The sequence below is a fragment of the Bos indicus x Bos taurus genome, chromosome 19 (genome assembly GCF_003369695.1).
Source record: "Bos indicus x Bos taurus breed Angus x Brahman F1 hybrid chromosome 19, Bos_hybrid_MaternalHap_v2.0, whole genome shotgun sequence".
In the NCBI taxonomy this organism is placed as follows: Eukaryota; Metazoa; Chordata; class Mammalia; order Artiodactyla; family Bovidae; genus Bos; species Bos indicus x Bos taurus.
The window spans coordinates 42,906,081-43,416,078 of record NC_040094.1 but is presented as its reverse complement, the minus strand read 5'-3'; the positions used below and the strand labels follow the sequence as shown (position 1 = coordinate 43,416,078).

The 509,998-nt window shown below is 51.3% G+C and overlaps 25 protein-coding genes, 1 long non-coding RNA gene, 3 other non-coding genes and 1 pseudogene across 51 annotated transcripts; 20 read left to right on the top strand and 10 right to left on the bottom strand.

Moving 5' to 3' along the window:
* The first annotated feature begins 1,485 nt into the window (after nucleotides 1-1,485).
* GHDC (GH3 domain containing) lies at nucleotides 1,486-5,970 on the top strand. Of its 2 annotated transcripts, none has more exons than XM_027517831.1 (10): nucleotides 1,486-1,613; nucleotides 1,829-1,917; nucleotides 2,098-2,372; nucleotides 2,672-2,793; nucleotides 3,069-3,570; nucleotides 3,966-4,158; nucleotides 4,286-4,357; nucleotides 4,434-4,567; nucleotides 4,842-4,942; nucleotides 5,192-5,970. In XM_027517831.1, exons 3-10 carry the CDS (start codon nucleotides 2,111-2,113, stop codon nucleotides 5,408-5,410), a joined length of 1,605 nt encoding a protein of 534 aa, XP_027373632.1. In that variant the 5' UTR covers nucleotides 1,486-1,613; nucleotides 1,829-1,917; nucleotides 2,098-2,110; the 3' UTR covers nucleotides 5,411-5,970. The 2 variants fall into 2 exon arrangements, with proteins under 2 accessions (XP_027373632.1, XP_027373633.1); XM_027517832.1 differs by having other exon boundaries at nucleotides 1,487-1,613; nucleotides 4,857-4,942.
* Nucleotides 5,971-8,701: 2,731 nt separating this feature from the next.
* Nucleotides 8,702-10,971, top strand: HCRT (hypocretin neuropeptide precursor). The gene is made up of 2 exons (XM_027519484.1): nucleotides 8,702-9,638; nucleotides 10,480-10,971. The coding sequence occupies exons 1-2, from the start codon at nucleotides 9,618-9,620 to the stop codon at nucleotides 10,852-10,854; spliced, it is 396 nt and encodes a 131-aa protein (XP_027375285.1). The 5' UTR covers nucleotides 8,702-9,617; the 3' UTR covers nucleotides 10,855-10,971.
* A 1,215-nt stretch (nucleotides 10,972-12,186) lies between these two features.
* KCNH4 (potassium voltage-gated channel subfamily H member 4) lies at nucleotides 12,187-54,306 on the top strand. Its single transcript, XM_027516866.1, has 19 exons — nucleotides 12,187-13,467; nucleotides 15,332-15,565; nucleotides 15,883-16,029; nucleotides 16,163-16,287; nucleotides 17,129-17,372; nucleotides 17,678-17,835; nucleotides 21,073-21,280; nucleotides 21,716-21,910; nucleotides 22,349-22,548; nucleotides 24,368-24,617; nucleotides 25,177-25,409; nucleotides 26,062-26,100; nucleotides 26,298-26,650; nucleotides 26,908-27,014; nucleotides 27,640-27,713; nucleotides 28,929-32,527; nucleotides 49,224-49,477; nucleotides 50,939-52,854; nucleotides 53,384-54,306. The coding sequence occupies exons 1-16, from the start codon at nucleotides 13,392-13,394 to the stop codon at nucleotides 29,322-29,324; spliced, it is 3,039 nt and encodes a 1,012-aa protein (XP_027372667.1). The 5' UTR covers nucleotides 12,187-13,391; the 3' UTR covers nucleotides 29,325-32,527; nucleotides 49,224-49,477; nucleotides 50,939-52,854; nucleotides 53,384-54,306.
* Nucleotides 32,416-54,307, top strand: RAB5C (RAB5C, member RAS oncogene family). Its single transcript, XM_027516870.1, has 6 exons — nucleotides 32,416-32,527; nucleotides 49,224-49,477; nucleotides 50,939-51,090; nucleotides 51,296-51,418; nucleotides 52,761-52,854; nucleotides 53,384-54,307. The coding sequence occupies exons 2-6, from the start codon at nucleotides 49,312-49,314 to the stop codon at nucleotides 53,497-53,499; spliced, it is 651 nt and encodes a 216-aa protein (XP_027372671.1). The 5' UTR covers nucleotides 32,416-32,527; nucleotides 49,224-49,311; the 3' UTR covers nucleotides 53,500-54,307.
* A 774-nt stretch (nucleotides 54,308-55,081) lies between these two features.
* HSPB9 (heat shock protein family B (small) member 9) lies at nucleotides 55,082-56,861 on the bottom strand. Its single transcript, XM_027516871.1, has one exon. The coding sequence runs from the start codon at nucleotides 55,583-55,585 to the stop codon at nucleotides 55,112-55,114; it is 474 nt and encodes a 157-aa protein (XP_027372672.1). The 5' UTR covers nucleotides 55,586-56,861; the 3' UTR covers nucleotides 55,082-55,111.
* Nucleotides 56,848-65,487, top strand: KAT2A (lysine acetyltransferase 2A). Of its 2 annotated transcripts, none has more exons than XM_027516868.1 (18): nucleotides 56,848-57,247; nucleotides 57,388-57,511; nucleotides 57,847-57,992; nucleotides 58,093-58,182; nucleotides 58,476-58,657; nucleotides 58,749-58,940; nucleotides 60,632-60,738; nucleotides 60,936-61,046; nucleotides 61,147-61,283; nucleotides 61,367-61,575; nucleotides 61,763-61,889; nucleotides 63,217-63,327; nucleotides 63,626-63,769; nucleotides 64,006-64,120; nucleotides 64,205-64,241; nucleotides 64,328-64,391; nucleotides 64,526-64,610; nucleotides 64,716-65,485. In XM_027516868.1, the coding sequence occupies exons 1-18, from the start codon at nucleotides 56,909-56,911 to the stop codon at nucleotides 64,907-64,909; spliced, it is 2,514 nt and encodes an 837-aa protein (XP_027372669.1). In that variant the 5' UTR covers nucleotides 56,848-56,908; the 3' UTR covers nucleotides 64,910-65,485. The 2 variants fall into 2 exon arrangements, with proteins under 2 accessions (XP_027372669.1, XP_027372668.1); XM_027516867.1 differs by having other exon boundaries at nucleotides 56,850-57,247; nucleotides 61,144-61,283; nucleotides 64,716-65,487.
* A 377-nt stretch (nucleotides 65,488-65,864) lies between these two features.
* Nucleotides 65,865-76,408, top strand: DHX58 (DExH-box helicase 58). Of its 3 annotated transcripts, XM_027518355.1 has the most exons (13): nucleotides 65,865-65,986; nucleotides 66,193-66,361; nucleotides 66,576-66,777; nucleotides 67,155-67,345; nucleotides 68,414-68,530; nucleotides 69,125-69,251; nucleotides 69,403-69,594; nucleotides 71,032-71,294; nucleotides 72,185-72,334; nucleotides 72,429-72,590; nucleotides 74,036-74,226; nucleotides 75,437-75,533; nucleotides 75,809-76,408. In XM_027518355.1, exons 2-13 carry the CDS (start codon nucleotides 66,194-66,196, stop codon nucleotides 75,989-75,991), a joined length of 2,043 nt encoding a protein of 680 aa, XP_027374156.1. In that variant the 5' UTR covers nucleotides 65,865-65,986; nucleotide 66,193; the 3' UTR covers nucleotides 75,992-76,408. The 3 variants fall into 3 exon arrangements, with proteins under 3 accessions (XP_027374156.1, XP_027374159.1, XP_027374158.1); XM_027518357.1 differs by lacking the exon at nucleotides 65,865-65,986 and having other exon boundaries at nucleotides 66,117-66,361; nucleotides 74,036-74,125; XM_027518358.1 differs by lacking the exons at nucleotides 65,865-65,986; nucleotides 75,437-75,533; nucleotides 75,809-76,408 and adding an exon at nucleotides 74,417-75,430 and having other exon boundaries at nucleotides 66,116-66,361; nucleotides 74,036-74,125.
* Nucleotides 76,409-78,114: 1,706 nt separating this feature from the next.
* On the top strand, nucleotides 78,115-136,969 carry LOC113877090 (transmembrane protein C17orf113). Of its 9 annotated transcripts, none has more exons than XM_027516861.1 (9): nucleotides 78,115-78,180; nucleotides 103,487-103,738; nucleotides 125,232-125,380; nucleotides 127,218-127,328; nucleotides 128,980-129,145; nucleotides 133,397-133,690; nucleotides 134,439-134,635; nucleotides 134,963-135,073; nucleotides 135,545-136,969. In XM_027516861.1, the coding sequence occupies exons 2-9, from the start codon at nucleotides 103,489-103,491 to the stop codon at nucleotides 135,779-135,781; spliced, it is 1,515 nt and encodes a 504-aa protein (XP_027372662.1). In that variant the 5' UTR covers nucleotides 78,115-78,180; nucleotides 103,487-103,488; the 3' UTR covers nucleotides 135,782-136,969. The 9 variants fall into 9 exon arrangements, with proteins under 9 accessions (XP_027372662.1, XP_027372665.1, XP_027372661.1 ...); XM_027516864.1 differs by lacking the exon at nucleotides 78,115-78,180 and adding an exon at nucleotides 95,563-95,914; XM_027516860.1 differs by lacking the exon at nucleotides 78,115-78,180 and adding an exon at nucleotides 95,768-95,914 and having other exon boundaries at nucleotides 125,235-125,380.
* On the bottom strand, nucleotides 136,906-141,729 carry NKIRAS2 (NFKB inhibitor interacting Ras like 2). Its single transcript, XM_027516865.1, has 4 exons — nucleotides 141,597-141,729; nucleotides 140,542-140,650; nucleotides 139,565-139,806; nucleotides 136,906-138,913 (listed from the first exon to the last, which is right to left on the bottom strand). The coding sequence occupies exons 2-4, from the start codon at nucleotides 140,633-140,635 to the stop codon at nucleotides 138,674-138,676; spliced, it is 576 nt and encodes a 191-aa protein (XP_027372666.1). The 5' UTR covers nucleotides 140,636-140,650; nucleotides 141,597-141,729; the 3' UTR covers nucleotides 136,906-138,673.
* A 2,116-nt stretch (nucleotides 141,730-143,845) lies between these two features.
* On the top strand, nucleotides 143,846-174,054 carry DNAJC7 (DnaJ heat shock protein family (Hsp40) member C7). 2 transcript variants are annotated; one of them, XR_003506689.1, is made up of 15 exons: nucleotides 143,846-144,368; nucleotides 158,348-158,436; nucleotides 159,406-159,530; nucleotides 159,884-159,997; nucleotides 160,656-160,730; nucleotides 164,767-164,885; nucleotides 165,525-165,678; nucleotides 166,194-166,358; nucleotides 167,202-167,293; nucleotides 167,420-167,520; nucleotides 170,350-170,423; nucleotides 170,795-170,941; nucleotides 171,176-171,328; nucleotides 173,207-173,269; nucleotides 173,716-174,054. XR_003506689.1 is itself a non-coding variant. In XM_027516850.1 (14 exons), exons 1-14 carry the CDS (start codon nucleotides 144,292-144,294, stop codon nucleotides 173,751-173,753), a joined length of 1,485 nt encoding a protein of 494 aa, XP_027372651.1. In that variant the 5' UTR covers nucleotides 143,846-144,291; the 3' UTR covers nucleotides 173,754-174,047. The 2 variants fall into 2 exon arrangements, 1 of the variants encoding a protein (XP_027372651.1); XM_027516850.1 differs by lacking the exon at nucleotides 167,420-167,520 and having other exon boundaries at nucleotides 173,716-174,047.
* LOC113877089 lies at nucleotides 167,527-168,368 on the top strand. Its single transcript, XR_003506690.1, has 2 exons — nucleotides 167,527-168,104; nucleotides 168,150-168,368. It is a non-coding gene; the product is annotated as an uncharacterized LOC113877089 (long non-coding RNA).
* A 1,226-nt stretch (nucleotides 174,055-175,280) lies between the features above and the next one.
* CNP (2',3'-cyclic nucleotide 3' phosphodiesterase) lies at nucleotides 175,281-182,527 on the bottom strand. 4 transcript variants are annotated; one of them, XM_027516851.1, is made up of 4 exons: nucleotides 182,299-182,527; nucleotides 180,394-181,063; nucleotides 178,215-178,354; nucleotides 175,281-176,756 (listed from the first exon to the last, which is right to left on the bottom strand). In XM_027516851.1, exons 1-4 carry the CDS (start codon nucleotides 182,299-182,301, stop codon nucleotides 176,307-176,309), a joined length of 1,263 nt encoding a protein of 420 aa, XP_027372652.1. In that variant the 5' UTR covers nucleotides 182,302-182,527; the 3' UTR covers nucleotides 175,281-176,306. The 4 variants fall into 4 exon arrangements, with proteins under 4 accessions (XP_027372652.1, XP_027372654.1, XP_027372653.1 ...); XM_027516853.1 differs by lacking the exon at nucleotides 182,299-182,527 and adding an exon at nucleotides 182,168-182,213; XM_027516852.1 differs by lacking the exon at nucleotides 182,299-182,527 and adding an exon at nucleotides 181,381-181,469.
* TRNAC-GCA lies at nucleotides 177,399-177,469 on the bottom strand. The gene has a single exon. It is a non-coding gene; the product is annotated as a tRNA-Cys (tRNA).
* Nucleotides 182,528-184,302: 1,775 nt separating the features above from the next.
* On the bottom strand, nucleotides 184,303-206,195 carry TTC25 (tetratricopeptide repeat domain 25). The gene is made up of 12 exons (XM_027518300.1): nucleotides 205,993-206,195; nucleotides 203,917-204,048; nucleotides 203,538-203,688; nucleotides 202,834-202,895; nucleotides 202,375-202,540; nucleotides 200,830-201,054; nucleotides 200,440-200,647; nucleotides 195,849-195,935; nucleotides 194,044-194,240; nucleotides 189,703-189,803; nucleotides 188,033-188,117; nucleotides 184,303-184,988 (listed from the first exon to the last, which is right to left on the bottom strand). Exons 1-12 carry the CDS (start codon nucleotides 206,104-206,106, stop codon nucleotides 184,465-184,467), a joined length of 2,052 nt encoding a protein of 683 aa, XP_027374101.1. The 5' UTR covers nucleotides 206,107-206,195; the 3' UTR covers nucleotides 184,303-184,464.
* A 13,343-nt stretch (nucleotides 206,196-219,538) lies between these two features.
* Nucleotides 219,539-263,948, top strand: ACLY (ATP citrate lyase). Of its 3 annotated transcripts, none has more exons than XM_027516846.1 (29): nucleotides 219,546-219,740; nucleotides 224,219-224,400; nucleotides 225,590-225,712; nucleotides 227,560-227,622; nucleotides 228,056-228,246; nucleotides 228,706-228,785; nucleotides 229,793-229,923; nucleotides 230,697-230,815; nucleotides 231,591-231,727; nucleotides 232,411-232,472; nucleotides 234,524-234,641; nucleotides 236,625-236,779; nucleotides 237,246-237,336; nucleotides 238,344-238,373; nucleotides 241,527-241,668; nucleotides 241,949-242,117; nucleotides 243,791-243,895; nucleotides 244,764-244,960; nucleotides 249,382-249,463; nucleotides 249,922-250,032; nucleotides 255,014-255,141; nucleotides 255,711-255,804; nucleotides 258,104-258,258; nucleotides 259,554-259,704; nucleotides 259,903-260,046; nucleotides 261,592-261,705; nucleotides 262,054-262,136; nucleotides 262,395-262,471; nucleotides 262,969-263,727. In XM_027516846.1, exons 2-29 carry the CDS (start codon nucleotides 224,242-224,244, stop codon nucleotides 263,061-263,063), a joined length of 3,306 nt encoding a protein of 1,101 aa, XP_027372647.1. In that variant the 5' UTR covers nucleotides 219,546-219,740; nucleotides 224,219-224,241; the 3' UTR covers nucleotides 263,064-263,727. The 3 variants fall into 3 exon arrangements, with proteins under 3 accessions (XP_027372648.1, XP_027372647.1, XP_027372646.1); XM_027516845.1 differs by having other exon boundaries at nucleotides 219,552-219,740; nucleotides 238,293-238,373; nucleotides 262,969-263,948; XM_027516847.1 differs by lacking the exon at nucleotides 238,344-238,373 and having other exon boundaries at nucleotides 219,539-219,740; nucleotides 262,969-263,948.
* Nucleotides 263,949-265,304: 1,356 nt separating this feature from the next.
* Nucleotides 265,305-276,081, top strand: KLHL11 (kelch like family member 11). Its single transcript, XM_027516848.1, has 2 exons — nucleotides 265,305-265,946; nucleotides 270,530-276,081. Exons 1-2 carry the CDS (start codon nucleotides 265,402-265,404, stop codon nucleotides 272,109-272,111), a joined length of 2,127 nt encoding a protein of 708 aa, XP_027372649.1. The 5' UTR covers nucleotides 265,305-265,401; the 3' UTR covers nucleotides 272,112-276,081.
* Nucleotides 276,082-276,252: 171 nt separating this feature from the next.
* On the bottom strand, nucleotides 276,253-288,740 carry KLHL10 (kelch like family member 10). The gene is made up of 5 exons (XM_027516849.1): nucleotides 288,535-288,740; nucleotides 279,308-279,797; nucleotides 277,297-277,914; nucleotides 276,875-277,024; nucleotides 276,253-276,665 (listed from the first exon to the last, which is right to left on the bottom strand). The coding sequence occupies exons 1-5, from the start codon at nucleotides 288,726-288,728 to the stop codon at nucleotides 276,291-276,293; spliced, it is 1,827 nt and encodes a 608-aa protein (XP_027372650.1). The 5' UTR covers nucleotides 288,729-288,740; the 3' UTR covers nucleotides 276,253-276,290.
* A 911-nt stretch (nucleotides 288,741-289,651) lies between these two features.
* On the top strand, nucleotides 289,652-297,805 carry NT5C3B (5'-nucleotidase, cytosolic IIIB). The gene is made up of 9 exons (XM_027516832.1): nucleotides 289,652-289,746; nucleotides 289,971-290,069; nucleotides 290,673-290,742; nucleotides 290,829-290,875; nucleotides 293,271-293,356; nucleotides 293,872-293,961; nucleotides 294,988-295,150; nucleotides 296,263-296,463; nucleotides 297,277-297,805. Exons 1-9 carry the CDS (start codon nucleotides 289,735-289,737, stop codon nucleotides 297,409-297,411), a joined length of 903 nt encoding a protein of 300 aa, XP_027372633.1. The 5' UTR covers nucleotides 289,652-289,734; the 3' UTR covers nucleotides 297,412-297,805.
* A 1,590-nt stretch (nucleotides 297,806-299,395) lies between these two features.
* Nucleotides 299,396-309,198, bottom strand: FKBP10 (FKBP prolyl isomerase 10). 3 transcript variants are annotated; one of them, XM_027516829.1, is made up of 10 exons: nucleotides 309,128-309,198; nucleotides 304,358-304,503; nucleotides 303,850-304,039; nucleotides 303,590-303,735; nucleotides 302,661-302,850; nucleotides 302,396-302,541; nucleotides 301,631-301,823; nucleotides 301,146-301,288; nucleotides 300,742-300,905; nucleotides 299,396-300,419 (listed from the first exon to the last, which is right to left on the bottom strand). In XM_027516829.1, the coding sequence occupies exons 2-10, from the start codon at nucleotides 304,443-304,445 to the stop codon at nucleotides 300,234-300,236; spliced, it is 1,446 nt and encodes a 481-aa protein (XP_027372630.1). In that variant the 5' UTR covers nucleotides 304,446-304,503; nucleotides 309,128-309,198; the 3' UTR covers nucleotides 299,396-300,233. The 3 variants fall into 3 exon arrangements, with proteins under 3 accessions (XP_027372630.1, XP_027372629.1, XP_027372631.1); XM_027516828.1 differs by lacking the exon at nucleotides 309,128-309,198 and adding an exon at nucleotides 307,019-307,365; XM_027516830.1 differs by lacking the exons at nucleotides 300,742-300,905; nucleotides 309,128-309,198 and adding an exon at nucleotides 307,019-307,352.
* On the top strand, nucleotides 308,323-315,200 carry P3H4 (prolyl 3-hydroxylase family member 4 (non-enzymatic)). The gene is made up of 8 exons (XM_027516831.1): nucleotides 308,323-308,926; nucleotides 309,057-309,209; nucleotides 309,341-309,512; nucleotides 310,454-310,582; nucleotides 311,433-311,578; nucleotides 312,400-312,483; nucleotides 314,341-314,485; nucleotides 314,777-315,200. The coding sequence occupies exons 1-8, from the start codon at nucleotides 308,450-308,452 to the stop codon at nucleotides 314,797-314,799; spliced, it is 1,329 nt and encodes a 442-aa protein (XP_027372632.1). The 5' UTR covers nucleotides 308,323-308,449; the 3' UTR covers nucleotides 314,800-315,200.
* Nucleotides 315,201-325,649: 10,449 nt separating this feature from the next.
* JUP (junction plakoglobin) lies at nucleotides 325,650-351,869 on the top strand. 3 transcript variants are annotated; one of them, XM_027517224.1, is made up of 15 exons: nucleotides 325,650-325,796; nucleotides 337,697-337,912; nucleotides 340,338-340,597; nucleotides 340,832-341,070; nucleotides 341,830-342,031; nucleotides 342,860-343,004; nucleotides 343,131-343,234; nucleotides 345,010-345,348; nucleotides 346,548-346,703; nucleotides 346,912-347,031; nucleotides 349,069-349,219; nucleotides 349,326-349,447; nucleotides 350,239-350,278; nucleotides 350,562-350,727; nucleotides 351,069-351,869. In XM_027517224.1, exons 2-14 carry the CDS (start codon nucleotides 337,705-337,707, stop codon nucleotides 350,711-350,713), a joined length of 2,238 nt encoding a protein of 745 aa, XP_027373025.1. In that variant the 5' UTR covers nucleotides 325,650-325,796; nucleotides 337,697-337,704; the 3' UTR covers nucleotides 350,714-350,727; nucleotides 351,069-351,869. The 3 variants fall into 3 exon arrangements, with proteins under 3 accessions (XP_027373025.1, XP_027373026.1, XP_027373027.1); XM_027517225.1 differs by having other exon boundaries at nucleotides 325,663-325,796; nucleotides 337,700-337,912; XM_027517226.1 differs by lacking the exon at nucleotides 325,650-325,796 and adding an exon at nucleotides 328,347-328,368.
* A 7,161-nt stretch (nucleotides 351,870-359,030) lies between these two features.
* On the top strand, nucleotides 359,031-363,651 carry LOC113878335 (SNRPN upstream reading frame protein-like). The gene is made up of 2 exons (XM_027519350.1): nucleotides 359,031-359,057; nucleotides 361,498-363,651. The coding sequence occupies exons 1-2, from the start codon at nucleotides 359,031-359,033 to the stop codon at nucleotides 361,702-361,704; spliced, it is 234 nt and encodes a 77-aa protein (XP_027375151.1). The 3' UTR covers nucleotides 361,705-363,651.
* A 5,232-nt stretch (nucleotides 363,652-368,883) lies between these two features.
* HAP1 (huntingtin associated protein 1) lies at nucleotides 368,884-379,006 on the top strand. The gene is given in 13 exon segments (XM_027518424.1): nucleotides 368,884-370,474; nucleotides 371,600-371,679; nucleotides 371,999-372,187; nucleotides 372,306-372,518; nucleotides 372,890-372,970; nucleotides 373,049-373,115; nucleotides 374,398-374,528; nucleotides 374,907-374,981; nucleotides 375,264-375,419; nucleotides 375,553-375,644; nucleotides 375,937-375,975; nucleotides 376,693-377,066; nucleotides 378,307-379,006. Coding segments are annotated over 13 exon segments (1,992 nt in total). The 5' UTR covers nucleotides 368,884-369,999; the 3' UTR covers nucleotides 378,327-379,006.
* A 7,444-nt stretch (nucleotides 379,007-386,450) lies between these two features.
* GAST (gastrin) lies at nucleotides 386,451-387,397 on the bottom strand. The gene is made up of 2 exons (XM_027519507.1): nucleotides 386,779-387,397; nucleotides 386,451-386,636 (listed from the first exon to the last, which is right to left on the bottom strand). Exons 1-2 carry the CDS (start codon nucleotides 386,987-386,989, stop codon nucleotides 386,533-386,535), a joined length of 315 nt encoding a protein of 104 aa, XP_027375308.1. The 5' UTR covers nucleotides 386,990-387,397; the 3' UTR covers nucleotides 386,451-386,532.
* An 18,371-nt stretch (nucleotides 387,398-405,768) lies between these two features.
* Nucleotides 405,769-408,348, bottom strand: EIF1 (eukaryotic translation initiation factor 1). The gene is made up of 4 exons (XM_027517508.1): nucleotides 408,163-408,348; nucleotides 407,295-407,458; nucleotides 407,050-407,151; nucleotides 405,769-406,619 (listed from the first exon to the last, which is right to left on the bottom strand). Exons 1-4 carry the CDS (start codon nucleotides 408,191-408,193, stop codon nucleotides 406,575-406,577), a joined length of 342 nt encoding a protein of 113 aa, XP_027373309.1. The 5' UTR covers nucleotides 408,194-408,348; the 3' UTR covers nucleotides 405,769-406,574.
* Nucleotides 408,349-436,314: 27,966 nt separating this feature from the next.
* On the bottom strand, nucleotides 436,315-436,434 carry LOC113878674. Its single transcript, XR_003507094.1, has one exon. It is a non-coding gene; the product is annotated as a small nucleolar RNA SNORA26 (small nucleolar RNA).
* Nucleotides 436,435-455,444: 19,010 nt separating this feature from the next.
* On the top strand, nucleotides 455,445-455,548 carry LOC113878613. Its single transcript, XR_003507041.1, has one exon. It is a non-coding gene; the product is annotated as a U6 spliceosomal RNA (small nuclear RNA).
* An 8,022-nt stretch (nucleotides 455,549-463,570) lies between these two features.
* On the top strand, nucleotides 463,571-473,567 carry LOC113877208 (keratin, type I cytoskeletal 42). Its single transcript, XM_027517096.1, has 8 exons — nucleotides 463,571-466,738; nucleotides 469,042-469,124; nucleotides 469,250-469,406; nucleotides 470,547-470,708; nucleotides 471,286-471,411; nucleotides 471,659-471,879; nucleotides 473,083-473,132; nucleotides 473,257-473,567. The coding sequence occupies exons 1-8, from the start codon at nucleotides 466,274-466,276 to the stop codon at nucleotides 473,352-473,354; spliced, it is 1,362 nt and encodes a 453-aa protein (XP_027372897.1). The 5' UTR covers nucleotides 463,571-466,273; the 3' UTR covers nucleotides 473,355-473,567.
* Nucleotides 473,568-475,181: 1,614 nt separating this feature from the next.
* On the top strand, nucleotides 475,182-480,906 carry LOC113877209 (keratin, type I cytoskeletal 17). Its single transcript, XM_027517098.1, has 8 exons — nucleotides 475,182-475,921; nucleotides 476,982-477,064; nucleotides 477,658-477,814; nucleotides 478,621-478,782; nucleotides 479,402-479,527; nucleotides 479,623-479,843; nucleotides 479,932-479,957; nucleotides 480,676-480,906. Exons 1-8 carry the CDS (start codon nucleotides 475,466-475,468, stop codon nucleotides 480,768-480,770), a joined length of 1,326 nt encoding a protein of 441 aa, XP_027372899.1. The 5' UTR covers nucleotides 475,182-475,465; the 3' UTR covers nucleotides 480,771-480,906.
* Nucleotides 480,907-487,456: 6,550 nt separating this feature from the next.
* Nucleotides 487,457-490,625, top strand: LOC113877207 (annotated as a pseudogene).
* The last annotated feature ends 19,373 nt before the right edge of the window (nucleotides 490,626-509,998 follow it).

Sequence of the window (509,998 nt, the reverse complement as noted above, 5' to 3'; positions counted from 1 at the left end):
TAAAATTTTTAAAAGCTCAGTTTTGAGAAGAGAGACTGCAATATGGTGAGGAAGTTGAGGATGAAGGGAGAGTGTCTGAGAGCCTGGGTGGAGAACACAGCAGGAGAGAGGGCTTCATGTGGGATAGAACACCTTCCTGAGCACAGCTTCTCAAGTCTTTCAGAATCAGTAGGGACAGCCGAGCTCTGGAGAGCACCGTACTCCAAGCTGCAAAACTACCTCTTGCCATAAAGATGGGAGAAGTTTGTGTTTCCTGGGATAAAGCCAATAAACTAACACAGGTGGGGACCCCAATTACCAGGTAAAGTTATTTATCTTGAGCATGTGTGTTAACAGGTTGCGTCTGTTGGGCTCTAGCTTTAAAAGGGAGTGATACTGATGAATCTATTGGCAGGACACAGACATAGAGAACAGTCATGCAGACACAGGGAGAAGGAGAGAGTAGGATGACCTGGGAAAGTAGCACTAACATTTATATACAATGTGTGCGTGCGTGCTAAGTCACGTCAGTCATGTCTGACTCTTTGTGAGCCCATGGACTGTAGCCCCGCCAGGCTCCTCTGTTCATGGGATTCTCCAGGCAAGCATACTGGAGTGGGTTGCCATGACCTCCTCTAGGAGTTCTTCCTGACCCAAGGATCGAACCCGTGTCTCTTATGTCTTCTGCATTGTCAGGCATGTTCTTTACCACTAGCGCCACCTGCGAAGCCCAACATATATACACTACCATGTGTAAAACAGATAGCTAGTGGAAAGCTGCTGTATAGCACAGGGAGCTCACCTCGGTGCTCAGTGATGAGTCGGTGAGGGGTGAGATGGGGGGAAGGGAGGGAGGCTCAACAGGGAGGGGGTATATGTATCCATATAGCTGATTCACTTTGTTGTACAGTAGAAACTAACATAACATTGTAAAGTAATTATACTTCAATTAAATATTTTTAAAGCTAAAAATAAAAAGGTAATAAAATGAAAAAAGAAAGTAAGCCCATACAAAATCAGGATGACAAGTTAATAAATTATAACTACAAAAAAAAGGGGGCGGAGAATGAGATTCTTTTCTGTCTTCGCGGTCCCAGTAGTTCGCCTGTGATGCGTCACACGCTGCTTTAATGTTTGTTCAATAACAAAAGGATTTTCTTTCTCTACTATCTTTGTGGAGGGCAATTCTAGATTGGAAAAATGTTGCTTTTTGACAGTGCTCAAGTTTGCACCTGCTCCAGGATGGGATGTGCCCACTCCCCGCTCAAGCTGATCTGAGACACTCTTTTCTGCACTCAGGTTTCTCTCCCTACTCCGGCACGAGTCTGAGGACCACTCTGCATGCTAAGTCACTTCAGTCGTGTCCGACTCTTTGCAACCCTATGGACCACTCTACTCTGGCTGTAACTTCCCTCCACCTGCAGGCTTGGGCCACCTCCCAGCACCGCGGCCCTTAGGCAACCTGTCCCTTTAAGAGCTCCCCCGACTCCGCCTCCAGCTCCACCCTCAGGCCCAGCGGCTGAACTTCCCTTAAAGCCTGGGCTCCATCTTTCTGGCTAGCTGTGTACTGAGGCTGTTCCGGAGCCTTGAGGGGCCCCTGGGTGCCGGGCAGAGGCACAAGTGGGCTGTGACAGGTGCCTGTGGGACATAGAACCACTGTTCGGGGGCTCAGGGCTTGTGGGGGGTGGCGGGGAAGGGACACAATGATGGGACAGGGTGGATCCTGGACCGAGCAGAGCCTCTTGGGAGTAGACCAGACCTGTCTTCAGTTAAGTAACTGCTCTGAGCCAGGTGCTCTGCCATGGCCTGCGTGCTCCTTCTCAAGGGTATCATTATTTCCATTTTACAGATGGGGCAAGGGTACGGGGCTCAAAGCAGCTGACTGAGTGCCCCAGAGCCAAACAGCTAACCGGGGGCAGAGCCAGGATCCGAAGTCAGGTCAGTGTGACCCCAAAGCCTTGCCGTTGTCTCCTCCACATCATGTGCCTGACAGGAGTCCAGGCTTCTTCCCCAACTTCCCTTTAAACTTGATTTTCCTGTGCTCGGCAGAGTGAGGGGAGGAAATGGGTCTCCCCTCCTCCATGCAGTACCAGTACTTGGAGGCCTTCCTCCTTCCAGGAGCTGCTTGGAGATGCTGCTGCTGCTGCTGACCCTGTTGCTGCTGCTGCCACTGGCCATGCTCCTGTGGCGGCCGCAGTCCCGGGATGCCAGGCGGTCCTGGCTTGTCCGCCTCCAGCACTGTGTGACGTGGGGGGCCCTGCGCTGGGCAGCCGCCTGGCAGCAGAAGAGACTAGCGCAGAGCACGTTGCACGCAGGCCAGAGCCAGCAGCAGGCCCTGAGGTGGTGTCTGCGCGGAGTCCAAGGTCCCCGCTGTCCCCTCAGAGGGAGCACAGGTGTGTTTCCCAAGGTCTGGGGAAGTGGCCCAAAGAGAAGGAAACCCTACAGGAGAGTCAGATTCCAGAACCCAAAGACCACGCTTTCCCCTTCTACTGCCAGCACAGAGAGAGGTCTGACCCAGAGAACCTACTGAGACTGGATTGTTCAAAATGAATTTTGCCATCCTGGCCCCTGATAGCCTCTCTCCCCTCAGGCCTGTTCTGGATTCCTTCCCTGAGGGTCTCACCAGTCTGGTTTGAACCCTTGGGAAACTCTGTGGCTTCATAGGGATTTTATGATGTCTTTGGGGCTACAGATATAACCACCTTCCGGAATCATCTCCCTCTGACCAAGGCCAGCCAGGCCCAGGAGGAAGAAAGTGGCGGGCAGCCCTTGCCCCCCACCTCAAACCGGTACCATGGCGAGGCCTCTCTGCAGGTAAATGGGGAAGGCTGGAACCTAACCCCATCCCTAAGGTCCCTAAGTGGAGCCAAGGCCTCCCATCAGGATGGGAAAAAAGCAAACAGCAACAACAGCAACAAAAACCTCAAAACAAAACTGGGGGACTTCCATGATGGTCCAGTGGTTAAGACTCCCGCTCTCAGTGCAGAGGGTGCAGGTTCGATCCCTGGTGACCAAAAAAAAAAAGTATATCTGGGGGCTCAGGGTCTGGCTCAGGCCCAGGGCCAACACTGTCTCTTGTCTCCCTCCAGGCCACCTTGCTGGGTCTGGCAGCCCTAAACAAGGCCTACCCGGAAGTGCTGGCTCCAGGAGGCACGGCTCGTGTAACTGCTTCCTCCCCTTGGCCCTACCCCCTCCCTTGGCCTTGGCATGCCCTGGGCCAAGTGAGCCCCACTGGAGCCAAGGACCCAAGGGTCCTGCTCCTGGAGGCACTGAGGTCCCCAGGGCTGCGGGCTCTGGAAGCTGGGACGGCAGCAGAGCTCCTAGATGTCTTCTTGGACCTGGAGGCCCATGGGGAAGAGCTGGCTGAGGCCATCGCTGCTGGGAACCCAGGAGCACCTCTCGCCAGACGGGCAGCCGAGCTGCGGGAAGCCCTGGAGCAGGGAACCCGAGGACTGGCCCTTCGGCTCTGGCCAAAGCTGCAGGTGGTGGTGACTCTGGACGCAGGAGGCCAGGCTGAGGCTGTGGCTGCCCTGGGGGCCTTGTGGTGCCAAGGGCTCACCTTCTTCTCACCCGCTTACGCTGCTTCTGGAGGTCAGCAAGACTCAAGGGTGGTGAGGGGCACACAGCTAGCTGCCAAGTTGTTGAGCTGCTAAATTGTGTTCAACTTTTTGCGACCCCATGAACTGCAGCAAGCCCCATAGTCATCTCATTGATTCCTCCCCAACACCAGCTCCATTTTACAGATGAAAAAACTGAGGCTCAGAGAGGTTAAGAGACTTACACAGATTTATACCATACCAGCATTTTCTTCAGGTCCATCACCTCCAGAACCACTGCCTCTTCCCAGTTAGGGCCTTAGAAGCAGAGGGCTGAGCCTGGGGGAGCCGGGAAGGATGGAGTGGAGGGGCAGCAGGGGGATCAGATGGGCAGAGGGTTGGGGCCTGGGCGATTGTCTAGCAGATGAAGAGGCTGCTTGCTCCCCACAGGGGTGTTGGGCCTGAGTCTGTGGCCAGAGCAGCCCCATGGCCTGTACCTTCTGCCCCCTGGAGCCCCCTTTATTGAGCTGCTCCCTCTCAAGGAAGGAACTTGGGAAGAGGCTACCCGCACTGTCCTGCTGGCTGAGGCCCAGAAGGGCAAGGAATACGAGCTGGTGTTGACCAACCACGCCAGCCTCACCAGGTGAGCATCTGCCCGCCCACCTCTCCCCAACTGCTGCCTCAGGGAGCCTGAACCCGGTTAAAGGCCATGCGCATGCTGTTGAAGTTAATGGGCCCTTGGGCCTGACCTCATCCCCACTCCCCATCAGGTGCCGGCTTGGTGATGTGGTACAGGTAGCGGGTGACTACAATCAGTGTCCGGTCGTCAAATTCATCTGCAGGTAAGTCACCCCCCGGGTCACTGAGGGACCATGCTCGTGCCCTGGGTTCCTCTCCCTCCTGCTTCCTTCTCCTCAGGCTGGGCCAGACCCTGAGTGTTCGAGGCGAAGACACTGGTGAGGATGTGTTCTCTGAGGCCCTGGGCCGGGCCGTGGGGCAGTGGCCGGGGGCCAAGCTGTTGGACCATGGCTGGGTGGAGAGCAGGATTCTGGGTGAGCTTTTCCACTGGCTGACTATCCCTCACCCATACCCACCCCGCTGGGAGACCTCTAGGAAAGAGGAAAGACCCAGCCTTTTGTGCTGCTCCTAACAAAAGTCCCTCCGCATATCTAACCCCCGTCTGCCTGCTGCAGTCTCTACCCATTTCCTCTCCGTTGACCCCACTCCTTGCCAAGAAACTCCTTCTCTCCCCTATGAACCTTGGAGTAGGGCAGTGGGCTTGAGCTTTCGAAGATGCCCCATTCACAAAACATGTGTCCGTAATAGGTGGTTTGTCCGCAGATTCCTCTGAGGGCTCTGCTCCCCACTATGAGGTATTTGTGGCACTGAAGGGGCTGAGGAACTTGTCAGAGGAAAATCGAGACAAGGTAAACCAGAGACAGAGACAGGATACAACTGAACATCCCCTTCACTTTGCACACTGCCCCGTGTGTCGTGGGGAGGTGGGGGAGGGGAGGAGAACCTCCCTGGAGCTCTGGGAAGGGAGGGTTGAACCCCAAAGACACACATGTACACATGAAACTTCTAGCCACGCACACCCTGGGCACAGCTATGTGCGCCTCCCCCACACACCACCCAGCCCCACACCAGTCTCACTTGAGCCGTTCTGTTCCCAGCTTGACCACTGCCTTCAGGAAACCTCCGCTCGCTACAAGGACCTGCGGTTCCGGGGCAGCATGGGCCCCGCCCAAGTCCACCTGGTGGGGCAGGGGGCCTTCAGGGAACTGCGGGCAGCCCTCGCTGCCTGCCCCTCGGCCCCTTTCCCTCCAGAGATGCCCCGGGTTCTCAGGCACAGGTCCCTGGCCCAGTGCCTGCAGAGGAGGGTGGTGTCCTGAGCTGAGGCCTGCCCCGGCCCCGTTCACCCCCATGGGCTGCCTCGCTCTTTCCTCTGGGGCCCCTCTGGATGTGGAGCCCTTGGCCAGGGTCTTCATGTGTCAGCTGACAGCTGTCCATGAGAGCTGCTGCCCTTAGGGAGACCCAACCTGGTCAGGCCGAGGAGTTGACTTCAAGGACAGAGCAGACATCAGCAGCGCCTCGCCTGGAGCCCCCAGCCCACCCTAGAGGACACGGGAGTTCCAATCCATGCTGGCAATGCCTGTGTTTCTCAGCCTGTGCACCAGGCAGGCTGGAAGTGTTGGAAGTTCAGGCTCCCAGGAGTGACCCCCAGTTGGCACGGAGCAGGGGCTGGTGACCACAGACCTCAGCTTTGTCGTCCTTTAGTAGAACAACTCTGAAGTGTATTCTGTAGCATCTGCCTCCAAGGGTCCCCACCAGTTGCCCGCAGTGGTAACCCTCTCATTAACACGGTTCTTACTGGTTTTCTTCCTGTCTCTCCTGTCCCTCCTCCCACGTGCTTTCTAGGGTCACCTGCCAAATAAACTTCTTACACCCAGAATCTTGGCTTGGGGTCTGCTTTTGGGGAAACCAGGGACCCCATTCACTCTCCTCCTGCTGCAGCCTGGATTGCCCTCTCCACTTCAGTCCTGGACACCAGGGCTTTCCCTGTAACTTCTGCTCGAAACTGGGGTGGGCCCTGAGTGTGTGCCCTTGGAGACCTGGGGGACCCCTACCACAGCTTAGGTCAACCTAGGAGACACTGAACCGCACCCCCCCCCCAACCTCTCTCCATCCCAAGCCTTCCCTAATTGCGGAGGGGCTGCTCCCCTTGCCCAGGCTTAGCACAAGTTTCCCTTCCTGGCCCAAAACCCACAAATCACTTCCATGGGCAAGACCTATACTGCAAATCATAAAGAATCACAGCAGGAAGCAGCCCCAGAGACCATCTGGGTTGACTGTCCATCTTACCAAGGGGGAAATGGGCTGGCCTTCATGAGTCTTGTCCAGACCTCGCAGTGCCTCCTAAATAACGTGGCACCTAATCCCAATCAGCTGCCAAGCCTCAGATTCTTTGTTCGTTTGTTTGTTTTAATATTTATTTATTTATTTGTCTGGGCCGGGTCTTAGTTGCAGCACGTGGGGTCTAGTTCCCTGAGCAGGGACTGAACCCGGGGCCTCCTGCATTGGGAGCACAGTTTAGTCACTGGACCACCAGGGAAGTCCAAGCCTCAGACTCTGACTCTGAATTACTACTTCTGAATCAGTTCAGTTCAGTTTGGTCGCTCAGTTGTGTCCAACTCTTTGCAACCCCATGGACTGCAGGGTACCAGGCTTCCGTGTCCATCACCAACTCCTGGAACTTGCTCAAACTCATGTCTATCGAGTTGGTGATGCCATCCAACTATCTCATCTTCTGTCGTCCCCTTCTCCTCCCGTCTTCAATCTTTCCCAGCATCAGGGTATTTTCCAGTGAGTCAGTTCTTCCCATCAGGTGGCCAAAGTATTGGAGTTTCAGCTTCAGCATCAGTCCTTCCAATGAATATTCAGGACTGATTTCCTTTAGGAGGGACTGGTTGGATCTCCTTGCAGTCCAAGGGACCCTCAAGAGTCTTCTCCAACACCATAGTTCAAAAGCATCAATTCTTCGGCTCAGCTTTCTTTATGATCCAATTCTCACATCCATACATGACTACTGGAAAAACCATAGCTTTGACTAGATGGACCTTTGTTGGCAAAGTAATGTCTCTGCTTTTTAATATGCTGTCTAGGTTTGTCATAGCTTTTCTTCCAAGGAACAAGCATCTTTTAATTTCATGGCTGCAGTCAACATCTGTAGTGATTTTGGAGCCCAAGAAAATAAAGTGTCACTGTTTTCATTATTTCCCCATCTATTTGCCATGAAGTGATGGGACTGGATGCCATGATCTTAGTGTTTTGAATGTTGAGTTTAAGCCAGCTTTTTCACTCTCCTCTTTCACTTTCAAGAGGCTTGTTAGTTCCTCTTTGTTTTCTGCCATAAGGGTGGTGTTATCTGCATATCTGGGATTATTAATATTTCTCCAGGCAATCTTGATTCCAGCTTGTGCTTCATCTAGCCTGGCATTTTGCATGATGTATTCTGTATAGAAATTAAATAAGCAGAGTGACCATATACAGCCTTGACGTACTCCTTTCCTAATTTGGAACCAGTCTGTTGTTCCATGTCCAGTTCTAACTGTTGCTTCTTGACCTGCATACACATTTCTCAGGAGGCAGATAAGGTGGTCTGGTATTCTCATCTCTTTAAGAATTTTCCACTTCTGGATTCCACACCCCAAATCCAGCCCCCTGCTCTCACCTGCCTGGCCCCCACCTCAGCCCATGACTCCTTACTGCTAAAATCCTCCCATAGCCCCCCAGCATCTGTGCAATCAAGACTAATCAGCTTAGCTGATAAGACCCTTTGACCCACTCTGACCTCACTTACTTGTCCAGCCACATCTCTCTTCTAAGAGAAGTTGTGATCAGTGGACCATACCCTGCTTCCTGAATGAGTATAACACAGTCACCTCTAGGTCTCTGCTCAGGCTGTCCCTTCTGGGGAAAGCCTTCTCTCCCAAGCTTACTTGATGGAAACCGACTTTTCACGGAAGGCTTTTGCAGAGTCCTCTCTTCATTGAGCTATACTTTTGCTGGGTCACTTCCCAGCATAACTGGGCCAGGGTTTCCCTGGTGGTCCAGTGAGTAAGAATCTGTCTGCCAATGCAGGGGACATGGGTTCAATCCCTGGTGAAGGAAGATTTCTCATGCAGCAGAGCAACTAACCCCATGAACCACAACTACTGAGCCTGCAAGTTGCAGCTACTGAAACCCACATGCCTAGAGCCAATGCTCTGCAACAAGAGAAGTCACCGAAATGAGAAGCCCAAGCACTGCAACAGAGAGACAAAGAGTAGCCCACTGCCCAGCACCCAACTATAGAAAGCCCGTGCGCAGCAATGAAAACCCAGTGCAGCCTATGCATGCTTACTTAGTCAGTGATGTCTGACTCTTTGCAACCCCACGAACTCTAGTCCGCCAGGCTCCTCTGGCCATGGCATTTTCCAGGCAAGAATACTGGAGTGGGTTGTTGCCACTTCCTACTCCTGGGTCGGGGATGTTCCCGACCCAGGGATCCAACCCATGTCTCCTGCATTGGCAGGCAGATTCTTTGCCACAGTGCCACCTGGGAAGCCCCAGTGCAGCCAATAAATTAATAATAATAATAAATTATGTTTTTTTAAAAAAGAAAACCAGGTAGTGTCCTATGCACTCTGTCGCTCCAGCGCCCAGAGCAGAGCTTGGCACTGAACCGGTGCTCAGTAGACAGTGCCCTAGATAAGAGAAACTCCAGCCTAGAGATGGCACGTGTCCTCCTCCCCATGGTGGCTCTCCTCCTGCCAACGGTGGGATGGGACTCAATCCATCCCGTTGAGGCAGCCCAACCAGGTAGAAAGCTGGGGAGATGGAAGGATAACATCAAGTTTTGGCTGGTGTCCTCCCACTGCCCAGGAGTGGCTTTTCAAGGTTCTCCATCTTGGAGGTTGGTGGACTGGGCAGAAGGAAGAAGAGCCAGAGGGGAGGGAAAGTCAGCTAAAACACCTTTTCCACAGAGGAAGAAGGCCCTGAAGCATAAAGGCCCCGGGGGTACAGACAGGAGCAGGGGAGAGAGGCTGTTGCCTGGCTGCCCTCCCCCAGACACACACATCCAATGGAGGGTGGGTCTCACGACTGCTTCCTTTCCTGCCCTTAATTAGCGGCTCCCCCTGTGCATTGTCCCACACCAGCCCCCAGGCAAGACCTCTTTTGTGCTCCCAGATTCCTAGGAGCAAGGTGGCCTCATTAGTGCCTGGAGACCGCCCCATCTCCAGGGAGCAGGCAGACAGACAAGGCGGGGGACCAGAGGCACAGAGATCCAACTCAAGACTCTGATCACCTTGGCGGTCATTCCTGGGGCCCAGCCTGGAGACGGCACTCCTGCGGGAGGCTAATCTTAGACTTGCCTTTGTCTGTTCCCGGAGTAGATGCAAGCACCCATCTCTCCCCCTTTCTTGCCTACCACCTCTGAGCACTATAAACCCCAGGCTCCTGCCAGTGAGTTGCAGTTGACAGCCTCAAAGATCCTGGCTATTCGGACCACTGCAGATGACACCTTTCCCGGCTACCCAACTCTGAGCTCCAGACACCATGAATCCTTCCTCTACAAAGGTAAAGACCCAGGGATGGAGGGGTGACTTAGGGGCAATGAGACAGGGGACAGTGAGAATGCTTGCTCGGGGAGCTAGAAGGAAGGTTGAAAGTGTCTTTAAACTATATGGGTTCTGAAGCAGGATGCAGGGTGGACCCTTGACAGAGAATCTTCCTTAGCTAACACTGGACTATGCCCTGTTCTCCTAAGAGTTCATGTTTATCGAGCTTTTACTATGTATCAGGTGCAATTTGCACCTGTCATCTTATCTCATCCTCCCAGCAACCCTGCACAGTAGGAATTACTTAATACCCAGTTTACAAGTGAGGACGTTGTGCCCCATGAAGGATAGGAAACGGGTCCAAACCCACAGAATCGTTTCCCCTACAAGGGAGCAGGCAGTCAAAACAACAATCTGGATCCTGCCAGTCCTTGATTTTCCAGTGTTTGCCCTCTGTGGGGAGGAGGAGCGGATAAATGGGGCTTGTGTTTCCCTGAGCAAAGTCTCCATAAACTTCTGGGGCAGATTCAGACGCCTGTTTCAAATGGAGTGGTCAGCGCCCTAATGAGGGTACAAGGGACTAACGGCACCCAGAGGAGAGAGAGATTCATTCTGCCCAGGGGGTTTCAAAGAGGTTACTGGAGGAGATGCTCTGCTGGATCTTAAGGTCAGTCAGTCAGTTCAGTCGCTCAGTCGTCTCAGACAGAGCCCTTCAGACAGCTTTGAACCGAGGCAGGAAAGCCAGGCGACATCGAGTGAGAAGCGCCGGCCACGAGGGGGCGCGGAGCCAGCTGGGCAGGACCCGGACGTAGGGGCTGGCATGCGGGCGACTCTCAGCGCCCGGTCTCCGCTTTCCTTAGGTCTCCTGGGCCACCGTGACGCTGCTGCTCCTGCTACTGTTGCTGCCCCCCGCGCTGCTGTCACCTGGGGCGGCCGCGCAGCCCCTGCCCGACTGCTGCCGTCAGAAGACGTGCTCCTGCCGCCTCTACGAGCTGCTGCACGGAGCGGGCAATCACGCGGCCGGCATCCTCACGCTGGGCAAGCGGCGGCCGGGGCCCCCGGGTCTCCAGGGCCGGCTGCAGCGCCTCCTGCAGGCCAGCGGCAACCACGCGGCAGGCATCCTGACCATGGGCCGCCGCGCAGGCGCAGAGCCAGCGCTGCGCCCCTGCTCCGGCCGCCGGTGTCCCTCTGAGGCCGCCTCGTCCGTGGCTCCTGGGGGACGGTCCGGGGTCTGAGCTCTCGCTCGGGTCCAGTCCTGGCCCTACCCTGGCCCCTCCCTCACCCCTGCAGGGGTAAAAAAAAAAAGTGTCAGCTCGCAGGAAAAAGGGGAATAAAGTCTGTTAGTGTGGCTGCTCTCTGTCCCTGTGCGGTCGCGTCCCGCCCTCCAGGGGGCGTGAGAGTCTTTCGAACCGTAAAGAGCCGGAAAACCTGGAGTTTGGTTTGGGAGTCTTTGAACCACTTCTCGGGTGGGCGCTCTTAGGGCAAGAAACTGTGCAAGGCCCTGGAGAGCGGTGAGAACCGCATATGTGAGTGCTAGGAGGGGAGAATGGGGGCAGACACGGTCCTCGGTGCTCCACCAGTCATTCTGAATCGCCAGGCCTTTCCTGAGAAACGCGGAGGAAAGTGCAAGCAGACGAGCGGCATGCGGCTGGGAAGGAGGGAGCCGCGCCCGCCGAAAAGGCAGGGAATGTGAAGTTCAACAGGAATCTTCCACAGGGCTACAGTGTGGTACAGGGCGTTTGGGGGAGCGGTGAGGCACTGAAGGGGCGGCAATTAGGCTTGTGCAGCCCAGATTGTGAAAGCCCTCACAGATCATCAGGCTTTGCACTTTATTCTGTAGGTAGCTGAGAGTCAGGAGAAGTTCTTAAGCAGGGATGAGGCAAGATTTTTCCAGCAATTTCAACGGAACACACCTGTGACAAGTTGAATTGTGCAACCCCTCCCCCTTCCCCATTTACATTTGAAGTCCTAACCCCCAGCACTTCAGAACATGACCTTATTTGGAAATAGTCTTTGTGGATGAAATTAGTTAAAATTCAGTCATACTGAAAAAAAAAAAACTATCATACTGGAGTAGGGTGAGCCTCTAATCCAATATGACGTGTCCTTATAAAAAGGGGGGATTTGGACACAAATGCACACGAGGAGAATCCATGTGAACATGAAGGCAGAGATAGATGATGGATCTACATGCCAAAAAGTGCCAATAAGCCACCAGAAGCTAGAAAATAGGCATGCAACAAATATTCATCCAAAGCCTTCAAAAGGAGCCAACCCTGCAGTCATTTTGGTCTTGGACTTCCAGCCTCCAGAACGGAAACAACAGATTTCTGTTGTTTAAGTCACCCAGCTTGTGGTACTTTGTTACAGCAGCCCTAGGAAACTAAAACCCAAAAGTAGAGGTGCAGAAAGATGTGGCACTTTTTAGCATATAACGTCCCAGATAACGCCCAGCTCAGATTTGGGGTGAGGGTGAGGAGCCCTGGCCTGCCCTCTCCCCAGCCCATCGTCCCTTTGTCATTGGCTTTAGCTGTTCCCCCCCCCCCCCCCCAGGAAGCAGCCACCCTAAGCCACCACACTCAGCTGCCACAGTAATTTTCTGCTTCCATAGTGAAAAGTCCCGTGTCTGGTCTCACCTGGGTCCTTCTTGCTGCACTGGTTTCGTTTTGGGGAAGATGAAGAACAAAGTCCACCGGTGCACTTTGGGGATTTATAAACTGACTGCTCACCTTGAAACCATCTTTCTCAGCCCCAGATTTACCTCCAACCTCTCTTCCACTTGAATGCTTGCAGAGAGAAGGAGGGTTAAATCAGAATGATAGGAAGAGGGGACGAATAAGGAGGCAATTGCTCTCCAACACATTGTGTGCCAACGATATGCATTATGCTATTAAATTCACACAACCATACTAGGTAAAAATTATTAGCTCCATTTGACAGGTAAAGAAAGTGATGCTGCTGGAGGCTGAGTCACACAATTAGAAAGCGGCAGAGCTGGGATTTCTACCCAGTGGACTCCAGAGATCTTTTCATCCATCCTGCTGAGGTTAGAGGCAGAGTTAGCCAGGGTACCCTATGCAAACTAAGGCACAAATGACGGTTAAGTATTCTAGCATTTTAGTTTCCTGCCCTCTCATCGATCCTCCACCGGCAAAACTAACCTCTTTAACTCTTTGCTGTCTCATACTGGAGCGCAGGAAGCTGAGGTTGCTGCGAGATATCCCAACTCCAGCAGGCGGCGCTGTGAACCAGACAAGAGTCCCAGCGTGGGCGGCTAGAGGGGGAACCCGAGGGGAGGAGACACAAGGAGCCGCCAGGGAAACACGCGTGGGGGCGTGGCCACCCTGGAAGGTGGGCGTGTCTGTCATTCAAGCTCCACCCCATCCCTTGGCGCTTCGGCCTCGGGTGGGCGTGTCCCAAATTCTCTGAGGGAGAGACACGCGTGGGCCGCTCCCCAGCCAGAGGAGGGCAGCGGAGGGGAGTGAGGGTGTCGCTGGCGGCCCCTCCCCGTGCGGGGCCACGTGGCGGGCTCCGGGCGAGCCCTAGGGAAAGAACCTGGCCCGTGGGGAGGTGGGGGGACCGAGGCGGCGCCGAGACAAGCGGAAAGCTACTCGGTTTGGAACAGAGAGGCGGCGGCGGCGGCGGCGCCTAGAGGGAGGGGAAGAGGCAGGCGGGCGCATGGGGCGCCCCGGCCCCGCCGGCAGCGCGCCCCCTCCGGCACGGCCGCGCTGAACGCCCCCAGCGCTGCGCCTGGAATCTGCGCCGCGAGGCCATGCCGGTCATGAAGGGGTTGCTGGCCCCGCAGAACACCTTCCTGGACACCATCGCCACCCGCTTCGACGGCACGCGTGAGTGGGGTGGAGGCTGGAGCTGAGGGTTCGAGCTAGAGGTCAAGTCTCCTTTGGCGCTCGCGTGGGTCTCCTGAATATGATGAGGAGAATGGGCTAGGAGGGTCTAGGAACTCCCAGAGCCCCAGTAAAGGAGCAGGACTGGCAGCGCCCTGGGAGGGGAGACGCGGAGAGGACCAAGAGTGCGGGCAGCCAAGGTTGGGGGTGTGTGACAGGAGGCAGGAAAGGTTCTTTGTGCGGAAAAGCGGAGGAGTCCTTGAGAGCCGCCCACTCTCGGGCAGGGCTCTGCTGGGGGCGTGTACGGGAGTATCCAAGACGCGGAGGTGAGACGAAGTGGCCAGGTGCTTTGGGGTCTGCTCCCCGACTGCAGCATCTCCTTCCCCCAGAAAAAAATAAAAGAGAGAGACATAAAAAAGGTCAGACTTTTGCAGGACCCAGCTTGGATTAAGGTCAGGCATCCCAAAATTGTAGCGCGTCCCTGTCTGGGGGAGGTATGGCAGGAAGGCAGTGGGTGGTCTATGTAAGGGAGAGAACTGCGGGCCCTCCCAACCGAGCTTGAGTTCCAGGTTCAGCACCTTGGACAGCCACCATCCTGCTTCCCCCTCCTCTTCTCCCGCCATTCCCTTTTCCTACTTTGGAACTGAACCATCTCCCCTTGCCCGATTCGGACACCCCGGCTGAGATCTGGAAGGTAGGGGGAGCGGTACCTGAGGGAGGAAACAGCCGCCGGGGCCCTACCCTCCTCCCCACCCTGCCCCCCCACACACCTCCCTTGTTTCCATAGTGCCTGTCACCCGGGCAACGGACCTGGGATGGAAGAAGGAGGCTGCTTGCCCAGGGCCCAGCACCTCCCAGGCACCTTCAGTATCCTCATCAGCTGCTCCATCCCCAGACATTCACCCCTCCTAGCACCCCAGGACTGATTCTTCTCAGATCCCTTCCTTCAGCTGAGACGATCCCTAGATGGCCTACCGAGCCCCCCTGAGGCCTCCCACCCAGTGGGACTGGAGGGGAGCCAGCTCAGGTTCTGTTGCTGGGTTTGCTGGAGCCACAACTTCATTGCTCAAGCCTGTCAAACTTTGACAACTGGGATAGACCCCCTGAACTTAGCTAAGGGATGCTAAAAAGAGGACTTTTCCTGGAAGGCAGGGAATGAGGATGCTATTCATCACTGTCTTCCTCCCTCCACAAAGGAGACTGGATAATAAACTCTGTGAGTTTGGATAACCTCTGCTTTTTGGTTTCCTATCAGTAAAATGGGTGTGATAATGCCAGAATCTCTGCCTTATCCAGGATAGCAGCTATGGATTGTGCTTTGAAAGCTGGGCAAATGTGGGGCATCATTTCACCTTCTCAGTGTAGCACTTACTATGTGCCAGGATTTGCTCTTCCCAGGTAACCCATGTAACTCACACCAAACATTTTGAGGAAGATATATAATCCCTCACTTTTCAGATAAGGAAGCTGAGGCCCAGAGGAGTTCATTAACTTGTTCAAAGTTATACAGTCAGCAAGTGGTAGGGATAGGGTGCTGGAGCCCATGCTCTTACTCACCATGCTGTGCTGCTGCCTACAGTAACAGCTCATCAGCTTCAAGGCAGAAGTCATGACCTCTTGGAGTTCCTTTTCCAACCCCCTAGACTACCCTGTTCCAGTTCCAGGCCACCCTTAAGTCCTGGTCCTTTTGCTCTATCTCTTCTTACTCTCATTTCAGGATATCCCAAAGGGGATCCAGGAATCCCACGGAAACCTGGGAAGCTCCTGTCTCTAGGATCTCTGACCTCAGCTTGGGGGAGGTATGGCTCACCTGGAATCTGAGCTCCCCTCTTGGCCTTGGCCTGACCTTAACCCCTTCTTCCCACAGACAGCAACTTCCTGCTGGCTAACGCACAGGGCCCACGGGGCTTTCCCATTGTCTACTGTTCCGACGGCTTCTGCGAGCTCACAGGCTACGGCCGCACCGAGGTCATGCAGAAAACCTGCAGCTGCCGCTTCCTGTACGGTCCAGAGACCAGTGAGCCAGCCCTGCAGAGGCTGCACAAGGCTCTGGAGGGCCATCAGGAGCACCGCGCTGAAATCTGCTTCTACCGAAAGGATGGTGAGGGGATCCGCCTGCCCTGCTGTCCTGCCCAGACCCCAGACCTTACCCAGAGTCCACTTGGGACAGCGGAAACCTGGTTGCTGGTCCCCACACTGCCACAAGCTGACCGTGTGGCACTGAATGTATCCCTGACCCTTTCTGAGCCATAGTTTTCCCATCAGGAAGGTGAAGGCGACGGCTGACAAAATCTCTGGGCTTTCCAGCTCTAATCCTTGGCCAAGCCCTTTGATTATGCCCAGGAACAAAGAGGGATGAGAGAGAAGGAGATGCCATGGGCTGCTCACCCTCCTCCTCTTACCTCTCCACACCTGCAGGCTCAGCATTTTGGTGCCTCCTGGACATGATGCCCATCAAGAATGAGATGGGGGAGGTCGTACTTTTCCTCTTCTCCTTCAAGGACATCACTCAGAGGGGAGGCCCAGGACTTGGCCCCCCAGGAGGCCATGGCGATAGTAATCATGGTAACCTCAAGGCTGCAACTCTGGGGAGATGGCGTGAATGGTCAGAAGCCCTTGCCCAAGGGCACCCAAGCCCTTTCCCTACTCAGCCTCATGGATGTGCCCCCACTTATTGCCGTACCCTTCTTCCCAACAGAAAACTCCCTTGGCAGGAGGGGAGCCAGCTCAAGACTTCGATCTGCCAGGAGGCAGAGCCGTACTGTCCTACACCGACTGACTGGCCACTTTGGCCGCCGGGGCCAGGGAGGCATGAAAACCAATGTGAGTCCAATCTCCACCCCAGCATCTCCCAGACATGTTTCTGAGGCACCCTTGCTACTGTGTCCCTGTTTCCCTGTCTGTCCAATCTTCCTCCAGTGGCTTGTTCCTTTGTATGCCGTTCCTCACGTATGGCTCTCTGCTCTATCCTGTGTTCCCCCATGTCTCCTTTCATCCCCCTCTTCCTTGCTTCCTTGTGATTGACATTACCCTGCTCTGATGATGCCACAAAGGTGGGGCTGTAGCAGCAATTACATCACCCACCTTTGGGTCTTAGGGTTACCTCGTGGGGGTATGAAACCACGTTAGTGGTCCCAGGGTGAAAGCCCCCATTGGGGTCTGACATCTGACCCTGTGTACCATTCCTAGGACCCTGATGAATCCATGGGTCTCCAACCTGAGCAGACTGTTATGGCAACAGGGAATGGGGTATGCCATGCCAGCCTCCCCTTGCCCCTGGGATATACTTATCCTCCACTGCATCCCTAGAACCCAAGAGGATCTTGAGGGAGAAGCTAGTGACCCCTCAAGCTAGGGCATTGTCTGACTGGTCATAATCACCTTCTCAAGAAGGGTAAAGGTCAAACCTTAGAAACCTTTCGCACACACACACACACACACACACACACACAAAATGTGAGTGATTCCAAAGAGCAGTAAGTTAGCAGAGGAAGGAAGTGTCAGGTGGCAGCTGCCAAACCCCATCTCCTGCACGTTCTACATCCTCTTGTGGTTGTGCTTGCAGTGCCCACTCCACCCCTTTCCCCATTCCTTACCTGTCCCTCCCCCAGCTTTGGCTCCTCTTTCCCCCAAGTGTCCCCAACCACCACCCCTCTCCTCTTAGAACGTGTTTGAGCCAAAGCCATCAGTGCCCGAATACAAGGTGGCCTCCGTGGGGGGGTCCCGCTGCCTCCTCCTCCACTACAGCGTCCCCAAAGCCGTCTGGGATGGCCTCATCCTCCTTGCCACCTTCTACGTTGCGGTCACTGTCCCCTACAACGTCTGCTTCTCGGGTGATGACGACACCCCCATCACGTCCCGACACACCCTTGTCAGCGACATCGCCGTGGAGATGCTCTTCATCCTGGGTTAGACCCTCTGCCCCATGTACCCTGGTGGGTGGGCTGGAGGGACCCACTCACCCAAGCCTCGTTTCATCCTGGGCTTGCCAGACCCAGATATTTAGAGCCCACCCATTTCTGGGTCTTTATGTCCTCATGGTCCATGAACCCTACCCCTGATTCTTGGAGCCTTCAGCCTTTAGACCTCTCCTCTTTTAAGAACCAGTCTGAAGCCCAATCTATCATCCCCATCCCTGCCTCCAACACTATTCTGAGTCTTACCCAAGGTACCTTGGCCAAGGACCCTTAGTAACAGCTTCTTGCATCCCCAGATATCATCCTGAATTTCCGCACCACCTATGTGTCCCAGTCTGGCCAGGTGGTCTCTGCTCCGCGTTCCATTGGCCTCCACTATCTGGCCACCTGGTTCTTTGTTGACCTTATTGCTGCTCTACCTTTTGACCTGCTTTACGTCTTCAACATCACCGTGGTGAGTGAACCCTGTCCTGCCTTGCAGCCTAGCCTGGCAGCTTCAACACAGCATCTCCCATTAAGGGACCCACCTCAGTCCCAGACTCAGTCATCAGCGAATATTTGCCAGGCATCTGTGATGGGCAGAGCCCAGCACTAGAAACCAAGAAGGATCCAAGAGCGTCTGCCTTCTTGGGGAGTTCAGCTCACAGTCTCTGAGGGAAGCTGAGACAAATGAAAATCTAACTAGGGCTACCAAGGCGGCATTGGTCTGCAGCCAAATGAGTGGCACTTTTCACATTTTTATTTAACAAACAACGGATGAGCATTTAGCTGTCTGCAAAGCACTGTGTAAGGCATGGTCACTGTGGAGGAGAGGGATAAGGATTCAGCTACTCGGCAGCTAAGCTGGTGGAGACAGCAGAAGCAGAAGAGGTGAATGGACTGCAAGACAGGGCCCAGGTAGTGCTGCACAGGGGCTGGACGCAGAACTAACCAACCTTGGGATTCCAGGCTGGAACACAGGCTCCCACAAAACTGATCTGAAATCTGGCTGTTGCGAGGAAGCCAAAGCATGGCAGTTGGGCAGAGGCTGGCGTGGTCTAGGAAGGGTTCCCGAGGGAGGAGGTGAGAGCTGAGCTAGACCCTAGACAGAATAGGCCCCAGCTGGCAGGAGACAGGAGAGGGAACATTTAGGGGGTACGTAGCAAGCCAAGATGAGGAGGTAGAGGCTGCGGGGCGGACTTGGAGGCAGAGAGTCCTAGAACTGCCTGGAGGCGCCCTCAGTGGTCAGCTCTGCACCCAGCCGGCAGATACTAGGTCTTCTATGGCCCAGGGAGAGGGAGTCCCACCCTGTGTCCCCAGACCCCCTTGAGTGGGGAGGTGGAGAGCAGTCTCCCCGTGTGCTCCTCTGCCTGCCACACTCAGCTATAGCGGGAAACCACCTACACGCAGCCGGATTTAACTAGCCGCCAACGGGCTGTGGGCCTCTTCTCCTGGCTGTGTACACGTGTGTGCATGCTCCCACACACGTGCATGTGGGTGTGTCTGCCCTGAGGCTCTGGCCCTTCCAAGTGGAGCTCCCCACTTCTCCCCTGGGTGCATCCCCACCTGGTTTGTGCCCACCAGGCAGTCCCCCCTTCTCCGGTAGCGTCAGGAGTACTTTACAGTTTTCTAAGTTCTTTCACACATCATCACGTAGGAGCCTCACAGTAACCTTTCAGGGAAGATTCTCATATCTCTCTTTCTCAGAGGTAGATGCAGAGGCTCAGAGAGGTTGAGTGGCTTGTTGAAAGTCACACAGCTAGCAATGGCAGACAAGAGACTAGAATCAGGTCCCTAGACTCCCGGTCTAGAATTCTTTCCAGCATGCCACCCTGCTTCCCAGGAAACCAGTGTACCTGAGTGGATGGCCTGGCACAAGGAGGGAGGAGGAGCCATGCTGGGGAAGCAGAGCAAAGATGGAGGCTAAGTAGGCACTGGCAGAGCCATGGACTTGAAGGAACCAGGCCTGAGACATCCTGGTCCAACGAGGAAAGGAGGGCCCCAAGGGAGTAGGGCCCAGGGGTAGGTGACAAGGGGAAGCCTTGAAGAACTCAAGGTTGGAGTCAGGAGCTCTGAGAGCTAGGGGCAGGCATTAAACCCTGAAGTGCGTGTTCAGTAGCTAAGTTGTGTCTGCCTCTTTGAGACCCCATGGACTGTAGCCTGCCAGGTTCCTCTGTCCATGGAATTCTCCAGGCAAGAATACTGGAATGGTTTCCCCTTTCCTTCTCCAGGGGATCTTCCTGACCCAGAGATTGAGCCTGAGTCTCTTGCATTGGTCGGCAGATACTTTACCACTGAGCTCCCTGGGAAGCTCCTAAACTCTGGAGAGGGTCCATCAGAGTCACCTCCTTTCCAACTCCTTTGTCTAAAATTAGAGAAAATGGCATGCGACTCAGGAGCTGTGTAGGGCCAGGGGGGATGCTCCTGGAAGCCCCTGAAGGGACAGTGAGGGGCCTTCATACGAAGTTCCACATGTGCTACCCCAGAGCCCCCGCCCTAGCCTCCAGGCTGCCCCAGCCACAGCAGTGAGGACATAAGCTCCCACCTGCGTATCATGTCCAAGACTGGAAGGGCTTATCAAAACACAACCAAAACAGTCATAGTTAATACCAGCTAACCCTTACAGGACCCTGACTAACTTCAGCAACTCCCACCAAACCCTGCAAGGGCTGGGGCCTCACAGTCTAAGTACCCTGCTCTCCTTCTCTCAGCATCCCAGCTGTAGCTGATCCATAAGGGATGAGGTCCCTAAACCTTCCCCTGTCCACAGCTGATTGTACTTAAGACACCGGGGGCTTTGAGCAAGGACCAGAGATCATTATGTCTGTTGTCCTGCCTCTGATGCTGCTGCTGCTGCTGCTGCTAAGTCGCTTCAGTCGTGTCTGACTCTGTGCGACCCCAGAGATGGCAGCCCACCAGGCTCCCCCGTCCCTGGGATTCTCCAGGCAAGAACACTGGAGTGGGTCGCCATTTCCTTCTCCAATACATGAAAGTGAAAAGTGAAAGTGAAGTCGCTCAGTCGTGTCTGACTCTTCACAACCCCGTGGACTGCAGCCTTCCAGGCTCCTCCGTCCCTGGGATTTTCCAGGCAAGAGTACTGACGTGGGGTGCCATTGCCTTCTCCATGTCCTGCCTCTGACTTGCCCTTTTACCAGCCAAGGTGCTAAGAGGCAGTATAGCACAAAATGGACTCTGGTGTCAACTCAGATTTGAATCCCAGCTCCATGATTTCCTTGGTCTGTGCCCTTGAGCAAGTCACCAGCCTCTCTGAACCCTAGTATACTCATCTGCACACTGAGAATGGTGACGAAAATTGGACTGAAGGTGTACGTTTGTCTGTTTTTACGAGGATTACAGTTATTTAGCCCAGTGCCTGACCCACATAGTACTTGCTGTTAGCCATTATTAGGGTTGTGTTATTGTTGTTGTATTGGTCGCCGCACTGCATGGCTTGTTGAATCTTAGTTCCCTGACCAGGAATTGACCTCTCGCCCCCTGCAGTAGAAGTGCAGAGTCCTAACCACTGGGCTGCTAGGGAAGTCCCCATGATTAGTTTTAGTATCATCCTGTCCCCCTTGCATTTCCTGGTCACCTTCTCAGCACAGCAAGGATCCTTTCCCTCAGGCAGCCTCCCCTAGCTCCAGGGCACCTGGGGGAGGGGGGAACGTTGCGGGGCCTGCTGACAGCCTCCCCTGCTGCGCCCACTCTGCAGACATCGCTGGTGCACCTGCTGAAGACCGTGAGGCTGCTGCGGCTGCTGCGGTTGCTGCAGAAGCTGGAGCGGTACTCGCAGTGCAGTGCCGTGGTGCTCACGCTGCTCATGTCGGTCTTTGCGCTCCTTGCCCACTGGATGGCCTGCGTCTGGTATGTCATCGGGCGCCGGGAGATGGAGGCCAACGACCCCCTGCTCTGGGACATCGGTGAGCCACTGACCCCCAGGCTTTCACCAACTACCCATTCTCCTGCCCTGTCCAGGCAGGCCCCCAAGCTGACACCCCCACCCCAATCAGGACCCTGCTCCCACCCCATATTCCTCCATCCCTCCAATAAACATGCAATCAAATAGGCCATCAAGTCCCAGCTCCTTGTTCACAGGAAGTACTTATAAACTCTTAGAGAATGGAAGGGGCCCCTAAACAGTCTGCAGTGTAGGGAGCTGGTAGCCTTGAATTGCAACTGTAACCACTTCAGGGCCCGGAGGCCCAGACACCAGCTGCTCCTCACATTTCCTGTGCAAACCTCCCCTCACCTCTGTAAATAGTCCCCTGACCCAAGGTCAAGTGCAGACAGCTCAGGGAAACCCCATTCTCCACTGCTCGGGCAGCCGGGGCTCCTTGCATCCCTCCACCCGCTAGGCTGGTTGCACGAGCTGGGCAAGCGGCTGGAAGTGCCCTATGTCAACGGCTCAGCTGGCGGCCCGTCGCGGCGCAGCGCCTACATCGCCGCGCTCTACTTCACGCTGAGCAGCCTCACGAGCGTGGGCTTCGGCAACGTGTGCGCCAACACTGACGCCGAGAAGATCTTCTCCATCTGCACCATGCTCATAGGCGGTGAGGCGGGGCCTACCAAGCCCAGCGTGCAGATGGGGAAACTTGAGACCCAGAGAAGGCAAGGTGTCCACCCATGACCAGACACTGGGAGGACATTCGTTCATAGATGTTTGCTCAGCACCTACTACATGCTGGCCTTGGGGGGAACGGCCACAAACTGGAGGGTTGCTTGCGAAAGGGATGGGAAGCCCAAGTTCATGACCTAATGGGGTTGGGCATGAGAGAAGCATCAGGTGTGACCCGTCTCAGGACCACCTGCTATTCCCTGCCCCAAACCCAGAACCTGGCATCAGGTAGGCACTCAGGGGCCCTCTGGCTCTCCTGCCCCTCCCCAGGAGCCCAGAGACTGGTCCAGGGCAGCGGGCTCGCTGTGGAGGGCGGGGGGAGGGGCGGAGGCCAGAGGGGTGGCCACCCCTGACTGCCCGCTGCGCGCCACAGCGCTGATGCACGCCGTGGTATTCGGGAACGTGACGGCCATCATCCAGCGCATGTACTCGCGCCGCTCGCTCTACCACAGCCGCATGAAGGACCTCAAGGACTTCATCCGTGTGCACCGCCTACCACGGCCGCTCAAGCAGCGCATGCTCGAGTACTTCCAGACCACGTGGGCGGTCAACAGCGGCATTGACGCCAACGAGGTAGTGAGTGGCTGGGGGGCGCCCTGTACCTGCAGCGTAGAGGTGCAGGAGCTGGGAATGGGGTCGAGGCCTCTCAGGGTTTGGGATGGAAGCAAATGGACTGCAGGGAAACGAAATGATGTTCACAAGGACACACACCTACCGGAGTCCACATCCCTTTTCCTTTACACGTGGCTAATGCCATGGTCGAGCATCTGCTTGGGCCAGCCTCTGTGCTGGACACAGGAGTCCTGGATTACCCTCAGCCCTTACCCTCAGGGAGACAGCAGCCTGGTGAGGGAGACAGCCTGATAAACAAAGAGTTACGCAGTGAATGGGACTCTACTGGAGAGAGTGGGCGGCAGCGCCATCATTGTGTCTGAAACTCGAAGTGTCAGGGGAGGTGGCACAGAAAAGTGAACATCGTGAAGGACAAGAAGGAAACTGGCCTGCCACCAGAAGGCCATTCCAGGCAGAAAGAGCAGTAGGAACACAGGTCTGGAACTACTGACACCAAAGAGCAGGACAAGTTCAGGGAACTGAAAGTAGTTCAGCGAGTTTTCAGGAAAGGGTGTGTGAGCACTGCAGAGGAAGGAGCGGCAGAGGGTGGAGAGAGGGGCTTGGGAGGGGGCAGGCCCAACTCAGGGATGGCCTTGGATTTAGATTTTGTCCTACCACATTTTTAGGCTCAGGAGTCACCCGCAGATCCAGAAAGTCTTTTTTTTCATTATTTATTTTGGCTGCACTGGGTCTTTGTTGTGGTCCACAGGATTCTCTACTTGAAGCGCATGGGCTCTGAAGTCGCGGTGGCGTAGGAGTGCTTGCGGGCTTAGTTGTGGCGTGTGGGATCTTAGTTCCCCCATCAGGGATTCAAGCCCTGGCCCCCTGCATTGAGAGTGTGGAGTCCTATCCACTGGACCACCAGGAAAGTCCCCCAGGAGGTACTTCTGAGAGCAGGGTACTTCTGAGAGTCTTGGGACTTGGTGATCAGCGGGTTGCAGGAAAGAAGCTCAAAGGGATTCCCGGGTTTCTGGCTTCGACCAAAGGGTAGGATGGAGGCATTACCCAGGGAAGATTGGATTTAGGGGTGAAACTGAGAGGTCAGGGTTGGGCCATGATGAGGGTGTCATGCCTGTGGGGGACCCAGGTGGAGGCTGCCCATGGGTAGTTGAACACACAGGTCTGGACCCAGAAGTAGGGCTCCAGACTCACAGGGAAGGGGGGAAAGTCATGGCGCTGGTCGCTATGATGCAGGGAGAGTGTATAAACTAAGAGGAGAGCTGAGGAAGTAGGTTGGCTGAGGAAGAGGAGCCTGAAGGAAGCGAGTGGAACAAAAGGGAGAGGTCAGCAAGCCTGAGTGGCCAAGGGGCTCCAGGAGATGAGGGTAGAACCATGAACGTTAAGTTCGGCCCCCAAGAGGTCACTGCTAACATCCAAGCTCTAGTGTAACCCTGCATTTTACAGATGGGGACACTGAGGCCTAGAGAGAGGAAAGGGTTTGTCTAGAGCCCACAGGGATTTATGCAGAGCTGACTTCTAGTCTCCTGGCTTGAAGGCTGACCCACCAGGGATGGTCCGTGCATATGCGGGGTTGAGTAACTAGGATGTGTGTGTGTGTGACCAGTGTGTGTAGCCATGGGCAGTGGACAGATAGAAGATCTAGTCTCTGCCCCATGACTTGCGTTGGGAGGTCAAACTGAGATGAGACACACAGAGGTCTCCCTGAAGGTCAGAAATGGGTAATTAGAGCTCTGTCCTTGAAGATAGCTCAACACATCTATAGAGCTCAAGTAGCTGCTGCCGGGGGAAATGGCCAGAATGACCTTTGCCCCTTATGCAGTTACTGCGTGACTTCCCAGACGAGCTGAGAGCTGATATTGCTATGCACCTGAATCGGGAGATCCTGCAGCTGCCGCTGTTTGGAGCAGCGAGCAGGGGCTGTCTGCGGGCCCTCTCCCTGCACATCAAGACCTCATTCTGCGCTCCTGGCGAATACCTGCTGCGCCGCGGGGATGCCCTGCAGGCGCACTACTACGTCTGCTCCGGCTCGCTGGAGGTGCTCCGTGACAACATGGTGCTGGCCATCCTAGGTGAGGATCCCACCTCCACCTTCTCCGTACCCTGGAACCTTCTCCCAAAGGCCTATGCGAGGGGCCAGGAATCTAGGGACTGGATAGCTGGTGTTCTGGCAAAGGAGTATGCTCTCTCAGTCCCAGCACCTACCACCATCCCTTTTTGACCATTCCCCTCAGACCCTTTCCTCATCCCATTGGCCATCCCTGAACCCATCAACCCTTCCCCAGTGACTGTCCCCCCAAATCAACTTTCCCACCATACTGTCTCGCAACTCCCCTGACCCTTCTCCATCAACTTTCAACTCCACTGACCCACTACCCTTTAACTGACCCCTCTGGCCATTCTGTATTGATCATCCAATTCCATGGATCATTCCTCCAGCCTTACTGACATCCCCAACTGACTGTCTCCCAACTTCACCAGCCATTCTCCACCGACCTGCCAACTCCATTGATTATTTCCTCCAATTCCATTGACTGACCCACCTTCAACCATCCTTCAAACACACTGACCATCTCTCACATCCACTAATATCCTCTGCCCTAGCTGACTGTCCCTATCCCTCACCCACAGGAAAAGGAGACCTGATTGGGGCAGATATCCCCGAGCCTGGGTCAGGCACAGCTCCAAGCTGCGTGCTGAAGACCAGTGCTGACGTGAAGGCACTCACCTACTGTGGCCTGCAGCAGCTGAGCAGCCAAGGGCTGGCTGAGGTCCTGAGGCTCTATCCTGAGTATGGAGCTGCCTTCCGGGCTGGCCTGCCCCGGGACCTCACCTTCAACCTGCGTCACGGCTCTGAGACCAACGTATGTAGACCCCTATGGCCTCCACCTCCTCCGAGGTCACCTCCTTCAAAGTAGACCCTCCCTTAGCCCCAGAGAGAGCCTCATGAATTCCTTCCACCCTGAAAACATCATCTCTCAACCCTGGGCACCCCTTCCATTGCCCTGCCATACTTAACATCTTCAACCCACTGACCCTACGCCATGGACCACCACCCAACCCCATGGACCATCTCTCACCAACTCTACTTCCAACTCAACTGACACACCTCCTGTTGGTCCCCCTTCTGCTGAATCCAGACTCCTCAAAGGACCCCCACTTTGAAAACAATCCCCTCCGTGTGCTCCTCCTCCATCAATTCCCTCCCCCCTTGGACTGGTCTCCTCCCCTGGGGCTTCCTCTGCTCCACTCAGCAAATGTTTCCCGGGCCCATTTTTGGTTTAGGCTCTGGGCCAAATCTGTAGTTTACACCCTAGACTTTGGTCTTTTACTGCTTTTCAGACTTTTGTTGCCACTCAGGAGTTGTCTGAGTCGGAGTTGGGGGTATCTCTGACTCAGTTCCACAAAAAGGCCTCACATTCTCCAACCCCACTGTTCTGATGGGCGGGACTAGGAGGTGCTGCCCTGGGGGAGTGGGGAGGTATGAGTCAGCCAGAACCCCTTGTGTCCCCGCAGGGCCTCTGCCGCTTTTCCCGGTCCCCTCGCCTCTCCCAGGTAACGCATCCTTCCTGGGTAGGGTTGAAGTCGCACGCAGAGGCGGGGGTGCAGGGGGGGTGCACCTTTCCTTGACTGCCCGGCTCCAGGGTGAAGGGAGAGGCGATGGGGGGCGGCAATGCCAGTGGAGGCTGTTGCTTACTGTAGGGGCCCCTTGTCCATTGCCCTGTGACATCGGCTGCATCCTCTGCCCACAGCCCCGCTCGGATAGCCTGGGTTCCTCCTCAGACAAGACCCAGCCATCCGTCACAGAGGCCGAGGCTGGGGCCGAACCTGGCGGTGGTCCCAGGCCCCGGCGGCCCATCCTGCTGCCCAACCTCAGTCCAGCGCGGCCCCGGGGCTCCCTGGTCAGCCTCTTGGGGGAGGAGCTGCCCCCTTTCTCAGCCCTTGTCTCCTCTCCTTCCCTGTCCCCAGCCCCTTCCCCTGCCCTGGCTGGCCGGGGCCACAGCCCCTCCCCTCATGGCCCCCCCAGGGGCTCTGCTGCCTGGAAGCCCCCCCAGCTTCTCATTCCCCCACTGGGAACCTTTGGACCTCCGGACCTCAGTCCCCGGTGAGATGCCAGCCTCCTCTGCCTTCCCTATACCCCTGCTGGCTTCCAGAACCTTCTCTGGGCTCTGTCCCTAGCATTCTGACCAGTGCTCCACCCCGCCCTTCCTGATCCACCACAGCTTGCAACCCCACCTCTCTGTGACGGCTGCTCCTCCCCAGCTCCCTGGTGCTGCAGCCCCTTTCACCCTCTGCCTGCTCTGCCCTGCTCTGGCCCTTACTCTCTGCCCGCGGGACTGATGACCATTGCCTCCATCCCAGGATAGTGGATGGCATTGAGGACTCTGGCAGCACGGCAGAGGCCACTACGTTCCGGTTCAGCAGGAGGCCTGAGCACCCTAGATCTCGCTCACAGGCCCTTCCTATAGGTAAGGGCCAACAGTGGACTTCAACTCAGTCACCCATCCATCCATCCATCCATCCACCCGTCCCACCATAGTAAGGGCCTACCAGCTGCTGGGTGCTCTGCTAGGAACATACAGATGAACCAGACCTGGCCCACAATTAGCAAGTGCCCAGTCTAGTGGAGGCAATACCTGTGTTCTCAGACGAATGGTTCCAGATCAGAGTACTAAGAGCCATGACAAGAACGGGGCTCCTCGGCGGGAGAGGAGGGAGCCTCTAACTCTCCTTTTTAGAGGAGGGGACACTTGAAGTGGGCCTTAAAGGGTGGGTAGGAGTTTGAGTTGTGGAACAAGGCAGTTAGTGAAAGGCACACAGGCATGATCAGAAGAGTGGTTGTGTTCAGATTCCAAGGAGAAACTTCGTGCCTAGAGCTGGGGGTGGGTGGGAGGTGGGTTGGTGGGGGAGCTGTTGGGGAAGTGATATGGCCTCAAAACCAGCCTGAGGAGCTTGGGTTTCCCATCATCCTGACCCCAGAGCTTCCTCTGCCCTTGCTCTCGGCGTGCCCAGTGACAGGAAGGGCCCAGCCCAGGCTGCAGACTCAAGCTCCCTGCACTCACCCAACATCCCTTCTTCCCACTCTGTCTGCAGGGCCCATTTCCAGCCAGGAAGCCACCCCTGAAGCTGAGGAGGTGAAGGAAAAGGTCTGCAGACTGAACCAGGAGGTTAGTTGGGGTCCGTTCCTCTCCTCCAACCTTGGGATCAGAGATGTGCCTCATAGAACAGCATTGCAAAGCGTTTGGAGCCAAAGTCCTGATTTCAGATATTCGTGTTAGCTGTGTAACCTTGGGCAAGCCCCACAACCACTCTGAACTTCAATCTCCTCATCTGAAAATGGGGAGATGGTTCTTCCCATCTCGTATGCATGAGATGAGGGCGCATACATGCCCGGTTGATCCCTAGCAGGTTATAAGTACTCAGGGAGGGCTGCATCCCTGCCTTCCAGCTGACTCAGGAGGTCTGGCCGGGAAAAAAAGGGCCTCTCCACTGACAGGGGATTTGCTCCTGCAGGGGCCATTCCCTCTACCCCCACCAAGTCACATGCTCCAGTCTTTCCCTCCCCATCTCCTTCCCATCCCCACCACCACCTGTCTGGGCAGAGGACTGTGGGGCATAACCTGGGAGGCCTGGACCCTCCCATCTGAATCCTTTAGGGAAAGAGCCCCAGATCCTGTTTGCTGAGACTGTGTCTCCACCTCCCCCTCAGGGATCTCAAAGCCACATCCACAGCGCAGCCAGGCCCAGCCCTCGGGAATGGGCCTTCCCTGGGTTCTGATAAACATCAGGCATCCCCAGGGGTGCACCTGGGTGGGGCCAGCCCTGGTTCTGTGGGATTCAAGGTCAGTCTTGCTTCAGCTGGCAGTTCTAGACCAGTGGTCCCCCAGCTTCAGAGACCAACATTATCCAGAGAACCTGTTAAAATGTGGATTCCTGGGCCTCACCCAATTTGGAATGTCTGGGGTGGGGCCCAGAAATCGGCATTTTGACAAGTTTTTCAGTTGATTCTGTAGTTCCTGAAATTTGAAAAATGCTGAATAGACACTTGAGCTCCTGTGATGTATCACCTGAGAGTAAGCCTGCGTCTGTCACTTCACAGCCGTGCAGCTTCTTTGAGCACGTTCTTCTACATCTTATAAAAGTGTGTGCGTGGCAGGGGTGAGGGGGTGGGAATAGCAATAGCTGTCATCCCAAATCCTTTTTTGGAAAGAGGCTGGGGTATTTACATCTAGACAAAAATAACCCCTGTCCTGTCTTCTTCGGAGGGTGGCCACGAGCAGAGAGTGGATATGAAAGCACTTTGTAAACTGGGGAGGGGAGCACACCTCGGGGGGTATTGACTGTTGTGGCACCTGGGAGACAATGTGATGTGTTTTCAACAGATTTCCCGTCTCAACCGAGAAGTGTCTCAGCTTAGCCAGGAACTTCGACACATGATGGGCCTGCTGCAGGCCAGACTGGGTCCCCCGGGCCACCCAACAGTCTCAGCTTGGCCCCCACACCCTCCTTGCCCACTTCAGAGGCCTCCGTGCAGTTCTCCTTATATGTCCGGACCACCACCTGGCCTCCACGATACTACTCGGGCTGAGGTCCACTGCCCGGCCAGTGTGGGGACAGCAGAGATGGGGGCTGCCCACCCTGACCTGAGACCCTCTGTACGGTCCCCCTACCTCTCCGAGCCTGACCCTCTGGGACCCTCCCCAGTGCCAGAGGCCCCGCCTTCGAACTCAAGCCTCATGAGGCACAGCTTCCGGTCCAGGTCAGACACGATCCACTGACAATGGCCACGGGCCCAGGCCTGTCTGGGGTGGGCGCTGCTGCCTGCCGTCCAGGGAGGGGCTGGGCCCCTTGGCCTCCTGCCTTGGGTCAGCAGCCACCAGCGGGTCTGGTTGGCTCTGGATTCTCTGACCTTTTTTAACCAAGTCTGGTCACTTGTGACTCTTCCCTTTTCCCAAACCTTCCTCTATTCTCCTCTGTGAGGGGAGCCACCTGAGGCCATGGAACCCAACAGGCATGAGATGGACCGCAGTGCCCATTAAGCTGGGCAGATGAGATGTCTGGCTTTCTCCCCAGGACCTGGAGGCAGGTAGAGATGGGGGTGGGGTAGGGGAAGGGCCCCAGATCCAGTCTAGGAAATGAAGACTGAGGAAAGAGCAGGCAGGATCTTGGTGTCTACAGCAAGAGATTCCAATGCGGCAATGGCTAGTAATACTGTGAGGTCTTTTGTCCCAGCCCCCAGGTCTCTGCTGGAGACGGGAGTCCTAACCACTGGGAAGTCCCCTGACTGACATATGAGTAACCCAAGACTTCTCAGGCCTCCCACCATCAGCCCAAGGTGGAGGGGCTCACTTTAGTCCACAGCCCACATAGGAAATGAACCAATGATATTCTTTGACTCGCACAGCATTTTTTTTTTTCCAAAATACGAATGAGTTGCCATATTCAAAATCAGGAAAGTTCACATAAAAATCCAGATATTCTGGGAACTTCCCTGGCAGTCCAGTGGTTAAGACTCCGCACTCCCAATGCAGGGGGCCCTGGTTCGTTCAATCCCTGGCCAGGGAACTGGACCCCACATGCTGCAACTAAGACCCAGCACAGCCCAAAAAAAAAAAAAAAAATCCAGATATTCCAGCTTCTCTAAACAAATTACAGAGATCTGGCAATTCTGGACCAATATTGCACCTGGCAATAATTAGTTGGTGGGGGCGGGGGGGCTGTCCTCTTTGGATGAGGCCTGCATCCTCCATGTCTTTGCAGTCCCCAGGTTCCTTGATCATTTCCTGACACCTAGCTAGCTTCCCTCCTTTGAATTCTTTATCTGATCTCTGTTGGTATCTGAGTTTGTAATCCCTGCCTTAGAGTGTGCTTCCAGGTTCCTTTGCCCCAGTGGGTGCCTTTCAGGTCAAGTAATGTCTATTTCTACCCCTGGGCCTGGGGCCTGTCCACATCTCTGTTTCTGTCTCTCTGCAGGCCAACACTGAAAGTGGTCTCTTCTGCTGCCAGCAACCTGAAACAGTCCCAGCAGCACACCTTCCCCTCCCCCACCCCTAGACCTCAGCCATGCCTGTTCTCCCCCTTCCAACATGGTCTCACTCAGGGCCTTCTCGAATATGCACCCTGGTTTCCAGCTCTCCTTTACCACCCACCACCCTGGGCTCACTTTTGGATAGGAAATAAACTCTTTTATTTTTGTAGTTGCTGGCTCTGGCTGTTTCTGGGGGCTGGTGTGATAGCCCCAGGGCTTTGGAGGAGCCTACATGATAGTCACTCCCACACAGTACCCCAGGGCCCTGTTACTGTCTCTGGGAGGGCAAAGGTGCCAACCAATCCACTTGGCACCACATTCACGCCACCAGGAGCCCCTGGGATGAGGCAGAAACCTTAATGAGTCACTATGGGCCTGTTATACCCACCCTCCCCCCAACCTGGTCAGAGCCACAGATTCAGACACAGTGTGTGGGAGGGACAGAGCCCTGACTCAGGTCCACCTCCAGCCCTGGAAAGGTGGCCCACGGGACTCCCCACCAATCCTGCAGTAACTGATCCTGTCCTTCTTACAGGCAAGGTACAGCAGGGTCTGGAGGAAACACTTGTCACCAATCAAGGACCTGCTAGGAATCTCACTCTGCCCCATCCCCTCTGCTCTCCTAAGCTTGTTCCTCCTTCTGAGTTTTCATTACTTTGATGATCACTGCAGGGGTGGATGTTATGGATGCTGTTAGAAAGAGGCACCCTGGTGACCAGTTGGAACTAGATGTGGGCAGTTTTGTGGCAGGTTGTCCCAGAGAGGTTGCCAGGTCGATTCTCCAGCTCAGGCTCCAAAGTGTGATTGGTGCTGGCTGGTAGCATAGGAACGATGCCCATAGCTATCTCTGGGGTGAGCTTTGATTCCATACAGTTTTTGAGTAGTGTCCCTGGGGATGGGATGCAGAAGTAGAAGAGATCCTGGTTTGTGTTGAGGCGTCAGGGGGTGACGGGGGGAGGGCAGAAGCAGAAATGGTCCTGATTCATACTGTGGTGTTGTTCAGTCACTAAGTCATGTCCGTGTCGGACTCTGCAACCCCACAGACTGAAGCACACCACGGGAACAGAAAAAACAGAAATAGTTCTGATCCATATGAAGAGCAAAGTGGGGCAAACAGAAGTGGTTCCGATCTGCATTTATGGAAGGATGGGGAGAGCTAAGGCAGATGTGTATTTGGCATCAGAGAACAGAGCAGGTTCTGGTTGGGGAGGGGAGAGGCAGGGCAGAGGCGGAGGTTGGGGTTGAGCCAAAGGCGAAGCGTCCTGGTTAACAGCTGGGCAATAGAGCTCTTTCCACCCAGTAGCCTCCAAAGAGCCCTTCTGATAGCGATTCCATTATCTTCCCATCTCAGACTGTCCCTAACAGTCGGGCTACCAGAACTGACTTGGCCTTAAAGCGCCGAGAGGCTTCTCTGGGCTAGCGAATGCTGAAGACTGGTCCACGCAGCCTCACGTGCGTATTCACTCACACCATGTTTTTCCTTTCCCAGTTCTGCACACACAGCCTTCTGCCCTGTCGCAACGCTCTGCCACTCGACTCCCCTCGGGGTGCCAGGAACCCGCGATGACGCGGTCGACGGGCCTGGCCTTAAAAAGTTCCCGGCCGGGCTCCGCCTAGCCGGCAGCCGGCTCCACCCTAAGCCTAAGTCCCTGGCTGCCACCAACTCCTCCCAAAGCTGCGAACTACAAGTCCCGCCATCCTTCGCGCGCTCTCTCCCGCCTCTCCCGCACCCTAAGCCGGCGCTGCCAGTGAGTCGGCCTAGAGTACCTCCCATTGGTCTCTCTGCCCTGTCAGTCACCTGAGAGTACTGAGGGGCGGGTCAGAGGTGGAGATCCGGATCCGGAGCGGCTGAAAGGCGGAAGTGGAGGCCGGAGCCTGGGACACCGCCGGGGGGAGAGGAGCGGAGCCTGTCCGAGCCCCGGCCCCAAGTAACGCCGCCGCCCCGGAGCCGCCGTGAGTGTGCCTGACCTGGGACCCAGTGTCTCTTTCGTGTTGAAGCCTCTCCAGGGCAGCCTTTCCTCCCGCCCAACCCTGGCTTAGGGAGATACTGATCCCTCCCCCGACCCGTAGCCCCTTCTTAAGGGACTCCCCAGGCGTCGAGCCAAAGCTGGGGGATCTCTTCTTTCCTCCCCTTATCTGCCCTTCCTGAAGCTTTGGAAATCTCTGTGGCTCTTCTCTGGCCTGTCTGGTCCGATTGTGGGAGGGAGAGACCCTAAGTTCCTCTCCCTCTGCTCCCAGAATTGGAGGAATCTTTGTCAGGTGTGAAGGATCTTGTGCCCCTTCTCTTTTAGAGGTAGCCCGGAGTGTTGTCTGTCGCCTTTTTCCTGCCCCCCACTCCCCATCCCACAAAAACAGTTGTCCCTCCAGCCCTGGAAGAATTTTATCTCGATTTCCTGGGGCTGGGGCGGGGTGGGGGTGGGGGTCCTGGGTGAGACTGCTCCCACAACTCCTTAACTTCCTCTGTCTCCTGAAGCCAGAGAGCCACCCAGGATCTCAGCAGAGTTTAAAGTCTTGATCACTCTTTAGGAATGAGCTGTCTTCTTGTCTGGCCCCTCAGCCCCTGTCCTCTAGTGTTGTTCTCTTGAGTGTATCGCTCACTCTTCCTGCCTCTGAACAATTTAGCTGATGTTTGCTCAATCCTAGCTACAGATCACATAGATCAGGGTGGCTCTGCCCATTCATTATCTTCTCTCTCCCCTCCTCCCCCCCACTTGCTGGAGTCCCAGCCCTGTCCTCCCAAAGCACGTGAGTGGTTCCAAGCTGCCTCAGAGGGGACTGCTCCTCCTGGGACTTCTGTCTGTTGGTCTTTAGGGAAGAGGGAAAAGACCAAAAATAAGGAGTCTGGAACTAAAGAGTCCTGGGCTATCTCTTTCCCATCCCTATACAAGCACACTCACCTCCTTGATCAACAGGTCTCACCACTTGTAGTCCCAGGGTCTATTTCCATTCCCCTCTGGGCTTGATCACGTAAATCGTACATTGCAGAGAATTAAGTTGAGATCACAGTAACACCTCTGGGTTCTTAATGTGTTCATTTTTTGTAGCCCAAGGAATTCCCACGCGTGCCAGAAAGTGCTGATTTCTCCTAGCTTTTCCGAGAGATGGCCCATACTGACATCTGATCCTTGTCCACTGCTGAGGACTTAGGTGTGTGAAATGGCTGCTGTCTCAGACCAAACTGGGAGGTTCTTTGTTATGTGGCCAAAGTACAGGCCTGAGACTGTACCTTAATGAGTGCAGCCTGACTCTGAAGGCCATGACTGACCCTTGCTATCTACAGTGGAGGAAGGGAGGGAGGCATGCAATCTTTGGGAATTTCTGAAGCTCTTCAGTGTTCTGGGCCATCTTTACTGCCCTTGGATGCTCCTTACAAGTATTCCAGTTGTTTTGCCTTGAGATCTTTTTGACCTCTTTTGGACAGTGTCTGACTCCTGCGAACTTTCGAGCTAGACCTAGGATGCACTTATTTCATTTTTTATTGAACAACAAAAAAACCTTGTTAGTGTCAACAGTCAGGTCACAAGCTCTCTCTCTGTCTCTCTGAACTTCTTTGGAGGTTGCTGGAGACTTCTATGACCAACCTAGTTTCTCTAGTCTGGCCAGTCTGTGTTCCTGAGGGGCAAAGTCAGAGAAGCTGGCTGCTTGCTGGCCATTGGTCTCTGACCAAACTTACCTCCTCAGTATTGGGGTGTAGTTTCTGGAACTCTGGGAGTCCCAGGATGAGGCTGGCTAGCTTTCTGAGGGGACCTTCTTTGTCCGGGCTTGGTCTCCCAGCTCTGATTCTAAAGCAGGCTTCTGAAGGAGAAGCTCTCCCTTTCAGAGACAGGAAGGCATTAGTGCCCTGGGTTAGGCAGGCACTTCTGTCATCCAGAGATGATAGAGTCCCAGCAGAGATCTGACACTGCTTGGCAGAGAAAGGGAGGGCTGTGTGTGCGACAGAAGCCCATCCCCTCTGATGCCCTTTGGCTCCTGTCTTGCCTCTGACAAACAGTAGGCCTTTTTCTGCTTTAATACTGTGGAAGGGTGGTAACAACTAATTTTTTATAAGTCAGTTTAAAGTTGCCAAGTTCTTTTCACATGTGTTCCTTACAAGAGTGCTGGAAGATTGTGGCACTTGTATGTCCACTTTAGAGACGATGCTGAAGGAACTTAAGTGGCCAGCCTTGGATTACACAGTTGGAAGAAGGTTGGACTGGGTCTGTTTTGGGATTTGATGTGCCTCATCTTCCCTAACAGCGGGTCCTCCTTTGGCCTGTTTTTGGAAGGAATGGACATTCGGATGGGCAAGCCGTGGCCCAGGCGCAGACCCTTTAGCATCCTCACCAGCGACAGCCTTCTCTGAGTCTGGTTTTCCTCCCCACCCTCACCCTGCCCTCCTGTCTTCTTTCACCTCTGTTTCTGGGGACCATGGCAGTTAAGAGTCTCAAGTCAGGACCCTTCAGGGTCTGAGAGTTCGCGTGCATCTGCATGCCATTAATTTCTTGGGAATCTGGAAGTCATGATGGCTGGAAAATGAAAGCAAAAGTGAGTGGACTCACGGTCCCTCTGAGCAGGGTGAAGGGCGCAGAGAGCTGGTGGAGCTGGCCTCTGCTTAGCCTCCCGATTCTCCTCTGGTGCTGCCTGCTGTTTGCAGTGGGAAGAATGTGGCTGTCCACCAGGGGCTCCTTTCACTGGAGTTTACATGGAAACACAGAATAAGGTCAGAAATTTAAATTCAGCCCCACCAACCAAGTACTTCTCAGAAGGACCCTTCTTCCTCTAACCCTTGCCTGGTAAACAGAGGTGGTGTGGTGGGGTGGAAGGCATGAGAGCTTTAGAGTCAACCAGGCCTAAGTTGTCATGTGGACTCCCTCATGTACCAGCTCTGTGGCCTTGGACTTGTTACTTGACCTCTCTGAGCCTCTCTTTCTTCCAGTAAAATGGGGATACAAAATATCTTGCCAAAGTGGAAACAAAGAGGACAAAGAAGTTAGTCTGTTCCCTGGCACAGAATAGATACTCATAAGGTCCATGGGGTTTTGAAGGTACATCGTAATTTATCCCTAGGATTCTAAGTCAGTGTTTCTGCCAGTTTTTACTGTGATGCACGGTGCTTGGCTGGATGGTTGCCATGTTGTCTTGTTCCGTGGATGGGGAACAGAATTGATGTGGGTTGTGTTCCCATTTTACAGAAGAGAACGCTAAGGCCATGATTCTGCTCCTCCCACTGGGGGTCCTCAGACCCACTGGATACTCAGAACATGGATCTTTGCATCTCCTAAGCAATTCAGTCTTACTCAGTTTTAGACGTTTTTATACTCAGACAATCCTGAATCTATTATAGATTGGAATGCCAAGTTTGCATATATTTAAGCTAAAACAGGAAACTTGAGGACAATATTTTCGTTGCTGCAGGCTGCTTTGGGTTCGATTCCCAGATTTCTGGGCTTTTGCATTTTCTCTTGCCTGAGTTGAGTCAGGGGTACTTTTGAGAAGTATCACTTCAGATAGGATTTGTAAACTAGGATGTCCCCCAACCCAGGTAATAGTGCTTTCAAGAGCCTTGACAGAGTAGAACTGGAGTATTTCTTTTTTTTTTTTTTTTTTGGAGTGTTTCTTAAGTCCTCTGCATTAATAGCTTGGTACTGTAGAAGGTTAGTTTTCAGAGTAACTATCCCATCTCCTGTATATAGGAACAATCATCCAAATAAAAGCTACGTTTTTGAATCGTGCTTCCTGTGTGCAAGGACTGACTGACTGGATTCAGTCCCCAGGGTACGGTGGAGTGAGTGGCAGAGCAGGGGGAAAGTTGAAAGTGTGCTCGGGCCCTTCCTCACCCTGTCTCTGGGCGAACTGTGTGCTCTTCCCTTTGCATGGAAGGCCCTTCTCCGCTTCTCGCCTGTGAGCCGCAGAGCCCAACTTTTCTCTCAAAGCGCAGCTGGAACATCACTTCGCTGTGAAGCCCTCCTCCCCCGAGGGAGGCTGAGGGCTTTCCTCTTGCTTCTGCTTTCCTTTCATTGCTTATGGTCTGCCTCCTTGTCTAGCAGATGAGCCCCGTGGAGGCGCCAGTCGTGTCCTATTCTGTCTCTGTGCCATCCTGGCACCCAGCGTAGCAGGCCCCCCACTGTGGTTGTCCAAGGAAAGGGCAGACATTCAGACCTGCCCTTGAAGCAGATGGCAGCCCGTTTCCTCTAACTCACCCAGCGAGGATGCGGTCAACCTGGGATTCAGGCTCACATCCCTCTGATTCATTTCTTCGTCCAGCCGCCACATAGTTGCTCAGAGATAGGAAGGCAGACAGGTGAACGGGATGAATGCTACAGCACAGGTGACAGAAGGGGCAGAGACAGGTCACCAACTCAATTTCTAGAGGGTAGAGCTGTCCGGATATCACGTCCCACACAAGGTTTCATCGGGAAAGAGCATGGCCGTGGCCATCCGTGGTCCACTGACTGCCTCCCAGCGCCCGCACACCTGGTCGCTGTGCCCCTGTGGCTGTGTGTGGTGGTGGGGCAGTGCTGACCCCAGGCCAGGGTTTGGCAAGGGTTGATGGAAGTGAACTCGGCTCTGGTCCCTGGGTCCTCGCTTGCACGTCTGCACAAGGCTCATTCTTGAGTAAGAGTGGGCCTGAGAAAGTGGTGTTGGCAGAAAAGTTGCAAAGGTCCTAGAGTTTTTGCCCAACTGCACCCCCCACCCCTGCTCCCACATGGCTTCCACTGTGATTAGTATCTTACATTAGTATTGTACATGTGTTACAATTAATGAACCCGTTATGCATTATTATTAACTAAAGTCCACAGTTTATTCACAGTTGCCTTTTTTATAAAAATTAATCGCTTGGTTGATTTGGCGGTGCCAGGTCTTGGGTGCGGCACGCGGGATCTTCGGTCTTCACCGTGGCGTACAAGCTCTTAGTTGCCGCCTGTAGGATCCAGTTCCCTGACCGGGGATTGAACCCGGGCCCCCTGCATCGGGAGCGTAGACTCTTAACCACTGGACTGCCAGGGAAATCCCACATCTCCCTGGTTTTTATCTAGTGTTCTCTTTCTGTTCCAGGATCCCGTACAGGACACCACATTACCTTCAGTTGTTAAATCTCCGTAGGTTCCTCTCAGCTGTGACGTTTTCCTAGACTCTCCTTGTTCTTGATGACCTTGACAGTTTTGAGGAATATTGGTCAGATATTTTATAGCATATCTTTCGCTTGGGACTGGTCTAGTATTTTCCTCATGGTTATACTGAGGCTATGGGTTTTGGGGAGGAAGACCACAGAGCTAAAGTGCCATTCTCACCACATCATATCGAGGATGCGTACGCTCTGCGTGATTACCACTGCCAGCATCAGCTTTGGTCGCCGGCTGAGGTGTTTGTCGGGCTTTCCCACATCATCATCTTCCCTGCCCCTTTTTGTGCTCTCCTCCTTGGAAGGAAGCCCCTCTGAGAAGTCCACACTGGAGAGGAGGGGAGTGAGGCTCCTCGCCCCCCGGGCAGAGGATCTACGTGGGTTGTTTCGAATTCTCGTACACAAAAGATCTGGCTATCCTCCCCCATTTATGTATTCAATTAGTTATATCAGTATGGACTCATGGGTGTTTATTTTACACTGAGGTTTATAATCCAGTGCTACTTCATTGTTCAGGTTGTCCCCGCTTTGGTCCCTGGGAGCTCTTCCAGCTCCCTTTGACCCACCCCCAAGGTCTCGGAGTGTTTTGGTTTTCATTTTTGTAAGCACTTCCTTACTTTTTGGCGCCGCAAGGTGCTTCAGGCTTACCTTGTGTGTTTCCTGCCCTGGTCCTAGAATCAGCTGGCTCTGCAGGGCCCCTCCTTTTTAGCAAATGCTTCCTCTCAGCTGTGTTGATATGGAGTTATATGGTTGGGCTCAAGTTATTTCTCCTCTTAATGGTTAGTCATAGTTGCTGAAGCCTCCAGGGGTAGGTGAGGTGGAGCGGCACCGGGGAAATCCACCCCGGGAGACTCCTGGGAGCTGACCCCAGTGGCCAGCAGCTGCTTCTCCATACTTCTCCTACCCTCTGCCTGATGCTTTTTGACTGAGCCCAGAATGGTCGGATTTGGTATTTACTTTGGAGTTTACTATCCATTTGGAAGGATGAGGTTCATAACCATTCCTGTATTTCAGGTGCTAAGTTCTCCAGCCAAACCTTCCAGAACTCTTGAGTCTGGTAGGCGAGTCCCTGTGGTCCAGGCCAGCATTCTATTGCTGTCATTCAGAAACAGACCTCTCCTTTGGGAGGGCTTGCACAGGGTTTGTGGCTCCAGGCAGGCTCAGGGCAGGCTGTCAGTTTGAGCTGTGATCCTGAATCACTGAATAGCTTAAATCCTTCCGTTGTACTGTCATCCCTCTGAAGATGGGTAACCTGCTGGAAACGCTAACTTGGGATCCGAACAGGAGTTGGTTTACAAGCCTCTTGCCTTCTAGTCATAGCTGCACGTGTGACCCCTTCAGGTGGCTCTGTCAGAAGCATCCCAGGCGTGCGGGCGGGCGTGGGTGGCCTCCGAACCCTGGCTACTCTCCTCGTCATCAGACTGCTCTCTGCGCGGCTCTGAAGGCTGTGGTGATTAATGACACCAGTTACCAAATCTCTAGCATTTGCAGCCTGGTGTTTTAAAAGGAACTCTGGTGTCTGTCAGCTGTCCTAGCGCTGTCCCCTCCCCCTCTCCACAACTGAACTACTTCTTCCCTTTCCTGAAAGAGGCTCTGAGATGGAAGGAACGCCGTTTGGGCTTTACGATGTTTCATGTTGTGGGACTTTTATTTTTTTTAAAGGGTTCTTGTTTGCCTGGTTGGGGGCTTTCGCTCAGTGTTGATTGTGGTGTTTTTTTTTTTTGGACAATGGTGGTGGTCCCCACCCTCTGTTCTTCTGGCTTTGGAAGTCAGTCTCCAGAGAATACAAGGTTATGGTTGTTTACAGGACACAGGACATCAGCAGTGAGCTGGTCCTTTTTCTCAGGCACTGGGGGAAGTTGTTGTCTTAGTCCATTTGGGCAGCTGTACAAAATTACAGCAGACTGGGTGACTTCCAAACAAAGAAATTTGTTTCTCATACTTCTGGAAGCTGGAAGTCCAAGATCAGGGGCCCGCACAGTTGGGTTCTGGTGGAAGCCCTCTTCCAGGTTGCAGACTGCCCACCTCTGGCTGTGTCCTCACGTGCTGGAAGAGGCAGGGGAGTTCTCTGGGAGTCTCTTTCATTAATAAAAGGGTACTCATCCCACTCATGAGGGCTCTGCCCTCACAGCCTCACCTCCCAAAGGCCCCACCTCCAAACACCATCCCAGTGGACATTAGGGTTTCAACATAGGCATTTGGGAGAGGAACAGAAGTATTCAGAGTTGAGCTGTTGTCCTCCTCAGCACACTCTCCAGATGAAGGGCACTGATAAATGGGGTCCAGGAAAACTGGAAGCAAAAGCAATACGTGAATAAATAGTGTTGGAACGTTTGATGGAGGACTCCTCTTTGTTGGGACCTCCCCACCACAAACGTTTACAGGGAGAGCTCTGCCTGCATCAGATCGCCCTCAAGCCCTTGGTTGAGAGTCTTTTGTACATCCTTTCCCCAGCAGCCCGGGAGATGGGTGGTACTAATCTCTATTTTGCACGTGAGGAGGTGGGTTCAGTGATACAGTACAGACCCACCCTAGGAACTGGCAACTCTCAGACTTGAAGTTTGTCTGACTCCAGCCCTGGTGCTCCTCACCCCTGTGCAGATGGGACCTAAGAGGTTCTATATGGAGTGCGGAAGCGTCTCTTCCTCTGGGCTATGGCTCTGTTGAGGGATACGAACCGTATGGCAGATGGATGTGTGTTGCAGCCTTGAGCTACCCCATTCGCTCGCCAGACCTAACCAGTTTGTATGTGCATCGCAGGCTCGGTTCACCACACTGATGAACACCCACTGTGCGTCAGGTTTGATGTTATGTGCTGTTTAAACAAAGGGAAACCCATAGTCTGCCTTTGAGAATTTTGTATTGCGATCGTTTCATCTGCAACAGTGCCCTTAGTTTCTCTCACTTTCTCACTTCCAGCCCTCAAGCCCCCAAGTTCTCCAGCCTCTTGCCACCTACCACAGTCATGAAAAGGGGGCCATGAAATAGAAGTGTGATTCACTCATTCAAAACTGTTGAGACCCATGCATTGCCTGACTTCTTCCCCTCACCCATCGACATTTTGTACGACAAAAATTTAACAAAGGAGAGATCAGCCTAAAATACTGTTCTTTGGCGTGCAGGCTCCCTGGAGCAGCCATCATCCCTCAGACCCCACAGCAGGAACTTTGACCTTGTTTCTTGGTGGCTGGGCAGCCTCTGACCACAGCATGTGGGATGTCTGAGCAGGAGGAATTTGGTTTGCTAGATCTAATACCTGATTCTTTTCCCCTGCTTGCCTGTGGAGCATGACCTCTGCCCTCTGCTCTCTGTTGAGGAGCTAAGGGCAAAACAAAGCGGGGACAGTAACTTAAACTGGCTTGCTTTCTTTCTTTCCTTTTTTTTTTATTTTGTTAAGGACAGGAAGGGTTTGTGAGAGGTGTCAGTTTGTATGAGTAGCTCGGTAGGCAAGTGTTGCTGATGACTCTGACTTTCAGCAAAGGTTTTTGGAGTCTTTTCTGGGCCTGGGGCAGCCGTGGAAGCAGCCGCTGTCCAGGCAGGTACTCCTGGCCCCTGCAGAGACCTTCCCAAGACAGAGGACTCGGTGGGCCCTGAGTTGTTGAGATCCTAGTTAGCGCTGTCTTAGGAAATGAACTGTAGGAGCATGAACAGCTCAGACAGAGGAATCGTGAGGCTTGTGGGTTGGCCGGAATCCTACACCCATTCTGACTGGCTTCCACTTGACTCAGACTCGGAACCACAGCAGGTATAGGCTGGGATGAGGGAGGAAGCTGAGGAAGCTTGCCCGGCTCTCTTCTTTGCATTCCACCCAGCCCTGGCAGGTGAAGAGCCGGGGATGGGGTTGAGGGTGGGGAGCCACCACACAGCCTTGGTCCCATCCCCCTCCCCTGTAGCTGGATGCACAGGGGTTTGTGCCACCAAAAAAGCTTCAGACGTCCAGTCGGGCTTTTGCTCGAGGCTTCTTAGAGAGCTGCCCTACATGGGGCCAGAGATTCTGACATAGCCTTGAGGACTGAGGTGTGCCGAGCCGGAGGCCAGGCCGTCTCAGGGAGAGAGTCTCTTAGTGGCAGTGGTAGGCCCGTGCGCCCCAGGGCCTCTTCAAATCAGTACGCAAGACAAGCCTCACCTGGTGCAGCTGTAGGCAGACCCCTGTCTGTCTGGCCTTCCTCACCACCCTGCCACCCAAGTGACCAGCAGAGAACCCTAGCGCTGCCCCTGGGGCCCAGGGCCCTTGGATGGATGGTATGGATGGGCACACTGGCTGGGCCGTGTCAGCAGATCCCGGTAGTTAAGCCCCCGCCCCTCGGCAGCCTTTTTGCCCATGGGCACAGGAAGAGAAGGCCTGGAGGTTTCCATCCAGCGCTGACTCGGCTGTCTGCCTCTCCAGGGAGCCCTGTGGTCGAGGGCTGAGAAAGCAGCTTGGAGATCAGGGAAAGATTTCTTGGGGCTCTTGCTGGGGCCGGGCGCGGGGAGGCCAGGGCTCTGACCTCAGGGGTGGCTTTCACCCAGCTCCTGGCATCTGTGCTGAGCAACACCGCTGACCTCCCCTACCAGGGAGAGGGCTGCAGGAGCGGCCACGCTCTGTCCAGGCTGCTCCTTGGCACGGCTCCAGACACAGGGGAAGGCCCACTCGGTCATGTGTAACCAGGGTGTGAGCCTCTTGGTGTCCCTGCGTGCGGTCCCTTCGGCAGGTGTTGGTGTAGCTGGTGGACCCCGTGCTCACAGCCTCACTGCGGTGCAGGGGTCTAGACCCCAACCCCGTGGAGTCTCCCTGTTGGAAGGGAAGAGGGGAAACTGCTCCAGGTTGAGGGAGTTGGGCGGGCTGGGGCAGATTCCACAGCCTGTCCCAGCAGTAGGGCCCTCCCCTCTCACTTGTCTGAGTCCCCCTCTGGGATGATTTCTCTCCCTTTCCCCTGGATAGGGAGTCACGTGCTGTGACTGTAAAGGCAGCGCCCCTTCCCTCTCCTCCTGCTTCCATCTCTCCCAAGCCCCTTCCTTCCTTGTGGGATGAGACTGCAGCCCTGGCCTGACACACCATCACATTCTGCCCAGATCTCAACCTACGTGCACTGCTAAGCTTCTGGCTTCCAAGGCCCAGCTTCCTCTGTTACACACTCCAGATGAGACTCAGGCCCTCGGTGTAGTGATTCCACACAGTTGCCAGTGGTCACGCAGGGAGGACATGCCTCTCTTTGAGTCCACCCCTAAACCCTTTTCCCTCTGGACTGCTTGGGGAGTGCAGAGAGTCTCCCCGCTGTAACCTCTTTCTCCGCACTGAAAAGACATCAGCGTCAGCTTTTCCCTGAAGCTTTAAACAACCTTAAAATTCTTTAATCCACAATTAAGTACGAACCATAAGTATATTCTTAATATGTATACAGCAGGCATATTTGTTTATGTTGAATCCTGCTATCTCGCCCCTTGTTCATTTGGGTATCTTTGCTCTCTTTTGATCTTTTTCTAATTCAGACAACATTTTTTGGATTGTCTTTACTCTGCCTTTTGTAATACTAAAATATAAAATATTTTATCTACAGGGGAGTTAGATTGGTCTCATGTTTCTAAGCTTTAAGTTTTCATTACTATATGCAAAATTCTGTACCAGCAGCATTTTTAATCTTTTCATTAACATGTAACTTATATACAGTGAAACTTACAAGTCTCAAGTGCATTTTTGCTTGCGTAGACATCCACGTGGGTGTGCCTGGTGGCTCAGTGGTAAAGAATCCACCTGCCAATGCAGGAGATGCAGGTTTGATCCCTGGGTTGGGAAGATCCCCTGGAGAAGGAAATGGCAGCCCACTCCAGTACTCTTGCCTGGAGAATCCCTTGGACAGAGGAGAGCCTGGTGGGCTTCTGTCCTGCTGCAGCTGCTGTGTAGTTGCTAAGTTGCATCGGACTCTCCGTGACCTTGTGGGTTGTGGGCTACAGCCTAAGCTCTTGCCCATGGACTGTAGCCTGCAGCCCCAGGCTGCAGGGAATGCAGAAGAGTTGAACACGATTTAGCAACTGAACGACAGACATTCATGTGTCTACCTCCTAAATCAAGATACAGAACTTTTCCATCCAACAGCGTGTCTTTTTTTTAGTTTGATACAAAACTCCTTTTTCCACAGTTAAAAGCCATATTTTGGTGGCCCCGTTACTCTTGGTGGATGTAGCGGCATTATTAATATTCTTGGGCTTTCTGTCTCTGATTGGGGAGCCTTGCTGGAGTTATAATCCTGGGCTCGGGCTCTGCCACCACCCGGCTGTGACCCTGGGCAAGTCACTTCGCCTCCCCTTCACCTCCTCTGTGATTGTGAAGAGAATCTTTGCACTTTGACAACCAATGAGTCAAAGCTAGTTAGTTAGGCTCTTAGTAGTGTAACAACCTTGCTGTTCACAAGTCCCTCACCTTCAGGAGGATACTGTGCCATGCACTCTGCGTGTTGTTTCATTTAATCTTGTTTCATTTAACAACGCTGTGTGATTGGTGTTAGGTAATACCATTTACTAGATAAGGGACAAGGGACTGAAGCTGACAGCGGTCACTCGTCTGACTTGGCCAAGGTCACTCAGGCTTTAACCAAACCCAGTTCAGTCTTCCAAGTCCTGACTGCTAATAGTGCTGGGAAAGGGTGTGGTACCTCCTGTGGATCTTGGCTCCTGTCTCTCTGGATCTGCCACCAGCTGGAGGCCGGGGTAGTCCTGCTGTGAGTCTGCCTTCTGGTCCTGGGTTCCAGTCATGGTGGTTCTGGTTTTCCCCTGTGCTTTTAAGTCTAGGGGTGAGTCAGCTCCCCTGCTGATCTGAGCTTTTTAGTGTCTTACACCTTAGATTTAAAAAAGAAGTTTGTGTTTATTTTATTTTGGCCGTGCTGGGCCTTCGTTGCTGCTGCTTTCTCTAGTTGTGGTGTGCAGGCTTCTCATCGCAGTGGCTTCTCTCGTTATGGAGCGTGGGCTTGGTAGTTGTGGTGCACGGGCCTAGTTGTTCTAAGGTTTGTGGGGTCTTCCTAGACCAGGGATCAAACCCGTGTCCCCTTCATTGGCAGGCTGATTGTTAACCACTGGATCACCAGGGAAGTCCCTACACCTTACCTTTTGAACCTAATTAACTCTCCTACCTTCCCTGATTTGCTCATTCTCTTTAAGCTAACAGGTTGCTTCTGCTGTCCTCTTGCCCAATTCTCACCGTGTTAAATATTCAGGAATGCTCTTATCCAGAGTAAAGTATAGCTGAAGAGTCACTGGCCAGCACCCCCCAACCCCCAAGGCTAACCTTGAGTAAGCAAGTCTAGAGTCTCAGCCCAGCCTCTGGCCAAAACGAAATCTGGTTTCCCTAATCTGCTCACTATCCACGCTGTGCCGGGACTCTCAGCTAGAGGAAGTTTCTGAAGCAAACAGGAAGTTCGAGAGACACCCACCAGCTGGAATTGCTCACTCTTTACCAGGAAGGACAGAGCATATCAAGTGGGTGACTTCATGGATTAGAGAAGGGTATGGATGCTTGGGGGGAGGGGTGACATTCCAGCAGCATGTGGTATCTTGGAGAAGGCTTCAGGTGTTGGGTAAAGCCAAGAGCCAGTCCCCACCCCCAGCTTGCTCCACCTGTACTGTCCACAGTACCCATCTGGGGGCGCCTTTCTGTCTCTCATTTTCCTCCCTCCTTCCTGTGTCAGCTGCAACTCTTGGGCTTAAATCAGCCACCTAGAATCACTTAGGGAACTTATTTTTATTTTATTATTTTGGGTTTTTGGCCATGCTTCACAGCTTGTGGGATCTTAGTTCGCTGACCAGGGATTGAACCTAGGCTCTTAGCAGTGAAAGCGCTGAATCCTAACCACTGGACTGCCAGGGAATTACTGGGAAACTTATTTTATTTTTTGTTGTTATGTTTTTTGTTTTTTTAATTAATTAATTTTTTTGGCTGCTCCAGGTCTCAGTTGCATCATGCTGGAGCTTTCATGGTGGTGCACAGGCTCTGGAGTGTATGGACCTCAGTAGCTGCAGAGTGCAGGCTTAATTGCCCTGTGATATGTGGGATTCCTTGATCAGGGATGGAACCCGAGTCTCTTGCATTGGAAGGCAGATTCTTAACCACTGGACCGCTCAGAAAGTCCCAAAGAGACTTATTTTAAAAACACTGATTTCTAGACTCCACCCCTAGAGATTCTAGATGCAGTTGGTCAGGCCTATTTTCTAAACCTAGTGGGTGATTCTGATGGGAAAAAGTTTGAGATCCACTGACCTGGTGGCTTAGACAGTAGAGTCTGCCTGCAATTCAGGAGACCCAGGTTTGATCCCTGGGTCGGGAAGATCCCCCGGAGAAGGGAATGGCTACCCACTCCAGTATTCTTGCCTGTGCCTGGCGGGCTACAGTCTACAGCAGAGTCAGACACGACTGGGTGACTAAGCATGCGTGCACTGAGCAACACCTAAGTGTCCAGAGGTCAGAACAGCAGCATCCTGCTCTTTTTTTCCTCTTTCTCTTACCCCCTTGGTCTCAGGCTGGGCTGGACAGCTCTTCAACAGAATTGGATGGATTTCAATCTGAAAGAAGACTGACTTTTACTGTGTCATTTTGGGTTAGAATGCCACCACTTGACTGCACCTGTGGGTAATCTAGCTGCTGGTTCAGGAGGAAAGGTTCCCAGACAGAAGCCCAGCTCAGTGACTTCACCTTTACCACCTGCCGTCTCTGACTTCCCAGTCTTGGGAGGGGAGGGCCTAGGGCTTCCTGGGGCCTCGGAGTATGGCCTTTGCCTGTCTTAGGCACCTCCATGTCTCCGTGTGCCCTTGGTGACAAAATCAACTTCCTCTGTGCCTTAGTGTCTGGGAAGGTTCAAGACCTCGGCTCATGTGATCACTGAGTGGGGCCAGGAAAACCACGAGGCACAGGCCATAAAAAACTGCTGTGTGTGCCTGCTCAGGTGTCTCTGCAAGCGGGCCCAGCATCCAGGAGGGACATGGCCCCGGCCAGTTTGTACTAGGCAGAGCTCCTGCAGCGAGTTGTAAAATGCAGACTCCAGGCCCTTCTCCAGCCTGCACCGGAGCCTCCGGGGGCTGACTGCACGAGTGGTTTTGTTGTGTAGACCGGGTTGAGAACCACTGCATAAAAATTATATGTCTCTTCTTCTGACTTGTTTAAAAAAATCAGAGTTGTCTGGGCAGGTTTGGAAACCCACTGGTTTGATAAGAGCAAAACTTAAGTGTTACCTCTATTTTTCTTGACTTGTGAGTGCTGGTTACCCCCCACCCCAGTAACCCTCAGCCGCAGCTGCTTTGGTTTTCTTGGAATTGCGTCTTCACCTCCTGTTCCCCTTTCCCCACTCATTCATACCTCCTTCTCCAGTGCCCCAGCCACACTTTGTTGCTGGGCCAAGATCACGCATCACGTGGATTCATGGTAATAACCAACCCGTAATTCCATCGTGGTTTCACACTGTCGCTCTCGCCTGGCCCTGGGCAGCTCCTCCCACTGGTGGCAAGAGTACACAGGGACTTCAGGGTGGCTGTGATTGGCAGCCAGAGCCAGCCCTTGCTGGGCCAGCAAACTCCTGCCACAAAAGGAGAGTCTCATTCACCCAGCCGCTCAAAACCAAACACAGAGGGAGGGCGTTGCCTCCACAGTGCCCCCTACAGCGGGGACCGTGGCTGGCATCCAGGTTCCGTCACCACATGCTGGGTGGCTCTGAGCAGGGCAGTTAACACCTAAGCAGCAGGCTATTTATCTGAAAAATAAGAGATGGTTTTAAAGCTTAAAGGAGATGCCGGTTGTGCAGTTGTTCAGTAAATGTCAGCTGTCTCTGAAAACCATTTCATTTGCTGAGCGCTCTTTGAATTCCCTGTTTGTTCAGAACATTGAGAGGAAGGTGACAAAAGAGCGAAAGCACAGACCTGGCCTCGAGGGTGCAGGGGAGGGTCTTGCCAATATCACTGACTGGGGTGAAAGAGAAAGCATCTGAAACTAGAAAATATTTCAAAACTAGCATTTCTTGTCACCAACTAAGGACCCCCCCATACTTCCTTCCGTGTGCTCTTGGGGAATAGGTGGCCCCCACTTCAAACCTCTTTTCCTTTAGAGCCATCCAGAAAGGAAACTCTTGTTCCTGGTTAGTGAATCACTCTTCCTGAAGCTCACTTTTTAAGCGAGTTGCTGGGAGAACTTGGACGTGGAGAAACGATTTGAGGTTGCACAAAGTGAGCCCTTTGTGCCTGCTTCTCACATGAGCGCAGACCACTGCTTCTCACAAACACCCCCCTCTTCATTCACACCCTCTCCTTTGACTGGTGGGGAACGAGCTCCCTGTGCTCAGAGGCCAGTCGGGCTGTCTCGCTCTGAAACCCTTCCTGCATAGACTCTGTCCTGCAAAGGGCAGTCTCATCCAAACCTTTTCTTCTCAGCTTAGGTTTAGATGCCCCACAGAGCCTTCAGGATACAGTACCTACTCACAGAGCTCGTTTCAGACATTCTGTGTATGTTCTGATACCCGTTAGTCTTCTAGAGGCTTCTGGAGATGGGTGCCTCAGCCTTCTTTTCAGTCCCAACCACCACTAACAGAACTAAGATGCCAGTGTAGGAGCACCAGCTCCTGGTGGGGTGGGGGGATACGAGGTCTTGGCTCCCATGTTTGTCTCCGCCCATCCACACCTCCCCCCTTGTCCTCCTCCATGTCGCCCTCTGCCTCTGCCAGTGGAGAATGGAACTGAGGTCTCTATTTAAAAGGGAAATTTGGCAGCCCTTCTGACTGCCAGCAGAGCTGGCTGGCTGCGGTGTGTGTTTGGTTTTGTGTGTGTTTGGTTTTTTAATGTGTGTGAGACTTCTGGGCCATCAGAAATGAGAGAGCTGGTGGGGGACGGGGGGAGAGGCTCAGGAGGAGGGAGTGAAATGAAGCTTTGATTCCAGCGCACAGTCCAGCCTCAGACTGAGAAAGTTGGTCAGTCCTTCTGGAGATGACAGGACAGAACGACTCTTTTGATAACAACTTGCACCTGGCCGGGCCCTGGTCCCCAAATGCCCACGAGGTTGACCGAGCACCTTGTCTGAGAAGCTTTCCACGGGGACTCTCCACTTCCTGGTTGGCCTCACCTCCCACTCTGGCTTTGCCCAGAGGCGGGCTGTGATCTGAGCTACCAGGCCAGAGGTCCATTGTTTGTTGAGCTAGATCCTAGAATCTTCTGAGCCAGTTTTTGGTACCCCATGTTGCCCGTTGACTTACCCGTCAGTCACCAGACTGGCAGATGCCCATTCCTTTCCTGTGGGTGTTAACTTGTATGCAAATGTACGTTTCTGGGGTTGGGAAGTGAGTGTGCTGAGAACTGTGAGCCTAGAGTTGGGAGACCACTTTTCTCTTTACCATCAGATGGTTGTAGGGCCAAGAGATGTGAGTTACAGCCTAGTGAGGGCTCGTGTCCTAACTTTTGGAAGAGTGGGGCAGGACGTAGGGGGGGAGGGGAGGCAGTCAGCCAGGTCGTCAAGGAGGCGGAGGGAGTGACCTATGGTTTAAGAAGGGCTTGCTGGGCCACAGTCTTTGTACTAACCCAGTACTTCTGATCTCTCCCTTATAGTTGGAGTCCTCCTCCCCACTAAGTGCCTCTTTGCATAGCACCGGCCCCTGCCCCCACGCTCACTGGTACCACTACAGCGGGACGGGCCATGGCGGGTCGGGGAGGCGCAGCGCGACCCAACGGACCAGCTGCTGGGAACAAGATCTGTCAGTTTAAGCTGGTCCTGCTGGGGGAGTCCGCAGTGGGCAAATCCAGCCTCGTCCTCCGCTTCGTCAAGGGTCAGTTCCACGAGTACCAGGAGAGCACAATTGGAGGTGAGTGGGCCCAAGGGCGGGGATGGTGGTCTCAGGGAAGTGGAAGAAATGCCTGGGCATCGAGGAGAAGGGACGCTAACTGCCCACAGGCTAAGCATGCCTCAGGCGGCAGCAGCTTGCCTCCCCTAAGCCCTGGGATTGAATCCAGCAGCTGGTCTCCATGTCTGTGTCCCAACAGACATTTAGTGAGAATAATCTGAGAGACTAAAACCGCCTTCCTCCCCTGGTTCTACCTCTTGGTTTACTTGTGTGGCCCGAGGTACACCCCTCACTGACCTGGGACGGGAGGGCTCCACCTGGGTCTCTGAGGATTCTTATCTTCTTACCACAACCAGGCAGTGCGTCAACCCCGGAATGGGGAAATGGCCTTGTGAGTGGGCTGGTGTTTCTGAAGCTGACCTTTAGCCCTTCTTGAGCTCAGAGCCTGTCACTGATTTCCTAGTGATTTCCTGGCGGGTAGCATGTGAGGGTCTGGCCTCAGCCTCCTGCCTCAGTGGCCAGTACCCTCCTCGAGGGGCTGGGGCTGACCTTGGGCTTGAGTCATCCTTTTTCTACCCTCTTGGTTGGTAGGAGGTTTCCAGGCAGCTGGAAACAGAATGGGCCGTGTCAGCAGTCTTCAGCTGCCTCCTCAGCACTCCAGTCAGGAGCTGAGAGGGGGAAGTGAGGCAGTGCCCCAGGCCCCTCAGGGAGGTGTGGGGTGGGTGGCCGCAGAGGGCCAGCTTCCTCCACAGAGCTGCTCGGAGTCCTCTGCTGGCTCTCCCGCCTGCCAGTCGCAGCTCCAAGACTCTTCCTTTGAAGCACATGCACAGGTGCTGAGTGTTCCCCTGCCTCCCCCGGCCAAAGACAGGGTCACTGTGTTCCCTGAAGGTCAAGCCAGTCAGGAGTGAGTCGAGGGCAAAGCCAAGGGTGGCGGCCAGCCGGCATGCCTGGAGGTGGCAGGGGCGGCGGTGGGAAGCCAGTCACCCAGCCCCTGCCTGGCAGTAGCACGGCGTGTACTTCATTCTTCCCCAGTATAGCTGAGCGTGTGAGAGTGTCCTCAGGACACCAAAGGCCAGCGACACCCGTGGGCTGGAGCAGAGGGGCTCAGAGTGTTCTCTGATGGGAGAGTGGAGGAGGGGCGTTGGGCCCACCCTTTTGTGCTTGGAGCCGGGTTTCTCCTGGAATCTTCCTCTCCTGCCCCTGGCTGCTGTCCTTCAGGGAGGGCTTCTGAAATAGCTTCCCTTCTCCTCCCACTCCCGCCTGGCCGGGTCTGAAAAGCCTGTGCAGCCCCGGCCCCCTCGACACACAGAAGCACCAGCTCTGCCTGCCATGCTCAGCTGCTCTGGCCGCCAGCTTGGGGGTTTTCGGTGCCCCCGTCAGCAGCAGGCTTCTAAGCGCCAGCGCCTGGATGGCTCAGCACAGATGTGTGGGGGTGTCTTCTCAGCTCTTCCACACCTGGTAACACCGCCTTCCCTCTTCCAGCGGCCTTCCTCACACAGACCGTCTGCTTGGACGACACAACAGTCAAGTTTGAGATCTGGGACACAGCTGGACAGGAGCGGTATCACAGCCTGGCCCCCATGTACTATCGGGGGGCCCAGGCTGCCATCGTGGTCTACGACATCACCAACACAGTAAAGATTTTCTCTTGCTTCTCCACCCTTTATTCCTGTTTGGGGTGTGGGCACATTTCCTCTGGTGTTGGCGGGCATCTCTCCAGAATCTTTAGGGTGGTGACATCTTAGACACCTGGGCACTGTCAGCTCCAGCCTCTCCAGTGAGCGGCCCTGGACAGAAGGCCCACCCTGTCCTGCTGACGCTCTGGCCCTGTTTCCCCAGGATACCTTTGCACGGGCCAAGAACTGGGTGAAGGAGTTACAGAGGCAGGCCAGCCCCAACATCGTCATCGCGCTTGCGGGCAACAAGGCGGACCTGGCCAGCAAGAGAGCCGTGGAGTTCCAGGTGGGGGACAGAGCAGACTTGGTGGGAGGACAAGCTGGCTCCACTAGGCTTCCCCAGGCTGCTCGGGCTTTGCGAAGGACTGCCATGGCTGGTGGTAGGGGAGCTGCTGTCTTGAGTCCCCTCACGGCTCGAGCACAGCCTAAAGGGAGTGTCGTCCGCCGCTCTGCCTTCTGTGTTCATCAGGATTGGATGTGTGTGTGTGTAGATAGCAGAAGCTTCAGCTTACTTTTTCTATAAACTGACTTTTTAACAAAACAGTAAAAAAAAACTTTTTTTATTTAAACACGTGCACATCAGAAATTTTTAACAGTACAGGAAAGTATATAGGATGAAATTTGGGTCTCTAACCCTAGAAACTCAGTTCCATTTCCTCCAAATTCCTCTCACTTTCTTGTCTTTCTGGAAAATATGCACAAGTCTTGTTGTTGTTCAGTCGATAAATTGTGTCCAACTCTTTGTGACCCCATGAACTGCAGCATGCCAGGCTTCCCTGTCCTTCACTATCTCCCTGAGTTTGCTCAAACTCATGTCCATTGAGTTTGCCATCCAACCATCTCATCCTCTGTCACCCCCTTCTCTTGCCCTCAGTCTTTCCCAGCTTCAGGGTGTTTTCTGGTGAGTCGGCTCTTTGCATCAGGCCAATGAATCTCTTTCTTTACATACTGTGTGTTTTTTTTAACCAGTTCCCACCTGATGGATTTCTAGGTTGTGTGTAATTACAAAAGACTAGAAACAGTGCCGTAGTCAACATCCACATACTTTTGTCCAAGTGTGTGAGTGTATTTATTTGTAGGATAACTTGCTAGAAATATTTTCTAGCCTAGTAATTTTGAAAAGCAAGGGCAGAACTGGGGCCCATGGATACTTGAGTCAGACATCTGCTGATGTGTGTGAGCTGAGAGGTGCTGTGTGTGATGTGGAGAACTCAGAACAGGGCGCCTTAGGCCTGAAAACCGCTGCATTGTCTCTATCGTATGGAAGACAATGTAATCAGGGACAGTTCTCCTGGGTCTCAGCCCCTGCCAGTGTTTCCCTCCCACTCACTTTCTCTGCTGCTAAGTCGCTTCAGTCGTGTCCGACTCTGTGCGACCCCATAGACGGCAGCCCACCAGGCTCCCCCGTCCCTGGGATTCTCCAGGCAAGAACACTGGAGTGGGTTGCCATTTCCTTCTCCAATGCAGGAAAGTGAAAAGTGAAAGTGAAGTCGCTCAGTCGTGTCCGACTCTCAGCGACCCCATGGACTGCAGCCTACCAGTCCATCCGTGCGATTTTCCAGGCAAGAGTACTGGAGTGGGGTGCCATCGCCTTCTCTGACTCACTCTCTCACCTCTGTCCAAATCAGGAAGCACAAGCCTATGCAGAGGACAACAGTTTGCTGTTCATGGAGACATCAGCAAAGACTGCAATGAACGTGAATGAAATTTTCATGGCTATAGGTAAGTTGCCTCTGTTCCCTTCCCCCAGCCAGGGTGTATTACTTGCTTGCTGTCTGTGGGGTCTGTGGGGTCCCTTCATCAACAGATCTTTTACCATTTTTAATATTTTGATAAAATTTTCTTTTTCATCTCTCAGATAAATATAGTTCACTCCAGGAATTTCTAAAACCTGAGCCCAAGTCTCAGGACTTCATTTCCAGACCCTTTATTGTACCACCATCTAAAACTATACATCACCAGCTCCCTACCCACTACTTAGGATTCTTTTTTTTTTTTCTCCTCATTTGGCTCTAGAGTCATCCTGGGTGGGTTTGAATCCTTGCTCTCCCACTTATTAAACTGTGTGGTCCTGGGAGAGTTATTTAACCCCTCTTTGCCTCAGTATTCTGAAAGACCCTGAATGCACTTGGCACATAGAAGTGAAGCCATCAGTATGCTGGGTATCACTGATTGGGTGGTACCCAAGTGGACTTGGCAGAGTGCTGGGGTTTCCTCACAAACACACATCTTCCTGTTCCTCTCCCAACAGCTAAGAAGCTTCCCAAGAATGAACCCCAGAATGCAGCTGGTGCTCCAGGCCGGAACCGAGGCGTGGACCTCCAAGAGAACAACCCTGCCAGCCGGAGCCAGTGCTGCAGCAACTGAGCCCCCCTTGCCTGCCCACTGCCCCCATCTCCTCCGCCTCAATGACCCGACTGGAATCCACTCTAACCAATCGCACTTAACGACTCGGGCCACCACTGGGGGGCAGGGGGAGGGGTCCACCATGATTTCTCCGTATCATTTTGATCATAGGCCGGAGTGAGTTATTCCACCTGCACCTTTCTGTACAAATACTAATTCAATTTTAAGTCTTAAGTCACTTTTTTAATATATATGATCTGCTCTTCCCATTTCCTGCCCTTTCTACTGCTCTCCCCCTCTTTTTCTGCTGGTAGTAGCCACATGCCCCTGTTCCACCCCCACCCTGGTGTGTGGGGAGGCAGGGGTTGGATCAGTTACCCTTCTTCCCCTCTTGCTGACTAGTGGGCTCAGCAGGAGCATCCATATCCTTACTATGTCTGGAGTGTGCTTGGTTCTGGGTGGCGGGGCAGGCCCTTGGGGCCAGGGAAGGGAGAGGCAGCTCTTCCCTCAGCTGGCGGTCATCAGGCTGCAGTGCCCGCCTTACCCCCCAGCTCACAGCTGGGAGAGAACTCACAGCATTACCACAGCATTATTGTGACAGCCACGAACCCATTGCTCATAGCCCTCTTCCCCCTCTTCCTTGGTCACCCTGACCTCTGGCTCTGAGCCCTGTTCTGACCAAATCACGATGATGAGTATTTGGGGGTGGGTGGGTAAGGGGGGGTAGTGGGAGGGAATGGAACCAACTTTTTCTGTATTTTGTATTGTATGTTTTCTTCAACATGTAACCAATCAGTATCTTGTCAATATAGTCAGCCGATCGATCGACCTCCCGCTTGTCTTCCTTTTCTTCTCTGGCAGAGTTTATCAGGCCATAGCCTCTCCAGCTTACTTGAAGTTAACTTCACATGAACCTCTAAATCTTAAACAAAAGCGTTCTTCCCCATCTAAAGTGAGGGGATGTTGGTGGTCATGGTAACCAAGAGAGAGAGGCCAGCTCTAACTGGGTGGTGTGGGTAAGAGTGAGCTGAGGCTGAATCTCACCAAGATGAAAGTTGAGGGTCCAGTATTTGCCTCTCCCCAACACCCTCCAGATTTTATTGGGGCATCTGCAGTCTGTATTTGAAAATAGTTGGTCTCTAAACATCAGAAACAGCCTCTTTGGGGTCTCTTGACTAGTCTGTACTAGGCTGGTGAGGGAATGGGGTCCTCTCACCCTTTTCCCTGAAGAAGAAGGAACACCTAAGACCTTTGGAAACTTGGCTAGTCCTAAGGCCAAGACAGCAGCAGCTCCACCCCAGATCCAAGTCACCTGGTCCCCGGTCTCTCCCGGGGCCCTCTGCTGGTCCCGGAGTTCAGTGATGGTGGGGCCCTTTTGGCTCTCTGCTGCTCCCTGCTGGAGCTGCTGGTCCAAGCAGTGAGCCGAGCTGAGTGAAACAATACTGCCCACGGCCCCTCTAGCTTCCCCCCTGGGCCCGATTTATGATAGACCACCACCTTGAGGTGCCTTTCCTGCCCCTCTGGGCCCTCCCCTTGGCCTTCTACCTTTGTTCTACTTCCACCTCTGATCCCAGCCCCAAGAAAAGACCACGGACACTGAAGCTGTTGCTCACTACGGTGGTTGTTTACTGGGTCAGGCTAGTTTCTTAGAGCCACGGCTTCTGAATCTTGAGGCGGGTCCTGTTTGAGCCTCAGAGGGAGGCAGTGCCCGGCACTGGCCACGGACACACAGCTGGCCGGAGGGGGTCAGGCAGCAAGTCATGGCAGCGGGGTCCAGGTCCGGTGGTAGTGACATTTGCTGGTGCACCTTCTGCGCCACGCGGAAGCCGGTCCCATCCGGGTTGCAGCCCTCCAGTTGTCGCTGGCCAGTCACCACCAGGCACCCGCTGTTCACCTGAACCAACAGCTCCTCGGGGGTGAAGCCATGGGCATACAGTTTCATCTGGAAGCCATCCTCCGTGTGGACGTTGTCCCGCACAGCTGCTGCATCCTCCGTGAGCCGCTGCACCGGTAGAGTGGCCACCTGGTTCCGTTCAGTAAAGGCCACGCTGGGACATTGGGAGGCCGACTGGCTCCCGCTAGGGAGACTGCTACCGACCCGCTGCATCCGAGTGAGCAACTGCTGTTGTGCTCGAGGCTCAGAACTTAGCGGCCAGTCGGAGCTGGGAGGCGGGGCCTCGTGGCCCCGCGTGGCTACGCTCTCGCTGCACTGCGCAGCTCTGAGCAGGGCGCTCCCTTGGCTTCCAGAGAGGTTCGCTTCCGCTGAGTTTGGGGTCAGTTCTGCACATCCTACCTCCACGGATCAGGTTGGCAGCTGCTCTGTAGCCTCCTGCTGCTGCTTTTATCCCAGATCCTGCCCCTTTTTTGGTCAGGGCTCTTCCCCACCTCCATCAGAGGGCCAAGCGGCCGGGGCTGTGACCCCACGAGATAAGCCAAAAGAGGTTGGCAGCGCTTGAGCCCAACCCTGCAGCGGTCACCAGCACGGAGTGAAGATGAGATTGAGCCGTGAGACTCTTGCTCTTCTCCGAATCAGGCCTTGGGGCAAGGAGGACTGCCCTCAAACAGAGCCATCAATATGACCATGGGGTCGTTGGTTCTTGTAATATCCTACAGTTCTCTGACCACATACGAACCTGCAACACATGGGTACTAGGAGATGAACGCGTCTTCCTGGTTTTCTTCATTCATCCTACCCTTGGCCTATCGCGGCAGGATCAGAGCTGGGCTCTGGAACCACAAAGATGAAGACGTGGGCCCTGAATGGGAGGTGCCCACTGTGTGGGTGGATAGCAGGTCCCATAGTCCCTCATCCCCGCCTCAGGAGCCTTTTTCCTGACCCTGGCCATTACTCTGACGCTCAGTGCTTTTATAATAAACCTTTTTTTGTTGAAGTATAAGTTAACACAGAGAAAAGTGCACAAAGCACAACCATGTAACCACTTAACAGATCAAGAAATAGAACTGTTGCTATTCAATCACCCTAGCTGCAATTCTGTGTCCAGAAACGTGTGGGATAGGGGCAGAGTGAGGGGAGGAGGGAGGTGGGCATGAAACCACTACACTCCTGGCCCCAGGCCTGCATTTCCATCTTTATGGCTAGGGATGTGATTCCCCAAATAGAAGCCTGTTTTCTGGGGTGCTTCTCCTTGTCCTCAAAAGGCAGCAATCTTGACTACCTCGGAAGCCTTCTAAAAGGATTACAAGTGAGGAGGAGTCAATCTGGGGTGCTGGCTAGAGCCTCATTTGGCTGTCCGGGATTGAGGGACAGGACAGAAAAGTCTGGAACCTGGAGGCGACTAAAGTAACCGTGAAAGACTACAACTCCCATCATGCTCTGGGGCAGCGACGCCTGCGCATTGAATGCCGGTTGCCCATGCGGCCCTAGGGCTGGGAGCGCCGCGCTGCGCCGCGCTCCGCTTCGGGGGAGGCCATGGCGGAACCTTCCCAGGCCTCTACCCCGGCCCCTGCCGCGCAGCCCCGTCCGCTTCAGTCCCCAGCCCCTACCCCAACTCCGACTCCTACCCTCAGCCCAGCTTCGGCCCCGACTCCCGCTCCCACTCCGGCACCAGCCCCTGCCCCAGCTACAGCCCCAGCCGGGAGCACAGGGACTGGGGGGCCCGGGGTAGGAAGTGGGGGTACCGGGAGCGGGGGTGATCCGGCTCGACCTGGCCTGAGCCAGCAGCAGCGCGCCAGCCAAAGGAAAGCGCAAGTCCGGGGGCTGCCGCGCGCCAAGAAGCTAGAGAAGCTAGGGGTCTTCTCGGCTTGCAAGGTAGGGGCGGGGCCTGGGGTAATAGGGGGCGGGGCTTGGGGCATCCTAGGGCTTGGGTGGGAATGGGGGCAAAGCTGTGACTGGGGAGCGGCTACTCTTCCCCGGCTTACACGCTTATTGACTGATGTTTCTGCTTCCAGGCCAATGAAACCTGCAAGTGTAATGGCTGGAAAAACCCCAAGCCCCCCACTGCACCCCGCATGGACCTGCAGCAGCCAGCGGCGAACCTGAGCGAGCTGTGCCGCAGCTGTGAGCACCCTTTGGGTAAGGCAGGTAGTACCTGTGGAACTGGGGTTGGGAAGCTGGAGGTGCTGCGTCCTGCTTGGACAGGACCACACAGTTTCATCTCTGAAAGACAGAAGATGCCTCCTAAGGAGGAATTGGGCCGGGAGTGTGTATGCCCCAAGGAAGCAGAAAGGAAACCTGCCACCACAAGAGACAAGAGGCCCCCCAGGGCTGACATAGGAGCAGTCAGTCTCATTGCCCAGTCACACTGGTCAGAGGGACTGAGGATGTGTCTTGGCTGGCAATAATGAGGAGGGGGAAGTCCTGTTGATTTTTTTCTGTCAGTTTTTCCCAACTACCACTTATTCTTACAGCTGACCACGTGTCCCACCTGGAGAACGTGTCGGAGGATGAGATTAACCGGCTGCTGGGGATGGTGGTGGACGTGGAGAATCTGTTCATGTCTGTTCACAAGGAGGAGGACACGGACACCAAGCAGGTCTATTTCTACCTCTTCAAGGTGAGCTCCCTTCAAATGAGAGTGTGAGTGGGCGAGATGGAGGCTGGGAAGGTCTGCGGCTCTGTGCTCCACTGATCTCTACCCCTACCTCTTCCTGCAGCTCCTGCGGAAATGCATCCTGCAGATGACCCGGCCTGTGGTGGAGGGATCCCTGGGCAGCCCCCCGTTTGAGAAGCCTAATATTGAGCAGGTGGGATGAGGAAGGTGGTAAGAGGATTGAGGGCATCTTGGAGGAGCGGGGAGCCTGTGTTATCTGCCACCCATCTCCTGCCCTGAGAGCAGGGGAGAGGTTCGGAGAAAGGAGGATGCTTTGTGCTAACCTCAGGGTGGGTATGGAGGTGGGAGGGAGTATAATCTCTCCTGACAGCTCCAGAGCGAAAGCCCCAGAGAGCCTGCCCTCAGGAAGCACCTTACTTTTGGATAAGAAGGCCATGCTAGCTGCTCACACCTCCTCCTATTTTTTTCCCTTCCCCTCCGCCCCAGGGTGTGCTAAACTTTGTGCAGTACAAGTTTAGTCACCTGGCTCCCCGGGAGCGGCAGACAATGTTCGAGCTCTCAAAGATGTTCCTGCTCTGCCTTAACTACTGGAAGCTTGAGACACCTGCCCAATTTCGGCAGAGGTCTCAGGCTGAGGATGTGGCTACCTACAAGGTCAATTACACCAGGTAGGTCCAGCCAGGGATAGCATGGGGGGAGGCTTGTAGGCGCAGCCTGAGATCGCTTTCTGCTCTCCCTTACCACCTCCTGCTCTTGCAGATGGCTCTGCTACTGCCACGTGCCCCAGAGCTGCGATAGCCTCCCCCGGTATGAGACCACTCACGTCTTTGGGCGCAGCCTTCTCCGCTCCATCTTCACGGTTACCCGGCGACAGCTGCTAGAGAAGTTCCGAGTAGAGAAGGACAAGCTGGTGCCCGAGAAGAGGACCCTCATCCTCACCCACTTCCCCAAGTAAGGCTCGTTCTGGCTCATCAGGACCTTGCACCATGCTCACATCCTCCCTGTTGTCCCCTTTTTCCAGGGGGGCTTCCTGGATTGGTCCTTCTTCTCCCTCCATGAACCTTCTGGGATCTGGACCTCTACCTGGGCTGCTTGCCCAAGGCCCAAGTGTAATTCACTAGCTCTTTGCCTGTTTGTATACTGGTGTGGGGATGGCAGGTATACGGCCCGAGTGCTGGTCCTGCCCCTGCCCACCCACCTGGTAGGCATGACTACCTGTTTCCCGTGGGGCATGGACACATTTCAGAATCCGTCTCACCACAGCATTCCAAGAAACCACAGCTTACACTTGAAGAGAAACCAATTTCCACCTCTGTTCTAGTCCTTTCTGTTAAGATTTTTCTCTGTTTTGCCACACTGTCTTTTCATTTTAAACGTGGTTCACAGGTATCCACAGATTTCCACGTGGTGCAGTGGTAAAGAATCCACCTGCCAGTGCAGGAGATACAAGAGATGGGTTTCGATCCCTGGGTCAGGAAGATTCCCTGGGCATGGCAACCCACTCCAGTATTCCTGCCTGGAAAATTCCATGGACAGAGGAGCCTGGCAGGCTACAGTGTATGGGCTTGCACAGAGTCGGACTCAGCGGAGCAACACACACACACACACAACCCACATACACACACATACCACATCACACACATACACACCACCCCCCACACACACACCCACCCCACACACACACCACACCACACACACCCCCCACACATACCGTACCCACATATACCCCCCACACACACACCATACCACACCCACATACCCACCCCACACATACACACTGCACACCACACACACACACACACACACACACACACACACTCACCCCACACATATATACCCCACATACACACCACACATACGCACCACACCACACACACACCACGCACACATACCACACCACACCACACACACACCCCACATCACACACACACCACACCACATACACACACACCACACCACACCACATACACACACACCCCACACACACACACACCCCACATACACACCCCACACACACATCCCACACACACCCCACATCCCCACCCATACACACACACCCCACACATATACACCCCACATACACCACACACACACACACACACACACACACACATACACCCCACATACACACCACACCACACACACCCCACCCATACACACACACACACCCACACCCCACACATATACACCCCACACACACACCCCCACACCCTACTCCACACACACACACACTCTCTCTCTCTCTCTCTCTCTCTCTTTCTCTCTCTCTCTCCTGTTCAGAAAGCCTCTCCTGACTGATCCAGACCCTCCTATGCTCCTCCAGCCACCAGGTGGGAGTAAGAGGTAGCAGGAGAGGGTAGAATCCCATTTTGATACTGAGGCCCAGCGTGACTGGGTGCCCTGCCTGGTGCACAGCACAGGATGGATCATTTCAGACCTTGTCCCCCTGTACTCCTCACCATGGCATCCTGGGCCTCTTCTGAATCATCCTGTCCTCCTATCTTCAACGAGGGGCTCCCAGAGCACTGAGGTCATCTTTGTCTCCCAGGTCCCTGAGGGCAGCCTCCAGTCCCTGTGTCTGGCCCAGGCTGCTCCCTCGGTCGGAGGACAGAGTTGTGGGACAGATTGTACCTTCCCCACAGATTCCTGTCCATGCTGGAGGAGGAAATCTATGGGGCAAACTCTCCAATCTGGGAGTCGGGCTTCACCATGCCGCCCTCAGAGGGAACACAACTGGTACCCCGGCCAGGTACGTGCTGCACGCAGCAGGCTGTCTGCTTGGCCTTCCTGGCTGAGCTCTGCGCCTCTGGGGGAGGAGGGGCTGCGACTGGTAGCAGGGGGGAAGTGCAGGAGGGCTTGACAGGAGTGGGAGAGCCAGGCTGTCTTTGTGGGACACACCCTACCTTTGAGCTCCATCCCGATTGTTTTCATCTTTCACTCTCTCAGCTACGGTCAGCGCTGCAGTTGTCCCCAGCGCCCCCATCTTCAGCCCCACCATGGGTGGGAGCAGCAACAGCTCCTTGAGCCTGGATTCTGGAGGTGCTGAGCCCATGCCAGGTGGGTACTTGACCCCTGATCTCCACCCCTTGTCTCCCCCAACCCCCCTGACCCGGCCTCTCTTGCTGTGCCTGGGAGACCTTGCCAACCCCCTCAGCAGGCGAGAAGAGGAAGCTCCCAGAGAACCTGACCCTGGAGGATGCCAAGCGGCTTCGTGTGATGGGTGACATCCCCATGGAGCTGGTTAACGAGGTCATGCTCACCATCACCGATCCTGCTGCCATGCTAGGGCCCGAGGTGGGCAGCCCAGCCTACCAACCCGTTGGGTGGGGGCTCACCCCCTGAGACCCTGGCTCACCACCCCCTGCTCTGGTGCCCAGACGAGCCTGCTGTCGGCCAACGCCGCCCGGGACGAGACTGCTCGCCTGGAAGAGCGCCGAGGCATCATCGAATTCCATGTCATCGGCAACTCGCTCACACCCAAGGCCAACCGGCGGGTGTTGCTGTGGCTGGTGGGGCTACAGAATGTCTTCTCCCACCAGCTGCCGCGAATGCCCAAGGAGTACATTGCCCGCCTCGTCTTCGACCCGTAGGTCCCTGGGAGAGCCTGACCCCAAGCCACCCCCCACTGCTCCCTAGGCCTCTTCCTCCATCCCTGGGGAATTCTTGCTCCTTAGTTCCCAGCACTGTGTGCAGCTCTGGCCTCTGGGGTGGTGGGCTCCTGGGGAACATTCAGGGGACGGGTAAGGCCTGTGACCTGAGCTCTCTCCCCTCAGGAAGCACAAGACTCTGGCCTTGATCAAGGATGGGCGGGTCATTGGTGGGATTTGCTTCCGCATGTTTCCCACCCAGGGCTTCACAGAGATTGTCTTCTGCGCTGTCACCTCCAATGAGCAGGTCAAGGTGAGTCCATGCTCACCCCCAGTGTGGGTGGAGGTCAGGGAGCTCCCGGTCCCAGCTGCATCCCACCCCCTGCTTCTGAGTCTGGACAAGGTCAGAGCAGCACCGTAGTGACACAACTGCCCTCAAGCCTTCTTTTAAGGGCCCGACACTTCCTCACATGCCCACAAGGTGGCAGTTGTAATTTGATAACTGAATTAAGAAACACCTGTCAACACAGGGGGCCCAAGAATCAGTAACACTTGTCTTCTGCTAGTTTTATTGAGATGTAACTGACGTGTAGGACTGTGTAAGTTTAGGGTGTACAGCCTGATGCTTTGACTTATATACATCATGAAACAACCACAGTGAACATCTATCATCTTATATAGGTACAAAATGCAAAGAGCAGAGAAAAAATGCTTTTTTCTTTGTGATGAGAACTCTTCAGATTTATAGTAACAGTTTTAAATGGATCTGTGTTTCCTTCATCACAAGAACACGTACGTGCATTGGAGAGTTGCTAATTTTTACAACAGTCCCGCTCTGGGTGGTCGTCCTGTCTTCTGTCCTGTCACAACAGGCCGACTAGTAGGGTCCCCGGTTTGTCTTATCTATTTTTTAAAATGGTGTGGCTACTTTATTTTTATTTTTATGTTCTGGTTGCACTGTGAGGCTTGCCAGGTCTTAGTTCCCCAACTAGAATCAAACCCACACCCTTGGCAGTGAAAGCAAGGTATCCTAACCACTGGACCACCAGAGGATTCCATGATTCTCCCATTTTCCATAACCCAGATCTGCGGGGTGCCTCTGGTCCTAACGTTTGTGGAAGACAGGGTGTCTCTTTGGGGTTCAGATGTCATGATGAGGGGGGCCTTTGTGATCCCCTCTCCTCTTTCCTCCACTTCTGAGGCCCAGGGACTGGGAACTAGGGGCCTGTGGACCACAGCTTCCTGGTTGGGTTTAGATCCAGGCTCTCCCTGCCATGGCTGGTCACCTGACCTGGACATATTTCCTGACATAGCTGAGTTTCAGTTTTTTCTTCTGTAAGATGGAGGTAATGATAGCTGTTTCATGGGTTAACTTGAGGATTGCTCTGTAAAGAACCAAGCATCGCACCTGGCCTGGAGTAAGCGCTTAGAAACCCAGCATCCTTCGCTTTTCTCCCCATAAGCTCCCCTTCCTCTGCCGGCCGCCTTTCCTCCTACCTGACTTGGATCCCCTGGCTGTCGCCACCCCCTTTCCAGTCGGCTCCCTCCTGTCCCTGCCCTCCTCTCCCCACCCTCCTGAGACCTTTCTAGTCTAGGCCTGCCTCCTCCCGTCTGATGAGCTCTGCCCCCCTCCCCTGCAGGGCTATGGCACTCACCTGATGAACCACCTGAAGGAGTATCACATCAAGCACAACATTCTCTACTTCCTCACCTACGCCGACGAGTACGCCATCGGCTACTTCAAGAAGCAGGTGACCCTCACCTCACTCTGCCTGGGGTCAGGGGTCATTCTGTCTCGCCCCCGGTGTGGGTGGACTTCAGTCCCCTGTTCCATCCAGCACCTGTGGGGAAGTCCTTCATGCCTGTCTTTCTCCCTCCTGCTGCTGCCCCAGGGAAGAAGAGGCAGCTGGGAGAGCTGGGAAGTTCTTGGGGCGGGGCACAGTGGGCGGGGGGGAGTCAGGAGGGGCCGCCGGCCTGGAAACGTTCCAGGGACAGATTCAAGCTGGAAGAGCCTTGCTGATGGGTTGGTAGTAACTCTCCGCTCCCTAGGGCTTCTCCAAGGACATCAAGGTGCCCAAGAGCCGCTACTTGGGCTATATCAAGGACTACGAGGGTGCGACACTGATGGAGTGTGAGCTGAACCCTCGAATCCCCTACACGGAACTGTCCCACATCATCAAGAAGCAGAAGGAGGTGCGTGTGCTCACATGCGTGTCTCCATGGGACTCTCCGTGAACGTGCACCTGAGTAAACACGTCTGTGGGTGTAGAGATGCATATATACCTGCTCGTGCACACGTGAAGTGGGGCTGGCCAGTGTCTTGGCTCTTGCACTGCCTCGAGGGGCAAGTGGGGGAGCCCTCCCTGCCTGTGGCCAGAGAGGCTGGTTGCTGGAGCCGGGTTGGCCTCTCAGACCCTTCCTTCCCTCAGATCATCAAGAAGCTGATTGAGCGCAAACAGGCCCAGATCCGAAAGGTCTACCCCGGGCTCAGCTGCTTCAAGGAGGGTGTGCGCCAGATCCCTGTGGAGAGCGTCCCTGGCATTCGTGAGCAGGGGGTCTTGGCACGGGAGGGGGCGTGCTGTTTGGGGTGTGGATAGGCATTCTTAGGGGTGTTCTCCCATTTTGCAGGAGAGACAGGCTGGAAGCCACTGGGGAAGGAAAAAGGGTGAGTGTTGTGTGGAGGGAGCGGACAGTGTGGGGCAAGGGCGGCAGAGGGCCCAGCAGCCTCAGACTCGGCCTCTCTCGCTCCAGGAAGGAGTTGAAGGACCCTGACCAGCTCTACACAACCCTCAAAAACCTGCTGGCCCAGATCAAGGTGGGGAGACCAGGCTCTCTTCTAGGGGTCCCTGTGCCAAAGGCTGTGGCTTTCTGACCAAGGGTGAGGGGATGGCAGTCCCGAGTCGGGCAGGGGCACAGTGGATCTGGCCCCAGTCTGATTGTCCTCTGTAGTCCCACCCCAGTGCCTGGCCTTTCATGGAGCCCGTGAAGAAGTCGGAGGCCCCAGACTACTATGAGGTTATCCGCTTCCCCATCGGTGAGGACCCTTCCTTCCAATCCCTTCCTCCCACGCGTGCCCCAGCTCCGGCCCTCCATGGCCAGGCAGCCTCTCAAAGGCGTGCCCTTCTCTCTTGCTGCCTAGACCTGAAGACCATGACAGAGAGGCTGCGCAGCCGCTACTATGTGACCCGGAAGCTCTTTGTGGCCGACCTGCAGCGGGTCATCGCCAACTGCCGCGAGTACAACCCCCCGGACAGCGAGTACTGCCGGTGCGCCAGCGCCCTGGAGAAGTTCTTCTACTTCAAGCTCAAGGAGGGCGGGCTCATTGACAAGTAGTCCAGCCTTGGACCTCAGCCTCAACGTGGAATGTCTCCCCCTCCAGTTCTGATCTCATCCCTGGGGTGCCCCTGTGCCCAGGTCCCCCTCTGTCTGAGACACTCCAGCCTGGGGCCCTCCAGCCCCTGATCCTGCAGCCCTTTCTGGGCCCTGAGGCATCCCCAAGGCTGCAGCTCTGTCCCACCCTTCATCATGTCTGAGCTTGGGAATGGGTCTCCCTGGTCTGGGAGCCTCTAAGCATGGCTGGTGGCCAGAGGATAAACGCTGCCCCGCCCTGGTGGCCCCCCCTCCCCGTCCTGATCTGATCCCCCGTCCCCACACACACTCACACACTCCCCGCAAGCGATACAGCTTTGGAGTCCTGGGCCTTGCTTAGATCACTGGTTCCTCAAGGGCAGGATCCCCAATTTTAGCTTGAGTGAGGGGGCATCAGGGCTTGGGAGCTCAAGCTGGACTGAAGCGGCCATGCCTCACCCTGCACTGTTCTGTTTGTCCCCTAGGGGTAGGGGGCATGGGGACCATTCATTTCCTGGCATTAATCCCTTCGAGGGAACAATAAAGTTTTGGTTTTGTTTTGTCTTGTGTGATGGTTTCCTCAGTAAAATCCCCTGCTGACCCTGTTCCGCCAGTATCCCCTGCAAGCTGGGGCTGGCCTTCCCAGCAAGCCTCAGGCCCGTCCCGTTCCTGTCCAGCACCCCCAGTGGCTATGGGACCCGCCAGGCTGCACCCCTGACTTCTCCCTGCTGGCTGCTTCTGGGGGAGGGGCTGAGCAGGACCCAGGCTGCTGTCCCATGTGGTCAGCAGCATTTCTCTTCCCCTCACTGCCCACTCTCACCCCGCACCACCCCCCAACCCCCGGCCCCCAGAAGCACAGGATTTATTTTTCTGAAGGGCGTGGCAGGGAGATTCCTAGGTTGATCTTTGCTGGGCTGGCTCCTCCCCTCAGTTTCAGTTTCCATTTCCTTCTCTGCAGAGCCCAGCAGCATTTGGGCTGAGCGGGCAAAGCTGCAGCCGAGACAGACCCTGTCAGCATAGCCGGGGCTGGCTTGGTTTGCTCCTACCCCCCTCAGGTTCCGGGTAGGTCCCAACGTTGCCCTGCCCCCTTCTCCCTCAAGTGGGAAGGAGTTCCCACCCACCCTACCTCACCCCCCCGCCCTCCGCCCTGCACTAGGAGCTCCCCAAACCAGATGGAGCTAGCCAGGAAGGGGGAGTGGCTCTGACAGGGGCTGGGCCTGGGAGGGAGCCAAAAGGATCTTCGGGTCTGAGCTCCCTGCCATTTCCAGAATGGAGCTGCGACCCTACCAGTGGGAGGTGATCATGCCCGCCCTGGAGGGGAAGAATATCATCATATGGCTGCCCACGGGCTCTGGGAAGACCAGGGCAGCTGCTTATGTGGCCAGGAGGCATTTAGAGACCGTGGACGGAGCCAAGGTGGTTGTATTGGTCAACAGGGTGAGTGTCCTGCCCTCCCCACACTGTGGTTTCTCAATTCCTCAGGTAACCTCTCAGGAGCCTCCAGAACTCCAAAGTGGCTGTGACTATCTCAGTTTCCCTGTCTCTTCACCCACTCCAGAAGCCAGCTATGTGCCGAGGGGTTCACCTGGCTCCACCCCCATCCCCCAGACCCTCATCTAGCTTCCTTTCCCGTCTCACTCTCCACCCCCAGGTGCACCTGGTGACCCAGCATTGTGAGGAGTTCAGCCGCATGCTGGAAAGACGCTGGACCATCACAACCCTGAGCGGGGACATGGGGCCACGAGCTGGCTTTGGCCACGTGGCCCGGAGGCACGACCTGCTCATCTGCACGGCTGAGCTGCTGCAGAAGGCACTGGCCAGCCCGGAAGAGGAGGAGCATGTGGAGCTCAATGGTGAGCGCTGTGGGCGGGGGGAGAGGGTGCGCCCGAGGCACCCTGCCTCGGGAACCCCAGGGCTCCTATTGTAGTAAAGGAACACTTTATAGAATGAGGAATTCCCCATTCATCAAACCCCAGCATACACCCCAGTAGAAACAGATCTAGCTAGAGTGCAGGATCCCGGGCAGGTCGCTCGCCCCAGCTGAGCCTTAGTTTACTAATCTGTAAGATGGAGGTAAATTGTCCCCACCTGGCCCGTTCTCTTGGATCCAGGTGCAGGCTGTGGAGGGGGGAGGGATTCTCAGATGAGCTGTGAGGACTGCGTGAAACAAAGCTTATGGGAAGAAGGGCTGTGCAAACTCAGGTCATAACCTTCCCTTGTGCGCCCCCAGCCTTCTCGCTGCTGGTGGTGGATGAGTGTCACCACACGCACAAAGACACCGTCTACAACATCATCCTGAGCCAATACCTGGAGCTTAAACTCCAGAGGACCCGGCCGCTGCCGCAGGTGCTGGGTCTCACCGCCTCCCCAGGCACTGGCGGTGCCTCCACGCTCGAGGGGGCCATTGACCACGTCCTGCAGGTCAGCTTGGCCCCTGTGACCCATCCACCCTGCCCTAAACCATGCCCATCAGCTCTCCCCAGGCTGCCCCTGGCGGGGAGGGTTGGGGCCCCTTCCCCACCTAAGTGCTAGCCTCACGCTTAGAATAATCTCCCAAGTCCACTCTGGCTTATAAAGTCCCTCATGTTCGAACCCTGCCTACCTCCCACCTTCATTTCCTGCACCTTCTTCTCCCTGCCGCCCCCGCCCAACTCCCACTATTCTGACCTTCTTTCTGTATCGTGAGCATGTCAGGCGTGTCCTCATCTCAGGACCTTTGGCATCTGCCACTTCGTCTGCCCTGAGTGTCTTTATCCTGGATTTCACCTGTCGGTTCTTTCTCATCGTTCAGGGAACAGCTTAAATGTCACCTCTTCAGAGTTTTCCCTGATCATCACTGCACTGTTCCATACCAATTTGATTTTTTTCAGAGCTAGTTAACACGACTTGAAATACCCTCATTCTGTTACTCTTTACTTGTTTATCATCTGTCTCCCCAAGTCCAGTGTAAGAAGCTCTATATCCCCAGGAACTAGAACAGCACTGGGCGTACAGCAGGGGCAATAGCTATTTGTTTTTGTTGTTGTTTTGTTTTTAAAATGTACTTATTTATTTTTGGCTGCATTGGGTCTTCCTTGCTGTGCACAGGCTTCCTCCTGATGCAGAGAGTGGGGGCAACTCTTAGTGTGGTATTCTGACTTCTCATTGCAGTGGCTTCTCTTTTTGCAGGGCACAGGCTCTAGGTTCGTGGGTTCAGTAGTTGTGGCTCTTGGGCTCTAGAGCGCAGGCTGAGTAGTTGTGGTGCAAGGGTTCAGTTGCCCTGAGACATGTGGAGTCTTCCCGGACCAGGGATGGAACCCAAGTACGTTGCATTGGCTAGTGCGTTCTTAATCACTGGACCACCATGGCAGTCCACAAGATATTGGTTGAATACATGAATCCCCATTCCTGATGGCCCTGCCTCAGCCCACCCTGCCCCAAAGCTCTGCCCATTGTCCCCACAACCCCCCCCCCCCGCCCATTCCAATGAACCCCTCTCTGTTGCCCCAGCTCTGTGCCAACCTGGACACATGGTGCATCATGTCACCCAAGGACCATTCCCCCCAGCTGCAGGAGCACAGCCACCAGCCCTGCAAACAGTATGACCTCTGCCACAGGCGCACCCAGGTACGTGGAGGGAAGGCCGGGGCCGGGGGTGGGGTCTGGTGTCAAGTTAGGGCACCTGGGGTTGAGCTCTGACTCCACCCTCACCAGCTATATGGTTCCAGGTTATTTGCTTTTGTCTCAACCTCCATTTCTCCTTTCCATGAAATGGGGCAGATACAGCCCATGTCCTCAGCCTGCTGTTTGTTTAGACTCAGATGCCACCGTGGGGGAATCTCTCAACACCCTGGGCACAGTCTGCAAACTGTAAAGCCGGTGGGCGCTTTGTCCTGAGGCTGTTCCAAGCTCGCTCATGCAGTGCAGACACTGTCTGGTGTCTGCTCTGATGGGGCTGGACAGGACTAGACAGACATGACTGTGCTCAAGCCAGAGGTCAGGGGTACAGACAGAGCAGGAGCGGGCTGCAGGACCGTGACTCCTGCCTCCAACCAGGACTCCTCCACACTCCAGCCGGCCTCCCTCTGGGGCTGGCTCCTCTCCAGCTCTGATATGCCGGCAGTAGCAATGCAGCTTCACCCAGAGATCAGCTTCCCCACTAGGTGCCCATTCCCTCTGTGTGTTTGGAAATCCCCTCATACCCTCACTCTTCTCGCCCAGGACCCCTTTGGGGACATGCTGAAGAAGCTCATGGACCAAATCCACGATCACCTGGAGATGCCCAAGTTGAGACGGGACTTCGGGACGCAGACCTATGAGCAGCAAGTGGTGGAACTGAGCCAGGATGGTGAGGGGGGCGCCCTAGGGGAGGGCTGGGAGGTGGGGCGATCCGGGGTGGGGCCAGCCTGGGCGGAGCCTTTCGGGGGGTGGAGTCTAGGCGGACGTTGACCCTGGAGGGGCGTGGCCACTCAGATCCTATGCACCCAACCCTCCTGCAGCGGCTGAGGCTGGGCTCCTGGAGCAGCGGGTGTACGCGCTTCATCTGCGTCGGTACAACGACGCGCTGCTGATCCACGACACGGTCCGCGCGGTGGATGCCCTCAACACGCTGCGGGATTTCTACAACAGGGAGCGCACCACTAAGACCCAGATCCTGCATGCCGAGCGCTGGCTGCTGGCGCTGTTTGATGGTGAGGCTCGCAGCTGAACTAGAGGTCAGAGGCCAGTCAGGGCACAGGTCCCACCATGGGTGGGAGAAGTGCTAATGAGGGTGAAAGTGAAAGTGAAGTTGCTCAGTCGTGTCCGACTCTTTGCGACCCCATGGACTGCAGCCTATCAGGCTCCTCCATCCATGGGATTTTCCAGGCAAGAGTGCTGGAGTGGATTGCCATTTCCTTCTCCAGCGGATCTTCCCAACCTAGGAATCGAACCTGGGTCTCCCGCAGTACAGGCAGACACTTTACCGTTTGAGCCACCAGGGAAGCTAATGAGGGTACCGGGGCCCTAATTTTCTAACCCAAAGCCAAGGTCGAGGATATGATAAAAGGTAATATGCCCTCGTTTGTGAAGGTTTGAGTGGGTGTAAAAACTAATTCATGTTTATGACAAATATTTTTTTTAAAAACCATTTAATTGGGAACTGTCCTTGAAAGTTTGGGATGTGTGGTACCTTTAAACTGGGAAAGTGAGGTGGTCAGAGGGCAAAATGTAAGACTAGACGAGGCCGCAGCACAAGCTGGAAGGCAAGGATCCTTCTGAAAAGACCTGAGGTTGAGTCAATCCCAGGGAGCAAAGATTAGCATGAAAAGATCCAGGGGCATCTGGGTAGCTGGGCTGAAGAGGGGTGCTGGATGAGGTATGTGAACAAAGGATTCTGCACTGTAAGCCCCTGATGTAAGGCTGGCAGCCCTCAAGCCTGGGCAGGCAGAGAGAAGCCAGGGTGACGAGGAAAGAACTGAGCTGGAGGCCAGCCCCGGTTCTGCTGAGACTCCAGATTGGTTACTGAGCGTGGTCGCTCTGTAGTGTCGTGTCCAACTCTTTGCGACCCCATGGACTGTAGCCCGCCAGGCTCCTTTGTCCATAGGATTCTCCAGGCAAGAATACTGGAGTAGGTTGCCATTCCCTTCCTCAGGGGATCTTCCTGACCCATGGATCGAACCTGGGTCGCCTGCATTGCAGGCAGATTCTTTACTGTCTGAGCCATCAGGGCAGCCACCAGGGCAGGCAGAGGGTATCCTTAAATGTGCTTTTGGTGCTGTTCAGGGGAATTAGGCAGGAGCATATATCCTCAGGGCTTCCTTAGTGGCTCAGACAGTAAAGCGTCTGTCTGCAATGCAGGAGACCCGGGTTCAATCCCTGCGTTGGGAAGATCCCCTGGAGAAGGAAATGGCAGCCCACTCTAGAATTCTTGCCTGGAAAATCCCATGGACCGCGGAGCCTAGTAGGTTACCATCCATGGGGTCGCAAAGAGTCGGACACAACTGAGCGACTTCACTTTCACTTTTTCATATATCCTCAGGCACCCCTCCCCACCCGACCCCATACTCCTGTAATGTTATCCCTATGAATCCCCCACCCTAGCCATGCCTTGCCCACCTCCAGGCCTCTGTTTTGGGCTTTTCTGGCAGACCACAAGAATGAGCTGGCCCGTCTGGCAACTAGCGGCCCGGAGAACCCGAAACTGGAGGTGCTGGAAGCGATCCTGCAGAGGCAGTTCAGGAGCCCTGACAGCCCCCGGGGCATCATCTTCACCCGAACCCGCCAGAGCGCTCACTCCCTCCTGCTGTGGCTCCAGCAGCAGCCAGGCCTGCAGACAGTGGACATCCGGCCCCAGGTGTTGACTGGGGCTGGGAACAACAGCCAGAAGACTCAGATGATCCAGATGACACAGGTGTGGGCTCTTGGGTTAGGGGCTTACAGTGCAGAATCCTTTGTTCACATAGGGGAGGAGCTGAGGGTGGGGGAGTTCCCTAGAGGAGAAAAGAAGGGGACAGAGTCTTCACCGAGCAATGGGGGACTGATTATCTCTAGGGGGAGGGCAGAGAGCTGGGGCAGAGACAGAGACCCTGAGTTCCCTAGTGCTGAAGGTTCCCCAAGTCTGGAGGTCTCTGGGGGAAGAGATGCAGAGGCTTGGGGAATCTATGGGGACAGGCGAGTGATGTCCTCAGAACAGAGAGTCAGGGGCCTGGGATCCCTTGCATGAAAAGAATAGGTCCTGAGAGCTCCTAGAGTAGAGGGGCAGGGACCTTTGGGGACTCCTAAGGGAGATGGTCCATCCTAAAGGAAATCAGTCCTGAATATTCATTGGAAGGACTGATGTTGAAGCTGAAACTCCAATACTGTGGCCACCTGATGTGAAGAACTGACTCATTTGCAAAGACACTGATGCTGGGAAAGACTGCAGGTGGGAGAAGGTGGGAGACAACAGAGAATGAGATGGTTGGATGGCATCACTGACTCAATGGACATGAGTTTGAGCAAGCTCTGGGAGTTGGTGATGGACAGGGAGGCCTGGCGTGCTGCAGTCCATGGGGTGGCAAAAAGTTGGACATGACTGAGTGACTGAACTGAAGGGAGACAGAGTTTAGATGGTTACCTGGGAAGATGAGCAAGATCCTGGAGGGTACTTGAAGATCGAAGTGGGAATTCAAAGTTCCTCAGGAAAGGGACCAAAGTTGTGAGTAAAAGGGCCAAACCAGGAGAGGCTGAGCTAGCAGGATGGTTGGACTGAACCTACATCATTTACCATCTTCTTTCTCTTCCCCCACCCCACCATCCCAGCGGGACCAGCAAGAAGTAATCCAGAAGTTCCGGACTGGTACCCTGAACCTCCTGGTGGCCACAAGTGTGGCAGAGGAGGGGCTGGACATCCCCCAGTGCAATGTGGTGGTGCGCTATGGGCTCCTGACCAATGAGATCTCCATGGTCCAGGTGCTCAAAGCAGCCCTCCCCCAACCAGCCCTCAAAGGATGCTGTGTGTGGGACCCCAGCCCCACTTAGGTTCCTCTGTTTTCTCTTTCCCCAGGCAAGGGGCCGGGCCCGGGCCAGCCAAAGCGTATACTCATTTGTGGCAGCCCAAGGCAGTCGGGAGCTGCAGCGGGAGCTGACGAATGAGGCTCTGGAAACGCTGATGAAACGGGCAGTGGCTGCTGTGCAGGCGATGGACCAGGCCAAGTACCAGGCCAAGGTTTGTGGGCAGCCTGAGTACCCTGAGGGGAAAGAGGCTGAGGGCGCTCTGCCTGGAAGGTCTCTGACTACTCACACATACACTCCCTGGGTCCCCCTTCCTCTGGGGGCTAACCTGGCCCACCTGGGAAAGGTAGAGGCTGGAGGCTGGGGGTAGGGCTGCCAGGGAAGGCAGTGGCTGTTCTCCAAAATGCCTTGGGAGCAGGCCTTATCCAGGGCTTTGAATTTACCCTTATCACCAAATACTCCGTCTATCTGTGAGAGCCGCCTTACAGCCCTTCTGGAACCAGTGTAGTGGAGCGTGGGAGTGTAGTTGCCCAGTTGTGTCCGATTCTTGTGACCCTATCGACTGTAGTCCGCCAGACATCTCTGTGCATGATGTTCTCCAGGCAAGAACACTGGAGTGGATAGCCTTTCCCTTCTCCAGGGGATCCTCCTGACCCAGGTCTCCTGCATTACAGGCAGATTCTTTATTGTCTGAGTCAGCAGGGGACTCCCTTCTGGAACTAGAAAGGGGGAAACAAATAGACACATCCACAAAATAAGCCCAGAACCAGGACTGAAATGAGTTCCCCTGAGGTAGGGTCACCAATATCCAGGCTTGTTCAGGATGGTCCCCGTTTATTCTGTTCAGTTCAGTCCCGTCGCTCAGTCATGTCCGACTCTTTGCGACCCCATGAATCGCAGCACGCCAGGCCTCCCTGTCCATCATCAACTCCCGGAGTTCACTCAAACTCACGTCCATCGAGTCAGTGATGCCATCCAGCCATCTCATCCTCTTTTGTCCCCTTCTCCTCCTGCCCCCAATCCCTCCCAGCATCAGAGTCTTTTCCAATGAGTCAACTCTTCACATGAGGTGGCCAAAGTACTGGAGTTTCAGCTTTAGCATCATTCCTTCCAAAGAAATCCCAGGGCTGATCTCCTTCAGAATGGACTGGTTGGATCTCCCTGCAGTTATTCATGATGTCCCATGTTAGATTCCCTGGTAGCTCAGCTAGTAAAGAATCGCCTGCAATACAGGAGACCCTGGTTCAATTCCTGGGTTGGGAAGATCCCCTGGAGGAGGGCATGGCAACCCACTCCAGTATTCTTGCCTGGAGAATACCCATGGACAGAGGACCCTGGTGGGCTACAGTCCATGAGGTCACAAAGAGTTGGACACAACTGAGCGATTAAGCACATGTTAGATTAAGTGAAGCCGCTTTGCAGAAAATCCTCCAAAGTAGGGGTAAATATTCAGCAAGAAAGCTTGCTTCCCTCCCATAGTTGTCCCCACCCCCATATTTTTTGCCACAGAGCTGCTTCTAACAGCTCCAGGAATGGTTGAAGAAGTCCCTTCTGGCTGCTGATGATCTGAGGTCTTTGGGAACCCTTTGCCCCCTGAAAGCATTCCTGGGGTCAGGTCTCTCCGGTCTCAGCCATGCCCAGTGTCCACTCCCATCTCAGATCCGGGATCTGCAGCGGGCAGCGTTGGTCAAGCGGGCAGTCCAGGCAGCCCAGCGAGAGAGTCGGCAGCGCAAGTTCCTGGCGGAGCAGGTGCAGCTCCTCTGCATCAACTGCATGGTGTCCGTGGGCTACGGGAGTGACCTACGGAAGGTGGAGGGTACCCACCACGTCAATGTGAACCCCAACTTCTCGTGAGAATTGTGGAAGGGGATGTCGGGATGGGAAGAGGGGAAAGAGGAAGGGGCATAATGGGGGATGAAGAATCCCTCCCATCCAGACAGTGCTTTGAGAGTTTGGGAGGCTAAAGAGCATTTTAACAACTACCAAGTACGCATTTTCACAATAGTCTGATTAGACAGGTCTTATTACCCCATTTTACAGGTGAGGAAACAGAGGCCCAGAGAAGCTAAGTGACTTGCCCGAGTCCCTACAGCCACTGTGTGGTCGAGCAAGAGCTGGAATTCAGGATGCCAAATGCTGAGAGGCCACAAACTGGCCCCTTGGTCCTACCTACTTTGAAGACATGCTAATGCTATGCTATGCTAAGTCACTTCAGTCGTGTCCGACTCTGTGCGACCCCATGGACTGCAGCCTACCAGGCTTCTCCATCCATGGCATTCTCCAGGCAAGAACGCTGGAGTGGGTTGCCATTTCCTTCTCCAACTTTGAAGACATGAAGGGGGCTAATTGTCCCCAAGCCATCCCCTTGTCTTCTACCTTAGAGGGTGACCTTCCCCTATCCTCCATCCACTCATTATTTATTAGGCACCTGCTGTGTGCCAGGCCACAGATCACAGTTTCTTGAGGAGGTAGCATTTCTACCACATCTTACCTTGAAAAAGGCACTGGGTTGGAGTGTGTGTGGAGGTTAGGGCGATGCAATGGGAGTAATTGTGATTGACATAAGTGGAAGAGGTGGCGAAGGAAGAGATTCTGGAGGAACACAGACTGGCCCGTGGAGGACCTTGAAGGTTGGACCTGAAAGTTTAGCCTTTGTCCTGTAGGCAGTGAGGAGTCTGGGAGGGATTTTTGAGCAAGGGCATGGCAGGGTCAGATGTACATTTTTAGAGGATCACTCTGATGGTGGGTGGCAGGATGACATGGGGTTGAGAAGAAGGATGGAATGGGATGGAAGGATGGGTCAGGGAGAGCTGTTGGGAGACTGTTAAAATCATCCAGGTGCTGAGGCCTGAACTTGGGCAGAAGAGGATGCCAGGGAGGCAGCATAGGCAGAGCATAAGGAAGACAGGGTTTCCCAGCCCTGGGAAGTCTCTGTGCCTCTTGACAGGCAGAAAGGCCCAAGGCCCAGGAGGAGGTTCTGCAGGCAGGAGGGCATGAGACCTGGGGTTGGGGTGGGAAGTGGGGTCTGTGAGGGCTGTGGCCACCCCCATTCCTTTCCAGGATCTACTACAACATCTCAAAGCAGCCTGTGGACATCAACAGAAGTTTCAAGGACTGGAGGCCCGGGGGTGCCATTAGCTGCCGGAACTGCGGGGAGGTAAGTGCTGGGGCCGTGGCCCTCGCTCTAGTCTTGAGAAGTCCTCAGTCTGAGAGAGGGGGCCCAGTCTCTGCTATCAGGTGCCCTTACTGGGAGGGAGGAGACCACCCTGCCCCAGGACCTCCCAATCTGGGGAGCTCCCCAACTATGGTAGGGAGACCACAGTGTCTCAGGCTGAGGTGGGAGACACAGGCCCAGCATGCGTGGACCCCAGCTGGAGAAAAGAAGCTGAGGACAGAGACTCAGCCCTGGCCATCTCTCTCCTCTCCCCACAGGCCTGGGGTCTGCAGATAATCTACAAGTCAGTGAAGCTGCCAGTGCTCAAAGTTGGGAGTATGCTGCTGGAGACACCACAAGGGCGAGTCCGGGCCAAGAAGTGGTCCCGCGTGCCCTTCACTGTGCCTGACTTTGACTATGTGCAATATGCTGAGGGCCTGGCGGGCCTCTCTCTGGACTGACTGACTTGTCCTGCAATGCCCAGTACAACCTGCAGGGGGCAGAAGAATCCACAACAGCCACCATCTCCTGGGCAAAGCCTGGGTCCAGCCCCTCCCACAGGAGTCACCAGTTCCTGACTACTGGCTGACCAACCAGCCACAGAGGAACCCCAGGCTCCCAGGCTGGCTTGACTCCTACACTGAGGAAGCAGCCGGAGAGCCACAGCTCATCCCAGATCCCCTCATATGTACATACACACCTTCATATACACTGGATGGAACTGGGGTGAGGGGTGTAGGGCAGACCTGAGGCAGGAGAATGGCCACCCTGACTAGGCATCATCACGGTTCCCCTTCAACATTCCTTCCCTGCCAAGGCCACTTCTATTTTTTGAGATTCTCCATAAATTAAAAATAAAGAAGTGGAAAACGTGTGTAGAAAATGTGTGGTATTTGAAAACCAGATGTGTGAGGTATAATTGATATTGCTGTACATATTTGTAGTGTATGATTTGATAAGTTTAACATATGTACACTCTTCCACAATCAAGATAATGAACATTGCAGTCACTCTCAAAACTTCCTTGTTCCCGTTGTAATCTTCTCTTCCCCTTCCTTGTCCACTGATCTGCTTTGTGCTATATTTCTAATGTTAAAAGCTTTTTTTTTAACACCTCTCTTTATGGCTCTCATGTAACCTTTATTTGGACAGAGCATCAAAAGTCTAAATTTGAGAGCCATCAAGAATGTGAGGCTTTCTCACCTCTTCCACCCCATAATAGGCTCAAACCCCAGTGACCCCCCTCCATCCTCTCCTGACCCCTAGGTCATCTCCCTGGGCTAGGGTCAGGCTGAGATCCAGGATTTTGAGGGGTAGGGCTCAGGCAGGCATGGGGTGGGTGGGAGAAGTTGTAAAGGCCTAAATTTTCTGTTCTCATTTTAACAAGAAAGAAAGAAAAAGAAAGGCAAAGATCTAGGTTGATTCTTCAGGGAAAGGGCTATTTCTGTAGTAAGAGGCCCAGCAGGCAGGAGTCACCTTCAAGAGGAAGGGAGGGGGTTAGGGCAGAGATTTGAGAGCAGGATGGCAGTCCTTCCTGCCATCCCACCTCCTTCTCTCCTGCTGCACCCCTGCTTCTGCCTAAGGATAGATGGGAAATAATGCACACTCCCTTCTTCAGCATCTTTCTTCAGTCTGCCTCTTGTCTGATTGAGGGCTGACATTCCAGTACCAGTCTTTTTGGCCTCTGCTCCCCCAGAGAGTGTACTGTTCTTTCCTAGGGCCTCTCCTCCTCCTAATCTCCAGCGTTCCTTGGCCCTGGTTCCAGGAGTCACCCTTCTCTCTCCTGTCCCATCTGTGCCTCCCGGGACTGCTGCTTCTGCCCCTCTGCTCCCCACTTCACCTTCAGTCATGATCTCCCCTGTCAGCAACGTGCCTTTTACAGGTCAATAAAATTAGCGACTGGGGGCAGAACAAGGCGGGGCAGGGGCCCAGGGGTGCTAAGCTCAATGGCCTTGAATGTGGCTGGACGCACGGAGTCCGGACGCCTATCATTCCAGGGCTAAACAGTGACAGCTGAGGGACCTGAGCTGGCATTGAGGGCAGGGGGGTTGGGGGAGGCGGAGATGCTATGTTGCTGGGAGAGAGATGGACAGAGGATAAAGATGACCTGGGCACCTCAAGGTCCCCTCGGTGGCCTGGTCCCCTACAGAGCTGACCCCTGGTTGGGGGGCCTTGACTTTAGAGGAGGTGGGAAAGCTTTGCAACCACTTTGCCAGGCTGGGAGAGCTTTCCTGAGCTCAAATGGAAGGGGGGACGCAGATAAGGAGGGGTTCCCAGGCTTGCTTCTTTGTGTGAGGGGGTCTTCACATGGAGCCACTGCCTCCAGGGCACCTGGGTAAGGCTGCCTGAAGAAGGGCGTTTCATGAGGTCCTCAGGACCCAGGCATCCTAAGTCTTCAGGAAAGCCAGAGCTCCTGAGCGTCCCTAGTGGCCCGGATGCTCCCCGCCCCCCACACCCCACCCCCCTTTTCTGCCCACCTGAATAAACCAGTCGGTCCCACCCGGCGGAGGCTCAGGGAGGGGCGCGGCCGCCGCTCCCCAGGCCCCGCCCCCGCCCGGGCCCCGCCCCCTCCCCGGCCGACTCGAAGCCGCTGCGCTCCAGAGCGCGGTGGAGAGCAGGTGGCCGCAGCCGGCTCATCTCTGCCCCGCAGGTAAGTCCGCGACGCGGGCCGGTTCACGCTGAGGACCTCGAGGGCAGTGCGGGAGAACAAGGCAGCCCCTTCCACCTGTTATGTGCCCTCGACTCAAAACTGGGGGGCCTCAAGGGGCTGGGAGGAACCCCCATTGGCTCTGCGCACTGATGCTGGGCATGTGGGTAGAGGGTGAGACTAAACTCTGGAGAAGTTTCGAGGGTTCCGGCTGGTTTCCCTTGACACTGGGGCAGGCTGCAAGGCACGGAGAAGGACAAAGCCGGACGGTAGGCCCGCAACGTCCTGGAGGAGAGCAGGTTGAAGTTGGGGACTGCGGGGCTCATTGACTAAACGAGCCCCGTGCCTCATCCAGTGCAGCTTCCTTCATCCTCCCTTTAGGGGGTAATGGGGTGACCCAAACGGCTTCTGTGGGAAAATGCGGTGAGAGCTGCTGCATAGCTGAGCTGGAGCCTGGGTCTTTTGGTGTGCCCGGCACAAACACACCTGCATCGTTTATTTGCACCCTGGATACAGATATGTGAGGGAGAGGGGGACGATGGAACAGGGGCTGCTCTAGATGACCCGGGGAACCCCAAGAGCCTGGGGACTGACTAGATGTTTTCTGTGTCCAAGTCCCAGAGTCAGGTGGTGGAGATGATCGCAGAAGTGGGCCTTATGGTAGACCTGGGTGCATTTGCACCTTCTGTGTCAAGATTTGGGCTGTAGGCAGGTCCTGACTCCTAGGACCATAAGGAAGCCAACCTAGAAAAGGAGGTCCTGGGCTGTCAGCTCAGATGTGGTGCTCAGCACTCTGAGTCACAAAGGAGAGTCAGACTTTGGGTGTTGGTGCTGTGTCGGGGTAGAGCAGAGAACCCCAGATTATAGAATGGGAGGAAGGTCAGGATGTTCCCATCTGGGATCCAGCCAGGACTCCTCGGACCTTCTAGAGATCATCGCAAGCCAACAGACAGACCAAGACCCAACTCAGGTGGGGCAGGGGGCTTCCTGTGTCTGAGTAGATTCCCCATTGCATTGTCTCCTCTCACCACATACACCATCATTGTCGGAAGTTCTTCCTCATATCTGACCTTCATCCCTTCTGCTTCTGTGCCAGTTTTCTGCTTCTGGGAGGCAATGGAGGCTATAGTGGAAAGAGTGGGAGCTCTGGGGTCACTTAGACTTGGGCCCTATCACCTCTATCTACTGAGTGACCTTGGGTGAATTAGTTCACCTCTGAGTTCGCTTCCCCATCTGTAAAATGGGGATAATAATAGAACCCACCTCATAGGGTGGCTGCAGGGATTACATGAGAACACGCACGTAGAGTGCTTAGCACAGTGCCTGGCGCCTGGTGAGGGCTCAACAAGTGTAAGTGTCCCTTCGCCTGTAGGACAGCAAAGCCGATCTGCGGCGGGTAGGGGTGGGGTTGGAAGTTCTTTTTTAAACTTGGCCAGAGAGAGCAGTGCCCTTCACGCCCCCTCCCCCCACCCCATCCCCCCAGCCCCTACTGGTCTCTGGATCTCAACTAGATCTGTCTGAGCTGCACAGGGCCCCACACCACCTTCTCCTTTAGTCACCCTACTTTTTGTCTCCAGGGTGAGGAGAGGGGTCCCTGCCAGCGGCAGCCCACTTGGGGAGGGCTGTGTCCCAGAGGAACAAACTGACTTACAGACCCAACCAAAAAAAAAGACCCATTGTCATCACCTCCCTGCCCTCCCCATGTCCAGAAATCCACAAGTTGGGATCAAGCGGCACTCAGTTTTTTTCAGGAAGATAAATAATACAAGTAACTGAAAGTCCTGCTTGGGGATTGTCCAAGCTGCCCTCCAATGAAAAGACAGCTCCAGTCCCTGGCCTGAGCTCTGGAGGCTGCCAGAGAAGGCTGGGTCTAATAAGCACCCTTAAACCTGGGCAAGGGCAGGGCTGCCCATGCCCTGGCTTCGTGCTTTCAAGGTCTCTGCTCTGGCCCTCATCTTGCCATCCCTCTCTTTGTGGGATAAAGAGTAGTCAGCAGGGCAAAGGGGATGGGCCTGAACACCCCCTTCAAGACCACATGCCCCATACCTGTGGTGCCAGAGGTCCCTGCCCAGAAGGTTGCCAGCTTGCTCCCAGCCCATGCAAGCCTCTTTCTTGAGCTTGTCCTCCTCAGGGCAGGTCATGCCACTAGTGTGGGCACCCCTGGACCTGAGAGAGGGACACCTGAAGATGTCCAAGGGGCAGCTGTCCGCAGCGTGTGAAGATGGAACCAGGCTGTGTGTTGAGGCTGGGCATCTACCTCCGTGCATGTGAGTCTTGCAGTGCAGAAAGCAGCCGGCTGTAGGAAGCGGGGCTGCTGGCCGGGGCCAGAGTGGGAATGGAGCTCTTTCTCCTTACACAGAGTTGTTCTACAGAACTCCCAGGAGTCACAGGAATCTAAACTGGAAGCTGGTCTTCCAGGTAATTATGAAAGTGTATTTGTCAAGGTGGGAGTTTAGAATGTATTTTATTTTATTTTAGGCCACACCACATGGCTTCGGGATCTTAGTTCCCCAGCCAGGGATCAAAACAGTGAGAGTGCTGAGTCCTAACCACTGGACCACCAAGGAATTCCCAGAATATATCTTAATTAGCAGTTTACTAGCTTGATTTATAATTTTTAAACATTTCGACATGGATAGGTGGGCCCTTCTTTGTCCCCCTGCTCCAGGCCTTGCAAATGTTAGGGGTGGAGCCCGCAGCATCAGCAACCAAAACTGTTATTTGGTGAATTCCCTTCCTGCTCTCCCTGTCCTAATAGCACCCCTCTGAAACTGGGCTTAGGACACGCCCACCTGGACCATGAAGGAGTTTCAAGGTGAAATGAAGACTGTCAGCTGTCACCGACAAGCGGTGCCCCCATGGGTCTGCTGACCTCATTCTCCATGCCAAAATTGGGACATTAAAAAAATGTCTCCTGTGATGCTTAAGAGGGAAGGGATGAGGGGGAGAGAGGTTGCTCATCTCCTAACTGTGAGCTGATGTGAGCACTCACTGGACCCAAGGAGCAAGGAGAGAGTTCAGTGGGGACTGCAGCAGGTGGGATGGCAGTTAGATTGTAGGAAGATGGGGGCTGGACCCCACCGTCTCTCTGGCTGCCTGTTTCAGGGGGCGCTGGACTCGCAGCCAGGAAGGGGGCCGTGTTTCTGGAATGTGGGTCCTCCTGTAAGTTTGGGTGGGGAAGAGTGTGGGGGCAAGCTGGTCAGGCAGTGGGAGTCATCCCCAGCGGGCAGGAATGGCACATTGGTCTCGGCCAAAGCTGAGTGCCCTGTGGCACCTGAACACACCGTCTGTTCAGAAGAAGACGCACAGCCTTTTGGAGTCGTGTCTGACTCACTCTCAGATTCTGATTGGGCTGCTTGAGGATCAAGCCTGCCGCCTTGGCCTCATTAGGGCTGTGAGGTGCTTGACTGAACTGGACACACACTCCCACTCAGACACACACCCAGGCAAGCGTGGCCACCTACAGCAGCCCACAGACGTCACTGTGCACGGTAGTGCACCCCTCATCACCGTTCCAGGTTCAACCCAGGCTATGGATCCCCCCATGGACCCACTCTGACATGTGGGCTCTGCCAATCCCTTGCCTTCACCAGAGTTCACATTCTCTCTCCCCTATTGGTGCCTTTTCATTTCACCTTGGGTGACCGACCAGCTCCAGCGGCCAGGGCTTGGCTTACTTTAGGGTGGCTGGGGGCCAGATGCCTGCAGAGGTTCAGCGCTAGGGACAGGAGGCAGCCGTGCCGCCCTTCTAGGACTCCCGGGCAAACCCCACCGGGCTCAACAATCAGCCCCTCTGCTCCCCCGAGGCTGGAAGGGAGTGTCTCTGGGTCCCTGTGCAGTTCTGGGAGCCTCTCAGCCTGTGAGCGTGTCTGTCCATGTGTCCTGTGCTCTCGGGGCGGCCCTCCCCCTGCTTTTATGTCGGTCATTTTCTGCCTGTTTCTGAGTCTCTTTTTCTGTGTGTCTTTATTCCTCTTCCCTTTCTCTGTGTATCTGTCTCTGTCTCTCTTAACCTCCTTCTGTCTTTTTCTGTGTGTCTCTGCCCTTCCATCCGTCTCTCTGCCATGCACACACATCTCCTCACTCTCCCTGTCCCTCAGCTCTGTGTCTCTGATGGTGGGGCGTCTCTCTAGCTCATCTTCCAGTATCTGTTGGTCTTCGCCTCTCCCCATCTCTGCCTCTAAGTCAGGGTCTGTGTCTGTCCAACCTCTGTTACTCTCATGAGGCGTCCCAGGGGAACGGGGCAGCCGAATGTCTCTGACTGCAGAATAAGGTGACAAAGCTTCCCCAGGCACTGCCATCACCTCTGGCCCCTCCAACTGCCAGGAGAGGGGAGGACTCTCGGGTTCCGGGAAGGACCCCGAGGCTGGCCCACCTGCCCTGGCTCCTCTGCTAAGAACTTGAGAATTGGGGGCTTTGGTTCCTGACTGAAATATTCAGTGTTTTCTTCTGACAGAGTCACAGGTCTGGCAGCAGGGCTGGGGGTTCAGAGTGTTGAGGGGGAGAGCCCTTGTCTGTGACCTTGAGCCGAGGGAAAGGTGTTCCTCAGGAGGCTTCCTAGGAGCCTTCCTCAGAGGGAGGCTGATTTGATGCTTTTCTTTTTCCTCGAAGCAGCCAAGCTCAGCACACCCACCCCAAGCTCCCAGCTTCCAGATCCAAACCACCGCTGTGCTCTCCACCCTGTTCCAGACATTTCTGCCAACTGCCCCAGGGCCTCGGGGCCTTGTTCAAACAGCCTCCTTGCCCTGTCCCCCGGCCTCCTCACTTCTTCACTCCTCTCCTCGCTGCCACGGCCTCTGGTACAGGAGCAGCTGTGTTGGCTGTTTGTTTATCTGACTAAAGTTTCCTTGGGTGGGGTGCGGACCAATTCCATAGGTGTTTTTTTCCCCTCTGCAGATGCCCAGACCAGAGACCAGGCCGACCCTGCGGTGCCCTCACTGCCCTCCCCCGGGCCCCCTTCAGCCTCTCCAACCTCCCCAGGCCCCATGCATCTCCATCCTCCCGATCTCAGATCTGTTGATCCCTATATCTGATGCTAACACCCCCCTCCCACTGGCCAGGCAGGAGAAGAAGCTATGACACTGCCCCGTACCCCCATCCCTCACCTAGGGCAGGGGAAATACCCTGAGAAAGTGCTGGGAATTGGAACCCATGAGTTCTCTGGGTGTTCCCAAAGAGAAACATGTGGGGTGTGGTCTTCAGAAACTGGGAGAAGTCTGCCCGTTTGCCTACCCACCCTCATTGGCCGAGCTTGGAGCCAGCAGTAGAATGAGACTTCAGGAAAGGATTCGTTCTCTAATGGGTTTGAGGACCCCTCCCATGATTCATCCCAGAATGATCTCCCTGAGACCCCAAGGGTCATTCCGTCCCTGGACTTTGCATGACAGCGTACTATGTACAGAACCCCTGCATCCTGCCCGATGAAACCTGGAGAGGTCATAAAATCCTTAATCCAGGCAGAGTCTGGACTTGACCCCAGTCTCCTCATTCTCCACAGCTAGGCCTCCTCCCGGGATGGAGCCACAGCTGCTCTGTGGGCAACAAGGAGCCCAGGCTGCCTCGACTATCCCTACATCTTGCCCTCACCCACGCCTCCTCCACCTCCACAGTCTGCGATGGAGACATCTGGTCCCCACCCGTGTCTCCAGCAGGGAAGGGAGTGTTGGGGCCCGAGTCTTGTGACCTCATTCTGAGATCTGCTGTCCTAGTTAGCAGCTTCCCGAGAGGAGAGGGACACCAGAACCTTTCAGAGATGCTTGCGTACCATCTGGGTGCTAATTGGGAATGGGAACGTCCCTAGTTGAGGCCAGGGACAGCTATTCTGGGGCCACAGGATGGGGTGTGGGGGTGGAGAGGCCAGAGGGGGGATCAGGAAATTTCCCCAAATAGCCTGGCCAGCAGCCACATGTGGGAGCTAGGCCCGGGGGAGGGGGGCCACACAGCCCAGCTGGGCAGGGGGGAGCAGGCAGCTGGCCAGTTGACACATGGTCTTGAACCTCAAGCTGGGCAAGGGGCAGAAATGAAGAAGAACTGGTACCGTCTCCTTTTTTCTGCTAAAATGGACTTCTCTGGAACTTGTGGTGGAAGACTATGTCCCTGCCCTGTCTCTTTAACTTTCCCACGGGCCTTTGTAAGCCCTAACCCATCCCCCAGCCCCTCAATCAGGTGACACTGATTTATTCATTCATTCAACAAATATTTATTGGGACTTCCCTGGTGGTCTAGTGGTTAAGACTCCACACTTCCATTGCAGCAGGGCACAGATTTGATCCCTGGTTGGGGAACTGAGATTCCGCAAGCCACATGGCACAGCCAAAAAAACAAACAAAAACCTCACAAATATTTATTGAGCACCTACCATGGGTTGTATTTTCCAGGTCCTGCCCTGAGAATTCAAAGAGGAATAAGACGAGGGGTGGGGGAGCAGGGATAAGAGAGCATACAGGGAGGCAGGCAGGGCATCGACCTTAAAGAGGGGGAGGAGGGAAGGCCTCTCCTGGTATTTCAGCATCTTGCTCCGGTAAGAGAAAGAGCCATTGTGGCTGTAGCAAAGTATCATAGCAAGGCAGGGAGGGGCACAAAAACAGATCCAAGGGGCATGGGATATTTTGACCTGGACATTTTGACCCCAAGGATGTTTCGAATGCAAACATTTGAAACCAAAACATACCAACACTGAACACTTCTTCAGAAAGTGCTTTCCCATTTGAACTCTGTTCATCCAATTTAATTCCTTCATCAGATTTTTCCATTTTTTCCCTCTATGGTACAAACAAAATTTCCTTTTTTTTCATTCTATTTTAACTTTATTGAAATTATTTTCACCGGCATCAATTCTGTATAGATTTTGCAGCCGAGAATTGATGCACTGATCAATTTCAATGATTAAAGGCCCCCGACCCTGCTCTCCACCATTGTGTGAGTGATTGGGTAACTCCTCCAATTTTGGAAGATTTGAATGTAAATGGAGATTTGTGTTCAAGATTGGATTCTTGTGTCCACTTTAGCCAACAACAAATTTTCTTGTATCTGGTTCTAGCTATTACCAGTGTTACTTGTACCAGCCAAAGTTTTAGTTGGAGAGTTGCATTTATATCTCAGTTAATCTGTGGGCAGGATCATGGATTGCAGAGAAGAAGGGTTTTGGGGAGGTGGGTAGGAGCCAGATTTCCTAAAATAAGAGAAGCCCTTGGAGGTTTTAGGCAGGAGAGTGACATGTTCAGATTTGCCTTTTAAAAAGTCTCCTCTAGGGAATTCCCTGGTGGCCCAGTGGTTAGGACTGGGCTGTTTCACTGCTGAGGCCCAGGTTCAATCTCTGGTCAGGGAACTAAGATCCCGCAAGATGCATGGTGCTACCAATCAATCAATCAAGTAAAAAAGCTCCTCTGGCCACGTGGAGAACAGACTGGGAGGGCAGTGGAGGCAGGGAGGCTGATGAGGAGGCTGTTGTGCCAATCCAGGTGGTAAAGAGAAGTGAACAGCTTGAAGACAGGTTCAGTTCAGTTCAGTTCAGTTCAGCCACTCAGTCGTGTCCGACTCTTTGCGACCCCATGAATCGCAGCACGCCAGGCCTCCTTGTCCATCACCAACTCCTGGAGTTCACTCAAACTCACATCCATCGAGTCGATGATGCCATCCAGCCATCTCATCCTCTGTTGTCTCCTTTTCCTCCTGCCCCCAATCCCTCCCAGCATCAGAGTCTTTTCCAATGAGTCAACTCTTTGCATGAGGTCGCCAAAGTACTGGAGTTTCAGCTTTAGCATCATTCCTTCCAAAGAATACCCAGGGCTGATCTCCTTTAAAATGGACTGGTTGGATCTCCTTGCAGTCCAAGGGACTCTCAAGAGTCTTTTCCAACACCACAGTTCAAAAGCATCAATTCTTCGGCACTCAGCTTTCTTCACAGCCCAACTCTGACATCCATACATGACCACTGGAAAAACCATAGCCTTGACTAGATGGACCTTTGTTGGCAAAGTAATGTCTCTGCTTTTCAATATGCTATCTAGGTTGGTCATAGGGAGATAGAAAGACAGGGTAATCCCATCTTGCTTCCTGGATCCCAGCACAACCCTCCCCACTCCCTCAGAATGTTCTCCATGTCATGTCTCACACCTCAGCTCCTGCCCTTGCTTCCTCTGAGGTTCCAGATACCCCAGAGTTCGGCCACTTGAAGTTTGCGCAGGGTGGAGACCAAGAACTGGGGTGTTTTCCTTGGGGCTCTCTCCCAGTCTGTCTCCTGGCTGAATGTGGTGAGGGAGGGTCAGGGATGCCCTGCTGAGGTTGGGGTTCGTGGCTGGAGCAGCCAGGGAGACCACAGACTTGGCCATGTAACGGACCCAGACACAAGGCACTTGTCTGATCCGTGGCTCTGAGCTCTGGGTGTGACCCTGGGCAGGGGTACAAAGGGGCCTCTGTCAGTGCGGGGCACGGAGCCCACCTGGGCCAGGCCAGGCGCTGGAGGAGTGAGGAGGTGGGCTTTGGGGTGTTTGAAAAGAGAGAGCTTGAAATAACTGACCTGAGGTTTGAGTGTCATCTGGGGCAAGTCACTTCCTGTCCTTAACCTGTCTGCTCACCTGTAAAATAGAATGTGAATCCCAGCCTCCCAGAACTAGCTGCATTGTCAGGACTGATTTTGTTGACGAAAACCTCACCTTCCTGGAATCATGTATTTTCAAATATTATTTAACAAGCACACATACTGATCACCAGGTACCTGTTTCCTAAATACTGTAAAAACGTTGACTCATTTAATCCCTGTAAGATCCTATTTTATCCTTGAATCTGCCTTCAATGTGAGAAGAGCAATCCTTGGGTCGGGAAGATACCCTGTAGAAGGCCATGGCTACCCACTCTAGTATTCTTGCTGGAGAATTGTCCATGGAGAATTCCATAGACGGAGGAGCCTGGCAGACTACAGTCCATGGGGTTGAAAAGAGTCGGACACAACTGAGCGACTAACACTACAGATGGGGAAACTGTGGCACAGAGGTGGCCAAGGCCACACAGTTGGGAAGTGGCAGGAGGAGGACTTGAACCCAGTGTGGGGATATACCTATACTATGCTGTTTCCCTACAGGAAGGGGTGAGCATCCCTTAGGCCAGGGAGCCCAAGCACAGGGTGGGGGACCTGATTCTTCATCAGGAATGGAAAGGGATTCAGGAACACCTCTGCCTTGAGGAGCATAACCACGCAATGTCTCCCCTCCCAGGGCCTGGCCCCTAGGACAGGGCTATGAGTGACCAGAGACCCAGGACAGAAAAAGAGGGTGGAACAGGGAGTTACAGGAGCAGGTCACAACCCTGCCACCTTTGGCCCAGTTGTGGGAGCAGCTGTGACCAGCAGAGGCTGGGGTAGGTTTGGTGTGCCTTCAGCTAGGGCTAGTCATTCCTGTGGGGTGCCAGACTTGGAGCCACGTGGTTGGAGGAAGGCCAGGGTCTGGCTGGACATAAAGCATGGACATGTAACAGAATGGAGTAGGGGGCTTCCGCCGAGGGGCTGAGGATGCTGGAGAAACAGAGCCCAAGTCCACAGCGTCAGGACTTTCGGTCTTCATGGAAAGCCTTTGAGCATGCGCAGAACCTGACAAAAAAAGGAGGCGGGGCTTACCAGGCTGGGGTCAAAGAGGCCGGTAGCTTACATCCTAAGCAGCACGTGGTCCTTGGACGTGGAGAGCTGTGAGTGCCGAGCTCTGAGCTGGTACTTGCTCTTCCAGATGCATCTCTAGGCCTGTCTGCTCTTCGGAATTACCTGGATGCTTGTTAAAAAGGCAGACACCGAGCCTCACTCCAGAGTCTGAATCTGAATTCCTGGGATGAGGGCCCAGCCCAAGGTGCCTAATGAGCTCCGTGGTGATGCTCAGGTAGCCAGGCACTTGGAAAAACCGCCGGGCGATGGGTCCTCGCCCTTGGCTGCGCATCAGAATCACCTGGGAAGAATTGAAAATTCCTGGTGCCCAGGCTGCAACCTGGACTAATTCCATCAGAATCTCTGGGGAGGAGTCCCATCATTTTCAAAGCTGCCCAGGTGATTCCAGTGAGGGGCCATAGTTATCTTCGAGCAGCCCTGACCCTCATCTCAGGCAGCTCTGGCCTGAATTGTGCCATCCTCAGAGAGTCCTTTCCTGGCCACTTGTTCTCCCTGACTTTGTGCGTTTATCCACTTATTGACTTGACCATCCTCCTAGATTGCAAGCTTCATGAGGGCTCCTTAAGACTTCTGTTCATTGCTGCATCCCCTAGGCATAGAATGGAGGGCCTAGCATATAGAAGGTGTTCAATGGGTGTTTATTGAGTGAATTTATCGAGTCCCTCCTCTGTGCCAGGCCCAAAAGGAGATACTCTCCAAATATCATCTCAATTTTCCCAACAAATCCACAAGATAGATACTTTTGTACCCATTTTACAGATCAGAGAGGCAAAGCGACTTGCCCAAGGTCTGACGGCTCCAGAACCCAGGCTCTGTCCTGGGCCCTGAACTGCCTCCCAGCCAAGGGCTTTGGGCAGCCCCTGCTGTGGGAAGCAGCCTGACAGCCTGGAGGCTGAACAGAGGGCCTGGGGGACCTGGGGCATGTTGACTCAGCCCATCCCCAGGGCGTTTCTTGGAAGCTCTCTGCTGGTTTTGAAAGGCCTCCTTCATGGCCTGCAACAGCCACGTGCTTCCACCCACCTGACTGATTTGAGAGAAGGACTCCTGGATGCGGTTCGGCAGCTGCTCCTTGCCAGCAAGATGGACCATGGCCATCCCACCATCTCTCTCAGCCAGTGCGCTCAGAGGCTCTCCCCTCCCTCCTGCCCTAGGTGACCCCAGATTCTCAGGGTCATTCTCAGTGCCCCCCTGCCTTCATTCTTCCTAGGTTAGCATGTGTTAGGTTCAGTTACTTATCCTGAGGAAGAGGGGAAGACCTCAAGGCCCAGGAAGGTGGGAGAATTCTGCTGGACAAACTAACCAAAGAAAAGCATCAGGAAATGAAGGGTGGGTTGGGGAAACTCAAAGATCTAAATTTCCTTAGGGTTGATCCTGGCTGGTAGTCAGGGCCTCTCCCGGCCTCTTCTGAATGCAGCTCTTTAAGTAGGAAGGAGGTTAGCCAAGGTCCCAGTGAGGACCCCTGGGCCCTCAGCCATTCCTTCTCTTCCATGGGGCAGTATGAGCAAGTCCCCCCAGTAAGCTGACTGCCTTCTAGCCTGCTGCTGTTGTGATGAATATTCTGGGGAGGGGGCCACCCCTGCTGTGGGACACCCCAGTCCCCAGCCTCCTCTCCTCCTGCTCCAGCCTCTCCTACACGACCCAGGCAGCTTTGCCCAGCTGGATGAAGAGGTTGAAATAATTTCTGTTGCGTTGGCAACAAACACAAGTTGGCTATAACTCTGGACTAGGGAAGACTGGGGATGGGCTGGCAGCCTTGAGCGGCAGGATGATGGGCAGGAGGGGAGGGGTCTGTCTGGATATGCAGATGGGCACTATGTGTGGGAGAGGAGATTATTTGTGAGGTTTCAGGGGTTCCACCCAGGCCCGTTTGTCTTTCCTCTCTTTTCGCCCCATTAGTTTCCATTGCACAGCTGTGGGGAAGTTCCTTCTGCAGTCTTACCACTGTCCCTCCTGCTTTAACTAACAATGTCATCCCCTCACATCATAATGGCTCTTTATAGTCTGCAAGGTGTTTTCTATTTGTTATTTTATTTAATCTTCTCAGCTGTCAGCCTTGGGTTAGGGGAGTTATTATTAGTTATTGTTAGCCCCATTTCATAGATCAGGAAACTGAGATGTGGGGAAAATGGCCATGTTCCCAGTCACAGGTCAGTAAGTGGCAGAGTTATATGTAAGTGCTTGTTTGCCTGATTACAAGTTACTCTGGTTTTCACGAGGCCCCCCCTCCCCAAATTACTCTCACAGACACACACATACCCTTTACCCCCAGCTCCTCACTCTTCCATGTCACCACAATTCAGAAGCAGCCCAGGCCTGAAAAGTCATGGTGTCCATCCCCCTGCCTCTAGGCCGGTGCAGTGGAGCCTCCATGGGGCCCATATCTGGAGCTCATCCGGCCATGGTCCAGGAGAGGGTGATGGTGGCAAAGGCGGGGGAGTCGAGGGTGTCAGCTGCTGCTGCTGCTTTTTGAGCAAAGACTTTTAAAGGTTAATGTGATAATCTCATCCTGATTACTGCAAACTGAGGACCTCATGCTCATCCAAGAATCTATTACTAGTCATGCAGGAGGGGCGGGGAGACTGCGTGGGGCCCACCCCGCCTCCCCACCGCCATCCTCACACATGTTGAGGGGGGCTGAGCCTTTCAGTTTTATGTTTTGTTTTTAGTGGAAAGAGGTATTTCTAGATGGTGGTAAGGATGCTTTGGGTCTCCCTACTTCAAGACCTGGACCAAGGGATCCCAATCCTTCCCTTTTACGTCTAAGTTACTGTTCTAGGAGGGGCTGCTGGTGGGTCTGGATGCAAGGCCAGAGATCACAGAAAATCAGGGACCTGGGAGGTCATCACACCCCCCACCCCATCTTCCCTGCTGGGCAACCAAGGCCTGTTGCTGTTGTCCCACATCATGCCTGCCCAGAAGTAAACCAATTAGCACCGTGTCTGGTTCTGTGTTCCCAGCGCCTGTCTCATTATTTGGGGATTTATGTCTCGGTCACCGTGAAGGACGACTGTCCCAGTTTCCACTGGGGGGAGCCCGGCCAGCCATAGAGCTCAGCGGGCAGCAGGAGGTGGTGCTGTCCTGCTTGGGGGCAGGATGGGGATTTAATTTCAGGGGGATTTGCAAGCAGTGGGGAGCCGCTCTGGGCACATGGTGGCTTCGGGCTATTTTAGGAGGCAAAAGGCTGGCCCTGTGGGGGGAGGGCTCTTAGCCTTTAGCGATTCTGCCCTTTCAGTGGGAATGGAGAGGACTTGGGATGGAGGAGGCAAGCCCACCTGAGGTTGGGGCTTCTCCCACCTTCCTGAAACTCAGGGCCCCAGAATGAGTCTGTACTTCCAACCCCAGGTGGGGCAGTGAGCAGAACATAAGCTGCTGACTAGATAGGGGTCTTTGGCTCCTCTCCTGAGCCCCTCTGTTGTAGGCTTTCTAACTGAGGTCCTTGGTTTTATTAGAAGGAACAATTAATATAACCGTCTCACACCTTTGTGATAGGAATTATATTTACCGAATGCTTAGGGAAGGCCCCATGGCACACGGAAAAGGGCACAAGCTTAAGGCCAGACACACCCGGCTCCGTTCTGTATGGGTCACTTCCAAGCTGGTAATGTGGGTTATGTAAGTCCTTTCACCTCTCTGAGCCCCAGTGCCCTGTCTCTAAAGCGAGGACCATAACGCCTCATTAATGACGCCTGTCTTATTAACTGGGCACAAACTATGTCAGGCACACTGCAGGGATGATCTCTCATCACCCTCTGCCATGTTATGATGTGTTAATTGTCCTGTTTTACAAATAAGGAAATGAAGCTCAGAGAGGGAAAGTAACTTGCCTCAGCCCACACAGCCAGAGCAAGGAACCCGATCCATTTTCTGTGCCCACAGTGAGGGTTGGTTCATTCCTTAAATCCAGCAATATGTATTGGTTATCTTTGATATGCCGGCACTGTTCTAGGGCTGGGGATTCATCACAGACAAAACAGAGGAAATGGAGGGACTTCCCTGGTGGTCCAGTGGCTAAGACTCTGCACTCCCAGTGCAGGGGCCAGGGTTCGATCCCTGGTCAGGGAACTAGATCCCGTATGCCACAACTAAAAGTTCCCACGTGCCACAATGAAGATAGAAGATTCTGTGTGCCACCCCCCACCAACCAAGCAGCCAAATAATAAATATTTTTTAAAAATACAGAGGAAGAGGAGATAAGGGGATGAGACTGAGCAGCAGGGAGAACTGAGTCGGCCAGCTAGAGACACAGTGGCTTTATTTAGACTGAGAATTATTTTCTGATGGCGGTGTCGGGGGAAGGTGACAACTAGGGGACGGAACCCCTTCTTGGAAGATGCTAGGTGGGAAAGGGAGCACCAGCACCCCAGCAGCCCCAGCTGTCAGGACTAGGAAAAGGGTTTCTGTGTTGTCTTCCTCCTCACCCCACATTTATAGGAAAAAAGTCTGGGTGTGTTGGGATAAGGCACCATGAGATAGAGGGAAGAAGGCCTAGTGTATAGAGTCAACCAGATGGGGTTCGATTTCACCCCTTTCTAGCTGTGTGACCTGGGGCAGGTAAACTAACCTCTCAGAACCTCCCTTTCCTTATCTTAAAAAAAAACTATTTATTTTTGGCTGTGCTGGATCTTCGTTCCTGCACACGAGGGTTTTTCTCTAGTTGTGACAAGCAGGGGCTACTCTTCGTTGCAGTGCATGGCCTTCTTACTGCTTGCAGAGCACAAACTCTAAGTGGGCAGGCCTCAGTAGCTGTGGCACATGGACCTAGTCGCTCCTCAGCATGTGGGATCCTCCCAGACCAGGGATCAAACCTGTGTTTCCTGCATTGGCAGATGGATTCTTTACCATTAGGCTGCTGGGGAAGCCCCCTTTTCTTATCTTTAAATTGAGGAGAGGAATGCTGACTTTTCAGGGCTATTTGGGAGGAGAAAATGGATCAATAAAGATGTGGGAAGGGGCTGGAAAACAGAAGGCTCACAGCTAGGAGCTGTGTTGTGTGTGTGTGTGTGTGTGTGTGTGCAGGGTCGGAGTTTGGGGGCGTGTTATCCTGGTGTATCTAGGTGAAGCCACGTCTTTGTGGTGGCACTCAGCTGGCACCTGTGCTCCTGTTGAATGATTTCAACAGGCCGGGCAGAACAGGAAAGCCAGCAAGCCTAAACACAAGGTCCGGTGCTCACAGTGCTAGAGATCGCTCTCTGGGTGACGAGATGGGGAGGCTGAGCTCGCCAGCAATGACATGAAAATAAATGAGGGAGGTTTCATGGAGCCTCGGCTCTCTATAGAGCTGACTCAGAAGTGTAGAAAAGTTAACAGTGGGCAGCATTAATAGAGGACAGGATAGAGGGTTGGGGGAGGTGATTCCCTCCCTGGCTCTGTCCTAAGGAGGTCATTGAAAGCCTAAATATGTTTAAGAGGAATATGAGTGGGATCATAAAACCTCTGGAGACAAGTTTTTATTGAGTTGAGCGGTTCAAGTCACTTGGTCACCGTGCAGGGTACTGAGCAGAAGGAAATGAATAAAGGCCCAGAACTAGCCCCCTCAGCACAGTGGTGTAGCCTGGGCAGGGTCTAGGGGACACAGTTCAATACAGCATGATAAATGCAGTGTTAGGGTCCCATACAAGATGCCCTAGGAGCATGTAGGAGGGGCTTCCTGGAGGAGGTGGCCATGTCAGGGGAAGAACAGCTGAGGGAAATGGGTCTCTTTCACTGAGCAGAGAGATCCCTGAAGAAGAGGCTGCCAGCCATGTTCAGCTGGCTGTGGAAGGTGGGGAGGGCTTTTTCTGCATTACCAGGGAGCAGATCTGGGCTTCCCTGGTGGCTCAGCAGGTTAAGAATCCACCTGCAATGTGGGAGACCTGGGTTCGATCCCTGAGTTGGGAAGATCCCCTGGAGACGGGAACAACTGCCTGCTCCAGTATTCTGGCCTGGAGAATTCCATGGACTGTATAGTCCATGGGGTCACAAAGAGTCAGGCATGACTGAGCAACTTTCACTGAACCACTAGGGAGCAGATCTAGAACCCGTGCTCAGGCATTACAGGAAAGCAACTCTCAGCTCCCATACTGATGGGCTTTCTGTTCTTGAGACCCTCCATCAACGGGACAGACCATCTCTAGAGGCAGTGAGTGCCCCGTCCTCAGCACGTTCAAGCAAAGGCCAGAAGCTAACTCATCAGGGACAAGTTACAAAAGGGACAGGATGACCTCTAAGATCCCTCCCAGGTCTGAGCAACTGCATGCAGTATGCCATGGACAGACACAGGATGTGGACCGTGACAGAGGAGATGTGATCGGATCAAGTTAGAGGGTGGGTGTGCTGGGAGTGTGCTTGCCAGGGACTGTCACGTGACTGTCAGCTCCACTCTGCACTTATTGGTTTTTGAGTGACCCCTTCACTGAGACATGTCACATACCATACAGTTTGCCCATTTTAAGTGGACACTTTAATGTGGCTTGACTCTTGGAGTGGGAATGAATTCATGCATTCATTCCACAACTCTTTACAGAGCATTTATAGAGCTTAGTGCTGATGCTTCCGATACCTGGAAAATAAAAGCCCTTTCCCCACAGGGGATACAGGTAAGTGACCAGGCAAAAGCATTGCATCTTGGGAGATGTGCTAAGAGGGAAAATAACCAGGGCCTGGGATAAAGAGTAACTGGGCTGGGGAAAGGGGGTCCTGGGGAGGTGATAGTGGAGTTGAGGCCCAAGTGGCAAGGAAAAGGCCTTGTGAAGATCAGGGGAGAGTTCCAGGCGGAGGGAACAGCAGAGACCTCAAGACAGGAGTGAGTTGGTAGACGTGAGAACCAGGAAGCAGTGCCAGGAGCTAGCAAGTGAAACATCACCAGGGCTCCCCGTGGTCAGACCTCCTCTCTGGAAGGCCTGTTTCACATGAAGGCTGGCTGGAGCGTGAGGTGGGAAGAACAGCACTGGTCCATCTTCTTTAATACAAGAGCCATTCCTATCGCCTTTCCTTGAGACTCTCCAGTAATGGAATGATGTCAGGTGCTGTTAGGAGGTTATGCCATCAGCCCCTGCCTCCTGCCCTCCTCTGCTTGGCTTCATTCTCCTGTCTCATGCCCCAATGTGGGCCAGAGCCAGTGCACTGATGCCCTGGGAAGAATCAGAAATGACCCCCAGCCACATACACCGGTGATGTTTCCCCAACAGGCCCACTGATTTAATCCACTGACCTCTGGACAACCTGAAGTCTCCCATTTGCTCCTGACTTCATGTGTGACTTTGAGCCAGTTACTTAACATCCCCAATCTTTCATCTCCTGGTCTGTAAAATGAGGATCAAACCAGTCAGGGGCAAGTTGTTATGAGGATTAATGCCATCCCTCTTGGCACTCAGGAGGTACTCCATGAATGTCAGCTTCCTTTTTCTCCCTGAGCTTCCCCTCAAAAGAGGGACTGGTTTATAAAAAGGTAGGGAAGGCTTCCCAGGTGGTGCTTGTGGTAAAGAACCCGCTTGCCAAAGCAAGAGACACCGGTTTGATCCCTGGGTCCCGAAGAGCCCCCTGGAGGGCATGGCAACCCACTCCAGTATTCTTGCCTGGAAAATTCCATGGACAGAGGAGCCTGGTGGGCTACAGTCCTTAGGGTGGGAAAGAGTTTGACAGGACTGAAGCGACTTAGCATGCACAGGCAGGGAAGGTCCCAGCAGGCCAGTGCGGGGTGGCCAGTTTGGGGTCCCCTCCTCCCAACTCTGGGACCCTTTGGAAGGTGAGGGGCACTCAGGACTGGCCAGCCAGGGGTAGGGAGGCTACTCACCGATGGGTCCAGCCCTGCCGCCAGAAGAGCCCCTGTGTCTCCCCTCTTCTGCTGCCCGGGGAGCCCTAGCGCCAGGTCACTCTCCCGACCCGCTCGCCTGCGCTCCGCTCCGGGCGGCGCGGCTCCTGGCACCTGCTCCCCGTGGGCCGCCCAGGGGCGGGCTCCGGGGCCGCGGCGGCTGCCCCGGGACGCGCGGGCCCCGGACTCATCCGCCGCGCACCTCCGGGAGCCAGGAGCCGGGAGCCGCCGAGAATCCGGACCGGCGCGGGCGGCCGCGGACTACTGGATGCGGCCCCGCTCGGGTCGGAAGCGCCCTTCAGGTAGGCGCGGGCGCGGGCCATGGGACCGCACTCCCGGCTCCCCATCCCGGACCGACGCGCCGCTGGGACTGAGCGCCCACGGGGGCCCGCGCGCGGGGTGGGGGTGTAGGTGGCTCCGTAGCGCTGGTGGCAGCAGCGAGGACCCTACCCTGCCTTGTGTTTTGGGAAAGTGGGCGACAAGAATCACGACTTAACCGGAAACCGAGGCTGGGATGGGGGACAAGGGTGATGGCCAGAACTTTTAGTTCCCAGGAAGTAGGGGAAGGGAGGCTGGCGACCACAGGCCAGGGACAGCGAGACTCATCCCGAGAAGGGGACCATTCTCCGAAGACAGGGGGCTCGACCACAGAACCTACCTTTTTTGTCTAAGTTCTTTAGAGACTCCAAAAATCAACTCCCACCCCATCAGCCCCTGAGATAGAACAGAAGGGAAGGGCCGGGGGATGGGAGACCTATTGTCTTTTGGTGGGTGGGTGAATGCAGAGTACTCTCATCCCCCCACTCCCCCTCCCCCATCTCCATTATTCACAGTCATTGGAGGCAGCCTTGCCTGCCCCTCCTCCTTCAAGCAGAATGCCTCCCCTTCTGTCAGGGTCAGAGGTAGAGGTTGGCCCTCCTGGCCTTTGTGGGAGGCAGGATTCCACCTCACCCCCGTCCCCCCCACAAAGCTCAAACCATCCCCGGATCTCTCAGCCCTTCTCTCTCTGGCTCGCACGCTCTTTCTCTCAGACTCATTCTCTCAGCCCCATGTGGAAATGCTGACCCTGGGGCCATCATGATGGGGAGCCTGATTTGGGGGAGCTAGTGTTCAGTCTTTTGGGGAGTTGGGCCGGGAGAGCAAGCAGTGGATGAGGCTGAACTGTGCCAGGGTCCTGGGCAGGGGGCTTGGTTGGGGGGGGGGTCTCCTGTACAAATCAGGTTCCTAGGCCTTGCCTGGCAGCAGAGGTCGGAACAGGGGACACTGAGGCTAATCCCCCGCCCCCACCGTAGAGGCAGCTGTTCTGTGTTACCACTGTGGGCCCTTCGAGGAGGGATGCAGCTGAGATAACAAGAAAGACTTCCTTCCGGAGGGTGGCCAGAGGATCTTTCAGGGAGTATCAGTATCCAGAAGAGGCAGCCCTTATCTCTGCGGTGTCCAGGGGAAGGAGGCCCTCTGGGACTCCCAGCCAATAGCAGGTGAGGATAGCCTGGGGGGATGGTGACCTCACCTCTGGACCATTGCTCTCCGTCACCTCTCATGCCCTCTCTCTTGCTTCCTTGGAGCTGGAGTGTTGACTTTCAACACCACTTAGCCAGCTCACTCCTGAAAACCCCAGCACCCAGCCGTCCCCAGGGAAAGGTGACAGGCTACATCTCTCATCACTTTGGATGGGACAACAGACACGGCTGCCTTGGTTTGTCCAGTGGGGGTCTCCCACCCCCACCCACAGCAGCAGACACCTGGACCAGTTGTGGCCCAGCCCCAGGGCCTCCTGCCTGGCAAAGTAGGGATGTGTGGGCTGGGGGTGGGCATGGCTGCCCCAACTCGGCCCATCCCACTCCTCTAGGTGGGAGTCTCTGACTCCTTTGGGGAGTCTTGGGTGTGACCGTGGGTGACCCCAGCTCTCTAGGCCATCCCCTAGGGATGCCGCTCTGTGGGGGCCGCACAGTGAACACCCTGCAAGGTGTCAGCCTTGGGAGAGTGGAGTGCTTGGTGGTGGCCCCTTGGGGACCTGTGGGGGGCAGCCAGGCCCAGGAGGACTCACACTCCACAGGACAAGAACAGACGATGCCTCTCTTCTTCCAGACACAACCCCATACTCCCGCCTGTGACCCTGTGAGTGATGGGATGGGGGCCGTCGGGCTGTGCACCCCTTCCCCCTGAATCATAGGATGAGGCCTGTGTTTCAATTGTGAGCCTCAGTTTCCTCATCTGTAGAGCCTCAAGGGATTGCTCTGAGGGTTAACAGAGGTGATGTCTGTCCAGTGCCCGAAAGGCAACGGGCACTCGCCACAGGGCAGTTCTTTCTCTGTCCCCACCCCGCCTTCCTCTGGCCGCTGAAACAGACAAATACAGCTTGGTGTCCCCCCACTACCCCAACCTTAGAGGCAGCTGCTCCCTGTGCCCACTACAGCACCGCCTGCAAGGGACCTAAGAGATTAGCCCAGCCCAACCCCCTCTCTTTAAAGACAGGGAACTGAAGCCCAGAGGGGCAGGACTGGCCCGACTTTGGCCAGCCAACCAGGCTACCTTCTCAGAGGCAGGGCTGGGGACCTGGCTTGGGGAGGCGAAGGGTAGATATTGGCAGACCTGGGGGAAATACCAAAGTGTAATTGGGCTCATTAAGGATTAGGTGAGGGAGCCCTTCATGCCCTGCCAAAGGCTGGGGACAGGCCTGGAACCCTCCTCTCCTGTTAACCCTTTGGCAAGGACAGGTATTCCCCAAGAACCCCCTTCCGCAGGATGCAACAGCTCCCCGCTCTGCACTCACGGCCTCCGAATTTCTTTCTCTCTGGCCATCTTTGGGTAGTGCAGTGCCCAAGGATGCCACTGACACCTGGGCCCCGAAGTCCACTGTCACCCAGCAAGAAGGGGTGGAAACGGGCTCTGGAGCCATACCTGAGTGCTCCCTTCCTCCAAGCCCCCTCTACCTCTGCGAGGACAGACACGCAGACAGCAACCTCGTGTGTGTGCTAAGTCGTGTCTGACTCTTTGAGACCCAATGGGCCATAGCCCTCCAGGGTCCAGGCAAGAATACTGGAGTGGGTAGCCATTCCCTTCTCCAGGGGATCTTCCTGACCCAGGGATTGAACCTGGCAGGCAGGTTCTTTACCACTAGCGCCACTGGGAAGACAGCCACTTTGGTCTCCATCAACTCTCCTGTGCTGGCATGAGCCTGCCTTCAAGTGGGTGGCTCCCTCCCTGGTCCAACCGCCCCCTCCCTGATGCAGGAAGGTGAGAACAGAGGGAACTTTATCCTCTTCCTGTGTAAATTACAGACAGACACCTGGGCACACCCATGCTCTTTTTCTCTGCTTTCACCAGGTCTTTTCCTGAATTAAGTCCAGTTCTTCCCCTGTCTTCATACCCTCTCTTCCTAGCCTCTCTGGCTCTGGCCTCCCCACTCCCTGCCCAGGGGGTTGGCATCTCCCTGCCTGGCATTTGGGACGGTAAGGGCTGGGCAGTCCTGAGCCTCCCCAGGAGCCCTTCTTTGCATCCGTAGTCCCCCTCCCCACCCAGCAGTTCAAACCAGGGCATAACAGGCTTTAAAGTAAGAAAGAATGTGAAGTCGCTCAGTCATATCTGACTGATTCTTTGCAACCCCATGGTCTGTAGCCTACCAGGCTCCTCTGTCCATGGAATTTTCCAGGCAAGAGTTCTGAAGTGGGTTGCCATTTCCTTCTTCAGGGGATCTTCCCTACCCAGGGATCGAACCTGGGCCCCCTGCATTGGGAGTTCAGAATGTTAGCCGCTGGACCACCAAGGAAGTCCCCCAGAAGCAGCTCTTACACTGTCTGTCTATGTACTTTGAAGCAAGTCCTCTCCCCTGCTCTGGGACTCAACTTCCTCTTCTGTTAAAGAGAGCATGTCCTGTCCAAATGTGGGTCCAGTGAGCGTGAGTCATGCTGGTTCTGAATAGAAGCCAGCACAGGGTGTGCTGACCTCTTAATGCTCACAGCAGGGGTTAGACCGACATGTGTGTGTGATAAAAACTGCCCACCCCTCCACATTTCTGGCTAGGAGCCGTGGCTTAGCTGGAGTGGTGGAGCTCCCGAGAGGACAGCTGGGAAGCTTGTGTTAGGCAGGGCAGGCTGCAGCAGGCCCAGCAACCTGGCTGGTGGGTACACAATTAGCCCCGGAATCCAGGCGGGCCCTGTGAGCCCAGAGGCTGTATATCATGGGGGTTTAATCAGCCCCATGGCAGATATTTGTCTGCTCTCTTGGACTGTGTTCTGGGCCTGCCTGTCATAAACTGCACTGAGATTTCAAAATACCACTGTCTCCCTGCTGCTGGGGCAGCCTGCTCTCCTGGGCAAGGCCAGGAAAATCTCACTCTCCTGAAGACTCTTCCCCCTGGCTGATTGGACCACCCCGACCCCCATACTCGTACCTGGTACTCTTTTCCTGGTCCACTTTCCTTCTGAGAGAGCAGGGGAAGACTTTAAAGGCAGGAGAATAGCTGTGATGACCTCCATTTAGAGGTGAGAGGATGTAGAATCTTACAAGGTGATGGAGTGACTTTCCCGTGTGCCCTCTGTGGGCAGAGCTGTCCCCTGGACTCTGGACATAATGCCCAGGAGTTTGTTATGGCTCAGAGGGGCAACCTAGTTGCCTCAGAAGTGTGGAGGACTGGAGTCTACCCTCCTGGGTCGGAGTTCTACCTCTTGACGCTAGCAGCGCTATCTGGAGGCTATCTCTGGTACTGCAGCCCAACCAAACCTGCTGTAGAAGCAGCCCCTCTTACCGCCTTGGTTTTCGCTTGGGGTCCTCCCTTGAGCATGTGCAGTGCTGTGCTCAGTCGTGGCCAACTCTTTGTGACCCCATGGACTGTAGATGACCAGGCTCCTCTGTCCATGGGCTTCTCTAGACAAGAATACTTGCCTGGAGTGGGTCGTCTTCTCCTCCTCCAGGGGATCTTCCCGACCCACGGATTGAACCTGTGCCTGTCTGTCTCCTGCATTGGCAGATGGGTTCTTTACTACTTGTGCCACTTGGGAACTCTGTGCATGATTGTGTCCACATTTCCTCCTTTTATAAGAACACCAGTCATATGGGGTTAGGGGCCCACCCTAACTCCACCTTAACCTAGCTAATAGCATTTGCAATGACCTTATTTCCAAATAAGGCTGCATTTCCTATTCTGAACTGCTGGAGATTAGGATTTCAACATACGACTTTGAGGTGGGGACAGATGTTCAGTGACAGTCTCATTCCATGAGCTGGGCACAATGACACCCACACCATGACTCAGCTACACTGTGACATGAAACAGAGTGACACAGATTCGCCTCAACAGACAACAGGGTAACGGAGACATTCACAGTGACCCAGGTACACCGTGATAGACACGTAGGGTGACAAAGGGACTGCATTCATGAGCTGCAAAACAGACACATCCCAGATCAAAAAGAACCAATGTTTATAGGACCCTGAGGGGTACTTTACAGAGAGCAGCTCGTCTAATCCTCACAGTGTGCGTGACTTGGAAACTGCTCATCACCCCATTTTACAGATATACAAATGAGAGGACTGAGGCTCCGGTCACACAGCCAGGAAGTGACAGAGCTGAGATTCAAAACCAGGTAGGAGTCAATACAGAGCTAGTGCTCTTAATTGCTGTGCCACTCTGGTCCATTCACTCACAGTCCCCACACACGTAATGACGGCCGATTTTGTGGGCACATGCCCACAGGAGTGACAAGCAGTTTACTGAGAGCAGGGGGTGGGGTCCAGGGACTACAGGCAAGGTTCTTGGCTGTGAACTTGAGAAATGAATTTGCTTTGTTCGGAAGTGGGCTCCACCACTAGGCGTGTGGCCTTATGGGAATGTTACGGCATCACTTGACTTCACTGGGTCTAATTTGCAAAATGAACACAAATCTAAAGACACAGGAAATGACTTTTAAGAGGATGTATTAGTTTGCTCAGGGCTTCCCAGGTGGCGCTAGTTGCAAAGAACCCTCCTGCCAATGCAGGAGATGTAAGAGACACAGGTTCAGTGCCTGGGTAGGGAAGAGCCCCTGGAGGAGGGCATGGCAACCCACTCCAGTATCCTCGCCTGGAGCATCCCATGGACAGAGGAGCCTGGCGGGCTACGGTTCATGAGCTTATAAAGAGTTGGACACAATTAGCAACTTAGCACAGCACAGCAGCACATTAGTTTGCTCAGGCTGCCATAACAAAGAACCACAGACTTAGTGGCTTAAACACCAACTATTTATTTTCTCCCAATTCTGGAGGATAGAGGTTTGGATTCAAAGGTGTAGGGTTGGTTTCTTCTGAGGCCTTGTTCCTTTGCTTGCAGACTGCCATCTTTTTCCTGGGTCTTCCCTCGGTCTTCTCTCTGTAACTGTGTCCAAATTTCCTTTTTTTTGGCTGCCCCATGAAGCTCGTGGAATCTTAGTTCCCGATCAAGTATCGAACGCACGTCCTTGGCCATGAGAGTGCAGAGTCCTAACCACTGGACCAACAGGGAATTTTTGAAATTTCCTCTTCTTAGAAGAGCACCAGTCATGTTGAATTAGGGACCACCCTAATGACCTCATCTGAACTTGATTACCTCTTTAAAGATCCTCTCTCCAAATACAATCACATTCTGAGGTACCAGGAATTAGGGCTTCAAGTCATGAATTTGTGGGGAGAGAGGATGGGGTCACTGGGCACAATTCTGCCCATATAAAAGAAATGGGCTCAGTCATCCTCACTCAGGCCCGAGCCATGGAACAGCCCCAGTCTGGGGGAGAGACACAGTTCCTGACCTCAGGAATCCTTTGTCCTGGTGGGGGAGACACAGGCCTTGCCCTCAGGAAGCCCCCAGCTAAAGCAGGGGCAGGAAATGTGCACACAGATTCTGGAAGGAAGTGAAAATCAACCCAGTTCAGTCTGAGGAAGGTCATGGGGCAGAACAGAGCCCATTAGAGGCAGAGAAGTCTGGTCGGAAAGCTTCAGAAAAGGGAGTCAGAAAGGAGAAGGGGAGGGGCCTGGAGGGGTGGTGTGCATGCTCCGCAGGGCCCAGGGGTGTGTGTGCGTGTGTGTGTGAAGGGGCTGTGTTTAGCAACCCAGGCAGCAGGGCCCAGATTTCCACTGAAAACACCAACTGTTGCCATAGGCCGAGTGGCCAACACAGCAGGGGGTATCGGGAGCCACGTGGAGAGGGGTGGGGATGGCTTCACATGCTGTCACTCTGTCACCGTGTGTGAATGTCACTGGCGCTGGGCACTGGGAGGCTGGGTTTCTGTAGTCCCTCCTCTGGCCCAGCGGCTTCTGCGTCTCCAGCAGGTACCACAGGCCTGCCTGTCCCAGGATTGTCCATGTCTGGCCTGTGGCAGGGGCTGAGAACAGGGCTCCAGGGTCCCCCACATGTGACTCTATCAGCCTCCCTGCTGCCTCTCCCTCAATTCTCTGAGGCCCAGTCTCCCTCTGAGTGCTTTACTCTGAGTCCCTAAGCATCAGGCTCCCAGTGTGTGGCCATTTCTTTTAAATCTTAAAAATATATATATTTTTTAAATTATTTATCTGACTACAACAGGTCTTAGTTGCAGCATGAGGGATCTAGTTCTCTGACCAGGATTGAACCCAGGCCCCCCACATTGGGAGTGCAGAATCTTGGCCACTCGATCACCAGGGATGTCCCAGTGTGAAGCCATTTCTGATACTCTTCCAGATATTCCTGCATTTCACTGCTGCTTTGTCTGAAGTAGCCCCCATCCTGCTCCCTTTGGCCTTTCTTGGGCTGGGGCTTTCAGAAGGAAGGCCCCGGGGAGGTCCAGCTGGGGCAAAGGGCACAGTCAACTCTGGGTTCCGAAGCCCTCTTGCTCCTTCTGTGTGTTCACCGCACTCACCTTTGTTTACCTGCCTCTCTCTCTGCCCAGGTATGAAGCGGCCACTGAGCCCATCTCCCGCGGGTGAGAAGGAGCCCCCGGTATGTGAAGCTGCTGAGTGCCCCCCTCGGCCCCCAGAAGCACCTAAGCCCAAGCGGGAAAGAAAACGGCCCTCGTACACCCTCTGTGACGTGTGTAACATCCAGCTGAACTCAGCAGCCCAGGCCCAGGTGCACTGCGGAGGGCGGGCCCACCAGAGGCGCCTTCGGCAGCTCAGCCTAGAAAAGACAACCCCGGGGCCAGGTCAGTCGGGAGGGGCGTTGCCTCCGGACTTGGTCCTGGGCCCCTGTGAGGGGCTCTGGGTCTCTGGTCTTTCTTTGTGGAGTCCTTTGATCTGAGGGACCATCAGTGGGATCTTAGGGTCTCAAGCTTCCCAGAGGCCATCCGGTTTTGTTTTGCATCCAGACAGCTCTCTCTGGGGTCTCTCAGGGCCTGGGGTCTGAGACCTCCCCTGGATCTGGGGCTCTTCCTGGGGGATCTTTTAGGACCAGATCCCCTAAGTAGCATTTCTCCAGCCTGGAGCCCCCTGGAAGGTTGTTTTTCAGTTAAGGGACTGACCGGAGTGTCCTGGTTTTCTGCTCTGGTCTCTGCAGGCCAAGGTCAGTGAGGTACACAATGCGCCAGCTTAGGGCTGAAAAGTGGTCGGGGGAATGGGGGTGTGGGCGTGCAGGGGCAGGGAAGGCCCCCTCCCTCTGGCTGCCGGACTCCTGGCCAGGATTTAGGCCTCTCCCTGGCTGGGGTGCCGCTGCAGAGGTTTGGCTGAAAGAGGGCCACTGGCTACGAAGCAGATTTCTGGGGAAAGTGGGTGAATGGATTTGTGAGGATGATTCCAGCTGACAGGCGCATGGGAGTCATGGGAGAGATGGGCCGCAGTCGGCCGCTGGCGGCAGGGGAAGCAGGTTCAGAAGAGGGCCCAGCGTGGGAGGCGGGAAGGGCTGGAACTTCTGCCTGGTTCCTGGAGGCAGCCGCGAGAAGCATGCCCTGCACACCCACAGCAGCCCAGGGTGCTCTTGAGGGCTGCCTGCTGTCTGAGTGCGTGTTCATGGGGCGACCTGTGTTCCTAGTACTGTGCTGGGGCCTGAAGATGAACAAGTCCCAGTCCTATACCCGCCCCGTGGCTTGCTCCCACTATGACTGAAATCTGTCTTTCAGGCTGAGATAGGAAAAGAGCAGATGAGTACTGTGGGTGGCACGTGGGACATGCCCCCATGGGAACAAAGGAGAAAGGGTGATTCTACCTGGGGGTACCACAAAAGACCTCCTGAAGGAGGGGGCTGCACTGAGCTTTGGAATAGGGGTGAGGGGAGGAGGGATGTCTTGGACAGAGGTCACAGCAGGAGCAGAGCTGGGAATGCTGTAGTGGCTGGGACTGCTGTAGTGGCTGGGACTGTCTCTCCCATCTGAGCATTCCCACATCGGGGCTGGACCTCAGGGCATGACTCTGAATAAGAGCGTATTTGACTGTATGGATGTTTCTGGAGTGTGTATGTGTTCAAAGTCACTCATTAATTCATCAAATACTTAGCTACTGTTTGAGGTATTCATATTTTTCCTTTTATTAGTATTTTTTCTATTGAAGTATAGTTGATTTGCAGTGTTGTGTTAGTTTCACATATACAGCATGTGACTCAGTTTTATATATATATATATTCTTTTCCCCTATGGATTATTGGGAAAATAACAAAATATTGAGTGTAGTTCCCTGTATTATAAAGTAGGTCCTCGTTGTATTTCTCTTCATTGATCTTTATTGAGATATTACTGACATAATATCAGTAAGTTTAAGGCGTACAGTGTGATGATTTGATACACATATGTATTATAAAATGATTACCATAATAAGGTTAGTTCATACTGCCATCCCCTCACACAATTATGATTTTGTGTGTGTGCACTGATAACAGTTAAGATCTAACTCTCTAAACAACTTTGAAGTACATAAGGCAGTACTGCCAATTAGGGGCTTCCCTGGTGGCTCAGATGGTAAAGAATCTGCCTGCAATGTGGGAGACCTGGGTTTGATCCCTGGAGAAGGGAATGGCTACACAACAGTCTGCTGCTGCTGCTACTGCTAAGTCGCTTGTGTCATGTCCGACTTTGTGCGACCCCATAGATGGCAGCCCACCAGGCTCCCCGCCCCCGTCCCTGGGATTCTCCAGGCAAGAACACTGGAGTGGGTTGCCATTTCCTTCTCCAATGCATGAAAGTGAAAAGTGAAAGTGAAGTCGCTCAGTTGTGTCCAACTCTTCACGACTCCATGGACTGCAGCCTACCAGGCTCCTCCGTCTATGGGATTTTCCAGGCAAGAGCACTGTAGTGGGGTGCCATCGCCTTCTCCGACACAATAGTCTATGGGGTCGCAAAGAGTTGGACATGACTGAGCGACTTCACTTTTCACACACTCTGGTATTCTTGCCTGGAGAATCCCCATGGACAGAGGAGCCTGGAGGGCTACAGTCCATGGGGTCGCAAAGAGCTGGACATGACTGAGCAGGCACACCACTTGCAATAACTCACAACAATTGGGGTACATGGGAAGGAAGGGTGTGGGATGAAGGAAACACATTTTGGAGTCTTTTCTGCAGGACTTGGTGACTGATGAGATGTGGGGCCAAGGAAACAGGAGGTGCCAAGATGGCCCGAGCCTAGAGGGTGCTATGATGGGCAGTTCCATGATCAGAAAGGAGGCTCTGAGAGGGAAGTGAGGCTGGAGTGCAGGGGTGGCTGGGGAAGGCCATTCCTGTGGCCAGAGGACTCTGCCCCACCCCTGTTCCCCTCTAACTCGGGCTCTTCAGGTCCTCCTCCTGGGCAGTGGTTCTCCTTTCTCTCCCACTATCCCAGGGTGGAGAGAGCATGTGGGGTGTGAGAGAGAGGACCACAGCACCTAGATACTGGTGGCCAGAGACAGGCTGCCCAGAGGGAGGGAGTGCCCCTTCACTCGGCTTCCCTTTTCTCACAGTCCTAGTACGGGCTAGGTGTGGGGAGTCACCAGAAGGAATGAGGCCTGGTACTCCCCTCCAGATTGCTAAACAGGACCTGGTAAGTCACCTATCCATGCATCCCTGAGCCCTTGGGCCCTGTGCTGGTCCCGGGCAGGATGCCAGGATTCTGCGCTGAGCAGTGCTAGCCACTCAGTCAAGGTGGCAGACCTTCCCACCACCATGCTAAGAGGAGTGAGCATCACTGTGGGAGCATGGCGGGAGGGTGGTGACGGCTGTGACTAGAGCAGGGATGAAGCCAGAACCCTCAGATTTCTGTGAACTCTGGAAACCCAGGGCTCCAGTGGAGAACCGGTGCTCCATTGACCTGGTTATCTTTGAACCTACTTCAGGCCATGACCCCCAGCATCCACCCACCTCTCCCGTGGACTCTCCTGTCTCCTTGGCCTCCTGAGAGCTGGAGGTGGGAGAGGCAGCCCACAGCAAGAGGATGCTAGCAACTTCCCCCTGGGGTGGGGCGTAGGGACCTCCATCCTGCTGAAGGCCTTCCCCAGCCAGAGCAGAGAGACCTGAGGAAGGGACTGGGCCAGAGCAGAGAGACCTGACGCCACAGCTGACTGGGGCTGGGACTTCCCAGGTGGCACTACTGGTAAAGAACCTGCCTGCCAATGCGTGAGACTTAAGAGATGTGGGTTCGATCCCTGGGTCGATCCCTGGAGGAGGGCATGGCAACCAACTGCAGTAATCTTGCCTGGAGAATCCCATGGATAGAGGAGCCAGGTGGGCTATGGTTCATAGCATCATAAAGAGTCGGCCACGACTGAAGCAACTTAGCACGCACTAGAAGCAGAGAGAGTTACACCTACTGAGGCTTGAGGTGAAGTGTGAGGAGCCCTTAACACACCGCTCTGTCCTGGACGCCTGAGATCTCAGGCCTGTGGCAGTCTGGAGGGCCGCCCCGCCCGTTCCCCGGGAGGGTGCTGAGGGGCTGGGGGTGGGACGGCCCGGTCAGGCCCCTTGGAGGCTCCCATTCTAGAAGGCCTCCTGGAGCTGTCACTCTGATTAGGGGTCTGTGGGGCTGGCGCCTTGCTCAGTGACAGGCCGTCATGGGCAGTGAGGCGGGATCGTGTCTGGAGGATCCTGTCCCCGAGGCTTCTATGGGAGGGAGACGTGGGAGCCATTCTCTCTCTGAGCTTCATTGCCAATGCCTGGGTCAGAGCCCTCCTTACTCAGCCGTACCCAGCTTCCACCCGGACTGAGCCTGGAGCACCCAGGAAGGGGCACTGGCTGGGAAGACAGCAGGAACCCCACCCTTCCCCCCAGGGCCTACTCCAGGTCATTCCCCTACTTGCCTTCCTCCCCATTGGTCTCCCACATAGCAGGCCCTTTCATCCTTCAGGAATGTGTCTTGAGCCACCTTTCAGCAGCCCTGCCCCTCCTCCTGTGAGAGGGGTGGACACCAGGAACCCCGGCTCCAATATGGCTGAACTCAATGACCCTACTAACCATCACACACACACACACACACACACACACACACACACACACACACACGCCCCTAAACAACTGTAGGTAGGTTTTGAACATTCACAGAGATAAATGTTTGCTGGCTCAACCCTCCTACCTCCAACCTCTAGTGTGGATGTTGGGCCAGCCCCAGGCTTGGGGGACAGACACCTGGACCTCGATGTGGGGGGACCAAGAGCTGTGATGTACACCCAGCACCAAGTTGAGCATGTACTTAGGAGATGAACTGTTTGCAAAGCACTTCCACACGCAGCACAGCATTCCTTTCTTACCCAGACATCCCAGAGTGTGGATGATTGGCATTCAGCCCTCATGTTAGACATTGAAATATATTAGAGCTCAGTGTAAGCAACAGAGTGTAAGCAACAGACCTAAGGCCACACAGCCAGGTTCAAATCCCAGCATCTCTGACTCTAAATCCCATCTCTTGTGCCCTCCCCACCTTGTGACTGTTAAGAGAGATGGAGCCTTAGTGTTTCAGGAATGGGGAGGGGGGATGGCCCAAAGCAGGTGGATTGGCTCCCAGGACAGGCTGATCAAGCACTCAAGGCCCATGCCTTGGTGTTCTCAACTGAAAAATGGGGAGATGCCAGCCATCTCCCGCTCTGCCTAGGCTAGCTAGGGACAGGGAGGGTAGCCTCCTAAATCCGGTTGGTTCCTCCCCTGTCTCTTGGCAGGACTGACCCAGCTGGCCCATCCCCTGCCCCCCATGATTGCAACATGACACCAGAGGGGAGAGAAGGGGATTTCAGAAATGTCTTAAGCTCTGGCTTAAGGGGAGTGAAGGGTAGACCCTAAGGAGGACAGGAAAGCAGAGATGGAGGCAGACTGTGTTGGATTTCAGGGCAAAGATGGCTGCAGTTGAATCAGACGTCCCTGTGCCTTTGGGAATGAGAAGGCATCAGAGTGGCAGGTGGAGGCTGTTCCCGGCCCCGTGCCCTCAGACCTAGCTCCTGTTGTAATCAGTCCCTCCATCTCCTCTCCTAGTCTTTGCCTGCAGAAACCTCTGACTGCATTCTGAGCCCCAGAGATCAAAGACCTTGAGCTTGGGTCATGCGTGAGTCACTGGTTTGATGAGCTATTCACCCCCCACTCCCTGCAGATGGATTAATTTCAGTCCCATCAGGAGGTCCCCAAGCCCTCCAGCCTGTCCCCCCATGGCTTCAACATCTCCCTTGGTTGCCAGTTCCTCCTCAGTGGCCCCTCCCAACTCATCCTGAGGCCTCTGCATGCGTGTTTCCCCTTGGCTCCCCCAAGGCCTTCCAAGTGGTTCAGTGGAAAAGAACTCACCTGCCAATGCAGAAGACGCAAGAGATGTGGGTTCGATCCCTGGGTCAGGAAGATCCCCTGGAGGAGGGAATGGCAACCCATTCCAGTATTCTTGCCTGGAAAATTCCATGGACAGAAGAGCCTGGCAGGCTATGGCCCATAGGGTCTCAAAGAGTTGGACACGACTAAGCACGTACACAGCACCCCCAAGGCCAGTGAGAAGTTCTTGCAGTCTAGCCAGCAGTGCCTCCTGCTGCTGTCCTCCTTAAGTGCTAGGTGATGTAAGTGCCCTCACTGACCCTGGACAGCCTCCCCCCCCACCAAAGGTGTGAACCTGACCATCAGCACCTCCCCTAGGGACCACCAGGAAAGGCAAGGCTGTCTGGGTGGAGAATTAGGGGGCTTAGCTCAGATCCCTGGCCCCACAGAAGACAGGTTCTGTCTGTGTCTCTAGGTGGGTTAATTAGCTCTGGGCTTGAGTTTCCTTCCTCTGAGCACACCCACAAGCCCTCCCCCCAGAGCCTTTTCCTAACAAACCTGTTTTCAGGGGCTGCTGCCACCACCCCCTCCCCAGATCCTCTTTGCAGCTGGAGAACTGGCTGCTCCAGAGATTATGGGTTATTGTCTGGTGGAGACAGGATGCTGAGGGGGTGGGGGGCTAGTGCTGGGACCCGGGGCTTGGAATGCGAGGCTGGATCCAGCTGTGTGGCTTTTGGCTGTCTCCCCTGCCGTATTCCACCCCACCCTCCCAGCACCAGGTGCCCAGGTGAATTCGGAACTGGCAGATTTCAGGAAGAGGAGGGGAGGAAGGAGCAAAATGAGGAGAGAAAAGATGAGTGGGGAGGGAAGGGTATGGGTAAGCTTGGGGTGACAGAACTTCTAGGTGATCAAATAAACGTGCCCCTCCCCCTCTTCCTGGCATTGCCCAGGTAGCAGATCCAGCAGTCTCCAGGTCCTGAACTGTAAGCCACCTGGGCTCCCTGCCCACAGCACCATGGCCAATACTCTAGGGCACTCTGAACTTCAGTTTCCCTGTAGCATGCTGTGCTCAGTCGCTCAGTCGTATCCGACTCTTTGCGACCTGACCTCATGGACTGTAGCCCACCAGGCTCTTCTATGAGATTCTCCAGGCAAGAACACTGGAGTGGATTGCCATGCCGTCTTCCAGGAGATCTTCCCGACTCATGGACTGAACCTGGGTCTCCCACTTTGCAGGCGGATTCTTTACCATCTGAGCCAATAAGGAGGTAAATAAAAGATAATGGGGGCAGAGGATGAGTAAGGCTGGAGAGAAGAACAGGGGCTCCTGCAGCAGCAGCTGAGTTCAGCAGGAAGAACTACCTGGCAGGCAGAGAAGGGGCTGGCAGCACCTCTTTTCCTGGGGCCTGGGGTAAACTCTTCTGTATGAGAGGCACTAGGCCCCCTGATACCCTCCCCCTGTCCCCATACCTGGGGGAAAGAAGAGCCCCATTCTTTCCATCATTGGTTGCGATGTGGGGACACCAGGGAACAGGCAGCTTCTTCCTGGGCCCGAAACCACGGCTCTCCAGCAGAAGCAAGAGTCCCTCCCTCTGGCCCTCCCCTGTCCCTCGCATCCCCCACCCCTTCCCTCTGTCACTCTGGCTGGGTTTCATTTGCTCCTCACTCAGCGCTCAGCGCTCAGCGGTGCCTCCAAAGGCAGAGAATGCTCTTGGGTGAGTGCTGAGGACGCCTGAGCTGGGGGATGGGGAGGGGGATTCTAGCCAAGGGTGGGCCTCTTCCCTCTCCCCTGCCCTATTCTTTTCCTCCTGTTGTTGGCCCCCCAAAGTTGTGTGTTTAGAGGCTGCAGTAACCAGCTGGCTCTTGGTACCTTTCCCAGGTACAAGTATGGGCAAGGGGAGCCCCCACTGCAGCTGGGAGCAAAGCTGGGGTGGGGCCGGCAGGAATGGTTGGGGGTCTGGAGGTCCGGCCTGCAGGAATAAGGCAGCTGCAGCTTGGGGCAGGTGTGTGTCATCTGGGGAGCCTGCTACAGAGGTTCCTTGTATCAAATCATACTTTCCATGCCTCTAAGGGGCTGCCTGGAGGAGCAGGCGAGGAGGAGACTAAGAGGGGATTGTGAATGCAGCAGAGAGCGAGCGAGAGTGAGAGCGAGTGGGCCGGGCAGATGGAGGGCAGCATCCACTGAGGTCCCCCAGCACGCTGAGGTCAACATCAGTGCCCCTCCCACATGCTTTATTTGTGGTCTCCTGGCTCACCTCCCCATACAAGGGGTTTCTTGGTCGTTTCCAAGGGAAACAACCATTACCCTTTAAGGATCTGGGAGATCCCCTGCTACAGGGGCGAGGGCTAGAGGCCATGGGGCTAGTTCCTGCTCGGGCTCTGGGGTCTTCTTCCGATGTGGAAAGGGTAGGAGCCTGGAACACCCATGCCTCCATTGTGCTGGCCAGCCCAGAAGTGGAATGGGGGCGCTGGAGAACGTGGGGAAGAATCCTAATCCTAGCAGGAAGTGGGGACCTTGGTTCAACCTCTCATTCCCTGCATTCGGCTCTCTCTCCCTCTTGGGCTCCCCTTCTTCACGGAGTTTTGGTTTTATCTGTGATAGTAACGATAACTTTACTACTTGAGGGGTGTGTATGTGTGCGTGTGTGTGCGCATGCCTCGGGGTCCCCATCACCTGCCCCTGTGACTCGAGGTAGGGGTGGGAGGGGACTCTGGGTTTGGCTGCCTGAACTTGTGAGTATGTCAGATGCATTTAATTTTGTAAGGGGTGCGTGTGTTTCTGCACATGACTCTTCCTGAACACACACCTCACGTTGTGACGGCGTGTGCCGCTGCATGTCTGTTTTATTATTGTCTGTACGTGCATCTGTAGGGGACTGTGTGTCCTCGTGTGTCTGTCCCTCTGGGTGTACATGATCTGAGTGTGTCTTTGTTGCTCGTGCCTGTCTGTGTGTACGTGCGTGCCTGTGCATGGCCTCTGTGCCCGCCCCTTGGCCAGCAGGCCTGTCTGTCTGCTGTGGGTACGACCTCCATGTGTGCACACATCAGTGTGCACAGACCGTCTCACCATGGGGATACGTGTGTGAGTGTGTTCTTTGGTGTCTGTCCCTGTCACTCTCTGTGTGGATGCCTGTGGGCCTCAGGGTGTGTGTCCCTGTGCTCTTTCGTGTGATTCTTTCCCAGTGATGGCAAAGCAGCAGGACAGAGTTTCCCCAGATTCTGGCTCCCTTGGGTGGTAGGCAGGGTGATGTTATTTCATGAGACACCTGCTCTGCTCCCCTGTCCCAGTCTCAGTTGGACCCCTGTGGGTGGTCTTTTCTCCATCACTCAGTCTGGTTTGTTCCAGTTTGATCAGAGCAACAGTTCAGCCTCTTGAGGCAGCATCCAGCGAGTCCTGGGTCCCAGCTGTGGACCCCTGGCCATGGAGGCGGGGAGGAGGGGCTGCTCTGAGACACTTAGCCAGGGTGACTGTTCTGTTGCAAGATGCTAACTTAGGGAATTCCCTAGGGACCCAGTGGTTAAGACTCTGAGCTCTCACTGCCAAGGGTGGTTCAATCCCTGGTCGGGGAACTAAGATCCCACAAACAGGGCTGTGGGGCAAAAATAATAATAAACAAAATAAAAATGTTTACTCTTAAAAGATGCTAACCAAGACCCTCCAGCACACACCTGGCCATTTTGGGGGTGCAGAATTCTAGATCTGTCAGGCTGTGTGGGACCATCCTGGAACAGGGGTGTCTCCCTTTGTCTGAGTGTACCCACAAGCCAAGCGGCAACACATGTGTGTGCATGTCCCATGATATATGCGTCATCCCGGTGGCCCTGGGTGCCAGGGTGCACAGTGAATGTCAGAGGCAGAAAGTGGGCGGCAGAGAGCAGCATGGTGTGAAGGGGGTTGGGGGGAGTTCCCAGCCTGAGAGGCCCTGACCTCAACGTGTGCCCTAGGCCTTGAGTGGGAGAGTAGTGTACCCAGTTGTGCGGGGGCTGGAAGGTATTTCCGGGTGACTCTGTGCTGACTGGGTGACTGGGTCACCAAGTGCCCTGGCACCTCCTCTGCAAATGGCCTCCACACCCAGCACCGCATTTGGTCCTCAGACCCATTCCTGTTCTGCCCGTTCCTCCTCACCAGCTGTAACTCCCACTTCACAGGTGAGGAAAATGAGGCTAAGTGCTGGGCTGCCAAGGCCCCAGAGTTCAGCTCTGAAGCTCCCCTGCAGGCCTCCAGGTCTGGGAGGAAGGGGGTGCCACAACCCCACCTTCCTGCATGGAACCCACACAGCGGAGAGGGTCTCCTGGACATCTGAAAGTTCTAGGAAGAGGTCCCTCCTCCCACCCACCCCATTTCTGTCATCCCTCTTACAAGTAACTCGTTGGATCATTAGATTAAAACATTGATTTCCTGGGAATTCCCTGATGGTAAAGAATCTGCCTGCAATGCAGGAGACTTGGCTTCAATTCCTGGATCAAGAAGATCCCCTGGAGAAGGGAATGGCCACCCACTTCAGTATTCTTGCCTGGAAAGTTCCATGGACAGAGGGGCCTGGTGGGCTACAGTCCATGGGGTTGCAAAAAATGTCAAACAGGACTGAGCAACTAACACTTTCACTTCCATTTTCCCTGGTTAGGACTCTTCCCTTTCACTGCTGAGGGACTGGGTTCAATCCCTGGTTGGGGAACTAAGATGCCCCACGATCTTTCCCAGCTCACCCACCTCCTGAGATTTCCCTAGGAAGACTAGAAGATCAAAATCCACAGCATTCACTGTAGAGCTTCCACACCTCTGTTCTGAGTGAGTGAGTGAAAGTTTCTCAGTTGTGTCCGACTCTTTGAGATCCCATGGACTATACAGTCCATGGTATTCTCCAGGCCAGAATACTGGAGTGGGTAGCCTTTCCCTTCTCCAAAGGATCATCCCAACCCAGGGATAGAACCCAGGTCTCCTGCATTGCAGGCAGATTCTTCACCAACTGAGCTATCAGGGAAGCCCTTATCTAGAGCGTTGAGAACCTGCACTGAACTTTGAACTTCTTGATGGTTTCCCTAGGGCTCTGCCATTCCGGCTGCTGGAATGCCCTTTCCCTGGTAAAACCTCACTGACCCTTTTGTGAAACTTCATTGCTGTTCCAGGCTGGTAATCTTTTCAGCTGACAGCCTGCTCCCCTGTGATCCCAAAGCATTTTGTTCATCACTCTGAGAGCCCTTGCCAGAGTATAGCCTCCCTAGCGATCCACCTGTTTGGCTCTCACCAGTGAGCTCCTCTAGGCGCCCACGGATACTTGTGATGAATGAATGACTCCCACTGGCGGGGAGCATCCTTCCTGCGGTCTAACCCGAGTCGCTCCTGCTGCAGCGCGCGCCGCGGGGAGGGTGAGAGAGTGACAGCTGGCCAAGTGCGCGCCGCGAGTCCGAGCGGAGGCCGGTGGGAGCCGCGGCCGAGCCCCCCCGGCGCCGCCGCCCTGCCGGCGACCCCGGCTCCCGCCGCCGCTGGCGCCTCTTCGCCCCGGTTACCGCTAGTGGCTGCTGTCGCTCAGTGGAGCCCAAGGAGACCGCGGCCAGAGCGTCCACCGAGCAAGATGGTGGCTCCCGAGTCTCCGTGAGTCCCGGTGGGCGGGGCGCCCCCTCCCGGAGCCTCCGGGCAGGGGGCGGCGACGGGGGCTGGAGGCCCTGCGGGCGAGTTGGCACCGGGCGGGCGGCACCCATCGGAGGGCTCCTCCACCGCGCGCCCCCCAGAGGAAGTTCCCTACCCCTCGGCAACCCGGCCCGGGGAGGTTGGGCAAGGGTGTGCAGAGAGCCCCGACCTCACCTGGCTGCCTGCGGGGTGGGAGAGGGGACACCCGCCCCTACCCTGCCTGAAGCGGGAACTCTTTCTAGTGGGATCCCGAAAGGAAGGGACCCAAAGAAGCCTAAGCAGGGGACTGGGGCCCCCCATGCTAGAGCCAGATGAACACTCAGTTTGAGGCTTTCGTACAAGGATGGAGTGGGGTCCGCCGGCCAACACGTCATCACCCCATGGGCCCCCATCCAGCTGGCCAGGGTGTGGAGAGGGGTGAGGCCACCTGGGTCTGCAACAGGTACACCCTCCTGGTTAGCCTTGGTCACATAGTCAGTCTTATTTACATCCTGCCCCACCCAGCCCGGTTCCCTCAGGAAGCAGGCAAAGAGTCCCACTGAGGTGGGGGAATGTCAATGGCTTTTGCCAGGATCTCTTGGAATAGCGCTATTCAATAGAACTTTCTGGGATGTGTATATGTTCTCTGTCTGGGCCATCTAATAAGATAGGCACTAGCCACACGTGATTATCAAGAGGTTGAAATATGACTAGTGTGACTGAGGAACTGAATTTTTAGATTTAAAATTCTGATTAATTTTAAACCACCACGTGTGGCTAGTGGCTACCTTATTGGACAGTGCAGTTTCAGAATTTTCATCTTCCCAGTTCTCCTTTCTCCCTACTCTTTGGTTCTTGTCTCAAGAACATCCTAGGTCTCATGGTAGTTTTATCCCTCTGCAGAATGGGATAGCTTCTAGGTACAGGAAAGGCCCTGACAAACTTCCAGAAGGATGTTACCTTGGCTTTGTACCTCCTCCCCATTCTGAGATCCTTTGGGTGGTGGACTGGATAAGGCCACAGAAGCAGCATGGGATCTAGGAGAAAAGGATGTCCAAGGTAGCTATTTTAGCTACCCAACAGGTGCCCAGGGGCCCACTCCATCACTCTCTCTGCTGGAGAGCTCGTGCTTCCTTATCTGTTTACTTCTCAAATTTGCTGGAGCACCTGCTGGGTGCCAGGCATGGTTCCCTTCTCTGAGGTCCAGACAGGAACAAGTGAATTACCTTTCCTGCCCTCAGGGAATTTATGGGAGGGAATGGGTGGGTGGACAGCAAGAGTGCAAGCAATAGAAATTGCACAGAAATAAGCAGATTTATAAACTTTGGGGAGCGTGTTGGAAAGAACAGGGGCTAGTGACAGAGAATAAGGGACTTGCTGGGAGAGGATTATTAGCGAAGCCTCCCCTGAAGAGTGGCCATGATGCTACGACAGAGGGGGAAATAGAACAGGTGAAGTGTTGGGAGGGAGAGTGGGAACATTCTGGGAAAAAGCACAGCATGTGCAGAGGTCCTGGGGATGGGACTCTGGCACTCTGAGTAAAGACCAGTGTATCTGGAAGGGGAGGGAGGCACAAGTGTCCCCTAGGGAGGTCAGTAATGCCTGAGCATTTGGCACACCTAGAAAGGGATTCTGGTGCTGGCCTCAGAGCAATGGGCAGTAGAGGGGGTTGTTTGTTTGGTTTTTTCTTTGGGATGTGGGATCTTAGTTCCTGGAACAGGGATCGAACCTGCATTCCCTGCATTTGAAGCACAGAGTCTTAACCACTGGGGTTTCCCAGATGGGGCTAGTGGTAAAGCACCTGCCTGCCAATGCAAGAGACATGAGATGCAGGTTCGATCCCTAGGTCAGAAAGGTCCCTTGGAGGAGGGCATGGCAACCCACTCCAGTGTTTTTGCCTGGAGAATCCCTTGGACAGAAGAGCCTGGCAGGCTACGGTCGATAGGGTTGCAAAGAGTTGAACACAACTGAAGCGACTTAGCATGCATGCACGCTAACCATTGGACCACAGGGAAGTCACAATAGTGAGAGGATTTTAAGTGGTATATTTTTAAGAGCCCCCTCTGGTACTGAGAGTTTCTGACCCAAGAGCAGGGTAAGAGTGGAGACCCAGAGTGCCATCAGGAATCAACTGCCATAGTCCAAGCAAGAGAGGATGATGGCCTGGACAAGGATGGTGGCAGTGGCATGGAGAGGAGGGAGGAGTTAGAGGTAGATCAAGGAGGTGGGCTCAATAGAACCTATGGCTGGATGAGGTCCTAATGCGGAAGAGAGTGGGGGTTGGACAGGCAGGTTTCTAGCCAGAGCACATGGGTGGGAGAATGGGCCGTTTTCTGAGTGAGGGAGCCTGGGAGGGGAGCAGATGTTGTAGGGACAGATGCAGGAGAGATCTGTCTAGAAAAGCCAGGAAGGCAGTTGGGTAGAGAGGTGTGGTGCCCAGAGGAGTGTCCTTCAGAAACGGTTCTGACTCTTTGGATGGTCTGAGATTGGGAAAAAAAGGATGAGATAACATCAAAGGAGTGGTTGATGAAAGCAATAAAATCCAGGGGATGTGGGATCCTGGAAGGTCAGAGAAAAGTGTGTTTCAGGAGGGTGTGATGAGCAGTACCAATTGCCCCCCTACAATCCAGGGAAAGAGGACCAGCAGGGTTCACCCACTTCGGGCAACATGGAGTGTTTCTCCTTATACTGAATGGGTTCCCCCTGGAATTCTACCCATCTACTCTTATTGTCAGAGAAGGCAATGGCACCCCACTCTAGTACTCTTGCCTGGAAAATCCCATGGACGGAGGAGCCTGGTGGGCTACAGTCCATGGGGTCGTGAAGAGCTGGACACGACTGAGCAACTTCACTTTCACTTTTCACTTTCATGCATCGGAGAAGGAAATGGCAATCCACTCCAGTGTTCTTGCCTGGAGAATCCCAGGGACCGGGGAGCCTGGTGGGCTGCCGTCTATGGGGTTGCACAGAGTTGGACATGACTGAAGTGACTTAGCAGCAGCAGCAGCAGCAACCCTTAATGTACCCACCCACTAAGTGCCAGGTTCTACACAGAGTTCTGGGAATAATATCAGGTGGGCAAGACAGTCACTGCTTTCTCAGAGTTTAGAATCAGTTAAACCAATGGTCTCAGAAACAAGTTGTTTCATACATTCAAAATAAATCCTTTCATTCTTTCAAGCAATCAACTTCTGCTGAGAGCCATCTGCATGCATAAGAACCTAGAGGTATAGAAATAATATATGAATAAATGTGATTTTGGCCTTTCAGGAACCAAGTGCAGAGTTACATAGAGGATCCCTGTGTTCACTGTGTTGTGTTATGAAGACTGGTTCACGGGGAATTACGGGTGATGAGAGGACAGGTGCGGCTTCCCTGGTGGCTCAGTGGTAAAGAATCCATCTCCTAATGCAGGAGATGCGGGTTTGATCCCTGGGTCGGGAATATCCACTGGAGAAGGAAATGGCAACCCACTCCAGTATTCTTGCCTGGAGAATCCCATGGACAGAGGAGCCTGGTGGACTACAGTCCATAGAGTCACAAAAGAGTCGGACACAACTTAGCAACTAAACAACAAAGAGGACAGGTACCAACCCCAGTTGGGGGGCGAATCAGGTGGCAGAAGGGATGCTGGAGCTGCTCTCCAGGAATGAATGGCAAACAGCCAGGGAACAAGGGAGTTCCAGGCATGGGGGGTGGAGGCAGGGGCAAACGTAACAGTAATGCGTGTGGGTCACAGTAAGCCTTTGGATTAGCTGAGCAGACAGAAGTGAGGAAGGTCTGGAGGTGTCTAGAGGTTAGGGGGGCCTCTCTGGCTCGTGGCGAGGTATGTAGACTTAGGCAGTGGGACACCACTGAAGACGTGGACACAAGGGAGGGACATAGTGAGATCTGTATGTGGCCTTGCTCTCTGGCTGTTTCATGAGGTATGAGTGGGAGAACCACTGCAGAGGCGGAGGCCGCTGCATAATCCAGATGAGACGGTGAAGGCCAGGGTCTCAGTGTGGCCTGTGGGGTCAGGAGGACTCGAGTTCTATTGCACTAACCAAAAAGTTCATTCGGGTTTTTCTGTAAGATGTTATGGGAAACTGAAAGTCATTCAGTCATGTCCGACTCTTTGTGACCCCATGGACTATACAGTCCATGGAATTCTCCAGGCCAGACTACTGGGATGGGTAGCCTTTCCCTTCTCCAGGGGATCTTCCCAACCTGGGGATTGAACCCAGGTCTCCTGCATTGCAGGCGGATTCTTTACCAGCTGAGCCACAAGGGAAGTCCAAGAATACTAGAGTGGGTAGCCTATCCCTCCTCCAGTGGATCTTCCTGACCTAGGAATCGAACTGGGGTCTCCTGTATTGCAGGTGGATTCTTTACCAACTGAGCTATCAGGAAAGCCCAAGATGTTATGGGGGGAAACTCCAAATGAACTTTGGGGCCAACCCAATAATTCCACCTCAGCCACTTACTGCTTGGCAAACCTTGGGCAAGTCCCTGAAAGTCCCTGAGCTTCAGTTTCCTCCTGTCCAAAGTGAGGGTTATACTTGCAAGAGTAATCTTGGTCTCCTAATGGTGTCATCACAACCCTTAGCACAGGGCCTGACTCAGTTCACATTCAGTAAACGGTGGTGACTGCTGTTGTCATCAGTAAACCCAGAGAGGAGGGGCAGGTGTGAGAGAGAATTAGGAAGCAGAGGTGGCAGGTCTTGGCCATCATTTGGCGTGGCCTTCTGGGACTGAACTGCTCATTCTCATCTAGCACCGGTGGTGGTGGTAGAGTGAGGGAGGTAGGGGCAACCAGCTGACTGCCTTCAGTCTGGGACCCAGCCCTCACCTCACGTCTGGGCTACCCTTCCTAGAACCGCACTACTGATGTGTGTGTGAGTGTATCCATGGGTGTCTTAGGGAATGAAGCTCCAGAGAAAACCAATCCTGTTTCTCAGTCCCGTGGCTCTGGGAGCACAGCTAGCTGTTAACTTCCTTCTGGAGACACCAGTTATCCTTTGGGCAAGGTGTCAGGATTCAGTCACGAGCTATTCATGAGCCCTGAGAACCACTGTTGGTCTCCAGGACTCAGTCCCCACACTTATAAAATTGCGTAGGTGGTGCCAGTCTTTCCAGCTCTGAGTTCTGACATGCTTCAGCAGTCAAAGCAACTGATGCCTTGTCCTGGATGGAGGGAGACCCTTGCTGGCGAGCTGGGACCCCTCATACCTCAACCCACTTTGGATAACACTCTATGGCCCACTCCCAGTAGCCCTTCCCCATTGGGTCCAAACCACACCTTGGTTGGGGAGTGTCTGTGGGCAGCGTGACCCCCAGTGGACTCCTAACACCTCTCCTTTGTTTCTTTCACCTCCAGTCTCCCACCAGCGGAGCGGAAGTAAACTTTCCTGGCTAAGTTAGATGAATGGTCCCCTTTAGCCTGGAGGGCTGCCCACCTCGTGCCTCCCTACAAACTCCCCCTGTCAAGGGAGGTGCTTCGGTGTGCGGGGGAGGCTGGGGGGCAAGAGCATTTGGGCAGGGGCTGGGGGTGCCCTGCCCCCCAGAGGAGGAATGGTGCCCCCAGGGAAGAAACCAGCTGGAGAGGCTTCCAACTCCAACAAGAAGTGCAAGCGTTACTTCAACGAGCACTGGAAAGAGGAGTTCACCTGGCTGGACTTTGACTACGAGCGGAAGCTGATGTTCTGCCTTGAGTGCCGCCAGGCCCTGGTGCGGAACAAGCATGGCAAAGCGGAGAATGCCTTCACCGTGGGCACCGACAACTTCCAGCGCCACGCCCTGCTGCGCCACGTGACCTCGGGGGCCCACCGCCAGGCTCTGGCTGCCAACCGGGGCCAGCCCTCTTTTGAGGGCCAGGCTGAGGGCAGAGGAGCCTGCCCAGGCCTGGCCACCGCCCTCAGCTCCAGGGGTGTCAAGGTGGAAGCAGACCCGGCTAAAGTGGCCGTGCTGACCACAGTGTACTGCATGGCCAAGGAGGAAGTGCCTGACGACCGCTGCTCTGCCCTGCTCGAGCTGCAGAGATTCAACCTGTGCCAGGCGCTGCTGGGCATGGATCACGGCGATTACTACAGCCCCAGGAGGGTGAGGGACATGCAGGTGGGTGGCAGCCAGGGGTGTGGGGGAGGGATTGAGGAGGGAGGACACGGAGCCATCTGGGCATGGCACCAGCATGCCAGGTCCCCGGGGAAGAGGCCAAAGCAGTTCATTCACACCTTCACCCATCAGAGCCTGCACTGAGGGCATACTAGGTGCCAGGCCCTGGGCCAGCTGCAGGGCGCCTAACAGTGAAGAGGCTGGACCAGGCTCTGTCCTTGGGGGGTCAGGGGTGCTTGGCTCACTACCTAGGCCAGAGGTTGCAAACTGGTGGCCTGGGGGCTTGATTGGCTCACAGGCATGTTTTGGTAGTTTTCACAGTGTTTTTGAAAGACTTAAATTAGTCTCCAAGTTTTAAAAAAAAAAAAAAAGACATTCCATATAAAAATGTGGACTTCTGACTTCTGCTGAAAAACTAGGTCCTGTGCAGTCAGGGCATGAAGTTCTGGAGTTGGAGAGCAGGGCATGGGCTTCCCCATTCCCATTGGTTTATCCCCCGTCCTCTTGAAACTCAGTATCACCCACATGGCCGCTGGGGACATGCACACTTATGTAGCTCTGTCCTAGGTATTGGCTTTATGAGTCCTGGGGCTGGTATGGGGGTGAAGAGGTTGGATCTCATCCTACCGAGAGATGAGAGACAAACAGCACACAGCTGGGGCCCTGTTTAACCTGTGGGCAGTCAACCTATCAGTTAATCCCAGAGCAGCAGAGCAGAGGGAGACCCCCAAGAATAAGGCTGACTGGGGCGATGCTGTAGAAAAACAAACAGATGCTTTAGAATCCTTAGGATTCCTAAAGCACTTTCACATTTATAAACATAACAACAAAAGATTACATGAATGGGAATTTCTGGAGGTCCTGTGATTAAGACTCCAAGCTTTCACTGCTGAGGGCCTGGGTTCAATCCCTGGTTGGGGAACTAGATCACAGAAGCAGTGTGGCGTGAGTAAAAAAAAAAATTGGTAAGTCATAACAACCTTTTAAGGAGATTGGGGGCAGGCATTAGCCTCAAGGCAACTAAGAGATGAACAGAGAGGTCAAATGACTTGCCCAAGGTCATGCAGCCAGTAAGTGACAAAGCTAGGATTAGTCCCTAAGACTGTCCAACCCCAGGCCTGTGCTCTTTCACCCCGTCCTGTCTGCCTCCCCTTCTCAGGAGTAGCCTAACCCTGTCTTCCCTTTTTCTCTCCCTGGCTGTCCCAGGTGGCCATCGCCAGTGTCTTGCACGCAGAGGCCCGTCAGCGCCTGAAGGCATCCCCGTATGTGGGCCTGGTGTTGGACGAGACCAGGGACTGGCCTGAGTCCCACCGTCTGGCCTTGTTTGTCACTTCAGTGTCCCCCTGCGATGGCCAGCCTGCCACCACCTTTCTGGGCAGTGTGGAGCTACAGGAAGGCAAGGCCACCGCTGGCCAAGTCCTGGACATCCTGCAGGCTTTTGGCGTGTCTGCATCCAAGCTGGCCTGGCTCAGCTCAAGCCTCCCCAGTGACCGCCTGGGGAGCGTGCGCCCGCAGCTCCAGGCCGCCTGCCCACTGCTCACGGAGCTACACTGCCTCCCTGGCCGGACAGACCCCAAGCCCCCTGCCTACCTAGGTGAATATGAAAGTGTACTGGATGCCCTATTTCGCCTGCATGGTGGCCCCAGTTCTCACGTGGTCCCTGAACTCAGGGCGGCACTGGACCTTGCAGCTATTGACTTGGCAGGACCACGGCCAGTGCCCTGGGCCTCCCTGCTGCCTGTGGTGGAAGCTGTGGCTGAGGCTTGGCCTTGCCTGGTGCTCACACTGGAGGCCTCTGCCCCAGCCTCGCCTACCACAAGGGCGCTGGCCCTCGCCCTGCGCCAGTTCACCTTCGTGGCCTTCACCCACCTCCTGCTGGACGTTCTGCCCTCCGTGCAGAAGCTGGCCCTTGTCCTGCAGCCAGAAGAGCCGGATTTGGCCTTGCTGCAGCCTCTGGTGATGGCAGCTACAGCCTCCCTCCACGCACAGTGCAGTTCAGGTGGGGCGCGCCTCCAGGGCTTCCTGCAGGAACTGACATCCTCTAGTGCCGATCTGGGCTGTGGCCGCTGCACCTACCGCGGTGTGGAGCTGGTGGGCTACTCTGAAGCTGCGGTCCAGGGCTTGGAGCGACTGCGGGGAGCCTTCCTGGACTCCATGCGGAGGGGGCTGCGGGACTCTTACCCCGGGCCCTCGCTGGACGCCGTGGCCGCCTTCGCGGCCATCTTCGACCCCCGCCGCTACCCGCAGGCCCCAGAGGAGCTGGGCGCTCACGGCGAGGGGGCACTCCGCGTCCTGCTGCGCGCCTTCGCCCCCGCTGTGGTGCGCCAGAGGGCGCTGGGCGACTTCGCGCTCTTCAAGCGCGTGGTGTGCAGCCTGGGGCGGCTGGGCCCGCGGGCCCTGTGCACCAAGCTGGCGTGCGCGCGCTCAGAACTGCACGAGCTCTTCCCCGACTTCGCCGCCCTGGCCGCACTGGCCTTGGCGCTGCCTGCGGGCGCCGGCCTCCTGGACAAGGTCGGCCGCAGCCGGGAGCTGCGGTGGTGGGGGCCAGGCGGGGCGGGGGAAGGGCGGGGCGGCCCCGTGGTGAAGATCGCGGTAGATGGGCCGCCGCTGCACGAGTTTGACTTCGCGCTGGCGGTGGAGTTCCTAGAGAGCGGGTGGGGCGAGGGCCTCCTGGGCTCGCAGCTCACCTGAGAGCGGCCTCCTCTCCCCTGTCCAGCCGGTCTGGGGCCCTGGACTCGCTAAGGGCCAAGCCAGACTTGACCTAGCAAGCTTACCTCCTAACTGTGGCCTCCCACCCACCTTCCCCGGGCTTCCTCGGCTCCACGCTGAGTACTAACCCGGCTCAGTGGGATGTGGAGGAGGGGCTGGGTCGGGGGTGCGAGGGGGGCTTGGGCCCGTGGGCAGAGGTGCTAGGGTCTCGGGCACCCTAAATATCACTCCTGACCTTTCCGGTTCTGCGGGGAGTAGTTCACCCTGTTCCCTCGGAACTCCACTCAAGTTTTCTCTCTAGAAAAGCTGAGGGGTCTTGGTTGGAAGGAGGAAGACAGAGCCTCCTCAGTTGAGGGGTTGAAGGTCAGGAGACTGGGTCCTTGACTGTTAGCCCTGCTCCTAGCAACACGTCTTCTCTTCAGATACGACTGGGGGAAAAATGACTGTCTTTGTTTTTAACGCACATCAGAGCACCCTCTCTGTGAAAAAGCTCAAGGGAAGTAAGAGGTGCCCTCTCCACCAACAGGCTGCCTGAGACTTTTCTGTACTTGGCTATATGTAGACATCCACTCCAGTATTCTTGCCTGGAAAATCCCATGGACAGAGGAGCCTGGGAGTCAACAGTCCATAGGGTGGCAAAGAGTCGGACTAGACTGAAGCGACTTAGCGCACACACACAGACATACATATTTATCAATGTGAAATAAATCTATCCTAGCCTCCCTCGTGTTAACACACAAAACTGAAAAGGACTTCTTTTGGTTTTGCAACAACAGGGTTCAAAAAAGTCCCAAATGGGCTGAATTTATTTCTAATTTTTTTCTTCCTCAAAGTCTGGTTGTTCTCCAAGTTCCTAACCTTCCCCTGCCCTTGCCTCAGATCTCTCTCTCTCTTTTTTTTTTTTTGGCAGTGCTGAGATTTTAGTTCCCTGACCAGGGATTGAACCCAGGCCCCTGCCTCAGACCTTTAAGACCAAAGAGTGTATAAACCACAGTGCTGGACTGGTTGACCCCAAGGACCAGCCTCAGGCCTGACCCAGGGGTGTTGGAGGGCTTTTGTCTCCAGTGGAGAGCAGTTGGGGCCTCACCGGAGTTGGGGAATACATCCCTTCAGATTCTGGGGGGTTTCCTATCCCCTCTGTCAGCCCTTGCTGTGAATGTTGTGGGGGATCTGGAGGGGAGTAGTTAGTGAGAGGGGAGGGGGCTGGCCATTCCAAGTCTCCTAGGTTTGGGTTTAATTTGCAATAAAGTGGAAACCCAGTGCATCGTGCAGTCTCCATGGTGGTGTGTGTGTCAGGGGCCCGCCCCGACTCCCCTCTGGGGTTCACTGGGGCCATAATGCTGCCCCTGCGGCGGGGGGGTGGTGGTCATCCTTCTGGGCTGGGAGCCTGGAACTGTGGACCCTCTGCTTCCACTTCCCCAGTGGTGCAGGGGAGAGGCGCAGAGATGGGCTGTAATCACCCTGGGCTTAGCCAGCGCTGCTTTGTGGAGATGAGAGTTTCTGCCCTGGCTCCACAGCCAAGAAGCCCATCAACCTCTTTTGTTCTGGCTGTGGAGGGAGGAGCGAGCCCTGTGACTCCCTGTTTCAGACCCTGCCCTTCTTCCTCCTGCAGCAGGCCCGGCCTCCGGAGCCCCCAGCCCGCTGCTGGCCTCCCTGGCCCTGCCCGCCAGGCCTCTGCAGCCCCCGCTGGACTTCAAGCACTTGCTCACCTTCCACTTCAATGGCGCCACCCCGCTCAGTCTCTTCCCCAACTTCAGCACGGTACGGGCTGGGCGGGCGGGTGGGGGGAGTGCAACCCAGCATGGGGGTGGGCTGGGAAGGTGGGCTCCCAGGGGCCGGCTCTTAGAAGCTGGGTCCAACCAGGAGCAACATCCCCCCGAGTGACCAGGTGCTCCCCAAATGGGGCCCAGCTCCTCCTTAGGCCAGAATATCCAGGATGCTACTGTCCTGTCCCCTAGCAACTGGTGCTGAGCCCGGAGGGCCTGTGAGCTGCAGGTTTCATCGAGCTTTCATAAAGGGGCATCTGTGGATGATCTGTGTATGTCTGTGTGCCTTTCCGTTTTAGTTTGTCTCTGTAGGACTTTGTGTGTATTTATGGGTGTGAGTTTGTGCACGTGTGCTTGTGAACTCTTTATGCCTGTGCAGTTGTCTTTATGTAGTGTATATGCCTGGGTATCTGAGTTTTTTTGTGTCTACTGTGTATGTGTTTGGTGTGTGCCTGGCCTCCGCGTGTATGTTTTCCTATGGTTTGGATGATTGTAAGTTTGTGAATGTGTGCCATTGGTGTGCAGGTGAGTGTGTATCTTTCTGCTTGTTTCTGTGATTTGTAACTACCTGTAAGTTTATGGGCTGTGTGTCTGCCTACTAGTCTGTGTACTAGTATTTCCATGTATGTGTGTAAATATGAAATTTACTTCACTATATGAGCTATAAGGTATATGACCCCTTTTAAAAATTTTCTGAAAAATCAAATGTAATCATTGATGAGCCTCACCCCATCCTGAAAAGATGGTGGGAAAGTCTATCTAATCACCCTTGGGAGCCCCTTCCTTCCCGCCCTCCAGACTTGTACAAAGAGCCTAAGGAGCCCGAGACAATTGGGGGGGGTCCTCTGGTTTTCAGTCCCCACTGTCACTTGCTGACATGCTCATTGTTCAGGCACATGGTCCCCATGAGGGGGTCAATCTGCAGTTGTTCTCATCACTGGGGGCCCTGCAGGCCACTCTCCCCTGAAATCCTGTCCCGCCCCGCCACCCACCTACCTCAGCCCCTGGCCCTGGGTGCTGTGAGGGTTAGAACCTCTTTCTGGTCTCAGGGAAGTTTCTGAAACCATGCTCTTCTCTCAAAGCCTGTGTTCTCCTCTCTCAGGAAGGTTTGGAAAGTTCCTCTTGACAAGCAAGCCCCCAACGACTTCTGCTTTTGACACAACAACCCAGCCCTTGAGAAAAGGGAACATAAAGGCTTGGTTTGATAGAAGAAACAGAAATTATTTAAAACAAGGAAAAGAAAAAAAATACAAATTCATATTCCAGGGAAATGCCCTACTCTTCAGGGAACCCTCTGGCTTCCATCTGCTAACCCTGCTCCCTGCCCCCAGCCTGGTCCCCCACTGCCCCGGGCCGTGGCTCTCACTCTCAGGCCCTGTGACAGCGGCAAAGCTGATACGATAAGCTTTATCTCCCCCAGCCCACAAGCGCAGCACAAGGCTGGGTTATGGGGGAGGAAATTCCAAATTCCCTTCTCCGCTTCTCCCTGCCCCCAACTCTGCACACGTAGATGTAATTCTCATGAATGAGGAAAAAAAGAGACCAGAGGGGCAGCAAGGGAAGTCAGTGTGATCACCAGGCCATGGTTTCTCAAGATCACAAAAGTCACATGCCATCCCCCTGCCTCCAAGCACAAGCCTAGGCCGTCTAAGAAAGTCAGCCAGGGAAGAGGCTTTTCTTTTCCAGTGTTTAATATCCACAGACATGAGAAATTTCTTCCTATGGGCTGACCACTGCCCTCGTCCATAGACTTTAGTTTTGGACAATTGGCACTGCCCTCCCACCTTACTTAGCTGACCCCACAGTTACTATGCCCTCCCACCCCTCCACAGATGGACCCGGTCCAGAAAGCTGTCATCAGCCACACATTTGGGGTTCCCTCTCCCCTGAAGAAGAAGCTCTTCATTTCCTGTAACATCTGTCACCTGAGATTCAACTCAGCGGTGAGAGGGAGTTGTGGAAACAGGCTTGGGGGGCGCTGGGCAGGGAGCGGGCTGGACCCTTGGCTTCCAGGTCTTTCCTGCCTGGAGGAATAGGGGTGGCAAAGGGACTGTGGTCTGTATTTTCTGTCCTTCGTTGAGGAAGAGCCGCCCCTGGCCCTTTATCCATACTATCCTCTCCTCTCTCCAGATTCCTGTGCCCCTTCCCAGCCCATCCCCCTAGGATTCTGTTTTCCTCCCCCTATGCCTCTCTCCTGTGTTCTGGAACCTTCTGATGAGAGCAGGCTGCCCTTCCTTACTCTGGGTCCCTGGGGCCACCATCAGTTCTGGTTCGGGGCTGAGTTCTTAACACACCTGAGAGTTTACAGAATCTGTTTGTGCCCATCCTCTTAATTGGTTCTCATGATACATCTGTGAGATGGTTCGAGGTCCCATCCTCAGCCTCATTTTTCAGATGAGGAAACTGAGCTTCAGAGAGGTTAAGTGACTTGCCTGAGGTCACACAGCTGGTAATTAGCAGAGCTGGGATTTGAACCCAGGCCTGGCTGACCCCACAGTCCACATACTTCCTAGCAGGGCCTGCCCCTAGAGAGTAGGGAAGCCTCATTCTGGCCTCCAAGGGAACGTTTGCCTTCTGTCCAGGCAACTTCTGCAGTTTGGGGAGATGCTGTTGGCAGACCTGCTCTTGTGAAAGAGCCTAAGGAGGGGCCACAGGGCCTTCTTTCCTACTTTGGGGAGCAACAAGCAGGAATCCCCAGTGGACAGGCCAGGTTTGGGGGTTCCTTCCAGGCTTTCAGGTTACGTGAGTCATGCAAGTGATGGACAGAGAGATGAAAAATATATGGTTTCTTTATCAGAATGAGTTTCATTTATCAAATTGAGACTCATTTATCAAAATGAGACTCATTCTGATAAAGAAACCATATATTTTTCATGCCAGGCCCAACACAGTGCCTGGCAAATAGCAAATGCTCAGGAGCTATTTGTTAAAAAACACGTACAGAAGGATGAATGATCCGGAGTGTATGTTCCCTAAAGCATGGGGACTGCTCTGTTTTCTCACTCGTGCATTTATAAACCTAGTAACTAATATTCACTGAGCACTTATTCTCTGTACTAGGCCCTTGTCATTCATCCCTGGGTTGGAAAGATCCCCTGGAGAAGGGAATGGCAACCCACTCCAATATTCTTGCCTGGAGGATCCCACGGACAGAGAAGCCTGGCAGGGTATAGTCCATAGGGTCGCAAAGAGTTGGATACAACTGAGCAACTAACACTTTCGCTTTCACTTGTCATTCATGTTCTCATTTTCATTCTCACAACTCTGTGATATCAGTATTATCATACCAAAGCTTATGAGTCAGGAAACTGAGGCTCAGAAAGGTGAAGTGACTTGCCCAAAGATGCACAGCTAAAGAGGCGTTGAGGCAGAATTGGAAGGCAGTGGCGGTTTGCCTGGGCGTTCACATACGAGAATGCATTCTGTAACCCTTGGGCCCACATACGTGCTATAATGATAACAACAATGGCAAGGATTTGCTCCCTGTGTGGCTGGAGCCCTGCCTCCCTCTGACCTGCCCCCTACGTGCCAGCTCATGGATGGGGCAGGTAGATGCAGCAAATGAATGGTGACCCCAGACTCTCCCCTCCCCAGAACCAGGCCGAAGCACATTACAAAGGCCACAAACATGCCAGAAAACTCAAGGCTGTTGAAGCCGCCAAGAGCAAGCAGAGGCCGCAAACCCTGACCCAGGATGAGATGCGGGTGCCCCCCACCCCGACTCCAGCCAGTGGAGCCCCTGAAGAGCGGCACAGCAAAGGTCAGTCCTGAACTTTTGTCCCGCCCCTGTCCCACTCCAAATCTGGTTTCCGATAAGGGGTTGAGTGCTTGCTGCTTATTATTCCCGCTTGTGTTGGAGTATTCCGTCTGTACAGGGAGAGGCACACACCACAGGGAAGAGCATCTTGGATTTTCCAGCCTGAATCTGCTGAGGTGAATAAACATGTCACAAAGCACCCCAGAAGCACCGCCCGCCCCCCTCCTCGGGCCCTTTCCCAGTCACTACCTGGTTAGCTTCCCAGGCCTGGGATAACGAATGACCACAAACTGGGTGGCTGAAAGTAACAGAACTGTATTTTCTCAGTTTCTGGAGGTCAGACCTTTGGAACAAGGTGTCAGCCAGGTTGGTTCCTTCCCAGGGTGCAGAGAGAGAGAGTCTGTTTCACCCCCTCTTCTAGCTTCGTGGTTGCCAGCAATCCTTGGCCACATTCTGATCTTCTGTCTCAACCCTCACATCACCTTCTCCCTCGTGCCTGTGTGTTCACGTGATCTTCTTTGAAGGACACCAGTCACTGACCTAGGGCCCACTCTAGTCCAGTTTGATCTCATCTTAACTAATTACATCAGCAAAGACTCTGCTTTCCAGATAAGATCACACTCGGAGATTCCAGATGGACATGAGTTTGGGGGTGATGCTATTCAACCACCTATAACCCTCCCCCAGGATAACCATGAGCCTGACTTTTCTCACCAGAGGTTAGTCTCACCTGGTTTTGGTCAGTGACATACAGACGGTTCCCAACTTCACGATGATTTGGACTATGATCTTTTGACTTCCCAGGGCTTCCCTGGTGGCTCAGTGGTAAAGAATCCACGTGCAATGCAGGACACATGGGTTCGATCCCTGAGTCGGAAAGATCCCCTGGAGAAGAGAATGGCAACCCACTCCAGTATTCTTGTCTGGAGAACCCTATGGATAGAGGAGACTGTTGGGCTACAGTCCATGGGGTCACAAAGATTTGGGCATGACTGAAGCGACTTAGCACACAGCACATGTGGTATGAGGGCGATATGCATTCAGTTAGAAATTGGACTTCCAATTTCAAGTTTTGATCTTTTCTGGGCTAGAGATATACAGTACATACTTTTTTTTTTTTTTAATTGGAGTATAATTGCTTTACTGTGTTGTTTTCAATTCAGTTGCTCAGTCATGTCCAACTCTTTGCAACCCCATGAACTATAGTAGACCAGGCTTCCCTGTCCATCACCAACTCCTGGAGCTTGCTCAAACTCATGTCCATCAAGTCGGTGATGCCATCCAACCATCTGATCCTCTGTCATCCCCTTCTGCTCCCGCCTTCAATCTTTCCCAGTATCAGGATCTTTTCCAATGAATCAGTTCTTTGCATCAGGTGGCCAAAGTATTGGAGCTTCAGCTTTAGCATCAATCCTTCCAGTGAACATTCAGGACTGATTTCCTTTAGGATTGACTGGTTTGATCTCCTTGTAGTCCAAGGGACTCTCAAGTCTTCTCAAATACCACAGTTCAAAAGCATCGATTCTTTGGCATTCAGCCTTCTTTATGTTCCAACTCTCACATCCATACATGACTACTGGAAAAATCATAGCTTTGACTAGATGGACCTTTGTCAGCAAAGTAAAGTCTCTGCTGTTTATATGTTGTCTAGATTTGGCCATAGCTTTTCTTCCAAGGAGCAAGCGTCTTTTAATTTAATGGCTGCAGTCACCATCTGCAGTGATTTTGGAGCCCAAGAAGATAACAATGTTGTATTAGTTTCTGCTGTACAAGGAAGTGAATCAACTCTCTGTGTAATATATCCCCACCCTCTTGGACCTCCCCTCATACCCTCCTCATTCCCGCCCTCGAGGCCACCACAGAACACCGAGCTGAGTTCCTGGTGCTATGCAGCAGGTTCCCACTAGCTGTCTGTTTCACACATGGTAGTGTATGTCAGGCAGTCCTGATCTCCCAACTTGCTCCACACTCCGCTTCCCCTGTGTGCACGTGTCCAGTCTCTACCTCTGTGTCTCTATTCCTGCTCTGCAAATAGGTTCATGTGTACATTTTCCTAGATTCCACATATACGCATTAGTATATGATATTTGTTTTTCTCTTTCTGACTTACTTCACTCTGTGTGACAGAGGTATGTACTCTTTTGTGATGTTTACCCTCCTGGTCAGCCACGTGACCAGGAGGGTAAACAACTGACACACAACCATTTTGTGCCCATGCAAGCAATGTGCTTTTCACTGTCAACACCGTATTCCATAAACAACATCAGAGAGTCAACACTTTATTATGAAATACGCTTTGTGTTAGATGATTGCGCTCAACTGTAAGCTAAGGTAGGTGTTCTGAGCACATTTAAGGTAGGCTGGGCCAAACTTGTGTGTTCGATAGGTTCAGTTCAGTTCAGCTGCTCAGTCGTGTCCGACTCTCTGCGACCCCATGAGTTGCAGCATGCCATGCCTCCCTGTCCATCACCAACTCCTGGAGTTCACTCAAACTCACATCCATCGAGTCGGTGATGCCATCCAGCCATCTCATCCTCTCTCGTCCCCTTCTCCTCCTGCCCCCAATCCCTCCCAGCATCAGGGTCTTTTCCAATGAGTCAACTCTTCTCATGAGGTGGCCAAAGTACTGGAGTTTCAGCTTCAGCATCATTCCTTCCAAAGAAATCCCAGGGCTGATCTCCTTCAGAATGGACTGGTTGGATCTCCTTGCAGTCCAAGGGACTCTCAAGAGTCTTCTCCAACACCACAGTTCAAAAGCATCAATTCTTTGGCACTCAGCCTTCTTCACAGTCCAACTCTCGCAGCCATACATGACCACTGGAAAAACCATAGCCTTGACTAGATGGACCTTTGTTGGCAAAGTAATGTCTCTACTTTTGAATATGCTATCTAGGTTGGTCATAACTTTCCTTCCAAGGAGTAAGTGTCTTTTAATTTCATGGCTGCAGTCACCATCTGCAGTGATTTTGGAGCCCCCCAAAATAAAGTCTGACAGACACTGTTTCCCCATCTATTTCCCATGAAGTGATGGGACCAGATGCCATGATCTTCGTTTTCTGAATGTTGAGCTTTAAGCCAACTTTTTCACTCTCCTCTTTCACTTTCATCAAGAGGCTCTTTAGTTCCTCTTCACTTTCTGTCATAAGGGTGGTGTCATCTGCATGTCTGAGGTTATTGATATTTCTCCTGGCAATCTTGATTCCAGCTTGTGCTTCTTCCAGCCCAGCGTTTCTCATGATGTACTCTGCATATAAGTTAAATAAGCAGGGTGACAATATACAGCCTTGATGTACTCCTTTTCCTATTTGGAACCAGTCTGTTGTTCCATGTCCAGTTCTAACTGTTGCTTCCTGACCTGCATATAGGTTTCTCAAGAGGCAGGTCAGGTGGTCTGGTATTCCCATCTCTTGAAGAATTTTCCACAGTTTATTGTGATCCACACAGTCAAAGGCTTTGGCATAGTCAATAAGGCAGAAATAGATGTTTTTCTGGAACTCTCTTGCTTTTTGCATGATCCAGCGGATGTTGGCAATTTGATCTCTGGTTCCTCTGCCTTTTAGGTTAGGTGCATTAAATGCATTTTTAAATTATGATGGGTTTATTGGGAGGTAACCCCCTTATAGGTTGAGGAAGATCTGGAGTGTGTAGGTTTTGCATCTGGCTTCTTCCATGCTGTTGTGTGTAGCTGTGGTTTGTCCTTTTTCATTGCCGTGTAGTATTCCACTGACCACCAACTCTTTTCACTATTCTCCTGTTGATGAATATTTGGACAGTTTCCAGTTTCTGCTGCTAGGAATAGTGCTCTATGAATATTACAGTACATCTCTTTGGTGACTTCCACTTATTTAACAGTTAGCTAATAACTGTAGATTATCAGGACTGGGTGGTCTCTCTGAGACCACTGGGCCCAACTTTATGATTTCATGTAGGAAAGCTGAGGCCCAAAGAGTCCCAAGTCTGCCCAGTGATTTGGTGAGGAGTCTGGAATTCAGTGCTGGTCATCCCTACACCAGGGGCCCTCCACTCAGCCATGCTACCGCCAGAATGTCTGTGCTTAAAATCATGGTCTCGAGGGACCTCCCTGGCAGTCTAGTTGTTAAGACTTCAAGCTTCCACTGTAGGAGTGGGGGAACTAAGATCCAACATGCCTCATGCAGCCAAAAGTTAGAAAAAATAAATAATTTTTTTTAAAGTTATGGTCTCAAGAATCATCTTGGAGCTTGCCCTCTTACCTGAGGCCTTCCATTTCCCCAGCAGTTCCTGCGGCCCCTCCTCCTGGTCCCGAAATCCAGTCACCCCGGAGTCCAGAACCCACGCCCAGGGAGCCAGTCCCCTCAGACCTCTTCGATGCTGCCTCCTCTTCCTCCTCTTCATCTTGCCTACCCTGCTCCCCAGAACCTGGGCCAGAGGCCCCAGAGCCTGAACCGGCAGCAGTTGCTATGGGAAGCGGTGTGAGTGGGGAAGGCAGGAGCGAGAAGGGGCGTCTCTACTGCCCCACATGTAAGGTGACCGTGAATTCTGCCTCCCAGCTTCAGGCTCACAACACAGGTCAGTGCGCCCGGCCAGCTTGAGTCCGGGGAGGAGGTGCCCCTCACCAGATGCAGGCAGGCTGTCGCTTCTGGGTGGCCCCTGTGATTGAGGGCTGGGTGACAGAGGTGCTGTGCCCAGCTGTGAGTGGGCAGGCATTTGGGGTCCTCCAGCTAATGCTTGGGGAGAGAGGATTGGGAAGAGACATCCGAGGCAACAAGATCTGAAGGGTCCCACACAAGATGGGAGACACCCTCTCCATCTCTCCTTGGGTCAGACCTGGGGGACGGGATTGGGATGAGAGTCAAAGGCTGATCATTTACTCTGCAAGGAAGCTTCCTTGAGACATGAAACGAAAGCAGCTGGGAGGATCTTTGGGGCTTTCCAGGTGGCACTAATGATAGAGAAACCCCTGCCAATGCAGGAGACATAAGAGATGTGGGTTTAATCCTTGAGATGCTGGGAGATCCCCTGGAGAAGGACGTGGCAACCCACTCTAGTATTCTTGCCTGGAGAATCCCACAGACAGAAGAGCCTGGTGGGCTACAGTCCATGGGGTTGCAAAGAGTTGAACACGACTGAAGAAACTTAGCACGCATGGGAGGACCTTTCAGAGGGAAAGAGAAACTTCATGTGGCTGGGGGAGCTGTCGGTGTGGAGCAGCCTGGAGGCTTCAAGGGACAGCCAGGCTGACCTGGCTTGGAGGGGGTCTCCGTAGCCCTGCCACCCCTCTCTGGTGCTGACAAGCTGTCTCCTTTCCTTCCGCCAGGAGCCAAGCACCGGTGGATGGTGGAAGGTCAGCGGGGCGCTCCCCGCAGGGGCCGGGGCCGCATGGTGCCCCGGGGAGGAGCTGGACACAAGGCCAAGAGAGTGACAGGGGGCCGGGGGGGCCGGCAGGGGCCCAGCCCCCCGTTCCACTGTGCTCTCTGTCAGCTCCAAGTCAACTCAGAGACCCAACTCAAGCAGGTGGGGCAAGTGAGGCTGGGATTGGGGGTGGAGCAGAGGTGAGGGGGTGGGCCCCATGCCAGGCGGGCAGGAGAGAGCCTTCAGGGAGAAGGTGGGTGGAGCAGAACAGGGTGCAGGTGGGGAAAGAGGTGTGACGCTCAAGGGATGGTGAGCTCCTGGAAGGCAAAGGCCAATTCTTGCCTCCCCTTCCCAGGGCTGCTCCAGGGCCAAGTGGACTAGGTGTGTGAACTGTGGGTAGCAGAAGGGTGAGCTAGCCAAGCATGAGAGGGTGGTTTTGGGGTCCCTGGGTTCCTCGTCTTGTTCCCAGTCTGTCTGTCTGTCCACTAGCACCTGAGCAGCAGGAGGCACAAAGACCGCCTGGCTGGGAAGCCCCCCAAGCCCTCCAGCCAGCACAGCAAGCTGCAGAAGCATGCAGCACTGGCTGTGAGTCTCCTCAAGGTATCGGTACAGGTCCGGAAGGGAGGGCAGGCTGGGAGGTGGGAGGTGAGGCAGGAAGGAAGCCTCCCCACCCCATTTCATGGCAGCCTGGGCAGGGAAAGAACTGGGGTTGGGTTTTTGGTTGTCTTGGGATCTGCCCAGAAAAATTTCCGGGGAGGTGGGCCCGGGAAAGTCATCTCAGGGACAAGCGCAAGGGGTGGGCGAGCATCTCCTGGAGACTGTGTCCACCCCCCACTCCCCATAGCCTCCCCCCTTGGCCCATCCCAAGAGTCTCCTCCCTCTGGACAGGACAACAGGTGGTGGAGAAAGCCCTGTGGAATGAATGTGTGGGGGTGGGAAGGGAGGAGGATTTAGGTTTGGAATCCTGAAAGTCACGTTTTTCCTGCAGCAAAAGGTCTAGGGATGGGGCCAAGGGAGGGGAGCGGATTTTCCTGGGGTCAGAGACTGTGTCCATCCCTCTTTTCTTTGCAGTCTAAACTGGCCTTGCAGAAGCAACTCACCAAGACCCTGGCAGCCCGCTTCCTGCCCAGCCCGCTCCCCACTGCGGCGGCAGCCATCTGTGCCCTGCCAGGGCCCCTGGCCCTCCGGCCTGCCCCCACAGCGGCCACCACCCTCTTCCCAGCTCCAATCCTGGGTCCAGCTCTGTTTCGCACCCCAGCAGGAGCCGTTCGCCCTGCCACGGGACCCATCGTTTTTGCCCCCTATTAGCCCTCCCGGGAAGCCCAGGGCTGACTTCCCAGCAGTTGCCCCTGCCCGCCACCGGCCCTGACCCCTCTCCCTGAGATGCCTCAGTTCCCTCCATCCCTCAGGAGAAGGCCTTTTACAGCCTTGGGGTCCTGCCCAATCTAGGAAGAGCTGGGCTAACGCTAAGAGCTGCTGCCCAGCCCTCAGTCTGCACTGGGGACTCAAATAATGCCACCCTGGCCCACGGACCATCCATCCGCACCCTCCCTGCCTCTGGTGTCTAGGGCTAGTCCTGGGCTCCCCTCCATTTCCCATCCTTACGGGGAGCAAGCCGAAAAATCCAAAGATCTATGCAATAATCCTAGCCCCAGCCCCATGGTGCTCTCATCCCTGCAACTCAAGACCTATAGCCATGTGGCCAGAGGCCCAAGGAATCTGACTTTCTCCTAGCCTGAGGACAAGACTGTGACCTCTCTTCCCGTGCCCTGCAGGGGGTGGGGTGAGGGGGGTCTTCCCCATTCACTGGATTCCCCAGAGAATCACTGGCGATGATGGAGGGGGTCTCCAGTGGGAGTGGGTTCAAGGCCGCCTGGACAAGGGTGTGGTGGACGGTGGAGAGAGGGAGCGGCACCAAGTGGGGCAAAGCCAAGGGGCGGCTGGGGCCGCAAGCCTCGGGGGTTTTCACCTGCTGACAGGATGGGGTGAGGTGATGGTGACGTTCTGGCTGGGCCGTCTGTAACAGAGGAAATGACCAGTCCCACACACGTTCTCCCCTCTTAGCCTTTCATTGATTCTTCCTGAACCCCAGCTCTCAAGGGGAAAGAGTGACATTGGGTCTCCCTCAGACTATGGGCCCCCCCGACACCAAATCCACCCCCCAGGGCTCCCCTCCAGGTCCTCACTTCAAACTGGCCCCCAGCACTCACTTCAGCTTTCTCCCCAGACCAGCAGCCCAAGCCCCCCTTGCTGTGTTGGGATCCACTCTCGAGACCCACTTTCGTGCTGTCAAGATGACTGCCACCACCCCGCTCCCACCCCAGCACTGCCACCCACCACCCCACGATATGGGACTTCGCCAGTATCCGCCTGTTATTTTTTAAAAAAGCTATTTCCAATGGGGGAACAAGAAAAAAGGGGGAGGGGAGGGAAACTTTTTGATAACAGTTGTGGTTTTATTGTGTCCAACACATCAATAAATGAATTTAAGCTCAAGCCTGTATACACCCTAAAACTCGACTCGCCCAGCTGGGCCGCCTGCCCCTGCTCGCCTCTCCCGTCCTGGGGAGAAGGGGCGTGTATTGGAGGTCATCTGGCTGTAGTGTTTCACCTGTGCTAGGTGTGTGCATCAGAAGCAGGTGAGCACGGGAGGCTGCAGGTTATAAGCTCACCTGAACAGCGTGCTGGAAGTGTGACCACCCTTCTGAGCCCCCGACAGGCCTGGCAGCTCCTGAGAAGCTGCTCCTGCCTGGCCTTGTTTTGCTCAGGCATCTGAGGTAAGAAGGGAGCGCTAGAGGAGCACCTTGCCCAGCCTCCACCGGGGCAGCAGGCATATAAACACAGGAAATTGATAAATAGAAGTCCAGCGATCAGCTGAAAACCACCACAGGAACGGGAAAGACCGGTCCCCAGGCCCGGGAGGTCCGCTGATTGGGCGCTGGGCAGCCGCTCTGGCAACTAGAGCGAGTAGTGCGCTCCTGCCCCCTGGTGGTCGGGGGAGCAGTGTCCCAGCCTGCGGGGCTGTGGGCATAGCACCTTGAAAAGGGAGAAGCTGAGGGGACAGTCGCAGTTGCGGGCAGTATCCAACCACAGGGCTAGAGAGCATAGAATCGAGATCATCTTACAGATGAGAAAAGCGGAGCCCCGAGAGGGGAAGGGCCTTACAGGCCCACAAAGCCAGCTGCTGACTCCCAGCCCAGCTGCATTTCATTCCACCTCACCCAGTGACATGCTCCCTGAGCAGGAAAAGGAAGCTAGGGGAAGAGTTACAACAGAAAAGGACACTCCCAGGAGGCTAGCTTCTTCTAGCCAAGGAGAGGACAGGGGAGAGGTTGGGCTGTTGGATGAGGGGTGCCCAGAACACCAGCACACACACATGTGCACATCCACACATGTGCACATCCACACACAGATGCCTGGACACCCTTTCTCTAGAGTCCAGGCTGGTGCCATGAGAGAGAGAGAGACAATGTATGTGTGTGTGTGTGTGACCCAAACACCAGCATGCACATGTGCACATCTACACACAGATACGTGGATGCCCTTACTCTAGAGTCCAGGCTGGTACCGTGTGTGTGTGTGTGTGTGTGTGTGTGACCCAAACACCAGCACATACACATGCACATCTACACACAGATATGTGGACACCCTTTCTCTAGAGTCCAGGCTGGTGCCATAAGTGTGTGTGTGTGTGTGACCCAAACACCAGCACACACACACACGTGCACATCTACACACAGATACGTGGACACCCTTTCTGTAGAGTCCAGGCTGATGCCGTGTGTGTGTGGGTGTGGGTGTGTGTATGTAGAGGCTTCCTGAACAGGGGGTGTGTGCGCGTGAGAGAGGAGAATAGACACTCGCAGGAAACCAGGAAGCGGGAGGTCCCTGTGATGGGAAGCAGACCCTAGATGCGGCGCTTCTGCATAGAGCTCTGCTTCCTCTCCTGGCAGGTAAAAGTACAATGACCCACAACTACCCCAGTCACCGCAGGGCAGATATGATGGGGGCTGGGGGGCTGGCGGTGCTAACCTAGACTGTCAGCAATTCCCAGAGCTGGGAGGGAGCAAAAGCGACCTGAGCCTGGGACAGCCCAGCTGCCTGGCCTAGTGGTGAGCTCCCCACCTTGACTGGGAAGCAAAGCTCACCTAAACCCCCCGTTCCCCCCAAACCATCTTCCAGGGCTGGGAAGGCACCACTTCAGCCATCCAAGGAGCCGCTGCCCTTGTTCTTGCGGCTGAGGGGGAAGGCAGACTTGCTCTGGGGCTGGGTCATCTTGCTGGCCAGGTAGACGAAGGGCTCCAGCAGTGACCGGCGGTCAGCCACTGACACCTCCCACAGCTTCACCTTCTCCGACTTGGCCCAGTGCTGAGCCACGTCCGGGTCTACACGCCGCTGCTCCTGCAGGTCACACTTGTTGCCGAGGACCACAATGGTGACCTGCGGAAGAGGAACACAGGAGAGGCCTGTGGCTGCAGCATGGACCTTGGGGGCAGGGATGAGGGCCAGTGACCACGTCGGGCTTGTCATGGAACTCCCAGAGCAGATGGAAGCCAGAACTTGAACAGAGGAAGGAGAGGAAAAAGCAACCACTTCCACCTCGCAGTCTTAGGGGAGGGGAAGAAGTCTCAACAGCTGAGGTCTCATCTCTTCCTATGTTAAAACTGTGGGCGGGGCCTCCATCTGGCACCCCCTCCAGGAGTTCTGTTACAAGCCCTGTGTCATTCATGCCTGATCATTACTGGGAGCCAGTTAGTTGCTGGCTAAGTTAACTGGTGAGGAAGCACTCCCAGAATGCCTGATTGAGAACAAAAGGGCCTTCACAGCTGAGCACACAACTACTATTAAAAAAGCCTAGTGAAGACATCATGTACTAGGTCAGGGATCTCCTAAACTCGAGTAGCCTCTCTGGTTGAGCTGTCTCAACATGTGGGCACCTCCAGTGGTGAAGATACCTGGCAGTGGTCTCCATCCCTGCCCTCCAGTTTCAAACCTAGCTCCTGGCAAATGAGGGAAAAACAGAGCCGTTCCGGGCCTCCGAAAGCCAGCCCAGGGCCCACTGTCTCTCACCACTGGGGTTCCCCTACACACCTCCTTCTTGTCCTTGGATTTGTCAATCTCCTTCTTGAGCAGCTCCACACGCTGAAAGGACTCCCGGCTGTCCGTGCTGTAGACCAGGACATAGCCATCAGTGCAGGAGAAGCAGTGCCGGGGCAACTCGGCCCCATCTCGGAGCCCCCGGGTGTCGTAGAAACGCACCTGCTCCCGGACCCCCCGGTCAGTCTCAATGGAGCCCACATAGATGTCCTCCTGCGTCTCGATCATCTCAGAACCTGGGACAAAACGAGGAGGAAAAACTTGTCTCTGGGCTTTCTTGGTGGCTCAGTGGTCAAGAATCCACCTGCCAATGCAGGAGATTTGGGTTCGATCCCTGACCTGGGAAGAGCCCACGGGCCTTGGAGCAACCATGCCCCTGTGCCACAATTACTGAGTCTGTGCTCTAGAGCCCAGGAACCACAACTCCTGAAGCCCATGTGCCCTGGCACCTGTGCTCCATAACAAGAGAAGCCACTGCAATGACAAGCCCATGCACTGCAACTAGAGAGCAGCCCTCTCTTGCCTTCGCCACAACTAGAGAAAACCTGTGCAGCAACGAAGACTCAGCACAGATTAGAAAAACAACAACAACCTTGTTTCTAGGGAGAAAAGAGATTGGGAACCTGTGTGACTGAGGATATCCTAACAGGCCAACCAGATAGCGGGAGAAAGGAATGTCAGGGCTGAGGATCGGGGTCAGACTTCAAATCTGGCTGGACTGGAATGATTTGCGGAACAGAGTTAATCTTATGCTGATACCATGCTAAGCACAGCGTGACTTGCAAGCTTTTCCTTCCTATCCTTCTCTGATATTAGGTTTCCTCTTTCCAGATTTCTTCTGTGTGGCAGGGTTGGGATCTTTCAGATCCTAGGAGCACCACCAGGAGCAACTTTTAGCCTCTTCGTGTTGTGATCAAATCTTCTCTTCATACTTCCACTTCCTCCACCACAGCCCATCCCCAACAACTCACCCACCACATGGTTTCCGTACAGAAGCTGCTCCAGGATTGAAGTCTTGCCCACAGAAGCCTGGCCACACACGACCACCTTGCAGCTCTTCCCCATGCTTAGCTTTCAACCCTGAAGAATGGAAACACACTGGGTGAGGCAGGATCAGAACAGGGCCTTCCCTTAATCGAGGGCCCAAGTTCTGAACCAAACGCACAGCTGTGAGGAGTCGGCACTGTCCACCACCCTCGGCAGGGTGTACTATGTCCGCTATAGTGTCTCTGACGTGTCTGTGTCTGCTACTGGACAGTGAGCTGTCTTGTACTCATCTTATCCCCGGTATGTGGTCAGTAAGTGGCACAGAGCAAGTGCTCAGTAAATGTTGCCACAAAGCGGGCAGAGTAGCTGGCTTAAAGGAACCACTATCCAGGATCTTTTCTGTGCACAGAATGTATAGGATGTAGAGGACCAGTTGCTGAAGGGAGCTCCATGATCCCGTAAAGAAATAACCAGAGATATTATTTTGTGTGGATCTATCTTACATCACTCTTCTTGGGGAGTGAACAATTAAGAAGAACATTCTGCTTTCCAGAAAGGCTTATCTGGACAATCCGTTCCCTCTAATTCCCAGTCAAGGCCATGGCTAGGATGAAGAACATCAGACAAGAAACAAAGGAGGGAAGGAATCTAAGAAAACAATACTTTGTAAAGGAGTATACTTTGCTGCCCTTAGACATACCCAGATAAGGCTTAGACGCAGAAATCTCAAGACACTCCAAGAGATCTCAAGGCACCCCAAACACAGGTTTCCCAGAAGTCCTAGACAAAGATTCCCCCAGAGAAGAGAGACAGAGATAACTTCCCAAAGGGTTCTCACACAGAAACTTCTCCAGAGGTAACTCCCAGTACAGATCCCCACTTACCGCGAGCCCCGCAATTAAGGGGTACCCCAAGAGAGACTGCCACACGAGCCTCCTGGCACATTCTCCCCACCAGGGGGCTCCCAGAAGGAATCAGAATCCTGCCACCTTAAAGCGTCCCAAAAGCCGTGGTCGACCGCGGCCTCCCAGTCCCGTACCTCCTAGGGCCCTCGCAGCAGCACAGCCGGGCCCCTCCAGGCTCCCGGGGATCAGGGGTGGGGCAGCACCACGGCAAACACTAGGATCTCGCTCTGCGTCGATCCAGGCTCCGTCTGGTCCCGCCCCCGCAGCTTCCATCCGGCAAGACCAATTCCGGCGGCGGAGAGCGGGCGCCAGCGGCACAGCGCCCTCAGAGGCCGGCGGGGAAATGACGGTCTGAACCTCGGCTAGGTGGTCGCCAGGGCACAGGTTATACGCTGGCGGGACGCGCCGGGTGCTGTTCTGGTGTCTCAGATGCCCAGATGTTCTTTTTCTAAAGGCTACTACAGTAACACTTCGTTTATTCAGTCGTTTATTCATCCGATGTCTTCTGAGCGCATACTGTGTGCCACTTAACAGGACTACGTGCTGAGAAAAGGCTGGCGAATTAGACCTGGTTGCGGCCCATTAGAATGTCACCATCCAGAGGAGCTAGACATCTAACCCAATAACAGTCTAGCATGTAAGATCTATTACAGAGGTGCCGTGGGAGCACAGCCAAGGGGTGTTTAACTTGGGGACAGTGGGCATCACGTTATCCATGGAATCTTCCTGGAGGAGGTCAGGTCTGTGTTGAGGTTTGAAGCGGGTGGAAGGAAAGGGTGAAGAAAATATGGCAACATCCATGGCATTTACTGGAACTACACGTATTTGGGTTCAGTATTGATAGTAGAAAGGAGCCAAACAATCTAAGGCCTGTGTGTTTGGCCAAAGAGTTCAAACCCTATCCTACTCTATTCTAACAGCAGTGGAAAGCCATTGATAGGATTTATGCCAGTGAAGTGACATGATCAGTTTTTGCTTTTAAGCAGTTCACTCTGGCAAAGAGTGAAGATTGGAGAGAGGTGAGACTTGGGGTTAGTTAGGAGAGTAGGGTAGTATTCCAAGATTTCCAAAAAATGATAAGAATCTGAATTGGGGTGGAAAGGAGGTAGATTTGAGAGACATTTGACGAGAGAATCAACAAGACTTGGTGATAAATTGGGAGTTTTTTTATATTGGAGTATAGTCAATACTTTGGCCACCTCATGCAGAGAATTGACTCATTGGAAAAGACCCTGATTTTGGGAGGGATTGGGGGCAGGAGGAGAAGGAGACGACAGATGAGATGGCTGGATGGCATCACCAACTCGATGGGCATGAGTTTAAGTGAACTCCGGGAGTTGGTGATGTACAGGGAGGCCTGATGTGCTGCGATTCATGGAGTCGCAAAGAGTCGGACACGACTGAGCAACTGAACTGAACTGATAGTCAATTAACAAATGTTGTGATAGTCTCGGGTACACAGCAAAGTGACACAGCCATATATATGCATGTATCCATTCTCTAAATTGAGAGTTTAAGATGCAGAGAACACAAAGTAGGAAGGTGGTTAAGGACAGGTGGGCCTCCTGCACTAGACTGTAGACCATAAGCCATTGACAAGCAGGGCCCGAGTCTGTGCCTTTCCAACCTAGCTTTGGAGAGAGTTGAATGACTGGCTGGAGGAATGATGTGTCTCTTCCAACCCCGGTGGAGCCTCTCCCATCCTCCACTACCCAGCAACAGGTGTGGTTTAGCTCCCTCAGCACTGTGTTAGGCAGGCACTGTGCAAGCAGCTCGTGGACAATAGCAGTGACTTTTACTGGCGAAGGGGGATAAATTCTTAAATTACCTTGACCCCTTCTTTGGTAACCGTTAACTTTAATATTTTAACTTCAACCTCCCCGCCCCTCAGTTTAACGTCAGGAAACCCCAATTTAAGTCAGCTCCACAAAAATTATTGGTCTGGGTGAAGCGCTATGAAAATTAAGCTGTGTCCTTGCCCTGTCTGAGTTCCCAATCCAGATTGCATTCGGCAAAACAAGCGTGCTGAGCAGGGAGTTTATATGAGGGCTGAGAGCACTGGGGACACTGTGGAACAGGGACCTCACCCTGCGAACTGCCTTATAAACTCCAGGGCAGGGTCTGGGGCTCTGTGCCACCCTCCCTAGGCTTAATGCTGAGATGGCACTCCCAGGCGGCTGACATGAAAGCAGCCTCATAAAAGAGTCAGCGTCATTAGGGTGATGAACCAGTTGGTACTTGGAGATCCAGAGGGGATGAAAGGCGCGGTGCGAAGACGCCCTGCGTTCCCCAGGCTTGGTTGGGCAGGGCTTCCAGGGGCCAATGAACACTAGGAAAACTGGATTCAAAGTGTCTCTTCTTGCCTTTCGCAGGAGGCGACTGTGGACATACTCAAAGGTCGGGAAGGTATTAGTAGGGGGGTGCTCTTTATCTCCAGGGTCCTGGGTCACAGCGTCCCTACCCAACTCAGACTCCCGGAGCATCACCAGAGACGCTCTAGGATTGGAAGTTGTTATGGCAACGAAGCTCTCAGAATACTGAGGAAAGCCGAAGCCTAGAGAGGCGACACCCTCCTATACCCTCTTCGGCCCCACGGGTAAAGTGGCGCCCCCTACGCACAGGAACCGTCCTTGGCCCCCCGCCCCGGCGCGGAGACCACCCTGGACCTCCGGGGGCGGGAGGCCGCTCTGGCCCGAAGCAGAGCCTCTCGCTGGTAGACGGGCCCGAGGGAGCCCCTCTGGGCGCAGCGCCGGTGAGCTGCTCGATGCTCCGACCGGAAGTGCTCTTCACCGCCGACCTCCCACCCGGCTCTCTGGTCCCGGCGGTAAGATGGCGGCTGCCGCGGAGTGCGATGTGGTAATGGCGGCGACCGAGCCAGAGCTGCTAGACGACGAGGAGGCGAAGAGGTAACTGGGTGGCAGGGTAGGGGAAGAGGCGAGCTTCAGCTCCATGGCTCCGGGAACCCCGTCCTTGCTGTGGTGCAACCCCTGTAGAGGCGATGCCCCGCCCTCCGAGAACCCCCCCCCCCCCACAATCTGAGATTGAGTCCGGATGGACCCCCTGAAGGGGCGCTCTTGGAGGTTTGCCCTCCTCTCCCGCTTCCGCCTTGCTGAGGAGCTGAGATATGGCCTTGTACCCCAAGCAGAGAGGAAGGTCGTTCTCGTCGTAGAGGCCAGATCTCTGAGGGGATCTTGGAGGTCTTTTGGGGTGTGGAGGTGGCGGCACCGCGATAATGATGCCTTCTTACACCTCCCCAGACCCCCTCCTTCTCTTGTTAATTTCTGTGCCTTGTTGTCTGTCAGCCCTTTGCATCTGCAGAGCTTTTGCTGTCCTCACCCCTTTCCTCCGTAATCGTACCCCAGCGAGCACTAGTTGGGCCCGAGGTGACTGTGTGTGTCTCCATGATTGACCTGGTGGCCCTTCGGTTACCCCAGAAGTGGAAGGTGATAGAGAAAGAAGGGTGAGGGGTTTTGTCTCATGCTGTACACGTCAAGCCCTCTCCCTCCACCCTTCCGAAGATCCTCATTCTACCCAGGGCTGTTTTTTAAGTTAAGCAGCAAGGAGGAGGGCAGCTGCTTGGGCTGTTGGCGCTGCTGGGCAGCCGCAGTGGCTCGAGATTGCCAGTCCGGACCAGCCAAGGGAGCTGCTGAGTGAGTGGTTTTCGAGAACACTCTGGATTTTGGCTACAGCTAAGGCAGGTTATTGGAAGTGGGGCTGGAACACAGTTGTGGGTAGTCATACTTGTCCTAAACATGGAGCAGAATTAACAAAAAGCTTCTGGAAGTTTGGAGCCCTCTCTTTATCAACCACGAGTTAATTGACTACAGTTCCACAGTTTCTTTCCCACATATTTCGTATCTTTATACCAAGGCCATTCTGGCTTCAGTCTGGGTGGTTTGAGGTGGTGGTTGTGGTTAGTTCATGAAATCTGAAATCAGGATTCTGAGATTTTTTTTTTTTCTTTTTAACTATCCATATTTGAAACATAAGTACTCAAGGAGGCAGAATGAATGGTTAACTAGCTTAAGGGTGGGTACTGCAGCCAGTTGTCTCAAGTTCCTGACTTGTTGGGAGCTGAGAACCTTGACAAAATGTGGTTTGCAGGTTAGTAGGTCCCTGGGATGGGCTATATGTAATTTAAAATGAATTCAGTATAAATTTCTGATGTAGGCACTGTCCCTAATTTGAGTTTCATGTCAAAGCCCCTATGTGAAGCAAATCTTTTTCCTTAAAAAAAATTTCAGCCTTAGAGGATATTCTATCATGCTGCTGCTGCTAAGTCACTTCAGTCATGTCCGACTCTGTGCGACCCCATAGACGGCAGCCCACCAGGCTCCCCTGTCCCTGGGATTCTCCAGGCAAGAACACTAGAGTGGGTTGCCATTTCCTTCTCCATTGCATGAAAGTGAAAAGTGAAAGTGAAGTCACTCAGTCGTGTCTGACGCTTAGCGACCCCATGGACTGCAGCCTACCAGACTCCTCCGTCCATGGGATTTTCCAGGCAAGAGTACTGGAGTGGGGTGCCATTGCCATCTCCATATTCTGTCATAAGAAAAGGTAAAACAGGTGATGCTGTAATGTGACCAGGTGATAGCACCTGCCTGCCCAGTCTGACCCCACGGACTGTAGCCCACCAGGCTCCTCTGTCCATGGAATTTTCCAGGCAAGAATACTGGAGTGGGTTGCCATTTCCTCCTCCACGCAATCTTCCCGACCCAGGGATCGAAGCTGCATCTCCTGCCTTGGCAGGCAGATTCTTTACCACTGCATCGCCTGGGGACCCCACATCACACACACAAAAACATGATATTTGCAAGCAGTTAACAGAATAAGGAAAGGTGTTAACTTATGTTAACTGCCTTATTTCATGGAGTTTAAGATTTCATTGAGTGTAAAATACATGGATTTAGCTACCACTAAGGAAAGAAAAACAAAAGCATTCTTATGAAATAGACTTGTATGTTAAACATATAGATCTTTTTAAAACATAATAAAATATGTTTATTGTGTATCACGTAAAAAAGTCAAAAGGAAAATATAATGAAATAAGGAAAAATATCACACTTTCACTTTCTGTCTTGTAAGACATCCTTAGGAGGGTAAATATTGGACTCTTGTTAGTAAGGAAAAGCCTTGTTTACGTGTAGATTTCCAATGCTGAAAATGGAGTGGTGACTTAGAGGTTTTGGAGGAAGATGGCTTTACATTTTTTATGTATCCTGGAGTCCTCCTGTGTAGCCACAGCAGAGGGCAGGGATAGGTATGTCTCTTACAGATGCCCTTTACTACCTGACTTGGTTAGTTTTTGGCCAAGTTTGTGTTGTCTCTTGTTACAGTCGTAGTCCCAGTTCACTTGGGGACAGGAGCGTTGATGGGTCTCTCTTGGGTTGTTTTTGTAAAGTCCAGCAAGGAGTTCTTCCTTGTATTGCGGCCCTAGGGTAGCCTGCTTCTGAATTGTCATAGTCCCACAGAGGGCAGAGTGAGGAGCTTTCAAGATGTTCGACCTCATGGTTGTAGCATTTTAAATAGCTGCATGTTTTATTTCCTTAGCTTTAGAGTCTCAAGAGAGAAAGAAATGGACTTCCATTTTTTTGCCTGTTCCTCTGTACAAAATTCTTTTTTCCCTCATAGCTGAGAGGCTAGAATAAAAGGTGTGTTAGTTGGCAGTCCAAAATAGATCAGGCTTCTGAATATGAGGATTATTATTTCTCTTTGCCCACCAGAACAGACGAAGCTGCTTGGGAAGCCCAGAGGACTCAATTTCTGAGGTTGTTTATTTCAGCTAATTTAAGGTCTTCTCATTTTCCTGAGAAGTTGCTGATTGTTTTACTTGATATATGAATGCCTATCTTGAGTGCAGGCTCTCAGCTCACATTTCCTGGATTGGGGAGCAGTTTGGTCACTGTAGGTAGTCTTTATTATGGTAAAATCGAAGGATTTCAAGTTGCTTATCAAGAGAAGAAGCACTTGTGTCTCAGCATATCCCTTGGGGATCTGACTGGGCAGTGAGGTCTGGAAGACCCTACAAGAGCCATTGACTGAGGAGCAGGGCATACGTGCGTGCTCAGTGCGTGCTCAGACGTGTTGGACTCTGCAACTCCATGGGCTGTAACCCACCAGGCTCCTCAGTCCAGGAGATGTTCCAGGCAAGAATACTGGAGTGGGTTGCCATTTCCTCCTTTGGGGGATCTTCCCGACCCAGTGATCCTACGTTGGCAGGCGGATTCTTCACCACTTGAGCCACCAGGGAGCAGGGCATCCTAACCTGATTCCTTGGGCTGATCCTCTCAGTATCTGTTTTTCCTAATGGAGAAAAGCAAGAACAGTCATTATGAGGCCCTTTCTTAGTACCTCGGTATTGTAAACTAAACTCTTGGAATTTCGCCTTTTATTTCTCTCTGCATACTGGTCGTGGGAAGCACTGAACCCTGGATCCGTATCCAGAAGTTGCTATTCAGTGCAGCTCCTTGGGGTGTTTTGGAGTTTGTGGCCTTAACTGTGGAGCTTGCCGGGATGCCTCTCCCCCTTCTTCCCCACTCTGTTTCAAATTCCTAGGTTTTTGTCCCCCTAAATTTTCTCTTGAAGTTCCAGGGCAGGCAGCTAGACAAAGCATGCAAGGTGAATGGGAATTTTCTTTGACCTTGAGCCCCAATCAGAGAGAAACTGCTCTCAGCATTCATTTTCACTTTGGTATACTCTAAGTATGTGTGGTATACTCATGTGTGTCCCATGAAGAAATGGGACATGGGACAAATAAGTCATGGTTAAGGAAGGGCTAAGCCTAGGAATACAGAATCCTGAATACCAGCAAATAATTGCTTGCACCCCGATACTAACAAGTGGCAAAATTGTTAATTAATCATAGCAGGAGCAAAGGTAGAGTTTGGAGGAAGGATGTCTCTGCTCCCTGCTGCTTTAATTCAGATCCGCATATTAACTGAAGCCAGGTAAACTGAGCAATTTCAATAAAATGTGAGTGAGTGGCAGTTGCTCTACTGTCTAGTTCGTTCCCAACGACCAGAACTCTGATTGGCTTAAAGCCCAGGCTTATTGTACATTCCAACCAATCAGGGATTGGTTTAGTCATTGAAGCTAGTAGTTTTAAAGTTTTTAAAATCTGCCTAGTAGGCACTTGCCTTTGCTTTCTTTCTCTAGGTCTTTAAGAGATTGGAGAACAATGGTCGGTGGCTGCCTGGGTGCCTTGTGGTCTGATGCAAAGGCCCTCTGAGAGCCCATTTCTCCCTTACTTCACTAATGTTGGTCCCCTTTCTCCTGTGCTGAGTGATGTGGAAGTTACTTAGAGGTCGTTCCAGGTATTCTTTTAAACTGTCTTAATTTCAGCAGTAAGAACAGGATTCAGCATGCACGTTATTCCAGTAGTCTGTTCATTTTATTGGATTGACAGTTTTTTTCCTTCCCCATGCTAGGTCCAAACAGCAGTTTCTGTGTTTTAGCCCACCATGGCAGGGATATAAGTGATTGCGACTTTTGAGAATGGTAATATGAGCAGGAATATTTGACTTTCAAAGTCTGATTCTGAGACCTAATTTTCTATTGGCATATGACTTTGTGTGGGGAGGCCAGATTGTCCGATAAGCGAAGTGTTAACTGTCTCTTCTCATTCTAATATTAGGCTTCTGGGGAGGGTGTCTGAGAGAAGCAGGACCTTGTCTTATTGGTGTTGCTGTCCTGAGAATTCTTCCTTGGGTAGTTTGCTCTGAGACCATCAACCATCTGATGAACTCAAGAACCAAGAAAACTTGGGAAGCAAAATAACAGTTGGCAATGTCGATGCCTGACTACGGTTCCCATCTCCACTCCCCCCCACCCCCCTCACACATACGCATACACACATAAAAACAGCTTGGAAAGCAGCCTTTTTCTTAACTGTAGTTCCTCAGTTCTAGACTTTTTGGCCACATCGCCCAGCTAGGATCGCAGGGATCCTAGTTCCCTGTTTGGGAATCACACCCAGGCCCTCCGTAGTGAAAGTGTGGAGTCCTAACCAGGGAATTCCCCAGTTCTTGATTTTTAATGCATGATAGTGTCCCTATGAGGGTAGTGGGAGATGTCACAGAATGGGAAACCAAGGGATAGAAAATGATGGATTCGGGGAGATATTTTGAAAACAAGTCTCTGGCTAACGCTGAAAAGCCAGTGGCTGGTGTCCTCAGAGTAGCTTCTACCAAGCTCACTTCTCAAAAACAGCCTTATGGTTGGGTCTCCTGTTCCCAGGGGTAAATGGAGGTTAAGTAGATGCCACAGATTTTGACATCCTATTTAAGGAACTAGCATAAGTATTTAATGAAGTTGAGTTCACTATTTCTTTGAGAATATCCTTCTGCCTTCAGTGATGGAATTTCTGTCCAGCCTGACTGATTCCTTGCTTCCTCTTTTTCCCCACTGAGTAGACCACACAGCGGGCTCCGGTGCATTGGCTGGTGTCCTTCCCTGCTTGAGCAGTAGAGAGCGCTGTTGCCTCGTGTAGTCTGTGTCTCTGTCTGCCCTTGGCGCCTCTTGGTCTCTTCTGGCTCTGCCCCTGTTGAGACTCCTGTGAGTGTCCAGACAGGACAATTTGAACTGGTATATTTTCTTCATCTCCATCTCCTTCTCTTTTCTGGGGGAGGGCGGATGTTTTAACTGGGCTTTTAAGTGAAAGCAGACACTTTCTAGTCTGCAGAAGATTGGGGAAAAGAAGCTGGGTAGCCCAACCCTTCACCCCACTCCAGTACTCTTGCCTGGAAAATCCATGGACGGAGGAGCCTGGTAGGCTGCAGTCCATGGGGTCGCTAAGAGTCGGACACGACTGAACGACTTCACTTTCACTTTTCACTTTCATGTATTGGAGAAGGAAATGGCAACCCACTCCAATGTTCTTGCTGGAGAATCCCAGGGATGGGGGAGCCTGGTGGGCTGCCATCTATGGGGTCGCACAGAGTCGGACATGACTGAAGTGACTTAGTAGCAGCAGCAGCAGCCCACCCTTACCAACATGTAGCAGCTGGATAGAGACCACGTTCTGTTTTCTCTGGACCTTTATGAGGCCTTTGTTTGCAATCAGTATGCAGCACTTTGCATTTCGCAAACACTGTTATCTGTGGAATCGCGTTGTTGTTTAGTTGCTAAGTCACGTCCAACTCTTTGTGACCCCTTGGACTGTAGCCCGCCAGGCTCCTCTGTCCATGATATTTGTTCCAGGTCATGTGTAACTTCCACCTATTCATGTGAAACTTAAATTGTTAGGTTAGAGGACTAAACAGAAAGAAATAGAATAATATGCATTTGGTAAGTTGGAGTGAAACGTTTCTGGCTCCTGTTACTTTGCTCTTCTTGAAGGTCAGAGAGAGTACACATGACCCAGCCCCTGTGGCATGCCTTTGGGACAAGAGGCTCATACTGTGGGAAGGAAGAAGGAATTTCTACTCTGAAACTGGCCAAGAGCCTGTAAATTCTGAAGGATGGAGGGCATTTCTAGATCAACGGGCAACTAGTAAATTTGATTGAATAAAAGACATGGGTGCAACAATCATAGAGTAAGGGTGACATTTTGGAAGTACTAAATACAGTACAAACGGATAAAGGATATTTGACTCATTGACAGTATAAAGTATTATTATTAAAAGCCTGAAGGTAAAGAAAGGAAAGATATCTTTTTCTATAAAGTTATTCCTGCCAGTAAAATAGTCTCCAAGTCAGAGGCCCCTAACACTCCTTTGCTCTAACAAGAAATCATTTTGTCCTGAGTTGTAATTTTAGCAAAGCTAGATTTTTATTCCACTTCTGAAGTAGCAGAATACATGGGGAAAACACAAAGAAAAAAAAACAAAAAACCTCATTCAAGCTGCTACATATGTTTTGATTTAAACTGTTATGAATGGCTGTTGGAAGAACTGAACTTTATGAAAAGTCTATTCTAGCCCAATACTTGAAATAAGAGCACAGTGGTTCACCCACCACCCCCTCACTTTAGTCATTCAGAAATCTAATCAATCAGTATTGCTTCAGTTGCAAATGTAGAGTAGTGAAGTCTTTATTTTTCATGCACTGGGGTAAAATATATCTAAAAACGGTATATTACAAATATACCTGTGAAGTAATTCCAGAGAGAACCCAGTAATGTTGAAACATTTAAAAAACAAAAACAAAAAAAACTACTTGCCAGTGAATCCTGCCTTAAGTGAGAGCTGAGTGAAGTTTCTAAATACTCCTGTCTTTTCTAGAAGGTAGTCTAGTTGGCCTAAGGCAAAGGTATTGTTTGTGTTCAACGTGGAAGTATTTAGAGAGAAAATTGAAGTTTTTATAGAGCATCTAACTTGGGACACATTCTATTTCAGCTTTGGTGTTTTAATGTGTTTTTAATTTAGCTGAATTGTAAATGTGCAAAGTTGGCTGGTGATCATAAGCCCAAGTTGTCTGATTTGATCACATGATGCTGAGCCCTGCTAAGACCTGTGTGATACCCAGTGATTCCCTTGGCAGGGTTTGTTGGTGTAATTAGCATCTGTGGTGAATGAGTGCTAAATTAGAGAATGGAACCGCATGATCAGAGGATGTACAGATTTTTAGTGCACATGTAGTGTTAGAAGAGCAGGTTTTCATGCTGCAGCTTTCTGATTGATGAAGTTATTTCTGAAAAGTAAAGAAATATTCCTTAAAGTAGCAAAGCAGAACAAGAGTGGAGTGTCTTCTCCTTACCTCTGTCTGTGGAGGGAAGGCAGCCGGGCCCTTTGGCACTGATCCTGCTGTGGGACACCTTCCCATCATACATCCAGAGAGAGCAGAGTCTTTGGAAAACCTTTCAGTAGCTGTTTTCACAGGGATTTGTTGCTGACTATTAAAGTGAAAGGTCTGGTCTGATGGAGGTAGTCATTCCCCGCATCTCTTAGTGAATCAGAGAAGTGACACTTATTCAGCCTGGAGTTGATCCAGGGATTGGGTGTGGAACTGGATAAATTAGTTTTAACCCAAAAACCTTGCCACTAACAGGATCTAGTTGGGGAAAACTTAAGACTGGAAGATTTAGGAGACCTGTGCAGCCCCCTTGGGTGCCTCACAAGCTCTTCCTCTACTGGAAGACAGACGATATTGGGTCCTCATTGGAAATGTTTTGAAAATTTGAAAATGCACTAGAAATACAATGTAGATGTTAATAGTGACATCGGGTCAGCTGTGACCAAGTGTGTATTTTGATGTGGTATTGTATTTCAGGGTTTAGTCTGAATTTTATTTTGCAGCCATAAAAATAATATGTAGTTTAATGTAGTCCCTTTTGAATCTGTTCCTTTTTTAACCTGATCCAGGTGAACCCAATTAATCCTAATTCTTCATTTTTTAGTACTGATGTGTTTCAGTTAGGTACATGTAACCTCACTTGGTTCTCAAATTAATTGACTGGCAGTTGAGTGGAGTGACAGATGCCACGGCCAGATTGCCCTCAGTTCCAGTGTTAACCAGCTCTCCTCCTTTTCCAGTCCTGTGCCTTTGACATCTCATCCTTCAGTCCCTTGGCTGTAGGGGCAACTTGAACAAGCTTCAGCCCTTTCTCAGACTCCCAGGCAGGACTTGAATGGATTTGACCCTGGAATTGTTCCTGATGTGGCCTTGTTCAGTTGTTGCTGCTGCCATGCTGGATTCTGAAGATCCACTCTTTCCTAGGCTGGTCTCTCAGGGTCAGGCCATTGGTCAGAGCTCATCGCGTATTTGGTGGGGAGGTTCACAGTGAAGGAGGGACTCCGCTTTGGTTGTTGGACCTGGAGGCAAAAAATAAGCATTCAGTTTAAAAGCACTAAGTGCCCATTGTTTAGGCAGCTGTTAATCAACCATGTTTCTATGAAAATAAGTCCTTTTCATGAGGCAGTTGTGTGGGAATAGCTAATTCTGGCCTGATGCTGTGCAGTGTGAGGTTAAAAACATGGTAACTTGTCACAACACAATTCTTCTTGTTCTTTCTGCTGTGGGCTGACTCTACATTACTCGCTTTGTTTGCTCTAGAATGGAATCTACTCACCATTTACTAAAATGAAATGCATTTCTTGGGGGAGGCAAAGTCCAGTTCACTAGGTCATGCATCTTAAAGGGAAAGAAGCCCTGCTGTCTCTGTGACTAATTGTTAGGAGTGTCATTTGGCTTATTTAAATCCAGATTGCCTGTCTGGAGTTGGATTTTATACGCTGGGGCTATTTTGTGTCTTAGTTGAAAGAAATTCATATTCACTGTTCTTAGCATTACAGATTAATTTTTAAAGTCTCAGGCAATAGGTAGAGGTGAGTATTAAAGAGAGCTCAGTATAGTAGATAGGGTACAGCTCAGCTTTGGGATCTGACAGGTGTGAGTCTACACTCTGACCTCCAGCCAGTTTTTAACCTCAAAGCCTTAATTTCCTCCTTTGAAACATGGGAATAATGAAACTCACCTGATAAGATAATGTATGGAAAGTACCTGGCCTCAGTAATGATTACTGATTTTCCACAGAAGTCATCTTTTGAATCTTGGATAGAAAGCCAGTGCTGAACTTACGGCCTCCTTCTCTTTCAGGAAAGAAAGGGCACCTCTCTGTAGCTCTCCAGATTGTTCGATCTTTGACTAACAAGCTTTTTACACTGACACAACATGTATCTGAGTGCCCAGCTGCCTTTAGTTTTGCTCAGGAATTTGTGTGGTCTTAGCCACTGGCTGACTGAAGAGAAGGCTAGGTCTTCTCAGATACAGTTTGGGTCTAATGCTTCTTTTGCATTTTCTCCTCTCATTTCTTCATAGTGGTTTGACTCAACTTGTGACATCCAGTGTTGGAGAAGTCCTTTCTTCAGTCTTTTGGCATGTCTGCTCTTTTTTCTTTAATATTTATTTTTATTTATTTATTTGGCTGCACAGGGTCTTAGTTGTAATATGTGGGATATAGTTCCCATTTGGGGATCAAACCCAGGGCCCCAGCACTGAGAGATCAGAGTCCTAGCCACTGGACCACCAGGGAAGTCCCTGGCATGTCTGCTCTTAAAGGATAGGCTCTTCATCATTTTTATAGTGCCTGGCTTAATTGACAGTTACAGTATGGTGTTCACCATGTAGAAAGATTGTGCTTGGTCTTATAAGTCTTGCACTTGGGGGATCCTCCTTGAGAACTTTTAATAGCAGATGGCCTCTTTATGGCATTGTGACAATTGGTATAATAAAATTATTCAAATCCATCACAGATCAAATCTGTCAGCATTTATAGGTCATTTTCCTTTTCTTTTTCTGAGTTCTTTTTTTTTTTTTTCTTAGTTCCCCAACCAGGGATTGAACCTGGGTCCCTGTAGTGAAAGCGCCAAATCCTAACCACTGGACTGCCAAGGGAGTCCCCCATTTTGCCTCTCCTTTCTGCTAGCAGACCTTTCATGTTAGTGGGTCTTGCCAGGGCAGTGATGGAAAAAACTGGAAAGAGAGATCGCCTCAATAAAAGATGGCTTTACTAGTTTATAGTTTAAAATACATGAGTAAATAAAATCACAAATCTCCCAGGTGCCGCAGTGCACAGAATCAAGCTGTAAACTTCTTGTACCATCACCAAGGTTAACAACTGTACTTTGATCTTCACTTCAGGCAGCCCTTGAACTGGGCTCTTAGCATGTGTTAAAGAAAAAGGCAAAAAGAAATTTCGTTACTCTTTCTTAGAACAGAAATGCCCAGATATTTAGTTATTTTGGTAAAGAACTATTGTCATTCAGGTTGGTCATTAGGGTGATTCATCAGAGTGATTTTGGGTATCTCTGATATAGGTTACAAGTTTGTTCTTTGAGATATTGTTGGTCATATCTGATTTGATTTTAGTTTTTTCGTCAAAATCATAATTCCCCATTATATATCATTGTCTTTTTGAAAGTATAGTTTGTCTCATGGCACAGCTTCAAAAATTGGATCTTGGAGTAGGGCAGAATTTTTTATATTACCCATTGGGTGTTATGCAAGGTACTAGAGGGATGGTCAGGGGAGCAGTAAGCATCCACATAGATGTGACAGAGAGACTTCCAGTAGGCGGGTCCCTCTTAGAGTATGACTCTGGCAGCCGATATTTTGTGTGTCTCCTGTCACTCAGCTCTGTCCTCCATCTTAAACACCAATATGCTATGCTTTTAACATCTTTGTCACCTGCTTTGCTGTTTGTCCTTCTGGTGACCAATGCATGAGCCAGTTTTCGAAAGAATAAATCATCAAAATTCCAAGGATACGACTCATTTCACATTGAGAAATCAGTTACCCCTGAAAGGAATTACCTATAACTGATTTTGTCAGTTTGCTAAAGAGGCAGAAGTTGTGACACAGTGGAAAGGACATAAATATAAAAATTTCATCTCTGTGAGAGAGTGTCTGTAAGTTGGTGTCTGTCCTAAAGGAATGATTAAAGGTAGGGATAGTGAGAAGGGAGGTCAGGCAGCATGGGAGAGTTTTCTTGATTTAGTTTGAATGTATCAAAGTGACCAAAAAATATAGCATCCGAAAAACTCAGATTCTTTCATTCAGTTCAGTCACTCAGTCGTGTCCGACTCTTTGCGACCCCATGAATCGCAGCACGCCAGGCCTCCCTGTCCATCACCACCTCCCGGAGTTCACTCAGACTCACTCACGTCCATCGAGTCAGTGATGCCATCCAGCCATCTCATCCTCTGTCGTCCCCTTCCCCCCCAGCATCAGTCTTTTCCAGTGAGTCAACTCTTCACATGAGGTGGCCAAAGTACTGGAGTTTCAGCTTCAGCATCATTCCTTCCAAAGAAATCCCGGGCTGATCTCCTTCAGAATGGACTGGTTGGATCTCCTTGCAGTCCAAGGAACTCTCAAGAGTCTTCTCCAGCACCACAGTTCAAAAGCATCAATTCTTCGGCGCTCAGCCTTCTTCACAGTCCAACTCTCACATCCGTACATGACCACAGGAAAAACCATAGCCTTGACTAGACGGACCTTTGTTGGCAAAGTCATGTCTCTGCTTTTGAATATGCAATCTAGGTTGGTCATAACTTTCCTTCCAAGGAGTAAGCGTCTTTTAATTTCATGGCTGCAGTCACCATCTGCAGTGATTTTGGAGCCCAGAAAAATAAAGTCTGACACTGTTTCCACTGTTTCCCCGTCTATTTCCCATGAAGTGGCGGGACCGGATGCCATGATCTTCGTTTTCGGAATGTTGAGCTTTAAGCCAACTTTTTCACTCTCCACTTTCACTTTCATCAAGAGGCTTTTGAGTTCCTCTTCACTTTCTGCCATAAGGGTGGTGTCATCTGCATATCTGAGGTTATTGATATTTCTCCCGGCAATCTTGATTCCAGCTTGTGTTTCTTCCAGTCCAGCGTTTCTCATGATGTACTCTGTATATAAGTTAAATAAGCAGGGTGACAGTATACAGCATTGACATACTCCTTTTCCTATTTGGAACCAGTCTGTTGTTCCATGTCCAGTTCTAACTGTTGCTTCCTGACCTGCATATAGGTTTCTCAAGAGGCAGGTCAGGTGGTCTGGTATTCCCATCTCTTGAAGAATTCTCCACAGTTTATTGTGATCCACACAGTCAAAGGCTTTGGCATAGTCAACAAAGCAGAAATAGATGTTTTTCTGGAACTCTCTTGCTTTTTGCATGATCCAGCGGATGTTGGCAATTTGATCTCTGGTTCCTCTGCCTTTTCTAAAACCAGCTTGAACATCAGGAAGTTCACAGTTCATGTATTGCTGAAGCCTGGCTTGGAGAATTTTGAGCATTACTTTACTAGCATGTGCTGCTGCTGCTGAGTCACTTCAGTCGTGTCGACTCTGCGACCCCATAGACGGCAGCCCACCAGGATGCCCCGTCCCTGGGATTCTCCAGGCAAGAACACTAGAATGGGTTGCCATTTCTTTCTCCAATGCATGAAAGTGAAAAGTGAAGTTGCTCAGTCATGTCCAACCCTCAGCGACCCCGTGGACTGCAGCCTTCCAGGCTCCTCCATCCATGGGATTTTCCAGGCAAGAGTACTGGAGTGGGGTGCCATTCCCTTCTCCTACTAGCGTGTGAGATGAGTGCAATTTGCAGTAGTTTGAGCATTCTTTGGCATTGCCTTTCTTTGGGATTGGAATGAAAACTGACCTTTTCCAGTCCTGTGGCCACTGCTGAGTTTTCCAAATTTGCTGGCATATTGAGTGAAGCACCTTCACAGCATCATCTTTCAGGATTTGAAATAGCTCAACTGGAATTCCGTCACCTCCACTAGCTTTGTTCATAGTGATGCTTTCTAAGGCCCACTTGACTTCACATTCCAGGATGTCTGGCTCTAGGTCAGTGATCACACCATCGTGATTATCTGGGTCGTGAAGATCTTTTTTGTATAGTTCTTCTGTGTATTCTTGCCATCTCTTCTTAATATCTTCTGCTTCTGTTAGGTCCATACCATTTCTGTCCTTTATCGAGCCCATCTTTGCATGAGATGTTCCCTTGGTATCTCTAATTTTCTTGAAGAGATCTCTAGTCTTTCCCATTCTGTTGTTTTCCTCTATTTCTTTACATGGATTGCTGAAGAAGGCTTTATCTCTTTTTGCTATTCTTTGGAACTCTGCATTCAGATGCTTATATCTTTTCTTTTCTCCTTTGCATTTCGCTTCTCTTCTTTTCACAGCTATTTGTAAGGCCTCCCCAGACAGCCATTTTGCTTTTTTGCATTTCTTTTCCATGGGGATGGTCTTGATCCCTGTCTCCTGTACATTAAATTCTTTCATTAGCACCTCCTTTTGGTACATCAGCCCGTTGAACAAATCTATAAATTCCTTCAAGTATCACATTAACTTTCAGCTCTATGTGCCGGGTACTCTAGACCAAAAGATTGCTCCCATGAGATTATAGAGGTCATTCCCTGGGTATAGTAACATGATTCTCTTTCTCTTTCCTTTTCAGAGAAGCAGAGTCTTTCAAGGAACAAGGAAATGCCTACTATGCCAAGAAAGATTACAATGAAGCTTATAACTATTATACAAAAGCCATAGGTGAGAAGGAATATGCTTGAAAATAATTTGCCAAATGCTGTTATAAATAGCTCCTCTGTAAGAAGTAATCTTTCTGCTTAGTAGATTGATAACTGTTAACTGTGTGAACTATTTTGGGTTTAGTGACCTGAAAGAATAACTTTCTGTGGCTCAAGCAGGTGGTTCTTCATTTGGCAAATTAAAGGCAGTTCCAGAAATTCTAGATAATATGGCAGAAGGATAACCACCTTAATCCTCTCAGCCATTGCCAGTTCATTTACTGTCTTAGAAAATGACCTTTGTAGATTTTTAAAATAATTTATTTATTTTAATTGGAGGCTAATTACTTTACAGTATTATGGTTTTTGCCATACGTTGACATGAAATAGCCGTGGGTGTACATGTGTCCCCCATCCCGAACCCCCCTCCCACCTCCCTTCCCATCCCCTCCCTCTGGGTTGTCCTGGTGCACCGGCTCTGAGTGCCCTGTTTCATGCATGAACTTGGGCTGGTGATCTGTTTCACACTGAGGAAACCAGAACTGAAAGAGACCTTTGTAGATATTAACAAGTCTTAGTTACATGCTCAGTTTGCAGTATTTTAATCTCGTATCAGCATTTTTCTCACCTAAATTGCTCCGTCTGCACCTCCAACTCAATAAATGCAAATTCGTTTTTGTATCTTATTACATAAAATACAAATCATTAAGATAAATGTGCTAACCCGTCACTCCTAAAAGATAATCAGTACACTTTAAAGCTAAATATAAATCATTTCTAAATAACTTTTATTTGTAAATTGATTTCACCATTGTTACTGTCCGTTGCACAAGTAGTCAAAAATTTGGCCATGGCCTTTAAAGAGAGCATGCCAACATTCCTTTTATAGTTTGATTGTCTTGATATAGTTCTGAGGGTGTCGGTGCCCCTGAGTTTTTGAAGCAGTGACCCACGCTAAACTTTGTTTCACATTCTTCTGCCTTTCCTGTAGATATGTGTCCTAAAAATGCTAGCTATTATGGGAATCGAGCCGCCACCTTGATGATGCTCGGAAAGTTCCGGGAAGCTCTCGGGGATGCACAGCAGTCAGTGAGGTTGGATGACACTTTCGTCCGGGTATGTAATAGGGCTCTTTCAGGGGTACTAAGTTGCTTGTACTTGAGTTCCTATAGCCCAGGGTTTCTCAGATTTGACATTATTAACATTTCGGGCCAGATAATTCTTTATTGTAGGAGGCTGTCCTGTGCATTGTAGGATATTTCAGCAGATTCCCTGCTTTCCCAGTTGTGACAAGCAACAACATATCTAGCACTGCTGAATGTGCCGTGGAAGGCAGAGTCATCCCTGGCTGATAACTGCTGCTCTGGCTCTTTTCATCCCTTGTTGGTTTTGTGTGGGTGTTCCTGCTGTTGATGTCCCTTTGCTTGGCCAGTCATGTTCCTTTTCTTCCCCGTTTGTGTTTCTCCTAGGGACATCTACGAGAAGGCAAATGCCACCTATCTCTAGGGAATGCCATGGCGGCGTGTCGTAGTTTCCAGAGAGCCCTAGAACTGGATCACAAAAATGCTCAGGCCCAGCAGGAGGTATGGGCTTGACCTTGTTTGTATCAGAGGAAACACGGTGGTGTATTTGGGAGGAATAGTGACTTGAAAATCAGAACTGAGATCCTGTCTCACTTCTGCCATCAGCCACACCTGGGTGACTGTGCACAAGTCTCATAGTCTCTCAGAGCCTCAGCTTCCTTATCTGTAAAAGGGGTTTTGAATATGATTTACAGCTTTGGAAAATCTATGAAATGTAGAGAGTTTCCGAGTTGGCAGAAGTGGGGCATGGGCAGATGCATCAAGGAACTGCTTTGAGTGAGGTTAAAAAATTTGCATGAATTCAGATCCTAATTAAATTGTTAGCAGCTAAAACATGTTTTAATTCCATTTTCTTATGTACCTTGTTTACTGTTGGATACATTTTAGTGAGAATCTCACCAAACCCCTGACAGGGCCTCTTATTTTACATACATCTTGTCGTGGTTCTTATGTTTCTGACTTTTAAGTTCAAACTGAGGGTGAAGGTTGGGCCTTCACCTTTCTGTTAAGAAATCTTGGCTGCATCTTCACCAATATGACTTGTGAAAATCTGTGGTTCTGATTTTCTTTAAATAAATTCATCAAGGCCCTGTTGGGTTTTGTGGTTGTGGAATTTACAGCTTCATTAAAACTCTCTTATATGATTTTTCTGGTGTAGTTCAAGAATGCGAATGCAGTCATAGAATATGAGAAAATAGCAGAAACGGATTTTGAGAAGCGGGATTTTCGGAAGGTAAACTACAACTATGTAAAAATCTCATCTACACTTTTCTCACAAAGTTCTGTGTGTGTGTGTGTGTGTGGTAATTAGAGGAGTAGTAAGGTACAGAAGATCTAAAACAATAAATTTCCCTTTAATTTGGCATTGGCCATTTCTTTCCCTCTTTTTTTCTTAAAGACTTAATTTTTTTAAGAACGTTTTAGGTTCACAGCCAAATTGAGAGGAAAGTACAGAAATTTCCCGTAGCCCTTCTGCCCCACACTTGGATAGCCTCCTCCATTATCCACATTCCCCAGAGGGGAATTCCAGAGATATATTTGTTACAACATGTTTTGGGCAGTTATTAATAAAGCTGCTCTAGACATCTGTGTGCAGGTTTTTGTGTGGCTTTAAGTTTCACCTCCTTTGGGTTAATACCAAGAAGTGCAATTACTAGAGCCTATAGTAAAACTTTGTTACATTTTACAAGAACCTATCAAACTGTCTTCAAAAGTGGCCTGTATCCTTCTGCATTCCCACCAGCAAGGAGTGAGAGGTCCTGTTGCTCTACATCAACAGAGTTAAAAAAAACTTTTTTGTTGAAGTGTTTCTTTTCTTAATTTTATTTCACTTTGTAATAAAAAGCAGTACAAGTCTGTTACTTGAGTTCATCCCTATTTCTGATAGGAGGTAGCAGCCTAAAAGTGTGGTGGTTAGTAAAGGAAAAGCCAGTTGGAATTAAATATTAAGTTTGGATTACATATTTTTATTAGAATAATGAGAGCTAGCTTTAATACCTGCGAACTGAACGCAGCTGTAAATAAAAAGTAGAGACCCCTTTTACGTTTTTGAGTAGTGTTTTTATAGCCTGTCGTCAGGCTATAAACACTACCCTTTTGATGTTAAGTGTTTCCACGAAAGCACACCACTGTCCTTTATGGAGCTGTATGGCAGTTCATGAAAAATGTACTTGGCAAAGGGATTGACCTGTGTGAGACATGGGGATAGGTATCCGAGTTGCAGGTATCTTTCTAGGTCTTGAGCAAGGGAACTTGGAAGCAGCTTTCACTAGTTTCAAAGGGAGGTAAGTGGCCTTGAAAAGGGTTAAAAGTCACTGATAAGGATCAGTTTTCAGGATCACTTAAAAGAAGTTTGTATCATCCAAGAGCTGGAGTTGTCAATTCTTATGTGGGAATTTGCTCAGTACTTTCTATAGCAGGTCCTCAAATGCTTGATGAAAGGGTACAGTTAAGAATCATTCTTAAGTCACAGACTGTGATGGTCTTTTTATGTGGTAATATCTGATTAGCTTATAGAGTCCGTATTAACTTATTAGCATCCCTCTTCTGTCCATTGGTTTTAGTAACCGTGGTGTCTTTGTAGTGTGATTCATACTTTGTGTGTGTGTGTGCGTGTATGTTTGGAAAGCAGTTCTGCCTCCTGTCACGTTTTCTGAGGTTTACATAAGCAAAAGCTTTGTCTCAAAAGGCGGTCTTTTGGGTTTCTTTTCTTTCTTGCCTATCCTAGAGCCAGAATCCCCAGTTTGTGACAGAATCTTCTGTTTGTGACATCCCAGCCCCCCCACTGTAGTTCATGGTGATGTCACAAATGAAGAATTATGATCCTGGCAGGGGAAACAGATGAACTTGTAAGAAACAAAGATCTTCTTTGCCTGCAGCTGTCCATAGTCCTGGGGAGGTGGGGGTGGGAAGTGAAGCCCTAAAGCTCCAACTGACACTCCCCACCAGGAGCCGAACCATCTCGGTACAGAGCCTAGCAAAGGCAGCAGGGTGTGACTGCTTACATTTGACTGACTGCTCTCCCCTAAGTCTTTTTCTGTTTAAGGAGGGGGAAATTAGCACCATGACTCCCCTATTCAATGCCTGCATTTTCCTATGGTCCTTAGAATTTCCATGGTATAACCTGTGTCATTCAAGGAGAAGCGTCCCTACTGTTGACACTGCAGAAAAGTCTTCCAGGTGCAACAGCTCATGGTGTTTACTTACTCTCCCTTACTTTTAAATTTAAATATTTGAATAAATGCTATTCTTGGTTCAGAGGCTGGAAAGTATAAACAGTGATAAGTTTTTCTCCAAACTTGTCTTCCATCTGTCTATTTGTCACCCCAGGGGTAAGCACTGTTCTTGTTCTATTTTCTGCTACAGTTTTGGTCTACATAAATAAACAAATACTGATTTTGGCCGTGCTGTGTGGCTTGCAGGATCTTAGTTCCCCAACCAGGGAGTGAACCCGGCCCCTGGAAGAGAAAGCGCCAAGTCCTAACCACTGGATCACCAGGGAATTCCCAACAAATACAAATACAGATTCTTCATTTTCTTTTTTTTTTCTCTCTTTTTTGAATGAAAGGTAATAATGCTATGCAAAGTTCTATACCTTGCCCTTTTTAAAATTTTTTTTACTTAATAGGCCTTGGAAGTCTTTCCATATTAATATGGAGAGCTTCTTCATTCTACGTTAGAGCCACATATTGTTCTATGAATGTCTACGTTACCTAACTAGTCTCCTGTTGATAGACTTTGAGTTATTTCTAAGTTTTCAAACTTCATCACTTCTTGACCAGATTTTTAGAGGGAATAGGTGTCCCTGAACTCCAGATTTCTCTGTTGGATCAGTTATTCCTAGGAGAATATGATTCAAGAAGAATCTCCCAGGAATAGCAGATAAACAAAAAGTGAAAGCTCAGAGAACAAACTGAGAAAAAAGATGGGAATATATGGAGAATCTTTATTAAGCTGAAAGAATGAAAAAAATCCGAGCTGTGTGTGTGTGTAACTTACATTTTGGTTAGTATAGTGACGTGGTAAGTATAGTCTAGGACCACTGAGGACGGACTAATATATTGGATATTCTGTTCTAAAGTGGAAGAGTGGCCACCAGGGCAGTCAGTGACATGTGAGGCTCGCGCCACAGGAAGGAGGCAGCTGTGAGTGGTGTCAGTGGTGTAGGGAGCAGTGACTCTATCAGGTTCTCGTTTGCTGTTCCTTGTCTTTCTTACTAGGCTAAGCATGAATTATGCAAAGTAGCAAATAATAGTATTTCTACTAGAAGAATGAGAGTTGTTTTTATTTTTTCTTTAGTTTTATTTATTTTGGGCTTCGCTGGGTCTTTGTTACTGCCCGAGGGCTTTCTCTAGTTGCAGTGAGTGGGCTGTTGTCTGTTATGGTGTGTGGTGGTCTCATCGTGGTGGCTTCTCCTGTTGCAGAGCATGGGCTCTAGAGAGTGTGGGAATTCAGTGGTTGCAGTGCGTGGGCTCGGTTCCCCTGCTGCATGTGGATGCTTCCCAGTCCCGGGATCTAACCTGGGTCCCCTGCATTGGCAGGTGGATTCTTAACCACTGGACCACCAGGGAAGACCAAGAATGAGAGTTTTGATCACAGTCACTATCGATTGAATTCCCTGTGGAGGCACCTTAGCATGGTGATTAGGGTTATAGGCTCTGGATCTTCGTGTCTAAGATCAAATTCTCTTCTTATCACTTACTGGCTTTGGTGACCTTGAACGAGTTATTTTAATCTCTAGTTTTTTCATCTCAAGAAGGGTAACAGGGACTTCCCTGGTGGTCCAGTGGTTAAGAATCCGCCTCCCAATGCAAGGGACACAATTTCGATCCCTGGTCAGAGAAGAGAACTAAGATCCCATATGCTGCGGGGCAACTAAACCTGGGCGCCACAGCTGGAGACAGTCATGTGCCATAGCGAAGAGCCTGTGCGCCGCAATGAAGACCCGGCCCAGTCAGATAAATTAATTTAAAAAATAATAAAGCCAGAAAAAATAAAGATAAGGGTAGTAATACAACTTTCTTGATAAAATTGTTGCGAGCATTAAATGAGTTAGTGTATAAAGTACTCAGTAAGTGTTTGCTGCTGTTGTCATCGTCTGGATCAAGTGCTCTCCTCATTTCAGTGGTTTAGGCTGGTAATTTAGGAATGTTCTTAAACCTCTGGCATTACTTTCCCTTAAATCTCTCTGTTACCTGTGACCAGACTAAAGTAAAGACATTTCTGGAGTTCAGGATGAAGAATCTCATTTGCTTTCTTCTTCCCCATAGGTTGTTTTTTGCATGGACCGTGCCCTAGAATATGCCCCTGCCTGCCATCGCTTCAAAATCCTCAAAGCAGAATGTTTAGCAATGCTGGGTCGTTACCCAGAAGCACAGTCTGTGGCCAGGTATGAAGTCAAGCCAGTTCTGCAGTGAAATGCCAGATAGCACTGAACAAATGCTGTCCAGCAGCTCTCTACATCAGGAGTTATATACGGTTCTATAGATAGGGTGATCAGACCTTCCTGGGATTTAAAGCCAGAGGTTGGACCAGGTCTGAAAACCTAAGGGTTTTACAAACTTCAATAGGTACTTGACCTGTACGTGAAAGAACAGATGTTAAGTGTTCTTTTGTTTCTACTCAAGGGGTTTGCAAACTGTAAAGGACCAGTTAGTAAATATTTTAGGCTTTGCAGGCTGTGTGATCTCTGTTAACAATTCACCTCTGTCACTACAGTATAAAAGCAGCCGTAGATAATAGATAAATGAATAGTATTGCTGGATTTCAAAGAAATGTTATTTACAATATCCAGCAGCAAGTGGGATTTGGTCCTGTGGGCTGTATCTGCCAACCCTGTTCTAATAAAGATTGTGAGACATAGTGTATAAGGGGGGAAAACAGGTAATTTTGGAGGAGTTCTTGGGAATCTACCTTTGGATACTTTCCATATTAGACACATGGTCAAGGAAAAAAAAGTGGCCAAATGATAGTAAAGGTGAGGGAAATCCAGACCACAGCTGAATGTGCCCCTTTCTGGCTGTTGCAGTGACATTTTACGAATGGATTCCACCAATGCCGATGCTCTGTATGTACGAGGTCTTTGCCTTTATTATGAAGATTGTATTGAGAAGGCGGTTCAGTTTTTTGTACAGGCTCTCAGGATGGCTCCTGACCACGAGAAGGCCTGCGTTGCTTGCAGAGTAAGTTCTAGGCACCAGATCTGGGCAGGAAAGAAAGCTTCCTCTTTGCACTTTTAAGACAGGGTGAAAGGTTTCCGCCCATCACAGGGAATGTGATAGCACTTCTTCCCACCTTGCCAGGATGCTTGGTTCTTTCATTAGAATTTGTTTCAGGACAACTTTGTATTTGCCTGAAGGTAAATATGATAATTTAGAGTCAGATCCTTTTAATATCTCAGTGTTTTTTCTTTTTTTCTTCCTTCAGTGAAGAAAAGATAGTAATGCTTATTCTGGGGAGTAGAGAGAGGTAAACTCTGGGTAACACAGGTCTCATTGGTATTGTTTTGTAAATCTCGGTTTCTCCCGTCCACTCTGTAGCAAGCACCAATGAGCAACAAATAGCCCAAGTGGTGGGGTTGGGCAGGGTAGGGGGCCATCCTTGGATCTAAGAAACAGAAAATAGACTCTGGACTCTCTCTGCAGTGGTTTGAGGGTTTCTGGATGTGAACTGAAACTCCCCTTGCTTTTCTTTGTAGAATGCCAAAGCACTTAAAGCAAAGAAAGAAGATGGGAATAAAGCATTTAAAGAAGGAAATTACAAGTTAGCATATGAACTGTACACAGAAGCCCTGGGGATAGACCCCAACAATATAAAAACAAATGCTAAACTCTACTGTAATCGGGGTACGGTTAATTCCAAGGTAAGCAAGCACTTGATCTGCGACTTGGGGCCTATATTTTTAAGGGCCAACAAAAAGGTCTTGGGAACTTTGCCCAGTAAGGGTAAACCAGATGAGAAGAGAAAAGGTTAATATTTCAGCTTGTGAGGAACGAACTTCGGAGAGGCAAGCTTTTTTTTCTGTGGAATTTAGGGACACTTGAGGGACAGTTTGGAAGGATATTCCCACCTGTTCTTCAAGATTCTCTCTTCCAGTAAAAAAATGGCTAGGGAAAAAAAAAGAGAATGGCTAAAGGCGTTGAGATAATTTTTAAAGCAAGTGTTGCTTCTTTTTGCCTAACCAAGTGACTCTTTTTTAGGAGGGATTCTGAGGACATGAGAATATGAGGCAGGCTTAGTTTTTTCTCCAGTATAACTGATGGTCACCCTGCTCATTGGAAAATACCCTAAGTGCTGTCCCACACAACCATCAGGAAACAAGAATAGGCTCCTTACTCTTGCAGAGTCCTAGTGGCTTAAAAATTTACAGTAATTCTTATTCTTCCAGTTGGCCTCTGGAAGAATAGGAGGCAAGAACCACCCTTCCTCTCGCCATGTCTGGTTGGGCACTAACCTGAAGCAGTAGATGTGGTTTTTGCTTGCAGATAAGTGTGCCTGGCTTCCATCACTTAGGAAAGAACCCAGTTTTGAATTTGGTGTCCTTAGCAAAAACTAGCTGTCTGAGGGACTAGCTCTCTAAGAATGAATGTGACAGTGGGCCCGCATGACCAGTTGATCCTCTTAGAATTTTGAAGCCATGGCCACAGCTTCTGGGCTCCCTCAGTCACCGAAGATGTGAAGTATGACTGCTCTCTCTCTCCTGAAGCTTAGGAAACTAGATGATGCAATAGAAGACTGCACAAATGCAGTGAAGCTCGATGACACTTATATAAAAGCCTACTTGAGAAGAGCTCAGTGGTAAGTGCCTCTGGTGGGTGGGGGGAAGAGGGCATTGCTACTGGCCTGCCAGGGGAATTGCATTGTGGATGATGAAGCAGACCCGGGGATGTTGTGAGGTCATTTGGTCCTTCCCCCTGCCTCTAGGTGGGATTGTTCCAGCCCTAGAGCTATCTTTATAGACCTCCAGCGGAGGAGATTGCACAAGCTCCCTCAGTCTCCCATGCCTGTGTCTTACGCCCCTCACGGTCAGTAAGTTTCCTCTGATGCCTGACCCAAATTCCTTTTGTTAAAGTTTAAAATCCATTTCCTTTGGAGATTTTATTTTGTGTTGTACACTTTTGCTCTAACTTGACACAGTGCTTAGCACACAGTAGGTGCTCACTCAGTTAATGCTTTGTTGAATGAATGTATGGTGCTTGGAAGAGGAAGAATAAGGTGTCTCTTGTGATAGTTGAGAGTTGTGCCGATCCTGTATGTTCTGGGTTAGGGAAGACAGTGCTTGCATAGGAAGGGATTTAATCTGGCTCCGCATCCCTGCAGTATAGGGAAGTCCCCTTTGAAATATCTTTGTTTGACTAGGTTATTTATGAGCCAGGATGTGCCTGCCTAGGTCCAGCACTCAGATTTGCCTTCAGATTCAGGTTGCTCTGCAGCATACTTGTTCATCTTATTTTTGAAGCCACTAGACTCTTTTCTCCAGACAGGAACATGAACAAGGGCTGAGAGAGACCACTCCCCCAAATCCATTTTACTTCAGATTATTTCCCAGACAGAGAAGAATGTTCTGTCTTTTAAAGGTCCTAGAGGAAGACCCATTTGTTATGTCCCAGTCCTCCCCAGCCGTCGTGCTCCTCGTGGAGTGTCCTGGCCAAAGGTCCTCCCCAGCCGTCGTACTCCTCGTGGGGTGTCCTGGCCAGAGGACAGGTGCTACTGCTGCTGCCTGGTGAGCAAGCTAATAGTCTCAGGCTCCCCAGTCTCACCAGTGGTGAGAGCATGGGCTGCTTCCCCTTTAGTGTGCCCCAAATTATCCACATTTGTGAAAAATAGGAAAACTGCTCTCCTGTGTAGTGCTTTTTTTTTTTTTAAGTGAATTTCTAAAGTAGATGACTAAATCTGTCAAACATACACAGAATTATATTACAGATTCTATGAGACTATCAGTCATCTCATCTTTTCATACCACTTGCAGACACACATGGAAGCTTTGGAATACAGAAGTGTAGTGTACCCTTTGACCAGCTAAAGACTTATTTTAACAGATAAAAAGTGCTATATCCATGTTTACGGCAGTTACTGCTAAAGAAAAAAAAGCAGACTCACCTAGCTGTCTAGTAGGGAGGGGGTGACTGGAAACATAAGACTGTATCAACTCAGTGGAACACTCTGAAGTGTTTGAACAGGGAATGGGAAGAGAACAGAAAATTCTGGATTTGTTAGGGTAGCGGGAGGAAAGATTATGGTTTATTCATGTGTATGCAATAAACAGAAATCGCTTTGGTCAGATAGCCCCTTATCTTTGTGGTAGAAACAGAACTGTCCTCTGCGTGGGTCTGCTGTGAGATCCTGCCACTAGGCACAGCTTGCACTTTCGGGCACAGTTGGCTGAGAACTTGGCAACAGCTCTCTGGAGCAGCTGGGACTGATGAGAAGTAGTGGAGATTAGCTCAGGCTGAAGCCTTCCCAGAAGCCTGAGTGCTGCCTGGGTCTGCGTCAGCTCACCCCACTGGTGGGGAGAGGCCGGACCTTTGCTGCAGCTCCTGTCATGGGCTGAACAGAGCGTTCCGTTTTCCCTAAAGCTCTACTTTTCTTTTTAAAATTGTTTTCTTTGATGTTAGGATGTCCTTGGATTTTAAAAAAAGTGTGAAGTAAAACTGTAATGTAAGATTATTTAGTACATTATGTAAGGGTCTGGAAAGTCCATCAGGTTAGCCTTCTTGTCAAATCAGTCTTTACCCAGAGTTGTTACTAATTTTGTGTTATTTCAGTTTATATTATTACACTTAATCCTGAAAATGGATTCTCTACATTCTTAATAGCATTTGTGCCCTGCATCTGTGGGGCATTGGTTTTGCACCGTTTTTTAAAAGTCATAAATCAAGATGTGGCCAGAAAATTGGAGATGCCTAAGAATGTTGGGCTTGTCTCTTGCCAGCCCCATCAGTAATGCTCCCTCTGCCCTGGCCTCTGGGCCTGGGGGTGCTGTGTGATGTTTGCAAAGATGAGCTTGTGTAGCAGTGGTCTAAGAAATTGAACCTCTCTGTGCAGTGGCAGGCTGCACTGCATGGTCACTCTCCATTCCCCAGCTGATGGTGACTGTTTCTGGAATTCCTACAAGAGTCTGTTTAATCAGTAGGCCAGTCTCAGAGCAAGTGATATCATCAGGAAAATGCTACTTTATTTTTGTGGAAGAGACATTTATAAGATTGGCGATCAGCCTGTCAAGCTGGTTTCCTCCCATCTTGGGTCAGGGTCCTTCCTTCCTCTGTGCCACTGAAAGAGAATCAAGCCTGTGTTCACAGTCTCCTTTTCTGTCTCACTAACCTGTATCTCTCAGACTGACTAGTCTTAATGGAAGCATTTGCCGGCAGCCACCACCTTGAACTTGATCCTTCTTGTGGCTGACTAATCTCACATCTCCTCTGGATTGGAGCTGGCCCCGCATGTTTATGGCACTTTCGGTTTCAAAACTCTTCCATATCCGTTGGTCTCACTTGATAATTTTTCTCCCTTGTTTCAGTCCCAAGTGTCAAGTAGGTACCTTCACGTTGTCTCTCCTAAGGTGATCCAGATGGCTCTCGGTGGCTCTGAGTGAAATCAGAAGGAACGTTCTCCCTTGGTTGCTTTCTCCTCAGAGCAGTGTATCACTTTGCTGGTGGGTGCAAGTGGCATGAGACCTCTCTTTTTCTTGAGGGATTGGTAGCGAATTTTTCTTGTGGCTAGCTTAAGACTCCTGTGTCATGAAGCATCTCAGCCAAAAGTTTGTGTCTCCTGCTTGAGCCATGCCTCTTTACCTAGAGTGATACCAAAGGCCATTGCTATTTATGTCGCTGTACTGCCCTGTATTCCCTTTTCAGTTACTTGGACACAGAACAATATGAAGAAGCAGTACGGGACTATGAGAAAGTGTATCAGACGGAGAAAACAAAAGGTAAAGAATTTTGAGCACATGTTCCTCAGGGAACTGTGTGGTCTGACTTGTAGGTCCTAAAACTGGACACGGGAGTAGTTTGATTCAAGGGTGAACCTGGAGCTCATTGGAAAAAGTGAGCAGAGATCCCAAATGTGGGACAAGGCACCTGTTTTCTGGTCCCCAGTTCTCCCTGCCACTTTCCTTTTCTGTGTGATGAGGCCCATGGGAAGAACCTAAGTGTAAATAGATTTTTTTAATCTCCACAAGAAAACATCATAAAAGCCCCTTGTATGGTTAACAGGGCTTCTGACTCCAGGGCATCTGGGCTGGGACTTGGTAAAGGAAGCCAAAAACAGATTTATCCGTTGACGCTAAATGTCTTCCTCCAGAACACAAACAGCTCCTTAAAAATGCACAGTTAGAACTGAAGAAGAGTAAGAGGAAAGATTACTACAAGATTCTTGGTGTAGACAAGAATGCCTCTGAGGACGAGATCAAGAAAGCCTACCGGAAGCGGGCCTTGATGCACCATCCAGGTAGAGCGGGTGGGGAGCGGGGCTCAGTGGCAGGAGCAGGTCGGGCTGGCTGCTGCCATGGTCAGTCCAGCACCAAAGCCTGAGAGAGGCTCCTCAGCTGGAATTAGGTGGTGCTTGGTTCTGTATACACCAAATGTGGGAAGTACTGGATTGTAAAATGAGACATAATGTAGTGTTTCCCTTGAACTCTGTTTTCTTGAGACTCTTGAGTTCTTGCTGTATTCCTCCCTTTAGATCGACACAGTGGAGCCAGTGCTGAAGTTCAGAAAGAGGAGGAAAAAAAGTTCAAGGAAGTCGGAGAAGCTTTTACCATTCTCTCTGATCCCAAGAAAAAGACTCGCTATGATAGTGGACAAGACCTTGATGAAGAGGGCATGAATATGGGTGGTAAGTTGGGAGTTGGTTGGGGCGGCCTGGGTTGCACCTGACACCTGTGAAATGTTAGCATTTTTCCTGAAGACGTTCTGTGGGTGGAGGAGTAGGGTAGGGGTAGGGGTGTCTTATGTCATCAGCCAGTGATGCCCAACAGTTTGTTAAGTGCACTCTGATGAGTAGCTGTAATGTGTGAGGTACTGTGATGGGTATGGAAAATAACAAAGCTGAAACCCATAGTCCAAGGGTTTGCAAACCCTGGTCCACGGGCCAAGTCTGACCCCTGGTCTGATAGACATGGAGCCCAATGAGGGCAGTCAGGTGTAGCAGGTGCCAGGGGTACAGAGTGAGTGCCAAGGTCAGCACCAGCAAGGGACAGCTTGGATATGCAGAAAAGCACAGCACTGTAGGGAGTGACCAGGGCTTGGCTAGGAGGATAGAGAGTGCTTGGGGCATAGCAACACAGTAGCTGGGTCAGACCTCAGCAGGCCTTGGAGGCTACAGGAAACATTGGGTTTTTCCTTTTGGCTGGAAGTTTTTTTTTTTCTCCCATTGCAAAGTGTCTGATGACTGATACTTATGTGTCTGGCACATTTCCATAAGCCCTCACAGACTTCAGTTTCCCCAGAAGACTTAGAATGAAAGTGAAGTGTAGCTGAGAGCATCATTGCTCACTGTGAGCTCAGTTGGGGATAAAAGAAGCCCTGAGTTGTGCACAGTTCTCAGACCACTGCCTCTAATGCCAGCCCTTTCTCTTCCACTGAGAAAATCTTTTGGAACTTAAAATAAGGTTGATGATGCTACATAGATAACCCTGACCTCGCCAGTTCAGGGTGGGTGGGTGTGTTTTACAAACCTAATTTTAACAATAATAAACATTGCTCTGCCCAGCAGTTGAGAAGAGCTGTAAGCAGTCAAAAGCTGTTGAAGGGTTTAAGAAAGGGACCCGTGGACCTGATTTTAGCTCTGGAGTTATATTTGCGATGGCTGTGAGGAGAGCTGGTTTAGAAAAGGTGAAGAGGAGGGAAAACAAGATCACTAGGAGAGGATCGAGGGCACGGTTGGGAGACTGCATCGGCAGGAGTTGGCTGCTGAGCATGTCAGGAGAGGCAGAGGACGAAGTCAAGAGTGGCTTGGGCACAGCTGACTCTGTGGGGCCGTTCACTGAGCTGGGGGAGCCAGGAAGATGAGCAGATACACAGGCAAAGAATTCACTTTTAAATACCATGTGCCTGTGGGATTGGCCGCTGGAGATAAATCTGTGCAGCTTAGGCAGACTGGCTACGTGAGGCCCACCGTGGCCTGATGAGAAGAGCGCCGCGCGCGGGAGGCTCGACGCAGCAGTGTTCAGTGTTGCTGCTGTCACTGACCAGGTGGTTTGGGCTGGTTACTTGAGCTTCCCCCGTAGGTTTTGTTGAGTATTAATTGGGAATGATCTAATGTATGCCAGTCCCAATACCACGATTGCCACTGGGTAGCTTTTTTTCTGGCATATGATGTAGACAGAATATGGCATCACACGCACACATTCAGTCGTGTCTCATTCTTAGATGAGCCTTGGTGGCACCTAAGGGATGGAGTCCGGTCCTTTCAGGGGCAGCCCCAGCAATATAGGGAGACAGTGTACAGGTTCTAGTGGCATTTCCCATTGTGGAGAAGGTGGAGCAAAGTGCGTTGAGGCAAGGAAAGCTTTCCTTTGGGACACACTTGGAAGTAGAACAGAACAAAGCGGGACCAAGTAGTGGGCTTGCCTCTCGACCATGACTTTGGGCAAAGGACGGAAGTGATTGTTATCTGGGAGAGCTTTGGAGACCCATTCTCTGTTAAGTTCTTCAGACACTTCTGATTTTTTCACCTTTTTGTGCTTTCTCTGCTTCTTATTTTACTCTGCAGATTTTGATGCAAACAATATCTTCAAGGCATTCTTTGGCGGTCCTGGGGGCTTCAGCTTTGAAGGTGGGTGTGCCTGAGTTCCCAGGCCACAAGCCGACACAGGGGCTCCCCAGTTAGGCAGCGCTCTGGGAGTCAGAGAGGCCCATCAGTGGAGGCAGCAGAGTTCTCTTCTAGCAGGACGTCTACCCCCTCGGGTGCCGCTGAGGCTGGGCGGGGCGGGAGGGTTGTGGGGGGACGTTTCTGCGCTCACCCAGCCTAGGGAGCACAAAAGCCACACCTGCTTGGGGTCAGGGAGGTGTCTAACCAGAGCTTCCCTGTGAGGGTGAAGGTGTTAGAACAACACACACACCACCAGCTTGTGGGCCTCCTCCTGCATCCCGGGGCCCAGCCTGTTTTGATACCTTCAGACGGCTTTCCATTTGCGGTTGAAGCAGCCCTTCGTAACCAGGGCAGAGTGGTCTTCCCTCGGAAACTCAGAGCCAACTGACAAACTCTTCTTTTCCCTGCAGCGTCTGGTCCAGGGAATTTCTTTTTTCAGTTTGGCTAATGAAAGGACACCACCCAGAATCCAGAAAATGCAGACTTGCTCAGTTTAACCTCGAATGTGGACACAATTCACCTCCTCCCTTCATCATGTCTCCATGTCCTTAGAGCAGTTTCGTTTTCTCAGTTGGATACCCTGTGTCTGTGTGAGTGGGGTGAAGGAAAGGGAGCCAGCGCCGAAGACTGCGGGGAGGGGAGGGAGGCGGGGGGCGGACAGGGCAGCTTGTGAATTTTTGTTTTACTGTTTAACTTTATTAAAAAAGAAAAAAAATTAAGAGAATAAAATGTTTTGACCCTTTCTGGCACTTTGCTCTGGCAGCTGCTTTTTGTCACTCCAGCCAGCGGGGCCAGACCTGGGCCCCCAGCACGGAGTGGATGCCCAGGTGGACCTCAGGCTCAGTCAGCCGTCCCACGAGGGGTGCGGGTGCCCCCTCAAAAATCTGTTTAGCACGTGCATGCTAAGCAGGCCCTGGAGATGCTGTTGGGCCCAGCCTGATGCCAGTCATGGGGCAGTGAGTTCAGAACACATCTTATGGTAGGGGCCATAGAAATCACTAGAAGCTGCATGTGTCCAAAGTGGGTGCCAGGTGCCCGGCTGGGCTAACTCAGATTTATACAGGCGTTCACAGTTCCCACTGCTTGAGGGAGATGGCAACAAAGACAAAATGCCGCCTCCCTCACCCTCAGACCCTTTCCAAGTGGGCCAGGCAGCTCCTGGGCCAAGGGGTGTGGGTGCTGACATCGGCTCATTAGCTGGGATTCTTAGCAAACAGCCCTGCCCTTCTCCACGTGCCCCTTCCTGCATGGAAGGCAAGCGGGGGCAGGAAGCAGTGGCATTTGTCACGCTGTTCAGGTCAAGCTTCGTGTTTGTGGTGAATCATCTCAGGACATCCAGGCAGACACTTGAGGCTTTGGCTGAAGCTATGATTTTTGGTGCTCTGGTAAGTAGAGATGGCTGGGTAAAGACCTTGGCCCAGATAGCTAACTATTTATCTTCCTTATGAGCCTCGGCCCCTTTCTTTTCAGTCTTCTCCCTTCAGTGTGAAGACCCTGGTGAAGTGCTGACTGCATAAGGCCTGGGAAGTTCCCATGTAGCCACCCAGGCCTCTGTTAGCCTGGAAGAGATTCTTGAATGTCAGCTCTTCCCTTGTGTTTGAAGTGGCACTGACCCGAAGGTGGCCCTCCCTGAAGAACTCCGGGTCTTGCTGAGGTCCTTCCGACTGGATTGGCTGGGCACACCTGGGGGCCTGTGCCAAGTGACTGGGGGCGGGGGGCTGCTTTGTGCTACGTGTCCCTCATATTCAGCCAACCCCTGCTGTCTGTGCGCCTCCAAGGCCAGCCTCTCTCCCTTCTGCCTCCTCATGAAAGCCGACACTGTTCAGCTGCCCAGCCTCGCCACAGCTGTGCCCAGCCCGCAGAAGGGAGACAGGACCGATGGCCCCAAGCTGGGGGACAAAGGCAGTCCTAACGCACCCTGCCCTTGCCCCCGGGAAGACTGAGCGGGCCACAGCGGGAGAGAGATGCACGCAGCTAGGATTAACATGATTTATTTCATTATCAGTCTTACAAGTTGCTGAGGTTGGGCAAAGCCAGGAGAGTAACTTCAGGCGTTTCTATCAAGTGACAGCCTGATTAGCAGGGCCGTTACTGAGCGGAGGGCAGTGGAGGGCACCCCAGGAACCCCAGCTCCTACAGCAGTGTTAAAACCCCTCCTTCAGAGGCACTGGATAGGGCGTGGCCCGTGACAGCCAGGGGCCACTCCACTGGCTTTTGGTGCCCACTGACCCCTTTCAGCAGAGACACAAAGGCCTCCAGAGGCACCAAGGAGGCAGGATGGGCTGGGCAGGTGGAAAGACTGGTACTTTCTCACCGAGGCTCTGTCTCTGGCCTCGATCTCCCCACCGACACAGCAGGGCCACACAGCTGGAAGGACGGCAGCCCATCCCTTTCCCGGGGTGAGACCTGCAGCCAGCCTAGGGTGTGGCTGCTGCCTATTCTGTTTTGTCCCCTAGTTGTCAAACTGTACCTAGTTATAGTGTGAGGAGGGGACAGGCACTTAGGACCAAAGGTGTAAGGGAAACCCTTTCTCTGCCCTGGAAAACAGTACATTCTGATTAGGAAACGGGCTCAAAACCCAGGGGTCCTCCCGTCTCAAATCTACCAGTTTTTTGTGGCTGGTGACCACTCCATGAGTACTTGCAGTGCTGGGGTGTCCCCTCCCCACTAGCCAGCCTTGTGCGGGGCAGTGGGCCTGGGGGCCCGGTAACTGGAAGCAGGGCTTAGGGTCGTGGCTCCAGTCCAGGCCAAACTTGGCCCAACCTGGTCAACTGTGGTCCAGGTTCCTAAATGACGCCTACCCACCCCCTTGTGTTGAAAGCTTGAGTGTTAGACGGGAAGGGGGTGGGCAGGAAAAGAGAGAGGTTATTTTACAAGTTTTTAAAAATTATAGGAAAGTTAACTTTGAGTAAAAAATAAAAAAGAATCAAAGATCAAGCAGAGGGATGCTCCCCTCCCCTCCTCCTTCCCTTGTAAAGAAGGGGCAGGTGGCCCAGGACGCTCAGATGATGGTACAGGACTGAAAGGAGCCACCCTTGCGGCCACTGCGTATGGGCACGGCCTTGCCCTTCCCGTAGTATCCTGTAAAGATAGCCCTGACCTCCATCTTCTTGGCCAGGCTCAGCATCCAGCGCCCGCTGCCTAGGGAGTAGAGCTTGCCCCGGCTGAGCTCACCCACCTCCTCGCCGCGGCTGCCCCCCTTCTCCTGCCGCACAATCTCTAGCAGGTCGATGCCTGTCTGCACGGCCTCTACGTCACCCGCGCAGCCCAAGGTGATGTGTGCGCGGCTGCCCCGTGGCAGGTTGTCAGAGGGAGACAGCTTGTCCACGTCGTTTGGCCACAAGGCCAGCTGCTGCTCGCTCAGCTCTACTCTGGCTCCCGTCGTCTTGGGTGTCACGAAGAGGGCCGAGATGGTCAGCGTGAAGGCCTTGCAGTAGGATTTCTTCACTACCTACAGAGGGAGAAAGGGCAGAGGACCGAGCTAGAGGTGGTGGGCAGTGACAGAGGGACAGTGAGCGCCACAAGCAGCCTGGTGCCGGGTGGACGTCCTTCCACTGACACTGGCCAGGCTGCTTGAAAGAGCCAGAGGTGCCAGAGAGAAGGAGAGAGCAGGGGTGAGCGACGCCAGGCTTCCTGGGCTCAGGCCTGGGCTCCCCACCCACAAGCTGCAAGGCTCATTCACCTGTAAGAGAGGGCTGATGCTGAAGCTTCCTCAGGGTGAGGACTGAGGACCTAGCAAGGGCTGCTGTCATTACTACTCACCCCTTAAAAGCACGCTGATATCCAGACAATATCCTGGAGGGTGGGGCGAGGGCAGAAATAAAGGCCTTTGATCAAACTCTACTCCATACACTGTGGCTTACGGTATACCTGATTCTCAGAAAGCCCATCTCTCCCATTTTGACCATAAAAAACTTCCCTCTTTTGCTCATGACCCCTCACCCCAACAGTGTCTACTGTGTGCGTGCACGTGTGCTCAGTCATGCCCTATTTTATGCGACCCCATGGACTCTAGCCCGCCAGGCTCCTCTGTCCATGGGATTCTCCAGGCAAGAATACTGGAGTGGGTTGCCATTCCCTTCTCCAGGGGATCTTCCCGACCCAGGGATTGAACCTGAGTCTTCTGCACTGCAGGCAGATTCTTTACCACTGAGCCAGCTGGGAAGCCCTGTCTGGCAGTTAACAGGTGCTTAGTAAATCTTGCTAAATGAATGTACAGTCAGAGGTGGGAGTGAAAGTGTGTGCTGCGTGTTCATTCATGCAACTGGGAGGCGCTAGGGATACAAGGTGAACCACACTGCTGCCCTCTGACCCACACGAAGTTTCCATTCGTGTGGGAGGAAACCACTGAACAAGTAAGTATAATGGCTGTTACACTAGGCAGAGAAGTGAGGGAGCTGGCAGAGGGTCAGGGACAGCCTTCCTGCAGAGGCAACCTGAAGGAGGCTGGGGTCAGCCAGGCACACCAGGGTGCCACGCCAGGTGGTTAAGGACCCAATACGAGAGGCTGTGGGTAGGAGACGGGGTAGCCTGCAGGCAGGGAAGGGGCTGATACCCCTAAGCCAATGAGCCTTTCTATCCCTCGACACTCCCCATTCCGGGGCATGACCAGGCCTCAGACTCGGGACAGGGACTTCAGAGCACCAGCCTCCTGGGGGTAAGGGACTTCTAGCCTTTGGAAATGAACACAGGCTTAGAAGCCAGCATTCCCTGAGCATCTGCAGAAGGGGCAGGCCCCAGGGTCACAGCACAAGCTGGTGGCACTGCCTAGCGGGGCGACTGAGCTCAGTACCACTAAAGCTGCAGAAGCACAAGCTGGGACAGACTCCACTTTTCCTGAGAGGCTGTCTGGTTCTCCAGAGGGCCCTGCCCTCTCCCTGCTTCCGCCAGGTTCCTGGGGAGCACTCACATCTTGCTGGGCATACTCCTCTGCCCCAGCGGCCTTCCCGTAGTCACAGAACTTGGTTGTGCAATGCAGCACGCCCGGCGGTCTCTTCCCGAAGTAGGTGACCAGTTCAATCTTCTCCCTGGGCTCATCCCCAGAGACAACTGCGGGGGGAGAGGGAGGGTGGTCAGGGCGGGAGAGTAGGGGCATTGCAGCAGCTATCACCAAGAGCTTGGGAGAGCCAGAGGAAAAACATCCAATGTGGAGCTTAAATTCGCAATCCACTGTAATTGAGCAATCTGCCATTCATTCGTTGGTCAAATTAATAGCAACTCTAGTGCTATGAAAAGGTGCTTTAAGTTCCCTGCTTTTTGTTCCTCAAATTTTTTCATCTCTTACCCAGACTTGAAAACTAAGGCACTTGTAACCCAGGGGAAGGCAGCATAAGCCAAGGGAATCTGAGCTTCAACAGAGCTACATATCTGAAAAAACAGGGAAGCAGGTCATGAAAAAGGAGCTAGAAAGAAAAAAGAGGAGGGGAACTGTATGGTATAATGGAAGGAGCCAGAAAGAGCATAACATCCAGCCCACTTCCAAGCTGTTGGACCTGGGGCAAGTGAGTGACTCTCATCTGTCAATCAGATACAATAGGAGGTGACCACCCAGATAACTATCAGTCATGACCCATTTCACTCGGGGCCCCTGGAACAAGAAACAGCTGGTCACTGGAACAATAGGTAGCCTGCAGCCTCCTTGGGTGGATGAGAGGCTACCATGGGTCTTAGAAAGTAATGGGTACAGGAAGGGTCTTAGGAGATAATGGGATAACCTTAAGGCTAGCTTCTCCATCACTAGGCTTTTCCTGTTAGCTCCCAGGGTTGAGTCCCTCTGAGGATGCAGCTCACCCTCCACACGGGAGGGAGACCCCCACTCGGAGGGCAGGCCTTGTGTGTGGCCCACCACATTTCTCCTGCGCTGTCCTACGCAGAAGGACACCAGGGGGTTTTGGTTTTTTGGTCATGCCGTGGGGCATGTGGGATCTTAGTGCTGAGACCAGGGACTGAACCCATGCCCCCTGCATTGGAAATGCAGGATCTTAACCACTGGATCGATCTCTAGTTAATTGAGGATCCCAATTTTTAATGATAAATGCAGCTTCAAGAGGCAATCACTCTACAAGGCAGAACCAGTGCTAACCAGGAGCCCTGCCTCGGGCACGTCTCTGTCACGCTACTCACAGGCACTGCTCACACCAGGTGGTGTAAGCATCCTGGTTTCCTGCTTTCCCAGCATTCGAATCTTAGGAGCTGAGAAAAGTCCTTGGAGAATGTATACAGGCACAACTCACCTCTGACAACCCAAAGAAACCCAGGTGGGGATATTTCAAGTCTAAAATTAAGGGGTGGGGGGGAACTAGGAATGCATTAAAGGAAGAAGAGATGATTAGTAGGTGGGTGACATGTCCTCCAGATCACTGGAGGAGAAGAGCCACTAGGGGGGGCTTTCCCTATCCCAAATCTCTCCTCTCCGTGGAGCAAACAGCAGGAGGGCACTCTGGTCTGACCCAATAAGGGAAGGCTCCTCTAGAGGCGATAGAGTCTAGGGCTCTCACAACAGCTTTGGGCAAACCCCACATCCGTTCTGTGCATTTCCCATCTGCAAAAACGAGATTGGACTCTAGGTTGTTCTCTGGAGCTGTGCAATACCACAGGAGGTGCGCTGGCAAGCTCAGGGCCTGGGAACCGTCCCCGCTGGTGTTTACAATAGTTCTAATAGTAAGTTTTCTGCAGCTTAGGACTCCACGGCATATTGTATTTTAGAAAACGGTTCTGCAGCTAAAAATGAGTTTGAAAACACTGGACCAGACTCTCCCTCCAGGGTTCTATGAAATGTTGATGTACTTCCTATTATGACAGTATGCAATTTGTTCTCCCCACCTCTAAGACAGGGTCGGTGGTCTAGGTCCAGGCTGGGAGAGGGCAGCTGGGAAGACGGTGAGAGGGAAAGTCCCTGGTGAACACCTCTCCCATGTCCCATTGAGTGTGCACCGCCCCAGGAGACCTGTGCCAGCGCCAGGTGAGCCCCCCTGCATCCCCCAAGAGCTTGGAGAACAATGGTCCCGGGCACGCAGCACCCTGTGCCCAGCCAGCGAGGGGGATCACAAATAAGGTTGAGTGCCCCACCCACCCACCCCGCCACCTACAGTGTCGCAGCTCCTTCTTGAAGGCCTTGTGGTTGCCCAGCTCCTCCAGGAAGGTCTGGCCAGTTTTCCAGAGGGCCGCGGAACTCTTCTTGGTCAGGAACCAGCCGAAGTAAAGCGGCAGGAAGTCCTTCTCCAGCCCAGGCTTCAGCTTCTTCAGATCGTCTGCTGACAGCTGCCACTGGTTCTTCTCCTTGAGCTGGGCACAGTCCAGCCGCCAGGCCGTCTTGGGCTCCACCAGCACCACCTGGTACTGGTACTGGTCGGCCAGCTCAAAGAGCTGCTCCAGCCGCTCCCGCTCATGGTTGGTATCATCCAGCACCAGGACCCGGAAATCCCGGCGGCAACAGGCAGCCAGGTCCTCGTCCAGCTGCTTGTACTCCTCAGAGAAGGATCCCCGGGCGCCAGGGGTGATCTTGTAGCTGTCGGCAGACACCATCTTGGTGCCATCCCGGTACTTGTCCACGATGAACCGGGCCAGCGTGGACTTGCCGCTCCCAGGCAGGCCTCGCAGGATGAAGAGCGTCTTGCACTCCTGCAGCGTGGCCACCGTCTCCTCATCCTGCAGGAAGGGAAACTGCAGCTCCGGCTTGTCCTTGGCCCCTGAGGATGACATTTTGCGGAAGAAGACCTTGGGCAGGAACGTCTGGCTCTTTCGGGAGAAGCCTCTACTCTGTGTGAGGAGGGGAAGACAGGCGTCAGCCAAGTCACGCAGGGCCACCCCGCCAGCCTCTCCTCTTCCTCTCAGGCCTGGCCCTATTCAGGAATCCCCCCACTCCAGGCACCCCGGCCCTTGATTGACAGGCACCCCCGGGGCCGTGGGCACCTTCCCAAGCCATGGGCACCTTCCCAAGCCATGAGGTTCTAGATGGTCTCTCCTAGGTCCTTGGGACCTGAGGGCTTCTGGCTGTGCAGTATGGAGAGGGCTGTCTGGGCAGTCCCAAACTCTTAAGGAGAACCGTAGCCTCAAGGATCACCCACTGCCGCCACCTTGAAAGGAAAACTGCTGGGAAGTGCCTGCAGGGGAGGGCCTGAAGCCTGCGTTTCTAGAAGTGAAGTCTAACTTTATATTCCTGGCCTCTATTAAGGATGACCTCTTTGGAGGTGGGGGGCTCTATGTCTGTGTAAAACCACAGCTGTCCTGGCCCCTAAGCGCACCGAGGAGGGTGGGGGTGGAGAAGGGTCACCCAAAGACCGCCTCCCTTCCCCCAACAATGCCAGTAACAGATAATACTCTCTTGTCTGGGATGGGGGGACAATGGTCCCACAGAAGGGCTGGTGGGGGGCTGGGCCGGAGAGCGCTGGACAAAGGGCTTCATTCAGCACAGCCTGCTACCTCCTCCTCTGCCCTGGGCCCCCCACAAAGTCGTGGTCTTTGTGCCCGCCCCAGGACTAGGCGGTACAGGGCACCTGCGTCGGAGTCTGGCTCTTCGCACCCCTTGCTGTGTGTCAGCAGCACCTCTCTAAGCCGCTTGTTTTCCTGCTTGCGCAAAGCCACAGGCGGCAACACTTTTTACTGTAAAGCGCCTTTTCCTTTAAGCCGCGAGGCCCCACCTCCCGCCAGCACCCAGACAGCTCAGCAGGCGCACATTATCTCAGACGAGGCCCTGGGCAGGGAGTGGGTGCCGAATGCCCGCCCAGCGGCCCAGTGCCCGCTACCCCGGCCCACCCGCCACCCGGGTGTGCTCCGGGGGAGCTGCTTCTGAGTCCCGATTCCCTAATTCCCTTCTTTCTCCAGCGCCATCCCCACTCCCCATGCTCCCCGCATCGCCCCTACCTCAGCCCAGAAAGCCTCGACTCAACTCCGGAACCTCGAGTCCTCATTTGCATGCCACTTCCTCCCCCCGCCCCCAAGTCCCCCAATACTCTCGTTTTCCATTAGGGTCCCGACCCAGCCCTCCCGCTCACCATGATGAGGAGGGGTCGCCGCCGTCGCCGCCTTCGCAGCACTAGCTCTCCGGGGCCGCCCGCCTGCGCGGAGGGACACGGAGTCTAGCGGTGCCGCGAGGCCACCCGAAACCCCCTTACATACCCCGGGGCGGAGCGCGGGGGCGGGCCGGGGGCGGGCTGGGCCGGCCCCCTCTGCGCAGGCTCTGCGAATCGAAACTCCACGCTCACTTGGCCCTAGAAGGAAGCTGCGGAGCGCTGCGCCCCGCCCCCTGCTGGCGCGCCAGCCCCGGGCCAGCACCTGTTTGGAGGCGCCTGTGCAGGGGCGGGTATGGGAGCTGGGGAGCCGGGGTTTGGCCTCTTTTTCTTGCACCCCGGTAATGATGAACTCGGTAAAGAGGCAAGCAGGCACCCCGCCTCTCCCTGGCCCAGTGTAGAGATTAGATTTGAGGCAAGATTGTGCGAGTGCGAATCCTGTCTTTAAAATTTTGATATTTTACTCATCATCAGGCTGTTGATTTAAAAAATATTCACAACCTGAAAGTTGAGAGTTATGTTTTATTCCGCGGGAATTTTTAGGATTTCAAGCCAGGGAGATAGCATCTCAAGTAACCCTGAGAAAATTGCTCTGAGGAGGTGAGAGTAGGAGCTGCATTATATAGACGTTTTCCAACAAAGGGCAGGTAATCTGAATGTGGAAAAGATTATTGTTAAAGAAAACCAGATATCCCAAGTTAGGGAATTTAGAGCTTTTCTACGTACGGGAAGATGCAAGAGTGTGGGCTCACTGAACTCATTCCTTTAATATGCACCTCAGCTATCTGGAGCCTGTGTCCAGCGTTTTTCATATCCTGAACTTCCTTTCCTCAGGGCTCAACCTTAGGGAGTGCTTTGATTTTTGCTAGATTGCAGGTAGTCTCCTTTCTGTGCTCCCTTGGGGCTCACCAGCTCACCTTCCGTGGTGGCTGCAATCGCTGCTGACTGTGACATCCTTGTCTACTGATGTGGCAGGAAATATTCAATTTCTCAGAGTTTTGCAAATTTTTTTTTTGTTTTTGCAATATTGCGTTAAAATACTGTTTCTCTTGCTTACTGAGTTTTTTGACCCTATGTTCCTTAAAAGTTGCAGCTGAAATGCCTCACTTGCCTCTCCCTAGTCTGGCAGGCCCAAAGTCAGCCTCTGCCCCAACCAAGCCCAACCCTCCCAGGAACTTTGGAGCTGGAACTAGGATGGCAATGGCCAAGGGGTTAAATGGATAAAGCAGTGACTTCTTAACTCCTCCTCTGGGGCAGCTGCTCAGCCACCCCTCTATGAAACCACTGGAAGCTCAGGTGGGTTTTCGAGAGGTTCCTGTGTACCAGGGATGTGCTAAGCACCAAGCCCCGAGCCAGGTACTCATTATACAGAGGATGAAGCAAGTTTGGGGAGCTTGATTTACTCGACTGTACGCAGGCCCCCAGGGTGGCACAGGTGGGTCCCAAGGCAACTCCTCCTCCCAGCTGCTCCCTGTTCTCTGCCAGACATCTTCCTTCTCCCCCTGAGCTCCAAGAGCCCCACCAGTGCCAGCAGGCACTTCATTCTGTTTTCAAGGCTTCGGGGTTTACAAGTAGGTCTCCCTCGCTGTGTGATGGCTGAGGTTGTCCCATCCTTATTTCTTCCAGAAAGCCTCCCACAGTACCCTGCACACAGTGGTACTCAGCAAGATGAGCCAATGGTCAGCAGCCGGGCAGCCACACCTATGTTCCCAAGCCTTTCTCTTTCCTCCCCACTTTAGGCTTTTTGAGTTCCTTGGAGTTCACCTGTTTCTTCCTCCCCTGAAACACAGGGTCTCGGGGAGAGGACCACATTTCACCTTTGTTGACACTGTGGGTCAGGCCTTGTTTGGGGAGGGGGTCTCCGTGTTTCTCCCCTAGTCAGAATGTCAGAGTTCTGCTCAGCAAGTGGGACCCCCATGCCCACACATTCATTCTCTAAGGCTCTTCTGAGAATGGGGGCGATAAGGAGGCAAAATGACAGACTCGGGGTTTGTAAGAGTGAAAGATATACATTTAAAGGGAAAACAGTAATAGAAAGAGACAGGGTGACCTGTGGGACCCAGTCCACATTAGAGACAAATCTCAGCTTGAATGTCCAGCTTAGTAAGACCTCCATGGTCCCTGTGAACACCAGCCTGCTGATCCTAATGCCTACTCAATGGGTTCATCTTCCTTTTCATCTTTTTCTATTTTTTCAGAATTTTCCGTTATTTCCATTTCTTTTATTTCTCCTGATTCCGTTTTCCCCAGTGCTTCCAACTCTCCTCCGTCAGTTTTTGAAAGTCTCTTCTCTAGTCCTTCGGATTCCCTTGGGCTTGATTCATCTGAAAGGTTTTGATCCAGTTCTGAAGGCCTCCTGTAAATTTCTCTGGTTTCTTCTCTGTTCTGTTCTGTCCTGCCTGCTTCTCCAAACTGTCCTTTGGCAGTGTCTCCTGGACCTCTCTCCTTCGCGCCCAATTCTTTTCTCCATGAAGCTTTTTCTGGGTCTTCTCTCTGCCTCTGTTCTGGTTGCCTAGCTGTGACCCCCAAAGTTTCCTTAGACAAGACACCTTCAAGCTGTTTCTCCGTTTGCTCCTGCACCCACTGCTTCATCACCTTCTCGGGTTCATCTTTTGTTTTCCTTGTTTCCTTCTCCTTTGCTGTCCGTGTTTGACCATCCAACATGGTGGCGTTTTCTGAAAAACAGGAGAAAGGAGAGAAGAGAGGTGAAAATCTGTCCTGAGAGGCCTGAGACTGAGAAAGGGGGAATCACACACGACGTCACATTGAATATAATTGGCAAAGCCAAGATTTGAACCCAGGACAGTCCGCCCCCAGCCCACATTCTTTCTTTTTCCCTATAAGAACTAGCTCAGGTGCTGGGAAAAGACAGAGGCTTCTCCTCTGGCGTCCTCATCCTGCATTTCTCTTTGTCCCTGGGGAGCACACTCATCATTTGTTGGGAGGTTCCCGTTAAAAAAGGGAGCAAATTGTGCTGGAAGTCCAGATGCAGGGCAATGTTACAACCCAAGGGATCCTTGCTCCTTGTTTTTACCAGCTATTAGAGAAAAGTTACCAATCTCCTCTTTTTTTTTTTTTTTTTTTTTAACCAATCTCCTCTTGAGTCTCCTCCACACTCTTCCTGGAAGTTCTGGTTTCTAAGATGCCAACAGGGACTCTGGATTCAGAGCCAGCAAAGGCTGCTGTTGGCTGTGAAGACACATGCAATGCTGCCACCTGCTGTCCAGGAAGGGAAGTGCCCAGCAGCTGCCTATGCCTTTGGGGGCCTTCCTCAAGTTTTCAGGATGCCTTTCCCAGCGTGCTGTCAGCCAAGGAAGGAGAATGCTTGGAGCATCTGCTGCATCCCCTGACATTATTGCTTCTGTGGCTTCTGACAGCGGCTCCAATGGCATGTGGAGACAGAAGCAGATGTCTGAGGGGATCCAGCCACCATGTTCAGGCGCTGGGTAATAAAAGGCCATCATCTGACTGCTCAGGTGCCCAGAAACTCCACACCCAGATTGCCGCTGCGGGCTTCAGCCTTGGTGCCCGGAAGGAGCTCTGTCCTCCCAGAAGCCCTGAGGGAGCCCCAGCCCTAGCTCCCTTCACTTCAGTGTGGCTGGAGGGAGGGCCCACGGGATGGGCTGGGGGTGACAGAAACAGTATATATAGAACCATGGTAAAACCGTGGGTTCCAGAGCCAGGCTGTCCACGACCAGAAACCACTGTGGGACTTTAACCCCTTGGCCCTGTGTCCTCATCTGTAAAATCAAGCATGTCATACTTATTTTGGGCTTCCCAGGTGGCACAGCATTAAAGAATCCACCTGCCAATGCAATGGCACCCCTCTCCAGTACTCTTGCCTGGAAAATACCATGGGCGGAGGAGCCTGGTAGGCTGCAGTCCATGGGGTCTCGAAGAGTCGGACACGACTGAGCGACTTCACTTTCACTTTTCACTTTCATGCATTGGAGAGGGAAATGGCAACCCACTCCAGTGTTCTTGCCTGGAGAATCCCAGGGACGGGGGAGCCTGGTGGGCTGCCGTCTATGGGGTCGCACAGAGTCGGACACGACTGAAGCGACTTAGCAGCAGCAGCAGCAGCCAATGCATGGGATGTGGGTTTGATCTCTGGATCAGGACGATTCCCTGGAGAAGGAAATGGCAACCCACTCCAGTATTCTTGCCTGGAAAATCCCATGGACAGAGGAGCCTGGCGGGCTATAGTCCACGAGGTCACAAAGAGTCAGACACGACTGAGCCACTAAACAACAACACTTATTTCACAGTGCTCCAGGAGGGATCCGATGAGTCAGTATGTATAAAGCTTAAAAGAGCGCCTGGGCAGGCAGGAAGCCCTGAGTGGAGATCAGCTTCTCTTATCACCCCCACCACTCTGGGGCCCGGCCCCCATCCCTGCCGACTCCTTGGGGCCTGGAGTCCCAGCCACTTCCTCTTCCCTCACTCCTTTCATGGGGGCCAGTCAGATAGCTAGTGCCTGGGGTGTGGGGGTGAGGATCAAAGGCCTTTTCACTCCCTGGAACTCTTGGGAGAAAGAACGTGGTAAGGCTAGACCGGCACAGTCCTGTCACCTCCGCACCTCAGCCAGCCCTCGAGCCCCCTGTCCTGACCCTGCCCTGCTCAGTGCTGACCCTGAAGAGCAGCTGCCCACAGTGGGAGTGAGTGTGGCTCCCAGTCCGACTGCTGAGTGACTGGGCCGATCGTTCAGGCTCCAGTGCCTTCCTCCCTAAGCAGTACCTCCGCCTCCCGGCAGTGAGGATCTAGTGAGATCATTCTGGCTGATGTTAACCCAGTGTGGCCAGAAGTAAGAGCCCCCACAGTGTAAGCTACTTTCGTTCTGCTTCCGTGTTTGCTCCTGTTTCCTGCCTGAAATGCCCTCAGCCTTTCACCTTGCACCGTGAAAACGCCTGGGCATCTTCTGGAGCCTGAAGCCGAAGATTCTTCCTCTTGGACGTGTTCCCTATCACCCCAGAGAATTGGGAGCGCCCTGCCCAGGCTCTCACAGCAGAGCGCGGCCCCCTGTCAGGAGACTCAGGTGCCTGGCTTTCCCACTGGGCTATGGGCTCCTCCAGGGCAGGGGCCGAGCTTCTGTTACCCCCAGAATCTCACACTTCCCTGGCAGGTGACAAATGCTTGACAAATATTTGATGAATTGAAGAAATATGGGAGTATTGGACTTCCCTGGTGGTCCAGTGGTTAAGAATCCACCTGCCAATGCAGGGGACAGAGGTTCAACCCCTGGTCTGGGAAGATCTCACGCGCCTCAGAGCAACTAAGCCCAGGCACCCCAACTACTGAGTCCACATACTGCAATTACGGAAGCCTGTGCACTTAGAGCCTGTGCTCCAAAACAAGAGAAGCTACCAGCGAGCACCGCAACTAGAGAGTAGTCCCCGGTGAACTAGAGAAAGCCTGTGTGCAGCAACAAAGACCCACCACAGCGAGAAAGTAAAATAAATAATACAGTAAACGAATACATCTTTTTTAAAAATACAGAAGTATTGAAGAAATGGGGCAGACAGCATGGGATCTGACCCCAGGCTGAGGGGTCCCCCTCCTGCCTCAGGAACAGCTGCTGGCGGCACTGAAATCATGAAAGCATGCTCAGTGGGCAGTGCCAAGCCCAACTGAAGGAGCAGCAGGAAGCGTGGTGAGGACCACTGGAAAGGAGAGCAGAGGCAGGTTTCTGAAGTTGCCGTCTTCCAGCTCCAAAACTCACCTTTCTCCTTCTTTTCTTTGAGTATCTCCCTGTAGTTGGTTTTCTTCAGCTCTTCAATGATGCCCTTGTTGGCATCATCCAAGGCCTGTGGGTGAGAGGAGTATCAGTGAACTCTCTTAACACTGTAGGACCTGTCCTTTCCCCACCCAAGCCCCAACCCTGCCCCCCGTCCCCTTCCTCCTGGCTCCTCTGACTACTCCTGCCTGAGGTTCATGGATCCTATGGACTTGGAACTCCCCACGCTAAGTGGTATGAGAGATACACTGCTGGGGGTGACTCAAACTCATTTCCCTCAGACTCAGGCATGTTTTGAGGGCTTGCATCTGTCTACTGATTCCTAAAGCTTCAGCCAAATTAAAGGAGACAAGGCAAGCCCCTTAGCCTGCAGCCAGGCAGCAAGCCATGGAGGGGACTCAGCAGCACACCGTGGGTGGGGGTGGCGCTGGGGGCTGGCCTGCCTTCAGAGGGGCTTCCACAGCCTCTGCAGGACAGCAAGGGCCTGGGAACTCAGCCTGTGCTGTATCTTGAGGGCAACGCTGCTCTCTCCCAGCCCTCCCTGTGACTTGTCCTGTGTGGAACACCACTAGACACTCAGGGAATGTCTACAGGCCCCAGATCGCCAGGTTTGGATGCTCTTGGGCAGTGCGGTCTGCCCCTTGGTATACTTTCCTGCCTGGAGATGCCAATCAGGGGGTGAGAGGTCAGGGACTAGGTCCCTGGAGGAGCCATTTAGGGCTGTGTGTCTATTTGGCTTGATGGGCACTTCTCTCTGTCTCCGACTTTCAAAACCCTGCCCAGCGTCCAAGGTGACCTCGAAACCTCTGCCTCCATGAGGGGTAAGGCCCAGCTCTGCCTGCCTGCTGGAGTTCTCAGTCTGAGTTCCCTAGTCCCTGCCCCACCAGTCAGGAATTAGGGACTGTGTTTTCAGCTTCCCGAGGGCCGGGGCCACGTCATCACCTTTGGTGCAGTGCTGGAAAGACTCTAGATCTGCACCGTGTGATACCCAGAGGCCTCACGTGGCAGCTGATCACTTGAAACGTGGCTGGTGTGACTGAGAAACTGAACTGCAACGTTCGTTTACTTCTAACTCCATTTACTCTAAACACTGCAGGCGGCTAGTGGCCGCCTGACCGAGCAGCGCAAGTCTGGACGGGTGAGTGAGGCCATCACGCTGCTTTCCTATTACCTTCTGTGGGGGCTGCACTTTTCCAAGCGCAAGTCCTAAAGTCAGTTTAGGGGGTCTCAGCCAGCATTAAAGACAAGGAATGGAAAGAAAAAAGAAAATAGAGTAAGAAATACCAATGTACATAATAAAGGTAAATATGTTTTGTAAAACGTGCTATTTTTCATCTGTTTTTCAAATAAAACTATGTGTATTGAGGGGAATTCCCTGGCAGTCCAGTAGTTGGGATGCTGACTTTTATTGCAGTGGGTGTGGGTTTGATCCCTGGTTGGAGAACTAAGATCCCTTAAGCTGCTGTGCAGTGTGGCCAAAACAACAAAGTTAACAGTACGTGTATTGGTTGGGTTGCTATATAAACTGATGGCAACAACAAACACTGGAAAGCCACTGCCCTACCTAGAAGGTGCTCTGCGCTTGAGGGGAAATAAACATCTGGGGCTGAGGGTCCCAGGGCCTGCTCACCCCACCCCCAGAGAGAGAGGCTCACGTTGATGATGGCCTGCTGCGCCTCATTGTTATGGACCAGCTTCGCTCTCTCCAGGGCCTTCTCAAAGTTGTTCACGGCCGATTCGAAGTCCCTCAGCTTCACTGAAGGGCACAAGGGAGACAGGAGGACGGTGACATATCAGTGTACGTATTCAGGGTACAATATCAGGGTACCGGGGCCCTCAGGAGCAGCAACACCGGGCTGCCCAGAACCACCCCTTCCAGACATTTCCTGGACCACCTCAGCACTAGGGAACAGAACCTGGGCACCGGAGCCTTGGATTTCAGGTGCCAAGAGTCAGTGAGGGAAGGGGTCTGTGCCCACATCATGCGTCTCCAGGGGGACAACTCCATCCTGCCCCATTGTTACCCTAGTGGTCTGGGAGCGAGCGACGAGAATGAAGACAGAACGTGCAATCTGGTGCAATGGGTCGAGGGACCTGCAGCCTCTATTGGACTGAGGTGCAGAGTCCACTCTGAATCCAGATTTTATTCCTAACTACAGACCACAGGACTTTCTCAGATCTTATCTTTCTCAAGACACATGCCATATGAATCACATACTCCTAAATATCGTGGACTACACTGACATAGTCCAGATCTCCTTGTGTTTACCGTGTTTACCCCCATCCATTCCCTTCTGGGCTGGTCTCAGGAACAATTAGCAAGTGTGCAGGCCGTGTTCATGTCTGACGCTGACCTGGCATTTCAAGGTCTATGCTTTTATGATCCCAGTCATAATCCCTTCTGGGTCTGGCCCTGGGGTTTGTAACAAGGCTATAATTCTAAGAAAGACATGAAAAATAATCATCAATATAGTTTCTTAATATATGCTGTTTTTCCCAGTGCTATTTCTGTGAAATTTCTCAAGGCCATGAAATTACATTATTAGGAATTCCCACTATACCCCATTTTTAAATGGTTCCAGGAGAAGACATCTATTTTTTTTTTTAATGTTTACTCAGATTTGTAAACAACACTGTGGACACCAAACACAATCTGGCAGAATTGGATGTGACTTTTCATGAGCCAGTGGCTGGGACATCACTGCCCACGTTGGAACAATCTGAACCCAGGAAGGAAGCAGCCCCCCACCCGCCCCAGGGCACTCACCTGACCACTTAGCACTGAGTCGGGGATGAGGGCTCTGAACTGACTGCCCTTGGAAAAACCTTAATTTCAGGAAGGAAGGAGAAAAGTGCTCCCCTGCCAGGGCTGGGAACCCCACACTTCACTTTCTTTACACACCACTGCTTCCGCTTTCTTTAAAAAATTAATTAACTTGGCTGCACTGGGTTTCAGTTGTGGCATGCGGGATCTAGTTTCCGGACCAGGGATCAAACCCGAGCGCCCTACGCTGGGGGCGCGGAGTCCTAGCCACTGGACCACCAGTGAAGTCCCTCCACTGCTTCCTCTTATAACTAGCACCCCAAGATCTACCCCTCTCCCACAAACTGCTTTAGGATTCCTGGGGAAAGAAGGGCCTTGGATTCATAAGTCAAATTGCAAAAGGCAATTACATTTGAAAAGCGATTCTAACATAGTTTTAAAAGTCTGTGGCGTCAATATACATTCCTTTTTCAAATACACATTTGAAAAGAAGAAAACTCACAGTAATGCCTCAGAGGCCAGCATGAATAAACTGCTATGTCATTCTGACATGGTAGGTCAGAATAGGAGTCATAACACTCAAATGAGTGAAGCATTAAAGACCATTCTATTTGTTTTCAACTGAATCTATAACCTGAAATTATCTCCATTCTGGGGGCCCTTTTCCTCTTCTTTTCCTCACTCTGTGCATCCACAAATCCACACATGTATATCCATATTTTTGTTGGCTTTTCCAGGGACTAATTGTTTCTTACCACTGTTGGAAACACTTACGGGAAGCTGATGGGGAGGAAGGAAGAAATGAGTATTTCTGGAGAGCTTGCTATATGCTGGTTCCTATTCTAAGTGCTTACATGCGTAGCCATTACCTCATGTCTTCACACTATGAAGAAGATACATACATACTATACGTGCTAAGACGCGTCAGTCGTGTCTGACTCTTTGTGACCCCATGGACTGTAGCGCTCCCAGGCTCCTCCGTCCATGGGATTCTCTGGGCAACAATACTGGAGTGGGTTGCCATTTCCTTCTCCAGCATGCATACTATCCTTATCCCTACAGAGCCCAAGATCTGCCCGCCTGGCCAGGCTGCCTCTACAAACCAGGGGCTCTTTGGCTGCTGTGTTGGACTGGACTTTTCTACCTTACAGCATGGAAATTGAGGCCGGGAGTGAGTGGCCTGCTTCTCCAGAGGCCCTCAGAGCCTAACAAGACCTCATGAGGGACAGGAATTCCCTGGTTGTCCAGTGGTTAGGGCTTCATGCTTCCACTGCCAGGGAATTCAATATCTGGTCAGGAACTAGGATCCTACAAGCCTTGTTGCGGTGCAGCCAAAACACACACACAAAAAAGTCATCACAGAAACAGAAAAGGTTCTAGGAAAAGGCACAGTAATCACATTTTCCCCAGTTTAAAGCTTTCAAGTGGTTTTTTCCTCTATGTTTTTAGGAAAGAATCCACGGCGTGTAAGGAGGCCTGAGAGGCCCTGTGGATCTGGCCCTTCACCAGCCTCCCTTCTCCAGACTTTCCTGGCCCCTAGAAGCTCGACACTGGTCTCCATCAGTTTCTTAAATCAGCCAAACTCTTGCCCACCTCCCTAAATGCGGTTCCTTTGGCTGAAAAGTTCTGCCTTCAGAACTTGGAACAACTGGTGCTTTTGTGTTCTTAATGATTCTACTTTAAAGTTACTCCTCAGGGATTTCCCTGGTGATCCAGCGGTTAAGAATCCGCCTTGCAATGCATGGGACGAGGGTTCGATCCCTGGCCATCGAACTAAGATCCACATGTCTCAGAACAGCTAAGCCCACGAGCCCACACACCACAAAGGAGTACCCAGCTGTGAAAGATCCGTGTGACACAGTGAAGATCCCATGCGTTGCAACTAAAACCCAGTGCAGCCAAATAAATACTAAAAAATAGTTACTCCTCAGATAGGAGGACAGGAACAGTTATCAATTTTGCTTCCTACTTTGCCCAGCTTTGGTGCCTAGAAGGTGCCAGGAAAGCATTAATGATGTGAGTAAGTGAATGAGTGATGAGACCCGTGATCAGAGTGCCTGTCACGCTTACCGTCTCTGGGGTCAGCCGTGTGCCCAGGGCAGGGCAGGTCCGAAACTGTGAACAGGAGACCCAGCTCCACGGCTTCCTTGTTACTGTGGCCTAGAGCTATTTCTCCTTTTAAACTTGTATTGTGAAATATTTCAAATATACAGAAAAGTCAAAGGAATAGTATCATGAATCCCCATTACTCATCACCTAGATTCAAATATCATATGTCACTTCTACGTGGAATCTAAAAAAATGATACACATGAACTTATTTACAAAACAGAAACACTCAGAACACAAACTTATCAAAGGGGAAAAGGTGGGGAGGGATAAATTAGGAGGTTGGGATTAACATATATATTAATATACTACTATATATAAAATAGATAATCAATAGGGATCTACTGCACAGCACAGGGAATTCCACTCAATACTCTGTAATAACCTACATGGGGAAAGAATCTTAAAAAGAATAGATATATGTATATGCATAACTGAATCACTTGGCTGCTCACATAAAGCTCACACAACATTGTAAATCAACTATATTCCAATATAAAAGTTTAAAAAAATTGCCAAAACCTTGCCAATCCTGTTCCATCTGTTCCTCCTCACCCCATTCCTTGCTGTTTTATTAACAAGCCCATTAACTTTATTGAGATATGATTCACTCAGTATAAAATGCACCCCTTTGTAAGTATACAATTCAATGATTTCTAGAAAATTTATAGACTTGTGCAATGAACACCACAACTCAGCTTCAGAACTTTTCCAGCCCCCTAAAAAGTGCCCTCTCGAGACCTGGGGCAATCTGCAGCACCCCTCAGAGTTTCCGTTTCCCAGCCTATAAAAGGAGGACAATACCCCCAGCACTGGCTTGCAGAGTGATTAAAGCGAGAATGCATGTATACAGGCTACTGAGCCAAGAGGAGTGGAGCTGTTTTGATGAGGACATGACACTATGCTGGTCTGCATGCAGCTCAGCTGAGTTCCTCAAGGGCAGGGCAGTTCTCAGGGTCTCCCAAGCCCTAACTGAGTGTAGCTTAAGGTAGGCATTATACACACTGGTCAAAACGCGGGAGTTTATCCCTACTCTCAGAATCAGAATTTGTCTGACCCATCACGATGGAAAGTTCAGCACGGGCATAACAGCAGGGCCTGAGGGCTGAGAGGGGCATCTATACCTTGTGCCTGTGCCACCAGGACACTGGCATTCAGCTGCCATTCCATGTCCCCTTCTTCCTCGGCACACTGTTGGGACTTCTCACCATAGCTCTGGGCCTCCCAGGCCTGGTCTAGCTCCAGGTAGCAGCGGCCAATCTCATGGAATAGCCAGGTCTTCTCCAGTGTGGTTTTGGCCAGAGGGATCTTCTCCTCCCACCTGGGGACACCAAGAACTGGGATTAGCTTCCTCCACTCAGGCCCTGCACTCGGACTTAGGAGGCTGGGTTTCCTACTGGTGGCAGAAGAAAAACTGCCAGCTCCAACTACCAGCTCTTCTAGGTGCAGGAGTGGAGCTAACAAGCACTATCAGATTTTTTAAACTACCAGGGTTATTTTGGTGCATCTATAGAATTGGCTTTGATACCACAGCTGAAAATAATGCTTGTAAAATAGCACTTGAAATAACTCCATAACCTTTGAAAGTCAAAGTGAAGTTGCTCAGTCGTGTCCAACTCTTTGCAAACCCAGGGACTGTAGCCTACCAGGTTCCTCCATCCATGGAATTTTCCAGGCAAGAATACTGGAGTGGGTTGCCATTTCCTTCTCCAGGGGATCTTCCTGATCCAGGGATCGAACCCAGGTCTCCCTCATTGCAGGCAGACACTTTACCATATGAGCCATCGGGGAAGCCCACACATAACCTTTAAGAATATGATTAAGCACATTTAAAAGAAAATCAACACAATAAAAAAGATTGGGATGAAAAAACAAAATATCAATAAAAGTCAGAGGAAAATCCGAATGAGCACTTGTCTTTGGGTGGTGGGACTGAGGACTTCCTCATCTAATTTTCTATATTTTCCAAATGAATATTTTAAGGTTAAGCACATCTGACTCTTTGCGACCCCAAGGACTACACAGTCCATGGAATTTTCTAGGCCAGAATACTGGAGTGGATAGCCTTTCCAACCTCCATGGGATCTTTCCAACCCAGGGATCGAACCCAGGTCTCCCACATTGCTGGCAGATTCTTTACCAGCTCAGCCACCAGGGAAGCCCCACATTAAGCACATATTTACTATAAAACATTGTATTATGAAAAGACATGAATGGGTAGGTGAATGCTCACATGCCTCTGCCTTTGGCACACAGGCACCAGGGGCCACTGGGGAAACCAAATGACCTGGAGCACCAGGCTCTGGTCAACAAGTCTGTTCTAGTCAAGCAACGAATACCCGAAGGACAATTTCTCTCTGCAGTCAAGCCTGCCCCTAAGTCTCCCAAGGGCTGAATCACCCCACTGGAGCACGTCACCAGCCCCAGGGTTGGACATCAAAAGTCCATCAGTTAAGGTCTCTAGGGAGCTCAGGCTCCACTCCCAGTGACCCCATGTGACTGCAGAGAATCACAGAATAACCTCCACAGAACTCCCAGAAGTCAATGGTCCACCCAGTCATGAACTTGGCCAGAGGTGAGGGTTGCCTGGAGAACTTGTTAAAATCAGATTCCTGAGCTCCAACCCAGACCTGTAGAATGAGAACGTCGAAGGGAGAGGCTCGATAATGCACACGCCTAAAAACAAGTGTCCCGACGCTTGTCAACAGGAAATTAGGAGAAAATGCTGATTCTATTCTACTAATTATTATAGCTGATGAGCCCCAGAGTTTACAAAGTGGCTTTCTCCTGGTCGCCTAGCACAGCCTGGAGCCAAATTCAGGTCTTCCGATGCCTCTTTGCCTCAAATCCTGCCCCAGGCCGGGAGTCCAGGGGGAGGTTGGGATGTCCTGGCCATTGAGTAGGGAGGGGGTGGTCCTGGGTCACTCACGTGTCAATGGCTTGTTGGAATTTCCCGACTCTGGCAAAAACCCTGCCAATGTTGTCCAAGGCTCTGGACTTAGCATCAGGAAGATCGCTGTAGGGAAGAAGCAAGACAAGGCCATTCTAGGCGCTATGGAAACTAGAAAGAAGGTAAAGACGGGCCAGTTGGAGGCACAATGCCCAGGCTGGCAAGGCTGAGGTACCCTGGCCCTCTCGTGGGAATGGACATTATCAGAATCTCTCTGGAGGGCAAACAAGCAACAGCCTACAAAGACACCCCTTTGGTCCTGCAACTCCCCTTCTAGAAATTTACCTCCAGAATAATAATGTGACAAGAACACTCATTAAAGTATTGCTTATAATAATAAACAGTGGAAATAATCTAAATGCAATCAGTGCAATTTTTGTGTACAAAAAAAAGTCCTTGATACATTTAAGTTAAAAAATCAGATTATGAAGAAAAAGTCAGAATATAGGAGCTCGCACAATATCCGATGGCCTATTCATATGAAAAATGAACGTTCGGGAGACTTCCCAAGTGGTCCAGTGGTTAAGAATCTGTCAATCCAAGGGACACAAGTTCGATCCCTGGTCCAGGAAGATGCCACCAGCCGTGGGGCAATGAATCCCGAGTTCTAGAACCTGTGAGCCGCAACTACTGAAGCCTGCCTGCCCGAAGACCTGTGGTTTGCACCAGGAGAAGCCACTGCAAGGAGAAGCCTGCGCATCACAACTGGAGAATAGCTCCCACTCGCCACAACCAGAGAAAGCCTGCGTGCAGCAACAAAGACCCAACGCAGCCAAAAATAAAATTTTAAAAAATATCTCCTTCCCAACAAGTAAACCAAGAAACCCAACCTGAGCCCCCTCCCACAGCATCCCCCTCATTCCCTCCTTCCCTGGCCAGCTCCCCCTCTTCCCATTGTCCCCCAGCCCCTCAGCCCCTGACCCCCAGCGGCAGGAAGCTCTGCTCCAATTCCCTCTCCTCACAGGGCTGGGCTGCCTTCTCACATGCAATCTGACCAAGCCCTCCCTCTACCCACAGACATACCCATGTGTGTCTACGGTCTCACTGGAGCTCTGTGTGTGCTGGCAAAGGGGAGCAGCCTCAGGGATGCAATTACACACGTTATTGCAGGCGCCGAAACACCTTTCTCTGAAGCCATTCAAAGAATGAGATGTTCCTTTCCAAGATACAGGCTTTTTTTAAAAACGACCCACAGAAATGGGTCATTTCTGTTTTAAAAAATCCTATGCGGAAACTTCCCTGGTGGTCCAGTGGCTAAGACTCCATGCTCCCAGTGTGGAGTCGGGGGAGGCACCCTCGGTGTGATCCCTGGTCGGGGAACTAGATCCCACATTCCGCCACTAAGAGTTTGTATGCTCCAGCTAACGGTCCCGCATGCTGTGACCAAGACCCGGCACAGCCACATAAAGGAATATATACTTTTTTAATGCTATGTATGTGTACGTGTACATAAATACGCAAGTAAATATGTTGCAAAGGGGCCAGGACATTATCTCAATGTGGCCCCCAGATTGGGGAGAGGGGAGACATTTGAGTTCTGCTCTCAGTACCCCACGCCCTGGGTCAAGTACAACGCCTCTGGGACTGGTGTGATTACAGACTCCTATTGGCCCTCCCTACCTCAGCATGGCCTCCCCTCATCCCACTCCCCACAGGTCCTGGCCACCCCAACACTACCTGGAGCGCCCCAAACCCCCCACCCCTGCCCTGTCCCTTTGGGGGCCACCCCCTGGTCCTATCTCCCCCTTCTCTCAGAGGCTCCCTCATCTCCCTTCTCTGGGGCTCCTGGGCCATGCTTGCAGCTCTGATGTTGGCTCCCCCTTCCAGAGTGGCTGCTCTGTTGTGGTGTGAATAAATATGTTGATTTATTCGTAACAGTACTAAGATAACTAAGTAATGTGTACTAAGATGTGCAGGATGGGGAAAGCTTGCAATCAAATCATCCATACAGTAATCAGGGAAAGAAATGAGGGCTGACTAAGGTCACTGGAGAAGCTACTCAGACTAGTCAGATTTGAGCCACGGCTGGAAGGGTGGTGGTCTTTGGAGGAGGGGGTGGGGTTGATCTGATTGAGGAAGCATGTGGTGCATACACATGAGACTCAGCGGTGAGACTGGAGGCCCGTGTACAGAGACTGAAAAGGAACCAAAATTGCTGAAGGAACACCTCTGCTTATGTAATCAGCCACTAAGCACATATTCACTGCATGTCCATTATGGGGCAGGTGCTGGGGAGAGAAAGGGAATAGAGAAGTCTAAGGTCTATCAGGCAGATGAAACGTGTGGCATGTGGAGGGTGAGTGTGGACGAGGGCTGCTAGGTCACTCTGGGCGCATGGAGGGCTTTCCCTGGGGGGAAATACTTCTTTACAATCTGAAGGATGGGGAGGAGGGAGCTGATGAAGAAAGCACTGGCAAAAGAGTAGGAGCAGAGCCATGTGCTGTTGCCAGGGTTCAGAATGTCCAAGGGCCTGGAGACAGCCGAGTCAACAGAGATCAGCAGAAGTCAGGTCAGCAAGGGCGGGGTGGGCACTGGGACCGCACCTCACTGCTGGACTTGTTTTGCATTGAAGGGCCAGCTGGGTGGCAGGAAACCCAGGTCAGAGGAAATAGGCAAGAAATGAGGAAAATGTGGATGGAGCTGTGGGAGGGGAACAGAAGAGAAGATTCTCTCAATAGGAGGAGGAGGCATGGACAGGACATGGCAGGCTGGCGTGGGTAGTGAAGGAAGGGAGGTGTCTGGGAAGCCACCTGGGCTCCTTCCTGGGGACAATGCGGCCACCAGTGCCATTCTCCCGGAAAGGGAGCCCTGGAGCAAAAGGTCTTGAAGGAAGATGATGGATTCCACTTTGGATATGTCAAACTGGGGGCTCCCATGGGACATCAAGTGGAAATGCCTCAGACTCTGCTGGATATGTAGGTCTGAGAGCTCAGAGGGGAGGGCTGGCAAGATGTGAAGATTTATGTCTTTAAGGCATGGGAAAAAATTGGATCCAAAATACTGTCTGGAAAGAAAGAAAGTGAAGTTGCTCAGTTGTGTCCGACTCTTTGCGACCGCATGAACTGCAGCCTACCAGGGTCCTCTGTCCATGGGATTTTCCAGGCAAGAATACTGGAGTGGGTTGCCATTTCCTTCTCCAACCCAGGGATCAAACTCCAGGTCTCCCGCATTGCAGTCAGACGCTTTACTATCTGAGCCATCAGAGAAGCCCTAAATACTGTCTATACTTATTTAATCCTCAAATTCCCCATGAGGCAGTATTATCATGCCTTCATTAGAGATGAGGAAACTGAGAGAGTGAGCAACTTAAAACCACACTGCTTCTAAGTGCCCCAGACAGGAATTAAAGCCAGGTCTATCTCCAAAGTTAGCTGTTGTTTGAGAACCAGGAATGCCCAACACATGAGATTCTGGCTCTGCAAGGTGGGAGGCCAGTAAGAAATGAACTGGAAATGGACAAACAGCTTATAGGGTTCTGGTGATTGAGTAGAGGACAGGAGGTGGGTGTGTTCAGGAAATTCAGTTTGACCCAAAGAGTGGCCTGACATTGGAGGGTTGTACAGAAGTGGATTCAGAGAGGGCCCTGAGTGCCCAGGAAAGGCCCATTTGATTTGAACCTGCGGGCAGTGAGAGGCCAAGGCCTGTTTGTCAGCAGGAAAACAGTTGACAGGTAAGAAGTAGTGAGTCTCTGGAGGTGACTTGTGAGAGCCCCTGGAGATAGGGAGAGGCAAGGGCTGACCTGAGTGGACATGGGAGGATGGGAGACTGAGGGGGCTCAGAACTGTGGGGCGAGTAAAACTGGGCAAGACAAAGTCATGAACGACTCCAGAGGTTAGAACCAGGGTGCCCAGAAAGTGATGGTACCTCTGGGGGGAGCCATCAAGTCTTGGGAAGAGTTGGTTCCTATGAGAGCTGATGTTACAATAGTCATCACGGATACACAGTGCTGTTCTGAGATCTTTATGTGAATTTCCGAATGTCATTCTCCTTCCTACCCTACTGGGTAGGGGCTACCATTGTGCCCCTTTGACAGAGGCTGAGAGAGGTTAGTTAAGTGCCCTGCCTAAGGCCCCGCAGCTGGGAGGTACAGCTCAGAAGTCTAAGCTCTTGGGACTTTCCTGCTGGTCCAGTGGCTAAGATTTCACACTCCAATGCAGAGGGCCCAGGTTCGAACCCTGGTCAGGGAACTAGATCCCACATGCTGCAATTAAAAGATCCTGCATGCCACTGTGGAGACTGAAGATCCTGTAGGCTGCAACTAAGACCTGGTGCAGCCAAACAAATAAATAAAATGATAAGTATTTTTTTAAAAATAAAAATATCCCTAAGAGCCAAACCACAGGGAGTTTTTTTGAGTTTGGGGCCTCTACCCTCCCTCTTTGTGGCAAAAAAGCTGACAGTCTATATGTGCCCTTATCCTGGGGAGGCGGCTCCTCACTCCAGGGTATCCACCTCAGGCACACAGGGCAGAAAGCGGGGATTCAGCCCCCAGCCCCAGCAGCCCCAGCGAAAGGTCAGTATGTAGCTGGGCCTTGGCCGCTTGGCCTTCCGAGCCCGTGCAGGCACTCACTACTCCTTGGCGATCTCCAGGTCCTTCCTGTGGCTCTGCAGGGCCGCCACCATCTGCCCCAGCTCGATCTGGGCATTCCCTATGCAGCTGTACAGGTTTCCCACCAGTTCATCCTTGTTGGGCACCTCCTCTTTGTTCCATTCCAGCACCTTCTTCAGCACTTTTTCAGCTTTCTGAAGGCTGCCTTCAGCACTGCCGCTAGTCAGCACTGGGAAAGGAAAGAGGTGTTGCGGAGCAGGGAGCAGCCTCCCCCTGGCCGACAGAAGAGCCCGCATTCCAACCCCGCCTCTAGATTCCATCCACCGGCCAAGCGAAGCCAGGGGGCTCCAGCTGCCATGTGGCTCTGTCCCCACCTGGCCACGGGCCAGCCCTTCTGAGAATACCACCCACACATGTCAATGTCTTCCAGACTCTTGAGGATGTAGCGGGCTGTCTGCGAGGGACGGCGTTTGCGGTCCCGCAGCCACTTCTCTTGCATCAACTTCCGGTCCCGCTCCCTGGCGTAGATGGGCTTCTGCTGCCGCCAGAAATCACTGCGCGTGTCCAGGTAGTTGATGCCCGTCATGATGAGGTCCTCCACGGTCAGGCCATGCTTGATGGTGCCTTTGATCAGATCTGTGGGGAAGGGGGTGGGGCGGAGCCAACTAGAACAGGAATCGAGGGGAGTCACCTCCTCTCAACTAAAGGTCTCCCTGGGGGGACCTCTACCTGGAACTGTGGGACAGTAACGAAATCAAGAGCACCTAGGTGGGAGAGGGGGGTCTATCTGGGACCAGATGAAGCCAGAGCCCCCTCTTTGTGGCACTCCTATGGTACAGAGGTTAGGGCATAGACCCCTCATGGCAAGACATGAGGAGCTAGCAGAAGCGGCAGCTGGTGGATTGCTTTCTGAGAGGCTTCTAGTCCTCGGGGCTCCTTTATTTCAAGCTGTGTCCTCAGAGTAGTCAGAGTAGAAATGCATAACCTGGCCCTGGCTGCCAGTGCCCAGTGAGTCCCTGGGTGCCAAGTGGGCCAGGGAAAACTGGGAGCCAGAGGGGCATGTCCGAGCTCTCTTCGATCACCTGAGCAGAGGTCAGAAACGGGAGTAAAGCTGCAAGGCCTCTTGGGTAACATGTGGGCCACCTCTTCCCTCCCTGGAAGCTCCTCTGTAGAGAGGGAAGCGTCCAGGCCTGTTACAGAGGAGGCGGGCCAGCCGTGAAGTTGCCCCTGAGATGCAACCCGCGGGGAATCCTATAGAGGACCTTGGGAAGTCAGTTCTGGAGAAAAGCCCTTGGATTTGAGAGTGATCCCTGTGCAGGCTCAACAGCTAATGGCAACACTCACACCACCAGTGTTCATACGAGACATTCACTTCAAGGTGCCTTCCTATTTCTTGTTCCTGCCAGTGTGGTGCGGCGGGAAGAGTGTGGAACTGGAGCTTAGGAGGCCTGGGCGCTGCTGTCAACTCCACCACTAACTTGCTTGTCACCTTGGACAAGTTACTCCCCATTCAGGGTCTCTCTTTCCTTACTGATAACAGATGAGATTTTAGGACATTCTAATTCCACAGTCCTGGGAGTCCCTTGTGAGCACCTCTGAGCTGGATTCCTTTGCCCTTGGTACACACTCAAGGCTCAGGGGGGTGCCCCTTCAGGGACCAAGGTGGTAAAGAAACCCAGATCTCTAGCGTTCCCACCCAGGGTACCAGAGTACTTAAGACCACTGGTTCTGAAACTGGACTTCTTGGCTTCCAATCTGAGAACCGCATCACTGAGTTATGTAACCTCCCCATGACTCAGTATCCTCATCTGTAAAGTGAGAACAGTAGTGGAACATGTCCAGAGGAACATGTCAGCAAATATCATTTTATAGGCTTTGTCTCTGGTTCATGTGTTAAGCATCCACCCCAGGTTTTCTTTGCCCTGAGTTCCCTGCTGCAAACAAAGTGTCCGACACCTTCGTCCAACAGGAGCTTCTCCAGGTACTCCTTGTCCACGTAGAGTTCACCCAGGAGCTGGCGGACAATCTTCTCGCTCTTGAGCGAGCCCTTCCGCTTGCTCTCTCTTTTGGGGTGGTGTATGAGCTGTCTCACGGGATGAGGCTTCTGCTGGGCTCTCATACTCTGGGAAGATGGAGCAGTACCCCCACAGAGTCTCAGAAAGGAGCCCAAAGCACCAGCCAAGGCCCCCCGAACCTGTGATCCCAGACCCCTCCCTCCAGGACCTCTGTGTGCTGAGAACCATGGAGGATGTCTGGTATGGGAACAGCTCGTGGGAGCTGGGGCAGAACCCCTGACCGCCTGTGCTGGGCAGGAGCTCCTCACTTGCAGGCACTGAGAGCCACTGAACCATGTGCTCCTCAGGCACGTGGGGCCTCTGCTCTCTGAGGGAGGTGGAGTCAGAGCCAGGCGCTTACCTCAGCCTGCTTGCTTAAGAAGGACAGATCCCCTTTGTTCTCCAGTTTAATAGAAGAGGGACCTGCAAAGACAGAAGCTGGGGCTCAGGTCAGCCTTAGGCACAACCTATTACACATTTTATGTGGAAATAGTTGGTCTTTGGTGGGAGGGTGGAACCTGGCTCAACTCTCTCTGAGCAGCCAAGCCACCCCCACTCACCCAAGGCCACATTTCCAAACAAAGACAGGCCCTGGGTACCAGGGCCCCTTTCCATTTACACACTCTGCCACCCACAGTGGCAAGCCCCCCGCCCCCCCACCACCACCTGCACACAAAGAACTGATGGGAGAGCCAGCCCCTGGTGCATGCGTGGTAAGGGAGGAAGGCAGGGGCCAGGGAAGGCCCTGCTCAGAACCTCATTCTGTACTATGACACCAGGCCAAAAAGAGGCTTACTCTTCTGGCTTGGGGTGAGTGAAACGGTGCTATTCATCTGGTTTTGAAGAGAACAGATGCTGCAGTGCTCAGGACAGTGGACTGGAGGCTAGTCCTCCCAGTGGACAGTTTCTAATCCTCAAGAAAATCAAGAGCAGCCAAATCGAAGCTGGGGGCTCCCTGTAGTCCTCCCAGTAGTGGGTGCTCACCCAGTGTACCTGAGGCCTCCCTCCAAAACTAAGGATTCCAAGAACCTCCCAAATAAGTGCATAGGCCCCATGGTCACTCACTTCCCACCGAGTTGTTGATGGCTTCCTGGGCTTTCTGAATTCCAACTTTGAATTCCCGATCAGGCCTCAGCTTGTAGCCCCGATGGTAGAATACCAAGGCAAATTCGAAGTCACCCATGGTGTACAGGGTCTCGGCCTTTTGTAAAATCCCCTGAAATGAGAGGAAGTCAAATCAAGGGGAACAGACTCAGGTGTGGTGGAACGTAAAGACCCCTGGGTTGAGAGCAAATGTTGGGATACAGGGGCAGAGGCAAGTGATCTATGAAGGAAAACAACAGTAAACTCCAGGCAGTCTGGCTGGCTCTTTAACCATCAGAGGCTGCAGGGAGTGGCAGTGAGAAAAGCGAGAAGTAGTCCCCCCACCCAAATAGCCAGTCACCTTGCAGAAAGTTGGGTCACCCTGGAGTGAAGCCTCAGCATCTTCCAGGGATTTTTCCAGCTCGCCCATCTTGAGGAAGCACTTGGAGCGGGCAACCAAGCAGTTCTTATCTCCGCTCTGAAGGTGAAGAGCCTGAAGAAGGAATCACTCAGATTAACAGGCAGCTGGCAGGGTGAGGTAAGAAGCTGGACTGGACACAGCAGCCCAAACCCTTCTGCCAGAGTTTCAGGGGGACTCCACAGGCCAGCAAACAGGTCTTCTTTGGATCCCTTTAGACTAAAACCAGCACCACACTGATCTCTGCTTAGTCAACAAGGTTATCTGCGGGTAGTTATCATGGACAAGGTCAAATCACAAGCTATTATGGAAACCACTGGTTGAGATGTGAGAATATACTATACTACCCAGTGGATATACTGAACTTCCCCAGTGTCTGGGATTCCTCCAGTTCACTTAGAATCCTAGGGTGTTAGTGCTTAACAAATTCAGCCGTGAACCTGAAATGGTTGTACAACACATTCAAAATACTACTTGAAGGGGACTTCTCTGTGGTCCAAGGGGTAAGAATCAGCTTTGCAATATAGGGGTTGTGGGTTCAATCTCTGCTTGGGGAACTAAGATCCAACATGCCACACGGCAGCTAAGCCCATGCGGCACAACTACTGAGCCCAGGTGATGCAACTAGAGAATCCGTGTGCCACAATGGAAGATCCCATGACACAACAAGGGACAACATAATGAAGATCCCATGGGTTGCAACCAAGACCCCACGCAGCCAAATAAATAAATATTTTAAAAACAATACTATTTGAAGACCAAGCATTCTGAAGGCTAACAAAATAGATTTTGGGATGATCTGCAACTTGTGTTACCCATTGTACATGCCCTCTCTTTTTATATAGCTTGTTGAGAATGAATCATTGTTTCAGGGGATTAAGATGAAAATGCCAGGCAAAAGGAAACTGTGATTTTGGACCCAAAGTGGGAATGGAAAGCTTCTCCTTGTCCCTATGTCCTTCCTTCTCCTGTCTGAAATCATTACATAGTCTGCAGTGTGATGTCCTTCCTGAGGCATCAGACTGTACCCACCTCCATCTAAGACCTTCCTACTTTTCCAGAAAGAGCCTTTCTTTCCTAGAAAAGACCACTTCTCACCCAAAGCTATAAGCCCTTGTGGTGTTTTTTTCTACCTGAGCTTCTCCAAGATGAAACAGTTTCCAGAAAAAGGAGAATGGATGGGGCTCCTGAACTTAATTGCTGGTCCATCTGATCCATTATGTCTGGTTTTAGGATGCGGTTGGTGAGCCAAAGGGACTAAAGACTCTAGGCAGCAACTGAGAAGTTTGATTTTAGAAGGAGTCTTGGGACACTTAGAGAGCTATGCTACCACCCCATTATTTGTAACAAGTGGGCTATTTGTTGTAAAATAAACAGTCATAATAAAACATCCAATAGCTTATTTGCAAGACAGTACAGTAGTGTATGATGGTAAGGTTAGCACCTCAGCACTGAAGTCTGAATCCCTCCTCTGCCACCTGCTAGTTCAGTGATCTTAGGCATGTTACTCAACTTCTATAAAAGCTTTCTTATCTTCAAAATGGCATAATAACTGCACCTCCCCCTAAGCTTGCCACTTAGCAGTATGTCTGGTATCCTAAAACAGCGCTCAACTGTTATCCACCTTAGGGTGGGTTGGAACAATTTATACCACAGTAAAGTTTTATGATGTTATTTACTGACTGACCACCTTCAATAAGCAGCTGTGTGCTAGAGACTTCCCTTCTGCAAGCAGCCCCCCAGCCAACCTCCTGGCCAGTTATGGGAAACTGAGGAAAGAGGACAATCAGGACACATTTGAGCAAACATGTAGGAGACGGGGTCACTGTTAGCGCAGAGGTTGGTTATTAACAACCAGGGAGAATACAAATGGGAAATGGTAGAAAATGGCTAAACAGGGGTTTATCTTTGACAGCGGTGCATCAATCAGTAACAATGGAATAGTGGAAACAATAGGGTGGTCCAGGCATCATCAAGACCTCAGTGATGGGTAGCTGAAAGTTTCAGAGCACGACTCACATTGCTGAAGCTATGGGCGGCTTTAGCGAATTCCCCGCATAGATACAGCCGCTCGCCCTCCGCCATGTAAGATGGAAAGGTGCTTCGCAAGACTTCATTTTCTGGATCCGCCATGGTGACGGAATTCGGAGACGCTGAAGCGGAGAAAGGAAGGACAAGAAGCCTGAGAACCTCAGTCTGGTTTGTGGAAGCTCCGTCTCTTAGCAACTGGGAGACGTAAATTACTTCCGGCCCCGCCCCTCGAGCGCGGGGCGGAGTCTGGGGCGCAACCGCCGACTGTGTAGCTGGTGCCTAGGAAGCCGCGAACTGGTTGGACCACGACGAGCGCGTGGCTATTGGCTTCAAGGAGGCCTCTTTGCGACTTCTAGTGTTGGCAGTCGCACGCTCCATCGGTTCCTCCCCGAGTTGCTTCGCATTCAGAAACCACAGTCAGGAAAAAAAAAAAACAAAATGTACAGCTCAGAAGACAGGGAAAAGATTGGGGGCATAATTCCAAATAGGGATAAGGCATTCATGGCAAGTATTTGTGCACGTGTACCACCCTCAAGAGTGAGCCTCTTGGTGGCTCCAGACGGTCAAGAATCTGCCTGCAATGCAGGAGACCTGAGTTAGATCCCTGGGTCGCGAAGATCCCCTGGATAAGGAAATGGCAACTCACTCCAGTCCATGGACAGGGGAGCCTGGCAGGCTTCAGTCCATGGGATCTCAAAGAGTCGGACGTGACTTAAAGTGAAGTCGCGCAGTCGTGTCCGACTCTTTGCGACCCCATGGACTGTAGCCCCTCAGGCTCCTCCGTTCATGTGATTTTCCAGCCAAGAATACTGGAGTGGGATGCCATTTCCTTCTCCAAGGGATCTTCCCGACCCAGGAATTGAACTCTGCTCTCCTGTACTGCAGGCAAACTCTTATTACTGTCTGAGCCACCAGGGAATCCCATTGAGCTACATAAGCTGCTGGATACATAAGCACCTGGCTGGTTAGCTCAGTTGGTTAGAGCTAGGTGCTAATAATGCCAAGGTCCTGAGTTCAATCCCTACAGGCCAGACTGCAAGGATATGACTTAGCGACTCAACACAAACACCATCAAAGGGAGACAGCATTGGGCTCCGAAGTCAAAGTGCTTGGGCGGCCACAGCACAGGGCACTAGGCCCACCCAGTACAGGGCTGCTACTGCTGCTGTCACTTCTGCTGCTGCTGCTGCTGCTGCTAAGTCGCTTCAGTCGTGTCCGACTCTGTGCGACCCTATAGACGGCAGCCCACTAGGCTCCTCTGTCCCTGGGATTCTCCAGGCAAGAACACTGGAGTGGGGTGCCATTTCCTTCTCCAATGCATGAAAATGAAAAGTGAAAGTGAAGTTGCTCAGTCGTTCCTGACTCTTAGCGACCCTATGGACTGCAGCCTACCAGGCTCCTCCGTCCATGGGATTTTCCAGGCAAGAGTACTGGAGTGGGGTACCATTGCCTTCTCCCAGTACAGGGCAGTAGGCCTTAAATTTTCACTTTTGCCAAGTGAAAGTGAAGATGAACCTTCCTGGTGTGAGGATATGCGTTAAGCTACATGGGAAATAACTCTGAGTTCACCCTTTCAGTGTAACACATTTAGTGAGCATCTGCTACTGGCGGGCTCTCACCTCTTCAAGGTCTTTACTGACATCCTCCCCCAGTCCCTACTCTCCCTGCTCCCCTCTAATAAAAGGTGGGCTGGGTTCTTCTAAGTTCCATTATTTAAAAAAAATATTTATTTGGCTGCCAGAGGTCTTAGTTGCAGCTCTGGAAATCTTTGATCTTTGTTGTGTGTGGTATGTGGGAATCATTTTAGTTGTGGCATGTGGGATCTAAATGAAACTGGGACACCCCTCCAACCCCTATAACCCCCCCCACCCCCCACCCCCACATTGGGAGCCCAGAGTCTTAGCCACTGGACCACTAGGGAAGTCCCCTTACTGTATTACTTTAGAATGGTCAACTTCCAAGCCAGTGAAATTGTGAGGGTCTTGGCCTTGTGTATATTAGTGGATGTTCAAAAAAATTATTAAGGTTTAAATATTAAGAAGATATCCTTAACTATGAACAAATGAGTACATGTAAAACTGGGGAAATATGCGTAGAGATATTGTGAGAAGATCTGTGTCTATTTTCTGGCTATGATATTGCACTAAAGTTTTTCAAAATGTTACCATTGGAGGAAACTGGATAAAGGGTACATGGAATGTCTTTATATCCTTTCTTAAAGCTGCATATAAATCTGTAGTTATCTCTGTGCTGTGCTTAGTCGCTCACTCGTGTCCAACTCTGTGATCCCATGGACTGTAGCCCACCAGGCTCCTCTGTTCATGAGGATTCTCCAGGCAAAAATACTTGAGTGGGGGGTTACCATGCCATCCTCCAGGGGACCTTCCCAACCCAGGGGCTGAACCCAGATCTCCTGCATTGCAGGTGGATTCTTTACCTTCTGAGCCACCAGGGCAACCCAAACATGATCTGCACCTCCAGGGACTCGAACCTGGGTTGCAAGAATGGTAATCTTCCATGAGCGGTGGGATATAGTTATCTCAAAATGAGTTTAGTTTTATAAAGAATAACTTTAGTACAGTATAGTACTAAAATAACAGTATATAAAATATATATATATATATTTTGTAGTATATAAAAAAAATAACAGTTCCTTCCCTGGAAGAGTTCTGTCTAATCAGGGAGAGAGATACATAAACAGTAATGACTACCCAAAGAGACATTGTTATTCAAAGTTTTCTATGTGCCTGTGCGGGAGATGAAGATAGACTTACTTTCAAGCTGCAGTGATGGTATCAGTGTAAATATAGTTATATAGATCAGTGGAACATAAATAGATTCATCAGAGTCCATAAATAGATTCACACATATTCGATTAGTTAATGTTGCTAAAGAAACTCAATGGGGAAAAGATCATCATTTGGACAAATGGTGTTGGAAAAATTGGGTGACCAAAGGACTTCCCTTGTGGCTTAGCTGTTAGAGAATCCGCCTGCAATTCAGGAAACCTGGGTTCGATCCCTGGGTTGGGAAGATCCCCTGGAGAAGGGAATGGTTACCCACTCCAGTATTCTGGCCTGGAGAATTCCATTGGCTGTATGGTCCACAGGGTTGCAAAGAGTCAGGCTAAGTCGACTTTCACTATGCCAAAACAAAATAAACAAAAATCTGACCATATAGACAGATTAACTCAAAAGATTTAAATGTAAGAGGTAGAATTATAAAACCAGAAAAATAGGTGAATGTATTAGAGTGAAAAACAAAAAACAAATTTGATGTCATCAAAGTGAAAATTCTTTGTTCTTCAAAACAATACTATTGGACCTTCCCTGGTGGCTCAGTGGTAAAGAATCCACCTGCCAATGCAGAAAACATAGGTTTGATCCCTGGTCTGGGAAGATCCCAAGTGCCAAGGAGCAACAAGGCCCTCAAGCCACAACTACTGAGGTTATGCTCCAGAGCCTGGCAGCTGCAACTATTGAACCCACGTGCCACACTAATGAAGCCTGTATGCCCTAGAGCCCGTATTCTGCTACAAGAGAGGTCACTGCAGTGAAAAGCCTGTGCACCACAACTGGAGAGTAGCCTCCGTTCGTCCCAATCAGAGAAAAGCCAACATAACAACGGAGACCCAGCATAGCCAAGAATAAATAAATAAAATTATATTTTTTAAAAAAACAACAAAGTTAAGAAAATTAAAAGGCAAGCCACAGACTGGGACAAAATATTTGCAAAACATCTATCTGACAAAGAATTTGTATGCACAATAAATAAAGAGCTCTTACAGCTCCATATAACAAGGCAAATAAAAAGTGATCAAAATATTTTAATAGTTATATCATCAAAGAAGATATATGGATGACAATTAGCATATGAAACATGCTCCAGTGTCTTTAGTCATTGCTGCTGCTGCTGCTAAGTCGCTGCTAAGTCGTGTCCGACTCTGTGCGACCCCATAAACGGCAGCCCAACAGGCTCCCCCATCCCTGGGATTCTCCAGGCAAGAACACTGGAGTGGGTTGCCATTTCCTTCTCCAATGCATGAAAGTGAAAAGTGAAAGTGAAGTCCCTCAGTCGAGTCCGACTCCCAGCGACCCCATGGGCTGCAGCCCACCAGGCTCCTCCGTCCATGGGATTCTCCAGGCAAGAGTATTGGAGTGGGGTGCCATTGCCTTCTCCGGTCTTTAGTCATTAGGAAAATACAAAATAAGCCCCGCAAGTAGACACTGATACACACTTCTAGAATAGTTAAAGTGAAAAAAGACTGAATTTGCCAGGTGTTGATGAACACGGTAAGCAACCAGAATTCTCATACACTGATGGTGAGAATGTAAAATGGTTTAACCTCTGTGGAAAATGGTTTGGCAGCGTCTTAAAAAGTTCAACACACTTACCATATGACCCAGCCAGTCTGCTTCTAGGAATTTACCCAAGAGAAATCAAAGCTGTATGAAAACATCCATAGTAGTTTTATCTGCAATAGCCCCAAAGTGGAAACATTTCCAATCAACTGGTGAATGGATAAATCATAGTTTAGCTTCGTGATGGAATACTACTTAGTTGTAAAAAAGAAAGAACTATTGATACATGCATAATATGGATAAATCTCAAAGAAACTATGCTGAACAAAACAATTCATACAAAAAAGACTATATGGTTCCATTTATATAGAATTTTAGAAAATGCAAACATAATCTTTATTGCCTTAAAGAAAAACAATGTATCCTGGGAACACAGAGTTAGGACGGGGAGAGATTGATTACAAAAGAGTAGAAGGAAACTTTGGGAGATGAAGGATGTGTGTATTATCTTTTTTTTTTTTGGCTATGCCACCCAGCTCTTGGGATCTTAGTGTCTTGATCAGGGACTGAACTCAGGCCCTCCGCAGTGAGAGGGCAGAGTTGTAACCACTGGATGGCCAGGGAATTCCCTATGTGTATGATCTTAATTGTGGTAACATTTTCATCGTGTACGCATGTGTTAAAACTCATCAAATTGTGTGCTTTACATGTGTAAATTTCATCATGCTTCAATTATATCAATAAAGATGCTTTTAAAAATCCAATAAAATAATAACAGTAATGTGTGCTTTTTGGCAGCTTACGAAACACTTTGTGATCTTCACAGCACCTGAAGAAGGGAGGAAGCAGAGTATTTGCCTGGTTTCCAGATGAAACACAGGACCTGGGAGAGGTGACAGGGTTTGCCCTAAGCTACAATACCAGAATATAGGTAAGTTGAGCTGGGCCCCATGCCTTAGGTTGGATTGGTAGAGTAAAAGTCACTGGAATTGGATCCCAATCTGTCCCAGCCATTTACTAGCTGATCTCCTTAGGTTACTTCTTTATTTCTTATTGTATTGTGAATTAGAATATAGATACCATGGAGTTGGACATGTATAGATACAGAGTTGGACATGACTGAGTGACTGAACAATAGCAACAACAGAAACATTAATAAAACACATACGTACAGTTTAATAAATAATTATAAAATGAACACCCACATAAACATCACCCAGGTAAGTCGAAAAACATATTGTCAACCAAGGGCTCCCTGTGAGACCCCTCCCCAAGCACAGCCCCACCCCTGCACTGCCACCCCCTGCACAGGTAACCACCATCTTTCCAGTTACTACCGTGGCTGGAGCCCCATGGTCTCTTTCTTGGATTAATGCAAGATCCTTCGAACAAGGTCTCCACATTCTATCCTTGCCCTCTTTCTTCTCAATGCTGGTGTCAGAATATTCCTTCTAAACTAGCTCAGATGAGACTTCTCTGGTGGTCCAGTGGTTAAGAATCCACCTACCAATACAGGGGATGCAGGTTTGATCCCTGCTCTGGAAACTAAGATCCCACATGCCTTGGAGCAACTAAGCCCATGCACCACAAGAGAAGCCCGTGCACCCCAATGAAGACTCAGCACAGCAACCCCCCAAAAACCCAAGAGTTATAAAATATGTCAGATCATGTCACTCTGTGTAAAACCCTACAGTAGTCCCCCATTTCATTCAAAGTAAAAGCTACTCTCCCCATCATGCCCTGAGTTCCAGGCACCTGGCCTTCTCACTGTTCCTTGCACAAGAAGACCCCTGCTAGACTCCTTCCTTGGGACCTTCACACTGCCTATTCCCTCAGCCCCAGTCAGCCTGGGATTGGGCTGGAAGGCTCCCTCCCCACTACTTAACTGGCTCTTTCCCCTCCTTCGTGTATTTGTTCAAATCTCTCCTTTGCAATGAGGCAAACCCTGACCACCCTATTTAATACTGCAACCTACTTGCCCTCAACCTCTGATGAGGAAATTCTTTATTCATTTACTTATTTTTAATTAATATTTGTATGGAGGTATAGTTGATTTAAAATACCATGTTGATTTCAGGTATACAGCACAGAAATTTAGTTATACACACACACACACACACACACACACACACACACACACATTCTTCTTCAGATTCTCTTCCCTTATATGTTATTACAAAACACTGAGTAGAGAGTTCCCTGTGCTTAACAGTAGGTCCTTGTTGGTTATCTATTTTATATATAGTAATGTGTATATGTTAATCTCAATCTCCTAATTTATCCTTCCCTGATTTGGGAATTCTTTATCCTCTGTTTTTTGTTTGTTTGTTTTCTTTTTCCCATAGCCCCACTTTTCAATATACTATTATAACTTCTTTGTTTATTTTATAGATTGTTTATTGCTGCTTCCCCTGGTAAAATGTGAGCTCCACAGGGTGAGCATTTTTATTTGTTTCCTTCACTGTTGCTCCAGTGCTCAGAGCAGTACCTGGCATATTGCAGGAGTTCAGTAATTACTCACTGAAGGAAAGAAGGACTATCCTTCTTCTTCTTCTTTTTTTTTTTTTAGCAGTAATCATTTCCAAGCTTTTTTGTGTGTGTGGTTTTTCCAACTGTGTATCCCCTCCAAATAATACAATTTAGTTTTTCTTGTTTTAACTCTACCTGATTATTCAAAATGTCTACCCAGAGTAATAAGTCTCTAGCAAAGGCAACAAAAAAGAGACTTTTAGTAAATACTCAACTCATAGCAATAAATTCAAACTTAAAGACATTGTCAGAAATGACTTTCCAAAGGAGTGGTAGAACTGGTTAAAGCTGGTGCTAATATTGTGTGCTGTGTGTGTGCTCAGGCACTCAGTCGTGTCCAACTCACTCCATGGACTGTAGCCCGTCAGGCTCCTCTGGCCACGGGATTTACCAGGCAAAAACACTGGAGTAGGTTGCCGTTTCCTTCTCCAGGGTTCCATGCGATTTGAATTCTACTGTAACTGTGTTTTTCATGTTCCACTTTCTTTTGCTGAATATTCTGTTATGCGATTCGTTCATGTGTGTGTAGCTGCAGTTCATTCATTTCCCCTGCTGTCAAGTTTCCTATGGTATGAATATGCTACAATCCAGCCAGCCAGGTGTTGAAGGACATCTGGGCTCTGTCTAGTTTTTAGACAATCTCGTATATGTGTCCTGGCACATATGTTTACGAGATACATTCACAGGAGAGGAGCTGCAGGGTCTTAGTGTATATGACTCTTCAACTTAATAAGATAATGTCAAAAGGTTTCCAAACTAGTTACATCCATCTGCCCTCCCATCTGCAATAAGGGCACCTGTCTGTAATAAGGTCACCTCTTTGGACCTCAATTCTCCCTGTACTTCCTTTGTAACATTAGAGAACTGGACTAGGGTTCTTCTGAAATCTCTTTGGGTTCTGTCATCAAGGAGCCTTGAATACATAGCACCTGGGGCTGTGCATCCTTGAAGCAACATCTAAGTTGTGAGGGAAAGTGGTGAACACAACCCATGCTTTAGATGAGGCCTCCCAACATCCCAGATGTCTCTTAAGATTTGTAGTGGGATTTCCCTGGTAGTCCAATGGCTAAGACTCTGCACTCCCAATGCAGGGAGCTTGGGTTCAATCCCTGGTCAGGGAACTAGATCCCAAATGCCACAATAAAGATCGAAGATCCAGTGTGCCACAACTAAGACCCAGCACAGCCAAACAACAACAACAAAAAAGATTGGTATCAGGGTAGAGACTGTGGCCCTGATGGAACTTGACACCTCTTATCTGTACATCATGACCTCTGCTTCTACCTACCCTTTATGTCCCCAAGACAGAACATGACAAAGAGAGACAAGAGGCAAAAATGATGAATCCACTCAGAGATAAGGTAAAACATGGCAAGTAAAGGCCGAGGGTGAGTGATCTGTTGGGGAGAAGTTGTATAGCTTCTGTCTTGGAAAAGGAAGTGGTCAACTGCCTTCTTAGGGGAAAGTTTCCTGAAAGAAGAGGGAATGTCACAGAAAAACACCTGGTGGGGAGGAAGTGGCAGCAGTTTTTCAGACAGGGTGATGGCTTCCCTAGTGGCTCAGACTGTAAAGAATCTGCCTGCAATGTGGGAGACCTGTGTTTGATCCCTGGGTTGGAAGGTCTGGAGGAGGGCATGGCAACCCATTCCAGTATTCTTGCCTTGAGAGTCCCATGAACAGAGGAGCCTGGTGGGCTACAGTCCATGGGGTCAAAAAGAGTCGGATACAACTGAGCGACTAAGCACATAGAGGGTAAATTTGAGGATGACTAGAAAGAAGCCAGCCACGAATCAGTTGGTGTGGCTGGGAAATATTTCCTGAGCACAGATGCTGGGTCTGGTGGACCCTCCCTGGGGCACTTCCCCAGAGCGCACCCGCCCTTGGTTCCAACTGTTGTGGGGAAAAAACTGAGTGTTGAAGGAGTGAGAACTCCCCCTGGTTCTCCAGAGGGAGGATGACGGGTCTCTGTAGTCAGAGACCCATGGCTGTCGCATGATAAAGTGGGTTTAGAACCGCAGGCTTTCAGAGACTCTCCTCCTGGCTGCATCTTCTCCTTCCTCCCCGCTACTGTTCCCCTACGATTCCTTTCCTTCATTCACATATTCAATCCAGCTGATATTCGGTCATGCATACAGTGAGTGCCTAATATGTGTCTAGCCCCCTGTGAGGCACAGGGGACGGCATAATAAACAGGCACACAGCCGAGTCTTGAGGATCTCATCAGCCAATGGGGAGATGCACTGGACTGGATTATCTTTCCCTCCTCTTCACCTGAAGCGGTTGTAGGGGACTGGGTTTCCCGTGGTAGGTGCTCAATGACTATTAGCTGAAATGGATTAAAATCCAGGGAGGAGTCATTAGGTAGTCTAAAGCTTCTTCTTCTTTTTTTTGGCTGCCCTGGGTCTTTGTTGTGGCGTGGAGACTTCTCTAGATGGGGTGCCAGGGCTTCTCTTGTTGTGGGTTCCAGAGAGTGCAGGCTTAGTATTTGCCAAGTGTGGGCCTCTCTAGTTAGGGCTTAGCTGCCTTGTGGCATGTGGAATTTTAGTTTACCAGGATCTAAACCGAGTCCCCTGTATTGGAAGGCAGACTCTCAACCACTGAACCACCAAGGAAGTCCCCAGACTAAAGCTTCTGAAACTGAGATAGAATGCCCAAAGCCTGGCACAAAGATGGTGAGGCAGGAGGTAGATGCCTCCTCCTCCTGCCCCCAGCATAAAACAATTGGAGATTCATTCCTTGTGGACCAAAACTTTAATACAAGAATAGCAGGACACTTAAGGGAGGAGGCTGAGCCCTGCCCCGACCACATATTTCTCATTCCTGAAGTCAGGAGACCTCCCTGACCACAGGTGCTCAGAAAGGCTCCTTGGGAATCAAAGGAGGAGTGATGTCAAGTGATGCTCTACCCATAGGTCTTTGCAGTAGAATCCATCTTGGCTAAGAGATGTGTGCACACATGGAAGGACACTGAGATAAACCAAATATGGATGATTGGCCAAGGGAAAACTGGAAGAATTGCCCCATTTAAGTGATTTAAATTGCCATAATGGTGCAACACAGGGATTCTCCCTCTGAGTCTGCTGGTGTGCCTACCAACATGTACTGTACTCTTTTTCCTCCTAATAAATACTTGCTTCACTACTTTCTGTCTTTGTGGAAATTCTTTTCTGCAAATCCAAAGGGCCAGGGCCCTTGTCACTGACCACTGGTCTAGTGGCTAGGATCTGGTTCTTTCACTGCTGTGACCCAACCCCAACCTCTGGCTGGGAACCCAAGCCTGGCTCCAAGCCATTGCAGCCTGAGGCCATCAACAGTACCCAGGGACAGGAACCTGTCCTCTGCCAAGCTGAGGAGGGAGGTGATTCAAATGGGAAAATCAGAAGAGTTTAAAGCTTTTAAGTCAGAGAACAGAAAGGTAAGAATGGGAGGTCCAAATTGATTCATTTGAGGTAGAGGAGCCTCTGCAGTGGCATGGTGGGGTAATGAGGGAGTCTGGGGAGTCTTGGGGGTCTGCAATGGGCCCACTGAGGGAACTGAAAAACCTCCATGATTGGCTCATGGATCCTCTGGTCAGCAGCTCTCCTCTTTCACTCCTTGGATAGTAACTTTCTTGTTGTTCTGCCCAGGATTAGTCAAACCTGGGTCCAGCAACATTGAGATGGGGAACTTAATCACTCAGCAAACACTTACTGACTAGGTGCATGCATGCGAAGTTGCTTCAGTCATGTCTGGCTCTTTGTGATACTGTGGACTGTAGCCTACCAGGCTTCTCTGTCCATGGGATTTTGCAGGCAAGAATATTGGAGTGGGTTGCCATGCCTCCTCCAGGGGATCTTCCTGACCCAGGGATTGAACCCACATCTCTTACATCTTCTGCCTTGGCAAGAGGGTTCTTTACCGCTAGCACCACCTGGCAAGCCCATTGACTAGGTCCCAGGCCCTATTGAAAGTGCTGGAGAGAGCAGCCAGAAAATACATACATCTGCAATATATTGAAGGATAAGTTGTTAGAAATGGAATTGCTGGGGCTGTGGACACGTGCATTTAAAAATTTTCTCAATATTGTCAAATTGATGTACAAAGTTTATGACAGCCTAGATGCCTGTTTCTGGATGTGTAATTTTTTTTTAAATTTTATTGAAGTATGGTTGATTTGAATTTTATTGAAGAATTTTATTGAAGTATGGTTGATGGCTGGATGGCATCACTGACTCGATGGACATGAGTCTCAGTGAACTCCGGGAGTTGGTGATGGACAGGGAGGCCTGGCGTGCTGCGATTCGTGGGGTTGCAAAGAGTCAGACACGACTGAGCAACTGATCTGATCTGATCTGATGGTTGATTTGCAAAGTGTTAATTTCTGCTTACAACAAAGTGATTGTTATACATATATATAATTTTTTTACAGTCTTTTCCATTATGGCTTATCAGAGGATATTGAATATAGTTCCCTATGCTATACAGTAGGACCTTGTTGTTTGGCTGGTTGTATCTCTCTAACCAGGGGGATAATTGCTACACAGTAGATTCTCCCTGACTGCAGTCTTCCCACTAGCCCACAAAGATCCTGAGTTGCTCAGATATGCAGATGACACCACCCTTATGGCAGAAAGTGAAGAGGAACTAAAAAGCCTCTTGATGAAAGTGAAAGAGGAGAGTGAAAAAGTTGGCTTAAAGCTCAACATTCAGAAAACAAAGATCATGGCATCTGGTCCCATCACTTCATGGGAAATAGATGGGGAAACAGTGGATTTATTTTTTGGGGCTCCAAAATCACTGCAGATGGTGACTGTAGCCATGAAATTAGAAGACGCTTACTCCTTGGAAGGAAAGTTATGACCAACCTAGATAGCATATTGAAAAGCAGAGACGTTACTTTGCCAACAAAGGTCTGTCTAGTCAAGGCTATAGTTTTTCCAGTGGTCATGTATGGATGTGAGAGTTGGACTGTGAAGAAAGCTGAGTGCCGAAGAATTGATGCTTTTGAACTGTGGTGTTGGAGAAGACTCTTGAGAGTCCCTTGGACTGCAAGGAGATCCAACCAGTCCATTCTGAAGGAGATCAGTCCTGGGATTTCTTTGGAAGGAATGATGCTAAAGCTGAAACTCCAGTACTTTGGCCACCTCATGCGAAGATTTGACTCATTGGAAAACACTCAGATGCTGGGAAGGATTGGGGGCAGGAGGAGAAGGGGACGACAGTGGATGAGATGGCTGGATGGCATCACTGACTCGATGGACGTGAGTCTGGGTGAACTCCGGGAGTTGGTGACGGACAGGGAGGCCTGGCGTGCTGTGATTCATGGGGTTGCAAAGAATCGGACATGACTGAGTGACTGAACTGAACTGAACTGAAGGCCAGAAAAGGAGTACCTTCACAGGAGGTGTTTTCTTTAGCTGTGGAGAGGTAGTCCTTCTCCAAGATGGGTGCTATTTGGGGAGATTCTGAGTAGGGGTGGAGCTCATTCCATGTAGGAGTGGAAGGCTCTCTATGACCAACAGGAGAGAGGAGCTGAGGAAATGCTGTTTCAAAAAGATGCCTGTGAGGGAAGGGACCAGAAACTGACATCATCAGGGATCACTTTGTTCAGGCATGGCCAACAAGTGTATTGGGGGGAGAAGGATTTGGCCAGGTTTTTGTGTACAGCAATGTGGTAGCACTGTTACAGTGTGACCCCAGCGCCTGGCAGGAACACAGACATGTGGTCTGTTTGCACACCTGCGCTGACCCTTTCACCTGAGCTGCTCAGCGCATGATCCTCCTTCCTGGAGCTAGACAGCTGTTAGGGTCAGGGAGCAGCTCGAGAGAACTAGAGGACTGGGATGGACATAGGAAAGCTCCAGGATGTCTCAGCAGTAAATCTATGTCTTGGTTTCTAGGACTGTCTGATTTTAAAAATTCTGTCCCACAAGTTCACCAATACCTGTCAGACCAGGTGTCCCAGTTTTTGATTTGGAAAATGCACTCTGTTTCCCCGGTAATGGAGAAGGGGAAGGCAGCAGTTCATTCATTCCTCTAGTCTAAGCGTGAGATAGTGGGGGCAGGGCGGAGAGCCCGAGCAGCAGAGATGGCCCCAGCCTTGCGCTAGAATCTCTCATTGAATTCTCTGCTCTGTGCCCCAGGTGAGTGGATGAGTGGTGGTGACTGACGCGAGGTGGTGATTGACCCCTCCTAGCCCCACCTGCTCACGCGGTCCTCCGCCCTATCCCATTTACAGTGGGAGGTCTCATCTATCTCTGCTCTCGGCCTCGCTCCACCAGCTTAAGGAAGAGAGTCCACGTGCAAATGGGCAAGCAGTCTTGCAAAAAGTAGGTCTAAGCAACTGGGTTCGATGTGGCCGATTTCAAGCTGCCAGTTTCTCCCAAAGCGAGATGGGAAGGAGACTCTGGGTCCCCAAGGCTGCGATACAGCCCATTCGGCCAACACCCCAGCCCCCACTCCCCAACGCCCCATCGCAGCGGCTCTAGGCCCACCTCCTAAGCGATCAGGCCATGGCCCCCAGCCTCGTAAGCTCCCCTCCCAGCGTAGCCCGGCCCATCTCCCCACCGGAGGCCCCGCCCCCGACCCCTCCCTGGCTTGGCAGGCTCCGGAGAGGCGGTGCCCGCCAGCCGTCCGAGGCAGACGCACCAGCGGGACTACAAGTCCCAGCAAACCCTGGGGCCTGGCCTCGGGGGCGGGGCTATATCAGGCAGCGAATTGGGAGGAGGTCTGGCGCTCAGGCTAGGGAATGCGTGTGGCCAATGGCCCGGCGGCTCGCGCTGTGTGCCGATGGGGGCGGGGAGAAGCCCGCCAGCGCCCGGACAAAAGCCAGGTCTCCGGCGGCTGCGGGAGGCTGGAGCGCTCCTAGCAGTGGGCGGTGACTTGGGTTCTGTAGACTGAACGCCGCGCATAGACTTTCTCGGAGAGGTGAGTGGCCGACGGCTGTTTTCGCGAGATGGACCCCACCTGGTCCAGGAGCTTCCTGCTTCCCTCCCCCAACCCGGAACCGCCTCCTTCGAAGCCAGCTTGGGGCTCACGCGCGCTCCCTGCACCTGCTTGGAGTTTTGGGGGTCTTAGTTTTAGGTTAGCCTTCGCTGGGATCCCGGCCGGTGGCCTCGTGTCGCCCTCCCCTCCCCCGCCCCAACTCCTCCACATTCTAGTTCCCGGAGTTTGCACAAGGCTGGCCGCCGTTGTTGCCTGCCTTCCCTCCGCCGTATTACATCGCCCCTAACTGGCTCCCCTCATCCCCACCCCGGGACTAGTCGCCGGGCCTCATCGGGCTTTCTGTGGCCACCTCTTGCCCCGATCTGGGTCCCTCCACCCCCGCCATCGGATGCCCGGCAAAGGAGGTAGAGCGGTGGCTAGTCTCCCCACTCCTACTCCTCACCAGTCGGTTCAGGCCCTCCCTTTTAGTTCTGTGGAGAGTCGACTGAGCCCCGCGCCAAAGTGGAAGGAGCGAGCAGGGCGCGCAGCCGCCGAAGACCACACTTGGCAGGGCCAACCCAGGCCTCGCCACGAGGAACTATCCTTGGATGGGCGGTGCAGGGAGGACTCTCCTAGCTCTGGGGGTGCCGTCAGGCCCAGCCGCTAAGCGACAGATGGCCGGGGTGCCCGTCTCTCTCCCCACCCTTGGCGTTGATGCCGAGCTTGGCCGAGACAGGGTCCTCCAGGGGCTGGAAGATGCTGCCGCCACCCTGCTGTCGGGATTGGCAGAGGGCCAGTCCCAGCGCCTCCTGCTCTCCAACCTTGGCGGATATCAAGGAGTTCTACCATTAGGTGGTCCTCCGGAGTCTGCCTGGGCAGAGGATTTTGCGGGGGGAAGCAGTGCATAGCACAGTTTGGTCAACCAGCCCACTCCTCTCTTCACCCATTAACTTTGCACTGTTTCAGCCAGCTCAGATCATTGGATTTCTGACATTCTGAAATGTTGGGTGAAGGACACCGGGTAGACCCAGCTGCCCAGAGGGGTGTTTTCACTTCTTAAAGAGCTACTGCTGCTTTTTTTTTTTTTTTTTAATATTTAAAGAGCTTCTTAAACAGCTTGGAAAATGATAATGGGAACAGCTCTTGAGCTCAGCTGGGTGGTAGGTGTCTCCACTCCCATTCTGCATTATGTTTGCTGCAGTAGGGGACCCTCAGAATTTTGTCCCTCTCTTTACTCCAGGGATTGCCTGGCCTTTCCAAAAAAAAAAAAAAAAAACACCACTCCTGTGGATACTAACCTTAAAATAAGTGCTCTTTGTCCTCCTCACAGAGACCCTACATAGCATCCCCAGTGGTTCCTCTCCACGGGCTGTGTCCCAGGGGTACAGTCCTGGAGAACAAACTCCTTTCATTCAGCCTTCCCTGTGGGCTACTTCTGCCCTCCATGGCTGCTGTGGATGAACTCAATTCTGGGTCACTTATCCTGTCTGCAGAAAAGACCCCATTCAGCTCAGAAGGGCCCTCCTTTCGATTGAGAGAGAGTGTGTGTGTGTGTGTGTGTGTGTGTTCAGGTCCCCTGGCATGATTTTCCCCAAATTTACCTAGGTAACAGTTCCTGGGACCCCAAAGTGGACCCCTTGGATCTTCGCTCTGCCCTGAAATCATCTCTGACCAGTCTGACAGCATATTCAGTTATTCAGTTACTGGGGAGGCAGCCCAGGACTCTGCAGTGGTGTGTGTGTGTGTGTTGTGTTCCCAGCCCAGACTGGTTTACACTTTAAGTCCCTTTGTCACTTGAGCCAGTGTTCTTAGCTATGGGTCTCTGGGCTGTCAGATCATGGTCACAGGTCACCATCTTGAAGGGATAAGCGAAACAGGGTATGTGTACATTTTTCTGGGCTTTTCTTCTGGTGCTCGAAAGAGTCTGACCTCAAATAGGTTAAGATCCACCACCTTCAAGAGACTCCCCCGAATGATTAAACTTGTGATTTATCTCTACCCAGTCTACTCCCTGGCTTTGTGAGCCTTCTTACCCTGTCTTGATAAATATGCAGAGGCCAGATTCTTTCCCTGTCTTTTTACTCTGTCCTGTAAATTCTCTGTCTTGGCCTTGAGAGGGCCTGCCCCATCTATGCCAAAGTGCTCTGATGGCCAGTCTGTGTTTTGGTGAGCTGGCAGAGCTTTTCTATCTTGTGCCATTCCCCTGTTGTCAGCTCTCCCATCCCTCTCCTGAGCACCAGAGATGAGTTCTTGGATTTGAGATCTGAACTAAGGCTCAAGGAAATTGTGATTTTTTTTCAGCTGCAGAAGGTCCCTTTTCTCATCCAGGTTCTTTCCAAAGTTGGGTCTTTGTATGGGGTAGGGGGCGGTCGTTGTTCTGGGAGTGTCTCTCTGCTGGAGAGGCTTAGCCGGGGTTGGGGGGGCGGGGGCGGGGCGTCCTTTCTCTTGGAATTTGTGATTAGCTTGTGAGCGACTGAACTGAACTGAACTGAACTGATGTGTCCTAACCACTAAGAGTGGTCGGCGGCTGCTCTCTCCTTTATCTGCTTGATCTGCCCTGTGTTGCATTCTGTTTGGGAGAGGGTAGGGGCACATTTATGTACCCATCTGATTTCAGGACCAGTTTTTCTGGTCTGAGTCAAGAAGGTTGGGAAATGGAGCTGGAGTGGGTGGGGGATGGAGGGGTATGGGGGAGTGGGGCTGATTGAGGCGTCTCCTTTGGAAACTCATATTGAGAAGGAGCCGGAAGTCATCCCAGGGGAAGGCGAGAAACGGGAACGTTTCCTCTGAGCCCCTTCCCAGCTACCCGCCTTTGGGCCAGACACCACACTGAATGCACCCTTTGTGCCTTGCTGGAGGATAGCTGGGAGGCTCAGCCAGCCAGTCAAGCCAGGATTAGAACCTGAAGCCCAGCCTGGAGAATTGGAAAGGAGGTGCAGAGTGGCCCCGGAAACTCTGGCCTTCCCTGAGCTAGAAATGGAGACACCAACCTTCCTGAGTATGTAAAGCAGCCAGCCCTTCAGCTCCACCCTCCTTTATTTACACTTGGCTTTTCTCTCCCAGTAAATTCAACAACCTCAATTCTGAATCTTTGTGAGATAGGAGTGACTTTTCCTGATCTGGCCAAGCTCTTGTCAGGAATGACTTAGTTTCCTTTCCCTTCCTGTCTCCCCGCCCTTTATCTCCCCAAATTGCTCCAGGCACTACCCCAAGGGAGAAGGGGTGTGTCAGGACAAAGTGACAGGGAGGGAAGGTGAAGTTGTCATCACAGATCCTTCTGTGAGGTGAATGGGGGAAATGGCCTGGCTCCTGGACAAGTGGTCTTTTCTGTCAGGCTGACTGTGGGATTTTCTAGGGACCAGGAGTGAGAGGGTTTGAGTTCAAATCTCAGGACCCCTGCATATTAATTAGGCTTCTTGGGCAAGTTGCCTTAACTCCTCTGAGCTTTTATTCCTCATCTAAGAAATAGGGCTGTAGGAACTTCCCTGGCGGTCCAGTGGTTAAGAATCTGTGCTTCCACTGCGGAGGGCATGGGTTTGATCTCTGGTTGGGGAACTAAGGTCGTGCATGCCACGTGGTGTGGCCAAAAATAAAAATAAGAAATAGGACTCTCAATCTCCATGCACCTCCTAGGGCTCACCTACATGTGACCCAGGATGGCTTCTGCCTCTGTTCCCCTAGTTCTGGCTCGGTTAGAAATGACCGGTATGGGTGGTTCCCAGAGAGGACTCTGTTTTGCTCTAAATGAGTAGCTGGATGACTCAGTGGGGTGGGTGGGATGCACTGAAGGTCACAGTTCCCCGCCCTGTGTCAGCTCTGAACTTGGGTGGGAGTCTGGTGTCCTGGGAGAAATGGGCTTTGACATAGCTCTTCCTCTTCACTCCTGGGGGGCTTGGTCCTGCGTGAGGCTAAATAGACTTGTTTACCCAACCTTTGGGCTGGTGATGTGTGTGAGTGTGTGAAATGAGTGAGTGAGTGTGTTGGAGACCAGACATGGAGGAGGGGTAGGGCCAGTCTTACACTATTTAACTGTGTTCCCCGCAGGTCACAGAACTAGAGGGTGCATTTCAGGGTCTTTGTGCCCATCTTGGGTGGGACAGGCACTCAGGTTTGGGTCACATGCCTGCTATTATGGTCTCCCCATCCAGCTTTCTTTGCTCCAGGGTGAATGTTCGTGAATGTGCTCTTGGGTGAGCTAGTTTGCCTAGAGAGTAGAGGCCACGAGTCCCCGGGGAGGTAACTGCCATCTTTGTTTTTCTCCTCTGTCCTCACCATCATTTCCTAATCCGCACTGTCTGTGGTCAGTGCTGTTTGAGATCTCCCTTCCATCCTTCCTTCTGGGGCAGCCCTCTTCTCCCTCTGGAGAAGCACTGAGATCAGGTTTTATGGTCTGGGGGCAGCTGGGTGGGGGTCTGTCCTGCTGGAGAAGATAGCACCTCCATCTCCCCGCACCCTTTGACCAGCCCCTCTCTCCCCAACAGGTAGTGCAGGGCCTTCTGTAACCATGTCGGCCAAGGCGATTTCTGAGCAGACAGGCAAAGAGCTCCTCTACAAGTACATCTGCACCACCTCGGCCATCCAGAACCGCTTCAAGTATGCCCGGGTCACCCCTGACACAGACTGGGCCCGCCTGTTGCAGGACCACCCGTGGCTGCTCAGCCAGGTGAGCCCTCCCCGCCCCCCCCCCCCCACCCCTCCTCCAGGCCCAGATGTCCCCTCAGAACAAGTGATGGCAGATGGCCTGCCTGGGTGGGCAGGGTGCAGGGGGCTGAGCGCGTTTTGTGTTCAGCCCTGTGTGCCGCATGCTGAGGTGCTGAGCCTGGACTGGAACTGGACAACTGAAGTCCGGGTAGCGGCTCTCTGGTTATTAACCATGTGGCCTGGGGCAAGCCATTTCACCTCTCTTGAGTTTAAGGACTAGTAATAATGCCTGGAAAGTCTTTAGTCTGCTGCCTGGCATTTGGTAAATGCTCAGTAAAAAGCACCGGCTCCATCAGGAATATGTCAGGGCCATGAGGAAATGTGATGCTGTACTTTGTGTAGATGGCTGATAGAATCCACCCAGAGTAGGGGATCCTCTCTGTAGATCCATTTAGACGTCTCTGGCAGGTCCCAGAGAACTAGGACCAGTGAGGGGGGTGAGTGGGAGGGTGTTCAGGGATGCAATTTTCCTTCCTCTATGAGGCAGCCCAAACCCCAAACCACAACGGGAGTTGGTGAACTTCCTGGTACTGGAGGTATGTGAGCAGTGGCTAGGGGCTGCTTGTAGATCTTGTAAATGGAGTTCAAGTACAGGGATAGGGTTGACCAGATGTCTTCTATGGTGCTTTGTCACCCTAGGGCTCTGTCTTTCTAGTCTTTCTTTTTGGAATGTGGGTGCCAATCCATATTCTGAGATGTTGAATGAAGCTAAGATACCACATAGGGAGGGTAGGGAATCCTTTACTCATTCAGCAGCTATTCAATGAGCACCTACTCTGTGCCAGACCCTATCCTGAGCCACGACAGCTCTAGATTCCCGGTTGTCAAAGATGTTGGCTGGGATAGGTGAAGGAAGCTTCTGGGAGCTGACCTTGAAGATGGGTGGAATTTACCTTGGGGGTGGGGTGAATTGGAAGCCACCCAGGGTATCCTGTGCTTTGGGGCCCTAGACTATTAACTCTTAACTTTCCCCTCTCCTTCTTTGCTCTAAATACAGACCCCTCTTGGAGATTCCCTGGTGGTCCGGGGGTTAGGACTCCAGGCTCTCAATGCCAAGAGCCTGGGTTCAATTCCTGGTCGGAGAACTAGATCCCACAAGCCACATGGCTCAGCCAAAACACAAAACAAGCAAACCAACTCTCTTGTTCCAGAGCTTGGTGGTCAAGCCAGACCAGCTGATCAAACGGCGTGGAAAGCTGGGCCTAATTGGGGTCAACCTCACTCTGGATGGAGTCAAGTCCTGGCTGAAGCCACGCCTGGGACAGGAAGCTACAGTGAGTCTGGGTGTAGGGTTGGGGTGGATGTGCTGTGGGAACAGAAGCAAACATGGTTGCTTTCAGATCTGCAGCCCTATGGATCACCCCCATGACTGGTCCGATTGCAGCCTGGGGAGGACAGGAGTCCTGCAGAGCTGGTTTATGTAGTAGGGCCAGTTGGATGCTCATTCCGAGCTCCCCTAACAGGGAATGGTGAGATGTGCTGTACAAGTAGAAGTATTACAGGCACTTCTGTGGTGGTCCAGTGGTTAAGAATCTGCCTTCCAGTGCAGGGGATGAAGGTTCTATCTCTGGTTGGGGAAGTAAGATCCCATGTGCTGCAGGGAAGCTGAGCCTGAGGAACCCGAGCCAGGCCGAAATAGTCTGTTCCTTTAACAACAGTTCCCAGACCTACTCTGGGAACTCCTTTCTTTTCAATTACCAGAACGGGTAGGGTAGCTCACCATGACCTGCATACATAAGAGGCACAATAAAGAAAAAAAAAAAAAACTCGAAGGGAGATGCAGAATCATTTAGGCAGAAACCATCTTGGGCCAAGAATCTAGGAGGAGACAATTAAGGAGACAATTAATCCTGAAGTCAATTCAGTTCTTGTCTTCTCCCAGCTTGTTGATTAATTTCAACTCTGTAGGTGAGAGTTGAAGCGAAATATGGCTTAGGAAGGCTAAGTGATGCCCAGAAATAAAATTGCATTTCTTTTTCTTCTCCCCAAGGGAGCTGGAGAACTGAAGGGAGGGAGTGGACCAAGGCTTGGCTTAAGCCGGGGAGGATGTGCTGTCCACACCTGGCTTTGTCCCATCTGGGGTGACTGTGGATCAGGGTTGAGCTGTTCTCTAACTCGATCTCCCCAGAGTAGGATGAAGGTGGTGATGGAGCCATCTTCCTTTTTACCCGGGCTTCCTTAAATCAGTTCTTCTTGTTTAATTTCCTGTTTCTGGCTCTCCTGGATAAAGAGGGATCCCTGAAGTTATACACGGGCTTGGGGGTGGAGGGATCTTGACCTTCATGCCCCCAGGCCTTTGGGGAGAGGACAGCAGGGTTGGGGGGCTGAGCAGTGTCCCCAGGGAGGTCCTCATGCTTCCTTCTTAGCTGGCTTTTGTCAGGGGGTGGGGGGAAACGCTGGGGACATCTGAGCTGGCAGCAGTGTCAGCCCGGGCAGGAGCGGCTCATTACCTCTGATGGATCACTGTCTGGTCCCTGACTCAGCAATGACGCACTCATGGGCGGGCGGGGGCTTCGGGACACATGGGGAGGGCGGGTGAGGACTGTCTTGCCTTGGCTGCCGCCAGGGACCCACTCAAACTGATTAGCTCTGCAGGCCTGTTGTCCTCAGCGGGGAAAGTCTGTGCAGAAAAGTTTTCCCTGTCAAGCTCCATTCTCTCTCCCTTCCCCAGCCATTCCTTGCGCCTGCGACTGGGTCTCCCTGCCTGAGCTCTGGGATCGATAACCTTGATTTGTCCGAGCACGTGATCTGTGGAACAGCAGAGGGGTAGAGGCTCCAGATCGCTGCTTTTGGGGGGCGGGGCCACATTACAGCTCATTTGTCACCCTCCAGAGGAGGTGGAAAAGAAGATGTGAGACATTTTAGAAGTGTCAAAGTGTGGCTGGCACAAGGGCAGTGGGTGGAAGAGGGGGTCTCATGAAGACTTCTTTAATGTAAGAGTCTGTGACCCCATTGCCCTAGTTTCTGGAAAGATCTCTTTCTGGCAGGTGGTGTGGCAGTAGTGCTGGGGCCCCACCTCTGATGGACGATTGAGGTGGAAGGAGCAGAGGCTCATCCCTCCTCTTGCCCCGCGAGCAAGGCGTGCCATCCGCCTGAGCTGTATTTCCTTCAATCTCCATAGGTTGGCAAGGCCACAGGCTTCCTCAAGAACTTCCTGATCGAACCCTTCGTCCCCCACACTCAGGTATGTGTGAGGTGGCTCCCAGCTGGGTCTTTGCCCTCTGGGAGCATTGTGCCTGTTGATCCTAAAATGATGAAAGGAGAAATCAAGCTGCTGGAGAAAAGTCAGAGCAACCAAAGTCTCTGAAGCTGCGCTTTTAGGGTCTGAGGGTGCTGTAGAGCGGGGAGTTCAGAGATGAGGGGAAGGGCTTAGTTTGCGGCAGAAAGGAACCAGCACTGGTAACAGAGGGGACTTCCCAGTGCTGGAGTGAGCAGGACTTGAAGGGAGGACCTTTACCCCGGAGCAGGTCACATTGGCCCAGTCTGGACTGTCAGCCAGCAAGGCAGTGGCCTCTTGTCCTTGAGGTCTCACCCAGTAGGAGGTGTCTGTGGGATTTTAGAAATGATACTACTGGGGCTGGGCCCCTCACCCATATTTTGCCCTCTTCCCTCGTAAGGAGGAAGAGTTCTACGTCTGCATCTATGCTACCCGAGAAGGGGACTATGTCCTGTTCCACCACGAGGGTGGGGTGGACGTGGGCGACGTGGATGCTAAAGCCCAGAAACTACTTGTCGGTGTCGATGAGAAGCTGAATCCTGAGGACATCAAGAAACACCTGCTGGTCCACGCCCCCGAAGACAAGAAAGAGTTGAGTGAGAGGGATGGCAGGGTGGTGGTGGTATAGGAACGGGGAAGGCCGACAGCTCTGGGTACAGGGGGCAAGCGGAGTGGTCTTCCCTGTCTGGGCACCGGCTACCCCGCCCCAGCCTTTGGCTGGAAGATGGGGAGCAGCCAGCAGTCCCAGCCCCTCCCCGCCCCCAGGAGGAATGCGGGGGCAGTGGGGAGGCTGGCTCAGACTGAAATGTCTGTCAGCATCCCTCACCTCCTTGCCCCTGTCTGTCTGGTGTGGGCCCCCCTCCTGCTCCATGCCTGACAACCTCTTTCCGCCTCAGTGGCTGAAGAGTGACATCCGGGGAGCAGGGTTTGGCGAGCAGAGGGAGGGTCAGCAGAGCGGTTGCTGGGGAGTGGAGCTGTCAATAGCAGTGAGAGATGCTGCTGAGTCTGCTCCCTCGTGGACTGACAGTCCCTCTCTGCCTCTCCCTCTAGAATTCTGGCCAGCTTTATCTCCGGCCTCTTCAATTTCTATGAGGATCTGTACTTCACCTACCTCGAGATCAACCCCCTTGGTAACTATCTCTGCTGGGGTGGGCCCACACCCCCGCTTGCAGAGGGCACCACACCCCCGCTTGCAGAGGGCAGTGCAGACAGGTGTGTAGGGGCAGAGGGATTCCCCAGGCTCCTGTTTCTGAGCTCTCAGGAGGCCATGATCATCCTTCTGTTTCACCAACTCCAATTTCTTCTGTGATGGGGAAGTCCTGGTTATGGTTTGATTCTGCTCAGTGGCTCTTCCCGCCAGTAGATCAGGCTGTTCTCCCGGGAGCTGGGCTGCCGCTGTGTCTGCCTGACCAGTCAGGCCCTCCCTTCCTCTTGGTGCCTCAGAGGCCCCCTTCCCCTCCACCCGCTCCAGGAGTTAGTCAATCATTGACCCGCCACAGTTGGAAACACCTTGGCGAAGGCTCTCGGGTTTGCAAGAGGCAGGTGGTGTGGGCTGGCTCTGGCCAGAGCTTCTGAGGTCAGATTCCTGATTCAGATTCCAGCTGGGGGATGTAGCCCCTCTCATGGACCAGATGGCTCTGCGCTAACTAAATTAGCTCAGTGGCCCTGGGTAAAGGGAAGTGGACTCCAGCGAGGCAGCAATAAATGAATTCTGCTGGTGGGGGGCCCGGTGCACCCACAGCTCCCCTTCTTCCCACTTCTCTCTGGACCCTAAGAGACCCTGGGGTGCCCACCCAGGGGCCTTAGACATTGTGCTTGAAACACTCTTTTTGTTTTTAAATAGCAGAGTTGTGGATGGGTGAATGGGTAATGTTTTAAAATTGCCATGGCAGCTAAAACAGGGTTCTGCCCTAGTACCTACAGATCAGGGAGTGGGGATGGTCTTGTAGAATTTGTTTTTCCTTGAATGAGGGAAAAGCTGTGTCTCCATAAGAACCAATCTGGTTTCTTGTTGAGCTGGAGAGTCGTGAGGCCTGGGGGCCTCACGGGGGTGGGTGTGGGAAAGCCTGGAGGGGGTTGGAGGTGGACGGTCGCCTCTGCTGAGACCCATGTCCAATCGCCTCTTCTTTTCTTAAAGTCGTGACCAAAGATGGCGTCTACGTCCTTGACTTGGCCGCCAAGGTGGATGCCACTGCCGACTACATCTGCAAAGTGAAGTGGGGTGACATAGAGTTCCCACCCCCCTTCGGACGGGAGGCTTACCCAGAGGTAAGGCTGCTGTGGGGAGGAGACTGAGAGTGAGGGGGGCCCGGGCGGGGTGACTAATCTCAGATGAGCATTCCCCCCACCCCCTTGTGAGCTATATATTTGGCAGGAAAGGAAGGTCGAGCCATTTAATTTTCTTAAAACCCCAAAGGAGGTGGGGGTGGGAGAGAGCCAAGCCTCTGAATCCTGGCCAGAAATCCTTTTAGACTCCTCTCTCAATCAACCTCCCTGGGCTCGTAACTTGATTTGTTGTTTCTCAGTAATTCCGAGTGGCTCCCCCTGATCCTGTCATTAGATAGTTGTCTTGGCCACTTGCTGAGACTTTTAATTGCTGCTTCCCACCCCATCCTCTGAGAGGTCCTCACAGCAGGATCGGGCGTGTGTGACAGAACCTAGGCTAGGGGAAGAGTCTGGGCTGGAGGAACGGATGGGGCCTGGCCGGCTGGGGGAGGGTGGCACCTAATGAGTTAGGCAGGGAGATGCTGCGGGTGGGGCCAGGGTAGAAGCAAGTGACTTAGCAGGACTTAAAATCAGAGGGAAAGCAGTTGGAAAGTTTGTTTCCAGGCGGTGACTGGCTGTAGATGGTTTTGGTGCTTACAGACAGCATCCCATTTTGTCCCAGGCCCATGAGGCCCCACACAAACCCTTCTTCCTGACCCTGTGAGAACAACGGAGGCCCTTTTCCTACTGCTCCAGGGGAAAGGGAGGGGGCCTGGGGTCTGCAGCCTGGTGAAGGGGGTGCCCCCAGGGCCCACCTGTTGCTCTCTGGTCCCCAGGAAGCCTACATCGCAGATCTGGACGCCAAAAGTGGGGCAAGCTTGAAGCTGACTTTACTGAATCCCAAGGGGAGAATCTGGACCATGGTGGCCGGAGGGGGTGCCTCTGTCGTGTACAGGTGACCGAAGGGGCTGCTGAGGGGCTGACGGTCGGTCCCCCATGGGCTTCCCACATGTGGCCTGAATCAGCTTGACCCCCCTCTCCGGTACAGAACAGGAACCCTCGGGGCATTCCGGAAACGCCTACCCATGTTGTCTCCAAAACTGTCTTCTTTGCTTCAAAATTAAATTTTTAGTTTTGACTCTTACCATTAGTAATAATGTGCTCCGTGCAAAGGTGCCGCAGATAAGGGAAGTGAACCAGGCCGTGTCCCCACCCCTTGCCCTAGTGTGTCACCACGGTGTGTGTCCTTCCAGTTGTTTTAGCACCTGTGTCAATAGTCACAGGCTTTCCTGGTGGCTCATCGGTAAAGAATCTGCCTGCAATGCAGGAGACTCGTTGATCCCTGGGTCAAGAAAAATCCCGTGGAGAAAGGAACGGATACCTACTCCAGTATTCTTGGCCGGAAAATCCTGTGGACAGAGGAGCCTGGCGGGCTATAGTCCATGAGGTCGCAAAGAGTCGGACACGACTTAGTGCCTAAACAACAGCAGTAGTTATATTTTCACACTTCATAGAGATGTCGTGTAGGGCTGGCAGGGTGCTCCCCTAGGAGGGTCTGATGCAGCACAGTTAACCTTCAAGTATGACTGGTGAGGGGCTTGAGGGTCTGAGGGCCGAGAGGTCGCTTCTAGAGGTGGCCTGGTCTCAAGGCTTCAGGGGTTTCTGTGTGGCCCCCCCAGGCACCAGGCTGCTGCCTTTTGCCAGCACTGACTTCCCTATCTCCCTGGCAGTGACACCATCTGCGACCTGGGGGGTGTCAACGAGCTGGCAAACTACGGGGAGTACTCGGGCGCCCCCAGCGAGCAGCAGACCTATGACTACGCCAAGACGATCCTCTCCCTTATGACCCGCGAGAAGCACCCAGATGGTGAGACATACGGGCTCTTCGTTGGCGTGGCCCAGTGTCCTGGGGTGGAAAGAGCTTTGGCTTGGGTGGGAGGCATGAGGTTGTCCCGGTCCTTTGAAACCTGGGGCTCATCGTTTAACTTCTGGACCGAGGTTGCCCTGACTTTGCAGCAGGTAGTGACAGCACCTGTCATTCCAGGGGCTCCAAGCAGGTGAGGAAGGGGTGGATACATGAAGTCCTATGAGCAGGTGCGAGGGAGGTGGCAGCAGAGGTAGTGGTGGCAGCATGCTTTTGCTGACTGCTATAAGTTCAGTTCTTCATGGCCTGCTTACACCTTTATTATTCAGGCTGTGTGGTTCCCAATTTCCCTTTACCACTTGTGCTGTGTTTTGGGACTACAGATACTGATTCCCCTTCTCATGAGCCAGACAGAGAATCCCACCAGGGTGTCCAGAAACCATGCTAGGTTTCTCGATGCCAGCTAGGAATGATGCAGAGATTCTGTGGGTTTGGATTGACTACCTGCTCCGTGGCCTAGGTAAGGGAGGGTTGAGCTGATGAAACTAAGTCAGGAGAGACCAGCTTGCTCCCCACCTCTGCACTGGTATCTCCTAACAATTGGGGGACCTCAGTTGGATTTCTGATACGATGCCTAAGTCTCCCTTTCTAACCCTTTTTTGACTTCTCTCTTGCTCCAAATCCAGGCAAGATCCTCATCATCGGAGGCAGCATCGCAAACTTCACCAACGTGGCTGCCACATTCAAGGTAACCAGCTGCAGGGGAACGTGGTTGGTTGGGGGGAAGCAGGGAAGGGAAGTTTCTGTAAGAAGATTTGGGACAGAAGCAGATCCCCATGAGATACCCAGGCCAGGGTGGGGGTGGTCTTGACCTAGGGATGCAGAAGACTCTGGGATGGATCTCTCTGAAGTTGTGTGTCTCTCTGGACAAGCAGCTGATCCTCTCTGAGCCGTGATTCTCCCATCTACAATGTGGGGAGAAGGTGAATTTCTGCCTTTCCTGTTTCAGTTCTTAAAGAACTGGCTTGATTGACCCCGTTTCCAACCTTCTGTTGTAAGACTGGGTTCTCTGCACCTCCTGGTGTTTTGTCTCCCAGTCATCTGCCCCCTCTCGAAAAGGTTGGCATAACGAAGTGTTTGACGCGCTGGGGTGCAGGGCTTCTGCTTATCTAGTTGGAGGCTAGTCATCCTGGGTCTCTGTACATAGGTCAGGGCCGTGGGCACCAGTTTAAAGAAAGTGTGACTGCCAGTAAGAATGAGAGCTCACGTGTCTCCAGACTCCTCCCCTTCAGGGTGGCTGCCTCAGGAGGCCACTTAGTATCCCCTACTGTCAGATGCTCAGGGCAGCTGTTCAAAAGAACGTCGGCCATCTGGTAGTTCCACATAAACTTGGAGAATAACATGTAGATTGAGACTTCCCTGGCAGTCCAGTGGCTTACAACTACATCCTCCCAAGGCAAGGAGCCCGGGATCGATCCCTGGTTGGGGAACTAGATCCCCCATGCTGCAATAATGAAGATCAAAGATCCCATGTGCCTCAACTAAGACCTGGCAAAGCAAAAAAAAATCAGAAGTATATGTTATTTAAAAAAAGAAGAATGCGTAAATAAATGTCAGTCTTGGAAGTCTGAGCTATCAAGGAGTAGAGGACAAGGCCTTGTCAGTCTTACCTAAAACAGGTCCCTAATTGGACCTGATTCAACAAATAGATCTGACACAGGTGGATCTCGGCAGCTTTGTTTTAACTTCCAAGCAGTCCTGTCATAAAGGCAGCACCAGTGATAAGGGCGATTATGTCTGGAGCAGGCACCGTGGGTAGAGCTTCGCCGTGAAACGCCACGAATGATGGAATTTAGACTCCATAAGCTTGCCCCCCATCTGCTCAGACAAAACTGGTCCACAGCTGTGCATGTGCCCACGTTTCCAAAGTTATACCCATTGCAACAGCTGTTCCCAAGTCACTTGGAGAAGCTTTTGTAGAACTTTGCCGGTGAAATAGACTTTGTCCTGATAACCCCAACAGCTCATGCATAGGATCTTGGTGTACAGCTTCCCCCAAAATTACAGTTTTAAGAAAACAACAGCTGTTGTTAAGAAAACAACAGCTGTAGATGGGGTGAGAGACCAGCAAAGCCCCACTGGCATCTGAGAACCAGTACTCAATACTGGCAATACTCTGGTCACCTGATGCAAAGAGCCGACTCATCCCTGATTCTGGGAAAGATCGAGGGCAGGAGGAGAAGGGGGCGATAGAGGATGAGATGGTAATAGCATCACTGACTCAGTAGACATGAATGTGAGCAAATTCCCGGAGATAGTGAAGGACAGGGAAGCTTGGCGTGCTGTAGCTCATGCGATCACAAAGAGTTGGACACGACTTAGTGACTGAACAACAGCAACGTTGGCGGCCCAATACCCCGTGCACTGAGGGGTGTCACCCCGGGTACCCCATGTTCTCACCTCAGCACCATCACCAGTGGTCACCAGTCCTGGGCCTTGGGGTTGGTTGCGGTAGTCCAGTTTACTCATGGAATTCTTGACTGGCGGGGTCTTTCTGTGCTTCATGAGAAGCAGCCCTGGGTTTTTTTATTTTGGGTTGCATAGCACAGCTAATGGAGTCTCAGTTCCCTGACCGGGGACTGAACCTGGGGCCCTGGCAGTGAAAGCGCTGAGTCCTAACAACTGGACCACCAGGAAACTCCCTGCAGCCCTGGGACATTTGTTTCCCATGGTTGTAAGCGCTTGCTTTCTTGCTGCCTTCTTTCTAAGCACTTGAGTGTTGTCCCTTGGTCCTTCCAGGGCATCGTGAGAGCAATTCGAGATTACCAGGGTCCCCTGAAGGAGCACGAGGTCACGATCTTTGTCCGAAGAGGTGGCCCCAACTATCAGGAGGGCTTACGGGTCATGGGAGAAGTCGGTAAGATGGGGGGATGTTTTCTGTCCCTCCCACCCTGAGCGTCTTGCCTCCTCGGGATTTCCTGAGCAAGTCAGTCTTCTAACGTCTCCATGCTTCTCCCACCACCCACCTCACTCCCTGGAGCTACAGCCAGCTTCCGCTGCATTTCTATGCCCTCTGACACATGGCACCTGACCAAAACCTAAATTCAGGATGGGCAGGAAAGCAGTTTATTCAGCTGTTCATTCAGCAGTTGCCTGTGGAAGGCCTGCTCCACGCCCAGTGCTGTGCCGAGCTCTGGGGTCACGGCCACACGCGACAGCTGACAGGCAGCAGGCCCTCGTGCCATCGAGGACAGTGGCTGCGGCCTCAGGTACGAGGCAGGACCACTTGGGGAAGGGGTGGCCTCTGTGGGAGGGGACAGGGCCGTTTTAAATGAGGCAGTCAGAGCGCTTGGCCAAAGAGGTGGCATTTGAGCAGAAATCTGAGGAGGAGAGGGAGCAGTTGGTGGTGGCTGTCTGCAAATGAAAGGGCAGGTCCAGAGGCCTTGAGGTGGGACCGACTGAGGAGCCTGGGGTGGAGGTTGGAGGCAGAGAGGCCGAGGGAGAAGCATACAGGGCTGGTATAGGTCCCGTGGGCACTTGGCTGTGACCCTGGCAGCTGCTGGAAGACTTGAGTAGAGGTGCAACACCATTTGACTTGGAGTTGAGGGCTAGTTAGGCTGCCAGGTGGAGATAAGGCCTCCAGGGCAGCCAGCTTGAAGCAAGGAGACCACCCAGGAGGCTGTGGCAGCTCCAGGACAGAGCGGTGGCCCAGACTGAGGGGTGAGGGGAGGGAGACGGGTCAGTATCCAGGCCTGGATGGAGGTGGGGGTCCAACAGATTGTAGAACAGGAAGGAGTTGCCCCCTCTCTGAGCTGAGGGAAGCGAGGGCGTGGGTCCATTTTGGTTTCCTTTCTTCCTTCTCCATTTTGGGTGCCTCCTGCAGGCTCCAGAGACCTCAGACTCAGGGCTTTCAAGAACTGGGGTACCACGTCTCATCAGTGAGGACTAAGATTAGGTCTCTCTGAACTGACCTGATCGAACCAGCGGACTTTGGTCTTGAGTGAAGCGCAGCCCTGGTGCCAAGAGCAGTTTTGTGAGGGGTGGGGGGTGGGGGTGGGGATGAGGGGTGGGGTGAGGGTAGGGGTGAGGTGTGGGGAGGGGGAGGGGGATAGGGCGGGGGTTGAGGGGCAGGTGACAAGACAGAGGGGAGGAGATGTGAGCCGCTCCTGCTCAGTGAGCGGGCCCTCTGACTGAGAGACTGGACCTTTCCGCCTTCCCGTTTTCCCAAATCTGGGATCCATGGCAAATATTACAGCCACCTGGATCACTTACAGTGGTCTCAAGTCCTAATTCTCACCTAAAACTGAAGACCTGCCCTGGGCTCACAGCTTAGTTAATGCCACCCAGTCACTCCTGGGGCCTTAAACTCTGGGGACATTAAGACAAGTAAACAGCGGCTGGAACATGATGCTGTCTACCAGGGATCTCCAGGCAGGGCGGCGTGGAGGGGAACGGCTGTCAGGTCAGGGAGGGCCTTTCTCAGAAGGTGACACTTCAGCTGAGCTGAGTGACAGCCAGGTGACAGCTCCGTGCGGAGGAAGGAGCAGGGCAGAGCCCTGGGGAGAGGAGAGGAGCCCAGGTGTTCAGGAACAGAGGCTGGGCTTGGAGGGCTGTGGTGCGGTGGCCACAGGCGACAGGGGTGGAGGAGGAGGGCAGGCTCTCACGATGCTGTGGTCATTGGAGGGTGTCCATAAAGCCATTTCATGCTCTTGCTGGCAGGTAGTCTTTACAGAGATTTGTTTAGTGGTGAAGAAAATGACCACCAACTTGTCCTGGGATAATCGGGCTTGCACAGAAAGTGCCAGACACGGCCAGGGCTCAGAAGGGTCCTTGGCAGAGTCCTGCGGCCACGGGCACTTCTTAGGAGACTCAAGTGATGAGTGCTTTTCCTTCCTCACAGGGAAGACCACTGGGATCCCCATCCATGTCTTCGGCACCGAGACTCACATGACGGCCATCGTGGGCATGGCCCTGGGCCATCGGCCCATCCCCAATCAGCCGCCCACAGCGGCCCACACCGCAAACTTCCTCCTCAACGCCAGCGGGAGTACTTCAGTAGGTTCCAGTCTTCCTCTGCTGCAAAGCCCGCAGAGTCATCTTTGTCGCCCCTCATACCCCATCCCATCCGGGGCCCAGTCCCCACCTTTTGGGGACCTTGGGGAGGTACAGGGAGAAGGCTGTATGTGGTTAGTTTCTGTATCTCTGCTGGTTTTTTTCCTGCCCTAGTCAAGGTGGTGGTGTGGAAAGATAGGGGATTTTTAAATTAGACCCGAGTTCAAATCCTGCGGAGGGAGGGACCCCGGCAGTTATCACCAAGAACCTCAGTTTGCTTGTCTATAGCTTGGGGACATTACTGATTCCTATCTCAGAGGGTTATTAGCATAGTACTTTTGAAAGCATCTTGTGGAGAACAGAGCTGTGTGTAGTTCTTATTACCTGAGTTCTCTGGGGCCTTAAGGACCATTGGCTTTTTTCCCAGCTATTCTCTGTGACCCTTACTTTCTCCCCCTTGTCCCCCCAGACTCCAGCCCCCAGCAGGACGGCATCTTTTTCTGAGTCCAGAACTGATGAGGTGGCCCCTGCCAAGAAGGCCAAGCCTGCCATGCTCCAAGGTAACTCCCAACGTGGTTTTAGAACCCTCTGTTCCTTTCTGAGACCTCGCTGGGCCAGCAGAGGTGGACGGAAGTAGTTTGGGCTTCGCTGTGGGCGTGGCACGTGGGATGTGGGATGGGAATGGGACACGGAGATGTGGTGGCCGGAGCCTTCTCTGCAAGTGGGGTCACTCCACTCCTCAGTTGTCTTCTCTGCCCCCTCCCACGGGGTGTGTGATCTGGGCTGGTGGGCTGCGGAGGAGACGGAGTTACAGGAGTACCAGGTTGGGGGAAGGTCCCTCAGGCCCTCCCCCTGAGCAGACAGCACGAGCCCAAAGCTCAGGATGGCAGAAGACTCCTGTGCCCGCCCCCACCATCCTGGGTCTCACCTTCCTGGGAGCGTACCGCAAGGCCACACGTTGTCTGCCCTCCCATCTGGTTTGCCCACTCGTCTCTCCCTCCTCTGATTCATCAGAGACCTGATCTCTGCCAGCCAGCCCTTGCCACCAGGACTAGGTAGCCCATGTCAGTTACCCCGGGTCTCCTCCTGGGGTGGACAGAGTGTGCTTGAGGCATTTTGTGGAGTAGTGGCGCTGGCTCCGGGCTCTCAGAATTGGAAGTCCTCAAAACGGCTGCTTTGTCCCCAGCACAGTGTCAGGTCCATCTTCTCAGCCTCATCATCTCATTGATGTCCCCTGCTTCCCGGGGACAAAACAGGATTAGGAGGGCGGGCCTGGGCCAGCTGTCCATCCAGAGACCCTGGGCCTTTGGTGTCCAATGCACCCTCTGAGCCTCGGTGCTTTCGCTCCTCTCTCTACGCCCTGGACCTCTGCCCCTTCTTGGCTCCACTCTGCTGATCGGGGCCCTCCTGTTGGCTGGGCCCCTGTCTGTTGTGAACAGACTAGAGATGGTGAGGGTGGCAGCCTGGCGAGGCTCGTCCACCAACCCCTTCCTGTTCCCACCCTCTCCCTCCAAAGCCTCCAGCCATCAACGGGTCACTCAGTCGCCTTGGTCATTTTCTTTGACAGATTCAGTCCCAAGTCCAAGACCCCTGCAAGGTAGGATGCCCCCAGCTCCGCGTGTGGCTTTCTAGTGGGTTACAGTCTTTACTCTGTGCTTCTGTCTCCCCGTCCCTGGTGGGTTGCAGTGTTGTCTGGTATCTTCTCTGTCCCTGCCTCGGTGTAGCCTGCCCCAAGTCCTGGTCTTTGCCCCCTCCCTTCCCACCCCTGCTTTATTTCACGCCCCTGCTTTCCTTGCCATGGGGGTTGTCACCAGCTCATACGTGGTGGGGAGTGGACAGTGCAGGAGGGGCAGGAGCCAGGCCCACGGCCTCAGGAGGAAGCCATGGAAACTGAAGGGGGCTTGGCGGAGCCAGCGGGCCAGGAGGGGAGCCGCTGACCACCTGATTCTCTGCATCCCGTGACGGCTTCATTTTCTTTTCCCACCTCAGTCTCACCACTGCCGACTGCATCCCAGAGCTCCCAGCACCTGGGACAGGTTCAGATTTCTCTGGGATTTGGGAGGAAGACAGGATGGAGGAGAGAGAGAGACCCGGAAGGGTGCACAGTTAATCTGGACTGGGCTTTGTGTGTGTGTAAGGTCACTGTTTAGCAGGGATAGGATCTGTGTGTGCTCACGCTTGCGTGCACACGTGACTAGGTTCACTGAGGTGGATAGATGCATCAGTTCGAAGTGTCAGGTCTTCCATTTAACTTTTTGATACTCACAGCTGTGCAAAATCCGGGGCATGGTAGTCTCTTAAGGATGACCTGTGACTCCTTGCTAAGAGGAGGAAAGGGGTAACTAGGCGAGGTCAAGTAGCCCTTCCTCCCAGCCTCTGGCAACATTCGTTGTTTACGTAGAAAACCAGACCTGAGGCTGAGCCCTGAACAGACTCTCAATGAGGGCTCTTGGCCGGGATGGGGGTGGGGGTGGAGGGAGAAATGGCTTTGGTCTTGCTGTCAGTCCTGAGCTATGTGGGAAAGGAGGGCAGGAAGTGGGGGCAGATTGGCCCAGGACACCAGAGCCAGTGGAGGAGCCTCGTGGGGGCTTAGCCCCAAAGCACAGGTTCTCTCTGGGGCCTCTGTGCTTCTAGCAGGCTGAGGGTCGCCACCTTCAGCTTGTCTTCTCTGTGTGCTGAGCGCTCCAGTTCTGCCCTTTTCAAGCTAGGAGTGCGTGTGGGTTGGTACAGATTCCAGACCTTGTCCTGGGATCCCCGGGAATGGGGAGCTGGGTGGGGCAGTGCTGGCTTATGTCCCTCCTCACTTGCACAGTTGAGCTGCATCTCAAGGTCGTGTTTGTGTAACCCTGACTTTGATGCTAGATGACCTACAGTTTCCGTCATTTGGCATCTCTGGGCTTCAGTTTGCAGGAATTGGAAAGTGAGGGAACTGGACGAAGTGGCCTCACTTGTTCTGTGATCTCATGTCTCACTGAACCCAGATGGATCCAGGGCACCGTAAATCCTGGGTGTTGGCACCATTAGGAGCCTTCTGTCATGAGAAGCTTACGGCTGTGATGGAAGAGGATAGCCTGCATGGGATGTGAATCCTCCATGCCTGGGGAAAGTGATCTCTAAATTTCATTAAAAAAGAAAAAATTATTCAGCTGTATCAGGTCCCAGTTGTGGCACCTGGGATCTTCCTTGTGACAGGCGATATCTTTTGTTGTGGTGCGTGGGCTCTGGTGTGGCGTTCGGGCTTATTGCTCCTCTGCATGTGGGATCTTAGTTCTCTGACCAGGGATCAAACCTGTGTTCCCTGCATTGCAAGGCAGATTCTTAACCACTGAACCACTAGGGAAGCTTCATCTTAAAATAATCAGACCTTGAACTTGGTTAGCCAAGCCAGTGATAGTACCGCAGGTTAATTAATACTAAATGCCCCTGAGTTTTCTGCATTATGTTTCTGGAGGGACAGCTGAGAACCTCCCCTGAGGGCTACTTTCCTCCAGCTGAGAGCGGGGGGGGGGGGTGTCAGTTGACGCGCCTGCTCTAGGTGACTGCCAGCTCCCAATCCCCTCTGCCCTTTCCTACCCTCTGGTGACCCCTCCAGGAGCAGGAAAGAGCCACCTGGGAGGAGGCTGTGGGGAGAAGGTCAGGTGGAAGGTCGATGAGATAAGCCTACAACAAACCTCTTTCTTGCACCTACACTGACCTAGAATCAAGAGGTTTAAATCCTGACATGAGCTGTCTTATGTCCAAGGTCACAGGTGGTAAGGATTGTTGGGGATCTGTTTGAAGTCTTATAGTGAACAACAAGGTCCTGGCGTATAGCACAGGGAACTATATTCAGTGTCCTGTGAGATATATATGTACTTGTGTGTGTGTGTGTATATATATATTTGTGTCACTTTGCTATACAGCAGAAATTAATACAACATTGTAAATCAGCTATGCTTCAATTAAAAAATAAAAAGTCTGCAGGACTTCTCTGGTGGTTCTGTGGTTAAGACTCCATGCTTCCACTACAGGGAGCACAGATTCAATACCTGGACAAGGAACTAAGATCCTTCATGCTGAGCAGCATGGCCACGCCTCCCGCCACCCCCACCTCCCTTGCCCCCACACCAAAGTTAGAAAAAAACATGTCTTTCAGTCACTGTGATTGGGAGAACTTAACTTTTTTTTTTCAGATGACTTTAAAAATAATTGATCAGGACTTCCCTGATGGTCCAGTGGTTAAGAATCTGCCTGCCAGGGCAGGGGATCCCTGGGCCAAGAACTAAGATTCTACATGCCACGAGGCAGCTAAGCCCACGCATGGCAACTGCTGAACCTGTGCCCTAGAGCCTGTGCGCCACGACAAGGGAAACTATCACAATGAGAAGCCCATGCACCACAACCAAGAGTAGCTCTCACAACTAGGGAAAGCCTGCACTCAGCAATGAAGACCTAGCACAGCCAAAAAAAAAAAAATTGATCAAGCCCTCATTTGCATACATACACCTTTCCTGTAGGAATTCTGCTGTCTATTCACCGTTGAGCTCTTGGCCAGCCAGGCAGGACCTCTCTGCTCTTTTCTCACTCTCTGCTACCTCTTTGCAGAACAAATCCAGGTGCATCGTCCCCCAGTTTGTCCGAGTTCCATCCTCTTGCCTTCCTTTGCAGTTCTGATGAGTCACTCTCCCTGGACCTGGGGCGAGGAGGGGTCTGGCAGGTAGCCCCTAGGGGTGTGTGTACTGGGTGCACTCGCAGTGTCTCTGCCCACCAGGAAAGAGCGCCACCCTCTTCAGCCGCCACACCAAGGCCATCGTGTGGGGCATGCAGACCCGGGCTGTGCAGGGCATGCTGGACTTCGACTACGTCTGCTCCCGCGACGAGCCCTCAGTGGCTGCCATGGTCTACCCGTTCACGTGAGTCACTCCGCGGGGAGGCTGGATGCAGCCACCAAGTGGAGGTCCTCATCGCATTTCCTCTGACAGCAACACAGCTGGGGGGCCTTGGCTTATCCCCCCTTGCTGGGGAGGTGTCTGCCCATCTCAGATGGGGGCGGTTGATGTTTCTGGGGGATCTCTTTCCCATAAACTAAACTCTTTGAAGATGGTGACCCTGCCTTTTTATCCTCTGGGTGAAGGCCCTCCTGAGCCCCTGCAGGTTGACCATGTCCTCAGCCCTCCTCTGCCTTTCTCACAGTGGGGACCACAAACAGAAGTTTTACTGGGGTCACAAGGAGATCCTGATCCCCGTCTTTAAGAACATGGCTGATGCCATGAAGAAGCACCCAGAGGTAGACGTGCTAATCAACTTTGCCTCCCTGCGCTCAGCCTACGACAGCACCATGGAGACCATGAATTACGCTCAGGTAGCTCACTGCGCCCTGGGGGTGGGAGGCCGGGCGAGTCCTGAATGGTGTCCACTGGGGACAAAGGCCTTGGGACTCGGGACTGGCCAGTGATTTGGGTGAAAGTGGTGGGAGACTTGATCTTCAGGAGGCAACGTGGTCACTGAGGGTAGGCGGGCTGCTCACCTGGGCTGGCAGAGTCCAGGATCATCCGTACCTACCAGTTGCTCTCTGTGCTGAGACTGGTTTTGAAAACAGGATCAAAAGCATTATTTTTATTGTAAGATTGTTACACATTTGTTGTCGAAAAAAATGCCGAGAAGTAAGAAGAGGAAAAATATTTCAAGATTAATTTCCCAGAAACACGGTTGCTGACTCTGTGTACATCCTTATCCATACCTTTTTCTGGATTTGAACAAATGGAATAACATATCTGTTTTATAATCCATCTCTGTCAGTGATGCTTTCCACATCAATATTTACCATTTTTGCTTTTTCAAGTCTTGTGATGAGCATATATCCTTCATTGCTTCCCCACGTAAATGTCTAGAAGTCACACTGCTGCACCAGAATGTGCAGCTTTGAAAGCCTTTGATCCATCCTGCTTGCCAACACTGTTGATGTTGTTCAGTTGCTAAGTCGTGTCCGACTCTTTGTGACTCCGTGGACTATAGCATGCCAGGCCTCCCTGGCCAACACTGAATGCTTGGATTTAAAGAACATATATACATGACAGAATGATAGGCATGCTATTTAATTTGCATATTTTTGATTATTAACTAAAATGAGCTTTTGAAAATATGTGTTGGCCATTTGCATTCTGTGATGTGGCCTCCCTTCTTTTTTCTCTATTGAGGTGTTTATCTTTTTTGTTATTGATTTGTAAGAGCTCTTACAGATTAAGATAGTCATTTTTCTGTTCAAAATTATTGTCTGATACAGAACTGACTTATTTCAGTTTATGACTAGAAAACATAAACTTGTTTTGACATCTAGGTGAAGCGAAAAAAACCCACAAAACATTCCTGTTAAAAATGAGCAGCTTTTCTAGTCTGGAGTACAGATTAGTGAACTACAGCCCAAGGGCCAAACCCAGCCCCCTGCCTGTTGTTGTAAATAAAGTTTTATTGAAATACAGACAAGTTCATTCATTTACACATTGTCCATGGCAGCTTTTATGCTTCGAAGGCAAAATGTACTAGTTACCCCCAGAGACCGTATGACCAACAAACCCTCAAACACTGTCTTACCCTTTATAGAAAAGGTTTGTGTGGGATCTTTCTCACTCCATTCCACCTGCTCTGGCTTTTCCCTTAGCCTACTCTCTGGTCCAGGTGTGGAAACAGCTTGTTTCTATCATGTGGCTTATTCCTATAGCCGGTTTATAATCAGGCACCTGGACAGATGGGGCTGAGTCATGTCAGTTTTTGGATGGGCGAGGATATAACAGCTTTGACTACAGCAAGGTTTCTGGAACCTTTGCTTCTGCTTGGTTACGGACTCACTGTGATGGTGACCAATGGAGAGCAGTTTCAGGCGTCTCTCTTTTGCGGGAGGGTGACCAGAGGCTGGTGGGAAGAAGGAGGTGCATATTGTCATGTTTACTCCTGGGAGAGGTCTGGGAGGTGGGTTCAGGAAAGGTTGCCGCCTCGTTGTCTCACGTGGTGAAACGATAACTGTCCCCTGTGCTCTAGATCCGGACCATCGCCATCATAGCCGAAGGCATCCCTGAGGCGCTCACGAGGAAGCTGATCAAGAAGGCAGACCAGAAGGGAGTGACCATCATTGGACCTGCCACCGTGAGTGTCCCTTCTGCTTCCAGGCTCTCAGAAAGCTCATCGTTGACTCTTCTGTCTCCTGTCTAGTTTGAAAAGATTGAGAGTACCTGCTGAAAGTCAGTCTGTCCATTGCCAGTTTTTGCTTGCTTGTTCTGACTGCTCCTGCAGCCTGCGAGAGCCTACTTCCCCAACAAGCGATCGCTCCCCGGCCCCAGCAGTGGAAGCCCTGTGTCCTAACAACCAGGGAATTCCCTGTCCATTTCCAGTTAATTTTTTAAAGGGCTGTCTCCCCAGATAATATCCCCTTTATAGTTTCAAGGGAATAACAAGCTTTTTTTGTTTTTTTGTTTGTCCATCCTCATACAACCCTAGCATGGTCTTTGATTATTCATTCCTGCAACTGTGAACCAAAGAGAAATCTACCTAGGGGCCTTATTCTTGACACAAAGCTTCTTCGTGTAACAAAAAATGGCCCTGTGAATGTTTTTTGTTGCTATTTGTTTTTACTTAGCTGTTACACTAAAAATTTGGTTGAAGCTAAGATTTTTGAGCTAAGCCAGGGACCTTTCGTCTTGGAGGTGGAGGGTGATCTTGAGCAGAGTACCTGCTTGCATCAGACACCTTTACTGGATGACATTGTCCTTTTGGAGCAAAAGAGGTTACTTAACCCTGAGTGTGCACATCTATATCTGCAGTTATAAGCCACCACATGGCTCCTTTTTTCTGTGCCATGTCTCTTGACGGGGAGAAGAATCTTCCTCAGCAGGAAACCACACGTGCAGGTGCTGGCCAGGGTGGGCTGGGCGGGTGATCTGGGTTCTGTGACTCAGCAGAGCTCTGTGGTCACTCAGCCTGTCCTCCTCCCTGACCGAAGTTTCCACCCCGGCAGGTTGGTGGCATCAAGCCCGGGTGCTTTAAGATCGGGAACACCGGCGGGATGCTGGACAACATCCTGGCCTCTAAGCTGTACCGCCCAGGCAGTGTGGCCTATGTCTCGCGTTCGGGCGGCATGTCCAACGAGCTCAACAATATCATCTCTCGAACCACAGATGGCGTCTACGAGGGCGTGGCCATTGGTGGGGACAGGTGATCTTTTTTAACTTTTTATTTTGTGTTGGGATATAGCCAATGGTGGCTCAAATGGTAAAGAATCTGCCTGCAATGCCAGAGACCCAGGTTCGATCTCTGATTTGGGAAGCTCACCTGGAAAAGAGAATGGATATCCACTTCAGTATTCTCACCTGGAGAATTCCGTAGACGGAAGAACCTGGCAGGCTACAGTCCATGGGGTCACAAAGAGTTGGACATGACTGAGCAACTAACACTTCCACTTTCATAGCCAGTTAACAGTGTTGTGATAGTTTCAGGTGAACATCGAAGGAACTCAGGCATACGTATTCATGTATCCATTCTCCCCCAGACTCCTCTCCCATCCAGGCTGCCATATAACACTGAGCAGAGTTCATGTGCTATACAGTAGGTACTTGTTGGTTATCCATTTTAGACATAGATGTGTGTACGTGACCATCCCAAACACTCTAAAAAGGTGTTTCAAAAGGCTTTTGGGCTTTGGGTGTAATTCTGTTGTCTGATTTGTAGCCAGAGGAAGGCAGCAGAGGGCAGTGCTTAGCAGGGCCTATTCTGAAATCGGGCCCAAGGGGTTCAAATCCTAGTTTCTGTGTTTGGGGTAGCAGGGTTCGGGGAGGGGGTGGCTGCTGCAATCCTGGGGAGGTTACCAACCCTCCCTAGACCTCCATCAACCTTATAGAGCAAATGAGTAGAGTAATATCCCCCACGGGGGTTTTTTGGAGGATTGGTGGTGGTGGTGGTTTAGTCTCTAAGTCGTGTCCGACTCTTGTGACCCCGTGGACTGTAGCCTGCCAGGCTCCTCTGTCCATGGGGATTCTCCAGGCAAGAATACTGAAGTGGGTTGCCATTTCCTTCTCCAGGGTTTGGAGGATTAAATGAGACTAGTACAGGGCTTGATGCTTAGTAAATACTCGGTGTTAATTGTAGTTAATAAGAGTGAAAGGGAGGGGACTTCCCTGGCGGTCCAGTGGTTAGGATTCCAAGCTGTCACTGCCAAGGGCCCAGTTCAATCCCTGGTCTGGGAACTAAAATCCCACAAGCTATGCAGGGCAGCCAAATTAAAAAAAAAGGGAAAGAGAAAACTATTCTTTTATTCATTAATACTTCTGGCCACAAATATGAGGGTAATTTTCTAGCGCTGAGCAGTTTTCTGATTCTCTGCAGATACCCCCACTCAGAGTCTTACAGTTCAGTTAAATTCTGACATTGTCTGTCTGGAAATAGCATCATAGCATCAGATCCCATAGGTTTGGGGCTTGGTCCCCTAGGACTCTGCAAACCCCAGCCTTTGGTACTTCTGAACACCGGCTATAAGTCAGTGGGGAGGGGGAAGGGTGGTCCTATGACTCCCTCCTCAGGTTTAATAATTTGCTAGAAAGGCTTGCTGAACTCAGGAAAAATTTACTCACAGGCTTCCCAGGTTATTACAAAAGTATGTAACTAATGAGCAACGAGGTGGAAGAGGGCAATGGGTCATGGCAGGGAGAGTGTGTGGAGCCTCTGTGCCTTCTCCTTTGAGCACATTGTACCAGCCTGCCGAGAGTTGCCTCATGAAGACAAAACACTGCTGTCCACCCCCGTGACTCAGAAAATGACAAAGGTCTTATGCGTGCTGGGTCAGGAACCAGTGCCAAAGACCAAATATGAAAACAAAAGATGCTCTTAGTACCCTTGTCACTCAGATAGTGAGGGTTTTCAGAGCTCTGTGCCAGGAACTGGAAGCAAGAGACACACACACACACACATATATATATATATATATTTATTTCTTACTACGTCGCAGATCATGTTCTTAATATTTTTTGTCAGTAGGAACAATGATCAGTAGGTCATCAATTGAGTAACGTCTTAGAGCAATGCCTGGTACTTGTTACCATGATAAATGTTTGCTATTACTGTTTACTGTTATTACTGCTGCTATTGTTTGGCCTAGAAACCAAAAGCTGTTAAGACTGAGTCACCTCGTCAACCCTCCTGGCTCTCCCAGATCATTCTGAATGGAGCGCCCGAGTGAGAAGGGACTTTTGCTGAGGTCTCTGGGGAGGTGGTCTTAGGACCCCTAGTTCCCTGGTGCTCCCTGACAGAAGGCTCCAAGTCAGACAAGTCTGGGCGGTGCTGCCAGTTATATTGTCCTCTTGGGATTTAATGCTCCTGAGTATATCAAAAGGACCTTGGAGATCTGAAGCCTACTTGGCCTTAAGTCCTTCTGCAAACTCAGGTGACAGTAGAAAATTAAAATATTTCGGCCTATACATAGACCTTCTAGCAATGGCCTGGGATGCAGCTTGGCACACAGTATTCATTATCTATTGCTGTGTTTCTTAAAAATTACCCCAAAACAAAGTGACTGCAGTGATAAACGTGTATCCTCATGGTTCCTGTGCTTTAGGAGCCAGGGCTTGGTTGGGAGGTTCTGGCAGGTGCAGGGGAGGTCTCTGTTGAGAGGTGGTCAGATATGGGCAGGCTGCAGGAGGCTGGCAGGTGGGCTTCTGCCCTGATGGCTGAGAGTCCTTCCCCCAGCCACTACTCTTGGCTGCCTTCCCCCAAAATGAGCTAGTCAGGGGAGAGTGTTGGATGACCCAAATTCAGGAAGAGAAGCATGAATTTCCACCTTTTTAAAGGAACTTATGGACATATTTTATTTATTTGTTTATTTTGGTCATGCTAAGCAGCATGTGGAATCTTAGTTCCTCAGTTCAGTTCAGTTCAGTCGCTCAGTCGTATCCAAATCTTTGCAACCCCATGAATTGCAGCACGCCAGGCCTCCCTGTCCATCACCAACTCCTCATGTCCATCGAGTTCACTCAAACTCATGTCCATCGAGTCGGTGATGCCATCCAGCCATCTCATCCTCTGTCGTCCCCTTCTCCTCCTGCCCCCCATCCCTCCCAGCATCAAAGTCTTTTCCAGTGAGTCAACTCTTCGCATGAGGTGGCCAAAGTACTGAAGTTTCAGTCTTTTAATTTCATGGCTGCAATCACCATCTGCAGTGATTTTGGAGCCCCCCAAAATAAAGTCTGACACTGTTTCCACTGTTTCCCCGTCTATTTCCCATAAAGTGATGGGACCAGATGCATTTTCTGAATGTTGAGCTTCAAGCCAACTTTTCCACTCTCTTCTTTCACTTTCATCAAGAGGCTTTTTAGTTCTTCACTTTCTGCCATAAGGGTGGTGTCATCTGCATATCTGAGGTTATTGATATTTCTCTCAGCAATCTTGATTCCAGCTTGTGCTGCTTCCAGCCCAGCGTTTCTCATGATGTACTCTGCATATAAGTTAAATAAGCAGGGCGACAATATACAGCCTTGACGTACTCCGTTTCCTATTTGGAACCAGTCTGTTGTTCCATGTCCAGTTCTAACTGTTGCTTCCTGACCTGCATATAGGTTTCTCAAGAGGCAGGTCAGGTGGTCTCGTATTCCATCTCTTGAAGAATTTTCCATAGTTTATTGTGATCCACACAGTCAAAGGCTTTGGCATAGTCAATAAAGCAGAAATAGATGTTTTTCTGGAACTCTCTTGCTTTTTCGATGATCCAGCAGATGTTGGCAATTTGATATCTGGTTCCTCTGCCTTTTCTGAAACCAGCTTGAACATCTGGAAGTTCACGGTTCACGTATTGCTGAAGCCTGGCTTGGAGAGTTTTGAGCATTACTTTACTAGCGTGTGAGATGAGTGCAATTGTGCAGTAGTTTGAGCATTCTTTGGCATTGTCTTTCTTTGGGATTGGAATGAAAACTGACCTTTTCCAGTCCTGTGGCCACTGCTGAGTTTTCCAAATTTGCTGACATATTGAGTGCAGCACTTTCACAGCCTCATCTTTCAGGATTTGGAATAGCTCAACTGGAATTCCATGACCTCCACTAGCTTTGTTTGTAGTGATGCTTCCTAAGGCCCACTTGATTTCACATTCCAGGATGTCTGGCTCTAGGTGAGTGATCACACCATCGTGATTATCTTGGTTGTGAAGATCTTTTTTGTACAGTTCTTCTGTGTATTCTTGCCACCTCTTCTTAATATCTTCTGCTTCTGTTAGGTCCATACCATTTCTGTCCTTTATCAAGCCCATCTTAGTTCCTCAACCAGGGATCAAATCTGTGTTCCCTGAAGTGGAAGCACAGAGTCTTAACCACTAGACTGCCAGGGAAGTCCCTGTGGACATATTTTAAAATCACCCGCCATGTGCACCCTCCAGGTGTCTCTTACTGCCGTGGGAACTTCTCTGCGCTTATTAATTCCTCTTCCTTCCCTTCCCTTGTGTTCCATTTAGTACCTCCCCCCCCCCATTATTCCTGAGGCATCTCCAGACCCTCACTGAGCATCCACACCCACAAAAAACTCCACAGTGTTCTCAGTACATGTGTGTTTCCCACACCTGTACTCACACCTCACCTCACTGCACCTCCTGCTCTCACCAGGTACCCCGGCTCAACGTTTATGGATCACGTGTTACGTTATCAGGACACTGCAGGAGTCAAAATGATTGTGGTTCTTGGAGAGGTAAGTTTGTTTTGTTTTTATTTTTTTTCTTTATAAAAGTCATGGGATTTGGGGTTTTAAGAAAGTCACGCATTTTGTTTATGTATAACTGAAAGTGCCAGTCCCTGGCTGGCCCCAGTCTGTCCCTGGTGGGTGGAGTGGATAGCTGGAGTCAAAGAACCTCTCTGACACGTGCCCCTGATCAGATCTGGCCCTAAATTATCTCATACCCTTAGATCAGGAAGGGGGAATTCTAGGAACTCTCCAAGGATACCCATCATCGTTTGAAAATACTTTGTTGCATCTCTCATCTCCATCTTCCAGGCTGTTATTTGACCAAAGCCCCTGTTCCCTCATCTTCGAGTTGGAACTCCGGGCTCCTGCCTGATTCAGGACAGATTTTCCTGCTGCACTGCTGCTCTGGGAGCAGCTCAGAATGGGTTCCACTGACTCAGGGGCTTTTTCTTGTCGCCTGGCAGATAGGGGGCACAGAGGAGTATAAGATCTGCCGGGGCGTCACGGAGGGCCGCATCACCAAGCCCGTGGTCTGCTGGTGCATCGGGACCTGTGCGGCCATGTTCTCCTCCGAGGTAGGGCCGGGACTGGCCCCTGCTGGGCGGGGGGTCCGGGGGAGGGCATCCCTGGGAAACCACGTGGGCCTCTTAGCAAGTGGCTGGTTCCGTCAATAAGCATTCTTACCTGCTTGGTTACCACAAGGGCCAGCTGGCCCCCTCCTCTCTAGAAGCTAAAGTCCAATTGCAAGAGACAAATTCATCCCCAGATTGAGGCCAGAGCAAGGGTTTGAGTCCCTCTTCAGAGTACGAGTAACATACTGCCTGGATGAGTTGAGATGGCGTCTAAAGATGAACTGCTCCTTAAGGGATGAGGAGTTTCGCTGAGCGAGATGGGGGCGGGGGAGGGAGAGGACATAACCTAGGCTCAGAGCTGGCGAGGGGCTGGTGGGAAGTCCTGTGTGGGCAGGGGTTGTAGAGGAAAGCCTCTGGGGGTGTTAAGATGACCTGATACATACGAAAGTGCCGGGGAGGAGAAGTCCAGCCTGTAGTGCATGTTAGATAGAGACCCTCTGAGCTCTCCCACTCCTGCTGGGTGGGACTGGCCAGACCTCAGCCCCTGGAGTCCAGCTTAGAGAATCCTCGGTCTTAAAGAAGGCCCACCCGCTAACGAAGAAACCAAGGAAACAACCGCTTGTCACCCATCAGTTCGTCAGTAGCTGAGTGTCAGACCTTGACCTCTGCTGTGTGTATATAAAATAAAATTTGGCCATTAAGGCTTCCTGCAGCAGTGATAATTCCTACACTTAAACCCTCAGCCCTGGGACTTCCCTGGTGGTCCAGTGGCTCAGAATCCACGCTACCACTGCAGGAGACACAGGTTCCGTCCTTAGATGGGGAACTAAGATCCCACACGCTGCGAGGTGCGGCCACCCTCAGTTCTTCCTTCCAGTAAGCCTGTCACACTATCCTTTCCCCTTAGGTTGATTGCCTTTCTCCTTCAGATTCCTGTCACCTCCAAATAGCACGATTTGTCCGGTTGTAAAATGAACCTCTCCTGTAAACTACCAGCTCAATTTCTGCTAATTTACTTGGTGGATATGTGTGCAGAAATGTTTAGAAGTATGTGTACTTGGAGGATACTTGCTGCTATGTGGTGATGGCAAGACATGGAAACACCCTGAACACTGGTTGGGAGGGGACTGTGTTGCGTCCTCATGGCATGACCATGTAATAGAAAACTGAGCCGGAGAAGAACAAGGTGGATCTTGAGATGTCAGTGTAGAAAGGGTTCATGTGGGATCTAAGAAGGGGCAAGATGTGGCAGATGCTTACCATAGGATCCACTTTGTGTAACTGTGAACTGTATGTGTGTGTATCTTTTTTCCAAATAAATGAAAGGCAAGGGAGCGGGTCATGGATCCTGCCCGTCCTCCAGGGCGGAGCTCCACTTCCACAGGCCTTAGAGTTAGCTCCTGGTGGATCTGTATGACTGGGGCAAGTTGTTTGGTCTTTCTGTAATTCATTTTCCTGAGCTGTAGAAAGGAGATGATTCTGAGGGACTTCCTTGCCGGCCCAGTGGCTAAGACTCCATACTTCCACCGCAGGGGGCAATAGGTTCGATACCTGGTCAGGGAACTAAGATCCCACATGCTGCCTGATGCAGCCATGAAAAAGAGCAGGTCGGGAGATGATTCGGGATTGCTGTGTGGCTTAGATAAGAGGGTAACTGTAAAGGTGTGGCACATACAGGTCTTAGCAAATACTGGTTTCCAGTCTTCAACACACCTGTTCCATGAAGCCATTCCTTAGTCTGTTTCTTCATGGCTGCTCTCCATTCCACTACAACAGCTGAAAACAGTTCCTCCCACCCCTCCAGGCTTTCTCTTAACCAGCTCTGCTTTACGGCAGCCCCCAGCATGCTGAGGACCCCTCCAAGAGGGTGAGGACCCTGCTCATTTGTTTCGGGCCAGGTGCTCATCATCACCCTCTGGGCAGGGCAGGTCCTTGAAGTATTTTGCTTTTTTAGGGGGAGGGGGTTAAAAATGATTTTTGGCTGTCCTGGGTCTTCATTACTGAATGGGCTTTTTCTCTAGTGGCAGCGTGTGGGCTTCTCATTGCGGTGACTTCTCTTGTTGAGGAGCACAGCCTCTAGGGTGTGAGGGCTTGAGTAGCTGCAGCGCGTGGGCTCAGCAGTTGTGTTTCCTGGGCTCTAGAACATAGGCTCAATAGTTGTGGCATAGTTGCTCCAGGGCATGTGGGATCTTCTTGGATCAGGGATGGAACCCATGTCTCCTGCAATGACAGGTGGATTCTTTACCCCTGAGCCGCCTGGGAAGCCCTCAAAGTGTTTTATTTTTGCTTTTTATTCATTTTTTAAAAAAAACTTTATGTAGTTTCAAGAATACACGAACATAGAGTAGTACTGTGATGGTCCAGCTAATAAGTGTTTTTTGATTCCTTGAACAAGTCTCATGACCTTGCAGAGCTCTCTGCCCCATAGAGGAGGTGAGATAGGTACACAATATCCTCAGTTCAGTGCCTTGGGAAAATGGACTGAGAACCGGGAGATAGGACTTCCCTGGTGGTACAGTGGATAGGAATCTGCCTGCCAGTGCAGCGGACACGAGTTCGATCCATAATCAGGAAAGATTCCTCATGTTGCAGAGCAGCTAAGCCACAGCTGCTGAGCCTGTGCTCTAGAGCCCGTGCTCCTCAGAAGAGAAGCCATGGCAATGAGAAGCCTGTGCATCTCAACTAGAGAGTAGCTCCCACTTGTCACAGCTAGAGAAAGCCTGCACAAAGCAACACAAGACCCAGGGCAGGCAAAAATAAAGTAAAACATAACAGGTATATTAAGAAAGAAGAAGAAGAAGAATTGGGAGTAGAGATAAGAGGACAGTGGTAAGATGGCAGTGTCCCCAAACGCTGGTCCTATAGCTGCTGCTGCTTATTCGCTCAGTCGTGTCCGACTCTATGTGACCCCATGGACTGTAGCCCACCAAGCTCCTCTGTCCATGGGATTCTCCAGGCAAGAATACTGGAGTGGGTTGCCACGCCCTTTCCAGGGGATCTTCCCGATCCAGGGATTGAACCCAGGTCTCCTGCATTGCAGGTGGATTCTTAACTGCTGAGCCATCAGAGTCCTGTATCGATGGTCCTCAAAACAAAACAAAAACCAATGAAAAGGAAGCTTCTATAAATTCTAAACATACTCAGATTTCATTATCTCCCTTTTAAAAGCTTTAGCTCTGAGAAATCTGAGTTAAACTTGCTTAACTTCTTTAAGTTCAGTGTTCGTTGAGTTTATGTGAATGCACGGTCTCTTCTTCGCACCCCATCTACCCACGCAGATTAAGTTCTGTACAGAAGGCCCTGGGAGCTTGCTTTCTCCAAGCCTTGCTAACCAGAGAGCGGTTCTGGTTTACCTTTTAACACTTCAGCTCTGGGACTTCCCTGGTAGTCCCAGTGGTTAAGACTTTGTACTTCCAATGCAGGGGCTATGGGTTTTCCTGGTCAGGGAACTAAGACCCACATGCTGTGCAGCACAGCCAAAAATAAATAAAATAATGATAAAATTAAAAAAAAAACCAAAGCCCCATTTCAGCCCCTTTTTGTTATATGTTGGAGTGAGCGCCACAGTGAGAGGCCACATCCGTTGTCTGGTTTAAATGCTGCCACATACCACCTGTGTGACCTTGGCAAGTTACTCTGTCGCTCTGTGCTTCCATTTCCTTGTTGAGAGGAAACAGTTGTAGGTACTGAATGATGACATTTGTGAAGCTTTTAGAAAAGTGCCTGGAGGCAGTGTTATTTTGGGCTTCCCTTGTAACTCGATGTTTAAAGAGTCTGGCTGCAATGTAGGAGCCCTGGGTTCGATCCCTGGGTTGGGAAGATCCCCTGGCGAAGGAAATGGCAACCCATGCTGGTATTCTCTCCTGGAGAATCCCAGGGACAGGAGCCTGGCAGGCTACAGTCTGTGGGGTCGCAAGAGTCCGAGTGAGACACGACTGAGAGACTAAGCACGTGCATGCATATGAAGTGTTATTTAAACAGGGAAGATTATCACACCTGCCCTGCTAAGAGTTTTGTACCACATTTCATTAAGTTAATCTCTTTTCCTTGTTGCTTAATCAAAGATACAGGTACCACATAGCTCTTCTGATTGGTTTTTTCTTCCTTCTCTCTCCCCATAACCAGCCCCCTACCCCATATTCCATTGGGTTTATAGTTTAATCTTAGTTCATGCTCAGGTGGAAGGGCGCAATAGCTAATTAGCTCCCTGTGATCATTGCTATCTGGGAGTATAGGCCAAATGGTGCAAAATGTGGCTTTTTTTTTTTTAAAAAGTGGAAATTTGGATTTTTACAGGAAATCTTCTGGGGTTCTGTTTTGTTTAATAAGGGTACATACTTCATACAAAGTATGTGCAGGATAGTCAGATCACACTTATGAGCTCCGCTTAGCTAAGCTTGGCAGTTTGTAACCTCTCACAGTTGCCCCAAACTGACTGCTATTCTGTGTCTCCTCATCTCCACCCTACCCAGTAAGGGCCCCACGGGAAGCCAGAGGAAGGTGTTTGTGGAGTTGGGCACCAGGCTCGTATCCTGGCTCCAGTGCCCCAGCTGTGTGACCTTGAGTAAGCTCTTGAACCTCTTGGTGCCTCAGATTCTCATCTGTGCTTGAGAGTCAGCCAGCGCACATGCTCCGTGAGCCTTCTGGGGGCCTGAAGTGATTCACGTAGAGCAAGGGTCCCCAGTCTCCAGGATCTGATGCCTGATGAGCTGAGGTGGAGCTGATGTAATAATAATAGAAATAAAACGCACAGTGAATGTAATGCACTTGAGTCATCCCGAGACTATCATCCCCTACCCCCACCCCCTGGTCTGTGGGAAAATTGTCTTCCACGAAACTGGTCCCTGGTGCCAGAAAGGTAGGGGACCGCTGACACAGAGCATTGAATGGGGTCTGGCCAGTAATCAGTGCCAACATCCTCAGGGGCCTTCTCTCTCTTAGGGGATTGACCGGGCTGCTAAAGCCGTTCTCCTTTGCATTTCAGGTCCAGTTCGGCCACGCTGGAGCTTGTGCCAACCAGGCTTCTGAAACCGCAGTTGCCAAGAACCAGGCCTTGAAGGAGGCTGGAGTGTTTGTGCCCCGGAGCTTCGATGAGCTTGGAGAAATCATCCAGTAAGTGGACCTGGGGAGGGTGGCACCAACCTGCCCCTTTCCCAGTCCTTCGCCAGGGCAGCTGCCTCGCCGAAATACAGGTGTCCGATATGCCTGGTCTCTCTCAGGCGTCTAAGGCAGCTCTTCAGATAGTCCAGAATCTTTCCTTTTGGGCTTTCCTTTTTTCTAACTTGTTTCTAAAAGCAGCATTTACAGGCTGTTCAGACTGGGCTTAAAACATTCAGTTTCTGAGCCTACCTACTTGGTGGGCCATGAATGAGCAAGCGTAGGAACATTCATCCATTACATGAGCTGTTGTCTCTTCCCATTCCTCCTCTCTGGCCCTCCTTGGCCTCCAGACTCAGCCTTCTCTAAGGTCCCGTTCAGAGGCAGTGGGGCGGGTCTTGGCTAGAACCTGTTTTCATTTAGTTCTTGGGAATCCACCTAGTGAGGGTAAGCTGCTGACAAGGGGGGATACGGGGCTGGGGAATCTCTGGGGTTAGATGGAAGAGCATTCAAGAGATGCCCGAGAAGAGCCCAGAAGAATGAAATCCACATGGATGTCTCTTCTCTGTTTCCCTGCCTCCCAGGTCCGTGTACGAGGATCTCGTGGCCAGAGGAGTCATTGTGCCTGCTCAGGAGGTTCCGCCCCCGACAGTACCCATGGACTACTCTTGGGCCCGGGTAGGTGCTCCGCGTGTCCCTAACCATGTGTGTGGCTGAGGTATGCTGGAGCTTGTGAGGTGGCCCCTTCTGACCAGCCAGAGAAACAGATGCAGGGCCCAGGAGGGGGCAAGGGCAGCGTGTACCTCCCACAGTGATGTGGCTTGACCTGGAAACAGGGGCTGGAGACAGACAATGTCCTCTAGAGCCGTCTGCACCTGCTAAGAGATTTCAGGCTACTTGTCTAAGGCAGGGACATAGATATAGAGCAAATTCTCTTATCTACAAGATCTCTTAGGAATCTGTTTTTAAAAGGCCAATAACCCATTAGAACAATGGGTAGCAGATGTTCTTTCAACATGAAGAATTGCTCAGCTTCACTCCTTATAAAAGAAACCAAAGTAGAAACTGCGATACCAGTTATCTCCTGCTGCTAAGTCGCTTCAGTCATGTCCGACTCTGTGCGACCCCATAGACGGCAGCCCACCAGGCTCCCCCGTCCCTGGGATCCTCCAGGCAAGAACACTGGAGTGGGTTGCCATTTCCTTCTCCAATGCATGAAAGTGAAAGTGAAGTCGCTCCATCGTGCCCGACTCTTAGCAACCCCATGGACTGCAGCCTACCAGGGTCCTCTGCCCATGGGATTTTCCAGGCAAGAGTACTGGAGTGGGATGCCATTGCCTTCTCTGAGTTATCTCCTACAGACCAAAAACAAAAAAATTCTCTGATATATTGTTCGTATGGGTGTGAGGAGGCTGGAGGGACTTCCCTGGTGGCTCAGTGGTAAAGAATCCACCAACAGTGCAGGAGCCACAGGTGACGTGGGGTCAACCCCTGAGGCAGGAAGATCCCCTGGAGGAGGGCATGGCAACCCACTCCAACATTCTTGCCTGGAGAATCCCATGGACAGAGGAACCTGGCGGGCTACCGTGCATAGGGTCGCAAAGAGTTGGGCATGACTGAATCGACTGGGCACACACGATGAGGCTGGTACGTTGATTCGTCGGTGGTGGGAGTGGCATTGGCATGACCTCTCTGAAAGGCACGTGGATAGTGTCAGTTCAGTGTAACAGCGCTCATACCGTACGACCCAGCAATTCCCTGTCTGGAAAGCTCCTTGAAGAAAATGCTTGCATGTACAAATATGTTCAAGGATATTTTTTGAGCTGATGGTCACCGGTGGAGGAATGGCCAACATGTGGGGCTGTCATGAGGGGATATTCTACGGCAGTTAAAAGGAATGAACTAGATCTAGATATATGCTGACATGTATAGCACTCAGATTCATTGAGTAAATAGTGCGCTGTAGAACAGTGTTTCTATTATGAGTATGAAAAAGGTAGGCATGCAAAGTGATGTCTGTTCTCCATGTGTCTGTGTGTGTACATAAGATCAGAGAAAGAAAGGTCCAGAAAAATGTTCACTAAACTAACAGACACGAAATCAGAAAACCAGGGGGGGTGGGGTGGAGGTCAAAGGCAACATGACTTCATCTGTTCTAGTGTAAGTAAGTAAGTGAAGTCCAACTCTTTGCGACCCCATGGACAGTAGCCTGCACCAGGCTCCTCCATCCATGGGATTTCCTAGACAAGAGTACTGGAGTGGGTTGCCATTTCCTTCTCCAGGGAATACTTCCTGACCCAGGGATCGAACCCAGGTCTCCCGCATTGTAGACAGATGCTTTACCGTCTGAGCCACCAGGGAGTGACAAAGGAGAGTGCATTCCTGTTGCTTCTGCAATTAGAATATAATTAGAGGCATTTCTTAAGTTCGGAAGGGATAACTAAAGAAACAGGCATGGGCAGAGTTAGCTGACGCTGCCCACCTTGTACCCCGACTCTGAAAGCGGAAGATTCAGGACCTCAGTGCTCTCCCCTTGGAAAAGGATGTGTTGAGGGGATTCTCCCACTTCCCCAGCCATGTGCCTTGTTACTGGCAGCTATGTGTAGAGTATTTAAAATTTGTCCCTTTGGAGTCGTTCTTCCATTTCTTAGCCAGGTGACCTGGAGCTGGTTACTCTGTTGTAAAAAGGAACCCCTGGATGCCAACAGCTAAGTGCCCTGCCTGAGTCCACATTCAGTAAAGACAAGAAACAGGCCAGGCTGAGCGGGTGCCGTGGAATGATTGCTCCTATTTTCTTGTCCCAAGTGATCTAATCAAAGGGCTTTGCAATTCCTTCTTGGGAGGACTTTGAGAGTTGTTGCTTGGCCACCAGTATTTAAGACCTAGAACACTGGTTCTGGGCACAGATAGTGAGGATGTTCTGGGAGAACCTCTGGTCACCACAGCCCTGCTTGTCTCTGCCCCCATCTCTGCTCAGGAATTGGGCTTGATCCGCAAACCTGCCTCGTTCATGACCAGCATCTGTGACGAGCGAGGACAGGAGCTCATCTACGCGGGCATGCCCATCACTGAGGTCTTCAAGGAGGAGATGGGCATTGGCGGGGTCCTCGGCCTCCTCTGGTTCCAGAAAAGGTGAGGCATGGAGGGCAGAAGAGGGTAAGGCCTTGTGATTCAGCATTCATTTTCCTCCCCTGCCAAGGGAGTGGGAGTGGGCAGCTTTGGGGAACATGTCCAGGGCCAAGCTTTCTGGCCACAGATCAGTGGAAAGGTCAGAGGAAAGAGATTCAGGTTCCTAAGTCTTCCAAGGATGGAAAGGCCAGCCTGAACCAAGAGAAGTAGAAAGCAGTGACGTCATCAAGGATCTTGGATCAAGGGTCTTTCCCTTGGGAGCTCTTAAAGAAACGGGCCAGAGTTGAATGCAGGCCTGTTGAGAGAAAGGTCAGGGTTAGCACAGAAGGCCTGGATGCATCGAGTGGCTTAAAGAGTGCAGGCCTGGTGGAGTTGCTCAACAGGCAGAAAGTACCTGATAGTGTGTCCTCTGAATTTGTGTCTTATCAGCTTGCATAGGGGGAAAAGTCGGTTTTCTCTGCAACTCCCAAGCTCAGCCCTCCCCTGGGACTGACAGCTGGGCAAGGAGGCTGATGAATATGTAGTCACAGAGCCCTGCCTTGGAGTGGTCCTGGGCAGAAAGCCAGGTGGAAATCTTGGTGTGTGTCCTGGTCTTACCTCCGAGAGATGGGTCTGGGTCCTGCCTTGAGCCCCTCCTGGGAGAAGTTCAAGGCTTGTAATACCTGACAGGTCTCACTGTATGTGCTCTTGCGTCCGCAGAGCTCCAGACTTTGGGGGTATTTTGTTTATTTTGTGGGTTTTCGTGGTTGTGTGTGTGTGTGTGCGTGCTGCACACTTTGCGGGATCTTAATTTCCCAGTCTGGGATGGAACCTGCCCAAGCAGTGAAAGTGTGGAGTCCTAACCCCTGAACCACCAGGGAACTCCCCAGACTTTGTTCTTAATCATCAGTAGGAGGTTGATCACTGTGCACTGTGAAAGGGACCAGGGCCCTCACCTCCTCTCTGGCTGGCACGTGGAGAGTAGTAACTGCAAACACAGGTCACATCCTGTCGCAGCAGCTCAGCTGAAAAAACTGCCCAAAGAGGAGGTTTCAAGCCCTACTTGCTAAGCTCAATTTTAAAAGCAGTATTTGATATCAGCAACATCCAGAGCCACTCAGGGATCAAAGAGTTCTGCCTTGGAGTTGTAAGATAGTGTTAGACCTGGATTGGGGGCTTGTTGCCCTTCTAGAGTTTGAGTGACTTGTTCAAGGAGATGGGAAACAGGAGGACCATGGCCTCGTCAGTGTATCTCCTGTTCAGCCCCTCACCTTTGTTCCAGCTCTCATGTCCCCTCCCCTGTCCTCGCCCTCCTCCAGGTTGCCCAAATACTCCTGCCAGTTCATTGAGATGTGCCTGATGGTGACGGCTGATCACGGGCCTGCCGTCTCTGGGGCTCATAACACCATCATCTGCGCTCGAGCCGGCAAGGACCTCGTCTCCAGCCTCACCTCGGGACTGCTTACCATTGTGAGTATTGTCATCATAGGAGGTGAACAGCGGGGACACCCACCTTTGGCATCATGCCACTTGGCTGCATTGCAGTCCTAGAGGGAGCCATGGAGTGTGAGACCCCATGCCGGGGGCTGTTGAGGGGAACCCTGGATCAGCCGGAGAAGCCGAAGGAGACTGGCAGCTTGGGGTGACATGGGCTGGCTCCTCCCACAGGGCGACCGGTTTGGGGGTGCCCTGGATGCAGCAGCCAAGATGTTCAGCAAGGCCTTTGACAGTGGCATCATCCCCATGGAGTTTGTGAACAAGATGAAGAAGGAAGGAAAGCTTATCATGGGCATTGGTCACCGAGTGAAGTCGGTGAGTCGTCTTTCTCCTTCAGGCACTGGGTCAACGGGGTGTGGGGCACAGCTGGGCTCTCGGCACCCAGCAGGCAAAGCTTTGCTGACAGATGCCAACACTGAGCAGCTCTTTTTCCCATTATAAAACGGATTGCCCATAAACAGTTTCTATCATGTTCAGTTGTGGTGTGAAAATGTGATGAACTGGGACCTTGGTATCTTTAGCTTCCCAGGTGACTCTTACAGGAGAAAGGACTAAGGTCAGGGTTAAGGGGACATATCGGTCACTAGATAATGCTGTGGACTGGCGTAACAACTCCCCAAATCTCAGTGGCTCCTGGGGCCGAGTTATGTTTAGAAATCAAAGGGAACAAGAGAAGAAGTGGCAGCTGCTTGCGGCCCCACAGGGACAGTTCAGGGTCCATGGCTCTACCACTCCAGAAACCTCAGGGAGTTAGTCACTCTGCTGGCCTAAGTGGGGGGTATGACTCGGATTAATACAAGAGGATCCTGCATTCATCCCGGCATCCCCACGCTGGGCCAGGGCAGAGTAAGTCCAGAGGTGGCTGGATGGCAAAGACTGAGCCAGAGACAGTGGTTTCTGCTGAGGGACATTCCATCTGGGCCTACAGAACTTAGGCCAGCCACCCCCAGCTCCCAGGCAGACGGTGCTCGCACAGCACAGGGCACCTTGCCTAGCCAGCGTCGCACCTGTGCTGCCATGCTCAGTCTTTGGGTGCCTTCCTTCCTGGAGACCATCCTGGCCTTGGGTGTCTTGGCCAAGGGAGGAGGTCACTGTGGTATTGGGACTTGGCACCCAGTCCGTCTCACTCCCCTGCTGATGGGACCGCCTAGTATGGGCCTCTGAACCGAGAGTTCATCTACACTCATTGCAGGTCCAGAAGGTTTCTTGGAATTTCAGGGGTGCTTTGCTGCCCCACTGCCAACATGTGCTTACTTAGTTAAAAACTAAGAACTTTGTAGAACTTGGTTACATCTTGACTAGGTTGCCGATGAGCAGTGTGGCTGGTGGCTAGAACCTCAGACTTCCCGTTGGAAGGTGTGTGCTGCTTTTGGGTTTTTTTTTTGTTTGTTTGTTGTTTGATTTGGTTTTGGCTGTGCTGCTCGGCCTGAGATTTTAGTTCCTCAACTGGGGATTGAACCTGGGCCCCCGGCAGTGAAAGTGCAGAGTTCTAACTGCTGGACCGCCAGGGAAGTCCTGTGCCCTGCTGCTTGACCCTGTAGGATCCATGGCTAATTTATCCAACATCTCCACATCTCAGGTGGTTTTGAGGCTCAAATATGAGAGGACATCAGAAACCTTAAACCTCACAGCAGTGCATATGACACGTACAGCTATGTCTACCTGTGACACAAGCAAGAACACGTCTTTTTTTTTTGGCCTGTGTCATGTGAGGTCTTAGTTCTTCCACCAGGGCTCAAACCCATGCCCCTTGCAGTGGAAGTATGGTGTCTTAACCACTGGACAACCAGGGAAGTCCCAGGAACATGTCTTTTAACAGCTGTGTCAGAGTGGTTCCTCTAACTTTGGATCACTTCCTAGATCAACAACCCAGACATGCGCGTGCAGATTCTCAAAGATTATGTCAGACAACACTTCCCTGCCACCCCACTGCTCGACTACGCACTGGAAGTAGAGAAGATTACCACTTCCAAGGTAAAAGAAAATGTTTCTAATTCCCAAATCAGGGTTTTGGGTGAATTTCTTGGAGAAAATGACTGCCAAGTCACAGTCTGATTGTGCAGCTAAAATCGAACCGGGTTTTCTGAAAGATTTTTGTTTCTGTTGCTTAACTAAGTTGACACATAGTGTCAATGAGAGTCCTCTGCTAGACCTTAGAAATCAAGGCAGTCTCTCCTGTAAACTGGCAAGTGTTGGTGGGAGGTTTTTAAATAGCAGTCAGGAATTCATAGTAGTAGTTTTAGTAGTAATAGTGGAACATCATGCAGAACAAAAATTAGTAATAATGACAAATGCGTTGAATTTTTTTTTTTGCCTTCCCAGAAACCAAACCTTATCCTGAATGTGGACGGTTTAATCGGAGTTGCATTTGTAGACATGCTTAGACACTGCGGGTCCTTCACTCGGTGAGCTTGCAGCTATTTTCTTCCTCTTAACCTTTATTGATTTTTCTTGGTGATTCCTCCCAACTCCCAAGAGCAATGCACGTTCATTAGAGAGCATTAAGAAATGCCTCTATGCCTACCACCCAGAACACCCTCCCTTTACTAATTAGAGTCCAAAGAGAGCTAGCGTCTCATTCCTGGGCAGAAATTATAGTGTCTGTGGGGAGGAGGGCAGTCATGTGAGCCATTTGAAAACTACAAGTGAATTGTGTGTTTCAGGGAGGAAGCTGATGAATATATTGACATTGGAGCCCTCAACGGCATCTTTGTGCTGGGAAGGAGCATGGGCTTCATTGGTAAGTTGGTAGTAAGAGTTCTGTTTGGTTTCGGTTTTTTGTTTGTTTTACCCCATGGTTCAGGTATACCCCTTGCCTATGTGGCCAGTTTCTTTTTCTTTTTTTGGCTGTCCTGCACAGCTTGCAAGATCTTAGTTCCTCAAGCTGGGTCAAATCTGGGTCCTAACCACTGGACCACCAGGGAATTCCCCAGGCCAGTTTCTCTCAGCGAGATGTCACACTGTCTTGATCATTGTTGCTAATTCTTCCTTTGTTTAACTTCCGCTTTGTCTTTGTTCCTTTTTTCTTGGAAATGAGTTTGATTGTTAGCCTAGGAAAATAGAATGAAATCCAACAGGTCCTTTTACCAACTCAAACATCTACCTGTGGCATGGATCTAGATGTACTTCCTCATTTTTTGTGTGTATTAGTAAGATTTCCCTTCCTTATCTTCTCTCCCTCACCAAAATTCAACCCTCACCAGCTCTTAACAAAAAGATGTGTTTGCTCTATTTTAGGACACTATCTTGATCAGAAGAGGCTGAAGCAGGGGCTCTACCGTCACCCATGGGATGATATTTCATATGTTCTTCCGGAACACATGAGCATGTAACAGAGCCAGGAACCCTATTACAATAAAGTGATGACGAGAACTCTTCCCCTGGGAAATAGCCACAGACATCTGGCACTGGAGCTTGCTTAAAGGATGGGCCTCGAGTATAAACAGCCCCCAGTGTACAGACATTGAAGACCAACACCCACAGGCTAACACTGTTCAGTCTACACAAAGAAGCTTAATATTTTTTTTTATAAGCATAGAAATAAGAACCCAGCCAATACTTGTGACATTTGCTCTGCTACCTGCTATATTTATTATATGGAAGCATCTAAGCACTGTCAGGATAGTGTTCTTCCTCATTGGAGGGTGTTACAATGTTGCTTTCTTTTATTTTTTCCATTAGCTTAAAAAAAAAAACAAAAAGTTTTCCCTTGAAGGAAGGGAATGACACTTTTAAGACCTCAAGATACTTTCCATTTAAAGGACCCCTACCCTTAATATCTTATTTTTTCCCTTTTCTTCCTCATATAACTTGAAAAGCATTGTATTAATCTGATTTTTTTTTTAGGATCTTTTTGTATGTTGTGTGTTAGGAGTTTGGTATCTCCCCAAAATGTTCCCTGTTGCATACCAGTGTCTGCCTGTGTCAGGGGGAATGGGACCATTGCATCCTTAGCCATTGTTACAGAGTATGGGAAGTGGTAATTTAAAATGTAAACTTGTAACATACATATGTTTAAAGTGGAAGCGCAAAGCAAAAAGCTGTGAAATGTCTTGTGTCTTATGTTCTCTGTATTTATGCACCTGACTTTTGTCTGTTATTGACTCTTCTCCAACCAGTTTGCATCTGTAATCCATAAAGATTCCAGGCAGCTGCCACCTCAGTCTTTCCTCTGTATTATCATAGTTTGGTTTAAATAAACTATATAGTAACACTGACTGCCATCTCATGTCATCCATATATTTTCATCTGCATTCCTTTGAAATGTACTTACTAAGTTTTACTACATGCAGTTTTAAAATGTTCATCCATGGACTTTGCTGATGGTACAGTAGATGGGTATCCGCCTGCCAGTGCAGGAGACACAGGTTCAATCCCTGGTCTGGGAAGATTCCACATGCTGAGGAGCAACTAAAGCCCATGCACTATACCTACTGAATCCACACTCTAGAGCCTATGAGCCACAACTTCTGAGCCTGAGTGCCTGGAGCCTGTGTTCCGCAACAAGAGAAGCCACTACAATGAGAAGCCCATGCATGGCAAAGAAGAATAGCCCCCGCTGCAACTAGGGAAGGCCCAAGTGCAGCAACAAAGATAGCTCGCAATCAAAAATAAATAAAATCTTAAAAAAAAAAAAGTTCACACATCTCTTAAAAAAGAATCAAGGGAATTCCCAATCTCATTGCCGGCAGCCCTGGGTTCCATCCCTGGTCCAGGAACTAAGATCCAGCATGCCACCAGGTGCAGACAGATAAACAGATTTTAAAAAGACACTATCTTTAAAATAAACCCCAGTATCTTCTCCCATGAAATTGTGCCTCCCATTTCTCAGTGAATGGAAACCAAAGGTTTACTTAGATACTCAAGCTAAACACCTGGAAGGCATCCTTTCCTTCACTTCTCTGGTTGGCAAGTCCTGTTGATTTATCCTTTAAATAACTCTCTGATCTGTCCATATGGGGTCTGCTAACTTAGTGCCCCTAGTTCTACTTTTGACTCCTTACAGCCCACCAGAGATATTTTTAAAGGTGCATCTGATTAAGCCATTCCCTTGCCTGAAGCCTCTAAGTGGCTTTTATTCATCTTTTAAACAAGTATGTATGGAACAGTAATTGTGGACCAAGCACTACGTAAAAATACCTGATGGTTAAATACCTCATTTAACCTTCACAGCGATCTGCCAAGTTAGACAGTATCCCGTTTTTAAAAGAAAAATTAGTTCAAAGACAGTAAGTTACTTGCTCACCCTCATCCACTTAACTGGGGCTCAGTCTCAAGTCTTTCTTTTTTCCATTTTTACTCCAAGGCCATTCTAAACCTTTAAATAAAAATCCAACGGTGCCACTCAAGACACTAATAGGTGAGGGTCCAAGGTGGCTTTTGTTTCACAAAACGACCACGAAGAACACGCTGCTCTCTAGGAGAAGGAAAGAGCCATCGTCCCCATGGGCATGTGGATGGCCGGCCTCCGGGGAAGACAGTCATAACGGGAGCACAACAGTTGCCCCTTACCAAAGACGGACGCCTTAGGACAGGCGCGGCGGCGCGTGCGCAGACCCAGCGGCGGCCGGCTCCGCCCCGCGCCCACTCTTTATTCCCAGAATCCCTCTGTGTCGCACCAGAACGGCAGAATCGTTCGGGGACTGAGGAGTCGGGCGCGGCGGCGTCAAGATGGCGGCTGCGGCTGTGGCGGCGGCGGCAGCGGCGGCCGCGGCAGCATCTCTGCAGGTGCTGGAGATGGAGAGCATGGAGACAGCCGCAGCCGGCTCCGCGGGGCTAGCCGCCGAAGTCAGAGGTAGCGGCACGGTGGACTTCGGGCCTGGGCCTGGTTTGTCTGCAATGGAGGCGAGCGGGGGCGACCCGGGCCCGGAGGCCGAGGATTTCGAGTGCAGCTCTCACTGCTCGGAGCTGTCGTGGAGGCAGAACGAACAGCGGCGCCAGGGCCTCTTCTGCGACATCACCTTGTGCTTCGGCGGTGCGGGAGGCCGAGAGTTCCGGGCCCACCGCTCGGTGCTGGCCGCCGCCACCGAGTACTTCACGCCCCTGCTCTCGGGTCAGTTCTCCGAGTCCCGCTCCGGCCGGGTGGAAATGCGCAAATGGAGCTCCGAGCCCGGGCCGGAACCCGACACGGTGGAAGCCGTTATCGAATACATGTACACCGGGCGCATCCGCGTCAGCACGGGCAGTGTGCACGAGGTGCTGGAGTTGGCCGACAGGTAGGGGACGCAGGCGGGATTCGGAGCGCGGGGGTGGAGATGCTCGCCGACCGCGGGCGGCATCCAGGGAGGGCGCGGGAAAAGGCGTGGAGGGCAGTGCCCTGGGTAGGCTCGAGTGAGCCATAACGAAATGCATTCGTTTGATACTTACTGAGCGCCTGCTGTGTGTTGTGGGGCCGCCACTGCGCTGGGCACAGAGGGTGCAGCCGGCCAGTCAGGCAAGGGGTCGTGTCTCCAGGTGAAGAGACAAAGGCAATGAAAAAGTCCGCTTTTAATGAGTACAGTGTTGACATTTTAAAAGGATAGTAATTGCGTAAAGACCTTTCTCAGGAGGTGACATTTAAACCGACCTTTAAATGGCAAGGGAATCCTGGCCATGCAAAGATGGGGAATGACCACTCCTGGCAGATAGCGCAAAGGCCCCGCATCTCGTTTGGCTTAGAGAAGAAGTAAAAAAGGAAATTCAATGATCTAGGAGGTGAAGGGGAGAAGGGTGTGTGAAATGTTTTGGATAAAGGAGTTTGGATTTACAAGGTGATGTGAAGCTGGCTAAGGAAATGATTTGACTGAAATATTTTTAAGATGATTCTGCTACTGTGGAAAATGGGTTTTAGAGGGCCCAGATGGATATTCCAGAAACTATTTAGGAAGCAGGTGAATGCAGTTTGGAGATGGGGAGGAGCCTTTTGGGGCAGTATTCTATGTGTATATTTGTTATTTGAACGACTATCTCCTGAGTCAACCCCTGGGTTCTGAGCATCTGGGGATTCAGCAGTGAACAAAATAGACAAAAGTCCCTTTCTGCATTGCACTTCCATAAGTAGATGGACGGCAAATAAAACAGCATGTTGGATGATTGCTCTAGCTATTTTGAAAAATAAAGGATGGCGGGTCATATAGAAAATGTTAATGTAAAGAAGCTGTTTTCTAAACTGAATAGATAGAGAAATCCTCCTGAAGAAAAAGACATTTGCAAAGAATTGAAAGAGGTGTGGTTAAGAGTGTTTCAGGTAGGGGACGTCTCAGGTGCAAAGACCCTGAGATGGAGCTTCTCTGGAGGCTGCTGCTGCTAAGTCGCTTCAGTCTTCAGAATAGCAAAAGGCCAGGGTGGCTGGATCAGAGGGATGCAGGGCAAGAGAAGTAGGAGAGGCTTGAGGGTGGTAATGGGGATGGATCCAGATCCCACAGGGCTGTGTCAGCCTGTGGGAGGACTTGGGCTCCTACTCTGAGTAACATGGGAAGGTTTAAGGTAGAGTAATGATGCATTCTGATTTGCAGAATTCTGCTGTGTTGAGAAAAAGTGGGGAAGGGGCTGCAAGGGCAGAAGCAGAGAGACAAGCAGGTTGTTACAGAGGTGGTAGAGGCTTGGACTGAGGAGGGAGAAGTAAAAGTGATGAGAAATGCTTTGATTCTAGATGCATTTTGAAGGCAGAGGAGAGAAATTTGCCAGTGGATTTGATGTGAGGGATGAGGGAAAAGACTGCAGGTTTTTTGACCCATTGGAAAGATGGAGTTATTATTAAGATGTGAAAAAGTTCAGGAAAGTGTTTGGGAGGAAGTGTTGGTTTTTGGTCCAGGAAATGTCTTCTACTGGATGTCTAATAGGACATTGGATGGAGGAGCATTGGGAGCTAGAGATTGGGAGGAAATTAGCATATAGATGGTAATTAAAGCTTTGGGACTGGATAAAATTACCTAGGAAGAGAGTGTAGATAGAAAAGAGAAACCGAAGGACAGAGCTCTGGGGTTCTCCAGAATGTTAAAGAGACACCAGCAGAGCACCTGATCCCATGGAAGGCTAGAGTGTGTCAAGGAGGGAGTAGCCAATCATGTCAACTCCGTCACTTGTAAGTAGTCATTGGATTTGGTGATAATAGAGGTCATTGATGGCACTGACAAGAGCCATCTAAGTCTGACCATTGGGACTTCTCTGGTGGTCCAGTGGCTAAAATGCTGCACTTCCAATGCAGGGGGCCCAGGTTCTATCCCTGGTCTGGGACCTAGATCCCACATGCCCCAACTAAAAGATAATCTCAAGCAGCCAAATAATACAGTATCTTTAAAAAAATAGTATTTAAGAAATAGTCTGTCAAGAGAATCAGAAAAATGATACTCATGGACCTGTGTGAGGAGTCATCCAGGGAGGTCTTTTTCCCTCTGTAAGCTGGGAGATGGGCTTCCCAGGTGACTCAGTGGTAAAGAATCTGCCTGCTAGTGCAGGAGGTGCAGGAGACCTGGGTTCAATCCCTGGGTCGGGAACATCTCTGGAGGAGGAAATGGCAGCCCACTCCAATATTCTTGTCTGGAAAATTCCATGTAGCCTGGCAGGCTACAGTCCATGGGGTCGCAAAAGAGTCGGGGACTCAACTGAGTGACTAAGCACGTACACACACAACCTGAGAGATCCTGGAGCGTGTTTGTGTGCTGATGAAAATGAATCCGTGGAAGAGGAGAAATTGATGTTATAAGGACCAGAGTCTTTGAAACCAAGAAGGGATAGAATCCATATTAAAAGTGGAGAAGTTGGACTAGGAAGGCAGAGTATAGGGTACAGCTGTAGGCAGACAGATTGAATAGTGGGAGGGAATTCTCTGGTGGTCCAGGGATTAGGACTCATGGCTTTCACTGCTGGGACCCAGGTTGAAGCCCTGGTTGAAGAACTAAGATCTTCCAAGCCTCTTGATGTGGCTGGGGGAAAAAAAAAAAAAGGATTGGATAATGGGAAAATGAAGGTTTTGCCTGATTGCTTCTGTTTTCTCAAAGCATGATACTGGGTTATCTATTTGAGGGTGGGGTGGAATGTGGCAGGTGTATGTGTGCAAGGGGTGGCTTGTTGAATGCAGATGGATAGAGAAGGGTCATCGCACTCACTCCAGCTCTGTTTTCTTCTGTCATGTGAGCTTGTGTTCTTTCAGATTTACCCCTCCTTTACTGGAGACTTGAGTGAGGAGAGGAGAGAACACCCCCAGACAATTTACTTAAAACTTCTCTCCATAGGTCAGTTGCTGAGTAGCCACTTTGTGTTTGACACTATGCCCTGCAACCATCACAGCCAGTCCTACCCATCAGCTTTGAGGCAGGATTCCTTTACAACCCCTCCTCCCCCATATAGTCTGTCTGTTGATCATACCTACCTTGCAGGGCACATACACTGTAAAGCAATAATAGGAAGTGCCCAGCATGATCCCTGTCACGTGACACATGCCTAGTATACGACAGGCAGCTATTGTTTTCTTAGAGCAGTGTTTCCAAACACCTGTCCAAGGAAATATGTGTTGGCTTACTGGAACACCTGCCAAAAATCACAAGTAGAAGGTGGGGAAGCACAAGAAAGAGTGATCCTGGCACCCAGGCATATTTGAGAGCCACTAGAGCTCTTAACTACTCTGCCTTGTCTTTGTCTTGTAGCTGAGATGGTATGCTCCCTGAAGAGGGTAAAGGGAGCCTGTCTTGAAATTCATCTTCATATCACAAGTCAGTCAGTTATTAAGCACAATAATCATAGTAGCAAGTAGTTACTGAAGTGAGAGAGGCCTGGACTGACTGGTGAAGTCATTCTTAAATTGTTTATGTTCTCTGTCCTGGAGATGTAATCCTTAGTGTGTGCGCTAAATCCCTGCAGTTGTGTCCAACTCTGTGACCCTATGGACTCTTAGCCCTCTAGGCTCCTCCGTCCATGGGATTCTCCAGGCAAGTATACTGGAGTGGGTTGCCATGCCCTTACTCCTTAGCATTAGCCTCAAATTGGCCACCCTTAGGGCTTTAATTCTGCCAGATTAATTTATGTGAGCCAACAACATCTAGTCAGCTACATGCCAAACCGCTTTTCTTTTTAATGTGGACGGGCCTACACATTTTCTGTTGTTTTATTTCTTGGCTTCTTCAGATCTTAGAGTTTGCCTTGCCACTCCTGCTTTAATGAGAACCCAGCTCAGGACAAAACTCCTGAGCACCACCCCTGCCCCTACCCCTGGGTTACTCAGGGAGAAAGCTCTGGTGATGAGAAGATTAAAACCTCTGACACAAAGCCTGCACTGCCGTTCCCTCTGAAATCCGACCAGACAGCCTCCCAGGAGTCACAGTTTTTATACCATGTAGTTGATGCTTAAGGAAATCTCTTCATTGAGACCCAGCCTCATCTAAGAAGAGACTGGTTGCTAGCTAGGGACTTGGGCAGGATGGCACAGACAAGTTTGGATTGAGGTTTGCCTCTGCCAAGGGTAAATTACAGTGGAAACAGAGTGTAGGACTGTTGTTCTTTATTAAAGGATATTTTCTGAAATACCTTACATAATCAAAAACTCCATTTTGTGTGTGTATCACAAAATTTTGTATAATATATAATTACATATAAACTACCTAATGTAAATAAAATATATAAAGATGATTTTTACATATGCTTTTAAACATACTTTCCCACACAATCCTGTTTAATTTGGGAGGATTTGCTTGCTTTTTTCAAGTGTTGTGAATGAAGTGAGATGAAACTTATATTTCAGTTTGTATAATTTAGATGTTCTCAAAGAGCATTTTCAAAGTATGCACATTTGAAAATTAATCCTTCCTCTTTTTCTTGGTTTTAGGTTCCTATTAATTCGTTTAAAAGAGTTTTGTGGAGAATTTCTCAAGAAAAAGCTTCATCTCTCTAATTGTGTGGCCATTCATAGCTTAGCTCACATGTATACCCTAAGCCAGCTTGCTCTGAAAGCGGCAGATATGATACGGAGAAACTTCCACAAAGTAATTCAGGATGAGGAATTTTATACTTTACCTTTCCACCTCATCCGAGATTGGCTTTCGGACTTGGAGATCACAGTTGATTCCGAAGAGGTTCTGTTCGAAACAGTTTTGAAGTGGGTTCAGAGAAATGCTGAGGAGAGAGAGAGATACTTTGAAGAACTTTTTAAATTGCTCAGATTGTCCCAGATGAAACCTACTTACCTTACTCGTCATGTCAAACCAGAGAGGCTGGTGGCCAATAATGAAGTTTGCGTCAAGTTGGTGGCCGATGCAGTGGAGAGGCACGCTCTGAGAGCTGAGAACATACAGTCTGGCACATTCCAGCATCCTGCTTCTCATGTCTCATTATTACCTCGCTACGGGCAAAACATGGACGTGATCATGGTTATTGGAGGCGTGTCAGAAGGAGGGGACTATTTAAGTGAATGTGTGGGATATTTTGTCGATGAGGACAGATGGGTAAACCTACCCCATATCCATAATCACCTTGATGGACATGCCGTTGCAGTAACAGAATCCTACGTGTATGTTGCTGGGTCGATGGAACCAGGGTTCGCTAAAACTGTGGAAAGGTATAATCCAAATTTGAATACCTGGGAACATGTTTGTAGTCTGATGACAAGGAAGCATTCTTTTGGGCTAACAGAAGTCAAGGGGAAGCTATACAGCATTGGAGGACATGGCAACTTCAGTCCCGGTTTTAAAGATGTGACTGTTTATAATCCCGAGCTAGATAAATGGCACAACTTGGAATCAGCACCAAAGATTCTTCGGGATGTGAAAGCGCTCGCCATTGAAGACCGGTTTGTGTACATTGCTGCCCGCACTCCTGTGGACCGGGACACTGAAGATGGATTAAAGGCTGTCATTACTTGCTATGACACAGAGACTCGACAGTGGCAAGATGTGGAATCTTTGCCGCTTATTGACAATTACTGCTTTTTCCAAATGTCTGTGGTCAACTCAAACTTTTATCAGACAGCCTCATGCTGCCCCAAGAGTTATTCTTTAGAAAATGAAGAAGCGATACGAAAAATCGCCAACCAGGTTTCCGATGAGATCCTTGAAAGTTTACCCCCGGAAGTCCTAAGCATTGAAGGAGCGGCCATTTGCTATTACAAAGATGACGTTTTCATTATTGGAGGCTGGAAAAACAGTGATGATATTGACAAACAGTATAGGAAAGAAGCCTACCGATACTGTGCTGAGAGAAAGCGGTGGATGCTTCTTCCTCCCATGCCACAACCCCGTTGTCGAGCCACTGCCTGCCACGTGAGAATCCCATACCGGTACTTGCATGGCACTCAGAGATATCCTATGCCTCAAAACTTAATGTGGCAGAAGGACAGGATCAGACAGATGCAAGAAATACATCGACATGCCCTAAACATGCGGCGAGTGCCAAGCTCTCAGATAGAATGCTAGGTTCTTTGATGCATGCAGCTTAAAACAGACCTTTTCATGAGGCCGAAGATACCCAGACTGTTACTTGAAAATGTAGGTCAATAACTGATTTTCTACATGAATGGATTATCACCCCATATAAAGGAAATACAGTTAAAAACTGAAGAATGGGAAAATCAATTCAGTACGTGGTAATTTTTGTTAGTTTGCAGTCTTTATCTGTTGTTGGTTTGTGTGTATGTTGGCAAAATAAGATCTTATTAAAGATAAATGGAAAACCAGGTGTAGTTACTTGGTTGTTCTTCTGCCAACAGTTTATAACTTCTTTGTTTTAGGGACTTATGTTTTGAACATGCTTTAAGCACCGATTTTATTTGCACATGTATTTTGATAATCTTTTTCATTTTTTTTCCTGAATGGTTGGTTTTGACAAGATCAGAATACATGCATTGAGCCCTCATCTATAGGAGGAATGTGCAATAGTGAGATTGAAGTCTGAAGGAAAAAGCACAATGTTTTAGCAAGATGATTTCACAATGTTTGCATCGCTATTTTGTTGTCTTTGTTTATCTTGAAATACTATCTTGTTTATTTCTAGAAGACATGACTGATGAGAAATTTGTGATTGGCATTTGTGGAATATTTTTCATTTCTTTAGCATCTCTGTTGTAAACTTCACGCCATCACTTTGAGATAATGGTGGTTAGCAAGAGTAGTGATCTTTAGCTGATGAATTGATTACAGAGGAAGTTATATCTTTGAAATTTGTTTCTCTAAGCAGAAAAATATTACTAGTCTAGAGTAAGGAATCAAAGGCATTGAAAAATTTTAAAACGCTTTTTTCAGGAGATATTTGAAGATAAGTTACTGAGTGTAAATAATGCCGATGACAATCGACACTCAACACCTTTAGTTTTAAATTTTACTCTAATGCATATTATATGGAATCCTCATCATTCCTTTCTAAAACAAACTTTTCAAAATAGGAAGGAAGGAAGTAACAGTTTAGGGAAATGTTGCTAAAGAGAAGCCTTATTATTTCTCAACCTGGATTATTATAATATTTTGTCCATTTGCCCTAGACCTTCATTGAAACTTTGCCTGAGCCTAGACTACAACATTTGGGCACATAATTACGGCTCTTAAAAATTGATCTCTGTGGTTATCTTTTATTTATTCTAATGCATTCTTCTGATCTCACCTGTGCCCAGGCAGTATGCAAATTATCACATAGGTTGACCTTTAGCGTTCAGTTAATGTAGGAAACTCCTGCTCTAGTGGTTTGAAGTGTGGGGTCCAGTATACTTTTCTTGTTTCTTTCAGAATGTTTCTACCTTCTTGGACATTCTGGAATACTATTCTAGAAGGTAAATTCCAAGTGCAGTGATTTTTTTCCCCCCAGTTAGTTCATTATAGTTCTTAGCAGTTGGATCAAACATCAAAAGAAAAAGTACAATCAGGAATTTTGGCTCTCAGTGTGCTGTAGGACTATTAATGCTTAGCCCTTGGACTCTATACTAAGAAATTATCTGAAATTTCTAAATTGGTATCCTTGCCTAAGAACATTTTTTTAAAATGTGTTGGAAATCTACTTTAAATACATTTAATTTAGTCCAGGGTAGGGATGGGAAACTGCAAGTCTATTTCTATATGAGGATATATTATCCTACCCCATCTCTACCATTTCCTTAATTTCCATTTATTTTTAGCTATTTTAATAAAAGTTATTAGATTCTGAGAATTGCTGATTAGTTGTGAGAGGTCTGTGCAAGACAGAAAAGCTCATTAAATGGCTTTCTCATTTCTCTCTGATAGACTATATTAGCAAACTTCCTTTTCTTGATGGTGTTAAATAATTTAGTAGCTCACTAAGGTACCAGTTTCTTTCCAGGAGGGTGTGATGTCAGGTTTTTTTAATTGCCTTTTTTTTTTTGAGGTCTCAGAGATGTCTTCTGAGATAGTCATTACCAAGTTACTTGTAGGGTTGTCTTTTTTTCACATGATGTAGCAGAAGCCATAACTCATAAGATTTAGGTATAATCTGGTTTTGAAAGCGTGATTGAAACTGTTGTTTTTTAACTCGGCAGGCAGCCTAGGCCATGGCTGGAAAGAGAGGGTAAGTCCTTCCTTGCATGATCATGTGTGCAGGGTTCCTGACCACTGAATTCCTAATTTTCATATTTGAATTCACATGTGTGATTTCACATCGATAACTTGTGTTTCTAAAATATCCTAACTAACTTGTTAATAAGGAAGGAAACCAGATTTGCTTAAATCTGTTCAAGGCTGACATTCTGAAATTTTAAACTAGAAATAACATCCCTCAGCATTTGGAAAGGTTCTGATTATGATGACCAGCCTGCAATGGCTCTTTGGGAAAGAAATTTCCTTTTTAATGAAAACTGAAGATTGCATTTGACAACTTAAGCAGTTAAAAATACAGCTTTAACAAGGCAGCTTAACATGTATTTAAGCAAACCTTTTTTGTTGTTGTTGCTTTTGTTTTGTAGAAGGAAAAGAGGGGAATTGACTATATCAAAAAGTAAGAACTGTATATAACTTTAAGTGAGGCTGCTTAGATCTTGGAATGGATACCCTTTGAGTATACCCACCCCACCATGGTTTAAAAAAAGAAAAAAAGCCCGGTGTACATATTGAGAATGTCAGTCATGAGCTTAGTGTTTAAGTAATACCTCTCACTTGCAGTTGTGAGTCTGATTTGCATGATTAGTCTTGTGTATCTTGATATACAACTTTGCTTTTGCTGTGCCAATTCAAATTATTTTGCTTTAAAAAAAAACCTAAAATTTTATGGACGTCAGTTTTGTCTTGATTACTTGGTTTTGTATAGTATTTCTGGGACCAAAAAATAAATTGAAATCTTTTTTTATGTAGAACAGAGGTTTGAAGCTGGAAAGATAATGTTTATGGCAGATTTGTGTGCTTTTGTATATTAAACTCTTCAGGCTGCCGGTAAGGCAGTTTCTAGAGCACACTTACTTTTTTCTTCTTTTATGTTTCTTGACTAGTGTAGCATGTGGTATGTTTAAATACTTCATTCTCTGCTTCATAATTCTGATATGAACACTATACTATAGGTAGACAGGTAAGCTCTTTGTACATTTCAGTTACGTGGCCTAATCAAGCATAACCAAAGGGATGTTTTTTGTACTTGTCTCAAACTAAGCCTAAAAAGGGTGTATCAGCCACATTTCACGTCTTTTCCAAATATGAAGAATTGTGAAGCAAGTCCTCTGCCAACACTAGAAAAATAGGGTGTTTACAGGTTGTCATTTAACCTTAGACTATTTGGAGAAACAATTCAGTCTCTCCTTTTTCAAATTGTTAAACATTTTGGCACAGTTTTTCACTCCAGCTTGTTACTTTCTTGAGAATAGTCCATTTTTGTTTTTATTATAATGCTTATATTATACCATCTTTTGGTCATTGGAAACAAAACAGCTCATAGCCCAGTGATGTAATACAGTGACAGTAACACAATATAGTAGTCATTTTGCTTCAAGGAGTTTAATTAGATAGCCAAATAACCGCTCTCTGTTGATTACCTTTGTTGGGCTTGTCTTACTCTATATGGCCATTACTGCGAATGTCTGACCGTGAAGCACATACAGTAGAGCACTTGTTAACTTAATCTTCAGCCTAATGCACTTGCACTCATTGAAAAGTAGTGCTTGTTGTGTGGTTGAAGATCTTACGGTCTATGTGCAAGGGCTCATTGAATTATATGTAAAATAAATACTTAGTTCAAGTTGATACAGTGAGTTTTCTGGGCTAGCAGTATTGAGCCCCTGTCTTACCACAAGTATAATCTTGACTGTCTCCCTTTAATTAAGTCAGAGATGTAGAATTTAGGACAGTCTGAGACATTACCTTGTAAAATAGCTTGTTTTATGTTCCTAAAGCTACCTTGTTCTGTGTTAGAGCTACTAATCGTCTTGATGTAAGTTTTAAATAAATGTATTTCTTTAGAGCTGACTTGCACTGTGATTTCTCCTTTTAATTATGGACCATTGAATATAATTGCTTCCTTCTTCCCCTCGTACTCCCTTCCATCATCCAACCCTTGGCTCCCTTAAGTTGAACATTTTCCAGTACTCTTACAAGTTTAAACACTGCATTTATTTAAAAAAAGAATTAATTCTTATTGCTTAGACTTTTTATTAGCTAATATGAAGAGGCTTATACAGGTAGGGTACTTGTCGAGGCAGAGTACTTTACTTCATCTCGCAGTGCTAGTCCTGTGAAGTTGTCCCGTCTAGCTGCATATTCCCCAACGTTGGCCAGCCCTGGTACCACACAGCAGCTCAGAGCACTGCGGTATATACTCATGTCATGAGCATCATACCACTCGTCAGTCTTCTCATCATAGCACTCAACATTAAAGGTGGTGGTAAAGCCATTAAAACCACCCACCACAAACAAGAGGTCGTCTACCACCTCGATGCCAAAATTGCTACGAGGATTAAACATAGTTGGGATTGTGCGCCAGGTGTTAGCCACTGGGCTGTAGGCTTCTGCACTCCTAAGTCGATTAGCTCCGTCAAAGCCGCCTACCTGTGGACAGCAGAGGAAACACAACTGGCTGTTAACCGTCGCTTCTGTGCACTGAGGATCCCCTCCTTGCCGGGGACCCGTGATTTCATACCTCCCTCTTCCACTATCTTCCGTGGATAAGAAGCTTTCAGATACTTCCCACTGGTAGTGTAAACCTATTTGCTAATAGAAAACCTAGGCTATCAATTTGTTGTAGGAAAGAAACTCACCGCATATACGTGTTCTCCATAAGCAATTACACCTATCCCACTCCTCCTGCTTCTCATGGGTGCTATGACTGTCCACTGATTACTCTCAGCGTTGTACACTTCTGCTGTAAACAGGCATTCGTTCCCGTTAAACCCACCACATATGTAGACCTGTGTGAAGAGAGTTCCAGGATGAGTAAAATTACTTCTGGGGAGTAGAAGGAAAGATGGTGGCTGGGGGCTGAGGACACTTCAGATGCCAGTCTGCAGTCTGAGTTTTTTCCACATGTGCACACATTGCTTTTTAATAGGTAAAAGATGGTTACAAAGGGCCACTTAGTCACTGGATGAAGGGGTTAGTATTGCAAGGTGAATACCGCCACTTCTGTTTTCCATCCACCTCAAAAAACAAAGCATTACTTGCGCCTTCCCCGGGGTCTCACCTTTCCGTAGAGTGTTGTGGCACTCGCATCACTCCTCTGCTCATGCATGGGGGCAATGAGTGTCCACTGGTTGGTCTCTGGCTCATAACGTTCAGCAGTGTTGAGACGCACATAGCCGTCAAAGCCTCCCATGGCGTAAATAAAATTGCTGAGGACTGTCACACTGACGTAGCAACGCCTCGAGTGCATTGGGGCCACCTGATGCCAGGTTTTCTTGACTGGGTCAAAACGCTTAACACTATTGAAATAGTCCACACTATCGAACCCCCCAATGATATAAACATAGCCTTTCAAATAGGCTGCCCCATGGTAGGCACGAGGACTCTCTTCCTCACAAGTGACATTCACCCATCTGTCTGCCCGAGCATCATATGCCTCAATGGCATTGGTGGGGCTCCCACCACTCCAGCCACCAATTGCAAATAGGATGGCATAGGGCAAGCGGGGCCTGGTGAGCGGGTTGGTGAAATCAGAATTAGAAGGTCCATTCATATTTAGGTCATACATGGCCTTCAGGGCATTAATGATGACTGGCTTGCATTCCTCACTGTCTTTGACATAGTCATTCATTTTAACATTGTTCATGAAATATTCAGCATGCATTAGGGCCAGGCGAACCTAAGAAGGAAATACAGAAAGTCATTCAGATGAGGTGAGGTGTCTGAAAAACCCATGTCCTTAAGCCCACAACTTCACAGCCTCCACTGAATGCACTAGGGTCATGTTTTATTTTTGTAACTTACATTTGGATGCTGAGAATGAGTGAGAAAGAAGCCACCTCAAGTGGTCACAGGGCTAGTCCATTCCTTGGCCCCTGGACAGGACTTTTAGACCAGAAAAAGCTGTGGTCCTTGTTCAGTGATTGGATATCTATGTCTCTCTATATAAAGTAACATGAATTAGCACCAGATGGTTACAATTGAGTGCAATGCTCATTACCTGGTTTCTAGTCTAACTCCTGTTTTGGTTGGGGAAACTCACAGAAGGAAAGAGGTGAAAGGAAGACCTTTTAGAATTCTTTTGAAGACCTGCTTTCTCCTTCCCCCACTATCAGAATTTTGGTCAAAGAGAAAATAATTGGGGCAGAAGGAACTAGCCATGCCAGGGGCGAAGAAAGCTTTAAAATTCCAGAGAATGGCAGGGGATGCCTTCTACATATGTACATCTATAAGTGACTGCGTGCTAAATCATTTCAGTCGTGTCCAACTCTTTGTGACCCTATGGACCGGAGCCCAGCAGGCTCCTCTGTCCGTGGATTGTCCAGGCAAGAATATTGGAGTGGGTTGCCATGCCCTCATCCAAGGGATCTTCCCAACCCAGGGATCAAACCCAAGTCTCTTACATCTCCTGCATTGGCAGGCAGGTTCTTTACCACTAGTGCCACCTGAGAAGTCCACATATATAAGTGTATATTTATATATATGTTATATATAAGTATATATATAAATATAACGACAACTCTGGCATCTGTCAAACGTCTGAGTGTAGTCCTTGGGACAATCCCTCTGGGATTAATGAATCAAAAGTGAGCAATTAAGGGAATTCCCTGGTAGTCCAGTAGTTAGGACTCCAAGTGAACCTCCATGCTAGGGGCATGGCTTTGATCCCTGGGCACGGAACTGACTCAGTTGGTAAAGAATCCACCTGCAATGCAGGAGACCCCCGTTTGATTCCTGGGTCGGGAAGATCTGCTGAAGGGACAGGCTACCCACTCCAGTGTTCTTGGGCTTCCCTTGTGGCTCAGCTAGTAAAGAATCCGCCTGCAATGTGAGAGACCTGGAGTTGATCCCTGGGTTGGGAAGATCCCCTGGAGAAGGGAATGGCTACCCACTCCAGTATTCTGGCCTGGAGAATTCCACGAACTGTATAGTCCATGGGGTCGCAAAGAGTCAGACACGACTGAGCGACTTTCACTTCACTTCGTGGAACTAAGATCCCACAAGTCACATGGCTCAGCCAGAAAAAAAAGAGTGAACAATTAAAGCATCCCACAAAAAAATAACTAAATGACCTTGGGAAGCAAAACTGAAATATGCTGCTTCCTATTTTGGGGGTCATGAGAAATCCATTTTAAAATGGCCTCAAATACAGCATCTTCTTGTTTGACGTTGAGCTCATCTTTCTCAATGATATCCTTAAGTTCAGTGACTGAGAGCTCTAAAAACTCTGCTGAGACTTTGACCATCTCCTCAAAGTTGTGCAGTATGAACATGTAGGCTTTCTGCCTCAGCTCAGGGCAGTAGTAGTAGTCCGTGAACTTGCAGATGCCGATACAGTTATCCAAGCACAGCTCCGACTTGAGGAACTCACAGCAACCCCTGACAATACCCATGATGTTAAACTGGTCTGCAGCAGCCAAGAGTTTCTCCACATTATCCGGTGTGATGGGGACCGTCCGGGTGTATGCGTATTCGATAATCAGCTTCATCATGTCAGGGGAAATGCCAGGGATGTTGTATACTTTCTTTTCAGTGTTGTTCCAGCCACTTGTAAACAAAGCTCTGGAAGAGAGACAAAAACTAGCAGTCACTGAAATATTTCTCTCTGGTCTGCCATGTTTTCCCCCCCCCCACCCCCACCCTTTTCTTGTGGAGAGTTTGGACATTTTCCAAATAGCACACAATATATTGGAAATACATCGGTGTGAGGTAAGAGGGAGGAGAGTAGGCTTTATATAGTGGGCAAAAGAACCTTTCCAAGATCTTTGGTCACTTTTATTCCTATTTTCATGATCAGTAGCCCTTTTCCCCATTTTAGGGATGGAGAAATTGAGATCTACAGCTGGTAGTATGACCCAGGTCTTTTCTGTCTCAGCCCATTGTCCATCAAACTCTACCCCAATTAAAGAAATTAAACTTGAGCAAATACACTTTTAAAACAAGTATTATTCATATCCAGAATCTGATCACTTCGCACCACTCCTGTTGCTACCTTCTTAGTCTGAGCCACTGCCATCTGTTTCCTCGATTATTGCGAATAAACCCCCTAACTCAGCAGTCCTCAACCTTTTTGGCACCATGCACCAGTTTTGTGGAAAACAATTTTTCCATGCACTGGGAGGTAGGGATGGTTTCAGGATGATTCTCATAAGGGGCCTGCAACCTAGATCCCTCGCATGCATAGTTCACAGTAGGATTCCTGCTCCTGTGAGAATCTAATGCTGCCACTTATCTCACAGGAGGTGGAGCTCAGGCAGTCGTGAGAGTGATGGGCACAGGCTGTAAATACAAGCTTCACCTGCCCGCCACTCACCTGCTGTGCAGCCTGGTTCCTAATAGGCCGGTATCAGTCTGTGACCTGGAGGTTGGGGACCCCTGCCCTAACTGATCTCTCTGCTTCTGCCCTTGACATCTCCAGAGTTTACAGTCTTATCCCAGCCCCCAGAGTGATCCTTATGAGTTTATGCTCTTCTTCCACTCAGAAACTTCCACTGGCTTCCCTTGTTATTTACAGAGTAAAATATGAAATCCTTAACAGGGACTACAAAAGACCCCTGAGATCTGGACCATGAATACCTCTCTAATCATATTTCCTCTCGCCTTCCTTCTCACCTTATTCCAGCCCTGCTGGCCTTGCTTTCCTTGAATACACCAGAGATGCTTCCATCTTGGGTCCTTTGCACTTTGCTTTCTACTTGGCCTGGAAGGCTCCCCGCCACCCCCCTGCCCCAGACTTCCATATCTTCTAAGACTTCACCCCCTGGAAGTCTTTCCTCAAATGTCACTTTGTCAGCAAAATGGTAATCCTATTTAAAATAACCACTCCCTATCTTCTTTTTCCCTAGCAATTATGATCAGATATATATTTTATTAAATGCCTATTACCCCTATTCAAAGGTAAACTTAATGAGAACAGGAATATTTATGTGTTGTTTTTTTTTCCAGTACCTGTCACAAAATAGGCACTCAATAAGAAATTATTGAATGAATAAATGACCACTATTCCACAATTATTTATTGGGTCCTTTCTAAATAGCTAGGTACTTTTCTAGGTGTTGCAGAAGTCCCTGCCCTAATATATTTTTGCATCCTTTTTCTAGGAAGTTTAAGGAAATATGGGCTCAGAGATCAAATTCTCTATCAAAGAAGTCTGCAAACCTATAGCCTCTGGGCCAAATTCAACCTAACTCCTCTATTTTTGTCCTGCCCAAGAGTTAAGAATTTTTTTACATTTTTAAATTGGGAAAAATATTGTGACACCTGGAAATTATAATAAATTCAAAATTTGATAATAAAATAATTTTATTGGAACACAGCCATGTCCTTTCAGTTAGAATTGTCCATGGCTATTTTCCAGTTCTCCTTGATCTCTTCTGCTTCTACTAGGTCTCTACTATCCTTTATTGTGCCCATCTTTGGGTGAAATGTTCCCTTGGTATTTCCAATTTTCCTAAAGAGATCTCTAGTCTTTCCCCTTCTGTTGTTTTCCTCTATATCTTTGCATTGTTCATTGAAGAAGGCCTTCTTGTCTCTCCTTGCTATTCTGAAACTCTGCGTTTAGTTGGATGTACCTTTCCCTTCCTCTCTTGCTTTTTCACTTCTCTTCTTTCTGCAGCTATTTGTGAAGGCTCCTCCGGTAACCACTTTGCCTTCTTGCTTTTCTTTGGGATGGTTTTGTTTGCTGCCTCCTGTACAATATTACATACCTCTGTCCACACTTCTTCAGGCACGCTGTTTACTAGATCTAATCCCTTGAATCTATTCATCACCTCCAATGGTATTCATAGGGGATTTGATTCAAGTCGTACCTGGCTGGCCTAGTGGTTTTCCCCGCTTTCTTTAGTTTAAGCCTGAATTTTGTTATGAGAAGCTGATAGTCTGAGCGACAGTCAGTTCCAAGTCTTGTTTTTGCTGACTGTATATAGCTTCTCTGTCTTTGACTGCAAAGAGTGTAATCAATTTGATTTCGGTATTGACCATATGATGATGTCCATGTGTAAAGTCGTCTCTTGTGTTGTTGAAAAAGGGTATTTGCTATGACCAGTGCATTCTCTTGGCAGAATTCTGTTAGCCTTTGCCCTGCTTCATTTTGTATTCCAAGGTCAGACTTGCCTGTTACTTGCCTGTTAGGTTTTCTTGAATTCCTACTTTTGCATTCCAATCCCCAGTGATGAATAGAACATCTGTTTTTGGTGTTAGTTCTAGGAGGTCTTCTATGTCTTCACAGAAGTGATCAACTTCAGCTTCTTTGGCATCGGTGGTTGGGGCGTGGACTTGAATTACTGTGATGTTGGAATGGTTTGCCTTGGAAATGAACCGAGATCATTCTGTCATTTTTGATGTAACATCCAAGTACTGCATTTCACACTCTTCTGTTGACTATGAGGGCCACTCCATTTATTCTATTGGATTCTTGCCTGCAGTACTAGATATAATGGTCCAACCAAATTAAATGACTACTGATGGAAGTAAAGTCTGATGCTGTAAAGAACAATATTGCATAGGAACCTGCAATGTTAAGTCCATGAATCAAGATAAATTAGAAGTGGTCAAACAGGAGATGGCAAGAGTGAACACTGACATTTTAGGAATCGGTAAACTAAAATGGACTGGAATGGATGAATTTAATTTAGATGACCATTATATCTACTTTTGTGGGCAAGAATCCCTTAGGATAAATAGAGTAGCCCTCATAGTCAACAAAAGAGTCTGAAATGCAGTACTTGGGTGCAGTCTCAAAAATTACAGAATGATCTCTGTTCGTTTTCAAGGCAAACCATTCATTATCACAGTAATTCAAGTCTATGCCCCAACAACTAATGCTGAAGAAGGTAAAGTTGAGTGGTTCTATGAATAGCTACAAGACCTTCTAGAACTAATGCCAAAAAAAGATGTCCTTTTCATCATACGGGACTGGAATGCAAAAGTAGCAAGTAAAGAGATACCTGGAGTAACAGGAAAATTTGGCCTTGGAGTACAGAATGAAGCAGGGCAAAGGCTAACAGAGTTTTGCCAAAAGAATGCACTGGTCATAGCAAACACCCTCTTCCAACAATACCAGAGAAGACTCTGCACATGAACATCACTAGTTGGTCAATATCAAAATAAGATTGATTATATTCTTTGCAGCCAAAGATGGAGAAGCTCTATACAATCAGCATAAACAAGACTGGGAGCTGACTGTGGCTCAGATCATGAACACCTTATTGCAAAATTCAGACTTAAATTGAAGAAAGTAGGGAAAACCACTGAGCCATTCATATGTGACCTAAATCAAATCCCTTATGATTATACAGTGGAAGTGACAAGTAGATTCAAGGGATTAGATCTGATAGACAGAGTACCTGAAGAACTATGGACGGAGGTTGGTGACATTGTACAGGAGGCAGTGATCAAGACCATCTCCAAGAAAAAGAAATGCAAAATGGTTGCCTGAGGAGGCCTTACAAATAGATTAAAGAAGAAGAGAAGTGAAAGGCAAAGGAGAAAAGGAAATATATACCCATTTGAATGCAGAGTTCCAAAGAATAACAAGGAGAGATAAGAAAACCTTCAGTGATCAATGCCAAGAAATAGAGGAAAACAATAGAATGGGAAGGACTAGAGATCTCTTCAAGAAAATTAGAGATGCCAAGGGAACATTTCATGCAAAGGTGGGCACAATAAAGGACAGAAATGGTATGGACCTAACAGCAGAAGTTATTAAGAAAAGGTGGCAAGTATACACAGAAGAACTATACAAAAAAGATCTTAATGACCCAGATAACCATGATGGTGTGATCACTCACCTAGAGCCAGACATCCTGGAATGTGAAGTCAAGTCGGCCTTAGGAAGCATCACTATGAACAAAGCTAGTGGAGGTGATGGAATTCCAGTTGAGCTATTTCAAATCCTAAAAGATGATGCTGTGAAAGTGCTGCACTCAATATGCCAGCAAATTTGGAAAACTCAGCAGTGGCCACAGGACTGGAAAAAGTCAATTTTTATTCCAATCCCCAAGAAAGGCAATGCCATAATGTTCAGACTACTGCACAATTGCAGTCATCTCACATGCTAGCAAAGTAATGCTCAAAGTTCTCCAAGCCAGGCTTCAACAGTATGTGAACTGAGAACTTCCAGATGTTCAAGCTGGGTTTAGAAAAGGCAGAAGAACCAGAGATCAAATTGCCAATATGTTGGATCATCAAAAAAGCAAGAGAGTTCCAGAAAAGCATCTACTTCTGCTTTATTGACTACGCCAAAGCCTTTGACTGTGTGGATCACAACAAACTGGAAAATTCTTCAAAAGATGGGAATACCAGACCACCTTACCTGCCTCCTAAGAAATCTGTATGCAGGTCAAAAAGCAACAGTTAGAACTGGACACGGAACAATGGACTGGTTCCATATTGGTAAACGAGTACGTCAAGGATACCCTGCTCATTTAACTTATATGCAAAGTACATCATGTGAAATGCTGGGCTGGATGAAGCACAAGCTGGAATCAAGATTGCCAGGAGAAATATCAATAACCTCAGATACGTGGATGACACCACCCTTATAGCAGAAAGCAAAGAAGAACTAAAGAGCCTCTTGATGAAGGTGAAAGAGGAGAGTGAAAAACCTGGCTTAAAACTCAACATTCAAAAAACTAAGATCATGGCATCTGGTCCCACCACTTCATGGCAAATAGATGGGGAAACAGTGGAAACAGTGACAGACTTTATTTTTTTGGGCACCAAAATCACTGCAAATGGTGACTGCAGCCATGAAATTAAAAGATGTTTGCTCTTTGGAAGAAAAGCTATGACCACCTAGCTGCTGCTGCTAAGTCGCTTCAGTTGTATCCGACTCTGAAAGCATATTAAAAAGCAGAGACATTACTTTGCCAACAAAGGTCCGTCTATTCAAAGCTATGGTTTTTCCAGTAGTCATGTATGGATGTGAGAATTGGACTATAAAGAAAGCTGAGCGCCAAAGAATTGATGCCTTTGAACTGTGGTATTGGAGAAGACTCCTGAGAGTGCCTTGGTCAGCAAGGAAATCAAACCAGTCGATCCTAAAGGAAGTCCTGAATATTCATTGGAAGGACTGATGCTGAAGCTGAAACTCCAATACTTTGGCCACCTGATGCAAAGAACTGATTTATTGGAAAAGACCCTGATACTGGGAAAGACTGAAGGCAGGAGGAGAAGGGGACGACAGAGGATGAGATGGTTGGATGGCATCACCAACTTGATGGACATGAGTTTGAGCAAGCTCTGGGAGTTGGTGATAGACAGGGAAGCCTGGCATGTTAAAGTCTGTGGGGTCACAAAGAGTTGGACACGACTGAGCGACTGAACTGAACTGAAATTAAATTTGCCCATTTCTGTATATTTTAGTCCACTGATTCCTAAAATATTAATGTTTATTCTTACCATCTCCTGCTTGACCATGTCCAGTTTACCTTGATTTATGGACCTAACATTCCAGGTTCCTATGCTACTGTTCTTTGCAGCGCTAGATTTTACTTTCATCACCAAACACATCCATAACTGAGCGTCATTTCCACTTTGGCCCAGCTGCTTCATTCTTTCTGGGGCTATTAGTAGTTGTCTTTCACTCTTCCCAGTAGCATATTGGACACCTTCCAACCTGGGGACTCATCTTTCAGTGTCATATCTTTTTGTCTTTTTATACATTTCATGGGGCTCTCATGGCAAGTATACTGGGGTGGTTTGCCATTCCCTTGTTTAGTCAGAACTCTCCACTGTGACCCGTCCATCTCGGGTGGCCCTACATGGCATGGCTCAGAGCTTCATTGAGTTATGCAAGTCCCTTTACCACAGAAAGGTATCCAGAGTCAGACCTTCTGGAGTGTGAAGTCAAGTGGGCCTTAGAAAGCACTGCTGTCAGTAAAGCTAGTGGGACTTCCCTGGTGGTCCAGAGGTTAAGAATCTGCTTGCCAATGCAGGAGACACAGGTTCAATCACTGGTCCGGGAAGATTCCACATATCGCAGAGTAATTAAGCCTGTGTGCCATAGCTACGGAGCCTGAGCTTTGCAATGAGCAGCTTGTAAACTGCAACTAGAGAGTAGCCCCCACTCTCCACAACTAGAGAAAGCCCACGCGCAGCAATGAAAACCCAGCAAAGTCAAAAGTAAAAATATAAATTATTAAAAATAAATAAATAGAGCTAGTCAATGTGATGGAATTCCAGTAGAGCTATTTAAAAATCCTAAAAGATGATGCTATCAAAGTGCTGCACTCAATACGTCAGCAAATCTGGAAAACCCACTAATGGCCACAGCACTGGAAAAGGTCAATCCTCATCCCAATTCCCAAGAAGGGCAGTACTAAAGAATGTTCAAACCACCAGACAATTGCACTCATCTCTCATGTTAGTAAGGTTATGCTCAAAATCCTGCATGCTAGATTTCAGCATTACGTGAACCGAGAACTTTCAGATGTCCAAGTTAGGTTTAGAAAAGGCAGAGGAACCAGAAATCAAATTGCCAACATTCATTGGATCACAGAGAAAGCAAGGGAATTCCAGAAAAACATCTACCTCTGTTTTATCGACCACACTAAAGCCTTTGACTGTGTGGATCATAACAAACTGTGGAAAACTCTCAAAGAGATGGGGATATCAGACCATCTTACCTGTCTCCTGAGAAACCTGTATGTGGGTCAAGAAGCAACAGTTAGAACCCTGTGTGGAATAACTGACTGGTTCAGGATTGAGGAAGGAATATGATAAAGCTGTTTGCTGTCACCCTGTTAATTTAACTTACATGCTGAGCACTTCTTGAGAAATGTCAGGCTGGATGAGTTACAAGCTGGAATCAAGATTGGCAGGAGAAACATCAACAACCTCAGATATGTGGATGATAACACTCTAATAGCAGAAAGTGAAGAGGAACTAAAGAACCTCTTGATGAGGGTAAAGGAGGAGAGTAAAAAAAGCCAGCTTAAAACTAAATATTAAAAAAACTAAGATTATGGCATCCAGCCCCATCACTTCATGGCAAATAGAAGGGAAAATGGTGGAAGCAGTGACAGATTTCCTCTTCTTGGGTTCTAAAATCACTGTGGATGGTGACTGCAGCCATGAAATCAGAAGACAATTGCTTCTTGGCAGGAAAGCTGTGACAAACTTAGTGTGTTGAAAAGCAAAGACATTGCTTTGCCAACAAAGGTCTGTATAGTCACGGCTATGGTCTTTCCAGTAATCATGTATGGTGGTGAGAGCTGGACCATAAAGAAGGCAGAGCACCGAAGAATTGTTGTGTTCGAACAGTGGTGCTGGAGAAGACTCTTGAGAGCCCCTTGGACAGCAAGTCAATCTTAAAGGAAATCAACCCTGAATATTCATTGGAAGGACTGATGCTGAAGCTGAAGCTCCAATATGTTGGTCACCTGATGCAAAGAGCTGACTCATTGGAAAAGACCCTGATGCTGGGAAAGATTGAGGGCAGAAGGAGAAGAGGGCATCAGAGGATGAGATGGCTGTATGACATCACTGATACCATGCACATGAACTTGGGTATACTCTGGGTGATGGTGAGGGACAGGGAGGCCTGGCGTGCTGCAATCCATGGGGTCATGAAGAGTCAGACACAACTGGGCGACTGAACAACAACAAAACATGGCTGCTATTGCACTGAAAGCAGAGTGGAGTAGTTGTGACAAAGACTGTGTGGCCTGCAAAAGTCCACTTAAAATATGCGCTATTCGACCTTTTTGTATACCTTGCTCTAAGTTTACATGAATGAGAATTTTTAGGTGGGACACACTTACCATATCTTCATTGGAACTGAGTACTCAAATATTTTCAGCTCATAAGCAAGATAGCTCTTTACCTTCCTGATTACAACACTTTCGGCTCAAACTTCCTTTTATTTCTGATAAATATTTCCCGGGTTCTTTCCCTTCACCCCCCTTCCCACCCTCTCTATCCTTGTTAATTTATCACCCTGCCTGAAACAGTCTCAGGGGCTTAAGGGGTAGCTGAGGTGGCATTGTTACCTAGGTTTAAGTAGGAAATCCAGTACAGGTGTCCAACTATCCCAAAGGTTGGTGTGGGTGCAAATCAAAGAAAAAAAAAGCACCAGACCCACCAACAGCTGGTTGAAGTTCAGTTGAAAACCAGAGAGGCTCCGGCCCTGATTGGGCCTCTTCAGAGGCCCGTCTACAAAGAAGCCAGTCTACAGAAGCCCAGGGCTTTGACAGGATCCCTAAACTTAAGATCATGGGGTGGGAAACATGAAATGAACCAAAATGTCTCAGAATGAGCCCAGTTCCCCCTTTGGCTTAGTTCAGCAACCCTGTTATACCTAAAGTAGGAACTGCAGCTACAGAGGATGTTCTTGTGGGCATTGAACTCAAAGCCATTGACCTTGATGACCACGTCGCAGAGCTTGCCCTCTAGCCTAAGCTCGTTGAAGATCTCACAGGTCATCGCACTCATCTTCCTCTCCATGTGAGGCTGGTGGAACCGTGTGGAGGCCGCCGCGCTCTCCATCTCCATGGCACCCTGGGATCAGCGGAGAGAGGCTGCTCTCCTAGGGTGTCGGGGAGGATTGTGGGGGGGCCCCTTTAGCCAGCTGTCGCTCCTTTTCCCTACTACATCTTTCATATAGGGCCCATCAGGCAGTCCAGGTTCCAGAATCCTGGGGCCGCAGTGAGGTCACTCTCAGGATTGTGTTCTCAGGTTCTGGAACTCTCTCCTGTCCCTGTCCTTCTTCCTTCTCCCCTGCCCCAAGGCACCACTCAGGTTGGAGACCACCCCACACCTTCCGCAACCAGAAGACCAGGGCCCCGTGACCACCAGCACCACCATATCAGAGTTCTGTTTCACTCTAACTCCTGTGGCCTACTTCAGGTGTTCAGTTGGGCATCTCTGTAACATCCATCTACCTTCTTCTACAGCCCAGCACTTGACTCCCACACAGAGTTCTGGGAAGCTAAGTCAGAGAAGGCAGAAGGAAGAAGTAAAGCTGATGGATGAGCTTTCATTCTGGTCCACCTGTCCAGGGCCTTCCTGCCCTCTGGACGTGAGTCATCCATCTTCTATGATGAGCGAGTCCAGAGAGGGAAGCACCTTCCAGCTGTTCAACAGAACTCACTTATGTCTCCTTCACATCCCTTCCCTTCCTGCAGCCTTTTGATCATGCAAACTGTAAGCCTGGAAATGACCACCCTGGTCAGGGTTTTTGCTCTACAAGGAATGGCACCCACGTACCCTCTGCCTCTTGGGACCCTCCCCGTCCTCAACACAGGGCTCTCAAGCAGGGTCTGCACGCGCACAGCGCCGCGCGGCCCTCCAGAGGCCGCCTGCCTCTCCAGACCCTGCACCGAACCCACCACCTCTGGGCTCGAAGTCGGCACCCCAACCCCACCCCGCCCCCGGATCCCCACCCCGCCCCCGGATCCGCCCCCCGCCCCCGGATCCGCCCAGGTCGGAAGCGGCGCCTGCGCAGTGCAGGCGCGGGGGCGGTCGTTGTGTCCACGCCGCCGACCGGCCCGCGAGCGCAATGGCGGAGGAGGTGAGGTGGGAGCAGGAGACCGGCGTGGGGCTGACCCCGAACCCCCGGGCGCTCCGCGACCCCCAGCAGGCCGTCTGGGCCCCGCCGCGCCAGTGCGGCCCGTAGACGCCCAGGCCTTGCCAGAGCCCCTTGCTCGCCCCCTGCGCCCCCGGCCCGGCTTCGCGGGGCTCCCTTTGGTCCCTGCGCGGTGCTGGAATCAGCGGTTCTCTCGGGTCTCGGGACAGGTGAGCACCCTGATGAAGGCCACGGTCCTGATGCGGCAGCCCGGACGGGTGCAGGAGATCGTGGGCGCCCTCCGCAAGGGCGGGGAAGACCGCTTACAGGTATCGCGGGGGGCACGGTCGGGGCCGCTGGGCGGGATGCGGGTGGCTGGGGAGGTGGCCTGCCCTGGGCGCCTTACCGCGTTGCTGCAGACACGTGCAGGTAAGCCTTCAGCCTTTAGAAATAGCCAGGGACTTGAGGGCAAGCCTGTTTTGCCTTGGAGGAGAGCCCACCTGTCCGAAAACCTAGATTTCAATGTTCTCAAATTTCTTTAGACAGAAAGCACCCCACACCAGGCCTCCGGGTCTTGTTGTCCCTACTAGCTGAGGTTGGTGGGCTCCCGAAGAAGGTGCAGATGTGGAGATGAGCCAGAAGGAGGAGGCATCTTAAGAGAAGCCAGGGCATTGAGATGGGTGCTATTGAAAGGGTAGAAGAGGTCCTGATTTTGCAGTCCCCATCCCCACCCTCCACGAAACTGGGTGTTCTCTGAGTTGGCACAGGTACTAACTAGAATTAGTTCTTCCTTCCCTCTCCAGTTGTTCCTAACTCCCCCAGGGCTGTGCCAGCAGGCTGGGCATAGAGCTGTTTGGCTTTCCGTATTCATATTGATGCAGGGCTACACCGGAAGGTGCCTGTCTAGGCATCATCTCTCTTTTGCATTTCAGGTCATTTCTGATTTTGACATGACCTTGAGCAGGTTTGCATATAATGGAATACGATGCCCTTCTTCTTACAGTAAGTCACACACAAGCTTGCTTTATTGGACTTGACAGGATGATGGCTTCTAAGGCACAAGTAAAAGGAGTTCTGTGTTTTTGCAGACATTCTGGATAACAGCAAGATCATCAGTGAGGAGTGCCGGAAAGAGGTGGGTTACTCCCTTCTTTGCTCAGAAATGGCTGGCATATACGGCATCCAGTGGTTCTTGGTTAGGACCAAAGATTCCAGGGTTGAGACCATAGAAGGTTAATTTTTTAAAAAAATTGTTGTTGTGCTCAGGTGGACCTAGTCTTTTTTTATGTGTGTGTGTGTGTGTGGCTTGTGGAATCGTAGAGGTCCCTGACCAGGGATTGAACAGGACCCTTGGCAATGAAAGGGAGGAGTTTTAACCACTGGGCCACCAGGGAATTCCCAGGTGGACTTAGTCTTATACACTGAGATAGCTTTTCCTTATTGGCCAAGACATGTGATAATGGATGGTTGGAATATGCTTACTGCTAGCTATGGAACTTCCAGGAGATGTTTTACTGCCTCCATTTAACAGATGGGGAAACAGAGACTTGGAGAGGTTTGAACAACTTAACTCAAAGTCACATAGCAAGATGCAGAGCTTGGTTTTCCCATACATCTGATTCTGTTCCCAAACTCTTTTTAACTGTATTATGCTGTTTCCTTGATAGTCTAAATTTTCTTGGTGCATTAGCAGTTACCAAGAAAGACTTCTGAATTAATGTCTGTGTATGAAACTCCCCATTTCCACAAGATGCATACAGATAATATAAGGTGATCCCTGTAGCCTTGGAGTTCATTTTACTTTGTTCCACGTTCTTCCCATCAATGTCCTCTGTGCCGGAGCAGAGCTGTGCTAACTGCTCGTTTCTTTGCTGAGCTCTTTCTTGTAAGTAACTGTATCATTTAGTTCCACTTGATTATGAAGTTCACCCAGTTGTGTACTAAGCAGTGCGTTGGCCGGCCATGGTTGGTCAGCTCTTCCAGTACTCTGCATGATTACTGGTTATTAGGATGGGCAGTGAGCTATAGATAGCCTTTCTATTTCTACACCTGTGTCTCTGGAGATGCCATGTGTAGCTTAAGGCAGAGTCTGGCTCTACCACTGATCACCTTTGGGAAGTCACTCTTTTCGGTCCCTCATGTCCCCGATCATAGCAACTTCAGAGAGCTTCATTCACAAATAAAAGGTTTGGGTGCCCTCTCTAGGATAAAGAAGCTAGAGAAAACTAGGATTTCTGGTGTGGATGTTTTTCTGAAGAAATTCATAAGGCAAAATTTATGTAAAGAAATTTTTTTATTTTTAAAAATTATATTCTGTTGAGTTCTGTTTTACTTTCAGAAGAATGTTCTCACATTCAAATAATTAAGAATCTTTAATACATTTTAGGGGCTTCCTGTCTTTGAATTTAACCCTCTTTTGGACTGATGGTCGGGGACTCCATTTGATCTCATAATATTCCGAGACCATGCATGTATTAAAATTATAATTCTTCACTCTGTCCATTCCTGTTTTTATTGGGCACTGTTACTGACTGAACCATGCGACACATGATCCCTGAAGCAGCCTCCCTAAAGTCTGGAGGGTCCAGGCATGTGGAAGGTGACCTTAGCCAGAGGAGGCACATGGAGATGCTCCCGGTGAGGTTGTCCACCTGACGTTGGCAGTGCAATGGTTATCCCTGAACATACTACAGTATTCTAGCTCCACTAGAGCGTGTTTTTTTACCAGATCTATCTAAATTGCCCGGCTTTTAAAGATTTAAGTGCAACTCGTAGTACTTAAATCTTTAAAAGCAGGGCAGTTGGGCTTCCCTAGTGGCTCAGACAGTTAAGAATCTGCCTGCAGTGCAGGAGACCCGAGTTCGATCCCTGGGTCAGGAAGATGACCCTGGAGAAGGGAATGCCTACCCACTCCTGCATTCTTGCCTGGAGAATTCTGTGGACAGAGGAGTCTGGCAGGCTACGGTCCGTGGAGTCACCAAGAGTTGAACACGACTGAGCAACTACCACTACGACTACTACTACACTTGCAAAAGAAACAATCTTTGTGAAAGCAGTAGTTTGATGTGTTTGTTTTCTTTCTTTTTCTGACATAGCATTAAAATGAGTCCCAAACCACTAAAATGAAATGTGTTTTTATCCATGTGCTCCCCTGCCCCTAAGTTATCTTGCCTACTACCTAAGAAAGCATACCACGTTTTAGGAGATACAGCATTAACTCAGTTCTTACTGATTAAGTGCTGATGCCTGGGCTAATTTATAATAACAACAATGGCAACAAAATTCTAGATGTACCTCATTACAAAGCCTCTTTGTGTTGTTGATGCCTAGATCTCAGTCTTTGGGGCAGGGGGGTGGGGGTGGGGCTGGAATACAGAAGGATGACCAGCTCTGAAGCTCCTGTGACTCCCTTATATGAATTGCATCTTCTGGGTGACTGGTGATTTTTTTTCTCATGTGGGACTGTAGGACTCTGCTGGGGAAAACTTGATGTAGACTGATGACTTTTCTCTTCATTTTGGATGTCACAGCTCAAAGCGCTTTTTCACCATTATTACCCAATTGAGATTGACCCACACCGGACCATCAAAGAGAAGTTACCTCACATGGTAGAATGGTAAGTGCCAGTAGTGGTGAATGATGGCTTGGTCTGGCTTTGAAATCAGATGCAGGCTCCTTTACCTTACTGAATGCTCAACCGAATGCCACATTCCCAGCTATTAGAACAGATTGTCCAGACACAGACAGGTCACTCATGGCTGCTGCTGGATGAAGTAGGGGGCTCACTGAGAATCCTTGGAGTAAACTAGAAGCCCTTTAGTTTGGGGGATAAGCCCCTTGGTGCTTTGGGGTAATAACCCACCTCAGAAAAACCAGTATCACTGGACAGAGCCCCAGAGAAAGGGTTCAGAAGAACTTTGGCATCAGCAGCAACTCACCCAGCTGTGGTCTGCAGTGTTGCTGTCTCACCCCCCTCCTTTAGGGACAACCAGGGTCCCGCAGGAAGTGGCTCTGAGGAAAAGGATGAGGCCTCCACTGCCAGCACTTCCAAAGGGGATTCAGGCCTGCGATGGGAAAGGGCATTTTACTTAGTGGTTTGAGTTTAGGGTTTTGTGGGGTGTCTCTCTCCAGGTGGACCAAAGCACATGACCTCCTGTGTCAACAGAAGATTCAGAAGTTTCAGATAGCCCAGGTGGTAAGAGAGTCCAATGCAATGCTCAGGTGAGCTGCCTGCTCCGGAAAATGCTTCTGCCAGACTGGAATGGGTTTGCTCACAAAGCGAGGCTGGAAGGGAGTTGAAGAGGAGTCGCTGGAAGAGTCAGAAGGGACCTAGCACCATGAGTAGCTGCATGAGGAAAAGGTCTTGCTTTTCCTCTCTGGACTCAGCCAGAGAATTTTCTATGCTTGGGTGTGTCCGAGGACACACACTGCTGGTAACGGATGTGGTGAAGATGCTCCATCTTCTAGAACAAACAGTGTCTTGGTAATTTTTCCCAGTGGTAAAAAGACTTATGGGATCCCCATGGTAACTGGTGTTCTTTATCCAGACACGGGAGTTGGCCGGCCTGGGACCCTTGATCATCGGTGTCCTTCAGAGCTCAGCTCTCTCTGCTGGAGCGTTCTTTATCAGAGGAGGGATGGGGGCACGTATAGGAAAGAGTCAGCACGGGTGCCTTCCCTCAAGAATTGTGCGTGGGGAGGTTGGGGGTGCTCTCCACTGAAGCCACCCTAGGAGAGCCACCTGGTTGTATTTTGCTCAGTCAAAATCATCTAGAAACAAACAAACAAGCAAATGTGTTTATATGATTTATGTGAAGTTCAGGGACAGGAAAAGCAAATCAATGGTGATGTGAAGTCAAAATGGGGATGGTGCCATCAACTGGGAAGGGACATGAGGGAACCTTGACCTGGTAGGTATCACATGTATGTATACATGTTATAAATATTAATTGAGCTGAACACTTAATGATTAGTGCACTTTAATGATTTATTCTATGTATTTTATACCTCAATTTAAAATATTTTAGAGGGACTTAACTGGTAGTCCAGTGGTTAAGACTCCAAGCTCTCCATGCAGGAGCACAGGTTCAATCCCTAGTCAGGGAACTAAGATCTCGCATACAGAGCAGTGCAGCCCAAGGAAAAAAAAAAAAAGTTTAAAGAAAATTTTTACAGATGTAACCCAAATAGAAAATAAAGGGCAGTAGCAGAGGCGATGCAGTTTCAGAACCATTCATCTGGTTTCAGGGATGGATACAAGACATTCTTCAACACCCTTTCGCAGAACAACATTCCCCTTTTCATCTTTTCTGCGGGCATTGGGGATGTCCTGGAAGAAATGATCCGGCAGAGGAAGGTGTTCCACCCCAACATCCACATCATGTCTAACTACATGGAGTTTGATGAAGATGTGAGCTGCATCTCATTAGGGCTGGGGCTGGAAGAAGGATGGGGACTGCCAGCCAGTGTGCTTCACCCTGAATGTTAACTGGGATTGGGGGCAGGAGGAGGGAGGGGAAGGCATGCTGGCTTCATTGCCCTTGACAGCTATTTATTTATTAACGCGGCTAGAGACAGTTGCTTTTGAAAGACCCATTCTTGCATGTCTGGCTGACAGTGGTCTGTCTGCGGGGAAGACCTAGTTTAGGGCTCAGCCAGGCCCTGTGTCACTGTCATGGGTCATGTGCCATCCTAGGTACTCAGGCGCTTGGACTTGGACTTGTTTTGCTTGAGCCAGAGGTGGCTCCACTGACTCACCCATATTCTGACTTCTTCCCCTTAAGACCAAGGCTGGAATGTTCATCCCTTTGACTTGTGGTTAGGGTGCAGCCCACAGCTGAGGTTAGTACACATGTAGCCTGGGCAATGCTTGTATCCCAGCTTCTTGCTTCCCCCAGAGCAGGTGATCTACAATATCTGATGGCCTCTGTTAGTTTAAACCAGGGGCTGGAAACATTTTTTTGGAATTCCCTGGTTGTCCTGTGCTTCCACTTCTGAGGCCTGGATTCAGTCACCAGTTGGGGAACTAAGATCTCCTAAGCTATGTGGCATGGCCAAAAAGAACCCAACCAAACAAAAAATCCTTTTCCTATAAAAGAACAGATGGTAAATATCTTCCTAGGATCATTCACAACTACCCTGTCACACAAAAAAGCAGCCTTTGAGAAGATGTAAACAAATGGGCCTATAAATTAAGTTCCAGTAGACCTTGGAGAAGGAAATGCAACCTACTCCAACATTCTTGCCTAGAGAATTCCATGGACAGAGGAGCCTGGCGGGCTATAGTCCATAGGATCACACAGTCAGATGCGACTGAACAACTAACACACACAGAACTTAATTTACAAAAATAGTCCAAATCTGGCCCACGAGCCTTAGCTTGCTGACCCTAGTTTGGACCGCAGTGAAGTGTTGGCATTATCTGTGGCTTTCAGGATTCTGTTTCTTCCATGGCAGACTGGAAAACCGGCCCTCAATAGGTCCCTGTAGCCCTTCTGTGTGTCTCTCGTCTTGACTACTTAGGGCTTCCTAAACGGATTCAAGGGCCAGCTCATCCATACCTACAACAAGAACAGCTCTGTGTTCGAGAACTCCAATTACTTCCAGCAGCTTCAGGGCAAAACCAACATCCTCCTGCTGGGAGACTCCATGGGGGACCTCACAATGGCTGATGGGGTTCCTGGCGTGGAGAACATTCTCAAGATTGGCTTCCTAAATGACAAGGTAGGTATGAGACCCGGGCTCTTCATGGCTGGCTCCTTCATTCCTGTTATGGGATACACACTGTGTGAAGTATTAGAGGCACAGAGGTCAGACACAAGCCATAGTCTCCTAGGAAACAAGAGGTACCCAGTGGTCAGAGCTGTGTGCACAGCACAGGGCATGATCTGGAGGTCAGAGCACATCATCAGAGCTCACACTTACTGAGTGCTCACTTTGTGCCAGGAACATAAGACCAGCTAATCTGTATAGTCATACTTGGAGGTGTAGTGACTGTTTTACCTTTTTATAAGTGTGGAAACTGAGGCAGGGGGATTAAGTAACTTGCCCAAGGTGACATAGTTTAGAAAGTGGTTGGGCTGATCACCAGTCCTCCTAAATCTTACCTATAAGGGCATGATTGAGATGGGGGATGTTGGTATTCAAGATGTGGGTTTATAGTTTAGAGAAGGAAGACGTAGAAACAGACAAGGTGTTAGTGGATGAAACCAGGGTCGTAGAGGGGCACAGTATGGCATCAGACTCAGCCAGCAGGTGTGGAAGGCTTTTGAAAATTCAGTTCTCATAGGTTAGAGGTAACATCTGGTTTTTTGTCTCTTAATCCTTGTGACCTTCCTTTTGACGCTGACCCAGGGGTTAATTGTGGCAGCCTGCACCCACGGCCATGTGTGTCTCCAAAGGACAGGGCCGGGTAACCCTGAACTCCTTTTGGGGAGTCGTGGCTTGAAGGCCCTCCTCCCCTGCCCCTGGTGCGCAACAGCGGTTTGGGCAGAGGGCAGGGCGCTGGGGGACTCTCGCTCTCTGCTCCCCGGACAGGTGGAGGAGCGGCGGGAGCGCTACATGGACTCATATGACATCGTGCTGGAGAGGGACGAGACGCTGGATGTGGTCAATGGGCTGCTGCAGCACATCCTGCAGCAGGGTGACTGGACAGAGATGCAGGGCTCCTGAGCGCAGGCGGGGCCTGCCGGCTGCAATGAGGAGGGGCCTTCCCGGAAGGCCGCTCTGCTCTGAGCTCTGCTCCTCCTGTGCGTGCAGAGTCCTCCAGAGAACATTCCAGGCTGCCGGAGCTGCTGGTCACACCCCTCCCTCCTCCTCTCCCCGGCTCCTTGGTTTTGTGTTCTCCTTGGTTTTGTGTTCTCCAGCGTTTCGAGGGAGCCCTGCCAGAAGGGAGGACAGTGAAAGCTGTTCCAGGTGAACTGCGGACCTACGCGGTGTTAGCAGTTTAGGAATCAGCTGGTCCAGGGAATCTTTTTTTCCAGAATTTTTTACCATAGGAAGCTGTTCTTCAAACAAGTCAAAGTCTAATATGTGAAACAGATCAAAAATAAAAAAAGGAAAAACAGCTGATCTGATTTGGGGGTCTGGGGTGGAGCAGAGCCTGTACCTCTTGGCTCCAAGATGCTGGAATCTCCAAGACCATGGAACACAGTTTGAAAACCACTGAATTGGCCCAGGACACCCTCTGAGCACAGCTAGCACAGCCAGGTGTGTCTGGGGGGGCCGGGGGAGGGGCGCAGGCAGGGTTGGGAGGATATGTTTCTGACCTAAAATGGTTTGACTTGATTCTCATGCAGCAGTTAAACTTGAGATTCTGTGGGGTCAGCTGCATCTGGCCGGCACTGTAGAACCCTGTCTTTATGGATTTCCTAAAGTGATCCATGTGAGTGTGGGTTTTCCCGGGTACCCCTGGCTCCTGTCCTTCGTCCTCCAGGGCCACTGAAACAGATGACTTCCAGGGAGTTGAGTCTGGGGAACTGACAGTGCTCTGGGCAGAGTCAATTTCATTCCCTCACCTGCCTGCCCAGCTGCTGGAAAGTGGTGTTTATCTGCTGCTCTTAAAGGAAAGTAATGGGAGTGTTGACTGAGAGCTGGCTGCATGCTCCCAGAAGCCACAGGTGCTGTTTCATCCTCATGGTGACCCTGCAGGAGTGCAGGTCCACTTAGGAAGGACCAGTCCTTTGCCCAAAGGCTAGAGCTGGGAGCTCGAGCGGGCTTGCAGCGTTTCTGACAGAGCCCGCCCTTGCTTATGCATCACGCTCCCTCCACGGCTTAGGCTGTCCTGTCAGGCTTGGGGGAGGGTGGTTACCCTAAGGCTGGGTCTGTCAACCCTGAGGTGCTATCTGGATGCTCTGGGACCAGGGAATATCAGTCATGTGGGGAGCAGCTTCTTTCTCTCACAGGGTCTTGGGGGAGAATTCAGTGCTTGTGGTTTTTGTGGGGGCAGTTCAGGGTGTGAGTCCAGGCTGGTCATTTTCTCTCCCATGCACCTCACCCCTTAGATGGCTAGGGTCATCTCTCTTACTGGCCAGAGTCCAGCCAAGCAGATGAGGACAGATGGCCTGACTGATGGCTGATGGGACTCCTTCCTCAACATGAGAGGTTGTGTCCAGTGGCTAAGACTCTGCGTCCCCAATTGCAGGGTTCAGTCCCTGGTCAGGGAACTAGGTCCCACCATATGCTGCAACTAAGAGTTCACATGCCACCGTTAAGCCCCACAGCAGCCAAAAAAAGACGAGGTTTGAACTCATTTACCTTTATGACGAGAGGAAGAGGCATCAGGCAGGTGGGAACAGCTGGCAGCCAGGAGGAGGTAGAGGTGGGAATATTGTATGAGAACTGATTTTTGTGAAAGGAGAATCCAAACTGTGGTTTGTTTAAATCGCTGAGCTTTTTACATCGTGTTTGACTTCAGGGACCTTGTTTTTCATTGCGCTGGGGCAGTGAGACCAGGATCCTGGCCCACAGGCTCCTCCCCTCTGTGGACACTTACCCTCATGATGAGGGTCCCAGCTGAGCCTGAGAGAGGCAGGAGGCACAGACCCGGGGACAGCATCTTGAACCGAAGGGCCATGGAGGCAGCCTGCTCAGCTCCCCTTCCTCTGGACACATGGGTCGAAGGGCCCCTCCCCCAGAAAGACCACATGCCAAGGCCTCTGGTTTAGTGTTTTATTTGGCACAAAGGAGGAGGGGGGGTCTGAAACCAGTTTAGTCTTTGGAGTGTGCAGAGCTTTGCTCACCCCCGTCACCCCTCAGTCCCCAGTGAGCCCCTCCTTCAACTTTCAGCCCTAAACCAAGGGTTCCATAGCGCTCAGATCCATCCAAGTAGGTTTCCTCATCTCCACCCTTCATTTTTTGCTTGGTCCTTGGTCCTGGCAGAAGGCAGCCTTCTTTAGGGATGAAAGGTGACACAAAGCCCAGCTCTGATGTATAGCACCCTGGGAGCACTTTGGCCACCACCACACTGAAGGGGGATGGGACAGGTGAAGGTGAGGTAGGGCTGCCCCCCTGGAACCGCCCCCTTTCCCTAGGAACCAGCCAGAGCTGAGGGTGGAAAGCTGGGGGTTCATGTTCTTGGGGAGATGCCAGGACGAGGAATGCGGGCTGCAGGCGGGGGTTGAAGATGGCGAGGGTAAATACAGGTAAAGGGCAAGTTGGGGGAAATGAATGAGTTTGGTCTTGCTCAGTGGTGACGTGGAGGGGAGGTCTGAGTGAGGGGCGGCCAACCCCCACAGTCTACCATCCCTCCCGGTGGCTTTGTAATTCCTTTTAAGGAAGGGGATTGGGGTTGGCAGAGAAAAACCAAATAGAGGTCTGTGCTGTGGATTTTACTCTCAGGCAGTGGGAAGACCAGAGCTGTCCCCTCCGACCACTCTCTAGATGCTTCCAGACCTCATCCCGGCAGAGGGGAGGGTGGCTGTTGGGAAGCCAGCCCCACTGCCCACTGTCCCCTTCGATGTGAGCCTTTGCATCCAGGCCCAAGCCTCTGCCCTTCAGAGTTCCTCATGGACCCGGTCCTGGTCTTCGTCTGACTTCAGCTTGAGCTCCTCGGCGGTGATCTTGCCATCCTGGTTGCGATCCTGATTCTGGAACATGTCTCCTATGGTTTTCTCAGGATCCTGGCCAGGCAGGAGGCGGCCTTTGCCCTCACTGACTTGAGCCTTGATGAAGGTGGAGAACTGCGGAGAGGGGAGAGCCAAGGGGAGGGGGAGACAGCGTCTTGCCTGAGCAGCTGGGCTGGCCTTGGGATGGGCTCCCAGGAGGAGGGAGAGGAGCTGGTGCGGTGTCCTGGGGGGTGGGGGGGAGGTGGGGGGCAGAGGGCGTGCTCGGGGTCAGGTAGCCAGAGGAAAAGGCGGGGACAAGGGCTTGAGGCACAGTGAGCTGTAGAGGGCCAGGGATGCAGTAGGCACATGCCCTGTTCTCATTAGACGCCACCATGCTGGGGGTTTCTGCTGGGTGACTGTGTGGACAGTTATGAGAAGGCGAGAACTCGTTACCCACCTCCTCCACGGGGACCTCGCCATCCTTGTTAAGGTCCATGTGTTCAAACAGGTGGGCAGGAGGGTCTTCGTGCCACACAAACAGGTAGCCCGTGGGCAGCCCATCCTCCCGAGACACTAGCTCCACCTCAAACAGCAGCACAGCGCTGCCAGGGACCCCCCGGGCTGCAGGGGTGGGGAGCAGAGGGGAGGGTCCAGGCCCCACTTCACAGCCTGCCCAGTGCACACCTGGCCCTCAGGCCTCAGCTGCCCACGGGGGTTGCTGGAGAGTAGGGCAGGGCACGTTTACAGAACCACCCTACAGAACGACCCAGAAGGCTCCCCTCACCCCTCCCACCAGCCAGCAAGGCCCCAGGCGGGCAGGGGCAGAGGGGAGGAGAGATCAGGCCAGTCTTGACCCCTCACCTCCGCTCTCTCCGTGTGCCAGGTGCGGGGGGACCACGAGCTGCCGCCTCTCTCCCACGCACATGCCCTGCAGGCCCGTGTCCAGGCCTTCGATCACTTTGTGGGCCCCCAGAGTCGCCTCCTGAGGGGCCCCGTAGTCATGGCTAGTGGGGAGAGCAGATTCCCGGGTCAGCAGTCGCCCTGGTCCCCGGCTCCTGAGTCATTCCTGGGGCTGCCCCACAGGGCAGGGTGCCGGGGCCCAGTGAGCAGAGGTAAGCACGGTCCCCGTCTCGGCCGGACCCTGTCCTGCAGTGTGGCACCTGCTCCGGCTGCCCTCCACAGAGTGGGACCAGCCGCTCCCCCTACTACCTACTTCACCCTCCCTTTGCCTCTGGAGGTAAGAATTTCAGCTTCAGTGGGAACTTAGGGGGTGCTCCTAGGAGGACCCCCCCATGCCTGGCCCATGCCCACCCACCTGCCCAGCCCTGGCCCTGCCCTGGACCCACGAGGAGAAGAGCCTGGTGCCATCCAGCAGAGAGCAGTTGTAGTGGTAGTGAACAAAGTCCCCGAGCTTGGCCGTCTCGTTGCAGGTCTCCAGGGGCCGAGACAGTGTCTTGATTTCCACTGGATCCGCAGGATTGTGGAAGTCGATCACGTGGACGTCAAAGATCAGCACAGCAGAGCCAGGGATCTTGTCTCCTGGGGCCAGAATGGAGGCGTGGATCAGTTGGGGTCACGGAGGGGCTGCTCCAGGTTTCCACGGAGGCCCCTAGACTTCCCCGTCCTGGGATTCTAAGCAAGGATGGGATGGGATATTTGTCCACATGGTCAACTCTTATCATATACACTGTAGGGGTGAGGACGCAGGGCAGGAGAGGGGAGGGACATGCCAATTAGAAAGCCCTTTACAGGTATATCTTGCAACCTCCCAGTGACTGACTTTGCTGATCAATGTGATTAGTTCCATTTTACAGGTGAGCACACTAAGGTTTCCAGCAAAGCTGGGACTCAGATCCAGGTCTGTTTGCTTCCTGGGGCTGTACCACCCTCCCTCCCCAAGCTCACAAGTGGGCTGCCCTTTTCCAGTGTGGAAGGGGAGAAGCAGGGGACTGCCCCTGGAGGAAAGGATAAAGTCCTTGCAGCAAGAGTTGGGTGGGGAACCAGTTTTTGTGATGACAGGGGCAGAGCAGTGGCTGGAAATCCCCCCACCCCATTAGGGCTAGGTCAGGAGGAGCTGAGGTGTTGGCTTGGGGAACTGGGAGCAAGCCTACCAGTCCCGTTCTCCCCGTAGGCAAGGTGGGGGGGGATGATGATCCTCCGGCGCTCCCCCATGCACGAGCCTTGAAGGCCTTGGTCCATCCCAGGGATGATGTAGCCCTGCCCCACATAGGTATTGTAGGTGTGGTTCCGGGAGTAGCTGCAATACAAGGCGGGGTTGGGGGCCAGCAAGGGGGTCACAGGGGCCCTGCCCTGCCAGGCAGCTCTGACCACCTCAGCCCCCACCATCCTCCTCAGGACCCCCTGCCCTCCCCGGACCTGGAGTCAAAGAGAGTGCCATCCATTAGGGACCCGTTGTAGTGGTAACGCATGAAGTCCCCAGCCACGGCTCTCCGGACGCAGCCAGGCGGCAGCTCAAGTGTCTCCAGCTGGACGGTGTCCTTTGGGTTGTGGACGTCAATCAGTAGGACGTGGAAGACCAGCGAGGCCTGTGAGGGGATCACAGTCCCTGGGGAAGGGATAGGCTTGAACCATACACGTGGAGAACAGAACGGGGCTTCTCGACTCAGGAAGGCCTATGTGAGCACCACCCAAAAAGGGTGCCAACCCCGCTTTCCAGAGCCCTTTCTGCTGCTTCCAATGCTGCTTCCCTTGTGAGGCCGGAGCCCTGCTTCTTCCCCTGTGAGGCTGGAGCTGGGTTTTCCCCAAGACCACCACCAGCCCATATGAGCCTTTGAGTAAAGCAGAATAAAGCAGAATATGGGGACTTCCCTGGTGGTCCAGTGGTTAAGAATCCGGCCACCAATGCAGGGGACATAGGTTTGCTCCTTGGTCCGGGAAGATTGCATGTGCTGTGAGGCAACTAAGTCCATGCTCCACAACTACTGAGCCCACCTGAGGCAACTAGAGAAAGACTGTGAACAGCAAGAAAGACCCAGCACAGCCATAAATAAATAAATAAAAATTTAAAAGAATAAAGTACTTCTCTTTTTGGGGGGGGGGCTATGCTCCATGGCTTGCGAGATCTTAGTTCCTCCATCAGGGATTGAACTCGGGCCCCAGTAGTGAAAGAGCCACTGGACCACCAGGGAATTCTGATGCACCCCTTCTTAATGAGGCGATCACCCAGGGCTAGATTTCATCCCATTTTGCCTCTTTGGCTGGGTGTCCTTGTGCAGTATTCAACCTGGACAACTGTACATGGCAGCCCACTTTTAGAGAATCCCAGAGTCCCTGCCTGTCCTCACCATAGCCTTTCTCGCCATAGGCCAGGAATGGAGGGATGACAATCTTCCTTCTCTCTCCAGGACACATGCCCAGCAGACCCTGGTCCATGCCCTTGATCAGCCAGCCAGAGCCCACGTAGGTGTCATAAGTCCCACCCTTACTGTAGCTGCGGAGAAGGAGGTAGAGGTGAGGCTGCTGTTGGTGGGAGAGGCAGGATGGCCCCCAACTCCCCACTGCATGTCACAGTCCCCTGGATCCCAGGGATTCTTCCAGCCCTCACCTGGTGTCGAAGGCAGTGCCATCCAGCAGCGTGCCGTTGTAGTGGTAGCGCACAAAGTCACTGTCCTGGACCATCCGAGGGCAGTGGGGTGGGCGCAGCAAGGTGCTCACCTGCACGGTGTCCTCCTTGTTCCATACATCCAGCAGGACCACGTCAAAGTAGAGGGTGGCATCGGGGGGGATGAGCCCCGCTGTGAGGGCGAAGCAGCCCCAGAGTAGGGGGTGGAATGGAGGTCTCAGCATCCAGCTTGGCCTTGCCCTCCCCAACCTGAGGTCCCCTTCTCCTGAGTCAAGCGAGGATCTTACCCGGGCCCGTCGCTGTCCTTCCTCCCACCCCAGGGGCAGGAGACCCAAATGTGAGTCCCAGGCTTGTTGCTATTCAGTCTGCGCATGCAGTGTGACCTTGGAAGTCACTCTCCCTCTCTGAGCTTCCGTTTTCTGGCCCTGGGGTCCCTGCTTCTGCCTCCCGATCTCCTCCATCCCCAGGCCCGGGCCCCAGCCCTCCTTACCCACGCCGATGCTGCCATAGCCTAGGTGCGGAGGCACAATGAGGCGTCGTCGTTCATTGACACACATGCCCATGAGGCCTCGGTCCATGCCAGTGATGAGGCGCCCCACGCCTACCACGATGGCCACCAAGGTGTGGCGGTCATAGCTGGGGAGGGAGGGGACAGATGTGATGCAGTGACCTCTGCTCATGATCACATACGTGCCCGGGAGACACACACACACACAATCCCCCTCCCTACACACACATGTCGATCCACCAGCTCCTTGTCTCCTCTTCAAACCTCCCCTGAGGTGGGCCGCGACTCTCACCTCAACAGGGTGGGCTGTGACAAAAGGAGGTCCCCGAGGAGGCCAGAGTGGGAAGTACAGACATGGGGATCGGAGGGCGGCGGAGCAGGGGATTGGGGTTGGGAAGACCAGTTATCCAGCAGGAAGAAATGCTAAAGCTTGGCTTTTTTGCTTGTTGTTGGTGGTGGTTGCAACATGGGGCATGGGAACATGGGGGGATCCTAGTTCCCATGCCAGGGATCAAACCCTCGCCCCCTGCATTGGGAGCTTGCAGTCTTAACCACAGGACAGCCAGGAAAGTCTCAAAATGCTTGGCATTCTGCATTCATTATGTTATATAATCCTGTCCCCTAAGAAGTGGGCATTATTATTATTTTTGGCAGCACCACATGCTTTGTGGGTTCTTAGTTCCCCAGCAAGGGACTGAACCCTGGCCATGACAGTGGGGAATTTCCAAAATGGGCTTTATTGATTTTATCTTTCCTAGGAGAAAAACTGAGACTTGAGAGACCAAGTGACTTGCCCAAGGTCACACAGATAATGTGTGGTCTGTTGAACTCCACAGCCCACATGTGGGCCACCAAACCATCAATTCACGGAGGAAAGGAAGGGAAAGCAGAGCTGGCCAAGGATAGGAATAGGTTTTCAATTTTGAAAAGGCCTATTCTAAAATTGCCATAGCTTTTGTTTTTGGTTACAGTTTTAACTTACAAGTTTTCCAAAATTAAGGAAGGATGAGAGATTGGCATTTTGATGGAAGGAGTCATGAGTGGTGAAAGTCTTCCAAACTCAGCACTTCGTGAACTGGGCCCAGCAGAGTCCCCAGCAGGGAGGTCATTCGCCAACTCCCAACCCCGCTTCCACTCTGTGGCCACGGGCTCAGAACTGTACTCCTGGCTACTCCCCAGGCCACATTTTGCCCACTGAGATGGTTGCATGTCTGGCCTGCTCACTTCACAGAGCCCTTATTAGAGCTCAAGCATGGCAAGAAGTTCCTACCAGTTAAACCAGAGTTCTCCCCAGAGTCAAGGCTAAGGTGTGCTGAAGCTGCTTGCAAACCATCAGGTCCTGTGTGAAGTTCACTTTATCATCTTGAGTCCTAACAGCAGCCTTAGGAAGTAGGGACTCATTTTTTCAGAATGCTTTTTGATCTCCATTTTTCAGATGAAGGAAGTAAAGCTTAAAGAGGCAAAACTCCTTGTCCATGATTACAGTCTGGGTTTGAACCCAAGGTCTTGGTCTCAGGAGTTCGTGTTCTGCCTGGCTCCAAAGCTATGGCCCTTCTTTAAAAAATTAACTAATTAATTATAATTTGGCTACACTGGGTGCAGCATGCAGGCTGTGGCATGCAAACACTCAGTTGCCGTGGGTGGGATCTAATTCCCTGACCAGGGACAGAACCTGGGCCCCCAGCATTGGGAGCATGGAGTCTTAGCCACTGGACCACGAGGCAAGTTCCCATGGCCACTAATTTCTGCAGGCTGAAGTGTGTGTTTTGGTGACATCTCTAAGAGGGACTGACTTCTTGGGGTGTGGTGTGGGGGCTTGTGTGTGTGACCACCAGGACCCTAATTTTAACTGAGGCTGACCTGGCGTATAGCCCTGCCCCCACTAAGAAAAATGAACTTGCTAGAGCAGACCAGAAGCTTGGGCCAGACCAGAAGCCAGTCTCTCAAATCCCAAAGATGGGCTGCAGCACTGACCTGGTGGAGCCAAGATGGAGAAGGAGGCAGGAAAACCCTCGGAGGAGCCCAGGGTGGCATGTGTGACTGTGTGACACGTAGACAGGTCCCTACACCAATCTGTGCCCTGCACTCCCTGATCCATCCTGCTGTCTTAGAAGGGCCACCTGCTTTACCCCACTGGCTGCTGAAAACCCCCACCCCTTTCCCCCCAAACCTCCGCTTACTCCTTCTCTAAACACAAAGGCACTGAAACCTGGGGCTGGAACCACAAAGGGAGTCAACGTGGATGGAAAGGCCGAGGGTCCTGTGCTGAGATCCCTGGACGATTCGCACGCAGCAGGGACCATGCCCTTCCCCCACCTCTATGAACCAGAACACCCCCTCCTTGGCTATAAATAAAACGCCGAGTTCCTCTCGATTCTCAAGCACTTTGGAGGACAGAGGAGGCTTGTGTGAAAGCAAATGAGGTCTTTTGAGAGGCGAAAGTTTGAAACTGAGGGCAGAGATGTCCGGGGAGATGTCTAGTTGTCCCACTCAGGGTGCTGTTTGCGGCTGGGGGATCGCGGTGTGAGGAGGCGCATGCAGACACAGCTTAAAGGCGACAACAAGGGAACCCTAAGACTGAGAGAGCCTGGCCCCAAGCTCGGGGAAGAGAAATGGTGAGTCTGGGGGCACCCAAGCCATTACCTCGAGTCAAATTTCTTGCCGTCCTCGAAAGTACCGTTGTAATGGTAGCGCACAAAATCCCCCATCTGCACTTCCCGGGGACAGACCCTGGGGATGTGGTACCTCTCGATGACCACATCTTCCAGGGGGCCGCCGGCCGGGCTGGCGCGGCCCAGCCCCCTCCCCACGGCCTGCACCAGCAGCAGCAGCAGCAACTGCAGCAGGGGGAGCCGGAGGAGGGTGTGGCTGGGGGGGCCCGCGCGGAGCATGGTGCCTGGAGCTGGGACGGCCGGCAGTGAGGGCGAGAGAGAGTGCGGCGGCTGCCAGACTCCTTCCCCTCTTCTCCCAGAGCAGGCTCCCCCTCTTCCTGTGCTCCATCCCCACCCCCGCCCTGGCTGGTCCACGTGGAATGGGGGCTGGGGAGGTTGAGCTGGCGGGGCGGGGGCAAGAGGGGTGGGACAGGAGGAGGGCCAGGCTGCTGGAGTCGGAGGAAAGCACCGCTAAGCCCTCTAGATATGCGCCCACCCCGACCCTGGGGGCCCAGAGACCTGGGGCCTGGAGGGGTAGGGAAGTTCGGGAAAGTTTAGACAGCGGAGCCGACAGAAAAAAATAAAAAAGTTCCTAGTCTTTTTTTTTCTGGAGCCCCCCGGGTCCTAAAGCCGGGCTGAGGCATTCCTTGCTTGTTTGGGAGGCAACCCCCAATTTAGGCCTCTCCAGGTGACTGGTGAAGCTCCAGAGTCGGGGGCGGGGAGGCGATCTCGATGCTCCCTCCCACCCTTCTGTCCCAGGGACAGCCGCTCCCGGAACGAGCTTCTTTGTCCTGCAAAAGCTGGACTGCCAGAGAGGACTTTCTGACGTGGGAATGGGGATCGAATAGGAGGTGGTGAGAGTGGGGGGTGTGCAGGGTAAAACCAGGGATGTGCTTCCCTGTCGCAGGCTGGAGGGTACCCTTGGGGTCACCTCTTGGGGGCTGGGGGTAGGGAGTGAGCAGAAGGACCGCTGTGATGAATGGAAGAGCAGGTTTCAGGGCTTGGGCAAACTAGAGGGAGGTAACACTTCCTTCAATTTCTCTATCTTAAGGCGGGGACGAGGGGAACGCCTTTGCCTGGAAGGGGCTTTCTGGGCTCCCCATCCCGGCCGGAAGCGTTCCCCACACTCACACCATCTGCCGAGGGGAGGACCCCCAAGGGCAGGAGGTCAGGGACTCAGGATAGTGTCGGCTCTATGAAAAGAGTGGAGATCCCTCGGCCCCTTGGGGGATCTGACTCAAGCCACACCCCGCCTCGCATCCGCCCCCCGCCCCACCACCGCCCCACCACCGCCCCCAGTGCCCGGCGCTAAGACCCAGCGGGCGCGCCGGCCAGGCCCCGGCCCCAGAGCCCGCCCGCCTACCAGCCAGCGGGACCCGGACGCCTGCTCGCGGCGGGGAGAGCCGGCCGGCGCGGAGCGGGCATGGCTCGGACGGCGTGGGGGCTGCTGTGGCTGCTGCTGGGCAGCGCCGGGGCGCAGTACGAGAAGTACAGCTTTCGGGGCTTCCCGCCGGAGGACCTGATGCCCTTGGCCGCGGCCTACGGGCACGCGCTGGAGCAGTACGAGGGCGAGAGCTGGCGCGAGAGCGCGCGCTACCTCGAGGCGGCGCTGCGGCTGCACCGGCTGCTGCGGGACAGCGAGGCCTTCTGCCACGCCAACTGCAGCGGCCCCGCGCCGCCCGCCGCCGCACCCCCGGGCCCCGCGCTCCCCGGGCCCGACGGCGGCGACGAGTGGGCCCGCGAGCTGCGGCTCTTCGGCCACGTCCTGGAGCGCGCCGCCTGCCTACGGCGCTGCAAGCGTTCGCTGCCCGCATTCCAGGTGCCCTACCCGCCGCGCCAGCTGCTGCGCGACTTCCAGAGCCGCCTGCCCTACCAGTACCTGCACTATGCTCAGTTCAAGGTGCGCGCCGGCCGCCCGGTCGGGTCGCGAGGAGCGCGGCTGTCACTCAGCAGCCCGACCGCGGATCCCTTGCGCGCGCTCCGGGTGGCGGTCTCCGGCTCTGCTGACCCGCTCCGTCCCCACCCTGCAGGCTAACCGGCTGGAGAAGGCGGTGGCCGCGGCCTATACCTTCCTCCAGAGGAACCCGAAGCATGAGCTCACCGCCAAGTATCTCAGCTACTATCGCGGACTGCTGGACGCCGCCGACGAGCCTCTCACAGACTTGGAGGCCCAGCCATACGAGGTGGGATGGCGGGGGTAGGACCCGCCCCGACGTAACTCCCTGAGTTCCGAGTTGCGTCCCGGCATAGCGCCCGTGGAGGAGGGGGAGGTGTTCGAATCCCCTTGACCCTCCTGCGCGTCCCCTCCCTCCAGGCGGTGTTCCTCCGGGCTGTGAAGCTCTACAACAGCGGAGATTTCCGCGGGAGCACCGAGGACATGGAGCGGGCCCTGGCTGAGTACCTGGCTGTCTTTGCCCGGTGTCTGGCTGGCTGCGAGGGGGCCCACGAGCAGGTGGATTTCAAGGACTTCTACCCAGCCATAGCAGGTACATTCCACCCAGACCCCAGTGGGCATCCCTCACACCCACAGGGCCCAGAACTCCTAAGGCCCCTTGACACAAATATTCATTCCACACGCATTTCTAGAGGCCTCCTAAGTGCTTAGGGCTTCTTCCCTAGCGGCTCAGACGGTAAATAATCTGCCTGCAAAGCAGGAGACCTAGGTTCGATCCCTGGGTTGGGAAGATCTCCTGCAGGAGAAACTGGCAACCCACCCCAGTATTGCCTGGAGAATTCCATGGACAGAGGAGCCTGGAGAGTTTCAGTCCATGGAGTTACAAAAAGTCAGACACAGCTGAGTGACTAGCAGTTTCTTAAGCGCTTGGGAGGCAAACAGGCATGAGTTGTTATCCGGACCTCAGAGCCTTCAGTTGGCTGACAGAGGCTAACAGAACACCTGCCACCCTGGGTGCAGGAGACACAGCGGACAGTGTCCAAGGTGCCAGGCATGGGTGTATCGAGGAGTGACTTCCCAAAAGGATCTGGGGAGGCTGGGTCCATGGACCTTCAGAGGGTGATGTAGGTGCAAAGGTGCTGAGGTGGGAATCAGCCCAGCAGGTGTGTGCAGAAAGCAGTTTGGGGCCAGAAATACAGCTGGTCTGGGGATCCCTAAAGGCGGAGTCCATCTGCAGGGGCAGAAAGGACTGTCCTGAGCATCTATATTTGGGCTTTAGTCCCACCTCCATACCTCACCTCCCATTCTTCCAGAGAGCCCTGGTTTCCTGTGGCTTTAAGGTGGCAGGTCAGCTGTGGGGGTGGTAAGTCAGCCCAGTCCAAGTAGTCTTCCTCAGCATCTCTTGTCACTTTACTGTCTTGTGACATCAGTGGATAGAGCCGGGGTTGGAGGTCATCTCTGTCATCCCCGTCTGCAGGCTGGAGCTGTTCAGCACACCAACTCCTCACTGCTGCCTTCCCCCTCCCCCGCAAGATCTCTTTGCAGAATCCCTGCAGTGCAAGGTGGACTGTGAAGCCAACTTGACCCCCAATGTGGGCGGCTACTTCGTGGAGAAGTTCGTGGCCACCATGTATCACTACCTGCAGTTTGCCTACTACAAGTGTGAGCCTCCTGGTGGGCTTGGGGCGAGGGGAAGCACTGCACTAGGAGCGAAACCGAGTCAGAACTGAGGATCCCTGGTGATGGGAGGGTGGTGGGGGCAGGTGAGAAGCTGAGAGCAGCCTCTGGGGAGAATCCAAGGGCCTCTTAGGTGAAGGACTAGATAGTCAACAACTGCACAGTACTCGACAGTTTACAGAGCCCTGCCACATCTGTTTATCTCACTGGATCCTCTCACAAACCACCAGTAGCTGTTACTGGACCCATTTTTCAGATGAGGAAGCCAAGGCTCATAGAGGGCAAGGGGCCATGAGTCAGTCACCTGGCTAATAAAAAGTAGCACTAGGCTTTAAGGCTCTCCTCACTTGAGGGAGATTTTGGCATCAGCTAGGGCTAAGAAGGTCAGTCTACAGGGTGTCTGCAAATCAGAGATGACAAAATTCAGACAGGCTGGAGTTGGAGAGGAAGAGCTGAAGAACAAGGGGCCAGGAGACCCTTTGGGGTCCAGTTGGCAAAGAGACTGAAGGCTGGGACAACAGCCTCTGATTCCCCAGTGCCTTCATTCTCCAGCTGTGTGAACTTGACCAGTTTACCTAACTTCTCTGTGCCTTGGATTTCTTGTCTGTAATTCGGGGATGACAGTAACAGTGAGGCTTAAGTGAGTTACACAGGGCAACGGGTAACTGCTCAATACACTCTAGCTTATGTTGTTTTTGAGTAGGATATTCTGGGAGGCAGCTGGGGATCCAGGGGCACTGGACTAAATTGGGAGCTGGGGATGGGTTAGGTGAGGGTTATCCCTGAAGGAGGGGGACGTGCCAGGGGCCACTCCTCACTCTTGTTCTGCCTGCAGTGAACGACGTGCGCCAGGCCGCCCGCAGCGCCGCCAGCTACATGCTCTTCGACCCGGAAGACAATGTCATGCAGCAGAACCTGGTGTATTACCGCTTCCACAGGGCCCGCTGGGGCCTGGAGGAGGAGGACTTCCAGCCCCGGGAGGTGGGCATCGCCAAGGCGTTCTCAGAACCTGTGATTTGATTTTTAAAAATTCCTGGCTTCCTCCAATGGCAGGATGAAAAATAAAAAGAAAGAATTTGGGTTATGGTTGGAGTCTTAGGTTCAGACCCACCAGCTGTGTGGTCCTGAGAACACTACGGATCTTTATTATTTACCTATTTGGCTGCACCAAGTCTTGGTTGTGGAATGCGGGATCTTTAGGTGTGGCATGTGAACTCTTGGTTGCGGCATGTGGGATCTAGTTCCCTGACCAGGGATCAAACCCCGGGCCCCTGTATGGGAAGCATGGAATCTTAGCCACTGGACCACCAAGGAAGTCCTCCATTACCGACCTTTTCGGAATCGGTTGCCTCACCTGCAAAATGGGGGTAGTCCAGCTTACCTCTTCAGCACAGCTCCTGGGATGTGGGAGGTAAAAAGTATCTGTGTGTCCCTGCCTGTTCCCTACCCATCCTCCCACCCTCACTGCTTGCCTTTACCCTTCTTCCCCAGGGACCTCCTAACCTGAACCACCTGAGGAAACCCCTTGGGAGTCTGGGCATGACTGGCAAAAAAACCTCTCAGTTTCCTTGTCAGTGGCAGACATTGCTAATCGATTGAGGCGCTTTTTCTCACTGAGCCCTCAGAATCCTTCTTAACCCAGCATCAAGCAACTGCAGTTTTTTGATCAGCATGTAAACTGACACCCGTTTCCTGCTCCTGGAGTGGAAAAGGACCAGAGGACTCAGAGTCTAGGAGCTCTGGCTCCTCCACTATCTGGCAGCAGGAGGCCTGGCTCACCTGTTTTTCTTCCCTCCTCCCAGGAGGCCAGACTCTACCACAACCAGACAGCTGAGCTTCGAGAGCTGCTAGACTTCGCACACATGTACCTGCAGTCAGATGATGAGGTAAGGGGGCCTTTGCCCTATGGGCCTGGTGGGCCGCTGTGCCAGAGCTCAGACACAGCTCCTGGCAGTCAGCTGTTGTGAGGCAGGGGCATTTTACCTGTGCCTTCTTTGCACCTGCCCCCTCTCCCTGCTCCATGTTCCCATGCCCCACTTCTCTACACGTCTGAATCTCGCTTCTCCTGGACCCAGGTCTGGTGGTGCCTCCTCCAGGAAGCCCTCGCTACATGTCCTGGCTCTGCCATGCCCATTATGACCCTCTATGCCTCCCTGGACCAGAGTTATTTGCAGCCCTCATCCGTCTCACTTCGCGCCTTTCTCCAGCCAGTCTCCTAGAGAACTGTGCTCCGGGACAGTTCAGTTCAGTTCAGTCGCTCAGTCGTGTCCGACTCTTTGCAATCCCATGAACCGCAGCATGCCAGGCCTTCCTGTCCATCACCAGCTCCCAGAGTTTACCCAAACTCATGTCCATTGAGTCAGTGATGCCATTTAACCATCTCATCCTGTCATCCCCTTCTCCTCCTGCCTTCAATCTTTCCCAACATCAGGGTCTTTTCAAATGAGTTAGCTCTTTGCATCAGGTGGCCAAAATATTGGAGTTTCAGCTTCAACGTCGGTCCTTCCAATGAACACCCAGGATGGATTTCCTTTAGGATGGACTAGTTGGATCTCCTTGCAGTCCAAGGGACTCTCAAGAGTCTTCTCCAGCAGCACAGTTCAAAAGCATCACTTCTTCTGCACTCAGCTTTCCTTATAGTCCAACTCTCATGTCCATACATGACCACTGGAAAAACCATAGCCTTGACTAGCTTATTCCCAGTCCTCCCACAGCACCTGGCACATGGCTGGCTCTCAGAAACTGAATCTGAACGAACCATTGAATGAATGAATGAGCACAGTACACCAGGAAGGAAAGACCCCCAGTGTGTTATCACATTGATTCTAAAGGAGGGTTTGAGAGTCTGAATTCTGAGGCGTTGCCACCCAGTACTTATTCATCTATCCTCTCCACTGTTCACGTACCCATGCCCCCCACCCCTCATCAAACAGGGGGCTGGGTCTGCACTGTGAGTCCCCAGGCTTTGGTGCTCACCAGACTTGGCTCCACCACATCCCAGTTGGGCAGCCTCCAGGCCAGGCTTAAGTAACCCTCAAACTTCCATTGCTTCATCCATTGAATGGGGAGAATAATGCCCATCTCACACTGCTGTGGTGAGAATTAAATGAGATCCAGGATATAAAGCACTTAGTGTACAGCTGGCACATGGTAGATGCTCAGGGGGTGGTAGCTATTTTGATTACTGTTATTTATTGTCTGCTGTTTGCCAGACTTTGTGACTGGGGCTGAAAGGCACAGCCCCTCACCTAAGCAGCTCACAGGTAGTGCAGTGCAATGAGAGAGGTCAGCTTGGGGCCCTGGATGCTCAGGGCACTCCTGACCCAGCATCAGCATCAAGGGCCACATCCTGGAGCTGATGCCTGGTGTTGGAGGGATAAACAAGAGCACAGGGGAGTAAAGGCATTCCTGGCTGCAAAACAGCCTGAGCAGACAGTATTCACAGACGAGCAGTATTGCCCAGGTATTTATGCATAAAAGAGGAGAGAGGGAGATGCTTCCACCAACCCTGAAGCTCTGCCGGTGGAGCCCATATGCATCAGTTCAGGGAGGGGGCAGCTTGGGATCAGGACTTTGGGAGAAACCCTTAAGTCATTCCTGTGTGAGATCTTGAATGAGGCTGGGAAGCGGGGGATGGGGTTGGGACTGAGACGGGATGGGAGAGTCCCTTGGCCAGGAAGGGAGCCGATCTGGGTTTGTGCCTGTTGTGACCTGGTTTCTCTACCCATCCTGGGCTGCTCTAGATGGAGCTGGAGGAGACAGAACCACCCATGGAGCCTGAGAAGCCCCCATCTGATGCCGAGTTTGAAGGAGAGGGCGACTATGAGGAGAGCATCTATGCTGACTGGTGGCAGGAGCCAGATGCCAAGGGCGACGAGGCTGAGGCTGGTCAGTGACTAGTCCTGGTGGATGGGTGGTACAGCCTGGGCTGGAGGTGAAGGACAGAAGGCTCTGAGGACTGGACTGCAGAGGGTGCTGGCACTCCTTCTTTGGGGACTTCCGGCCTGTTAGCAACCCCTGTCCCACCTGGTCAAGGGGTGGGGGAGCATCCTTCCTGAAGCAGGAACCTGTTCCTGAGGACCCTCGCTCCTGCCCGCACCACCTGTCCCCAGGACAGCACCCAGATGCCTGTTGACAATGGGAAGGCTAACCCCAATGCCCTCTCCTTTCATTTTTCAGAGCCAGAACCTGAATTACCATGAGAAGACGCCCCCCTGCACCCCTCAAGAGCTTGGGAAGCCTGGGTCCAACAAGAACTATTTATTAAACATGGAAAATGGACAGAGCTGACCAGGCCCCATCCTGTCCCACCTGTGAGCACTGCTCCCCAGACCCCTCCTGCCTTCTCTCTGGGTCTCTGGACCACAGGATGGTGGTACTGCAGCTGCTGAAGGCCTGCCCTCCTCCCAGTGTCCTCCCCACCCAGTGGGGACAGTCTCCTGGAGAAGATTCCAGCTCTCCTGAGTTGGGTCTCAGCCTGAACTGCACACACAGCAGAGAGGCAACTGGCATCATGAAGAGCACTGGACCAGGAGTCCCGTGGTTGGTTCCTGGCACACTGGCAGTGGGTGCTCAATAAACATTTCTTGTTGAATGAATCACAGAATTAGGGTCCAGATTTCCCTGGGCGGAGTGGTAACGCTGCAGGTCCTTCCTCCCCGCTCTGCACCCATCTCACCTCATCAATAAATATGGAGACAGGTGAGGGGCCATAATTTGGCCTCTATGGACCCAGGGTGTTTGTGACTGCCAGGAGCATCAGCCTGCGACTGCAATCTGCCGCTAGGGGGCGTAAGGATGAAGTTCTCCGTGAGTCCCGGGAAGATGCCGGTTTCAGATACCTGAGGTGGGATGTCTAGTATTTTCCTAGTTCATCACTTCCCTCAGGGAGTATGGGGAAGGGGCCAAGGACATTTACTTCCGGTTTTTACTTTCCAAGCTTTTACTGACCCAAATTCCTTAGAGCTAGAGCAAGCATGCCCTGTCCTGCCCTCTCTGCTCACACCGAAGGGAACTTGCCCTCAGTGGCCAGAGGAGCCCTAGGAGCATGGCTTGATAACATGAGACTTCGTGGGGCAGTGGGACTGCCAGCCCGTGTTGCCCAATCTTGCATTGACTGGGGGTGGGGGATGGGCGGTAGGGGGTGGGCAGAGAATCTGGAGGTGCCTCCCACCCAGCACTATGCTTCACCAGTGTCTCCACCCATCCATGTTTCCATGTTCCAGAGCAGGGACATGGGGGCAAAAGGGGGTCTCCCTGGGGAGGGACCCTAGACTGGGGCCAGCTAGGTGACACTGGGCCCCACTGCCCACATGTCTCCCAGCGGCAGGGCGGTGGAGCTCCTCCTCCTACTGGAGGGTGGAGCTGAAGCTGGTAAGCCCGGTTCTCGGCCTCCACACCCCTGCCCAGATGTGCCAGGTGACCTGGCCGGGGCTCCTGCCCATCTCGGTACCCAGGAGGATTCCCTGCCCCACCGCATGCCCTTCCCCTGGGCCTTTGGTGAAGATGAGGGTAGGAAGGCCAGAGTCTGAGTCTGGAGCTTGGGCGGGGTCAAAACTGGGGGCGCCGGTGATCTCACTTTTCCCTCCCATAGGTGAGTCTGCAGTGGCAGCGTCTCCAGAGAGCTCCCGGGTGCCAGGGCGGCCCCGCCCCACCCCACCCTCTCAAGCTGCTGTGTTGTCAGCTTCCACCGAGACCCCGCCCCCTGTTTCTGGGAGGGGCTGGCCCAGCGGAGGGTGGGGAGCTGGGACGAGCTGGAGCGTGCCTGCAGTGACTACTAGCTCTGGAATCCGGAGGGCTGGGTGTGAGTCTGAAAGCGCCTGTGTGGCTACAGTGAGAAGCTCTGTGTCCTTGTGTGTTGTGTTAGTGTGAGCGTGTGCCTGTATGCACGTGTCTGAGAGTATCCGTGGCAGCTTGAGGGCAGGCGCGGGGCTGGGAGTGGGGGCCAACTGAAGGGGTTTGCGCATGCGTCCCCGAAGGTGCGAGCATTCGCGACCGTGGTTCGAGAGGGTTTGTTCATCCCCTCATCACGTATTTGTTGAGCACCTACTGTATGCTGGATTCGCCGTAGGTGCTAAGCGTATATAATAGTGGGCAAAGCCAGCCAAGCACCCTGCCTTCCTGAAGCTTGCATCCTTGCGGGGAGACAGGCAATAAACAATAAATGTTATACAAATGAGTTATCTGGCTAAGAGAAATGAGATGGAAAAATAGAGCAGGGTGAGAGGATCAGGGGAACTGGGAGGGGGGAGGGGGCAATGCAGTTTAAAAAGTGTGTGGATGTGTGTGTCCGTGTGCATCGAAGGGTGGCCTCTGAGGATGAGGGGTTGTGTGTGTGTGTGTCCCCTGATAGCAGAAAGCCGCGCCTCTCGAAGCACTCACCCCCATCCCTGCGTTAGCCCAGCCCCTGCCCTTCCAGGGGGCCTTACTCAGCTTCTCCATCCCAGGCAGCCACCAGCCCCTCCCACCTCTCTCTGATGCCAGCGTCTCCCTATTGCCCAGCCAGCTTCCCAAACCGGTGAGACCGAGTTCCAGTGAGTCCCAGCGTGGGCCCTCTGGGGCCCTGCAGTTCATTCTTCCAACCCCACCCAGCCCAGACGCCCTTGCCCTCGCCTCCTCCACATCTCTATCTTCCTGGGCCCTCTCCTTACCTGGCCCCCAACTCCCCAGCTGGGCACCTCAGCCATCCTACCAAGTGTAACATAATGGCTATAAGGTTAGAGACGCGGCCAAAAGGCCAGTGGGGATGATGACCTTACACAGTAGGGCCAGACTCAGATGCCACAGAGGTGTCCTGGACCCAGAAAGCCCCCATCCTGAAGAGAGAATCACTGCTGCAATGTGTCAAATACCTACTGTGTGCCTGGCTCTTGGCAGGTTCTTTACTGCCTCAGAACAGTCTTGCAGGGGCTTCCCAGGCAGCTCAGTGGTAAAGAATCTAGCTGCGAGTCACAGGTTCAATTCCTGGTCAGAAGATCTTACGTGCCACAGAACAACCAAGTCTCTGTGCCAAAACTACTGAGCCTGTGCCCTAGAGCTGGTGCTCCGAAACGAGGGAAGCCAACACAGTGAGAAGGCCGAGCACTGCAGTGAAGAGTAGCGCATTGCAACTAGAGAAAGCCCGCACAGCAATGAAGATGCAGAACATACCAAAAAAAAAAAGTCTTGCAACATAGATATCAATTCCCTTCTGCTACAGGCGAGGCCAAAGAGTGAGAAGCAACCTGCCCAAAATTCCCCTGGGAGAGGGGGGTGACTGAGCTGGGTTTGAAACTTTTCTCCCTAAATCCATGTTGCTCAGAGAAGGGAGCTAGAGAAGGAACCCTCTGGTCTCTCTATCCCTTTAGGCTGTCAGCTGAGGGAGGCAGAGAGTTCCAGAAGGGAGAGAGGAAGGAGAGAGGGGTAGGGAGGAAGGGAGGAAGGGGAGGAAGTAGACCATCCAGCCTCACTCTTGGGCCTGATTCCATAGCTGGGTCCCACCTCCCACAGTCAGCTCCCTAGATTGGACCAAATGTTAGTGGGCCTGGGATCATCACACAGACTCACTGGGATCACTTAGAGTTTGTGTATGCTCAGTCCCTCAGTCAAGTCCAACTCTGCAACCCCCTGGACTGCAGCCTATGCTGCTCTATCTCTGGGATTTTTCAATCAAGAATATTGGAGTGGGTTGCCATTTCCTCCTCCAGGAGACCTTCCTGACCCAGGGTTCAAACCTGCAGGTGGATTCTTTACCACTAGCGCTATCCAGGGAAGCTCCGGGTCATTTAGACTAGCCTCTTTTTGAATCTGGAGAAATGATGGCCAGGGTCAGTGGGGATGGGGTGGGGGAGTCCCATGGGATCCCCCCAAGTTCTTATAAATTCCAATGGAAAAAATTCCCTGCTTAGATTTGAGAAATAGCTCTTAAAGTTTCACCCTAGTATTCCCTTTCTCTGGGAGAGTAGGGTTCCCCTGGGGACAAAGAATGACAGGTCCAAGCCCCACGCAGCTTCCCCACTCAGGGGCCTTCATGGCTCCAGCAGATGGCCCCTATTTCCTGGATGGAGGAAACTGAGGCCCAGGGAGAGTAGATTGGGCTCCGAGGACTGCATGCTCAAACTCCAAGATGGCTTGGGGATTAGGAATATAAACTGTGGACACATCACCCCATAGTCACTACTTGCTTGGGTCCCAGCTGGCACCAGGGTACCCGGATAGCATCTCATTTGACCCCCAAACAGCCTTTGGGGTGGGAGCACCACTCATGCCCATGACTCAGGTGGAGAAACTGAGGTAAGAGGAGGACATAGCTTGCTTACCCCTTCCTGCCATGTATACCTGATCCTCTGTATCCGCAGAAGAAGTCACTGTGGTAGGGCCTTTGGTAAAGAAGAGGCCAGAACTTGACATCTGTTTTGAGTCATTTTTTCAGCCCTCCTTTAACAAGAGTGCTACGTTATAGTCCTGGAGCAAGATAAGTGGTGACCATTCGAAATTCCTTCCTTTTGTTTTGAGCATTTGACTAAATCCTGGTGGCTTTCCTGTAGGAAAAGGCTATGAAAGTGAAGTCACTCAGTTGTATCCAACTCTTTGCAACCCCATGGATTGTAGCCTACCAGGGTCCTCCATCCATGGGATTTCCCAGGCAAGAGTTCTGGAGTGGGTTGCCATTTCCTTCGCCAGGGGATCTTCCCAACCCAGGGATCGAACCCAGGTCTCCTGCAGGCAGATGCTTTACTATCTGAGCCACCAGGGAAGAAGTGAGACTCAGTCAATCTAGCTGAGGGGGGTCTAGTCTCCTTCCCTGGCCCCAGGTGGATGTGGGGGGCAGGGGGCTTTTTGGAGGCTTCACAGCCATGAAGGACATCTCATTAAAATTTTTTGTTATCTCCAAATGAGGTTGTGTACACAGAGACAGAAATCAAGTCAGGAAATGCTTATCACATAACTTTAATCTTCTGAGTTTCCCTGGTGCCTCAGATGGTAAAGAATCTGCCTACAGTGCAGGTAGACCTGGGTTCGATCCCTTGGTCGGGAAGATCCCCTGGAGAAGGGAATGGATACCCACTCCAGTATTCTTGTCTGGAGAATTCCATGAACAGAAGAACCTGGCAAGCTACAGTCCATGGAGTCCGCAGAATCTGACACAACTGAGCGACTAACACTTTCCAATTTTTTTTTAGACATAATTATTTTGATAACCCATTTTTTGGGTAATGCCTTGAAATCCTCAAAAATGGAAATGTCCCTGGCCTTGGTGCTCTTCTCCTGCCGCCAAAACATACTTTGGGTGGAGCTGGCTTCTCAGGCACCATCATCAACGGCCGGGTCCAGGGTTCACCCTCCCCCACTCTCCCTGCCCTCCCCCCTCACTACTTCCAGGTTCTGTGCCGGAGTCATAAATTATACATGAGCTGTAAGTTGGATGCTTCTTCAACTGGAGGCTGAAGTGCTGATGAAATATTCAAGGATCTCAACTCTCAAATTCCCTGATGGCTGCCGGATGGGACTAGGGCAGCTGGCATTAATGTACCAGGCTGGGGGGCCTCCAAACCTTGGCTCTAGTTCCCAACGAGGTGGAGTCCAGGGCTGGGAGACTGGGAAGGCCAGAGGGCCGGAGGAGGTGGGGGAAGGGTCTCTTTGCATAATCTGCATAATCGGTGGCTGTGGGTTGTGGTGTCACCTGCTTAGAGGGCGTAGAGGTTACTGATTTAGACCCCTGAGGAGGGCCGGCAGGCCCTGGGCCACCCCACCTCGCCCCCAGTGTGTCTCTCTAATCCCAAGGTTTGCCTCAAGTCCTCCTTCTCCCCCAGGACTCTCAACAGGTGGGGGAGAAACTCCTGCTCTGTGTGTGTGTGTGTGTGTGTTTGTGTGTGTTCACATACATGCACGCGTGTAGGCAAGAGAGGGGTGGCCTCTGCGTGGGAAGGGCACCTGTCAGGGCAGGCATCCCTCCTGGTTTGTTGAGCGAGGGAGGGGCAGGCAGGCAGGCAGGCTGGCAGGGCGGGTGGGGCCCCAGCTGTGTCAGCCTGTGCATGGAGTCACCCAGGCCAGGAGCAGGAAGTAGGGTGACTCAAGTGGCAAGGCCTCGCCTCCTCCCTTCCCCCAACCCACTCAGGACGGGGAGGGGGTTGCTCAGAGACCCAGGGAGACAGCTCCAGAATAGAATCCTGATGCTTGAGGCCCACCTTGTTGGGCTCCTGAAGACCTGAAGTGGTACCTTGGGAGGCTAAGGGTAGGTAAGGGCTTCTCTTGTAGCTCAGACGGTAAAGAAGCTGCCTGCAGTGCAGGAAACTGGGTTCGATTCCTGGATGGGCAAGATCCCCTGGAGAAGGAAATGATAATCCACTCCAGTATTCTTGCTTGGAGAATCCCATGGACAGAGGAGCCTGAGGGCTACAGTCCCTTCTCTGTCTGAGAGTCAGACACGACTGAGCAAGGGATGGAGGGAGAAGAAAGACATTCTCTGGAGAGGCCCTGACTTCCTCTAGTCTCTCCGTTCACCACCCCGGGCCCCTGGTATCTCGCCCTGCCTTTTCTATTTCTGGGCCATCCTATCTCTGTTTTCTTGTCTCCCTGTTTTCCCTTGACATTCCATCCCCGCCCACACGCCTTGCCGCCTTGCCGAGAAGTGTGGCTGGAGCTACCTCTGTAATTAAAGAGCCCTCTCCTGGCGCTGGGCACACACCCACTGGACCAGGCTGTGGGCAGCCTCTGGCCTCGAGGCGCCTCAAGGACAAAGGGCAGCAAAAATGGCAGGAGCACCCCGCCCTCACCTCTGGGGCCTTGCACCATCCGGCCCTACTCCCCCTCCCTGCGAGGCGTGGGCCACTCCAGCCAGAAGCATTTGGGAGGCTCTTCTGTAGCCCGTGTCCTCTCCCCAAACCTGACGGGGTCACCCTGAGCAAGTCCCCTCACCCAACGCCAGCAGACAGGGGGCAGCAGCGCACATGGATCTAAATAAGGTTCAAGGCAAGTGCACTCTTCAAAGATACACCAGCAAGGACCTACTGTATAGCACAGGGAACTCTGCTCAATATTCTGTGATAACTCACATGAGAAAAGAATCTGGAGAAGAATGAATATAGGTATATGTATAACTGAATCACTTTGCTGAAACAAACACAACATTGTAAATCAACTCTAATCCAATTAAAATTAAACAAACATGGGTACGTGAAAATGCTTAGAGAAAATGCTGGAAATAGGAACCATATATGAACAGTGATTATTTTACTATGATGGAAATATAGCTGATTCTTTTTCTTGTTTTTTTTTTTTTTTTAATACTTAACAGGTATTGTTTTGTAATAAGGAGAAGAATAAGTGTTCTTTTGTTTAAAAAAAAAAGGTACACTTTGCCAAGTATACCTCCACCCTGACCTGAAAGCTGGGATGTAACTGAGACCTCTGACGCTTTCTCAGAACACGGCAGCCTATGGAAAACTCCTTCTTGGCTCCCAGGCCCCTGGGCCATCTCCCCTCTCCTTCACATCCCTGGCTCCGGCCACACCATCAAGGGCCTCCAGCATGTGGGTGTAGGTGACACAGCTTGCGTGTCCCCTCTGTGTGCACCCCTTTGCATTGCTGCCCCTTTGTCACCCTTTGGCCTAGGAAGCACACACCATGCATGGTGCTGCTGTCCGAACAGAAGGAAGAGCCCAAGCAAGAGACCCACAGGCCCAGAAGCAGAGTCAGTGCTGGACAAATACCTGGAGTATGGTCTCTAAAGGGAGAAGCGTGAACTCTGTGTAAGTTCGTTCCCTTTGCCCTGTGTGGAGGGGCGCAGCCCCAGAAGGACCAGATCCAGGGTCGAGGCCCCCTCTCTAGGTCTACAGATGGCTCTGCCCAGTTGCCTGGGACTCCAGTCTGCCACTGGGAATGACTTCTACTTCTCCGTGCTCCTTTTCCACTGCTGGGAAGAGCTGCTGGGTGGTGGGAAGGGGCGGTCATCAGCCTGAAGGTTAGTGTCCCTCTGTTCACCTGGTCTCCATCTGTTAAGGCGGCCATCCTTGAGAGCGCTGATGTGGCTGGGGTTCGCATGTCTGAATCTGTACCCGGGAGTATATGTCCCTGTGAGGTGAGCATGGAAGCTTGTGTGTGTGTGCAACATGGTGTGTAGATCTAAGTGTCTTGCCTGCGTCTGTCTGGGAAAGGGGCCCCACAGAGAAAGGGCTGATTGTGAACAGACAACAGAGATTCTTGTACCTCCTTATATGGCCCAGAGGCCTCCTGGGGGTTGAGAGGAAGTGAGATGGTCACCTTCCTCCAGGAAAGCATTTCCCGATCCCCCGCCAACTCCCCTCATGGTATCCCTCTTTGCCAGTAACTCCTGTCTCAGGCAACTTGGGAGAGGCCCCTTGATGCCCTTTCTTTCTTTACTCTGAGGTCACAGAAATCTCCAAGTTGAATTAACCATATGTGTTCTTGGTGGCTCAAGGACTCTCCTTCCACTGAGCCCTGGAAGAGAGAAATGAGTTTAAATTGCAAGGATATGAACAGAAGCTAGATACTAGGAGGAATTTACCAGTGTTGGAATAAGAACACAAGGGTATTCATATAAGGGAGGCTGGAGAATAGCCTTTCCTGGAGATTTGTCAGAGAAATCCATGCCTTTAAGGGCTTAGAGGTAGGGGACTGGGTAGGATGGTCTTGTGGTCTTGCCTTCAGGTTCAAGTTCCAGAAGGGACTTGACCACAGGGACTCTCATTCCTTATGCCTAGACACCTCTTTGTTCCGTGAGATCAAATTCTCCTTACAGACAGTTGAATGTAGTACATATTATTTTCTGATTCTTTTCTGTATCCCACAGATGAATCCTCAGTGCCAAACAGCCAGTAGTAGGTACTTAATAAACACGCAGAAACCCCCTGGATATGGGAGTCAAAGCTGCTAGCTCAGTCTTTCTTGCTGCTTGTGGTAATGCCTCCACCTAGTCCCAGCCTGAGCTTTGGGGCCAGCTTGTTGCAGCATGTTCCAGGCTGACATGCAGGGAGAATTCTGCATGGGACACACACAGGCTTTATTCTGAAGCCTTATTTCTGCTTCTCCACCCCTCTCAGGCTCCTCCACCCCTCTGCAGTCAACGAACCCTACCCTGCCTACATGCTGAAGTCAAGAGAAAGGAAAGGGTTAAGCCAGGCTTAGGTCTGGGAAGTGTGTGTGTGTGTGTATGTGTTGCCTTTGTGTGGGGTGTGGGAAGTGGGCAGGGGAAGATGGCAGGTGGGAGAGGAAGGAAGTGAAACCCTGGTGGGGGGCAGCAGTCTAGGATTGGGAGCTCTTTTTCTTCCAAGCTGGGGGCCAGCTGCTGCATGGCTTGGCAGGGTGGCAAGCAGGTGGGTGGGGCAGGGGGAAGGTAGACAGGAAGATGCTGAGGTAAGCTGGAAAAAGGGGAGTAAGGGAAACAGCAGACAGGGCAGTGGCCCAGACATGTGGATGGTAACTGGCTGGGGATGGTAACTGGGGATGTTGATGTCTCCTTGGCCCATTCCAGGAAGACTTCTTGATGGCACAAACCTCAGAAGTGGGACTAGTTTGCCATGACTCCTTTCTCTGGTGGGTAAAGTGGTCAAGGATGCCTCTAAGATAGCTTCATCCAGCCCATCCTGTGTGCTAGCTTTGGGCATGTAGAGGTTTTTTGAGGGGAGACCCTTTCCTGAACAGTCACCCCTCCAACACTGACACACACAGAGTTGTTAACATGACCTATTTACACTTGGCCCTCTGGAAGTCCTTTGAGAGTTGGGGTTATTTTGATTTGCCATGTCACCACAGTCTAACCCAGTGTCTAGCACACAGTTGGTGCTCAATAGTTGTGTTAACAAAGCATTCATTTTATCAACCACAGAAAGGAAAGACCCTTGTCTTCTCAATGTGCCCACTGGGAAGTTCTTTCCAATAACTAACCCAGACTCTTCCACCACTGAGGGGCCTGCCGCTTCATTTCTTTATGCCAGTACGGATCTCTTTTAGATCTGCTGCCTGACTTCTTCCAAACCCACCGCTTCTTTCTCTTCATCACAAATCATTGCTCTTCTGTCTCTCCCCAGAATATTTGCTTTTGCTTTTTTCTCAGCCCCTCCCCTCTGCTTTGACATTTTATGGCTATGCTATCATTCCACCAGGAGAACGTGTGGTTTGGTGGGCCTTCAAATTAGAAGAGAAATGGGTTCTTGTTTAGAATGTTGTTTAGAATGTGCCATTTTCTAGTTTTGTCATCTCTCTGAAGCAGTTTCCTCATCTTTGAAATGGTCATTTTGTTGCCCTAACAAATTTTCAGAATTGTCATGAAAATTAAATATATATGTAATTAATTTAATCCTAAGATTTAGCAGTTGTCCAAGTGATTTCATAAACTTTCTTTCACTCCCATGAGAGACAGCTCATGTACCCATTTTACAGATGTGGAGAGACAGGGTGAAAGACAAGTAACTTGCTTAAGACCATCTAGCTACTAAGGAGCAGAAGTCAAATCCAGACTCTCTCATTCTAAATCTCATAAGCACACAGTCTTTGGAGAAAAAAATCCCAACCCAGAAAAAAGCCTATGAAATGCTATATTAGTATGTTATTACCACTTTGTGGCAAGGGTGAATAAGCTCAAAGAAGCATCATGCCTGACGCTGAGTTGGCTGGCCAGTGAAGGCGTCTGTCCTTTCCCATGGCGCACCCTGACTCACCTGTTGGGCAGGTAGGGGGAAGGGGAGAGTAATCAGCCTTACCTGCTCGGAGGTAGGGTGGGGCAAGACACACCCCATCCCTCCCGTTGGTTCTTTCCTTAGACTTACTGACAGTTCCTTGCCCAATCAGGAGGAAGTAACCTTCAATCTGCCAATAGGTACGGAGTTAGGATGGAACCTCAAGTTGGAGACCGTCCCTAGGGCCGAGTGGCAGTCCCTGAGGCCAATGGTCAGCGGATAAACAGAGGCGGCGGTGAAAGGGGACTGGACGCGAGACTCCACCCCCTCGATGGGACAGTCTGGCGAGGCAGCCAGTGAGCCCACATCGGCGGGTGGGCGTCTCCCTTAGGGGCGGAGCTACAAGGGGGCGAGAGGCGTGGCTTGGCTGTCAGGTCCCTTCGCCTTTTGTTCGGTTACTGAGTTGCTGCCTTGGCCAGAGTCTGGAGCAGCCGCCGCCCGAGCGCGCCGATCTCAGTTCGCAGCCCGCGCCGGCTCCCATCCCGGCCCGACCCCTACCCAGCCCGGCCAGGCTCCAAACGCAGGTGCGGACGATCGGGGGGCAGGTATCGCTGGGGCGAGGGAAGGGTAGCGAGAGGCCGAAAGGCCGATCCTCGTTGTCTCTGGGCAGGTAAGAGCCGGAGCCAGGGAGCGCCACCCTGCACTGGCGGCAGGGGGCGCGCTGGGGTCCTGGGCGCTGCTACCAACCGGGCGCGAGGTTCGCGCGGAGCGCTACTGGGGGCTCGGGGAGAGGGCGGGGAGGGGTCAAGGCAGGTGCCTCTGGATCGCGCGTCCCCCGGGGCCCGCGGAGCTCTCTCGACGCCGCGTCCCTGACTCTGGCCCTGCCTCTTGCGGGGGAGACTTTCACCTGCTCGGCCTGCTTCCCAGCGCTCACTCTGTAGTCAGGAATTTACTGTTTGGGAAACTTGCTGCCGCTGGTCTCTTTGGGGCCACCCTCACCCCACCTCACGCGTCATCCTCGCTTTCCCTCCCTCTCTACTCCCCCAGGCCTGGGTGGGGCCCTATTGTCTGCGCCCGGTTTGCCCAACTCTGGGGGCTGAGCGCACATTTTCCCAGCGACGCGGGCCCCACCTGCCAAGCAGGTGAGCACAGGAGTCCAGAGGCCCTGCCCTCCAGCTCTGCAAACCCTGTCGGGACTGTACCTGCGGCGCCTCCCTCGGCTCCGCTCCCTGGGTGCCGGGCTCTTAGCTCTGCCATCGGAGGCGGGATAGGACGGCAGTGGGATTGGTGCTGGGCCCGGCTTCCCCGTGCAGCCGGTGTCTGGCACCCGCGTCAAGAACTGGGGTCTGGGCGGAGGGGTCGTGCACGCCTGGAGAATTCACCCGCCCAGTTACCGCAGCTGAGGCTTCCAGAGTGTTATGGGAACAGGACTACCCTTGCTCTCTGTCCTCTTCTTGGAGGAAAATATCACCCCAAACAAACTTTTCAGGAAGAAGTATTCACCGCAGCTTTCCCTGGGGCTTTGCCTGCCTCCTGGCCCGGGGCTTCCCCCAAGGCTTAAGGGGTCCTTCCCGGAGCAAAGTCCCCTCCCCCAGTCGGCCAGGCTGAACCTGGGCTAGTGCCTGCGCTGTGACCCCGTCCACCCTGCCCCCACCTCCATCCTGTTTGCTGGGCCCCTGGGGCCCGAGATGGGGGCCGGAGTAAGGGGGGGGGCGGTGGGTGGGCCAAAGGGGAAACAGCTTCTTCCTTCTCTTCCTGCCTCCGGGGACCACCACACCCCCTCGCAGGAGGCCTGCCCTACAGGCTCGCTCCCGATCTCTGCCCCCCTCCCCAGGAATGGGGGTGGGGCAGGGCCGGGCCTGCAGACTGAGGGTGGGGGGAGCGATTGCTCTGGTCTTTTTTTTCCCTGTCCCATCCCCCACGTCATTTAGCTGGCTGGTGACTGATCCGAAAAGCGGAGCGATGGGGCTGGATTTCCATTAGATTTCTAGGTTTTCGAAGGCACATTCCTTCTGGAGGTTTTTGCACCCACCTCCTTTCCTGAGAGAGTTCGAAGGGGAAAGGAGGAAGGCTTCAGCAGGAAGGGTTTCAGGCAGAGCTGCTTTCGCCGCCGCTGCCTACCCCCTCCTCCAGTTTCCTGAGAGCCCTTTCCCTGGCCTCCTTGGGGGAACAGAGTGGGGAATGTAAGAGCCAGGTTCTCCTTCAGTCCTGGGATAAAGGGAAGATTCGGGGGATCAGGGTTGCTTGCTCTGATTTGCTTGGGAAGACCCTTCCTACCCTACAACTCTACCGTGGGGGTAGATGGGAGAGTGGGGGTGAAGGTCAGAACCCTCCCCGCCCCCCAGGAGTGCCCTGGGTCGGGGGGGGGGGGTCCCATGCCTCTTTTGCTCCTGTGGGTGTCACAAGGGCAAGGAGTTTGGGCAAAATAACCTGTTTTCCCTCTTCTCTGTGCCAAAGTGGAGGAGGGGAAGGCGTTGTAATTATGCTGGTTAGATGATTAGTTTAGCTAATCTGGTTTGTGGCTGCGATGAAAAGATAATACTGAGGTGGGGAAGTATTGCTAGGAGGAGCAATACTTACTGGACTGGAAGGAGAGGCGGGAAAAGGTAGGATCCAAGTGGTCATTTCTTGGTAGATCAAACCTCAGCTAGAGTGACAGGATCCCTCTCCCTCCTTTCTCCCGGTCCCACCCCGAGCTCCAGTTACACCCCATTTCCTCTGGAACCTATGTTTGGGCTGCCAAGGATGAGGCTTTGAGACTGCATTGTGTGGAAATAAAAGGGTACCCATCAGGCAGGTACAGGTGAGGAGGTTCTCTCCCTGGCCTGGGAGTGCTTGGGGAAAAGAGCCACCTTAGAATGAGATGGGGGCAGCTGACTCCTGTACAGAAGAGCTGTTATTTGGACAGATGTTACAGTGGGGCAGTTCTGAGCATAGGGATTTAGACTTGGTTTGAGCTAGGTTTGGTTCCCAGCTCAGTCACTCATTTCCCATTGGAGTAGTCACTTCACCTGTCTGAACCTCAGTGATCTCCTGAGCAAAAATGATAACTTAAAAGACTAGGGACTACTTACAAATTCCAAGCACTTTCATTAATTGTTCTCATTTAATCCTTTCGATCATCCCTCTAGGCAAGCATCGTTCACCATTCTACAGGTGAGGAAATGGAAACTCAACTCAAGGGAGTTAAGTAACTGTCCAAGGTTGCACAGCGAGACCTGAGCAGGGCCACAGCTGGTATTTGGGTCCTTTGGCTCCAAGCCCAGAGCTCTTCCTGCTGTATCACTCCACTGAGGCTCTGGGAAGAAATTTTCTGCCATTGCTTTTTTAAGAGTCTCTGCTTGGGAGTCTGGGGAGATGAGAGTTCAAAAGGGCCCAGGATGGTGTGTGTGGGTGGTGAAGGTGGGGGCAGATTTGTCAGGGGTGACTCATGTCCCAGCCTCCAGCCTTCTGAAACCTCCCTGCTCCATGGCTTGGTTTACTGGAGGGGGCTGTTTCCCAAAGGCCAGGGGCTGTGGCGAATGTGTGGAGGAGGTTGTGACAGGGAGAGGAGGGCAGGGGTCAAAGCTGCTGCTGCCTCCCGGCTTGAGCTGGGCAGAACCACGGACTTTTCTGGGCTTGTCCCTGTATAGGAAGTGGGAGTTGTCTGCTTTGCTGGGGGCTGGAGCTGTGCCAAGCAAGTCAGCGGGTGGGGGGTGAGGTGGGGTTGGGGGGAGCTGTTCCCTGGGGAGTAGAGACAAATGAGAGTCAGATTTAGGACTGGGCCGGTGTCCTACTGGACTCTACCAGTCAGTGCTGCCAGGCTGTTCTTGGGCAGGAAGTTGGCTGTCCTCAGCTTTGGAGCTGGGAGCCCTGGGGGCTGGGAGTAGTTTTTCTGCTGTTGAGAAGGCCTTTCTGGTCTTGGGGGTGGGGTCAGCAGAGCCTTGGTCCTGGAGGGAGGGGTTGGTGTCCCTGTCCTCAGACCCGCCTGGCTCTGGCACGTCTGCCAGCTGGGCACCTGACACCCGGATGGACCTGGGAAATGGACCTCTATCTGTGTCAGTACAGCCTGGGTACTGAGCCTATTAGCCTTGGACTTCCAGATCACTTGAGATCAGGAGGGGACCCTAGGCATGGGGAATTACTGATCCTGGAGAAAAGAAGACTGAGGGGACTTGATGTGACAGACGAGGAAAGAGAATGAACTCAGTCCTGGCTGATTGCTACAAAGAGGGTGACAGGCTCGCAGTTTTCCACCCTTAGCTCCCCCAACCTCCCACCCAGAATACAGAAGTGATCAGGACTCTTTTTTTTTAATCTTTTTTTAAAAAAATTATTTATTTTTAATTGAAGGATAATTGCTTTACAGTGTTGCATTCGTTTTTACCAAACACCAACATGAATCAGCCATAGGTTTACCCATGTCCCCTCCTACTTGAACATCCCTCCCACCTCCCTCCCCAAGTCTATTTCTTTTTCTTCCTTTTTTTTTTTTTTTCACCTTTTTGGCACGTGGGGGTCTTAATTCCCTGACCAGGGATTGAACCCGCACCCCCTGCGTTGGAAGGCAGAGTCTTAACCACTGCACCACCGTGGAAGTCCCCAGGATGCTTATGGAAGGAATGGAGGCTAGACAGGAAGAAGGACTTCCCACCTGTTAGAGATGAGGTCTTGAGTTGATAAGTAAGAGGGAGATGCCAGTGGAGGCTCAGAGTTGACTCTTCTCTGAAGGGAATGAAGCAGGGCCCCATCCATGTGAGTTGGGGAGGGCCAGCCTACCCCAAGAGAGCAGGCAGGAATCACTACTGTTTAGGGGCAAGTCTGAGGTCTGGTGGGTCCCTGCTGGGGAAACTTTTAGTCTTGTGTCTTTTGGGAGGAGAGACCTGGCTCCGAGAGGGGCAGGGAGCCATGAGCCACTTACCCACTGACCCCTCCGAAGAGAAAGAGCAGTGTGACTAGGGCAAGTCATCAGGGTTTGTGTCTCTGCAAGGGACACCATGAGGCTTGCCTCCTGGGACATGGTTGAATCTGGTGGAGGTCTTGAGAGGCATGGACTGCCCTGATTTCCAGCAGCTTCTTTGGCCAGGCCAAAGAGAAAACTCTCTGACCACTCCCCCTTTGCTCAGCCTCTTGGCACCTCAGCTGTTGGGGGCCCTCAGGGCAGGAAGCTCAGCTTTCTGTGACCTATGGAGTGTAGGTTAATAGGTCAGCTATCTTTCCTCACTGTGGGGACAGCAGATTCTTGTCTCTGGCAAGTGGCAGGCATGGAGGACAACTGAGACAGGGCTGGGCAGTCAATACACTGCTTATTTGGGGGTGAGTGGAGGTTGTACTCACTATGACTCCCCCTCCCGCTTGATTGAAAAAGTAATATCTGCTCACTTTGCAAAATAGTTGGAAAGTTTAGGAAAGTTTATGAGAGAAGAAAAAGTCATCCATAATCCTATCCTTTGAGGCATCTACTGCTAACATTTCTTTCCCTTCTCTTTTCTTAGCATGCTCCTGTTTCTCAGCCTTGCTCTTGGATGATCTCATGCTGTGTATACAATAACAAATTTTAAACAAACCTTTACCCAAATCCTGGTTTTCTCCAGCAAGTGCTGAACAGGGAAGTAACAGTTGGATCTTACTTGCTTTTCCAGGAGGTCAGGCAGCAATCCCTGCAGAATGAAACTCTGGGGAATCACAGCCTGAGGAGTGGACACAAGCTGGGGTTGGGCTCCCCAGGCCCTCGTGGTTGGGTGGGGACAGCAGGCCCTTGGGATTGAGATATGTCGCTGACACAAGTGAGTCTTTAGCGGTTGTTTCCTGAGGCTGGTAAAGTGTTTTTCCATTCCCAGGAGTCTTGGTTTGGGGTCTCTGCTGGTTTGGGATTTTTGCCCACCCAGGGCCCCAGCAGGGAATGGATCTCCAGCTGGACTGCTCTCCAGGGGAGCCCTGAGGTTCCCAGGGTCCAGCCACCTGGCCGGGCATTTCCCTCTCCTTCAAGTCCCCTTCATTTTCCCACCCTGGTTTGTTTGCTTTGGGCAGGAGCCCAGAAGGAAGAAAATAAACAGCAGCTGGGTCAGCCTGACCTGAACCTCCTCCACCCCCAGCCAGGCCTAGGCCGCTGCTCCGGCTGTCCTCCAAACCGGAAGTGAGGGGTTTCCTCCTGAAGCTCAGGATGGGCTTCTGTGTCTTCTCCTGTCCCTAGAGCCCTGGCAATGGCTGGTGCCCATTTCAGTCTCTGCCCATTTGGAATGACCAGTCTGATGGGGGAGACCACAGTTTTGGCCAAGGAAATCTTGTCCACGGGTGGGGGGTGTTTCTCCTGGAGCCACTAGTCTGAGGGGAGTGGCCTCTCTGGGAAGCCCCAGCCTGACTAGGGGGAGATAGGGCTCTCAAGGGAAGTAGTCACATCTTTGTACTTCTAGAGTCTGTTTCCGACTGTGCTTGGGCCCGCCGGCCAAGTCTCTGCTGGAGCCAGAGACAGAGTGAGGAAGGGTGGGGGCTGGTGACCCTGCAGAGCCCAGCCTCTCCCATGGGGCTGCTATGTAGGGAATGTCCACGCCTGACTGGCCTGCCCGCCCCCGACTGCAGACCACAGCACATGTGACCTAGGAGAGGGGCAGCACTGTTTCTGCCCCTTCCCCTCCCAGGATCTGGATATAACTCATCCTCCCCAACCATACCCTGTCCTCCAACCCCAGGGGCTCTGGCCTAGGACCAGGAGGCAACTCCCCTCCTAGCCCTTATCTGAGAGGTCAGGGAAGAGAAGCTTGGGTCTTAACCTTGGGTGTGCATGCACGCTAAGTCGCTTTAGTTGTGTCTGACTAACTGCGACCCTATGGACTGTAGCCTACCAGGCTCCTCTGTCCACGGGATTCTCCAAGCAAGAATATTGGATTGGTTGCCGTTCCCTCCGGCAGGGGATCTTCCTGATCCAGGGATCGAACCTGTGTTTCCTGCATTGGCAGACAGGTTCTTTACCACTAGCACCCCCCTGGGAAGCCCCTGGGGTATTGGCTCCTAAAAAGCAGGCTGGCTGCCAGCTACCTTACTGGGCCCATCTTTGCTGGCCCCTCTGCAACTTCTTTGCTTTCCTAATGGAAAGACACTTGCCTGGGTTGTTCCTATCAACAGAGGCCTTCTGCTTGTACCATCCACACAACTTAACAGTGGTCTGAAGAAAGCAGTGTCTTGATTGTCTCCACTTTATTTTTGGCTGTGCCGCTCAGCATGTAGGATCTTAGTTCCCGGTCCAGGGATTGAACTCATTCCCCATGCAGTGGAAGTGTGGACTCCTAACCTCTGGACTGCCAGGGAAGTCCCTGTCTCTCCACTTTACAGAGGAGGAATATGAGGCTTCAGGAAATCACATGACTTGCCCAAGGGCACAGGGCCAGTGTGAGGTGAGGCTGGATGGAGCTTTCCCCTGACTGCACCCTGTCCTCGGTCCCCTTCCTCTGTCACTGCCTGAGCCCGTGAGCTGCATCTACAGAGTCTGACCTCTGGCCCAAGGACCTTCTGGAAGCCCTGCCTGCTCTGTTGCAGTGCTTCTGAGCCAGGTCCCAGCACACCGCTCGGGCAACCAATTCCTGTTCTGATTTCCAGATGTGTGATTGAAACTTGGTGTCATACAGCCCAGCCCAGCTGGCGAGGGAAGGAGCCTGTAGCTCCGGTGGGAGTTTTTAAATTTATTTTTAATTTTTAAATATTTTTGGCCGTGCTGCAGTGCACATGGGATCTAGTTCCCTAACCAGGGATCGAACCTGTGTCCCCTGCAGTGGAAGCGCAGAGTGCTAACTCCTGGGGAAGTCCTGGGATTTATTTTTTTATTTCAGAGGTGGGCTGCACCCTGCCAGGACAGTCTTGGATTTAGAGTGCCCAGTGACAGCCCACTGGGTTGGCCATGCAGAGGAGGAGGCAGGAGTGGAAGGCAGTGTGCCCCAAAGCATCCTCATTGCTTGCTTGCAGATTCCTGGCCAGTATGGGCCAGTGGGGGAGGGGTCCTTTGCACCCCCTCTCCAGAGCCCCTGTTTTCTCTTCCTGCCCCTTGCGAGGTCCCCATCCCATCCTGTGATCTCTGAGCTGGCTTCTTCCTCCTGTGTCGCCAACAATAGAACCACTGCTAAACAAAGCGCCCCCATTCAGTTCAGAGCCCCGCCCTGTGTCTGGCTCTGCCCGTCTCCGGCCAGGGTGCCTGGGCAGGGCCCACGTCTGTCTCGCCTCCTTCCACCCTGGCTCTGACCAGGGGCATTGTGGTGGGTCTCCAGATCCAGGGCAGAGCAGGGTGAGACCAAACTGGGTGTGGCCTCCTCCGCCCTGGGAACTGCAAAACCAGCATTTTGGTTTCTTGTGAGAGAATTCCCCTGATTCTCCTGGGGAGTAGGTGAGAAGAGGTGGGGTTGCTTGACAGTCCTGCCTGAGGTCTTACTTAGATCTTTCCTGTGCTGAGAGTAACTCCCTCCACCATCCTTTCTTCATGAAGAGTTCTGGTGTGTCTTCTCTGAACTGCTTTCTACCTCTGACCTTGCCCACCCTCAGCCTTTTCTTGACTGTCATAGGAACTCTGACTTTTTATGCCTAGAATCTTAGATATCAACGTTCCTCTGAGATCACCCAGGCCACTCTTTCTGTGGATGAAGCACAGAGAGGGAAAGCTGTTGCCCAAGGACACACAGCAAGTTGCCAGCAGAGCTGGGACTAGAACCTGTGACTCCTGATTTTGGAGCAGCCAGTGCTTGGCTCCACCTATGCTCCCTTCAGCTCCCTGCCTCCGGTCTCTCTGCAGGTGCCTGGCATTCTTTCCCTGATTCCAGGGTTTCCCCTCTGCCCCCAGATGCCCTGTTAGGAGCCAGGGGAAGAGGCTGGTTGGCAATGAGGCAGAGCTGGGCTTGAGCAGAGCACCACTGTTTTTCAGCGTGGCACTTGTTCCCTCATCTGGAAACTGGAATGATCAAATGCTGACCAGGGTTGCTTCTAGGAAGCATGAGATTCATTTGCTAATTAAGACACACGCCCCTGCCTCCATCCTTCCACTATGGTGGATCCTTTGACCTCCGTGAGGCTTCTGGCTCATTCTAGGCAGTTGTCCAGCCCTCAGCTTCTCTTAGCTCCAGGCTTGGGCTGGTCGGGGTGCTGAGGGGCCTGCTAGGAAACACCTCTCTTATGGCTAGCCTTGACCTCAAGGGTCCCTTTGGATCTGGGGCCAGCGAGTGGATTGTTCCTTAGGTTCTGGCCAAGGCCCGCATCTCTCACTTGGCTGAGAAGCACCAGGGGTAGGTGATGGTCTCTACTGGGAGCAGCGTTTTCTGGCTCAGATGGGCTATTTTTACTGATAGGGCTGGAGATACCCAGTTTTGTTTTTCTAATAACTCACTATAGAATAAACAAGAAAAATTATACAATCATCTCAAGAGATGTAGAAAGATCATTTGGTACCATTCAGCATCCATGGCACACAGGCCTGGAACTCAGCCCCAGCAGGGCCTTCCTTCTGCCTCTGAGTGCTAGTTTGAAATCTTTTTTTATTTTTGGTTGTTTTTTCCATTGGAGGATAATTGCTTTACAATATCGTGTTGCTTTCTGCCCTACATTAACATGAATCAGCCACAGGGAGATGTCCAGTTTGTCCTCAGCGAATCTGGCTGAGGCTCGGCGGCCAGATGGCAGCTCAGCTGTCTGCCCGGCAAAGTGGCCTTCGCAGGGTTAATGCAGCTGTCTTTACTGACGCAGTTTCATCTTCCTTCTCTGGGCTCGGATGTCCAAGGCTTCCTGCCTGAATTTTCTCCCTGGGGGCTGCTCGGAGACAGGCTTTCTCCTCCCAAACTCTCCTGTGTTCTCTGTCTTGTCTCTCCAGGGAAGGCAGGAGTGCTGGGTGGGCAGCGTGTGCTTAGGGCAGGGGCGAGGGGGAGGGCTCCCCCTGAAATAGCTGCATCGGCCTGGATAGCAGCTGGGCACATCTGGCGGCACTGAGCCTGCTTCTGTTTATCAGCCCGAAACTCTGAGTCACTTGGGGTGATGGGAGGAGAGGAAAGAAGCTCCAGGGAGTGGGCCTGGCTCCTGCCTCTGCCTGTTCCAGGTGTGCTTATAGGCAGGGGAGGGGAGGGGTCACCATAAAAGGCAGGGAAACCTGAAGGATCATTGGCGTCCTCCTGGGAGGTGGCGCTGGGCCTGTTCGGGAAGACATATCTGTGGTGACCTTTGTTCCCAGCAACGGACAAGGCTCACCAGCCACCGCAGCCTCGTCCCCAGCTGGTCTCCAACGCAATGGGACAACGGGTTTGAGGTGCTGGGTGCTACCTCCCCTCTGGGTGGGCCAGCCTGGGGTCTACTTGCCATCTGAGGCCACACTGGGTGTGCACAGACCACAGACAGGTGTCACTCACGCCCAAGCCTGGTCCCGGCTGTCATTTCTCTGCTGTGCCCCCTCACCCGGTGGGGCCTCAGTTTCCCCATCTGTAAATTGGGAAGAAGAGCATGTCCTTTGAAACCCACTTGTGAGGATGTTGGTTGTCTTGAAAGGCACCAGGTAGGCCCTCACCGGGGTGCAACTTCTCTCATCCCTTTTCCTGGCTGTTGGACTCTGGAGGTCAGCACTCGAGACAAGGGAGCTGGACAGACCAAGCAGGAGTCACCTTGCTGGTACAGAGTCAGGCCCAGCTATTCATGACCCTCAAGTGTCCCCAAGTTTCTGAATAGTAGCAGTGACTCCCCTGAGGCCTGCTCCACCCTGAGGTGAGAACACATCCTAGGGGAATACTGATACCCAGGCATGGCCACCGACATTGAGCACCTACTGTGTGGCCAGGTGCCCAGCTGGGTTGGTGGTGGGAGGTGGTGCTGCCCCATTTTACAGATGAGGATGGGGGTTCAGCTGAGCTGTGAATGGCCCGGGAGTATGTGGCTGAGGTCTGAACTGGTTGGTGGGACTCAGAATTCTGCGGAAGGCTTCTAAGAGCTGGGGTGCCAGAGAGATGGGGTTCTTAAGGCCTGAGCCTCTGGGGTCACTCCTGATCCTGCCCCATATGCAGAAGATTCTGGAGTCTCTGAGGCTCCCAGAGAAACCTGTCTGACTGCTTCCCTGCCCCACCTGCTTTCCCAGTTTCCCACCCAGTGCCTGGGGTGTAGTTGCCTCACCTTGCAGCCCTTCCCAGGAGTCCCAGTGAATGGGGGTGGGCCTTCGGGACCCTAGAAGTTGCTGGAGGCTCTGAGTGACGTCTCTTGTCTTGGGGGTTTGGGGCTGTGGGCCGCAAGGTGAGTGAGCCCGTTACTGCCAAAATCTGGCTTTCTCTGCCCACTGAAAGTGAAGTCACTCAGTCGTGTCTGACTCTTTGCGACGCCGTGGACTGTGGTCCACCAGGCTCTTCCATCCATGGGATTCTCCAGGCAAGAATACTGGAGTGGGTTGCCATTTCCTTCTCCAGATCTTCCTGACGCAGGACATCTTCCTGACCCAGGGATCGAACCCAGGTCTCCCGCATTGCAGGCAGACGCTTTAACCTCTGAGCCACCAGGGAAGCCTGAATTTAAAAATACAGAGATAGAGCTTAGAGGAAATAGAAAGGTAGCTTTAATCCTCAGCCGGCAGAGGGGGAGAACACAGTAGGTTTGTGCCTCAAGAACTGTTTCCCCCTCTTCCATAAGGAATCTGAAGGGTTATATAAAATGAAGGCTCGCAGTCAGGGGTAGGTGATGATAAACAAACGTATAAGGATTTTGCGTCCTCTTCTTGCATTGTTTCAAAAGTAGTCATAGGCTGGCATCAGGTAGCCCGGTAATTGGATCTGGTAGTCCCAGTCCCAAAGCCCAGGAGTTAAGGCCATTGTCTTTTGTGTATTGTAATGTGGCCTTCTTTCTATAATGCAAAAAGAGAAAACTACCAGGTGTGGTCTGCAAAGAGAGTGCTGTGAAGGTGAGCACCAGATACAGGATGTAATTAGCATGAAATCAAAGGATGATAGGCACAAAATATAGCTTAAGCGGAGTTAGGGGGCAGAAAAGCAAACTTAGACTACAGGTTTGTTGTTGTTCAATCGCTAAGTTGTGTCTGACTCTTTGCGACCCCGTGGACTGCAGCTCCCCAGGCTTCCCTGTCCTTCCCTGATTAGGAACAGTTAAAGTGAAAACTAGGGGTAATCTGGCCTGCTCACTTTATGTTCTTTGTTCTCAGGAAAGAAAAGAAAAACTCATTCTTTGTTCCTTTTCACTGCAATAAACCCAGGGCTGGGTTGGAGCATCTGGCCCTTTAAGGCACCTGTCTCCGTGGGGTTCATCCCACCCTGGGCTGGAGGTCAGGACAAGCTCAGGACTCACACCGGGTGTCCCACCCTGGGTAGTCCTCCCTGGGTTTGGTTCCTTGTGCCTCCCACCCTCCTCCACAGCCCACTGGGGCCCTTGGGGCCATGGTTGGGGGAAGGGGTGATGGGCAGGGCCTGGGTAGAGGCTGGAGATGGGGGCCGAGCCAAGTGATGGGATGTCCCACCTGGTCAGCTAATTTCCTGCCCCTCTTCTGTGTCCCCAGCAGCCACCATGGAGGTGATGAACCTGATCGAACAGCCCATCAAGGTGACCGAGTGGCAGCAGACATATACCTACGACTCTGGCATCCACTCGGGGGCCAACACCTGTGTGCCCTCGCTCAGCAGCAAGGGCCTCATAGAGGAGGATGAGGCCTGCGGGCGCCAGTACACGCTCAAGAAGACCACCACCTACACCCAGTCGGTGCCCCCGGGCCAAGGTCAGGACCCCTGGGGACTCTTCTGTGGGGCTATCCCAGCAGAAAAGCAGCTGGCTCCTGGAGGGAGGTGAGGGTCAAAGGAGGCAGACCTCAGGAGGCTCCCAGTCTTCTGAGGGAGGCTCAGCTCCGGTGCTTAGACTCAGCAGTCTGAGGGAGGAGGCACAGCATCTTCACAGCGCCCCTCCATCTGGGAGGGAGGCAGATTCCCATCCCGTGAACCTCTAATAAGAAGGGGAGGCATAGACCCTGCACACCAGTCTGATGGAAGAGGCATGGTCCTTGCCTTCCACGAACGTACGGAGTGCTAAGGAGGCACCCTGCTACCCTCAGGGAACCCAGAGGCTGGGGGAAGACACAGTCCTTTTGCTCAAGTACACAGTGGGGGCAGAGCCCAGTTGTGGGGCTTGGTCAGAGTGGGGATGCCTGCCAGCCCAGGGTGCCCTGCCTGTCTGGGGGAAAGGAGGGTCCAGTCCCATCTGTAGCCCACAGACGGCTCTAGGGCCCTGAATGGTGTGGTATGGTGAGCCTTGGGAGCTGGGGAGGGTGGAGAACAGGTGGTGGCAGCCCGGGCCACTGCAGTGCTCAGCCTCTGCACCCCAGGGAGCTCCTCCTGACAGCATGCAGAGGCCTCTCCGCTTGGCGGGGCCAGGCATTGTGTTGGTTGCTAAAGTGCAGATTCAAGGCAGGAAAGCCATGTGGATGTCCCCTCCTTCCCAACTAATGGGAGTGGGGAACCTCTGTCTCCCTCTCCTCTGGGCTTTGGGACACTCACCAGGGCAGGGCTGCCTGGGAAACTGGGATACCTGTCTCTGGGACTTCCAGACTTACCAGGGGGTGGAGCCTGGACTGAACTGAGAGCCCTTCTCCTATTTTGTGAATCCCACAGTCCCAACTTCCCCTGTCATCCATTGTATTCTATTGGGTGACCCTCTGGGCCTCTATTTGCTGCTGCTGCTGCTGAGTCACTTCAGTCATGTCCGACTCTTTGTGACCCCCATGGACCGTAGCCCTCCAGGCTCCTCTGGTCATGAAATTCTTCAGGCAAGAATACTGGAGTGGGTTGCCATGCCCTTCTCCAGGGGCTCTTCCTGTATCTCCTGCATCTCTTGCGTTACAGGCAGATTCTTTACCACTGAGCCACCGGGGAAGCCCCTGGGCCTCTATTTAGCTGACCATATAATGGGTGAATTGCCTCCTTTGGGGAGGTTGAGGGTGTAATTAGAATCATGAGATTTCAGGGTTGGAAAGAGACAGAGGTTGTATCATCCTACCCCTACCTGATTGTTAAGGGAGGGGCATAGAGTCAGGGTTGGGTTCTGGAGTCAGGCTGTCTGGGTTCCGGTCCCAACTCGGGTTCTTATAACCTCTCTGTGTCTCAGTTTTCCCATCTGTAAAGTGGAGATAATAATAGTCCTTGCCTTGTAGGGTTGTAAGATTAAATGAGAAAAATATAAGGACTGCACTTAATTCACTGCTGGGCACACAACAAGTATAGGCATAGGACTTCCCTGGTGGTCCAGTGGTTAAGGCTCTGCGCTGCCAATGCGGGCGACACGGGTTCAATCCCTGATTGGTGAACTGAGATCCCACATGCTGTGCAGCATGGCCAAAAGACCTTTAAAAAAGTATAGGCACAAATTTTTTTTTTTTACAAATTGAAGATTTGTGATAACTGCATGGATCAAGTCTATATGTGCCATTTCCCCAGCAGCATTTGCTTACTTCATGTCTCTGTATCACATTTTAGTAATTCTTGCAATATTTCAAACATTTTCATGATGATTCTCTTTGTGATGGTAATCTGTGATCAGTGATCTTTGATAATGCTGCTATGACTTGTTGAAGACTCAGATGTTAGTCATCATTTTTTGGCAATAAAATATTTTAAAATTAAGATATGTACATTTTTTAGACACAATGCTATCACACACAAGATACTATAAATAGTGTAAACATAAGTTTTACATGCAGTAGGCAACCAAAAAATTCATGACTCACTTTACTGCAATATTCACTTCTTCATTGTAGTGGTAGGGAACTACGTGTCTTTTATATATTATACATTATATAACCGTAATATCTTTTAGGTATGCCTGTACTCAAAAAATGTTCCTTTTAATAATAATAAACTCTGACCTTATTTTTAGTGATATGTGCCAGGCACACGCTCCTTTCTTTTAAGAACAATTCACACCTATCATGTCATTTAATTCTCATAAGAATTCCCTGTGATGAACAGAACAGGAGGTGCCCCATTTTATCACTGATGACCTGAGGTGATGATGACCTCCTCAAGGTCACTGGTTAAAGGCAGAACTGTGAGTGGTGGACTGGAAGTCAGCCCAGAGAGCCCAAATGGGATGCCTGCTCCCCAGTGTCCCCCTGCCCGCTTCCTGCAACTCAGTCCCTCTTTGCTGGCCCCCAGGTGACCTGGAGTACCAGATGTCCACGACCGCCAGAGCCAAGCGGGTGCGGGAGGCCATGTGTCCCGGTGTGACAGGAGAGGACAGCTCGCTGCTGCTCACCACCCAGGTGGAGGGGCAGACTACCAACCTGCAGCGGCTGGCCGAGCCATCCCAACTCCTCAAGTCGGCCATCGTACATCTCATCAACTACCAGGACGATGCTGAGCTGGCCACCCGGGCCCTGCCTGAGCTCACCAAGCTGCTCAATGATGAGGACCCGGTCTGTGAGGGCCTGGCCAGGGTGGAGGCAGGACAGGGAGGGGAGAGTCAGATGTCTGTAGGAGAGGGCTCTGCCTGGGGTGGAGAGAGGTCATTTCCAGAGCCTCATCAGTGGGAAGTCTGACCCAGGTCTGTCTGAGCGTTGTGGAGGTGTCTCCTGGCCCTTCCTGCTCACAATGGCAGCCGTCTCAGCCCGTCTGCTCACTCCCTCCCCTCCTCCTCCTTACCCCCCAAGGTGGTGGTGACCAAGGCGGCCATGATCGTGAACCAGCTGTCGAAGAAGGAGGCGTCTCGGCGGGCGCTGATGGGCTCGCCCCAGCTGGTGGCGGCTGTCGTGCGCACCATGCAGAACACCAGTGACCTGGACACGGCCCGTTGCACCACCAGCATCCTGCACAACCTCTCCCACCACCGCGAGGGGCTGCTTGCCATCTTCAAGTCGGGCGGCATCCCTGCCCTGGTCCGCATGCTCAGGTACCCACCCCTACTCCCTGCAGGAACCAGGGGTGTCCCCTCCCTTGGACTTCCCTGTCTTCCATAGATTTATTGAGCACCTACTGTGCCAGGTGCAGAACCACGCCCAGTCCTGATGCTCAGCTGCTCACAGCCTAGCGGGGGAGACAGGCAGGTAACTCTCAGGTTATTTATCAGGATACAGTGTAGATGACGGCAAAGGTGTGCCCAAGATTGGTCAGTGGAGCTCCAAGAAGCTGTTCACTCTGATGGCAGGGGTTTGACAGAGGAGTGGACTTTGATTGGTGTAGATGACGGGAAGAGTATTCCAGGCAGAGGGAACAGCCTGTGCAAAATCCCTTGCCACCTTTATCTTTCCCTGCCTTGCAATGTTGAATAGCCTTTTTCCTGATCCCCATACCCAGCTGCAAGTTCCTTAAGGGAGGAAATACTGATCTTACTCCTGAGTCCCTTGCAGGCCTTTCTAGCATGATGCCTTCCACATGGCAGTTACTCCAGTGTCCAGGGGACCAACTCAGTAGGGACAGGTGTGCTTAGCACCGAGCTGGGAGTCCAGAGCAAGAGGAGTCATGGTCTCAGTGGAGAGAGGAGAGGTGCTGCGTGCTCTGTTCATAGAGATGAGACTGGACTCAAGGGACAATGAAATTTTAGTAAAGAGGTATTTCCATAGAGGTGTCAGTACTGGGGAAGGCTTCCTACAGGAGGTGACCCACATTTACCTGGAACCTGACTCACGTGAACCCTCTACCCCAATCCCAGCTCCCCTGTAGAGTCGGTCTTGTTCTATGCCATCACCACGCTGCACAACCTGCTGCTCTACCAGGAGGGTGCCAAGATGGCAGTGCGCCTGGCAGACGGGCTGCAGAAGATGGTGCCCCTGCTCAACAAGAACAACCCCAAGTTCCTGGCCATCACCACCGACTGCCTGCAGCTCCTGGCCTATGGCAACCAGGAGAGCAAGGTGGGCTGAGCCCTGTCGTCCTCACACAACAATGTGCTTCCTCCAGTTCTTCCTGCCCCCAACCAAGACCTGCATCCCCATGCCATCCCCCTCCATCCAGCTGCAGCTTCGGGTCACTGCTTCCTTATTCTTTTTAGGTTAAATGTATATATGTAAATTCTGATGTCATGTTTCATCATACTACTGAATATTTTGAGGATAAGGGAAAGAAAAATGATCCTCACACAACCATGTGCTTCCTCCAGTGCTTTCCTGTGGGCGTTTTTTATACAGCTGTAGTCATAATTTACAACTTGGCATGTTTCCTACTAATGTATGATATTAAAATTATTATTATTGCTTTTTTGCTACTCTGTCCTCAAAACCACCCTTTATAAGAGCAAATAACATTTCATTAAATGGAGACTCCAGACTTTATCCTGAGGAAGGGCATTTAGGTTGCTCCTGATCTTCAATTTTTATGAACAATGCTATAATGAACATATTCAAGACACAGCTTTTCCCAAAAAGTAGGAATTTTTTTCATCAGTAGGGTTAAGGATTTTTAATATTTCTAAGCTTTTACAAAAATTTCCAGGTACTTTCCAAAAGGATTGCCTTACTTACAATGCCATCAGCAGCAATGTATGTTAGTAGTCTCACCTCATCCTTGCCAGCATTGTGTATTATCATTTCTTTCAACATTTGGCTTATTTAGTAGTCACAAAAGCTATTCAGGTTTTGGATGAAGCTCAGTAATAACAGCTCTGTCACCTACCCTCCCTTCCGTCCTTGTTCCTTGCCAGAGACCCCATCTGTCTCACACTCATTTCCCCCCTCCCCCCACAGCTCATCATCCTGGCCAATGGAGGACCCCAGGCCCTCGTCCAGATCATGCGCAACTACAGTTATGAGAAGCTGCTCTGGACCACCAGCCGCGTGCTCAAAGTGCTGTCCGTGTGTCCCAGCAACAAGCCTGCCATTGTGGAGGCTGGTGAGTACTGCAGCCCGTGAGGATGGCCCATGTAGCCAGGTGGGTGGGGGCGGGGCCCCTGATCAGCCACCAGGCTCAGTCCGCTGTGCTCCCCTGTGGCTGACATGTGCTCATCTCCTACCCCAGGTGGGATGCAGGCCCTGGGCAAGCACCTGACGAGCAATAGCCCCCGCCTTGTGCAGAACTGCCTGTGGACCCTGCGCAACCTCTCTGATGTGGCCACCAAGCAGGTGAGGGAGGTGATCAGGCCTGTGTCCCCCTCCTCAGCTGTCTTTCTGCATCCAGCCTCCTGTCTGGGAGTCTGACCTTAGGAGCCTGAGACCCCTAAATCTTGCTCCACTGTGGCTGAGGCTGGACGTGCCCTTCATCCCTTTAGCTAAAGGCTCTAATCCCTCTGAGGGGTTTTGGAAGAGGACTAGAGGAAAGGGGCTGATGGTTCCAAGCAGGGGTTCAGCTGGTACCAGAGGAGCAGTTATGCCCTAGACGTTGGGCAGGGAGCAGTAGTGTGCAGGCGATGGCTTGGGGGCCCTGGGTGGCTAAAAACAACTTAAGGAAAAATGCAGTTTCAGGACAAGTCTTCTGGTTCCTCCTTTAGACCTGTCTGTCATTGCTAAGAATTACATCAATGTTCTAGGCTCAGTTAAGCACTTGGGACACTGGCTTCTTTACCCCTTTCAGTACCTGGAGGTAGAGTGTGGGGCTCGTTGTTAGCTGAAGAAACAAAGGTTCAAGTGGTACATATATACAATGGAATATTACCCAGTCATTAAAAAGAATGAAATAATGCCATTTGCAGCAACATGGATTGACCTAGAGGTTGTTATTACACTAAGTGAAGTAAGTTGGACAGAGAAAGACAAATATTATATGACATCACTTACATGCAGACTCAAAAAAACGATACAAACGAATTGATTTATAAAACAGAAGCAGACTCACAAACTTAGAGAATGAATTTATAGTTACTAGGGTGAAAATTGGGGGGCAGGGATAGATTGGGAGTTTGGGATTGACATGTGCACACTGATATATTTAAAATAGATAATCAACAAGGACCTATTGTATAGCACAGGGAACTCTGCTCAGTACTCTGTAATGACCTAAATGGGAAAAGAATTTGAAAAATAATAGATACATGTATATATAACCGAATCACTTTGCTGTACAACCAAAACTAACACAACATTGTTGATCAACTATAATCCAATATAAAATAAAAATATTAAAAAATTTTTCAACTATATCCAATATAAGATAAAAATGAAAAAAAGAATATTTTCAACTGTACTCCAAGAAAAAATAAAAATTAAAAAAAAAGAAATTTTTCATGGGCAAAAAAAATGAAGAAGAAATAGAAACAGGCTCAGGGAGTTAAGAAATGGCCTTGGTCATGGCTAGTAGACAGCAGAGTTGGGATGTGAACTCAGGACTGTCTGTCCCCAGCGCCTGGGGTTCTTATATTCTCCCACAAGGCCCACGTGGCTCTCCCTGGGAGAAATGAGGTTTCTGGCTTAGGGATGTTTCCTGAAGGCAGATTTGGCTTGGGGACCACTGAGTGTGCAGCAGCAAAGGCCCAGAAAGGGAAGAAGCATGTAAAAGTGGTTCAAGTGGGCCACTGCAGCATGGCTCAACAGCTTCATTCTGGCCTAGGGGCCTCCCTCGGCCTGAGTCCAGTCCTGTTGGGTCTGAGGACCCAGAGGAGGAGTCGGAGGGGCTGGAGAAGAGAGCATGGGCTTAGAGATAAGTTTGGGTTCAGATCTGGCCCATGAGCTGTGAGTCTGTGAGCCAGGCCCTCAACCTCTCTCAGCCCCAGATCCTCCATGGGTAGAACTGCCGTCTCACGGGGTGTCGGCAGGATTGCAGGACTGAGATTCTCAGGGCCCAGGGAGTCTGTACTGAGTGGGCTGGAGACCCCCACTTAGGCCATCTCGCTCCCCTGGACATACTCGGGAAGCCCCTGCGTTTGGGGTTTTCCCTCACTCTCCACTGCTTTCCCCAACCCCAGGAGGGCCTGGAGAGCGTGCTGAAGATTCTGGTGAACCAGCTGAGCGTGGACGATGTCAATGTCCTCACCTGTGCCACAGGCACTCTGTCCAACCTGACATGCAACAACAGCAAGAACAAGACGCTGGTGACACAGAACAGTGGTGTGGAGGCGCTCATCCACGCCATCCTGCGCGCGGGCGACAAGGATGACATCACGGAGCCCGCTGTCTGCGCCCTGCGCCACCTCACCAGCCGCCACCCCGAGGCCGAGATGGCCCAGAACTCCGTGCGTCTCAACTATGGCATCCCAGCCATCGTCAAGCTGCTCAACCAGCCCAACCAGTGGCCACTGGTCAAGGTACTGCCTGCTGCCCAGTGGGGCCAGGCGAGGGGAGGAGCTCTGAAGACAGTATTAGAGCCTCCACAGTCCATGGTGGCTCTGCTCCCGAGACCCAGAATCCTCCTATCTTGTAGCTTGGCCATCAGTTAGAATAGAACTTCAGAGTTGAAGGCGCACAGGACCACCCTGGGTGGTCTCAATTCAACTGCAGGCTCAGATTCGGTAGGCCTGGGGTGGGCCTGAGACTCTGCATTTCTAACGAGTCCACAGGTGATTTCGGTGGTCCACGGGCCACAGTCATTATGCTAGAGGGTCTGGACGCTCAAAGTCGTCCTCATATGAATGGATGGGTGAGGTCACCTCATCCATGTATTCTAGCCCCGGAGAAGTGGAAAAGCCCTGAAGGGCTGGCAGCGACCAGAAAGTGAGACCACTTCAGCCCATACTCAGGAACTTGTTCCTGTGGCCACGCCTGGATGGAAGGGTGTCAGTACTGTGTCATGTGTCCTGCTCAAACTCAGGAAGGATGCTAAAGAGACAAAGGGTAGAGAGGGTTCTGGTGACACTTGGTGTCTGCCATTGGGAGCCAGGGAACCTGGAGGCTGCCTGGGTAGAGGACAGATGTGTCAGTTCCCTGTCACAGACAGGGGAGGGGAGGGTGAGCCCGGGCAGAGCTGTAGGTGTGTGACATCTGGTGCCAGAGTAAGGGAGCGACTATAGACAGGGTCTTGTCAGAGGTCACCAGAGCCAGCTGGCAGGGTGGGAGCCTGGGGCAGAGACCTCGTTCCAGATCCCACTGCTTCAGCTGGATTACATTGTGAGTGTCACCAATACAGGAGGCTTTCGGGTCAACCCTAGCGAGGACTCCCTGATAATCAGAGTTTGGGAACCATCAGAAAAGCAAGACTATATTGTCCGTGAGGGAGCGTTAAGAGAGAGGGAACAGGGGTGAGGGTCAAGGTATGGGGGCTGGTGGAATATTCTGGAATGGAGTATCATTTTAGCAAGGGCTATTAGAGTCTGACATGAGGAACAACAAGATCATATGGAATAAGGGGCATGGGCTGGGAGAAGCATCATTCTCTGGAGACCTTCCAGCACATCCATGGCTGGCCTGGGGGAGAAGAGACCAGGGGGAAGGAGGAGATGATGCTGGAGAAGTGGGATCCTCCAGATGTCCACGAAATGCCCTTGACGGGTGCCCTTTTTCTTGCCAGGCAACCATTGGCCTGATCAGGAATCTGGCCCTGTGCCCAGCCAACCATGCCCCACTGCAGGAGGCAGCGGTCATTCCCCGCCTTGTCCAACTGCTGGTCAAGGCCCACCAGGATGCCCAGCGCCATGTGGCTGCTGGCACACAGCAGCCCTACACGGTAAGTGAGCTGCTGGGGCCTGTGACCGCCCGCCCTGAGAGTCTGGCTGCCCTCTGTGCGAACATGTGTGCACATGAGCACGTGACTAGGGAGGCAAGTTGCCATTGAGGCAAACTCTATGGACCAGTGAGGTTTGTCAGTGTCCTGGAAGGGGGTGACCACTCCCTAGGCTCACTGTTGCTATACCCCAATGGCTCTTCTCGTGCAGGATGGTGTGAGGATGGAGGAGATTGTGGAAGGCTGCACTGGAGCCCTGCACATCCTTGCCCGGGATCCCATGAACCGCATGGAGATCTTCCGACTCAACACCATCCCCCTGTTTGTGCAGGTGAGTCTGGGGCAGGTGGGCAGGAGAGGTTTCCCCCAACCGTTGCTTTACCCCACTGCTGAAACGGGAATGTTTGAGGCAGTCTGGGCCAAGCATCAAGAGGTCTTTGGAAGCATTTGGAGAAAAGTGGCCACACCAGACGTGATCACTTAGCAAACTCCAGCATGGGAAAGGCTTTCCAAGCTCAGAGGTAAAGGAAGAGTCCACAAACGCAAACAGCAAGTATTCTTAGTGTCAGAAACAACATTAAGGTTTTAATGTCAGAAATAGCCTAAAACCATTAAAAAGTAAACAGCAAACTGGAAAAATATTTGCAAGCCTCGCAACAGACAAGACTTTAATATCTTTCATATAAAAGGCTCATTAATAGTAAACCTCAGTAGTTATCTACAGAGAGGCACATATAACTCCCAGGTGGTTCATAAACAAACAGTGCTCTATCAACCCCAGGAGTTTAAAAGAAAGGAAGCCTATCCCACAGGGAGAGCCCATTTTCCACTATCAAATTGGCAAAGAAAAAAAAATGGGAGTGCTTTGTGCTGGTGAAGATGCAATAAAATGGGCAGTCTTATACCCTGCTGGTAGGAAGACAAGGTGGTAAAACCTCTCCAGGAAGCAACTTTGTGATGTGTATAGACAGCCTTGAAAATATTGGTATTCTTTGATCAAGGAGTACAGGTCTGGGACTCTCTATGAAATAACATAATGTAATTTAAAATGTGGCATAAATGTATATGTGCAGCTGACAATTGCACTGTTACTAACAATAATTGAAAATTAACTGTCCAGTGATAAGAGAATGGTTAAAAAAAGAATGGTCCACTATATCATGTGGACATAGACAATAGTGTTCAAGAATTTTCAGTTTTTGAATTTTTTCCCTTTAATTATTAATGTTCAGAGTAAGGAATTTGTGCTGGTAGCTACTTCCACTTGTGATGGATGAGGTTTTTAAATTTCCATTGTTGTTTTGCTTTGTAGCATTCTCCTTCTCTCTTGAGTACCAGTATGAACTCATAAATGTTGTTTGTTTTTTGGCCATGTTTCTTCTCAGGCTGGCAGTTAGTTCCCTGAACAGGGATCAAACCCAGGCCCCCTGTAGTGGGATAGCAGAGTCTTAGCCACTGGGCCACTGGGGAAGTCCCTGAACTCATAGATTTTTAAGGAAAAGTTACTGAATAATATGGGGAAATGCTTTATGCTGCAAAGTCTGATTAAAAAACAGGAATCAGGGACTTCTCTGGTGGTCCCATTGGTCAAGACCTTGCCTTCCAGTGCAGGGGATACAGATTTGATCCCTGGTTGGGGAGCCAAGATTCTACACGCCTTGAGGTCAAAACAAAACACAACAAAACATAAAACAAACAATATTGTAAAAAAGAAAAAAAAAAATGGTCCACATCAAAAAAAGTCTTAAAAAAAAGAATCAAATATGTGTTTATGACTGTGATGAAAATCCAATGGAAAGAAGCTGTGTCTGAGTAGAGGGTTGTGGCGGTTTTTTTAAATTAAAAGAATTTTTAAAAAATCTTTTGGCCTTCACCCTACTCCAGTGCTTTTGCCTAGAAAATCCCATGGACGGAGGAGCCTGGTAGGCTGCAGTTCATGGGGTTGCTAGAGTCAGACACGCCTGAGCGACTTCACTTTCACTTTTCACTTTCATGCATTGGAGAAGGAAATGGCAACCCACTCCAGTGTTCTTGCCTGGAGACTCCCAGGGACGGGGGAGCCTGGTGGGCTGCCGTCTATGGGGTCGCACAGAGTCGGACACGACTGAAGCGACGCAGCAGCAGCAAGGCTTATAGAATCTTAGTTCCCCAAGGAGGGATTGCACCGACGCCCTGGTATTGAAAACAGAGTCTTAACCACTGGATCACCAGGGAATGCCCTGCGTTTCCTTTCTTTAGATTTTACTTAGACTTATCACATTTTTTACTATGAGCTTGAGTTATATCCAAAACTGGGAGGCGGAGATTGGCAGGGTGGTGAGGTGTGTTGCTGGCTCGCCTCACGCCCACCCCGCGCCCCTCTCCCCAGCTCCTCTACTCCTCGGTGGAGAACATCCAGCGCGTGGCCGCCGGGGTGCTGTGCGAGCTGGCTCAGGACAAGGAGGCGGCCGACGCCATTGATGCGGAGGGCGCGTCGGCCCCACTCATGGAGCTGCTGCACTCGCGCAATGAGGGCACCGGTGAGGGGCTGGGCTAGGCGCAAGGGGGCGAGCAGGGTGAGGAGGGAGGCTGGGGGAGGTGGAGGCAAGCACCTGACCTGCCTGGCCTGTCCTGTTCCCTGCTCAGCCACCTACGCCGCTGCCGTCTTGTTCCGCATCTCCGAGGACAAGAACCCAGATTACCGCAAACGGGTGTCTGTGGAGCTCACTAACTCCCTCTTCAAGCACGACCCTGCCGCCTGGGAGGCTGTGAGTATCCTGGGTTGGGTCGCAGTGTCTGGCTGTGCAAGTTGCATACTGCACAAGGACAGCACTTTGTCGGGTGTGTGTGTGGGGGGTGTTATCATCTTGTCAGCTTCATAGATTTTAATTTTTTTTTTTTTTTTAATATGCCGAATGGGGGAATCTTAGTTCCCCGACCAGGGTTTGAACCTGGGCCCCCTGCAGTGGAAATGCAGAGTCCTAACCACTGGATTGCCAGGGAATTCCCAATAGATTTTAATTTTATAATTCAATCATTTATGACCGTTCCCAGCAGATGAAAGTAATAGGTTGGACCATCTACTGTTTTTGACCTACAAAATGGCAATTTTATGTTCAAACTGATATAAAGTGTTGGGGCAGGAGTGCCTTTCCCTAACTTGCACAAAGGTGCTGTTCCAGGCTGACGGCTGCCCTGATCCTGCGAGGGGCTGCTCCTGACACCCATTCTTTAGTCCTCTCCCGGCTACTCCCCTCCCCAGGGCTGCCCTAATTCTGCAGGTGCCTCCAAGGGGTCTTTGCTTTTCCTTTGGCCCCTCTTTATCTGTTGTTTTTTGGTTGCACAGCATGTGAGGTCTTAGTTCCCTGACCAGGGATCAAACCCGTGCCCCTTGCATTGTAAGTGTCTTAGCCACTGGACCACCAGGGAAGACCTCCTTGGCTCCTCTAGAGAAACATCTCTTGCTGCTCTTCTCTCCCCACCTCCCCCGCCCCAGTTCAGAGCCTGTGTTTCCTCCCTTCCCCTCTCCCCTAATGTTTCTCTCTGTCTCCGTCCTCAGGCCCAGAGCATGATCCCCATGAATGAACCCTATGCTGATGGTAAGTGGGTGCAGAGTTGCTCGGGACCCTGGAGTGCTGGGGCACAGGGGCGTCCTGTGTGGGTGTGTGTGAGCGAGGGAGCAGCTTTGTGTCCCCAGGGCCAAAGGACCAGTGAAAGTCACCATAGTGTTCACACCAACTCCTGGCCAGGTCCCTGACTTGGAGTCCAGGTCCCTAAGTGGGGGTGGGGGGGTCCGGCCCACTGGGGCAGGAAAGGGTGGAAGGTGTGGCTGAGGGCTGTCCAGACCCTCGCAGAATAGCCTGAGACCCTTCTCCTCGCCAGACATGGACGCCACCTACCGCCCCATGTATTCGAGCGACGTGCCCATGGACCCACTGGAGATGCACATGGACATGGATGGGGACTATCCCATCGACACCTACAGTGACGGCCTCAGGCCCCCCTACGCAACTGCAGACCACATGCTGGCCTAGCTGCCCGGACCCGAGTATGGCGCCCCCTCCCCCTGCTTTGCAGCTCTCTCTCCCCCTGTGGGCTGCTGAGACTTGGGCTTCCCTTCCCTTAGGACCTCCTTCTCACGGGAGGCCTCTCAGGCTTTCCCTGAAACCCTGGCTCCTTTAGGGGGGAGCAAGCGTGGGGCCTCTGGGTGCTAAGCTGTCCCAGGGAAGGCATGCCTTGCCTGCCTTGTTCTATTATCTTTGCTCTGGGCAGCGAGTTCCTGCCCCTTCTGTGGATGGTGGGCGGGTGACGCAGGAGTGGCACGAGCTCCCAGGGGCCACGGACCTGGCCTAACCCTGTATCTTTGTCTGCTCCCCCCCACCCCCCCAGGTGCGGTTCCCCATCTGAGAGGTTCTCCGTGCAGGTGATGGGGCCAGATAGCCAAGTGCCTGAACCCGGGCAGCAGGGCTGCAACTTCCTGCGGAGCCCCGTGCCTCCAGAGGTTCTCTGTGGGGTCTTTCTTGGGATGGTGATCTGCTCCTGCTTTTCTATTCTGGGCCGTGGGTCCAGGGCCCGATAACCTGTTCCCACCCCTGAGGCCCTGGCACTAAAACTTTAGACTCGAGGCACCCACCTTGTCCCCCCCCCGAAGCTCCCCTCTCCTCCCAGGCTGCCCATCTCCAGTGGCTTGGGCCCCACAGCTCTGGCTTCTGATTTGGTCACTGAACTCCAACTGTGCTGAGCCCCCGGGATCTTCAGGCCCCAGGTTCAAGGCCAAAAGGCCCAGAATCCAAAGCTTGTCTTGGAAAGTTCAGGGATCCTCTGGGAAGATGGGGTGGAGACATGGAGAGATTGTTCCCACTTCAGGACACTGCCTGCTTCCTCCCCGGGACACTCAGTTGGCTTTGGCCCCTCCTAGGGGAGCTTGGGGACAGCGCCCTGGAATCTTCCTCCCGCCCACACAACTACTCTAGCTGACCCCTGAGAAGTGCTCTTGGCTGACCCCTCTGGTGTGCGGTGAGGGGCTTTCTCTTCCTCTTCCTGTTTCAAACTCCCCACCACCACCTCCTGCACACGGGTGTTGGGGGCTGGGGGAGGTCCCAGCAGAGTTTTATTATGATCGCTTTATGTTTTTGGTTATTGGTTTTTTTTGTATAGACCAAAGCAAAGAAAATAAAACTAACACACTGATCTGATGGAGTTTGTTTGAGGGAGAGGAACGACAGGGACGGAGCTCCCTTAGCCTGGTACCTCCTCAATGGCTGGACCCTGAGTGTCTATGGCCACCTTGTGTGTAGAAAAGGCTGGGGGTGGGGAGAAGCGGAGAGAAAGGAGCATCCATGAGCTGGAGTTGATTTAATTAATACATATAACTCAAAACCTCAGGAGGGGTGAAGAGCTGACTAGAGGTGAGTCCCCCCTTTGAAGGACACCAGGCCATATTTGTCTCTTCAATGGGGAACCTCTTTGCTGGCCTCTCAGTCTGCAGCCTGCTCTTCCCCTTCCCCGTGCAGCCTTAATGATCACTGGCTGATTTCTCCTGGGCAGAACACTCCATGTGGCCTATGGCTTGGAGACCAGGTTCCTTTCTGGTCTGTGGTGGGCCTGGCCCAGCCCCTGCCCGCCTCCCCTCCCCTGTTCCTGCAGCCAGCATCTTCCAAGCTGTTTCTTGACTCCGGATCTTGGCCCATGCTGTTTCCTCTGCTCTCATTTTATCCATCACAGTGTAACTGACAGCTTATGTGATGGTCCTGCACTCATGTCCCCAGATTCTCCTTCCTGGAGCGGGCTGAGTATGACACACATGTGGCCCCTGGGGGCCTGCTGTCGCCACATCTATTTCATGTCTACCCCTGCCTGGAGCTCGGGCAGTGGAGGGAGGCCGTGGCCTTGTTGGTGGAGGAGCAGTGGCACAGAGGTATTGGGGACAAAGCAGGGAACCCAATTAGGACGAGGCTGTGAGGTGCAGGCGAGAGGTGATGAGACACTGAGCCGATCTCCACTGAGATGAAATGGGAGGGAGAACAGAATTTTTAGGGACCACAAGAGGTTTTTGTTTTTTTTTTTTGCTACACCGTGCAACTTGTGGGATCTTAGTTCCACAACCAGGGATTGAACCTTGGGAGTAAAAGTGAGGAGTCCTAACCACTGGACCATCAGGGAATTCCCACAAGAAGGTCTTTCTTGAAAGATCAGTGCACTTTCTCATACTCTGTGTTCAAGGCCTGTCTGGTCTGCTGGGTTGCTGTAACAAAATACCATAGACTCGTGGCTTAAACCGTGGATATTTATTTCTCACAGTTCTGGAGGCTGCAAGTCCAAGATCAAGGTGCCAGTAGATGCCATGTCTGGTGAGAGTGCACTTCTTGGCTTCCAGACAGACACCACCTTCTTGCTGTGTGCTCACATGGCCTTTCCTTGATGCCCACTCATGGAGAGAGATTCCCTCCCTCTTCTTCATTGTTGTCGTTCAGTTGCTAAGTCATGTCTGACCCCGAAGACTATATATAGCACGCCAGGCTTCCCTGTCCTTCACTTTCTCCTGGAGTTTGCTCAAACTCATGTCCATTGAGTTGGTGATGCCGTCCAACCATCTCATCCTCTGTTGCCCCCTTCTCCTCCTGCCCTCAATCTTTCCTAGCATCAGGGTCTTTTCCAGTGAGTTGGCTCTTTGCATCAGGTGGCCAAAGTATTGGAGCTTCAGCCTTAGCATAAGTCCTTCCAATGAATAGTCAGGGTTGATTTCCTTTAGGACTGACTGGTTTGATCTTGCAGTCCAAGGGATTCTCAAGAGTCTTCTCCAGAACCCCCATTTGAAAGCATCAGTTCTTTGGTGCTTAGCTTTCTTTATGGTCCAACTCTCACATTCATACATGATCACTGAAAAAAAACATAGCTTTGACTATACAGACCTTTGTTGGCAAAGTGATGTCTCTGCTTTTTAATACTCTGTCTAGGTTTGTCATAGGGCTTCCCCAGTGGCTCAGTGGTAAAGAAAGAATCCACTTGCAGTACCGAATCCTCAGGAGACCTGGGTTCAACCACAGGTCGGGAGGATTCCCTGGAGGAGGGCATGGCAACTTCAGTATTCTTGCCTGGAGAATCCCATAGATAGAGGAGCCTGATGGGCTACAGTCCATGGGGTAGCAAAGAGTCGGACACAACTGAAGAGAGTCTGCTCGCATGCACAGACTAGGTTTGTCATGGCTTTGCTTCCAAGGAGCCCTCTTCTTTTAAGGGCACTAATCTCATCATGAGGGCCCCACCCTGTGACCTCATGTAAACCTAGTTACTCCCAAAGACCCCATGTCCAAATACCATCACACTAGGGGCTAGAACTTCAACAGATGAATTTAGTGGTGGGGAGGGTGGTGGTGGCGACACAGACATTCAGCCCATAAGATGGCCCTGATAAGAAACACTCAGTTTAGGTTATTTGAGAATTTGACAAACGACAGTTTACAAAGGTGTGGACAGTATAGGAACCAATAAGGGAGAGGGTAGTGCCCTGGGCTAATTATGAAGACCTCAGCTCCTCTACCCTCAAGCAAGAAGGGAAGGAGTGCTTCTTGGGAACAGCCCTACAAAGGAGACACCTAATAAGGGAAGACTGTGACCTCACTCTTTCCTACTGGTGTGCCGTGTTTGCCAAACCCAATCAGAAACCGGAAAGCCCATCACTGTTGTCTTTGTGATGTGCCCCTCTGCCCAGAGCAGAGTGGAGAGAAGATCTGGGGAGGCTGTGAAAGATAACTCTGTCTCCCACCCCCGTCTTTCCTAAAGAGGCTTCAAGATGACTTATAAGAAAGGATCGCTCATTCAAGTCTCGAGACGGGCAATGAGGACAGGGGAAGGACAGGGTGGCACAGCACACGTGTTAAGAGTCCATACCGGCCATGATTGAGCTTCCTCATTAGGTGCTGAGCTTCCTGGCAGCCTGGCCAAAAAGGGATACAAGACAAGTTAGTAATGGAATGAATTGGCTGCTGCTTCAGTTTTCACATAGGAGCAGTCTGATCCCCACGACTTTGAGAAAGTCAGTTTGCTTCTCTGAACTTCAATATCCTCTGTAAAATGGGGGTATTGCCTGCTCCACTTCCTGAACATGAGGATGCAATGAGAAGGCACAACAATTCCAGCAGGAAGAAGGGGAAAGGGCTTTTTTTCTAGAGAGGCATTGCATTTTCCTTTTCCAGAAAAGATGTCCTCTCCAGGGTCATATCTGGACGTGGGCTGGACACTGTCACATGACGACTATCTCTACAAGGGAAGCTGGGAAATAGAATATTTCAGCTGCACACATTGCCTCCTTGATAAAAAAATCAGGTTTCTGCTGGTAAGAAGGGGGATATAGAAGACCTAGGGTAGACACCAATCATGTCTGTTGCAACTGGGAATGAGTGTCTGGACCAGCTGCTGCCTGTTAGGTGAGTTTGGCTGGGAAACCAACAGAAGAGCTGAGTGTCTGGGTTTCAACAAAAGACTAGTAGCAGATCAGAAGGAAACACAGGTTTAGGGGAGGTGGGCAGACTTGATTGAGCCACATCCAAAGAGTATGACCCTGACCCTGTCCATCTGGAGAGCTGGAGGAAGGTCTCTGCCACCCACACACTCAATATCTCAGTCTTGCTATCAACAATACCAGTGCAGACAGACATATCGATGACAAGCGAGGCTCACTTGCTAAGTGGCTGAACCAACCCCTCCCCCAGAAATGGTGATGAGTCAGGAAAAAGGGGCAAAATTCAACATGGGATTTTAATATCAAGTTGTTAAAATGTATCTTAAAAACAAGTTCTTATCTTTAAAATGGCTCTTAAAGTCTGTCAATTAAAAATTGTTATGAAAAATAAATTATTAAAGGGAGTCTTACATTAAACATTTAAAAACATTTCTACATGTTCTCATCTCTACAGCATATAAATTGGCTTAAAAGATACAGTAGATAAGATAAAATAGCTGTATAGGAATTAATTAGATGGAATCCTAAATCCTATACTTTAAAAACATCTATGCACATATCAGAAACATGGGGAAATTCAGCTACACTCAGTAAGTGTTGGACGGATTTGAGAAATTCAGTTGAGCCCCAACTTCACAATAAATTGTTAGTATAATGAGCTTTGGAAAATGACTAAAAATACAGTCTTAGTCTGCACTGTGCTTTCCTGGTAGCTGAGGTGGTAAAGAATCTGCCTGCTAATGCAGGAGACCTGGGTTTGATCCCTGGGTCAAGAAGATTCCTCTGGAGAAGGGTATGGCAACCCTCTCCAGTATTCTTGCCTGGAGAATTCTATAGAGGAGCCTGCTGGGCTACAGTCCATGGGGTTGCAAAGAGTCGGACACGACTGAGTGACTCACACACACACATACACAGTCTGTACTGATAGAAGTATAATGTCTCTGGAAGAATACTGCTACTGCGCTACTGCATTGGTTAGATTCATGGGTCATTCATTCAGTCACTAACTACTTCCTAAAGTGAAAGTGTTAGTCACTTAGTCCTGTCCGACTCTGTGATCCCATGGATCCCACTTTAGCCCAGTCTGCCAGGCTCCTCTGTCCATGGAATTCTCCAGGCAAGAATACTGGAGTTGGTAAAGTGAAAGTAAAGTGAAGTGAAGTTGCTCAGTTGTGTCCAACTCTTTGTGACCCCGTGGACTGTAGCCCACCAGACTCTTCCGTCCGTGGGATTCTCCAGGCAAGAATACTGGAGTGGGTTGCCATTGCCTTCTCCAGGGGATCTTCCCAACCCAGGGATCAAACCCAGGTCTCCTGCATTGCAGGCAGACGCTTTAACCTCTAGCCATCCCCATTTCCAGGGCATCTTCCTGACCCAAGGATCAAACTCACGTCTCCCGCATTGCCCGCAGATTCTTTACCAACTGAGCCACCAGGGAAGCCTACTACTTCCTAAGGGCTGGCTCTTTGCCTGGCTTTGTTCAAGGCACTGGGGGTAGAGATGCCAATGTTCTTGTCTTCCAGGGGGAAGATGGACTATAAACCAAGGCCAGTAAGACAGCATGGAAGTGAGGACGTGCTTAGGAGTCTGGGTGGGTCCAGGAGCCCAAGAGGAAGTGGGAGACAATTGAATCTCATTTTGTGTACGGAGGAGATGTTTGCTGGGCCTCAATGGGAGGCTTCAGCATTCCTGGCAGCGGGAACAGCAAAGACACAGACACAGGAAGCTGGGTGGGGAGTTCAAGAGATAACAGTGGTTGATGTGTCCAGCCCATGAGAGGAAGGGGTGGTATAGTGAGAAACAGGGTGGAAAGCCAGGCAAAAGTCAAACAGCAGAAGGCCTTATGCATCTGGCCAAAGTGTGTGAACTGGGTATCGGATAAGATGGGGTGTGAGAGCTGCTGAGGTCTTTTTTTTTTTTTTTTTTTTTTATTTGGCTGTGCTGGGTCTTAGTTTCGGCACACAGGATCTTTAATTGTCATTGTGGCATGCGGGATCTAGTTCCCTGACCAGGGATTGAACCTGGGCACCCTGCATTGAGAGCATGGAGTCTTAGCCATGGAACCACCAGGAAATCCCGCTCCTGAGGTTTTAACAGGAAGGCAGCAGCGACCCCACCTGGAGGGTGAGGTTCTGTCTCGGGGTCATTCTTGGAGGGCCGGTCATAATAATCATTTAGTTTTTCCTTTGTGCCAGACCCTGTGCTGGGTGATTTCTCACAGCAGCTTTGAGGTTGGAGATCTGCCTGTCATTTTACTTTTGAGGCCAGAGACATTCCAGCGACCTGCCCATAATTCTGTTGTTTTAACTAATATTAACAACAGCAGTTATGAGCCCTCAAGTGCGAAGTGTTTTACTAAATAATCACAGTCCCCACAGTCCTGCAAGGTGTATAAAAATGAAGGTAAATTATACAAGGGGCGGCCCCTGAGACTCGGAGAGGTTAGGAAACGTGCCAAAGGCAGCACAGCTGTTTGAGCGCCAGAGTGGGATCTGAATTCAGGACACCTGACTCTTAATCCTAAGGCACTTTTCCTCCAAGATTGGGACCCGGAACCAGGGTGTGTGTTGATGCCACAGCCCCACTGGTAACCCCTGGCTGGCTTGGGGGCCCCGATGAAATCAGGAGGGATGGGGTTCACACCTGGCTGAAGGATGGGGAGCCTGGGGAGGAGCACAGTGACGAAAGACCTGTCAGATGGGCCCAGAGCACTGGGCAGTACAGCCTCGTTCCGGGGACCCCAGAGGGCATAACCAGAACAAGAAGTGGGGTTGGGAGCTGAGGGTGGGGTTACAAAGAAGATCTTTGAGCAGATGTCTGGAGGGAGACTTTTCTAGAAGGGCACAGACTACTGTCTAGGGGACCACTGGTTTAGAAGTCCAGAACCTTGGGCTCCCACCCTGCCTGGGCAAGTCAGCTCTCTGTGGATTTTGGCAGGGACACTGCCCCCCAACAGCCAAGACAGAGAGTCCATCATGTGCTCATTCAACAAATACAGAGTATCTACTCTGGGTCTTAGTTGCAGCATGTGGGATCTAGCTCCCTGACCAGGGATCGAACCCAGGCCCCCTGCATTGGGAGTGCAGAGTCCTAGCCACTGGGTCACCAAGGAAATCTACTCATTATTTTTTAAATAATCATCTCATCAGTCAGTCTTAGATGGTGAACTGTGAGTGTGGTGGGCCAGGATGCCAGGAGAGGGCAGAAGAAGGAGACCTCCTGGTCTGGGAGCATGGAGGGCTTCTTAGAGGAGGGAGCCAACCTTAGAAGAGCCAACCTGCAGTCTGTGTGGGTGCTGGGTATTCTAAGGGTACAAGAACCTCTTTCCTTCCCCTGTGGCAGACAGCCTGGTGGGGCCCAGAGTGGAGGAAATGGCTGTCTGCCCAGGGTCCTGCCCATCCCCTCTGGAGCCCCTGCACCACATTCCAACCATCATCCCAGGTACTTCCCCTCTCTTCTCTCTCCTTGCTTCTCTCCCTTCCCTGTCCTGGACAACAGAGGACAGTGGCTGAGGGACTCAGGCCCCCAGAGGATCCCCATGTCCTCGCCCCAGATCAGGGGAGTGCTCAGAGGGCTCAGTGTCCTGGAGTCTGGCCAGGGTCCTGGGAGGAGTAAGGGAAAGGGGACTCAGGGGTGGAGGAGTGGGGGGTGAGGTTATACTTGGGGAAGTGCTAGTGGTGGTTGGGAAGTGGGGCCAGGTGAGGGAGGGCTCCCCGAGGCCCACAGGAAAGGAGCAAGAGTGGGGGTCGGGGTGAGGGTGAGGGTCTCTGCTTTCCCGAGTCCAGGGCCCCCCTCCATCCTGCTCTCCTGTCTGTTGCAAACACTAGGCCTGGTGCCTGGCCCTGCCCCGTCCCTGCACTGACCCTCAGGGGTTCTTTCCATAGGGAACCATGTCCCAGGTGGCTATCCAGGTTCAGGTCAGGGGAGGTGGCCTGAGCTGAGTGGGTGCTGCCCAAGGGTGGGGATCAGAGTGTCTGTGCCCCAAGTTCATGTCTGTGGTGGGGAGTACGCCTGGCTAACCTGGTTGACCCAAGCATTAAGTGGCAGGCCACAGTGCTTACTGCAGAGGGACTGGGGGTCTGAGCCCTGATTTTTCCATCTGAAAAATGGAGTCACCTTTCCTGCACTGCCTCTTGTGGGGCGATGATGAACCTGCAGGGGAGAGAGCTGGGGGTGGGGAATGGTGGTATGTGGACTGGCACTGCCCTCTGGTGGTCACAGTGAGAGTTGCCAGGCACCAATGTCTGGACCTAGACCGTGCTGTCACCTGGGAGCTTGATGGGTACCCTTCATCTCTATCTTCTCCATCCTACTTCTTTCTTCTTCACCCCAAACCTCCCAGTGGCTCAGGTCAGGGATGATTCAATTCAGAAAACATCTATGCAGTAGAAATTGAACGGATCCCTACTGTAGTCCTGTTCTGTGCTTGGTATGGGACCTGCAGAGATGTCTCAGTAACACGGTCCAGGAACTGCAACCTTGTGAAGTCTGGGCTGTGCTGATGCTGGGTCATGGTCACCTCCTGGTGTTCTCCAGCCTCCCCATCCACAGCAAGCCCTTGGGGTTAGGTTGTGTCTTAAAACTTTCTGCTGACAAAGACAAATATCAAATGATATCACTTATGGGCTTCCCTGGTAGCTCAGCTGGTGAAAAACTGACCTGCAATGCAGGAGCCCTGGGCTCAATCTCTGGGTTAGGAAGATCCCCTGGAGGAGGGCATGGCAACCCACTCCAAGAATACTCCAGTATTCTTGCCTGGAGAATCTCCATGGACAGAGGAGCCTGATGGGTTGCAGTCCACGGGGTCGCAGAGTCGGACGCTACCGAGCAACTAAGCACACACATGTACAATCTAAAGCACGACTTCCCAGGTGGCTCAGTGGTAAAGAATCTGCCTGCCAATGCAGGAGATGCACGAGACATGGGTTTGATCCCTGGGTCAGGAAGATCCCCTGGAGTAGGAAGTCACCACCCGCTCCAGAATTCTTGCCAAGAGAATCCCATGGACGGGGAGTCTGGTGGGCAACAGTCTATGCAGAGTCTTGTCCACAGAGTCAGACAAGACTGAGCAACTGAGCACACAAAATATGACACAATTGAAGAAAAATAGGGAGCTTCCCTGGTGACTCAGTGGTAAAGAGTCTATGTCAGTGCAGGAGACACGCGTTCCGTCCCTGGTGCAGAAAGATCCCACACGCAGAGAGGCAACTAAGCCGGTGTGGCCCAACTGCTGAGCCTGCCTGCTGCAATTACTGAAGCCCACAGGCCCTAGAGCCCGCGCTTCTTAACAGGAGAAGCCCCTGCAATGAGAATCCTGAGCGCTGCAACTAGAATACAGCCTGTGCAACAACTGAGACCCAGCACAGCCAAAAATAAATCTTATTATTATTTTTTTTTAAATAAGGACTTTTCTGGCAGTTCAGTGGTTAAGACTCCATGCTTCCACTTGCAGGAGGCACAGATCTGGGGAACTGAGATCCCACATGCCTTGTGGTGCGGTAAAAAAAAAAAAGAGAGAGACACAAATGGAGCTATTTACAAAATAGTAACAGACACACAGACATAGAAAACAAACTGAAGGTTATCAAAGAGGGTGTAAATTAGGAGTTTGGGATTCAGTTCAGTTCAGTCGCTCAGTTGTGTCTGACTCTTTGCGATCCCATGAATCGCAGCATGCCAGGCCTCCCTGTCCATCACCAACTCCCGGAGTTCACTCAGACTCACGTCCATCGAGTCAGTGATGCCATCCAGCCATCTCATCCTCTGTCGTCCCCTTCTCCTCCTGCCCCCAATCCCTCCCAGCATCAGAGTCTTTTCCAGTGAGTCAACTCTTCGCATGAGATGGCCAAAGTACTGGAGTTTCAACTTTAGCATCATTCCTTCCAAAGAAATCCCAGGGCTGATCTCCTTCAGAATGGACTGGTTGGATCTCCTTGCAGTCCAAGGGACTCTCAAGAGTCTTCTCCAACACCACAGTTCAAAAGCATAAATTCTGGGAGTGGTGCCGTGGCGGTGGAGCAACGCAGCGTGGTCTGCCAGCCGGAGATGTGTGACGTTGTGTTCTGAGGAGCGGCCAGCGGCGCGATGGAGCGGGCCAGGAAGATACTGCTTCAAATATGAACATCTGATCATTTGGCCCTTTGCGAGATGAGAGTGCATCATCCTGGTCCGCCATTTTGTAGTCTTGCCCTCTGACTTAGGACCTCAATATGGCGGACCCTGTGGAAAGACCTGAAGTTTGAAGGTCTCTGTCCTGCCTTGTGAATATTTGGCATAGTACCACAGCTTTTTGAGAATGGGAAAGGAATATGAGCCCTGTCTGAAGTTTAGAGCAAGGACTGTGTGTTGCTTTCTAAGGCAAGGGACCGTTTACACTTGAGACGGACTACAGAACAGCACGTACCAGAGGTGGAAGTCCAAGTCAAACGTAGAAGGACAGCCTCACTGAGCAACCAGGAGTGTCACGTGTACCTGAGGCGATCTCAGCAGCAGCAAGTACCTGTGGTGGATTTCCAGGCAGAACTGAGACAGGCATTCTTAGCTGAGACACCAAGAGGTGGTTAAAGCAGTATTGGAACACCAAGGTAGATGATTTCAAGAGAAAAATAAAAACAGGTTATAGCTGATGAAATCATGATCAGGATTAAACAACTAATTAAAGGGTAGGATGTTTGGAGGTCATTTAATTATTTGGGATATATTCAATTTCTTTTCTTTAAAGGCTTCATACAAATATAAACACATAGCAGAAAGTTTTAAATAGTAAAAGCAGTACCTTAATGCTCTCACCCTGAAAGACTTTTGTCATGAGTTACTTTCTAGACAATGTAGTCTTTTCTTTTTAGGTAGTTTTATTCATATTTAGCTTGTACTGCTTTTCACCTTAATGTAAGAAAAGCATTTCATTATGAATAGTTGCTGAATATCCTGCTAATATGTTTTATAATTCCTTTCTGTGAGAATTTTATTTTTTCTGCTGATAGTTTGAAATGAAGCTTCAGTAATTTGCTTTTTGGAAAACATTAGATAGGATCATTTCCTTGGATATGCAGATGTAAAAATAAATCAAGGAATTTGAAATGAAGATTCATGTTCTAAATTATATTATCAATTACTAGTCTTTATTGCCATGAGAAAGTATAGTGCCAGGTACACTTTCATCTGCATTAATTATGTCAATTACATATAATTTATTTCTGTTAGATTAGAAATACACATCACATCCATTAGCAGATGAGAAGCTAAATATTTTCCCAGGCTTATTTACTAGTTATTTTTTGTTTTCTTTTCTCATATTTTGTTACCCATTTTTTGGATCATCTGACGTGTAAGAAAACTATTAACCCATGATTTGTCAGTGTTATGTAGATTTATTTACAGTGTCTTTTTGTGTTAGTTGCTTAGATTTTTAGAAAATTGCAATTAATTTTGATTACTTTATTTTTCCTTTCTTAAGTTTAAGATTTGAATGACCTAAATTCAAAGGGTTTAATATGTGCTTTTCAGAAACTAAGAGAGGAAAGAAGTTTATAGATGAGTTTTCTTCTAGATTTTCTTTATTTCTATTTCAGAGTATAACCCCACAACTCAAATTAATTAGGCTTGTTTATGGCCATCATTTCAAAAGGAAAAATCCTCCCCTACTAAATTCTTTACCCAGCATTCTGCAGTAATTGCCTGGACTTGATTGCAAGACAGTAGCATTGATTTCAGACAGTGGAATCTGGTAATTGTCCTCAGCTGTCCCCCAAAATAAGAACATTTTTACATGAATAAGTGTGCATAATTGATTTTTTAACCAAGAATTCTTTGGCCCTTTAGTATAGTTTAGATACTGTTGCAAGTTCCTGTATAGTATTATTTAAATCATAATTATGATCTGCAAGTAGAGTAATTTTCCAAGTTTTAATTGCTAGTTTCATCTAAATAGTACTAGTTACTAGAATTATTTTACAGCAAGAGTTGGTAAAGTATCTGACTCATTTATTGCCTGTTTTTATAAATAAAAATTTTGTTATCACAGCCATATCCATTTATTTACATACAGCCTGTGAATATTATTGACAGTACAGTGGCAGATGGGAGTATTCATGACAGATTGAATGGCAGGCAAGGCCTACAATATTTATTATCTTTCCCTTTAAAAGAAAAAGTCTGCTAGTCTCTTAGAGAACCACTTTCAAAGATGAAAACATAAGGTGGAGCCAGTAGGGGAGTGTTGGTACTATAGAATGTGGTAAAGGGAAAGGTATTGTAAGGAGAGTAGATGAAGTAAACATTGCAGAGTAGAGAATCAGATGAATTTGGCCATAAGGGTCTTCTTAAAGTCTGCTATACATGTAAATGGGTAAAGACATTTAAACAATTGATAATGTTTTCTTTTTCATTATAAAAATGTAAAGCATGAGTGATAGCCAAGAAAAATGGGAAAGTAAACCACAGATTTTAAATAGCCATGTTTCAACCATAGTGGGATTTTTTTTTTTCTTTCATTTTACCCATTTGCTTTTCTTTTGAAAACATAGTTGTAATCATGCTTTTAAACTACCCTACTTATGTATATCATTAATGTTCCTTCATTTTATTACATAATCCTCAATATCATTTGTAATGAATAAATGATGGTCCCTTCATGAAAAAAAAAAAACAAAAGCATAAATTCTTCGGCGCTCAGCTTTCTTCACAGTCCAACTCTCACATCCATACATTAGCAGAATCAAACTACCGTATATAAAATAGATAAACAACAAGGTCCTGCTGTATAGCACAGGGAACTATATTCAGTATATTATAATAATGTATAACTAAAGAACATGAAAAAGCATATATATATATATAAAACTGAGCAACTTTGGTGTACACCAGAATCTAACACAACATTGTAAAGTCAACTACACTTCAGAAATATTAATAAAACTTTTTGCTGACAAACCATAGGAAAAACACACATGCTTTATGTACCCCTGTGTTCATAATAGCATTATTTACAGTGGCCAAGATATGGAAGCAAAATGTTTCATCAACAGATGAATGGATAGGGACTTCCCTGGTATTTCCAGTGACTAAGACTCTGCACTCCCAATGCAGGGGGCCTGGGTTCAATCCCTGGTCAGGGAGCTGGATCCCACATGCCACAGCTAAAAGTTTCTGCATGTCACAACGAAGATGGAAGAGCCCATGTGCCACAACGAAGTCAATTAAGTAAATAAGTAATTAAAAAACCCAGATGTCCTTCAATTAAAAATAAATTTTGAAAAAATAAAAAACCCAAGAATGGAGATATATATATATATATATAGTTTCGTTGCTCAGTCAAGTCCAGCTCTTTGTGACCCCATGGACTGCAGCACACCAGGCTTCCCTGTCCTTTGCCATCTCTTGGAGTCTGCTCAAACTCATGTCCACCTAGCTGGTCATGCCATCTAACCGTCTCATCCTCTGTTGTCCCCTTCTCCTGCCCTCAATCTTTCCCAGCATTAGGGTCTTTTCCAATGAATTGGCTCTTTGCATCAGATGGCCAAAGTATTGGAGCTTCGGCTTCAGCATCAGTCCTTCTAGTGAATATTCAAGGTTGATTTCTTTTAGGATTGACTGGTTTGAACTTCTTGCTGTACAAGGGACTCTTAAGTCTTCTCCAACACCACAGTTTAAGGGCATAAATTCTTCAGTACTCAGCCTTCTTTATGGTCCAACTCTCACATCCATACATGACTACTGGAAAAACCATAGCTCTGACTATACAGACCTTTGTGGGCAAAGTGATGTTTCTGCTTTTTAATATGCTGTCTAGGTTTTTCATAGCTTTTCAGAGCAAGCATCTTTTAATTTTATGGCTGCAGTCACTGTCCAAAGTGATTTTGGAGCCCAAGAAAATAAAGTCTGCCACTGTTTCCATTGTTTTCCCATCTATTTGCCATGAAGTGATGGGACTGGATGCCATGATCTGAGTTTTTTGAATGTTGAGTTTTAAGCCAGGTTTTTCACTCTCCTCTTTCACCTTCATCAAGAGAATCTTTAGTTCCTCTTCCCTTTCTGCCATTAGGGTGGAATCATCTGCATATCTGAGATTATTGATATTTCTCCCAGCAATCTTGATTTCAACTTGTGATTCATCTAGCCTGGCATTTCGCATGATGTACTCTGCATATAAGTTAAATAAGCAGGGTGACAATATATAGCCTTGACGTACTTGTTTCCCAATTTTGAACCAGTCCATTGTGCCACGTATGGTTCTAACTGTTGCTTCTTGACATGCATACAGATTTCTCCGGAGGCAGGTCAGGTGGTCTCGTATGCCCATCTCTTGAAGAATTTTCCACAGTTTGCTGTGATGCACATCATGGGGGTTGCGGGATCTCAGTTCCCTCCCTGACCAGGGACTGACCCTGGGCCAAGGTAGCAAAATCCTGGAATCCTAAACACTAGGCCATCAGGGAATTCCCATGGTGATCATTTTGAAATGTAGAGGAATATTGAGTCACTGTTGTACAACAGGAATTAACATAGTGTTGTAGGTCAATTTTACTTTAAAAACAAATAGATTTGTGGTTACCAGAGGTGGGGGGCAGGGGAAGGGGGAAGTGGGAGAAGGCAGTCAAAAGATAAAAGTATCAAGGATGTAACATATAACATGATAAATATAATTAACACTGCTGCATGTTATATATGAAAATCAGTAAGAGACTAAATCCTAAGAGTTCTCATCACAAGAAAAAAAAATTGTTTTTGTTTCTTAAAGAAGATCAGTGAACTTGAAGATAAACCAATAGAAACAGTGGAACTGAAGAGAAAAATGCTGAAAGAAGAAGACAAAGAACAGAGCCTCAGTGCCCTGTGGTTACTGTCAAGGGGTCTAACATACCACTAGAATTGAAATTCTAGAAGAGAGACTTAGAAAAAATATTTAAAGAAATAAAAGTTGAAAAGTGTCCAAATTCTGATGAAAGCTATACATCCACAAATCTAAGAAACTCAGTGAAGCCCAAGGAGAATAAAAGAAAACCCCACCAGAATACATCATAATCAAGTTGCTGAAAGCCAGTGATGAAGAGAAGACATTTTAAAGCATGTAGGAAAAAAAGACAGATTACATTTAGGGAAATAAAGACAAGAATGAATGCTAGTCCAAATTGAGATGTGTTGTAAGGTTATAGTCACACTGGATTTACTATAAAAATGTAATCTCATTAATAATTGTGTTGATTACATGTTTAAGTAATATTTTGGAGATTAATATTTTAGGTTAAATAAAATATTAAAACTAATTTTGCCTGTTTTTTGGCTTAAAAAGTAAGCTTTTAAAATACAGCTGCTAGAATATTTAAAATTACGTGTGTGAGGAAACAAAACAAACTCATGGACATAGAGAACAGATTTGTGGTTGCCAAGGGGTAGGGCGTGGGGGAGGGATGGATTGAGGAGTTTGGGGTTAGTAGATGCAACCTTGGGGCTCCCCTCGTGGCTCAGATGGTAAAGAATCCGCCTGCAATGCAGGAAACCCAGGTTTGATCCCACGGTTGAAAAGATCCCCTAGAAAAGGAAATGGCAACCCACTCCATTATTCTTGCCTGGAGAATCCATGGACAGAGGGGCCTGGTGGGCTACAGTCCACAGGGTCTCAAAAAGTTGGACATGACTGAGCAAATAACACCGGATGCAAACTATTATATATAGGATGGATACACAACAAAATCCTACTGCATAGCATAGGGAACTATATTCAACGCACTATGATTAATCACAATGGAAAAGAATCTGATAAAATTACATCTGTGGTTTGTGTTTATGGCTCCCATTCAATTTCTACTGGACAGCACCGCTCCAGAATCCCTGCTTTACTCAGCAGCCAAAGTAATCTTTTTATGAATGTAAGTAAGACCACGTTGCTCTCCTGCTGGAAAATCCTTGGTGGTGTCCTATCCCAGGAGCATCTAAGCATGCATGACTCTTGAGGTCTTTGTTCTTACTTTTCCCATGCCTGAACAGCTCTTCCCCCATATCAGTTCAGTTCAGTTGCTCAGTCATGTCTGACTCTTTGCAACCCCATGAACCGCAGCACGCCAGGCCTCCCTGTCCATCACCAACTCCCGGAGTCCACCCAAACCCATGTCCATTGAGTCGGTGACGCCATCCAACCATCTTATCTTCTGTTGTCCCCTTCGTCTCCTGCCCTCAACCTTTCCCAGCATCAGGGTCTTTTCAAACTAGTCAGCTCTTCGCATCGGGTGGCCAAAGTATTGGAGTTTCAGCTTCAACATCAGTCCTTCCAATGAACACACAGGACTGATCTCCTTTAGGATGGATTGGTTGCATAGATAGTGTTACCTCGTCTGTTTTCCTGGAGTGGAAGCTCCTGAGGGTAGGGACTTGTTTTGCTCATTGCTGTATCCCCAGTTCCTAGAACAGAACCATGCCCTTGGCAGGAGCTCAGTGAAGATTTGTTGAGTGAATGAATGAAAGCATGACAGCTTCCAAGAGTCAGGAGAAATCCTGCTTGGCCAAGTGGAGGCGATGACGGGGGATGGCAGAGGTGCAGATGGGTGAGATGGGAGCCCCAAACAGGGGTGAATGTGTTGCCAAAAAGTTGGACTCCTGTTGGCCAGGATGATAGTAAAACATGCAAGATTGGAATACTTTGGGTGACAAAGTAGGAGAGATGCCAGAAACTGATTTTCAGCACTCACCATAGAGGACAGGGAGTTTTCAGGGGGTAATGTGTGTCTGGGTATTATTACTTTAAAAGTAAGATTTTGTTTATTTATCGGCTGCACCGTGGGGCTTGTGGGATCTTAGTCCCCTGACCAGGGATTGAACCCATGACCTGGTAATAAAAGTGCTGAATCCTAACCACTGGACTGCCAGGGAATTCCTTAAAAGCAAGATTTTATTAAGACACAGGCAATGTTCATAAAAGCACTATTTACAATAGCCAAGACACGGAAACAAGCTAAATGTCCACCAACAGATGAATGGATAAAGAGGATGTGGTGTGTATATAATGGAATACTACTCAGCCAGAAAAATGAAAAATGCCATTTATAGCAACATAGATGGACCTAGAGATTATTACACTAAGTGAAGTCACACAGAAAGAGAAAATACCGTTGATATTACTCATATGCGGAATTCAAAATATGGCACTGCTGCCGCCGCCAAGTCGCTTCAGTCGTGTCCAACTCCGTGCGACCCCATAGACGGCAGCTCACCAGGCTCCCCCGTCCCTGGGATTCTCCAGGCAAGAACACTGGAGTGGGTTGCCATTTCCTTCTCCAATGCATGAAAGTGAAAAGTGAAAGTGGAGTCGCTCAGTCGTGTCCAGCTCTTCGAGACCCCGTGGACTGCAGCCTACCAGGCTCCTCCGTCCGTCCATGGGATTTTCCAGGCAAGAGTATGGAGTGGGGTGCCATTGCCTTCTCCGAAAATATGGCACGAATGAACCTATTTACGCAACAAAAACAGACTCACAGGCATAGACAACAGGCTTGTGGTTGCCAGGGGGAATGGGAGGGATGGAGTGGGACTCTCTGATCCTCCTTTCTGGGTTGCGTCTCTTGTTCCAGGTTGTGTCATAGACACCTGGCTCATGCTGTCAACACTAGGAGGCTCTGTCCCAGGCCCAGGCCTTGGGCACAGTCTCTGTCCTGGGCTCTGGCTTTGAGTGGTGGCTGTAGGAAAAGGGCTCCTTGAATAATCCTTAGCTTGGATAGGGGTGTGACTGAGAGGGGTGGGTTAGATTAGAGATGGATTCATATGGATGGGGGTGGGGTGGATGGGAGCATAGGATTACAATTTAGAACAGAGAATGAGGAGAGAATCAGGCATCAACAGAAGGAGGGCTGAAAAGGAGGCGGCACATGAGGGAAATTAACCAGGATTTGGTGACTGACAGTATTGAAGAGAAGGAAATTGGGGCACCAAGAATGATCCCGAGGCTTTAAAAGAATCAGTGATGTAGCCATCTTTTTTGGTCTGTAGGTTCCTTCAGTCCAATGGCACAGAAATGGCCTCTGAACTCCTCTGTTGCTCCACAGTTCATTCAGGGTTTACAGAGACCCCCACAGGGACCCGTCCTGCGCTGCGCTCTGAGGGACACGCTCCCTGTGCTGAGCGCAGGTCTTGTTTTGGAGACAGACACAGCGTGACCACTGCGGCCATCGCATAAAGGATGCTCCGGGGCCGAGGAGGACCGGGTCGGAGGAGTTTTTATGCGGAGACACCTAAGTGGGGTCTCCCGGAAGAATGGGTGTTTGCCAGAGTGGGCGAAGTCAATGAGGGCGGAGGTAAGGCACGAGGAGAGGCTATAAGACGACTTAAGAAATAAGAAAGAAGGTTGTCGAGCGGCTGGTGCACCGGGGGTGTTAGCGCCAGGATCAGAGTGTGACGCGCCAGACCTGGCAGCGCGTGGAGACCGTACTGGAGTTTGGATTTATCCCCCAATCAACGGGGGAAAGACTCAACTCAGAGATTAGCTCCCGGGAAGGCAGCCGAAAAGCCTCGGCTGGAGCGGAACTAGGGGCTGTCCCCCGGTTAAAGACCTCCAAGTCCGGGTACCCGAATCCCCGGCAAGCTGCGGCTTTGGGTAAAACCATTCTCCGGAGTCGGAGAGGGGAGAAAAGCCCAGTACTCGGAGCCGAAGTCCGCGGAAACAGCGGCAACATCCACTCGCCTCTTCTCCTCGCTCTTCTCTTACTTTTTGTGCTCTGGCCCGCCCCCATAAACTTGTCCCGCCGCGCATCCCCTCGCCCCGGGCACCACCATTTGCTCCTCGGCCGCCCCCTCCCGCGCGTGGTACGGCCCCGCGGGCGCACATCCAGACACAGGTTGTAAAGCCCCAGCTGCGCGAGTCAACAGGGACTCAACATGCGCCCTAAAGTGTTGGGGCCGGGTTCTGCCGGGCACCGGCTGGGACCTGGGGATCCCGCGGCAGTAGCCATAACTCCTCTATCCGCAACCAATCCGACTCTGGAGCCCTCTGCCGTGCCTGAACCTGCCTCTGCGCAAGCACCCGCGGCCGGACAGAGAGCAGGATCCGGTTCCACAGCCGTCTCGGGACCCTCAGCCGGGGCTCGCCGGGCCTCCGTGGCTGGATCGGAGGCTGGAACCCAGCGCGCATCCGCATTCTCGGCGGTCCAGGGGAATGCCCAGTCCGTACCCAACAACTGGGATGCGTCGCGGACTCGCTTCATATTCCAAGGGCCGCCCTTTGGTCCCCAAGCCACTGGCTTGGGGACTGGAAAGGTGACGAGCATCTTGAAGACACCGGCTGCCTACATCGGCCAGCGGCCTGGGGTGTCCGGCCCCGAGCGCGCCGCCTTTATTCGGGAGCTGGAGGAAGGTAAACTTGGTCCCCGGGCCCCCGGAGGAGGACCAGTCGGACTAGGGTAGCAGCAGGGAGGAGGAGGCCCCGTCGGATCCAGGCGCCCGCTGGCACTCAGTCCCACCCCTCCGCCCACCCTAGCGAAGTCACGGTCTGCGGCGCCTCTCGGGGCTCGTCTTCCCCGTATCCTTCCCCGCTTCTCTCGTTCCCAGACTTCCGTCGGTGGGTCGGGCCCCGGGGCCCCCTCTTCGCGCCTGTTGCTGCGGCAGACCTGCGCACTCTCAGTGCCCCCTCGCAAGGCTACCACAGTGCCAGGGGAGGGGCGGGGGGCTTCGGGTAGGCACTGCCGAGTGCCCTCGGAGCCTGCGCTGGTCCGTGGCGCCAGCGACCGGGAGGTGGGTGGACAGAGGGGGAGGTTTTGCCAACGCCGGGATCAAGATCCGGGTTCCCCCCACAAAACAATCTTGGGGGTGGGCGGAGCCTCAGACAGAATCTGCCTCTCCTCCTCGCTCCGGAGAAGTCTCCTCCTCCTCGCCTTGCGCAACAGGCATGAGTGACTGCGTCTGTTTTTGTGACCCGTGAGGCTCCAGTGAGCTGGCCAGGGCTGCCCCGTGGGTAAGGGATGTTGAGTCAGTCGGTGCTGAACTTCCGCTGGCCACCTCCAATCTCCTAGGTTCCAGGGACTGTAGGACTGTGATCACAGTACCTCACTTAGTATCTTTCCCCCAAGGGGGAAAAATTGAGTCTAGTTGGCCCTGGGAGCAGGGAAGGGAGTGCTGACTACGCGGGGTATGGAGAGGATATTGGCGGCAGAAAGGGAATTCCATCTTCATCCTGTTTGCTGACCCTTGATGTTGAGGGCAGAGCACAGTAAGGTGCGTGCGTGCTCAGTCGCTTCAGTCGTGTCCGACTCTTTGCGACCCTATGGACTGTAGCCTGCCAGGCTCCTCTGTCCATGGGATTCTCCAGGCATGAATACTGCAGTGGGTTGCCTTTCCCTTCTCCAGGGGATCTTCCCAGGTCCCTTGCATTGTAGGCGGATTCTTTATCGCTGAGCCACCAGGGAAGCCCCGAATGCTACGGTGCCGCCGGGTATTATATGCTCCCTTTTTTCCTGACTCGGCTGCCCACTTTTTCTTGCAGTGCTGTGTCCTGACCTACGTCCGCCCGTCAAGAAAATCACCCAAGAAGAGGTCAAAATGATGTTAAGTTTGCTGGAGGAGGTGCGTGTTGCCTGCCCTACCTGGGCCAGCCCCAGTCTCAGCCAGGCTCCAGTTTTCACTATGTCTGTATGGGTAGGCGTCTTCCTGCCTGGCTGTCTCTCTAGGGGCCAAGCTGGAGGTCCCTCTTGTGGAAGACAGGTAGATGTGGAATGTTCAGGCTAGAGAGCTCTTAGCACCATCCGGTCTGATCTCTTTTTCCATAGGGGGAATCTGGGTCAGGTCCCACAGTGGGTTCATGGTAAGCTCTTGTCTGGTTCCTTGGAGAACTAGGGGATGGAGGGGATTTCCCTGAGTGGCCTTGCTTCTCTTTGACCCCTAGCTTCTCCCACGTGTCTGGGAGACCCCAGCAGCCAGGAACCCTGTTCCCCAATGGATGGGGGTCCTTCTGTAGAGAGAGCGGGACCTGAACACGGCAGCCTGCATTGGCCAGTCCCTGGTGAAACAAAACAGTGTTCTGTTGGAGGAGAACAGCAAGCTGGAAGCCATGCTGGATTCAGCCAAGGAGGAGGTACCTGGGTGGGGAGGAGCAGGGAGGGGTGAATCTCAGGCCTGCTGCCAACCCACTGTGCCAGGGTCTGTGCCTGCCTCTGCCTGCACCTGACCCTGGGCTCCTCTTCCCCTGCCAGATTTTACATCTCAGACAGCAGGTGAACCTGCGGGATGACCTCCTTCAGCTGTACTCAGACTCTGATGAGGAGAAGGATGAAGATGAAGAAGAGGAAGAGGAAGAGGAGGAAGAGGAAGAGGAGGAAGAGGAGGAGGGGGACGAAGAAGAAGAGCAGAGGCCTGAGCATCCCTGTGAAGCCTCAGAGCTGTGAGTGTCCTGCCCTTTTTTTTTTGTTTCAGTTTTCCCCATGCCTCATGGCTTTCAGGATCTCAGTTCCCGGACCAGAGATTGAGCCTAGGCCACAGCAGTGAAAACGCCGCATCCTAACCGCTGGACCGCCAGGGAATTCCCCATGAGTGTCCGGCCTTTGCACCAGGGCGGTCCCTTCTCTGAGCTTCAGTTTCCTTGTTTGGAAACAGGAACGCCATGTATCTGCCAATGGGGTAGCTGGGGCTAATTGAGGCCACCACATCAGCCTGGGATTGGTGGGGGTAGGGGTAGGGGGTAGGGAAGCCCTGGGTGGGCTGGGACCTGGGTTCTCCAAGCCCTTGTACCCTGACTTCCGTCCCTCCCTCTGCTAGGACTCCTGTGACTGAGTCAGAGTCGCACCACTGCCCGTAGCTGGAGGCCCTGCAGGAGCAGCTGCGGCTACTGGAGGAGGAGAATGAGCAGCTTCGGGAGGAGGTGAGGATGGGGGGAGAGGGCGTGCTCCTGGGCAGAGGGTGTAGACTCCCCGGCCCCTTCCTTTCTCCCTCCCTCCAGGTCTCTCAACTTGACAACCTTGAGGAGGAGGAACAGATATTCATCCTGGATTGTGTGGAGCAGTTTTGTACGTGAACTTGTAACCTGGGGTAGGGGCTTGTCCCAAGGCGCAGAGGGAAGAACCCAGGACTTCAAGTCATAGCTCTGACACTTCCTAGCTGTGTGAGCTTGGACAAGTTCGTTGACCTCTCTGAACCTTCATCTTTAGAATGGGGCTTAGTCTTCTTGGCCCTGCTGACCTCTCCAGGGGTTACAGTTGAGAAAGTGCTTTGTGCAAACAGTTAAGAGCTATACAGGCACTCTGGGGCTCCCTTAAGCCTACCTCCTCTTGTTATTTGGGGAGGGTGAGGGAGGGGGCCATGAGCTGCCAGAGACCAGGCCCCCCATCCCCCCAGGCACTCTATTAGGCAGGGGCTGTGCCTGGACCATGTGGTTATGACGATGAGTGAGACATAGTGTTTGTCCCCAAGGAGTTCAGGCCTAGCTGGGGAGACAGAGACTTGAGGTGGCAACAGCTGAACAACAGCTGGAGTGAGGGTGCAGTTGCCCTCACCCCAAATCTGGCCTTCCTTCCCTCAGGTTCCCTGAATGACCCCCTGGTCCCAGGCCCCTGGAGTAGGAGTCCTCACATTCTGTTGCTTCTGCCTCGTAGGAAAGGCTCAAGTCTCCTTCCTCTTCCCCATCCCAGCTACCTCTAGCGCTGGCCACCTGTTACATGGTCTCTCTGCCTCCTTCCCTGCTCTTCCAGGCCCTTCTGCACACAGCCCAAAGGAGTTTTCTAAAGCCAGACTATTGGTCCTCTGCCTAAACCGCCCAAGTAACTCCCTATTGGCCAAAGGATAAACCCTACCCTCCCTACCCCAGCCCTAGTCATCTGGACGCTGCCCACTGCTCCAGCACTCTCTCCTGGTGTCCGGTGGTTCCCTCTGGGCCCCTCCACACTCTGCCTGGGCTCTGTTGCCACTTCTGCCTGGTGAGACCTCCTTGCCCTGTGGAGGTCCTAGCTCCATAGATCTTGCCAGGCTGGACTGGGTGCGGCGGCTGGGACCCTGGATGCACTCTTTACACTCGCTGCACCTTAGTTCATAATTTGCACTGTTGTGATTTGTTTTTCCCTCAGTCTCCACACTCGCCTTGAGCTCAGTGTGGGCTGGGGCCGGTCTTGCTGACTGCTTGCCCAGCACCCTGCTCTGTGTCAGTCAGTAAACGTTTATTGAAAAGAAGACCCGAGTGAGGGATGTTAAGCCCTGTGGAACCTTGGGTACCTGGAGGGGTGCAGGCAGACAGGGGCATCTGGGAGACTGAGGGCCCTGGGGAGCCAGCGCTGACCTTGCCCCACTCCTCCCCAGCTGAGGCCAGCCAGCAGATGGCCAAGCTGTCAGAGGTGCTGGCGCTCAGGATGGAGAACTATGAACAGCAGCAGAGGGAGGTCGCCCAGCTGCAGGGCCAGGTCACGAAGCTACAGCGGTGTTGCCGATCGGTGAGTCAGGACATATGCGGGGCTTCCTCCTCCTGTCACAGCCCCCTGGAATCCATGCCCCCTTCTCTCTGCCCCCACCCCAGGAGACTCAGCTCAGAGGCCTCTCTCTTGTGTCAGAGTCAGAGTTGGAGGAGACATCAGGGAGCCTCTCATCCTGTCCCCTTGTCTCAAGTCGGGGGCTGAGCCTAAAGAGAGACACAAGGTGTTCCCAGGAAACAGGCCACATGACTCCACCTTCTTTGGCCTTTTCCCATGTGACTTCTGTTTTAAAGAGCTGCTGACACTCACTGACGTGTCTGGGGAGACTTGCTGGCAGCAGGGGCTGCAGGGATGTGGGGAGACCTGGGGTGGGGGTTCACTGGCCTTAGGTCCTTCCAGTATGGGGCTGAGACTGAGAAGTTGCAGAAGCAGCTGGCTTAGGAGAAAGAAATCCAGGTGAAGCTCCAGGATGAGGTGAGGCTTCCCCTGAGCTCCCAGGACCCTTGGGTGGCTGCCTGAGTCTAACCAGCTCCTTGAACAGGGGCTGACGCTGTCCTTTCCACATACTCAGGCTCTGGCACAGGGCCTGGCAGGTAGCAGTTCAGTTGGGGCCTGAATGGAGTAGAGTCCAGGGGTCACACTGTGTCATTATATGGGTCTAGAGTCTGGGCCCGTTGCCTCTTTGCCCAGGCTTCCCGGCCCCTTTGGGAGAGAGTGGGCAAGGCGTCCAGGCTGGGTGTGCCTGGGTCCCATCAGAGCCTGTGGGCGGGTTCCCAGCTGCAGGACCTGCAGGAGAAGTACTCAGAGTGTGGGGACATGCTGATGGAAGCCCAGGAGAAGGTGAAGACCCTCCGCCAGCAGGCCCCGGCATCTGCTGGCTCTGTCACCCACTACACATACACTGTACCTCTGGTGAGGCCCCCGGCTCCTGCCTGTTACCTCTGTGCGCCCTGTGTCTATCTGCAGTCCCTTCCTGGGTCTGGAGGTGTGTGTGTGGGGTCTTCTGCTGAGACCTTCTGGTAATGTCCCCCATCTCTGTCCATAGGAGGCACTTCCTGATTTCCAGGAGACCCTGACTGAAGAGCTCAGAATGTCTATAAGGAGAATTATCTCAGACCCTGTGTTTTTTATGGAAAGGTACACACTGGGCCCCAGTCCCTTGGCTGCCCCACACTCACTCTTGCCTACCTGGTCAGCAGCAGCCTTTCTGGTAATGGGAGGGGTTTGCTCGATCAATCTTCTCCCCTGCCGTGGTGTCTTTCCTCCTGCCTCATCGGTCCCCGGCCCTTCCACTCAACACCAGTCCTGTGTCCACGTTCTGGGTCTGTCACTTCTCCCTGGGATTTTTCTGCACCGTGGGTCCCCAGGGATTTCACACTTTCAGCTTCCCATTGCCTTGGGACACCAAAGGCCCTTTTCTCTTTTGAAGGAATTATGAAGTGACTCCAGAGGAGACATCAGACCTGGGGTAAGCCGACCAGGGTCTCCCTCTTCACTTGCTCTCACTTTTAAGCATCCAGACAACCCCCTGCCACTGGCTTTGTGACCTGCAGCCCCGGAGAAGTTCTGGCTCTCGGGCTGACTGGGCTGAGATGTACTGGGAGGGATACTCTCTAACCCTTTGCCTTCAAATTTTGCCCCATGGGTGGCCCTCTGATTAGAGGCCTCTCCAAGCAGGTACTGAAGCCTTTGCTTCTCCCAACCAGTGCCTAAGAGGCAAATGGGTGCTGGCCTAGGAGCCAGGAATGCTGGGACTAAGTCCCAGCTTGAGCCCTTTACTGGCTGTGTGTCCTTGGACAAGTCACTTGACCTGTCTGAGCCTTACTAAAATGGATTTGTTCCTATGGCAACTAGACCTGGGATGGGTTATGAAAGTTGAATAATGAAGGAGTGGGGCAGAGGAGATGTTATTGCTAGTCTGTTCTATGAAGCAGAGTGAAGTTACTGGGGGAAGGTGGGGCTTGTGCAGTGTTGGTGACCGTTCTTCTTTTTGCCAGGGCCATGGGCTGGGTGTTTGAGGCCTTGAGACTTGTACCCAGCTGCCTCCTCCCCTGGCTGGGACAGAACTTGGGAGTAATCATCAGGTTGAGTGGGAGCCCTGGTGGCTGGAGCCCCGGGCTGCAGATGAAGGGAGAGGCTCTGGCTTAGAGCGGGTAGGAAAAGACTTTCCTGTCTGCCTGCCCAGATAGGAGCTTCGCTACAGAGAGGAGCGAGCACAGGAGCAGGGGCTCGAGGCTGGGGAGGGGCTGACGCCGACCGAGGATTTTGTGCCTGTGGAAGAGTTGGTGCCTGAGGAGCAGCTGGGGGTCATAGAAGAGGCAGTGCCAGCTGAGGAGAGGGTAACAGAAGAGGAGGAACTGGTGTCTGAGGAAGCGGAGGCCTGGGAGGACCTAGAGCCGGAGGTGGATGAAACAACTCAGATGAACGTGGTGACCTCAGCCCTGGAGGCCAGCGGCTTGGGCCCCTTGCGCCTGGACATAAAGTATGTCCTCCAGCAGCTGGCCAACTGGCAGGATGCCCGTTTCAGGCAGCAGCTGAGGCAGAAAATGCTCCAGAAAGGTGAGTGTTCCCGTGGGGGCCTCCCTCTGGCCAGCCTGACAAGCTGCAGATCATCAAGCTGATGAAAGGTGAGGGTAGGTGAGCCCTTCAAAGGCTCACTTACCCTAGCCCAGGCCCACCTAGCATGCTGATTTGCATGGACTTTGCATATTATTTACATAGATCCCTCAGATCTCCAGCAGTGGGAACTGTGGCCCTGATGCTTATTTTCATGGTATTTGCATAGGATTCTAGTTCTCCACCCTCTGGTCCTGGGGGCTGGGCTGGGAGTCAGGGCTTGGGCTGCAGCCTCCCGCTGTGCCTCAGCTTCCTGTCTCTGCCTGTCCCCTTCCCCTGTACTCCACCCTACCTCCCCGATTCCCAAGGCCCCCCAACCCTGCAGCAGTGGCAGCAGCAGGCCAAAACAAACATGGGGGCTGGGATTCTGGAACCCGGGGTGCCAAACCAGGACTTACGGAGGCTGGAGGAGGAAATGGCCAACCATACTCCGAAAGCCTGGGAGGAAGGGGGCCCTTCTTGGACCCCCCAGGCAATTGGGATTAAGGCCTCTGCCAGCAAGGGCCACAGTCGGAATGATCCCCTGGCTGAGTCTGAAGGTGCGCCAGGGTCTCCTACAAGGTGGGTCCAGTAAGGGTCTCCTCTCCCCAGCTGGAAGCCCCAGAGGTTGGTGTGGCATTTACTGAGCACAGGCCATGTCCTGGGCCGTGAGAACCCTGCCTTGAGGAGCTCATGGAAATAATCAAAGATGATTTAGTGACTAAATTACCTTCTTTAATCCTCACACCCCTGTAGGTAGTATTATCCCCATTTGGTGAGAAACTGAGGTTCAGAGAGCAGAGTGATTTGTTCGAGGTCACTGAAGCTCTTTTCTTCACTGCTATGCCATAATGCCTCCCCTTACCCATCCCTCCTCTCTGACCTGGTCTCTGTGCCTTCTTGGCCTGCTGGGTCTGCTGTGAAGTTTATAACCTGTTGGCAGCCTCATCATTCTATCTGGACTGCCCTGACTCGGATGGCCCTTTGCTCACTGCTGGGTGGCCTCATCAGGGTTGGCCCGTACGGTTGTGCAGGTTGTACACTGAATGGTGACCACTATGGCTGGGCAGTGGACAGCCTGCATAACTATCAACGGCTTCTGTCTCTTTCTGATGTAGCTGAGCAGGTCCAGCCCCTGCGTGCTGCCCAGGCCAAGCCTGTGGTCCTCAGGCCTCCAGTTCACATCCACTCCCTTCTCTTCCAGGCTTTGCTGTTCCCCAGTAGCCTGCAGAGGCCCCACAGACTGCCTGAGGCCCTTCCTTCTGCTGCCTGGCCAAGCCCCACTCTCCCCAGACGCCCCTTCCCATGCTCCAAAGCAGGACCCCTGATCTGTCACTAGCTCACCCCAGACAAGCCTGGACTGGAACTTGAGGGCCCAAGCCTCAAGCCTCTTCTGGGAGAGGCTGAAGGAACCCCGGCCCTTGTTCTGCAGCTGGTGCAAAAGCTGTGGCTGCTGGACCTGGGGCACGTGGTGGCTCTGGGGGTGAAGAAGCCCAGGGGGAGGCCCCACCAGCTACCAGACCCAGCTGGATCTCCTGTTCTTGGCTCTTTCTTCCCAGTTCCCACTCTTTGTAACCGGAAGTGTCTGTCTGTGTGGGTGAGGACTCCCTCTGCCTGGTGGGGGCCTCCCCTCCCCATCTCCTCTCCTCCCACCTGTGACCTGTGAGTATCCAGGCCCCCTCCCAAGGCCCTGTCACCCACCCACATCTTCTCCTCAGTGCTCCTTGTTTCCTTGTTCTAGGTTTTTTCCCTCTCCCCCTCTTTACTTTTAGTCAGTGGAGTCAGGGCCCAGGACCCCACTGCTGTCTGCCCTGATTCCCACAGTGCTTCTCCCGCTCCTGTTGCTTGTCAGTCTGTATGTGTACTGGTACAGGAAATAAAGGACCTGTGTGCTGCCTGGCCCAGCCTCTGCCGTCTTTCTCAGGGAGTGCACATGCGTGTGTGTGTGTGTGCATGTGCATGCGTGTGTGTGGATGTGCATGCATGTGCATGTGTGTGTTCATGTGTGCATGCACTTTGGTGGGGCAAAGCTGTGGAGAGAGGATGGGCTCTAGTGTTGAATGATGTGCTGGGGGCTTTGATTAAATACATAATTATAGCCACAAATCCTCTGGTGTGGGTGATATGATAAATGATCGTCAGGTGATGAAGCTGACGTCCAGGCAGGTAAAGTTACCCTCCCAAGGGTCAAACAGGGCCTTTGCTGGTGGCTCAGTGGTAAAGAATCTGCCTGCCAGGGTGGGAGACACAGGTTTGATCCCTGATCTGGGAAAATCTCACATGCTGAGGGGCAGCTAAGCCTGTGCACCACAGCTGTTGAGCCTGTGCTCTAGAGCCTGGGAGCTGCAACGACTGAAGCCCATGTGCCCTAGTGCTCTGCAATCGGAGAAACCTGTGCACCATAAGCAGAGAGTAGCCCCTGATCGCCACAACTAGAGAGAAGCCTGCGTAGCAGCGAGGACTCAGCACAGCCAAAGATAAATAAAAATTAAAAAGAGTTCAACTGCTGCTTGTAGAACTTTGAATGCAAGCCCTTGGGTCATCAGAGCCCGAGTTAGACGCCCTCCTTCCCTGATCCCTTCTGCTCCTGGGATCCTGCCCTGGTACCCAGCTGCGAAGGGTGAAGCAAGGAGAGTCACCTCTGTCTTAGGTAGAGGTCCCCCAGAATGGCATGTGAAAACGAGTCGTTTCTTCCATTAAAGAAGGCTGTTAGGCTGATTCTTGCCAGGGCAGGATTCTTAAACTTGGACTGATTCTTGCCAAGGCAGGATTCTCAAACATGGAAGCAGAGAGAGGCAGAAAACAAGGTGAAGTCAGAGTCCCAGAAATTTGGTAACGAGTCTGGCTTGAAATGTTCAATTTCCAGTTTAGAGTTTATCATTTCAGAAAGCAACAGCTCAGTTCTCAGAAAGGTTTAATCATGTTCTCATTTTTGGTGAAGGTGTTTCCAGAGCATTGATAATAAGGATTTTAATCATGAAGAAAAAAAACAAGTTGTTTATTTAGAAGATGATCCCAGGAAGCCCTCTTGGGGCAGAGTAGGAAATTGAGAACAGAAGGGAGCTAACGATCGTACTTACTTGGTGGTCCAGGGATTAAGACTCCAAACTTCCACTGCAGGGGGCATGGGTTCGAGCCCTGTTTTGGGAACCAAAATCACACTGGCTGTGCAGTGCTGCCAAAAAAAATGGAGGCTCAGTCATACTGGGGAACCCTGGAGGAAGAGCAGCCTGTTGCAGCCTTGAGTGTCATCTGTGGACCAGCATCATGAACATCTCCTGGAAGTTAATCAGAAATGCAGAATCTCGGGTCACACCCCATGCCTATATTGTCAGAATCTGCATGTTGACGAGGTCCCCAGGTAATGCACATGCATATTAAAGTTGGAAACACGGATCTAGAACCCATTTCAGTTATCCCATCCTAGGGGCATGGAAACTATGGCAGGCATCCGCCAAGACTCAGTCATCATTGGCTGAGGGCTGCTCCTGGGGGCATTAACTCGCTGGTGCTCTGGTCTCTCAGCACATGTGCTGGGGAAAAGCCCTCTGGCAAAGACTAGCTGTGTTTGTCATGGACCATGGTCAGCGTGTGCTAGAATGGCAAGTGCTGAGGGTGCAGGTGCGTCACTGACAGGGTCTGCTACAGTCCAGATCTTGTGCCTCTCAGATGCGCTCAAGCCCCATGTGGAGTTCACTCTGGCCTGGCAATGCTTGTTTAAGATGGTGGCTGATCACAGTATCTTATAAAGAAGAATTACATCTGGAAGATGAGTGGTATAAGCTGTGGTCCCCAGTGCTGCAATTGATCCCGAATCCCTAAATGATATTTCTCATCTCCTTCCTCTACCACCCTTCTCCTTTGGCCGGCACTTCAGCTAGTCCAGGTTGCTTTCCTGGTTGAAGTAATCTACATCTTCATTCCTGAGAGGTCTGAACACTAGGTCATTGGCCCTGGACAGGCTATTGTTGGAGCAACTGCATGTTTATGGTTCTCACCAGGCAGGAAGCCCCAAGACACAGCTCAGTGAATCCCCCTGAGAGCCAGACCCTAAATACTCCTTCCTGCATCCAGCCTCCAGTGTACATCCCCAAGTTAGTGCCTTAATGGCACCTTTAATTCCAACCTTTTGGAAGTTCCTTAAAAAGCTAAAAATAGAGTTGCCATATGATTCAGCAATCCCACTCCTGGGCATGTATCAAGAGAAAACTCTAATTTGGAAAGATACATGCTGTGTTCATAGCTGCACTATTTACAACAGCCAAGACAGGGAAGCAACCTAAATGTCCATCAACTAATGAAAGAATAAAGAATATGTGATACGCATATACAATAGACTAGTACTCAGCCATCAAAAGGAATGAAACAATGCCATTTGCAACAACGTGGACGAGTCCTAGAGATTATTAAGTGAAAGAAGTCAGAAAGAGAAAATCAAATACCACGTGATATCACTTCATGTGGAATCTAAAATATGGCACAAGTGAACCTATCTACAAGATAGAAACAGACTCACAGACGCAGAAAACAGACTCATGGGGGATTCCCAGTGGTCAGGACTCAGCGCTCTCAGTGCCATGTCCCAGGTTTGATCCCTGATCACAAGCCCCACAAGGCAAAGTAGTATCTCTGCTTTTCAATATGCTATCTAGGTTGGTCATAACTTTCCTTCAAAGTGAGGCCCAAATAAATAAATCCCCTACCTCATTAAAAAAAAAAAAACACAAACAACTTACGGTTATCAAAGGGGAAAAGGGTTGGGATAAATTAGGAGTTTGGGCCTAGCAGATACACACTGTCTGTGTGTGTGTGTGTGTGCTCAGTGATGTCCAACTCTTTGCAACCCCATGGCCCATGCCTGCCAGGCTCTTCTGCCCATGGAATTTCCTAGGCAAGAATACTGGGGTGTGTTGTCATTTCCCTTATTCTAGGAGATCTTCCCGACCCAGGGATGGAACCCATGTCTCTTGTGTCTCCTGCATTGGCAGGTGGCTTCTTTACCAGTGTGCCATCTACTATATAAAACATATATAAACAACAAGGGCCTGGATAGCACAGAGAAGTATATTCAATCAGTTCAGTTCAGTTCAGTCACTCAGTCGTGTCTGACTCTTTGCGATCCCATGAATTGCAGTATGCCAGGCCTCCCTGTCCATCACCAACTCCCGGAGTTCGCCCAAACTCATGTGCATTGAGTCGGTGATGCCATCCATCCATCATCCTCTGTCGTCCCCTTCTCCTCCTGCCCCCAATCCCTCCCAGCATCAGAGTCTTTTCCAATGAGTCAACTCTTCACATGAGGTGGCCAAAGTATTGGAGTCTCAGCCTCAGCATCAGTCCTTCCAATGAACATCCAGGATTGGTCTCCTTTAGGATGGACTGGTTGGATCTTCTTGCAGTCCAAGGGACTCTCAAGAGTCTTCTCCAGCACCACAGTTCAAAAGCATCAATTCTATGGCACTCAGCTTTCTTCACAGTCCAACTCTCTTATCCATACATGACCACTGAAAAACCATAGCCTTGACTAGACGGACCTTTGTTGGCAAAGTAGTATCTCTGCTTTTCAATATGCTATCTAGGTTGGTCATAACTTTCCTTCAAAGGAGTAAGCATCTTTTAATTTCATGGCTGCAATCACCATCTGCAGTGATTTTGGAGCCCCCCAAAATAAAGTCTGACACTGTTTCCACTGTTTCCCCATCTATTTCCTATGAAGTAATGGGACCAGATGCCACGATCTTAGTTTTTTGAATGTTGAGCTTGAAGCCAACTTTTTCACTCTCCTCTTTCACCTTCATCAAGAGGCTTTTTAGTTCCTCTTCACTTTCTGCTGTAAGGGTGGTGTCATCTGCATATCTGAGGTTATTGATATTTCTCTCGGCAATCTTGATTCCAGCTTGTGCTTCTTCCAGCCCAGCGTTTCTCATGATGTACTCTGCATATAAGTTAAACTGAAACTGAATTTGCTCAGTCGTGTCCGACTCTTTGTGACCCCATGGACTGTAGCCCACCAGGCTCCTCCATCCATGGAATTTTCTAGGCAAGAGTACTGGAGTGGGTTGCCATTTCCTTCTCCAGGGGATCTTCCTGACCCGGGGATCGAACCCTGGTCTCCCGCATTGCAGGCAGACGCTTTACCATCTGGGCCACCAGGGAATCCCGCATATAAGTTAAATGTCTTGTAATAAACCACAATGGAAAAGGATATGTGTACATGTGTATAATTGAATAATTTTGCTGTACACTAGAAGTGAACACAACAGTATCAATAAACAATACTTCAATTAAATAAAAAAGTAAAAGAATCTTGAAATCCAGGTTTCCAGGAATTCTCTGGGCTGGAAGAAGTACCTCTATCTTGTCAAACGGGAGCAGCTTACCTTTACCTGGAGAGTGCAAAGGCTTCCTTGAGGCTGATGCCTCCTATGATGATGCTTCTTGAGTTTTGCATCTGCCTCCCTTAAGGGCTTCTAAATCAAAAGCAACGTCAGGTCCTAGAATGTGGACAAGTACTGCCCCACATAACAGAAGAAAGGGATTGTTCACCCCCAAATGCTGCAGAAGCTAAATAAACTGAATAGTATGTAGCAGCAGGAACCAGGACAACATACATGGAGTGGATTGTTGAGGTTGGTAGAACTAGGAGGATGAACTCCAGAATGGTAGAATGATTGGCTAGGGGAGTGTGAAAATGTTAGTTGCTCAATCGTGTCTGACTCTTTGTGACCCCGTGGACTGTAGCCTGCCAGGTTCCTCTGTCCATGGGATTTCCCAGGCAAGAATACTGGAGTAGGTTGCCATTTTCTTCTCCAGGGGACCTTCCCAACCCAGGGATCATAACCCAGTCTCCTGAATTACAGGCAGATTCTTTACCATCTGACCCACCAGGGGAAAGTTTATTTTACTTTATTTTGGCTGTGCCATGTGGCTTGTGGGATCTTAGTGCCCCCACCAGGGATCAGACCTGGACCACAGCAGTGAAAGCACCATGTCTTGACCACTGGATCACCAGGGGATTCCCAGGGGAGAGTTTATCGATATAAGCATCAAGGGTGCTCTCTTATGACTCAGGATTTAATTTCCTGGCAAAGGCACTTGAAGCCTAATGCCTTACTGGGAATGACTCCGTGAAGCTCAGACAAAACAACAGTCTAAAGCAATTGAGCTGAAGACTCCTGAATTGCCTCAGCAGAGTATTGAGGAAGGAGTCAAAAGGCTCAGAGAGGCAGGCTCACTAGAATGGAGTTGTGATGTAAGATGAGAAAACCCACAGATGATTGTGGACGTTTCAGGAGTTATGAGCACACCACTTAACACAGCAATGGAGTCTGACTGCTGCAGGACCCAATCTCAGAATCCCATCACAAGGGTTTGCTTCCTACAACTCCCCTAGTACCCACTGTCTTGGGATGAGTCCCCCCGGATGCAGACTGGGAGATAAGGATTTGAGAGCAAGTATTTATTTGAGTGGTCATCTCAAGAAACACCAGGAGCAGCCTGAGGATATGAGACAGGGAAGGGAAGGGAAGGAGCCAAGAAAGGACACTGCTGATCAGGTTACTGTTACGGGTAACTGGGGCTGAGTCCTGCTGAGGATCTCTGCAAGACAGAGTAGCATACATTTCAGAATTAACCACCCCAGAGGTGAGGGAGCTGGGGCATTTCTTTTTAAAGATTTTTTTTTTTGATGTGGACCATTTTTGAAGTCTTTATTGAATTTGTTACAATATTGCCTCTGTTTTGGTTTCTTGGCCACAAGGCATGTGGGATCCTAGCTCCCCTACCAGGGACTGAGCCTGTAACCTTACACAGGAAGGTGAAGTCTTAACCACTGGACTGTCAGTGAAGTACCAGAGGTGGGGTATTTATCCTCCAACTTTCGATCTGTCATTGACTGAGAGATGCTTCCAGAGGCATTAACTCCCCAGAATTTCCAGGCTGCTTTACATTGCCAAAACCCTCAGGTGGAGAGTGGCAAGTGCCTATGGCAGGATGCTGTGACAGGCATAAGAGCAGTAAGGGAATATGGGTGAGATGCCAAGTGTGTGTGCCAGCACTTGCCTATCCATGTGATAAATATTTATGGGGTACCTCCTGTTCTGGCACTGGGATACAGCAGGGAAGAAGGACATATGGTACCCACTCTTACAGAGTTTCCCTTCTAACTGAGGAGGCAGACAATAAACTGGAAACAAAACAACTACAGATTGTGAAATGCGCTCCGCAGACAATACTACGCTATGATGAGCGACTACTGGAGGCTGCGTGTGAAGGGTGAGGAGCAGAAAGGGCAAGCCTCTCGGGAAAAGGCCTTTCAACCAAGACCCAGGAGAAAGAGAGGAGCCAGGCATGTTCATGCCCAGGGAAAAGCATTCCAGGCACAGGGAACAACGAGAACAAAGGTTCGGAGCAGGAGAGAGCATGGTGTGTTTGAGTGGCAGAAAGGAAGAGGCGGGAGGAAGGCAATTTGGCATCCATGAGGGGGATGAAGACCGCAGGGCTAGATCTGAATGCTTTGCCAAGGAGCCTAGGTTTCTTTTTTTGGCTGGACCACTCAGGATCTTAGTCCCCCAACCCAGGATTGAATTTGTGTCCCCTGCACCAAGGCAATGGCACCCCACTCCAGCACTCTTGCCTGGAAAATCCCATGGACAGAGGAGCCTGGTGGGCCGAAGTCCATGGGGTCGCTAAGAGTCGGACACGACTCAGCGACTTCACTTTCACTTTTCACTTTCATGCATTGGAGAAGGAAATGGCAACCCACTCCAGTGTTCTTGCCTGGAGAATCCCAGGGACGGGGGAGCCTGGTGGGCTGCTGTCTATGGGGTCGCACAGAGTCAGACACGACTGAAGCGACTTAGCAGCAGCAGCAGCAGCAGCAGCAGTGGAAGCACAGAGTCTTAACCACAGGACTGCCGGGGAAGTCCCAACGAGCCTAGGTTGTATTCTAATTGCAATGGGAAGCGCTGGAGGGTTGACTGGAGTGGCGTGATTTGATTTCTCTTTTAGAAAAGCTCACTCTGGTTGTGACACTGCTGTCTATTCTCCCAAACACAATATAGAGTGTTTTTTTTTGTTGTTTGTTTTTGGGCTGCATGGCCTGTGGGATCATAGTTCCACAACCGGGGATTGAACCCACATCTCCCTTGCACTGGAAATGCAGAGTCTTAACCACTGGACCACCAGGGAAGTCCCCACACTACAGAGTCTTGTTCCATGTTAGGCTCTGGGGACACGGAGGAGATGTAGCCATGGTCTCTGCCCCTGGAGTAGTACTCAACCCTCCTTCCCAGCTCAGCCCTGCCCCAACCTGCATCCCCGGCCCTGTGACACTTGACACAACTTGATCCATTGGAAGCTAGTTTATTTTGATGTGTGTTTCATGGGGCTGGGCTGGGCTGGGAGGTGACTGGGCTCCAAAGCTTGGTTCTCAGGGATGTTGGTCCCCTTCCTCAGCACTGCGGCGGCCGAAGTCCATCCATCCATATGCTGCTTCCTCTTCCTCCACCCATGGCCCCTGCTTCTTGGACAGGTCTGAGGGTCAGAGGTGGGAGAGGAGGTGATGATGGGGGAAAGGACATCAAGGCTCTGGAGACCGTGGCCAGGGCCAGCCTGGGGCACCTTGGCCAAACCAGGCAGGGAAAGGCAAGCAGGGACGGTTGTCAGCAGCTCCTACCTGCGACCATGTGTGGCGGATCCTGAAGCCCCAGCTGCCTCCGGGGGTGCGAGGCTGGGCCCAGCCGGTTCATCCTGAGCGGCTCCTGGCCCCTATTGGCCCCTGGAGCGACGGGCGCGTCTTGCAGGTGGGAGTGGGGCTTCCAAGAAGCTTCGCAGAAGGCGGCCAGAGCCAGCACCAAGATCAGCACATGTGCACACAGTCGCTGCATCTTGTCTGCAAAGGAGAGAGGGACTGAGCTTAAAGGTGGGGTTGTCCAGGCACCCAGAGGCAGGATGGACCCTCCTCCCTGCTGACAGGTCGGCAATTCTGCATGGGCTTGTGCACTGTTCCTCCTGGTCCTACCATCTCCCCATCTGATCCTCCAATCTCAAGCTTTGCCTTTTTTAAAGGCAAGGAATTTATAACTCAGAGCAAGGCTTTCCAAACTGTTTTGTAGAATTTGAGGCCATGTGAGTGGCTCTATAAGGTTTAAGTCTTGCGATTTAAGTGAACTTTTAAATAGTAATATGGAGGGGATGCACGCAGCATCTCTTTGAAGCCCACAGCAACTTTACCGCATGGTGGGGGTCACACTGTGGTAGGGAAGTTTCTCCTGCCGTTTTCACTTAACTAAGGACTATCCTCTGATTCTTTTCAGGTGATGCTAGTGGTAAAGATCTCGCCTGCCAATGCAGGAGACATAAGAGACACGGGTTTGATCCCTGGGTCAGGAAGATCCCCTGGAAGAGGACACAGCTACCCACGCCAGTATTTTTGCCTGGAGAACTCCCATGGTCAGAGGAGCCTGGTGGGCTACAGTCCATGGGGTCGCAAAAAGTTGGACATGACCAAAGTGACTTAGCATGCTCGTCTCCTCTGATTACAATCTACCAGTTGAAAAAAAAAGACCCTGAAACCATCACCATTTGTAGCTCTGTATCAAGGTGAGCCAAGTTTGGGAAAACCAGAATACAAAAATAAAATGGATGCTCAAACAAATCTAAAATTCTATTCTGAGGATTCAACAGTTTCATGTTCTTTCAGCCTCATTGTTCTGATTGGCTTTATTGAAAGCAAATGATACAAATATTGCCTTCAAAGAACACATTTGTATACATGAAATAGTTCTTTCATCTGTTTTCTCTGTTAAATTTCCTTTGGGAGAGAAAGGGTTCTTCTGCTAAAGAAACAAAGTTGAAAAATCCATGCTCTAGAGCACTGCTGTCCAATATGGCAGCCTCCAGGCACACGTGGCTCTTTACATTTAAATTAATGCAACATTAAAAATTCCTTGGGACTCCCCTGGTGGTCCAGTGGCTATAACTGAGTTCACAATGCACTGGGCCCAAGTTTGATCCCTGGTCAGGGAACTAGATCTCACATCCTGAGACTAAAAGTTCGCATGCCTCAACTAAGACCGGGGGCAGTCAAATAAATAAATGAAAATAAATATTAAAAAAATTCCTCCCTCACACATTAGCCATATTGCTAGTGCACATGTGGCTGGCCAGTACTGTACCTCACAGTGAGGCTATGGAACATTACCACCGTCATGGAAAGTTCCATGAGGCAGTGCTGGTCTATGAAAGAGCTTGAGATGAGTTCCACTTCCAATCCTGTCCAATTTGTATGACTTTGGGCAAGTCACGTCTCCTTCTGGGCCTCAGTTTTCTTACCTGAGAGATGGAAGGATAGCCTTCATCCTAACCCCTCAGGGCTGGAGTGAGCATGGAGTCAGAGAGTCAGGGCAGGGCCCTGGCTGAGGGAGTAGGGCAGCTCAAAGGCAAGGGTTGGGATGCCAGGGTGGATCCTAGAGCTGAGACCTAACCCAGCTCTGGGCTAAAGGAAGGGTCCCAGCCCTGGAGACACTGAGACGTGAGCCTGGTAACTTGATGAGGGCAGGGGTCCCATCAACCCTCGTCCCAGCCTCTCCCCACCCTTCCTGGGTGCTCTCACCTGTGGAGCTGGGAGGTGGGTGACGCTGCTGTTGGCCTGGAGCCTCACTCCTCTGCTCTGCTGGGTGTTCCAGCCCTGACTTATAAACCCTCAAGGCCCCTCCCAAACTCTCCTCCCCAAGGAGGGGAGGCTCCCCACTGCAGAGCAATGAGGGTGGGCACAGGTACCTTACCCCCGCCCCACCCTGTCCTCAATCGTCATCCGGATGTGGGGGAAGAGAAGGGGAGCTGACCTTCACGGTGAGGGGAAGGAGCAGGATGGGGGCAAGTTTTTCAGTTGGACATGAGGGCAGGTGGGAGACAGACACCCTGGGGTCAGGGGTAGAGTCCCCTGCCGTGTCCTTAAGGTCAGACACCTGCTGATCATCCCTTGGACCACATCCCATTTGGATGAACCAAATGACCTTAGATTCAGAGAAATTGTGTTTCACGACAGGCTGATGTTTGAAGAACAGGGAGTGTGTGAGTGTGGAGTGAGGTATTGATCCCCTGTCCCCTCTGTCAGGCTCTGCAAACAGATGTGTCACAGTTATCAGGAGCAATGGGCCGTGGGCTGATGGCCCCCTCTCTCTGCCTGGTGGCTGCATCCTGGTTGCCTCTGAAGCCCCTTCACCTGATTTACCTGGAAAATCCCGAGTGTCCCCCCTCCCGTGCCCTTGATGCTCTCTGCACTGAGCTGGATTTAGCTTGGGGCTCCCCATCATCTCTCAAGTCTGCCCCTCCTCCCCTACTCCTTCCTGCCCCCACCCTGCCCCCAGCCAGTTCCCTGAGGCTCGTACACTTCCAGGCTCCCTCCCTCATTTTGTTTTCAAAGTGAGATATTAATCTGCACCTTTCAATATAAAAATACATCTTAAAATGGTTAACAAACAGACTAAAGCGTTTGCCAGAAAACCAGAAAATCGAATGGTATGTTTAGTTGACTTATTTGATAAACTGCTGCATTGACCTGGTTTGGATGGATGTAACTAGCTCTAGGCTGTGTTCAATTTTTCCACAATTGAGACTAGAGATTTTGCTTTTGTTCATGCGTCAACAGGCCCCCTCCCTGTATGGGGGAGTTTTGATGTCCCTTGGGTCCTGTATGAGGGGCTATGGTACCCATGCTCACAGCCAGCCTTGCTGAGAATGAATAGGTGATGAGAGAAGAAGGCTGTGAGGTGTCCATGGCAACCAGTACCTAAATGTTCTGATAAATAACCAGTCTCATCCAGAGCAGGACTCAGTGACTCAGCAGATGGATTGCATGAAAATGACAAAAATGGGGCAGACTGTTGATAATTAATTGAATCACAGAATCTCAGAGATGGAAGGGACTTTGAGGGGGCTTGGGAGAAAAGGTGGGGTGGGGAGCAGCTCTGCTCACATCCTAGGGGAATAGAGATGTTCGAATTGCTATGGTAACGGGAAATTATAAGCTTTCATCAGAGCCCTGGTTGTACAGGAACTGAGACTTGATTTCTGCTGAGGAGGGGGTTATGCTCCCTTGGCTGTTCTGTAGGCTGGTTGCTGGAGGGGTGGCCACTGCACAGGATAGAAGCCAGTACTCTCATTCAAAGGGCTTCCTTTGTGGCTCAGTTGGTAAAGAATCCCCCCTCAATGCGGGAGACCTGGGTTCGATCCCTGGGTTGGGAAGATCCTCTGGAGAAGGGAAAGGCTACCCACTCCAGTATTCTGGCCTGGAGGGGTGGCCACTGCACAGAATAAAAGCCAGTACTCTCATTCAACAGGTGATGGTGGAGGGCTACTGCTAGCGGGCGTTCACTGGCATGCGGAGGTCGGGGCCTGGGCGGGGGTGTGTGGGGGGGGAGGTGTGTGTGTCTCGCAATCACAGAAACTGTATGTTCTCACAAGGGGAGTTTGTCCTATGGCAAAGGGAAGGGTTTCCTGGCACTGCCCTCTTCCAGCTTTGGGCAGATGGCTCCCTAGCTCTGAGCTGTTTTCTCCCCCTGGAAATGAAGGAAATAATTTAGAGAGGAGTCTTGAAGAAGATATACCTAAAGCACAAGGCATAGAACAATGTGGGCATCTAATCTGTTTGCATCTTCTCCCCTTAGCCTCTCTGGCCTCAGGTAGCCTCATCTGTGAAGTGGTTATCACTCATTCTTATCTCACACAGTGAAGGGCGAATGTGATAAGATCTTGTATACACAGGGTAGCTTCTTCCCTTCCAAGGACTGAAGAACGTCATTCCTAAAAAGCACTGTCTTTGAATCCAGGGTTTTCCCTCCTGCTTGCCATGGCTCAGAGGGACGCCTGCCCTGAGTTGCTATTGAAAGAGGAGGCAGGGAGGGAGGCTGTGGAGGCTGGGCCTCTCAGAGGCCGGCACCAACTGGTGTGCAGAGGGCTTTGGAATTTGTGAGGCCAGGTGTGGAATCCTGGTTCTTTAACACCAGAAAATCCAATTTCTGGGTCTACCAAGTTGAAGAGCAGGTCCCAAAACCTGGGGCCCAGCCCCCTCCCCTGTCCTCACTGTAACAACTGTGCAGAGTGCAGGCACTAAATCCTCTGCGAGAATGAATGTAGTTGCTCTTCTCCATAATCCTTGGACATAAGTGTGAGCATGTCCCCATTCTACAGATGAAGAAACTGAGGCTCAGACAAGCAAAGCAATCCCTGTCCTGAGTTTACACGACTGATCAAGGAAACCTGGGCCTGAAACTCAGGTCTCTATCTTCCTAGTTTTGGGATCTTTCTCCTCCCAGTGGGGATGTGGTGGGTAGAGTAATTGTTTCCCAAAGAGGCCCACAACCCCAATCTCTGGGACCTGAGAAGATGTGGCAAAAGAGACATTGCACATGTGATTAAGATTACTGACTTTAAAATAGGAAGTTCATCCTGGATGATTGGAGAGAGCCCCGTTTAATCAGATGAGCCCTTAAAAGCGGAAAGCATTCCTCGGCTGGAAGTGATGTGGCTGAAGGATGAAGCAAAAAAGTTGAAGAGTGTGAAGGACCAGCCCTTGCTGGTTGGACGATGGAGGGAGGATGAGACGAGGATGCAGGTGGCCTTAAGGACCTAAGTGGTCCCCGCTGACCTCTAGCAAGCAACAGGGACCTCAGCCCTCACAGCCGCAAAGAATTGAACTCGGCCAACAACTCAGATGAACTTGAACTCGGATTTATTCCTGGCCCCTCCAGAAAGGAAAGAGGCCCTGGTGACACCTTGTTTTGGCCCAGTGGGCCACGCTGTACCTGGGCTCCTGATCTGCAGAACTGTGGGGGATTGAATTTGTGTTGTTTCAAGCTTCTGAGCTTCTGTTCATTTATCACTGTCAACACTAGACAGTGAGTCTGAGGGGTTCCAGCCTTTTGAAGGTTTCTGTCAGTGAGAACAGGCTCTGCGTGAGTTGGTGGGTGATTTTCCCAACACAAGAGAGATATTCCTCAAAGCTTTTGGCTGTTCTAGTCCATTTTCCTTTCAGTTACTGAGTGTGTGCTGAAAACCAGGGTCTGGATGAGGCCCGGGGAATAAGAGGTGAGTATCACTGACCTTCTCACGACTTTGGTGGAGTTTAGATTCTTGGGGAGGGGGACACACAAAGCAGACCGTAACGATGGTTCCCCATCAAGGGGAGAAGCCTCCCTGGTGGGGGAGACTCTCCAGGGCAACATCCCCCCAACCTCTCTCCAGCGCCCCCAACTACACTTCCGCCTGCCAGGACCGGCCTTGGGGAATCTCTGATGAGCTGCTGTCTGGGAGGCCATGTTTGTCTTCCTAATCGGTTATTGATATGAAAAAAGAGGAGAGATTGATGATGACTCAGTCACCCGCCTCAGGTGACGGGGCCTTGGAGGGTGTGAAGGTGCTGGGACAGTGACACCTGGGTGCCACTTGTGTCCACTGGGCCATCCGCTGTCCCTCCCAGGGCAGGGGCTGGGGAGGGGGACGTGGGTTCACCACTTCTGGCCTCACTTGCTGTCTGAGGGTCGTGAGGTAGCAGGACCAAGAAAAGACAGCCCACACGATGCTCGGGCCGAGCTGTAGCCTCTGCCTTCGCTCCCTGAGCCTGCCTCTCACCTTCAGAAAGGCTGGGCAGGAGGAAGGAATTTGACACTCACGAAGGGGAAGAGGAGAGCAGGGCTAGGCTTTTTTTAAAAATACTTTAATTAATTAATTTATTTTTATAGCCGCGCTGGGTCTTGGTTGCTGCGCTTCTCACTGCGGTGGCCTCTTTAGTTGCAGAGCGCCGGCTCTAGGGCGCCTGGGCTTCAGTAGTTGTGGGTCCCGGGCTCTAGAGCACAGGCTCACTGGCTGTGGCACAGGGTCTCAGTTTCTCCGAGGCACGTGGGATTCTTCTGGATCAGGGGTTGAACCTGTGTCATCTGCATTGGCAGGCGGATTCCTTACTGCTGAGCCACAAGGGAAGCCCATGAACTAGTCTTAAGGATATGGCAAGGAGCCTATTTTTTTTGGCCGGACCATGCGTCATGCAGGATCATATAGTTCCCCAACCACGGATTGAACCCAAGCCACTAGAAGTCCTAACCTAGCCATCGGAGTCCTAACCACTGGACACTAGGGCAGTCCCTTGCCTTCTCACCTGATGCCCACCTGGGCCTGTACTGTGCTCAGTCCACACTTCACCTTAGGATCACCTGGGGAGCTCTAAACCCATCTCCCACACTAGGCTGCAGCCGGGTCCTCTGACATCAGAAGCTGGGGTGAGGCCCGGGCGGGAGCCTGTGTGGAGGACAGGCATTTGTTGAAAGAAAGGATGGGGTAAGGCGGCTCTGACCCTGAGCTCGAGTCCCAACTGTGGCCCTTCCTGGATGCCATCTAAGGCGAGACACAGACTTGAGGGGACGCTAGCGGGGGGGCGGGGGGCTTACTTACATGGAGGGTAGTGGTGAGGGTTAAAGGAGATGCCCGTAGCCTTCACGTGGTCTCTGACCCATGGCAAATTCTAAGCTGTCGTTCGGTCGCTAAGTCCTGTCTGACTCTTTACGACCCCCATGGACTGTAGCCTATCAGGCTCCTCTGTTCGTGAGATTTCCCAGGCAAGAATACTGGAGTGGGTTGCCATTTCCTCCTCCAGGAGATCTTCCCGACCCAGGGATCCAACCCGTGTTTCTGCGTATCCTGCACTGTAGACAGATTCCTTATTGCTGAGGCACTGGGGAAGCCCCTAGTTCTAAGTAAGAGCTGCTATTTTTATCATTGGTGCTTTCATTTCCACAGGCTTATCCTCAGCGAGGGGGCATCTGGCTGACTCCCAGAATATCCATTCCCCCCTTGTCCTTGGTGAGTTTCCTCCCCTGCGGGTGTGTGCCTCCTCCTGCAGGCAGGCCTCACACCAGATCCTCAGTTCTACCCACCTTTTCTGCTTCCCACAGCCCTGGTCACATCCTGGCCTCCACCCTGGGGCCTTTTTTGTCTCCCATATCTTAACATGAATGCCTCCCCCTGCTGAATAAGAGCATATTACCTCACTTAATACTCAAAATCAAGCCTGGAACCCTGTTTACAGACTGTCAAAACCCACTGAACTCACATTTTGGTCAAAATCCACTGAGTGCACACTTACAATTTGTGCATTTCATGATGTGCCAATTTTATTTTAAAAAACTATTCCAAATGCTGAACTCTAGTTAATGAAGTGCTTAGAGCAAAATGTACTGTGCATTTATTTTGAAATGCATGAAAAAACAAGATAGACAGCTGGATAGATATGAGATCCAGAACAGCAAAATATAAATTATAGAATCTAGGCGATGGGTGTATGAATGTTCACATTAAAATCCAACTTTTTGTGTATTTGAATTTTTTAATAATAAAATATTAGCAAGTGTTTCGGAGAAGGCAATGGCACCCCACTCCAGTACTCTTGCCTGGAGAATCCCATGGACGGAGGAGCCTGGTGGGCTGCAGTCCATGGGGTCGCTGAGGGTCGGACACGACTGAGCGACTTCACTTTCACTTTTATGCACTGGAGAAGGAAATGGCAACCCACCTCCAGTGTTCTTGCCTGGAGAATCCCAGGGACGGGGGGAGCCTGGTGGCTGCCGTCTCTGGGGTCGCACAGAGTCAGACACGACTGAAGTGACGCAGCAGCGCAGCAGCAGCAAGTGTTTTGTTTAGCAATGTCAAGTGGTGGTTTTATTTATTTGGCCATGCCTCGCAGCTTGCAGGATCTTAGTTCCCCAACCAGGGATTGAACCAGGGCCCCCAGTAGTGAAAGCTCTGAGTCCTAACCACTGGACCGCCAGAGAATTCCCGAGAGTGGTTTTAAGTGGGAAAATAATTCTGAAAGTACCTGTGAGAGGACTCTGTACACAGCTGCATTTTAGAGGTGGTCAGCCAGGTGGACTTTTTGCCCTTGGTCCCACATGAAGGAGGTGAGGAGGCCGAGCTGTGAACCTAATCTCTCTTTTTGGTCTCTGGGTACCACTGCCTCTGCTTGCTCACAACCTCTGTTCCACCCTCTCTCCTTAAGCCTCCTGCTGAATCTACCATTGCTGGGCCCCCAGTTCCTCTCCCGTTTGAGTCCTCGCAAACCACCTACCCTTCCTGGCCTCACTTTCCTCCCCAGTCCGGGCCACGTGGTTGGTCACTTCAGTTGTGTGATGCTCCAGATTGCTGCCCTGGTCCTGCTTCAGAGCTCACCAGGCTGGTCCCCAGTTCCTGGCAGAGGATGCCATCACCCCTTCCTCAGTTCCTATCTCTTTCACATTGTCAACAGGAAAGTTCCTGAAACTGGCCAGTTGATTCGATTTCAGGTTAATATGCTGCAGCTACACTGTTGCCTGGCAACCTTGTGACTCATCTCTTTCCCTTCACTCTCAGGGTCATCTGATGTCAGCCCCCTTCTCTCTACCGTGACTGAGGGTGTTCAAGTCTGCCTTCCATCCTTTTCTCCTCTCCATACTGGGGGGTGCATAGTCCTGTTCAAGGTCAACCGCCACCAGGGTCCTTCATCCCAGGCCCTCCTGTCTGCTTAGAGTCTTTATGCCTTCACTTTTCCATTCATTCATTCATCTATTTATTCAACAACATTTTTCTAAGTTCTCCCTTCATGCCAGGCACTGTACTGACCCCGAGGACACAATGTTGATTGAGAGGGCCTTCTTGCCTTTTCTCTTGAAGGGGAAACAGTAAGATGCTCTGGCTGAAGGTTCCACAGGCAGCTGGCAGTGGGGAGGGAAGTAAGCAGGGAAACCTTGTCTATCCCCCTGGAGCTTGACGTTCTCCTCCATGGAAAGCCTTCTGACATCTACAACACATTTTCCCCTCTTCCTTCCCAAAACGATGGGATTAAAATTTAGGGAGCACTTCTATGGTCAGGCCTGCAGGGTAGGCACTTTGTGTGCTTTGTCTTCTAATCCTCACCACCACCCTATGAGGAGGGTGACTGTCTTGCCCCTAGTTTATAGCCGAGAAAATGAAGGAATGGAGAGGCTGGTGATTCTTACGAGAAGTGATGAAGCAGTCCATGTGGATCTTGAGCATCTCTGAATGTTCTTGCTGAGGATGCCAAGCATGCAAGCTCAGGACCACTTCTTTACCTGGGCCATGTCTCAGGGTTGTGTTTGGAGTGAATAGCCTTGAAGGACATAGCTCTTTATCTCCCAATGGGAAAGGAGATTCCCCAAGCTCAGTGTTCCTCAGTGGCAACTACTGCCCACAAATCATCCACCTGGGTCCCTGCTGTGTCACCAACTGAGGAACTCAAGGCGAGAGGGAATGGATGCAAATGGTGCTGCTCGCTGGGTTATAAGTAATAAGGTTATTCATCTCTGACCCAGGAGTCTCGTGTCATCTGCCAGCATTGGTGAAAGGATAACAACTTGTGTGTGTGTGTGTGTTAGTCATTCAGTGGTGTCCGACTCTTTGTAACCCCATGAACTGTAGCCTGCCAGGCTCCTCTGTCCATTAAATTCTCCAGGCAAGAATACTGGAATGGGTTACCATTTCCTCCTCCAGGGGCTGACCCAGGGATCAAACCCTAGTCTCCTGCATTGTGGGCAGATTCTTTACCATCCAAACCACTAACAGCTTGGTAAGTAGGGTAAAGTCAAATCAATCAAGTCCATCCCAAACCCAACACAGTGATTCACCCAGGACACGGGGCTCATCACTGAGACGTGAACTAGGCAGTTTGATTTCCTAAGCCTGAAATAGAATCTTTCCTTGCTGCTTTCCTGCTGCCTGTATGGCAGTGTCTCTTCCCTTCACTCTACTATTTATTGAGCCAGTGTGAGGTTGGTTAGACAGACAGACAGCAGGGCTAAGGAGAAATGGGAGGTTTTGATGGTGGTTTCACCTGTGACCTCACTTGACTTCTGTGAAAAGCTATTTCAGGGAAGGGCGAGGGGGCAGTGCGTTTCTTCAGGCTGTACTGAAGTTCTTCTGCTTTTATAAACACCTCATTCTATTATTATCCCTGGCAGAAGGCAGAGGATATTTTCATTCACCAGCCAAAGTGGTGTGCCATGTGGCAAGGGCAAAATCCCTGTTCATAATCTGCCCACCGAACTTTGAAAGGATGTAGTTTAAAAAGTACAGGGGACCTCCCTGGCAGTGCAGTGGTTCAGACTGCTCACTCCCACCTCAGAGCACACGGGTTCGATCCCTGGACAGGAAACTAGATCCCACATTCCTCGAGGTGTGGCCAAACAAAACAAAACAAATCCCAACAACCATATAACCTGTTTTCTGAGAGATAGTTCACACATCACACCATTCAGTATTAAAGTATACAATCCAGGGGCTTTCATGACATTCACAAAGTTGCCCAAATGTTACCATTATTTAAACCATTTTCATCACCCCAAGCGGAAAGCCCTTACCCCCTTTGCAGTCCCTTCTCATTCCTCCTCTCTCCTGGCAACTACTCATTGACTTTCTGTCTCGAGGTATGACTGGGCATTTCATATAAATGGGATCATACAAAATATGGCCTCTTGTGTCTGGCTTATTTCATTTAGCATTAGGTTTTCAAGATTTACTCATGTTACGGCATGCATTGGTACTTCGTTTTTTTTTTTTTTCCCCAAATTATATTCCTTTGTATGGATCTACTACATTTTATTTATTCATTCATCAGTTCATGATCAAATGGCCAGTTGGGTTGTTTCCACTTTTTGTCTGTTGTGAACAATGCTGTTAGGAATATTTATATACGAGGTATTAGGTGACTATATGTCTTCAGTTCTCTTGGGTATATGTCTAGGAGTGGAATGGCTGGATCACTGGGTAAATCTGTTTAATTTTTTTAGGCAGTGATAGACTGTTACTTTCAGAGGCCATACCATTTTACATTCTCACCAGCAATGTATGAGGGTTCTCGTTTTCCCCCATTCTCCACCAAAAATGGTTATTTGTCCTTTTGGCAGTAGCCATTCTACAGAGTGTGAGTGGAATCTCAAATCGTGTTTTTAAATTTTTATTGGAGTATAGTTGCTTTACAATGTTGTGTTAGCTTCTGCTGCACAGCAAACTGAATCAGTTACATATTTACACGTGTCCTCTCTTTTTTTGGATTTCCTTCCCATTTAGGTCACGGTGGAGCACTGAGTCCCATGTGCTATACAGTAGGTTCTCGTTAGTTATCTGTTCACATCAGTGGTTTTGATTTGCGTTTCCCTGATGGCTCATGACACTGAACTTCTTTCACGAGTGTACTGGTCATTTGTGTATCTTCTTTGGAGGAATGTCTATTCAGATCCTCTACCCGTTTTTCAGTGTTCTGTCTTTTTTAAAAAACTGCTTTCTAAGAGTTCTTATATATTCTAAATCCAAGTCCTTTATCAGATATATGATTTGTAAATATTTCCTCCCATTTGGTGGGTTGTCTTTTCACTGTCTTGACAGTGTCCTTGGAAGCACAAAAGGGTGAAAATTTGATGAAGTCCAATTAATCTACTTTTTTCTTTTGTCACTTGCTGTTTTGCTATCATATCTAAGAAAGTTTTGCCTAATTTAAGGTCATGAAGGTCTTCTATTTACTCTGAAAAGTTCTATCTTTTTAGCTCTTATATTTAGGTCTGTGATGCACTTTGAGTTAATTTTTGCATATGGTGAAAAGTAGGGGTCCAGCTTCATTTTCTGCCTGTGGAGATCCAATGGTCCTGGCACATTTATCGAAAAGACTACATTCTTCCTTCTTGAATTGTCTTGGCCCCTTTGTCAAAAGTCTTGTGGAAACTTTGACTGAAATGCAATGATTCTTGATAATTAAAAAAAACCAATGCCCTTTAATTGAAAACAAGGTATCTTTGGCTGCGCGGGGTCTTTGTTACTGCGAAAGGACTTTCTTGGACTTCCCTGGTGGCTCAGATGGTAAAGTGCCTGCAATACGGGAGACCCAGGTTCGATCCCTGGGTTGGGAGGATCTCCTGGAGAAGGAAATGGCAACCCACTCCAGTATTTCTGCCTAGAGAATCCCAGGGACGGAGGAGCCTGGTAGGCTACAGTCCATGGGATCGCAAAGAGTTGGACACGACTGAGCGACTTCACTGCACTTCACTTCAAGGACTTTCTTTAATTGCAGAAAGTGGGGGCTGCTCTCTGTTGCGGTGCATGGGCTTCTCATTGTGATGGTTTGTCCTGTTTGGAGCACAGACTCTAGGTGCCTGGGCTTCAGTAGTTTAGGCACTTAGTAGTCTCTGCCCTGGGGCTCTAGAGCCGGGGTTCAGTAGAGGAGTTGTGGTGCACGGGCTTAGCTGTCCCGCAGCATGTGGAATCTTCCCAGACCAGGGATTGAACCCGTGTCCCCTGTATTGGCAGGAGGATTCCTATTCACTGCGCCACCAGAAGTTCAGCAATTCTTAATTTGGGGGGTGGGGGGATTTGTGTTATTTCAAAAGCAGTGTGTAGAGGCTTCATTAATGGGTTTCCTAATAGTGCTTCTCAACTTTTAATGCCTATGAGACCCCCTGGGGGTCTTGTTAGGATGTAGATTCCAATTCAGTTGGTCTCATAGGGGGCCTCTGATTCTGCATTTCTGAAAAGCTCCCATGTCAGTCTGATATGTTGATTTGCAAATCACAGGGCTTTATCAAATGCAATTTCAAATGTCTACAATTGAAATCCGCAAGAAGAAAGTCCCAGTGTAGGGCTTCCCTGCTGGTTCAGTGGTTTAGAGTTCGCCTGCCAGTGCAGGGGACACCGGTTCCATCCCTGGTTGGGAAGGTCCCACATGCTGTGTGGCCAAAAAACAACAACAAACAAACAAACGGCACCTGAGATGGGGGCTGTCTTTGGTCCTAATAAGTGAAAAGCCAAATTTGATAGAGTCATTACTGTATTTTCCGCTGCAACATTGTTTTTACATCCTTAATCAGATGAGTGGGAGCTGCAGGCTTGGTAGGGTTCAGTGGTGGTGAATGGGGAGCTCATCACCACTCATGGGCCACCCCAGGGATTCTGGCGTGAGGCTGAGGGCTGAGCTCAGGCTTGATACCACTGGAGAGTCCCCAGTTGACTGCTGTGACAGCCAGGTTCCTGCACCTCTCAGCTAGTGCCAAGATACTAATTAATCCGTATTCAGCTCAAAACTGTTGCTTTCCATTCTTCCACTGTTTGTTTTTGTGCATTTCAATGCAGATCTAAAACTGCAATGGAAAATGCACTTATAAAAATATTTAAATTCATATGTTACTGTCTTTGCTTAACTAGCTTGCAGATCAATCTATGAAGTCTGCTAATTTTAATTGGGGAAATCTTTTTTGTTTTTTTTTGGCATGCAACTCACAGGATGTTCATTCCCAGACCAAGGATCAAACCCATATCTCCATCAGTGAAAGTGTGGAGTCCTAACCACAGGACCACCAGGGAAATCCCTGAAGGCTGCTACTTTTATGGTCCAAACCGGTGCTTCTTAAACTCTGTTAATGAAGACTGTAAAACTGAAGATGGACTTAATTTTAAGTCTGAAAGTCGCTCAGTCATGTCCAGCTCTTTGTGACCCCATGCACTATACACAATCCATGGAATTCTCCAGGCCAGGATACTGGAGTGGGTAGCCTTTCTCTTCTCCAGGGGATCTTCCCAACCCAGGGATCAAACCCAGGTCTCCCACATTGCAGGCAAATTCTTTACTATCTGAGCCACAAGGGAAGCCAAGAATACTGGAGTGGGTAGCCTATCCCTTCTCCAGGGGATCTTCCTGACCCTGGAATCAAACCGGGGTTCCCTGCATACAGGCAGATTCTTTAACTTTAGTAAGTCTGAAGTGGGCTTGAAATTCTGCATGTCTAACAAGCTCCCAGATGATGCTGAGCACTGGGGCTTTAGTTCTGTTTCCACAGTGGACCACGGAACTAAGGAAGTTGCAATCTCCCGGCCCCTGATTTGCTCTTGTGTTTATTTTCTACTCTGTCACAGAAATGGAGTGAGAATCAATGACTTGACACCAGAACAGAATGACTATCGCATCCACGTTCCCACATTAGCATTTTTCAACCTCTGTGCTCCCTATGCTTCCTGTTTTCAACCAGTTGTCCATTCTGGGTATAAATTAAGCATAAAGGTCTAAAAGATTAATGGCAATTTGAACCTCGCAACCAACCAGATGACTACGGCTGGAGGATGGCTGGTGATAGTGACTGTGGAGTGAGTGAGTCACACGAGCTTCCGAGCGCCGTGCAGTCTGGCCGCTGTGCACGCCTTCTGCTCAAACTATACTCAGTTTTAGAGTTATTTTAAAATATTTGTAATAGTCATTAATTAAAAAATCGATATTGAAATAGGCACTGTTACTGCTTGTAGGGATGTGCCTGGAAAACCTTTGATAATCCCTGGGGCTTTGCAAGCCTTAGAAAGAAATCATGGGCCAGTGATTCTTAACCATTTTGGGTAATGGCTTCCTTTAAAAGAATCTGATCAAAGCTATGAAGAAAATGCACTCATGTACATCATACACAAACTCTCAGGGTTTGGTTTCTCAGCTGCTGGTAATCCTTGGTCACCCCCTTTTCAACCATCTTAAGTAAAATATTCTTGATTTGCCCTCAAGTTTAGCTCTGATGATGTCTCTCTTGTGCTCAAAGTTCCTCAATTGTTGTTCAGTCGCTCAGTCATACCCAACTCTTTGTGACCCCATTTGCATCATGCCAGACTTCTCTGTCCTTCACCATCTCCTGGAGTTTGCTCAAATTCATGTCCATTGAGTCGGTGATGCCATCCAACCATCTCATCCTCTGTTGCCCTCTTCTCTTCCTGCCTTCAATCTTTCCTAGCATCAGGGTCTTTTCCAATGAGTTGGCTCTTAGCATCAGGTGATCAAAGTACTGGAGCTTCAGCTTCAGCATCAGTCCTTCCAATGAATATTCAGGGTTGATTTCTTTTAGGATTGACTGGTAAGATCTCCTTGCTGTCCAAGGGACTCTCAAGAGTCTTCTCCAGCATCACAGTTCGAAAGCATCTATTCGTTGGCACTCAGCCTTCTTTATGGTCCAACTCTCACATCCGTACATGACTACTGGAAAAACCATAGCTTTGACTATATGGACCTCTGTCAGCAAAGTGATGTTTCTGCTTTTTAATATGCTGCTTAGGTTTGTCATAGCTTTTCTTCCAAGGGCAAGCATCTTTTAATTTCATGGCTGCAGTCACCATCTGCATTTTGGAGCCCAAGAAAATAAAGTCTGTCGCTGTCTCCACTTCTTTCCTCATCTGTTTGCCATGAAGTGATGGAACCAGATGCCATCATCTTAGTTTTTTGAATGTTGAGTTTTAAACCAGCTTTTTCACTCTCCTCTTTCACCTTCATCAAGAGACTCTTTAGTTCTTCTTTGCTTTCTGCCATTAGGGTGGTGTTATCTGCATATCTGAGGTTATTGATATTTCTCTTGGCAATCTTGATTCTAGCTTGTGCTTCATCCAGCCTGGCATTTCGCATGATGTACTCTGCATATAAGTTAAATAAGCAGGGTGACAATATACAGCCTTGACGCACTCCTTTCCCAATCTGAACCAGTCCATTGTGCCATTTGTGGTTCTAGCTGTGCTTCTTCTAACCTGCATACATGTTTCTCAGGTTCCTCAATAGCTTCCCATTAGCCACAGCAGTGCTTCCTCAAGTGGAGTTTGTGGCTCTCCCAATAGGAATTGGCTGATGCTGGTTAAAAGGCCAGTCCTTGGGCCCCCTATCAGAGCTTCTGGATCAGAATCTCTGGACCTAAAGGCAGGGCCATTTCCTGGAGTTTGTAGGCTTCTGTAACATCCTCAGAGGCTCCATCACACCTCATACCAAATGAATAAAAAGGTACCCATAGGCCAAAGAGACATACATTTTCTGTAACTTTTTTTTTTTGTTGATATTAAAATAATATTTTTCTAACTTTTGAGGTGGAGGTATTTCTGTAACATTTAAAAAAAGATGTTTATAAATTTTACAATCTGCCTGGTGCCTACCTGCCCAATCTGTTCAACTCTTTGCAATCCCATGGACCATAGCCTGCCAGGCTCCTCTGTCCCCGGAATTTTTCAGGCAAGAACACTGAAGTGGGTTGCCATTTCCTTCTCCAGGGGATCTTCCTAATTCAGGGATCGAACCCATGTCTCCTGCAGATCCTACCCGCAAAGCGAGTTCTTTACCACTGGTGCCACGTGGACTCCTTTAAAAATCATTCTTTCATGAGAACCTTTATTATGCTTCCATGCATGCATGTTAAATCATTTCAGTCGTGTCCTACTCTGTGGCCCTATGGACTGTAGCCTGCCAGTCTCCTCTGCCCATGGGGTTCTGCAGGCAAAGATCCTGGAGTGGGTTGCTGTGCCCTCCTCCAGGGAGATCTTCCTGACCCAGGGATTGAGCCCTGATCTCTTAAATCTACGTGCACTGACAGGCAGATTCTTTACCACTAGCGCCACCTGGGAAGCCACAGAGGAATTACACTGTAGGTACCGACGACGTTACCTTTTAGTGTTAAACAGTTAATCATTACGATTTTGCAGTTTTGGAGTCAAGTTTAGGAGATGATACATTTTCCCTTCAGTTCTTAGACCTTTTTTTAGGCCCTTGAAAAGTAGCTGGGACCTGGGCAATGTTTAGCTAATACCCAATACAGCCAAACTATCCTGGGAGAGGCTTAGAATCTGAATTTTCAATAGGTTCTCCCAAGAACAACGCATTTTATCAATCTAAATTGGAGATAAGAGAAGAAACTGCCGAAGTCTCAGTTTATGAGCTAATTTTGAAATAATGTCTTATCTCCTTAAAAGCTAAAATTAGTCAGGGAGCTCTTAATTTCAAAGTAATGGTGAACAGTCAATAGTAAAGTGTTGTTGTTTTCTTTTTAAAAAAACCTTACTGAAAAAAAAATAAAAAAACCTTATTGGAATATAGTTGATTGACAATGTGCTCGTTCCAGGTATAGACATAGTGATTCAGTTACACATATACATATATTCAACCTTTTTCAGATTCTTTCCTATATAGACTTAAAACTTTAATTCCTTTAAAAAAACTTTTATTGTAGTTGATTTACAATGTGTAAGTTTCAGGTGTACAGTATAGTGGTTCGGTTATACATACACTCTTTTTCAGATTAATAGTAAAGTTTTTGACCCTGATGCCACCACAAGGAGGAACTACCCAGGTTAGTAAACAAGGAAGGGCAATTCGAGAACCTTCTGGTACAATGTTTGTTCTGGAATATACTGGGTTTCTTTGACCTATTTATAGATTAAAAATACAACAGGCTTTCATTTTAGCTGACCAGTCTGTAGTCTTTGTCCCTGTTTCAGAGGGTTGGCACTGGGGGCTGATGCCTGGGACTGGGCAGGAGACGGGAGAGGGGAAAGAGGAGGCAGAGAAGTAACTGGGGGTGGGAGAGAAGAACCAAAGAGCAGAGCTGGGATACTTTTTGGCCATAAATTTCATTAACCATCTTGTTAATCACTCACTTTTGGGGCTGGCCCACACAGCATGCAGGACCTCAGTTCCCTGAAAGGGGATCAACTTGTGCTCCCTGCAGTGGGAGGGACTATTTACTACTGGAACATCAGCAAGATCCCTGGGAGACATTCTTTACTCTTGATTCTTTTGCATATTAGTATCAAAAAGCCTTGGCTTGTGGCTCAGGCCACGCAGCCTTTCCACCCAGCCCTCTTCTCCAATTCCCTCTTTCCCACCGTGGGACTGAGTCCCCACTGTTAAATGAGTCACTTAGCACCAGCCTGACACATAGTAAGAAGTACTGCGTCAGGGTCTATGCACGGACTTTGTTCCAGTTAAATGGTCCTACTGTGGCTTCCTCACACACTTTGGGTCGTCACATCTGGGTCTTGACTCCTCCTTGCCTGGAATGCCCTGCTTCAGATGACACCTTTATGGAGCCTTCCCTAGCTTTATAGGGTCTGGATGGGGGTGGTGGGAAAGATTTCCAAATCCTGAGATGCTACAGCTCTTCAGCCAAGCCACTGGTGGCCTGGACCTGTGCCTAGTGTCACAAGCTATGTGGCTGTATGCCAGTCTCACACTCCTATCTGGGGTCAGCATTCGAGCACAGGTTGTCTGCCCAACTAGCCTGAATCTTGAGTCCCATGATTCTTTGCATATACTGAACAGGCAACCTCTGTAAAACATTTAGGTCATCTGGTGGGAAGAGCAGTGGAGCCCGGGGTCCTAGAAAACATGTTAGCACCTACTAGCCTTGCAAATTTCCACATCTCATTTCTCTTAAGCATCAAATAGATGCAATTATGTTGTTATCTCCTGAGATCTACCCAAGTCACGTTGGTTCCACAGACACATTCACTGTCATGGTTCCAAGGTGGCCTCTACACCAATTCATCATACATCCAGGAGGCTAACAAGATGGTCTGGTGACTAAGTAGACAAGAGTTGACTTTTCACGACCATTCTCAGCAGGTCTTTTCAGGACGCTGACTGAGACAACAGAGCGCTGACCAAATGTTTACACAACGGCTAACAAGGCGGGGTGGGGAGTGTGCTTGAAGGGACAAGCTCACTACTTTTTCTTGGCTAAGAGGGTCAGGCCCCAGTTAAGGAGCTGTGGGTCCAGATGTACCCTCTCTTGCCATTTCTGTGGTTCCTCCACATGCATAAGATTGATTATATATTAAACAGAATCTACAAATCAAATGTTTCTGAAAACAAGTTTTATTTAAATAAGGGTTTAAATACATTACATAACATTAAAACTGAAGAGGGGAAAAAACCAAAAAACCAGTTTACTTCACACGGCGTTGGGCAGCTGTTGCCAGTAAGCTGCAAGCTCTACAGCTACGTGACTGGTTAACATTGGTTTGAAATTTGTTCCCTTGTCAAAAGTTTAACTGATAGAAGGTTGGCCTCACATTCTAGTTTGGACATCAATTAGCTAGGACATGTCTGGTCATGAAGACCTTGGTGGCAAGCCAGATGTCCTATCACCTTCCTGGAGGGTGGCTGCTCTAAGTTCTGCCCACCCAGTCACATTGGAGACGTCACGGGATCCTTCCCTGACCACCGAAGGCACCCTCTAGCAGCACAGCTGCCACACCCATCCTCCGCTCTCTGCTTCATCGGGGACTGTTCAGGTGGTGACACTTTCTCAGGGCAGGGAACTTTGCAGAGGGACTGCCGAGGAGCTTCTGGCCAGACATAGCCATCTGTGATCTTGGGGCTCTGGACTTGGCTGAAACATCACTGTTATTGCTTTGTTTCAGGCTGGACACTGCCAGGCGCCTACTGCTTGACCTCTGTTTAAATGAGGGACTTCAAGACTAGACAGCATGGCTCTTTTCAGTTTATTGCATGAAGGAGTTACACTAGTCCAAGTTAAAAGCAGACCCCAAATGGTTACATTATACAAGCTGTGAGGTTTTTAAACTTGTGACAAGGGACAGAAGGGAAATTCTACTCATTGCAAGGAAATCCTCACTTAAGCTTCAGTGAGCCAAAAGCACTTAAAACCCATGAACCTTCAGCTGGTCGTCCTTAGCCAGTCCAATCTGCAAAGGAAAAAAGGGCAGTTTTAAGAGGGAGCACAGTAAAAGCCTCCATTTCTGATGACAACAATCCTCTCTCCCTACTTCTACACTTGGCCAAGAAAGTCCCAGAGCCAAGGTGCACTGAACTCAGGGTACACTCAGTTTAGCATCAGTGGTGTAATAAGATTTTGCCACTTAAGAATAGCCAACCAGACATCCTGTTTTAGTGTCTATGTGCACAACGTCCTTAAACTAGATCCAAGCTAGTAAACTTTAAGGTGGACAAATCCCTCCTTTCCAGAAATACACTATGAACTTCAAAAACTGTTTGGCTTAGCCTTATAAAACAAACTTCTATGTCCCTAGAAAAAACTGAATAGACCAGGCAGATCTGAGATTAGTTAACCAGGGAAGAGGCACAAATGTACCAACAAAAAGCAACAGAACTCACCTCTACCAGGAACTGGCATATGTTCTTGCGCTGGTCACCCTGTAGCTGAATTACTTCTCCATATTCTGGATGCTCAATTACAGTACCATTGCAGGCAAATTTCTGCAAGAACAATACAAGTAAAACAAGTCAGGCCAAGCAACAGTTTGAATGCCGTTAATACCCCTTTCAGTAAATAATACAACTCAGCAGCTCCATGGAGGCAGGGTAAATATGACTTTCCTAAAATCTCATTAAAAACCTACCTTCTTAAACGCCTTCACTAGTTTCTTTTTATCGTAATCATCAGCGATCCCTTGGACAGTAGTAAGGGTCTTCCTGCCGTTTCTCTGTTGAATTCTTATATGGATATAATCCTCAGTGCCAGCAGGAAGCAGATCATCACCCTTACTTGCATCAGCAAAGGGGTCTGGGAAGAAAGGTGAAGCTTGTTTAGTGATGTTGAGCTCAGATGCCACTGCCACCCTTCCACTTGATCTCTTCTGCGTGCAGAAACTGATACTGAAATCGTCAAGGCTTGGTCGGATCAGACATGTTCTTTGTTGGCTCTCCTCGAACAGGTCAGTCCGGGACGGCCAGCTTTCCCAGCCTGGGAGAAAGCCTGGGCTTCCTGCCCCAGGCCCGCCCTGGGAAGCCGATCACGTGTCGGGGGAGCCAGGGCAGGCCGGCGGCGCCCCACCCAGCTGATGCAACCGGCCGGAACCCGAGCTCTAAGGCGGGGCCACACTTCCCGCCCCATTGGCGCGCGCGGGTGTCACTTAGGCTGGCACCGCCTCTCCCTCCCGACACCGTGACAACGGCGGTGACGTACCGGACGTGACGCAGGGGTGGCAGGAGGGGCGGGTGTGGCCCGAAGAGGCCCGGGAGCCATTAGTAAATGCGCCACCCGAGACGCGAAGCCCGCCCAAGGGCTGACCTCCCGCCCGCTCCTTCCGGTCGCGCTCAGGGGCCAACTCTAAGGCCCAGGCCGTGGCCCTACAGCCCGCGGGCCAAGACAGTTCCCCTCCGCCCAAGTTTACGAAGACCTACAACGTTTAGCAGCTTTCTTGGCCCTGTTTGAGACCGGAGCGCCCCACCGGGGCCTTCCTCCCCTCGGGACTTTCTGGGACTTACCGAAAGAGTGGAGGTTCTGGATAGCGGACATACGATACGATTCCTTTTCCTCGGTGGAAACGGCCTGCGGAAGGCGGCGGCGGGAGAAGGCGGGCAGGGGGGACGGAGCGTCGGGAAGCGAGGGGGCTCAAGGGGGAGGCTGCTGAGTCCTCGGCGGCGGCTCAGTGACTGGGGCGGAGGGGCGGCGCCTGTATTCACTTATATAGCCGCCCCTGTGACGCCAGCGCGCTGCCCTCACGTCCACGCCCCACCCACGGCGTTGTGCCCCCTGCGCCCAGCCGCCGCCGCTTCCAATTGGCCTTCGGGCAGGGACGCGAGACGGCGCTTGCGCAGGAACTGTGTTCTGCGGGAGGGCGTCCTCTCGACTAGGGGAGAGATGGAAGGGGGAGGGAAAGGTTGGTCTGTCTAAGCGCCTGCGCAGTGCTGGAGGAGGGTGACAGCGGCGCAGACAACTGGCGGATGTTTCGGTCACGCCTGCGTACTATGATCTGGAGGGTTCTGTCTTCTTGACCCTGTTGCCGGGCGGTCTTTTCGTGGGGGTAGATTTGGCACTCCTTAGAAAGGATTTAGGTACTGACCGTCCCAAACACGACAAATTCCCACTATGTATGAACCCACCCAATTCCCTACTTTACAGATTTACTCTTTGACGGATTTAGGGCGGCATGTTAATGTACAGTAGTGTAACCAAAACCTTATTACTTAGATTAATGTATCATTTAGATGAATCTAATCTAAAAATGGATTAATCTACTTTAAGCTTATCATTTAGATCGTCCAAGGAAAGAATGTCCAGATCATCAGCAGGAGTTCAAGGGAGAGTAACGTTGGTTCTGGGGGCCAAGAAGAATTCACGCACTTAGAAGGGGGTCCTTGGTGTCATACAAATTGTGTGGGGTTGACCTTTCCCAGAGCTTAGTTGAATTATTGCCTTCAAAACAGTCAACCTGGGACTTCCCTTGAGGTCTAGTGGTTAAGACTTCACTGTTCTCAATGCAGGGGCCCAGGTTGGATCCTGTCAGAGATATAAGAGCCTGCATCCCACCGTCTCCAACTCCCCACCCCCCGGGGACCAAAAAAGAAAAAAAGGTCAACCTTTCTTGCACTTTTAGCTTATTAATTGAAATGTTCATAATTGCAGGGGGACATAGCGAGGTTTTAGACTCTAAAGGCGGCCAGAGGTCAGACAGGTAAGATAAAGGAGTGCAGACAGCCAAGTGTGATGTAATGGGGTGTGGTAGGGGCCAGGAGGTGAAAACCAGAGGCTGCACCGCCAGACACCTCTACCCTGTTGTGCTAGATCTTCTTCATGACAACTTGGAAATTCAGATGTTTATATAAAATCTCTTGATTTCTAAAGATTGCCAATAAATTTAATTTTGGGGAAAACTCTGCAAGCCAAATAAAATGTGTGCTAGTCCCAAGGGCTGCTGGTTTATGTCTCTTGATGCTCAGCTCCGTGGAGTCTAGTAGAGGGGAGAGAGACAATAAACAAATAAGATGACAGATTGTGACAGGTGCCAAGAAAGAATTAGGTGACATGAGAGAGTGACAAGGGCTTCAGAAGACCTCTGAGGAGGTGACATCCCAGTTTATGTTTCAGTTCAGTTCAGATCAGTCGCTCAGTCGTGTCTGACTCTTTGTGACCCCGTGAATCGCAGCACGCCAGGCCTCCCTGTCCATCACCACCTCCCGGAGTTCACTCAGACTCATGTCCGTCGAGTCAGTGATGCCATCAGCCATCTCATCCTCTGTTGTCCCCTTCTCCTCCTGCCCCCAATCCCTCTCAGCATCAGAGTCTTTTCTAATGAGTCAACTCTTCGCATGAGGTGGCCAAAGTACTAGAGTTTCAGCTTTAGCATCATTCCTTCCAAAGAAATCCCAGGGCTGATCTCCTTTAGAGTGGACTGGTTGGATCTCCTTGAAGCTTAGAGGGTGGGAAAGAGTCCACTGTGGGGCAAGATGAGAGTCCAGAACATGGAAAGCCCTTGGGGAGGAAAAGCTGGGTTTACTTGATAGGTTTTTGATTCCGTATTTACGAAGTAATCTTTTAAATAATAATTTGGCTTTCTTGAAGTCAGGAGTTGGGTTACCATGGCAAGAAGTCAAGGGTGTCGCAGTCTCACACCCATCCCAGTCTGAGAAGCTAAGAGCACAACCTTCCTCCACGTGGGAACCTGTACTCAGAGACATGGCTCTGCTTGAAAGGGGTTTCGGGAGAGAAAGTGAAAGAGTCAGAACTGGCCTTCTCAGTGAGCATGTATATTTTGTAATATGAAATTTTAAAGTAGCAATGTGGTCCAGCTGATCTTTTCTGTCCTTTCTATGTTATAAAGAAGAAATTGTTTCTCTGCCTCCAGTTTATAAAGATAGATTCTGTTTCTTTTTTCCCCAAAAGTTTTAAAGCTTTGCCTTTTCACATTTAGGTCTTTAAACCACTTGGAATTTTGTGTGTGTGTGGTGTGAGACAGGGCTCTAGTATTTTTCCCTTTGTGGATAGCCAACTGTCCCAGCAACGTTCGTTGACTAATACCTGATTTGTCCTGCCTTCTCTATCATCATCGTATTTCCATTTATGCGTGGATTCATTTTTGGACTCTCGTCTGTTTCACTGGTCTATTTATCCCCAAGCCACAATCTCTCAATTATTGGAGTTTTACAAAAAGTCTTCATGTCCAATAGACGCACCCCTGTTTTGTTTTTCATCAAGATTATCTTGACTTTTGTTGGTCTTAGTTCCCCTTTCGCCTCATGGTGTATCATCACGCCCCACATTCTACAGTGTTCTATGAGGCACCTGAACTTTCTTATCTCAGGGTCTGTACATGTGGTCCCTTCCCTTTTCTTCCCTCTACTTCTCTGTTTGGTGTCTCCCACTCATTCTCTAGGACTCAGCAGGGAGTTTACTCTGTGCCCCCACTTCCTCTATCTGGCATTAGCTAGTGCATTTTGCTTGCCTCTTCCTTGAACTGGCTACATAAATTGCTGAGCCCGGTACAAAATGACAGCGTGAGGCTTTTTGTTCCAAAACGGTTCAGAATTTCAAGACAGTGACAGCAAAGCCAAGCACAGGGCTCTCCTGAGTACGGGGCTCTGTGTGATGGCACAGGTGGCGTGCCCATGATCCGACTCTTCCTGTTCCCTTATTTATGTCCCTGCTAGACTGTGAGTTCAAAGGAGCTGGGTACATGCCTGTCTCCTTTTCTGTGTATGCACAGTAGGTGCCTTCACACAGTGGGTGCTCAGTGATTGTCGAACAAACAGGCATTGTAGGTGTCACTGATCACGGTTCTTGGCCCTCAGTAGAAACTGATAAGAGGCCAGATGAAAAATCTAGGCAAGGCTTTATTGGGGCCCCTGCTGCAGCATGGGAGAGCAAAAACAAGCAACAAGTTCTCTTCTTTGCTCCCCGAGGAGGGGTGAGTTGGTTCTTTGTGTGGACAGAGGGTAGTGGCATATCCATGGGTTGGGCCAGATGGGAGGCTTAGGTGGTTTGCCCACTTCATTGGTGGTGATGTGTGCCGGGCCTTGAGCACTACCCTGCTTTTGCTCCCAGCTCTTCAGAAGTGGCAGTTAGGTTTTTGGTCTTTTTGTTATCTTGTTGTCCATAATTTGCCCCAGTTGTACTTGCATTCAGTTATTTTATTATTTTTTTACACAGTTATTTTTAGTTCCTTAGAGTTTCTTTGTGTTTTGTTGCTTGATACATTTGTCCAGGAGCAAGCACTTCAGCAAAGGGTCCCAGGTCCTGGCCTGTCTCACAGGTACTCAGTGGTAGGGATGACCGACCCCTGGCTCCAGGCTGTAGCCTCTGCTGCCCTTTTAGAGAGTCCTGGGGTGAAGCATTGGGAAAAGTTCTTCTCAGAGGCTGGGCTCCATGGCAAGCTGCTGGATCTGGCCTCCTGGTGCAGGGCAGGGAGGGTGGCCCTAGATAAGCACATTCCCCAGCTCTTGTTGCAGGGACCTGATGTCCAGTTGACTGTAAATAGTTATTGCCACAAACACACACAGGCTTCACTCTGGGCAGGCTGCAGTTCAGAGGCCAAGCCTGGAGCAGGTAGGACACCAAGTTCTTGGTTACTACCGACTTTCTAGGCCCTGCTCGCCTCGCTGGGACTCCATTGTATCCCCCCGAAGGAGGACTCAGGAATTTCTAAGACCTTTGCCAGGTCTACAGTCCATAGCTCTGTGCTCCCTGCTGGGAACATTTCCAAGGAGAGGTCTATAAGAATCCACTGTCCAGTGTGGAGATTGCTTCCAGCCCGGAGAGCTTGTGGAGTACTGATGGAGCCAGGATGAATTTGTCTGAAAGTGACATCTGTGCCTGCTGACAATACTGACTGATTTATTACCGTGCTCGTAGTTTTGAGTCCTGGCAGGACACGGAGCATGGGCTACCTGAATCTGAGTATCACCTCTACCTCTTCCTGCCTGCGTGACTCAGTCTCCCAGCCTCCATTTTTTTCCATCTGTACAGAGGGATACTCACACGTTTTCTCTTAAGTTTTTGAGGGGATTAATGGCACCCCACTCCAGTACTCTTGCCTGGAAAATCCCATGGATGGAGGAGCCTGGTAGGCTGCAGTCCATGGGGTCGCTAAGAGTCGGACACGACTGAGTGACTTCACTTTTACTTTTCACTTTTCATGCATTGGAGAAGGAAATGGCAACCCACTCCAGGGTTCTTGCCTGGAGAATCCCAGGGACGGGAGAGCCTGATGGGCTGCTGTCTATGGGGTCACACAGAGTCGGACACGACTGAAGTGACTTAGCAGCAGCAGCAGCAAAGAGAATATATGATAGGGTAAAAATGTTACATTATTAAATCACTAAGTAGATTATGCCAGATTCTCACCAAAGAAGGGAGAAAGAGCGAGCGAGCTCCTCAGAATGAGGCAAACATGGGCATCTCTCTGGGGTGAGCTCGGAATGTGGCAAGGGCATGGCTGTGTGGGACACCTGGGGACCCTCAGCCTCGATTAAAGTTCCCCAGGGCTCTGAACTTGGCATGCAAGCAGCAGACTCTCCCACCAGGAAAGGAGCACATCTTCTGGGGAAATAGGTGTCTCCATGGTAACCAGGGTAGATGGTTGATCTGGTCCAATGGACCTCCCCGTAGCTCTGGTGCTAAAGAAAACTCTGACCTAGAGGGAACCCCAGGGATCACTGGAGGCCCTGTCACACCCCAGGTCGGATTTCTGAGCAGCTGGTGGGATAACTGGCACAGGATTTAACTTGCTTGAAAGTCAAATAAATGCTCTCTTTCTTGCTTTCCTTATTTGGGAGCTACCGGTTATGTATGTACATGTTGGGAATCATGCCCCCTCACCCTTCCTCAGTGAATGAAGTCTGCTGTTCTTGTCACTTGGAAAAGGAGGCAGACCTGGGCTTGCTGTGGCTCTGACCACCTAGATTGCACGGGATTGTTGTGAGATGTGCGTTTCCTCGATCATCTCTTCAGCCTCCCTGCACCCAGGGTTGGGTACTGGGAAGTGACACAAGGGACCCTTTATGGGGTATTGGAAACGATCTCGATCTTGAGACTGGTGGTAAAAATTCCTGGAGCCTAGTATGCTTTACTACCCTCCAACCAACCCGCCGCGCTGCCCCGCCCCGCCCCCGGCCCTCGCTGCCTCCCCCCGCCCCCTGCCCCACTGCCAGGCTGTTTTCTTCTTCTTTTTGGCTGCGCTGGATCTTTTTTTAAAATTTATTTTTAAAAAGTGTTTTATTTGTTTATTATTTTTGGCTGCGCGGGGTCTTCATTGCTTTTTGCTTGCAGGCTTTCTCTAGTCGCGGTGAGTGGGGGCTGCTGTTCGTTGCGGCACGGGGACTTCTCACTGTAGTGGCTTCTCTTGTTGCCGGAGCACGGGCTCTAGGCACACGGGTCAGTAGTTGTGGTGTATGGGCTTAGTTGCCACTAGGCATGTGGGGTCTCAGTTTCCCGACCAGCGATTGAACCCATGTCCCCTACACTGGAAGGCGGGTTCTTAACCACTGGACCACCAGGGAAGTCCCACCAGGCTTTCTTCTTGTCACGTTTCCTCTCATAGTCCCCCGAACTACGTCCCTTGCCAGGGACTCCTGCTCAGTTCTTCTTTGCTGGCAGAGCATCTGCCTTCCCCATCCTGCCTTCTGCTCCTTCCCCCTCCCCTGGGATCCTGCAGAGGATGGGATGGGATGAGGGGAGGCAGCTTTGCTTAGGGAGGGAGTTACAGGCCAGAGTCCCTGGCTCCCCTTCCCTGGGCAGGCCAACTGCAGACTTGCTTGTGGGGAGGATTAAGTGTAGCCTGGTCTCATGGAGGAAGCCAAGAAGGGCCAGGCCTGGTGCCCATTGTCAGAGAGTTCACAGCCTGCCAGGGTTCGGAAGATGTCCCCAAAGAGCCAGGGACCCAGGCAGAAGGGAGGAAGTGCCAGGCACAGGTGCACACAAGGTGGTGTGTCCTGAGTGTGGCAGTAGGAGTCCCCTGGCATGGGCGGGGCAGTGTGTATGTGGACATTTCAGATGGAGTAAAGACCATCAGATGTGTGGTGTGGAAATCAGTTCAGACCTGGCCTCTCTCTGGGAGAACTGCATGGGTGTGTCTGGCAGTCTGCCCTTTTATTTTTTAAAAAGCTAATGTAGGGATTTCCCTGCCAGTTCAGTGGTTAAGACTCTGCACTTCCAATGCACCAATGCAGGGGGCGTGTGTTTGATCCCTGGTTGGAGAACTAAGATCCCATGGGACCACATGTATACAAAAAAAATTAATGTAATTCACATAAGGGCCATCTTCAGGAAAACCTCTGTGTTCACCCAGCAGCAAGTCTTCCTTGGACTTCAAGTCCTTCCTATGGATGTGAGAAGATCTCTCCTACCAACTGGGAGAGAGTGGGTGGCTTGTACTTAAGATCCTGGGGAAGAAACACAGAGAGAGTTGACAGGGCACAGCTGGGTGTCCCCTGAACTAAGTCACATGACTCCACACCTCCGTACCCTACCCCAGGCACTCAGCTCCTGTGCAGCTCTGCCTTGAGGCCGGGTCATCTGGAGGAACCAGGCCTCTCTGGGTGGCCTTTGTTCTCCTCTGCACCCACTCACCTTCCCACAGTAAATCCAACTCTTGAAGGGCCATGTGGGGCCCACTTGTGGCTCGTGAACCCTGGAAACAGGACCAGTCTGAATGCAGCTCCATTTTATACTTAATGTGCTATTAAATGTAAAACATGCATGGAGTTTTTAAAACTTAGCTGAAAAAAAAAGTAAAATATCTCAGTAACTTTTATATAAGTACTTATTGAAATAATAATATTTTGGATATATTGTGTTAAATAGATCATTAATTTCACCTGTTTCTAAAATGTGGCTATTAGGAAATTTAAAGTTACATGGGTGGCATGCATTATATTGCTCCTGGAAAGTACTGCTCTAGGTGATTCCAGACTGAAGAGAGGGTTCCTTGGCCCAGCAAGTGGCAAATCCATACTCATACAGTTGGCTGTTCCCCCCAGCTTTCTCCTTACCAACATTAGACTTCTCTCCTGGTCTTCTAGTCCCTCCTCAGTCTTCTCTGATGAGCTGACCAATTGCTTCCTGCTCCCAGTTTAGAAAACAGCTCAGGGACGGTCATGTGAAAAGTTGGTCACGGATCTTTTCCTTCCCCAAGTCCAAACTGGGTCTCCTCCTGGGCAGGGCTGAGGGTTCTATCACCCGGAAGGTGAAGGTCTCTCCTTTTGTCTCACACCCAAGCTCAGCCCAAGCTGACACTCCCACCAGTTAGTGACCAAGTATGGCCACCTGAGGGCTTCCCTGGAGGTTCAAACAGCAAGGAATCTGCCCGCAGTGTGGGAGACCCAGGTTCAGTCCCTGGGTTGGGAAGATTCTCCTGGAGAAGGGAATGGCAACCCACTCCAGTATTCTTGCTGGGAGAATTCCAGGGACAGAGGAGCCTGGCGGGCTACAGTCCATGGGGTCATAAAGAGTCAGACACTGAGTGACTAACACTTTCACTGTTTTCATGGCCACCTGACCATGCCCCAGGGGACTGGGGGCATTGGCCTTGTCTTTTGTCCCAAATAGCTTAGATGCTGTCCTCTTAACCCCTAATAACACTCTTCCTGAGAGGAATTCTAGGAAATAAGTAGGAAAAAAACACTTTATTCTTTATCACAGTTTCAGGTTTATAGCAAAATTGAGAGAAAGGTGCAGAGAATTCCCTCCTGCCCCCAGGCAGGCATGGCTGTCTTCTCCGCTATGGATATTCCCACTAGAGGGGTACATCTGTCATAATCAGTGAAGCTACACAGCACAATCACCCGGAATCCATGGTTTACGTTAGTGTTCATTCCTGGGCAATACATTTTTAATTTTGTGAAACTAACAATTACTGAGCACTCACGACCCACTAGGTGCTGTCCTGAGAGTTTCCCACTCCTGTCTCACAGGATTAAAGCAGGTGGTATTAGCTCTTTCGTAGGTAAGGCACCTGGGTTTGGACAAGATCGCTGGCCTGGGTGGCGGTGACCCTCTTCTTGCTGGGCAGCACGGCCATCAGAGGGGCCGGGTTTCCAGGCGAAGTCTTGGATGATTCTGCCCTTGTTAAGGGGGTTAGTCACTTCCTTGATGGGGCTAGTGCCTGGGAGTGCAACCCCAGGTCTTGGTGAGGGGGGATGTTACTTCATGCTTGAAGACTGAGTCTGGGTGGCCAGTACTGCTGTGGACAGGGCAGATATCACAGCACATAACTGACTTTACAAAACTTTTTTGACCCTTAATTCCTTTCTTTAAACAGTGTCTGAACTCCTACTTTGACCAGGATTGTGCTGGGCGCCTGTCCCCGAGGGGTCAGGGGAATCTCCAGAGTTCAGTTGTGGTTTAGAGATGAGTGGGATGACGTGTGTGTATGTGTGCACGCATGTGTGTATGTGAATAAATGGGGTGAGAGTGCATGTGCGTGCTATTGGTGTGTGCCTGTGGATGGGTATCTGAGTGTGAGTGTGTACACGTGAGTGTGTTCCTTTCTTTTTTCCCAGATGTTCCTGAGGAACTGAGAGCTTCCTGTATTGCAGCCCAAGCCTAGGGGAATCATTTCAGTCCCTACAGGAGGCCCTGCTGACAAGATTGTTGTTGTTTTAAATTTTTATTTATTTTTATCTTCGGCTGTGCTGTAAGACCATTTCTCTAGTTGTGGTGATTGAGGGCCACGCTCTAGTTGCGTTGCTCGGGCTTCTCATTGTGGTGGCTTCTCTTTTTGCAGAGCACAGGCTCTAGAGGGCAGGCTCAATAGTCGTGGTGCACGAGCTCAGTTGCTCTGCAGCATATGGGCTCTTCCTGGATCAGGGATCAGATCCACGTCTCCTGCATTGGCAGGCAGACTCTCCACCACCCACCCACCAGGGAAGTCCCAAGATTAGGGGTTTGAATCAAGGGACCATTTGAAAGGCTGTCCTGCTACCTGTCTATTCTGTATCTTCAGACTGTTACCAAGTCCAAGGTCATGCTGCTTACTACACAGCAGGCTAATAAATCAAGAGACCAGTTGCTGGCACAAGGAATAGCGACTTTATTTGGAAAGCCTGCAGACTGAAAAGATGGTGGACAAGTGTCCCAAAGTACCATCTTCCTGGAATTAGAATCCAGGCTTATGTTCAAAAGGGTGTGGTTAGTTGCTGCAGACTTCTTGTTGCCAGAATTCTTTGTTCCTGCAGCTGTCTGTGTAGGTCAGGTTTTGAAGTTCCTGTAAACCTTCAATAAGACAAATGTTATTCTCTGTTCTGAAACTTTTTATTTCTATATGAGTGGAAAATTGTTATACCTTTAAAGGTCAGAGCTTTGAGAATGGACTATTCTGTATATTTCAGGCTATAGGCAGCATTCTTGTAGCAAAAGCAATAGAATACAAAGGGTCAGTTCAGTCACTCAGTCGTGTCCAACTCTTTGTGGCCCCATGGACTGCAGCATGCAAACTTCCCTGTCCATCACCAACTCCTGGAGCTTGCTCAAATTCACGTCCATCAAGTCGGTGATGCCATCCAACCATCTCATCCTCTGTCATCCCCTTCTCCTCCTGCCTTCAATCTTTCCCAGCATCAGGGTCTTTTTCAGTGAATCAGTTCTTTGCATCAGGTGGCCAGAGTGTTGGAGCTTCAGCTTTAGCATCAGTCCTTCCAATGAATATTCAGGGTTGATTTCCTTTAGGACTGACTGGTTTGATCTCCTTGCTGTCCAAGGGACTCTCAAGAGTCTTCTCCAATACCAAAGTTCAAAAGTATCAATTCTTCAGCACTCAGCTTTCTTTAAAGTCCAACTCTCTCATCCATACATGACTACTGGAAAAACCATAGCTTTGACTATATGGACCTCTGTCAACAAAGTGATGTTTCTGCTTTTTAATATGCTGTCTAGGTTGGTCATAGCTTTTCTTCCAAGGAGTAAGCATCTTGGCTGTCAGTCACCATCTTCAGTGATTTTGGAGCCCAAGAAAATAGTCTCTCACTGTTTCCATTGTCCCCTTCTGTTTGCCATGAAGTGATGGGACCAGATGCCATGATCTTCGTTTTTTGAATGTTGAGTTTCAAGCTAGCTGTTTCACTTTCCTCTTTCACTTTCATCAAGAGGCTTTTTAGTTCCTCTTCACTTTCTGCCATAAGGGTGGTGTCATCTGCATATCTGAGGTTATTGATATTTCTCCCAGCAATCTTGATTCCAGCTTGTGCTTCATCCAGCTCGGCATTTCTCATGTTATACTCTGCATATAAGTTAAATAAGCAGGGTGACAATATACAGCCTTGATGTACTCCTTTTCCTATTTGAAACCAGTCTGTTGTTCCATGTCCGGTTCTAACTGTTGCTTCTTGACCTGCATACAGATTTCTCAGGGGGCAGGGAAAGCGGTCTGGTATTCTGAGCTCTTTAAGAATTTTTCACAGTTTGTTACAATCCACACAGTCAAAGGTTTAACATAGTCAATGAAGAAGAAGTAGATGTTAAACTGAAAGAAATAGACCCAGTATGGGATCAGATTTGTTCTTCCCTAATACAAGACGATTTGCATAATCTCTCTGAACCTCAGTGTTCTTTCCTATATGTACCAGGAAAAACCCATTGCCTTAAATCTATAACCCCCAGTTAACCTTCTAAGGAGAGCAATTTCAGATCCTTGAGGGACCTTAGGGGACAGGTGGAGGAACCTCATTGAGTTGAGATGTTGGGCTGAGGATGAAACCCCAGGGAAGGAGTAAGTGCGCCATCAAGGCTGGGGGCCATGCGTTCGGTGAGGAGAGGTGGAGAGGGAGGGGCTGGGAGAACCGATGGGTCTCAGGCAGCCTTTGGGAGGAAAACTTTGTGCATGGTGTGTGTCCCACCTGCCCCTCCTCACTGCAGAAGCAAATCCTTGGTAAAATAGTGATTGCTCATTGGTTGAGGAGAGGGCTTTCTTTAGGGGAGAGTGAGGTTTTGGGTTTGCTTCAAGACTGGCCTGAGCATCTGCATGGGAGAAACTGTGGCACTTTGGTTACTTTACAGGGAGGTCATGGCTCATTGCAGAAATATTTACTATCTGCTTCCAAGGGATGGGCATGGCATTAAGCACTTTATATTTGCTGTCTCGTTCAATCCTCCCAACATCTCACCCAGTGGGAATAGCTCTTCTCTTTTATAGATGAGTATGCTGAATGTATGGATGTGAAAGTTGGACTATAAAGAAAGTTGAGCACTGAAGAATTGATGCTTTTGAACTGTGGTGTTGAAGAAGACTCTTGAGAGTCCCTTGGACAGCAAGGAGATCCAACCAGTCCATCCTAAAGGAAATCAGTCTTGTATATTCATTGGAAGGACTGATGCTGAAGCTAAAACTCCAACACTTTGGCCATCTGATGAGAGGAACTGACTCATTGGAAAAGACCCTGATGCTGGGAATGACTGAAGGCAGGAGGAGAAGGGGACGACAGAGGATGAGATGGTTGTATGGCATCATCAACTCAATGGATGTGAGTTTGAGTAAGCTCTGGGAGTTGGTGATGGATAGGGAAGCCTGGTGTGCCACAGTCCATGGGGTTGCAAAGAGTTGGACACGACTGAACGACTGAACTGAACTGATGCCTAACTTAGAAGGCTGGAGGTATTTCTGCAAGCCCACAGCTGGTAAGTTGCAGGGCTGCATTCAAGTTCTGAACCTGTTCCCTTAACTGTGAGGGTACAGCTGCCCTGGCTATGCCCCCCACAGACTCCTTGAAGTCACTGCTGGCTTCTCTTCCCAGGGCTGGGGGAGGCATAGAACCCTTGCCCAGGGCAGGGTGGTGGCCCTTGAATGAACCCACTTCCTTCATTTCTTTGAGCATCTCTATGTTTTGTTTTGTTTGTTTTAAAATAAAGATGATTTCCCCCTGAATTATAAAATAACATATTCTTATTGCATACAAATTTAAAAAGTAGAAAAATGACCCCCACTCTTAAAACACCTGTTAAATCAGTTACTGCCTGGGGATGACCAGGATCCATCTTGGCACATTTCCATCTGTTTGCATGGGTTTTTATGAATCTGTCCACTGCTCTGAGTGTCCCTCTGCCTTGGGCCCTGTTATTTTCTTCACAGCCTTCAACATAGCTTCAGATCTGCCCCAAAGAATCCATTCTTACTTAAAACACTAGTGAATGATGTAAGTTTTACCCCGTGACCCTTGACAAAAGTGCGTGAGGACAGTCTAGCTCGAAAGTCAGCTTGTGCAGGCCCCTCTTGGCCTGTCTTATGCAGCTCTTTCTGGCTCTTTCATCTCCCACTTTGAGCCATTCCCAGTTCCAGGCCTTAAACTCCTGCCCCCTTGATTTTGCAATTCAGCTCTGCCCCATGCTTGACATGAATGCAGTTAAGGCATAGCTCCACTTGGCAAAGCAAAGGGCGTGTGGGATTGCAGGGCTCCTAGAGAGCAGATATAGTTAGAAACATCAAAGATGTGTTTTTTTTTTTCCATTATTATACATTTAAACACAATATTTTTGTTTGAGATCAAATTGTACAAACTCTTTTATAACTTGTTTTTGTCATATAATAGAGAAGGAGGTACCCTAGTCTTAGTAAGAAAAAGGATGTGTGTGCGCGTTGATCCTAAAAAAAAAAGAAGGTGATGTAAAGCTGGGAGGGATTAGGGGCAGGAGGAGAAGGGGACGACAGAGGATGAGATGGCTGGATGGCATCACTGACTCAATGGACGTGAGTCTGAGTGAACTCCAGGAGTTGGTGATGCACAGGGAGGCCTGGCGTGCTGCGATTCATGGGGTCGCAAACAGTTGGACATGACTGAGTGACTGAACTGAACTGAACTGAAGGAAAATAGGATATAGAGTAGAGAAGATGGGAATATTAATAGAAACTGGATTTCCTTGACTTTTATCTTGTTTTGGATGTTTGATTTGGGAACCATGTTTATATTTTACATAATTATAAGAATAATAAATGCAATGCTGTTGTTGATACTTAGTCGCTTCAGTTGTGTCTGACTCTTTGTGACCCCATGGACTGTAGCCCACCAGGCTCCTCTGTCCATGGAATTCTCCAGAATACTGGAGTGGGTTGCCATGCCCTCCTTCAGGAGATCTTCCCAAACCAAGGACTGAATCCAAGTCTCCTGCATTGCAGACAGATTCTTTACCACTGAGCTACCAGGGAAGCCCAATAAATGCAATAGATGGAAGCATATCGAATATGTTCATTTTAGATATATTTAAATTCACAAGTTTGTAATGATTAAAGAAAATCCTTAGTAGTCACCTTTGGAGGATGTTAGAAAATCATTACTTTGTGAGCTTGCCTTTCCTGGAAGAACTGTGCCTTCGGTGTGGAAACTGACTGTAGATGTAGGGGAGGGATGTAATTCTCTTTATAGAAGTATTCTAGGTAATAAGTGAAGAAGGCAGGCTTCCCTAGTGGCTCAGTGATAAAGAATCCACCTGCTAATGCCGGAGACATGGGTTCAATCCCTGGTCTGGGAAGATCCCACATCCTGTGGAGCAACTAAGCCCATGTTCAACAGCTGTTGAGCCTGCGCTCTGGAGCCCGGGAGCTCAGCTACTGAAGCCCTCACACCCCAGAGCCTGTGCTCCCCAACAGGAGAAGCCACTGCAATGAGAAGCTCGCACACCACAACTAGAGAGTGGCCCCCACTCACTGAAATTAGAGAAAAACCCAGGCAGCAACGAAGACCTAGCACAGCCAACCTAAATAAGTAAAGTTACTTACGAAAAAAAGGAATGATACAATTAGACTGTTGCTATTTTTCAGCTCTTAATGAATGAATAATAGATCTGGGCATTGATCATCCACAGTTGCTAAAGTTGCCAACAGAGAAACACATTTCTCCTGCACCACCTATAAATTGTCCCTGCTGAGAAGGAGACAACCTTAAATCTGATCAAGACTTTAGGTCAAACTAGCAAGTTTCAAGCAACACAGAGAACAGCAAGACATGTTAAATTATACCATGAGAATGCAATCAGCAAAGTCCAGACACTGGCTATCAGGTTGACCAACAGTCTGGATCTACAGGACAAATCATCTTTTCTACAACACTTACGTTGGGAGCAGAAATAAAATACAGGGAGGAGGTTCCTATCATTAGAAAGACTTAAGATCTATACAACCAGTTGTTTTGTGTGTACCTTATATGGATCACAAATGCAAAAGAAAAAAAAGTGTCATTTATAATCATGTGTGCTAAGTCACTGCAGTTCAGTTCAGTTCAGTTCAGTTGCTCAGTCGTGTCCCACTCTTTGCGACCCCATGAATTGCAGCATGCCAGGCCTCCCTGTCCATCACCAACTCCCGGAGTTCACTCAAACTCACGTCCATCAAGTCAGTGATCCCATCCAGCTATCTCATCCTCTGTCATCCCCTTCTCCTCCTGCCCCCAATCCCTCCCAGCATTAGAGTCTTTTCCAATGAGTCAACTCTTCACATGAGGTGGCCAAAGTACTGGAGTTTCAGCTTTAGCATCATTCCTTCCAAAGAACACCCAGGGCTGAGCTCCTTCAGAATGGACTGGTTGGATCTCCTTGCAGTCCAAGGGACTCTCAAGAGTCTTCTCCAACACCACAGTTCAAAAGCATCAATTCTTCGGCCCTCAGCTTTCATCACAGTCCAACTCTCACATCCACACATGACCACAGGAAAAACCATAGCCTTGACTAGATGGACCTTTGTTGGCAAAGTAATATCTCTGCTTTTGGATATGCTATCTAGGTTGGTCATAACTTTCCTTCCAAGGAGTAAGCGTCTTTTAATTTCATGGCTGCAGTCACCATCTGCAGTGATTTTGAGCCCCCAAAAATAAAGTCTGACACTGTTTCCACTGTTTCCCCATCTATTTCCCATGAAGTGATGGGACCAGATGCCATGATCTAGTTTTCTGAATGTTGAGCTTTAAGCCAACTTTTTCACTCTCCTCTTTCACTTTCATCAAGAGGCTTTTTAGTTCCTCTTCACTTTCTGCCATAAGGGTGGTGTCATCTGCATATCTGAGGTTATTGATATTTCTGCTGGCAATCTTGATTCCAGCTTGTGCTTCTTCCAGCCCAGTGTGTCTCATGATGTACTCTGCATAGAAGTTAAATAAGCAGGGTGACAATATACAGCCTTGACGAACTCCTTTTCCTATTTGGAACCAGTCTGTTGTTCCATGTCTAGTTCTAACTGTTGCTTCCTGACCTGCATATAGGTTTCTCAAGAGGCAGGTCAGGTGGTCTGGTATTCCCATCTCTTGAAGAATTTTCCACAGTTTATTGTGATCCACCCAGTCAAAGGCTTTGGCATAGTCAATAAAGCAGAAATAGATGTTTTTCTGGAGCTCTCTTGCTTCTTTGATGATCCAGCAGATGTTGGCAATTTGATCTCTGGTTCCTCTGCCTTTTCTAAAACCAGCTTGAACATCTGGAAGTTCACGGTTCACGTATGGCTGAAGCCACTTCAGTTGTGTCCAACTCTTTGAGACCTCATGGACTGTAGCCTGCCAGGCTCCTCTGTCCATTGGATTCTCCAGGCAAGAATACTGGAGTGGGTTGCCATGCCCTTCTCCAGTGGATCTTCCCAACCCAGGGATTGAACCCTTGTCTCTTACACCTCCTGCATTGGCAGGTGGATTCTTTAGAGAGAAATTTAAACACTGACCAGATTTCTTTTATTTATTTATTTTTTTGACTGCACCAGGTGGCTTGTGGGATCTTAGTTCCCTGACTAGGGATCGGACCTACGATTGGAAGTGTGGAGTCTTAACTGCTGGAGTGCCAGGGAAGACCCTGACCAGATATTCTATTATGTTGTGTGGTACTGTGATGAAATAAATATATATTTGGTTTCTGCTCCTAGTTCCTGACACAGAGCTCCTAAAACCCTTGTAATTTCCTGAATGATAGGGGTGCTAGAATAATTTTTTTGTTAGAATGTTTGGTCTTGGTCTCTGGTTCCTGACACAGGAGCTTCTAAGACTCAAGTCTTTGGAGCAATAAGTGTCTTTTTGTCTGTTAATGTGATGCCTGGTGGCTGTGGGCCCTAGATAACTTCCGGATGAGGGCTGGTTGCCAGAGGAACCAATCACATGATTAGAGAGTTAGAACATTCAGTCTCATTCTCTAGCCTCCTCTGGGGAAGGGGGAGGGGCTGGAGATGGAATTAGTCACCAGGGGCCAAAGGATTGAATCGATCAAACCTGTGTAATGGAAGTTTCATAAAAACTTTAGGAAGCAGAGTGCAGGTTGCTGAACACCCCATGTGTTGGGACGGTGGTGCACTCATTCCTGGGAGTAGAAGGCCCTGAACTTGGGACTCTTCTGCACCTTGCTCTGTATTCCTCTTCATCTGTCTGTTCATCTCTGTCAGTTATACTATCCTGTATAATTAACCGGTAATAGTAAGGGCTTTCCTGGTGGCTCAGATGGTAAAGAATCTGCCTGCAATGTGGGAGACCCGGGGTCGACCCCTGGGTTGGGAAGATCCCGTGGACAAGGGAATGGCTACCCATTCCAGTATTCTTTTCTGGAGGATTCCACAGACAGAGGAGCCTGGTGGGCTACAGTCCATGGTGTTGCAAACTAAGTGACTTACACACACACACACACACACATGAGTGAGTAGTAAACTGTTTTCCTGAGTTCTGTGGGCCATTATAAAAAATTATCAAACCCAAGGAGGAGGTTGAGGGAACCCCCAATTTGTAACCAGAGTTGGACAGAACTGTGGGTCCCTTAGGACCCACCACTTGTGATTGATGTCTGAAGAGGGGGACTGAACCTTTAATCTGTGAGGTCTGTACAAACTATGGGTAGTTAGTGTCAGAATTGCTTGGTATGGAAAATCCTCACATTTATTGTCAGAAGTCTTGTGAGTAGAGAAACCATGTTTCTTTATTAAGGAATTATTACTAATTATTTTAATAATTAAAATTAAGGTCAAGAAGCAACAGTTAGAACAACAGACTGGTTCCAAATTGGGAAAGGAGTACGTCAAGGCTGTATATTGTCACCCTGCTTATTTAACTTATTGCAAAGTATAACACGCGAAGTGCCAGGCTGGATGAAGCACAAGCTGGAATCAAGATTGCTGGGAGAAATATCAATAACCTCAGATATGCAGATGACACCACTGTTATGGAAGAAAGTGAAGAGGAACTAAAAAGCCTCTTGATGAAAGTGAAAGAGGAGAGTGAAAAAGCTGGCTTGAAACTCAACATTCAAAAAATGAAGATCATGGCATCTGGTCCCATCACCTCATGGCAAATAGATGGGGAAACAATGGAAACAGTGAGAGATTTTATTTTCTTGGGCTCCAAAATCACTGCAGATGGTGATTGCAGCCATGAAATGAAAAGACACTTGCTCCTTGAAAGAAAAGCTATGACCAACCTAGACAGCATATTAAAAAGCAGAGACATTACTTTGCCAATAAAGGTCCATCTAATCAAAGCTATGGCTTTTCCAGTAGTCATGTATGGATGTGAGAGTTGGACCTTAAAGAAAGCTGAGTGCTGAAGAATTGATACTTTTGAACTGTCGTGTTGGAGAAGACTCTTGAGAGTCCCTTGGACAGCAAGGAGATCAAACCAGTCAGTCCTAAAGGAAATCAACCCTGAATATTCATTGCAAGGACTGATGCTGAAGCAAAAACTCCAATACTTTGGCCACCTGCTTCGAAGAACTGACTCATTGGAAAAGATCCTGATGCTGGGAAAGATTGAAGGCAGGAAGAGAAGGGGACGACAGGATGAGATGGTTGGTTGGCATCACTGACTCAATGGACATGAGTTTGAGCAAGCTCCAGGAGTTGATGATGGACAGGGAGGCCTGCTGTGCTGCAATCCATGGGGTCGCAAAGAGTTGGACACGACTGAGCGACTGAACTGAACTGATTAATTATTTTACGTGTGATAATTGTATGAGGTTATGTTAAATAAAAAGGGTTCTTAGCTACTAGCTACATACTGAAATATTTAAGGGTGAAATGCTATGATTCCTGGAATTTATTTGAAATAATATGTAGTGAGGAGGGAGGAGGTGGGTGGGGATATAAATGAAGGTGGTTTGTGAATTGACAGTAGTTAACTTTGAGTGGTGGGTGCACGGGGATCTTTTATATAATTTTTTTCTACTTTGGTGCATGTTAAAAAACTCCTGTAATAAAACAGTTTTTGTTGTTCAGTTGCTCAGTTGTGTTTGACTCTTTGTGATGCCATGGGCTGTAGCACACCAGTCTCCTCTGTCCTCCACCATCTCCTGGAGTTTGCTCAAATTCATGTCCATTGAGTCAGTCATCCTTACCATCACCATCCATCTATCTAACCATTTCATCCTCTGCTGCCTCCTTCTCCTTTTGCTTCAAACTTTCCCAGCATCAGGGTGTTGTTTTCCAATGAGTCAACACTTTGTATCAGGTGGCCAAAGTATTGGAGCTTCAGCTTTAGCATCAGTCCTCCCAAAGAATATTCAGGGTTGATTTCCTTTAGGACTGACTGGTTTGATCTCCTTGCTATCCAAGGGACTCTCAAGAGTCTTCTCCAGCACCACAGTTTGAAAGCATCAATTATTCAGTGCTTAGCCTTCTTTAACTTCTATGCAGAATACATCATGAGAAACACTGGGCTGGAAGAAGCACAAGCTGGAATCAAGATTGCCAGCAGAAATATCAATAACCTCAGATATGCAGATGACACCACTCTTATGGCAGAAAGTGAAGAGGAACTAAAAAGCCTCTTGATGAAAGTGAAAGAGGAGAGTGAAAAAGTTGGCTTAAAGCTCAACATTCAGAAAATGAAGATCATGGCATCCGGTTCCATCACTTCATGGCAAATAGATGGGGAAACAGTGGAAACAGTGTCAGACTTTATTTTTTTGGGCTCAAAATCACTGCAGATGGTGACTGCAGCCATGAAATTAAAAGATGCTTACTCCTTGGAAGGAAAGTTATGACCAAACTAGATAGCATATTCAAAAGCAGAGACATTACTTTGCTAACAAAGGTCCATCTAGTCAAGGCTGTGGTTTTTCCAGTAGTCAAATATGGATGTGAGAGTTGGACTGTGAAGAAAGCTGAGGGCCGAAGAATTGATGCTTTTGAACTGTGGTGTTGGAGAAGACTCTTGAGAGTCCCTTGGACTGCAAGGAGATCCAACCAGTCCATTCTGAAGGAGCTCAGCCCTGGGTGTTCTTTGGAAGGAATGATGCTAAAGCTGAAACTCCAGTACTTTGGCCACCTCATGTGAAGAGTTGACTCATTGGAAAAGACTCTGATGCTGGGAGGGATTGGGGGCAGGAGGAGAAGGGGACGACAGAGGATGAGATGGCTGGATGGGATCACTGACTCGATGGACGTGAGTCTGAGTGAACTCCGGGAGTTGGTGATGGACAGGGAGGCCTGGCGTGCTGCAATTCATGGGATCGCAAAGAGTCGGACTCGACTGAGCGACTGAACTGAACTGAACTAGCCTTCTTTATGGACCAACTCTCACATCCATACACGACTACTGGAAAAACCATAGCTTTGACTATATGGACCTTTGTCACCAAAGTGATGTCACTGCTTTTTAATATGCTGTCTAGGTTTGTCATAGCTTTCCCTCCAAGGAGCAGGCATCTTTTAATTTCATGGTTGCAATCACTGTCTGCAGTGATTATGGAGCCCAAGAAAAGAAAGAAACTCTGTCGCTTTCACTTTTTCCCCTTCTGTTTGCCATGAAGTGATGGGGCTGGTTGCCATGATCTTAGTTTTTTTGAATGTTGAGTTTCAAGCCGGCTTTATCACTCTCCTCTTTTACCTTCATCAAGAGGCTCCTTAGTTCTTCTTCACTTTCTGCCATTAGAATGGTATCATCTGCAGATCTGAGGTTACTATTTCTCCTGGCAATCTTGCAATCTTGATTCTAGCTTGTGATTCGTTCAGCCTGGCATTTCACATGATGTACTCTGCACTTCCCTGGTGGCTCAGATGGTAAATTGTCTGTCTACAATGTGAGAGACTTGGGTTCGATCCCTGGGTTGGGAAAATTCCCTAGAGAAGGAAATGGCAACCCACTCCAGTAGTCTTGCCTTGAAAATCCCATGGACAGAGGAGCTTGGTGCAGGCTACTGTCCATGGGGTCGCAAAGAGTCGGGCACGACTGAGCAACTTCACTTTGCACTTCACTTTCACTCTGCATATAAGTTAAATAAGACAATAACCTTATATATATATATTATAGTAACATATATACAGGCGCATACTTAGTTGCTCAGTTGTGTCTTGACTCTTGTGACCCCATAGACTGTAGCCTGCCAGGCTCCTCTGTCCATGGGATTCTCCAGGCAAGAATACTGGAGTGGGTTGCTATTTCCTTCTCCAGGGGCTCTTCCCAGCCCAGGGCTTGAACCCGAGTCTCCTGCATTGCAGTCAGACTCTTTAACCACTGAGCTATGAGGGAAGCCCACACATGTATGTGTATGCACATGAGCCTCTTTCTGGACTGATAAACAGAATTCTGATTCTACAACTACATCAACTGCATCTTTAGTGGCTATGTAATTTTTGTCTGCATGAAGCAGAAATAATGCTACCAGTTTCCTTTACTTGGACATTGACATCATCTCCAATCCTCTGTTCTCATCAACAGCACTGGATCAACATCCTTGCAGATAATTCAACTTGCATGTCTTTCAGGATTTCTGAGAATAAATTCCTCTAAGTGGATTTTCTGGGTGAACAGATCAGCATATCTTTAAGGTTTTTGCCAAACTGCCATCCAGAGACAAATGGGTTCATGTTTCCTCCAGCAGCCCTTCTGAGGGCGGGCCTGTCCCCTTTCTCCCAGTGACTTCTCTAACTGTTCTCTCCCTGGGCTCTGTGACACTCTTTCATATCTTGGCCACAGGCTTTACAAATCCTGGTTCATCACATTTAGTTGTCACATAAACCCAATGGGGCAAGGACTTTTAGTACCACCGTTTTATAGGCAGGGAGACCAAGGCTTAGAAAGGGTGAGTAACCTGCCCAAGGTCACACAGCTGCTACTAAGCTCTGATTGGAGGGCCTGGCTTGGAACTGTATTAAGGGGCAGCTCTCCCTTTGCTTTCTCTACTAGCTCCCCTTCCTTCTTTGGACTCATGCCCCATCCCAAACTCCTGCTTCCTGCTCTCTTGGGTCTCACATTCCTCTCTTCTGCGGCAAACTTGTTCCCCACCCGCTCTATGAAGATGGCTTCCAAGTTTGCACCTTGGCTCAGTTCAGCTTCCATGAGTTTCTGTTTCCGAGTCTCTCTCTAGAAGGGGTGTTAGAATCACAGTAGTCAAGAGAACTTTGGCTCAGGGATCCCTACCTCCTGTAAGTCCCTTCCCTTCTCTGATTCTCAGTCCCTCCTGTGGATAAGTGGGAAACATCACACAAGATTGGGAAACAGTGTAGCAGTTCCTCTTAGCAGAAGCTAAACATAGACTCACCATATGACTCATAATTCCACTTCTGGGTACCAATCCACAAGCGTTAAAAGGAGAGTCACGAACAGATGTATACCAATGTTCATAGCAGCATTATTCACAATTAGCCAAAAGCTGAAAAAACCCCAAATGTTCATTGGTGGATGAATGGATAAACAAAATGTGGAATATCTATATAATAGAATATTACTCTGCCTTAAAAAAGGAATGAAATTCTGACACATGTTACAACATGAATCAACCTTGAAGACATTATGCTAAATGAAATAAACCAGACACAAAAGAACAAATATTGGATGATTCCATGTATATGAAGTACACAGAATAGGCAAATTTGTAGAAATAGAATGGCCGTTGCCAGGGGCTGGGGGAAGGGAGAATGTGGAGTTATTTTTTAATGGGTACAGAGTTTCAGTTTGGGAAGATGAAAGTTACTGGAGATGGATTGTTATGAGGATAGTGCTGATGAAAGATGGTTGTAAAACAACAATGTGAATCTATTTAATGCCATCAAACAATATATTTAAAAATGATTAAAATGATAAATTTTATGGTTTGCGTATCTTCCCAAAATAAAACACACACATATACAAATGCACACACACATGGTTACCCAGTGGATTGAAATTAATTCACTTGTTATCCTCCCTATGATGTTTCATAAACATCCCAAACTCAGCCTGCCCTAGATTGAGATCTCCCCTCACCACCAAAATTACCTCTGCCATAGCCACCCTATCTTGGCTGGTGGCAACTCCATCCCCATGGAGACAGCATCCTGACTAGTCTCCCCTCTCCCAGCCCACATCCAGTCTTTAGGAAACTCTGGGCTCTGTGCACATATCCCTGCTGTCTGGTCCCCACACAGCAGCCTGAGAAAGCTCCTGAAAATGCAAGTCCTGTTGCAATGCTCTTCTGCTCAAAAGTAAAAGCTGGTCTTCACATGTTCTATGAGGCCGCCTGTATCAACCCCGGTCACCTCTCCCAGCTCATATCAACTCCACGACCCTCGGCCCTCCACTCTAGCCACCCCAGCTCCCTTGCTGGGCTAGAACATGCCAGAAATGCTCCCACTTTGGGATCTGGAAGCTTCTCCCCAGACAGCCACATGGCTTTCTTCTCCAAAGTCTTGTAGGGGAGGAAAACATAATTTTCCCTCTGTCGTTCTAAGTTTCTGGTTGACATTCCTGTAATAAAAGACAGATTAAAAGAGAAAAACAAAATATTTATTAACATGTATAATTCCATACAGGGGAGGTAACCAGGAAAAAATGAGTGACTTCATGGTGGCTTAGAAGTGAAGTGAAGTGAAGTCGCTTAGTTGTGTCCAACTCTTTGCGACCCCATGAACTGTAGCCTACCAAGATCCTCTGTCTGTGGGATTTTCCAGGCAAGAGTACTGGAGTAGGTTGCCATTTCCTTCTCCAGGGGATCTTCCCAACCCAGAGATCAAACCCAGGTCTCCCGCATTGTAGACACTTTACCGTCTGAGCCACCAGGGAAGTACCATGGACTGTAGTACATGGAATTCTCCATGCCAGAATACTGGAGTGGGTAGCCTTTCCTTTCTCCAGGGGATCTTCCCAACGCAGGGACTGAACCCAGATCTACCACATTGGCGGATTCTTTACTCTGAGCCACAAGGGAAGCCCAAGAATACTGGAGTGGGTAGCCTATCCCTTCGCCAGGGCATCTTCCTGACCCAGGAATTGAACCAGGGTCTCCTGTAGGCAGATTCTTTACCAACTGAGCTATCAGGGAAGCCCGAGGTGGCTTAGAAGTCAGATTTAAATATCATTTTAATAGGAAAAAGGGAAGGGAGGGGGGATATAGCCCTTTTAAGGAGAAGTAAATTTAGAAAAAACTTCTCAAAAATTGAAGTATAGTTGGTTTAAAATATCTGTTAGTTTCAGGTGTACAGCACAGTGATTCAGTTATATAAATAAATTCTTCAGTTTCTCTTTCCTTATAGATTATGACAAAATACTGAGTAGAGTTCTCTGTGCTATGCAGTATGTTCTTCTTGCTTATCTATGGTAAATACAGTAGCGTGTGTATGTTAATTCCAACCTCCTAGTTCATCCCTCCCCCAACCCCCTTTCCCCTTTGGTAACCATAAATTTGTTTTATATCTGTGAGTCTGTTTTGAAAATAAGTTCATTTGTATCACATTTCTTCAAAAGATTTCGTGCTCTCCTTCCTCTCAAGATTTAGCTTAAATGCCTCCTTTGTAACAGTATGAAAAGGCAAAACGATAGGATACTGAAAGAGAAACTCCCCAGGTCAGTAGGTGCCCAATATGCTACTGGAGATTAGTGGAGAAATAACTCCAGAAAGAATGAAGGGATGGAGCCAAAGCAAAAAGAATACCCAGCTGTGAATGTGACTGGTGATAGAAGCAAGGTCCAATGCTGTAAAGAGCAATATTGCATAGGAACCTGGAATGTCAGGTCCATGAATCAAGGCAAATTGGAAGTGGTCAAACAAGAGATGGCAAGAGTGAATGTTGACATTCTAGGAATCAGCAAACTGAAATGGACTGGAATGGGTGAATTTAACTCAGATGACCATTATATCTACTACTGCAGGCAGGAATGCCTCAGAAGAAATGGAGTAGCCATCATGGTCAACAAAACAGTCCGAAATGCAGTACTTGGATGCAATCTCAAAAATGACAGAATGATCTCTGTTCGTTTCCAAGGCAAACCATTCAATATCACAGTAATCCAAGTCTATGCCACAATCAGTAATGCTGAAGAAGCTAAAGTTGAATGGTTCTATGAAGACCTACAAGACCCTTTAGAACTAACACCCAAAAAAGATGTCCTTTTCATTATAGGGGACTGGAATGCAAAAGTAGGAAGTCAAGAAACACCTGGAGTAACAGGCAAATTTGGCCTTGGAATACGGAATGAAGCAGGGCAAAGACTAATAGAGTTTTGCCAAGAAAATGCACTGGTCATAACAAACACCCTCTTCCAACAACACAAGAGAAGACTCTATACATGGACATCACCAGATGGTCAACACTGAAATCAGATTGATTATATTCTTTGCAGCCAAAGATGGAGAAGCTCTATACAGTCAGCAAAAACAAGACCAGGAGCTGACTGTGGCTCAGACCATGAACTCCTTATTGCCAAATTCAGACTTAAATTGGAGAAAGTAGGGAAAACCACTAGACCATTGAGGTATGACCTAAATCAAATCCCTTATGATTATACAGTAGAAGTGAGAAATAGATTTAAGGGCGTAGATCTGATAGATAGAGTGTCTGATGAACTATGGAATGAGGTTCATGACATTGTACAGGAGACAGGGATCAAGACCATCCCCATGGAAAAGAAATGCAAAAAAGCAAAATGGCTGTCTGGGGAGGCCTTACAAATAGCTGTGAAAAGAAGAGAAACGAAAAGCAAAGGAGAAAAGGAAAGATATAAACATCTGAATGCAGAGTTCCAAAGAATAGCAAGAAGAGCTAAGAAAGCCTTCTTCAGTGATCAATGCAAAGAAATAGAGGAAAACAACAGAATGGGAAAGACTAGGGATCTCTTCAAGAAAATTAGAGATACCAAAGGAACATTTCATGCAAAGATGGGCTCGATAAAGGACAGAAATGGTATGGACCTAACAGAAGCAGAAGATATTAAGAAGAGATGGCAAGAATACACAGAAGAACTGTACAAAAAAGATCTTCACGACCCAGATAATCACGATAGTGTGATCACTGACCTGGAGCCAGACATCCTGGAATGTGAAGTCAAGTGGGCCTTAGAAAGCATCACTATGAACAAAGCTAGTGGAGGTGATAGAATTCCAGTTGAGCTATTCCAAATCCTGAAAGATGATGCTGTGAAAGTGCTGCACTCAATATGCCAGCAAATTTGGAAAACTCAGCAGTGGCCACAGGACTGGAAAAGGTCAGTTTTCATTCCAATCCCCAAAAAAGGCAATGCCAAAGAATGCTCAAACTACTGCACAATTGCACTCATCTCACACGCTAGTAAAGTAATGCTCAAAATTCTCCAAGCCAGGCTTCAGCAATATGTGAACCATGAAATTCCTGATGTTCAAGCTGGTTTTAGAAAAGGCAGAGGAACCAGAGATCAAATTGCCAACATCCGCTGGATCATGGAAAAAGCAATAGAGTTCCAGAAAAGCATCTATTTCTGCTTTATTGACTATGCCAAAGCATTTGACTGTGTGGATCACAATAAACTGTGGAAAATTCTGAAAGAGAAGGGAATACCAGAACACCTGATCTGCCTCTTGAGAAATTTGTATGCAGGTCAGGAAGCAACAGTTAGAACTGGACATGGAACAACAGACTGGTTCCAAATAGGAAAAGGAGTTCGTCAAGGCTGTATATTGTCACCCTGTTTATTTAACTTATATGCAGAGTACATCATGAGAAACGCTGGGCTGGAAGAAACACAAGCTGGAATCAAGATTGCCAGGAGAAATATCAATAACCTCAGATATGCAGGTGACACCACCTTTATGGCAGAAAGTGAAGAGGAACTAAAAAGCCTCTTGATGAAAGTAAAAGAGGAGAGTGAAAAAGTTGGCTTAAAGCTCAACATTCAGAAAACGAAGATCATGGCATCTGGTCCCATCACTTCATGGCAAATAGATGGGGAAACAGTGGAAACAGTGTCAGACTTTATTTTTCTGGGCTCCAAAATCACTGCAGATGGTGACTGCAGCCATGAAATTAAAAGACGCTTACTTCTTGGAAGCAAAGTTATGACCAACCTAGATAGCATATCCAAAAGCAGAGACGTTACTTTGCCAAAAAAGATTTGTCTAGTTAAGGCTATGGTTTTTCCTGTGGTCATGTATGGATGTGAGAGTTGGACTGTGAAGAAGGCTGAACACCGAAGAATTGATGCTTTTGAACTGTGGTGTTGGAGAAGACTCTTGAGAGTCCCTTGGACTGCAAGGAGATCCAACCAGTCCATTCTGAAGGAGATCAGCCCTGGGATTTCTTTGGAAGGAATGATGCTAAAGCTGAAACTCCATTACTTCGGCCATCTCATGTGAAGAGTTGACTCATTGGAAAAGACTCTGATGCTGGGAGGGATTGGGGTCAGGAGGAGAAGGGGACAACAGAGGATGAGATGGCTGGATGGGATCACCGACTCGATGGACGTGAGTCTGAGTGAACTCCGGGAGTTGGTGATGGACAGGGAGGCCTGGGGTGCTGCGATTCATGGGGTCACAAAGAGTCGGACACGACTGAGCAACGGATCTGATCTGATCTCCTTTGTACAGAGGCCTCTCCCAGCCATGCTGTTTTATTTATTATTATTATTTATTTTGCTGTGCCAGGCCTCAGTTGCAGCACGCAGGATCTTCCATCTGCCTTGCGGCATGCGGTATCTTTTTAGCTGTGGCACGTGACTTCTTTTAGTTGTGGCACGTGGGATCTAGTCCCTGACCAGGGATCGAACCCCTGCCCCCTGCGTTTTAGCCAGCGGACCACTAGGGGAGTCACATGATCACCCTGTTTTAAGCTGCAGCCCTCCACCCTTTCTTCTCATACTCCTTTTCCTGCATCACCGCTCTTTTTTTTTTTTCCCCTTAGCACCTTCTAGGACACGGTGTATTTTATCTATTTATCAGTGCTGTTAATGCCCACCTCCTCCACTGGAATCAACCATCAGTTACTGATAGATCGCAAGCCCTTTAGCACAGGGCCTGACACATAGTAGGCTCAGTAAACACTGGTCGAAGGCATGTATGAGTTAAAGTGCTTTGTTTACTATGTAGTCTCCTGCGTGACTGCTACTGCTTCCATTTTTACTGATTTATTATTCCTAGTTGCGTGAAGGACATGTTCACGGAGAGCAACTCAAGCTGAAGCCCTCATCTCTCCCGGTGGCCCTGGCTCATCAGCGCTCCCAGGGGTACCACCCTCAGCACTGCACGTCCTTCAACCGTTTTCAGCTCTCCTGTTCACTCCCCTCCTCTGCAGTTATACTGCTCTTTCCTGGAGACATACGTGCTGGAGCTTGCCCTTGCTCGAAGACCACTGCGTAAGGATTTAAGTACAAACTCAGCCTTGCCCATTAGGCTCCCAAATGATCTTGCCCTTAACGCCTTAACCCCTGACCTAGTCTTGGGACAAACTGGATTCCTTAGAAACGATGCTTTCCTGACTCCGTGCCTTTGCTCAGGCTAGTCTCTCTATCTGGAGTGACTACTTCTTCTTCTTCTTTTTTTTCCCCGTCAGCTGTGACTCCAGCCAGGATCCAAAGAGGAGTTCCACAGTCTCTTCTCTGGATTTTACGGAGACTGTCTTTACCCTTCTGTGTTAGCCTCCTAAGGCACTGCGAACCTTAAAAGGGCACAGGAAAAGGGTGTGGAGGGCCTTCTTTCATCTTCACTTGCCTCCAGTTCTACCTGCCCACCCCACCTCTTTTTTTTTTTTTAATTCAGAGAGTTTTCTTGTTTGTTTATAATTTTTTTGGCTGTACTGGGTCTTCGTTGCTGTGTCGGCTTTCTCTAGTTGCGGTGAGTGGGGTCCACTCTCCAATTGTGGTTTGTAGATTTCTCATTGCAGTGGCTCTAAGGTGCTCAAATTCCAGTGACTGTGGCACATGGGCTCAGTAGTTGAGGCTCCCGGGCTCTAGAGCACAGGCTCAATCCTTGTGGCAGGTGGGATCCGCCAGGGATGGAACCCATGGCTCTTGCACTGGCAGGTCGATTCTTTACCACTGAGCCACCAGGGAAGTCCCTGTGCTGTGCTATGCTTAGTCGCTCAGTTGTGTTTGACTCTGTGACCCCATGGACCGTAGCCCGCCAGGCTCCTCTGTCTGTGGGGATTCTTCAGGCAAGAATACTGGAGTGGGTTGCCTCCTCCAGGGGATCTTCCTAACCCAGGGATCGAACCTGGGTCTTCCGCATTGCAGGCGGATTCTTTACCACCTGAGCCACCAGGGAAGCCCCTACCTGCCCAGCTTCAACATCACTTTCCTGATGCTTCTCTATCTTTTGGAAACTTTTGCTGACCTTCTATTTTGGTGAGTATTCGGTGCTGAGTTGAGTTTTGGGTCACGTCACTTGGAGGCCGCGAGGCCAGACTGTAAGCTGTAAATGAACTGTAAAGGATAATGGGCTGTACCTTGTTCCTTCCTGTGTCTGGAGGAGATGGAGCGCAGTGCTCAGCCCGGTCTACTCCGGAACTTGCTCCGAGCGGCGGAACGGGCGCACTTCCTTCTATGGACACAAGATGGCAACATAGACCAGGCTTCAGAACAGGTGAGGCTCCCTCCCCTCCCATGTTCCCCGGTCTTCCCTGCACTCAAGGCCCTAAAAAGTAACCCGGTTCCCTCGAAGTGTGTGGAGGAGAGTCGTCTCTCTAGGACTTGGGGCGTCTGTTCTGGGGTGGGGGCACCGGTGGGAGGCCTATAGGGAGGGTGTGCCTGGGTTTCCTGTACCTCCCCCTCCCAAGGTCCGTTTTCCAAGGGAGACCCAGGTAGGATGGAAGGAGCACCGGGGAGGGAGTGGTAGGTTTGGTCCTAGGTCTGCACTGCGGCCTCGGGCAAGTGTCTGTGTACTAGGAACGAACTGATCACAAAGTCCAGCTCGCGGCAAATGGCCACGGAGACTCCACTTTCGGCTCTCTCTCAGACCCCTTGCCCCAATTTTTCGGAAGGTGAAATGATGATTGCACTAATTATCTGACAGTCACCACATTCTCCGCTTTTCTTGATTCTGTGTGGCCCAGAAGAGGGGCAAGATGCCAGAAGAGGGACGATGTTGGAACAGAGGGGACTTTATTTTAAACTTTTGGCTGCACTCAAGGCTTGTGGGACCTTAGTTCCCCCACCAGGGATCCCACCCCCGCCCCCGCATTGAAAGGCAGAGTATTAACTGCTGGACAGCCAGGGAAGACCTCATTGCTGTTGCTGTTTATTACTGGACTCATTGGAAAAGACTCTGATGCTGGGAGGGATTGGGGGTAGGAGGAGAAGGGGACGACAGAGGATGAGATGGCTGGATGGCATCACCGACTCGATGGACGTGAGTTTGAGTGAACTCCGGGAGTTGGTGATGGACAGGGAGGCCTGGCGTGCTGCAATTCATGGGGTCGCAAAGAGTGCGACACGACTGAGCAACTGAACTGAATGAACTGAACTGATGGGAGTCCTTTCCGCTCCAACATTTGACCACTGAGACCAACTGAGAAAGCAAGGGCAGGACAGTGTAGTTTAGGGATGTCTGAAATGGGTCTGCCTGAGGGGAAGGGCAAAGATGTCTGGAGAGGGTCAGGGACAGCCTGGGGCTTCCCTGGGGCGAGGAGTTGTGTGGTAAAGGGGCGGGATTACCCCCAGCAGTTCTCAGGCAGAGCTGGGTTGGGTAGGGACTGCGTGTCCTTCCACCTCTTCCCGGGGCACGCAACGACGGGTCTGCCCAGCAGAGGGCGCCGCGAGCACGCGGAGCCCAGCCTTGAGCTTCCTCCAGCTTCGTAGTTCAGTTCAGTTCAGTCGCTCAGTTGTGTCCGACTCTGCGACTGCAGCACGCCAGGCTTCCCTGTTCATCACCAACTCCCGGAGCTTGCTCAAACTCATGTCCGTCGAGTCGGGGATGCCATCCAACCATCTCATCCTCTGTCATCCCCTTCTCTTGCCTTTAGACTTTCCCAGCATCAAGGTCTTTTCCAATCAGTCAGTTCTTCACGTCAGGTGGCCGAAGTATTGGGGTTTCAGCTTCAGCGTCAGTCCTTCCAATGAATATTCAGGACTGATTTCCTAATGGATGTCTCCTGGGCCTCTGCACGTGAAGCCTGGCATGCTGCCGTCCATGGGGTCACAAAGAGTCGGACACGACTAAGTGACTGAACAACAACTGCAACCCTCACCTGGGATGTGATGGGAGTGAGGGTACTGCTGGCTAAGCTGGGGAGCTGTGGGCATTGTTACCATTTGTAATTGTGCTGGCTTATGTCCCAAGTGGCAATTGTGGGTTTGCCTGTAATCAGTAATCATTCATTCACTCATTTATTTATTCAGTTCACACTATTGCACACCCACTGAGTGGCAGGCACTGTAGTCGGAGTGAAGTGGCAAACAAGGAGTGTGCCCTGATGACCAACGCCAACCACCCATGTCACAGGTCAGCCCGGGGCGCTTGGGGAGCGCCCGGGACGGGGAGCACGTCCTGCCTCCATTCCTGTAAGTGCGCCCACTCCGAGGTGAGCAAGGTTATGCCTCTTACACAGAGGAGAGAATTGAGGTTCAGAGAGGTTAGGTAAGGTGCCCAAAGTCACACAGCCTTTAAGGGGACGAGCTGGGGTTTGCACCTGGAGCCTTCCGCACCTGCCCTGTGAGGCTGCCTCCCTCAGGGAAGAGCCAGTGAGGGTGTGAGCGGGTGAGAGGCTGTTCTGGGGGCTCCGCCTATGCATGGCCTGAGCAGGACAGGAGCCTGTGGGCTGGGGAGCATACAGCTGGCTGATTCATCCCAGAATGAATGACTTTGCAGCAATCAGAACTGCCCAGTCATGGAAGGGTGAACCTGAGGAGCAGAAGTGATTTGCCTCTTTGCGGGCCTTGCAGGGGCTGCCGGCAGCCCCCGGCACATTCACACAGCATTGGAGGCTCAGCCTGGCACAGTTCCCTTCTCCCTCCAGCCTCGTCTTGCCTCCTCTCCCGGCTGTTCTCTGTGTTCCTGCCTTTCCGGCCTTCCTTCAGCAACTTGTTGGGCACACACACCTCTGGGCCTTTGCACATGCACACTCCCTCTTGTCTGGCTAACTCACCCACCTTCAGGCCGTTCCAAGCCTTCCCCAATGCATTGAGTGCTGCTCTGCTGGTTTAAGCTTCTCCATTCCCCCTAAATATGCCTCTTCATGCCTTACTGATCTTTCCCAGGTAGCTCAGTAGTAAAGAATATGCCTGCCAATGCAGGAGACACAAGAGATGCAGGTTCAGTACCTGGGTTGGGATGATCTCCTGGAGGGGGAAATGGCAACCCACTCCAGTATTCTTGCCTGGACAGAGGAGCCTGGTGGGCTACAGCTATAGGGTTGCAGAGTCAGACACGACTGAAGTGACTTAGCACTTAGCACGCATGCCTTACAGAAATTAACGGGTAATACTCGTCCCCGCTGGACTGTCAGATATACCTGACAGAATGTCTTGTTCTCAGTGCAGCGGGGTGCCTCCTTTGGTGCTCAAGAAAGGTTTCTTGAAAGAATTAATGAAGAATGAATGAAGGTAAGAAAGAATGAAACAAACAAGCAAAGCCCAATGCATGGTCAGGAGATTTGGGTCAGTTGATGATCTTTCAAGTATCTTCCAGCCACCCTCTGGGTGCAGCTCTTGTTCCTTGCTCAGGGCACACCCCCTTCCCCCCAACGCCCGTCCCCCATCCCCGAGTCTCAAAGACACAATTAACACCTAACGTTTTTTAAGCATCTGGACACCCTGTTGGGCACTGCCATATGTATTCTCACCCATCAAATAATCAGGGACGACCTGAAACGTTGTCAGTGGACACAAGTTTGAAGACTTCAGTCGGCCTGGAAGAGTTTGCGGGCTGGCCTCGCTCGTTGCCATGAGTCCGCACGGCCCCGCCCTCCCTCGGACCCCACCCCTTGTATGCACGTCCAAAGACGGCCAGCAGGTGGCGGTAGACGACAAAGGTCGGGGCTCAGCTTGCTCCGTCCCATCCCCGACCGCCCGCAGGGGCGCTGAGGCTCTACTGGGTGCTCGGATGCGGAGGGTCGGGTTTACTAAGTAGGGCTAGGGAGACGGGGTCAGCCCTGCCTGGAGATGGCGTAGGTCAGAAGCTTAGCAAAGGAGGAAGGAAGGCTGTGTGGCACCTTCGTTCTTTCTCTTTCGTATAGTGCAGTATTGGAGAAGGAAATGGCAACCCACTCCAGTGTTCTTGCCTGGAGAATCCCAGGGACAGGGGAGCCTGGTGGGCTCCCGTCTATGGGGTCGCACAGAGTCGGACACGACTGAAGTGACTTAGCAGCAGCAGCAGCAGCAACCTCTACCTTATAGGCTTAAGAAGTAAACTTTTTTTTAGGTTTTACTGGCTATCTGGTCTCTTCCATAATCACTCAATTCTGGTCTCCAAGTGTGAAATAACCCTTGAACAAATGGGTGTGGCCGTGTTCCAATAAATACTTGTGGACATTAAAATTTGAATTTCATCCACTTTTCATATGTTGTTCTTTTATTGAAAAAAAAAAAAAGTCTGAAAAATGTAAAAAACCATTCTTAGCTCTTGGGCAGGGTGACCCCTGATCTAGGTAAAGTCCCAAACCAGTGCCTGGCATACAGTGGGTGCTCAGCAGCCCTGGGAGGACTTGGCAGGACACTCTCCTCCCGGTTTTGGTCCTGGGTCTCCTAAACCACTCGCAGAAGCGGTCGGTTAAGGGGATCCCTCTTCTCCCCTCCTCCCTGTGGCCCTGGCTGCATTTTCCCCACCTCCATGCCTCTACCTGGGCAGTTGCCTCCTTCTAATGAAATCTCTGTCTTTATCACCTTACAAGGCCCAATCTCATTGCTCTCTGTAAAAATTCAACTTTAATTGAGGTACTGAAGTATTCACCCATCTTAAGTGCAGAGTTAATGAGTTTTGATAAATGCATTTACCCAAGGGGCCACCACCCTATCAAGATAGAGAATATTTCCTTCACCCCCAAAAGCTTTCCTGGACACTTTCCTAGTCAACCTTGTATATTTTTTTAAATGTCTCCAGTTATCAAGCACTTGCAATGTGCCAGGCTTCAGGAACAAGTCCTGTCTCACTGAAGCCTCGGGAACCTGGTGGGGTGGTGGCAATTGTTCTATTTATTAGACCTCGTTGCAGTGAGTGGGCTTTTCTTGGGGGCACACAGCTTCTCTAGTTGCTGTATATGGGCTTTTAGTTCCCTGACCAGGACTTGAACCTGGTCCCCTGCCTTGGAAGTGTGGAGTCTTAACCACTGGACCACCAGGCAAGTCCCGTCAGTTGTTATATGTGGGCACCTTTCAGCTCAGGACCTTGAGCTCTGGGATGGGGAGACATGTGCTCACCGAAAGTCAGGTCAGGGCTGAGATTTGGTCCTGGCCTGCTGCTTCCTAACTGCTCTCCTGCCTGCGTTTCTCTGAGCCCTGCTTTGTGTTCCTGGGGGCAGCATGGCACACACTTCTATGCCACTGGCTGTTTGCAGTGTGTCTTGGGACCAGGAGCTTCAGCATCCCCTGGGAGCTGGCCAGAAATGCAGAGTCTCGGGCCACACCCAGAACTGCTGAGTTCCCCAGTCTCCAGGTGATTTCAAGGCTGAGAATCGCTGTCCCGAGGCCAGTTCTTGGTTGTGTTTGTGTCCTGGAAGGCAGGGGCTGAGCCCACCTCAGGGCCACCATACTGCAGTCCCCCATGACTCAGAGTTGAGTTAGGAGGTGAAGAGAAGAGCAGGAGACTGGAGCTTTGGGGTAAAGGTTTGGGGGTGGGGCTTGTGTATCCTAGGAGCTAGTGGGAAGACTGAGTCAGTGGTAGGGGTTGGTCTGTCCACTTGGAGTTTGGAGGTCTGGCTCTCCTGTTGGTCACTGTCCAGGTAGATACAGGGAGTCTAGTTCGTTTGCATATTACTTGCATGTGATTATCTTGTCTCTGGTGCCTTTCGTCTTGCAGATTACACGGTGGAGGAGTGGGGGGCGAGGGTAGGTGGGGTTGGAGCAGGCTGGAATCTGGAGCAGTGGACAGGACACAGGGCCAGGATGCTGGGGAGGCCCTGGGCTGCAGACCCATGCCTAGCTCCTGTCTGAGGCACATCCTGGGAGCAGGTCTGGCATAAAGCACTGACCCTCTTTGGATCAGACAGGGTTGCCTGTGAGTTTCTCCAAGCTCTGGACACTTGCTGTGGGAGCAAGCCTGGGGGCCGGGCTGTTTCTCACCTCCCTGCCTTCATCCTCCCCCTCAAATTCCCCCAGGGCTGTTGCTCACCTCCTTACCTTCACCCCGCCTCCCCACCAGGTTCCCCCACTTTGAATGCCCGTTCCCATGCTCCGTCACAGTCCCACACATGTGTGTTCAGACAGCAGGATTCTCTCCAGCAGTGAGCAAGAAAACATAAAGGGAGCTGTATTATGAGCCCAATCATATGAAGTACAAAAGCAGTCCTATGAGTCTCTGCTGTTAGTAATGCTTACCCGGGGTGGGGGGTTAGTACTTGGAAGAGAGCATGGGATGGAGGGTGGGGGGCTCTGGGAGATGCTCAAATTGTTTTGTTATCTGGGTGCTGGTTTCACTTTGTGAAAATTCACTGAGCTGCACAGAGATTGTACATGCATTTTTCTTTCTTTCATTTCTTTACTTTTTTTAATTTTTACTGATTTACTCAATATTTATTTTACATTTACCATGTAAGAAGTATGGCAATAATATAATTTAGAAAAGTTCACTTTTTGGACCAAGCATCTACACTATGTCTGTCCCTCAGATCATTTATATTAAAAATATGTCTAGGGTCTTCCCTGGAGGTTCAGGGGTTAAGACTTCACCTTCCAATGCAGGGGGTGCGGGTTCGATCCCTGGTCGAGGAACTAAGATCCCACATGCTCCATGGCCAAAAAACCAAAAGATAAAACAGAAGTGATAGTGTAACAAATTCCACAAGGACTTAAAAAATGATCCACATTAAAAAAAAAAGCCTTTAAAGAAAGTCTGTATTTTGGGATCTCTAGCATTCTAAATCCTCTAACTTTGCTTTTTACATGTCTTTAAGAAAAGAAAATTTTCATTGAGTTCTCTTTGCATTTTATATATTAACAAGGTAATTTTAATGTGCAATAATACCACATGGAGGGATTATTTTATGAACTGCTCTGTATGTGCATTTTTTCCCTGTACATTAAGTTGAAAAAGACCAGATTGAATGTCCAGAAGAATCCTGTGCATATTAGCCTAGGAATGCTCCTCTTCCCATTGGCAGCTGATAAGGCCCTGGCTGCTCCGTGGGGTTTTGGTTTCCACTCTCCCTGTGGGCTGGGGCTCCCTGACATCAGGCCCATGGCCATGCATCCGTGTCTCCTGGCCTGGGACCTGCACAGAGCAGGCGCTGAGCATCTCGGCATGAACTTGACTCCTCATCGTCCTTGGGGTGACCTCCGAGGCCCTAGGGCACCAGACAATGTGTGTGGGGTGTGTTTCTTCTTACTGCTGCCCCCCAAGAAGGCCAGCATTAACACAGCTGGCTGTGGCCCAGGGTTAGAAGTGGGCTAAGGGTGGGGAGGGCAGAAAGTGCCACAAGGGAGAGAGGGGTCTCTGGTGTGGGGGGCCGCTGACATTCTGGTCCTCAGCACCCCACTTGCTGCTGCTCCCACTAGCCGGAGTCGGCACCTCCTCCGGTCTGGTATGCTCACGCCTCGCCTTCAGGGTGTCCAGGCCCCTGCGGAACCCCCGTTTCAGGCACAGGGAGTCTCTGATTTCTCTGGACTTGGTACTGTGCTCGGGCCACTCTGAACCTGCCCAGCGCTGCCTCTGACTCACCCCTGCTCTCCCCACCCTGCAAGTCAGCCCTCCCCGTGGGGCCCAAGTTACAGGTTCCTGCAGGCTGCCATAGAGCCTCCTCCCTACTGCCTGGGACTTGTCATTGAGGAAACCTGGGCAGTGGTCTGGCCTCTCTGGCTTCAGTTTCCCTTGTCTATAGGTGGGAGAACAATTCTGCAGCTCTGAGGTCTGAAGAGTATGGGACGCCTTGGGACCCAGCAGGGCAGGGTGCCAAGGCCGGCTCGGGGGTGGTTAGTGAGGGGCACAGCTCCTCCCCCTCAGGGGCATGGGGTCTGTGTGGTGGGGGAGGTGAGTGGTGGGAAGGTCTGTGCTGCTGTTCCTGGGAGGTGGCTGGGGGTGCCAGGGTGAGCTTGGGAGAGTCAGGGGCCTGGGTTTGGCCCAACTTGATCCTTGTCTGCAGGCCCGTTCCCTCTCTGGGCCTCAGTGGACTCCTTGGTCAAGGAGGCCATTGGGTTCTATTGTCCTTCAGGCCCCTGGAACTCTCTCACATCCATGCTGTGTTTGATCTGCCCAGAATGTTATTTTGGAATAGTTTCTACATTTAAAAGATCGGGGGCCTTTCAGTCAAATCCTAAGTTCCAGCTTCCTAAGTGGGCAGAGGTCTGGCTTCTTTGGGATTCTTTGTGCCAGGAGCAAAGCAGAGCAGCTGCTGCTGGGGGCCTCCACTCCCTGGGGCCCTAGCCCCCCGCACCGTCCACACCCCAGACCCTAGCCCTGGGGTGTCTGAGTGAGGCTCCCCCTCTAGCCTAGTGGGTATCCCTGCCCAGGACCCTCTGCCTCCAGCTAGGTCAGCCCTGTGTGTATGTCCCCCACTTCCCAGCAGCACTGCACCCAGCAGCTGGCACACTTGCATGAACAAGCCTCTTTTCTCTGTTTTGCAAACTTCAGGCTTTGGAGGGCAGGTCTGGATTAGATGGGCATTAGCTCATGTGTTTATCCAAAGCAAAGGCCTAGGTTTTGGGATTTCCGGGGCAGGGGAGTGTCCAGAGCCTGGGTCAGGGCCCCCAGAAGGTGTCAGCTTGTGGGGACATGGGTCCTTCCCTCCTGGGGTCAGGTCCTTCCCCTCCCCCTGCGATGCCCCCCACTCTCAGTATCTCAGCCTGGTCACAAGCCCTTGGAGACCGGCTCCTCACCTGCCTGCTGGTCTCCTGGCCTCACTTTCACACCCTCACCTCCAAATGCCACACTCATTGTGTTCTTTTTGGCACGGCTGTCTATCCACGTCCTTAGGCCCCTTTCCCTCCCTCCCCATCCTCAGCTTCTCCTCCCGCTTCCCCCGAAACCTGCCCTGCCCTGGCCCTATGGGCTGTCCACGATGCCCACAGTCTCCTGCGCCAGGCTGTGGGGCCTCGGTCCAGCCTCCCAACCTCCAGCACAGAGCCAGGCACACAGTCATGCGCATCTGAGCATGGGTTTCAGGATTTCCAAAACCATGTGTCGTTCTGCTGCCCCGGAAATCCTGATGAGCACGTGGCCAGTGCTCAACCACGTTCTAATGGTCGAAGCTGCCCTTTGTCTGCGGGGCAGGGGCTGGGGAGGAGTCACCGAAGGTCAGGCCAGGATTCTTTGGGCTGTTGCTTGGCCATTGCTGGGAGAGGGAGAAAGGGTAGCCCCGGCCCTTGGACTAGAGGCCAGGGAGGCCCCCTCCCCTCTGACAGCGCTCCTGAGCACAGCCCTGGGCTTCTGTCCTCAGCCACCCGCTGGCACTCGGGGGTGCCAGCCCTGGGCCAGGCAGTGGCCTAAGCAGTTGTACAGGGAGCCCTGGGAAACAGGGCCTCCCAGCCAGCGGTGAGCCCCCTGCCCACAGCCCTGCTCCTGCACCCCTGGCTCAAGCCGGCTCAGCTCCTGGTGGGCAAACAGAGCGAGGGAGCCTTCTCAGGGACAACTCAGGCCCGCTTCTGACAGATGGGGAAACTGAGGTCCAAGAGAGGTGGTGACTTGACCCAGAGTCCTGAGACCCTCTCCCAGGGCTGGCCCGAGTGCTGGGTGGTACAGAGTCAGTCCTGGGCATCAGGACATGCCAGTGTCTGCGGTGCTGCTCCCATCTGAGCAGCAGGGGAGCCTGCCCTGCCCCCAGCTGGCTCCACCTGGCTGGCGTGTCCCAGAGCCAGCAGAAAGCTAGGGCGCGGGCAAGTCTGAATTGGCCCAGGTGGCTGCAAGTCCCAGCGGGCCCTCCCTGCCCGCAGGCGCTGGGAGCAGGGCCTGAGCTCCACACCCCAAATCCTCTGCCTTCCCTCCCCACCCACGCGTTCAGCCTGGGGCCCAAACATGGCATGGAGCCAGCCCAGCCTCCCTCCTTGGTAACCGAGGCACAACACCCAACAATAGAGACTCTTTGTCCTGCCAAGGCCGCACCCCAACCTGGGCCTGCATGCCTGGCTGGGGAGAAGCCTGTGGGGGGGAAGGTGGGAAGACAGGCAGGGGGAGGGGGCAGCAGGGCCCCTGAGCCTGGAGACCCTTCCCTCCCTTCTCAAGTTCAGGGGAGCCAGGGCTGTTGCCCAGCAGCCTTGGATGGTGTGGCCCCAGCCCCTTAGACTTGGTAGCAAGCAGAACGCGGAAACGGGCCAGGTGGATCACAGCAAAAAGTGTTATTGTTCAGTCACTAAGTCGGGTCTGACTCTTTGTGACCCCGTGGACTGCATGCAGTGCTCCAGGCTTCCCATGTCCTTCACCATCTCCCAGAGCTTGCTCAAACGCATGTCCATCGAGTCGGTGATGCCATCCAACTTTCTCATCCTCTGTCGTCCCCTTCTCCTCCTGCCTTCAATCTTTCGCAGCATCAGGGTCTTTTCCAGTGAATCAGCTCTTCCCATCAGGTGGCCAAAGTATTGGAGCTTTCAGCTTCAGCGTCAGTCCTTCCAATGAATATTCAGGACTGAGTTCCTTTAGGATTGACTGGTTTGATCTCTTTGCTGTCCAAGGGACTCTTAAGAGTGTGGGTCTGAGCAAGAAAGCCCTCCTGGGCCAGCTGGGCTGTGGGAAGGTTTCAGGGGGGTGGTTATGAGAAGGCCCTTCTGTCCTGGTAGGGAGGAGGGCAGCAGGGCGTCTTTCTTGGCAGGGGATGGATGGGAAGTTCACCAGCCCCCAAGGCTGGGGCAGGGGGCACTGGGAGGCTGTTCTAGCATCGTGTTTGGGGGCGACTGGGTGAGCAGAGGGGATCAGGACCTAGGAAGTTGGGTGGTACTGAAGAGGGAAGGACAGCTTTTCTGGACTTCACTGGCTTTTGGTTTCCATGGCCCAGGGCTTGGGACTGTGGGCTGATAGAGGCAGACAGGGTGTCCGCCCCGGGGAGCCCCCAGTTAGGGGAGAAACAAGGCCCCAGCCCTTGAGGGCGCCTGGTCTGAGACGGGGGGCCCAGCTTCTGTTCTGGGGAATTTGGGAACATCCATGTTGGGTGACAGAGAATGGATGGAGTCTCTCAGCTCGAAGCATGGACCTCACGAGGCCTCCTTGGTAAATGCCTCTGACACTCAGGGAGTGATGGAATCTGGGGCTCTTCTTGCTTCCCCTCCCTGGGTTGGGGCACCTTCCCAGAGCTGGTGAGCCCTTCCCCTGGTTACCAGGCCTGGTCAAAGTTGTGCTTAATTGAAACTGCTTTTCCAATGCCTGCAGGTTGAGCAGAAGCTTCTCCCCCGACCTCTGCCCGGCCCTGTGGGGGAGTAACCAGCCCTGGCCCCCTTCTGTGGACGTGGAGACTGAGGCTCAGTGACACGAGGGGGCCATGCTAGAGGGCTTGGGTCCTACGGGCCAGACTGTTGTTTTTAGAGTGCCCAGCTCTCGGACATCTTGGGGGAATCTGGTGTGGGCAGACCACGGGCAGAGCCGGGAGGGGAAGTCCCACGGTGTCCCTGCTGTCCCCCTCGTCCCGAGGCCCGGTGGGTGCTATCCCAGCTCTCCACCCCTCTCTCAGGCCCTGTCCCTTGCTTCAGTCCCCGGTGGGCCAGGGGAGGGAAGGGTGGGGCCGGAGAGCCTGGTTCCTGCTGAGACTGTATCTTCCCGGCCCACGGCCCACCCAGGCTTAGTCAGGGCCGGGCGGGAGCCAGGGGGGTGGCAGGTTTCCCAGGGCCAGCCCGGGCGGTGTCCACATTCCTCACAAGCAGGGTGCGTCGGGGTTTGGCCAAGCCAGGTGTTCTGGGCCCTGCCCCGGCCCCCGCCTGCCAGCTCAGCGCTGCGGCCTTGGCCTTGTATGGACCCTGCCTGGCAGCCGCCTAGAATGGGGCGTGGGAACTGCTTGCCTTGCATATCCCTGCTGGGAGGGGTGCAGGCTGGCTTGGGGGAAGCCTGCTGGAGCCCCAGCCCCCACCATGGCCTTGGCAGCTGGGGTGCCCACTGCTTGCCCCTCCTCACGCCCCCCTTGGCCTCTGCGCTTGGAGAGCTGGAGGCTGAGGCTCACACCGGTGTGTGGTTTGGGCCTTGGCTCTCTCATGGCTCAGCAAGCACTGGAGGGAAGAGCAAAGGGTGTTCTGACAGCTGGGGAGGTGGTGAGGGCCCCTTCAAGGCCAGGAGGCAGTGGGTGGGGGGGCACTTCCTGTTTGTAGCCCCCCAGTCTCTGGAGGAGGTCTTTGTCCTCACCAGCTTGGAGACCTGGGTGCCAGGTGGGGCCTGGGGCAGAGGCTCAGAGTGGGGCCCTGTGCCCATGGGGGCTGCCTCTGGGGCCTGCCAACAGCTTGCCACTTTCCCTGTTTCCTCCACAGCCTGGCTGGGCTCTCTGCATGACAGGGGGCTGAGAGGGATTCATGTGGGGGTCGGTCAAGGTCACTCTCTGTGAGATGCTCCCACAGTCCATTTCCTCTCTCTGGCTTCTCCTGTCACAGGAAGACAGAGCCCCCTACTCTATCGAGGCCCCTGGGCTCTTGGTGGGTGAACTGTGACCTTGAGACTGAGACCCGAGATGGGCTATCCTGGGACCCTACCCCTTCTGCGTGGGGGACCCTCCCCCCAAGCTCTGCAGCTTCCCATCAACCTCTGCGGGTCAGGCCTGGCTCCTGGCTGGGGCTGGCAGAGATAACCTTAAGTCTGGGATCTGGGGACCCTGACCGTAGTTGCCCCGTCTCCTTTGAGGGCGGCTGGTAGAGCTAGAGTTTCATGCACTCCGGCGAATGGCGGCCTGCCCGTCACCCAGTTCTGCGGCCTCAGCAGTTCCGTGGGGACTGGGCTGGCGCCCTCCGTCATGTCCCTGCAGCAAGCAGGGCCGGGCTGTTTCCCGGGCAGGCCCGGTGTAGCTTGGGCTGCAGAAACCACTTCCCAGGCTTTGGTGGGAACCAACAGCTCTGGCCCTGGGCCCAGGGTGGGCGTGGGAATTCTGTCCTGCACGAAAGGCCGGGGAGGGTGACACCAGGGCTGTGGGAGGAGAGGCAGGGGACGAGATGAGATGTCAACCGTGCCCCCAGAGAGGCAGCAGGCTGAGTGCCAGGCCGCCAGGGGCTGGGCCGTGGGAGGGAGAGCAGGTGGGCGCATGCAGCCCCCTCCCTAGCTAGCCCATCGCCGAGCACCTCTCAGGACTCGCCTTTCCAGCTGCCTTCGGCTGAGCCCTAGGGCTGGCTTTCTGGGTGCCTCTATTCCTGGGGACCCTCTAGGGACTTCAGCTGCTTTTCTTCCTCCCCTGCCCAGGGCCTTGTGGCCGGAGGGCAGCACTTTGCCCCAGGGTAAGAATAGGGTGCTGTTTGCAGTGGAAAGAAGTACCTCAGTTCCTGGAAGCCACTCTGAGTCCTGGTGTCTTTGAGCTAAGGATGGTTCAGTGTATGAGTGTGTGCACATGTGTGCATGCATGTGTGTGCATGTGTTTGTATCAGGGGGAGGCAGTTGTCCCAGTGGTGGTGGACTTGTGCACATTCAGACCAGGGTCCCTCTAGTTGGATTCTGAGCCCTGAAGGATTCTGGGAGTTGGCACTGAGAACTGGGCCCCAGCGCAGCCTGGGAAGTCATGGGAACAGGTGAGAACAGGTTGGGAGGGTGCGGCATCAGCTGGAATGTGCGGCCTGGAGTAGCCCCACCCTCCCTCATGCAGGAATGGGCATGAGCTGGGGAGCCGGGACCCCGTGCCTTCCCCGTGCTGTCCCCAGCTCTGCTCTGCTGGCCCCCAGCCTCTGTTCCCCCCATGGGGTGCCCCCACACCCCCGACTCCAGGCTGCTTAGGAGAAGCTGAACTGCTCCTGAAGGTTCCTGGGTTTTTGGTTGGAGGGTTTGTTTCTGACCCTCTGACGGACAGACTTGTCACTCACGGGGGATGTGTTGTGATGACTTAGAAAAGCACAGTCGACCTGTGGAGGCTTCCCTGAGCCAGTGGATCGAGTTTCTTTTTCAAAAACTGTTTTGGCTGGGCCATACGGCACGTGGGATCTTGGTTCCCTGACCAGGGATTACACCCTCGCCCCCTGCATTGGAAGCTCGGAGTCTTAGCCACTGGGCTATCAGGGAAGTCCCTGGATGGGGTTTCCGCGCCGCTCTGCTGCTGGAATGGGGGCTGAGGGCACCAGCCACTCCCGGAGCTTCTGGACATACTGTCAGCCTCTGTGGAGTGGCCTTGTCCTCGCCTGTCCTGCACGGCTGATCAGGACACCCTGTGGCCATGCTCCCCAGCAGGGCACATCGGCCTGTTCCTTGTGGGCCCCTGCCAGCATCTCCAAGCTCAGCTCCCATCTCTGCCTCCCCAGCTGACTCCCTCCATCTAGGACATCTCACTTCCCTGAGGGTACGAGGCCCCCGTGTGTCCTGGCCTTTGCGTGTGCCAGTCATCTCCTGGGAAGGCCAATGTCTACCTATGACCCTCATGTAGACAAGTCCCTGCTCAGACCCCTCCCCCGGCTGTCCTGCCTCTTGGGCCGATGGGAGGCCCCTCTGAGGTGTGTCCACAGCCCCAGCTGCTCAGCCAGCCTGTGATGTCCAGTGTCTCCCTCGGGACAGAGTTCCCTGAGACCAGGGGAATACGCTGTCACATGTGGCCCCTGGCATGTCCCCAGGCCCTCTCTCACGGGGGTGAGGGGGTAGAGAGTGGATACTGAAGGGTGCAGGCAGCTTGGGGAAGTCCTCTGAGGCCCTCGGACTTGCAAAGGGCTGTCACCAAGCCCTGCTTCTGCTCCCTCCAGTCTGAGGGGAAACATCCCTCTACCACGTGACTGGGGCCTCCTGGGAAGATTCCAGAAATCTCTCTTGAGATCAAGGTGCAAGCTCCTGATCCCACCCAGGGTGGGGACTCAAGGTTAATGGGCAGTGTGCCTGGCAATGACTGCTTTATGTGAGTGGGTGAATACAGTACAAGCAGAGAGAGGCTGTGTGAGTGTGCACAAGTGTGAAAGCGTACATGAGTGTGTCCACAAGTGGGTAAAAATGTGAGCGTAAGTAGTGAATGTGAATCAGTGTGTGAGGCTGGGAGAGTCTGTATGCATGAGTGAGAGTGTGGATGTGAGTGAGTGTGCATGGGTGTGTTGGCATGAGGGTGTGTAAGTCTGTGAGTGTGAATGCATGTGAGTCTGTGAATGTGCATGTGAGCTGATTAAAAGTGTGGGGTCTATGAATGTGTATATATTGTGTGTGAGTGTGTATGGATCTATGAGTGTGTGAGTTCATGTGCATCTGTGGATCATGAATGTGTGAGTCTAGAGGTGTGAGTGTGACTATGTGAAAGCTGTGGGTAATGTGTGAAGGTGGGAGCCTGGGTGTGTGTCTGTGGATGTGCCTGAGTGTGTAGGAGTTTACGAACATGTGTGAGCGTGTGACTCTGTGGTGTGAAGTTGTGTGAGTGGGAGAGTGAATATGTGGGAGAGTGTAAATGTGTGAGTGCGTGAGCTTGTGACTATGTCAGTCTATGTGTGTCAGTCTGAGCCTGTGATACGGGTGTGTGAATGTGCGTGTGAACCGTGTGTGAGTGTGCAGTTTATCTCGGAGGATGGTGGCAGGGGATCTAGGGTGGTTGGTGGGAGAAGCTTGGCTCCTCTTGCCCAGGGTGGAGGTCAACCCCAGGGAACCCTCCCAGGAGTCTGGGGAAACCCCAAGAGCTGCCTGGCTCAAGTTTGCCTCCGAAGTTGACTCAGAGAGGGCAGGGCGTCTTCCCCTCTTCTAGAGAGAGCTCAGAGGCCAGTCTTTACTAAAAAGAAAAAAAAAATACTACCAAATAGATTCAAAATATAATCTATAAGACATAGGTAGGATTTAAAAATCAAAGCAAAAAAAAAAAAAAAATTAAGGCAATAAACACCTGTGAATCCACCACCTGAGTTTAGAAACAGTGATGGCAGTCTCTCCGGTCCCACCCCGACCCGCACCGTGGATTTTGGGTTATTATTCCTTGGCTGGAGACACAGGCCTCTTCTCACCATCAAGTTTCTGGCAGGGCCAGAGCGGCTCAGTGCTGCCCCCTGGCGGCTAGGGACATCGGCCTCCCCCTGCTCCGCGCCGCCGCAGCCCGGGTTGGAGTCCCAGACAGGCCACCCTGCAGACCCCACGGAGGTGCACACACTCGCTGTGTTCGCACGCGCAGGACCCGTCCAGGCACAGATGCACACACCAGGCACTCAAAGCTTTGCACGGGGTCAACCTATTGTGAACGGAGCAGGTGCCATATGCCGTGTGGGGCGCTTCAGCAGGAGCCAGCCCACAGCAGCTGCTGTCTCCAGGGAGCTAGAGGCAGGAAGTGGGTAGTCCCTTCTGAGGGGACAGTGCCCTGCTTCAGGGACCCTCTCACTTGGCTGGGGGAGTCTGGACAAGGAGTAACTTTGGGGTGAGCCATTTAATAGAACAACCTAAGGTGGAGGGATGTGAGAGTTGGACTGTGAATAAAGCTGAGCGCTGAAGAATTGATGTTTTTGAACTGTGGTGTTGGAGAAGACTCTTGAGAGTCCCTTGGACTGTAAGAAGATCCAACTAGTCCATTCTGAAGATCAGCCCTGGGATTTCTTTGGAAGAAATGATGCTAAAGCTGAAACTCCAGTACTTTGGCCACCTCATGCAAAGAGTTGACTCATTGGAAAAGACTCTGATGCTGGGAAGGATTGGGAGCAGGAGGAGAAGGGGACGACAGAGGATGAGATGGCTGGATGGTATCACTGACTTGATGGATGTGAGTCTGAGTAAACTCCAGGAGTTGGTGATGGACAGGGAGGCCTGGTGTGCTGCGATTCATGGGGTCGCAAAGAGTCGGACACGACTGAGCGACTGAACTGAACTGAACTGAAGGTGTAGGGAAGAGAGGAGAGCTTTGTGCCTGAGGCAGAGAAGGAATTTTTGGAGATGAAGAACTCAGGGACAGGCAGAGTGAAATGGACAGTTCAGCTTCAGCAAGGAATTTCGTGTCCACTGGCCTGGAAGGGATACAGTGGCCCAGCCTGGGCCCCTGGTTCTATGGGGTTCGTGGGACTAGAGGAGGAGGAGCTGAAGATGGTGAGGAGGGGCCAGGTCCCTGGAGAAGGCGCCGGGTGTGAAGTGCAGGTAGAGGATGTCTTGAGTTTCATGGTCTTTTCCGCAATTGCAGGCAGCAAGCACCTTTTGGGACTGTACGGCAGAGATGAGCGACCCAGGGTAGCCAGCAGAGGGCGCTCCTGCTATAGATTTGAGGCTCCAGTGGACGGGCTATTGAGCCTCGGGTTTAACCAGGATCGGATCATTCTTGGAAAGCGCCGGGGTCTGTAGTCCTAACGGAAGCATTCTGGCTTCCCTCTTAGGGGTACGGAGCAGAGGGGTGAGAAGAGACAACCACGTGAGGTGGGAGCCCCACAAGTCCCCAGCTCCCTGGCCAGGTGCTGTCTCGTCAGTGTTTACATCTCTTGTCTCCAGGTGGCGACCTTGGAATCAATCCAGAAAGGCAACTTGGTCTCCCAGCCTGCCCAGGAAGTCTTCCTTCAGGCCAGCCAGCTTTTCTAGAAGGTTCTCCAGGGAGTCAGTCCCAGGGCTCTGCCTCTGGAGTCTCTGCGCTTCCCTCACTTGCCTCTAGATGGAAGATTTCCTCACCTGGTGCCCAACAGGCTCCCCCTGCGGCCACATCCAGCAAACCTGTGGATGCTAGAATTCTCAGAACCAAATGCAGCCCTTATCTTCTGCCGCAAAGCGTGACAGGCTTGTGTGTGGCTGGTGAGTGGACACAGCCAGGTCCGGCTGGCTCAGACGAGGGGGCAACCCATCAGTCCCTTGGTGGTGGTGGTGCGCCTCCTTTCACCCCCTGGCATGTCCACTCAAGCAGAGGCACCTCGAGCTCAGGTCATTCACATATTCATTCATTTCTGCAGTTATCAAGCATCATTTGCTATGTCCGTTTTTGGGGACAGAGAGGAGGACACAGGGTCCCTGCCTGAGTCTAGAGGAGGAGACAGGAAATAGATGTGACCATGCAGGGTGGTAAGTACTCCGAGGAGAATTGTTTTCTTCCTCTGAGCCCTACTTTTCTGTCTGGCTTCTCTGACAGAGTCAGTGGCATCATTACCACCCATCTGCTCAACCCGAAAATGCAGAGTCATCTCCATGCCTCCCCCACTCAGCCCCATCTCCTTTTCAGCCACTGTGTCCCATCTCACCCTCCTCATCTCTCTCCCAGGCCATCCTTTCAGCCTGGGGGCCGGCCTTTGGCCCCCTTCCAGCTTTCACATCACCACCAAAGTGAGCCCTTCTTCAAACTCCCTGATGCCCAGACTCATACGAGAAAAATTTTAGCGAATGTGACCTAGGGGAAATCATTTGTTTGGGGAAAAAACACTGTAAACAAGGTTGGAAGAACAATGGCCAACTGAGAAAAGACATTTGTAACTCATGTAGGAAACGCCTTCTTCCCACGTTGACCAAAGCTCACACCAGTCAGCAAGGACAAGATCCCACAGAGGGGAAAAAGGTAAAGAGTAGCAACATCTAGCTCATAAAAAACAGGAAGGGAGCTCTCTTTGGCAGTGCTTATACTACAACTGGAATAATATGGAGAAGATCAGCATGGCTCCTGTGCAAGGATGCATGCAAATTCGTGAAGTGTTACATATTTTTTTAAAAAAAAATTATACAAATGAACTTATTTAGAAAACAGACTCACAAACTTTGAAAACAAACTTACAGTTGCCAAAGGGAATATGTGGTGGTAGGGGGAATAAAATAGGAATTTGGAATGAACATATACACACTACTATATATATGATAGAGCATCAAGAAGGACCTACTGTATAGGACTGGAAGCTCTACTCAATATTCTGTAATAACCTATATGGGAAAAGAATCTGAAAAAGAATGGATATGTGTATGTGTATAAATGGATCACTTTGCTGTACAACTGAAACTAACAGAACATTGTAAATCAACTATAGTCCAATATAAAATAAAAATTAAATAAAAAAACAAGAATAAAACAATTTAGGGAAGGATGTTCAGTCTCACTCAAGATTAAAGAAATGGAAATTGAAGCAACAGAGAGACCTTTTTCAACCATTGAAAGGACAAAACTTGAAAAATAGCAACAGACAAACTTCAAAGTTTGATGAGACCTAGTGCTGATGGACGTGGTGAGGGAAATATGCTCATTCATGGTTGGTGGAAGTGAAAATGTGTAGGACTTTTTAGGAAGACTTAGAGGTGAAGATCCATGATGTACAGGACACTGGGCCTGCCTGGGGCCTTTTTTAAACATTTCAAATTCAAATTTCAATTTCAAATATACATGAAAGTAGAGAGGATGGCAGAACAAAGTCCCATATGCCCATCAGTTCAGGTCAGTCGCTCAGTCGTGTCCGACTCTTTGCGACCCCATGGACTACAGCACGCCAGGCTTCCCTGTCCATCACCAGCTCCCTGAGCTTGCTCAAACTCATGTCCATCGAGTCAGTGATGCCATCCAACCATCTCATCCTCTGTCGTCCCCTTTTCCTCCCGCCTTCAATCTTTCCCAGCAGCAGGGTCTTTTCCAGTGAGTCAGTTCTTCCCATCAGGTGGCCAAAGTATTGGAGCTTCCAGCTTCAGCACCAGTCCTTCCAGTGAATTTTAAGGACTGAATATTCATATTCATAATATGCCCATCACTCAGCTTCAGTAATCGTCAACTTGCTGCCATTCCTTTTTTCTTTTTTCAATATTTTAAAATTGAAATATAATTGATTTATAATGTGTTTATTTTTGCTGTACAGCAAAGGATTCAGTTATACATGTATATACATTCTTTTTAAAATACTCTTTTCCATTATGGTTTATTATAGGATTTTTTTTTTTTTTTTGGCTGAACTGGGTCTTCCTTGCGGTTCATGGGCTTCTGTAGCTGCAGCACCCAGGCTTAGTTGCACTGTGACATGTGGAATGTTGGTTCCCCGATCAGGGATTGAACCCATGGTCCCTACGTTGGAAGGAGGATTCTTAACCACTGGCCTGCCAGAGAAGTTCCTATCGTAGGATATTGAATATAGTTCTCTCTGTTATGCAGTAGGACTTTGTTTATCCAATCTGTATATACGAGCTTACATCTGTGAACCCCAACCTCCTTCTTCATCCCTCCCCTAACCCACTCCTGCTTGGCAACCACCTGTCTATTTTCTGTGCCCACGAACATGCTGCCATTCTTGTTCCTTCTCTCTCCTCCATCACCTTTTGTTGGGCAGACTGGGGTATTTTAAAGCAAAGATATAATTTCATTCACCTTGAATGGAAATTTCGCAATAGCCATCAAAAGAAAAACATGGCTTTACCCCTTCATCCGATAATCCCACTGTTAAAATTCCCTTAAGGATATATTGGTAAAAGTTCACCAGGCTAGATGTTCAGGCAGGTTTATTATTATATCATTGTTCGTGAGAAGGAAAAAATTCCTGGATGCCTGAGCGGAGGTTGGGAGGGACAGGAGTGAATGAATTATAGCTCACGGTCACAATGGATTAAAGAGAGTGAGGTGGCTCTCCAGGAGATATTATTAACTAAAAGATTGTGGTATTATTAACTGGGAGATGGAGGCATTGAAGAGATCGATCATACCCCTTTGTATGATTAAAATCTCTATAAATTGACAAAAACAACACGAAACGTCATAGCAACGCTTGGATGACTCTGTTGCTACAGAATCAAGTCCAAACTCTTGAGCACACCTTTCATGGTGGTCTCTCTTTCCAACCTTCGTTCTAGCCATTTCTCCCTCTAATAAGCCCTATGACTTGGTCCACAGATTCCCAAAATGGGTTCCAAGGAACCCTACCTTCACCTGCTCCTCCTGGAAGGGGCTTCATGGGTGATTAGGTTTGCGAAATGCTGTCCTCTCCTTGGAGAGTCACAGCGCACATTAGCTTCTTGAAGGCTCTGGGAAGTTCACAGTCAAACAAACAAAAACTGCTTGACCAGGATGTACATGCCTTGCTCTGGTCCCCCAGACTCTGGAGCATGGTTCTCAGCCCTGGCTTTCATCAGGGCTTCCCTGGTGGCTCAGCTGGTAAAAGAATCTGCCTGCAATGCGGGAGACCTGGGTTTGATCCCTGGCTTGGGAAGATCCCCTGGAGAAGGGAATGGCTACCCAGTCCAGTATTCTGGCCTGGAGATTTCCATGGACAGAGGAGGCTGGAGGGTATAGTCCTTGGGGTTGGAAAGAGTCAGACATGACTGAGAGATTTCACTTCACTTTACTTCACCAGCCCTGTGAGCAAAGGAGGAGAACCACTACGCTGTGGGGGCTCCTGCCCTTTTCTGAGCTTACATAGTCCCACCTCTCCTCTGCTAACTGCCCCCACCCCAACCATGCTGAAAGGAGTGTCTTAGTTCAGCCCCGGGCCTTTCCACCAGCTATTACCTTGGCCTGGAATGCCTTTGCCTGCATGTGCTGGCTCCTTCCTTAATTCAGTTTGCCTTTAAATGTCACCCGGGAGAGGCCTTCCTGCTCTGGCCCCCGGAAGCGCTGTTTCCCTTTTCATGCTTCCACGGAGAACATCTCATTCTCTGGTTTGATTATTTTCCATCTTTCCCACTACAGTATCTGCTCCGTACAAGCAAAGACGACTTTTGTGTTCATCACCATATCCCCAGAGCCTAGGGATAGCTCAGCACACAGTAGATGCTCAACCAACAGTAGCCAATCAAATGTGTTTCCTTTGAGGTTTGCTTTCCTTGGCATTCCTGTTGCTCCCAGTGAACAGTGATCCAGCTGCGAGTCTCCTGGTCCCCACCCACCTCTGCTCGGATGTGTTCTCACCTTGTCTCCTCTGCCTGGCAAAGCCCTGCCCTGGCTTCGAAACCCGGCTTTGTGGTCCCTCCCCGTGAAACCATCAGCAGCAGCCTGGTCTGAATGAGTCGCTCCCTCCTGCTCCTCCCAGGTGCCTGAACATACACACCTTCATCACCGCACAATAACTCGGCCCCGGGATGGACCGCGTGTCCATTTCTTGCTCACCTGCCTGTGCTCGTTAAGGGCAGGGCTTAGCTGACTCAGTGCTGAGTTCTTGGCACCCAGCCCAGTGATGGCCCCATCATGGATGCGATGAATGGGTGCTGAGGAAAAGCCCAGCACGGGCACTTACTGTCTGCATCCAGCAAGCCAACATCAATTGGGCACTTCCTGTGCATAAAGTGCCAAGTTAGACCTTAGAGTGGGTTCAGAGATGAACAGAAAGCTGTCTTTTGGCTGTGCATGCATGGTCAGTCGCTTCAGTTATGTCTGACTCTTTGCGACCCTATGGACGGTAGCCTGCCAGGCTCCTCTGTCCATGGGATTCTCCAAGTGGGAATACTGGAGTAGGTTGCCACGCTCTTCTCAGGGGATCTTCTCCACTCAGGGACCGAACCCAAGTCTTCTGTGTCTCTTGCATTGCAGGCAGATTCTTTTACTGCTGAGCCACCGGGGAAGCCCTCATTTGGCTGTAACAGATTGTAATTCTAGAAGGGGAGCCGATCCACCTCCAAATAATAATTCTAACGTGAGTGACAGCGACTAGCACTCTGGCACTAAAAGAGGTGAGGGAGAGGGTATTATTTCCTATTGTTATTGGAAAAAAAGTACAGCTTTGTTTTTTAAATGATTATTTATTTATTTTATTTTCAGCTGCACTGGTCTTGGTTGCCATGCCCGGGTTTTCTCTAGTTGTGGCGAGTAGGGGCTACTCTTCGTTGTGGTGCGTGGGCTTCTCATTCTGGTCCCTTCTCTTGTTGCGAAACGTGGGCTCTAGGGTGCCTGGGCTTCAGTGGTTGTGGCGCATGAACTTCGTTGCCCTGCGGCATGTAGAGTCCTCCTGGATCAGGGATCGAACCTGTGTGCCCTGCACTGGCAGGCAGATTCTCAACTGCTGGACCACCAGGGAAGTCCCAAACGACAACTTTAGGGGCTTAAAGCAACACTCACGTTATCTGACAATTCTGGAAGTCTGAGGTCTGAAGTGCATCTTGCAAGGTTAAATCAAGCTGTCAGCAGGGCTGAGCCCCTTCTGGAGGCACTCAGGGAGAACTGTTCCTTGCCTTTTCTGCTTCTAGAGAGTCTGCTTACATTCCTTCGCTCATGGCTTCTTCTCTCTGCCCTCCGCTTCTGTTGTCACATCTCCTTCTCTGGCTCTGAGCTTTCTCCCTGCCCCCACCCCTATTTAAGGACTCTTCCCAGGTGGTGCTAGTGGTAAAGAACCCTCCTGCCAACGCAGGAGATGTAAGACACGCAGGTTCGATCCCTGGGTCAGGGAAGACACCCTGAAGTAGGAAATAGTAACCCACTCTGGTATTCTTGCCTGGGAAATCCCATGGACAGAGGGGCCTGGCGGGCTATGGTCCATGGGATCGCAAAGAGTTGGACATGACTGAAGTGACTTAGCACTCATGCACATGGCTATATTGGGCTCAACCAGAAAATCCAGAAAATTCCAGTTAAGGAATGCAAATTCCTTAACTTAATCACACCTGCAAAGTCTCTTTTGCCATATAAGGTACACAGTTCTGGAGGTTAGGACGGGGACATCTGCCTAGCAGAGGGAAGGGTTACCTCTTACCCTGGGAGCCTTCACCCAGCCAGCTTGGGAGTCGCTGATTCTTCCAAATCCCTAGTGTGCACAAGGCCTGAGGCCAGCCACTGTCTCATGTCAGCCTCACCAAGAGTTTGTCATGGAAACCAAGTAGCCTCATTTTGCAGGTGAAGCTGAGAGAAGGGTTGTGACTTGTCCACAGCAGAGTCTGCATCGATCCAGGCCCTTGGAGTTGGCCTCCTGAGTGAGCTCTTTCCATAAGGGGCAGAATAGTGATCATGGGGGTTGAGAAGATTAGGGGCTGTGATTCCTCTCCAACAAAACCTTACTGGAGAAAGTGAATCACACCTGAAATGTTGAACAACAAGCCCAGGGCCTGGGTTTTGAGGCAGAGGCAGGACCAGGGGGCTGTGAAGCTGCCAGCTTCGGGCAGGTTTTAATGGGGAGGAGCAGCTGGGGGCCTCGTGTGGGACAGAGTAGTCCACGGGGCCCAGGCCTCTGCACAGGTGTGCTTCTCCCCTTTCTTGTTGGTCAGTCATGTGGATCGTCTTGTGGTGGGCTGGGTGATCAGAGGAGGCCCAGTGGTAAAGAATCTGCCTGCCAAGGAACTAGAGGCAGGAGACACGAGTTCGATCCCTGGGTTGGGAAGATCCCCTGGAGGCGGGGAGGAGGAAATGGCAACCCACTTCAGTATTCTTGCTTGGAGAATCCCATGAACAGAGGAGCCTGGTGGGCTGTAGTTCATGGGGTTGCAAAGAGTCAGATATGACTGAGCGACTGAGGATGCATGCGGCATAGGTGATCGAAGAGCCAAGAGACCCCCTTCCCGCTGGTGGTGTTAGGTGGGAGGAAGGAGACGCCAAGCTCAGAGCATCACACAGGCGAGACGCAGTGCCCACCCCGAGCGAGGTCCCAGTCTGAGTGGGGAGACAGAATGTGTACCCTAGGAAACATCCACTCTGATGGGAGAGATGAAGCCTCTTTCTCAGGGAGCCTGGGCCACACATCCCCTGGAGGAAATCACTTGAGAGTGTTGGAGAGCAGAGACCAGTGAGGGTGAATTAATCCAGGAGCAACCAGGCTCGCAGGGCACGGAGAGTCGAGTGGGCAGGTGGGCCAGGGCCTGGGGGCCTGGGAGGCTGGGGTCTTGAGGGTGGGCAGTCTGGAGTTCCTTTGGGATTTCTGAGTTGGTTCTCACAGGTCCTCAGGTCCCCTTCAGCCTGAGGGCAAAGGGGAGAAGGGATGAGCCCCGGGCCTGAAAGGGGACACCCCTGACCTGTTGCCTTCTCATCCTCCCCGCTAGCTACCTCAGGCCAAAGAAGGGGAGGGGTGGATAGGGGAGAGAAAGGCGGGGCAGAGGGGAGAAGCTGAAGCTGGTCCTCTCAAGCTGGACTCTTCCAGCCTCAGAAGCAGCAAGGGTTCCCACCTGTGCCCCACTCTGGCTACCCTTCCTGGACCTCCTCCCCATCCATTCCTGCTGGTTTGGGGCCTCCCTTGCCCTGTCCTCCTGCTCTGGGCGCTGAGGCCTCTGGCCCTTGCTGGGACGGGACTCTGGACAGCTGATGTGTCTTTGCCTAGAAAGATGCGGTATCCCGGGTGTCCACCCAGGGAGCATGTTTCCTGGAAACCAGTTATGGGAGAACGGAGCACTTGGGGCTCTCTGGTATGTGTGGGGGCACTGGAGGAACCCCCTGCCTCTGACTCTCCTAATTGGATGCCTCCTGAGGGCCCAGATTGTTTGCATCTCCCATGGCTGCCAGGGAGGCAGAGGGTGGGGCCTTCTTTGGAACCAGACACAAATCATTAGAGGGTGGATCTGGGCAGGGCAGGCCTGGGGCCTCAGGAGAGAGGCTGAGGAAATAGGAGAAGAGGATTATCCTCTTCTCCAGAATAGGGGAAGAGGATTCCACCTGAGGGCAAGCACGCAGGGCGAGGGTGCACTTACTGGCCAGGGGGTGGAGGTGCTCAGGGTGAGGTAAGGGGTAGGGCATCCTTGGTGACCCTGTGTAGCCCATCCTGGGCGAGGTCCCCACAGGTGAGAGGGGCTCAGGGTCTTTGAGGAAGCAAGCTGACAGGCCCTGGTGGCCGGGCTCTGGGGGTAGGGCAAGGGCTTTGAGAACCCTTAAGGATTTGGGGTGTTCTCTTCATCAGTCAAGCCAAGGTCCCAGCTGGGATTCACCCCCACATCCTGGGCCTCTCACTTTCCCAACCTCACTCTTTCCTTGGAGGGAGGGTAGGTGGCCATGTAGTCCCTTTCTGGGTCCCTGTCTTCCACCCTAGTCACAGTCTAGGGTCCTCGTTCCTAACAACTCAGCGAACACTTACAGAGCACCTGCTGCATACATGCTGTGTTCTGGGTTCTGGGTGGGTGGGCACTGTCCTAGGAGGGTGACAGTTAATGCTTGGGGGCCCTGTAGGAGCCAAGGTCAGCTGGGCTGTTGTGGCAAGATGTTTGTCAACATCAATATGCATCTACTTTTATTTTTAGAATTTATTTTTGGTTGTGCTGGGTCTTCATTGCTGTGCTCAGGTTTTCTCTAGTTGTGGCAAGCAGGGGCGACTCTCTAGTTACGGTGCGTGGGCTTCTCATTGCGGTGGCTTCTCTTGTTGCAGAGCACAGGCTCTAGAGCTCGAGCTCAGAAGTTGTGTCGTGCTGGCTTAGTTGCCCCATGGGATGGAGTTGGATACAACTTAGCAACTGAACCACAACATCAATGTGGGAACTTAGTTCCCAGACCAGGGATCGAACCTGTGTCCCCTGCATTGGAAGGTGGACCACTGGACCACCAGTGAAGTCCTGATATGCATCTATTGAACATCAACTGCATACGGGGCCCCCCAGATCACCTTGCACCTTCCATCAACACCATAGGGTGAGTGTAGTCCCAGGGACCCTCCCCGCATACCCTGCTGCTGCTGCTGCTAAGTCGCTTCAGTCGTGTCCAATTCTGTGCGACCCCATAGACGGCAGCCCACCAGGCTCCCCCGTCCCTGGCATTCTCCAGGCAAGAACACTGGAGTGGGTTGCCATTTCCTTCTCCAGTGCATGAAAGTGAAAAGTGAAAGTGAAGTCGCTCAGTCGTGTCCGACCCTTAGCATGGACTGCAGTCTACTAGGCTCCTCCGTCCAGGGGATTTTCAAGGCAAGAGTACTAGAGTGGGGTGCTATTGCCTTCTCCGGATACCCTAGTCCTGCTGAAGTCCGAGACAGGCCTGTTCTACTCATGCTGAGAACGCACGGGCTCTTCAGCAACCTTTGGAGAGGAAACCCAGGGCCTGGAGGTTTGGTCAAGCCCGGGGCTGGCGTGGGGACCCTGGGGGGATTCAGCCGTCTGCCCGGGGTCTCTTCCGGCGGTCCCCTCCCTGCTGTGCTGGACTCCCAGCGGCCTCTGGGGCTGGATGCCTCCTCCTGTTCCCTTCCTCTTCCTCCTTTGGGCCAAGCTGCTGACACCTGCGGGGGGTGTGGGCCTGGTGCTGCCCCTCCGGCTGTCAGGGGCCTCTCCCTGCTGGGGGTGGAGGACAGGCCCGGGCAGGAGGAGTCACGGCCGAGAGGACCTTGGCTCCTGCCAGGCCTTCCTTCCTTCCCTGGCACGGAGAGTGGGCACTGTTCGGGCCCTGGCTTCAGGCCCTGCCTACTGCCTGCTGGCTGCTCAGAAACCCTGGGCCTCGGCTTCCTCACAGCATCGTTGGGGAAATCCGGCAAGGGCTGTCCAGAGCCGTGAAGGAAGCATGTCTGGTCTTCTTAGGCCTTCCAAGGATGGCCACACTCTCCAGAGACCCAGGGAGACCTTCCTGGGGTCTGTCTCTGCCCCTCCATCTGGGGAGAGGAGCTGAGCTGGGCCTGTCCTTCCGCAAGTGAGGCCTTTCTGGGCTGAGGTGGGCACAGAAGTGGAGGGGGGCTCCAGAGGTGGCAGAGTCTCTAAAGACCAGAGGCACAGGGCCTGGGAGTCACTGGTGTGGGGAAACCTAGGCCCTGCCCTTGGCGCACAGCCTGATGTCAGCAGGGGAAAGGGTAGAGTGACGGGGTGATGGTGGGGCCTTGGTGATTTTCGAGAAAAGAAGGTTAGGAAACTCTCTGTCCCTTCAAACTGGGCTTCAAGACTAACGTCTGGGTAGTTTGGAGGTGGGGTGCAGGCTCTGGAGAGGCAGAGGGTGGGTGGCGGGTGCCCTGTGGCCTGCCCCTCTCCAGGCTGCTAGCTCTGCTTCATATTCACTTCTCTGAACTTAGGGAGGCCTGTCTGGACAGAGGAGGGCAGTCAGCTGCTGGGGGAAGGGGGTTCCTGGGAGGGTGGCTCCAGCGGAGGGGAAGCTCTTTCTCTGTGGGGGTGAGTGGCTGGTGCAAGGCTGGCCTCTGAGCCACTTAGGTGACCCCAGGTTCTGTTTGTTCCCTTCCCCAGCCTGTCCTGGAGTAGCAGGAAGTCCTCCCAGATATCGTGGAAGAACCCTGGTGTTCTGACCTTGCCCCCTAGTCTTGACCTTGAGACCCTGCTCCCCACTCCCAGGAACGCTGGGAACCCCCAGACTTTACAGTCAAGGTGGGAGCAGAATAAACTCTGGTTGTCTTCTCTCGGCAGCCCGTGCAGTCTCCACTCTCCAACAAGGAGACACCCTTGCGTGCGAGGCCACCCACTTTCTAGGCAGGAAGTCCTTCCAGCAGTCTGACCTCAGCACACCAGCTCTGATCTGCGTGGAACCCGGACTCCCTCCCTGTCCCCGTGTGTGTGGGCCCAGAGCCCAGGCCACCCATGTGCCTCCCTCCACCCCTGGAAGCTTCCCATTCAGACAGGCCCCTTGCAGACACAGACGCCAGGGTCCTGGCAGCACCTAAATCATTAGCACCGCCGAGATTAGGCTGCTAATCTCCTGGCTGGGAGCGGGCGGGTGCCAGCCGCCAGGATGTGGGCTTGTGCTTTTTCCTCGCAGGGGCCGCCCTTCCCCAGGGTGCGGCCGCCCGGCAGGTCTTGCCTCTCCTGCGCTCAGCGCCTTCTCTGGGGGCCCTTTGGGGGCGTCTTTCCACAGGTACTGGTAGAGTGAGCAGTGGCAGTCCCCCTAACCAACTCTCTGATTCCCTCTCTCCCTCAGTCCCCGCCTGACTCATTCCCACAAAGACCCTGGGAGGCAGGAGTTACCCCATTTTGCAAATGAGGCAACCGAGGCAGTGAACTGACTTCCTGAAAGGCTTGAATCCAGGGTTCCCTCAGGTCAGCAGCTGGGACTGTTCCTCTCAGGGCAGCCCCCTGGCCAGGGACTGAGTCTTCTGCACAGGCTGGAAGTAATCTCAGGAGAGCTGGGGGCTCCCCTAAGCCAGAGGCTGACTCAGGCCCACTGTGAGAGGTGGGGGAGGGTGTCCCCCTGGATCTCTCCACCCTCTCCCTGGGATCCAAGGATGCTGGGTGGGGGGCCAGAGCAGCCCCAGGCTCCGGGCCTGTGGAGCCTTGTCCCAGGCCCTTTCTAGCTCCCAGGGTTGGGTTCTCCGGACTCCCCCAAGGATGAGCTCAGCTGCCTAATTGCGGCTGAGGATGGAGGATCACCCTACCCCCGGGGCTGCGGCTCCAACACCACCTTTGTTTCTAACAATGGCGGCTAAGAGGCTATCGTGCCCAGGCCAGGCTTGGGCAGGGGAGGGGGCCGGGGGAGGCACTCGGGTGTCCAGCCTGAGCCCCAGGCCCTGGGCGGCTTGTACAGAAGCAAATTACACGGCTGGGGTTTTGGCTCCGACTTCAAGGGCCAGGGGCCCAGCCCCCCTTTAGCCTGACTATAAAGGGCTGCCCGGGGTCTCTGTCCAGACCAGACCCTGCGCTTGACTTGTGGACATCATGGCCGCCACCACCACCAGCATCCGCCAGTTTTCCACCTCCGGCTCTGTCAAAGGCCTGTGTATGCCCAGTGGGGGTTTCTCTCGGATGTCTTCCATCCGTGTTGGGGGTGCTTGCCGGGCCCCCAGCCTCCTGGGAGTCGGCGGCTCTGGCAACATGTCCATGTCCTCGTCCCGCTTCTCCATGGGCTTGGGGGGCGGCTATGGCGGGGGCTATACCTGCAACCTGGGCGGGGGCTTCGGCTCCAGCTTTGGCACGGTCGACAACTTGCTGGGAGGCAGTGAGAAGGAGACCATGCAGAACCTCAACGACCGCCTGGCCTCCTACCTGGACAAGGTGCGCGCCCTGGAGGAGGCCAATGCCGACCTGGAGGTGAAGATCCATGACTGGTACAAGAAGCAGGGACCCGGGCCCGCCCGAGACTACAGCCACTACTTCAAGACCATCGAGGAGCTTCGGAGCAAGGTGGGCACTCCCTGCCCTCTGTCCTCAGTATCTACTTCCGACTCATGCATCCCAACTTTGGACCTTTGCCAACATCTCTCCTCCAGCCTAGGTTTCCATCATTCATTCATTCATTCACTCACGCTCTCACTTGCCCTGGAACCCAGCTCTGGTCCCCAGGCCTGGAGGGCATCCTGTGAAGGGAGGCTGTTTGGAGTTCCTTCTTCCTGGGGGAGGGTATTTGGTGTGGGTGATGTAGGCATGGTCAGGGAAGTCTTCAGAACCTTGAGGGCAGCAGCAGATGTTCCAGGTATAGAGATCAGTGTGGGCAAAGGCATAGAAGTGGAACAAATTTGGTGTGGCTGCTGGGAGATGAGGCTGGAAGTCTCCTTCTCACTAGTCCATTCTCCTCTGAGTTTGCTCCCCTGCTACCTGCCTCACCTCCTCCAGGCAGTCCTCCTGGATGGACGGCACTTGACTTTTGTCCTCAGACCTTGGGGTCCTTTCTATACTTTGAGGTTCAGTCTATGCTTTGTTCATTGGGCTGATTTCACTGAGTTTGACATATTCTCACAGTTGTTTTCTCTGTGGGTCTTCCTTAGTCCTTCCATGATGGTCACTCTGGGGTTTCCTAAGGGCAGAATCTGTCTCTCCTTGCTGAGTTTGCGGAGGAGGGCAGGGTGGTCCCTGAGAAAAGGCGCTGTGTCTTCCCACTCAGACTGGAAGCTCCCAAGGGGAGAAATTTCTCTAACTTAGTCTGATGGAAGAGGCAACACACACACACACTATGATCTCTATGAACTCATGACCTTGGCATCCTGTGAACGTTGCACCTGGGTCTTTTGCACAAAACTTCTAGCTGGAAGGACCTAAAGGGCTGCAGTTTCCAGAGGCAGCAGAGAGGTCAAAGAGGTTCAGGAGCCAGGCTTGGGGAGGTCTAGGCTGGGTGCTGGCTGACCTGGGCTCAGCCCGCTCAGTTTCCTGGTGGAGAAGCAGGCCTGTGGCCCTGTGAGGGGCTTTGCCTGCTCCTGCCAAGGACCCAGGCCAGAAAGGGAACTCCTGCAGTTGCCCCCTGGAAGCCGCACCGATGGGCGTGCCAGATCAGATATTGGGCTTGGTCTGGGCAGCGGGGAACCCAGGGGAGCCCTGGTGAGTCAGTGTTCCTGGGCTCTGGGGTCAGCCAGCTCTTCACCCCAGACCCCAGCACGCTGCGCACCAGGCCGCTGAGTCACTGCCCTTTGGCGGTTTGCACCACCACCCACTTGCTGGGCCCCATCAGTCTCCTGAGTGGGAGGTGGGAGGTGGTAGGTGGGGCAGGTCTGCAGGCTGCAGACCAGCCCATTGAGGTCCTGGGGCGAGTTCAAACTGGCTCCTGGGTTCAGTCTGAAAACCGAGACTGACCCAGGGAGCTTTTTCAGAACTTAGGGCCTCGAGTGGGCTCTGAGGTCCAGGCTGAGTTTCCTGGGGCTTCCCCCTCTCACAGCCGTACACTTCAACCCTCAGTCTTAAAAAACTCCAAAGTCGACCCAGCTCATCTGCCAAGACTTCCTCTCTGCTTCCTCTGGGCAGCATGCAGGGGCCTTGCCCTCCCCCATGGCCCTTGACGGGAGCCTCTCTCCTGTGTTTCTAGCAATAATGACAGCTCTGTTCCTTCCAGAGCCTCCCCCTTTCCCTGTGGTCGTTTGAACCTCCCAGATAACCCTGCGGGAAAAGAAAACCTTGTCCTAAGGTTTGATGTGGGACCCATCATAGCTTTATTAACCATTTCATTAATTGTTTAATTAAATTAATGTTTCCTGGGGGTTGACTCTGGGCCAGGCACTGTGCCCAGGGCTGGGGATTCCAAACAGAATGAGACAGGCATGAGACAAGGCCATGTTCCTCTGGAGCACAGAGACCAGTGGAAGAGAAGAAAAATACACATAAAAAAGTCATGGGAAAAAATTGCATTTGTGAGAAGTACTGTGTAAGAGAGATGGGCCGAGGGGAGGAATGATGGGGAGGAAGGACTCAGGGAATGCAAAAGGGCTTCCTGGAGGAGGTGGCAACTGAGCCCAGAGGTGAGTTTAGTTGGGGAAGATGGAGTGAGGTCCAGGCAGCTTAGGCAGTGACTCCCATGGTGGGAGAGGATTGCATATGGGTCTTTCTACTGGCATCATGGTCTGCATGCCTGGGTATCATGCTTTCTCTCCTTGTGAGGAGACCACAGGGGCCCTCACCTCCCTCACTCCAGCCCACTATCCAAAGGGTTGTCAGAGGGGTGTTGCAAGGCCTTCCCAGGGCTGCCGAGCGTGCTTGCTCACTGGCCCCACCATGTCCCCCAGATCCTGGCGGCCACCATTGACAACGCCAGCTTGGTGCTGCAGATCGATAATGCCCGCCTGGCAGCTGATGACTTCCGCACCAAGTGAGTCGGGGCCTCCCGGGCGGCTCAGGGGGCTGGTGCGGTCTGGCTCTGCACCCCACAGAGCTCTCTGTGCGTATGAGGGTGTCCTCGCGGCACTCCATGGCTCATGCTTCCCCTCGCTCCAGGTACGAGACGGAGCTGAACCTGCGCATGAGCGTGGAGGCCGACATCAACGGCCTGCGCAGGGTGCTGGACGAGCTGACCCTGGCCAGAGCCGACCTGGAGATGCAGATCGAGAACCTCAAGGAGGAGCTGGCCTACCTCCGGAAGAACCACGAGGAGGTGAGGTTGGCTTGGGGATACGGGAAAGACTTGCCTGGAAACAGGCAAGGCTGGGCTCCCACATCTGCCTGGGCCAAGGCCACGTTCTCTGTCCAATTCCTGTCTCTGATGCGTTCCTGGCTCTGACCCTGGGAGACCCTCAGGGGGCCCTGGTTGAGGCCTGGAGGGCCCTCTCTCCGGAAAGATACTTCCCTGTCCCTCAGGGACAGCCTGCTATGTGGTGGCAGTTAACTATCTAATAGGCCAATCGGTCTAAGAACTCACCGGCTAATTATTATGATTAATTGTAATAGTGATAGTCATAACAACAAGGAACATCTGCCCAGCGCATTCCAAGTGATTCATGCGATTATCTCAGCTGATACCGACAGTGTCGCTGGGAGAAAGGAGCGAGTTCCTCCCTTTACCAGCGAGGGGACTGAGGTTCAGAGAGGTTAAGGAATTTAGCCAAGGCTGCACAGGGGTGGGTCTTCCCCAGGTCTCCCTGAGCCATTTCTGCAGCAGCTCTGACGTCACCACTCTGCCACTTCTCCCACCACCTAGGGACCCCAAGGCTTAACCCAAGGGTAGGGATCCAAGACCCTGCAGGGGGACTGATGAGCCGTGTGGCTTCCTTCTCACCAGACCTCTGGGGTGGCCTGAGCTGAGAGAGCCTAATGCCCAAACAGCAGGAGTTCATCCAGTGGTTCTGCTTGATTTTGAGGCTGGTTTTGGGGATGCATCCCTGAGCAGATTCACATTTCCTAATGAGGTCTGACTCCCCCAGTGCCAGCAAGGGGCTGCTTTCCCTGTGCTCGTGCTGCGTGGTTGGTGGTAGGGCCCCGAAGTGAGGGGTCAGGGCAGGGAGTGAGGTTGTCCTGACTCATCCCCCAGCATAACCAGGAGTTGCCTTCTCTCCTGCCCCAGCATGCACTGGGGCTGGGCGAAGCCCACCATCCAAGTGTGTGTTGGGGGAGATTGTTGACATCCACAGCCATGCACGTTTGAGACATGACAACATCCATCTCCGCCATCAGGGTGAGGAGCTGTTGGCCTATCTATGTCTGTCCTCTGCAATCATCTCTCCCAGAATGAGAAGGCAGCCCCAGGGACGCTCCCCAGGATGGCCCTGAGTGAGCCCCTGTACCCCTCTCTGTCCAGGAGATGAATGCTCTGCGAGGCCAGGTGGGTGGGGACGTCAACGTGGAGATGGACGCCGCCCCCGGCGTGGACCTGAGCCGCATCCTGAACGAGATGCGCGACCAGTACGAGAAGATGGCGGAGAAGAACCGCAAGGATGCCGAAGACTGGTTCTTCAGCAAGGTGGGTGGCCCGCGTGAGCAGGTGTGCACACGTGTGGGTGCTTGTGCTTTGTGCTGAGCACTGACTGGAAAATTTGCAGATGTGGATTCCCAGCTGGAAGGACCTTTGGAAACCAGTTGGGACCAAACCATCACGTTCAGGGGGAGACTATGAGGCTCAGAGAGGCCTCAAGCTCACATAGCCCTTCACGGGGGCAGGGGGAGCAGAGCCAGATCTCCTGACCCCACCAGACACTCTCCCAGCCTGGGAACTCATAGGCAGGTGTGTATTTGGATGCAGACTCCCCTGCCCCCAGTAAGAACAACACATTGAGCAGTGGCAGCACCCAGACTGTGATGGGCACACAGAGAGCAAAGGCCAGGGCCTGCCCTTACATGTGCCTGCAACCCAGTAAGGAAGAAGCAAAGGACCGCAGGACAAGATGAATCCTGCAAGCGCCAGTGTGCACCAGTGGGCCTGAGGCCCTCTAGGGCGGGGGAAGGGCAGGTCTGGGAGGTCAGGGCTCGGGGATGGCCCCTGCCCTCTGCCTCACCTCTGCCAGCTTCCTCAAGCCCCAGGGGCCCATCCTGCCTTCCAGACGGAGGAGCTGAACCGCGAGGTGGCCACCAACACCGAAGCCCTGCAGAGCAGCAGGACGGAGATCACGGAGCTGCGCCGCACGGTCCAGAACCTGGAGATTGAGCTGCAGTCCCAGCTCAGCATGGTAGGGCCGCTGTCCCCTCCCTGCCCTGTGCCCACCGCTCCAGGGTGGGCCCTGCCTCCTGGACCCCCACTGGGAGAACCAGAGGCTCCCTGCCCCGCCCTGCCTCTTCATACTCTGCCCCACCTCCTGCCCTGCCATGCTGGCAGCACCCACAGGCCTGCACCACCTGGGGACCCACTTCTGGGGGCTCCATCGTGGGGAAGGGCCCCAGCTCGGTTTCCCCAGTCACCTACACCTTGACCCCCAGAAAGCATCGCTGGAGGGCAGCCTGGCAGAGACTGAGGCACGCTATGGAGCCCAGCTGGCCCAGCTGCAGGGACTCATCAGTAGCATTGAGGCTCAGCTGAGCGAGCTCCGCTGTGACATGGAGCGGCAGAACCATGAGTACCAAGTGCTGCTGGACGTGAAGACCCGGCTGGAGCAGGAGATTTCTACCTACCGCCGCCTGCTAGAGGGCGAGGACGCCCAGTGAGTGGAGGGCACCCTGCCTGTGCTTGGAGGGCTGGGGTGGCTTCACCCAGGGAGGGATGGCACCAGCTGAAGCAGGAGGAGGTGTGGAGGCTTGCAGGAGATGAAGCAGAGAACACTGGCTGGGGGCCCACTAGATGGTATAGGCTCTGGGGAGCCAACGGGGCCCTTTTGTGTAGAGAGAAGTATGGTTGTCAAGATGTCTTAGAACAGTCACTTGGGCTACAGAGAGAGAAATGTGTCTGAGGGTCCAGGGTGAGGTCAGGGAGACCTGTCAGGAGGCTGGAGCAGGGAGTAAGGCCAGGGAACGTGTTAGTCGCTCAGTCATGTCCAGACTCTTTGTGACTCTATGGACTATAGCCCTCCAGGCTCCTCTGGCCATTGAATTCTCCAGGCAAAAATCCTGGAGTGGGTGGCCATGCCCTCCTCTAGGGGATTCCTGACCCAGGGATCGAACCCAGGTTTCCTGCATTGCAGGCAGATTCTTTACCATCTGAGTCACCGGGGAAGAAGCCCTGCTATAAGGCAGGTGGAGGACAGGGGAGGGGAGGTCGTGTACCCAGAAGATGTGTTAGCTAAAAACAGCAGGGCTGGATGCCTGAACACGGGGGTGAGCGTGGCTTGTAGGCGGAACTCAATAAATGTTTGAGTAAGTGCATGAAGGAATGGGTAACAATGGCACTGGGTTTCTGGTTCCAGTGACTGGTTGGTGATCCCATTGTCCAGGATGGGTGGTGCTCTGGTTTGGAGTTGGGAGGGTGCTCAGGCCCTGGTGTAAAGGGGCCATGGATATCCTGGAGTCTCCATGCTTAGTCACTCATTCCAGCGTTTTGCTCTGTGCCAGTGGCCAAGTCCATCTGTAGTCTAACCGCAGTCTCTCCTGTTTTAATGAAGTTTATTTATTGGGCCCTTCAGGATACTGAAAAAAAAAAAAACCACTCTCTCAGCTTCTCCTTGTAAATCCCTGGTTGGCAGCAAAGTGCCTCTGGGCCTCCTGTTGGAGTATCCGCTTTCCTTATTCCTGCCCACTGGGCCTGTCCCTCTGACCCTGTGGTTGGCATTCTCTGCTGTGTACCCCACGCTGTGATTTCTCTCCGATTTCCTGGGACTTCGCTCCCCTCGGCCTCACCAGCTGCTACTCCTCCCAGGGGGCTGGACTCCCCACCGGCACCCCTGGGCTGACAGCTCCCCCTCTTCCTGCAGCCTGTCCACCCAGTACTCCTCGTCCCTGGCCTCTCAGCCCACCCGGGAAGGTAAGAGCCTGCCCCGTCCTGCCCAGGGTGGGTGGGGAGAGGCTGAGGCCCCTTCTGTGGGGGGGGGCTCAGGGAGGGCCTCCAGCCTGAGGTTCTGTGTGTATCCCTCCCCCTCCGCCCGCAGGCACGGTGACCACCCGCCAGGTGCGGACCATCATGGAGGAAGTCCAGGACGGCAAGGTGGTCTCCTCCCGCGAGCAGGTCCATCGCTCCACCCACTGAGGCCCCTTTCCACCTGCAACAGCCCAGCCTCCAGGGCCCAGGGGCAGCCATCGCCTCCATCTCCCAGCACGCTACTGCCACGCCCCAAGAGCCCGTCTGGGCCACCACCCAAGAGCTGTTGCATTTCTCTGTCTGCTTCCTGCCTCCCCTCGCTGAGGGGGGTCTCCTGACTTTGTCCCAGTGACTGCAATTAAAGCTTTGCTTGAAGTTCAATGTCTCCTGTGATTTGGTCTGGTCATTGGTTTGGGCATTGTGGGCTGGCGATGGCGGGGTGAGGAGAGTTTGTTAAATGTTTGGGGCTGCTTGTCACCTGCCAATCTGTTCTCCCAGCCCATCTGGGCCTGGGGCCCAAAGGAGGGAGGCAGGATGCTTGAAGATGGAGGGATGGGACAGTCCACCAGGTTGGGGAAGTTTTTGAGAGTCAGTCCCTGGGTGCCCCATTATCTGTGGCTGGCCCCTGGAAGGGCCCCATAGACTTTCCAGGAGCCACACCTGTTATAGAGAGCGCCCTGCCTTAGCCTGGGGTTGGGTACAAGGTCAAGATCAGAGGGAGAGGGGCTGGGCAGGGGGTTTCCTGGAGAAGTGGTCCAGGGCACTGAAGGGTGTGAGTGTGGCAGGGGCATGGCCAGCCCATGGAAGCAGACGGGCTCTGTTGGGCTTGGGGGTGTGTGGGGCGGGGTGGCCGCTCTGCGTGTGAGCGTGGGGGGGCGTCCTGTTTGCTTTGGTGGCTTGGCAGCTGCTGGGCTATTGGGGAATCTCTCTCAGCTGCTGGTGGGGGCTGTCTGGGCCTGTCTGGGAAGTGGAAGCCATCGGCAGTCTGAGACACGACCACATTCCGCCCAGCGGGCCCGCCGGGACCCTGGGACTGAGGGTGGTGGGCAGGGCAGGGTGGGGCTGTGGGGCGGGCACCCGGCCCATCCTGAGGGGCTAGCTCAGGGGATGGGGTGGGGCCTCTGGGGGTGGCTGCAGGGGACCCCTCCCAACTGGTGGGGGTTGAGGGTTCCCAGGAAGACCGTCTTCTTGGGCAGTGTCCTTTAGATTTCTAGCCAGCTGGGACCTGAAGCCACATACCCCCCATCCAAGGGTTCTTGGGGCACAGGAAGGGTAGGGAGGCTGTTCCTCTTATTTTGATGCCCCCTCCCAAACTGCCACTTCCCCAGCCTGCAGCTAAGCTCCTCTTTGCCCACTCCAGCCCAGAACTCCCCAGTTGAGAAAGAGAAAATGGGGAAAGGTCAAGAAAGGATGCTAGGGTCCCAGGGCGTTCCAGGGCGAGAGACAGGAGCAGAAAACTGGCCAGATGGAATCATGGCCCCTACATGCTCCCCTGGCGTCAGGGCTCTGCAGAAGGGGGGGCCAGTGTGTCAGGGGCCCCCGGGGAGGCGGAAGGGTGCTGTGGCTGAGTGCAGTGAAGGATGAAGGATGAAACCCTGCCAGAAGGGTTCTGAGTCAGGTCGGGCAGAGGGACACCCTCCCTGTATAAGCCCCAGCTTCCTCTTCTGTAAATGGGATGGTAATCAACCTTGACCTAGCTGCTGCATGCTGAGCCCAGTGGATTTGGGTCCAAGGCAAGATGGGGTCTCGGTGCTTGCTGCCTCCCCTGCCGCCCAGGGGTAGCACCAGGTGTGGCATGGTGTATGGCTGGGAACAGCCTGGGTTCCAAACCCATTTTCCCACCAGACACAGGGTCCAAGCAGGTGTGGCTGGGGTGGCAGCTGCCTGGGAGGGCCCGTGGCAGTGACGTCCTTCTTATTCCTCTTCTCCGTATTAGGTCATGGGAAAGCGTAGCTGGAGGGCCCGCCTGAATCACAGGTGACGGGGCTGAGACCAGAGACACACACACGCAGACGCCCAGCGTGAGGGTTCAGAGAAATGATGCAAAGAGCTGACAGTGGGAGGGGAGGGGGCCCACAGCCACCTGGGAGCTGGCGGGCAGCCAGCAGTGATGAAAGCCCAGGGGAATGGAAACAGAGGAGTGAGCCTGTTGTAATCGCTACGCCCACTTGTCAGGGCCTATAAAGGAGGCTGGTTAGCCCCGGCAGTAACAGCATCTTGGGCTTCTCTTCTCTCCAGCCTTCTCTCTCCGTGTCTGCCCGCCACCTGCTGCCACCACCATGACCACCACCATCCGCCACTTCTCCTCCGGCTCCATCAAGGGCTCCTCTGGCCTGGCGGGCGGCTCATCCCGCTCCTGCCGCGTGTCTGGCAGCCTGGGTGGTGGCTCCTGCAGGCTAGGGTCTGCCGGTGGCCTAGGCAGCGCCCTTGGAGGCAGCAGCTACTCTAGCTGCTACAGCTTTGGCTCTGGCGGTGGCTATGGCAGTGGTGGCTATGTCAGCGGTGGCTATGGAGGTGGCTTTGGAGGTGTCGACGGGCTGCTGGTGGGAGGCGAGAAAGCCACCATGCAGAACCTCAATGACCGCCTGGCCTCCTACCTGGACAAGGTGCGCGCCCTGGAGGAGGCCAACACGGAGCTGGAGCTGAAGATCCGTGATTGGTACCAGAAGCAGGCCCCAGGGCCAGCTCCTGACTACAGCTGCTACTTCAAGACCATCGAGGACCTGCGGAACAAGGTAGGAGCTGTGATGGGAGGGGTCCTGGGTGGGGCACAGCCTTTCCTCCCCTACCATCTGCCCTTGATCTAGGCCTGGAGCCCAGCCTGGGGGCTGTCACAGGGTCTCGGGGAGCCAAGCACAGCTTGGCTTCAGCTTGGCCTCTGGGAGCCCACCTTGGGGCCATTGTGTGGCTTATGATTTCTTTTTCAGGACAGTAGCCTGGGCTAGGGACAAGTAGGTCTTGGGGGCTTCCTGGAGCCTGTTTCCCATCATGGAGCTTTTTACCACCTTATGTGGTTGTAGGATAAGAGGGATGGAGGCGTGAGGAGGGCTGGGTTCTTGGGGCTGCCAGATACTCAGACACGGCTTTCCTTGGAACAAGAGGGGGATTTAGGGCTAAGGTGGTGTCAGGGGTCTGGTGAGCTCCTGCTGGCACCTGCTGGGAGGAGGAGGCAGGAGATAGTGGGTGGGACCTCAGGAGGCCACTTCTATGCCTTATTTGGGGATTTTTCTGGCTTCTCCATCTCTCCTGCTGTGCCCTCAAGACGGGCTCGGCAAACTTGGGGCAGGGCTGCCTGCTGGAGCCTGGGGTCAGGGCTTAGCAGGGGTCATGACTTCTGATTTGGAAGTATATTTTGGTGAGGGCGCCTTTAGTTTTCCTCTTGTGGGAAGCCTCTCAGGGGCACTGTATCCTGAATTGTAATAGGAGGGAGTTTCTCACATCCATCCTCTTTCCAGGATTAGGGAAGAGCTTCTGCCTGGGGCATCTTCCTACTCTTTTCTGGCTCTCCTGCATTCCCAGCCTGGCACTCCCAGCTGGCTGTCTGCTTTGGTTTAAGGCAGAGTCTGGCAAGGGGGTTCTGTGGGGGGAGGAGGAGAGTATCAGCTATCAGACTCCTGCTGGCCCCGCCTCTGTCACCAACTGTAGAGCAGTAAAGCAGGGAGACAGTCTGAGAAGGGAGCCTTCCTGGAGAAGGTAGCCACATCCTGGCCCCCAGATGGAGAGTCTCATCTCAGAATCCTGGTCTGGGTTAAATTACTCCAACCCAGGGACCTGATCACTCTCCCATCTTCCCAGATCCACACGGCCACCGTGGACAATGCCAACCTCCTGCTTCAGATCGACAATGCCCGCCTGGCTGCTGATGACTTCCGCACCAAGTGAGCCCTGGTCAGGGTCTGGGGAGAAGCTGGGGGCAGCGCTCCCTACTGAGGAGCCCAGGCCTCCTCAGTTGCTGATGGCAAGGTCCAGAATCCGGGGGTTAAGGAGTTCACCTCTTAGCCCAGGATGCTGCAAAAGCAGCAAATTCTGAAGGTCACTGGGCTTAGTCAGGTGATGGAAGAGAGAGAGGGGAGGCAGGAGGCAGACAAGAGAGGAGTCAGGAAGCCGGGTGGGGTGGGGCCTTGCCCTGCGTGGTCCCAGGGCCCCAGGGCTGCGAATGGCTTCCACTCCACCCTGTCACTGGAAAAGACTCTGATGCTGGGAAAGATTTGAGGGCAGGAGAAGAAGGGGGTGACTGAGGATGAGATGGTTGGAAGGTATCATTGACTCAATGGACATGAGTTTGAGGAAACTCTGGGAGATGGTGAAGGACATGGAAGCCTGGCATGCTGCAGTCCATGGGGTGGCAAAGAGTTGGACATGACTTAGCAACTGAACAAACACCCCCTCATCATTTAAGGGAAGGGTGCTGGCCAGAACCTGCACCGGCCAGTCCAAGCATCTTGACAGAAGTCTCTGGTTCCCTTGGCAGGTTTGAGACAGAGCAGGCCCTGCGTGTGAGCGTGGAGGCCGACATCAACGGCCTGCGCAGGGTGCTGGACGAGCTGACCCTGGCCAGAGCCGACCTGGAGATGCAGATCGAGAACCTCAAGGAGGAGCTGGCCTACCTCCGCAAGAATCACGAGGAGGTGAGGCAGCTGGGGCAGTAGGTCAAAGAGATGCTGAGGGGGTGGCAGGGCTCCATTGCCGTGCCAAGGCTGTGCCATTGCTGTGACTGGGGCGAGCACTCCTACTGTGTAGCAGATTCTGAAGGTCGATGGACTTAGTTAGGTGATGGAAGAGAGGGAGGGGAGGCAGGAGGCAGAGCGGAGAGGAGTCAGGACGATGGGCGGGGGTGGGGCCTTGCCCTTCGTGGTCTCAGGGCCCCAGGACTGGGATTGGCTTTCACTCCACACCCCTCATCATCTGAAGGCAGGGGGTGTCCAGGCTGGTTAGCTTAGAGTGTTGCCCTGTCTGCAGAGCCCAGTTCCCCATGCAGGGCAGCCTTCTCCATGTACCATCCTACTTTCCTGCATCTGGGGAGTCTCCCAGGGGCCCACAGAAGCCTCTTTTGCCTGTCCTGGCCTCCCTCACCAGACAGGAGATAATTGAGGAGGATTCCCAGCTCAAACCCTCCAATCTGGACCCTAGGTAGAAGTTTGGAAATTAGATAGGAGGTTTTGGGGGCTCAGGCCTAAGAATTAAGATTGTATTTTCAGAGAGCCCTCAGTCTAGTGGGGCAGCACAGAATCTATCCTGGGGGAACCCCTAGTCTGATATTGGAGGCAAAGCCCACACAGACCAGGTGAACAAAAGTCATTTGGAGGGTCAGAGGGTAGAGGGTGAGCAGAACAAAGGAGACGTTGTGGGAGGGGTCTGGAGAGCTTGCGTGGGAAGGTTGGGAGTGAGAGGTCAGAGCAGGGGATGCCCACACCCACCACGCCCTCCTCCACAGGAGATGAAAGCCCTGCGAGGCCAGGTGGGCGGCGAGATCAACGTGGAGATGGACGCCGCCCCCGGCGTGGACCTGAGCCGCATCCTGAACGAGATGCGCGACCAGTATGAGAAGATGGCGGAGAAGAACCGCAAGGATGCCGAGGACTGGTTCTTTAGCAAGGTGGGGGCTGCCGCAGACCAGAGGCCTCTCCCGGGGTATGGGGTGCAGGGCCTGAGTCTCCACAGTAAGCCCAGAGCCTGGCACCTTGGGTGACTTAACCCTGGTGAGCTGCACGGACCCTGGGCGTCAGGGTTGCCTGTTGCATTCACAGGCCTTCAGCTTGCCTGAAACTGGGATCTGAGGGGATCATGGGGAGGCCCCCTCAGGAATAAAGCCAGAGAGTCAAGACCCCAGGAGCTTCCATCTGTCCCTCAAGAAGTCAGGAACCAGTCCCATGGGCCTGGCTACTGTCCTGGCTGGTTCTCAAATTTCCTACTCTTGTACCTTCTTCTTGAAGGCATTAGAGATAAAACTTAACATCCTTTCAAAGTCTTCTGGGTTTGGGGAGGTGGCAGGCTGATGAGAAGGCATTGCTCCCACAGCCAGATTTGGAAGGAGGCCTGAGAGGCCTAGGTAGGTCAGGAAGGTAGCCATGGTGAGGGGAGTTGGGGGGATTGGGTGCTCCAGGTGTCTGTCTGGGTCCAGAGTGGGCCCTGGGCTGAGCATATGGAGACCATGGGGGTCGCCTTGGAGAAGGGAAGCCAGGCTCACGCTGCCCTGTCCTGTGTCCTGTCTGCAGACGGAGGAACTGAACCGCGAGGTGGCCACCAACAGCGAGCTGGTGCAGAGCGGCAAGAGCGAGATCTCGGAGCTCCGGCGCACCTTGCAGGCCCTGGAGATCGAACTGCAGTCCCAGCTCAGCATGGTAAAGGCGCTGCCGAGCCTGGTGGAGAGGTGCCCAGGGCTATGGAGGGGGCCCTGCACACCCTTGCTGATCCGGCCTCTCCTGCTCCCCTGCAGAAAGCATCCCTGGAGGGTAGCCTGGCTGAGACAGAGAACCGCTACTGCATGCAGCTGTCCCAGATCCAGGGGCTGATTGGCAGTGTGGAGGAGCAGCTGGCCCAGCTGCGCTGCGAGATGGAGCAGCAGAACCAGGAGTACAAGATCCTGCTGGACGTGAAGACCCGGCTGGAGCAGGAGATCGCCACCTACCGCCGCCTGCTGGAGGGCGAGGATGCCCAGTGAGCGGGGGAGCCGGGCCAGGGCTGGGGGCCTGGAGCAGAGCTGAGTCTCAGACCCACATCTAACCTTTTTTTTTTTTTTTTGCAGCCTGACCCAGTACAAGACCAAAGAACGTAAGCATTTTGGTTAACTGAGGGTGGGGCTTCACGGGGCAGGCGACCCACCTGCACCTTACTGGGGGAGTGTCCCCGGGGTGGGGCAGGAAAAGGCCCTTACCTTGGAGATCCTAGGCTGAGAAAAGAGATGTGGTCCCAGCTCTGAGACTCTCATCTGATGGGGAGATAGGCACATGGTCTCACTCTCTTTGCTCTTGGGACCTTACAGATGAGTAAAAGCAGTCTTGTATCTGGAGTCTCTTGTCTGGTGGCAGAAAGGGACTTGATCCTTGTCCTCCAGATCCCAGTCTGATGAGGAAGATAAAGTCCCAGCCCTGGGGTCTCTAGTCTAAGGGAGGTGATGGGGACCAGGGTCTTGTCTTGGAGATCCTTGTCTGAAGGGGGCAAAATCCATGTCCTGGAGACTGCAGAGAAATGGAATCAGACTTCATTTCAGACTAGCATCTGGTCTGCGCAATCTTCCTCTTGCAGGAGGGTCAGAATCAAACCATTTATTTGGGAGGTGGGACCCACCCTGGGGCACCAGCAAAGAACAGGGTGGGAGGGAGGGAGTGGTAGGGTCAGAGGGGGCACGTGTGGGGGGTGTGATGTTGAGGGGCCAGCAGAGGCCTGGACACAGGTGGCCATGGTGGGAAGAGCTGGCTCTGCTCAGGGGGCTGGGGGCTGAGCCAGGATCTCTGGGCCCCCACCCACCCCGAGTGTCTGTCTCCTGCAGCTGTGACCACCCGCCAGGTGCGCACCATTGTGGAGGAGGTGCAGGATGGCAGGGTCATCTCCAGCCGCGAGCAGGTCCACCAGACCAGCCACTGAGGACTCTCTCCCCCACCAGCCCCCTGGGGTTCCCCATTGGCTGCGCAGCCTCCAGCCTCCCCAGCCTCAGCCCCCCAGCTTCAGTCCCTTTCCTGTCCTCACTCCCTGACCAATAAAGCTTGTTGACTGAAATACAGAATGCTTCCTATTTGTGGCCAATGAGGACTCTAGTGAGGAAGGGGTAAAGGGTATGGGGGAAATGGGGGCTGGGGGAGCTGTCTGCAGACACCCACTGTTGTTGACTTGGAGGACAAAGGTCATCTTAGAACAGGGGTGAAGACTAGGTCTAGGCAGAGCTTGGGGTGGGGGGGCGTTGCTTTGTGCCTCCCGAGTGCTGATGATCCCAGGGAGGGTGGTCCAGGCAGTGACCCCAGGGAGGGTGGTCCAGGCAGCGCCAGACCCAGAGTGAGGTCAGCGTGTCAGGAGGACATCTTAGGTGTCCTCTTCTTGCCCCATAAGTGGGCCCATGACCTTGGGCAGTGCCTTCCCCTCATGGAGCCTCATTTTCTCATCCCTAAATGGACAAGAAGATCTCAGGAGCCAGAGGCCCAAGGGATAACACGTCCAGCCAGTTGTTGGGGACAAGGTCGGGGGGCGGGGGCAGTTGGGGAAGAGAGGCAGGCCAGGACAGGAATCAGGATCCTCCTGAGAGACGCACCAGGACTGAAGGTGGGTGGGTGGAACCGGATGCTTCCATTGCCTCAACTCCAGGAATCTGAGACCTGCGCTTCCAGAAAAGGCAGGTGTGGGAGAGAGGGCGGGGCCTCTTCCAGGAACGTCTCCTCAAATGGTCAGCTGAGGATGGGGCGTTCAGGGGAGGTGGTACCCTGGGAGCAGCACCGCCTTCCCTGGCCCTTTGTCCCCTCCTGGTTCCAGCAGCTTGGAGGTCAGGGGAAGCTGCCTCCTGGGGAAGAGGGAGGGGCCGTCCTGCCTATCCGCTCTAACACCCTCCAGCCCAGCTCTTCTGGCTCAGCCAGCAGGGGAGGAGCCCCGGAAGTCTTCCTTTGAGTAAATCTGAAAACCACTGGGCTGGGTGGGTCTGATTTCCCGGTTTTCTTAAGAAGTCGGGGTGGGTGGAGGGATTAATGAGAGGAGGAATGCCCCCCTCCTAGTTCACAGACAGGCCTGGACTCTTTGCTGCTGCAGAGTCACACAGACCCCTCCAAACACCTGCTCTCCCAGATGCCTGGAGACTGAGGGCCGGCCCAGAGGCAGGGAGCGGGCAGGAGCAGCCAGAGCCCCCAGCAGTGGGGGTTTGGGACCAGAGGGAGAGGGGGCGGGAGGAGCAGGAGGGGCAGTGGCATGGGAGCTATCTATGAAGTGGGCAGCGGGGTGTGAGGACTTGGAGCAGATCCCAGGCACCCTCTGGATCTCAGAAGTAGCAGTGAAGGAGGGGCTAGATGAGCCCCCGGCCTGCGGCCCTTCTGGTCCTGACCCCGGAGGACAGTGAGTTCCCTTCCACGGGCTGGTGTCCAGGGCACGCGTCTGCAGAAGCAACCGCAGGACTCCAGCAGGCTCGGAGTGTGGGCTGGCGTCTGTCCGTTGCCTGGGCAGCAGTCCCGGTAGGGATGGAGGGCGGGAGGGAGGAGGCGCTGAACCCACCTGGCCCCCAACCATACATCCGGCCGCAACCAGAAGAACCAGCCCTGGGCCGCGGAAGGCTCATCGAGGGGTGATCTCATTTACCTGAACAACAGTCTCAGGAAGCGCGAAGGGGCGCCCCATTGTGCGGATGGGGACACTGAGGTTCCGAGGAGCAGTGACTCAGCCCAGGTCCGCAGCCTGGTGTGTCAGGGGTGGAGCTGGCGCAGGAGGGGCGGGGCTGTGCTGGGAAGGGCGGCCAGAGCCCCACCCACTACCCAACGCCAGGCTCTTGGGCGGGGCCCCTGTCTCCCCGCAGACTCTGGAGGTCCACTCTTACTGATGGGCCAAGTGAGGAGGGGTCAGAGTGTGGGGCGGGTCAGAGTGTGGGGCTGGCCAGAGGCAGCCCCCGACTTCACCCTTCTGCGGGGGAAGAAGCCCCTGCCCATATACTGAATGGGTGAACGGGTGGTCGGGAGGCCACAGTGGGGGAGTGGCCAGATGTTCCCGGCTGCCCCAGGAGGGCAGTGGCTGCAGTGCTGGGGTTGGGGGTCCTTGGGACAGAGTGCTGGGCCCAGAGAGGAAGTGCCCAGCCCTTTCCAGGAATGCTCAGCCCAGGCCTGGGCAGGAGGGGGCAGCAGGGAGGAGTGACTGGGGGTGAGGGCCCATGGTCCTGGGCACACTGTATGATTTTGTCCAGGCACGCCAAGCTGACCTAGGCTGCTGGGGCGTGTGCAGGCAGTGGGATCGGGGGACACAGCTGCGGGCTTCTCCTGAGGGACTCACAGTCCGTCCACACCCACACTCCTGCCCACTGCTGCACGGAATGTTTCACTGAGCCCAGCTGTACCTACCCTTGGTGCCGCCTCACCCACTTTCCTATGAGGGCCACATGCACGGGATTCCCAGGATGGGGCAGGGCCGGTGGTAGCCAGTCCCTGTGTCTCTGCCCTCACACACCCACACCTGGAAGGGTGACCTGGCAGCACTTCTGCTGAGAAATGACACGGCAATCACGCGGTCCGCAGCACTGTGTTGCTCTGTGCCCGGGTCTGCACTGGGCACGCGGGAAGGAAGAGACCCAGGCCCTGGCCTGGGAGGACCCTGAGCGACCTGGAGGGAGGTGGGTGGTGAGCCGGGCACAGCGGCAGGCCTGACACCTCCCTCAACCCTTGGGAACTGCTGTCTTCTGCACCACCCAGGCTGTCGGGGGCTGAGGGGAACAGAGGGACAGAGCCAGGACAGTTCTGCCTCTTGGCAGAGCGCAGGCAGTCACCCAGCCTGATCCAGCCACAGGCTCCCCTGAGGGCCTCTTGGTTGTGCAGCCATCCTGAGGGGCTGTGAGAACCGCCCCCGGGGAAGGGGGCCGTGAAACATGGGGGGATGACCACAAAAGGCAAATCAGTTGCTCACAGACTCACCCAGATCCTGGGACCAGTCATGGGGCCAGAGCCTGCATCCAGGCTATTTGTTCCCTCCCAGAGAGCTTGCCCCCTCCCTGCAGGCCCCCTGCACCCCATCGTGGCCTGAACACTCAGTGTTAGCATTGCCTCTAGCTTCTCCAGACGTCCTGCTTTGAGAGCCTCTCTGTCTTGTTCTTTGCATCTGAGTGTCCACACAGTGTGTGGCACATAGTATGTGTTTTATAAATACCTGTGGATAAATGCAGTGATAGCCACCACTCTGTGCAAGCTTCTTTATTTATTTCATCCCTATGTGCCTGGGAAGTAGTGCTGCTATTCCCATTTCCCAGAGAAGGAAACTGAGGCTCAGAGGGCAGGAGTGACTTGCCCAGTATCTGGCCCCTGCTTGCCCAGCTCCAGCCTGCTCTTGTTTGGGCTCCTGGCTTGTTTGGGCTCCTCTCTTTCTTCATTCTGACCTGAAGCCTGTGGCTCTGGCTGCCAGCAGGGGCTGGGAGCTCTCTTCCTCTCCCCCCGTCCCCCGCGCCCGGAATCTCATCCCTCACTCCCCCAGCCGCCTCTTGCTCCCCAGCCTGGCTGGTCACTGGAATCCCCTGGGATCTTGTAAAAACGTCCTCACCATCAGGTTTATCCAGCCCAGTGCTGAAGTGGGTCAGAGCAGGGCCCGGGAATCTGTATGGGGACTCTCGTGATCAGTCAGATTTGGGAATCCCTGCAAGTTGAGTTGTGGCATTGTGTGCTAAGTTGCTTCAGTCCATTTCTGACTCTTTGTGACCCATTGGGCTGTAGCTCGCCTGGTTCCTCTGTCCATGGGATTCTCCAGGCACGGATATTGGAGTGGGTTGTCATGCCCTCCTCCTGGGGAATCTTCCCAACCCAGCGACTGAACCTGCGTCTCTTATGTCTTCTGCATTGGCAGGCGGGTTCTTTATCACTAACACCACCTGCGAAGCATGGCATTGCCAATGATATTCCCTGGCCAAGTCAGGTGTGTCTTGCTACCTGGGATGAGGCTGGACCGAGGAGAGAGGAAAGAGACCTGGGTGGAGGAAGGGATGGGAGTCTGTGCTCTGCGCTGACCAGGCCTGTCAATTCTGGCTCTTGCCAACCTTGGGGCAGGTATGGCTCACTGGCACCAAGAAAATGCCAGCTGCATGCTACAGGCCCAGTGTCCCACGTTTCGTGCTGTACCAGGCTGTATTCCTGACCTTAATTTTTCTCTCCAGGGTCAAATGATAAGTTCCCAGTTCAGAGACCATGACGACATCACTCTCCTCCCCTCCGCACCCCAAATGTGTGGTGGGTGCTCAGTCTGAGGTGTTGACTGAAGTGGTCTGATGGGTTGGTTGGCAGCTTCCTGAAGCTTCTCAGCCCACACAGATCCCCAATCTCCAGGGCAGGACCTGGTGTGTAATCTCACCTCCGACTCATCCAGGATGGGGGTGGGAGGTGAGGGATGCTGGGGTGGAGGGGAGGGGCAGTGATCTGGTGCGAAGGGAGGTGGAGGTCATGCAGGGCAGGTTGGGGGGCGGTACAGAGAAGAAGAGACCCCTGGGAGAGTCAGTGTGGGCCTGAGTCAGGGTGCCGAACCTGGGTCTAGTCTCTGCTTCTCTGCTCTTTCTGGTTGGCGCTTGGTGGTCTTTGGTGACCTCGAATGCTGTTTCCAGTTCTGAAGGTGATGAGTCTGATTGGACCTGAACTCCAGGCCCATGCTGATGCCTGCGATGGTGGGATATCTGCCCAAGATTCCAAAGTCCCTTTTGCCCATTTTGGGGGTTGGGGGAAAGGAACAGTAAGTTCCCTCTCCCAGGCCTGGCCCTGAAGACGTGTGCTGGGTACCAGCTCTGCTCATCTCTCTGGGCCCTGTGCCTACAGGTGAGGGGAGTGATGTGGCAGAAGCAAAGCCCTGATTATGCTGAGACAGACTTTCCTGCCCCAAGGTTCATGGTGGTATCGCCCAGCAGGGCTCAGGCTGAGACAAGCCCTCTTTGCCTCTTCTCACCTCCACAGAGGCACTTCAGAGCAAGGACAGTGGCCACCCCCCAGGGCACCCCAGGGAGGCCTCTGTGTTGGAGTCCAGACTCCCAGTCTTGCCTTTAGCCCCCGGGCCAAGGTCATGCCCACCGGGCAGAACTCATTCAAGGCACCTTGGGAAGGCAGATGATAGTGGACACACCTGGTCCCCACTCGCAGGGCATTTGTGGGAATGTGGAGACATTCCAAACACCAGGGTCTCATCCTGGCTCTGCAGCTCAGTGACTTTGGGCAAATCACCGTTTATCTGGCTCTCCCCCTCTCCTCCTCACTTCACAGAGTTGACTCAAGACAATGGTGTTTATTGGAGGGGTATAGAGAGAGTGGTTTAGAATGGTGGAAAGGGTTTGGGCTGGGCGAGCAGACAGACAGGGTTTTGAGCTTTAGCTCCCCACTGACGGGGTCTTGAGAAGTCCACTTCCCCTTCCAGGTCCATCATCTGTGAACTGGTGGCAGGAATAGGGCTCCTCACAGGACTGTGTGGCATACGATACATACGATACCTCCATATGATACCGAGTCCTGGTCAATGTGGCAGGTGACCAGAGACCCACCTTCCCTGTCTCCTTTGACTGAGCGAATGGAATTGCCAAGTTAAACCTAGAATCTGGGCAGTCTGGAGAAAACTGTTGGAATCTGAGCCTCGGATGTAGTGTCAGGGCTTGGAAGCCTGTGGTGGGGGATTGGGGTCACAGGTGGGACCAGCAGCAGAGTGGGAACTCCTTCCCACTGCAGTTTTTGGTGGGTACCCACGATTAGGTGAAGCAAGGCATTGGTGGAGGGTGCTGCTCAAAGGGTGGGAGTGCGAGGGGGCAGAGGGGAGGGCCAGGGGGAGGGAGGGAGGCGCCGGAGCACAGAGGTAGGTGAGAAGGGGCAGGTGAGGGGTAGCTGGGCTTGAAAGGAAGGAAGGGGAGACTGGAGGGGGGCAAGGGTGGCCACTGGGGTCTTTCATGCATGTTCCTTTGTGGCTAGTGGTATGTCCTCCCCTTTCACAGATGAGCAAACTGAGGCCCAGAGGCTCATAGACCAAAGGATTGCCTATGCCATGTAGCTTGTCAGGGCAGGGATTCAAGCTGCCATGTACTGGTTTCATGGTACACACCACTTCCAGGAGGTCCTGGGGACTCAAAAGCAACCCCCAAAACTGAAGTTGAATCCAGTAAGGGAAAGAGTCATAGAATTTTCAGAACTAGAACTGAGATTGCCCAGTCCAGCCTTATCACTTTACTGAGGCTCATAGAAGGAAGAAGCTCACACAGCGAGCACAGCAGAGCAGGGCCATGAACCCAGCTCTCCTGTCCACAGCCAGGATCCCACAGCTGTCTCCTGAGACAGCCCCTGGACAGCATCACTGAGGCCGTTCATCCAAGGCTGTCACCACGGGGCAGGGAGTCCTTCCATGGCCTGACTCACTACCCGGGGATGCAGTCACCCCAGAGTCGCCTGTGCCAGGGCACTGCTGGCCCCTCAGGCTCTAAGGACAGGAGCCAGATCCTTGTCGCCTAGCCTGAGTCACCACCAACTCGAGTTGGTGTGTTTTCTCTTGGCTCCACACCTAACCCCCCCCCCCCCAAAAAAAAAAAAGCTGGGTGGGAACTCAGCGCAGAACAGAGTGAAGTGCATCGACCCTGGGCTGAATAATCCAGAGAGGGCGTTGGATGGGACCCGGCGTGATGAAATTCGGAGGGGAGCCCCGCCTTCCTCACATGCATGTAAATGTTCCTGTGTTCGAGGCCGCCTCAGCATCCTCTTGGCCTCCCTGAGCACCTTGCTCTTCTCGCTTCTCACCATGACCACCTGCAGCCACCAGTTTACCTCCTCCAGCTCCGTGAAGGGCTCTAGCTGCATCGGTGGTGGCTCCAGCTGCGTGTCCTCTGTCCTATCCGGAAGCTCCTGCCGGGCCTCCAGCGCCTATGGGCGCCTGTCCGTATCCTGCTCCCCTCGCTACTCCTCCGGGGCTGTCTGCGGGCTGGGGGGCAGCTATGGTGGTGGCCTCGCCTGTCCGTATCCTGCTCCCCTCGCTACTCCTCCGGGGCTGTCTGCGGGCTGGGGGGCGGCTATGGTGGTGGCCTCAGCAGCAGCCTTGGAGGGGCTCTGTGTGGCAGCTTGGTTGGAAGATATGGGGGTGGCCTTGGTGTAGGGTACAGTGGTGGCGATGGTAGCCTCCTCCCTGGCAATGAGAAGATCACCATGCAGAGCCTGAATGACCGTCTGGCCTCCTACCTGGACAAGGTACACGCCCTGGAGGAGGCCAACAGGGAGCTGGAGACGAAGATCCATGACTGGTACCAGAGTCAGGGGCCCAGGCCTGCCCGCGACTATAGCCCCTATTTCAAGACCATTGAGGATCTGAGGAACAAGGTGGGTTTGCCAGGTGGGTGGCTCTGGTGGTGGAGTGTTGATAGAGATCATGGCTGCAGTGGCCCTTAGAAAAACACTTGCTAGTGTCTCCATTTTACAAAGAGGGAGACTGAAGCCTGCTTTTGAGGAGTGACCACAGGCCACTTAGACTTGGTGGCAGAGGGTCCTTTTTCAGCATCAGGGTGTCTGAGCTGGGCTGGCACCCTGAGTCTCTTACTCCATGCAAGCATTTCTTTGGATTCAGCTTCTCTCAGGCTTGGGCCCAGGATGTGGTGGGGGATATGTGGTTGTATCACCCCCACACACTGAGCTCGGTGGAGAAGGCACCTGAGGCTGACTGGGGGTGTAAAGCCTGACCTACCAGCTAGACAGCTCTCAAGACTGGGGAGGCTTCTTTCTCTCATCTTTGCTGTTCACTTCTGAGAAGCAGGGCCTTGGCTAACCAGACCTGTCCTTCATCCCCTCTGCAGATTATCGAGGCCACCATAGAGAATGCACAGCCCCTTCTGTAGATTGACAATGCCAGGCTGGCGGTTGATGACTTCAGGACCAAGTGAGCAGAGGGCGAGCAGTGGGGTTGTCCAGCCAGGAGGATGAGCACGTCTTGAGCCTCAGAAGCCTCATGATGGACCTTGAGGCCTTGACCTTTGTCTTGCCAGGTATGAGCATGAGCTGACCCTGAGCCAGAGTGTGGAGGCTGACATCAATGGCCTGCTCGGGGTGCTGGACGAGCTGACCCTGGCCAGGACTGACCTGGAGATGCAGATCGAAGGCCTGAAGGAGGAGCTGGCCTACCTGAAGAAGAACCACGAGGAGGTAAGGTTGCTGCTGGTGCAGGGAGGCAGGTCCAGTGGGGTTGCAAATGCACCTGGGGCCAGGGAAGGGGTTAGCTGAGCACCTCCTCACATCCCTTCCTAGGAGATGCTTGCCTTGCAGAATCAGACTGGTGGGGACGTCAACGTGGAGATGGACACTGCCCCCAGTGTGGACCTGAGCCGCATCCTGAATGAGATGTGTGACCAGTATGAGCAGATAGCAGACAGGAACCCCAGGGACGCTGAGGCCTGGTTCCTGAGCAAGGTGGGACATGGGTCCTCAGCCCTCCTGCCAGACTTCCCAGCCAGGGGGCCTCTGGAGCACTCTACACCTTCTGTTCTTTCCTGTCTCAGTCTGAGGAGCTGAACAAAGAAGCGGCCTTTAACAGCGAACTGATGCAGAACAGCCGCAGTGAGCTGAATGAGCTCTGGCGGGTGCTCCAGGGCCTGGAGGTTGAGCTGCAGTCCCAGCTCTGCATGGTGAGAAGGACCAGGAGGGCACAGCCCCAGTCTCCAAATCGCTAGCAATGGCACCACCCCCTGTAATGGAACCCTACCACCGCATGGTTCCTCCTCTTTTCCCAGGAGTGGGTTGGAGGGATCACTGCACCCGTTATATAGACAGAGAAATTAAAGCCCAGAACCAACCCTGGAATAACTTTTCTCCACGTTGTCTGGCTCATCAGCAGCCCAGCTGAAGTAAAAATCCATGCACCTCTCAGGACACGTGCCCAGAGACCTAGGGGGTCAACAATGATCACCTCTGTTGACTCTCTCTCTCCCTCCCATTCACAGAAAGCATTCCTGGAGAAAAGCCTGGAGGAGACCAAAAACCGCTGCTGCCTGCAGCTGGCCCAGATCCAGGAGCAGATCTGCAGCTTGGAGGAGCAGCTGGCCCAGCTGCGCTGCGAGATGGAGCAGCAGAACCAGGAGTACAAGATCCTGCTGGACGTGAAGACCCGGCTGGAGCAGGAGATCGCCACCTACCGCCGCCTGCTGGAGGGCGAGGACGCCCAGTAAGTGCCCGGACCCCCTGGGCACTTCAGCCCCGCCCCTGCTGCTCCCAGCACACCTGACTGCTCTGCTTTTTCTCCCGCACAGCCTCTCCTCCCAGAAACAATCTGGCCAAAACTGCTTCCTGAGAAGGTAAGGCTCCTGAGGGTCCCGGCCACCCTTGAGCCCTCGGCCCTCCCAGGGCCCTTCTCACTTCCTCTCCTCTCTCCCACACTCTTCACCTCCTCCTTCCCGTCCTCCTCTGGTCGGCTGACCCGGTCCATCCTCAAGGAGGAGGGCTCATCCGGCTTCTGCCCGGCCCAGAGCTCCAAGCCCTCAGCGGCTTCTCCTGGAGCCTCCCGCCTGCCCTCCCGCCTGCCCTCCCGCCAGGCTCACCGCCCGAAGGCCCGGGTCTGGCTCCTGCTCCCCCTATGCGGCTCCCAGCTGCCTTCCCTCCCTCTTTGCTGGTGGTGGGCTAATAAAGCTGAATTTCTGGTTAATGCAACAATTCTGTGTGGTCTCCATTCTTGAAGTGATGAGATGGGGTTGGAGGTGCCTCCGAGGAATCTTCTGGGACCGCACAGCCTGAGGGAGGAAGGGAAGAGCCAAGTGAAAGAGCTTGCATGGTGTTCCTAGACGACCTCCAGGCTGTTGTGGGGTAGGAGTGGGAGTTGGGACGCAGGCCGGGAGCTGGCTCGCTTATGTTGCTGGGTGCTGAGTGAGGGTTTTACAGCAGCCCTTTCCTCCCACTGTCTCCCAGCAACTCGGTGAGCTGGGTGTAGTCAGGCCCATCTTGGAGAGTAAAGTCACACAGACACTAAGTGGCATGACTGTGGCTCAGGTCTGTTGGACTGCCAAGACTGTCTTTCTTTTATACAGCTCTATCTTTTTAGGTATTTTAACCCAAAGACTCCCACGTATGAGCTCCTAACTCTACCCCTTGGCTCCTCACCTTTGCGCACCAGGATTTTGGTATTGGGTGGTAGAGGATGAGACTTCTGTCTTGGGGGTGGTGTCCAAGGTTAGGACTGGATGTTTCTTCTTCCAATCTGCTTCCCCTCATCATTCCTATTAACTTTCTTCTCTTCCTCATTCCCCTCAGCTAGTGAATTGAGTGTCAATGAGTCCCCTAGAAGTATCTGTCACCCATGCCCTCCTCTTCATCCCCACAACCACCGCCACCTTCCTTTCTCCCTGGGACAGGCCTCTTGCTGTTCATCTCTCCCACTCTACCTAATGACCTTTTGTTCTTTTTTTTTTTTTAAAGTATTTATTTATTTGGGCTTCCCTGGTGGTTCAGATGGTAAAGATCTGCCTGCAATGCAGGGAACCTGAGTTCGATCCCTGGGTTGGGAAGATCCCCTGGAGAAGCGAATGGCTACCCACTCCAGTATTCCTGCCTGGAGAATTCCATGGACTGAGGAGTCTGTTGGGTTACAGTCCACGGGGTCGCAAAGAGTGGGACACAACTGATCGATGAGCACTTTCACTTTCATTTATTTGGCTTTGTCGGGTCTTAGTTGTGCATGGGCTCACTTGCTCCTCGTCTTGTGAGATCTTAGTTCCCTGTCCAGGGATTAAAGCCACATACCCCACACTGTAAGGCAGATTTCCAACCAATGGACCACCAGGGAAGTCCCCCCAGTGACCATTCTAATGATAATGTGGGTAAGATAAAAGATGAGGATGTGATCAGGACCTCTCGTTCAACCATTCTGGATGTTCCCTCTCCCCTGGGACACTTGGCCCTCCTGTCTCAACCCACCGAGGTGTCTCCCTCACCCCCTATACTTACCCCTTGAATCCACCCTACCTGGCTGTTGAGGTGTGCCATCCTCTCACTTGCCATGAATGCCTCTCATATTTTAAAATTTTAATGAAAAAAATCAAACCTGGGAATTCCCTGGCGGCCCAGTGGTTAGCACTCAGTACTTTCACTGCTGGGGCCTTGGCCTTCAATCCCTGGTTGGGGAACTAAGATCCCACAGGCCATGAGATGTGGCCAAAAAAAACCCCCAAAACTAACCAAAAAAATCACAGTTATGTCTGCATATCATCATTAGATTTTTTATGAAAAGAGCGGTCCCCAGGCTGATATCCCCAGGTGTCACATACCTCCTTTCCCACCTCCCACTTTCAAGTTTTAGCTCTTAACTTGTCATTTGCCTCCTTATGTCTAAATAACAGGTTATACTACAATTCCTTGATCTTTCTGTTTTAGATTTCTTTTTTAAAAAGTTGAAGGATAGTTGATTTACAATGTTGTGTTAGTTTCTGGTGTACAGTAAAGAGATTCATATCTACATACCCATATATGTATTGATACATTCTTTTCACATGCTTTTCCATTATTGCTTAGTACAGGTTATTGAATACAGTTCCCTGTGCTGTAAGAACGACCTCGTAGTTTATCTGTGTTATAGGCAGTGCCTCGTATTTACGAATTTCATACTCCTCCACCCTGCTCCCCTTTGGTGACCATAAGTTTGTTCCCTATGTCTGTGAGTCTGTTTCTGGTTTGTAAATAAGTTCGTTTGTGTCGTCTTTTAGAGTCCACATATAGGTGATATCATATGGTACTTGTCTTTATTTATCTGACTTACTTCACTTAGTATGATAATCTCTATGTCCATCCATCTTTCTGCAAATAGCATTATTTCATTCTTTTTTATGGCCGAGTAGTGTTCCATCATATATATGCACCAAATCTTCTTCCATTCATCTGCTGATGAACATTTAGGTTGATTCCATGCCGTGGCTGTTGTGAATAGCGCTGCTATGAACATAGAGGTGCATCTATCTTTTTGAATTACAGTTTTCTCCGGATATATGCCCAGGAATGGGATTGCTGGAGCATGTGACAATTATATTTTTAGTTTTTTAAGAAACATCCATACTATTTTCCATAGTGGTTGCACCAATTTGCACTCCCACCAACATTGTGGGGGGTTCCTCTTTCTCCACACTTTCTCCAGCATTTATTATTTGTAGGTTTTTTTAAAATTTTATTTTATTTTTAAATTTTACAATATTGTATTAGTTTTGCCAAATATCGAAATGAAAATTATTTGTAGATTTTTAAATGATGGACATTCTGACTGGTGTGAGGTGATACCTCATTGTAGTTTTGATTTGCATTCCTCTAAGAATTAGTAACGTTGAGCATCTACTTCTATGTCTGTTGGCCATCTGTATGTCTTCTTTAGAAAATTATACATGTAGGTCTTCTGCCCATTTTTTGATTGGTTTGTTTGTTTTTTTGATATTGGGTTGTATGAGCTGTTTATATATTTTAGAAATTAAGCCCTTGTTAGTCACATCATTTGTAAATGTTTTTTCCCATTCCATAGGTTGCTTTTTAATTTTGTTTGTGGTTTTCTTTGCCATGCAAAGCTTACAAGTTTGATTGGGTGCCATTTGTTTATTTTTGTTTTTATTTCTATTGCCTAAGAAAACATTACTATCATATATGTCAGAGAATGTTTTCATTTATTTTCTGTTCTAGGGATTTTATAATGTTTTGTCTTATATTTAAGTCAATAAAGCCTTTTGAGTTTATTTTTGTGTGTGATATGAGGGAGTTTTCTAACTTCATTGATTTACACATGGTTGTCCAGCTTTCCTAACACCACTTGCTGAAGAGACTGTCTTTTCTCCATTGTATATTGTTTCCTCTTTTGTCGAAGATTAATTGATGGTAGGTGTGTGGCTTTATTACTGGGCTCTCTATTCTGTTCCATGGATCCATATGTCTGTTTTTGTGCCAATACCACACTATTTTTAAAAATAAATTAATTTATTTATTTTACTTGAAGGCTAATTACTTTACAACATTGTTATGGTTTTTGTCATACACTGACATGAATCAGCTATGGGTGTACATGTGTCTCCCATCCTGAACCCCCTCCCACCTCTCTCCCCATCCCATCCCTCAGGGTTGTCCCGGTGCAATTACCATAAGCTTTGTAACATTGTCTGAGATTTGGGAGGGCTATGCCTCCAGTTTTATTCTTTTTCCTCAGGATTGCTTTGGAAATTCTGGATCTTTCTTGTTCAGTCACTCAGTCATGTTTGACTCTTTCCAGGTCTTTGTTACTTCCATATAAATTTTAGAATTATTTGTTCTTTTTGTGTGTGTGTGTGTTCCAATAAAACTTTATTTATTGACACTGAAATCTGATTATTTGTTCTAATTCTGTGGAAAATGTCACAAGTAATTTGATAGGGATCCTATTAAATCTGTAGATTGCTTTGGGTGGTATGGCCGTTTCTCAAATTTAGTTGTTTTTTTTTTAATGTTTATTTGGCTGTGCCGGGTCTTAGTTGCAGCATGCAGGATCTTCAGTCATTGTTGTGGCATTCAGGATCTTTAGTTGCAGCATGCAAACACATATTTGCAGCATGTAAGATCTAGTTCCTTAACCAGGAACCAGTTCCCAAACCCAGGCCCCCTCCATTGGGAGTATGGAGTCTTAACCACTGGACCAGGGAAGTCCCTCAAGTTTAGTTTTTAATTGCTGCTATAAAGGAAGGGGACTCAGCTTTCTATACAGCATTTTTCCTCTCCACACTTTTCTACCCTCTCAATAAATTTTAACTAGATAAATGTTTAATGCTTACTTTGTGAAGTGAAGCTGCTCAGTCGTGTCCGACTCTTTGTGACCCCATGGACTGTAGCCTACCAGGTTCCTCCATCCATGGGATTTTCCAGGCAAGAGTACTGGAGTGGGTTGCCATTGCCTTCTCCAGGAGATCTTCCTGACAGTCAAATCATGTTTTATACCATATTAAATTTCCTCAGAATAAGTATCTTTTTTCAGTTTGCTTAAGTTTTCTTTGTACCTGTGACTAATTCATTGCCAAAACTATGAAAGTGAAAAAAGTGGGAGTGTTAGTCACTCCGTCGTGTCTGACTCTTTGTGACCCCCATACCTCTGGGAGGTATATATACACACACACAAGGCTACAATCATACCAAATACATTTTAATGCTGTCTCCATTTTTTTTTGACTTGTTTACTCTTCAAAATCTTCTTTTAGAGTTAATTTATTTTCATTTTGGCTGTGCTGAGTCTTCACTGCTGTGCCCGGGCCTTCTTTAGTTGTGAGTGGAGGCTGCTCACTGCAGTGGCTCTTTTGTTGCGGAGCTCCTGGGCTTCATGTGGCTCACCAGCTCTGGAGCTCAGGCTCAGAAGTTGTGGCACACGGGCTTAGTTGCCCTGTAGCTTGTGTTTCCACTTTTCTTTCTGGTTGGCATTTAATATAATGCAGCAATGAACGTCTTTCTGCATAAATCTTTGCTTTCCTATCTGTTTTTGCAGTATTTCTTTAGGCTAGATTCCCAGAAGTAAAATTACTAGGTGAGAAGGTAGTGGATATTTTAAGGGTCTGTCACTTTTAAAACTGTTGTTATGGAAGGACTCTGACCCAGAGATGTAGTCCTGGCCTGGGTTGTTAAAAACAGAGCTGGAGCACATGGTCACGAGTTGTTCAGTAATGAGATGTCAGAACAGAGCGTGCAGAACACCCTCTACCTGGGTGTGGGGAGCAATTTTAACAAAGCTGTTTGTGTTGGTGTCTTCAGAATGAATACCACCCGTCTGTGGACCCTCGGGAGGCTCCCTGAGAAAGTCCCCCATTTGACAGACGGAAAACTGAGATGTCAACTAACCAAGGTGCAGGGGGGAAACTTTCTTAGGATCTCCTAGCTAGTTAGTAAAACTGCCTAAGAGCAGGAGGCGTGTGTCTCCTGTTCATTGCTGTGTCCAGTGTAAACAAAACGTGAGCCCCTGTTTTAATTTATATTTTTATTTTTTTGAGGTACAATGGATTTTCAGCATTATATTAGTTTTAGGTGTACAACATGGTGATTAAATATTTTTATAGGTACACTCCATTTAGAGTTATAAAATATTGGCTATATTCCCTGTGCTGTACAATATGTCCCTGTAGCCTATTTATTTTATACATAGTAGTTTGTACCTCTTTAATGCATTTTCATGTATTTATTTCTTTTATTTTCAGCTTGCTGCTGTCTGCAGGCTTTCTCTAGCTGCAGGGAGTGGGGGCTACTCTCTAGTCGCAGTGCCCGCGCTTCTCATTGCAGTGGCTTCTCTTACTGTAGAGCGTGGGCTCAGTAGGTGTGGGGCACTGGCTTAACTGCCCTGAGGCATGTGAGATGTCCCCAGACCAGGAATTGAACTCGTGTCCTCTGCATTGGTAATCAGATTCTTTACCACTGGATCACCCCAGGGAAGTCCTAGTTTGTAACTCTTAATCCCCTACTCCTATCTTGCCCTTTCTCCCTTCCCTCTCTCCCCTGCCCCGAAACCACTATATATATCTGTGAGTCTATTTCTGTTTTGTTATATTCATCATGAGCCCCTTTTACAGAAAGACATTATCAAAGCAGAAATGTGAATTTCCCCTTCAATAAAGGAAGCAGCTTTTCCACCTGGAAATGCCTGGATTTCTCAAGCTAAGAGTCAAGTCCCAAATTGGACTGCATTTTTTATTTTATAAAATTTTGTTGCGGTATAGTTGATTTGCTGCTGCTGCTGCTGCTAAGTCGATTCAGTCGTGTCCGACTCTGTGCGACCCCATAGACGGCGGCCCACCAGGCTCCCCCGTCCCTGGGATTCTCCAGGCAAGAACACTGGAGTGGGTTGCCATCTCCTTCTCCAATGCATGAAAGGGAAAAGTGAAAGTGAAGTCGCTCAGTCGTGTCCGACTCTTCGAGACCCCATGGTCTGCAGCCTACCAGGCTCCCCTGTCAGTGGGATTTTCCAGGCAAGAGTACTGGAGTGGGGTGCCAATAGTTGATTTACAATGTGATAATTTCTGCTGTACAGCAAAGTGACTCAGTTACACACATATATGGGGCTTCCATGGTGGTTCAGATGGTAAAAAAATCTGCCTGAAATGTGGAAGAGAAGATCCCCTGGAGAAGGGAATGACCACCTACTTCAGTATTCTTGCCTGGAGAATTCCCTGAACAGAGGAATCTGGCCGGCTACCGCTGCAAAGAGTCAGACATGAGTGAGTGAATAACACACTGCTCCTTACATCATATATTCTTTTTCATATTATTTTCCATTATGGTTTATCATAGGACATTGAATATAGTTCCTTGTGCTATACAGTAGGTCCTTGTTGTTTATCCATCTTATATATACCAGTTTACATCTGCTAACCCCAAATTCCCGATCCTTCTCTCCCCCTCCTCTCCTCCTGCTTTGCAACCAGCAGTCTGTTCTCTACGTCAAGTGAAGTGGAATAAAGTGAGAATTGCTCAGTCGTGTTCAGCTCTCTGCGACCCCATGGACTAAGCAGTCCATGGAATTCTCCAGGCCAGAATACCGGTGTGGATAGCCTTTCCCTTCTCCAGGGGATCCTCCCAACCCAGGGATTGAGCCCAGGTCTCCTGCATCACAGACGGATTCTTTACCAGCTGAGCCATGAGGGAAGCCCAAGAATACTGGAGTGGGTAGTCTATCTCTTCTCCAACGGATCTTCCCGACCCAGGAATCAACCTGGGGTCTCCTGATTGCAGGTGGATTCTTCACCAACTGAGCTAATAGGGAAGCCCTCTCTATGTCAAATCTGACTGCATTTTGCTCTTGCCTGGTCTTCCCGCTTCCTAAGATCCTGGCACCTGAGGTGAGGAGGTTGAGCGCTCTTGAATGCTCCTTGGAACCTGTCTATTCTGAACACACCCTCAGATTCTTTTTTTATCTTTTATTAAAACTTCTTTTATATTGGAGTATAGCCTCCATATAGCCTATTAACAATGTCGTGATAGTTTCAGGTTAACAACAAAGAGACTCAGCCACACACATGCATGTATCCCTTCTCCCCCGAACTCCCCTCCCATCCAGGCTGCCATATAACATTGAACAGAGTCCTTATGCTATACAGTAAGTCCTTGTTGATTATCCATTTTAAATATAGCAGTATGTACCTGTCCATTCCAAACTCCATAACTATCCCTTCCCCCCATCCTTCCCCTTTGGCAACCGTAAATTCCTTCTGTAAGTCTGTGAATCTGTTTCTATTTTGCAAATTAGTTCCTTTGTATCATTTCTTTTGAGATTTCGCATGTAACAGATGTCATATGATATTTTTCCTCACACCCTCAGATTATTAATGCTTGAGTTAGAGTCAAAGTTGGTGAAATATTGTTTTAGATAATTGTATAAAGTGCTAAAAACAATGACTGGTGTGAGAATTAATGATAGCCCATAAAGTGGATCTGCTGATGTCAATGGCTTAGTGGTAAGCTCATAAGGGTTTGCTTTCTTTGGGCCCATTGTTTCTGAGAGCTCTTAAAAGCTCTGCGTCACTCCTGATATCTGAGATAAGTGATTTCTTCTGTTTGCCTTCCCATTGCGTAGCTTGCTATTTAAGATCTTCTGGCAGCTTCCTGAAACATAAACACAAATGAAGCTTTTGGTTTTGCCCATCCCCTACAAACTTAGATGGCACCTAGCATGTAAGGGACACTCAAGATTTGTGGAGTTGAGCTGGGGGTTTAGTGTACAAGCCTCTGCCCTCTCTGGTCTCCATGGAACCTTCTCAAAAGCAAAATTCTTGGGGACCGGCTTTTCCAGACTCCACATGCCTTTCATCACGTTGGTCCAAGGCTGTCATGGAAGAGAGAGCAAGTATCTTTTTGAGTCATGGAGAGGTGGAGTTAGGTCTGTGAGAGCTGAGGCACCAAGCAAGTGCAGCTTTTTATCTGGTCTCTGATGTGCTGTCCCTTCTGGTGATGAGCTGTGTGGTCACTGTAAGGGCAGATACAACTCTGTCCCCATTTCCCCAACTGTCCAGGACTCCGGAAAGGCTTTGAGCAGATCAAGGTGTGTTAAAGAATAAAGAGCTATTTAGAAGGACAGTCCATTTCTAACTCGGTTCCCTGTTATCTTGTTGCTGGGGCCCAAAGGTCCCTTTCTTTCCTACAATTATAGGATTTTTACACATAAGTCAGATATGTTCGTTTCCTTCCAATTGTAACTGGGCAAACCCTAATAGGGCCTTCTTGGGAGAGACTCCCCCTTCATCTCCTCTGCTGTGGCTTCTCTCTGAAGTATCCACATAATAGTAACTCATGCATATTTCCTGAGTTTTTCTTTAAAAATGCTTTGCTGAAACCCATCAGAGTTTGGGTTCCTTTTGGGCATGAGCCACCCATTAGCCTTGCGTGACCCTGCAACGAACCTTTTTCTGCTTCAAAACTCAGTGTTTCGGTTTGTTTTGTCTTCACTTTGTGTAGGGCAAGTGAACTTGTGTTCAGTAACACAGTTTTTATCTGCCCTATGAATAACGTGACAACATAAATGGAAATATAAAAAATGAAACATTTGTCCATTGTTCTGTTCCCAGGGTTTTTATTCTCCTGGGTGCCTTTCTGGCCTCCTTATGTATGTGTGTGTGTTTGTGCTTAGTCACTTGGTTGTGTCTGATTCTTGTGACCCCATAGATGTAGCCTGCCAGGTTCCTCTGTCCATGGGATTCTCCAGGCAAGAATACTGGTGTAGGTTGCCATTTCCTTCTCTAGCGGATCTTCCCCATCCATGAATCGAACTGGGTCTCCTGCATTGCAGGCAGACTGTTTACCAACTGAGCTACGAGGGAAGCCCTTATATGTGAATACGTGGCAAAGATGATTTTCAAATATTTTAAGGTCTTCATTATTAAATAAATAAGTAAATAGAAATAAAAGTATAAAAGGACATATGTGCAAGGTATTTATTGCTGCATTATTTACAGTGACTGAAAATGGAAAACCAACCGGCAGACACTGGTAGTGTGCAGTAAAGGAGACAGTAACGTGACCAAGCAGGACCTCATGGGGCCTTCCTGGAACGGACCCCCTCCCCCACATCCTCTTTTTGTTCTTGTTCAGTCGCTAAGTCATATCTGATTCTTTGTGACCCCATAGACTGCAGCACACCAGGCTTCCCTGTCCTTCACTAATATCCCCTTTAGCTCCTCTCTGAAGTAGTAGTAGACAGATAGCAGATGCACATTTCCTGTGTTGTCTTATAGATATGAAAACCCCCACCAAATGGAAGAAATTAACTACTTGATGATCAGGAGCACCTACTGGAGCCTAGTGTTAGTCGCTCAGTCTTGTCTGACTCTTTGTGATTCCATGGACTGCAACCTGCTACGCAACTCTGTCCACGGGATTCTTCAGGCCAGAATACTGGAGTGAGTAGCCATGACCTTCTCCAAGGGATCTTCCCAATCCAGGGATAGAATCTGGGGGTCCTGCATTGCAGGCAGATTCTTTATCATCTGAGCCACCAGGGAAGCCCTACTGGAGCCTAAGGATTGATAGTTTTAACCCCAGTGACACCACTCTGTTACTTCACCATCAACCAGTTAGAGAACTGTGCACTAGATCACATACCCTGAGACTCCCTTCCCTCACCTGGTCTTTAAAAATGTTTTGCTGAAACCCATCGGGGAGTTCAGGCTTTTTGAGCATTAGCTAGCTCAAAAGCATTAGCTAGGTGTCCCAGATGCCTTGAACGGTGCCCTGCAATGAATCTGTGCTTTCCTTCACCAAAGCCTGGGGTCAGTAGCTTGACTCTACTGTGCACAGGGGATCAGAGTCTGGTTCTGTAACAATGCTCCACTCACACTATGGGGTATTCAGCAGCCATCACGATCGATAACTTGGAGCTTTGTCAGATGGCAGAGGAGCATGCGTGCTTAGTCGCTTCAGTTGTGTCCGACTCTTCGTGACCCCACGGACCGTAGCCTGCCAGGCTCCTCCGTCCGTGGAATTCTCCAGGCAAGAATATGGGCGTGGGTTGCCATTTCCACCTCCAGGGGATCTTCCCAACCCACTGACCAAACTTACATCTTTTTACGTCTCCTACCTTGGCAGGAGGGTTCAGATGTCGGATGGCAAGGGAGATTCCTCAAATGTAGAAAAGCGTATATAGGATATTAATCTCACTTGTGTGAATAAACAAAAGCCAGTCCCCCATTTATTTAATACACACGTGTATGTGTACAATTATATGAGCACCAAAAATATTTGAACAGGAACGTATGCTGTGATTAACATGTTTACCCTGGGGGTAGGGTGGGAGGCTGATGTGGGTGGAGGGGAAGAGTAGAAGGGAAAAGGGGATCTAAGAAAAACAAGAAAGGAGAAAAGAATGCAGACATTTATATATATGTATATATATACATAAAATTGTGTATGTGTGCCTATTAACAAAGAAAATAAACAAAATTTAAAAACCAAAAAATCAGTTAATTTGTTGAATATCACATCAAATTCCATGGGCTTCCTTGGTGGCCTAGACAGTAAAGAATCTTCCTGCAATGCAGGAGACCCAGGTTTAATCCCTGTCTCGGAAAGATCCCCTGGAGAAGGGAATGGATACTCACTCCAGTATTCTTGCCTGGATAATTCCATGGTTAGAAGAGCTTGGCAGACTACAGTCCACGGGATCACAAACAGCTGGACATGACTGAGCGACTAACACTTTCACATTAAATTCCTAGTTAAAAACAGATTGCACACACTAATATCCTGGACTGTCAATTTTATATTGCTATATGAAAGTGTTTTTGTTATTTTATTGAAGTATAGTTGATCTACAATGTGGGGTTAATTTCTACTGTACAACAAAGTGATTCAGTTATAATATACATATACGTTTTAAAACTAATACAATATTGTAAAGTTTAAAAATAAAATAAAATTTAAATTAAAAAAAATTCTTTCCTATTATGGTTTATCACAGGATGCTGAGTATAGCTCCCTGTGCTATACAGCAGGACCTTGTTGTCTATCCGTTGCATCTGCTAATCCCAAACTCCCAATCTACCCCTCTCCCTTACCCCCTCCACCTTAGCAATCACAAGTCTGTTCTATATTTCTCTATTTTTTTCTGCTTCATTTGTGTCATATTTTAGATTCCACATAGAAGTGACATCATGTGTCATCTTTCTCTTCCTGAGTTACTTCACTTAATAAGATAATCTCTAAGTCCAATCATGCTGCTGCAAATGGCATTGTTTCATTCTTTTTTAATGTCTGAGTAGTGTTCCATTATGTAGGTACCACATCCTCTTTCTCCATTTATCTGTTGATGGACATTTAGGTTGTTTCCGTGTCTCGGCCACTGTGAATAGTGCTGTTCTGAACATAAGGGTGCGTATAGCTATATGATGTGTTTTAAAAACCTTCTTAAATGTTGAAGTGGAGTTCAGTAATGTGAAATAAATTTACATTGTTGTGCAAGAACTTCATCTTGCAACACTGACACTCTACCTACAGAACACAAGTGCTCTCTCATCCCGCCTCCCAGGCCTTGGTAACCAGCTTTCTACTTCTGTTTTTATGATTCGGACTATTACAAGTACTTCATATGAATGGAATCACACAGTATTTGTCCTTTCTGGGTCTGGCTTATTTTACTTAGCATGATGTCCTCCAGGTTCATCCATGTTTTGGCATGTGAAACCATATAATCAATTTTAAAATTCATTTTATATTTAGATAACAATAGGGCTATACAAATCAAAAGTGATAACCAAAAAGAAAAATAAAGCAAGCCTAAAGTAAGATCATAGTCCCTTGCAGAAGGTAGTGTGGAATAGTGGAAGGAAGCAAGAGGACAACATGGATTGAAATTTGATCATGACATTGAGCTGATCTCTTCATCTCTGAATTTCAGTTTCCTCTTCTAAAAATCTAGGGTATCCACCTGAAGGGATTCATGAGAGGAATCAAGGAGATAAAAGGTGGACAAAGTACACAGTAGGTACCCAATAAATGTTTGCTTGCTCCTTCCCTCTCTCTTGGGCTTCCCTGGTGGCTCAGACAGTAAAGCGTCTGCCTGCAACACAGGAGACCCAGGTTCGATCCCTGGGTCTGGAAGATCCCCTGGAGAAGGAAATGGCAACCCACTCCAGTATTCTTGCCAGGGAAATTCCATGGACAGAGGAGACTGGCAGGCTACAGTCCATGGGGTTGCAAAGAGTTGGACACTACTGAGCAACTAACACATTCCCTCTCTCTTGAGCTTCCCAGGTGGCGCTAGTGGTAAAGAACCCTCCTGCCAATGCAGGAGACACGAGATGCAGGTTTGATCCCTGGGTCAGAAAGATCCCCTGGAGAAGAGCATGGCAACCCACTCCAATATTCTTGCCTGGAGAATCCCATGGACAGAAAAGCATCGGGGGGCTACCGTCCATAGGGTCGCAAAGAGTCGGACACGACCGAAGAGATTTAGTAGGCACCTCCCTTTCTCTTGCTCAGTGTTCGAAGCGTTCGTAACCTGCTGTTACCTTCTTCGATTCTTTTTTTTTCATTTATTTTTTAATTGGAGGAAAACCGCTTTACAAGGTTGTGTTGTTTTCTGTCGTGCAGGCTTGCATGCTCAGTCACTTCAGTCGTGTCCGATTCTTTGCTACCCCATGGACTATAGCTCCCCAGGCTCTTCCGTCCATGGAATTCTGCAGGCAAGAATGCTGGAGTGGGTTGTCATGCCCTCCTCCAGGGGGATCTTTCTGACCCAGGGACTGAACCAGCATTTCTTATGTCTCCTGCAATTGGCAGGCAGTATCTTTACCACTAGCACCGCCTGGGAAGCCAGGTTTCTGCTGTACTATGCCGCAGATCACCCACTCCAGTGTTCTTGCCTGGAGAATCCCAGGGACGGGGGAGCCTGGTGGGCTGCCGTCTATGGGGTCGCACAGAGTTGGACACGACTGAAGTGACTTAGCAGCAGCAGCAGCAGCAGCATGCTGCAGATCAGCCGTAATTATACATGCATGCCCTCCAGCATGATTCTCCTTCCCCTCTCCAATCTCACCCCTCTAGGTTGTCACTGAGCACCGAGCTGGGCTCCCTGTGTTATACAGCAGATTCCCACTATCTGTCTATTTTACACATGACAGTGTATATATGTTGATGCTACTTTCTCCATTCAACCCACTCTCACCTTCCACTGTGTCCACAAGTCTACCTCCTTTGATTTTTGCAGCAAGGCTGGGGCAGGCACTGTGTCCTGGCCTCTAAGACTGACCTGGAGCAAACGCCTCCTCCCTGCCTGCTCTCTGCCAGGGCTCCTCTTTGTCTCCCTGTATGGCACTCATTCCATTTTCCAGATGAGGAAACTGAGGCTCAAGGAGGCTGAGCAACTTGCTGAGGGGCGTGTAGGGGGTAGGTGGGATGTCAGGATGGGGTCCCCTCATTTTACCTCGGGGTTGACCTCCCAGACGAGTGGACCCCTGGTGTTGTTTGACTTGATCAGGTTGGCAGAGGAGGTGAGTTCCCACAGGAGGAGCCTAGTGAACTCATCCCATGTCCACTTAGAGGCTGCTCTGGGCCAGGTGTGCTGGGCTGAGAGTGAGGCCAGGGTGGGGGCTGTGGTGATCAATCAGGAGTGGTCCTGGCCTTAAAGGCGATGCTGACTTACAGCTCCTATGTGGGGAATGGCACTCCTTGTCCTTCTCCTAGAGGTGCCTCTGGTGTGTTCTGGTGGGGTGGATCCCCGTTCTCCCCATCCCCCATGTTACCCACCTCACCAGTGTGGCCAAGTGCCTCTAGGCAGCCTGGCCTTGGCTGATACCTTCCCTCCTCCTCTCCTCCTCTAGGTAAGGTGATGGGGCATTTACACCTTGCAAATGGCCCACACTACAAACTGGGTCTTGATTGTTGTGTTTCAGTGATTGCAAAGACTTAGGGAAGTATAGGCCTTAACACTTGAAGAAAAAAATAGTTAAAATGCAGATTAATCTGAAAAGTGTCTCATGTCTGTAGTTATTGCCTGTGAATAGCAAAAAAATATAACAAAATATCTTTTCAGTATTTGAAATCTGCTATTAATATTTCACTTAGCAGAGTCATTCACATCAGTGCTGAATGATTGAAGTTAGAGCTTGCTGCTGCTGCTGCTGCTAAGTCGCTTCAGTTGTGTCTGACTCTGTGTGACCCCATAGACAGCAGCCCACCAGGCTCCCCCGTCCCTGGGATTCTCCAGGCAAGAATACTGGAGTGGGTTGCCATTTCCTTCTCCAATGCAGGAAAGTGAAAAGTGAAAGTGAAGTTGCTCAGTCGTGTCCGACTCTGTGCATCCCCATGGACTGCAGCCCACCAGGCTCCTCTGTCCATGGGATTTTCCAGGCAAGAGTACTGGAGTGGGTTGCCATTGCCTTCTCTGGAAGTTGGAGCTTAGGTCTTTGTTATTTTACTTTTATCCTATCCCCTGATGTAAACATTCATGTCAGAACAACACTTGCTTATCAGGAGCAACCAGAGATTGCAAGAATTTGGCAAAATAGATGAAAGCATTCTGTGGGAATCATTTGACTCCGAGGAACTACAGATTAAGAGATTGTCTTATTATTTGTAAATTGTGGGCTGAAAAGTGAAAGTGAAAGCCATTCAGTCATGTCCGACTCTTTGGAGTTCTGCAGGCCAGAATACTGAAGTGAGTAGCCGTTCTCTTCTCCAGGGGATGTTCCCTTCTTCAGGGGATCTTCCCAACCCAGGGATGGAACCCAAGTCTCCCTCATTGCAGGCACATTCTTTACCAGCTGAGCCACCAGGGAGGCCCCCAAATTGTGTGCTCAGTTCAGTTCAGTTCAGTTGCTCAGTCGTGTCCGACTCTTTGCGACCGCATGAACCGCAGCATGCCAGGCCTCCCTGTCCATCACCAACTCCCGGAGTTTACCCAAACTCATGTCCATTGAGTCAGTGATGCTACTATATGATGCTAATGTATGCTCTATGCATTATATAATGGTCTTCCCTGGTATCTTAGTGGTAAGAATCTGCCTGCAATGCAGGAGACACAGGAGATGCAGTTCGATCCCTTGGTCAGGAAGATCCTCTGGGGGAGGGTATCTTCCTCTGCAGGGCAACCGGATCCAGTATTCTTGCCTGGAGAATCCCATGTACAGAGGAGCCTGGCAGACTATAGTTCATGGGGTCCAAAGAGTCAGACATGACTGAACAACTGAGTATGCATACACACATTATATATGCTATATTGTTTAATACATAGATATTCATAGGCTTCCCAGATGGCTTAAGTGGTAAAGAATTGCCTGTCAGTGCAGGAGATGCAGGAGACACGGGTTCAATCCCTGGGGTGGGAAGATCCCTGGAGGAGGAAATGACAACTCACCCTAGTATTTTTGCCTGGAGAATCCCATGGATGGAGGAGCTTGGTGGACTAGAGTCCACGGGGTTGCAAAGAGTTGGACACAACTGAGCACACATGTGTTATACAATATATTGTGAAGTTATATAATTACATATTAGTAAAATTATATTATATATATCATACACAATAATATGTACACAAATTATACAACATTTTATACAAATAATATTAATATTTCCCCTCTCCCCTGGATATCTGGTGGGTGAACATTTAACAGCACACCACTGGCTTATATAGTTAAAACTCAAAAACCCAGGTGCCTCAGTTTGGGTTTTAGAAGCAGATCCTTAGACAAAAATTTCAGAGGTAAGAAGAATTTGGGGTGATGTCTCATGAAACACTGTTAGGAAGTGGGAAGTGAGACAGGGAGGGATGGAAGCTAATAAGGAGTGTGTTATCAAGCATGTGAACACTGAAGACAACTGGAGCTTAATCCCACCAGGGAACTCCCACAGAACGCCACCCTCTTCCCAAAGGACGAGGGAGCTGGGGTATTTAATACCCCGTTCCATTGGCTTCCCTTGTGGCTCAGCTGGTAAAGAATCTGCTCGCAATGTGGGAGACCTAGGTTCGATTCCTGGTTTGGGAAGATTGCCTGGAAAGGGAAGGCTACTCATTCCAGTATTCTGGCCTGGAGAATTCCGTGGACTGCATAGTCCATGGGGTCACAAAGACTCGGACACGACTGAGCCACTTTCACTTTCCAGTCTCAGGTTGAGCGTGCGCTCAGGCAGGGGGAGTTTGTTAATCCCCTAGCACTTTGGCCTGCTCTGTGGGCTGGCAGAATGGGCTCTTGTGCCCAGAGAAGGCCCTCAGGCAAAAGCCTCTGATGCTCAGAATGCTACTAGGCTGACACCTTGATCTTGGACCTTCCAGCCTCCAGAAGTGAGAAATAAATTTCTGCTGTTTATAAGCTACCTAGTCTGTGGAATTTTGTCATAGCAACTGAAATGGACTAAGACACATACCTATTTTTTTTCTTGAGCCTGTTTGCTGGAATAACTCACAATGTTAAAGGTCTTTAAACCATTATGGTGGTGGTGGTGGTTTAGTCACTAAGTCGTGTCCAACTCTTGCGACCTCATGGAGTGTAGCCTGCCAGGCTCCTCTGTCCATGGGATTCTCCAGGCAAGAATACTGGAGTGGGTTGCCATTTCCTTCTCTACTAAATGGGGCTTAATGGCATCAACCTCACTGGGCCATAAACCACATATAGGTACATACATTTGACTTTTGCAGGGTGAATATAAGGAAAGATTTCTGTTGGGAATTCCATGGTGGTCCAGTGGTGGATTCCGTGCTTCAAAAGCAGGGAGTGTGGTTTGATCCCTGGTCAGGGAACTAGGATCCCATGTGCCGAGTGGTGTGGCCAAAAAAATAATAATAATAATAATAAAATAAAATAAGATAAAATAAAAAAAGAGAAAGATTTCTTTGGGGGAGGTAAAATATGAAAAGATTTAACCATCAAAAGGAAATCTCTGGTGTTGACAAATCTGGCCGCTGAATGCCTAGAAGTGGCTGGGGCTTGGTGGCAGCAGGAGGTAGGCTGTGATGCTGCCAAGGTTTGGCTTTATGGAGCATCTTGGCACCTTTGGGACACCCGCATGTTCATCGGCAGCTGGGAGGGGCTCAGTGCCTGGGGACTGAGGCCCAGGGGCACTTCCTTGCCTTCCCGCCTCAAAGTCTGTAACAAGGACACAGCAATGCCTTCCCCAACGGGGTTAGGATTAAGCGAGAATGTTGGTGGTGGTGCCTAGCACAGGGCTCAGTGGATGAAAGCTCTTGGTGCCTTCCAGATTCCATGAAGACAGATTCTTCTTAGACCTCAGAAGTGATTCTCTCTCTTTACAGTCAGATGTGCCTCCTGCTTAGCGAGACTTCCATATTTCATCATGTTTCCCTTTTTGTCTCGTTTGCTGGGAAACCTAGCACTAGACATTAGGTACAGCAGCCTCTTGCCTTCAGTTACCACCACTTCCCTTTTGCAGTAGACACAAGCTGGAGTGGCTGCTTAGATCGTGAACGTTGGGACCAAACCTGTGTCCCTTAATTCTTCTGATCCCAGATCTTTACTCCTTGAGGGGTGAGGCAGTGGGGCAAATAGGCCTAGTGGGTTGGTCATGTAGGATTCTGGCTACTGGTCACATCAGGCCATGCAGATGGCCTTCCCTTGTTTTTCCCCGCCTCCCCCAAATTTGAGTTGATCCTCTCTAGCCAAGAGGCTGAAGGATGAATTTAGGTCTGCCTTCAGCAGTGGTTCCAGCCTTCTGTGTGTATGAGTGTGTGTGTGTGTCAGAAAGAGAGAGAATGAGGAATCAATGAATTGTCTCTTTTGAAACTAATTCAAATTGATTTTCTTTCTTTTGCAACACATTCATCAATATACTCTATTACCTGATTCTTGATTTATTTTTCTTTGGTGAACATTTTAAGCTTTATTATACATGACTATTTTTTTTAAAGAGGTAAGTTTTCTGTTATAGGCTTTTTCTTTTTAAAATTAAACTATAGTTGATTTATGATATTTAGATATATAGCAGAGTAGGTGGAGTTATACATGTATATATATATACATATATATATATATATATTTCAGATTCATTTCTGTTATAGGTTATTCCAAGATACTGAATATAGTTCCCTGTGCTATAGTAAATCCTTGCTGCTTATTTATTTTATATATAGTAGCATGTATGTTATGTTAATCCCATACTCCTAATTTATCCCTCCACCTCCCCTTTCCCTTTGGTAGTGAAAAGAAAGTGTTAGTCGCTCAGCTGTATCTGACTCTTTGTGACCCCATGGACTGTAGCCTGCAGGCTCCTCTGTCCATGGAATTCTGCAGGCAAGAATACTGAAGTGGGTAGCTATTCCCTTCTCCAGGGGGTCTGCCCGACCCACAGATCAGACCCAGGTCTCCTGCATTGCAGGCAGATTCTTTACTGCCAGAGCCACCAGGGAAGCCCTCCATTGGTAACTGTAAGTTTGTTCTCTATGTCTGGGAATATGTTTCTGTTTTGTAAATAAGTTCATTTGTATCATATTTTGGATTCCACATGTAAGAGACATATGATATGTGTCTTTCTCTGCCTGATTTATTTCTCTTAATATGTGAAGTCCCATCCCTGTTGCTGCAAATAGCATTACGTCATTCTTTTTTATGACTGAGTAGTATTCATTGCATAGATATACACCACATCTTTTTTACCCATTCCTCTGTTGATGGAGTCTCAGGTTGCTTCCGTGTCTTGTCTATTGTAAATAATGCTGCTGTGAACACTGGGGTGCATGTATCTTTTCAGATTACAGTTTTTGTCCTTTCTGGATATATGCCCAGGAGTAGGATTGCTGAATTATGTGCAGCATAATTATGCATTATGCAAGCCAACTATTTTTAGTTTTTAAAGGAACTTCCATATTATTTTCCATAGTAGCTGCATTAATTTACACTCCCATTAATGGTGTAGGAGGGTTCCCTTTTCTCCACACCCTCTCCAGTATTTACTATTTGTAGACTTTAAAAAAATTTTATTTTTTTTATTGAAGGATAATTGCTTTACAGAATTTTGCTGTTTTCTATCAAATCTCAACATAAATCAACCATAGGTATACATATATCCCCTCCCTTTTGAACCTCCCTCCCATCTCCCTCCCCATCCCACCCATTTAGGTTGATCCAGAGCCCCTGTTTGAGTTTCCTGAGCCATACAGCAAATTCCTGTTGGCTATCTATTTTACATATGGTAATGTAAGTTTCCATGTTACTCTTTCCATGTATCTCACCCTCTCCTCCCCCTCCTCATGCCCACACGTCTGTT

What these genes read in the sequence shown, in the direction of transcription:
- GHDC (XM_027517831.1), top strand. Translation starts at nt 2,111, where the DNA reads ATGCTGCTGCTGCTGCTGACCCTGTTGCTGCTGCTGCCACTGGCCATG. An exon ending in CGCTTACGCTGCTTCTGGAG is followed by an intron (nt 3,571 to 3,965) that starts GTCAGCAAGACT and finishes TGCTCCCCACAG; the next exon opens with GGGTGTTGGGCCTGAGTCTG. An exon ending in GGTGGAGAGCAGGATTCTGG is followed by an intron (nt 4,568 to 4,841) that starts GTGAGCTTTTCC and finishes TGTCCGTAATAG; the next exon opens with GTGGTTTGTCCGCAGATTCC.
- HCRT (XM_027519484.1), top strand. Translation starts at nt 9,618, where the DNA reads ATGAATCCTTCCTCTACAAAG. An exon ending in TGAATCCTTCCTCTACAAAG is followed by an intron (nt 9,639 to 10,479) that starts GTAAAGACCCAG and finishes CGCTTTCCTTAG; the next exon opens with GTCTCCTGGGCCACCGTGAC.
- KCNH4 (XM_027516866.1), top strand. Translation starts at nt 13,392, where the DNA reads ATGCCGGTCATGAAGGGGTTGCTGGCCCCGCAGAACACCTTCCTGGAC. An exon ending in CCATGGCGATAGTAATCATG is followed by an intron (nt 16,030 to 16,162) that starts GTAACCTCAAGG and finishes TCTTCCCAACAG; the next exon opens with AAAACTCCCTTGGCAGGAGG. An exon ending in CTCACAGGCCCTTCCTATAG is followed by an intron (nt 27,015 to 27,639) that starts GTAAGGGCCAAC and finishes CTCTGTCTGCAG; the next exon opens with GGCCCATTTCCAGCCAGGAA.
- RAB5C (XM_027516870.1), top strand. Translation starts at nt 49,312, where the DNA reads ATGGCGGGTCGGGGAGGCGCAGCGCGACCCAACGGACCAGCTGCTGGG. An exon ending in TCTACGACATCACCAACACA is followed by an intron (nt 51,091 to 51,295) that starts GTAAAGATTTTC and finishes CTGTTTCCCCAG; the next exon opens with GATACCTTTGCACGGGCCAA. An exon ending in AGAGAGCCGTGGAGTTCCAG is followed by an intron (nt 51,419 to 52,760) that starts GTGGGGGACAGA and finishes TGTCCAAATCAG; the next exon opens with GAAGCACAAGCCTATGCAGA.
- HSPB9 (XM_027516871.1), bottom strand. Translation starts at nt 55,585, where the DNA reads ATGCAGCGGGTCGGTAGCAGTCTCCCTAGCGGGAGCCAGTCGGCCTCC.
- KAT2A (XM_027516867.1), top strand. Translation starts at nt 56,909, where the DNA reads ATGGCGGAACCTTCCCAGGCCTCTACCCCGGCCCCTGCCGCGCAGCCC. An exon ending in AGAAGCCTAATATTGAGCAG is followed by an intron (nt 58,183 to 58,475) that starts GTGGGATGAGGA and finishes CCTCCGCCCCAG; the next exon opens with GGTGTGCTAAACTTTGTGCA. An exon ending in AGGTGCTGAGCCCATGCCAG is followed by an intron (nt 61,047 to 61,143) that starts GTGGGTACTTGA and finishes CAACCCCCTCAG; the next exon opens with CAGGCGAGAAGAGGAAGCTC.
- DHX58 (XM_027518355.1), top strand. Translation starts at nt 66,194, where the DNA reads ATGGAGCTGCGACCCTACCAGTGGGAGGTGATCATGCCCGCCCTGGAG. An exon ending in TCTGCCACAGGCGCACCCAG is followed by an intron (nt 68,531 to 69,124) that starts GTACGTGGAGGG and finishes CTTCTCGCCCAG; the next exon opens with GACCCCTTTGGGGACATGCT. An exon ending in AGATGATCCAGATGACACAG is followed by an intron (nt 71,295 to 72,184) that starts GTGTGGGCTCTT and finishes CCACCATCCCAG; the next exon opens with CGGGACCAGCAAGAAGTAAT.
- LOC113877090 (XM_027516857.1), top strand. Translation starts at nt 120,371, where the DNA reads ATGGTGCCCCCAGGGAAGAAACCAGCTGGAGAGGCTTCCAACTCCAAC. An exon ending in GGAGGGTGAGGGACATGCAG is followed by an intron (nt 120,914 to 122,116) that starts GTGGGTGGCAGC and finishes TGGCTGTCCCAG; the next exon opens with GTGGCCATCGCCAGTGTCTT.
- NKIRAS2 (XM_027516865.1), bottom strand. Translation starts at nt 140,635, where the DNA reads ATGGGGAAGAGCTGCAAGGTGGTCGTGTGTGGCCAGGCTTCTGTGGGC. An exon ending in GTACGGAAACCATGTGGTGG is followed by an intron (nt 139,807 to 140,541) that starts GTGAGTTGTTGG and finishes GTTTTGTCCCAG; the next exon opens with GTTCTGAGATGATCGAGACG. An exon ending in AATCCAAGGACAAGAAGGAG is followed by an intron (nt 138,914 to 139,564) that starts GTGTGTAGGGGA and finishes CCTCTTCCGCAG; the next exon opens with GTCACCATTGTGGTCCTCGG.
- DNAJC7 (XM_027516850.1), top strand. Translation starts at nt 144,292, where the DNA reads ATGGCGGCTGCCGCGGAGTGCGATGTGGTAATGGCGGCGACCGAGCCA. An exon ending in AGGCCTGCGTTGCTTGCAGA is followed by an intron (nt 165,679 to 166,193) that starts GTAAGTTCTAGG and finishes TTTTCTTTGTAG; the next exon opens with AATGCCAAAGCACTTAAAGC. An exon ending in TGGGGGCTTCAGCTTTGAAG is followed by an intron (nt 173,270 to 173,715) that starts GTGGGTGTGCCT and finishes TTTTCCCTGCAG; the next exon opens with CGTCTGGTCCAGGGAATTTC.
- CNP (XM_027516851.1), bottom strand. An exon ending in CAAGAAGGAGCTGCGACACT is followed by an intron (nt 178,355 to 180,393) that starts GTAGGTGGCGGG and finishes CTCCCCCCGCAG; the next exon opens with TTGTCTCTGGGGATGAGCCC. An exon ending in AGGAGTATGCCCAGCAAGAT is followed by an intron (nt 176,757 to 178,214) that starts GTGAGTGCTCCC and finishes CTCCCTCTGTAG; the next exon opens with GTAGTGAAGAAATCCTACTG.
- TTC25 (XM_027518300.1), bottom strand. Translation starts at nt 206,106, where the DNA reads ATGGCGGATCCAGAAAATGAAGTCTTGCGAAGCACCTTTCCATCTTAC. An exon ending in GTGACCCAACTTTCTGCAAG is followed by an intron (nt 203,689 to 203,916) that starts GTGACTGGCTAT and finishes CTCTCATTTCAG; the next exon opens with GGGATTTTACAAAAGGCCGA. An exon ending in CCTGGTGGCACAGGCACAAG is followed by an intron (nt 189,804 to 194,043) that starts GTATAGATGCCC and finishes TGTGCCCTTCAG; the next exon opens with TGAAGCTGAGGGACTTCGAA.
- ACLY (XM_027516845.1), top strand. Translation starts at nt 224,242, where the DNA reads ATGTCGGCCAAGGCGATTTCTGAGCAGACAGGCAAAGAGCTCCTCTAC. An exon ending in CAAGCCTGCCATGCTCCAAG is followed by an intron (nt 237,337 to 238,292) that starts GTAACTCCCAAC and finishes CTCCCTCCAAAG; the next exon opens with CCTCCAGCCATCAACGGGTC. An exon ending in CACTGCGGGTCCTTCACTCG is followed by an intron (nt 262,137 to 262,394) that starts GTGAGCTTGCAG and finishes TGTGTGTTTCAG; the next exon opens with GGAGGAAGCTGATGAATATA.
- KLHL11 (XM_027516848.1), top strand. Translation starts at nt 265,402, where the DNA reads ATGGCGGCTGCGGCTGTGGCGGCGGCGGCAGCGGCGGCCGCGGCAGCA. An exon ending in GTGCTGGAGTTGGCCGACAG is followed by an intron (nt 265,947 to 270,529) that starts GTAGGGGACGCA and finishes TCTTGGTTTTAG; the next exon opens with GTTCCTATTAATTCGTTTAA.
- KLHL10 (XM_027516849.1), bottom strand. Translation starts at nt 288,728, where the DNA reads ATGGAGATGGAGAGCGCGGCGGCCTCCACACGGTTCCACCAGCCTCAC. An exon ending in AGCTGCAGTTCCTACTTTAG is followed by an intron (nt 279,798 to 288,534) that starts GTATAACAGGGT and finishes TCTCTCTTCCAG; the next exon opens with AGCTTTGTTTACAAGTGGCT. An exon ending in ATGGAGAACACGTATATGCG is followed by an intron (nt 276,666 to 276,874) that starts GTGAGTTTCTTT and finishes TGCTGTCCACAG; the next exon opens with GTAGGCGGCTTTGACGGAGC.
- NT5C3B (XM_027516832.1), top strand. An exon ending in ACGATGCCCTTCTTCTTACA is followed by an intron (nt 290,743 to 290,828) that starts GTAAGTCACACA and finishes GTGTTTTTGCAG; the next exon opens with ACATTCTGGATAACAGCAAG. An exon ending in TTACCTCACATGGTAGAATG is followed by an intron (nt 293,357 to 293,871) that starts GTAAGTGCCAGT and finishes GTCTCTCTCCAG; the next exon opens with GTGGACCAAAGCACATGACC.
- FKBP10 (XM_027516828.1), bottom strand. Translation starts at nt 307,266, where the DNA reads ATGCTCCGCGCGGGCCCCCCCAGCCACACCCTCCTCCGGCTCCCCCTG. An exon ending in CTATGGCGAGAAAGGCTATG is followed by an intron (nt 302,851 to 303,589) that starts GTGAGGACAGGC and finishes TCCCTTCCCCAG; the next exon opens with GGACTGTGATCCCCTCACAG. An exon ending in CTACGGGGAGAACGGGACTG is followed by an intron (nt 301,824 to 302,395) that starts GTAGGCTTGCTC and finishes TTCTGGCCCCAG; the next exon opens with GAGACAAGATCCCTGGCTCT.
- P3H4 (XM_027516831.1), top strand. Translation starts at nt 308,450, where the DNA reads ATGGCTCGGACGGCGTGGGGGCTGCTGTGGCTGCTGCTGGGCAGCGCC. An exon ending in TGCACTATGCTCAGTTCAAG is followed by an intron (nt 308,927 to 309,056) that starts GTGCGCGCCGGC and finishes CCCACCCTGCAG; the next exon opens with GCTAACCGGCTGGAGAAGGC. An exon ending in CTTCTACCCAGCCATAGCAG is followed by an intron (nt 309,513 to 310,453) that starts GTACATTCCACC and finishes CTCCCCCGCAAG; the next exon opens with ATCTCTTTGCAGAATCCCTG.
- JUP (XM_027517224.1), top strand. Translation starts at nt 337,705, where the DNA reads ATGGAGGTGATGAACCTGATCGAACAGCCCATCAAGGTGACCGAGTGG. An exon ending in GTCGGTGCCCCCGGGCCAAG is followed by an intron (nt 337,913 to 340,337) that starts GTCAGGACCCCT and finishes GCTGGCCCCCAG; the next exon opens with GTGACCTGGAGTACCAGATG. An exon ending in CTCGCGCAATGAGGGCACCG is followed by an intron (nt 349,220 to 349,325) that starts GTGAGGGGCTGG and finishes TTCCCTGCTCAG; the next exon opens with CCACCTACGCCGCTGCCGTC.
- LOC113878335 (XM_027519350.1), top strand. Translation starts at nt 359,031, where the DNA reads ATGTCCCAGGTGGCTATCCAGGTTCAG. An exon ending in AGGTGGCTATCCAGGTTCAG is followed by an intron (nt 359,058 to 361,497) that starts GTCAGGGGAGGT and finishes TTGCTTTCTAAG; the next exon opens with GCAAGGGACCGTTTACACTT.
- GAST (XM_027519507.1), bottom strand. Translation starts at nt 386,989, where the DNA reads ATGCAGCGACTGTGTGCACATGTGCTGATCTTGGTGCTGGCTCTGGCC. An exon ending in TCCGCCACACATGGTCGCAG is followed by an intron (nt 386,637 to 386,778) that starts GTAGGAGCTGCT and finishes TCTGACCCTCAG; the next exon opens with ACCTGTCCAAGAAGCAGGGG.
- EIF1 (XM_027517508.1), bottom strand. Translation starts at nt 408,193, where the DNA reads ATGTCCGCTATCCAGAACCTCCACTCTTTCG. An exon ending in TAGTGAAGGCGTTTAAGAAG is followed by an intron (nt 407,152 to 407,294) that starts GTAGGTTTTTAA and finishes TTGTTCTTGCAG; the next exon opens with AAATTTGCCTGCAATGGTAC. An exon ending in TATGCCAGTTCCTGGTAGAG is followed by an intron (nt 406,620 to 407,049) that starts GTGAGTTCTGTT and finishes TTTCCTTTGCAG; the next exon opens with ATTGGACTGGCTAAGGACGA.
- LOC113877208 (XM_027517096.1), top strand. Translation starts at nt 466,274, where the DNA reads ATGGCCGCCACCACCACCAGCATCCGCCAGTTTTCCACCTCCGGCTCT. An exon ending in TCGAGGAGCTTCGGAGCAAG is followed by an intron (nt 466,739 to 469,041) that starts GTGGGCACTCCC and finishes CATGTCCCCCAG; the next exon opens with ATCCTGGCGGCCACCATTGA. An exon ending in TCCGGAAGAACCACGAGGAG is followed by an intron (nt 469,407 to 470,546) that starts GTGAGGTTGGCT and finishes CTCTCTGTCCAG; the next exon opens with GAGATGAATGCTCTGCGAGG.
- LOC113877209 (XM_027517098.1), top strand. Translation starts at nt 475,466, where the DNA reads ATGACCACCACCATCCGCCACTTCTCCTCCGGCTCCATCAAGGGCTCC. An exon ending in TCCGCAAGAATCACGAGGAG is followed by an intron (nt 477,815 to 478,620) that starts GTGAGGCAGCTG and finishes CCTCCTCCACAG; the next exon opens with GAGATGAAAGCCCTGCGAGG. An exon ending in CCAGTACAAGACCAAAGAAC is followed by an intron (nt 479,958 to 480,675) that starts GTAAGCATTTTG and finishes TGTCTCCTGCAG; the next exon opens with CTGTGACCACCCGCCAGGTG.